We start from the raw sequence: 444,401 nt of genomic DNA, 5'->3' as shown, positions 1-444,401 counted from the left end.
AAATTTACCGATTCTGTAAAAAAGTGCCCCTACATACCGAAAACCCATTTACCGGTCGGTAACGGCAGAAATCGGCCGTTACCGGTCGGTAAATGGCTCCTACATCTGGCCCATAGTCGTCTTTAGCCCAAGTTGGACCGAACATCTTAAACATTTGGCTGCTGTGTTTTCAGCCATTCAAGATGCTGGTCTCAAAATAAACCCCAAAAAATCCCTACTGGTCACTGACTCCATACAATACCTCGGATACACGATCCAGAGGGGTCTTATTAAACCCCAAATGAGCAAGGTTGAGGCCATCAAAACACTCCCTACCCCCAAAACAAAACGTGACATACGCTCCTTCCTGGGGTTTATTGGCTACTATAGGCGATTTATCCCCAATTTTTCTTCTTTGGCCGGTCCCCTAACCAATCTTCTGACCAAAACCTACTCATCCCGAATAATCACTTGGAATGCCACACACGAAAAAAGTTTTCAGGACCTAAAAGACGACATTTGCACCGCACCAGTACTACATTGCCCTGATTTCCACAAACCATTCATTCTGCAAACTGATGCCTCGGGCCTAGGTCTAGGGGCCGTGTTATGCCAGACTGACTCACATGGTGATCTCAAACCTCTTTTATACATTAGCAGGAAACTCTTTCCCCGGAAGATGTCGTACTCGACAAACAAGAAAGGGTGCTTAGCCATTAAATGGGCGATTGAAGCTCTTCAATATTACTTGTTGGGACAACCATTTACAGTGCTCACTGACCATGCACCACTTACCTGGCTTGTAGGAAACAAAGACTCAAACCCGCGCATACTAAGGTGGTTTCTGGCATTACAACCCTTCTCCTTTCAGGCCCTGCATGTTCCGGGCCCCCGACAAATCTGTGCTGACTATTTGTCCAGGAATCCCTCCACTGAATGGCCCCACCGTCCATTCCTAAGGGGGGAGATGGGTGAGGAGGACCTACAATGGGTGGACCGAAAGTGGGAGAAGAGCGAGCGAACACCGTTCCCAATGGAAGGAGGCAGCGGTCTAGCAGCCGAGCGAGCCAAGAAGGAGGGGCCAGTGATGTATGCGGAAGGAGAAGATCCAAAAAGGAGGACAGGAGAGGAACCAGGGTGCGACAGCATCGGAGGAGGCGTGCGGGAGACGAGCGAGGAGCAGAGCAAGGAGAAGAACAGCATCGGAGGAGGCATGCAGGAGACGAGCGAGGAGACGAGCGAGGAGGAGAAGGACAGCATCGAGGATGCGTGTGGGAGATGAGGGGGCAGCGGAGCGAGGAGAAGAAGAACAGCATCGGAGGAGGCTTGCGGGAGACGAGTGAGGAGCGGCGTAAGGCGGAGACCGGAGGAGGAGGCGGCACTAAGGGATCAGCACAGCGGGACGCCAAAGAAGCACTGTACAACGCGAGCATACCCGGCAGTCTAGAGAAGGGAGAAGACGCCCCGGTCCTGAACACGGGTCGTGGCCTGAGGCAAGTACCTCTTGGAGGATCGTTCTGGTGGGGGTGGTGGGGAGGTCTGGGGAGATAGGGCACTCGGATGTGTCAATAAAGAAGAATCCCCACACCAACCACCCTTATTACACTTTGGTCTTTGGTGAAGGTAGCACAAGCCCTGACGACTGAAAAAGAAGACGTTGACACAACTATTTCTTTTTCTTTTTTTCTTTCTCCCTTCTTTATCCGACGGCCACAAGAGAAAAGACAAGAGTGAGAGAGACCCAGAAGACCCTGACAGTCTCGGCCCAGACCTCAAGGAGAGGACCTATTGTTTTATATATTCTTTTTGTTTTTGTTTGTATTCAGCCAACCTGGTTCACATCACAAAATTTTGTGAAATAAAAAAGTCAAATCAAATACACCACTTTTCCCATTTTTGTGTTCCCTCATACCCACACGACCGCCCACGCGGCCACAACATGATAATCACTGCAGTTATTTTAATTATTAAAAATGCATAACAATTAAAATACCATCCTTAAAATCAGTCTAAAACAACACTAAGAGGAAATTCAAGATTAATTCTAGATAATGTGAATCAATTACAGGTATCAATATTGTTTTCTAATAGCAATTACCACCTTAATAAAAATGGAAACCCCAATACATATGTCTGATGTGGCCAAAGAATACAGGAGATTAAAACCATCAATATAAGAGCTCGGCCTAGAGCTTTTTAAAATCGGGACAAAAAAGTCTAGTCCTAGGCTCCTTATGTAGGGTGGAAAAAACCATAAGGTGCAATGTGCTTTGAACTGCCAAATTGTCGCAGGGGCAGGGCACTAAGGGCCAGATGTAGGTAAATGCATGTTTGCGATTCCTTAATAGTGATTTTTAGGGAATCGCTATTAAGGAATCGCAAAATGCCATGTACGTAGGAATCGCAATATTTTTTGCGATTCCTTAATTCCTTAATGGTGAATCGCAAATTGTGATACGCAATTAAGGAATACCTTCCCATTCATTCCTATGGGCCAAGAGGCCCATAGGAATAAATAGGAATTGCTCCCGCAATTTGCGAGTCACCAAGAGGCACCCGCAAATTCCGGGAGCAATTTCAAGGGTGCCAGGGTTCCAAAAGGACACCTTTTTGCACCCCTGAAATGTGCATGTGTGCACATGTGGCGCACATACATGCCCTATGGGCATGAATGTGTGCCACATGCAAAAAAGCAAAAAAGTGCTTTTTTAAAGGAAATCGCTAATTACCACCAACTTGAAATTGGTGGTAATTAGCGATTTCTTAAGGCTAAAGTGCACTTTCTTTTGTGCTACTTACATTGCATTTAAGGAATCGTAATTTGCGATTTCTTAAATGCAAGAGCAAAATAAGGAATCGCAATTTTGGGATTCCTTATTTTGCTAGTAGGCTTCAACTTACCTACATTGCTCGCTGCCAAATAGCGAGTGCTAATGCTGAAATCCTGCCAATTTCAGCTTTGGCGCTCGCTATTTGGCCACCTACATCTGGCCCAAAGTTGTCTGTCCAACCAGCTTGTGTCAGAAAGCCACTAAAAAATGCAGGGTCAATAAACTTAATCTTGCTAGGTAAAAGCGAGTCTGGATAATTGAGGTAAACGTTAGGTAAAATTGCTGTTGGGCCGGAAATAAACAAAGAGGACCTGCTACCTCTGGTTGGAAACGACGGGTGTTTGCCCTGCCATAACGTGCCTCTTTAATAATTATTATTCGCATTCTCATGAATACTTGCAGGGCAATCAAAATAATGTCCCAGACCCAACTTATAAAAGTTATCCCTGACAAAAGATAGCCAGGGAATAGCTAATACACCAAATATCTCTAGTAAGTGTTAGCTCCTCCGATAGCCATATTTTGGCCCATAAAAGTAGGGTTGGCAATGTTTATAGAATCTTCAACAATGTCAAGCCCCAGCTCATAATGACATAAGCTAGTAGGGGCACCTTTTGGAGCCATCAGCAGCCTTTTAATACATTTATTCTCCATAGTTTGCAGCTGGCTGCTGTTATGGTGCCCCCAGACACCTGCACCGTATGTTACCACCGAGACACATTTTTCCTTGAAAATTGTAACAAGCTCAGTCACAGGTTTTTGTCCTAGTTTAGATACAAAACTAAAAAGTCCCTCAACCACCCTACTAGCATTATGCATTCTTCATGTCACAAGCGAATCCCATTTCAGCTTTTTGTTAAAAATATTCCCTAGGTAATTAACACTTTTCATTTTATCAATTCTCATTGAGCCAACTGCATGATTTCCGGTTTTGGTCGTTTTAGGTCCAAAGACCATCACGTAAGATTTCACAAAATTGATCTTTAAGCCCAGCGATAAATCGGAGAATGCATCAAGAGATTTTTGAAGGCCATTTGCAGTTAGGGCCATGAGGACAGTATCATCTGCATAAGAGAGGAGCAGAACTTGGACGCTCCCAATGCGTGGGCAGTCAAGATCTTTCTCTACCAGGAACGCTTCTAGTCCATTAGTATAAATCATAAAAAGAAAAGGTGCTAGTATGCATCCCTGACGGACACCCTCTGTTGATGCAATAGGCCTAGTTTTTTCGCCATTGGCGCCATATCTAAAGCTTACAGATGTAGAGGTGTGGAGCCTATGGAGAAGAGAGACCAGGGGTTCCTCGACTCCCATTTTCCCCATCAGTGCCCACAACTTGTCCCGATTTACCCTATCAAAGGCACTGGACAAGTCCATGAAGGCCAGATGGATAGAAACCTTCCTGGCCCACATGTACTTGCCCATAATCAGTAACAAGTTGAGGCACTGTTCAGTGGTATCCAAGCCCCTCCTGAAGCCATACTGTGATCTTCTAATAATCCCTGAATCTCTGTCCCAAATTTCTAATCTCGCAAGGACGACCCTACCCAATACTTTTGCAGGGAATAAAATTAAGGAAATAGGCCTGTAGCAAGAGGGATCGCACTTATTACCTTTTTTAAACACAGGAATCACTATAGCCACCTTGCAGAATGCCGGGATTGGGCTAATCACAACTGCCTTAAAAACATTAGACAGTAATGAGGCCCACAGTTCAGGGTTATTTTTAAAAAGATCCAGTGGGACACCATCCGGGCCAGGGTCTGTCATGCTGATACCTTTAGCTATGGCTTCCTCAATCTCAGCTACAGAGATTGATGCACTTAGATGGCATGCTGAGATAATATCTAAAGGCAGATCCTCGCTGGGAATCTTATATGTGCGGCCTTTAGGATTGAATATGGCCGCATAATGGGATACCCAGACATCTGCCACAATCACGGAATAAATCCTGCCTGTCTCCTCGCTGATTAGAGGGCGGTTTATGACTTCCCAGAAGTTTTTGGAATCCTTGAGGGTGCTCGCTCTATCCAGGTCATCCCAGGCTAAGTGCCTTAGTACTTCTTTCCTCTGTTTCACTGAATCTTTGTAAACCTTCATGGCAATTTTAATCTGGACCCTATCTCGAGGGTGTGCATGTAATGCCAGTTTTAGAATTTTGTGTGCTCCAGTGCATTCCACATTAAACCATCTTTTCCCTGGGTGGTCCACCGCCTTAATTGTTCTAGTCAAATTTTTGGCTACATTCGTGCAGATCGATTTAAACTTCTGGATAATTTCAGTAGGGGAGAGGTCATTTGCTAAACACTTCAGAATAGAGTCATAATTTGATACAACAGTTTTAATTTCAAACTTAATGGGATTTACTTTATTCCATCTAAGTGTTACCTCCTTATTAGGGTTAAAAGAGACTTTATGGCCCAGAGCAGCATATTATATTAATTGCAATTATAAGTGGGTTTGAACACTTGCACTATGTGGGACCACCTCAAAATCATCAATAAGTTGCAGAAACCTTTGTGATATAAACATAAATTCAATAGTGCTCTCCCTACCTGCACCCGTGTAAGTAGGGCATTGTATTACAAGGTTGCTAACTAAGTCACTAATAAGGGCTAAATCTTTCGCCAAAATGATAGAATTAAGAGCCTCACCCTGGATAGTGTGATTAAAATGTGCCAAAGGCTGCCCCCCCATACTTGACATCCCACATGCATAGCCAGAGCTATATGGACAGATTGAATAATTTAAGTCTCCCACCCAGAGGACACACAAGGGTTGCCACTTCTCTGAGAGTATATTAATTTCTACCTGTAGTGCCTCAATGACTTGAGAAGTGTTATGATTAAAAATATTATAGTACCAATTAATCACTAATAACTTAGATTGTACCAGATTAGAGATCATGACTAATTGATACCAGGGGGAGGTGCCGACAACTGTAACTTTTATGGTTTCACACTTTACTGAGATCAACATTGCCAGTCCTCCTTTAGCCCTTCCTGATGGTGAGGGGATAGCATTAACTATGTAGGAGCTATATCCATTCAATACAATATCCTTTGTGTACCATGTCTCTTGGACAAAACCTGTAATAAACGTTATCCAGGACTCGTCTGACAATTAAAACCAATTCCTACAATATTCCAGGAGATGAATTTGAGAAGAAACTTTTGCTTGCCACATTTATCCAATCGAGTGGCTTCATTATTCATATCTTGTGTATCAGTGTTAAGGGACCCAGAAATCTCCCTAGACAGGGTCTCACTTAAGGATAAGCTTTGGTAGAGGGGTGAGTTCTCACAGTTGTCCCATTTATTCGTATTAAGGATTGCTTTGTTAGAGAGGGTTTCCGGTGGAGCACCAAAAGCCTTATCAAGAGTAAAATCTAGTTGATCTCCAGCCCCCTGGTCTCTATGAGGAAACCCTACTGTCACTCAAGCTACAAGAGTGTTTTTGAACACCCAATTAGTCAATCAATTTCTAACATCCCTGAGAGGACATCGAAATGATTTTGATGTGGAAAGGAGGCTAGATGCATGGGAATGTTCTCCCTAGACCCCATCCTATGTGTGAGTTCCCTTGTCCGGCGTTTGTATTGCGGTGGATAGAAAAAGCCCAACGGATTAGCCTCTATAGAGTCAGCATGTGGGCTTTGGAAATGTGTCATTGCAAAATGTGCACACCAAACATTATTGAAGTTAAGTACAACACATTCCCGGCCCCGCTCTTGGTCGTATGGCCCAACCAGATCACTCGTCTGGCCCTGATTATGTTTTTGAGCCAGTTTATCTTTGATGAAATGTTATTGGAGCACCAATAGGCTGATTTGTATATTAGACTTTCGCAAGTTTCTTCCTGACCTACTTCCAAGCAGGAGACCCCCTTCAAGACCAGGATGTGTGGTTTAGATTGTGGAGGCAAATTCAACACATCTTTAGCACCCCCTCCTGACCCTATGTTCTCGACCAGTCTCATTACTAACTATGTTAACTTGAGGCAGACCGACCCTTGCTGTAATAGGTGTCATAGAGTGATTTATATTCCCTTGCCCCAGTGTGATGTTATTCCCTGTAGTGTTCCTAGACAGGACTGGGTCAGGATTTTCCCAGGTTGCTCTACCATTACCCTGATTGTTAGGTTGTGTGTCAATGAGAGGGCCTTGTACATTTATAGTAGGTATTGTACTTATTAAATTCAATCTGCTTGACGGGATACTGGGAGTAATAGTATTGACATTAGAACCTCTCAGATAATTAAAGTTTTCAGATTGGTTGGTATCCGGTCTATCAACCAGACCTCTTAAAATACCAGCTAACTGTTTTTCAAGACTGGCTAGTCTAGCCAGAATGGGATTCAAGCCTCTCATAATTATACCCATTTTTTTTTACCATTATCATCAATATCATTGTCATTAGTAACTGGGACTTTTAATACTTTTGCCCTTCCTCCTCCCAGCTGAGTTATTGAGTTGTTACCAATTGAGGTAGTTTTCTTAGTTCTCTTCCCCCTTGGCAAAAGACCCCTCAATTTATTATCGGGTCCTGCCACATCCGCTTGTTTTCTCGTCCCACCTTTTTCTGCACAAGTCTCAGAAAATCTCTCTGCGGAACCAGTAAGCAAGTCAGTTCCTTGAGTGAGGGCAGGTAAAACACTCCGTCTTGAGACGTTAATAACATGACATAGTGGTGGTGTAATCTCAGAGTCAAAATGGTCGGAAGGAACCACACAGGGAGAAGAAGAAAGTCTACGTTCAACTATTTTGATCTCCTTCGTTAGAGCCCCTACCGCTTTTGTAAAAAACCATCCAATGTTGTATCTTTTGTTTTAGATGTTATCGTGGGCTTCCGTTTCCACATTGTTCAAGAAAACAAACAAACAGTCAATGGGTTACCTTCACTTCACTTCATTTCGCGACTCCAGTCCACAAATATGTCTTGGTTGAATAAGCCCCTGGAGTAGATATCAAAGCCAAAAAGAAGGGCTCAGGTGGGGTGGCCCAGTCCAGTCTCAATCAGGCCTGGAGGGGCGCGTCCCGTGCTGCGGGAGTCCCTGTTGTTTTTAAGCGCCTTCAGGCGCTGCTGTTTGCGTTGGCGGCCCTTCCCGCCGCAAGTGATGCTGGGCAATGAAGTCGTTCCTATATTCCCAATAGGCTCTGAGCATTGGAATTATATATCCTATAGATTTGATATAGGACTTAGGTCAACTAGGTCTCTATCGAATATACTAAACATAATTGTGTGTATGCCAGCTAACTCAGAGGTCACTAGAAACTTTCTCGAATACAAGAAGGAATTAGTTTCTGACAACCGCATAAACATGACAAATTTGTTTCCCAAGAATAAAAATATATCTTTAAGAGTCGTGGAAACAATAGATAACTAGTTCACTTAGTCAATCGTGCATGCTTCGTTTCTACAGAGTTGCAGAGAAATAGTGAAACGGGCGTTTTCAATAAAAAGGGTTTATGGAACAGTTTTCTTTCTCATGCAAGAGAAGTGAACTACTACAATCATTATGCAGACTGCAAAGTATAATGCATACAGCGTAAACAGTAATATGAAATAATACTGTAAGAGCATTGTATGGTTTCTAAGCCATATAAAAATACATACATAAATAACATTGACTAAAATACTCAACTGGTGCTTCTAAAATACGCTTACCCCAATGTACCTAACCTAAGTCTAGTATGCGGGAAGAAGTAAGTATTGTGTAGCATAGGTTTAGCTTTTGCCAAGAATCTACCAAAGGTTTCTCTATGTTCTAATCAGCTCCATACCTTGGTTAGAATGAAGGAGGTCTGGTATCTCTGTCTCAGGACTCGATTTCCCAACACCCCGCAAGTGGAGCCGGAAACACTGGAGCTGGATTCTCGGCAGGAGAAAGAGAGCTTCCTGATCAGTGCGTCAGCAGGAGAGTCGGCTTCCTTCTGCACCTGCTGTAGCAAGCTTCGTCGTGCAAGTAGGTGTTCGATCTGCTCCGAATCACCATATCTTGCTAGAGCAAGTGTAGGTATATTTATACCTTGAAGGTGTTTAGGAATGCCATAGTTTGACGTAAAGTCGGGCATATGAACGTCAGGAAAGAACCTCTAAGGGAATAGTTGTTCTTTGTAAAGTAACTGAGTTCTTGGTCAAATCAATATTCAAGCAAGGGGAAGTTCCCTAACTGCTTAAGCTGTTTTTCCAAGACATCGTCGTGAAGTTTGGTACGGTTGGAAGTAGCCATGCCTGTATTTGGGTAGCATGGGCTATGCCTAAATAAGGGCTTGATTTCTATGCCTATATATCGGTGCAGGGTGAAGGCGTCCCATGCTGTGGGAGTCCCCTGTTTTTAAGTGCCTCTGGGCTCTGCTGTTTGCATTGGCGGCCCTTCCCACTGCAAGTGGTGCAGGGGAATGCAGTCTTTGTGACTCCGGTGTTGGTCCCGGTGGAGGGTGGAGGCGTCCCCCGCTGCGGTAGTCCCCTGTTGTCTTTAAGTGCATCCAGGCGCTGCGGTTTGCGTTGGCGGCCCTTCCCGCCGCAAGTGGTGCTGGGCAATGGAGTCTTTGTGACTCCGGTGCTGGTCCCGGTGCAAGGTGTAGCCGTCCCGTGCTGCCGGAGTCCCCTGCTGTTTTTAAGCTCCTCCAGGTGCTGCGGTTCACGTTGGCAGCCCTTCCCGCCACAGGTGGTGCTGGGCAATGAAGTCTTTATGACTCCAGTGCTGGTCCCGGTGCAGTGTGTAGGCGTCACCTGTTGTTTTTAAGCGCCTCCAGGTGCTGCGGTTTGTGTTGATGGCCCTTCCCGCTGCAAGTGGTACTAGACAATGGAGTCTTTGTGACTCTGGTGCTGGTCCCGGTGCAAGGTGTAGGCGTCCCACGCTGCGAGAGTCCCCTGTTGTTTTTAAGTGCCTCCTGGCGCTGCGGTTTGTGTTAGAGAAAACAAGGACCTATAGGGTGTACAATGGCAGGTAGCAATTGCAAAGGCGGCAATCACTAATATATTTACTGATAAAGCCGTGGGTAAAGCTGTAGCCCAGAAAGAAGTGGTTTATGAGCTAAATGAACACATTGGTCACCAGCTGACGGTTCGTACTTGGCAGCAAACATCATTAAATCTAATCCTAGAGATTATTGGCCCAGTGATTGGTCAGACCTCGAACCCAGAACATATAAGGGAGGCCTTTGGGCAGTTCTACCACAATCTATACACAGCAAATGAGGTGAGTGGGCAGAGCGACATTGAAGGGTATGTAGATCTCAATCCACAAAACAAATTTGAGCAAGAGGATCAGGAAGTGTTAGACTGTCCACCTGACCCTGAGGAAATCTTATTGACCATTAAGGGTCTGGCAAGGGGGAAAGCAACAGACTGTATTCCAACCAAATTATATGTTGTTTTTGCAGGTCAGTTGAAAAACATCCTCACTGACTTAATGGTGCATATATTCAATGGTGGGCTACCCCCGGGATCATGGTCACATGCAAAAATTGTATTAAAAAAAATAAAAAAAATAAACCATCAGTACAATTGGGTACATACCGCCCTATCACATTCATCAATGGCGACTCAAAAATATATTCGAAATTGCTAGCTAACAGACTAGCACCTATTATGCATAAAGTCATTTCTGAACGTCAGCATATATTTGTTCCCGGAAGAGCCACTATAGACCATATTCAGAGAGTCATCACACTGTTTGACATCACCAATGGCATTATCTATGGGTTACCATGTCTAGGATTGGAATAGGGGATGGCTTTATTCAAGTAGTGAAAAGATTATATGTCGATCCAACAGCGGCCGTGATGGTAAATGGCATATTGTCCAAGGAATTTTCAATCTTCTGAGGTACGAGGCAGTCATTTGCTTAGGCCAAGGTCTTAGTGGCTCAATTCTGAGACCATATTGCGGGTATTTGAGCATTGTCTTCTAATCTACGAATAAATGGATCAATGTAGATCGCAAATAATAGCAGGGACAGAAGATGCAGGACGTTTTCGTAAAATCTCCGGTTATGAACTTAACCAGGATAAAACTCAGTTTGTCCTGAACAACTAGGCTAAGATGACCAACATACAGGTAGTAGAAAAGGCCACATATTTAGGTATTTGTATATCGTCCCGGCTAGATAGTGTGGTTAAGGCTAATATGGAACCCCTTATGGATACTATCCAAAAAGATCTCCAACGCCGTAATAATTTACACCTATCTATTGTAGCAAGGTGCAACGTTATTAAATGCTTTTTTCCCCGAAGATTTTATATCTTTTTTGGGCAATTTGCCTGGAATTTACTCCACAGTGGTTTAAGGCAATATAGCAGATATTCTCTAGATTTAATTGGGCTTACGACAACACTATACATTTCTTACCTTACCGAGGGACAGGGGAGGGTTGGCACTCCCGAACCTAAAATTATACTATTGGGCATCCATATTAATGTATAACCAAGAGTTATTGCATATCAACCAGGATGACAAATCGACAGATAAAGTACCATCTATTTTTGAACTCATGTTGGCGAAAGAGACTGTGGCTGTCCGTGGCGTCAACTACACGACAGCTACTACAAAAAAGTCTGGTTTAAAACCCATTTTAGTGTTTTAAAGCATGGAGTACCATAAGGAGAGTTTTCGGTATTGGTAGACTATCTTTTTATACGCCATTAGATAACCATCATAAGCTCCCAGAGATCTTTAGCGAATCATGTATGATGAAATGCAAAAGTGCCGGAATTGATCGGATTGGTTGCTTCTTTCCCCCCACGTGGTTCCGATCTTTTGAAGAACTGAAAAAAGATTTTACTCTAGACTGGTGGTTACTGAAGGGTGGGGGACGTGTCAAATTCGAGAAAGTCCGATTATTGAAAGAGTATTTCAGGATAAAGTAAGCTCTATTAATGAGGTATACACTCTTATAAATGCAGCGTTGCCAGATAACCTGAATAAGTACTCACAGAATTGGCGGGTGAAAGTAGGGATATCTAATGAGACCTTTATGTATGCATATGAGATGTCACAGTCTATTTTAATGTTTACCAGATTACAGGCACAATTTTTTAAAACCTGTTTTTTTGTATTACACTCTGGATAAAATTGCCTAGTGGCGGAGTGGAAAGGGAAAATGTTGCCCTCAATGCACACTGTTTCGCATCATGTAATGGGTTAAAAAAGTTGAAGAAAACATTTTTAAGCGAAGTGTTAAAAACTGAAATAATATTAATTGATTACGTAATCTTTTTAGGGGCTTCCTAAACTCATCTCGTAAGAATGGGACATGAATTGATTTTATTTGCTATGGCAGTTTTAAGAATGTGTATTACATCAGCCTGGTTGAACCCCAATGCACCAGTGTTCCACCAATGGCTTGCGATGTTGTTAGCAAAATTTTGTTTAGAAATGGGCAGTTATAAACAAAAAGGAAGAAAGTTGCGGAGAAGAGGTTTGAAAATTTGGACCCACCTACTTATCTGGATTCAAACCCAAAGAGGGGAATAATGTAAGAAGAACACCTAACCCACTTTGTGTGTAAAGGTGTGGGCGGTAATGAACGTTAGTAAGAACATACACCATGGGTGTCAAAGAAAGTGAGTAAGAACCTATATTATCTGGTTTTTTTTATAAGGGAAAGGTACTCCGCATGTCCCTTTATTAGTAGGTGATAGGGTAAACCTATTGTAATTTATGTAAGTATGTAATGAACTTGATTAATTTGTTTTTCTTGTGTGTGATAAAGACTATGTATAGGCTGTCCGGAATTCGGTTAAAACCGACTCTACCCGATAGTAATCTACCAGAAGAAAATCAGCTGACCCGAGTGTCACGGATTTTCTTCGTTGTTGCAGCACTTGGCCACTTGATGGAGCCAAACCATTATAAACTGTGGCTCGGAGGTGTCAGGGGAAAACAGTATTCCTGGGTTCTGGCACATGGGGAGCCGTGGTGTGAATGGCCCCCTGGGGGACTTGTCACGGAGATGGAATGGGTTAAGGAGCGGCTTTGGCTTGGGCTGAAGGGGTTTAGAACCATAAACAGCAGAAGGGAGGCGAGTGCTGAGTGGGGAAGGGGCCTGATCTGAACAGTGCGGAGGGATGGGCTTAGGACAGGAGAGGCACAGGAGCGCCCTATTAAGGTGGAAGGAGGGCACTCTTATGGCTGTGGTGGAGATGTCCCACAGACATGGAACAGGCCCAGGACGAGGTACAGGCGGGGCAGCGAGGGCTTCCACATGGTTAGGGCGGCACAGGAGGCTCCTCTACAGCTCGTCAGGGATCTGCTCGAGGACCCTATATAACGTGGCAGGTGTCCACCACCCACGCAGGTAAGACAAATTCCGTTGTGGGGGATTACAGGGGTCGAGACTCAAGGCCTCACTTCAAATCAATAATCTGTCCAAGGCAAACAATGAGTTAATAAACTGGCAACTAAAGTTTAAACAGAGCCGCTGTAAATAGCCCCCGCCGCCAAATCTGTGCGAGTTTGACACAAAGCGTGGACACACATTTACACTTAGATGTATTCTATACACTCCTTCCATTTTTTTTTTTTTTTTGTGAAAAAGACCTTTATTGTTGGTAATATACAGTACACAGCGTTCTGCTGACAACCCATCCGGGCCAGCCGCACAACCTTAAATTCGCAGCACTTGCATGGAAAGAAAAGAAATGACACAGCCACATGACCGACAACCCGGAGGCCCGGCGGCGTTGAAGTTATTAATTCTGTAATTCGTGATCATGCGTGCATTCAGCAATGAAAGGATACAACGTGAGAAATAACGACTGTAAGTCTGCAGGTCTTCATTTTCTCTTTTATGCTCATAATCAAACTTGAAGAAGAACTCAGTGCTTTGGGAGTACTCATCAGTGACCGTTTGCTTGTCATGGCTCGCCAGAACACTTGTGAGGCACATAAAGGATAGTAAGATATCTCGCTCCCTAGAAGGGCGCGGGATTACATGAAGGAGAGATGTAGTTGCACAGTGCCACAAGCGTGGCAGTCATTGGGGAGTAGATACCACGGTCAGCTCGTCGGTGATGCCAGGCATCCATTGTCTAAGCTAGGTAGCCGAGCTTCAGCTCTGACAGGTGACCTCTGAGGCCCCAAGGCGCAGTGCGTATGATAAGCAGCAAGGAAGAGTGTGGTCTAGGGGTTTGGGGGACCAAAAGTTCGAAAAACAGTTGTAACAGCAACTAGGGAAGCATGTATGGAAGGAGGAGGGGGGTGAGATAGAGGTAGCCATGTGGTGGGGGGGAGGTATCATCTATATGCAAATAGCAATTCTGCGGGGTGAGCGGGAGGGGGGGTTCGCTTGCGCATCAGATCCGTGGGGGCAGGTATATTCGGATAGTGTTATTCCACCCGTGGGCAGCAGGAAGACCCCTATCTGTGGTAGTGTGTGTGGGGGCACTGGTGTGGGAAAGACTGCATAACCGTCAATGCTAGACAGCCTTGTGCGTGGCGCGCAGTGACTGTGACCCAGGGTCCCTAGGGGAGTTGTAAGTAGTGTAGCAGCAGTCATGTCTCAGTATCACAGCAGGGCCTGGGAGGGGGGGAAAGATATACGGAAGAGGCTCACTAGAAGTGAGCACAGCGCGTGTTGTTCATCGCTGCGTGGGGATATAGGGAAGGTCCATATTCCGTCATGTGATCCCTTGCTCTATGCATTTCTGTTGAAAGGACTGGAGGATAGTGTCCCAGTGTTGTGCAATTGGGAATTTTCTTAGGCCAGCTGTTTCCTCACGCCGCAAAGCTGCGCTCTCCGCCCGGGCCCAGTTTGCCAATGAAAGGCTCCAGTGCCGGATGTGTGGAGGCGCATCAGCTTTCCACCGCTTGGTGAGTAGTCGTTTCGCCGTGATGAGTCCAAGATCCCAGTACCGGGCCTGAACTTTATTAAGGCGCGTACGTTTGTACAACCCCAGCAAGCAGGCCTCCCACGTTTTAGGTACTCGTTCGTCTGTACAATGCGTCAGTATCACGGTCACCCCATCCCAATACTGTTGAAGGGTGGGACAGTTCCAGAGCATGTGTAAAAGGTCCGCTCCGGTCTGGGAACAGCGATTGCAGGCCGTATCCCCGACTGAGAAGTACCTGTTAATCTTGTCCGGAGTGAGGTAGGCGCGGTGTAGTATGTATAGTTGTATAATTTTAAAGCGGGGGTTACGGGGGACATTAACTGGACCAGCCAAAATCATTGCCCATTCCTTATCTGTCCAGTCTCGTCCTCTGTCAGCTGCCCATTTCTCCCTCAATTGCGCTGTGGCGGGATGTGTATGGAGAAGGAGAGCCTGCGCTAGCCAGTGAATTATGTGTGTGCCATTACTCATGACGTGGAGGTATTGTAGGAAGTTGTGGGTGGGTAATTCATCAGTGATGTCTCCCCAGGCCGTGGTCAGTGTGTGTGTGAGGGTCGCGTGTAATAGCAATTGCCCAGTCGGTAAAGATGTGTCGTCGGCGAGGGTGGCGAAGGGGAGGAGAGCGCCGTCGGAGTAAAGGTCCCCCAACGTTTCCACTCCTGCCGTGGTCCAGCTATCAAGCTGGGCGGCTGTGAGTGTCCCTGTCGCAGTCGGGGTGCCCAGTAAGGGGAGCACTGGGGCATATGGCGTTGTCGCCCGCGTTAGGCGCAGACAGCGAAGGAAGCATCTGCGCGCTACCGCGAGATGTAGCTGCGACGGACGCGGGGTCTTGGTTAGTGGGTGGAATAGTACCTGGACCTGTAACTGAGTCCAGACCGCAATATCCGTGGCCGTGTCTCCCAAGTCTCTCCCGCCCAGCCATCCCAACACCCACTGCATTTGCGCTGCCAGATAGTACAGCTCCAGATGGGGGACAGCTAGGCCTCCCGCTTCGGTTGGCATGTATAGTTTCGCCAGTGCGATGCGTGGGCGGCCCTTGTTCCAGAGGAGGTCCCGTAATAATGCCTCAAGGTCCCGAAATACCCGGTTAGGGACGTACGTAGGAATATTGGCAAAGTAGTATAGGAGGCGCGGCAATACGATCATTTTCGTCAGGGCTACACGACTGGGAACGTTCAGCGGCAGTGTTTTCCAGAATCCAATCTGCGAGCGGATGGAAGCAATCGCCCGCAGCAGATTCCCGTCTAGGATATCCGCAGGTTCCCGGTAGATATGTATCCCCAGATACCGGAACGTCGTGGGGTACCACTGCAGGGGCACACCGCTGATGGTTATCTCACTTTCTGGTGTATTTGGATCAAAGGAGTAGGCTCCTGATTTAGCCCAGTTGACTCTCAAGCCCGACATCGCCTCAAAAGCGCCAAAGATGGCAGTGAGGGACTCCGGAACATAACTAAGGTCTTTCACATAAAGGAGAAGATCGTCGGCATATAGCGATACCACATGTAGGCCATCTGCCATCGGTATACCCCATCCCTCCCCATGGGATCTAAGAATAGCGGCCAGGGGTTCCACAGCTAATGAGAACAGCAGGGGCGACAGGGGGCAGCCCTGCCTGGTGCCTCTCCGCACAGGGATTGGGTCAGAAAGGAGAGCACCAGTGCGGACTCTAACAGTGGGTCTGCGGTACAAGAGGCCTACCATGGTCAGGAAGTCGTCGCCTAGTCCGAATTTATCCATGACCGCTCGGAGGTAGGGCCATTCCACGGAATCTAACGCCTTTTCCAGGTCTACCACCAGACACCCAGCGCGCGGCCATTGTCGTGGAGCATATTCCTGAAGTCGGAAAAGTCGGCGGATATTGTGGGAGGTGTGGCGTGTCGGTACAAACCCGTTCTGGTCCCGATGTACCAGCGTGGGCACGAAAGGGGCCAGTCTACAAGCGAGCGAGGAGGCGAGTATTTTATAGTCCGTGTTTAGGAGAGCGAGAGGGCGGTAGGATCCCAACAGCTCACCATCCTTGCCGGGTTTGAGCAGTGACACCAGGGTGGCCTCATTAAGTGTCGGGGCAGGTGAAAATCGTCCGTCGCCGCCGCGTACATCTTCACCAGCTGGGGAATAAGGATGTCCGAAGCAGCCTTGTAAAATTCGGCCGGCAAGCCATCTGGCCCCGGAGACTTGCCATTCGAAAGGTTGAATATGGCGTCACGGAGCTCCTCGGGGTCTAAGGACGCCCCTAGGTCTTCCTGCTGCGCAGCTGTTAACACGGGCAGAGGTATCGGTAGGAGATATTCAGTTATGTCAGACAACGAGGCGCGCAGACGGGAACGATATAGTCCCGAGTAATGACTGGTGAACGCCTCATGTATGTGACGTTGGGTGTAGAGTAAGCCACCTCCTTCTGCCCGTATTGTCGAGATGGGAGACGAGCGGGTCTCCTGCGCGATCAGCCAGGTTAACAGTTTACCAGGCCTGTCACCCTGACGATGCATGCGGGCAGAATGTGCCGCAAAGTTAATGGTGCGCAAACGTTCTAGGAGGCGATCATGGTCCGTCCTGGCCTCTGTAAGTCTGGCGTCTGCGTCCCCCCCCCCGCTGCACTCTCAAGGGCCAGCAACTCCGTCTCAATGCGAGTCAGTTCGGTTTCCAGTTGTCTCTTGATGTGTCCCTGTGTACCCAAACAGATTCCCCGGGTCACTACCTTGAAGGCGTCCCACTCGATCTGGGGGGAGGACGCTGTGTTAGCATTAAGTTCAAAGTACTGGGCTGTTTGTGTGAGTAGGGATTCACAAAAGGTCGAATCTAGCAAGAGGTCTGGTTGTAGGCGCCATGTGGGGACAGGCGGGTGCGGGTTCTCCCAAGCTATCGCTAGCGTATGTGGGTTATGGTCCGAGTGCGTTCGGCCCATATATTGAGTATCCGTGACTAGTGGGAGAAGTTCAGTAGAGATCATGTACCTGTCTAACCGGACATGTAGCGCGTGGGCCCCAGACCAGTAGGAGTACGTCCGTGTAGTGGGGTTGCGAGCCCTCCAAGCGTCACGGAGGTCCCATTGCATGGCCCATGTTCGGAATGCTTTCGTGGTGGTGTGTGTCAGAGCTGTGGCCGTGGGTGCGGTGGATCTGTCCAGGTCAACATCCAGGACGCTGTTGTAGTCACCCCCAAGTATCCACGGGATCCCATGCCAAGGCGCCAGTTTCAAGGAGATGCTGTCAAAGAATTTACCCTGGTCAATGTTGGGGGAGTATATAGATGCGATTACGATTGGGCGTCCGTCTAGTCTGCCCCTGGCAATCACATATCTGCCCTCCGTGTCAACCTGCGTGTCCATAACCGCCCATGGGGTACCTGGCCGAACCCATATGAGTGTCCCTCTAGCAAAGGAGGAATACCCAGTAGCGTAAAGCTGCCCACGCCATCTGTGGCGCAGCGCAAGTATTTCTGGTGCGTTTAAATGTGTTTCCTGCAATAACGCTACGTGAAACTTGTGACGTCTCAAGTAGGAATAGATTTGGTAGCGCCTTGATGGTGTGTGCATACCCCTAACGTTCCAGGTGCAAATCTTGATTTCAGCCATAATCACAGTGTAGACATGGAGCGTCCGCCCCATCCGCCCTCCAACCCTCTGGTGCACAATTCCCTAGACCCCCCAGTCCACCCCCTTCACTCATTCCAAACGTAGGCACCCGTTCATAAAGGAATAGGGTGGGTAAGCTTCCAAGGGCAGGGGTAGGGGAAAATACAGAATGTTCAAACAATGTAAAACCATTACAAATACCATAAGGTCGGCTACGGAACATGTCGCCATCCAAACACACCAAAAGGGGAAAAGGTCAATAATCAAGTCTAGGGGGTGTCATGCGCTAATCACAGTATCTGCGGTGTAAATAGATAAATGTAGAGAATAAGGGTCAGTGGCCCTTCCCTGGGCCCTATGTCAAGTGTGCCGTGTGTGCAGAGTCTGTATCCGGGGAACCATTGCTGACGCCGCAGCGCTCGGACCTCCACTGGGCCAACAATGTAGGGGGAGTGCAAGCAGTCCTTAGCCCCCATTTGACCGGCAGGGACCAGCCTCAAGACGGGAGGGGCTGTAATCACTGAAGAGAGGCGGGGAGGGAAAGTGTAGTATAACACATCCTCACCACCTCCTTACCTGCTCAGTGTCCATTAGTCCAGGAGCACACCCATTGTAGGAAGGTCTCTCCATCTAGCACCAGAGCAGGGTGGATCGTCCAGTGTGTCAGCCAGTAGTCAAAGTGTCCAGCAGCCGTCACATCCTTTGTTCCATCCCCTGCAGCTCGGCAGGGTCCGGTCTCGATGAGGAAATGTCTTTAATGAAGCATGTCCGCCGTTTGTGGCGTGACCTCCGGCAGTTCCACAGATACCTGGGAGTCCGGCAGGCCATAGATGGCGTCATCATCGCTGGGGATTGTCTGTGGGCCGTCCTCTAGCATAACTTCTGACGAGGGCGAATTGCTCAGTTGAGTGACTCTCCGGAGCGCATCTCGCTGTTCTTGGAGCATTTGATCCGCTGGTGGGGAGTGCCTTGACACGTCCTCCGGGCGGCGGGTCTGCTGGCCTCTGTTTCACCGGCGGCGGCGAGGCCCTCGTGTGCGTGGCCGCGTCTCGTTCCCTTGTGCCTGCCTGGGCGTCGTGTCCGTGCCGCCGTCCAGCCACTCGCCGACTTCCTCGGGGGTGTCAAAGAAATAGGTTTTGTCCCGTGCCACCACTCTCAGTTTCGCAGGAAAGAGAAGAGAATATTTCAGGCCAGCGGTGCGGAGACGTCGTTTTACCTCCAAGAAATCGTGCCGTTGACGTTGCACCTGAATGGTGTAATCCGGAAAGAACATTATGGTAGCATTGTCTATGCGGATTTCTCCAAGTCGTCTAGTTTCCCGCAACACCGTGTCCCTGTCTCTGTAGTTCAATATCCGGAAAAGGAGTGGCCGTGGGTTAGCGCCCGTGGCTCGGGGTCTTGTAGGAACTCGGTGTGCCCTCTCCACCACAAAGTATGGCGAAAGCGTGCCTTCAGGTAGCAAGTTTCTGAGCCATTCCTCCACATGTTGGGCGGGATGATTCCCTTCCCAATTTTCCGGGACCCCCACGAGTCTGATGTTGTTGCGTCTCGCCCTCCCTTCCGCGTCCTCAGCTCGGTCCTCCAGAAATTCAACTCTGTTCAGGAGGTCTTGTACCTGCTTATCTGTCTGGGTGGCTGTGGGTTCAAGGTCCCTGACTGTCCCCTCCAATGTCTTAGTTCGATCAGCCAGCTTCCTGTGGTCGTCTCGTAGGTGGGTGAGATCGATGGCGACGCTGTCTATTTTGGACTCCAGCGAAGCTCTGGTCAGCTGGAGGGACTGCTCCATGCGTTCCATGGCTGCTAGTACGCTGTCCAATCTCGCAGCCACTTGATCGGCAGCCATCTTGCCCTTTGATTTTTCTGATTTACCCTTTGGCGGGGCACCTCCAGTCCCAGTGCGGGTTCGTACCCCTCCGGACATGTGCGGGATCGCCTGATGGACAGTACAATCTGCGCAGCTGTTTAGGAACACTACGACCAACTGGCGATGTAGACAATGGCCGCAATCGATAGGTCTTTCCACGTTATCTCCACGCCAACTGCCAATTCGCGCCGCCTGCGCTGCGCGTTCCCGGTCTGTAGGTAGGACGGAGCCGTAGTGCCCGCCGTCGACGCGGCTAGTGAGGGCTGTCAAGTAGGACCTCGTCTCTCTTCAGCGCAGGGCCTCCGCGCGGCGCAGGCTGTAGCAAGGAGCTAGGGCCAAGACAGTATGCAGTCTCTCCGGGCCCGCGTTCGAAAAGGTATGGAGGTAAGGAGGCAGGGCAACGTCGTCTGTAGGCCGCAGCTGAGGGCCCAGGCGGCAGGCCCGACCCGCGGCTTTGCTCGCCGTGTGTCGTTGGGCGGGTGGCAGCCGGCTCTGTGGGTGGCGCATGAAAGAGTCTGGTGCAGAGTGGGTTGTCGCAGGTCTTCGGCACAAGGAGCGGCCAATCTGCCATGTGCGCCTGTGGGCCAGTCAGCACTGCCGTCCGGGCAGCATCGCCGCAGGCCGGGTGGGAGGCATGAGATGTGCCAACAGCACCAGCGGGCAGCTAGCGGGCTCCTCGCACATGGTGTCCATGCTATCCGTGCGCCCCTGGGAGCACCCGCCGCAGCAGCGCGGACTATCAAGGAGGTGTCTTACCAGGCAGGCCCGGTCTCCCGGCAAAGTTCAGGGGGGGGGGCGGTCCGCCATCCGGCCCCACCGCTCCGCCGGTGTGTCGTCGGCCCAGGAGCTGCTTCTTCCTCAGGCGCTGCGTCAGAGGGCCAGGTAGTCGTGTCCCCCACTCGGGCAACAGCAGCGCGCCTTCCACGTCAGGCCCCTCACCGACGGTCAGTATCGTGGAGGAGAGGGGTGCAGGATTGCTAGAGGTCTCCCGTAGGTTGGCACCGGCTGGCCAGCTGGCCGCGTCCGTCAGGGCGTGCGATCAGGATGTGGCCTGGGCGCCGGGCCCGATCCGCGGCCTCGCGTGAATTCGCCCGCCGCGCAGGAAGCGCCAGGGCCCGCAGGAAGGCCGTAGGACAGGCCGGTGCTTGCCGCTCCGGGCCTCCGGAGACAAAGTCGGTGAGAATGCCGAATACGGTGCCTGGAAGGTCCGCCTGCAATTTCGGCCGGCAGCAGTTAATTATGGCGGAGAATCGGCCCAGGGAAGGGGAGCTCAGCACGAAGCTCTACCCTATTGCGGCCTCCGCCATTGCGTGCTTAGCCACGCCCCTCTATACACTCCTTCAATTACTCTTGCCTCCCCTTTTGTACTCCCTTTCGTTTTCTTTTAGCCGGATGTTCACATTTCCCTATTTCCTCAGTTTTTCTAACTTTTCGGTTTCTTTTTTCTTGTCAACTCTCTGAACACATTTTACCCGTTCCGCTTTGGCACAATTCTTTTTCTTTCCGTTTCTCTTCACGTCTAAAATCCTTTATTGAGTTTTTCCTACCTAAGCATGCCAACATGCTTTGCTTCCATTAAGCACACCATGCACACTTTCATTTTCAAGCAGCAGGGATGCATGATCCCGGCTACTTGAAAATGAAACACCAGAGTTCCTGCTCACACAATTGTAGAGCGAGGTTGATGTGGATCTGGTTCCACCATACAAGGAGCATACTGTCAGAGCCTGTCGGAGCGCCTGCATGACTGCGCTGTTTGGCAGGAACGATCGTTTTCACCTTTAGGTTGCAAAGACTACAATTCCCAGAAGCCTCGGCTGAGGCTACATCTGTCTGTGAGACACGCTTCCTGTTGCGTGTTATCCTGTTTCCTGCTTGTGTCTCAGAGAAGGAAGGTCGCGTCTTGCCGCCTTGCTGGGGGCTCGTCCTGGACGGTTGCAGCGGTTGCTCTGCGGTTCAGGTAGGAGCGGCCCCTCACGCATCTTCTTTGCCCGTCATTGAGCGGAGCGCTGTGGGTGGCCACGCGTTGCCGTTTCCTGGTGCGTGCAGTGCAAGAACTGCCGCGCCTTGTTCCTTGTTGTTTGGATATTTGTGGAAGAGCGGAGCGGAGTGGTAGGACGCCACACGCTGCCGTGTCTTCTTCCTTTTGTGTACTTTGTGGCCATACTCGTTTGCCATTTTTACGGACAGTTGGTGGTGCGCGGTGGCGGTCGCAGCTCCGCGTAGCCAGAGCAAGCGCTTGTGTTATTCTTTTGGACCTTTTGTTCCTTTCTCAGACGGAGCGCTGTGGCGGTCGCAGCTACGCGTTTCCGTGGGTTACATAGGCAAGCATAATGGGTGTTGTGTTCTAGCGGAACCTATGTGTTTGTGACTTCAACAAACCTCATGTATCATTTACTTTGGACTCACCTATTTGTCTGATATCAAAGGACTGCCTTGTGTTTGGAGTGTACTGTTCCAACGGAGCGGAATGCTGTGGTTCTTGCTCCCCACGCATTACCGTGTCCAGTAGGTTGGCATTATCACTACTACAGGGTTTCTTTTCAGTTCTGTTTTTTCTTCATGGTGGTGACTTATACCCAGAATCCTTTTTCCTGTGTTCTTAGAATATGAATCAGGTATGAAAGGAAGAGTTCTGTTTGGGTCATGTGTGTATCAGTATTCGCTATCAGATTGAAGTTAACCTGTACATGTTCCCTATAGGTTTCAAGCCTGTCTCTCAAAAAAGGGGAATAGAGAAAACCCATATAAAAGACCTGCCTTTTAACCCACAGGTATATATCTTACATAGTAGTACATTAGCTTTTGCGGTGTTGTACGATTGGTGGTCTTACCCCTGTGTGTTCTGTCGTTTCAGGTACATCCCTTTCCCAGCTGCTCCCTTCCTTCCCTTCCCTGTTTATTATTTTACTTTTCCCCTCACCTAATGGCTCAAATCCTCTGTTGACAATATATCAGAGTGTTTGTGACGTTTGGAGGTGGGCTTTATACTCGACACCCGGATCCTGTGGAGCGTACCTGACACATACCCCCCTCGTGTGTGGCAGCCCGGGATGAGACAGCCCCAGGCACACACACAGCTGCCGCACCCGAGCACTTCACAGGTCTTTAAAACACCGTTTGCATATTAATGAGACGTTGTTGTTTCACCCCTTCTCAGAGCCCCTGCAGCTCCACTCTGACTATTGCTTATCGATTCAGACCACCCCCCCCGAATTTTTTTCTTAGCTCCCCTGAAATGTGGGTGGCTCTAGTTGCACCTCTGCTCTGTGCCCTGGATTCCATGGTGCATGTGCACAACCTGACCTGTTGGCTTCGCCCTTGTCTTGTTAGGGTCACTTGATGACCCCATGACATCAGAGCACCCTTTTCAGACCCCTAGGCTTTCTTAAACAAATCTGTGTATTCCATAAATTGTAGTGCTACTTCCGTTTAATTGACATGCAGAGGTTGACATGCACAAAACTATGATTTGTTAAGATAAGTCGCAGGACTACAGATCACTTGGCCTGATGGGATGGCTTCATCTGGTAACCTATTCAACCACTGCACAACAGCCAGCCTTCCCTTTGGTCCTGTGCCCTGGCTGCCAAGTGTGTCTTTTTCTTGGTTGGTGCTAGTGCCGTGCACTGTTTGCCAGGTGTATCTGTATCCTCCCTTCCCCGTTTGCTACACCGCTGGTGTTTCAGTCCTGTATATTGCCTGCCTTCTGTTTCTGTTCCTTGTCTGCCTCCTCTTTCTGTTCGTTGTCTGCCTCCTCTTTCTGTTCCGTGTCTGCCTCCTCTTTCTGTTCCATGTATGCCTCCTCTTTCTGTTCCATGTGTTCCGTGTCTGCCTCCTCTTTCTGTTCCGTGTCTGCCTCCTTTATCTGTTCCGTGTATGCCTCCTCTTTCTGTTCCATGTGTTCCGTGTCTGCCTCCTCTTTCTGTTCCGTGTCTGCTTCCTCTTTCTGTTCCATGTATGCCTCCTCCGTCTGTTCCTTGTGCTCGGTGTCTGCCTTCTCTTTCTGTTCCATGCCTGCCTCCTCTTTCTGTTCCGTGTCTGCCTCCTCTTTCTGTTCCGTGTATGCCTCCTCTTTCAGTTCCGTGTCTGCCTCCTCTTTCTGTTCCATGTGTTCCGTGTCTGCCTCCTCTTTTATTTCCGTGTATGCCTCCTCTTTCTGTTCCGTGTCTGCCTCCTCTTTCTGTTCCGTGTATACCTCCTCTTTCTGTTCCGTGGCTGCCTCCTCTTTCTGCTCCACGTCTGCCTCCTTTTTCTGTTCCGTATCTGCCTCCTCTTTCTGTTCCATGTCTGCCTCCTCTTTCTGTTCCATGTCTGCCTCCTCTTTCTGTTCTGTGTCTGCCTCCTCTTTCTCTTCCGTGCCTGCCTCCTCTTTCTGTTCCATGCCTGCCCCCTCTTTCTGTTCCATGCCTGCCCCCTCTTTCTGTTCCATGCCTGCCCCCTCTTTCTGTGCTTTGTCTGCCCCCTCTTTCTGTGCCCTGCCTGCCTCCTGTAGTCCTGCACATTGCCTGCCTTGTGTCCTTGCCTGCTCTGTATTCCTGTGTCCTGCCTAGTGTTTAATACAAACTCAGTTCATTTAGTTTCTTTTTCTGCTGCATGCAGCCTTCTGTGTGCAGATTGCAGCTTCAAATCTTAGTAGGCCGGAGAAAGGTCTGGAGAAAGGTCTAACAGTGAGAGCTGGAGCCATAATCTTTGGCCTGGGACGAGGTCAAATGGTTAATTACACAAACAAGCACCACGTAAATTGCAATGTGTTGTTGTTTTTTTAACATTCAAGTAGTTTTATTTGTGCACAGTTATAAATTGTTTTCTTTTTTCTTTCTGAGAATCACAAATTAATGTGTTACTGATAGATTAGTGTCTGGAGCAAATCAGGCAGGCAGCGAGATTTTATACGTATGTTGTGTTATCTCACATTTGACTTTGGCTCAAAAGTAACATCTCCATGTATAACGCTCAGCGTATATCGGCAGCCAGAAAATGACTGGGCAAGCAACAAGAACATGGGTTTAAAAACCAGCATTGGCATAGCCAATAGGTCTAGCCTTTGGGACCTTACAAGTGTTTAGCCATCCAACAGTTAATGTTGTTGCACCAAGGATATTGTGCTGCATAACTAAATAATAATAAGGTCCCAAAGGTGAGACCTATTGGCATGGTGCACCTAACAGTACCTTATTGCATTACAGCACTTGCTACACAATCCTGTCAGAGAGCAGTCAAAAGAGCAAAAGCTACCATCACCGTCGGACCAAAAAAATCAAGTGCAATAACAAAGACCCAAATACTTCTTTTTTTTTTGCTAGAGGAAGTCTTTTTCTTAACCCCATTTTTTTGACTTGCATATGCATGCCCCTTCGCCCACACTGCAATTTTATCATAGCATTTAAAAAAATGATCTACGTATATTTATTGACAAACACTGAGTGACCAATTCACGCTTTCATTTAAAACAAACATTTGCAATGCAATAGGTCTCGCATTTACGCGAGTTTGAGCTGGTGACATTGTAAATAATAATTCCTTTTATTTTTGTTTTTGTTTTTAAAACATCAATAAAAGGATTTGTCATTTACAATGCCAATAGCTTAAACTCGCATAAATGCGAGACCTATTGCATTGCAAATGCTTGTTAAATCTGAGCTGCAGAATCAAAGGACAATGGAAAGTATTTCATGACTGTATTAACTTCTGAAATGTAGAGCAGAATACAATTTCTGAAGAAAATGGAAAAAACAATAATAAAAGCGAAGCGTTCCATAAATACCGATAAAACACTGTTTCAGTTGTTTTTTATGATGCAAAAATGAGTTACCACTGAAAAACACTGTTTTTTTAAGGTATGGAAATCACTGGAAACCCCTGAAAAAACACCACCAGAAGTTACCAAGAATAGAAACTGAAAACATGAAAGCCTAACTATGTATTATTTTTATACTTGTCTGAAGTGGGGAGAGAAGTGGGTGGGGGTTGTGGGGATTATAATTGAAAAATTAATAAAGATTGTTTAAAAAAAAAAGGAAACTTTGGGATACTCCTCAGGTGTGTCTGATACCTTAATCGTAAAGTACAATGCTCTGGTTTCTGCAGTTTGTCCCATCACTCTCTTTGGGTCATCCTATGATAATCCATGTTGCTCCTGGAAAGAATTCCTCAGGGAGTGCTCGGTCTGCTTAATGTCTCTTGGCATGGGTGGTGCTGATGGATGGACCTCATTTCAAATCTGTCATTTATGTTGTTTTTATCAGTTCTGTTAAACCAGTCACTTCTCTCATTCCAGTCCCTTCTGCCTCTATTACTTTTATAATTGCGTCCCTAGTGCCCATACCTCCCGCAAATATAACACTGATCCCTACTGTTGTCTCTTCTCTGGTATCCTTGTCTATTATCCTGTCTATGCTGTGTCCTCTGATAGTACATTCCCTCTAGCTCCTCTTCTCTTTGTACTTTTACAGTGTCCTTCCTTACCCTAAAAATACTATCTCTTTTCATGGTTATGAGAAGCATGCACAACTCTTGATATCCTTTAGTGGACCAATCATGGTGGCGCAGTTTGCAACTATGGGCCACAGAAGCTAACAATCCATTCATCATTGTCTGAGTAGCTAATATTCTGTTGAGCGCGGTACACCTGCACTGTTATCCCATGCTTCATTGTACCTTAAGATGTAATCATCCACTGACTCACCAGGCTTCTGCAACATGGCCGTGACTTGAGAAAAATCACTATGTTTAACTGCTAGGCCATTAATTGTGTCCCTGATAGACTCTATCCAATTTATCAATCTATTTTCCGTGACATCCATATTATTAGTCAGTATTGTCCAATCTCTTTCCTGTGGAATTTGGAACGCACTTTTTACAAAAGACCATCTGCTACCATATGCTATTATTAATAAACTTTCGACATCTCGAGGGAAGGGGGTATAGGTAATGCATATTTTATGAAGCCATTTATAATATCTCACACTGGCAGTGAGCGGGTCAGGCGCATTCTTAGTCATTTGAGTCGCCTCCAAGGGGGTCCATGGCTTTAGCATGGCTGTCCCCCCATGACTATTTTAGTGCAGTTATTTTAGTGTTCAATAGTATATCATCTGTATATGAGTGCTCACCCTTTCCCTTTAGTGCCCGTGTGCGTGACTGTGTATGTATCAGCCGTTCTCTCTTATCTATCTTATCCTGGAGATTATTAATGGAACAATGTATTTCCTCCCTATCAGTGTTCACTTCTTGGAACTTATCTGCTTCCTTCCTCAGGTGTGTCAACTACTCGTGTTTCTCCTCGTTGTTTCTCTCTTCTGCACTCAGCCCGAAATCCTCCCTCAGGCAAAAAGGGGAGGGAAGTTTGGTCTGGTGATTCCAACGCATGCGGCATTTCCTCTCCAACTGATAGGTTCCCATTCAGGACTGGTGTTCTAAAACTGCCTTCTCTGGGGCTAGTTGGTATGTAGAATACCCTAGTTAAATCACCTTCCAGGGATATATGGAAATAAGAGACACATGATGGGCATGGTTTTGGAGCCAGTGCCTGATTGTGTGTGCTATTTCTTACACAGTGTATGTAAGGGACAGAAAGTGATGTGTAAATTGAAGTTGCTGGAGCAGGGGCTGAGAAATGAGGTGCAGGTAGAACAGGCCCTGCAGAATGGATGCTTTGTCCCATTGTTGGGTGGGTGTTCTCATTGTTGTCTCTATCTGAGATCCAGGAATTAAATTGACTATTTACATCCACTCTCTGTCTGTTCCTTTATTCCTCAGTAAACAACAAAATCTCCTTGTTAGCAATGCTCTACTAGTTATTTGCTCACTGTCTGCTCCTTCCCCCAGTTTGACATAAAGGCCTTGAAGCTTGGAGGCGATAAACAGTTTCTTTATCTTATTTATGTCAATATTTACTTGGCGGTGCGTCCAAATACACAGCAGAGCAGCCCTTCTAGAAGTAGTGGCGTTTGGTAGTGCTTTAACCTGGTCTGCTTTAACTGTTGAAAACCCACACTGTTGCCATAGTGACAAGAAATGCTATTCTGTTTGCACCTAGTTACTTAATTCTAATAAACATTGGCTATACGTTGTGGGGCAATCCTTTGCTAGTTCTATCCCCTCTTTATTAGGCCTTTTGCACTCACTGTTCATCACTGGTATTACAGACCAGTATTTATACCCAGTGGAGGCATTCACCTGGTCTTTCTTTTTTGAAAGGGAAGTTTTATTTTTAGCAATTGAAAGCCACTGCTGTAAGTACTCTTTTATATACTGTGAATCCCATGATGGCTCACCCTGTAATTCTATAGTTGCTGTCAAGTATTCAATATCATCTATCTCAAGAGAACCAAATCTAGGCCACCGCCCTTCATTCCCTTTCCAAGTCCAGACTAGCACGCAAAAAGGTGTTACTTATTCTAAACAATTTGTATCTTTTACACCCTGAGCTGCAGGGCTATCTGGTGGTAATTTAAAATCCTTCTCTAGTGACAGTTGTTTCATCAATTTTTTTGTCTTTTTCATCATGCAACACCTTACCACCTCCAAGGTTCCTTGAGACTTGTCGATGCCCGTTTTGCCCTTCACTCACAACACTGAAATATAAACAGATTTGTCTCCTAGAAGGAAAAAGTTGTTAAGTAGTGGATAGAGAGAGTGAAAAAGAGAAAAATCAACAGCAGTGGACCACTCAGAGGCACCACATAAAACAATTTGTCATCTTTAATGCAGTAATGCATTATTTCTCATATAATTCAAAGAAAGATTTTAAGAAACCATAGTGGGACTTACTCTTAAAGATTAACACATAAACATAATTTAAATACAGTCATTGATCAATGACAGAACAGTGCACGGTTGAAAATTATTTCCTTGTGTTTTGCACCAGCTGATAGTCAATGCTTCTCACGTTACACTCTGGGAGAGTTTTTCTTTCTCCGTTCCCCCTACCTTTGGGGTCATAAATTATTCTCTGGCCAAGGGTCTCCTGCAGTGGATGTTACGAGGTCCTGAAAACCTCAGCCACTTATCAATCAATGTATTGATACAGAGAACACTCACAATTTTCTCTACAGTCTGTTGTTTAGTTTAAATGGCAGTTAATTCCCAGTTTTATTAATACTCTGTTCTAAGCTTTGAAAGATTGAAAGACCACTTCGGCAAGGTATTCAGCTTACAGCCCATGTACGGGCTGGTGACATGACATTCATCCAATGCGTCCCACTTTTTGACACCATTTGTTAGCAATAAATCTTCTAACCCTCCTCAGAGCGATGCAAAGAAAAAACACAAACACCAGGCAGGCTCTGAAACAGATGAAATGTATTTGCAGCTACCAATGTTTATGGACATGCCAAAGCCCAGTGTTATGTCTTGGAACAAGCTTCTACTTCCATGAGTGTGACTTTGTGCGGTGCTTATATATGTAAGAAAGTGCTGTCACCAGTAAAGGGGACGAAGTACATATACAGATATATAGAAAATAGAGTTGTCATGCAAGCACAAGACATAGAGCAAAATATACTTATTGCTGTACAAGCAAACAAGGGTAATAGAAAATAGGTTGAGCTAAACTCGTAAGAAACTGGAGGCCTGAGAGTGTGTATGTTGACAGCTGTTAACCAAGGAGGTGTCAGAGAGGGCAGTAAAGGGTGGAATAGATTTGTAAAGGAGGGGGAGACTGTGGAGGACAAAGTACACGGTTTGGTCAGAGACAGACATAGCTAGCTCAAAGGGTCTGAGAAAGTGCGGGCAGAATTGGAATTGATTCCCCTATCTGGGTGATGCATACATATGGATATATATTTTACCCCACAGGGCCTTCCTAAAGCAGATTGGGAGAGAGGAACTGACAGTTGCACCTTAATAGGCATGGACCTTCTGATCTTCAAATGCTTCTTTGAAGTCTCCCCCACTTCAAAGGCACAACTGGGTATAAGTACTTGACCCCAACAGCCACCAAATCAGAACTTTGCAGGAACCAAGGACATTCTGCATCTGTTTTGCTCCAAAATCAATGCGTCTTTCCCTCTGTGCTAATCGGAACGGACACAGTGCCCACCGAGGACATCCCTGCGCTGCTCAACAATGATGCAGGACCTAACTGTGAGGTTCAACGATGATGCAGCACCGATCCGAAGGCACTGCTGCGAGACTCGACTTCTACTCATTGACCCAACTGCGTGGATCAGAACTGGTGCAACAAGTCTTTGATGCCAACGCTTGCCCCATTCAAGGTACTTTTTCATCAGGCACGGCATGGTCCTTTAGCAGCCTACCCTCCATCACGTTCGGCCTGAACTTTGGATTTACCCCTTCTAGCATGATATCAAGTAACCTTTTAATACTAATGACTTCTAAGCACTATTTTTTTTATTTATTCTTCATAAATTCATATCTCAAGTTCTACTTTTTGGAATTTTGTTGTTTCGGTCTTGTTTTACTCAGATAAATATTTACTATTGTTCTAAAATGGTGTGAAGTATTTTTTGTGGTGTTTTCACTATGTTACTGTAATTAAACTGTTGCACAAAATACCTTATACAGCCCTCTTAGGTTAAGCCTTCCTCCTCTGTGCCAAGCTACTAGAGGGTGAGCACAGGTTAATTTTGGTTGTGCATCTGGCTTACCCTGTCTAGGATTGTGGTCCCTACTCGGACAGGGTGCAAACCTCTGCCAACTAGAGACCCAATTTCAAACTCGCACATTCACTCCATCCTAAGTCTTCTACTGTCTCAATTCCCTCTTGTCTGTGCACTAGGTACAATGTCACTCTCTGTTCCATGTCTAGAATCAATTTTGGATATGAATATTTATTTTCCCCTTTCTCTCTTTCTCCACTTTTCCTTACCTTGCTTTCCCTACTTACCTTTTCATCGTCTTTCCATATCCTTTCATTCAACTCATCCACAAAGGTTCTCTTATCTTGACAAAAATGTGGAGGTTAATTCATACTGAGTGGTATTAGGGAGGTTTGCATCAGTTAGTGCAGTGGTCTTTAAACTTTTTAACGCCGCGCGCCCCCAGTGAAAAAAATCTAGTTAATCGGGCCCCCCTGCCTCAGAACTTTTTACAATAATTCCATTAAATTGGCAATGTTTAAATATGTCAATTTATTTATACAGGAGACATTTTTAAACATTCCAGTTAAATCCTCTTAGTGTTTTAAAAATGCACACAAATACATGCTTGCCAAACATACTATTGTGGTCAGGCAGGCCTTTCTAACGGTTACAAATACCCACAGTGTGATTAATAGAAATGGGGAGTGGGGGTGTAGAAGACTATTTGGAGTCCCTTCCCTTCTGACACCTTTTCCCAGCCTGATATAAATGACAAAAGCTGTTAGTGATGGCACATGACAGAGAAGCTACAGCTGCTCGTTTTTTTCCATGCTTAAAACAAAGTACTGCTGTGAGCATAATGCTTCTTTTGGGCACAGCCTGGGGCCCCCCTGGGGTCACTCGAGGCCCCCCTAGGGGGGCCCGCCCCCAGTTTGAAGACCTCTGAGTTAGTGGGATAATGGATTTCATCATATACTCACACTTGTCCATTCGTTTGAAGGCTTTAGAATATTTTAAGCATGCTTAATTGCTCAGAGAAACAGATTAGAATCTCTAATAAAAGTTACATTCTTAAAGGACAGTCATAGTGTGAATAAAACAACTTTATTGAACTCTGGTTGTAGAATAAATTCATGAATATGCTGCAAGAAAAGTCATAAGAAAGCTGTAGGTTAAAATATGCCGATCCTTCTGCTTTGGAAGTTGAAAAATATGAAGCAGACAAAACAATCTTGAACATTCATAATCTTACTGTTCGGTCAACATCTGGAAATAAACATTATAACTAAAAACTCTGTACGACAGAAGGAGCGCGTCATTCCTACTTGGCCCAACAGCACACACAGTAGGTATTTGGTACGCTGCGCAGACCCGTCTCAAGTGCCGGGACACTATTACTCAGATGACTCCCCTGTGGACCTCACGCAAGCTGGGCAAGTTGTGCAACAGCAAAGGGGTTCGGGAATGGGACCTGATAGGCATCACTACAGTAGGCGACCTGTGGAGGAGGGGTAAAATCATACCATTTGAACAGCTTCAAGCTAAATGCGAATTGGCACCCACCGAAAAATGTAGATATTTACAGATCAGCCATGCCCTACTGTCAGTTCTCCCGCCGAACACAGACTTTCCTGAATTGACCCTGTTAGAAGACAGGCTGCTCAATGAACATATGCATAAAAAAGCGACATCTGAATAACTAAAAACTCTGGGAATGGGTAACATGAGACAATCTACACACATGTGGTTCGTTACTAGAGACAATAATACTAGTACTGTTAGCTTGCTTTGGTAAGGTGTCTCCCTCAAAAAGGTAGACCTCCACACAGCTACGGAAACAGGTATGGCAACTACCAAAACTACCTGGACAATTTTGCAGGATTCTTGCACGATTTCCTTCTCTTATCATATCAAGCAAGGATTAGTACTTGTTCCATGGATTATTATTCCTCCTATTCCTATTCTAAAGTCTCTACCCTATCTCGGAAGCTACATTAATAGTCGCTATTTCAACTGGATGCCTCAGTGCCTATAATCCTATGACTGTTGCCCTGACTTACACATTTGTTCTTCAGCTTGTCAAAATACTTCTGGATCATATCTCCCAAGTCACGGAGTTTCATCAAGATCAGTCTAGCAGTCTTCTGTGTCAGGTTGCAGGAAGTAAGTCCAATCAGGTCCGGAATGTTTCCAATTGATTTTCCTTTCTCTCTTAGGTCTCTTGAGTTCTGTCAGTTCCAAGTTGTTGTCACTGAATTCTGACTGCGCCTGAATTTCTTGTTTTTCTGATTCACTAACTTTTCTAATAGTGTCTGGTCTCGGAGTCCTAGATATCAGTCTCTTCTGTCCAAGTCTTGTATTTGGCCAGCTTTCTTCAAGATGCATCTTTTTTCAGAAGTACTGGTTATTTCTGACTCATGAGGGACAGGTTCACTCTCGGAAGTAGAGTTGTCGGAGGAATGGGTGGAAATAGAAACCAGGAGGCTTTATGTGTTACGCAATTTTGTCTTTTATTCACTGATCAGAGGCAATAAAGGTTCTGTATACAATTCTTTCTCTCTCTCTTTCTCTGGGTTCTAGAATTATTCAGTTTGTTTACTCTTTCTTCATTTGTCTCGTTCACAGGTTCTTTTTTATCAGGAAAGGAACCCAGGAGAAGAGGACAGAGGGACAGTGAGTACCATAGCTGATTTATGTAGATCTATGATAGCGCACTTCACCACACCCAAGAAGGTGTCTTTAGTGAGTTTCACACACTCTGTAAGGAGGAGTGATTGGTGGGTAGCGTTAAAGGGGGTGGTTTGGTCTTGTCAGGGAGTGGTTTTCTCCCTTTCACTTGCACAGTAAAAATAGTAGGCAGCTCAAGTGAAAATAGTAGGTAACTCTCCCACACGATGCCAGATAAGGTCATATAACATCAAATATGGGAGAACAAGTGCCAGAGAAAAAAGACAATTCTTGCTTAAGTAAACCTGCCAGGCACCCTAGGACCCTGCTCTCTGCCTCTGGGTTCTGACCGAGCCCAACAGGAGAGACACCCTATGTCCAGTATTAGTTTACTGTTCCCTGATGTGCTCTTGGTTCAATAATGTGCCAGTTTGTGCTCACGTTTCAATAATATGCCCGTTTATACTCAGGTGGGTACTTCAGCCTGTTTGTGCTCATACGTGTACAGCTGTGCTCAGCGGGTAAGTCTGCCCAACTTCCTTTCCCCCATAAACTGTGTTTCCCCGGGTCCTGCAGGTGTATTCACCACCCCGCTCCCTTCCTTCCCGGTTTTTAGGTCTCGCCTGAGCCAGCGCATGCCCTGCTCTGCAAGACATTTAGTAGTAGGCTTTAAAACCACTTGCGTCCCCTTTTTTTTCTTTTACCGTGCGCGTACACACATCTCCCGCTTCTCCTCCTCCCCCACCACATATCGCGGCAGCTCGCGTGCACCCGTCCAATGCTTGTTTCTATTGTTCCCCAAGTGAATGCACGGACTTGCCTCCCCCCTCCACCCCTCTACTACAGCCACACAATTTTATATCGTCAAAATCTCTCCTCTAGCCCTTGTCTGAGCTTAGATAATCAATGTTTTGTCTTACTGCTGCTCCACCGACGCGAGAAGCTTTTCAGTAAAGTTTAATCTTAAAGTGCGGGGGTGCCCATAGGCAAACATGCCATCGTGTTACTTTGACGGCCCATGTGAGATGGCAGAACCGAGGTCTTTTTTTTGTTGTGTCATGGTACTTGTAGTTTTGCCTTTACCTATTAGAATTCAGGATTACAAATAACAATGTAAATAAGCCACTATTATTTCCTGCTTCAGGCAGCACGCCGCCTGACTAAACTCGGGTGCTTCTCTGTGAGAGAAGTTACATCTGGACACACTACATAGTTACAGATATACGACTGAAACAAGCCAGTGCTATTGACTTTGCCAATGATATTGTTAGGAAAATTAGAATTGAAAATATTTACATTCTGAAAATGTGAAAACATTATTGAGACCTGTGGAAGGAGTAGTGATCTGCATACAGTGTGTCACAATCACTCATTTTCACCACTTAGCACAACTTTACTTTACTCTGCAGCCTCTATAACAAACATTTCCTTATTCTCCCCACCTTCTTCTGAATTCCTCCATATGCATATTTCACACTTCATCTCTTTGCTGTTCGACACCCTCTTTGACGCTTTTTTCCTACTGCACTTAACTTGCATCTCTTTCACTTCAGCCTTCCCCAAACACATTCACCTGTAAGTACCTCATTGTTTTTATTTTCACATTCTCAATACTTTGACAGCTTGTACACACTGCCTTCAGCCTCTACTCCAGAGCCCTCAACACCCACTCACAACCTGAGTCCTCACAGAACTCTATAGATGACCCAGTTCACAGAACGCACAACAAAAGATTGACATGCTGCACGAAAAACTGAAAACTGTATCCTAGAAGCCCCAACACTTAGGAAAGTAAATTAAGTAAAACATGGGAAATGTAAACAGGTGCCACCTCACTAACATGGATTACCTTAATGGTAATTACTGTTGAGATATCGACCAGCGTTTTTTCTGTGAAGAACAGCAATTTAGGCCCGATACTGACCTATTTCAAAGTCAGTTTTTCCAGGTGTGAGACTCGGAGGGCCCTGGCCCACTTCAAACCATAACATAATAGATAGTAACATGCTGATGGGAGCAATGTGGCTTATGCAATACAGGAGTTTCGTCAGTCTTATAGCAAAACCGCTGCACCATATCACCCAGCCTCAGACTCTAAAGCTACACCTTACCATGTGTTGTGCGGCTGACAACAGCTGGATCACATGCATTGGCCAAGCCACAGTACAAAGCAGTTTACTTACTAAAGTCCAGAAAGACCTTGGAAGAGGTGAGCTGATGTCCTGCATATGCTCATTGTGAAGCTCTTGGATATAAAGTTAACTGGTAATGCAATAAGTGATAATGTACTGTTTATGTAATTGCCCTTTGTCCTTGGACCATCTGATCGCACAATTGTAACTACACCCACTGACTTTATTGAAAAACAATAAATAAAGGTTCTGAAACAAAAATCTAGAAAGACCTTACTTAATAATGCAGAGTCACATTGCAGCCAACTACAGCTTTCCCAATACTTTGGAAGTTGCATAATTCTCAATACAGAATTACACATCACTCGAAGTGCAAGCACCGGTGGCTGTTGTTTGTGTACCGCCTGAGCCAGAATCTGTATAACCATGGATTCTGAGCGAGTAGCTTTTATTCTGGACTTACCTAAATTGCCTAAATCATTGAAATCAGCCATGAGCCAAGGCTGTAAAAGCTAAAATCAAAAGGTCAGCCTTGAATGTGTTAGGATGCTAAAAAAGAGACCAGAAATTCTGAATAGTCACTTGGGCGGGATGGTACCTCCAGGAACTACAGGGTGCCATTAATTAGCACGAGAAAGGCTGTTTTAATGAAACAGGTCAGTGGCCTAGCAAGGGGGGGGCGGTCTGCCCAAGTCAGCAAGAGTTTTGGGGGTGTTGGCCTACACCCGCTCTTACCCTCCGCAGACTCAAGGACCACTACGGGAGGCCAATGGTCTAGCAACCCCACTGAAACAGGTGCCAAAAACTCCAAGCCACTCATCCTTGGCATAAGCCATACAGACTAACATTAAACCCAGCATCACTATACATATTACCAACTATCCACTTCCCTAAACATATCCAGAACCCAATCACAAACTCTCCTCATTTCTTTTTTGTGTTTCAATTTTTTATTGAAATGTATAAGAAAACATACATATATTATAATAACTGTATGCATTTTCATACAATAAATACATAAGAAATGTGTTAGGCATAAGCATATTGTAAACTTTTCTGAACAATTAATCATATTATACAATTTAATAAAAACATAAATATATAAATGTAAAGACAAATATTAGCTTTATATTGAGACCATAAAAGATGGAATCAAGGGAAGGGGGGAAGAGAAAGGGAAGAAAAGGAAGGCTCACAAAAGAAAGCGAGAAGTGAAAATGTACAAATATGAAGCATAATGCAATATAAATATGTTCCAAGGAAAAGAAGATACTCTAGAAAACAATGCAAATAGATAAAAGATGAATGTAAGGATCAAGTAAGTTTATTGGATGTATACAAATATAAATGTAAGAGAGGACATTTTAAGTGATAGATAAAGTAAGGTAAGATAAGATGCGATACAGACTTACCATAACATAAAGTATTATGCTGATTCAAAGAAAGAGAAAAAGTAATATCTGTGATATAGACAAAAATAAATAAATTACATTATACTACAGTGTGAGGAGGAGGTTGTGAGGGCTGGTGTAAGGAGCAAGAATTGGTCACTTTGGTTGGGATCGGTATTTATTGAAAGAAAAACACGGTAAAGGTACTACAGTCAGATTTGCTGTTTGTTGGGCGAAAAATATGCAAAGAAAGGAAAGTAATGGAGTCTTCAAGTTTCTCTTGACTTGAACGGTTGCAGATTATTATTTTTTTTTAAAACTCTTTATTCATGACTGTCACAAGGTGTTATACATTACTGTACATTACCATATGCGTTTACATACATCAGTCTTTTCCGTTTTCATCATCGGGTACTGTATCTAGCATATCTGTGCCAGGATGAGCTATTTTCTGTCTTCAAGATCGGATTTATCTCATTTGTGATCTTTAAACATCAGTATCTTGACTTACAAAACCACTAAACCCCAACTACCCTTTTCTCCCCCCCTCCCACCTCCCGTCTCCTGGTCGTCTTCTCTAGTACATTCTACATTTCAGTCCAATGTATCTCAAGCTATCCGGAAATAGGTAGGTGTGCTAGGCCCGGGCTGACCCTTGTGGATGGTGCCGACGTTCGTGAGTCCCAGCCGCCCTCCACTATATGTAAATGTTCACCCCACCTGGTCTTCCGGAATATCTAGGTCCACCTCTTCCAGCTCAATCATCATTGTGTCCCAGTCCTGCGCGATAGGGTATTTGCGAAGGCCCTTGTTCTCCTCCTCCCGCAGCGCCGCCGATTCGGCTTTTCCCCATTTCAACAAGTCAGTCCGCCACATGTCTACTTTTGGGGCCCTGGGCGACTTCCATCGCATAGTGAGCACCCTGATTGCCAGTACGAGTGCCAGATCCGTGAATTTCAGTTGTGCTTTGCGTGTCTTGGGTCTTTTTCTATTCCCTATCAAGCAGGGTAATGCTCCCTCAGGGATCCGAAGTGTAGTTATGGAGTGTATCGTGTGTTTAACCGTCCCCCAGTAAGTATGTAGTTTCGGGCATGTCCAGAGCATGTGAAGGATATGTGCCTCTTCTTGTTGACATCTCGGGCAACAATGTGCGGTGGTAGGGAACATCCTATGAAGCCTCTGGGGTGTAAGATATGCTCTATGAAGAATCATGGCCTGTATGAACTGAAACTTAACATTCCTAGACACTCTTCTATGATGCCCCAAAATTATTTTCCACTCCCCATCTGTTATGTTTTCCCCGGTGTCCCCAGTCCATATCTCTCTAAGTGTGGTGATCGGTGACGTCACATGTTCTCTGATTCCGACATACAGCCATTTCACCAGGTGTCCTCCCCTGCCCATGTAATGTAGGAGGTGCACTAATTCGTGTTGTTCTGGTTTCGTGCGTTGTGGGGCCCAAACTCGTCGCACGAAGTGGGTCACTGAGGCGTGTACCATGTATAATCGCGGAGTCGCCCCCGTGGTCTGCACAAATGAAGCGTGATCCAGCATGGTTTCATCTCCAAACAGGTCTCCCACTCGGTCCACCCCGGCCTCCGCCCAGGGACGTAGTCTGCGTGATGTCAGGGTCCCCTGTGGTGTCGGGAGTCCCAGTAGGGGTATGTTGTTCGCATATGGAGAGGTCCCAGCCGTGTATGACAATGCTTTCCTCCAGCAGGTCAGGGCTACATGCAGGAGAGGGTGGCAGTCTCTGGGGATCTTAGCAGTGGGCAGTAGGAGGGAGTGTAATTCTCCACGTGCTAGCCTATCCGCCGTGTAAGCGATCTCATGGAGATCTCTGCCCGCCACCCAACGGGTCAACCATTGGAGCTGGCTGGCATAGTAATAACTCCGCAGGTCTGGTACGCCTAGGCCTCCCTGTCTGGTGTGTAGTTGCAGTTTTTTAAGGCTGATTCGTCTTCTCCCCGAGCCCCATATAAGGGTGATCAGTAATGTATTAAGCGCGGTGAAAATTTGTCGCGGGAGCAAGACCGGCAGGTTTACAAAGAAATACAATATGCGGGGGAGCAGGACCATCCTTGAGATCGCCACGCGTCCCATTACCGATAGGGGCAGGGACGTCCAGAAGCCTATACTGCTTCGTAGGCCAGTAATGGCCTTCCGGATATTACCATCTATTTGGGCCGCCGGGTCCCTGTATACATTAATTCCGAGATATTTAAACGTGGTCGGTGCCACTTGGATTTCATGGGCGCCGAACTGTATGTGGGGGGGTTGTTGACCATCCCGAAAAAAGAACCCCAGAGACTTTCCCGGATTTATAGCCAAGCCAGATATGGACTCAAATCGTCTGAAGATAGACGCCAGGTGGGAATGGTCCCCTCGTAGGTTCCGGAGGAATACTAAGATTTCGTCTGCATATATAGAGACCATGTGGTCCGTACCCTCCACTGGTATGCCTTCCTCACTGGCTCTATTACGGAGTGCAATAGCCAGGGGTTCCAGTGTCAGGACAAACAACAGTGGCGACAGTGGGCAGCCCTGTCGGGTGCCCCGGTGGACCGCGTAGCTGTCAGATGTGTGCCTGCCCGTACGCGTCCTGGCGGTCGGGCCCGTGGACAATAGGCGGATCCATTTTATGAGGGACTCCGGGAATCCAAATCGATGCAGGACTTCGAACATGAAGTTCCACGTCAGGGAATCAAACGCCTGGCGGAGGTCCAGGGCTATACAGCCAGCGTTTGGTAAGGTATTAGGGGTAGTTGTCATAAGGGCATGGAGGCGTCTCGAATTTTGGGAGGTACTTCTCTCTGGGAGAAAGCCACATTGATCAGTATGTATCAGGCCAGGGAGGTGATGCTGGATCCGCATGGCGATAGCCTTACTAAGGATCTTATATTCCGTGGAGAGCATGGAGAGGGGCCTGTAGTTCCCCACCTCTAGGGCGTCCCTACCGGGTTTCGGGATAGAAATCACCAAGGCCTGCATGGTGGTAGCCGGGAGATGGCCGGTCTCGTAAGCAGTGTTGTATATTTTCTCCAGTACGGGGGTCAGCACATCAGCATATGTTTGGTAGAACTCCCCTGGCAGGCCATCCATGCCCGGGGTCTTTCCTCGGTTAAGTGCGTGAATTGCTATCTTTATTTCTTGTTGCGTAATAGGCCCTGCTAGGGCCGCTTGGATTCCCGGGGCCAGCCTTGGGAGCAGAAGCTCTCCCAGGAAGTCCGCCATGTCGTCTCCAGCCTCTACAGGAGGAGGAGCATAGAGGTTCTCCAGGTGAATCTTAAATGTTTGGTTAATTTCTAGTTGTGTATGTACTTGTTCGCCTGCTGTGTTTCGAATAGCCGCTATTGTAGGGCTCTCTGGGGCATCCCTGACCAGCCGGGCAAGCAGAGCACCAGATCTGTCTGCCTCCGCCTGCTGGCGTTTCAGGTATGTCCCATGATCTATCACCCTCAAGGTTTCCAGTAATTCTGCATGCTCAATGTTACACAGCTGCAGATCAGCTTTCCTGTCGGGGTCCTGCCCTGCTGCATTTTCAAGGTCTCGCAAGCGCCCTTCCACGTCGCATAATTTACCATGGATTTCCTGTCTGGCTCCCACTAGCCGGCCTATAGCAGCTCCCCGGATCACAGCCTTCACTGCATCCCATACGATTAGGTTCGAGGACGCCGAGTCCCAGTTTGTGGCAAAATAGTCAGTCAAGGTGTCAGCTAAGTGTGTCCTAAATGGGCCATCCTCGAGCAGCGTGGGATTAAGTCTCCATGTAGGGACTGGCGAGGGTACCTTTCCCCATTGTAGGTCAAGTGTTAGTGGTCGGTGGTCTGAAAATGTTTTAGCTAGGTAATCTGATGTGACGCACCTAGCCGTGATGGAGTTGGAGCACACAAATCTATCCAGTCGGGTATGTAGGTCATGGACGGGGGAGTAGCATGAGTATTCTCTGTGTGTTGGGTGCAATGCGCGCCAGGTGTCAGCCAATCGCCATCCTTGGAGCCAAGTCCCGAAAGAGTCTGATAGTTTATGTATTCCCGCTGCCTGAAGTGGGGGGTGTGACCTGTCGAGGGTCACATCTAAGATCATGTTCCAGTCGCCCCCTAATATCCAGGGGACATCCACCCAGTCCGTCAATGCCCGGGCCCACTGCAGCAAGGAATCTATCTTGGTCAAAGTTCGGGGCATAGATGCTGCCCAGGACCACCACCTCCCCGTCCAGAGTACCTCTCACCAGTACATAGCGCCCTTGGTCGTCCGTGCGTCTTTCTAGTTCTACAAACGGAGTGCCGTGACGTACCCATATTGTGGCTCCCCTGGAAAAGGCAGAGTATGTCGTGGAAAATACAGTACCCCTCCACTTTTTCCGTAGTAGGAGGGACTCGGAGTGTGTCATGTGTGATTCCTGGAGGAACGCTATATGTGCCTGTTGTCTGAGCAGGAAAGCATGTATCCTGTGTCTCTTCTGCACAGCCCCCAGTCCCCTCACATTCCAGGTGACCAACCTATACTTTCCCTTAGTGTCAGCCATAATCATCTGTAGGTGTCGCAAAGAGTGTTCCCATATGTTCAAGCAGGTGATTCTTCATCGTCAACCAGGAGACAGTTCCCTCCCTATCCCAAACCCCAACTGTGGAGGCGCAGCCTCTAAACTCTGCTGTGCCAAACCATAAACTTTCAAACAGATGTAAACAGGTAACGTTGCATACGCTAGTGGGGGGTCGACCAAGCAGGTGCCGTGTCCATCGAGCCATACTCAGTCAAGCCGTCGGCTCAACGGCGCCGCCGGGAGAGTACTGTCATATTTGCGCAGTATAAGCAGCCACGTCTCGTGGAGGGGGGGGGAAGGCAGAGGAATAGGGAAGGGGAAGGGATGGGGGGGGAAGAACCCCGGCCACCGTCGAATGTTGTCGGTAGGATTCCATCAGGTGTCCCAGGGGCACAGGAGGTGTACGAACCTCACCCCACTAGTCTCGAACAGATGCCACTTCCCTCCCCCCCCAGGTCCAGGCCATTTTAGTGTTATCCAGCAAGGGAGAGGTCCCAAATATATCCAGGACAAACCTAATGTCCCTTCTCCCCACCTCCGCCACCCCCCAGTCTATACAAAAAGGATATCATGATGTGTTCCGGCCACAGGGCAGAGCCGCAGGAAGTGTCATTCTTGTGCATTGTCCATAATTTCGTCCGCAGCTCTGGGTGTCACTGTCGGGAATAGGACCATACTGTTGTCCGAGTCCGAGTGGACTGTGCTATCCTTAGTGTCCGAGGGGATCTTCTCTTGGTCCTCTCTGAAGGAGCCCACCGCCGCCACTGCATCATTTTGTCCCTGCTTCTGTTGGTGGACAGTAGGTTTGCGTTGTTTCGGGTGGTTGCGTCGGGCGTTCTTCCCGGTCCCTCCCGAGTCGAGCTTTCGCTGGATCCAATATCCGTAGAGTTTTGTGTCTGGTCCAGATGGTCCTCGATCTCCATCGTTTCCATCCATTCCTCCACATCAGTAGGGCTTTCAAAAAAATGAGATTTTTGGTCATGGATCACTTTCAGACGCGCCGGGAATAACAAGGCGTAGCGTAGTTTTGCCCGTTGGAGTCTTTGTTTTACTTCATAGTAGGAGGACCGCTGTTTCTGCACATGAGTGGTGTAGTCCGGGTACAGTGATATGCGTTTGTTCTCCCACTGTATGACCGATTTTATTCTGGCCTGGCTTAGCAGCATGTCTCTATCCCTATAATTTAGGATCTTGACAATAAGCGGCCGTGGTGTTTGTCCCGGTTTCGGTTGGCCAGTTGGGATCCTGTGAGCCCTCTCTACACAGAAGAACTATGACAAACCTTCAGAGGCGACATTATCCCGGAACCATTGTTCCATGAACTCCGTTGCACGGGATCCCTCGCTTCTCTCCGGCAGGCCAATAACGCGGATGTTGTTGCGTCTATTACGCCCTTCTGCATCCTCCACCCGGTCCATCAGGGTCTGTACTTGACGTTGAATCAGGTGTATGGAGGCCGTATGTTCCGCCAGCGTCGGTGTAATTTCAGCCATCGTCAGGCCCTGATCCTTGACTCTATCCGCCAATTTCTCATGATCTGCTTTAAGCAAGGAGAGATTGGTGATGAGGGTGCCCATCTGCGTCTCCATCATCGTCCTGGAGTCTCTGATCTCTTTAAGTATGAGGTCTAACTTGTCTCCCTGCTGGTTCTCCGGGGCGGTGGAAGTCGATGGCAGCAGTGCAGGGCCCTCCGGGTCCGTGTCCAAAGTGGGTCCTGAGCCCGCTCCCTCCTTGTCCTCCACAGTCCTCACGCCTTTACGCCCCATGGTAATCTGCGGGTGTCCGGGTGGCAGAAGGGGTACGGATCAGGCCAGGTGGCGGCCAGGTGGCGTGTGTTGTACCTTCTGGAAGTGTCCCCTTCGGCCTCTCTTGTCTCTCCCTCCCAGGGCCAGTTTCCAGTGGGGTCTCAGTGTATCCTCAGAGGGGGGGGCGCCGTATCCCACCCGGTCCAGGTTAGGTGGGCACTCAGTCTGTCTCTATAATCAGCTTTTGTTAAATGGAAGGTGTCTCTCTCCGACAAGCGGGGTCCAGCAGTCCAGGGTCAACAGCAGGATCAAGTGGCCGCCGTCCCGCACCGGCTCCCAGTCATGAAGAGGCAGGGGCCGACCCAGGAGGGCCCGTCAGTGGCGTATGGTTGGCGGCACCCCGGGGATTCCACTCCAGGTCCCGTTGACGCCCCAGTCTCCGACCCACTCCGTGGAGGTAGGGTCTGTGCCACTTCGGGTCCGCCGTTTTCCAGTCTATCCCTCGGGGCACCACGGCAGGGTCTGGTCACGGGCTCCTGGGTCCCCACCCGTCACAGCCCGTCTCCGCTCCCGATCAGGGCCGCATTCGCACCCGAGGCCCCGGTGCTGCGCACAGCGTCAGGCCCCAGGGGCTCCCTCCTCTCGCCCTCAGGCTCCTCACCTCAATTCACTGCAGGGTGTCGATGGGCCAGGCGGGGGGAGCCCCGATCAGCAGGCACCACCGCCGGCGCGGGCAGTCGATCTCCAGCGCCCGCGCCCCGGAGCCCTCAGCCACGGTGCAGGGCCGGTCGCAGCCTCCTCCTCTCCCGTCGGCGCCCGGGGTCGCAGGGCACCAGTCCGCACTCTCAGGATAAGCAGGGACAGGGTCTCTGTCGCGGGGGTCCGCTCCTGGTGCGCAGATGCTCTGCCGCACCGTCGCCCTCCCGACTCCGTTCTTCGGGCACCTCCGCCACTCGAGTCCCCGGTCAGCAGCGTGAGACCAGGCCTCAGACTCGGCCACGGCAGAACTCCTACCCTCCAGCCGTCAGCTCTCCAGGATTTTCGGCGGAGTAGGCGGGAGGTCCGTACTGCAGGATTCGGCCGTTTTTAGGCAAATTCAGCCCCTCGGCGCGGTCACAGGATGTTTAACTCCCCCGGCGGGTCCGGAGCTCTAACAAACTCCGTCCGCCATGCTGGCCTGCTAGCCACGCCCCCCCTGAACGGTTGCAGATCCGGGTAGTCTTGTGACTTGGTTCCATATATTGGCGTCATGAAAAAGAAAGGAGAAAACAATCCGAGGATTAATGACACATCCCTGCGTTACTCTAGAGAAGGAGGGGGAAAAGGGGGAGTGAGGAGTCACCGGGGCCCTACACCAATGACAAGCGGTGCTTCGACTGCGCGTTCTCCTGACGGTGCTAGTGTGATCAGGGGTGAGACACACAATCTAGCGAGTGCAGTGATGGGACCTACCTCAGACCTCCCTTATCTTTTCCCGCCCTGTGAGGTAAACAGTCCCTTTAAATGGCCCGTACCTTGTGGACTTCTCCAGAAGTGCGGCAGGGCGGCTCGCGGTGACGGTGGCCTCCGGGCGTACTCCTGGTTCCCTTGTCTGCTTCTCTTCCGGGGTTGTCGTCTGCTTCTTTTCCTAGTATCTCATCTGCTTCTCGTCCTGGTATCTCGTCTGCTTCTCGTCCTGGCTTCTCGTCCCGTACGTTGCTCCACTCCCGTCTTCGTTCTCCGGCTTTCGCTCTCTGCGGTACCGGCCGAGCTTCCTTATCCGCCCATTCCGCCACTGGTTGTTCGGAGTCGCATGACGTCAGAGGAGTGGCCTCCTCCTCCACTCGAGACATCCAGGCCGCATTAAATGGGCCTTAGGGATCCTGAGGACGGGGCGCAAAGGAACAATAGTTAAGTTCCCCGCCTCGTTCACCGATGTCACCTGAGGCCCCGTGACATACAGATATATGAATATATTGTTATGGAGCCAAGAGAGAAGAAGTAGGAAAAGGAATTAAGAGATAAGAATAGAAAAAGATAATGAAATGGATAATATAGAGAAATGTGCAAACAATAAATGAAAACAATAGGTATATTGTGCAGGATGAAAGTGTAAGCAGAGAAACACACATGTATAAATATATATATTAAAATATATAAAATTACATGTAAATGCTCTGGTGAGTAGCTATTAAATCAACAAAAAGTAGTAGATACATACAATATGTATTACGATATATTAACCACCAATAATGAGTAAGAATAACAGGAGATAGAAATGTAATTTCTGCGTAGATGGATCATTAATGTTCATATCGGTATTTGAAGCCAGAAACGGTGACCATACTCGAAGAAAGAGATCAGATTGATCCTGTGTTGTATATAATATGTTCGTAGGAAGCTGTTCGGATCATGGCCACCATCCATATTTCTTGTGATGGTGGTTGAGGCGATTTCCATTGTCGTAGTATATACATTTTGGCTGTAGCTAAGGCTGTGTGTAAGAGTCGTGCTTCTAGTTTAGAAAGTGATTATGATTGACGTGTATCATGCAGAAGAATGGTAGCATTGGAAAGTGGGATTTGTAGAGGCATTGTGGAATATAAGGTTTTACCTATATAATTCCAAAAGGGTTGAATCACTGGACATCCACGGATGATATGAGAAATGTTACAAGACGTACTATCACATCTCCAGCAGTTAGAATGGGGAAGCAAGCCAGCTTTATGCAGTTTTGTTGGTGACCAGTGCCAATCATGTAAAATCTTGAATAAGCAAAATTTCAATTGTGCTTTACGTGCACCCTTATTGAGATTGCTAAGAATGTCAGACCATTCATCATCGGTATAAGAGACCGATAATAAGGTTTGCAATTTAGTACGTAAAACTTGCGATAAGGGTTGAGAAAAAAGATGCGAAGTGAGAATTTGGTAGACGCCAGGTGTAACTCCTTTCATCTTACCCCAAGTGTGGAAATATGTTACAATTTGTGAGTCGGGCAAGAGCCATGGTGGAGGTCCTAGGCTTCTCCGTAAGGATTGTCATAACTGGTTGTATTTTGAAAGTTGTGTATCAGGCAAATGAAATTCTTCCTGCAGTTGGACAAATGATTTAATATCACTGTTTGAGAAAAGTCGATCTAGGGTAGAAACACCTTCTGTTTCCCAGATAGGCCAAAATATAGATTGTCTATTAATACGAATTGCAGAATTATTCCATAGTGGTGCTTTTCTATGGAGACGAGGATGTGAGCCCATTAAGCAGTGTGCCCTTTGCCAAGCAGCGCGCATAGCCGACAAAATAGGGTTAATGGAGTCTCGGGGACAAAATTCAGAGCCGTATAAAAAAGAAAGGCTTGCTTTTGTCAATGAAAGGTAGAGTTCAAGATGTACCCACTGTGGTGCATCCGATGAATGTGAAAGCATATAAGACTTTTGAGAAAGCTGTAAGGCCAAAGCATAATGTTCGAACTCAGGGCAGACCTATTCCTCCATAGGAGCAATAAGCCTTTAGTTTTGAAGCTGAGAGACGGGGTTTGGAAGAGTTCCATATAAAACGTTTTATTTTAGAATCAATTGAACGTAACGTGGATAAAGGGACTTGAATAGGGAGCATGCTGAGGATATAAAGAAAACAAGAGAGAGTAACCATTTTATGGCTTGAACCCTGCCCCACATTGAGAGACCCAATGCCTTCCATTTTTCAAAATCACGTTGCATTTGAGCAATGAGGGGATTGAGATTATCCGTAACCATACCCTCTAGACCTTTGTTCACTAGTATACCCAAATATTTGAGATGAGAAGATTTACATTAAAAGGGAAAACCTTGAATGGCCGCTATTGTGGTCCCATTCGAAATGGGCAGTGCTTCGCTTTTGTTCCAATTAATTGTGTAACCAGAAAGGGAGGAGACGTCATCTATTATTTTAAACACAGATGGTAAAGAGGTGGAGAGATCTGTGAGTGTAAGAAGAATATCATCTGCATAGAGATACATTTTGGATTCACCTGTCGGAAGAGAAATGCCCTTAATATAAGAAGATTGTCTTAAAGAGGCAGCTAATGTTTCCATGGCTAGAAGAAAGAGTAATAGGGAGAGGGGGCAACCCTGACGAGTACCACAATTGATAAGGAATGGATCTGAGGTAAAGCCCCCATAGTTTACCTGCGCCAAAGGATTTTTGTACAAGAGTATTTTGTTTATGAATTGATCTCCTAGGCCAAATTTTTGTAACACTCTAAAAAGATAATACCATTCAATCCAATCAAACACCTTTTTCGCTTCAAGCGACAAGGCCAAAGCATCATCAGGAACATTCTTGGCATACCATAATGTGTGGGCAAGAGTGCGAAGATGGTTCCTAGAGGAACGCCCCGGGACAAATCCTACTTGGGTACAGTGTATGAGAGATGAGATAACCTTATGCAAGCGAGAGGCCAGATTGCTAGCTCGGATTTTGATGTCGCAATTCAATAAAGATATGGGACGATAGCTGCTACATACTAAAGGGACTTAAGCAGGTTTAGGTAACACAGCAATAATAGCTTTATTAGATATAAGGTCCAAGGAGGCCTCACGCTCTGCCTCTTGGAATGGGAGTAAAAGAGAGTCAAGCACATCTGCTCCAGCCCAACGATAAAACTCTGCAGGAAAGCCATCTTCTCCTGGGGCCTTATGACATGGCAAGCCAACAACTGCACGCGATATTTCTTCCCTGGTAATTTCACCTTCCAATAAGATTCTACCTTCGTCTGACAAACAGGGTAAGTTTACATTTGTAAGGAAAGAATCCAATTTGTCAGTATAATTTGAGTTTCCGCAGTGTAAAGAGATTGATAATGCTGGGCAAATTCATTAACAATATCTTTGGGTTTAGTTAGAGTAACACCTTTCAATGACTTAATGGCCGGTTTAGCCATAGCTGTTTGCTGCTGACGTAGCTGGGCTGCTAATAATCTTTCAGCTTTTTCCCCCTGCTCATAATGTCTCCCCTTCATTGTATGTAGGGCATATTCTGGCTTAGAAGTAAAAAGGTTATTTAAAGCCATACAAGCTTTTTCCAATAACTTACGATGTGGTATCGTTGTATTAAGTGTATATAATGGCGTGTAAGACACAATATACTGTTCCAAATCTTTTTGCCTCTTAGCATTTTGTCTATTAAACTGCGCTGCATCTCTCATAAGCTGCCCGCGGATAGTGGCTTTTGCCGCTGCCCAAAGAGTTCTGTTAGAGTCAACGGACCCTTGATTGACTGACATGAAGTCTTGAAAATGGGATTGTAATAAAATTTTGTTTTTGGGTGTCCTATAACGTTGACTGTTTAGACGCCAGGGTTTGCAACCTGGTTTAGATAAAGCAGTTTGTAAGGAAAGTAGAACTGGAGAATGGTCCGAGATCATTGCCTCCAGTATCTGAGGGTCTTGTGTTATTTGAACTACATTCTGTGAGATAAGAAGTAGTCCAAACGAGAAAGTGTGCCATGCGTAGGGGAAATAAAGGTGTATTCCTTATCCATCGGGTGAGAAAGTCTCCAATGGTCTACAATACCATTATCTGCCACCACATCGTCCATTAGAGCTCTATCTGCAGCATTTGCCTTATCTAGAGAGTCTGTCTTGCCTAGGACTGGATCACGCACTAGGTTCCAATCTCCCCCAATAAGAAACTGGGAAGCACCTATTTCAGTTAAAAGGCGATTTAGTTGAAGGAGAAATTATTGTTTTGCTACCGTGGGAACATAAATTGGGCCAACGCATATGTGTGTTTCACCGATGCGAAGTTTGGCAAAGACATATCGTCTATCTGGATCTATCTAGGATTTCAAGACTGTCACTGGTAAGGATTTACGTATAAGAATCGCAACTTCACTTTTGCGGATAGGTGGTGCATCTGGATCTGTTCTCTTCTGTATGCTTCTGTGTATAACCCGTCCCACCCGATCTCTACGTAATTTTTCAGACTCTTTGGCGTCAAGGTGAGTTTCTTGAAGGAGAGCTATGTCCACATGCTTGGACTGTAAATAAGAGAGTGCCTTTTTTATTTTAATATAATGTGTCAATCCATGAACATTCCCTGTTATTACTCGAAGATCATGTGAAGTGGCCATGTCAAATAAGAAAAGGGAGGAAAAGGAAAGAAGAAAGGAAAAAGGAAAAGAAAAAGTAAGAGGATAAAAAAGGGCATTGGGCCGTAACAAAGATCAGGTAAATAATAAATGAACCAAATGAGTAATGCTATTTGATGATGGAAGAATATATGTGTAGAGATAGCTAGAGGTGTGTTCAAGAGAAGGAATAGTATGTGGCGTAAATGACAAAGGGAGAGGTGGGGAGGAAAGAGTGCCAAATATAAAATGGCACAAGGGAAATAGTATTCTAATGAAAACAAACAAAGAAAGAAGTTACCGCGTACAATATAGCAGTAAACAGGGTTCTAAACAAACAAAAAAAAGGTAAGAAGAAAAAATAAAGGAAAATGAACATGAATAGAAGAAAAGGAAATTAATGTGTTGTGCAAAAACAACAGTGTCAACAAAGTGGATCTTTTAACGGCGAGTACAAACTTGTGGGCTACTCGCGCCGAGGGATCCCCGTCCGATGGGACCAACAATGGTAAGGGGGACATTTATGAAATAATACAAAGCACATTCAAGCATCTGGAATTTAGAGGTCGAAATGAAGGAAGAAAAGGAAAACTAGCATCATGGGAGTACAGTGTAGGAGATAAGAAGAGATAAGAGATATCAATAACAGAAGAAGGTAATTCAGACATAATATAATCAGTAATATAGAATAGTCAATGTGAAATGAAATTTCTAAAAGAAGTACTATTCTAAAACAACATGCACACAATGGCAGACACTCAACATGTTTTGCCCTGACCAATGTCCTCCCTGTCCTGCACTAAGGAATGAGTGGCAATCAGTCTTAATTAGTATAACCTCACAATAGCAAAGTTACATCCCTATCTTGGTGTGACTGATAGCACTTCACAATAGACCTCACCTCAGCAGATAGTACAAAAACCTGTTAAATCTCCATGTTACACCTAAGGTACCTTTTTCTGACTTGAACCATATCAGAGCAGTTTATGTAGCACTGTCGGGCTTTGGTGCTTCCTGCTGGACCTGTCTCTCATTAAGTTAAAATGTGAAGGTATAGAAAGGTGAGACTAAAGCATTTCTGTTCAAGAACGACAGACAAGAATCTCAGTGTAGAGGTGTACGCAATTAAAGTACAGAAATGCATAAGTTGGGCAACAAATGATATAGTTAATACACATACAAACCAATAAAGAATACAGCAAAGACCTCAGTAAAGTTCTAATATCAATCCAGCATAGATTCACGTTCATAGGGTCTCCTCCTAGCATGGAGAAATGACACTCTTATGGATTCTTTATTATGACAAAGAATAAGCAGCAGCTCAAATCACATGTTAGAATGCAACGTCACCCTAAAGATGGACGAAAAGGCCTAAATTATCCTAAGCGTAGCAAAATCCTGAATTCTTATGCTCTAAGCATGGAATTTTAAGCAATCCATGTTCACAACAGTGATGAGGGTTCTTGATGCAGAGACTGATAAACATGGCGTGATATAGATGACTAATTATGATATTGTATGCAGCATTAGTGCAAGATAGAGGGGAGACCAGAGCTAGTGTGCTTTAGATGGGAAGCAAATTCTCCGGGGGAGCTGATACGGGCATGGCAAAAAGCTTGTGAACAAGTTATAAAGATTTTGGGGGTGTAGCCAACGAGCTGAAGATGGCGGTCATGTACTTCTGGGGCTCCGTACCGGCCCATCTGAAATCCTGCAACGGCCTGCGTCCTTGGCCCCTGGCGCTCCCCCCCCCGCCCCCATTGCTAAGGGGATGAAGCATTATAGTTAGTAGAACAGATGGTTGCCAATAGATGGGGCCGGGGCAACAGCTGGCACTTATAATATATTGCAGAGTATTTCTAGCCTGGAGTCAAAATGGCGGCCCCATCATTTGTGGCCTGAAATGACCCTAGCAAACTGGCTGTGGCCCGGGATATGACTCCGCTAACCTTAATGATCCTGGGGTCTTTTTTAGTGTTGCTTCATTTATTTTAAAAGCTATAAATGTAAGAAAATGCATTGTTTGCTGATAAATCAGTATGTACTCGATAAGGATTTGTTTTATGTAATTTGCTGCTAAAACATTTTAAACAATAGTTTTTATCATTGTATTTTAATCTTGATACTGCTTTTATGGTTGTTTGTACATACTGAATAAAGCTTATATTGAATTGAATTGACTGTGGTGCAGATGCCTCTCAGCAAAAGGAACTCCAGTTCTGCAGCTGGCAGCAATTGCGACAAACGAGGACCTGCCTTAGGAGATGCCACAATTCAGAGCGCAGACTGGAGCGGTGGAGCTCTGGGAGTGGCCGTGGGGAAGCGGAAATGCAGGCCGCTCTGCAGTGGGGTCAGAGTCCAGTGAGGAATGGCCAGCCGCAGGGAAAGATCCAGGACCCGTACTGGGGCCTGGAAGACAGTCCGAGGCAGAACAGGCTCAGGAATGGAAATGAGGCCACCCGACGGCACATGAAAACCCAGGTTCGCCTGCACACCCCTTCTGCTGCCTAATGAGAGAGAGGGTGATACGGCCTGGAGCAGGAAGACAGAGCAGTGAGTCCGACCCACTCGGGGTATGAATGACAGAGTGTTGCGGTCTGGCAAGGAGGTTCCTCCTGGAATATTTGGCACCATACGTGCATGATTGGGCAAGGCTGACTGGCCTAGACTCGTCTGTGATCACCTCAGGGCAGCCAACCTTGGCAGTAAACGGAGTGCGGGAGAAGAGGAGAGTGTCCCCATACTCTGCTCAGGGACAGGCAGAGGCAGTATGAGACCCTCCCTACAAATGAAGAGGAGTACATGGAGTGCCTCCCTGGACTGGGTACTAACCCATGTGTGTGAAAAAACAAGGACCCCCTGGGTAGTGATAGCTAGAGACTCCTAGGGCAGGGTAAACAAGTTATGTGTACAAAAACTTCCTAGGCAATCTGAGTGGCAGACCACAGATAATTGGACCAAGTAAGACTAGGAGTAGGCAAACAGTCAAAAGAGAACATTAATAAAAATTGATCATGATTTTAATTAACATATTAAAAATCATATAAAGAACAAGGTGTTCAAGTTATATGACAAACAATTACATAAAATGACACAATATACACTCTTTATAAGATAAAAAGACACCAACGTAACTAAACAGTGTCTACAATAAAAAATGCAGCAAAATTACTCGACGCGCGTTTCGGCGCAAACGCCTTCTTCAGGAGCCACAAGTTACAATTAGACAAAAAGCAACCGAAGGATGTTATCTTCAGATAGATGACACAGTAACAATGTACCTGTGTAATTAGGAAATGATTCCTGTGCTCGAAGTGGCATGAACAATTGGGGCGTATGGACAAATTGGATTTCTTTAATATATCAGCAAAGTATCTTTTGAAATGTGTTCAGGTGCCGGTACTCAATTAAGAGGGCATGAAGATAAACGGTTGTTCAACGATATTTATAGATACATTAGTAGTCGGTAGTTCTGCATAGACAGAAAAATATCTGGAATGATTGCTGGATAGACGCTGCATGAACCGGCTGATAATTAGTCTGGGTATGATGGTCCCAGAAGTACAAAAGGACGACTGATAAAGAAAGCTGCCCCGAGGTGGAGATGGTTTCTGCGGCGGTGCCGGGATATGGCGTGCCGTCGATCGAGTAAAGGGATCCCTTTACTCGATCGACGGCACGCCATATCCCGGTACCGCCGCAGAAACCATCTCCACCTCGGGGCAGCTTTCTTTATCAGTCGTCCTTTTGTACTTCTGGGACCATCATACCCAGACTAATCACACAGGTATCATTTCCTAATTACACAGGTACATTGTTACTGTGTCATCTATCTGAAGATAACATCCTTCGGTTGCTTTTTGTCTAATTGTAACTTGTGGCTCCTGAAGAAGGCGTTTGCGCCGAAACGCGCGTCGAGTAATTTTGCTGCATTTTTTATTGTAGACACTGTTTAGTTACGTTGGTGTCTTTTTATCTTATAAAGAGTGTATATTGTGTCATTTTATGTAATTGTTTGTCATATAACTTGAACACCTTGTTCTTTATATGATTTTTAATATGTTAATTAAAATCATGATCAATTTTTATTAATGTTCTCTTTTGACTGTTTGCCTACTCCTAGTCTTACTTGGTCCAATTATCTGTGGTCTGCCACTCAGATTGCCTAGGAAGTTTTTGTACACATAACTGGGTACTAACCCACACATATCAAACAGGGATGGACCCAGTGGTATGGACTAGGAGGCACTCCCCTGGGCAGAAGCAAGGCAATATTTGGACATTGTGCAGTGGCCACTAAAGGTCTAGGCGAGTGTTCTCAGTCCCCAGCTGGTGAAGAGATGGGGAAAACCAGACCGAGTGCCTTGCAGCTAAGGGATGCTCCCCAACCTCCACAGGAAATGGAAAGAATGGAGAAGAAGAGGAGTCATCAATATGGACCCACCTTGACAGGGTATTGGCTGCTTTCGTGGACACGAAATCAATGCTCCAGCAAGACATTGGTGCAGTGTCAGTGGGCCTGGGCCTGCTGAGAGCAGAACATCATAAGCTATCAGAAAGGGTCAAAGAAACAGAGCAAACACTAAAACACCTCCCAGACCAGAAGGCAACTACTCATAAAGTTGAGGATCTCGAAGCAAGAGTACTCACCTTAGAAAGGACGGCAGAAGATGCAGAAGGACGGAATCACCACAATTAGATTCGCCTGGTAGACCTGGCATAGGGAATCGAGAGGTCAGATATGGTGACCTTCCCAGAACATTGGCTCTTCACAGAGGTGGCGGCTGACCACCTCACTAAATACTTCGCTCTGGAGAGAGCACATCGAGTGCCAGCAAGACCTCTGCCACCGGGGAGGCCTCCCATACTGGTAATTGCTAAACTACTCCATTATAGGGATTGAGACATTATTTTACAGATGGTACACACACATAGCATATAAGCCTGAAGACGGCAATGTCTTAATTTTGCTGAAACTTTACGGAAAAAGTACAGCAGCATCGAGCTTCCTTTTGAGAAGTCATGAAGGCACTCAGAGCGGAGGGCATTCAGTACTCTCTGATGTTCCTTGCCCGACTCCGCATAATGCTTGAGGGCAAAACCTCCTTTTGCGACACCCCAGATGCAGTATGGGCTTGGTTGGAAAAGTACAAAACAGGAGTGCCCCCAACAGGACGCCGGGTGAAGCCCCGGACTATCAGACTTAAGTCCAAGAGACGCACCAAATGACCCCTGGGGCCCAGCACCACGGCCCCTCTACATCTCAGATGGAAGACAAAAAGAGGGCGGCGCTGCACGCCATTGCAGAATTAGTGTCCTCGCAGAGAACAATGGATATTGGGAGGTGTCCTTGGGATGCCTTTCTATGAGTTCTGATTCGGCGGCTCAGTCTGGGGAGGGAAGAAACTACTGATAATCACTCCGCAACCAGTCGATTACATTATCTAACAGAAAGCTCCTCTTGGCTGGGTCTTGGCTACTGGGACTTATACAGTTTCCTGCTGCAGATGGGCTTCCTGGCACATCTTTGAGTCCCATACTCGAACTGATTGCCCCCCCCCCCCCCCCCCCCCCCACCGCTTGCTGGATTGCTCCCATTGTGAATCAGTAGAGGTCTTTCCTTCACTAATGTTCTTTTTTTTTATATACAGGTTTGGACAGCCAGCCGTTGCTGGACTGCCCTGGGATGTGGGAGTTTATGGTTGGGGAGTTTGTTCCTTTGATAAGTCGCTCGGGGAGGATTGGCCAGCATTAAGAAAACCGTGGCAACAGAGTGAGGGGGTTGGGGCAGGGACAAAGGGGTGGGGCCATGTTCAGACACCATGGCGGATACACATCCCATGACAAAAATGTTATCGTGGAATGTCCGGGAATGGGTCAGCTTCTAAGCGACATAGTGTTCACTGTTATCTGTGCCGCCGGGGTGCACAAGTGGTCATGCTCCAGGAAACCCACCTCACTAAGGAGGAACTCTTCCGACTATGCCGTAAATAGCGGGCCATATTTTCGCTACTTCCTATGCAGCATACTCCCATGGCACACTGCTGTGGATTAGGGCAGGGACCTCTTTTGAGGTTATACACTCCATCATTGATCCGGAGGGGCGTTATGTAATGGTCAAGGGCAGGCTGCTGCTTAGGGAGGTCACTTTGGGCAGTGTATATGCTCCCAACCAAGATCAATTAGCATTTCTGATGGCCCGACGGTGTCTATGTCCTCCCTGGTGGCAGACGATCTGCTTGTAGGAGGGGATTTTAACTGTGTAGCTGATATCAATATGATGGACAGATCCCCCACTACGTTATTGAAAGGGTATCTAAAGGTTTCTGTGAATGGGCTGCACACTGGGACATTGTCGCCATTTGGAGGCTACAAACCCTGGTGATCATGAATACTCTTACTATTCACAACTCCATGACTTACACTCTTGCCTCAACATCTTTATGTGCTCTCCCAGACTTTGCCCTGATGTCAGACACACTGAATATCTGGGGGCGTACACTGCCCGACGATAGTCCGCTATTGCTTAGCTTATATATGACCCCCTTCCACTATTAGAAGATGCTTGTTTTAGAAATGCACTCCATACAGTCTCAGATTATTTTCGGATAAATCAGTGTGCGGACAGGGACTCCCTCATTGAGTGGGATGCTTTTAAAGTGGTGATACGAGGCCAATGCATGGGCCAGACGGTGGGAGTAAAAAGAGAACTGAACAGAGAACTGACATCTCTGGAGCAGCATCTACATGATCTAGGCAACAGGATGGACACGGACGAGGCTATAGGAATAAAATACATTGAGGTGAGAGTCAAATATAATGACGCCTTGGAACAGCTTTGCCGAATTGAAATGCAAGAATACCAAGAAAAGACGCATGAGGAGGTGGGCAGGTCAGGTAGGCTCCTGGTATGGGTGGTACACCCGGAATCTTGGGACTCACCTATTACCTATTGCAGATACTCAACAAGGAAGGAGTACCTCTATATACACTGAAGGCATAAATATAGCTTTTCATAGCTCTTCTACTGGTGATGGTGGAAGACTTCCTTATGCCTCTACTGATGTGTAGCCTAGATCCAGAGATTCAGAGAGTCCTAGGAGGGAAAGTGACAGCATTAGAGATCTGTCATGTTTCAGCGCATATAGCGAGGGAGACACACTGACTACACTCTCTAGCCATGGAACGGGGTGAATGGAGTGTGCATGCCTAGGGACTACAACTCCCATAATGCCGCAGAAGAGGAGTAGTCCTATCTCTCTCATGCTATTTAAGCGCCTCTCTCAGACAGATGGGTGCTTGTCAATCAAGCTCAGTTCTAACTTGACGAGTTAACATCCCGTAATCTTCGTTTCCGCTGTGTTCAGTTCCCAACCGTTCTGAGGACTCTGAACAGTATTTTGTCAGTAGTGCTGGAGCACGAGAATAGTAAACCAGTCGCTGGAGTTTGCCTCGGAACGCACTGCTGCTGCATTGGTGAGCGACCACTTCCTGGTCCACTGTGCTGAAGCGCTGATTATAGCAGCAACACGCTCTGGGCGTTCTCCTCTGGTGTTAGTGCCGGAACACTTCGTCAGCTGCGTAGGTGCATAACTTCTTCCTGGCGCACCATAGCTGTGCCGTGTATCCCGCGCTGGAGAGCCTGGGTAACAAGTGACTACTGCGAGTAGAAGCTCGCGTTAGTCACTTGTGCGGCCAGTAGGTCGGAAGTCCCGAATCACAGAGCAGGTGAGAGGCTAAAGGAACACTTACTCGTTGTGCAGCCAGAAGGTCGTATTTCCATGCTTCGCAATGCCGGTGAGAGGCTCAAGGAGTCAGCTAGATTTCAAAGACCCTCGTTCATCCCTACAAGCAGAAGGGGATTATTCGCAGTGGCTTGGGACATACTACACCAAGCAGTGTACTGCTACGCTCACGAATATTATTTTTGGCTTTGCCTTTATTAATTTTAGGATAAATGCGGCATGGTCAGCTGTAAGTACCTTCACATAACGTTACAATTCTTGGTGGTGTCTGCGTATGGTGTTCTTATATGCATGCTGTGCTTGTGTCTCATTCAGGTAACACGGGGCTAGTCAGCAGGAGTGACGTCTACAACTCCGGGGCCAGGTTCCATTGAGGGTTCAGCAGCAGCATCTTTTTGGTTTCCTTTGACCCTTTTTAGGTTTCGCCGGGGGACGGAGCTTTAGCTCCGCCCCCAGGAGAAATCTTTAGTTATCAGTATGGGGGGACTTGAATCCGCCCTCTGTTCCATTGGCTAGCTCCATAAATGGAGGCTAGCCATTGGAACAGAGATCTGTCCGTCATGGCCGGACCAGATTCGTGGGCGATCCTGCATTTTTTTCGCTCTCCACCCTTTTTGCATCGTCATTGGGCGGTGGGCGGAGTTTCGTTTTTTTTTTTAGGTGTTTGTTTTCCTCATTTCATGCCGACCACGGCCGCCGGAAGAAGTCCAGGTGAGTGCGTTCCTTCCCCCCCCTCCCGCTGTCCGTTCCTTTCCCACCCCCCCCCGCTCTCCGTGTGTCCGTTACCGCCCCCTCCCACTGTCCGTCCGTAAATGCTTGTTTGTTGTTGTTGGTCACATTCATGAGAACACGTACTGAAAACTGCGTGCCTGGCCCGCTTCTCAAGAACCCGCCATGAAGGTCTTTACTGCAGTTCTGTGCTTAAGTGATTTGCCCAGATTCCCAAGATATTGAGAAACGCAGAGGCTCGAACACTGATCCACAGGTCTGGAGTCGGCAGGAGTTGGGGTCGGGGTAGAGCCGGTCCGCTTCAGCGCTTGTTTTTTGTCCTCCCTGATAAAGATGAAACTGACAGTGTATTCATAGTAGTCAAATGCAGACACTTTCCTCTACACATTTTTAAATGTATGTGTCAATGTGGCTGTAAATTATAAAGCTCAGAGCACAACAAAGCTGCCAGCCGGCTTTAAAATAGAACACTTCGAGCGGTGTTTATTCAGCATGTGTTTTTGATTGCCTTAATTTTCTTTTCCGAATTTGTATCCAAGCTGCGCCCGTCACCTTCGTAAGATGTGTTTTTTTAGTCAGTTTGTCTTGTTGCAGCTCCTGAGCCCGGTTGGCGCTGGTACATTTTCACTTGACGTGATGTTTTGTTAACAGAAGCATGGTGAATATCTGGATAAGAAATCATGGATGAGCGATGAAAAATGCTTTCATTCATGTTCCTAGTCATGCAAATGTGGGCTCAATAGGGAGCCCGTGTTAAAGAAACGAAGTCTTCAATGCCAAAGAATTACATTTTTGTAACATGCTAATGAAATTCTAAATATGAGCTCATCTGAGAAATTTGTACCCAAAATCACTCAATCATGATAACCACACTGCAAATGCATTGTACACCTAACCTCTCTTTTTCTTTCTTGTGAATAATGTTTATTTAAGTGCACTTTGAACATATTGTTTATTGTTCAAAAATACGTCATTCTGAATGTAATTCTTATACCTTTCATTGGCAGACTCGTTTAAGGTGCGTGAAAATATGTTCTAGTGATTACTCTACAAAAATGATCTGTTATTATCATTAATAAACAATGACTTTTGAATCTAGTTGAATATAATTCCAAGTCGAAATTACATTTGTTTCCCCGAGGCTTTATGTGGGTGGCCTTAAAGTCAGTACAGCCGACTTTGTGGCCTACTCCTAGTTCCTGTACCTACAGGACCAGTTATTCAGAGCCTTTACCATATACAGCATGCTTTGGGCACAGCGGGTAGCTTCTTACATTTGTCCGAGCATAGTGACTTCTCGATTTGGAAAGAGGAGAAATACCAATCACAAAGGAAGCAATACAACATTAAGAAAGTTCAAAAATCACAGATAAAAAGGCAAAATCTATAGTTTATTAGACAAAATCATCTCTTATGGGACACTATGGTTAAAAATCAAAACGAAAACCCACTGAATTTCTCCAGTTACAGAAAACCACACACAAAAACGTTTCAAAATACACTTGTAACCTCATTGATCATGTCACAGATAGTATCAAAATTCACATCTTTATTAATGACATCACTGAGAGCATGTAAAATGGGCTATTTTGCCGTATGGAGTGGCCACAGGGCACATCAGCAAGACTTGTCGTATGGCAAGAACCTCCTGTGCATTCCAAAACATCATGATGGGGTCTGGAAAGAGGCGGACTGGGCATGTCTAACAGCCTTATCTTGCATTTAGTACAGATTGAAAGGCATGCACCGTGAGCCCTGGGTTATAGGGAAGGGTGTTGGGTATATCCAAAGACCATGCCTTGAGCCTAGAGCCTGCTACACAAGGCTACATTTATAGCACAGTGGACATTGAGGTGACAGGATATGGTCACAACAGGCCAGTCCCTGTATGTAGACACTTCTGTGCATGGCCGAAAACTGCGTGAAGTCAGTTCTTGCGCTCCGTGGACATTGGTGCAGGATTTTGCCCATGGCGGCACCGGCATCCATACCCTGCTGTGCACAACTGAAGGACATGTGGTGTGGACTTGGTTCTCGTTTGAATTAGGAGTAGGGTGTGATCACAAACAATGATCGCTCATTGGAGCCTAGGCCGTACAGCTAAAGGCCTTGGGATGCAGCCTCTGGACTTTCAGACACAGTGCAATTATCCATAATGAAAATGCCTTCTTTATGCCTACTGGACATTTACTGAAAGAATCCTGGCAGGTGGAAATAAGTTAACCTAGTGCAGAGATATGTGCAACTTCCAGGAAAGGTGAGGGAAGTAGGTGGAAACATGAATGGCTATCTTTTAACGTTTTTGATGGCTGACACATTCATATGGTTGTGGGGCTTTACAAACTGAAATTGAACCCTTTTCAACCATGGCCAGCAATTTTTGCAAGGACTGGAAAATCATTACTTCAGTATGGGAAAGGAAATGGACCTCGTGCAAGGGCTTGCAGCACAGGAAAACGGCTTTCCCTGTGGAAAAAAACGAAAAATGTTTTCTCCTTTCCCCTTTGCATATTTGTATGTGATGTACAATTGTGCACTGTTGAAATGAGAGCCCCAGAAGTATGTCACATGACACTCCCACAGGCTTGTCTGAACTTCTGCACCTGGTGCAGTTTTCCTGGTGTACTACCTGTTTTTTCCCTGGAGTTTTATATAGGGCGAACTTGACTAAAAGGTTTCAGAGGCTTTACATGAGCACCAGTTTTGTTACAGATGAACACGTACGTTTTTGGTTCGAGCCTGGGCAGCTCATGCGCTGCTCTGCGAAGCATGCTGTATTGAGGTAGGGACTTAAAGCTCTGTCCACTCTCCGCCCACATTTATAATTGTCTTTCGTCATTGTCAACTGTAAACTGTGGCTGTTCATTGGTCAATAGGCTTAGTAGTCCCTCCTTAGTACTGATTTGTCATCTCACATGGGGACACCCCCTGTTACGTCTATTCTTACTTGGTAGGCTTTAATTACAGCCTCTTTCATTAGTATTTGCCAGGGAAAGGCAGCTGTCAACCATGTGTTGGTCCTACCAGGGCTTTTAGTGTTTTTTTTAAAGTACTTATTTCTTAGTTTTTTTTCTCACATCACCACAATATTTAAGTACACTTTATCCTATGGTATTCCCCTATTCTCATTCCAGAGCTGTTTGGGCATAAACTACAATACCCCTACCAGGATAAAAATCTGGTGCTGGCCATGCCCGGCTGTGCTCTCTCTCCGCTTCATATGTTACGCGCTGGCTTTGCTCGCTTATTCGCTGAGACTCCGACTCATGTGTTTGCTTCTTCCTCTGCTCTCACAGTTGTACCGTTAATGCATGGCCCCTCTCTTGTCTCCCTTCCGCCGTCTTGAACCAGCGGATGTGGCCGCTCCGGGATGCCGGTTTGAAACTTTCGAGTTCGTATATTCCTCCTGTAAGGTACCTTTTGCTACCTCATGTTTTGTTTGCTCACAATTGTCACTTTTGCCTCATGTAACGGAACGTCTGCTTTTGTAATTTGTTCACTCGTAATCTTCTCATGTATCATTTCTGTTTCTATTGTGAAGCGCTGGATGTAGCAGTGTCACTGTTGTGTTATAGAACTCGTCTGCAAGTAATTGCTGTCTGCTGAGCTCGTCCAGTAGGGTACAATAGGTCGCACCTTTGCGAGAGATTAAGCTATTGCCAATGTAAAGGACAATGCCATTTATTTATCTGTATTCAAAACCAACACATAAATAAAAATGTTGCCATTTACAATGCCAATAGCTTTGTCAAAAGCAATACCAAAGGCTCAAACTTTAACAAAGGCAAAACCATTGCATTGTAAATGCTTGTTTCCCTTTGCCCTAACGTGGTGTTTCCTGTTGGAGTGGTTGCTACATCCCCACAGGTGATACCATAAGGGGAGTGGGTTACTTGGCATCTTCCATCGCTCCCGCTGTATTCGGCTTTTAAGGTCAGTGGTTATCTAACCCGATCATGACAAAATCCGACAAGCCATCAAAGAAATGGCTAAAGGAAAGACCCTTGGCCCAGACGGCCTACCTACAGAAGTTTACTCAGAGTTCGTACCAACACTGATCGCTAAACTTGAAACAGTATTTGCTGAGCCCCTATGACTAGGATACTTGCCAGTGTCGTCTACGGAGTCACTGGTGATCCCCTTACCTGAGCCTAAATCCACCTCATTTGGACCAGAAGGCTATCGCCCCTTATCAATGTTGAATGCGGACTTTAAAATGTTAAGGAAAGTACTAGCAACGAGACTACCACATATGCAGCAAATTATACTTGAAGATCAGAAAGGCTTTATACCTATTAGATGCACATCGAGGAACTTGTGCAGACTGTTCCATGTTCTCTATCATTCAGACTCCCTCCAACATCCAAATGCCATGATCATGTCCATTGACCTGGAAAAAGCATTTGATTGCTTGAAATGGGATTTTTTTTAGATTTGGTCATGAGACGTATGGGACTGGTTGAGGGGTGGGCTAGCTGGGTACACCTGTTGTATATGAACCATGCTAACTAGTTACGCGACCCCCAGCGACATTTCCCATAATTCAACACCAGACAAAAGTGGAATTGACTGTGAAAAATCTTTTGAGAGCTTTTCATAAAATAGAAGCATAAAGTCATTCGAGCTTCCAAAGCTCTATGAATATATGGTGATTGAGAAAAGGAATCAAGGTCAAAGAATAATATGCCAAGTTTTCCTTTGTGTGTAAAAATGTGGGCTTCATTTCAACCCAGGAGAATAAGGGTATAAATGTGTGGCTTTTTGTATGTTTTATTTATGTTGTATTGTACAGTGTATATAATGTGAATATTTATGTATATAAAAGGAAACAAACTAAAGAAATTTTGTATATAAAAAAACTTCTTTTGACTAAAACAAATAGTTGCAACCGATATTTGGTGTTTGTACTTTTTTGTTAGTGTAATGTTTTCTGATGGTAAGCAGATGAACGAAAATTCTTTGCTAGTAAATTAATTCTGTATGCAATTTAATACGCATGGATAGACAATTTATAGTATCTGTTCACTGACTATAAGGTTCCTTAAAAGAAATACCAGAGGCATCATTATATGTATTTTGCTGTAAACTTCCCAGATGCCTTGTTGGTTTATTGGGTTTCCCCTGAGATATATATATATGTATATGAACCCGACAGCAAGGGTCAAAACTAGTAGAGTGGTCTCTGCGGCATATGAGGTCCACCTCGGCATTAGGCAGGGCTGCCCACTGTCACCCTTGCTATTTGTACTTGCTATCAAACCCCTGGCGGTATATGTCTGGCAGAGAGGAACAGGTTGCGGGCTGACTGTGGGTGGGAAAGAACATGTCATATCACTGTATGCCGACAACTTGTTGCTCTATGTGAGAAATGGAAACGAGAGCATGGCAAATGCTCTTGCGATGCTGTAAAAGTTCTCCATGCTTTCTGGATTGAGAGTCAACAGGTCCAAGACACACCTGTTCCCTATTAGAGCGGACAAGTCGCCCACTGAATGTACTAATGGATATGGAGTGGTCACCTAGGTCGTTTAGATACTTAGGCATACAGGTATTCCATGCTTTTGGCGATCTTAGAGATGGCAATCTGGGCCCAGTAATTAGATCTCTTAAAACCAACATACACATCTGGCTGTCCTTAAAACTGCCAGTGATGCTGCGTATCTCACTCTCCAAGATGATTATGCTCCTGAGACTTTTATATTACTTTTTAAACTTCCAGATCTTTCTACATCGCTCTTGGTTTAAAGACCTGGACTCGTTGCTCTGGGAGCTGATTTGGGATGGGGGTAGGCACAGGGTCTACCTGGCGGTTCTGCAGAGAGCACCAGAGAAGGGAGGGTTGGGGGTACCAGATTTTGAATCATATTACCTAGCGGCTCAGCTTCTGTGACTGGCCTATTGGCTTGACAGGACCTTGAATTGGTGGGCCCTATTGGAAGGTCTGCAAACCGGGGATTACTGCTGGCGATGCTAATCAATCCAAAAGTAAAGCCCCCCACCCGGGGTATTGCTACTAATAGCCCTACAGTGTTGATGGGAATGTGTGAGGCAAGTTCGTGGAGTGCATCTTTATGCCCCAGACTTGCCGCTAGTGGGCATGTCACATGGAGATCCTCCCTCTCCTTTCACAAGTGCCCAGATAGCTGACTGGACAGCCACTGGGCTGTTGACGGTTGGAGACTGCTTCTAACTAGGTGAGCTTTCGCCGTTTAAGGATCTCGTGGAACAGTGTGGACTCCACCCTGGCCAGTTCCTAGTGTACCACTCGATAGTCAGAACTTATAAACAACTATGGCCTGGAAAACAGGGAGATCCGGATACTCACGCAGTTTTACCGGCATTAGTGATGCTGCGTTCACCACATCTGGTATATTGTCTCTAGAGGGGCGCAATTAGGGATGGTTATGGATCATTGACTGGGTTGAGAGACAAATGGACATATCATTGATGAGCAGAGACCTGACGGAGGTGGAATGGAATAGATTTGTTGAAAGCCCTAAGCGTATTTCTAGGAACACCAATTTCAAATATATGCAACTCAATTACCTGACCCCACATCGCCTCAGGAATATGTATGGAAGGGAACTCAGGACCTGCAATAAATGTGGGACACCAGACGCTGGATGTGCGCATATGGCATGGGATTGCCAGAGTTTGAGGGAATACTGGGAGGCGGTCATCAACACAATTAATGGGGCCCTGGAACGCTCCCTCACATGTACAATAGAGATCTGTCTCCTTGGACTCTTCCCTAGACTCAAAGCACACGAAGTTGGTACCAGATTCAAAGATTTAGCCCTGATAGTAGCAAAACGCTGCATAGCTTTAAACTGGATGGCTAAAATGAGCCTCACAACCGTAACCTGGGAGAAAGATGTAGAAACATGGGCTAGGGCAGAAGAGAGGGCATTAAAAAGAAAGGACGTCCGAGGACACAGGCAACGCCCAATAGCTGAACAGTGGACAGAGGTACTCAGGGCATGAAATACATACCTCACCGCCAGGACAGAAGACACTCAGACGACTATGAGATTAGCAGGGATTCTAGAGGAATCCACTCCTTGATTAACTGCTGAGAAACTAGGTAATCTACCTACCACTGGGCAATTATCCTATAAGACACTCTCCTGAAAGCTGACCTATACATACTCACCGAACGTCACTGTGGTTTCCTTAATGTTTATTTGTTTTTATGTAATCATATTCAATGGAAAGTGAATAAGATGTGCCCTCTTTTATGGTATACAATGTTGGCAGTATTAATAGGGCTGTATGCACGACCATGACTCCCAGAACATCAAGCAATATTGATTGGTTAATTATATAGATATGCGAGGATGTAAATGCAGGGAATAAACTAGACAACAACTGGACACCTCCTAAACTATGCACACCGATATAGATTATAATGTAACCAAGTGGGGCTAATATTTACAAGGGATAACACCTAATAATTTATAGCACTGACTAGATAATTATTGACAATATGTATAGATACTGTAGTATTGCAACAATGTCCGTTGGCCAGATGTTAAAAGATAGAGTGCAAAACAAATGTCCGCTGAAATAATGAGAATATCATGCTGATCTCTTTCTTAATATGCCAATAAACATATTTTGTGTAAAAAAACAAGTTATATAAAAATTTCCCCTAACACCCGGTTTAAATTGATACAATTTAACTGCCTCCTTGAAACACACCTTGGGCCTCATTTATGAAAAGTGACGCATCGCTGCATGAAAATAGCGATGCGTCACTTTTCATTGCGCCCTCCTTACGACACCAATGATGCGTCATATTTACAGTATGACGCATCATGTCGCAAGGAGTTACAGATATGTCAGTATTTCTGAATTATCTGTAGGCGCAAAAGTGACGCATTGCTGCAGTGTGTCACAAAAGTGACGCAACTCCAGCAATGTGTCCTATCACATGGGTGAAAGGGCTTGCGTCAGTCTTACGCCTGCTGTGAGGCAGGCGTAAGATTTTGACACATTTGAGTCCTAGAAGTGGCGCAGTGATATCTCATAGATTTCACTGCGTCACTTCCATGACCCTTTCTTGCATCAATACGCCCCCCTTGCATACATTATACCTGGCGCAGGTATAATGTGGCGCAGTGGTTTACAAAGTGACGCATCTACCTAGATGCGTCACTTTGTAAATATGGCACAACAAGGCCCATTTTGTACACCACTGGTGCGTCACAAAAAGTGACGCACCGGCAGCGTAAAAGTGACGCACAGTCTCATAAATGAGGCCCCTAATGCCTACCAAATTGGCCCTGATCTATCCGGGCAGAGCGCCTGCGTGTGGCAGATGCGAGACACCTGGGGCCAATTTTTTTTACATATGACATGGGAATATCCAAAGGTAGCAGATATCTGAGAGGAAGTAGTAATGGTCATGTTCAGCATAACTGGGGTGAACATGGATATATATTGTTTAAGAGTTGCATGCTGGGTATATGGTCGAAGCGTAAAAGCTGTAAAATGAAGCTGAGATTGTGGGTTTTGGATTCTGTTCTTGTAAAAGGGTGGATTGCTATTAACTGTTTACCTTGGAGTGAACCTTTTTGAGGTATCGTGGAAGAAGGATTTGCTGAAGTGGGCGGTGGCGGATTAACAGCATATGAAAAAACACTCAGAGATTAAAAGTTAACAGAGTACTTAGTGTTATGAGCAGAATGTTGATGCGGATAACTGACCTTCGGAATAACATATCACCCTGAACCGAGTAAAAGTAGGGATAGAATTCCGACTCTCTGCTTTAGGTAATGGGCTATTTACATGATTGTAACGGTGTTTAGAAATACGCATGGAATATATAACTGTATAATTATATACTCTGCCAGATTGCTGTGCGTTGTGATAATGTTTATGATCTGTAACTTAAAATTATTATTTTTTTAAGTAACACATGCACATGCCTAATTGCAGCACCTTTTATGTTTTACATAGGTAGGTGTACACAGGCATACTTTGTTTTTAACGCGCGTCGTGTTCCTGCAGTATTACTGTTTAGTACACAACTGGGTGGTACTTATTTTATTTACTCCAGAAGAATGAAAGGTAAAATGACTTGTGTCATTTGTGTGGCGGCCCTGAGGAAAACATCACTGTAGTAAAGACAGGAGCCATGCACTTGAAGAGAACAGCCAGATTTAGTCAGTGCAGTAAGTCGTCTCGCATAAGCATGCCCCAATTGTCACCCGACAACAACCACCCACCCGCAATGCTTTACTGACAAACCCTGCACGTGAGGATGCAAACACAGGCACACAGGAAAGTGAGGATCAGGGACGACAACAGGTAAGAGGAACAGAACACCATCAGGCACATTAATGTGACAGAATATTACCTCTTATCCTCCATTCAATAAGTCACTGGTGCGTGAATTTGGTAGGCAAAACTAGATTGCTGGAGGTACGACCTCCCAAACTACCTTGGTTGAATCCAAGGGTAACTTCGCCTGGCATGCCAGTGGCACATTCTGCGTTACATCATGTAAAGTGGACACATCTGCCGTCAGTGACCAGAATGTCAGCCATTACATCACCAGGTGACACATTTGCTTGCTAATTTGTTTCTGGCAATAACGTTTGATTGTGAGGCTTCACTCACACGTCATGCAAGACATTCCTCCACTGTCCATTCTCGAGCATTACTGCAGAACCTGTTGTTCTAAACACAAAGGATCTATAAACGTGTTATTGTTGTAGTTGGGAGGTTTGATCCTGACAGTGTTGCCTGCTGACTCCATGCTCTTAATCACAGCTCTTCTCCTGTCATAATATGTTTAATTTTACTTTGTTTAACTCCATCATTTCTACGTCTTTCTCTCTCTCTCTCTCTCTCTCTCTCTCTCTCTCTCTCTCTCTCTCTCTCGCTCTCTCTCTATCTCTCTCTCTTCTCTCTCTTCTCTCTCTCTCTCTCTCTCTCTATCTCTCTCTCTTCTCTCTCTTCTCTCTCTCTCTCTCTCTCTCCCCTCTCTCTCTCTCTCTCTCTCACTCATTCACTCACTCACTCTCTCTCTCTTTCTCACTCTCTCTCCCTTGAACCAATGAGGGTATTATGTTGTCATGGAAGTCCTACCCGGCAAACTGAAATTGGGTCTTACCAGTCACAATATGGAATGCTGTGTGATAAGCCTACACTGTGTTCTCAAGGCATTTCTAACAGGCAAGGTTCCCTTAAGGGCAAATTTTATAATTTGTTTTATCAAAAGGTTGGCATGTTCTAATTGCACGTTACTTTAGGGGTTGTAATGTGATTCCTTCCAGGGAATGATTAAAATCACGAAAGGATCAGAAACGTAGTAATTTAGAGGCCACTGTGTACGACTCCGACTCATACATATGTAGGAGCTTTTGTGCGTTTAAACTAAAACGTGCCTTAATATCAGTTGCTCAGCATTTGCTTCACATGTGCATACTGCCATAGAGGTATTACAGTTGAACCAAACCCACTACGAAGTGTTAAAATGGTGTTTTTGTGGCTTAGGCTAACTAGGCCTCAGTTAGGCCTCTAAGCCATCTTGTTAAAAATAGATGCAGTATCATGATGTTCATTCTGTGTTTATATGTCTGCCTGACACTACGTGCAGCAACATGTGGAGTGTTGGCACTGCTGCCAAAGGGCTCGCTTGTGGAAGCCTTTTTATACAATATTCGAGGGGTTTCCTCTCGCTCACTGCATTGCATTCATTCACAATGATATTAGGTCAGAAGGACCACATTAATGATCATATAGAGGGTTAGTGCTAAGGTGATAGGGTTATGTCACATTTTAAAATATGAAAATGTGACTTGGAGCAATGAACACAACATGCTGACTTTGCAGTTTTTATAATTTCTATGCATATAAGCTGTGTATAAACCTTAGGGGGTGACCCAGAAGACCTTTCATGAGCCTAGGTATGCTACTCAATTTCTTACTCATTTTGCTGCACAATTGAGGCTTAGCATTTCTCAGATCGTTGTTAATTATTATATTGTTATGTATATAATAGCCTTCATGTCAAATTACTTCTATGTAATTCAATTAGACCACTGCTGCGTCTGCATTGTACTATTTCTGTATTGTACTTTGAATTTTTGTAATAAATGGTTTTCCTTAATTTAATCTCAGTCAACCATTTTGAGTCAGTCTTTTCTTATTGATTCCATATTTGAAATGCTGTTCTGAATTTTCTGTCTAGTGACACATTGCCTTATAGACTGTGAGGTAAACACTGTCCCCAATTCACCCAGTGACTGGGTGCGCCACTGTAATGTAGATTCCCTAGGGACCTCGCAGCTGCAGTTTTTGCCTGGAGAAGATGCTCCACGGACATAAGATAAACAATTTATGTTGATAGATTATTGTACCTGATCTGGGCTTATTTTTTCTTTATTCCCAAGAGTCCATAGTTGGATTATTTGCTGAGTTCCAGTGCTGTTCCTAACTAATGTATTGTGAGTATCAATAGGATGAATGATTATGGAGATTGATAGTGTTATGATGTGTTAATGATGGATTGTGGGATTTGTAGTTGAGAGTGCAGGTTTACCTTGAGTCATGAATTACTTTTGCGTTGCTGATCCTTGGTTGAGTTGGTGGTTTAACTACTGTTGTTTTGATGTATTTGTCATATTTGTCAAGTGTGTTGAAGTTTTTGTTTGTCATTTTGTTGGTTAAGGCAATCGGATTTGTCATAATCTATGATCTCAAGATATTGTTGAAGTTGTCTGCTAAAAGTAGTACATTTTGCAAGTCGACGCATTCACTCTGCATAGAAATGTTTCTCAATTAATAAAAGTTTTCTTTCAGGGTTCATGTGTCTAATCTAGATGGGTGTCATTTGCTATTTACTGCACTAGAGTAAATGTGCTAATCAGGGGTGGACTACTGCTGGACAGAAATCTGTCCTAATGTGATTTGGGAACCAGTACCTCCATACTGTTAGTTCTGTTCCCTATTTTATCGATTGTGTGAATCTTTAATTTACCTTTGGAAAAATCACACTTCAGTTTGATTACCTGATTCTAGGAGCTGCTATTGATCTATTAAGACGTCATCAAGAGTCATGCTGTCATTGATTGGTTGTTGCTGTAGCTGTGGTTTGACATTTGGTTGACATTTGCCGTTGCTGCACTGGGATTGGTTGAATCCTTGTTTGTTTATTTTGTGAGTTTGTGGGTGTCATCAATTCAGCTTTATTCGATTTAAATTTCAAATCATAAAAGCATAAGTCATAAAAACATACATTACAGTAACACAAAATATCTACAAGTTAAAATATGAGCCCAACCTTTGGATGCGATTTCCTTTCTGATTACGTTCATTTTACAAGATTAGCATTAGAGACAATACCATTACAACTACAAAAAACAATGACCTGATGCACACCAATAGTTGACAGTATAGTTAAGATGTCACAATGGACATTAATATGTACAAGTATCAACAATTGCAGAAAAGGGAAATGATGGTGACAGTGTTCCTCTTTTATTGAAAGGATGGCCAGCCGACACGTGTTTCGTCGTCAAGCGGTAACAGTGCTTGCACGACTCATCAGGGCTGGGGAGGATACAAAATACATAATGTAATGTAATGTCCACACGATATTATAAGCATAATCATTAAGTGCTTATTCGTGTGTCTAAATTACTAGTGCACGTGCAAGTGCAGGTGGAGATCAAAAACGTGATGGTGGACTTATTAGTGGAAGCACACTGAGCCAAAAAGTGAGAAAAAAAATATATATATCTATATATATACACGGAATGCCGGCCACAGGGATTGACCATATGGTACTACGCGGAGGAGAGTGGATCTTGTTGGTCCCGTCTGTGATGTGGTCTATATGGCTGGGGAACGGAAGTGAGAGTGAAAGACCAGTGACTGTGTAGTGAGAGGTGACTATATTGTGAGCGGTGGATGATGCGGAGGTGCATGAACGCAAGATTAATGTGACAGGAGAATATGTAAGGTGGGTTTGTGCCTAAAGAAAAGGTTATGACGATTACAATAAAGAGTTGAATAGGAAGGTAAAGGAAAAGGCGTGCTTCCTACCTATAGCGCAAAGGTATAAAACCACAGGTCTGTAGCAGAACCCAGGAGAAAGAGAGAAAGGGGCAGGGAAACGTATCATGGCAAAGGTAAACATATTAAGGCGATATAAAGCACTAAGTACAAATAATGAAAGGGTTCGGGGATAATAACATTGGCAAAAAGGAGGAGTTGAAAACCTCAAGGAACTCACCGCTTAGCCGGTGATAATTCCGACCCGGCCTCTGCTCGAGACCAGGTAAAATCGAATCTTGAAGCTAGGTGTGGCTCCGAATTCATAAAAGGTTCGTGCGACAATAGTGCTATATAAAAGCAAAAAATAAAGAAACGTATATGAAAGGCACCAGAAGTTTATGGGATCTGTTTTGACACATGTAAGAGGGGAGCGGTAGGGAGGCAAATGAGGTATACAGATTCAATAACACAGTTAATGGTGTCTCACCTCAATGTTATGTAAACAGTGCTCAAGACGCCTGTGGTTCGTCGGAGTCACCAATGGTGACAAGCATCCACTGTAGGGTAATTGTTGGTGAGGAAAAATGGGCTCCGTGTATATGACGGAAGAACCAATTGTCACTATTCGGAGTGTGCTCTACGGAAGACAAAAAGTGAAGCAAGAGCGTCAATATGCTCATTCCTGGAGCCCCACGTAGTTGCTGTATTGACGAACTACAATGGGGGGATGGAATCAAGGGTGGTGCAGATCGGGTACAAGGAAAAGTAAAAAAGGCTTACCCGTTTCTTTAGTGAGAGGACGGCAGGACGTGTAATCCTACATGCAGGTTCCGGGTACGGACACGTGGTGCCGACCCGGAAATGGTTATGTACTGAAATACGGGAGAGCCCGTATGTGAAGCACTAGAACGTAGTGTGCCCCGCAGGCTAAAGCGGGAATGTAAACACACTTAGGACGCTTATTGAGAAGGATGTATAGCGTCACGGTATTCTCATGGAAAGCGGGTTCGAAAAGTAAGATGAACAAAAGGGGAGGTAAAAAAAATAAAGAAATGAAAAGGATAAGAAAAAGGAAAAGAAATGCTACATAGGAAAAACACCCCCGCAGGTGGGTGCGCCTATGGGGATTTTATGTAAAGACGTATACGACGATCCTGTGAAAGGACGTCTTTTGAAGAAGATATGTAGCGTCACGATTTTTTTATAAAAAACGGGTTTAAAAATTGTAAATAAACAGATTCAAGGCATGCAAGAATGTGTGGTCATGCATCCGTTCCACACCATGCAGTGGTATAGGTGGTGCGTGCTAGATAGGATTATAACATTTTTTTTTTTTGGGGTACATTTCTACACTTAATTGAATAAAACAATCTCAAATTACGAAAAGAGTCATAGGTACAACAGTTGCATAACTTGCTGTGAGGAACCACCAATCATATCGAAATCATTGTGTATCATGAAAAAATTCGAAAACATGTCAGTAGTGCAACGGTTACACAACTTGCTGTAAAGAATCAGAAATCACATTCAAGTACTGGTATAATGTGAAAAAAGGGGTGATACAGTGAATGCAGTACCATTGTGACAAGATTACATGGCTCATATGTGGTCATAATGCATTGAGTGATAGTCCTGTAAGTATCAATTGATACCCCATGTGAAACTCAATGGGGGTAGCTGAACGCAAGAATGGTATTGAAGAACATGATAATAGGATATGAAAAAATATATAAAGAAATATATATATACACATCCACTGCAGATAAAGACAGGATTAATGTGTGTATCATGGCTCTAGAATGGTACATGTGTATGCAGGAAATATAAGTACAATGGTTTAGTCTCCTAGAAAGAATTGCATCTCTTGGTCAAAGTTTAACCCCTGTGACACGGTACGAAGGCGGAGGATCCACATTGCCTCCAAGCGTCTCAATTTCAATTCTCTGTTTCCGCCTCGTACTCCGATTGGGACAGTGTCAATCCCATAGAATGAGACTTGTTTGTCCAGAGATTGTTCCCCGCACGCAGCAGCGTGTAAGGCAACCGGGTATCTAGGATCCTGTTTGTGTATGGCTCTTATGTGTTCTGTTATCCTCTCTTTCAGGGGACGGATAGTGCTCCCCACGTAGATTTTGCTGCATTTGCATTCGATGATGTATACTACATAGCGTGTAGTGCAGTTGATGTTGGTCCTTATGGTATAGGTCTCTCCATTAGTGTCGTGAAATTCAGTGGTTTTGTGTTTCGCCCACCGGCACATGGAGCAGAACCCGCACTTGTAAAAGCCTGTGTTTCGTTTGGTTAGCCAGTTGTCCCCTGTGGCGTTCCGAGGGATAGTTGGGCTCAGTCTATTTCTTAGAGTTCTACCTCTCCTGTAGGTGATCTGCGGGTATTTTCCTACAAAATCCGAGATATTCTTATCTTTCTTGAGGATGTTCCAATGTTTACTGAAGGTTCTGCGTAGTGCTTGGTGGTGGTTGCTGAAATCCGTGATCATGCGGATAGTCCCAAGATCGTTTGTCTTGTTGGCGGGCTTGTCTTTCAGTATGTCTGTTCTTTTTACTTTCATGACCCTGGAGGTTGCTGTTTTGAGTAGGTTATCTGAGTAACCTCTTTTTTTGAAACGTTCCTGCATCTCTCTCAATGTCTTTTTGAAATCCTGGTCGTTACTGCAGTTTCTGCGTGCTCTTAGGAATTCACCAAATGGGATAGTGCTGATCTGGTGAGATGGATGGGCGCTGCTAGCGTGCAAAATTGCATTGCAGGCGGTATTTTTCCTGTAAAGTTTACTGTTCAGTTTGTTGTCTGAGATGTATATTTCCAGGTCAAGGAACTCAATCTTGTCAAGACTCGCCACCATGGTGAAGTTCATGTCCCACGTGTTGTGGTTGAGATACCTGAAGAATTCCATCAGGTGGTCATGTGTACCAGACCAGATCAGAAAACAGTCATCTATGTATCTTCCCCAAAAAACTATTGAGTCAATAAATTCCGCTCCTTTGGTGCCCCAGATTAGGTCGTTTTCAAGTGCTCCCATGAATAGATTAGCAAAAGAGGGCAATTTCCTAGTCACTATGGATGTGGTAGCTCTATACACCAGCATCAAACCAGAACTTGGACTGGAAGTCATAACCAAAATTCTACAGAAACGACCAGCCACCATGTGGCAACACACTAACATGCACATCGCCATGATGGAAATCATCCTTAACAACAACACTTTCATGTTTAACAACTCATGGTACAGACAAACAAAAGGAGTCGCCATGGGCTCGAAATTTTCCCCCTCTTTTGCTAATCTATTCATGGGAGCACTTGAAAACGACCTAATCTGGGGCACCAAAGGAGCGGAATTTATTGACTCAATAGTTTTTTGGGTATATAAGAATATCTCGGATTTTAAAGGAAAATACCCGCAGATCACCTACAGGAGAGGTAGAACTCTAAGAAATAGACTGAGCCCAACTATCCCTCGGAACGCCACAGGGGACAACTGGCTAACCAAACGAAACACAGGCTTTTACAAGTGCGGGTTCTGCTCCATGTGCCGGTGGGCGAAACACAAAACCACTGAATTTCACGACACTAATGGAGAGACCTATACCATAAGGACCAACATCAACTGCACTACACGCTATGTAGTATACATCATCGAATGCAAATGCAGCAAAATCTACGTGGGGAGCACTATCCGTCCCCTGAAAGAGAGGATAGCAGAACACATAAGAGCCATACACAAACAGGATCCTAGATACCCGGTTGCCTTACACGCGGCTGCGTGCGGGGAACAATCTCTGGACAAACAAGTCTCATTCTATGGGATTGACACTGTCCCAATCGGAGTACGAGGCGGAAACAGAGAATTGAAATTGAGACGCTTGGAGGCAATGTGGATCCTCCGCCTTCGTACCGTGTCACAGGGGTTAAACTTTGACCAAGAGATGCAATTCTTTCTAGGAGACTAAACCATTGTACTTATATTTCCTGCATACACATGTACCATTCTAGAGCCATGATACACACATTAATCCTGTCTTTATCTGCAGTGGATGTGTATATATATATATTTCTTTATATATTTTTTCATATCCTATTATCATGTTCTTCAATACCATTCTTGCGTTCAGCTACCCCCATTGAGTTTCACATGGGGTATCAATTGATACTTACAGGACTATCACTCAATGCATTATGACCACATATGAGCCATGTAATCTTGTCACAATGGTACTGCATTCACTGTATCACCCCTTTTTTCACATCATACCAGTACTTGAATGTGATTTCTGATTCTTTACAGCAAGTTGTGTAACCGTTGCACTACTGACATGTTTTCGAATTTTTTCATGATACACAATGATTTCGATATGATTGGTGGTTCCTCACAGCAAGTTATGCAACTGTTATACCTATGACTCTTTTCGTAATTTGAGATTGTTTTATTCAATTAAGTGTAGAAATGTACCCCAAAAAAAATAATGTTATAATCCTATCTAGCACGCACCACCTATACCACTGCATGGTGTGGAACGGATGCATGACCACACATTCTTGCATGCCTTGAATCTGTTTATTTACAATTTTTAAACCCGTTTTTTATAAAAAAATCGTGACGCTACATATCTTCTTCAAAAGACGTCCTTTCACAGGATCGTCGTATACGTCTTTACATAAAATCCCCATAGGCGCACCCACCTGCGGGGGTGTTTTTCCTATGTAGCATTTCTTTTCCTTTTTCTTATCCTTTTCATTTCTTTATTTTTTTTACCTCCCCTTTTGTTCATCTTACTTTTCGAACCCGCTTTCCATGAGAATACCGTGACGCTATACATCCTTCTCAATAAGCGTCCTAAGTGTGTTTACATTCCCGCTTTAGCCTGCGGGGCACACTACGTTCTAGTGCTTCACATACGGGCTCTCCCGTATTTCAGTACATAACCATTTCCGGGTCGGCACCACGTGTCCGTACCCGGAACCTGCATGTAGGATTACACGTCCTGCCGTCCTCTCACTAAAGAAACGGGTAAGCCTTTTTTACTTTTCCTTGTACCCGATCTGCACCACCCTTGATTCCATCCCCCCATTGTAGTTCGTCAATACAGCAACTACGTGGGGCTCCAGGAATGAGCATATTGACGCTCTTGCTTCACTTTTTGTCTTCCGTAGAGCACACTCCGAATAGTGACAATTGGTTCTTCCGTCATATACACGGAGCCCATTTTTCCTCACCAACAATTACCCTACAGTGGATGCTTGTCACCATTGGTGACTCCGACGAACCACAGGCGTCTTGAGCACTGTTTACATAACATTGAGGTGAGACACCATTAACTGTGTTATTGAATCTGTATACCTCATTTGCCTCCCTACCGCTCCCCTCTTACATGTGTCAAAACAGATCCCATAAACTTCTGGTGCCTTTCATATACGTTTCTTTATTTTTTGCTTTTATATAGCACTATTGTCGCACGAACCTTTTATGAATTCGGAGCCACACCTAGCTTCAAGATTCGATTTTACCTGGTCTCGAGCAGAGGCCGGGTCGGAATTATCACCGGCTAAGCGGTGAGTTCCTTGAGGTTTTCAACTCCTCCTTTTTGCCAATGTTATTATCCCCGAACCCTTTCATTATTTGTACTTAGTGCTTTATGTCGCCTTAATATGTTTACCTTTGCCATGATACGTTTCCCTGCCCCTTTCTCTCTTTCTCCTGGGTTCTGCTACAGACCTGTGGTTTTATACCTTCGCGCTACAGGTAGGAAGCACGCCTTTTCCTTTACCTTCCTATTCAACTCTTTATTGTAATCGTCATAACCTTTTCTTTAGGCACAAACCCACCTTACATATTCTCCTGTCACATTAATCTTGCGTTCATGCACCTCCGCATCATCCACCGCTCACAATATAGTCACCTCTCACTACACAGTCACTGGTCTTTCACTCTCACTTCCGTTCCCCAGCCATATAGACCACATCACAGACGGGACCAACAAGATCCACTCTCCTCCGCGTAGTACCATATGGTCAATCCCTGGGGCCGGCATTCCGTGTATATATATAGATATATATATATTTTTTCTCACTTTTTGGCTCAGTGTGCTTCCACTAATAAGTCCACCATCACGTTTTTGATCTCCACCTGCACTTGCACGTGCACTAGTAATTTAGACACACAAATAAGCACTTAATGATTATGCTTATAATATCGTGTGGACATTACATTACATTATGTATTTTGTATCCTCCCCAGCCCTGATGAGTCGTGCAAGCACTGTTACCGCTTGACGACGAAACACGTGTCGGCTGGCCATCCTTTCAATAAAAGAGGAACACTGTCACCATCGTTTCCCTTTTCTGCAATTGTTGATACTTGTACATATTAATGTCCATTGTGACATCTTAACTATACTGTCAACTATTGGTGTGCATCAGGTCATTGTTTTTTGTCCTTGTATTGGTGTGCTTTGCACACAATTGGAGGGGTTTAGGGCATTTATCCCCTCACCTTCTTGCACCCTGACCTATCAGTATCTCACACTACCGTGTGCTGTGCGCCTAGTATTTCCCTACCTCCAAAAAAACCCCAGTTCTCTTTAGGCTTTAATACCATTACAACTAATTGTCCCTTAATTAGGGCAATTAATAACAAGCAGAGTGAATCTATTGAAAAACTTTCCATATGTAAGTCAAAGATAGCTATTATACAATGTTTCAAATCGGTTGGAAGTGGAGATATTGCAGCCACTCAATGCGCAGACACTTCTGCCCATCGGGTGGTTACACTTTGCGTTTGGTCTTGATAGGCAAAGGTATGACGTACTGGGGTAAAAGTCATGTACATCCCAGGTGGATATAGGGCCATCTCCTTTTTGGGGCTGCCAAGTTTGAAGATATGGGACAACGTGTTTGTTCCTGAATTTTACTAGTACCAGGCCGCCGACAATATCTTTTGGAAGGGATCCTAGCCAGCCCACCCTTCTGACACTCATAATTCTTCCGCCCAAATTAGGGGGCAGGGGTCTATTTTTTGTTAGCCAAAATGTAACCTTGTTTTTTAGGTCCTGATGTCTTTTAACTTTTCCGCTTGTGAGTGCTGACACTCCCGACAGAACGCACACAAACGGAGCAGCCTCCGGTGGTAAGTGTATGTGATTAAAGGTTCTTTGTTCAACCCTACTCTGGCGGCAGTGCACTGTGCTAATGTAGAGTTAGTGGATACTCTAGGAATGTTTAGAGCTGACGTAGGTGAGGCTACTGGTTGGATTTGGACATTATTACTTAGTGCAGATGATTTAAGCACTTCTATGGCAGCAAGAGACTGAGGTTGGTTAGATATTGGAACGTTTTTTATGAGTATCAAGTTGGCCTTGATCGTTTCCTCTATTCCCGTAAGCCTATCCCCTAGATTGTTCATTCTTTCTATCACCGGTGATATTATAGATTTGACCAGGTGTTCGATCTGTACCAATAGGGTTGCCTGGGTAGAAGGTGCAGAAGAGTTTAATTTCCCGGCAACCTCTGGGGCTGGGGGGGAGGTGATGACGGCCAATGGGGGACTTGAGCACAATTACAGTTGTTTTGCCTGACTTCCCTGGTGTTTAACCCCATGTCGCTTTCTTTTAACGGGGGGAACCTGAAGGAGCACTATGTATCATTTAGGTGGAATGGTGTACTAGTCTGGGGACTTGTGCTTGCTGTAGAACATTTAAGGGCACTAGTTTGCTTAGTTCTCGGTTCCAGTGGAGCATACTTTGTTTTACATAAACTGTTTAATTCCTCCAGCAAAGATAGGTTTTGTACTATGTCGGCTGTCTGTGAGGGAGATCGCTTGTTGGGTGTACTATCTGTGGACGGGGATCGTTCTGGTCTCTCTGTTTCACGGGAAATGGGCAATGTTGTCCTATTTAGGTAGTGGTCAAGTGTCCCGTTGAATGTACCCCTCTGGGGGGTGGCATTTTTGGTAACCCCCTTACGAATCGTAGTGTGACGTGTTTAAAAGTAGTGAACGCCAAAACAGCAGCAAGATCTAGTAATTTCGAAATTCACAGAATAATATCCATTGGGGAGGTCCGTGAATGAGCATAAATATATTCTCCAGGTCTCTTTACCTCCTCTTGTTGAGATGCCAAGGGGGGTGGCCCGTCCCGTCCTCCTCGGGCCACAGAGGGCCCGCCCTTTGCCCGGGCTTAGCCCGCGCGCGTCCCGCGATGCGGGAAATGGTTTTGAGCTTTAAACGCCACCGGGCGCAAAGGGGGCATGTTCCAGGAAGTAGATGCAGGGGCTGCTGGGTGATGTGGTCTCCCCGCACAGCGGCCGCGCCTGTGGTGGCTGTAGGCAGCGACGGTGGGGGAGACAGCTGACAAGGAGCACCCAGCCCCAGCAGAGAGACAAGCAGCGGCAGTTGGTCCCACGAAGCGGTGAGTGTTTCCCCTCATTATCCGCAAAGCAGGGCTCCCGCTCAGCCGAAGGTGGGTCTGAGCTTTAAGCGCCACCGGGCGCAAAGGGGGCGTGTTCCAGGAAGTAGATGCAGGGGCTGCTGGGTGATGTGGTCTCCCCGCACAGCGGCCGCGCCTGTGGTGGCTGTAGGCAGCGACGGCGGGGGAGACAGCTGACAAGGAGCACCCAGCCCCAGCAGAGAGACAAGCAGCGGCAGTTGGTCCCATGAAGCGGTGAGTGTTTCCCCCTCGTTATCCGCAAAGCAGGGCTCCTGTGGGTGTATTTTGAGTGAGAATAATGTGTGGTGTACTGAAAAACTTAAAATTCCTTGTGTATCTGTTATGGAGTGTGAGAAGATTCTTTCTGAGGGTTCTCCTTCATTAGAAATGATGACAGAAGTAGGGTATGACACTCGTGTGGTTAAAAGACTGGCATGAGTATACTTCTGGTGACAAGGAAAGCTTCTTTTACTAAGACATGCAATGTGCCAGAGATAGCCACAACTTAGACCTACACAATTTGAGGTACTCGATGAATGGGATTAGGTGGCCAAAGCAAAAGAGAGGATGATGATGAAGGGGCAGTTTAAAAATTCAGTGAGCCATTGGTTAGAATCCAGTGGGACATTCAGAAGAAGGCATGGAGGGAGGATATAATGCAGGGTGTGTGGGAGTTTCCTGTATTAGTTGACAAACCAGATTAAAAAAAAAGATGAATCTAAAGCTGAAAATCAAAAAGGAAATGAGGATTTTATTCAGATGAGGAAGATAGTTTGTTAGATGATTTATTGAATTCTAGAACTCCTTCTTAGACAGAAGGTGCCCAGTCACAGACACTGCCGGTGACTGATATGCAGGTGAACCAGGCATGGTTACAGAAGACATAATGATACTTAGTAGTGCAACTACTACAACTGGAGTTCACCAACAGCTTCAAATGGTCCCAGTGGGTTTGAAGCTGCTGCCGATGCAGTGATTGAAGCAGTGGTCACTACACCTTATGAAAAGAGAGAAATAAATATTGTTAACTCCAAAATATAATTTGGAGATATTTTGCAGGGGACAATTGATATGAATAGGATATCGATATCTAATTCGGATGAATTGAAATATTTGATCAGAAAAGCAGTGAGGTGTGCAAATGAGGCTTATAATAATCTCAAAGATTTGACTGAGGAATTTGGTATTGATTTACACAAAAATAGTAGTTTGCAAAAAAAATTACAAAATGAAATTGAGTGAAGCAGAAATATCGAACATTGGTCTAGTGACTCTGCGAGCTCATATCAAAGACTTAGTTGAGAATATAAAAGAATAGGGAGACTTAAGAAAACACAGATACAAGTAGAAGAATAAAACTAATTCTAAACAGAAGGATATATATACAGGAAAGAAAGTGAATGAGGTCATGAGTGAATCTGAAGCAGAATCTGTGACAGTGTTTCCTTTGCGGGAATTACATGGAGGGAATTATGTGCATGTTCCTTGGACATGGGGTGATCACTTTACCTTTATGATAAATCTCCCGAAGTTAAGATAATAATTGGTACAATTAGGTTCACTGATTAGTGACAATTGTGATGGTATTTTGTATTGATTTGCATAGGTTGTTTGAAGTTGTTACCAAGATTTGTGGGCAGAATGTAAGGATGCTATCACTTGGCCGATGCCAAAACCAGATAGAGTTCCACCTAATAATGCACCAGCTGATTTAGTGATGGAGAAATATAGAGCAGTGATGGAGCATTCAAACAAGAAGGTGCCGGAGAAGGAGGTAAATTGAGCGAAGAAAATGTCAAAATACTCAAGTATGCCAAGTACCGTAGCAACTTGTTTGATGCGAAGCAGAAAAAGGTCAAGGAGAAGCTGATGATTACACAGCCGAAGCAAATTCAGAGAAGCAATAAGAATGAGATGATGAATTTGTATTCCTATTTCATGACACCTGTGGGTTCTGGCGTGAATGGGATCCAAGGAGTTGGAATAGGGAGTGATACGGTGGAGGTGAAAGCCCACAGTAGGGTTGTTCTAAGACTTGTGTGGCATTTAAAAGATCTAGGGGCAACATTAGCCCTGCTTCTGAAGTCCCACCTTTATGTTCTCTCTGTCCAACATGCAGGAGCAATTATTGTTACAGCCGGTAAGGAGCGGCCAGGTGATGCCTTGCTGGTTTGATAGTAACTGCCTCTTAGCCAAGCGTAGGTTAAAGAGGCCCTCTCTGCTAAACCTAAAGATCCCAGCCCAGTGCGCAAGGCCTACGAAGCGTATAAATACGCCCGGAGAGCAAGGAAGAAGGACTTGAACAGCATGGATTGGTACATATTGGAAAGTACATCACCTTCTAAGAATAGTAAGAGATTCTGGGAACTGCTAAATAGGATCAAACAAAGGGAATCACCACCAAACCCCCTTTAAGGTGAAACGTCCCTGGCTCCGAAAGTGTCTCACATTTTAAAAGTATTTATTACCTGGTGGAAGATGAGAGCGTAAAGGAGCAGGTGATGGCCAAACTTTTTGACACGCTATTCATGACAATTACTTTACAAAAAGTTACCCTTGCTTTTAGACACAGCCACAATGGCATAGCCCCGGAACCGGATAGGGTCCCTATGGATTTATTCAAGTTTAACACTGATTTATGTAGGCCCTTGATAACTAATATTTTCAACAACTCATTATGAAGTAAGAACCCTGAGGGGATTGAGACTCACCTAAATGCTATTGCCCTATCTGTCTTATAGACAGCTTGGTTAAGATCATCGTGCAGGTGATATTTAAGTATCTCAAATTATGGGCGACCTCTAACATCTTACGTCCCTATCAGTGGCGGCCAGCATGACTCGCAGGTGGCGGGGTGGCACTAGGTAGTTTACTGAAAAAAAATATCGCAACACTTACCTTGCCGCCAGTGCTACTGCTGCACCTCTGCTCCTTGTTCCTGCTCTCTTCGAGGGACAGGAAGCCTAAGTGCACATGACTGGTTTGGGTGGCCAGAGAGGGCCTACCAAACAGTCATTGCACACGTGGGAGTGGGCAAACCACTCCTCTCCTGCCCTGCTACGCGTGAGCAGAGCAGTCCTGCTCGTCTGAATAGGAAGGAAACCTAAAATGATAATAACTAAAAGTTATTATTATTTTATATTTAATTTACTTTACACTGCCAAAACAGTGGGGTGAGACTCCTCCACCTTACACAACCCTGACTAAAGTTACTATAGATATTACCACGAATTTGCAAGCTTCTCTGCTGGCGCTGCTTTACGCAGATCATGCCGTACTTATGGCATAGACCCCAGGGGCCCTGCGACTGTTGGGGGAATTTTCCATATTATTCATGAGTGAAGTGAACCTGGTCACAAATTATGGAAAATCACATATTATGGCATGTGGTCCAGGTAAGAAACCTATGACCAGATTAATGGCTAGGGAGAACCCACTTGGAAGCGTGAATGATTTTAATTACTTGGGGGTCACTTTTTTTTGTTTAAACTGCTATTTATTTTGCAGTTGATTTATGGCACATATCAATTATATTGGATCACAGTCCATGAGCAGGCCACTCGCAGGAGGCAAGATCTCTTTTACAGTATCGATTCTTACCCGTGTTAAACCTCTTCGAAATACACAGAGTTGCTTAGCTAATCCCATGGTACCCTCCTCCCTCACCGGGCACCAATACAATTCCCTCCCCCACCCAAATCTAGTTGAGCATCCCCTATATTTCAACCATTGACCCCTTGGGGTCACTTTTAGCAGTGCAGGCAGGGTCTTGGCACTCACAGATCAGAAATTCTTGCTTAAAGCTTGGTAGAGCGGCCAGTGCTTTATTGAATTTGCCTCAGGCTGCTGGAAGGGGCACATCATCTCCCATTCTGAATATCTACAATGTTCAGTGTGCCTCTGTGTCTCTCTACCGTGCAGGGTTTGGGATATTGTGATACTAAGACCCAGCAGATTGAAGAGAAATGTATTTGCAATCCCACTCCCCCCTCCTCCCCCCCCCCCACGAGCTCCCATTTCATTTTACATTCCGGCTTAGTCTCAGGTATATTACAGACATGGCCAAACTTGCACCCCCTCTATTATGTGGGCCAATAACGAGGCTAATGTGAAATTATATTGGGTTGTATGAATTTAGAAAAGGGATTTTCAATCCCCTGATTGGCTTATGTACGTAAAACTTGTGAAGCATTGAATTTGCCAAATATGTTTGACTCTGCTTACAATAAGGAAATCCAATAAGAATATGATAAAGGTATGGTTTTAGAATGATGCCATTCCCAGAACCTAGAAAAATAAATAAGCAAGAGCACTGTGAAAGAGTATCTCATGTTACTCTTACTGGTGCAGAATCATGAAGAGCTCCCAGTAAACCGGCATCATACCCGAATGCCTTAAAGTTGGCCAAGTCACACCACTACTAAAAACACCAGGCCTCGAATCCTTGAAAAATGCGTCCTCTTGCAACTGTCTCAGCACGTGGACAACATCAACCTTCTGGACTCCCACCAATCGGGGTTCAGAACAGGCTATAGCACTGAGACCGCGATCCTCAACATCACAGACGATATCCACAAATCCCTCTATTCCAATTAATCCTGCTTACTCATTCTCCTGGACCTCGGCAGACGTTGACACGGTCGATCACCAACTACTCATCAAGGCTCTATAAGAAAGGGTAGGTGCTGATGAGGTGGTCTTGCGCTGGTTCTCCTCCTTCTTACACAGCCGCTCGCAAAGGATAAAAATCAAAAACTTTACTTCCAACCTACACCGCATCAGTAGAGGTGTCCCCCAAGGCTCAGTGCTCTCACCGGGAAACGTCGTTTACAACGCGGTGTTTACACCGCACGACCTTTTCCCCGCAGCTATTACAACGCAAGTCGTTACTGCGACTTGCGCTGGATGGCGCTGTGGGATAAGGAATGTTTTCATTTTATAGTCCAACACCTTCCCTACTGTTACGGGGACTGGTGTTGGAATATACAATTAAAAAATTCCTAAATCCGCGCCCTCGAACGCAAGTCGTTGTAACGACTTGCGTTATAAAACCTGCGATGTCAAGTACCGCGATCTAAAAGATCGCGTTGTACTGACATACATCCCTCTCACCACAACTGTTTAACATATACATGGAACCCCTCACCACCATTCTTAAAAATGCCAACATCCCTTTCCACCAATATGCGGATGACACCCAGATCTATCTAGAAACCTCCTCCTTAGATGACATCCACAGACTAAATGACACTGCAAAAGAAATCCAACATTGGCTGTCATTAAATCACTGAAACTCAATCAAGACAAGACCGAGATCAGCCTCATCTCCAACAAAGAAGAGAACCCTTAAATTGCAGAATGGATAAAAGTGATGGATGCTCTCAACGGGAATCTCACTCTGGCAAACTCCATAAAATCACTAAGAATCACCCTAGACCCAAAACTCGACATGGCCAAACACATCAAAAACTCCGCCAAGAGTGCCTTCCTCAATCTGAAGCTACTCAACAAAATTAAACCATTCATCCCAACCAAAGATCTCAAACAAGCCACCCAATCACTGGTACTTTCCAGACTTGACTATGGGAATGCAATCCTCACTGGTACTACAAAATCCCACCTAGATCCCCTCAAAATAACACTCAACGCAGCAGCCAGAATGGTCACTGGAATTAAGAAATAAGAGCACATCTCTCCAGCACTCAGAGAACTAAAATGGTTCCCAGTCGAACTGCGTGCCAGCTTCAGAACTGCCTGCCTCACACACAAATCCCTACACACAGGAAATCCCGACTGCCTGGCCACCAAACTCAAGCGGGCTGATCAGAATAGAAACCTCAGGAGCTCAAATACCTTACTTCTCATCCCTATGAAAACACGCAAACGAAAAACCGCTGCATGATCCTTTGCTGGAAACGCGCCCAAAATCTGGAACTCAATCCCAGCAGATATCAGAACTATCTCGTCCTTCACAAAATTCAATAAAACATCTTAAAGTCCTTTTCCTCAACCGCTCCCTCCCGAAGGGATAGCCTCCACCTCAGCGCTAATCCCTACTCGCCGTTGCTCCCTGACATTGTATCATTAAGACCTACCTCCTACCTGCTCTCTGACCACCCACCTCCTATTCCTCCCCACCCCATATGGTTCATTCCAAGACTAAGTGCACTAATTGAGGTTATCTCAGGCCTCACGTACTACCTCAATACTGCACAGCACACTTGGACTTCCCTATCTTATTATGTATATCACTGCTTTATAACCTCCTCCTGTTCCCCCCCCTTAAAGGTCCATCCCAAGACAAAGTGCACCAATCGCGGTTATCTCAGGACTCAAGTACTACCTCAATACTGTACAGCACACTTGGACCTCCGAACCTATATGTATATCACTGCTCTACTATTTGGCTCTTGCCAGAAACTGCTGTGGTTCAACCCAAGACAACGTGCACTAATCAAGGCTATCTCAGGACTCACGTACTACCTCAATACTGCACAGCGCACTTGGACTTCCGAACCAATATGTATAACAAGATAACAGGCTCTATTATATGACTCTTGCTATTAAAACTGCTGTAAATCGCTTCAATACCCCCTGGGTCCGGCCAGCACTATATAAAACTCCTTCAATAAATAAAATAAATAAATCTTATACTTGAGGGTTCTATGCTGGATCTTGTAATTTCCTCTCATGCGAAGACCAATCTTTACTCTTTTGCTTCAGGGCTGGCACTGTGGTTTGGCGGTGACTCCAGAGGTGGCATGTCCCTGTGATGGTTATTCAGAGCAGTCAGTGATGCACCTATGTTTTTCTGCACTTTATTCACATTCTATTTTAATTCATTTATTAAATCGATTTAAAAACCTCTGGGGTTCAGGAAATGTAGGGATGCATTGTTTTATCTTCAACTCTTAAGTACTCAGGGTGTTTGCTATGGTGTCTGTGCGATCCTAAATGCAGTTGTGAGATCCAGGCGAATGATAGAGGGCTGAGCAGAGAACCAGATGTTATCTTTGGGGGTATAGATAAATGGACTAATGCTATTGACTATGTAAGGTGCCATGACTGGGCGGTGCCCCGGGATAAGTGTTGGGGTCGTTGCATTTTGAATTAGCTTTTTTTATTTTTATGTACCAGACATTTTATTGATACATGTATCTTTATGGCTATTTATGTGCTGAATAAAGCAAAGTATTGATATATTACCTACTGGCGGTCGCCAGTAGGTATGTATAGTTAGGACCTAGTTTCCATAGGAAATCCGCAACATTCTATTGGGAATAACTTTGGCACCGGTGGACGAATCTTGGCGAATTTCTCAAAGACGACGGCCCGCTCCTCTCCGCTCCTTCCCTGAAAGTTTTGGGGGAATTCGTGAAGAGGGGGCTGAGAAAAAAGGGGGGTCCCAAAACGTGTTTTCTCCATGCAATTTTCCATAGGACGATTAGACACGGCTACAGCCCGAACGGCTGAACGGAATTACAAGAAATTTGGCAAAATGGTAGAGCCTGATTCGCAGATCGCCCTTTTGTTTAAATGGTGTAAATCCGTCCAGTAGTTGTGGAGAAAATCAAGTTTTACAAAATGTATATATCTAGAGCCACGCACCGTACGTGCACGGTCCTCGCACCGTACGCGGACCCTGGCGTGCACAAGTGAAATTGTGATTGGCTGTCAGTCGTCGGTCAACATTCCAAACTGTGTAAACCAGGAAGTGTTGGCCGCCATCTTGTCTCTCGGGAGAACTGAGGCACAAGAGAGCCCAAAACAAAAGTGGAAAACACGAAAAGGGGGCATGGTAGAGACCCCCTGACCCCCTAGGCCTTCTCAGGGGGTCCCTGAAGGACCCCAAAGCCCCCCCCCAAAAAAAATTCTTTTTTTTTTTTAAATTGCGAGGTGCGCGCACAGTGCACGCACCCGTACCAGGACGATGCGTGCACGTTGGCAAAAAAAAGTGACACAAGGGGATTTTAAAACTGCCCTTAATACATATAAATTCATCCACGCACTTTCATTAATAGTGCAAATTGAAGCATAGAGTTGTAACATATTTATATACATATGTTACATTTAAGTGTTCTGGAAGTACTACAGTATGCTATAGGTAAACACCCTATAGATTTATGCTGTACCACATCCTTATAGTTTTGCACTTTCATATTCATTCATTCAATTATGAACTAGACATTCACTATGACAAACTAAAACATACAAACATACAAATATAGTTTCTTTTTTTTGACCGGTAGAGGTAGTTCTGAAAATAACTTTTTTTTTTTGCTTCAAAAAAGGAGAAAAAACGAACTTTGTAAACGAAACAAGTGTTCAACAGGAACAAAGAACTTTAAAAAAAATTATTGTGGGCATTTGTGGTTCCTCTTCTTTTGAAGAATTGTTTCTATGTTCTGTTGTCCATATGAAATTAATTGGTTGCAATGTATGCAGCGAACTATTAAGTTTCTGAATTCTGGCTGCACAGAAGGGATCATATTTGATGGTGTTGGTGGTGGTGGTGGTGGTCCCCTTGAAGTGCTTGGAGCAGACCCCTGCTCCTCCTTGGATTTTCTGACAACTGCTCTTGCCCAATTGTTTGGATGGAGGTTTTTAACATGGCGTTCCATGCTTGCTGTGCCAAATGAATATTTTTTGTTGGCATTACCCCTGGATAAAACAGTGTCACATATTTTGCATGTGACTAGTGGAGCGGTAACTTTTTTTGACCTTCAGGGAAGGTAACAAATTTCCAAACAATTGCTTCATTCTTTTTTTTTGGGCTGTGGGTTTTCTTCCACAAATTCTTCAGATGAAGAATGATCTGAAGGTTCTTCTGGATGTCCAGCCATTTTAATGTCTTTATCTAAAGCACGGGAGCTGTAGAAAAAAAGATGGTTCTTCTGTGAAAGTCAAAGAAGAATGATTAAAATGGGAGGGGTCTTTCAACAATTGGAGTAGAAAGTATTATAAACCAATAGAATTTCTTGTTTTAAAGTCACATGGTTGGACGTAATCTTACGGAGCGCTTACGGAGCGCTTACGTATTCTTACGATGCGCTTACGCTGCATTTACGTGCGACGTACCCTCGCGAGATTCGTAATTACCTAAAAAAGTAATATACGGTTCTTAAAAGTTTAAAAAAAACAATTTCTTCATTATCCCAGATAATGTCTACCTTTAAAATGTATAATAAATCCGTAGATATAACATATTTAAGATTATAAAATTTACGGGGGTAAGCGCACAAAGGTTTTACGGTGTGCTTACGGTGCTCTCACGGTGCGTTTACGTGCGACGTACCCTTGCGAGATTTGTAATTACTTTAAAAGGTAATATACGGTTCATAAAAGTTTAAAAAAACCTTTTCTTCATTATCCAAGATAATGTCTACCTTTAAAATTTAGAATAAATACGTAGATATTAAGTTTGTAAGATTATAAAACTTTCGGAGGTAAGCGCACAAAGGTCTTACCGTGTGCTTACGGTGTTCTCACGGTACGTTTACGTGCGACGTACCCTCGCGAGATTTGTAATTATTTTAAAAGGTAATATACGGTTTATAAAAGTTTTAAAAAAACAATTTCTTCCTTATCCAAGATAATGTCTATCTTTAAAATCTATAATAAATCCGTAGATATAACGTATTTAAGATTATAAAACTTACGGGGGTAAGTGCACAAAGGTTTTACGGTGTGCTTACGGTGCTCTCACGGTGCTCTCACGGTGCGTTTACGTGCGACGTACCCCCGTGAGATTTGTAATTACTTTAAAAAGTAATATACGGTTCTTTTAAAAGGAGGCAGGGTAGAGTCTCCCTGACTCCCTAGGCCTTCTCAGGCCCCAAAAATCTTTTTTTTTACAAAAAAATCACGAGGTGCGCGCACGTCAGAATAAAAAACAAAAAAAAGTAGATTTAAATAACAAGTTTTTGTGTTTAGATGTTGGGTGGCTCTAAAAAGAGCCGTTGTGTTCATTGAGTGTTTTTTGTACCTACAAGTAAGTACCGATGCAGAGTCTAAAGTTTAAAAGGAAGACTCTGTTCCCCTCATCTGTAAAATGTACATCATCTCTCATATATATGCCTTGCATGTTGTAACGCAAGTTGTTGTGGTATATAGAACCCATGCCATAGTCTCTGAGGAAAGCAGAAACAGACGTATTCACATGTTTCCTTGCTTTCTCAATCTGTGGACAATATTGGTTGGACCAGTTCCATTTTTGCCTTTGGCATATATTAGAATATACAAAGGCAGTTTGTGGAAAAAGTTACATCAATTGCCCAAAGGTGTCCTTTAAAAGCATTTCCAGACCTACCCCAGTCAAAGTGCCCAGGTCATTGCCACCACAGTGCACAATTATGAGGTCAGGGTGTGGGAGATGCATAAAGGATTTTACCAATGGCATCAATTGGTGACATCTCAGTCCTCTCTGGCCAATCCACATAATATCCACATTTGGTAAATCAAGGCTGAGAAAGCATCTATTTGTTGCATGCCTTTCACTCCAGAAAATATAGCTATGTCCTACAATCCAGACTTTTAGCATTTTTAAGGCAGATCCGGTAGTACTCAGATGGGCTCTGGAAGTCAAATGGCAGTTTGAAGCTGAGAGTTTAGAAAAAAATGTGGATGAGATTCAAAGCAATTGAAAAACTAGAAATGACTGGTTGTTTCTTAAAATTTAACATTGAAAACTAGGGTGCATGCTAATGTTTTTTAAGAAGGAAAAGTGCTATTGGTTTGGAAAAAGTCATCAAAAGTAACATAGCACTGGATAAGCAGGTGTATTGCAAGGTCAATCAGCCTTGCTTGATTTATTTGCAACATTGAGATATGAACTTCTGACCTGTGTGTCCACCCAGGTGCTGTATGGAGTGTTACCATGGTAACAGGGAGAGAGGGCAGAGGGGGAAGGTTGAACTGTATGAGACTTTTCAAATGTTGAAAGGTAGAACCAATTGAAATGTTAGTTTGGTTTTGAAATTGTGTGGGAAGAAATTTGATTGGTTATGTACAAGAATATGGGTCTGAAATGAGAGGGAATCAGTGCCATTTACTGGTTGCAGTGTCTGAGGTACATTTCAGAGATTCTGCTCAAGAAAATCTGGTGTGTGATTGACACTGTTATAAATCTTCAAAAGCATTTTTAAAGGTGAGTTGTTAATTTGTAAGGGGATCTATGTTTGTGCAGTTTAAGTTAATAAGATAAATGTGTTCTAATGTGGAAGTCCCTCACTGTCCCTGCGTTTGTCTCTCTCACTGTTTGTCTTTCTTTGCACCACTGTTCTTTTTCTTTCCTCCCCTTTTCCATAAATCTTTCTGTTTCACTTATTCCCTTTTCCTTTCTCTTAATATAGTTCTTTTTCCCTCCTTTCTCTTTTCTCACCTTCATATATCTTCCCTTACTGACACTGTCTTTCATTGAATTTCTCCCCTCTTTCCCCACTTTATGTTCTCTTCTTTGTACATCACTCTAATTCTTTTTCTCCTGGTCCCATTCCCTTACTGCCTCTCACTTTGTTTTGTTCCCTGCATCTGTCAATCCACTTCTTTTATTTTCCTTATCTCATTCCCTTTTGCTAACTCCCATTCTTTTTGTCCCTCATTTGCTTTCACTGCATTTGTCATTTTTCTCTGTGTTAGTCACTATAACTGCCTCACTCTCTTACAGTTCCTCACTGTCCCTCTCTTTCTCTCTCTCTGACTGACTTCCTCTCTTTCCACAACTCTTTCTTAAATTTATTTTTTCTTTCCATAAATTCTATTCTCTCACTTACTCCATTTTACTGTGTGTGTGTGTGTGTGTACCATTTTTGTGTTTACTTGCACCATTTGTGTTTCTCCTTGAACCATGTCACCCGCTCTGTGCACCATTTTTACTTTCTGTGTGTGCACTATAGCTCTCTCTCTGTCGTGCATATTGTCATGTGTCTAAGACCACACTGTGCGTCAAGATTCATTTTAGATGAATCTGGTAAAATAATTTGCTTAGTTGATGTGTTTAAAAATATGATAATGATATATTCTTGAAGTGAGTAAGGCTATAGGACATATAGAGCTAGACAGATCTATGCAGAATGTGTGTCAGGCCTCTTAATTTCCAAATTAGTCTCTATGCTGGTCAGTAAAGATTCAGGGTGTGCTGTTGAAATGAGGAATGAATGTAATGTCTTGCTTATATATATGGTCTCTGTTCAGCCTCAAATATAGTTTTTGCTTGCATCATGTTCTTTTCTGTGTGCACTATAGCTCTCCCTATGTCTGGCATATTGTTATGTGTCTAAGATCACACTGTGCGTCATGATTCATTTAAGTTGAATCTGGCTGAATAATTTGCTTTGTTCATGTGTTTAAAAATATGGTAATGATGTATTCTTGAAGTGAGTAAGGCTATAGGTTATGCAGAGCTTGACAGACCTATGCAGAATGTGTGTCAGGCTTCTTAATTTCCCAATTAGTCTCTATGCTGTGCAATAAAGATACAGGGTGTGCTGTTGAAAAGAGAAATGAATGTAATGTATTGCTTATATATATGGTCTCTGTTCTGCCTCTAAAGTATAGTTTTGGCTTGCATCACGTTCTTTTCTGTGTGCACTACAGCTCTCCCTCTGTCTGGCATATTCTCATGTGGCTAAGATCACACTGTGCGTCAAGATTCATTTAAGATGAATCTGGCTGAATGGCATCGATTGGTGGCATCTTAATCTTCTTAATTCTCCTCAGGGGTCTCACTGATACTTAGTCCTTTTGATCCCAGAATAATAAGAAGTTGGCACAGAGCTGAAATGTAAAAGATCATTTTTATTAAAGTCAAATGAGTTGAGACTACGTCTCATAGAGGCCTTAACAACAGAATGAGGCAGTTTAAACAGTACAGAACACTGGGGCCTTATATATGTGAGGGTTACAGACTCAGCATAAAAGCGAGGGGTAGTCTTGGCTGATGTATGCAAGCAAAATGACTAATTTGCGTATGCAAAAGCTGCTGGCTTAGCAAAGTGTGAGGCGATTTACTTCTTCATACAGCTGCAAAAATAGTCTGGCAGTTATATTAGTGTAGTAGGCATGTGCATAGTGGAGCATGCCAAACATAGTTTGTGTCTAGGCAGGCTAGAAGAACAGTTAACAGAAAGGTAGGGCAGAGCACATGGCAAACAAAATGGCAGCTACAAATACAAAATGGGTGCCATGTTAAATCTTTTTCTTCTGTGCGTGTACTCTCACACCCTCTGATTGTAGCATTTTCACTCTGATTTCACTATCTTCCCCTCTGTGTGCTTTATTTAGCCTCTGTATGTCAGTTTTCTTTAAATGTTTTCTGCATTTGATCTGTGGTGTATGATTTTGTTGTCTGTGTGTACCTTGTCTGTGTTTGCTTGCACCATCCGTGTCTCTCCTTGAAGTATGTCACCCTCTCTGTGCACCATCTTTACTTTCTGTGTGTGCACTATAGCTCTCCCTCTGTCTGGCACATTCTCATGTGGCTAAGATCACACTGTGCGTCAAGATTCATTTAAGATAAATCTGGCTGAATGTCATCGATTGGTGATATATTAATCCTCTTAATTCTCCTCAGGGGTCTCACTGATACTTAGTCCTTTTAATACAAGAATAATAAGAAGTTGGTACAGAAGCTGAAATTTAAAAGATCATTTTTATTAAAGTCAAATGAGTTGAGACTACGTTCTCATAGAGGCCTTAGCAACTGAATGAGGCAGTTTAAGCAGTACAGAACACTGGGGCCTTATATATGTGAGGGTTACATACTCAGCATAAAAGCGAGGGGTAGTCTTGGCTGATGTATGCAAGCAAAATGACTAATTTGCGTATGCAAAAGCTGCTGTCTGTGTAAATTAAAGGATTATATTTGCACCTTTTTCTATAATCTACCCTGTTTCTCCTCACAGTCTACCTCTCTCTGCTTATCTCATATTTTGTCTGCACCAACCCTCTCCCACTGCCTGCATCCTCTGATGAGCTTCTGTAGAGGCCTATTATGATATGGCTGCTGGTGTGTGTTAGACAGCGCTTACATGTTAAATATTTTCCTTCTCTGCCTGTAGTCTCGCACTCTCTGTGTGTTTCGTTTTATCTCTGTCTTCACTATCTCTCCCTCTCTGTGCTCCAATTAGTCTCTGCATGTTACATTTCTTTTATTGTTTTCTGTATTTCTTCTCTGTTGTACCATTGTATCCTCTGTGTGTACCATGTCTGTGTCTGCTTGCACTGTCTGTGTCTCTGCTTGAACCATGTCACCCTTTCTCTGCGCCACCTTTTGTGTGACTGCACCATCTCTTCCTCTGCCTGTAGCCCTGCATCATCTATCCTTTGAATGTATCAGTTTACTCTCTACCTGCAGTATCGCATTTTCTGTCTGCACCAACCCTCTCCCACTGCCTGCACCCTTTCATGTGCATCTGCAGAAGCCTATTATGATATGGTTGCTGGTGTGTGTTAGACAGCGCTTATATGTTAAATCTTTACCTTCTCTGCCTGTAGTCTCGCACCCTCTGTGTGTACCATTTTGTCTCTGTTTGTACTTTGTCTCCCTCTGTGTGCTAAATCACCTAAATCATGAACTGAGTCATGGTTTAGGTGATGTAGTTGTAGAAAGTACTATGCAGTATGTGTTTCAGGCCTCTTAATTTTCCAATTGTGTGTAAACTGTGCAATTTAGATGCTGGGTGTGCTGTTGAGATGCTAAAGCAACTGTGTCTGTAGCATGTAGTAATTATTTAATTGAATTTGATTTGTACATTCTCAGTCTCACCTTAAGTCACTACACTGGTTTAAGTTCACTTCATTGTCCTAAACTCTGAAACTACATTCCTAGAAAAATATTCAAACCTCTTGCAACACAACTGCAGTGTTTTGATTAAATGGTGGAAAAGATGGTGCAGAGAGAGGGTGAGATGGTTTAAGCACAGACACAGATAGTGGAAGCAGAGACAGACATGGTACACAGAGAGGATAGAAGGTGTAGGGCTGCAGGCAGAGGGATAGATGGTGTAGTCACAAAAAAGATAATGCAGAGAGAGGGTGAGATGGTTCAAGCAGAGACACAAACAGTGCAAGCAGACACAGATATGGTACACACAGAGGATAGTTGGTGGAGGGCTGTAGGCAGAGGGACAGATAGTGCAAGCAGACACAGACATGGTACATACAGAGGATGGATGGTGTAGAGCTGTAGGCAGTGGCACAGATGGTGCAGACAGAGGATAATGGTTCAAGCAAAGATATACATAGTGGAAGCAGACACAGACATGATACACACAGAGGATAGATGGTGTGGGGCTGCAGGCAGAGGGAGAGATAGTGCAAACAGATACATACATGGTACACACAGAGGGTAGATGGTGTAGGACTGCATGCAGAGGGAGAGATGGTGCAGTCATAGAAAAGATGGTGCAGAGGGAAGGTGAGATGGTTCAAGCAGAGACCCAGATAGTGCAAGCAGAGACAGACATGGTACACACAGAGGATAGATGGTGTAGGGCTGCAGGCAGAGGGACAGATAGTGCAAGCAGACACAGACATGGTACATACAGAGGGTAGATGGTGTAGGACTGCAGGCAGAGAGAGAGATTGTGCAGTCATAGAAAAGATGGTGCAGCGAGAGGGTGAAATGGTTCAAGCAGAGACACAGATAGTGCAAGCAGACACAGCCATGGTACACACAGAGGATAGAATGGTCCAACAGAGAAGAAATGCTGGAAACAGTTTGAGAAATGTTACATGCAGAGTCTAATTGAGCACACAGGGGGGGGGAATAGTGAAGACAGTGATGAAATGGTACATGCAGGGGGTAGGAGACTACAGGCAGTGAAGGAAAGGATTTAACATGGTAGTGCTGTGTAATACACACCAGCAGCCATATCTTAATAGGAATAGGCCTGTGCAGATGTAGATGAGAGGGTGCAGGCAGTGGGAGAGGGTTGGTGCAGACAAAAAATAAGATAATGCAGGCAGAGATTAAACTGGTACAATCAGAGGATAGATGGTGTAGGGCTGCAGGCAGAGGGACAGATGGTGCGGTCAGAGAAACGATGGTGCAGAGAGAGGGTGAAATAGTTTAGTAGAGACACATAGGTGATGTAGTTGTAGAAAGTCCTATGCAGTATGTGTTTCAGGCCTCTTAATTTTCAAATTGTGTTTATGCTGTGCAATTTAGATGCTTGGTGTGCTGTTGAAATGCAAAAGCAACTGTGTCTGTAGCATATAGTAATCATTTCAGTGAATTTCATTTATACATTCTCAGTCACACCTTGACTCACTACACTGCTTTAAATTCTCTTCATTGTCCTAAATCCTGAAACTCCATTCCTAGAAAAATATTGTAAACTCTTGCAACACAACTGCAGTGTTGTAAACTCTGAAAGAATATTTCCAGGAAGATTCCCTTTCATTGTAGTAATCATTTTACAGTGTGAGTCTATTTTTATTTAAGAGGAATGTGGCAGAATAATTTGTGTAGTTAGTGTGTTTAAAAATATGGGAATATATGTACTTATAAAATTGATAAAGGTAGATTTTTATTATCTATTAGTGAAAATGATATAATTAAATGTTTATATTTTTTTGCAAGGTGCAACAAAATTATCATATTGGTGCAATGCAACAGCATCAGGAGAACTTTGCTTTACATTTTAACATCTCAAATGAACTAATAGAGGAGTTAAATGGACCTTTTGCCAAGGAAATTAATAAAGAAAATACAGATTTCTTTGATGAGACTTTGGACAGTGAATTTCTGGAAGCAGTGGAAGATATTGTATTTGAAGATCAAAATTTTGAATTTGAGGAAAATCAAAATGAAATACCGGATGAAGTGATGTTGGAGGTTTTATTGGAATACGAAGTTTGATGAATAAATGTATGATTTTTAATTAAAAATTATTCGAGTAAGTCTTTTTGTACTAATGTAATAATTTGGATCGTTGATGTGTTTAAAAAATATGGGAATACATATTCTGATGAAGTGTGTTAGGGTTTACGGTATGTAGTAGTAGAAACTGCTATGCAGTATGTCTGTTAGGGCTCTTAATTTGCAAATAGTCTCCATGCTGTGTACTGAAGATCCTGGCTGTGTTGTAGAAATGCCATAGCAACTCTCTCCGTAGCATGTAGTAATCATTTCACTTCCTCGGTGTATGTGTTTTAAGACATGTGAATACATGTACTCATGGAGTGAGTTAGACTTTAGGACATGAAGTGCTTTATAATCCTAGCCCTTGCATGATACCATACACTGCCGAAGCACAACTGTATTGCTCTAAAGTCAGAAATATCTATCCCACCATGACTCTCTAAACTGTCTAAACACTACTGCACTGTTCTGAATCCTGAAACACCATTCTTATCAAATTACCCTACAATTTTAAAACAGCACTGCACTGCTATAAACTCAAAACAGCACTCACTACATGATTTCCTACTCTGCTCAGACACTGTTGCTGTACCTTCAACTTACTTATGAAGTGAATCAGTGTTTACATCATATAGTTGTAATTGCTATGTAGTATGTTAGTAGTGGTCTATAACATGTTTTTTTTCTTCATAATAGATTGTTATTATCTACAGAAAGAAAACCCAAGATGCCTACCAAGGATGTGAAAAGAAGAAAATATAAACAGGCTTACTTTTCCAAGACAACACAATTGCCAGATGTACCTAAACAACATTGTACAGAGAAAAAGAAGAATGCTTCTGGTAAGACAACAAAGGATTTTATTAGGAAATTAACTGCAAGAAAAGGAAATGTGGATAATGTGGAAAAGATTAACAAAACATCTGTAAGCGGAAAGAAGACAGACGTAAAAAATAAAATTGTTGAAAAAGTGACTGGCGATGAAAATGGCTTTAGTAATTCGTAAGAGAATGTTTTATAACAGAGTAGTATTACATTTATTGAAAAGTGGAAAGACTTCTAAAAGGAAAATAGCTTTTTATAAGCAAAAAAAAAAATAGAAAATTTTGTTGATCAGGTCTTTGAAATAAAAAAAAAATATTTTAGTAATCAATAGACTTTGTACACTAGACAAGGCAATTAATCTTTTGAAAGCGAAAAGTAAGTGGAAAAGAGTAATTAATAGAACTAATTTTTGTAATGTTTTTTCTGGAGAATGGAAGCATAGTTCAAGTTCTGAGCCATTTTTTAATGAAGAGGCTTACTGTCAAGACTCGCACTGGTATCGTGCGTTGATCCGGCCAGCGCGCACTCGATAGCATTGGAATGGCAAAGGAACTACAACATCCGTCATGCCTTGCGGCGCGTCACGTAGGTGACGCGCGTTGCGCACCCATTCCCAGAAATAAAGAACCCTTCACAGAATCGGCAGTGCCGATTATTTGTTCCAGTACTTGTGCTGTCGGTTTGTATTGCTGAAGATGCGTTAAGAGTAAGGGTCTTACCTCTACGGAACCTCGATATCCGTTTGGTATCGTTTTGGTCACTTTCTTGTTGTCGGAACTGCAGGCCACGTTTCCTGTGTGGCACTCTGATTTGTTTCTTTCCCTCTCGGCTGAGAGTGAACTCGAGTCCTTGCAATAACAGTGGATTTGGTGATTTCTTATTGCTAAACATTTACCCCGATTTCCAAAGTGTCTTCAACTTTGGTATTACCGAGGATTTGCCCCATTTGCATTTATTTGGATTTAAACACTGGGGCATTGCTTGGGCAGTGGTTAACAGTGCTAAAGGTTATGTGTGTGTTCAGAACATTCATATATTAACGCACAGCAGCACAAGCCAACAGTGATGAAACTACTGTTACCCAGCCTGCTGGTTTATTCTTAGGATTACAGTACACAACGTTGTTTATCTTTTATATCCTAAATAGGAGACACTTGAGGGGTACCCATTCAGAAGGATTGAAACTAACCCATTGAAGTGCATTCATTTATAGCTTTGGTATGTGTGGGAGACCTCAGTGATTATAACACGGCTTCCGTTAGTTTGTATTATTTCAATATTTGCCTTTCTGTTCCTTCCCTGCAGCTGGGTAGAATCTCTGGTGCCTCCTCACTCCTTGTCTCCTATGAAGTGGTTACATGTATTTTCCTTTTCAGGTACGAAGGGGGCTCTTTTGCAGTCTAGCTTTTAGGGGCACAAACGGGTGGGTTAGTATTGAATGTTAAAGGGGGGGTGTTTCTAAACACCTGTTATTTGTCATTGCAGATCTCCCTCCCCGCTGTCCCCTTCCTTTCCCTCCCCGGTTGGACTCACTTGGTATTCTGTGCTTCTATTTCAGACTCTGAGGCAGTTCATAGGGGAGGTTATAGGTATATCAGCACAGCCCCGAAGAGGCCAGAAAGCAGAGCTTGACACTTACTTTCACACTAATGATTTGTTACATGCAGTTGACACCAGTGGTCGAGCATATGAGGTGAAGGATGGTTGTCCGATTGAAAAAGAGAAAATTGCCCCAAGGAATTCAGAAGAGGTGTTAGCTGATGAAGTTTTAGGGAGACGTCCTAAGGGTCCAGTGTACACTTGGAATTATGGTAGTATTTGTAGTGTATGACAGGATTCAATTGATTTTTTCCGCAATTTCTTACGTAAGTATACTAAGAAAAGTATTAAGCAGAAGATTAAGATGTTACAAGAATTAGACCCCTGCCAAGTGAGAGAAAAAACAGGTTTGCAAGGTCATTCTCTGGCTTGTCTTTCTAAAAAAGTATGCCAGAGTGTTTTTCACCATTTTAAAATGTTAGCAGTGCATCATACTGAAGTGAGGAAATTAGCGAGAAGGATGTATTATGCAAAAAGTCCAGCACTTTTGCTAAAACAGTTAAACAGTGCTCTTTTACATGGATCTGTATTAGATGTAGAGAACATTTGTGAAGAAATTGAGGTTAGTTACTGTGAAAAAGAGGGCAGTGCAGAAACTGATACAGTAAAAGAAGGAAACGTGGAAGAAAATGTACAATGTTTTAGTACAGAAAATTATGACCAAGAAATTACAAGGTTTAAGGTCATTTCAGGAGAAAGGTCCAATGTGTCTTGTATTTGTTGTAGAAGAATTCATTATAAAAATCAGACCAGGTTAGTTGATCTATATTTAAAAAGTGAAAAGGAGAATAATAATGAGTGGAAGGAATTTGCAACTTATTTGTTGGTAGAGAATTGTTTTGATTTGGGTTCTGATCAACGTATTTGTAAATATTGTTATAATAAATTAAATGAAAACAAAATGCCAGCTAGAGCTGTACATAATAATTTTGAGTTGGTAAATATTCCTTCTGAACTGATGGATTTAAATATTTATGAGTCTATTCTGAGTCAATGTGTGCATCCATTTCAGGCTATTATTCGTATGGAGCCTAAGACAGGGAAATTGCCTCCTTCAGATTTACAGAGAGGATTAAAGGGAAGAGTTGTATATTTGCCTCTAAATTTAAAGAAAAATATTGAAACAATTGGTGTTGAAAATGTGGAAGAGGAACCTCTAGTTATTCTAGTTAATGGCGTACCTACAAAGAGTAAGAAAATCTGGCAAGAGTTAGTGGATGTTAGGAACGTCAAAAAGGCAACGTTGTATTTGGTAAAAAATCAATACTACAAAAATGTATATGTAGGAGAAGAGGAAACAACTATAGAAGAAGACAGTGATTTGACAGCTGGACAAATTGAAAAAGTGGATGTGTCCAGAAGTGAACAAATTTAGGAACATTATCGTGTTCATCCACTGCATTCCAAAGAAGTAATGGGGAATGCTATTGAGTTATTTCAAATGAAGAAGCAAAAGGAAGTCCTATTAGTGTATGGGAAGAAAGCTTGGAAGCTTATTGTTTTCCTCAGTTATTTTCAACAGGTCGAGGTGGACGATATGATGACCGACCTGTGCAGACACCAGCATCTGAATACCAGACATCAAGATTGTATGCAGAAGATCCAAGATTTCGACAATGTATTCCATATTTGTTTCACCTTCTGTTTGAGAGTGATTTGTCTGGACTTTCTTATGCAGTGAACCACATACTAAAACGTGGAGTACATCTGCAGAATATTTCGGCAAGGGACTTTATAAATAAAGTCCAAGAGAAAGACACTGTTTTGGAATCTCAGCTAATTAATCTCATGGCATGTCAGTGTGGTACTAACAAGTATTGGTACCATCGTCATGGGGAATTGAAATGTATGCTAAGAAACTTAGGAACTCCTACATGGTTCCTTACTCTAAGCTTTGCTGAGTATGCTTGGGAAGATTTACTTCAATTTCTTCGAGAGGCAAATGCAAACATAGAAAATATAGAATACAAGACACCTGGAGAATTGTGCTCTTTGGATACAGTTAATGTATGCAGGTATTTCAATCATAGATTTGAAGCTATGATGTCTTTTATAACAAACAAAAAAATCCTCCTCTTGGAGAGGTTCTGGATTTCTTTTGGAGAAAGAAGTATCAAGCAAGAGGTGCTCCTCACATACATATGCTGCTATGGATCAAAGATGCCCCCAAATTTGGAACAGATTCGTATGACACAGTGATGAGTTTTATTGAACAGTATTCTACATGTGCTGTTCCAAAAAACACAGGACAAAAGAATTTAAAACATCAAATCTTGCGGTTTCAAACCCATCGTTGTGGAAAATACTGTCGTCGAAAGTACAAATCAAAGGACAAGTTCTACACAAAATGTCGTTTTGGATTTCCACGACCAGTAACATCAAAAGGAAGAGTGAACAATTTTATGTCATCTTTGCGACATACTGTGACACGAAAATCACTGAAAAATACCTATAACTTAAGAAGAAATGAAGAGTCAAAGTACATAAATAACTATAACCCAGTCATTTTGTCCATGTGGAATGCTAACATGGATATTCAATATGTTGGAGACAACTCGATTGCTGTGGCTCGATATGTAACGTCTTACATTACTAAATCTGAAAAGACGGAACTAAAGAAAATGTGGGAAGAAATTTCTCATGAAAAGAGCCTAAGCAAGAAATTGTACAGCTACAGTTTGAAGATGTTGTCTCATCGAGAAATCGGAGCATATGAATGTTCAGATCGCTTATCATCTGCAAGTCTATACTCCAAATCTAGAACAATTATTTGGGTGAGTTTAGGTCTTGCAAGAACACGAAACTGAGTTTTGAAATCTGTACAAGAAATTTAGTATTTAGCAGAGAGAGAACCAAACAGTACAGATATTTTGAAGACCAATATGTTGGATACATACTATCCAAATAGAAGTAATTATCTTGAGAATGTTTGTCTCTATGAAGTACTGCAAAGCTATACTTTTAAGAAGAACATTACAGAAGATATCAATAAAGGAGTATATGCTGTGATTGGATCTGAAGGTTGTCTGGTGAAACAAAGAAAAGGACATTTGATTAATCATCGAAAACTGAGTTGCGAAACTTCTGACAAAAGGGAATTTTACTATTTAGCTCTTTTGCAACTGTTTAAACCATGGCGTACAGAAGAGGAACTACTTGGAGATTTTCTCAGTTATGAAGATTCATTCAACGCAACCAAAAATACTATAGAATGTCCTGTTTTCACCAGTTATCTAGAAATGTTGAACGAGGAAATACAGCAAGAAGCTACAATTGCAGCAGAGATTGCTAGAGACAGTTCTCAAGACAGTCAGAGCTCTGCTTCGCTGAGTCAGGATCCATTAGGAGGACCAATTATCCAAAATGAAGCAGCCACTGCCATGGATGAGGTGGAAAGAGCAATGGAACAAGCTCAGGAAGATGTAATAAACTTAGAAGAATTGGAAAAACAACTAAATGTTCAGCAAAAACAAATATATGATGAAGTTACAGAGCAGATTGAGCATAGTTTATTTCATGAGAAAAAAGAGTGCTCATGTACGTCATTTCAACCTGTTCGACTGTACGTGAGTGGAGAAGCAGGAATTGGAAAAAGATTTCTAATTAAAGGAATTGCAACTTATCTACAGAAAAGAACAGAGTCGTCACTCTCTTGTGTTGTTACCGCTCCAACTGGGTTGGCAGCACATAACATTAAAGGGATTACTTTACATCGTTTTGTTGATGCTGCCAGTAGAGCACGAAAATAAATTAGAATACCACAAGCTATCTGGAGAAGCTTGTTGTGAAGTTTCCAGAGTCCTGAAAAAAATGAAACTTCTTATTATTGATGAGGTAAGCATGGTATCAAATTTAAGAATGCAACAAATTCTCAAAACAGTGTATGATGTGTTGTTTGGAGGAAAACACATCATCGTTTTTGGAGATCTACTACAGCTAACACCTGTGAAAGGACAACCAATGTTTAAAAGTGTTACACATGAATATACCAGAAAGGGACTGGGAATCATTTGGAAATGTAAATATATGGTTATATTTTAAATATACAGAAATCACTCAAAATATGCGACAGGCAAAGGATGCTGATTATAAAAGTATGCTTCAAGATATAAGAATTGGAAAACTAAGTGAACATGGCAAAGAAGCTCTACAGGCACGATTACTTTCCAGTTTGTTTCCAAAGGAAAATGATGGTGCAGAGAATATATATCGAAAAATTGCTGAAAATAAATCAGTGGTATGCTTATTGCCAACTCTGCAAGAATGTGCAATCTTCAATGAAAAAATTTTGAAGTTAGAAAATCAAGAAATTATAAAATTGGAAGCTATTGATAGAATAGAGCTTGAAGGAGCTACTATTATTTTGTCAGAAAAGTTAAAGTCAAAATTGAATTCTTTAGAGAAATCAATATCTAAAACGGCTGGTTTAGAAAAGAATCTATATGTATGTTTACATTGTCGGATAATTTTACAACGTAATTTACATGTGGAAAGAGGTTTAGTAAATGGAGCAATGGGAAATGTTGTTGGTTTTGTGAATTACCCAAATAGAGATGAGATTGAAATTATGAAAATCAAATTTGATGATACTGAAGAAGTACAACAATTGAGTAGTTGTTCGACTCAATTTTTGCTAGTAAAAGATTTATATGTCCGCCAAAAACAGTTTCCTGTTTGTTTGGCATATGCGGTGACTATTCATACATCACAAGGTTTGAGTGTAGATAGTGCTTTGGTGAATATTGGAAGCACTGTGTTCAAAGAGGGTATGGCATATGTTGCTTTATCTCGAGTCAGAACTTTATCTGGATTATACTTGATTGATTTTGATTAGACAAAGATTAGTGCAGATCTGAATTGTGTGAAAGAGTATAATAGGTTAAGAAGAGAATATGCTCCAAATTTACCTCAGTATCCTTTATTTGAAAAGGTTGTGGTACATCGGAAAAGAAGATTGGAGAAAAATTGTATTGAGGTTGTAGAAAAAAGAAAAAAACTAGATGAACCAGTAATTGCAAGGAAAAAGAAAAAGGATAGTATTGAAGAGGTTGTTGGATTTCAGTTTGAAAACAGTACTGGTGTCAACTGATATGCTAATGTAGTGGTTAATGTTGTTTATTTTCTTCAAACTTTACAGCAACAGATTGTTGATAATCGGGGCTAAGATTTTGTTGTATGTTGAATTCTGTCTTTGAGAAATGTAGCAGAGATAAAACAAAAATAGAAAGTGTTTCTGATATTCGAAATGTTTTAGACATATGTTTTGGAGTAAATCAATTTTCACAGAATATTCAGCAAGATTGTCAGGAATTTCTTATGTATATGCTTGTTGTATTGGAAGATGAAGCTATAGATATTGAAAATATATTCGGTGTTTCTTATAAATGGCAACATGACTGTGATAATTGTTTGTTTTCAAGTAGACAGAAAGATTTATATATTTGACATTACCAGACTGCAAATCAGTGACTTTTAATAATTTAGTTAGAGAAACAAATCAAAACATGGTTTGTACCCAATGTAACTCAGAAATGTTATCAACATTATTTATACAAAGATATGGACAGTATGTAATTTTAATGCTCCAACGATGCAGACCTGATGGAACAAAATTGACAACTTTAATTAAAAAGTTTGTGGCTTCTCAAATATCAATTTCAGGAAGAACTTTTGTAACTGTAGCAATTATTTTCCATGATGGTTCTTCTACAACATCAGGACATTATACAGCTTACTTAAAATGTGCAAAAGGCTGGACTCATTGTAATGACACTCAATTAACTTTTAAACAACGTTTGCCTTTTGACTTGCCAAATTCTTACCTAGTGTTTTTAGAACCCAAATTTTAGGGAAAACAATTGGCCTAGGAAGATTAGTGCTGTAAAAAAAGGTTAATCTGCTGCTGAGAATTACTTTGTTAGTCAGGGTGATCAAGATAAAAAAAACTTAAACTTGTCATGGAGGTAGTGTAAGTGTATTATATAGTGAGTGATATGAGTATTACAGGAAATGTTGATCATGAGTGAGGCAGTGGTGTTTTAGATTTGTTGTAGTTGTTGGAGATGTTGGTGACATTTTGTATTCCCTTGTAGAGGTTTCTTTTAATGGTATACAGCTCCTTGGTGAGATAAAGGATGAGCAGAGTGTGATCAGCATACCAGATGATGTTGAGGTTCTGATAGCATGCTATTTGTTTAAGGTTCTATGTGCATGATAAATACTATCGGGTGGAGGTATAACAATTGTTAGATGGTCCAAAAGATGTGGGTGCTTTTGTTTCAGAAGGTCGGGAGACGGATGCTTAAGAGTACTATTAAGTAACTTCCAAACTAAGGATTTCGCAGATACTATTTGGCCATGAGGAATAGTATCACAACCAAATGACTATTTCGGGTTAATGTTATTAGCATATGTTTGGACATTACTTTATTTAGAGTGTATAAGAAAGAAGTAGTATTGTTCTTTTACTTTTTAATGTTTTTCACATTCTTTACTTACATCAGAAATTGCTGTTTGAAAAAGACATTTAAGATATGTTTTTTCTAATTGTTACATTGTCAATGAAAATGTTGAATGGGTTTTTTAAACACAATCTTTTTGATGAGTTGTATTGAAGTCACTGTTTTAAGTGAAATTCAATATATTCTGAGAACAGCAAAATAAAATATATAATATATTGTACAAATTATTTTGTATTTTGTATTGTGAAAAATACCTTATAACTCAATTGTTTCTTCTCTTCCACAGATATTATATTTAGGTAAGTACAACAAACAAAAAAATACTTTTTCATTACTTTCTTACTTCTATTTCTCGCTATCCTTTCTTCACTGTCTCTCTTACTTTTTTACTTTTCCTCATCTTACTCCTCTTCCCTCATTCTACTTACTCCCCTTCATTCACCTTTACTCTGCTTCTCGTACCATTAGTACTCTTCCTTCACCCTCTCTCATCTTGTTCAACTCCCTCTTTCCTCTGTCTGTTCCTTACTTCTCTTTCCTATCTTCCTCCATCACTACTCTTGTCTTGCTGTATCTCTTGTCACTGCCCCCTTTCCTTCATATGATCACCGAGTGACCCTCACTCACTCCACTTCTTTCACTTCCTCACTCCCTTTCGCTCACTGCCCTTTTCTCTATTCGTGTTTAAGTCTGTTCTTCAGTATCAGTCAGTATAACTGATTTACTACTTCAAAGTCTGTCACTCTCCCTCTGTTTCTCTCTTTTACTGTCTCCCTTTCTCTCCACCAGTCTTCCTTTTGTTTTCTGTCTCTTTACATAAATCCTTATCTCTCAATTACTTCTTTTTCCTTTCTTTTAATATGCTTCTTTTTCCATCACTCCCCTTCCCACAGTCTTATATCCCTTCCCTCACTATCCCTGCCCTTCACTCAATCTGAGTCTTCTTCCTCCACTTCATGTTCTCTTCTCTCTGCATTACTCTCATTCCATTTCTCTTGCACCTATTCTGTCAATTCCCTTCCATTAATCTTGTTTCCTCAATCCGTTTTAGTATCTCTCATTCCTTTAGTCTTTTACTCCTTTCAGTCCATTACTCAGTTCCTCTCTTCCTCTGTGTTTCTCCCTCACCCTTCCTTTCTTTTTTTTTCACTTCAACTTTCTTATGTATTATGAAAAATATATTGTTACTCATTTTTTTCTTGTCTTCCACAGATACTATATTTATAACAAAAGAATTCTATTAAGTTGTCATTATTTATAAGGAAAGCATGACAAACAGAAAATACTTTTTCTTCACTCTCTTACTTGTGTTTCTTTCTTTCCTATTCTTTAATCTCTCCTTACTCTTCTTCCTCTACTCATTTTACTCTCCTTTTCTCATTCTCATTATTGCCCTTCATTCACTTTTATTGTCTTTCTGTGACTATCAGTACTCTCTCTTTTCCGTCACTCACCTTGTCCAACTCCCTCTTTCCCATGTCTGTCTCACTTCTCTTTCCTATGTTCCTACATCACTACATTTGTGTTACTGTATCATTTAGTCTCTTCTCACTCCCTCTTTACTCTCTTTCCATAACATTAACCCTCACTGATCTTCACTCACTCCATTTTTTTCACTCTCTCACTCCCTTTTGCTCAATTCCCTTCCTTAATTCGTTCCCTCTCCTTACTGATTTTTCTTCATATCATCTCTCAGTCTCTTTCATTCACTCCACTTTTCACACTCCCCTCACTTTCTTTAGCTCACTCTGTCTGTCAGTCCCTTTCCCTTACTCCTCTTTCCTCATTCACTTTTGCTTACTCCTATTCCTTTAGTCCCACTTTTCCTTTCACTCCTTTTCTCTCTCCCTCTCTCCCTGTATCTCACTCAGTCTAACTGCCTAACTCCCACTCATTTACTTGCTGTCCCTCTCTTTCTCTCTTACTCTCTCTCTCTCTTTCTCTCTCTCATCCTTCCTGTCTTTCTGTTTCTGTTTCCTTCACTCCTACTTTATCCCCCAGTCCTCTTTCCTCTCTCTTAATCTTGTTCCTTCTTTCATCACCCTCAGTGTTACTGCCTTTCACTCACCCTCAGTACTTCTCCCTCAGTCACCTTGTCTCACTCCCCTTTCCTCACCCCCTCACTCCATCTTACTTACTTCCCTTCACTTATTCCTTCCCTTACTTTTTTCATCCATTTTTCTCTCCCTGTTTGTCTCTGAGTCATTCAGTCTCACTGGCTCATTCCTTCTCAGTTCTTTGCTCTCCCTTTCCCTGTCTCTCACTCTCTCCTTCTCTCTTATTTACCCTTAAACTCTTATCCTCTCTCTTTCTATCACTGTTCTTCAATTCTTCACTCACTTTCCCTTTCTTTTAATTTTGTTCCTTCTCCCTCACTCATCTTTTCTCTTCCTAATACTACTTCCCTATCTATCACTGTTGTTCACTCACTATCATTCAGTTTCTCTCTCTGCACTTTATCCTATCTGTATTTTTCACCACTTTACTTCCCCGCTTCTTTTTTGTAACTTCCCCTCACTCTACTTCTCTCACTCTTTCTTCCTTTACTCCTCTTTCATTACACCCTCACTCTATCTCACTAACTCACCTTCATTTACTCCCTCACTCCCTTTTTTTTTCTCTCTGTCTACCTCTGTCTTACTTACTGTAACTGCTTTACTGCTTCTTAGTTGATAGATAACGAAGAATATCATCGCAGAAGTTGCATTGGAGGTGGACATTGGTGAAAAGTGGCTTGATATTTAGAGCAGTCGATGAAGGAGATGCTCCTGCAGATGAAGTGCTGGGAACAGCAACTGGAGGGTTCACTGCAAGGGTTTGGGTAGATGCCCTTCATTAACATTTTTAAAAAGTGTAATCAATGTGTCTATACTAAAAGACTAGTGTGTCTTTTGATGTGCTCTAGATAGCACACTATCACAGATTTTGCAGGTGAACTTTGTTGCATATACTTTCTTGTGTCCCTCTGGAAAGGAAAAATACTTCCAGATAAAGGACAATTGGTCTTCTTTCTACGTGTCTGCTCTTCAACAAACTCCACATCTGAGTCAGATGATGATGTTTCTTTATTCCCCCACTCTCCTTCAGTCCATTTCTCTCTCCGTCTCTTTTTCTGTCTCACTGAGTGTAACCACTTTACTCCATCTCACTCACTTACTCTCCCTCTCGTTTCTTTTTCTCTCACTCTATCTCTCTCTCTCCCTCACTCTTTCTGTTTCCTTGACGTCTACTTTATCCCTCAATCCTCTTTCCTCTCTCTTAATCTCCTTTGTTCTTTCTCATTCCCTTTCGTATTCCTAATACCACTTTTCTCATTCTTAATGCTTTTCACTCACCCTTAGTACTTTTCTCTCAGTCACTTTCCCTCCCTCCCCTTTCCTCACTCCCTCTCTCCATCTTATTTACTCCCCTTCACTTATTCCTTCTCTTTCTTTTTTTTAAATCCATTTTTCTCTTCCTGTTTCCGTTTGTGTCACTCAGTCTCAATGGTTCATTGTGTCTCGGTTCTTTGTTCTCCCTCTCCCTGTTTCTCACTCTATCCTTCTCTTTCCTTTACCATTAAACTCCTATTCTCTCTCTTTCTGTCACTCCTCTTCTATTCCTCACTCACTTTCCCTGTGTCTGAATTTTGTTCCTTCTCTCACCATCACTCCATTTCAAATACCTTTACTCCCTTTACCCTGATCTACTTCTCCCTGTCCATCTCTTACTCCCCTTCCCTGTGTATGTACCATGCTCCCCTTTTCTCACTCCCCCTACCTCACTTGCCTTTGCTTACTGCCATTCCCTTACTCTTTCACTCACCTTACTTCACTCCCCTACCCTTAGTCCCTTTGTTTCAGTCACTCTTTGGCTGCACAATTTTAATTTCAATTAAGTTGAGGCTCTGCTACCCGTAGCAGAGTGTCTCATTGCACATATTGCACCTCATGTTCACTCTGCTCAGGAACGGGCGTATTTCCAATGCTGATGTAGATGGTAAGGCATAAGGTGCTCCTGTTGATGTGCTGGGCACAGCAGATGGTAGTTGAGACGCGAGGGCTCTGGTTGAAGCCTGTGCGTACTGTGCAGATTGCACATTCCTCACGTGCCTTATCATAGTATAAAATGCGAAGGAATACTTCTTTTCAGGGTTTCCCCTTGAGAGGACAGATCCACAAATGGTGCATATCACCTTTGGGGCATTTACTTTTTTTTGCCTCTGTGGATATATAAAAAATTGCCAAATGAATGATTGTTTAGTCTTGTTCGCAGATGTCTGATGTTCCTGGACATCTGATTCAGAAGAGGAATCCATTCTTTCTGCCATCTTTTGAAATCTCTGGAACAATCCTTGAAGAAAGCTGGAAAGGTCCTTCCCCCAAGAGAGTGAAACAGATAGTGAGGGAAGTGGGTGGGGTTTTTGAAGATTCTGGAACAGTAACTACTATAAACCAATCGAAAGTGTTGTTTTCGAGTCTCATGACTTGACGTGCGCCTGGTGCGCGAACGTCGCTTCAAAATGGTGTTTTGCCCGATTTCCGAAAAAGTTTCAAAACGTAAAAAGAAGGCAGGGAAGACACACCCTGACCCCCTAGGCTTTCTCTGGGGATCCCTGAAGGACCCCAAAGAGCAAAAGAAAACATTTTTAAAAAAATAAACAAATTGCAGGTGCGCGCACGGTGCGCACACGGTGGAAAACATCACAAAAAAAAAGGAAATCCAAATTTGAGTGGTTATTGTTGATTGAAGATGTAGACTATACTGTTCAACTTTAACCAAAACATAAAAATTTGCTCTATCATTGCATATTACTGGATACAGTCAATCCATTATAATATACAAAGGCAGTTTGTGAAAAATAAATATTGAAAAAATATAAAAATGTATACAATAATGAGCATATTAAAAACTTTTGAAATTCATTGAAAAGCCATATGTTTCAGACCAGATATAGTTAGAAATTAGCATTTAAAAAACCTTGCAAATTCACTGAAAAAAACCATAGGTTTCACACACGTAATAGTTAGGAATTAGCATTTAAAAAACCTTGCAAATTCACTGAAAAAAACCATAGGTTTCACACATGTTATAGTTAGGAATTAGCATTTAAAAAACCTTAGAAATTCACTGAAAAAACCATAGGTTTTACACACGTTATAGTTAGCTGGACATTTCACTCATACAAAACCTTTGATATTCCACAGTTATAGCTAGTTCAGCTAACTATAACTCGCGCGACCGCAATGCACTGCTGATGACGTCACATATTACATCACTCATGACATGGTCAGTGACATCACTCATGACATCACTGATGACATCTCAAATGACATCACTGATAACACCATCTTTGTGAAAGAGTGGCAGACCTCCTCTCACCCTAATATAATCTTAGATACACACATTCAAAAATGGAAACTACAATTTTCAAAAAAATAGAGATACCAATATCAGTTACAACAACCTATTAGGTAATTCTAACATCTACACAAAGATCCACTCATTTACCAACAGTTCTATATAGTCACTCATACATGCACTCACTGATTATATGTACTCATACACCTATACATCCTGTTACACACTAATACTCATCCATATAGTTACTCACATACATATTCACACATGCAAATAAACTATGAAACATCCATTTGTTTGCATATATAGCTATACACACACCACTACACTTACTTCTACAGAAACGTACACATACTCTCTTAAACAATCAATTATAAAAACACATACTAATTTATACAGGTACTCTTCCAATCTCTTAGTCTCATATATACATCAATACTCACATATACTAGTTTAAAACAAACTTACTCATAAAGACACTATTGAGACAGTCATTCACTCACAAACACACCCATAAACACACTCATTCACTCATACAGTCCTGCACATATGCAGTGTTCAAAACACATACAAACAGTGACTCACTCATTCATGCATCTATGCGCTAAGTAATATCCCCCACCGAACCATACAGACACTCATACTGATACTCAAAAAAACAACTAATAACCCATAAACAAACTCATGTAGCTACTCACCAACCCATGCAGCCACTTATACATAACATGAGACACTGATACAGATATTTAAATATTTACAGATTACTCGCTAATACATCTATTCACTAAGATACACTTAATAAGTCAGTTATACAATCAATTTTACCAAAAGAACATCCATTTAGATACTTATTTACCCATTCATTCTTCGATTGACCTTTAGATATACATATAAAAATATATTTAATTTTCAGAAAGACACACATATTTTTTTGCCTTGGGGGTCCCTATGTACCTGAGCAGGCCTAGGGGGGTCAGGGTGCTTCTACCATGCCCCCTTTTTGAGTTCTAAAACTTTCCGAGCAGGAGCTGCATGCTCATTGGCTTTCAACACTTCAAACCAGGAAGTGTTGGCAGCCATCTTGTGCTCGGTAGACCGAGGCACAAGAAAGCAGAAAAACAAACGTGTAGAACACAAAAAGGGGGCAGGGTAGAAACACCCTGACCCCCTAGGCCTGCCAAGGTGGTCCCACAAGGACCCCAAAGGCCAACATTTTTTTTAAAAAACCCGTTTGTTTTTAAAATTACCCCCCGGGGGGACAAAATCGTGTGGCATAGTGATGAAGAAGTGGGGGGGCCACAATTCCCCCTACACTGCTCCGGGGACCGCCGCCCCCCAGGGAAAAGCAACGCAGCTACCTGGCACATAATGGAGGCTCATAGTGGGCTAGTTGGCCTCCAGGGACTCCCAGTATGCAAGGGAACTTAATCCCCCAATTTAGAACACTCTACAGGGCGCGTTTGCACTGTTTAAGTTGGGGAATTAATTCCTGTTCAATCCAGAGGTCCCCTAGAGGGAACTAGTCCAACAGGTATCTCCAGTAAGTGCCATGGAGCTGCGCTGCAGAGTGTTGTAAAAAGGGGGCGTGCCCTCTGAACACCTGCCTGCAAAAATGTAGTAAATCAGTATAAAAAAAATTACAATTAATAAATTTAAAAATTGTCATTTAAAAAACCTTCGAAATTCAATGACAAAACCATAGGTTTCAGGCCGGATATAGTTAGGAATTAGCATTTAAAAAACCATTGAAATTCACTTAAAACACCATAAGTTTCAGGCCTTATATAGTTAGGAATTAGCATTTAAAAAAACCTTTGAAATTCACTTAAAAAACCATAGGTTTCAGGCCTTATATAGTTAGGAGTTAGCATTTAAAAAACCTTGCAAATTCACTGAAAAAACCATAGGTTTTAGGCCTTATATAGTTAGGAATTAGCATTTAAAAAACCTTTGAAATTCACTGAAAAAACCATAGGTTTCAGGCCTTATATTGTTAGGAATTAGCATTTAAAAATCCTTTGAAATTCATTAAAAAAACTATAAGTTTAGGGGTGTTATAGTTAGCTGGACATTTCACTCATACAAAACCATTGAAATTGCGCCTATATAGTAAGTTGTACTAACTATATTTTGCGCACCCGCAATCCACTGCTGATGATGTCACATATTACATCATTCATGACATGGTCAGTGACATCACTGATGACATCTCAAATGACATCACTGTGTAGTGTAGTTCCTATATTCCCAATAGGCTCTGCGCATTGGAATAATATATTCAGCAGTGTAGACGTAGGACTGGGGTTATCTAGGTCTCTACTGACTATATTAGACTTAAGTTTTTGCCAGCTAGCTCAGAGGTCACTAGAAACTTTCTCGAATAAACTAGGAGGAGTTTAACCTCCCTGGATAGACAAGAAGGGATTAGCTTCTGACAACCATATAACATGACAACTTTGCTCCCTCAGAATAAGAGTGTATCTCTAGAGTCGTGTGAAAACAATAGACAGCTATTTCACTCAGTCAAGTGTGCATACTTAGTTTCACCAGAGTGCAGAGAAAAGAGAGACGGGTGTTTTCAATAAAAGGTGTAATTTATTGAGCAGTCTTCTTCCTCATACAAGAGAAATGAATTGCCACAATTGCAATACTCATAGTAAAGTAAAGTGCGTACAGTAAAATGAGGATTATAAAATACTGTAAAAGCATTGATATGGTTTCTTAGCCATAAGATACTTTAAAATAGATAAAATATATACATACTTATATACATTGACTAACGTACTCAACTGGTGCTTCTAAATACGCCTACCCCGGTGTACCTGACCTAAGCCTAATACGTGGGAAGGAGTAAGTAAGTAGCAGTTTAAGTTAAGTTTGTTTTTGCCAAGAATCTGACTCAAGAATTCTCTTTAAGGGTTTAGTCTGCTCCGTACCTGGGTATTAGAAAGCAGGAGGTCTGGTATCTCTCTCTCAGGACTCGATATCCCAGTAACCTGCGAAGGTATCTGGAAACACCAGAGCTGGATTTCTCGGCAGGAGAAAAGACAGCGTCTCTCTCAGTGCGTCAAAAGGGAGGGGCAGCGTCCGTGGGCTCTCGCATCAGCTGGGCTCTCGGGCAAGTAGATAGCTGCTCTTCTCCAAAACCACCATCGTGTTTGCTTAAGGCAACGTTGGTATATTTATACCTGAAAGGTGCCGGGTTTGACGTAAGGTTGGACATAAGACGTCAATAAAGATGTCACTAGGAACTGGCCATTCTTACAGTGCTTTACAGGAGTTCTAGGATGAAATCAAAACAAAGCAAGGGGGATTTCCCAGGTTGCTGTAGGTTTGGATTTGTTTAGAGAACTCGTTGTGCTTTCTAGGGGGCCGGGGAAGTAGCCTTGCTTAATGTGACAGCATGTGCTACGACTGAATATGGATATGATTATTATGCCGTTGTATGGATAGTATTGATTATAACCGGACAAGGGCATAAAATAGGAATATCGATTTAGGCTCCTAGATAAAAACACAATACCCACTCCACGATCTAATGTCCATCATTACTAAAACTAAGCAATAGTAAACATTTAAAGGTGCATGTGTATTCCAACCCACCCCAAAATAAATTTTTGCATTTGAAATGGTGTATGCGAAATACATGAAAATGATATTGGTACTGTACGCTATTCAAGCAGTGTAATCATTCATTAAAAAGGATGCATATATATATATCGGCATGAATGATTTGCGAAATTTACACATGAAATAGCTCTTAATACAGAAAAAAGGTCGAGACCATTCCATCACATATAAATACAGTTGCTGTAAATGTGCTAGAGGCTGACGTGATATATTCTCTTTAGAGTTCCTAAAATAGAAGCTCTGTTCTCTAAGAATAGTTCTACTTCAAGCAGAGTACATGTGCCCAAAAAAGTAAATATTTTGGAATCGGGAAAAAAAAAAATCGCTTTCAGGGGAGAGAGAAAAAAATATAGTTCCAAATATGTTCAGTAGCTTTTGTTTATCAAAGCCGAAGGCGGAATTCAGAGTTCAGGGAACGCTGTGTACTAGTTTGCTTTAAAAGTTATTCTTTTTGTTCAGGGGAAAACATCATTTCAGACAGACTCGCAAAAAAGTTGTCTACGGCTTCAGGTGAAAGTTCGATTAAGTTCGAAAATGCCGCAACTGTACAGTCGTGAAAATGATTGCTATCATCGATGTCAGGATCAGCAATGCTCACAGAAGGTCATACCTGGGTGATGTTGCTCTCATCTTGTACTTCACTACCCTTTAATCGCAGTGGTGAAGTCTCAACGAATGCCGTCATCAGAATGGGTAGCCGCTGGGGACAACACGATGCATGAGCCGTTACAGGACTTAGCAAAGTGTCTGTATCCAATGGTACTGCTGATGGTAGTGTAAGACAGATGTCCAACACGCATTCTTCTCCGCATAGCATACATCGAAGCACAGGTAAGATGCAATTCTGCCAGATGGGTCTGAATGAAAGAAACCAGGTCATATTCAGATCTCTTAGCCGGGCTAATCCAAGGACTTTAGTTATGCGGTCCCGATAGCGTATAGCTAGGATCGTTTCTTCCATTGTTGCTGGAGTTTTGTCTGTGACTTGGCTTGCCATATCGAAGCAGAAGTATCAAAAATAAAATGCCTGCTACGAGTTCCAACAGAAGTGGTAGGCCGCCAAAGACAGTATGGACAAAATTAGGAAAAATGCCCAGAACTGTTTGGAAGGGTGTTAACAGTCCCGAAAAAATTGTCTTAAATATATGTGGGATACCGCTGGTATCAGACATATTTAGGATTTGGCTTAGCATTTCTGCGAAATGCAGGGGGCAATTTGTTGATAAAAGTGTATGTATCTCTGCCGCTGTCCTTGCAACTTGAAGATCATACGTTTCTTTTGATGACGTCAAGGGCACAGTTGTCTGTAAAAGAACAGACTTAATTCTACTTAAAGTATCAATTCGAATAGAAGAGATATTCAAAAAAGGCCAAATCTTCGCCTCCGTGTCTGGAGTGCTGTTTGGATACAATACTTGCATACAGCAAGTGACCATGGAACTAACGCTCACGAGATAAACTTTTCCTGGCACCATGCCACAACATCTGTGGTCCACTATTAGAATATAGCTCCCGTTAGAAAGCCGTCTAAGGAATGGCTCTATTCGAGTTGCAGGTGTGCCATGCTGGTGACATTAAAGGTTATTTGAAGTCCCCTCACAGGCCCCATGCAAGTTAATACCTTGACAAAGAAGTATACCACTTAGTGATCATTTACAATTGTTACCACTAAGAAATACATTCTGTTCCTTTGCACTATAACATGTGTGTGTGTAAGGTAATTTCCATGATGACTTAATGTACCCTTTACCCAACCTTTCATACTGGCCTGCTGGTATATACTTTTGACAGAATTTAAATTGGAAAGTTGTTATCGGAATTGTTATTATTCCATGTATTATCCATTCAATGACAGGTCTTTCTGACATTGTCAATGGTAATCTCTCAAGTTTTTCAATGCTCAGAATTGTATACTCTGCTCCTTTTTGTGCCAAGCTGATTTGTGGATCAGTAAGGTTAAAGATAGAGAATAATGACGTTGTGTTCATTTAACGCAAGGGACGTAGCCTGAACGCAGATTTTGCAACGTCCAGCCAAGTTGTACAATAGAACGCAATTGGGACTGACCGTGTTGTAACATTAGTAAGTCCTGCTCTATTATGTCAATAGCAGATGATACAATACTGTCCAGTGAATATATTCTGGAAGACAGAGTCATTAACCCATTGTCCACAACAGAAAGTGATTTTTCCAAATTGATACGATCAATTTCTCGTATTTTTTCTGCTGTTTCAATTTGCATTATTTTCCAAGCTTCGTTGTATGCTGCGTATACACCGGCCGCTATGAAACGTTTTTGACGCTGTTTGCGTGGTCCCATTATGAAATCACGCAAGTCAACACCGTATTTAAGTAAAGTCAAGTGTTGCTTAATTTCTGCCAGTGTGGATGTGTGTAGCCATTCGAGGCAGAGTTTTCCTACACTGTATGTTGTAACTATCCCTGGATGTTGTCTCTGGGAGTATCTAGGGTCTGGCCTGGTCAATTTGAACCCCTGTATTTTGTTCAGGAATCTATCTTGACAGCTACTTGTGTCTGTGGGCCAGATCAACCATTTTTTCCAATCAGGATGTGTTCTGTTTTGGTTAAAAATATGGGATACGTCTATCTCAACATCTGTAGTGCTATTACTGTCAGATGTTGGCTTTGAAATAGACGGTTTGTTTAAGTCTTTAATTTTGGCTAGGCCAAGACAGGTTGTCTGTTGAATGGTGTCATTCAAGAATATAATTTGTTCTGGGATCATGCAGGCTCTAAATATTGATTCTAAACCATGGACCTGCCAATCTTTGGTACCCCAGATGGTTTTAGTTTCAACGTTGTTTTTCCAGAAATCAAAACCAAATTTTTTCATAAAATGCTTCTGAATAGATTAATTTAGTGTTTGTCAGTATTGTTTTCATTCCTGTCTTATTTAACATTTTAAATAAAACGTTTCTGCATCACTTGTGTTAAACCCTGAGAAGTATGGGAATTTCTCGTAAAATGTTTTCGAACTGCCTTTTGGTGGAGGTGCACAATGTTCCCATTGATTATAATTAAAATTATAATTAAAAACATTTCTAGGTTGAGCAGATTTATGCAAATAATGATGTGCAAAGTGGTTGTAGCAGTACCTTTCTTCATAATTTGATGAACCCTGTAAATAATCATGTTCTTTAAATTTTGCTGACATTACTAAATCTGACATCATATCATTAATACTTTCAAAGTCCCAATCATCAGAGAATGTGCTTGGTTTTACAAAGTCACTTAATGAAACCTTAAACTGGTGTGGATACTTCAAGAGCTCGACCGGGCCATAGATTTCGTAATCTGTTTTGTCCCAAGCTACCCCCACCGGGTATTGGATTGGCTGTGACATTCACGGATGATAGTTCTCTTTTCTCGATGTGAGATGACTTGTGTGGCTTTAGGACCAAGTTGATGTTCTGACTTGCTGTGTCCATTGTACTATATTTTCCCTCAATGAATTTTCCCAAACAAAGAACCATGATGAGCCAAAGCAGGAGGAAAAGTACACCTAACACAATCCAAAATTCAATCCATGGAGAAATCAGATAGGTTTCTTTGAGTTGATGAAAGAGTTCTGTTACTTTGTCCTTAAACGTTTTTGTTGTTGGCTGTTCTTCAGGCTCGCTTGGATCCTCAGAGAAGTCATCGAAATTGATGAAGTAGCCAGATGCAGTTCTGTCAATTGTTGGAATTGCTTCCGGATTTTTATTTGCTTTTGCATCTTTTATTTCATTAGCATAGTCCGAGGCTACATCGTTGTAGACAGGTGTTTCTTGACGAACTGTTGCAATTTGGGTTTCAAGAGGCACAAGTTCCATGGCATTGTTGCATAGTCCTTTTTTATTCACTGCAGGTTTATCAAATGTGATTAGTCTCTCAGTTTGAACCTCTTGTATTGTAGCAAGTTTTGGTGTTCTGCTACATCTCGGGAGTCCACTGGGCCTACTACTTATTATTTGCCACATGATTGTGGTTTTACCAGGTCGATGGATACAACTCGGTTCTCATTTTTACCAGCAAGGGGCGGTAGTACTACTGATCTTGTTCCGCTGACAGCTAAGACAGGTACTGCTTTTCTGTAAGCAGGCCCAAATTCCTTCTTCACCGCTATTTTCTCTCTGACTAGATCCCCAATCTTTGGAATCCAGACAGGCCTTGCTGGGACAGGTGGTTTCTCTTCACTGGTTGTTGGCTGCTGTTTTAGCTTTATGTTGCTCGGGTCTTTTCTTGTTTCATTTAAGTCCTGTAAAATAGCCAAACGATCTTTGATATCAAAGCATTTTTCTTCTACCACTGAAGTCTGACTATCTAAGTCCTGAATATGCATTCTAGTTCCGAACAATAGTTCGTACGGGCTGAAACCTTTCAGAGAATTTCTTGGCAGATTATTAAGACTACGTTGGACACTTGTTAAATGTTGTACCCACCCATCACCCGAACCTAATACCCTCGCCGTTATAGATTGCTTTATGTCTCGGTTTTTTCTTTCCACAATCCCATTTCCCTCAGGATGGAAGGGACAAGAGTACCGCAATGCAATGCCCATGCTGGTCATGGCCTGCTTATAAGCTCAAGAGCTAAAAGCCAATTGCGTATGTGCCGATATAGACTCGCAAATCTTTTATAACAGTTCTGGCGTCAGCCGAGCGCTGGTGTCTACATTTTAAGTGAATCTAGTCTTAAATATTATACATTGGGACGCATTTTTCCTGTTTGATTTTGCGTTTAGATCGCCTTATGCTGTCTATTAGGTGTTCTGGCACTACCTCGGCCGGTTCGCCACTGCGATCTCTGTTGCAGTTTTGACAGTTTATTGCAAAATTGTGATTATGCAAGCTCATTCCCGGCCACCAGTATTCTGATTGTAATTCTGTCAGAGATTCTTTGATCATCTGATGCCTTAGACCTAATCCCATATGTGCTTCTTGTATTAAGAAGATTCTCCTGTTCGTGTTTGGAATTACTCTATCCCCCACTCCAGGGATTCGAGCAAAAGGAACGGAGTTTGCATCGATTATGAATGTATAATTGAGTGGATAGTTCACGGGTAGTGCTGCGCAGTCGCCTTTTGACGACGTTTTTACCGCCAGCATGGTTTCCCCGTCTATGTATTTTTCTGAACGTTTTTTTGTGTCTACGGAAGCCGGTTTAGTTGCTTCCGCTGTGGCTGTGTCAGCCAATGAATTCCCTGCAGCGTGAACGCTGATGACTCAGTGTATGTATCACGTGAGTCTTTTGTAGTTTTTTCTGCAAAAGAACTATCTGTTCCCAAAGCTTTTTATGCTTTATTGTGGCACCTGTGTCATCTTTGTAACCGTTTTGAACCCAGTTTTGCAAATCATTATTGTAAGATTTGACGCAGTAATGCGAATCGCACACTATTAGTGTGGGGAATTCGCGATCGGCAATACCGAGCGCCATTTTTAAAGCTAATAAATCAGTTTGTTGACCTGAATTGTCTTTTACGGATTGAGACATAGTTACCAGTGGTCTCAATTTACCTCCGTGCCACCGGTTTTTAACAACCGAGCACGTAGCATTGTAAGCTTGCTTTCCCCAAACTGAGGGTTGAGCAGATCCGTCTGTATATATTACGCAGGCGTAAAGTCGTAGAGGCAGGATTTTGGTCGGCAGAGGACATTCTTTTTCATATGTTAGATCTTTCAGTTTTTTCATTTCCGGGTCAAAATAGTAGCCATGTAGTGTAGTTCCTATATTCCCAATAGGCTCTGCGCATTGGAATAATATATTCAGTAGTGTAGACATAGGACTGGGGTTATCTAGGTCTCTACTGACTATATTAGACTTAAGTTTTTGCCAGCTAGCTCAGAGGTCACTAGAAACTTTCTCGAATAAACGAGGAGGAGTTTAACCTCCCTGGATAGACAAGAAGGGATTAGCTTCTGACAACCATATAGCATGACAACTTTGTTCCCTCAGAATAAGAGTGTATCTCTAGAGTCGTGTGAAAACAATAGACAGCTATTTCACTTTTTCTGTAGCAAGAGAATTTTCCCATTCTATCCATTTTGGATCTAATGCCACGGTAGTTAAATTACGTGGGCTTGTTAATGACTCAAAGGCTGATTCTGCTATTAAAACAGTTATTCTTTTGCCTTGTGCTTGGGCTCTTTCTTTTGCTACAGCAGTTTGAACCGTATTTACAATATTTTACGCAAGATTGAATGATTTTTCAGCTTGTGTGTACAAATGTGATTTGTAAGCTATTGGTACCTTTTCTCCCTCATTAGAGGTCAGGTACGTGAATCCGCATCTTCCTGGGATGACTCGGATTACAAGGTTGCGTGTGTTATCGCGAGTTTGCAATTTTGTTTTAGCTAACATGTCTGTTTGCAATGATCTCAAATTTCTGTGTGTTTTTGAGTCCAATTGATTGGTTTAAAATCAGGTTTTATTAACTCATAGAGAGGTTTAACCCTCTCTGCATAATTTAGAATGTAAGTTCTTCCAAAATTCAGGAAACCTAGTATTGATTGTAAGTTCTTCAGCGTTTTAGGTGCTTGGAGTACAGCACACTTCTCTAAGAAATTGTCTGCTAGGCTTTTGCCTTCACTTGATAATTCATATCCTAAAAACAGGACTGTTAGATGGGCAATTCGTGACTTTTTAAAGTTGAATTTGTAACCCTCTGCTGCGAACCCAAGTATTATGGTGTTCACTCTTTTCAAGTGAGTATCCAAGTCATCATCTGTGAGATAGATGTCATCGACGTAAGATAATGCCTCATCGTCATATATCTGTAGTAACTCTGTTACTCTTGCTGAGAATAATCCTGGGCTATTCTTGAATCCCTGTGGGAGTCGACAGAAATTTTATGTGACCCCATTATTGAGAAAGCGGTCAAGTACCTGCTTTCAGGTGCAATGTTTTGACAAAAGAATCCATTAGAGATGTCTAATGTTGTTTTGTATTTTTTGCGCACGATATTATTCATTAGTGCTGCACTGTGTGAGTTTTGTACTGCAAATGTTTTGCAACACGAGTTATGGTGTCTGTAGTCCAAAACTAGACGATATGAATCGTCTGGCTTGGAGACAGGAAACAAAGGATTGTTCATTTGTGAGGTGCATGTTTCAATCACCCCTTGGTATTCAAGTTGATATAAGATCTCCCTGACTTGTTTTTTAGCTTCTTGCTTAATTGGGTACTGCCTTTGTGCAGTGGGTTGACATTTTAACTGGATTTTGTGAGGAGGAGAGTCCACATCCCATCCAACATGATTTTTATATAATGCAGGAGCTTTGGCTACTGCCCATTTTCTTGCATATGTATATTTTTTATGAATCGGAATATGATTTGAGAAGGCAGGCATAATCATTTCTTCACCATGAGGGCACTCCCTGACAAACTCTGGTGGCCAGTCTTTCTCACCTAAAAGGATGTCATAGCCTTTGGAAAGGTTATCCCAAAATAGACCCCTTACTTTCCTAGTCTTATCTCCCTCTATACGTAATGTTATCTCGTATATTTTATGAGGTTTGCTAACTCTGGTATCTGCAGTTTCCACCTGAATGTATTCATTCGTGTCCACTGTCTCCAGAAGATTCATCAGGATCCTGCGAGCTATGGTCACTTCTGCTGCGCTGTCTAGCATTGTCTGGGCCCACTCTCTGTTTTTCAGTTGTGTCCTCAGTATCCTCGGCATGTTTAACTATTTTAATGCTGGCTACCTTCTTTCTTGGAAATTGTAACTTTTTAATTTGATGAGCAGGTTCCTTGTCTTTGGACTTGACGTGCTCTTCCCTGTGTTCTGACCGTCCTCTTCTTTCCAATTTCTGCGAGGAAGTCTGAAAAGATCGAGAGGGACGTGTATCAATGTCTTGATATCTATCAGGTTTCTTCAGATTATCCCTATTTCCAAGGTTGTATCTTTTCTCAGAGGCCTCCCTCTGGGGAAACTTGTGTCCTTGGTCCGGAGATCTTTCTCTCCGCCGAGGAGACCTTCCTCTGGACTGGAATCTTTTAATTTGGGAGTGGATTGTTTATTTCCATCCCAGCTCTTTTTTGGATTGTTTAGATTATTTTTAATAAATATTTTTTCAGGATTTTCAGTTAGTTGGGGTTTTACTGGTTTCCCACCCAAACTATCTCTACTATCCCTAGTTCTTCATAGGATTTTTCTATGATTCTGGCAAGTTCAATTGGTTGGTCTGCTATATCTGTTTCTTTCAATTTCTGGTGGATCGCCACAGATGCTGCTTCTCCTTTTATGTTGGCTAATAATATAGCCGAGACCTGCCTGAAGTCTTTCAGTAATTTCATACCCAGAGTTAAAGCAGGTTCTGCACCGTATTCATTTTGAATCTGTCTTAGCACGTCTGGTATTATCGCCATGGACGGAACACCATGTGTTTTTGTGTAAATGGAAGCAAAGACTGTGCCCCAAGTGTCACAGTCTTCCACATGTGGTGCGATTCCCATTGGAAGGCAGATAGTCAGAATTCTGTGTTTCTCAGTAGGGGTAGTATCTGGAAATACTGCCTCAATAGAGTGATTTTTTGTGCTAACCAGAATGGAATTTGTTCCCGTTTTGCGGGTACTTTACCCAGACATGATTGTATGTTCTGTGGTGTAATTTTGTTTGTGTTCCCCTGATGAGGGGTCAGCTGTGGAATGTTAATAGCTGGTTGGACTGTTGAAGTCCGCATTACATATTGGACTATTTGTCTATGTATTTTAATCAGTTGTTTTAGCTGTGCTAAAAGTTCTGGTACTGACATTTTTTCGATGTCGGGATGTGGTGTGTAGCTGGCTAGAACCGGCCACGTTGCTCCTGGTCTACCTAGTGGACCGAGCCTGGTGATGTGATTATTATGTTTTAGGGCGCCTTTAAACCAGAGCAGGTGCTCTTGGTATTTTAATGGGATTTCCACCTCTTCAAAAGGGGTGTACTCATCCGGAGGTTCCTCTATTTTGTAATAGTGGAATTCGTGTGTTACAGCGTTTGCTGCTGGAAAGTTTATCCATGTGTAGAATACCTCTGTCTGCCGATATGCATGGGCCTCAATTACGAATACGACTATTCCACCTCTTGGTGTTAGTCCATTTTCTATAAGTTTAAGAGTTATAGTTTTTCTTATGTTGACCGGAATGAGTATAGCATTTGGGTCATTCTGTAGGAGACTTGTGTCATCCTCTAGGAGTCGAGCTGCTATTCTAGCTGCCTCCCTTTCGTCTTCATTTTCTGACATTTTTACTGACAGAAAGGTTTTTGTTGTAGATCAAGTTTCAAGGAAACAAAGATTAGGTGCACAATATTTTGGAACACTGTATCCTTCAACGTTGACTATACCAAAAACTATACATAGGAATCTCTTCCTACTAAGATCCGGCGGATATTAACCTTTTACCCACTCCAGACGTCTTTTGGAGTATTTACGGGAAAAGGGGTCTGTGTGAAAAAGCACGACTGAGTTACTCTAACGTCTTGCGTTAGATTTATCGCCTTACCAAACGTTGGGCGCCATGTAGTGTAGTTCCTATATTCCCAATAGGCTCTGCGCATTGGAATAATATATTCAGCAGTGTAGACGTAGGACTGGGGTTATCTAGGTCTCTTCTGACTATATTAGACTTAAGTTTTTGCCAGCTAGCTCAGAGGTCATTAGAAACTTTCTCGAATAAACTAGGAGGAGTTTAACCTCCCTGGATAGACAGGAAGGGATTAGCTTCTGACAACCATATAACATGACAACTTTGCTCCCTCAGAATAAGAGTGTATCTCTAGAGTCGTGTGAAAACAATAGACAGCTATTTTACTCAGTCAAGTGTGCATACTTAGTTTCACCAGAGTGCAGAGAAAAGAGAGACGGGCGTTTTCAATAAAAGGTGTAATTTATTGAGCAGTCTTCTTCCTCATACAAGAGAAATGAATTGCCACAATTGCAATACTCATAGTAAAGTAAAGTGCGTACAGTAAAAGGAGGATTATAAAATAATACTGTAAAAGCATTGATATGGTTTCTTAGCCATAAGATACTTTAAAATAGATAAAATATATACATACTTATATACATTGACTAACGTACTCCACTGGTGCTTCTAAATACGCCTACCCCGGTGTACCTGACCTAAGCCTAATACGTGGGAAGGAGTAAGTAAGTAGCTGTTTAAGTTAAGTTTGTTTTTGCCAAGAATCTGACTCAAGAATTCTCTTTAAGGGTTTAGTCAGCTCCGTACCTGGGTATTAGAAAGCAGGAGGTCTGGTATCTCTCTCTCAGGACTCGATATCCCAGTAACCCGCGAAGGTATCTGGAAACACCGGAGCTGGATTTCTCGGCAGGAGAAAAGACAGCGTCTCTCTCAGTGCGTCAAAAGGGAGGGGCAGCGTCCGTGGGCTCTCGCATCAGCTGGGCTCTCGGGCAAGTAGATAGCTGCTCTGCTCCAAAACCACCACCGTGTTTGCTTAAGGCAACGTTGGTATATTTATACCTGAAAGGTGCCGGGTTTGACGTACGGTTGGACATAAGACGTCAATAAAGATGTCACTAGGAACTGGCCGTTCTTACAGTGCTTTACAGGAGTTCTAGGATGAAATCAAAACAAAGCAAGGGGGATTTCCCAGGTTGCTGGAGGTTTGGATTTGTTTAGAAAACTCGTTGTGCTTTCTAGGGGGCCGGGGAAGTAGCCTTGCTTAATGTGACAGCATGTGCTACGACTGAATATGGATATGATTATTATGCCGTTGTATGGATAGTATTGATTATAACCGGACAAGGGCATAAAATAGGAATATCGATTTAGGCTCCTAGATAAAAACACAATAACTGATGACCATGGGGAAAACCCAGTGAAACAGTAAAATAATAATTTAAAGTGATTAGAGGTAGGGTAGCTCTGAATAGAGTTGTTGTGTTGTGTGGGTGATTTAAGTACCAACATGTAGGTACCAATGCATAGTCTTAAATTCAATGTACACCTTCTTCTCTGTAGATATCTTGCATGTTGTTACAGAAGTTATTGTGGTATATGGAATCCATACCATAGTCTGTCAGGAAAGCAGAAACAGATCCTTTAAGCACTCCCTGAGAAGGCCTAGGGGATCATGGGTAGTCTACCCTGCTCCCTTATGATGTTTTAAAATTGCACAGTATACTGTAAGTCTCACTTTATATTATAATCATTTTGGTACTACTTCATGAATTACATATAAAAATGAATAATGTCTCAAACAATTTTTAATTATTAAATAAAAATTTATTGTTTAGAATTTTCATAGTTTAATAAAACTTCCAGCATCAGATGATCTGGAATCTCCTCAAAATTGCATGATTCAATATTTTGTAAACAGTCAATAAATTGTTGGTCCAGAGACTCATCCATAAAATCCTTGTCAACAAAATCTTGTTGAAGAATCTCCTCATCGGTAATTTCAAAAGAAATATTGATGTTTTCTTGTTCTCCTTCCATTTTCTTGCTGCAAATTGCATAAAAAATAACTATATCAGTAGAGTTAGGGCACTGTTGGGTTTAAGTTCAGACAGGTACTTCTGAGTTTTTAACAGTGAAGTTATCTTTGGGCAGTGTATGGTATCAGGCAGGAAGTAGAAATATAAAAAAGTGTATGTGAAGAAGCCTAAGTAAATTCATAATTATACCAGAGAAGCCTAACTCAATCTATAACTATAACAGAGAAGCCTATCTTAATCTATAACTATAACAGAGGGACAATAAATAACTATCAGAAAACGTTTTTACAAATTAACTTAAAGTGCCCCTTACAAATTAACAACTTACCTTATAGAAAGGTTATGAAGATAAATGAGAAAATCCTTTAAAGATGTACCTCAGGTAGTTGTAGTCAAAATGGCCGTGTTTCCCTCTCATTTTTCATTTATATTCATGTACATAACCAATCAAATGTCAGGAAATAAAAGTAGAAAATGAAAGTAACATTTTAATTGGTTGTAAATTCTAACACTTCATATGTGTTTTTGTCATGTAATTTACCTCAGGATATTTAGACAGGGCTACAGCCGAAATGGCTCAATGGTATTCCACCAAATTTGGGAAAATGGTAGGGACTGGTATGTAGTAGGGCCTATTCTATATTTGGTGAAAGTCTCTCCAGTGGTTTTTATATAAATTAACTTTTAACATTTTTTGGGAGCGCTTACCGGTTCGCGCCCCGGTACGCGTACCGGCAGCGCTACGGGAGTCCTCCATCTTGTGTTTCGGTAGATTTGAGTCACAAGATAGAGGACAAACAACGTTGGGAATGGGTAAAAGGGGGCACGGTAGACACCCCCTGACCCCCTAGGTTTTCTGAGGGGGGCTTAGGAGGCCCATATAGGCCAAGAAATAAAAAAATAAAATTAATTTTTCGCGGGGGGAGCGCCCGGTACGCGGACTGGGGAGCATACCGGGGAGCGTACTTTGGTGAAAAACAGTGAAAAAAGTTAGAGTAAAGAGAGATAGGGTAGCCCTGAAAAGAGCTTTTGGGTTCTGTGGCTGATTTAGGTACCTACAAGTAGGTTCCAATGCACAGTCTTAAATTCAGGAGGAATATTCTATTCCCCTCATCTGAGAAGTGCACACCATCTCCTGTAGATATCTTGCATGTTATAACGCAAGTTATTGTTGTATATTGAACCCATTCCGTAGTCTCTCATGTAAGCAGAAACAGATTTATTCACATGTTTCCGTGCTTTCTCAAAATGTGGACAAAATTGGTTGGACCACTTCCATTTCTGTCTTTGGCATATATTGGAATATACCAAGGCAGTTTGTGGAAAAAGTGTCATCAATTGCCCAAAGGTGTCCTTTAAAACCATTTCCAGACCTACCCCAGTCAAAGTGCCTAGGTCATTTCCACCACAGTGCATAATTATGAGGTCAGGGTGTGGCAGATGGTAAAAGGTTTTCACCAATGGTATCAATTGATGACATCTCAATCCTCTTTGGCCAATCCACTTGATGTCTACATTTGGTAAATCAAGGTTGTGAAATTTTCTGATAGCTGCATACCTTTCAGCCCAGTGGATGTAGCTATGTCCAATAATCCAGACAGAATACATGGTGAGAGGAGGTTCTGGTGCAGTCAGATGAAGTGTGGGAATGAAATGGCAGTTGGAACAGTAGGAGTTTGCAAAAAAAAAAATGTGGAGTTTCAGTGCTCTTGAATCACAAGCAATGATTGGTGGATTCACATAGTTGAAAACTGAAAGTTAGGGTGCATGGTTCTGTTCTGTGAAAAAAGTAATTAGAATGGTTAAGAAAAAGTCATTTAAAGAAACATTGCACCGGATAAGCTGGTGTATTGAGAGGTCAAACATCCTTGCTGAGTTCATTTGCAACATTGTAGAATAAACTTTTAAACCTGAGAGGTCAGTGAGGAGGGAGTTGCTATGGTAACAGGTAGAAAGGGCTGAGGGGGGGAGGGTGTTGGTTTGAAAATAGAGAGGGAAGAGTTTTAATTGGTTAACATGAGGGATATGTGTGTAGTATTAGAGGTTTTCTGTGCCATTCATGGTTGCAGTGCCTGGAGTACATACCTTTTGCTCTACTAAAGAAATATTGGTGTGTGTGTGTCTGACACTGTTCTCAATCTCCCAAAGCATTTGTAAAGGTGAGTAATGATTCATTTAATATAGATAGAGATTTGCATACTCTATGGAGAAGATTTGGAAGCAAATTGTGGTTTTTAAATGTTGCTTTGTGTCATGTTTTTTTATAATGCTTGGTAAAACGTTTTTGCTGCATAGAGGAATTGTATTTTGTAAAATTGTGAAGTTTCAGTAGTGACATGGAATGCTTGTACATAGGACCTGTGCTGTGTTTCTTAAATGTGATGTGAAAAAAGATTTTGGGGAAAATGAATGGCGTTTACATTTTTGAGAAAGAATAAATAGTGTCTACATGATTAAAGAAATATATTTGAACCTTTCACAATGATGTCACCTGTGTTATCTCAGATTAGGAAGCACATTGAGCTTCTTTCTTGTTGGTTTGTGTCATGTTTTTTGATAATGCTTGGTATGAACATTTGCAAGATCGAGGATTTGTATTTTGTGAAATAGTGAGGTTTCAGTAGTGAAATTGAATGCTTGTACATAGGACCTGCGCTCTGTTTCTAAAATGTTATTTAAAAAACGATTTTGGGGCAAATGAATGGCTTTTACATTTTCGAGGAGGAATAAATAGTGTCTGCATGATGGAATGAATATTTTTGAACCTTTCACAATGATGTCACCTGTGTTACCTCAGATTAGGAAGCAGATTGAGCTTTTTTCTTGTTGGTTTGTGTCATGTTTTTTGATAATGCTTGGTCTCAACATTTGCAAGATAGAGGAATTGTATTTTGTGAAATAGTGAGGTTTCAGTAGTGAAATTGAATGCTTGTACATAGGACCTGCGCTCTGTTTCTAAAATGTTATTTAAAAAACGATTTTGGGGCAAATGAATGGCTTTTACATTTTTTGAGAAGGAATGAATAGTGACTGCATGATTAAATAAATATATTTGAACCTTTCACAATCATGTCAACTGTGTTACCTCAGATTAGGAAGCAGATTGAGCTTCTTTCTTGTTGGTTTGTGTCATGTTTTTTGATAAGATAAAAAGATAGAGGATTTGTATTTTGTGAAATAGTGAGGTTTCAGTAGTGAAATTGAACGCTTGTACATAGGACATGCGCTCTGTTTCTAAAATGTTATTTAAAAAACGATTTTGGGGCAAATGAATGTCTTTTACATTTTTGAGAAGGAATAAATAGTGTCTGCATGATTAAATAAATATATTTGAACCTTTCACAACCATGTCACCTGTGTTACCTCAGATTAGGAAGCAGATTGAGCTTCTTTCTTGTTGGTCTGTGTCATGTTTTTTGATAAAGCTTGGTATCAACATTTGCAAGATAGAGGAATTGTATTTTGTAAAATAGTAATGTTTCACTAGTGAAATTGAATGCTTGTACATAGGATCTGCGCACTGTTTATTAAATGTTATTTAAAAAACGATTTTGGGGCAAATGAATGGAATTTACATTTTTGAGAAGGAATAAATAGTGTCTGCATGATTAAATAAATATATTTGAAGCTTTCACAATGATGTCACCTGTGTTACTTCAGATTAGGAAGCAACTTGAGCTTTTTTCTTGTTGAATTGTGTCATGGTTTTTCGATAATGCTTGGTATCAATGTTTGCAAGAGAGAGGAAATGTATTTTGTAAAATAGTGAGGTTTTAGTAGTAAAATGGAATGCTTGTACATAGGACCTGCGCTCTGTTTCTTAAATCTTATTTGAAAAACGATTTTTGGGCAAATTAATAGCTTTTACATTTTTGACTAGGAATAAATAGTGTGTGCATGATTAAATAAATATATTTGCAGTTTTCACAATCATGTCACTTGTGTTACTCTAGATTAGGGAGCAGATTCAGCTTTTTTCTTCTTGCTTTTTGTTAAGTTTAATGATAATGTTTGGTATCAACATTTCCTAGATAGAAGAATTGTATTTTGAAAAATAGTGAGGTTTCAGTAGTGAAACGGAATGCTTGTACATATGACCTGCGCTCTGTTTCGTAAATGTTATTGGAAACACAATTTTTGAGCAAATGAATGGCTTTTACATTTTTTAGAAGGAATAAATAGTGTCTGCAAGAGTAAATAAATATATTTGAACCTTTTACAATCATGTCACCTGTGTTTCCTCAGATTAGGAAGTAGATTGTGCAGATGAGGTGAGGCATGTTCAGGGGTACAAAGGAGGTGAGGCCTGTCTCCATGAGTGCAGTGGAGAGGACTCACCTCCTCTGACCCTTGGACAAGACTCACCTCCTCTGTGCCCCCTGGACAGGCCTCAATGTATTGGGTATAATGGATGGTAACAGGGTGATTTGAGGTGAGGCGTGTCCAGGGGTGTAGATGAGCTGAGGCCTGTCTAGGGGTGCAGATGAGGTGAGGTCTGTTCAGTGTTGCAGATGAGGTGAGGATTGTCCAGGCGTGCAGAGGAGGTAAGGCCTGTGTTCAAGAGTGTAGTGGGAGAGAGGCCTGTCCAGGGGTGCAGAGGAGGTGAGGCCTGTGTCTAAGAGTGCAGTGGGGGAGAGGCTTCATGAAGTCCAGCCCACTGCACTCTTAGACACAAGATTCACCACCTCTGCTCCCCAGGACACTCATCTCTCCCAGTACACTCTTGAACAAAGGTCTCACCTCCTATGTACCCTGGACAATCCTTACCTCATCTGCAACCCTAAATGGTTTTTTAAACAGGCCTAAATGTATTGGGTATAATTGATGGTAACAGGGTGCAGATGAGGTGAGGCCTGTCCAGGGGTGTACATGAGGTGAGGTCTTTCAGGGGACCAATTCATGTGCCCTAAATCAATTTTTAATTAATATTTAAAAAACAGAGCACAGGTCATATATAGAAGCATTTCATTGCACTACTGAAACCTCATTTTTTTACAAAATACAATTCCTCTATGTAGTAACATTTCTTTACCAAGTATTATCAAGAAATATGACACAAAGAAAGAATAAAAAAGTTTAATCTGTTTCTTAATCTTAGAAAACACAGCTGACATGTTTGTGAAAAGTGCAGGTATATTTATGTAATCATGCAGACACTGTCTAATCCTTCTGAAAAATGCTAAAGCCATTCATTTGCCCTTTAATCGTTTTTATATTAACATTAAAAAAAACTGAGCACAGGTCATATGTACAAGCATTCTATTTCACTACTGAAACCTCATTTTTTTACTAAATACAATTCCTCTATGCAGCAGAAAATCTTTACCAAGCATTAACAAAAAAATAACAGAAAGCAACAATAAAAAAACACAATCTGATTCATAATATGAGGAAACACACCTGACATGATTGTGAAAGGTGCAGAGGAGATGAGGAAAGTCGAAATGGCTTTCATGATTGTGAAAGTTGATGAGGAGGTGAGGCCTGTGTCTAAGAGTGCAGTGGGGGAGAGGCTTTATAAAGTCCAGTCCACTGCCCTCTTGGACACAGGCCTCAACACCTCTGCTCCCCAGGACAGGCCTCACCTCATCTGCACTCCTGGTTAGGCCTCACCTTATCTGCATCCTGTTACCATTAATTATACCCAATACATTGAGGCCTGTCCAGGGTGCACGGAGGAGGTGAGGCTTGTTCAAGGGTCAGAGGAGGTGAGCCCTGTCCAATGCACTCTTCGACACAGGCCTTACCTCCTCTGCACCCCTGGACAGGCCTCACCTCATGTGCACAATGTACTTACTAATCTGAGAAAACACAGGTGACATGATTGTGAAATGTGCTAATACATTTTTTAAATCATGTAGATACTATCTAATCCTTGTCAATAATGTAAAACTATTTCATGTGCCCGAAATCTTTTTTAGAATAACATTTAAAAAACAGAGAAAAGGTCATATGTATAAGCATTACATTACACTACTGAAACGTCGCTCATTTATAAAATACAATTCCTTTATGCACCAAGGTTTCTTTACCAAGTATTGTCAAGAATGTATAAGTCTCTCTTATATTCTCTTCCTGACTTACTCTATTTTTCCATCAGTCCCCTTCTAACACCCTCTCTCTGACTCATTCCTTTTTACATCCTGACTCTGTGTTACACTCTCTTACACTTTCTCTTTGACTTACTTTCCCTTACACCCTGTCTCTGATTTATTCCCTCTCTCTCATTACTCCTGGTTACATCCTCTCTCTGATTTACTTCCTCTTACACCCTCTCTCAAACTTACTCGCTCTCTCTACCTTTTACAGCCTCTCTCTGTTTTAGTCTCTTTTACATTCTCTCATCTTCTAACACCCTCTCTCTGTCTTACATCGTTTTACACCCTCTCTCTGTCTTACACCCTGTTACATCCTTTTTCTGACTTACTCCCTTTGTCCCTTTCTTTGACTGACTCCCTCTCCCTATTACATCCTTGTTCTGTCTTACAACATATTATACACTCTTTCTGTCTTACTCCTTCTCTATGTTTTACTCCCTCTACCTGTTTCTTTGTCTAACTCTCTCTGTCTTTTTGTGTTAGGTCCTCTAGCTCTTTTTCTCTGTCTTACTCCTAGTTACATAGTTGCTGTGATATAAACTTAGATATGTTGTAAACTAGTGTTTATATCATTTGCTTATTGTCATTGCTTTGTTGTTTGGTAATAGTGGTCTAAAATGTGTTATTTTTTTCTTTAACACAGATTGAAATCAAGATTTCAATAGTAAGGAAATATGCCCTCAAGGCAGAGGAGAAGAAAAGATGCCAAGGGGAAAAATTTAAAAACAGCAACGGAATTAAAGCACTCGTCTACAACAAATACTTCAAAAAACAGGAAAAAAGCTCCTGGTAAGACAACTAATTCTTTCTTTCGGAACATATGTAGATCAACAAAAAATGTTGATGAGAATGTGAATATACAGAAGGAGAGAGCAAATTTGAAAAGGAAGGAGAGGCCCCCCAAAAATGTTACTACTGGAGCAGGAGAGAATAATATGTATAGGAATAGAAGGCAAAACCAATTTAGGGACATTCGTAAACGAATGTTTCGCAATAGGGTGGTTTTAAATTTGTTAAAAAATATTAAAAAAGGTAAACAGAGAGCTGCTTTTTATAAGAAAAAGAAAACTGTAGAGAAGATTGTTGATCAGGCTTTTGAACTTAAGAAAAAATTATTTATTTTAGTAATCAATAGAATTAGGACACTTAACAAGACAATTGATGTTTTCAAATCAAACAGTAGATGCAAAAGAGTAATTAATCGGACTAATTTTTGTAAAGTTTTTTCTGGAGAATGGATGCATAGTTCAAGTTGTGAGCCATTTTTTAATGAGGAGAGTTACTTCCAGGAGAATGATTTGGTGCATGCAGTTGACACCAGTGGTCGAGCATATGAGGTGAAAGACGGTTGTCCGATTGAAAAAGAGAAACTTGTATCTAGAGATGCAGAAGAGGTGTTAACTGATGAAGTTTTAGGGAGACGTACTAAGGGTCCAGTGTACACTTGGAAGTGTAGTAGTATTTGTAGTGTGCGACAGGATTCAATCGATTTGCTTCGTAATTTCTTACGTACATATAGTAAGGAAAGTCTAAAACAGAAAATGAAGATGTTGCAAGACTTAGATCCTTGCAGAGTGAGAGAAAACACAGATTTGCAAGGGCATTCACTGGCTTGTCTTTCTAGAAAAGTATGTCAGAGTGTTTTTCATCATTTTAGGGTGTTAGCAGTGCATCATAACAAAATGAGGAAATTAGTGAGAAGGTTGTATTATGCAAAAAGTCCAGCACTTAAGCTTAAACAATTAAACAGTGCTCTTTTGCATGGAACTGAATTAGATGTGAAGAAGATTTGTGAAGAAATTGAGATTTGTTATTTTGGTGAAAAAGAGGACAGTGTAGAAATTGACACAGTAATAGAAGGTAATGTGGAAGACAATGTACAGATTTCAAGTACAGAAAAGTTTCACCAGGAAATTACCAAGTTTAAGATGAAATCAAGTGAAAGGCCTAATTTTACTTGTGTGTGTTGTCGACGGACTCATTATAAGATTCAGACTAGGTTAGTTGATTTATATGCAGAAAGTGAAATGGAAAATAATAGTGAATGGAAGAATTTTGCAACTTTTTTGTTGGTGGAGAATTCTTTTGATTTGAGTTCTGATCAGCGTATTTGTAAATATTATTAAAATAAATTAAATTAAAACAGAATGCCTGCTAGAGCTGTTCATAATAATCTTGAGTTGGTAGACATTCCTCCTGAATTGATGGATTTAAATACATATGAATCTATTTTGATTCAATGTGTCCATCCTTTTCAGGCTATTGTTCGCATGGAGCCTAAGATAGGGAAATTGCCTCCTTCAGATTTACAGAGAGGATTAAAGGGAAGAGTTGTTTATTTGCCTCTAGATTTCAAGAAAAATATTGATACAATTGGTGTAGAGAAAGTGGAAGAGGAACCTCTGGTTATTCTAGTTAATGGGGTTCCGACAAAGAGTAAGAAAATCTGGCAAGATTTAGTGGATGTTAGGAAAGTCAAAAAGGCAACGTTGTATTTGGTCAAAAACAATGAGTACTACAAAGATGTATGTGTTGGAGCAGAGGAAACAGCTGCAGAAGAAGACAGTGATTGTTCAGCCGGCCAAATTGAAAAAGTTGATGTGTCTAGAAGTGAAGAAATATATGAACATTATACTGTTCATCCTTTGCATTCCAAAGAAGTAATGGGGAATGCAATTGACTTGTTTCAAATGAAGCAGCAAAAGGAAGTCCCATTAGTGTATGGGAAGAAAGTTTGGAAGCTCGTTGTTTTCCACAGCTATTTCCAACAGGTCGAGGTGGACGATATGACGATCGACTACTTCAAATTCCAGCATCTGAATACCGGACTTTAAGATTATATGCTGAAGATCCAAGGTTTCGTCAATGCATCCCATATTTGTTTCATCTACTGTATGAAAGGGGCTTGTCTGGGCTTTCTTATGCAGTAAACCATATACTGAAAAGTGGAGCACATCTGCAAAATGTTTCGGCGAGGGACTTTATGGAGAAAGTCAATCTGCAAGACACTTTTTTGGAATCTAATCTAATCAATCTCATGGCATGTCAGCGTGGTACAAACGAGTATTGGTACCGTCGTCATGGGGAATTGAAATGTATACTTAGGAACTCCTACATGGTTCCTCACTCTTAGCTGTGCTGAGTATGCATGGGACGACTTACTTCAATTTCTACGAGAGGCAAATGCAAACATACAAAATATAGAATTCAAAACACCTGGAGAACTGTGTTCTTTGGATCCAGTGAATGTATGCAGATATTTCAATCATAGATTTGAAGCTATGATGTCTTTTATTACCAACAAAAAAAATCCTCCCCTTGGAGAGGTTTTGGATTTCTTTTGGAGAAAGGAGTATCAAGCGAGAGGTGCTCCTCACATACATATGTTGTTATGGATTAAAGATGCACCCAAATTTGGAACAGATTCAGATGACACAGTGATGAGTTTCATTGAAGAGTATTCAACATGTGCTGTTCCGAAAACTACAGAAGAAAACAGTTTAAGGCAACAAGTTTTACGCTTTCAATCCCATCGTTGTGGAAAGTACTGTCGTCGAAAATTCAGAAACAAGGACAAGTTCTATACAAAATGTCGTTTCGGGTTTCCACGACCAGTGATTTCTAAAGGAAGAGTAAATAATTTGATGTCTTCTCTGCGACATACTGTGACGAGGAAATCACCAAAAAATACATACAATTTAAAAAGAAATTAAGAGTCCAATTACATCAACGACTACAACCCAGTGATTTTGTCCATGTGGAATGCTAACATGGATATTCAGTTCGTTGCTGACAACTCTATTGCTGTGGCTCGATATGTGACGTCTTACATCACAAAAAAAGAAAAGACAGAACTGAAGGAAATGTGGGAGGACATTTCACATGAAAAGAGTATAAGTAAAAAAATATACAGTTTCAGTCTGAAGATGTTGTCGCATCGAGAAATTGGAGCATATGAATGTTCTGATCGGTTATCATCAGCAAGTCTCTACGCCAAATCTAGAACAATTATTTGGGCGAGTCTAGGTCTTGCTGCAACACGAAACCGAGTTTTGAAATCTGTACAAGAAATTGAGTATTTGGCGGAGAAAGAACCAAACAGTACAGATATTTTGAAGACAAACATGTTGGATACATACTATCCAAATAGAAGTAGTCATCTTGAGAACAGTTGTTTGTATGAAGTTCTGCAAAACTATATTTATAAGAGGAACATCAGAGAAGATATAAATAATGGAATATATGCTGTCATTGGGTGTGAAGGATGTCTAGTGAAGCAGAGAAAAGGCCATTTGATTAATCATAGAAAATTGAGTTGCGAAAATCCAGAGAAAAGGGAATTTTACTATTTAGCTCTTTTACAACTCTTTAAGCCATGGCGTACAGAAGAGGAACTACTTGGAGATTTTCTCTGTTACGAAGATTCTTTTAATGCAACCAAGGATACCATAGAATGTCCTGATTTTCCAAATTATCTGCAAATGTTGAACGAAGAAATAGAGCAAGAAGCCACAATTGCTGTAGAGATTGCTAGAGACAGTTCTCAAGACAGTCAGAGTTCTGCTGCATTGAGTCAGGATCCACTAGGAGGACCAATTATCCAAAATGAAGCTGCCACTGCCATGGATGAGGTGGAAAGAGCTATGGAACAAGCTCAAGATGATGTAGTTAACTTAGAAGATTTGGTGAAACAACTAAACCTTGAGCAGAAATAGATATATGACTAAGTCACAGAACAGGTTGAACATGGATTCAGTCATGAGAAAAAAAGAGTGCTCATGTACATCATTTAAGCCTGTCCGACTGTACGTGAGTGGAGAAGCGGGAACTGGAAAAAGTTTTCTGATTAAAGCAATTGCAACTTATCTGCAGAAAAGGACTGACTCACCGCTGTCTTGTGTTGTTACCGCTCCAACTGGGCTGGCAGCACATAACATTAAAGGGATTACTTTACATCGTTTACTGATGCTACCAGTTGAGCATGATAACAAATTACAATACCACAAGCTATCTGGAGATGCTTGTTCTGAAGTTTCCAGAGTCCTGAAGAAAATGAAACTTCTTATCATTGATGAAGTAAGCATGGTCTCAAATCTAATGCTTGCTTTTGTGCATTTGAGAATGCAAGAAATTCTTAGAACAGACTATGATGTCTTATTCGGAGGAAAACACATTATTGTTTTTGGAGATCTACTGCAGTTGACTCCAGTGAAAGGACAACCAGTGTTTAAAATGCTCACGCATGAAGATACCAGGAAGTGCCTAGGAAGCATTGGAAACGTTAATATATGGTTTCATTTCAAATATGCAGAACTGCTTCAAAATATGCGACCGGCAAAGGATGAAGATTATAAAAATATTCTACAAGATGTAAGAATCGGAAAAGTAAGTCAGCATGGGAAAGAAGCATTACATGCACGATTAATTTCAAATTTGTATCCAAATGAAAACATTCTTCCAGAGAATATTTTTAAGAAAATTACTGAGAACATATCTGGGATATGTTTGATGCCAACTCTGCAAGAATGTTCCATCTTCAACAACAAAATGTTAAAGTTAGAAAATGAAGAGATTGTGAAACTGGAAGCTATAGATAAAATAGAGCATATGGGAGCAACAATTATTTTGTCAGAAAATTTGAAATCAAAATTGGATTCATTGAGAAGAGTATATCTAAAACTGCTGGTTTTGAAAAGACTCTGAATGTGTGCTTAAATTGTCGTATCTTTTTGAGAAGGAATTTAAATGTTGAAAGAGGTCTGGTAAATGGAGCAATGGGTCATGTTGTTGATTTTGTGAATTACAAAAATAGAGATGGAATTGAAATTTTAAAAATTAAATTTGATGGCATTGACGAAATAGAACAAATTTGTCGTTGTTCAGCTAGATATTTGCTTGTGAAAGTCTTATATGTTCGCCGAAAACAGTTTCCTGTTTCTTTGGCATATGCGGTGACAATTCATAAATCTCAAGGTTTAAGTGTAGATAGTGCTTTGGTGAACATTGGAAGTTCTGTGTTTAAAGAGGGTATGGCATATGTGGCATTATCACGAGTCAGAACTTTATCAGGATTGTACTTGATTGAGTGTGATGAAACAAAGATTTGTGCAGATCTAGATTGTGTTAAAGAATACAATAGGTTAAGAAGAGAGTATGCTCCACATTTGCCTCAATATCCTCTGTTTGAAAAACGTGTGGTAGGCCGAAAGAAGAAATGAGAATAATTGCAGTGAGGTAGTAGCAAAAAGACAAAAAGTAGATGAAACTGTAATTGTAAGCAGAAACAAAAAGGATTCTGTTGAAGATGTTGTTGGATTTCAGTTTGAAAACAGTTCTGGTGTCAACTGCTATGCTAATGTAGTGGTTAATGTTGTTTTTTTTCTTCAAAATTTACAAGAACAGATTGTTGAAAATCGGGATCAAACATTCTGCTGTTTATTGAATTCTGTGTTTGAGAAATGTAGCAGTGATAGAGCAAAAATAGAAAGTGCTTCAGAAATTAGAAATCTTTTAGACATATGTTCTGGTCAAAATCAATTTTCACAGAATATTCAGCAGGATTGTCAGGAATTTTTAATGTATATGTTTGATGTATTGGAAGATGAAGGTGTAGATATAAAAAATCTTGTTAGCCTTTCTTATCAATGGCAGCATGACTGCGACAACTGTAGTTTATCAAGTAGTACTACAATAGACACCGAAAGATTTATATATTTGACTTTACCAGACTGCAAATCAGTGCCTTTTAATAATCTAGTTAAAGCAGCTGATCACAATATGGTGTGTACCCAATGTAAGTCTGCAATGCTGTCCACATTATTCATACAAAATGATGGTCAGTATGTCATTTTAATGTTCCAACGATGTAGACCTGATGGAACTAAATTGACAACTTCTATTAAAAATTTCGCAGCTTCTCAGTTATCAATTTCAGGAAGAACTTTTGCAACTGTAGCTATTATTTATCATGATGGTCCTTCAACAACATCAGGGCATTATACAATTTATTTAAAATGTCGAAAAGGTTGTACTAACTGTAATGATACTCATTTGACTTTCAAACAACGTTTGCCTTTTGACATAAAAAATTCATACCTAGTGTTTTTACAACCAAAATTTAAGTAAAGTTAATTGGTCTATGAAGACGGGAGCAGTTATTAAAAGTTAGTCTGCTGTTTAAAATTATATTGTGAGTAAAAGTGATGAAGATAATATAAAAATTATAGTTCTCATATAGGTACGGTAAGTGGATTGCATAGTAAGTGATATCAGTATTATAGGAAATGTTCAACATGAGAGAGCCAGAGATGGAATTATGAATATTTAAATATTGGGAAAATGTTGTTTAAGACTTTCTTTCAGAACGTCGGGAAAACGGTAATTTTAGAGTTTGTTTTAAGTAATTTGAAAATATACTGATACATCTGACACTATTTGGCCTTAAGGAAAGGTGAAGGAATGAGCAAAGAGTCATGACTGAACACAAGGAGTATATGAACACATTGAAACATATTTCAGATGTTCTTGGAGCTTTTCTTCTAGAAAGTCGATGAAATGGAATTTTTAGAGAACAGCAGAGTACCTTCCAACGAAAAGGACCTTCATGATGTACTATTTGGCCTAAAGGAAAAGAAAAGCAAAAATAAACTATCTAACATGTTGTACAAATTATTCTATAGTTTGTATTGTGTAATTTATATTGTATTCCCATTGTCTCACACTCACTTTCCTTTTTCCTCTCTCTTTCAGCTCTCTTTACTCACTCACACTGCCTTTCTCTCACTCTGTTTCACACCCATTCGTTTACTCCACTTCTTTCACAACCCCTCATTTCCATTTCAACTGTCTGCATCCCCTCTTTCCCTTGCACCACTTTTCAGCTTTCAGTCTCTTTGCTTTACTTCCCTTTTCCGTCTTTTCCTCCTTTGCTCTTTTAGTAATTCCTCTTTACTCACTCACCAGTATTGTCGCACTCTGTCACTATAACTCACCCACTCTCCCTCGCTTATCTGTGTTTGCTCCTTTCTTTTGACCTCTTCTCTCTATTTTCCGTTCACTACCTCTATGTCCTCAATTCCTCACTCTCCTTGTGTTATGTTCAATTGTGTTTATCTACCTTCTATCATTTCTCTTACAACAACTTCACTGCTCCTCTCTCATCGTTCTTCACCCCATTTCTTTTACTCCGGTTCCATTACTACCCCTCATTTCCTATCTTCCAGTGTCCTTCTCTTTACTTTCATCACTGAATCACTTTCTCTCAGTACCACTGCTTTAGTCCTCTTCTCCTCTCTTTCCTTCTTTTGCTCCCTTACTCATTTTCCTTTCCTCACTCATTGTACTCCACTTCACTCAGTCCATCCCTTAGTCTATCTGTCTACTAACTTCCTCACTCCTTTTCCCTCAATCCTTCTATATTATCCTCTCTCCCTTCATCCCTTCACCCTATGACTCTCCTTCACTTACTCTCAGTTATCTTCCATTCCTCATTCTTCTAAATGCATCCTCAATCAGACTCCTTTCCCTCTCAGTAAATCTCTTTTTACTTACTCCTGTTTCCTGATTTAGTTTTGCCAAATCACATTCTTTTAGTATCTTTCTTACCTTTAGTTCATTTCTCTCTCTTCCTCTCTGTCAGTGAATCTATATGCCTTACTCTTAGTAATTTGCTCTCCTTCTATTTCTTTTACCCTCTTTTTGTCCTTCTACATTACTTTATTTCCCTTTCTGTGTCTTTCACTCATACTTTATTTCTTAATACACTGTTATGATTTTTAACCTCTTCACTTGTATCTTTTATTTTAAAATATATATTTTACTAATTATAACTTATTTTTTCTTCTCTCTTTCACAGATACAAAGTGTAGTAAAAAATGCAATTAAAGTTACATTAATTATATGGTAAGTGTGACTAAAAAAATGTAGTTTGTCATCACCCTTTGCTTTAACCTCACTATTATTTTCTCACCCTACCTCACTCCTGTTTCCTTACTCTGCTTCCCTCACTTATTCTTATCCTCCATGTTTACTCCTCTTTCCCTTACTCTCCTACCACATTCAACTTCTTTTAGTCCCCATTGCTTTACTTCCCTTATGTTCTGTTCCCTTCCTTCGCTCCCTCACTCATTCCCTTACTCATTTACTTCCCTCCTCTCACTCCTTCTCTCAGTCCGTCTGTCCTCACAGTTCCTCACTTCCGTTCCCTCACTCTGTCTCTCTTACCGTAGCTGTCTCTGTCCCCTCACTCTGTCACTACTCTTTCGTCATGCTCACTCCCTACAACTCACCCACACTCCCTCACTTACCTTTCTTTGCTGCTTCACTCAGACCCTTTCAGTCACTCCTTCCTTTACTCTCTGTGTCCTTTCTCTCTGTCACTCCCTATGTCTTAGCCTTATTCAATTTTATCCACCCTCTTTCACCCCTCTTTATTTACACTCACTGTTCTTTTCTCACCCTCCCTCACCGTTGTTCCTTTACTCCGGTTCCGTCACTACCCCTCATTCCCCATCCTTTACTGTCCTTCCTTTTACTTTCAACACCCACTCACATTCTCCCAGTACCTCTGCTTTAGTCTTCTTCCTCTCTCTTCCCTTCTTTCTCTCCTTTATTCATTTTCCTTTTCTTAGTTACACCCTATTACACCTTCTCTCTGTTTTACTATGTAATAAACAGTCCCTCTGTGTTGCTCCCTCTACCTCTCTTTCTCTTAACATCACTCTCTCTGTGTCCTTCCCTCATGCTTACTCCTTTATTTATTTATTTATTTTTTGGTACGTGCCCCGGTACGCGTACCGGTGCGTGTACCCGTACGCGTACCCTGGAGAAAAAAGAATGACAGAGTTTTTTTTAAAATGTAGTATTTTTTTTATAAATTATTGGTAGTTCTAAAAAGAACTGTTTTTTTATTCTTTTGTTGTTTTATATTTTTTTGAATTTTTTTTACTTTTTTGGGCTTTTATGAAGAATTTTATATTTTTTTTGTATTTTTTATGGGGACAAACAAAAAACAGGGAATTGTAAACGGCTCAACTGGAGCAAAAAAACACAGGAAAAAATTAAGGCTTCTTTGGGCACTTGTGGTTGTCACCAGCAAGGTTGATGAGATTAATACTTTGCTCACCATAAGTTATTGTTTTTCCACAATATATACAAACGATTTTGTATGCACCAAACTTGGTTTGTATGTTTGGGACCATCTCCCTTGCCTCTGGACCCGATGGAGTGGGTTCTTGGCTTGTTGAGGGTCTGGAAGACGATTGTGGAAGGTTTCTGCACAGTTATCTCACCTCTGGTGCAGAATAGTTATTGGGGTGCAATCGTTGCATGTGCCGAATCATTGTGTGATTCCCAAATGAATATTTTTTGGCAGGGTTCCCCCTGGATAGTACAGCGCCACAGATGAGACAGGTCACCTTTGCAGCGTTTACCTTCTTTGCACCCCTTGGGAATTTAAAAAACTCCCATATAAAGTGCTCCTTTGGTTTATATGGGGGATTGTCTTCAGGCAGGAACTGCCTTCTCTCATCCTGTTCCTCCTCCTCCTCCTCCTCTTCTTGTTCACCACCAATGTGATGTTGTGGTGGTCCTTGTGCTGGTGGTGGTGGTGGTGCCGATGCTCCAGCTGCTGCTGCTACTGTAGCCATTCTCTATCAATAGAAGCAGGTCTTCCTCACTCAAAGAACAAAGTGAGAATGAGGAAAAAAGGTGGGGGGTTTCATCATTTGGAAAACAAAACTGTTCTGAACCAATGAAAAGTGTTATTTTCAGGTCACATGACCCGGGCTTTCATCATTTGGAAACCAAAACTGTTCTGAACCAATGAAAAGTGTTATTTTCAGGTGACATGACCCGACGCGCTTACGCTACGCGCCCCGGGGCACGCCCGGCGGCGCTTACGTTGCGCGATCGTATGCGCTCGGGCGCTTCCGGGTGGGCTTACGCCGTGCGTCATAAGACGCATCACGCGACTACGCGATACGTCACGATGATGTTTTCGTTCGCGGCAATGGCGCTAACGGGACGCTCACCGGTACGCGCACCGGGGCGCACCATAACACTGCGCTTACCGGTGCATTCACCGGTACGCGCACCAGGAGCGCACCAAGGCAAAAAAAAAAAAAAAAAAAGGGAAAAATATACATAAAAAATAGTATTACATAAATATACAATATATGGTTTATTATAAAAAATATTATATTTCATAGCTATAGAAATTAGCTATTAAAAAACCTATGAAATTCACTGAAAAAACATAGGTTTGAGGCCCTATATATAGTTAGGAATTAGCATTTACAAAACCTATGAAATTCACTGAAAAAAAACATAGGTTTCACACCAGTTATAGTTAGGAATTAGCATTTAAAAAACCTATGAAATTCACTGAAAAAACCATAGGTTTCACACCAGTTATAGTTCGGAATTAGCATTTAAAAAACCTATTAAATTCACTGAAAAAAACATAGGTTTCACACCAGTTATAGTTAGCTGGAAGTTTTACTCGCATAAAGCCATTGAAATTCCCACGTTATAGTTAGTTGGACTCACTATAACTTGCGCGTGCAATGCACTGCTGATGACGTCACATATTACATCACTCATGACATGGTCAGTGACATCACTCATGACATCACTGATGACACCATCCTTGTGACAGAGTGACAGACCTCCTTTCACTGTAATGTAACCCTTGAAACACATATTCAATAATAGAAAGTAAAATTTTCAAAAAAATGGAGATACCCATACCAGTTCCAACAACCAATTCAATAATTCAACCATCTATATACACATCCACTCATTCACCAACAGTTCTATATAGTCACTCATACATATACTCACTCATCATATGTAGTGATACACCTATACATCCTGTTACACACCGACAGTCATCCAAAAGATACTCTCACATGCAAATAAACTATTGAACATCCATTTATTTGCATATACAGCTATACACACACTACCACCTTACTTCTAAGGAAACTTACACATACTTACTCTCTTAAACAATCACTTATAGAAACACATACTTATTTAAGCAGGAACTCTTACAATCCCTCACTCTCACATATACTCACTTATATAATTCAATATTCACACATACTACATTAAAACATATGTAGTTACTGATAAAGACACTAGTGAGACAGTCATTCACTCACTAACACGCACATATACACACTCATCCACACATACAGTCCTGCACATATGCTGTCTTCAAAACACATACAAAGAGAGAGTCAGTCATTTATGCATCTATGTGCTAAGTAATACCCCCACCAAACCATACAAACACTCATACTGATACTAAGAAAAACATCTAATAACCCATATACATACACATGTAGCTACTCACCAACCCATGCAGCCACTTATACACAAAGTGAAACACTAATACATATATTTAAATATTTAAACATTACTCTCTAATATATGTATTCACTAAGATACACTTAATAAACCAGTTAACCAATCAATTAAAAAAAAAAACATCCATGTAAACACTTATTTAAACATTTATTCTTCCATCAACTTTTACATATACATATATAACACTTTTATTTTTTTAAAAGACACACATTCACTGGATGGTGTCATCAGTGATGTCATGAGGGATGTCACTGACCATGTCATGAGTGATGTAATATGTGACGTCATCAGCAGTGCATTGCACGCGCAAGTTATAGTGAGTCCAACTAACTATAACGTGGGAATTTCAATGGTTTTATGCAAGTAAAACTTCCAGCTAACTATAACTGGTGTGAAACCTATGGTTTTTTCAGTGAATTTAATAGGTTTTTTAAATGCTAATTCCTAACTATAACTGGTGTGAAACCTATGGTTTTTTCAGTGAATATTATATATATATATATTTTTTTTTTTTCAAGTGCCATTGACATGGGAATAATTGCTGACACTGCAGTGCCAACATTTAGTTCTATTTCTATGTTACTGGCTGTCCCGTTTCTTTGTCCTGAAAATCTAGTCACTTTAATTATCATATGGATGGAACGCAGATGCTCATGGCCTGTAAAAAAGCAAGAATGTTACCCCTACCTCAAAGTGCCCCTTTTATTGTAAAAAATGATTTCCTAACTTTGCAGAGCCAGGGACAATTTTTTTAATTACACACAATTCTTTGCAAATTGTTACACTCATATAACATAACTGTCCAGTATTTATTTGATCTTTTTCCCTCTAAGTTTTAAAATTTCTTTAAGTTTGGTTACCATCCTTACAGTAAGTAATGGACATTAGTTATAGAAGCTGATACAAAGTCCACTGAATTATCTGGATTATATGTATACCTGTATCAAATTGAATGTTCAATCCCTTTAATGAATGTACATTTAGTTAAACAAGTGTAGATTTATTGGAACGAAAATAAATTTGAAATAATAAACATTTGAACATACGAATGTACAATGGCACCAAAGAATGCATATTTAGACCAATGAATGTAAACTCACAAACACAAATGTGCATTCGTAGGGTAACCGCACATCACACTTACAGTATTCAATTTTTCATGTTCCATATGAACTGACTATAAAATGTACATTACTTAAGTTACATTAGTTAAGTTGTTTTGGAAAACAACTAATAGTGCTATACAAAATCCTTAACTAAATCATAATTATCACTCGTATTTCCCAGCATGAGAACCTGCATTACTCTGGAAAAGTTAAGACGTTTGAATAGCACTAAAATGTGTTTTTATTTTCAAAAAAGAACCTTGACAGGTGTTACAGTACTTTTAACATCTGTTATTTTTCTGTTCTATTCTATTGTAACTTAACCCCTAAGCATGACTATTGACACATACATTAACCAAAAACGCACAGTACTTCCTACTGGCATGCTCACTGACGAGGTCCTTCATGCGGTCAGTGAAGGCATAACTTCCATTGAAATGTTTGTTTTTCCATTAAATACACATATTACAGCTTATATATGTAGCAATTTCTACAGCACATATTCCAATTTTTAGTACATTTTATTACAAGCATTTTAGTTAATGAACTCAGTGATACCTATTTTATCTGTCTCAGAAGTATGAAATGCCCATGCTGGGATTCAAACTACTCTTATGCCATTTGCATAAACCTTGCACACATTCCCACCTGTGTGCGTCCATATCAAGTACATTCAGTATTCTAATTGTACATTTCTGTTCTGTTCTGGTTGTTGCTGTCATTTTACTGTGGTTAGCTCAATTGCCTTCAGATACGACCTTACATTTTGTGTTTTCTTGTTGCTGTATATAGCAGAACTCCATGATGTTTATTTGTGGTTGGGAAAGGATGACCTTCCCTCCTTGGTGACTTCACAACTATCCAATTTATCTAGGCCAGGTCATTGTGTTCTCCTATGCAAATAAGACAATTAGAAAAGCGTGGGCCTCATAAGTATTCTTGAACATGTTTAAAAAAAGAAACTGATTCTCTTCGTTTGTGAACGGGCCTTAGGTGGTCAGGGGGGTTTCTCGGGAGGGCCTGACCCAGTGCTTAAATTGAGCCGGTGATTCCAGTGTTCGGCATCACCACTTACTATATTGTCAGCACCGGCATTTAATTGTCGCCACTGGCACTTATCGCAGCTGCCACATGGTGGTGCTGTTTGTATACATTATAGAGGAGCAGAACAGAAATTTATTAATAACAGAACAGTAGCATAAGCGTCTAATACTCAGAATTAAATCGGTGAGATTTTTCTCGATACATTAACACCTATATAGTCCAATTACAATTTAGGCAAAAGTCCATTTGGATTCTGAAGTAGCAAATATACACAAAACAATAGGAATAAGGCATAAAATTACAAGTAATACTCACAGAAGCATTTTAGAAGCTAGGTCAGCAGTCTTAAATTCCCAAATTGCTTATCAAATCACAGAGCTTATCAGGGGAAAAGGGAATCAGGAACTACGCATGCACTACTTCCCTGGTGTGGGGAACTACCAGTGACCGACACCAGGGAGAGCTGCCTAAAATCCTACGGTGCAAAGCACCAGAGTATGCTTTTTTTTTTTTTTTAACCCCCACGGGATATGTGGAATGCCAATTATATCGGCTCGCAATAACCTATTGGAAAACACCTTACGCTATGTGGATTATTTCCTCCTGGAGGATATAAAAAAACTACCATCCTTCATTCAGGATACGAGTGACTTTTTAAGGAAAATCAGTGATGCCATATGGGACTTAGAGTGTGTTTTGATCACCTTAGACGTCAAATAGCCCTATACTAGCATCCAACACCAGGATGGAATTAAGGCAGTGGACTATTATTTGAGTACCAAGCCCATATATTTGTATTGTCACAACAAAATGTTATTGACCATGATTATGACATGCTTGGATAATAATTCCTTTCTTTTTCAGAACCAAATATTCCACCTCGTTAGAGTGGTAACAATGGGGGCCTGTTTCCCCCCAGTTATGCCTATCTTCATATGGGAATGTGGGAGGAACAGGTCCTCAAAGTGGAGTTTGGTGACATTTTGACTAATCGTGTGTTACATTGGGATAGATATATTGATGATCTGTTTTTAATCTGGAGAGGCACGGAGGAGCGGGCACTCCATTTCATTGATCAGATCAATAAGAATAGTTTCGACTTACAATTCGCAGCCCATATGAGCAAGGATGCTGTGTGCTTCCTAGATGTAGAGGTGTTTGTAAACAACGGTAGACTGGAGACTAGGTTACACAGAAAACCCACAGCAGGTAACTCAGTGCTCCATACGACAAGTCACCATCCAGGCCACCTTATTCGCAGCATTCCTTTTGGGGAACTGCTGCAAATTAGGCGAATCTGCAGCATGAATGACAAATGTAAAAGGGCTCAGAAAGATAGTAGAGATAGATTCCTGGCTAGGGGCTACTCTACAACCACAATCGACAATGCAATCAAGAAGACTTGCCTGATCCTGAGATCCGATGCACTGGTTAGTAAAGCTAGGTCTGTGAACATAACCCCTGCTCAGTCCGATCAACCTACCAGATTGATTTTGACCTACAATTGACAGCATCAGTCGTTATGTAGGATATTCAATAAAAATGGGGTACTGGATTGCAACGATCCAGTACTCTGGGATCTACTTTCCAAAACTCCTAGCATAATCTTCAGGAAAGCATGCTCTATGTGCGATACCTTGGTAAAGAGTAGTCCAGAAATAACAACAACCAAAACCTGGTTAAATCCCATAAAGGGGTTTGTCAAGTGTACATCTTGCAAAGCATGCAAGTATGGTACTAGTAAACCAACTTATAAAACCCCTTTCAAGTTGGATCCAGTGCCCATCACCAAGATGTGCACGTGTAAAACTGAGTACACAGTGTATGTGCTGGAGTGTTCGTGTGGCCTGCAGTATGTAAGAAGTACCAAACTGCAGGTCCACAAGAGGATACTCCAGCACATCAGGACGATTACCAACTATGATGCATCCTACCCGGTTGCCAGGCAATTCAAGGACTCCCACTGCAATAGTCTGGAATGTGATCAAGGCCTCCTATAGGCCGAAACGCATCGTGGCGGTGGTGCAGGGCGTTCAATAAAAACCATGCACTAACATTTGGGTCCGCATTCGTCTGTTAAGTGTGCTGTGCATATATATATATATATATATATATAGACGCTTCATCATTTGGCATTTTGGGAGTTGTAGTTCGCGGAACTACAGGCGAGCTATAACAGGTGATCGGCATTTCAAGGGGGAGGAGCGGACTCGTGTCATCTATTAAACAGGCAGAAGGGAAGAACGAACTTTGATCCACCTACCTGGCGATTGGGCGCTGATGAAGGCATTAGCCGAAATGCATTCGCCACCGCTGGTTCTGTAACCTGAGAAATAAAGTCTTTTCCTACCTGTCCCCTTGGGTTCCTGCTTCTTCATTCGTGAGGGAGGTTTGTTTTGGACATAGCTCCAAATTGCCCACACTTGAGCAGCACTCGAACACAGGCATAAGGTGGCAGGCCTTTATTGATCGGTATGAGCAGACTCCTGTCTGCCGTTATCTTCAGACAGCCATCTCCGCGTATCTTTGCCTAACGCGTTTGGAAAGTTGATTCTTTCTTCTTCAGAGGCTTTCGCTGGAAATGAATACGTGCCTCCGGCCTCGATGTCTCATATATATTGCTCATATCACTCCCCCAGATGGGCTGGTCCATAACCATTCTCAGCATTATGGATGGTGTACGGCAAAGTGTGCTGCATATATGTATATATACACACAAGTATATATATATATATATATATATATATATATATATATATTCACTGAAAAAAACATAGGTTATAGACCATATATAGTTAGGAATTAGCATTTACAAAACCTTATTTTACTCACACAAAACCATTGAAATTCCATATATAGTTAGTTGCACTAACTATATATCGCGCACCCGCAATCCACTGCTGATGATGTCACATATTACATCATTCATGACATGGTCAGTGACATCACTGATGACATCACTGATGACATCTCAAATGACATCACTGATGACATATCACTTGACATCAATGATCACATCACTGATGATATCATTCATGTGATAATACAATGCATCTCCTCACACTCTAATATAACCTCTATTACACCCAGTGTTAAATAGAGAGTATAATTTTTGAAACCATTGACACACCAATACTAGTTACTACATACGCACTCACTGATTCCTATGTCTACACACACATTCACTCATACAATCATTCATATATACAATCACTCATCTTTACAACACTATCATATGCACTCATACACCTATACAGACACTCACACTCTGCCACTCATCCATGGAGTTACTCACACACCTAGTCAGTCCTGAAAAGAATCAATCACACTTCCATTTTCTCATCTATACAGTTAAACACAGAACACCTTACATTTTTGAAACATATACTAACACATACTTACTCTCTTATAGAATCACTGATACAAGTACACATTGATCTGCACAGAGTCACACACCTCCCAGCCAGCCATACACACACTCAGTCTCCCATACAAATACTTGTGCAACCAATCAATAACCCATATAGCTACTTATATAGCTACTGATCAACACATGCAGCAGCCTGCACAACAACAGACATACTGATGCACACTTTCAGACAGTTTAGTAACTAACCCGTGCATTCAGTAAGACGCATTTAATCACTCACTCATACAGTCAATCACGCACCTACTAAAACCTTCATTCAGACACTTATACATCCACTCATTCTTCAATATGTAAAACATATTTAAACTTTACAGAAACACATAATCACTGGATGTTGTCATCAGTGATGTCATCAGTGATGTCACTGACCATGTCATGAATGATGTAATATGTGACATCATCAGCAGTGGATTGCGGGTGCGCGATATATAGTTAGTGCAACTAACTATATATGGAATTTCAATGGTTTTGTGTGAGTAAAATAAGGTTTTGTAAATGCTAATTCCTAACTATATATGGTCTATAACCTATGGTTTTTTCAGTGAATTTTCAAGGTTTTGTAAATGCTAATTCCTAACTATATATGGTCTATAACCTATGGTTTTTTCAGTGAATTTCATTGGTTTTTTAACAGCTAATATCTGTAGCTGTAAAATGTATTCTTCTTTAAATCCAAAAATATATTTTATATGTTTATGAATAATTTTTTTTTAAATATTTTTTTTTCTTCGTTCCCGCTTCGCGAATCGGGAAGCTTCCCGTTAGCTGACCTTGATGCCGCGAAATAGACCGCGAGCCGGTAAACGTTTCTTTACCGCAACTGCCGCGTTACAAAACAACATCGTGACGCCTCCCGTCCGCATGACGTTTCACGTTGTCGCGTGATACGTCATATGACGTGCTACGTTAGCGAACTGGTACGCGAACCGAGTCGCAAAGCGCAGGTTTCTGGAAGCAAACCGGGAGGCCCTGCAAAGCGCTTAACGTAAACACAGCAGGTAATGTGACTTGGTAATAACACTTTTCATTGCTTCATTTCACTTTTGGTTTCCTAATGATGTAAGACTAGGTCATATAATCTAAAATGAACACTTTTCATTGGTTGAGAACTCTTGTTTTTCCCAAATGATGAAAATCCCTCCTTCTTTCCTCACTCTGACTTTCATCATTGTGAGAGAAAGACCCTTTGTGATCACTGAGCAATGGCTTCTTTAGTAGCTTCAGCTGGTGCTTCCCCACCACCTCCACCACATCCAAGGAAGAGTGGACCACCTGCTCAAGTTATAATTCAACAAGAAGAGGAAGAAGAGGAACAGGACGACGAGCACGAAGAGAGGCAGTTTTTGCCTGAGGAGCCCAGGACGTCTCACCGGAAAGAAAACTTCATTTGGCAATTTTTTAAAATTCCCAAAGGTGAGAAAAAAGTAAATGCAAGATACGTAACTTGCCTTATATGTCAAGATAGACTGTCCAGAGGAACCGAGAAAAAATACAGTTTCGGAAACTACACAATGCATCGCCATATGACTAGGTGGCATCCTAACAACTACAGTGCTGCACAGTTTCGGAACGACCTAGATAATCTCCCTATTATGGCCAGAAGATCTGTTGTACCGGAAGTAACGGGACCAGAGGGCAGGGAGATGGTGCCAAATATACAAATGAGATTTGGTGAAGTAAAACACACCTGCGTATTTTGCGATGGATTCATTTGCTACGGAGAAAGAAGCATCACTCTGATCAACAGAGCTATTGACTATCATATGCAAGTTTGTACGAAACGCCCAAAATAATAAATACTTTTTTTTTGTTTTGTTGCTCCTGTTGAGCCCTTTACAATGAATCGTTTTCATTGCCCCCTCCAAGAAAAACCCCCAAAAATATAAAACTGTTCAGAAAAATTCAAAAAAAGTAAAAAAATGTTCCGAAAAATAATAAAAAAAATATAAAACAACAAAAACAATAAAAAAAAAAGTTCTTTTCAGAACTACCTCCCCGTTATTAAAAAATTGGTACAATATTTGGAACTGTGCCAACCTCTATTTCTCTTAGTTCGCTTCCCAGTTCGCTCGCCGGTACGCGAACCGGAAGCGAACCAAAAACAGTAAGTATAAGGGAAGGAAACAGACACTTATGTTAAAAGAAAGACAGCTATAGGGGAGTAAACTAGAGATACTATTACCCGTAATCCACTGCTGATGATGTCACATATTACATTATTCATGACATGCTCAGTGACATCATCAGCAGAGGATTGCGGGTTTTTTGGCAACGTGCCTTATCCACGGTTTAATAACGCTGCCTTTTGCTTTATATAAGTTTTCAAATTGTATGAAATATATACCAATAGGTCGTTATGAACCTTTAGGTAGTGCTTTTCTTCATGAGGTCTGGTCGCTTCCATACACATACAGATGTTTCAAAGATGATCAAGAAGTTTATCTGAATGGAGAGGAATGCACTGAGACGCCAGATCATTCACTAATGTGTAGGCACATACAGTTACACGGTTCATGCAACAAACACCGACCAAATATGGCTTGCGTGTTGCAAGGCACGCCAGTTCCTGCTATCATCCCCACGTTCAAGTTGTTGGAAAATGGTAGTTATTTGATGCTCAATAATGAAGATTGATCTGGGTTAATTAAAAGTATTCCTTTTATCGTAACAGTAAGTGAACGGGTTATTTGCTGCAGAAATGTTCTATTTCCTCCCACACATGAACATAGGGAGTTTTCAATCTCGCCACAAATACCAACCTTGGGAGCAGATTTCAACGGCATGGCAAGAATAAGAGCTCTTTTGTCTCAGAGAGAGGTGGCCTTGAGTTCGGCCCGTGAAACTTTCGTGCTTCACATAGCGAACACCCGTACAGAGGTGCAGACCCTTTTCAATTCAGATTTGCCTTTCCATTTCAGCAAGATGGTTCGGACTATCTCTAACGCATCCTCCACAAAGGCCCTGGCGCACTTTTTTAAAGTTGTTACCAGTGGTCTCGTGACTTCATTTGAGAAAATCTTTCGAGTCATCCCTACTTTCTTTCATTGTATTTTTTCCACTCTGCTTCGTGGATTGCCATTTTTACTTGCATTACCAGCGGACGCTCTTGTGCTTTTCTACATTTTTAAATATGGATGTCCCTCCTATGCAACCTCCCGCCCTGCAGCTGCTGACACTGTTCCGCAATCGCATGCTAGAATATTATGGCACAATGCCGTTGGCGATATTAAGCACGGCATATGGATTATCTTTTCGATTCTCCTACTTCACCTGTGTCCAGCCTGTATTTCACTGCCTGACCTGTGATTTCGATTGGGCCATTGATTTGTGTCTCTGCGGACCGGTTTCTCCTGACGTCGACTTTAATCAGCTGATGACTCCTATCATTACTCACGAGTTGGTTTGTCCTGGCGAAAGGATTATGGCTGTGGCATTGATGCATGGACTAATTGGTCCCTGGAATTTACTGGCGGCAACACAGTCTTTCTTGGAACAGAGCTTTCTTGAAAACCCACCGAGCTGTCCTCTGATGGTGATAGAGGATCCGGTGCTGGGAGAGCACGTATGTTCTTTTCCGCTTTTAAATTGGATGGCTGAACTGTTTTCGGATGAAGACGGTGACTTCCTATTGGAGGCTGTTGCAGCTTATTTTGCATACACAGTTATGTCATAGACCTTTTTCATGTTTGATATGCTGAGTACTAGCATTTCATTGACAATTCATTGACTTATTTGTCAAGTTTTTATTATTTACCTTGCCTATTGGCTTAAGACTCGATAAAGTACTTGGCTGTTTTATTTTTCTTTAGCATTAAATTTTCCTAGTTTTTAATGCTTTACCCTGCAGACCGTCCACATATAAACTTGCAATCTGCTCTCATGAGATGGCACTTCTATTATCTTATTCAGTTCGTTTCCGGATCATGGGGAGGTGTCATCTACGTCCTGGATATCTTTACACCGTGTTAAGTTAGCATGGGCTCATTACCGGTTTAAACGCCATTTTTCCTTTTTTGCAACTTCTGCACACGACACTTAGTTGTTGCTTTAGCTTTCAACCTAGTAGTTCATCGTGGTTTACATGAGAATAATATGTTATTGCTCTACTATCTGCTTTGCTTGTTAAACTATATCTGTACAGCGAGTGCTAAAGTTTCAAGAACAACACGATACAGAATTGTTATGAGGTCTGATCTCCACGACTTCATACTCATAACATAAGTGCAACTTCTGCCAATTCTGGGCATGAGGCGGGTTTTATATTGCTTTGCCGAACACACATACACAACACTTGATGCGGCTCACATGAAGAGAGAGCTGGTGTATGCTGATGTGATTCCTTCAAATCTAAGACACTAAAGTATGGGCACGCCCTAAACCAACACAAAGAGACCTTCTTAGCAAATAATATAATATGTGTATTAGGGAGGGTGAGATATAAGCAGCCGCGGGCCGTGGAGGGAGTTACGGTGAGGCAGGGAGGCGGGGAGGGGGAGAAGCAGGGTGGAGCCCTCTCCACCCTGCCCCTCCCCCTCCCCGCCTCCCTGCCCCACCGTAACTCCCTCCACGGCCCGCGGCTGCTTATAAGTGTTGCTAACTCTTATTCATTTACAGCATGTTAACATACTGTCACCATTCGCTTTTTATGTACTAGTAACTATGCTGGTAATTTTGCTACTGATAATATGTGTACTTGTATTATCTAAGATACTACGCCTGAGAAGACGGCATTAGTAAATAAACATTTCAAATACACATGTGTTCTTCTTAACTCCATGTTCTGGTTTCTAAGAAATATATAACGACCGACTGTTCATGAGTTCCACGTATCCTGAGGTACTATAAGTTCATATTCTGGATTGTCTAAACATTGAGAGTTTGTTATATCCAATGTGACACTGTACCTAGCTTGCTAAGGGGTTTTTGATTACTAAGGTGAGTTTTGGGACACCCTAATTCGCCGAGGTTCCAATCCTCTGTCCACAGTTCTGTGTGAGAACAGAAACCCTGCGACAGGGGCACCCCCGACCCTTGCTGGAGCTTCATCACACTTGCGATACAACTCCAGCAATGCGCCACCTTTACGGCACAGATACATCACGCATCTGTGCTGTTTTTGCCCCATGATGCGCCGCATTGTAAATGCAGCACACCATAGGTGACGGAACAGCGGCACAGAATGACTAACACATCCCTGGTGATGCGCCAGTCATCATAAATCTATCCCTATGCTTCTTATCTTGTTAGAGATGAACCGCCATATGTATCATCAAAGTTTTTTGCATTTCCTAAATAGCGAACTTTAAGGAATAAATAGCGATTCTTTACCATTCCTAGTTTGCGATGAGCTATTTGCTAATTACAAATTACCCATTCATTTCCTTCATTTCCATAGGACGGTTGGACTCACTTTTAGCTCGAACGGCTGAATGGATTTGCACGAAACTTGGCAAAATTGTAGGGACTGGTAGCCCGATGTGCCTTTGCTATGTCTTAAGATATATGCTCCAGTGGTTTTTACGAAAATTAACTTTGAAAAATATATATTGGGCTACATTGGCCTATATATATGTTGGAACCCAAATGTAGCCCAATGTAGCCCAATGAAGCCCAATGAAGCCCAATGTAGCCCAATGTAGCCCAAAGATGGCCGCCAGAGACGAAAAAAAACAAATGTAGCCCAAATATCAGCCAGATGTAGCCCAACTATAGCCCAGTGACAGAATGACCAATCAGCGTCGCAAACCTCCGTTACGCGAAGCGGAGCGCTGTTACAGATATATATCTTTTTTTGAACGTTAATTTCTCAAAATCCACTGGAGCACATATATTGAGACCTAGCAAAGGCACATCGGGCTACCAGTCCCTAATATTTTACCAAGTTTCGTGCAAATCCATTCAGCCGTTCGATTATTATTTATTTATTTTTTTTGCCCCGCGGGGCCCTTTTAAAACCTCCACATCAAACCTAGGGGGTCAGCGAGGATCTACTATTCCCCCTTATGGTCATTTGCCCCTTCGCTTTCGCCTCCTCTTGTCTCTCGATCCTACCGAGAGACAAGATGGCGGCCGCTACGGACTGTTTGGAATGTTGACAGACGCCGGAGAACCAATCAGCTTCGCTTCACAAAGCTCCGTTGCGCGAAAAGTACGCGTCCTGGAGCGCTGCCCGGTCCGCTGTTACAGATATATATCTTTTTTTAAACGTTAATTTCTCAAAATCCACTGTAGCACATATATTGAGACCTACAAAAGGCACATCGGGCTACCAGTCCCTACAATTTTGCCAAGTTTCATGCAAATCCATTCAGCCGTTCGGGCTAAAAGTGAGGCCAACCGCCCTATGGAAAACTCAATGTTAAAAACACGTTTTGGGACCCCCCTTTTTTCTCGGCCCCCCCTTGACGAACCCCCCCCCAAATTTTCAAGGGCTGCTCAGAAACAAAATGTGCCATTTTCCTGAAAATTTCAGCCAATTCCGTCCACAAACGCCAAAGTTATTAGACATAGAATTTTCAAAAATCCCATAGAGAAAAAATCCTAACTATATATACCTACTGGCGACCGCCAGTAGGTAATATATATATATATATATATATATAAAGTGTATATATATATATATATATATATATATATATGTGTGTGGAATGTATGATGTTACTTAGCCTGCCATTACTTAGCATGCTTTTTTACGAAGTTTTTACTTCGCGAGTGCCTTTATTTAGCAGCATTTTATAACGCATGCCATTACTTTGCAAAATCATAGAAAAACGAAGAAAGTGGCAGTACATTACTTCGCAGGTTATTACTACGCATAGAGATTCTTTTTTTCCCTACACGCCAACACTACCCTCCACGCCCCCTACACTTCCCTAAACACTTCCCCCTACACTACACATATACTGCAACACTAACCTAAACCCTAAAACACTACCCCCTACAGTACACAAACACTACAACACTACCCTAAACCCTAAACACTACCCTACACTACACACACTGCAACACTTCCCTAAACCCTAAAACATTACCCCCTAAACTACAACACTACCCTAAACCCTAAAACACTACCCCCACACTACACATACACTACAACACTACGCTAAACCCTAAAACACTACCCCTACACTATACATACACTACAACACTACCCTAAACCCTAAAACACTACCCCTACACTACACGTACACTACAACATTATCCTAAACCCTAATACACTTCCCTCTACACTACACATACACTACAACACTACCCTAAACCTTAAAACACTACCCCCTACACTACACATACACTACAACACTACACTAAACCCTACAAACACTACCCTACACTACACGTACACTACAACACTACCCTAAATCCTAATACACTACCCCCTACACTACACATACACAACACTACCCTAAACCCTAAAATACTACCCCCTACACTACACATACACTACAACACTACCCTAAACCCTAAACCACTACCCCTACACTACACATACACTGCAACACTACCCTAAACCCTAAAACACTTCCCCCTACACTCCACATACACTACAACACTACCCTAAACCCTAAAACACTACCCCCTGCACTACACATACACTACAACACTACCCTAAACCCTAAAACACTATCCTTCACTACACATACACTACACTACCCTAAACCCTAAAACACTATCCTTCACTACACATACACTACACTACCCTAAACCATAAAACACTTCCCCCTACACTACACATACACTACAATACTATCCTAAAGCCAAATACACTACTCTACACTATACATACAAAATCCTTAAACCTTAAAGATAACACCCTGCTTGACCCTAAAACCTACACTGCCCCACTTACCTCTCTCTCCTCGTGGTCCCTCTCTTCACCTTCAACCATGGATCCACTCTTCTCCTGCTTCATGGTGCACGTCGTGGATAGTCTGCAAATAATTTAATTTAATTTAATTTGCGAAGTAACGGCATATGCGAAGTAACGGCATATGCGAAGTAAAAGCATGCTAAGAAAAAACATGCGTAGTAAAAGCACCTGCTAAGTAAAAAATGCACACTAATGGTAAGTCGAAGTAATGGCTGCTAAGTAATGGTAGATTACCATATGTGTGTGTGTGTGAAGAGACAGATATCTATCTCTCTCATTTTCCTGCTAGAGAGAGAGATTAGACTTTTGACTAGTGGCAGTTTTGACGTCATAAAGTAGCGCAGAGGGCCGGCTGTAAAGAACAGGTCTGTATTTTATGTGGATAGCAAAGTGGATTAGTAAATCGATGCATTAAAAATGCTTTAAAACAAATGAAATGTATCTGAGAGAAAGGCTATGGAGAGATGAGGGGCACATTTGCTTGGCGGTAGTGAGGGAATACAAGGACATCATAACATAACGTGTATTTGTAAAGTGCACGTTCACCCATGTGAATTTTGGCGCTGAATAACAGATGTTTATTGGAGGTCATGGGAGGGGGGTGCCAAAATGATTGTCATACTGGGTGCCACCAGAGCTAAAGGCTGTGATGATGGGTATGTGGCAAGGTGAAGTAATACTGTCTTTTTTAGTCGTTTTTAGTGTTTTTGGAGAGCCTGCTGATTTTGGAAAGTCAAGGGAAGGTGACTTTGTCATTGACTGCTGCACACATCACTCACGCACACATCCACCTACAACTTCAAATCATCAACCTATCTGCCTTTTATTTAGGATAGTGTTATAAAGGAAGGTTGTAGGCACTAGCAGAGATGGCGTATCGTTGAATGAATGCTGTCCAGGCCCTAAATCTGGTTCTTGCCAGCTCTTACGGAGGACTGAGACTGCAAATACTGAGACAGCATCTGAGGGAGAGTACAACGTAGCAGAATCTGGGAGTGATTTTTTAGTTGGCGAAGTTCCATCCGATGAGTCACCTTCCAGCGACTGTGAGGGAGAAGATGACAGTCGTGCTTTCCCTTCACAAGCACAGTCTGTTCAGCGGGAAAACAGTAGCAGGTTAGACAAACCCAGAGAGCAGGCATGTGCGGTAGCAAGCATAGACGGAGTGCTCTCCTGGCAACAACCCAATTTAGTTCTGCCCAAAATTCCACCTTTCCCTGGTGTCGCTGGACGTAAAATCAATATGGCACATTTTTTGCCACTTGACTACTCCGATCTCTTTTTGGATGTTGACTTCCTTGATAAAATAGCGCAGCAAACAAATTTGCGTGCCAAACAATTTCTGAGGGAGCATGGAGGCCCTCTCGGGTCTTATTCTAGGGCACACAAGGGGACTCCCACTTCATTAGGGGAGTTGAAGATATTTTTGGGCCTTACGCTCAAAATGGGGGTAGTGCATAAACAAACCTTGCTGTCCTACTCGTCTACTTGCACGGTTTGGGTAACCCGCATCTTCGCACCATACATGAGCATATACCGTTTTGTGCTATTGCAGTGCATTCTGCATTTCAACTATCCAGACCATGACAGGTTGTTCAAAATTTGGAATATAGCCATCAATCAGTCCTTGATTATGGAAAAATAGCAGCTGTTGTTTAGGTAGTACATTGCAGGCAAAAGAGCTCACTGTGGCATCAAGCTGTACATGCTGTGTGAGAGCCCAACTGGCTATGTGTACAGCTTGAGAGTGTACAAGGGAAATGGAAGGTGCACTCTAATGAAGTCGATAGCACAGAACAATATTTTGGAAATGTCTTCTCTTTATTTATATTCTTTCATTTTCTTAAAACAAGGGCACAGCCAAAGCGTTTCGTTCCCCTAGTGCCACGCGGAACGTCTTCAGGGCTGCAAAAATTATGACATATACAAACATAAATATAAAACATAAATATACAATACAAAACATTTTTTTATATTTTCTCACATTAGAACTTAACACAACATATCAATAGACCCAAAACAAGTGTTTGTACACAAATACATAAGACATTCATAAAAATAATAACATTTAGAATTATTAAAAAAACACAGAAAAAGGAAGAAAAATGTGGTTAAGAATGATATCAGAAAAGGCATAATAGCTCTTCAAGATTGCACATTACAGAAACGTATTAGCTTAAAAACATGTTGATAATACAATGGTACAGTTGCTATTCCCAAACAGATGGATCTAGTTGAGATTATAGCAGGAGAAGAAAGGGGAAAAAGGAGAGAACGAGCAATGAGTTATGATGTATAAATATTTGTATTCTCTAAAGAAAGAAAGAAAATTAAAATATCATTCAATGTCAGCTCACCATATGTAGAGAACACATAAATATAGTGATCTGTGTCAGGTGAGCAAAATTCCTCAATAAACGGACATCAAGGGTGTATCGTCCCGGGTATTCAGGTTCTAATGTTAAGACAGAAAGATTCTTTATCCAAAGATAATAACACCAAAGTTCATATACCCGCAAAAATAGAGAAATTAGTCCACACTAATATTCACAACCAAGAATGAGAGATCGAATTCTTGTTGGTGTGAAAAAGCCATAGGGTAGCTATAAAAGAAACACTTGGTGGGTACGAATCAAAATGAAAACCAAAAAAATATATATATATATCTCAAATTAGTCCTAAGGTGCTAACACCAATAGCGTTTCCAGAAGGAATGATCCTATATATAAAATGATGACTACTATCTTCCTGTATAAGGGGTCCTCCTAAAATTTCAGAAAAGGCAATTACACAATAGATTTCAAGATATTTGCCAGTTCCAATAATTCACAGATTCTGCCCTCATTAACATAGATGGTAAAACACAACTGTAGTTCAGAAAAAAGAGAAAAGAAGAGAGAAATTCGCAAGTACTGTGTCATCATGTAAGACAACAGTAAGGGCTGTTTATGTGGAATACTAGTAAGATGAGAAGTGTCCAAAAAATACAGTCACTTCTGATATCAGTAGAGTCCCACATAATTTCTAATCAAATTGTAAGACCCAAATTTTACAACAATCGTACCTGGCAATAACCACCATTTTTTCAAGCCCCCAAGTAATGATCCAAGTACGTGTTCAAGCTGTAAAAGATCATTTTTATTGGAAAATAAGAATGGCTCAATCCTGTGCCATGCCTTAAAAATCGAAGTTGAACAATAGGTGGACAAAATAATCGAACAATAGACACCCAAATAAAGTCCCTTCTCACCTTTATATCTATTCCATATTGAATTCTGGACAGTTGAATTATTGGATAGTTTGCCTCAATATAAATTGTATCTACAACATAGAGGATAGATGTATTAATGAATTGCACCACAATACTGCCTGGGGCTAAAAAGCAAAACTGCCTATAATGTCAAAAGCAACTCTTTGAGGAAAAAAGATCATTGCTTCCCCCTCACACATAAGAAATGCGAGTCACAGGTATTGGGCATAGCGTAGTGTTCCACCCACCGTCTAACATCATCTGAAATTTCGGAACACATTTAGTTGCAAGTACAATAAAGAAGGGAACAAAACACATCCCCTGCATTTGGTATGGTCCAAATACCTAAAGCTATTGGGCCAGTGCATTTAGTGATAATCAAAGGACAACCCTCACAATCCCCTAGATCATGGGGATATTACATCATCATATCCTGGAATTAGGATTGAACAATAAAATAGCCAAATTTAAACAAACCACAACATATAATAAGAAACTATCAAGAGGCATACCTAAATTTAAGTTGCAATCCCAGAGAGAATATATGGGGACCGAAAATGTACTTCCCCACAATATAATTTGGCGTTTCTCCCATTGGGATTTTACCTGTAATGAGGGTGAAACAAGTTCCCAGCACCTATAGTGATAAACGAACAAGAAGAAAAAAGGTCCATACGAAAGTGCCACGTGGAACAAATGATGCCCCTCACGATTTTTCCCATGTCCCCCCTCGTACCTGTGATATGGCGCAATATTCCCGTACATCCTCCGCAAGCCGGCACAAACGGCGCCTAGCGTTGGGCGCCATTTTTAAAAGGCAAACAATTACCTACGTTGTCGGCAGAAACGTCACACGTAATCGGAAGACGTCACGCCTTTCCCGATGTGTGTACATTTAAGGAAATGTGGCGGCCATCTTAATACGGAGTCAATGACTCATAAGTTGAAAGCAGAAAGTACCGTAAGGGCCATGGATCATGAACAGCATACAGTTATTACAAAAGTATATAGTATCACCACATTATCCTTGCCTAATTTTATCTTAATAGGAGGCAACCTAAAATAGACAAGTTGTAAATTTGTAAATCCTAAGGTGGTATTGACAAATTGATACTCGACGGAATTTTGCCAAAATAAGAAAACTGACCAATATCCGTAGAGTTATAAAATATATGAAACTCAGGTGAAGTGCTACAGATGAAATCTTACAAAAGATCAGATCAAAGTATGTGGTGAATGATATCATAGTGGTACATTGAAGGAAATGTGGTGGACATTTTGGAACGGTATCAAAGGCTCATGAGTTGTTAACAGAGAGCTACTGTTTGTACCACGGACCACAGGCAGGATATAGTCAATACATAAGGTGTATAATATCACCATGTTATATATGTCTGCAATTTGTCTCGATAGAAAGCCACCTGAAATAGGCATATTATAAGATTGTTAATCCTATATTAATGAAGACAAGTGGATACCCAATGAAACATTGCAATCTTATAGGTAAAAAAAAATAACCAATATCTGTCTAGTTATAAACGTTTAAAACCTCCGGTAGAGTGCCACGGACGAGGTCTCACGAGAAATAAGATCAATGTATGTGGTGAATGATATCCTCATAAGCTCATCACCTCATATAAGTAAGTAATGTCATGACGTAACCATATTGTTTGAATTCCCACCAAATAATAGGAATACAATTATATACAATAGGCACATATATGGCCATAAATTGTCAAAAAGTTGACGTTTACACGTCCTTCTAAATAGTATAAGGGCTGCAATTAAATAACAATGGTACATCCATCATTTCCATTTCTACTACTGCATCTTTCTCTTTGATAGGATATAATTTCTATAAAGGGGACAGAGTGAAAGAAAGTGAAGTGAAGAAAAGCAAAATAAATGAAGAAAAGGGGGATAGAGATGTGAGCCAGTTTCAACAGTAAAGCATCATAGTATCAAAAAACATAATAGAAATTTCTTTGTATTTACAAGAAACAGTTTGTAGCAAAATTGCCAAACAGGGGACAACAGGACATACAGAGATGCACAGATGTGTATTAAAGTTTAGTCCAACATGCAGGTATATGCACTATCAGATTTACACATGATTTCTTTTAACTGACAAGAGCAAAAATATAACAGTTTAGCCATCTAGCCCAGAAAGTAATGAAGTTCCTAATCAGTATTGTGGCTCATCTGGGTTGCTTTCAGACTACATATCCATTTCGCTTCCCTCTGTCTGACTGCTAACTCACGGTCACCGCCCCAAATATCTTGTGGTACATGGTCGATTCCGTGAAACCAGAAGGACAAGTCATCTGGGTGTGTATTGTTGTAATGCACACTAACTGGATACCGGCTGTCCCTGTTGAGTATAGCTCTACGGTGTTCCTGAATACGGGCTTTTAAAGGACGCACTGTACTGCCCACATAGATGATATTGCATTTGCAGCCCAACACATAAACTACATGTGAAGTGTTGCAATTGATGTAGTTGTTAATCCTATATTTTTGGAGGCATTGTACAGAAAGTCCGTGGCTTATTCAGACCAAAAGGACAAATATTACAGGACCCACAGGTAAAGAAGCCCTGTGGTGTGGATGGTATCCATGTACCACGGGGAGTAGTAACATGGCTGGAACATAGAGTATCTCGTAATGACCTCCCTTTACGATAGGTGACCAAAGGCCTATCTGACAATACATTTGATAGTCCCGGAATGTCCCTAAAAGTGATCCAATTCTTTTTAAGGATCTTATAGACCCTACTACTGTTGGAGTTATACTGTGTCACAAAGCTGACAGTGTGTTCCTTGTTGTTCCTGGTCATTGTGTCCCTGATTTTAGTGCACAATGTATCATCTCTTTTTAATTTGTTTGCCCTCTGGATTGCTGTGTCAATGATACTCCTATTGTAACCCCTTTTAAGGAATCTGTTTCTCGCTATATTCAAGTTCTTAACATATGTATCGTCCTTGCTGCAGTTTCTTCTTAGCCTGGTCATCTCTCCATAGGGGATATTGTTAATTACTGTGTGTGGATGCGCACTTTTTGCGTGCAACATTGCGTTGCAGGCTGTCTCTTTTCTTTAGAGAGTGCTCTGTACCACACCATCTTTAACAAAGAAATTGATATCCAAAAAGTTGATGCTATCTCTGCCCTGTGTCATTGTGAGCTTTACATTACAATCATTATCGTTAAGGTACGAGTGAAACTGACACAGTTGTTTAGTAGATCTTGACCACAAGAAGATAATATCATCGATGTACCTCCCCCAGAACACAATATGCTTGGTTCAGGGGGAGGCACGTCCATGCCATGCATGCTCCCTCTCGAACCACCCTATAAAGAGGCAGGAGTACGAGGGAGCAAATTTTGAAACCATGGCAGTTCCAAGGGTTTGATGGAACCAAGTAGTGTCATGTAGGAAATAGTTGTTGCCCAAAATGATGTCTATCATTTCTAACAACATTCCATTAAAGTCATGTTGTTCAGCTTGTTCCCTATCCAAGAAGGATGGAACCACCGGTATACCAAAGTCTTTATGTATACAGGTATAAAGGCTTTCAACATCAAAAGTTACGAATGAAAGCACTTCGGACCACTGAAAATCTTTGAACTTGACCAGAATATCTTTACTATCCCTGATGTATGAGGGAAGATCGGTGACGTATTTCTGAAGATAAAGATCGACAAATTCAGATAATTTCTCAGTTGGTGAACCAATCCCAGATATTATGGGACGTCCTGGTGGAAAGGTACCCCCCTTGTGAATCTTTGGTAAGATATGTATACAAGGGTATTTGGGTTTTTCCACCTTCAAATATCTGAATTCGTCCTCAGTTAGGAGGCCAATTTCCCTCCACTCGGTCAATTTGGCAGTTATCATGCATGTGACATTTTTGATAGGATTAGCTGCAATTTGTTGGTAACGTGGTGTCATTGAGTTGTCGTTCAATCTCAGTCATATAGTCACAATGATTCATAACCACAACATTACCGCCATTATCAGCTTCCTTAATTACAATGTTTTTTTCTGATTTGAGTCTTTCCAAAGCTTGTCGTTGTTTGGCGGTAATGTTGTGGTTAGTAGGTAGAGAGGAACCATCATTAGCTTCTAATCTGTATAAGTCACTAGTCACCTGATCATAAAACATGTCAATACTCGGATGATAATTGAATGTCGGGAGAAATTTAGACCTAGGTTTTAAATGGCTTTCCATACTATAGTCCTGTTTGATACCAAGCTCATCTAGTAGAGTGGTCATATCATAATCTTCATCAAGATTGAGTAGTAGCTGTACATTTCGGATATCAGTCACTGTATGTGTTTTTATTACCCTGTGTAATAGTTTGTTCAGCTGTTTTTGGGATTTGGCGTGAGAAAAAGTCCTTCAGTTTTAGTAACCGTACAAATTTATAAAGATTGATGTGAACTTCCGTCATGTCCCCACCCTGAGTTGGACAGAAATTCAGACCCTTACTCAACACCGCTAATTTCTCTTTATCAAGAGTTTCATTTGAAAGGTTTACAATTTTCAAATCAGAATTACAATCAGAGTCATCAAGTTCAATATCAAGGTTTATTGTTTCGGTTTTGTCCCTGTATTCGGTTTGTTCACTGTACCTTTTCCTATACCTGCCCTTTGACCTCCTTAAGCCCATCCTTGTTTTGATTGTTCTTTTTGGGGTTTGGGTTATTCCCATTTTTGCTGTAGTCTACAGTACGGTACGGTAAACCTTTCAAATAAAACTCTTGATAAAGAGGAATTGGCGGTGTTGAGTAAGGGTCTGAATTTCCCCTGGACTGAGCATATCGCGTCCTGGGGGAGGTACAACAACGATATTATTATAGTCTTGTGGTCAGGATCTACTGAACAACTGTGTCAGTTTCACTCGTACCTTAACGATAATGATTGTAATGTAAAGCTCTCAATGACACAGGGCAGAGATAGCATCAACTTTTTAGATATCAATTTCTTTGTTAAAGATGGCGTGGTACAGAGCACTCTCTACAGAAAAGAGACAGCCTGCAACGCAGTGTTGCACGCAGAAAGTGCGCATCCACACACAGTAATTAACAATATCCCTTACAGAGAGATGACCAGGCTAAGAAGAAACTGCAGCGAGGACGATACATATGTTAAGAACTTGAACATAGCGAGAAACAGATTCCTTAAACGGGGTTATAATAGGAATCTCATTGACACGGAAATCCAGAGGGCAAACAAATTAAAAAGAGATGATACATTGTGCACTAAAATCAGGGACACAACGACCAGGAACAACAAGGAACGCACTGTCAGCTTTGTCACACAGTATAACTCCAACAGTAGTAGGGTCTATAAGATCCTGAAAAAGAATTGGAACACTTTGAGGGACATTCCGGTACTATTAAATGTGTTGTCAGATAGGCCTTTGGTCACGTACCGTAAAGGGAGGTCATTACGAGATACTCTATGTTCCAGCCATCTTACTACTCCCCATGGTACATGGCTACCATCCAAACCACAGGGCTTCTTTACCTGCGGGTCCTGTAACATTTGTCCTTTTGGTCTGAATAAGACCACGGACTTTCTGTACAATGCCTCCAAAAAATATAAGATTAACAACTACATCAATTGCAACACTTCACATGTAGTTTATGTGTTGGGCTGCAAATGTAATATCATCTATGTGGGCAGTACAGTGCGTCCTTTAAAGGCCCGCATTCAGGAACACCGTAGAGCTATACTCAACAGGGACTGCCGGTATCCAGTTAGTGTGGATTACAACAATACACACCCAGATGAATTGTCCTTCTGGTTTCACGAAATCGACCACGTACCACAAGATATTAGGGGCGGTGACCGCGAGTTAGCAGTTAGACAGAGGGAAGCAAAATGGATATGTCATCTGAAAGCAACCCAGATGGGCCACAATACTGATAGTGAACTTCATTACTTTCTGGGCTAGATGGCTAAACGGTTATATTTTTGCTCTTGTGAGTTAAAAGAAATCGTGTGTAAATCTGATAGTGCATATACCCTGCATGTTGGACTAAACTTTAATACACATCTGTGTATCTCTGCATGTCCTGTTGTCCCCTGTTTGGCAGTTTGGCAATTTTGCTACAAACTGTTTCTTGTAAATACAAAGAAATTTCTATTATGTTTTTTGATACTATGATGTTTTACTGTTGAAACTGGCTCGCATCTCTATCCCCCTTTTCTTCATTTATTTGGCTTTTCTTCACTTTGTATACTTTTCCCTGTGTCCCCTTTATAGAAATTATCTCCTATCAAAGAGAAAGATGCGGTAGTAGGAATGGAAATGAAGGATGTACCATTGTTATTTAATTGCAGCCCTTATACTAATTAGAAGGACGTGTAAACGTCAACTTTTTGACAATTTATGGCCATATATGAGCCTATTGTATATAATTTCATTCCTATTATTTGGTGGGGATTCAAACAATATGGTTACTTCATGACATTATTTACTTATATGAGGTGATGAGCTTATGAGCATATCATTCACCACATACATTGATCTTATTTCTCGTGAGACCTCGTCCGTGGCACGCTACCGGAGGTTTTAAACATTTATAACTAGACAGATATCGGTTATTTTTTTACCTATAAGATTGCAATGTTTCATTGAGTATCCACTTGTCTTCATTAATATAGGATTAACAATCTTACAATATGCCTATTTCAGGTGGCTTTCTATCGAGACAAATTGCAGGCATATATAACATGGTGATATTATACACCTTATGCATTGACTCTATCCTGCCTGTGGTCCGTGGTACAATGAAGCTCTCTGTTAACAACTCATGAGCCTTTGATACCGTTCCAAAATGTCCACCACATTTCCTTCAATGTACCACTATGATATCATTCACCGCATACTTTGATCAGACTTTTCGTAAGATTTCATCTGTAGCACTTCACCTGAGTTTCATATATTTTATAACTAGGCGGATATTGGTCAGTTTTCTTATTTTGGCAATGTTCTGTCGGGTATCGATTTGTCATTACCACCTTAGGGTTTACAAATGTACAACTCGTCTATTTTAGGTTGCCTCCTATTAAGATAAAATTAGGCAGGGATCATATGGTGATACTATACACTTTTGTAATACCTGTATGCTGTTCATGAGCCGTGGCCCTTACGGTACTTTCTGCTATCAACTTATGAGTCATTGACTTCGTTTTAAGATGGCCGCCACATTTCCTTAGATGTACACACATCGGGAAAGGCGTGACACCTTCCGATTACGTGTGACGTTTCTGCCGACAACGTAGGTAATTGTTTGCCTTTTAAAAATGGCGCCCAACGCTAGGCGCCATTTGTGCCGGCTTGCGGAGGTACGGGAATCTTGCGTCATATCACAGGTACGAGGGGGGACATGGGCAAAATCGTGAGGGGCATCATTGGTTCCTCGCGGTACTTTCTTATGGACCTTTTTTCTTCTTGTTCGTTTATCACTATAGGTGCTGGGAACATGTTTCACCCTCATTACTGGTAAAATCCCAACGGGAGAAACGCCAAATTATATTGTGGGGAAGTACATTTTCGGTCCCCATATATTCTCTCCGGGATTGCAACTCTACGTTAGCTATTTTATTGTTCAATCCTAATTCCAGGATATGATGATGTAATATCCCCATGATCTAGGGGATTGTGAGGGTTGTCCTTTGATTGTCACTAAATGCACTGGCCCAATAGCTTTAGGTATTTGGACCATACCAAATGTAGGGGATGTGTTTTGTTCCCTTCTTTATTGTTCTTGCAACTAAATGTGTTCCGAAATTTCAGATGATGTTAGAAGGTGGGTGGAACACTACGCTACGCCCAATGCCTGTGACTCGCATTGCTTATGTGTGAGGGGGAAGCAATTATCTTTTTTCCTCAAAAAGTTGCTTTTGACAGTATAGGCGGTTGTGCTTTTTAGCCACAGGCAGTATCGCGGTGCAATTAATTAATACATCTATCCTCTATGTTGTAGATACAATTTATATTGAGGCAAATTATCCAATAATTCAACTGTCCAGAATTCAATATGGAACCGGATTAAAGGTGAGAAGGGACTTTATTTGGGTGTCTATTGTTCGATTATTTTGTCCACCTATTGTTCAAATTCGATTTTTAAGGCATGGCTCAGGATTGAGCCATTCCTATTTTAAAAAAATTATCTTTTACAGCTTGAATACGTACTTGGATCATTACTTGGGGGCTTGAAAACGGGTAGTTATTGCCAGGTACGATTGTTGTAAAATTTGGGTCTTACAATTTGATTAGAAATTATGTGGGACTCTACTGATTTCAGAAGGGACTGCCATTTGTGGACATTTCTCATCTTTCTAGTATTCCACATAAACAGCCCTTACTGTTGTCTTACATGATGACACAGTACTTGTGAATTTCTCTCTTCTTTTCTCTTTTTTCTGACCTACAATTGTGTTTTACCATCTATGTTAAGGAGGGCAGAATCTGTGAATTAATGGAACTTGCAAATATCTTGAAATCTATTGTGTAATTGTCTTTTCTGAAATTTTAGGAGGACCCCTTATACAGGAAGATAGTAGTAATCGTTCTATATATAGGATCATTCCTTCTGGAAACGCTATTGGTGCTAACCTTAGGACTAATTTGAGATATATATATATATATATATATAAAAAAATATATATTGGTTTTCATTTTGATTCGTACCCACCAAGTGTTTCCTTTATAGCTACTGTATGGCTTTTTCACACCAATAAGAATTCGCTCTCTCCTTCTTGGTTGTGAATATTAGTGTGGACTACTTTCTCTATTTTTGTGGGTATTTGAACTTTGGTGTTATTATCTTTGGATAAAGAATCTTACTGTCTTAATATTAGAACCTGAATACCCGGGTCGATACACCCTTGATGTCCGTTGATTGAGGAATTTTGCTCACCTGACACAGATCACTATATTTATGTGTTCTCTACATATGGTGAGCTGACATTGAATGATATTCTTTCTTTCTTTAGAGAATACAAATATTTATACATCATAATTCGGTTCTTTTCTTTTGAATTGCTCGTTCTCTCCTTTTTTTCCCCTTTCTTCTGTTGCTATAATCTCAACTAGATCCATTTGTTTGGGAATAGCAACTGTACCATTGTATTATCAACATGTTTTTAAGCTAATATGTTTCTGTAATGTGCAATTTTAAAGAGCTATTATGCCTTTTCTGATATTCTTAACCACATTGTTCTTCCTTTTTCTGTGTTTTTTTAATAATTCTAAATGCTATTATTTTTATGTATGTCTTATGTATTTGTGTTAAGTTCTAATGGGAGAAAATATAAAAACATATTTTGTATTGTATATTTATGTTTTATATATGTATATTTATGTTTGTATATGCTATAATTTTTGCAGCCCTGACGAATTTCCCGTGGCACTAGGGGAACAAAACGTGTTGGCTGTGCCCTTGTTTTAAGAAAATGAAAGAATATAAATAAAGAGAAGACATTTCCAAAATATTGTTGTGTGCTATCGACTTCATTGGAGTGCACCTACCATTTTCCTTGTACATTTTGTAGTTGATACATCCCCGGGCAGCAGATGTCAGAAGAGGTTGCACCAACTGATATTTGAAACAGACTGAACTAATGCACTTGATCTTGGTCTGCTGCTGTGTGTTTTTGGTACACAGCTTGAAAGTGTATACAAGACTTAACACTAAACCCTGTAGGTTTCCCTCCCACGCTAGAGGTCACAGGAAAGATTGTATGGGAGCTTGGCCAGCCACTCCTTCACAAAGGATATAACCTTCATGTGGATAATTTCTATAGGGATGTAGTGCTGTTCAGTGAGCCCTACAAAGCTGGCACTGTGGCCTGCAATACAATTTGGTGTCGCCGAAAAGGATTCCCACAGGAGCTTGTTTGCAAGAAGCTTCAGAAATCTCAGAGCACTGTGTTGTGTTTTAACGAATTGCTCGCAGTCAAGTTCTCAGATAGGCGTGAAGTGTACATGCTCACTACAATTCATGATGAGAGCACGTACCCCGCGACGGTTTGGGGTCAGGTGGCTGAAGTCCAAAAGCCCACTTGTTTACTTGATTACAACAAGTTCATGGGAGGAGTGGACAAGAATGACCAGGTTCTTCAGCCATACAATGGGAGTTGTAAAACTCACACTTGTTATAAGAAACTGTTTACCTACTTGATCCAGATAGCAACATATGTTGTTTATCGTCAGACAAACACAGGAAGACTCCTGTCTTTCCTTGACTTTGAGTTGTCTGTGATTGAAAGTCTCACTGCTAGAAAAACAGCAGCATCCACTTCATGTGTTCTGGAGGATGTGGCAAGGCTACAGAAGCAACACTTTGCTGGAAAAATTCCTGCAGCACCAAAAAAGGAGCGATCACATTATCTTTGCAAAATGTGCTTGAAGCAGGGAAAGAGGAGCAGAGTCATGTTTACTGTCCCCAGTGCCCATCTCAGCCAGCCTTGTGTTTCCCTACTTGCTTTATGTTGTATCATACTGAAGCAAAGTACTGGGAAATTGACTGAGGTGGAGCTGGCATTAGGTAAACCTTTCAATTGCTGTGAATGGATACCTACTGTCTGTCAGACACTACTTCGTTAGGCAAGGAGATGTAGAATATTAGTTCCTCTACTTTAAGAAATCATGGACTTCTCGACACCTTTATCTGTAGTAGGTGTTCTTTCCGCCGATTGACAAGTGCAATATAGCCCCCACACTGCACATACTGATGGACAAAACTTGTGCCACTTTGTCATGGAGTACCCTGTTTGCAAAATGTTAAAGGATTGACTGGATTTTGAAGTGCCTGTTAGGAAAACTTATGTATACATCACAAAGACCTTGATTGCCAACGAGAACAGGAGTAAGCGTATTAAGTCAAACAAAATATCCAATATACTTGCTTTGAAAGTCTGCAAACGTAATAAGTAACTTGTATCATAACCATGTTATTGAAAAGGGGTGCAGGACATAATATCTGGTTTGATGATTGTTTTCACATCTTTAGTATAAGATGTGATAACAATCATCATACCAGATATTGTGTCCTGTAAGTTTTTTCAATAACATGGTTATGATGCAAGTTAGTGATTGAGTTTTAACGCTGTCAAAGTAAAAGTGTTGGTGAATGAATCGCACAGGACATTTTTTTGGCTCATTACTTTAGGGAACCTAGGCAATATTCCCCAGCATGTTTGCCTTATTTTCAAAGGTAGATAAGCTCGTTCAGTTTGAGGAATGGCTTTGTGGCAAACTCGGACACCAGACAAATTATATACAGGAGACTGAGGGGAAGAGTGGGTGGTAGAAAATGTGTGCCGGTGTGCGGTGATCCCACACAGAAATGTCAGGAAAATGTGGTTTTGTTTAGCTAAATTTGAGGTTTGCAGGGAATTCTGGATAGGAAAACTCTGGAGGATCCACTGAAGCCACACCTCCCTGGACTTCCCCCGCTATCTAGTTTTCAGAAATGTCTGGGTATGGTAGCTTTCCCTAGATGCCCGCAAGCCCTGGATCAAAACTGCAGAAGTGAGGTACTATTTTTACCAGGAGACTTGGAGAAATTCAGAATAGTAGAACAAGTGTTATTGCAAGTGTTATTGCCAATTGACTTTCTATGCATTTCTGCCTTCCAATGTAAAACTGTGTGCAGAAAAGAAGTCATTTTGAAATTTCACATGATAGTATCGGCACCCACAAATTCGGAGATGAGCAAATAACCACTGCTTCTATACTCTATATGTGGTTCCCATTTAGGTGCTACATAGTTTTTCTTGATACTTATTTTTCACTCTTTATATTTAACCAAATGAATTGCTGTATACCCCGTACACAATGAAAAACCATTGCAAGGCGCAGCTCAGTTATTGGCTCAGGACACCTCTGATTCTTGCTGAACCTACAAGTCCTATATATCGCCATAACCAGAAGGGTCCAGCAATGTAGTTATATTGCTTTTAAAAATCTGCCATACTAAGAAGAAGTTATAGGTGAAAGTGCAGGTACAAATAGCTGTTTTTTATTTCAACTGTTACTTTCTATGTGAAAACCTTGAAAGATCTACACATATGACCTGTTGCTGAATTCTGAATTTTGTCTACTTTTCAGAAATGTATAGTTTTTTCAGGATCCAATATTGGTTTCACACCCATTTCTACCACTAACTGGAAGGAGGTTGAAAGCATAAAAAATAGGCTATGTCCCACTAAAATGGCAAAACTGTGTACAACATTTTGGTTTTCTGACAAAATCTGACTGTTGCTGAATGCTGGGAAGATGGTGATTTTAGCACTGCAAACCCTTCGTTGATACCATTTTCTGTGGAAAAAAACGGTTGCTTTCTTCTTCAGGACTGTATTCCCATTTTCCCCCCAAAACTAAATGTAACTGGCTAATTTCTCGGTCTCCTACAGTGGAATTCATGAACCATGGGTACCTTTAGAACTACCAGGATTTTGGGAAAAAAATGGAAACACGATTGGCGTGGAAAAAAAATTCTGAAGCCCTAAGCAGAGACTACCACAAATAGCCAAATAAGGGGGAGGTTCAGCAGTTAAGGAGTTAAGAGTCCATACTAGGGACAAGTGAGTTTGGGAAATGGTTCAGGTCGGAGTCCAAGGAAGGCTCTGCTTAGGCAGCAGAACAGAAATTAAGCAAAGAAATTCAACAAAGAAGTCCAAGATCGTCTGCTCTCAGCGGTCTGAGAGATCTGTCCTCAGCAGTCTGAGAGATCTGCCCCACATCCATGGCAAATGGTGTATTTTATTCCATAAAGTCCATAGGTAACTACCATTTGCCTCTGTCATCAATAGAAGTTCATTGTATGTGTTGCAACATGAGGAAAAGTTCCCATAATGTCCATACTCATAACACAGAACAACAGTCCTTTGTTCGACCAAGGGTTGCTGTCTATTTGTAGTCTAGTTCCAGGCAATGTAACTAACACTGTTACATGAAAGTATCAGGTCTAATAGTAGCAAGTGTGCGAACAACCTGCAAAGAAAGCATGTCAGCAGAAAATACTAAGTACAGTTGTTTCCCACAAGATAAAGAGTAAGGGCCCTTAAGTGAAACCCAGCTAACTTTACATTTATAATGTGCAATTTATATGTAGCTGCACATTAAACATGTGTATATAATATAGCTTTAGAACTATTTTTTCGAACTAATATTTTTTTATTCAGTTTTCTGTCAAAGGAAATACAAAAAACAGTACAGCTCCAGACAGGTAAATACAAACATTCTTATTTAGCAAAGCTTTCTAGGTGGCAAGGGTGGGCAAGGGTTTCTCAGGATACAGCATGAATGGGAGCAGGGGATAGATCTCTCAGTCATGCATGTTACCTATATTCAAACGTGGGCCCGACCCAAATTGCTACTCAGAGGTTAAATCATGACACCAGATCCGGGACAGTGATCGTTCAATGTTTGGTGATATATGTGCATCTACTGTAGCCCCCAGCTTGTGTTCCCCATCTGAAGCAGTGTCTCCCTCCCCTCACTGCCCTTTTGGTTTTCTCCATCTCCCCGCTCCCTTCTACGTTCCCCTCTACGTTCCCAGGGTGTATCTAGCATACTGGAGTGTACTTCAAGATCCCTTTCGGCAAGCTCATCTAAATGCACTCTCCGAAGCCTACACCCATTTCAACAAATCTGTCCTCCACTTAGCAAGGGCTGGGGGGGACGGGGCTGAACCAGTGCACAGCTATGCGGCGTCGTGCCAGTAAGCCTAGTTGGGCACACTTAGATCGCATTTTTCTACCCCTCTTGGGGAGGTGCAGCAAACATTGATGTATTGAAACCTCCATGGCTACCCTCGCCACCCTATGTATTTCCCCACGCACTTCGTGTCAGTATGCAGTAATCGGACTACAATTCCACACTACGTGGCAAAAATCTGCAGGCATTGTCCCGCATCTGGTACACTCAGCTGACCTCAACGGGTATACCCTGTGAAGAGGAGATGGACAGGATATGCTTGATAAAGGAAATGCACCACTTTGAAGCGGGAATTGCTAGCCACTTCACGTACTTGTGCTCGAGCTCTGCGCCATTCGTTATCTGATAATGGCGCTTCTAGTTCTCTGTCCCAGGCTACCCATTTTGGGACAATGTTCATCTTTATATCAGATTTCAAGGCGATTTTTTGTGTGGAGAGAATTCCCCTAAAGGAACCGGGATCCAGAATTACGAGGAGTACCTGGGACTTCTCAAGCTCCTCTGGGAATGTGGGCCAAATTTCACAGAGAGTATGCAAAATAATCGCATATTGCAGAAACTATCGATTATCAACTCCATGGTACACTTCCACTTCCTTTTTGGTCATAAAGTTAGCATTCAAATACAAGTCCCTGCTTTCTGACAACCTCAGAAGAAAACTTACGATAGAGCTTTCCCAGGAGCAGCCCTAAGAATCTGGAATTCACTTCCCCCAAACATTAGAAAGATTCCAGACACAGCATCCTTTAAGAGGGAAACTAAGATCTTCCTAATGAGTAAGTTCCTTCCATAGACAAGGCTCGGGATGACAGAATACATGATCAAGGACTGGAACTGAAATATACACAGGAAATAGACACTTAGGATCGATCGATTCTGTTACACATTATATTTAGCTATATACTAAACCTATGTCAAACTCTATATATATATTCTTTGTAGAAATTTAATTGATATTATCATTCCATTGCTGTATATGTACCTACCTCATAATACTTTGAAAGTTTACTATAACAATGCTAGACTATAACTACCTCATGTAATGTGAAGCGCTCTGATACCCAAGGGTCATGTTCGCGCTATAGAAAACTCTTACAAATAAAAAAATAAAAATTAAAAAAACCTCCATCTATCCAGCCCTCGATATTCAAAGATTCAGGAACATGCAGGAAGGGGTGCAGCACCAGAGCGTGAGGAAAGGGGCCTATGTTGCCTTCTTGAGAACGTTCCTATCAGTCGAATTCCATGGCTAATCCAATGTATCAACACAAAAAGGGGTCTCCTGTGGCAGTCCCCGGCCACACATCAGCAATTAGGGGAGCTTAACAGTGCCAGTGGACCCCAACATTAAACTCTTTTCCCAGTTGCGATCAGCCTCACACCACATTGCCACAAGAGCCCTGCCAGGTAGAACAGTTGTATAACAGGGAGTACCAACTCACCTTCATCAAGATCCAGCTTCAGTATCTCCAGCCAAACCCTGCACCTTTTGCCTGCCTATATCTGATCTGTTAATAATTTATTTATCTGATGAAACATTGCCAGTGGTAAGGCACAGAAAGAGTTCTGCATCGTATATAAACAACAGAGCAGGAGGACCATTTTGCTCAGAGCCTCTCTACCCATCATTGACAGGGTAGTGTGGTCCAGAAATGAACTGAGCCTGTGAGACCGTCCGGAATCCGTCCCATATTTAGTTCATACTGTAGGCGAGGGTCATGAGTAATCTGGAGGCCAAGATACCAGAAGCTACACATTTCCCATGGCATTCCCACTGCTGGGAGATCTGCCTCACCACTATCCAGCAGAGTGGCTAGGGGGTAGAGACCCTTCTTGTATTGATTTATGCTGACCCTCGACACATCACCAAAGTGCTACAGGGCCAGACAGGACAGTCCAGAGTCAGTCTTTCCCCTTAGCAGGGGCAACCGCAAGGTCTCATGCTACAGTTGGGAGATCAATCAGTAAAGGAGGCTTTTTATTGTCCTGTGGTTCCTGACTTTTATTTATCGGACATCTCAATCATGTGGGGGAGGCCAGGGAAGTGGGCATGGGAGTGCAAGATTTCCAGGTCTGTATTTATGGCCACTCCATACTGCAGCCGCCCGGTCAGCTGCTCGGCGTTAGCTGTCTAATTGCAAATCCAGAGCACAACAGGGCGATATACTGTTATGCTGTACAGACAAAGCAGAACTCATTGGACTCTGGCAGTGGTCCGCAGTAGTTTCCTTGCCTTCAAACTGGTGCAGGAAGTAGAATCCTGTATTTGTCCGGGCACCCAATGTCATTGTCTCTGGTAGACACTCATACCACTCTCTATAAATTCTTATGGCTCCAAAGGCGACAAATACGTTCGTTTTTCATTACTCTTAGTACATGTTTTTCAACTTTGTCTGAATAATCTTCTCTTCAGCACATCTGTAAAATCTTTCTTTCACAAAATGACTCTTACTCAAACTTCCATGAAAAAACAGGAAGTGACACATTAGGTACCTCCATCATCATGGCCATACCCAGTCTGTAATATTGTTACATACTTACCTACTATGGTGACACTACTTCATGCTTTCTGTTTCACCTAATTCATGTTTCTGTTCTGTTTCACCTATTTTATGTTTCACCCTAAATAAGAAGTTGGAACTATATGCACCATGTTTCGCAAACGGTTCTGTAACTTTTTGTTGACGGGTTCTCCAGCTCTAGTTGTGGATTTTTGTCCCCTATGTTATCACAAATGTATCTCTTTTTTCGCTCCTTCTGAATTCCTGATTCTGTTAGATTCAGTCCTCATCTAAAAGGTTTGCCAATGAAGGCTCCACTACAGTTCTCACCCTTGGATATTATCTGCCCCCTAGACGGCTTTAATGCTGCTTAGCCTTTTCCTTCAATTATTGACCCTTCCTACATCCTTGTTATACTCAGTAGTGTTTAGCCCCACTGTGGAAACAGAAACCAGTCATCCTACTTCAACAAGGATAAGAAGGTGCCACTTTTGTGTCCAGCAATTAACTTTTATAAAGAAAAGTAAGGTTTAAGTTATATTTTAACTTTAGATGTTATAAATAATTTAACTCACATTTTGTTTCATAATCTAGTAAGCCAGTAAACCTGTAGGTCAGAATCCCAGTGATACTCAATAACTGATTTATAACATTCAAACCAACATTCAATCAGTGCAACTCTAGAAAACCACATCATATTCAAAATATTTAATGACAAATTACTGCTGGAATCTTTGTCATATGAAATAATAATCGATTGAAATATGGCTTTCAAATGAGTATAATTATAATGAAAAGTATCTAGTAAATCAAAAGATAATCAACAATGTTAAAAGGAATTATGCCATTTACTTTAAAATGTTCTGAAATGCAGGAGGTATCCCTGTCATACTACTCTTTCTTACACATCATTTTCTCTTATCTTTTGTCTATTATCCGAAATAAGAGATGAATGTAAAAGGTATTTCATTAAATATTCTGAGATAAAAATGAATGGAACAAAATTATATATATTGTTTAGAATGGGGATTCATTTCACATGCCAATTAGACACATATAGTATTTTTTAAACGCAAAGCGGAAAGAAAGATCTTCTCAACATTTACCCAGCAAGAACACATCTTTATATCAGATGTGTGTAATAAGGTACAGTCCTATCTAAAAAAAAAAGAAACTCATAAAGTTAAAAATCTTGGAATGCAATTCCACTTTCTATCTTTGCTTTTGTTTTGTTTAAAAAAATTGATAAGCTGATCTAGAGCCATTTTTCGCGGGGAGCTGGATATATATATATATATGGTCAATACTAATAAACAAATTTAGGAATTCCAAGGGCTAAAATGAATAGGATGATACGTTTGGGACTAGAATCTTTTTAAGGTTAAGTATAAAGGAAAACAATCTTCCGTTAACTCTTTCAATGCGAGGGTGTTTGCACACCTCAGTGCTAGAGCTTTAAAAAAAAAATCCCCCAAAAAAAAATCGCACATGTACCACTTTGTACACCTATACAATCTATATGTTTGTTTAGCACATTTAGAAGTGTGTATTGGTTCAACTCCATATCAATGTCTTATGAAATATTTTGTTGCATCTCTCAAATGGAGAACCCTGAAACACTAATCAACGAAATGTTCCCCTGAATGCCTGGAGTGCAACAATACCAAATATGTGTGCGTTTTCCTTGGGAATGCATTCTGCACAGTCATTATTTAATAGTATCACAAACGTTTGTCACAAAACTGTGGCAAAATCACTGTTTATGGTGCAGTGTTCATTTGATGCCAGCCTCAGAACCGTTTTGAGTAACTATACTATTTTTGCCTATTCACCATTTACAAGTGTGAAGTTTTACTAAACTGTAGAACTACATGGCCACACCACTAAATTTAGGATGTGCAGCACAATTTGTGAGTTTAAAATTACTATACAAAATCCTCTTGCATGGTTCCTTGGTGGTACCTATTGGCAGTGGGAGACCTTGTCATCAAAAGGAGTTTGTGTTAAGGGAGGAAGCTGTACTTAAAGATGCCTATTTGAAGGTGCCCATTTCAACATCTGAACATGAAATGCATTCCAGTCGCTATATCAGACAACTCTACTGATGAGAGAGGTGAAATCGAGACCAAAACAGCATTAGTAAAATAAAAATTGATAACTTAAGTAACTGATGCTTACACCAGGTGTCTACATGCTTCATTGTATCTATTTTCAGAGAGCATTTAGAGGTTTGGCATGACCTCTCACAAAATGAAAATAAATACATTTATTTTCTTCACTCCCAGTCATCAATGTTTCTAAAGGGTGTATTCTTCAGAACCAATTTAGTTGGTTCTCCTTTCAGATTACCTTGCCAAGCTGCTCTCCAGACACAGGTTTTGTGTAATGATGCTCATCACAGCAGGGTACTTTCCAGTCTGGAGAATGTGCAACTTCAACAAAGAGGTGTGAAGTTTCAGCACGTCCCTGTCATCAGTCAAACTGAAAGTATGACCAAGAAAGATAATAGGCTGGGCCACACCTAAGCAGAATCCGCAATTCCACCCCTCAGCTCTACCACCTATCAAAGGACAATGCTACAGGAAATCTAACCAGCACCCTCTTGCAAATAAAGTCTTCATTGAAGTTTAAAAGGGCACCACCTTACCTCAGTCTCTGAATCTCCACCCACATGAATGGAGACAATACACATCCACTGTCTCGGGAGCTGACCTGACTATTTTATCTTGTGCCATGTCAAAACAGAAGCATCCTAAATGGATCCCACTGTGCGTTATAATTGATACTGTGAGCCAAATGTGAGGGCGAACATCAGTAAATTCACTCCAGTATTTGGAAAATTGTCTTTCACGGTTCGTGCCCAGCCGTTACTTTACACTTCCATCCCATGAGCTGATCAGCTCTTCTTGCTGAAGTGATGGTCTAATGGTAACCTAACAGTGTACAGACTGTTTGACTTGTACTAACACCTTTCAAAATACCTAATACAACACTATCTTCATATGCAAATAACGCTGTTCTTTCTGCATTCTTGCATCCCAAAGGGTATTCTACCTCAAAAAAAATTCCTCTATATTCCTAAAATCTGGCATGAAAGTAAAAACTGACTTTTATTTAAAACTTCTGTTGGTCACCTCTCCTTTTTCTTTTAAATGGCTTGCTGCTTCCTTTCTATTGTATGCATTATTTCAGAGAACAGCCTTCTCTTCTCTAGGTCACATGAACGTTTGCCTTAATCTCTAATAATGTATTCTGAAAATTGCCCAAAACTCATTTCAAAGATCACAACCTCTCCTTTTTGGAAAAGAGATACCCCTGCATCCTAGCAATGCCTAAACTCCTCTAACTCATCTATTAGCCTCGCCAAACAACGTTGTGTCCTCATGTAATACAACTGGTGCTCGTGTAAAGCGCTCTAATACCGGATACCTTCAGGGCAAGTTATATAAAACTCTGTAAAATAAATGAATCCACATGTCTCCCCTTTCCTCCTAATAATCACTCTTAACGCCTATTAATGTTTAATCTACCACCAAGAAACTGAAGTGAATGCATGGAATGCTTTGCTTGAGGGCACAAGACTAATCCCAATAACACTTACCTCACCACCAAACTTGGGTTTCTAGAACAGCGAGCTACATGACGTGAAGCACTTCAATCCTTTGTCATGGATACTAAGTGCTGTATAAATGTAATTACTTGTAACTTTTTAAATGTAGGGGGAGGTCTCCACCACAGGGCAAAGATCTTCCTATGGTAAAATAAAGGGAGAAGTTTAAAAGTTTTTCAAACCTAAAAATAAATAACTACAAATATTTTAATGTTTAATACTAATGTAGATTAATTTAAAATATTGTAAATGTAGAACAACTTTTTTTTTAAATGCTACAGAATTAGCTTCCTTTCTAATGTAATATTTATTTTTAATATATTAATTTTACAATATTTAAGATTTTAAATAAACAATTGACGAAATTCCACCTAAAGTATAACATTTATTATGTAGCAAATAATAAAATTATGTATAGAATTAATTTAAATGTAATCAAAAAATAAAATAAACTTAATGTTTAAACTTAAAAAGGTTATTTGCATATTTTATAATAACCTAATGGTTCAATTTTATTTAATTTTTTAAAAACATTAAATTAAGTTATATTTTAAAAATGTTTTAAATATATTAATTTAATATCAGTTACTATTGGCATTTACTTTAATTTTCTGCCTCCTCTATTTTCTAACAGAGGGTTTTACATTGCCAGTGGTTGACCATGTGTGGTGCTGGACTTACTCCAGATCTGAGCTGGAGTACATTTACAACCGTTTTGGGGCTGTTAGATTGTATATACAATAGAAGTGCAGTTTTTGAATGAGAATGTGCAGGCTTTTAAAGTTGGGTGTATGTCCTGCCTAAACTCCTCCCATTTATTCATACATATTGCCTACTTTCTAACCACCTCCCCACCCTCCCACATTTACTACTAAAATGTATATGTGAGCGGGGACCTCTGTGTATAAAAGAATGGAGAGTTTAAAATTGCAGATCTCCACATGTAGGTTAGTGGATAGAATTTTGTAGTATGTTAGAAGTTCTATTGTAGCACTATTAAACAAACAACAAAATGCAGTGTGTGAAAGGGCCTCTATATATTCTCTAATTCTGTATGAATAAACATCTGTTGCTGTAAGTCAGACCTCCCTTACAGTGATCAACTGTCCATTGGAGTACACCGAAAACAATGTTCGTCAGATTTTTAGCATGAGTGTGTGGATTTTCTGTAGGTTCAGTACGTGCCCAGGCAAACTGTCTAGGACATTTTGGAATTTGGAATGCAGCTTCAAGTAAAACTCCTGTTTTGGGTATTTGTCTCTTAGCCACATATATCACCCCTGGCGTGTCTGGAAACATACCACAACCAAATATTTGTAAAATGTATACATCCTATGGTTCCTATTGCTATGTGTCGGATCTCTAAAGATTGGCTGCATATAACATTAGTCTGTCCTTTTTAGCATTTTTCCCAATACATAGTCATTCCTTCCAGTCTCCTTTGCACAGAAACATATCCCTCCCATGACTTGACTCAAGTCTGTGTTTCCTAGATCTTTCGAATGTGGGGTTGTACGCCATGGGTGGGTGGTCAAGTGAGTGTGTGTAGTGTGTGTGTGTGTGTCTGTCTCCATTCCAGACACGAGATGGGTGCTGTTTGGATTTTTTTCCTGAGAATAAGAAAAAATCGAAACAGCATGCAGGCTCCTCATTGAGGGAAGGAAATGTGCCTCTGATAGAGACTTCTAACCGCAGATTCCTTTTTTTAGACTTAGAATATACCCCAGGCATCAGACTGGATTCTGAAATTGTTCTGAGCAGGTTCTGTGCAAGCCGGTAGGTGACATGAATCGGCTCCGAGTGGGTGTCATCTGAGGCAGAAGTGAAGAGCAAAAGAAGGCATCACCCTAGTATGCAACCCCAGTTCCTTCTTTTCGGATATGGAATAAAATTGCTCACTCTGGCTCAGGTCCTGTCTGCCATGGATTCTGGAGACTGAATGGTAGCACTGGACTTACAGGACACATACTTCCATATTCCCGTCCTGCCAGCCCACAGGTGATACTTGCAGTTTATGGTGGGTCACAAGCATTTCCAATTCACTGTGCTTCTTTTCAGCCTTACCAGTGCCCCTCGGGTAGTCACAAACGTGATGGTGGTGGTCGAAGCCCACCTGTGGAGGTTAGAGGTTCCAGTCATCCCATACCTTGATGACTGGCTGTTGAAAGCAAGCTCGCCATAGGTATTTGCCACCCACCTCCAGACTATTGCATAACTACTGCATTTGCTCGGGTTCTCTATCAATGTGCCGAAGTCACACCTGACACTCTCACAGGCACTCCCTTTCATAGGAGTCAGTCTGGACACAGTGCAGTTCCACACCTTTCCTCTGGAGGGAGTCCAGGATATTTAGTCTGTGATACAGATGTTTCTGCCTCTAACCTGCTTTATGGTCAGACTGATTCTGAGGCTGCTGGGCATCATGGCCCCCCTACATCCTGCATGGCTATTGGCATATGTGGGTTCTGCAGTGGGTCTGAAGTGCCAATGTATTCAGCATCAGTGGAATTTCTCCAACCTGGTTCCGATATCAGAGGGAACTGCAAATGACCGGCAAGGCAGGCTGACAAACTGCATTTTGGCCAGCAGCATATCCTTCTTCTATACCCGTCCAGAACTCACAGTGGTCACAGACGTGTCACTCATAGGTTAGAACCGCCATCTGGGAGAGGAGGAGATTAAAGGACTCTGGTCTCCGGTTGAGTCTCAGCTCTCCATAAACCTGTTGGACTTGAGAGCGATACGCTGGGCATTGAAAGCGTTCCTTCCATCCATCATGAGGAGGCTGTTTCAGTTGTTCACAGACAACACCACCGCTATGTGGTACAACAAGGTAGAGTTGTGGACAATTGTGCCAGGAGGCTCTGGACATCGCTGGAATTTCAGGACATGTCCCTGGTAAACACAACACTTGGTGGGATCTCTGAATTTAAGAGTGGACAAACTCGGTCATCTATGCCTTGCAGATCATGAGTGGCATTTCACTTGGAGATGGTGAAATGTCTTTTCCGTGACTGGGAAGAAGTTTGGTTAATCTGTTCGCCACCACCGAGAGCACGCAATGTCTGAACTTCTGCGCATTAGAGTTTCCCAGGTGACTCTTGTTAGATGCATTTGACCTCAAGTGGGGCTCATGACTCTGCTATGCCTTCCTGCCGATACCAATCCTTCCCGGTATACTCATGAAGATCAGAATTGACCGGCTCAAGTCATCTTAGTGGGGCCCAGGACTGGACACAGAGAATACGGTATCCTGAACTTATAAGCATGTGTCTCAGTTCTCCGATCAGGCTGCCTCTTCGGGAGGATCTCCTAACAGAGCATCAGGGCTGGGCAGAGTTCTACACCTGCACATTCTCCACCTGCATGCGTGGAGATTGAGTAGTGACAGCTGAGAGTTTTTGATCTGCCTCCCGAAGTATGCCATCTTAGCAGACAAACATCCTTTGATGAAGACTGTATATGCTGATCGGACAAATTTCTGAACTGACATGCTGCTAAATTGATTCTTTTGTTTGCATTGTCCCTTGCCCAGCAATGCTTTGCTTTGTGCACAGTTAAAGGGTACCTTTCCGCCATCTCTGCTTTCTTGTGGTTGCGGATCAACCCTCCCAGTTCAAGTCACCCATTGTGACACGCTTCCTGAAAGGTTTACAACACATGTTCCCCCCTGCATCTTTCATTATACCCCAAAGGGACCTTAATTGAGTCATAACCGTTTTGTAGTGTTCACCTTTTGAGCCCATGCACAGCTGTACTCTCAGACTGCTCACTATCAAGACACTTTTTCTAGTGACTGTTTCATCCTTCAAAAAGTCAATGCTCTGTAAACCATTTTCCTTCTGGACAAACTGGTCCTTTGGACCCAAGCTTCATTCCTCCCCAAGTTTATGACACCCTTTCACATCGACCAAAATAGCACCCTGCTGACCTTCTTTGCTCCACCTCAACTCATAAGATGATAGGAGAGACGCCGCAGCCTATATCCAAAAAAAGAGAGTTGTCATTCTATATTGATCGTACCACAGACATCCAGAATGATATTCACGTTTTGTGGGGTTTCCTGGAGCAAAGCAAGCAGGAAAGCAGTGCAAAGCAGAATCACCTCCAGATGGATTGTACTCTGCATCAAAATCTGCTACGAACTGGCAAAGAAGCAACCTCTTGAGGACTTGTGGGCTCACTCCATCAGAGCCAAAGATGCAACCACTCCCCAAGCTTGCAGAGTCCCAGTCCTGATCATCTATTAGGATGCCACATGGCCATCACTGCAAATGTTTTCCAAACACTACTGTCTCAACAGTCAGGTCCGGCATAATGGGCATTTCACCAATTTGGTCCTCCAGGACTTTCTAGACTAACCAGTTCCCAAACCATCCTACGGGGATGTAATGCTTGGGAATCTATTCTAAGGTTAGGATCCTGCAACTAGAATTCTCTGTCAGATAAACAAAATACTTACCTTTGATTACACCTTATCTGGTAGGTTCTCTAGCTAGCTGCAGATTCCTTAATGCCCCTCCCCATTCTGCTAACTGTGATTCCCATTTCAAGAGGTACCTGAAGACCTCACATTGGCACACTGGTCATGATACCTCAGTATGGCTGTGTGCTTTTGAAGTGGAAAGTATTCACGAAACAGAGACCAGTGTGCTAAGGTGGCACCTATTTAGGCACTGCACACATCAGTTTGAGCGGAGACAATGCATATGATGGCAACGCAGAGCCGATAGACGCTACATACGAGCATTCAAGGAGACTGCTCAGAAAAAGTTCAGATCCAGTCTGATGCTGGGGAATATTCTAAGGTATGCAATATGTGGCTAGATAAGAGTCTCTACCAAATAAGACATTGCTGAAGGTAAGAAACTTGTTGGTCAGCACCTCAGAAAGAAGCCAAACAAGGTTTGATTTTTTTCCTAAAATAAGAAGAAAAAAAAATCATCTGGCTTCTTGCTGGTGCACAGACACTCAACTTCTTCCATTTCCAATGCTTCTCTTGGATAGAGAAGCGCTGGGAGGTGAAAGAACGGTCTAAACTTGAATCAAGGAGTGGAGATTAGAACTGGAGGGACTAAGAACAAACCTAGTCATTCTTTCCAATTCCTATTTCCTGGTTTATGTTTTGTAGGCAGGGAGCTGAGCTAAAAAGCTCAATTATTGGATGGACCTGATAGGGGATAGGGAATCCATACCAGGTCCATCCCATTGATATGTGACATCACAAGTGACTCCCATGCATAATAATGCGGCTGCCCGAAAGTAAACACTTTACCAACTGCTGACGCCCACGCTACCTCCACAGTGTGGCTGCCAGCAAACGCTGGGGAGGATTTAAATGGACCCTCCAATGGTGAAGCTGAATTTCTTCCAATTCAGCCCGAACCCCCTCTCACTCATCACTGACGTCAGTGCGCAACCATAGATCCTCACCAGAGCGAAGGAGAGAAGTGGTGAGTGCTTCTCCCACATCTGGTGGGGTTTCCTAACCTCACCAGAGGATTCCTCTGTCTAACAGTTTCCTGCTTGTGACTCACCAACGGACCGCAACCCATGAGCAGGAAGCCACTAGACACTAGGGTTTCTCTGTTTTTGGGGGCTAGCCCTTCGTGTATATAGGCTGACCCCATGAGGGGTATTTTTTTAATGAATTATACATGATGCTGGTTTTCCCTGGGGGGTGCAACAGTGCTCCCAAAGGGGGGCGGGATCAAGGCCCAAGAGGAAAACAAAAATTGCAATCATTCTGGGGTCAGCCCTCAGAAGAAATTAAGTTCCCCCACACACCCACCCACCCCCCTCCTCGATTGTGCACCCTAGGGCAAAACATGTTGCAAACTAGTTCTGTGGGTTGGCCCTCCTACCACAAGGGTTGACATCCATGGGGGAATCATTTGTTTAAGAATATTTGTTTTCCTCTGGGGACCATAAGGGCCCCACCCACACATTCTTATTGGGAGATATGGGGAATGTTGGGTGGTAGGAAATGTGTGGCTCCTCGTAGATTTCCATAATTTTCCATCACAAAAATAAGATGAAAATATGGGTTGTTTAGCCTGTGTCTGAAGTTTGCAGGGCATTGTGGCTCTGAGTATCATGAGTTCTTAGAAAATCTACAACCCTATATACCCCCCCCACCCACCAGAAGGGTCTATGGACTAGCTGAGGTAACCGTATATTGCTTTTGTAAATCAGCCATGATTTGTGTTTAAAAATAATAATATTTTATTGTTTTTCCCATTTGTAACAACAGCAATTGGCACATTTTACATTCGTGTTCAGTAGCATCAACCTTCTTACATCATATGCACATGTTAGTAATTACAGCGTCACTGTTACTTATACAGTGTGGGTTACTGAGCGGTTGCAACCAGGAGTTGAGCATGGTATGACTCATAGCATACATCAGAAACCACAGGACTACCCTGTTTTGTTGCTGTGACGAGTAACATGTAGCAGCTGGTACAGTTTAAGTGACAATGAGGAGTAGTGCAGCTGATAACTGGGGGAAGAGAACATAAAACTAGGAGAAGTTAGAGAATCCCATCCACCTTTCTGTGTGTATCTTGCCTGTTTTACCCGTGCCTGTTGCCCTGCCCTGTGGCCTTTGGTGAGATCGCATGTAGGAACATGGCTGTGTATTATTTGGTCACAGGCTGAGTGCCTTGAGTTAGTATGAAAGTACGGGTCGGGCACACGTCGTCACGTCGGGTTTGGCGTGTCTGCGCCCTGCTGCGAGGCCATCAGAAATGCATCCCAATTTGCGGATATTGGAACGTTTCTTAGGCCCATGGTTTGGTTGCGGCGGATCGCTATGCTTTCTGCTCTGGTCCATGCAAGTGTGGAGTGCCCCCATGATTTTTTTTTTTTGTCCTCATACGCCAAAAGATATTCACAGAGTACCAAATCCATACCATCCACTGTGCAGCAGATGGGCTCCACATTACTTGGTTATAAACTCTGAAGATCTTAATAGATACACTTTCTGCAGATACCCTCGAGGTAAAAAGAACAGGTAGTCAATTCAGTTCATCTATCTTCCCCACCACGGAACTGATCCTGGGGTAGTTTATTCTGCAAAAAGGCATAATCATAGGACAAAAGTTACAACTTGTCCAACCGATTAATGCAGGGAATCCAAAAGTGTTTCCTCTTCTTCCAATCTACCCTATCTAGATTCAGTGTATATTTAATTGTGTTTATCCAATCTAAATAAGAAGGTGCGGTGTCTTTTAACCAGAGTTTGAAGATTTATCTGCGTGCAAGAATAATCAAATATAGTGACAACTTATTAATATCTCAAGGAAGTGATTCATAATTATTGAAAATACCCCAAAATATAAGTGTTACACACACCTGTATATCAAAGTTAAACAGGTTTTTCATACCTTCCGATACTGTGGACCAAAAATTATGCAAAACAGGGCAGGTTAAAAACATGTGAAGATCGTCAGCTTTTTCCTGCTTACACTTTGGACAGCAGGGGATCGTATCTTTAGAAAATTTGGCAAGCTTAGCAGGAGACCAGTATACTCTGTGAAGAGATAACAGATGGTTGCGTTTTAAATTGGCGGGAGAGACTGTGGTGTGTAATAAGTCAAAGGATACTTGCCATAACTCCTCCAGCTCTGCAACTGGAACGTGCTCTCCCCATACGTGAACTGGCAAGGTGAAATCGCCGTCATCTGCTTCCTGGATAGTCCAATAGAAAATTGCTGTCTTAATCTTCCTGCTCTTCCCCTGAAGTAGTTTCTCCAAAACAGTCTTTACTCCAATTTCCGATCCAACCGCCTGGCTCCAACTCTTAATTTGCAAATATTTAAACTTAGATAGTTTGCTCTCAGTCAGGATACAAATCTCGCCCCAGCTTAGCAGCGACCCATCAGTCATCAACTGACCCCAGTATTTTATATCAGCGTCCAGCAGGGGTTTAACAAGAGAATCTTTAGTCCACTCCGGAGAGACCGGAGACTCCCAGATAGGAGCCATAGCCGAGTAATATGGAATGTTTAAAGATTTCCTTACTCTAGCCCAAGTAAAAGCCATATCCCTCAACATCTTCAGTCGGACCTTCTTGAAGAAGCACGATCTCCAAACTTCAGCAGGAAGCCATGAGAGGCCCCTTGAATTTCTGACAACATTATATCAAACATTATGCCTGTTTCTGTTCTGTCTGGTTTATCGAATAGCGTTATCCCTGCCTTGAATAACAGAGTCCAGGCATAGAGTTTCAGGTCTGGGGTACACAGGCCCCTTTACTTTTTTTCCTCCGCAATTTTTTCCAAGGGATCCTTATACCCTTCGAAGCCCATACAAAAGAATTCCATTTGGCTTGTATTTTCATCAGCTTATCTTCCTTGAAGGCTAACGGAATATTCTGGAATAAAAATATTAGTTTGGGCAGCAACATCATCTTCACAATATTTACTCTCCCTATTAAAGTAAGGGGAAGAAGCGACCAACTCTTTAAAGATTCCGCGATTTCTCTATCGATTTTAGCGAGGTTTCTATCCGTTAGTTGTTCTATATCCTGCGTAATTTGAATCCCCAGGTATCTTATCTCATGTTTCAAAATTGGAATCGTGGTTACTAAATTCCAGGCCATGCATTCAGACTTAGACTGATTAATCTGATAGCCCGATATTTGGCCAAACTGAGCAACTGCGCTATAAATTAGGGGAATTGCTTGTGATGGGTCCGAAGTGTATATCATCATGTCGTCAGCATAAAGAGACACATTTTTTTCCCAGTTCTTATATTTGAAAGGTGCAATATTATGATCCTGTCTGATTTTCTCTGCCAACGGCTCGATATATACATTAAAAAGCAAAGGCGAGAGGGGGCACCCCTGTCTTGTCCCTCTTTGAATATTTATAGGTGCTGAGAGGCCACCATTGATCAAAACTTTGGCTATGGGATGTTGATAAAAAGAGGAAACAGCACTACAAAAATTCCTACCCAAGTTACATCTCTAAAACTCTAGCCAAATATACCCAATTAACGCGATCAAACGCCTTAGTGGCGTCAAGTGTAATAATCGCCATTGGTAGTTTATACAGAGATGCGACGTCAATTGCCCCCACTAATGCTTGAGTCAGATCTTGTATGGTGCGTCCCTTCACAAATCCCTTTTGATCAAAGTGTAATAGTCTACCAGCTACCCCATTTAATCTCTCTGCTAAGATCTTAGCGAGAAACTTATAATCAAGGTTCAGCTGAGAGATTGGCCTATAAGAATCACACTGCGAAGCTGGTTTAAGGGGCTTAAGAATAAGAACTACCGTAGCCTCTTCCACGAGGAGGGAATTTTTCCTCCTTCCTCAAAGATAGACGAAAAAAGCATCTGGAGGATGGGGGAAATGACTGAAACTAAAATCTTATATAGTTCAGCCGGTAGCCCGTCCGGGCCTGGGGCTTTACCAGTCTTGGCTGACTCAATTACATCAACCACTTCCTTCAAACTAATACCTCTATTTAGGTTATTAGATGCCTCATCCTCAATTTTCAATACTGCATATTGTTCGAGCCATGATTGAATTAGGTTGTCCAGCGGAGATAAGTCTTCTTCATATACCTGATCGAAATGTTTAAAAAAAGCTTCCTCAATGTCAGAAACATTTTCTGAGATTCCACCCGTAGTACCGATCAAAACTCCTTTGATCATGTTCCTGCTTTGTTCTCTTTTTGTTTTCCAAACTAAAAGCTTCCCACTGGCTTCCCCATATTCAAAGTGAGCAAGAGAACTGGCCTGCCAGCGCTTCCTAAGTCTAGTATCGAGAATCTCTTCTAATTGTAATTTACAAGCTAGAAGTTCTCTCCGGAAATTTACTTCCGAAGATAGATTCGGGGCTAAAAGATCACATTATAGCTTGACAATTTTTGTCTCGATCTCAGATATCATTGCCCTGAACTTTTTATGCCTTGTAGATTGAATGGCAAAGATCACCCCCCTCAGATAAGCTTTATAGGAGTCACATACAATTTCAAGTGGGGCAGTTCCTAGATTTAGCTCAAAAAACCTTTCCGAATCATCTATCAGTTTTTTTACTACCTCCTCCTCAAACAAAATACTTCAATCCATGGTCCATCTTTTATTACTTTGCAGTCCTGAGAGTTTCAAAACTAAAGAAACTGCTGAGTGGTCAGAAAGATGCCCTCCTAAATGATTAACTTCCTTGACAACACCGCATAGCTCTTTTGCAATCAGAAAAAAGTCTAGTCTAGATTTATGTCCCAGTTTTTTTTATTGTGGAAAGTGAATTCCTTTTTTGTCCCCCATTTTTTCCTCCACATATCCTTCAAACCCAACTGATGCATAGCATTCATTAGGAGAGATCTTGTTTTAGGGTTATATATGGACTTATTGTTATATGTTTTATCCATTTGAGGATCTAAAACTAGGTTAAAATCTCCCGCTAGAATTAAGGGATCGTTAAAGTCAGGAAGTTCTTCCAGCAATTCTCTAAGCGGGAGAGGATCATCTAAATTCGGACCATAATATCCAACAACTGTAAATTTATATGAATGATACTTTATTCTTGCTATGGCCCATCTCCCCTTTTTATCAACTCTTGACTCTTCCAATATAATAGCTGGGTTTGTTTTTATCAAGATTGCGACCCCTTTTATAGTTACTTGCTGGGAGGTGCATATAACATGCTGAATCCATTTTTTACTTTTGCAGACCTCTCTTAGCTCTTGTTCTGTGGAATGCGTCTCTTGGAGAATAAAAATGTGTTCGGGTGCATCTTTCAAGTACTGAAATATTCTCTCTCTTCTATGCTTTACCCTCAAGTCGTTCAAGTTCCATGTTAGGACCTTCATATATAGATCCTGGGCTACCCTAGCCTGTGACATATCTTCCTTGATAGATGGTGTATATTATTAATAACCTAATTTGGCTAATCAGACATTTTTTTCCCCACATGCTCCCCACCCAGTGCCCATCTCCCACCCTACTCTATACCTCCCCTTCGTCAACCCACCCTAGTGCTCCCCTGGAGAACCCCCTTCTTCTTCTTGGCCCTACTCAGGCCTTGAGGCTCCCTCCCCTAATATCCGGATGACATATTATACAAAAAAAATCATGAAGCAAAAAAAGCTGGTGTAGTAAAAAAAAAAAAAAGAAAAAGAAAAATACGACTATTTACAAGGGACTTAGCTTATTATCAAGAAAGACAAGAGAAAAATTACCTCACCTCTCGCTCCTGAACATCTTCTGTTATTAATTGAAGAAAAGCTTCTGCTTCGTCTACCCTTTTAAAGACTCTCATTTTGTTCTTATACATAACTTTTAAGGATGTGGGGAATTTCAGTTGTGCCGTTGCACCCAATTGCCTAAAAGGGTCTAATAGTTTGCCTAGCTCCCACTGTCTAGATGCCGTGATTGAAGAGACATCTGACCTGATCTGAAAGGTAATCCCTTCTGCTGATAGAGAGCTGCTTTTTTCAGAGCCTTGTTAAGGATTTCGTCCTTTAAAGTGTAAGTCAAAAAATGGACTAGAATCTTCCTGGGTCTGGTTTTGTTCGGGTTTAACCTAAACGGGTCTCTATGGACTCTTTGGATGTCTCTGATAAGTTCTTGTTCTGAGGCTTCCACTGCAGTAGCTTGCTTAATAAGCCTGACTACGAATTCAGTAATGTTGCTGCCCTCCGCCCCTTCCGGAACTTTAAAAAAACTGAGGTTATTCCTCCTTTGTGCATTTTCTATGGATTCCAATTTTTCCTGGTATCCCTGTTCACGCTGTCTTAAGTCATCTATTTTCTTTGTATGTTGAAGGGCAAGGTTTTTAAGTCAGTGACTGTAGATTCTAATGCAGTAGTTCGAACAGCTAACAAATCAAATTTTTCTTCTAACTTTTCAAAGAACGATTTTATTTCTTGTTGGTTCTTCTGTGAAACCTCAAACCCATTTTTCCTCTCGTGACTTAATGACTGCAAAATTGACAGGACAGATCGATCACTAGGAAGTGCTTCCGCATCCTTGTCCTCCCCCTCAGGAGACATACTGCTCCTTGAGGTTTTAGCCTGCTCTTCAGTAACTGCGAGAACCTTTACTCCTCTAGATTCTAAGTCATCATTGTCAAGTAATGCACTTTGTGAGCTAGGTACATTTTCGCAGATCTCTGGGCTTTGCATCATTGCGATATCAGCTTGTTCTTGATCTTGAACCACCAATAGCTGAAATCTATTGGGGCTAAGAAGGCCCTCCGGAAACTCTGGAAAAGTAGAAACCGTGGAAGTAGAAACCCCAACCGAAGGTTTTAATTCCAAAACAGAGGGAATTACCTTAAAATAGTTTTTAAGTGAAGGTGGAGGCTTAGCCCTATATACAACTTCATGAGCTATCAAATTGCTTTTTGGGCCGCTCTTCTTCTTTTTCTTTGATTTAGGCTTATGTTTAGATACTGCAGGGATTTTTACTACTGATTCTTTATTTTGGCCACAGACGCCCGTAACATTTTTTATATTTGTCGGAGATGGAATATCTGCCCGTGCAGTCCCTTGTTTCCTTGCTTCGCTTCTAAGCGTATATCTGGAGACTGGATCTCTCCGTAGATCGCTCGCAAAGATAGGTGAAGAATCACCCCCTACCGCACTTAATCCACTAAATGGAGAGTATTCAACACTGTTTTGGGCAGCTTCCCTGATGCATTCTGGGGGAGATAGTCCATGCTGATTCGCTTGGCCACAGCTTCTGCCCGTATACGATATTCTTGTTACTGCCTTGCGCCCCCTTCTCACCTCACATGCTGCTCTAGCCCACTGTGCTATCCCCCCTTCAGCCCTGTTGACTTTCTGCCTTCTCACCTCCTCCTTCGTGCAATTAGTGAGCTGGTCATTTCTTATGGCGGCTTCGGCCGCACCTTCGCTGAAAGCTCCCTCCAGGTCCTCGATGCTTGAGCCCAAACACACACCGGAGCCGTTGAGAACACCTCCGGCCGCAACCCCGCACCACCACTTAGATCTGCCCTCGGAAAGCACCGTCCGTCAGCTAAGGAAGCCGCTCATGCATTCCACCATGAACATCGCTGCCGGGCACCGCGGTAAATAAGAAAATTAAAATTATTTTCTTGCTTCTACCATGTACGCGCCCTCCGCGTAAGAACAGCTTTCACCAGCAATTAGCCGTTAGCAAGTCATCCGGATATGTCTGAGCCTCCCGGAGTCTCCAGACTAGCTACTGCTGCTAGCCGCCATGTTCTCCGAGTGAATGGATGTCTCCCTGCTTGTATTCGCGGGGGTTGGGCGCCTTCCATTTTCTAGTGATTCATCTGTAGGCTGCCACTATGCCTAGGTCTAAGAATCTGGAGGTTACCTCGGTATTACGTGTTCTACGGAATTTGTGTAACAGATATGTCAGCCAGTCGAAGGGTATATCACGCTCGGTGCAGGTATGGAGTATGTCAGTTACTTCCCTCCAATATGTGCTGAGTCTGGTGCAGCTTCAGAGCATATGTATGAGATCGGCATCAAGGGTGGTGTATCTGGGACAGGCAATGTCGGCGCAGTTGAGATATCTGTTGATTTTGGTGGGCGTGAAATACGCCCTCTGAGTGATGTAGTAATGTATTTGCCTGAATCTCATATTTCTTGGAATGTTCACTGGACTGGCCAGCACCTGCACCCATTCCGTGTCTGTGAGTTGACAGCCCAGATCGTGTTCATACTTGTGTCAGAGGGGTTCTAGGTTGATCGCCGCATGTTATCTCAGTGAGGCTGTGAACCACCGCGTAAGGTGTCTGCCCTGTCCCATGACATGTAGATATTGTACAGTGAGATGTGTTTGAGGTTGGGTAGTAAGATCGCCCCATTTCACGAGTGTGGCCACTAGTGAACGATGCAGAAGAAATTGACCTGGCGGGAGCCCCTCATTTTCTATCAGTGTCACATAGGGGACAAGTGAACTGTCACAACATAGGTCTCCAAGGGACAGCATGCCTGCTTCGTGCCAGCGCAGGGGCGTAGGGTGTTATGCATCGGGTTATGTAGAGTCTCCTGCGGTAGAATCTGTATGCCACATTTAGCATCAGGGATTCTGGGGGTCATGTCTTTGCGCCGGGATGTAAAAGCCCGAGGAGCTGGGGTAGTGTGTATGGTGGGCACGTAGTCGCCGTGTTCGCCGTGTCGTCACGTTGGCGGTCTGCCATCCATCTGGCTATCCACTGAAGTTGGGCTGCCAGGTAGTAGTGTTCAAAGAACGGGGCTGCTAGGCCTCCTGGTCCATAGGCAATTATAACTTCTTCGCCGCCACTCTATGTCGACCAGAACCCCATATGAAGTCTCTGGCCATCCTCTCTAGAGTGGCAAAGAAGGGGGGGGGCACATATAGGTTAGCAAAGTAATAAAGGAATCTCGGCAGGGCCACCATTTCTACGAGTGCTACTCCGCCTTGTTACGGCAAGTGGGAGTGTGCTGCACAATTGCATCTGGGACCTGGTGGCAGTCAGCGCCCTGCCTAGGTTGCCATCAAATAGGTCCGGCAGTTGGTGATATATTCGTATGCCTAGGTATCGGAATGTGTCTGCACTCCACTGCACCCTTTTCCCATTAATTACACGGCCCAGGCGCGGTTTCCTTTGCGAAGGCGTATAGTTTAGATTTGCCTACGTTCACCTACAGCCCTGATATGGCCGCAAAGTCTCATAGGATCTGGGCCAGTTGTCATGGCACGTCATTTATGTCCCTTAGATAGACCAGAAGGTCATATACGTATATGACACCTTGTGTGTGCCATCGCCTAACAGTATGCCATCATTCAATTGCGTCCTTATTGACTCCACAAGGGCTCTATCGTCAGCCAAAGAGGAGGGGTGGGATAGTGGGCAGTCCTGCCGTGTCCCTCATCGCACTGGGATTATATCCGATACGTAGGGACCCATCTTTACTCTTACAACCGGTTTCGTGTAGAGCAGGTGGGTCAGCTTTAGGGAAGTGGGTCCTAGTTTGTAATTTCTAAGGGTTGCAAACATGTAGTTCCACCCTAGGGAGTCGGAGGCCTTCTCAAGTTCGAGTATGAGGCAACCCGTCCTTGTCCATGTGCATATGGAATAGGCTGCAACCCGAAAGAAGCGGTGCAGGTTGAGTATGGTGTTACAGGACGGCACGAAGCGGTTTTGGTCTGCGTGGACTACCCTACAATACACATACACTACAACACTACCCTAAACCCTAAAACACTACCCCCTACACTACACATACAACACTACCCTAAACCCTAAAACACTACCCCCTACACTACACATACACTACAACACTACCCTAAACACTATACCGTACACTACACATACACTACTACACTACCCTAACTACACTGCCCCACTTACCTCTCTCTGCCCGTGGTCCCTCTCTTCACCTTCAACCATGGATCCACTCTTCTCCTACGAAGTAACAGCATATGCTAAGTAAAGGCATATGCGAAGTAAAGACATACTAAGTAAAAGCATGCGAAGTAAAAGGCAATGCTAAGTAAAAGATGCTAAGTAAAAGAAGTACGAAGTAAAAGATGCGAGTAATAAGAGTAGACCCAGGTGTCAGGGTTGAGGGAGCACCATATATCTATTAGTGCCCAGTGAGTGAGCCAGTCTGCGAGGGCCTGAGCAATGGATGCTACTGTGGTTTTGGTCAAGACCGGGAAAGCCCTGTCTATTTCCATGCTAAGCACAGCATTGAAGCCACTCCAAGGAACCATGGAGTTCCATGTACCTAACACCCCAGTTAGGCTATCTAAAAAGGAGGGCTGATTTATGTTCGAGGCATAGATAGAGCCGATCAGGTGGCGATTGAGTCACCCACTAACTAATGCATATCTGCTATCAGGATCAATCAATACCTCTTCACTTATGAATGGGATACCAGTTCTCACTCAGATGAGGACTCCTTGTGCATGGGCGATAGCATGCCAGTGGGTAGTAGTTCTCTGATCCAGCACTCAGTGTGCTCCTCCGGGTTACGTCCTTCTCTCTCCAGGAGGCGCACTACATAGATGTTATTTTGGCACGAGCACCCTTCTGCATCCTCCACTCTGTCTTCCAATGCGTGTACGCGCTCTATTAGGTCTTGTAGGGCCGTGGTGTGACTTTGCATGATGGGGTTCAGCTCCGCAAGTGATTGCTCTTGGAGGCACACTTTTTCCCCTAATATGTGATGATCGGTGCGTAACAGGGTGAGATCCGAGGTGACTTTGTTGATCTTGTACTACAGCGAGGAGCAAGTTTGATCCAGAGCGGATCAGATCTTCACCACCGCCACCAGCACTGAGTCTAGCTTGGTGGCGAGCGCAGTGTGTGGCGCATTTGCTGTGTTCCCGCCTTCAGCGATTACCTGCTCTAAGTTGCCATTTCGTGTGTTGGGCTGCTGCGTGTTTGTGCGTAGGCAGCTCATTGCTAGTTCTTGTGATGTCAGCATTCGTTGGTAAAACATGGCAGCCACACAGGTTACTTAGGGTATGGTGACTTGAATGCAGTCGCACCAAACTGCAGGATTGCTGTGTATCCGCAGCAGTGGATGATTAACAGCTTGGGTGGGCACGGGCACCACTTACTTTTCATCAGCTGCAGGTTCCTTGCCGCAGGACGTTTAGTTCTGTTGGGAGATGCGTTGATATTATGTTTGTTGCAGTCACACCGCACTCTACAGTGGGTTTGCAGTCTTTGGTGTTCCTCACTGTGTGCTTTTGGTATGAATGTGCCCACCTGTGGGGATGTGGGGTTGATGAAGCTTTGTGGGGTGCCTGCATTTTCCCCCTTCTAGAGGTCGAGTAGTTTGGGCGCCATGTGGAGGAGGGGCGCACTGTGTCCAGGCCCGTCCTGGGGTAGCTGCCCCCGCTGTGACTCGCTGTAGCATGTCAAGATTCTGTCCACTGCACCTCGCTGTCTTAGCCTAGGTCCAACTGAGATCTCAGGCTTGATGGCTTCTAGGGCACTGTCGCCTAGGCGAGTAGGTGCGTCGTGTTTGAGTCGGCAGGGGGGCTACTGCGTTGCCTGCGCGCTCCTGTGGTGACTGCGGCCTCGTCCCCTACTTCTCACAGTCATAGTACTGGTTTGTCCTTGCACTGTGGAATTCTTGCCACCCGTACGTGATGAGGGGGGAAGAAAAGGGATTTTAGCATAGCAAACCTTTTTTTCAGTAGCACTTTTTCCCAAAACCTCAAACATTAGCTATATTTTGGATATATTCGCTGTCCCCTCCAGGGGAGTCCACAAACCCTGCAGCCCTGTAGGATAGATATGAAGCTGGGGAAAAAGGATGCAAATTTGGCATAGATACTTTATGTGGAAAAGAGTAATAGAGACATAAGCCCCAAGTACCTAAAATAGCAAAAAAAAAGGGCTAGCACTGGGGTGAAAAAACCTCAGCAGTTAAGAGGTTATGGGGGTTGGTGGCATCCAGAAAGTATTATGCACTAGCAAAGTCCGTCCCCCTACCCTCACACAGTGAAGAATGTTCTCTCTCATCATAGGGACTGAAAAATGGAGAAAAAACACGCTACGGCAGGGGAGATTAACTCCATTTACACATAGTTCAGTGGCCTGTGGACATCCGTTCATCACGTAAGTATATGTCAATAGTGCAAGGATTAAATAATTTATGGTATCTTGGAAAAATGCAAATTCAATACCTACAGAATACATTTTCGTTGTACTACAATTAAATACGGTACCATAAAACATGTTTCATACAAAGAGAAAGAACTTCAGTTTTAATTGACTTTGAATTCAGGGTTCACAATATAAAGTAACATTTCTTCATTAGCAAATTGAATACTTCAAGTAATTGGTTACATCTGCTAAAGGACACTAGAGACGCAAGATATAAAGTAGAAGAATTAAAGATATCCCTTTCTTGTACCATGCTCTATTGTTAAGTATGGTGGTAAAGATACTGGCTTTACGTTTAGAATGTAAAATCAAGCTAATATATTTTAAACCTAAACCAAGATAAAGTTTTAAATAAAATTTACCACCTACATTCATCAAATGCCTTTTAAGCTTTTAATCACATAGCAGAAGGAAGAATATTTTATGAATACCATTAAGAATAACATTTTGAAAACATTCTAGCATTATTTGATGCTAATCTTTGCTTAACTAAACTACACTGGTCGGGTTTAATTGTAGCCAATTAACCAAAACCGTAGCAACAATTTTGTAATTTTAAGTTAACTAACAAAATTAATAATGTTTGCAAAGTTGATGGCCTTAATAGGGTTAATTAAAAACAAGAGTTATACCACATGAAAATCTCCTAAGCATCCGAATTAGACACGGAATAACTAAAAAGCTGTAATGATTTCGGAGACACAAGATTAAAAAGTATATAGAGAAAATTAAATGAACAGACCATTGAGGCCTGCAGCTTTGAAACCTTTTTAACATAACATCTCTTTCTCAACTTCTTCCAGATGCAGATCTTCTTCCAAATTTATCAAAATTCAAGTCACCATTAACACATCTAGGTAAATTCTTTAAAAAATTGTGACATGCTGAGATGGTTAAGTGTCGACAGAATATAAAATGTATTATTGTTTAAATATACTTTTATCAGGAACAACCACAGATACTTGAACAAACTGAACAAAGTTTATCCCCAAACCAAAGCCTTATGCTGCAGGGAATGTGGCTGGTAGTGGACTTTAGGCACATATGGTGCAACTGCCCACAGAGCAAGCCATTTTGGTTAGACTTCCCAGCTGCTATGAAGATCATACTGGACTACACCATTCCCTCAGATTCCGTTAGCATCAGATGTACTGAAGGTAAGGTATACTCCAGTACTGTCTTCATAGCAGTTTACAAAAACATATGTACATCTTTCAAGTTTTTTCATATGCATGTATAACAATGAAACAGTTCACATTTATATAATTTACAAAATTATCAATTAAAAGATTCAATGAATATTTTGTGATCTTTTAGCCAGATTGATGTATGGCAGTATTCGGTTACATCATCAGTCATACATCAGAAGTGGGGTCATTTTTGCAGGTGATACCATTACCAGGCTGCATTTTTTGAGCAATCCCAGTTGTATTGATTGACAGATTAAGATATTTTCATTCGTCACAGCAAAAGAAAATGAGTAATAGCAATGCCTTGATGGATCACCCCCAGGCACCCACAGACAGCTTCAGTGGTGCCAAATCTAAACAACTAAAAAAACTATCCTCCTTCACCAACTGAAGCATCACACTTATTAGATCCAGAGGTTGTGCATGTATGGAGAGTAGTTTTAAATATTCTGGCACAAAGAACTGTCATATTAGGGATGAAGGAGATAGGGAAGTTTAGGTCACTTCAAGCAAAACCCCTAGTAAGGCCCTATAAACACGCAAAGGGACCAGTCTTGGGCCAGATAGGCACCTCATAAAGGAGCACAAGTCAGGCTAAAAGTCTGTCTCTTTATGCACCATTAACAAACTACAGGGGCTGTCCAACAACCCTGAACCAGGGACACAAGATTCTAACACCTAACAAAGGTTCAGGTGAAAAACATTTTTTTTGGTAAACAGTCAAACTTCAAACATAATCAGTCTTTTCCTTTGAAGAAGTCTACCCCCCTTTTTTATATGTATTCTAATTTTAAAATCTTTATTGTACAGAAATCTAACGCTCAAATCTCCTGTCCTGATGATGACCGCACAGCAACCTAGCGGTTGAAACGCCGTTGACGCTTTTTGGGGCCGTAATTTGTAAAGGACACATCATTTTGTGTTTGTTGTTCCTTCTTTATATACAATGTCTGTTTGTTAGCCACTTGTTTGGCCTGTGAATTGTTTGTCTTTGTCATGCCAACATTTTTCATGAGCGTTTTTGTTCTTTTGTGTAACTTTAAAAAAAATTATGTATAATAAATTATAATTGTCTTTACAAATTTGTCTAAGTAACTATATAGGCTTCTTCGCAATTCTTCCCTTGCCCATCCCCCTCTTTTATGTTTGAAGTTTGAGTGTTTACCCTAAAAACAATTTTCACCTGAACCTTAGTTAGGTATTAGAATCTTTATGCACCATGGCAATAGGCCAGGCACCTGGAAGATAGCAGGTGATTTGTTGAGCAGCTAAATGGGTATCCTGCTCTTTGGTTTACGGATGCATTCCAAAGTCTAATCATTGATCTGTGCATGAAAAGAAGATAAACAAATCCATCGGCCTGTGAAAGAAGGTACCTACTCAGTGTTCGATCTACAGAGTTTCAAAAACTCAACAGGGAGCAAATTTTTAAAAGATCCTGGCATCAGTGCATTTAATTGAATGATTGTATGAATTGCAGTACTTCTGTAGTGGACCCTCCAAGAAACTGCTTTTATTTGTTGTGTTGCCTATTGTTTGAAAAACTTTGACATAAAAACTATTCCTCCTAATCAACAGAAGATGGAAAAAAAATTAGGTTTTCATTTAATGCATGAATTTCAAGTGGGTCTGAAGACTGTTTCTAAGTTGTGACCCACAGGTGACAATTTTCAGTTTTGGAGTGATCTTAATTTTTAGAAGATATAGCAAAAAAAAATTCCAGACATGTGATGCATGGGCCTTCGCTAACAAATGAGCATCTATATAGACCACCAAGTTTTTTTACTTTGTGTGTGACTTTTATGTATTGAAAAAACAGACTGGGGAAGACTAACCTGGCATTGGTACACAACATTATGAGCTCTATTTCTCCCTACTAAATTTATGCAGCAGTTTTGCAACCTCTGTTCATTATCAGGGAGACATTATTTCAGCTTAAGAAAAAGCTGTTTACTATCAGAGTAATCCTCAGAGCATAGAGGGTAAGCGTATCCTTTTAACTTCACATGGAGTCTTCAGGCATATAGAAAAATAAACGTCAAGTGTGTTGAACCCTGATGCACCCCTAGCGACCAGCAACTTGGCAGGTGAAAGAAAGGAACCCTAATGAGCTCTATTTTTCTTCCCCCCAAAAAATGGTATGAACCAGACTATTGTTTGAGGGTCAAGATTTGTTTTCAGAGGGAGATGTCAAAGAAAAATGATATAATGCACTTTTGAACACAGAGGTGTCAAACAACTCAGCATCCCTAAATGCAACTAAACTTCTGTCCATTCTAATCACCAGAGGTGTCTCCACCTGTGCTGCAAGCAGACACCTGACTAGTGGTGATCAAGAATGGCTTGTCAGACAAAGTGCTAGTTTGTTTCCCCGCTACCTTATCGGTGAGTCTGGCAGAATGACAAAAACTGTTTCCCCTTGTGGTATCAAGTCTGGGTTTCTTCGGCAGGAAGGTTTGGACTGCTGTTGGCAGAGGTTTTGGGCAGTGTTGTTTCTATTCAAGGTGTAAATTGTATTTTATGTGCGCACAGAAATTAGGCAGGAAAAGCACTGGAGCTGTGTCTTTCATCAGAAAATAGCTTTTTAAGGATTCTGAAGGAACTTGGCTAGTGTATCAGGAGATACGTGAAATGTGGGTGTTTTAGGGGTGTGCCCTAGTAAAATTATGGGTAGCATTCCTTGATACAAGGAATGATGGATGCAGACCAGCACCAGGTTAAGCATTCTCCTTAATGTGGTTACTTACATTTCAAACTGCTGGTAAAATGTCTGCATTTTCTTCACAGGATTCCTGTGAGGATAGTTACATCATGTGTGAAATCATTAGCAGTGCACTGGACAGGAGGAGATATAACGTTGCATTGCTCACCACAACTAGTGAATTTCAGTGTTTGTAGGTTTTGGATTGCAACCATGATGTCCCGCGAGCTGTAGTTTATTAGGGTATTTTCAAGTCTTTTTATGACCAATAATATTTTGTCATTTGAGTGAAGAACCACAACTTTACATTGAAACTGATTTTATAGTGCTTTCTATGTGATAGCCTCTCAGATTATTTCCACGACAAAATCAATTAGATCATACCTGAGATACAAAACAAAAATAAACTTAACCAAAACAAAAAACCTGATATAACGTTCAGAAAGCCAGATTTAAACCACAACTGGTCCAATATAAAAGAAAGGCTACAAACAGTTGCCCTGTGAGTCGAAATAAAATTCTGAGACTTGGCCTTCTCAATCTCCAGAAGATCCCTCTAACCCCATTCCAGTAGGGATATGGAAAAATAGAGGGAACAAACTTTTTCCCACTCAGCGACTAATCTGCAGTCAATTACTCAGTACCAGGGTGATGCCAGCAGCCTGGAAGGAGTTACTGGTAACTCTGCTCCTGAAGAAGCCCCTGGCAGATAGTCTAGAGCCAGGCTACTATCGCCACATCACAAGGTTCCCCATCCCAATCACAATATTAGAAAAATACCTTAAAGACCTTAGCTAACCTCCTTGAAGAAAACAATCTATTAGAACCAGAACAAATGGGCTTGGACCTGGCCATGGAACAGAGTCTGCACTGCTCATGGCCACGAACGAAATAAGAAATAGAGTTGACAGCGGTCAAACTACAGTACTGATCCTGCTAGGTCTATCTGCATCGCTCGACACTGTCAACCACCAAACCCTGATCACACGCCTGAAAGAGACAGGTGTGAGAGGTACTGTGCTTAACTGGCTGAAATCCCATCTAGACAATATACATCTGCATAGTTCACCACTTTTATTCTAAATTATACTCTTGGGCCCCTAGCCAATCTCACAACCCACTGAACCATAACATTAATGAGCATCTGGTCAATGGCAATACCATTCACCTGTGCCAAACCCAGTCCCAATTTTCCAAGAACTAGCTGACCAAAGCATTCTGTCGTGCAAACGATCCTCTGTGTGCAGGGTGTGCTTACTAGTCAGACCCTTTTCCAAGCCACTAAGCACCCAAACCCAGTGGGTGGTGAGTGTGGCTTCCAGACTCACCCTTTACTTAGCCCCCAGGACTTACTGTGTATAGGCTTCAGCTGTCCGTAGCGGATCGTCCTTTGAGGAACACCCTACCTTCATGCAGCCGCTGCTGCCCATTTGTGCATTTAAGACTTTTTGTTTTTTTTCAAATCGATGTAGCTCAAATAACCTCTGTGGATTCAAGAATACAACTACAATGCTTTCTGGGATCTGTGGATCCTGCAACGTAAAATATATATTTTTTTAAACTTTTGAAGTCAGCCTCTCAACTTTTGTGATGCTACTCTCCTTCCCCCTAGGCTCAGGAGAATCGACTTCCAGTCTCTTTCTAGTTCCTCATTTCAATTTATATCTGTGATGCATGCGCTAAAAATATTTACTGATCCCTTGCAATATGGAAAGGGGACCGCATTAAACTTTTCTTGTTGCAAACATCCGATCAGATCGCAGAGACTCATGGACACCAAAACAGCAGATGGCGGAAAATGCTGCTTCAGACAATTGGAGCTAAAACTTTTTGGAGGATTCTCAGTGGATGCAGATTCGTGAAACAACAGTTCAAACATGCAACATAATAATCCGCCAAAGCCTGTCCAGTAATTTTCATAATGCAAATTTTGCAAACCTCTGATTTACAGTAAGTATTGGAAACTGCGTATTTTTTTGTAAATATCCGTTTTCCAGGTCAGTTTAGTGTAATTATCTTAACAAATTTGTTGTGGTCGTGAGCAAAATGTCATATTGGATTTAAAATGGGAAATGCTGATTTAGATTAATCCAAATAACTTTGTTTCATGTTGACTGGAAAACCTAAGCTGGATGGGTCCACTTACTTCCAAAAAAGATATGTCAAACAGCAACCAAGTTATTAGAAAACCAAAAAATAATTTTCAAGTTTCAACTATAACCTGAGAGCAAATATCACTTATTCTGCAAAAATGTTATTTTTGTATACACAAGATAATTCAAATTTCGAATCACAGATCACTTCAGTCAACTGTAAAGCCGCTCTCTTCTTGAACAATTATTATGTCAACATTACAATTGATCCTTGCCTTGCTTTTGTGTCTCAAAACTGGAAATTACCTATAAGCACTGATAACATTCTTAGTTCAATTCAGCTGAATGCTATTTAATTACTTTGGGCCAAATATATCCATATTAGTAATTGCGATTTCAAAATTGTGATTATTACAAAATCACAATTTAGAAATTGCAATTACTAATGTTTGAAACATTATTTTTAAAATATCAATTCCTAGTGGGTCGCAAATTGACCTACCTCATGAATATTAATGAGGTAGGTTGCAATTTGCGACCCACTAGGAATTGACACCATCACAGGGATGGTGTCCTGCTGACGTCAGCAGCCCACCATGTCTGTGATTGTTTTTATTTAAAGGGAAAATATATTTTTTTCTTGTGGGCCAATGCGTTCTCTTAAACTTTAGTTTTACATTTACAAAGGCAAATGCCTTATCACTACACTTCTATAGTCAGTAAATTATAAATGTTTTGGTAGTGGAATTTGGTTGCAAAAAATTAATACATACTATTCCAATTCCATATTTGGAAGGCACACCCCTTCGAAATACTAAACCGGTATTTGGTTGCAAACCACAATTACGATTCAGTAACGTACTACTAAATCACAGTTTGGGTTTGATACATACTAAAATGCTTTTTGTCGTCATAAATGTGGCAATTCTGCGAATTGGCCCATCTGCAACTGCAAAATAGCATGATACATCAGTTGTATGACGGAACAACACAGGGAAATACTTTGCATGCCTTTACAATGTATTTTTCACCTCGCATTTATTTAGAACGCATATGCTTTTACAATGCATGTCATTACCGTGCACTATTTATACATATAAATCTATTTGTGGGGCCTCCCCCCAACTTACCTTAAATGCATGCTAAAGCATGCGTTGTAAAGGCATATACATGCTAAAAATATGCTTGGTGAAGGCACAACATGGTAAAAACCTCATTGTAAAGGCTGTTATCAATACATCTGGCCCTTGGTTATTCAAAATACGAACAGGGGGTCTGAATTCCATGCTTGGCCATGTCTCCTTTTTTTTCCTATTGCTGTCCCATACAGTTCCATGGAAACTCACTCGTACCTCACTAATACCCAATACATTCTCACTCATTCTCAATCACTGGTCCCAAAAAGTTCAATAGAGTTTCACTAATTTTCTACCAAGTCGCTGCCCCGTTGCAATTCAGTCTTCAATACTCATTCCACACTGTCTCAGTGTGCGTAAGTGGAACATCAGATTCCTCAGTGGCCATACAGAGTTGAATGGCAGTTCACCCATTGCCTTCCGCAATCAATAAAAAAGCATCTATGCACTTCAGCTTAAGCTCATCCTTTCACCTTATCCATATACACCTATGTGAAATCCTGCTATAGGCTCCATACACTTCATTTAAACCCCCATTTCCTTTCTGGTTCTATGCACTTTATTAGATACTCCTTCATTCCTCACTCGGCCTATAAAGCTTCACTCACTTACTTCAAACACTTTAAAACAGGGTAATCAGTTCCTCCATTACTGACCCCAAATAATTATGTGGAGTCTCACTCATTCCAAACTCTCCATGTAAGTTTTTATATACATTATTTTAAAATAATCAGTAAGCAGCCTGTAGAAAATAACGTTTTTAATGAAAGCAAAATAACATATCAATTTACATAGTACTGAAATAATTATCAAATGACCAACTCCTTTTCTGAGGCCAGGAGAGTTTGAGGCAAAACTTTTCAGAAAGAGGACTTGTAATGGGATAGCTAAGAGGCATAAACCCCCATTGGCAGGGGTTTCAACAGAAGCACTGTTTAGGAAGAGCTGAGATTTGTTGCCTTTTATTAGATTGCACCTGTGGAAGGGGAGCTGTAGATGGCTATCTTCCATGGAAAGAAAGCTGTGTAGTGAGACCTATGCAATGGGGCCTCCAATGGAATGGAAACAGTGTAAGGTGAGCTGTCAGATATTACTTATAGGATAGAGCGGTGGTAGTGATTACTGAGGTGATGCCTGGCCGAATGAAGTCAAGGAAGCTTTGGATTGTTACATTCGACAGCACAGAATCTGTGCCTGCACAGAGAGAAATTTGTATCTTCTGCCTTTGAAGGGGTGGTTAATGTGTGCTTGGAGAGGTGCGGAGGTAGTCTTCTTTGGCAAGAGGTCACATAAATAGATGTACAGTGTTGTTTCTCACAGATATCTTTTGTTGCCTACCACACTGTGGACTGTGCATGGGGAATTGAGTGGCCTTAGTTGGAGTTGAAGCTTTAGAGGCATACCTCTGGAATATTGTGTTCTAAGACGTCAGAGCAGAAGCAGTGAGAGATGTGCGTTATTGCCTCTGAGCGAGGGTGCGCCTAACAGTTAAAGATACAGGCTGCTCCCTCACTTGTAGAAGTTTGGAATATTGCCCCCTATGTAATAGGAGCTAGGCAGGGAAAACAAAAGGGGGATTTTACCTATTAAGAGAAATAGTAGGCATAGCTGTGAGTTGTGATTTCCATGGGAAGAGTAGAGACATGGATGGGGTATTACTTCGAAGGGGGAGATGACTGAAGAGATAGATGTGAGGTGTTTCCTGTAATGGAGGGTAAAGATAGCAGCCTGGTGTTACTTGGTGAGTGGGGGTGAATGACTAGCTGTAGGATACTACCTAATATTGAACTAGAGCTGTGCATACGAAGAGAGCACTACTGGTAGTTACCTCAAATGAAGTGATGTAAAATGAGTTCATAGTAAGCTATGAAGTGCTGCCTTAATGTGGATGTAGAAGTAGATGTAGGGTGTTATCTTGGGTGACAAGTATGTAGAGGTAGCTTTGGAGTCATGCCTTCCCATGAAGTGGGAAGTAGGAGTGCAGGGACACCTGTGAGGCGTTTGCCTCACAAGAAGTAGAAGCAGTATAGGAAGAGCTGAAGCACTGTGCTTCTCATGGAATACATATACTGAATGTTTAGTGCATTCTTCAGGGATATGACAGTGTGCAGCACCCAGGAGCCTCATTGGATGGGTTAAGAGGGGTGCACTTGTAGCACAACAATGACAGTAACAGGCTCCCAGAGCCAGTAGTGCTGTAGACAGTTTTTGCAGTGACTTATGTGGAGCATAGACTCCCAGTCGTAGGAGTAGGAAGCCCTGTATAAAGGAGAGACAAAAGGAGGATTATAGGAACAAAGTGGATGGGAAAAGAGACTCAAGAAGCTATAACAGACTGGTATGTTTTAGTATGTTCTGGGTAAGGCTGGAAGAAGAGGCGTTCAAAAGCATTGCCATCAACAGAAAACGTGGTATGGAGGATCCCATATGGGTTCTAAGGGCTGGAGTTAGGATTTATTGGATTATTGGTAACAAAGCAGAGGGGCCTCATTAGAAACCAAGAAAGTACTCAACAGGCATTTCTCAGCTAATACTTGCTTTTGCTGCCTGTGTCAAAAAGTGGAGGGGGGGGAGAGCCACATATTAGACAAGCGGAGGCTCAAGCAAAACCTAGAAGTGGGAAATGGTCAAGAAAATCCTGGTGAAGAGGTTAAGAAAAGGTTAAGAAAGGCCAAAGGAAGGGTACCAGAGGCAACATAGTTCCTGGACACTTAGGCTGCACCAAGTTTGGGGGTGAAGTGAAAGGGGAGGTATTGCAGCACGATGCGTTCGGTGGTAAGTCATGAGAGGTCACAGTATGAAAGGAGGGGGAGGCTGATTACTGAGCACTGGCCACTTCAGTTACAGTGCATGGAAAAAAGAGATGAATGGGTCCAGACTTGAACGAGAATGTCCTGAGTGAAGAGGAAAGTTGCGAAGCGGTACATGAAAGGAGCACTATGGAGGAGCACATCCTTGCGTGAAAAGGATCGGCATTAAGGAATGGAAGTGGCAGAACGGAGGTGCACTTGCCATCAAGGAGCAGCGAAAAGCAGAGGGTGGATGAACTTGGAACTGTTCCAACAGCAGATATATAGGAGAAGTGGCTGAATTGGTCATGGCTTCCCATGTGGAGGCAGAAAGAAAAGCGGAAAACCTCAACGGTGATTAGCAGATGAAAGCTGGGTATGGGTACAAAAGGCATGAAGAGGCAAAACAGACCATGACAAACAACAGAGACAGACAAGAGATGGAAAGCCAAGTGACATCAGGCAGCAAGATGGCTGCATTGCAGATACCTAGCCTCACAGAGTACTGTGACAGCGAAATGTTAGAATTATTGTAGAAGAGGGTCCTTGGGACCCATCAGGCAGGAGAGTTTTACGATGATTGTGATAGCATGCTGTATGTCGGTTCAACCCACCCTGAGGAAAGGAAAAAGAAGAATTAGCAATGAAAGTGAAGAATGATGGTTTAAGGATATCAGGATGTTGAGGAAAGAGTGCTTGGGGGTTGCATGGGAAAGAGATGGGGGTAGAAAACCATGAAGAGCCAGCAATAATTATACTGATAAAGAAGGACTAATGGAAGAAAAAACAGGAAGAAGTGATGAGCTATGGTTATAGTGGACACCAAAGTTTGGTGCGCGGGTTGTTGTGTGACAAAAGTGACGAAAGTCCCATCTACCTAAAAAAAGTGCATTATATCCTATGGCACTTGTAATACACTGGACAGAACAATCTTCCAGTCTGCAATGGAGTAACCCTCTGCCAAACTCTAAATCAGGCCCTAAGGGAGAGCGTAGAGAAAACACACATAAGTAGTTAGACCTTTTCTAGAAGAGAACATGGGGAATAGAAAATGTAGTGTGATTAGGTAGTAGAAGCAGTCCTCCTTCAATTCTTGTGTGGCAAGTCCTGAAACTGGACAATGATAAGGGCTTCCACTTACTCGCCCTTTGAAATATAAATTATATACTAAGTCTCCAATTGCAGCTGGCAACAACAGGGCTAAGAGAGAGCACTTCTCACAGTGGTGCAAGAGCTTCACTAGATGTTTATAAAACAGCAGATAAACTCTAGCTCCAAGAACCAGAACTGATAAAATGGGTTCAGGGGTAGGGAGAGACCTGAAAGCTGGAGGTTTCAGTTTGGAAGATGGATGGAGGGACCTGATCCAACGAGGAGGTGGGAAAATAAGCCCTTAAAGATTGAGGTCCGGAACCCCCAGTCCTTGATGACAGGGAAGGGCTCCCCATGGAGCAGGGACGGAGGGAGGCTTGGAGGCTGAAGGATAGAATACATAGGGTGATAGAGAAAGGGAAACACTGGAAGGGTAACTCAGAAAATGCTGGGAAACCCTAAAAAGGAGACGTTGGCCAGGGAGGCGAGGAAGGAGTATTTCAAGTTGTCAAAGGATACATTCTGGAAGCAGGAGAAAATTGGTTAGAAATACAGAGTAAGAGCCCAAAAAGGTGGAGGTAAAGGATGGAAAGCCTCAGACGTTCACCGCTTTTTTGCTCCTATCATCCGAGAGTGAGTCAGTGCTTCTTTTGAAAAACCAACGCAGTGACACTACTTCCAGTCTGGCCGCCAAAGCTGAATTTTGGTGTAGGAAGTTCCTCCAGGAATGTAAACCCTGTCAAACAGGAAGACAAAGAGAGACAAATGAGGCAGCAAACAACAATACAGCGGGTATCAAATATTCAGATAGTAGAGATGGCACACACCCAGAGACTACAGAATGCAGACTCCAGAGACTACAAAATGTACACACCATTGAAGCAAAGGCTGCATACACTCAGGCAGCAGACAACATGCACCCAAGGGAGCACATTAGTCCTTATCCAAAATGCAGGAGTACAACACTAGAAAAAAGACACACATGCCTTGTTAACAGACCACAGGGACATATAGCGGGACATCAGAAGCAGGTAGAAGACACCCAGGAAACAGGCAGACACATATATCTATCTAGGTAGTAGGCATCACAGACTCTGAGAAAAGAGGTTTTTTTATGGCTACGAAGTAGGCATGTCTGACCCTGGATCAGGAAATTTGCATCTCTATGCAGAGTCGAAGCCTTCACTTGAAGTAGGGTTTGGGCATGAGCTTACACAATGCTGTTCCACTACCATTGTATTGGAAAACCACAGGGATGCCACCTTCAAATAAATATTTATGATACCTTTTTGCAAGATCCCAGCTTAGCTATACTGATATTTCAAAATACAATTCTGTATAGTTATTTTCCCTAGGTATAGTGTGGAACTTGAGTGGGAGCGGGCAGAATGCTCTTCCTCTGTCCTATATAAGATAGTTGTGGATACAAGAGAGGCACAGCAGATGTTTTCCACAATGCATCACCCATAAATCTCTCGGACACTTGAGAAACGAGACCGTTTGGTTAAAAGAAATATAACGCAGCTTAACCCTTGCCTTTGTAATACTAAAGATGTTCAATCTTGGATGGAGGAAGATCCTTCATGATATCAGAGCCTCTTTTTGATTTGGGACCAAACTATCTCCCACAAGATTTTCTTTCAAACAGTGCTTCTTTAAATGGTTTGGGAAATGTGCATATTTTTAATGACACTTTTAAGGAATTCTAATTAGGGGACACCCACTACATTCTATCAACCCCAGCTACCATCTGTCCTGGCACATACAAACTCAGAATTTACATACTTTCTCACCTTCTGCAAACAGGCGGATCAGCTCCTCACGGGTCCAGTTACAGGATGTGATTATAAAATGTCCATTGTCTTTTAGGACACGGCGGAGAGAGGCCAGGTACTCCCGTCGCTTCTCAGCTGCACAGTCAGGATCCAGGCTAATGGCGTCAAGCGTCCCCTTGTCCACACAAAGATCAAAGCCCAGAAGCTCTTCAGGGACCCTGAGAAAGTCCACAACCTAACAAATATTGTGTAGACACAATAAGAGCACAACATTGGAACCCAGCATTAGACTATAGCCAAAGAAGAAACACAAACAGATGACATTGAATATCTCAATCCAGAATGGACAAAATATCCGCACAAGAGTGAGCGATAGAGTGATGACGTTTAATGAATGCTTCTAAATGTTGGTATTAATCTGAAGGAATGATGGCTACCATTCACTTTTGGTAGAGACACGTTCACTCTCGTTCTAAAGAGTGAGGTTGAGGTTATTTCATTCAAATTCCTCCTTCTCATTTGAAAAACACCCCGACTCCTAGCACAATGCAACAAAACTTTGGGATGGTAGTGTCTACCACAACTAAACAATACAACCCTACCTATTGCATAAAAGGGGCTTCTAGAAATTGATATTTCGGGTCTTAACCCCAAATGCATCAATTAACCATGCTTTTTGATTAGGTGAATCTGGTAACTTTTGAAGAGGACCACTGGCTTGACATGTCATTTTCTGCCTAACCCAGTAACCAATTATACTGCAGCTAAATATGTTTATGGTAATCTCTGCTTATACAGAACTGCAGTAGACGACATGGAAATTGATAAAACCCTGCTGTCCTCTCACCACTGTAAAGGAATGTTTTCCCTGTGGAAAGAAAGACAAATTCTCCTTAGCGTTCCCATTTAACAATGAAAGGATTCAACACTGGGTTAATTTATGACGTCACTGGTACATTTATACCCAAAAAAGTATTATATAATTAATTTTTACGACAGTGACATTTTTTGGGGGGGAATTATGATTTTCCTAATTATTTGTGTCCTGGATATCGAAATCTCACTACGACATCTTAATACTGTGGGTTAATACAATTTATCTCTAATTGCAAGTGGTTTTGACCTATGTGACCTGATCTTAAAGGTGATCACCTCTGCCTTGCTTCATTAAATTATAATGAGCTCGGCACATCCAAGGATGAACATAAAGACTCAATTTCTGGCCTTGGTTCTGTATATTATGCATATGCCGGTGAACCCGAGCACAGGGAACACAGTAGGGAACCTCAAGGTACCACACACTCCGAGCATCCAGTTGGCCCTCCATAATAACACATTGTAGAATACATACTAAAAAGCAGCAGACTTTCTAAAGCTTTTGTCGTTACACTCCCAAGTGAGTGCTGTCAGAAATGGAAATTCTCATGGTCATCTGTGTCAATCACTGCAAACAGTTCGGCAACATCACCATAGTTGGGTTCCCCCCTTCTGTGTGTCAAATATTTTATTGCACGTTTTAAGCAGGCTGTCTCTCTACCATGATTGGGTGTAATGGGTTTCGGACTTAGAGCCGGAGGTGCTCCAGCAAAAAAAGCCACTGACCCATTTCTCCAAGATATACGAGACCACTCCGAGTCCCACTGTAGTCTTAAAATTCTTAGTGTGTCAACTCTGGTATTATCATGGTGATAAAGCTCCCTATGCCTGTGATGGTGTTGAAAAATCCTGACGTTGCCTATAAAAATTTGATAAGCACCCAACCAGGGACAGTCTCCTCTCTGGATTATGAAAGCATCCATTGACAAATCAGGTGTAACACTCACTCTCTTTAGACAGCTTCCAATGTTAATAATGTTGCTTTTAACCATCTACTTCTCTCTCCTCTAGTGTATAACTTTCTAAACAAACAATACTTTGCTTTCTACATCTAGTATTTTCTATTAAGCAGGATAAGGTGGAATAGATGGATGACACACTTATGGGTAGAGCCCTGGAAGCTTTGGACGGTGTGTTAACTCAGAACAGAAGGTACATCTGCACTGTCTCCTCTCTGAGTGGAACCATAGCCTGTGGCAACTATATGAAACCACTCATACGGAGAAAAAGGAGCTGGGAGAGAGAGGGAGAGGGAGAGGGAGAGGGAGAGAGGGAGAGAGGGAGAGAGGGAGGGAGAGGGAGAGAGAGAGAGAGAGAGAGAGAGAGAGAGAAACACAGGCATTGGGTCGAAAGAAAGACAACCCTCCAATTTCTCGCTCTTGATAGCACTGGAAGTTTCTGAGAAACCCCAGTTTATAAAGGGAGCATCATAACCTCAAATTAGATTATATATGAATGTACAGAATGTCAAAGAACAGGCATTTATACAGTTAACATCTTAGCTTAGCACTAGTATGTGCTGTAACAATCTCTCAGTCTCCAGGATACAACTACATAATATTGCCATTCAGCACAAAACCAGTAAACCAGGGATGCAGCCTCCACTGAACTGGACTACAAGGAGCTGAAAGCAAAAAGGTGAAGGAGAACCTCCCACCTAGCAGCCAAAGATAAACAAGCAGTGGCAACGCCACTAAGTCTCGTCGCAGCAGGAGCTATTGGCTTTGCCAATTTCTTTAGCTGTGTAACTTTGTTTTTAAACAAAGACAACATTCGTCTTTTAGAATCATTTCGTGTGAACGAGCAGTGCAGTGTTTTGGATTATTATCCGTGATCCTGAAATTATTCTAAATTGTGTTTGTGCTCGCAGCATGACTGAAATAAAAAGCAGTTCAATAACTTAACCAGGTATTTATTTTGGCTTCAAAGGTGACATAAAACACCATATGTTGCTAGCAGTAAAACTGGCCCAAGGGTTTAGGCTGAGAGGATGAAGCAGGGAGATGTGATTACGGGCAGAGCTGCGGACCTTGGAACTGGGGAAGTAGGTTTGAATGTTGGCATCGACTGAGCATCCTGTGATTCTGGTCACAACACCTAATCTCCCCGTGCATAAAATGTGAATGTGATTTTGTTATAAAAACAAACTGGCCAGCTCTTAAAATGATTTAAATCCTCCCCAACAGTATGCACGAAAGAGCAGGAAAAACCTCATGGTATGGAACGGTCAGATGTTTAATGCTTGCTAAAGGCTTCTGGTGCCAAGTCAAAGGTGGCATGGAATGTGTGCCCACCAATGTGGTGGTTTGATGCTGTATTAAGGGTTGGGTGAAGCAAGCACAATATGGAAAGGGCAGGCATATTAAAGGGCGGGCATATTTCATGTATATACTTTTGCAGTGTGGTGTTTTCCTTTTCCCACATTGTGCCCGCACTCGAAGCGTATATACATTTCAATGTAAATGGTGTTGCACCGCGAGTTAAACATGGTCACAACAGGAGAGAGAGAGGCCATGTTAAATCGATACACACAAGCGATGTCACACAAAAACTAACCATTGGCAATGAAAATGTAATCCGATGAGAGAAGCACTCCCCAAGTTCTGCTAGAACAACATGTCATGGCAAATGAACATTCCCTAGATACAGCAATCAATCGACAATGTAATAGCACCATCAAGATCTGAACAAGTATAATAAACACTCACAACAGTTCGCTGTCTGATCATTAACAATGGTAAACCTCCCAATACACTACTTATCGGGTAAGGTAAGTTTCGTGATTGTATTGCAGATTGATGGTATTTATTAAACATTTAAATCAGGTATTAGTGGTTTAATCATGCAAATGGCAAATAAAGAAAGGTTGTTTCGTTGCATTCACTCCACTCCCTATTTTTGGTAATCACTCGTCAGTTGAGGCACCGGAAGCGCCCTCAGCCTTAAATTGCTTCGACGAGGGGCAATGTGGTGGCAGCAATGTTAATTTCAGTGCTGCGTGCCATAATTATGCTTTTCTTTAATCATTGTTGCTCCATGTAAATATACCTAAATCTATAAATACGCTGCATGCATTAGAACACTTCTGTGGATGGGGATAAACTACCCGAGACCCTCTTTGCGCATTTCCATGTGAGCCTGTATTAGAAGTGAAAATTGGTACACAATGAATATTAGTGCCCAATTTCTTCAGTTAATTTCCAAACATACAGAATAACTAGACACAATTATTGTGCTTTTGTTTGTTGTACACACAGTGGCTTCCCCTGAACTCTGCCTGGCATGTGTAGCATTTAGGGCTTTCAAGGTGCGAGATATGCACTGACCTCTTCTGCACAAGGTTGTTCACATTAATTGCAAACCTGACCAGAAGTAGTGTTTTACCTGAGCACTAGTTACATTAAACAGGTTTTTATTTTAAGCACGGGATATGAAGTGATTTGCCCAGAATCCCAGGATGGTGAGCAAACGCGGAGACTCGAACCTGGTTCACCAGTTCTATAGTAGGTAGCTCTGGCAGTAATGCCACATTTTCTCCCCTGTGACTTTTGTGCCAATGTTTCATGCCGATAAGCAAATAGATAAGTTCACTGGGATCCATTGGTAGCGAGGATTGTTGCGCTATTAAATCATTTTTTTAGTTCAACTCAATACTGTAACTAGAGCAAGGTCCAAAATAACTTTGTAGCTTTAAGAATTTACAATAACAGGATTGTTCTAATTCAATCCACAGACAGAAACCTGGAACTACTCGACAACCTGTTCCCCACTTTCAAAGAGCACCTCCCCAATGGTTGCCCCTCCACACATACACCAATCCAACTGAACCAGAACTCCTCACCTCCAACTAACGTCGCAGAACGACCCACCGCCTCTGACCCTCACAACCCGACTCTATGCCATCCCAAATCCCCCCTCTATATCTCCACCCCCGCCACTCCCTACACTCCCGCCGCACCTAGCTTCCCCTCCAACGGTGCCCTCTCTCCCAGCACTCCCTGCTCCCCCCCCCGGACCCCCACTCCTCCCTCAACATCTCCCCCCCTACTCTCTGCACTCAAATAACTCCTGACATACACCCCTCCCTCAACCTCTCCCCCCCACTCCCTGCACTCCCGCCACTCCTAGCCTTCACTCCTCCCCCAACAGCGCCCCCCCATTCTCGGCATTCAACGCATTCCAGACCAACACCCAACACTCAACACCTCCCCCCCACCCCATGCACCCCCGTCACTCCTAGCCTCCACTCGTCCCTCAACAGTTCACTCCCCACCCTTAGCTCCCCCTCCACTCCTGGTCCCCACTCCCCGCTCAACATCTCCCCCCCCACTCTCACTCCCCAATACTACACTTGCCCCCCCGCTTCGACCAGTCTCCACACGTCTCGCATCTGCCTCACCCCTCCTGTTACGGATTACCCTTCCAATAACTCTAACCCCATACCCAACGGCATGCTGGACGCAGTTATGACCACCCTCATCCAAGTGAAAGAAGATCTCCACACGCTCAAAGAGTCACTCCTCACGCACACCGAGCATCCCCCCTCTCCACCATGTCTCAACGAATTATCAACTCCCCCCCACATCCTAGGCACCCCATACTTGGGACCTCTATTCCCTCTCGCAATACCTCCAACAGGCCTAAGCGCACCATCAAGTCACATCCTAATCGCTCCTTACATTGGACCTCCATCCCCTCTCGCAATACCGCCAACCGCCCCCAGCGCGCAATCAAGACTCTCTCGGACCGCGATATACACACCCTACTCAGCACATATGCCCCGGCAACCCAAAACAGCTTAGCCACCACGCACATGTCCATCCCTACGATTCTCTCCAACCCTATTAGGCACCCCACGCATAGCAACAGGGGCTCTGTTCCCGACAACCTCACTAAAGTCCCTCTCACTATGGACCCCTCCACCTCCCCTTGCACCCCCAGACTCAAATGCACACTTCTCAACTGTAGATCGGCCCAAAAACACTCGACGGAGGTCGCTGACCTCATCCTGTCTAGGAACCTTGACGTGGCCATACTAACTGAAACATGGTTAACTGAATCCTCCAATCCTATCATGGATATCCTAGTCCCCCCCAACTACTGCATCACTAGGCTTGACAGGCCCAACAAGACTGGCGGCGGAATCGCCTGCATTTACAAGAGCAACCTTTCTATTAATAAAGTCACCGCCCCTTCTCGTACCTCCTGTGAATACTTCTGCCTTGATGTCATCAGTGAGAACAAACCTGTATGTTCACTACACATCATGTACCACCCCCCGGGGGACAACCTCCTCTTCTCCCAACAACTCATGGACACAATGTCTATCAACGCTGGACGGCCAAACACACAAATTTACCTTGGTGACTTCAATCTCCACTGGAATGATAGCAGTGACGCAGTAGTTAATAGCCTCAAAAATTTCCTTATCGCTTCTGACCTCACGCAAATTTGCAACACTCCAACACATGACAAAGGCTCTAGCCTTGACCTGGTCATCTCCAAAGAAGGCACCACTCAACTTGACCCAATCCAACCTTGTGACTGGTCAGACCACCATATCACATTCCTCATCAAGGAAAAAGTAAAACTCATCCCGGTGCAATACGCCATGCCCAAAGTTTGGAAAACAGACATGAAGAAACTCAACCCAAACTCTCTACCCCCTAACAGCTGCAATCTCCTACTCCCCCCTACCGACGCTACTGACGTCCAGGACCTAACTGACCACTATCTCAACTCCATGGCCTCAATAATCAATGAGGCAGCTCCAATGCAACTGAAAAGAGTATCCACTAAGATATCCAACCCCTGGTACAACGGGAGTCTCAATGAAGAGAGACGGGCTATGCGAATGGCAGAGTGCACCTGGAGATCAGTTCCCTCGGCACTGTATCTTAAAACTCTGAGGAAAAAGAGAAATGCATATTTCAGGAAAATAAAACGCTCAAAATCAGAGTTCTTCAGACTCCAGCTAGACCAAGCAAAAAAACGTCCAAGTAAACTATTCGAGCTAATCCGATCTCAATCTAAGGAACAACCCCCAGCTGTCGACAGTATGAGCACTACTCCTTCCTGTGAAGATTTCTCAGCTTTCTTTAGCAAAAAAACTGACAATATAAGGAGAGACCTCCTCAATGACGCAAGCCTTTACTCAATACCCAACTGCATAACTCCCAATGAACTAAAAAACAATGCGACTTGGTCATCCTTTGACACCTACTCTGAAGAATAAATTGACAGAATACTCAGCACCCTAAAACCATCCAATCACCTCACTGACCCTCTTCCTGCTAACGCCGTAAAAGACTTCATCCCTTTGCTACTCCCACTCTGGACTAAAATTATCAATAGCTCACTACAACAAGGAACCATCCCGGACTCCCTCAAAGTTGGACAAGTTACACCTTTACTGAAGAAACCAACAGCCGACCCCACTGATCTAAACAACTACCGTCCGATTACCAACATTCCCACTCTCGCCAAACTCCTAGAAAAATGCGTCCAACTACAAATGACACAGCACATAGAACAGTTTGATCTCCTCAACCCACACCAATCAGGCTTCCGAGCTGGGCACAGCACTGAAACCGCTATGACTCACATAATTGACGACGCCATCCAAATCTTAGATCAAAATAATACCTGCCTCCTCATCCTTCTTGATCTCTCTTCAGCATTCGACACAGTGAAACATGAGAACTTACTCTATCTCCTAAAGACAAGAATGGGCTTCTCTGGGACTGTGCTTCGTTGGTTCACTTCCTTCCTACTCAACAGGACTCAAAAATTCAAGAGCAAAAACCTGATGTCTTCCCCAGTACCGGTATCGTTAGGTGTCCCTCAAGGATCCTGCCTATCCCCTACTTTGTTCAACCTAGTTATGGAGCCTCTCACCACCCTGCTACAAGCATCCAATGTACACTTTCACATGTACGCCGATGACACTCAAATATATCTCAAGTTACACTCCCCCAAAGACATCCTGAGTCTGAACTCAACGATCAGAAGCACCCAATCCTGGCTGGCCGATAACCACCTCAAACTCAATGCTATGAAGACTGAGTTCCTCCTAATCACACCTCCCTCGAAAATATCCTCCGCACAAACATGGCTTAAGCACCTAACAGCACTCAATGTCCAACCGACCATCGTGGACTCAGCAAAATCCTTAGGCATAACACTTGACACCAACCTCAACATGCAGCAGCATATCAGCAAGGCTACTAAGGGGGCGAACTTCCAAATAAATACCTTGAGGAAACTGAAACCCTTCCTTCCAGCAAAAGACTTCCAAACAGCAGTACAAGCTCTAGTCATCCCTCGCATAGACTACGGCATCATGGCCCTCTGCGGCCTCCCCCTAACGACAACTGCACCCCTCAGAGCGTCACTAAATGCGGCAGCGAGACTCATCACTGGATCAAAAAACACTTGCATATCTCCCCTGACTTCAAATCCTTGAACTGGCTGCCCCTTGAAGCCAGAATACAGCTGAAAATTGCCTGCATGACGCACAAGGCTATTCACCTGAAATCACCCAGCTACCTCACTCATAAGTTGACAATTTCCGGCGGGTCCAGAACTACCAGGAGCACAAACAATCTTCTGCTGAAACCGCGAAGATTCCGGAAGGAAAAAACTTACAAACGCTCCTTCTCTGGAATGGCGCCCAGGATCTGGAACGCACTTCCTCCCGAAACAAGGCTCATCTCTTCCTCCCTTCTTTTTAAGAAAGAAGTCAAAAGTATCCTTATGGCTAAATATACTTGACCAAATCCGCTAGACCTACATTGCGAACAGTATTCCAGTATTTTATTATGATATAGCCTATATATTCCTCTGCACGTGTGTAGTGACTTATAGTAGTCTAAAGTGCTTAGATCCTTTGCTCCCTCATTACATTCTTTTTCTTTTTTTTTTGTTCTCTTTCTCTCTATCTTTGTATATTTACAGCGTTTTTGTTGTCATACGCTCCGACTATGCCCTGCTACCTCATACCTGTACTATACGTAATTTTTTTTGCTATGTACATGAACTTGATGATCTTCCACCTGCCTGTGTAAAGCGCTCTGTTATCTGCAAAGATCTTGTTCGCACTATATAAAACTTTCAAAATAAATAAATAAAAAAAGAAAGACAGGCACATAGGATGCTTATGGATGTAATCTGCAATTCCATATAGCGTGCACTCTGTATGGGGCATATCAGTGCTTCGCAATAAAACTACACTGTTATCACAAGAGCGCTAAACATTACATTTTAAACATTTGCTCAACTGTTTACCATACCTCGCATTAAAAAATATTGAGTTACGGCCGAGATTCCCACCTGGTACCTTAATTATGATGGTGGCAGCTCTCTTGAACATCTCGGAGATGTAAAGTTGTTTGCTGCGACTTCCTGCCTTTTCAGGCACTACCATCCAAATTTACAAAGCCAAACGACCTGGAAGCTGGGAGCAAAAGTATGAATATAGCTCATGGAACAGGAGCGGGATTAGAACCCATGCCCAGCTCGGTCAGATGTATCAAAATGGTAGTAGCGGTTAGGCCTAAATCAAAGCAATACTTACAATTGAACTACCCTAAACCACATGAACTCTGCTCAGGTGATAAGCGCTGAAGAGAGGTTAAAATACCAATAAAATACAGCAGGCTGGCGGAACGTGCAGTCACAAGGATGGTGCAAAGATAAAGAAACAAGTGAAAACATGAGCGCTCGTGAAAAGCGCTGTTAATCAAAGGAAAAAAGTAGTCCCAAAAACAGTTCATAAATGAGACAAGCGTAAGTCTACAAGTATTCAAGCAGCATGCCGTGGGAGGGACCAACCCACGAAAGGAGGGACAAATAGGAAAGATTAGCCACTTGGAAGCAAGGCTGTTTAAAGTACACTCAAAGAAACAAATGAAAAGCAATAGGCAGGCTGTAGGCCCACAAAGCATATAAACATGTCTCGAAGACAAAACGTAAGCACTGCCCAGGCTTGCCCTAAAAGCTGTAAAGGTGAATGGACACAATTTGGTTGTGAACTGAGACAAAGCGATAAAGTAACCATGGTTGTCAAGCATTGTTCTCACATCTCCAGGGCTTTATTCCCTACTCTGCCACTCTTACCATGAAAGACATGATTCAAGAATCTGTTTTACTCAGTGCTTGAGTTGAGCCGGTGGATGATGGTGGGCCATCTGAACTTATTTTTCCACATCAGATGATCCCCGAGAGCAAAAGATGGAAAAACCGACACATACAAAAGACCGAGGAAGACAAAGACAGAAAAAAGTCAAAAAGGGAGAAAAGTAGGAACGTGCAAGAGTGAGATAAAGACCCAGTGTCTGGTATTGAATCAAAGAGGCCGGCATGTAATCGCACCACCTGCGGACTTCTGAGTAATAGCTTGTAGCATCTGCACTCTTTGATTTAGAAACAAAGCACTGCTTTTACTTCTTATTCTGGATACACATTTATGAGGATAGCTGGAGGAGGAACTCAGGCTGGAGTGGAAGCCCCCTTGCCTATGAGACACATATCAGAAAATCAATGTGCTAATGAGATATAAGTATCAATTATACTGCTCTTGACCTTATCAATTGCACATTCTTGAATAGTATTACAATACGAGGGGCAACCTTAGGGCATGAGCCTGAAATGGAAAGGTATTTGGAGGATAACCACACTAAATCATACTGGGGATGAGACGGTCTGTGAGGGTCTGCAAACTTCAGTTAAGCTTCCTTAGTTTGCCTAAGGGTTGAAAAGCAGACAGGTACAAGGTGTGCCTTTTTAAGGGTCTATAAGAGGGAATTGGCTGCAGGAATAGTGGAATGAACAATAGTTAGGATCAGATGCACAAATGCTTTTAAATGAAATCTGTTTTCCTTCCTCCCCACCCAGTTATATGTAAGGGTCTGCATGACTTTGGGGAGCCTGCAGAACCTGGATATGACAGGGTAGTTGTTTTGGTCTGAGGTGGTCACCGGCTGCCCAGTGAACTACATTTCTTATCGGCCATGCGTATGCGGGTCTGATGCCCATCGAGTCAATAACGTTCGATGCCATTCTTTCAATTTAAAGATACCGACTCTCCATTTGGGTATCGAGTGGCTAAGTGACCGGGATGATTTAGGTCCTTTGCTAGTATACCTCTTGTAGAAGTAAGTCCTTTACTAATTTTATACCGGGGACATATCACATTTTCTCTGATGTGTAAAAGGAGTGAAAGCCCCCCACAGCCACCAGTGTATGGGGGGCCTTGGAGGGATATGAGAGAGAGAGAGTCCCCACTGCCACCAATGAGAGTGGGTTTGCTCATAAAAAAGAATCCCCTGGGTAATAATAGTTGACTTCTGTTGAGCTTCCATATATGTGTTTTAAGTAGCTGTTCAGTAGTATGTATTTTTTCACACCTTCTTTTCGTTTAAATGTTAATTTTTTTATTTTTCATCCTCATTCTAATTTTAAATTCATACGCACTACTTTGTGTATGATGAAATGCCTGCTAAATGTTACAAATTCAATCAAGAAAAGACACCCCATTGAAATCAGCATATCAAGACTATAGATTGACACTTTTCTATGATTTATCACCAGGAGGTAAAATGAAAACCTTGTGGGCAGTCCCTTCTTTTCACTATTTCACATAAAAATAGCGTCTGACTACAGAGGATATCACCTCCTCCAAGACCATGAAGCTCTAGTTTCCTAGAGTCAGGGTAAACAGTTTTAATAAGATGATCAAGCATGTGTCCACCCAACACAAGCGTGTTTTACCTTGATTGCAGTGCCATACAGTATACTGCACCATTGTATATTATCACTTTGCATGCCAACTATCACTTGAGTGTTATACATGTACCATTTCATCAATCATAATGGAATGTTGCTAACATGTATATATAACTTCTGTTTTAGGAACCCTTGTTTTGCAGCGTGAATCCTTTTCTAGATTCACATGCTGTGCATTATTCCGCCATCTAGTGGTTGGGTCCGGGATAGTCTTTTTTCCCCCCTCTCTTTGGGGCCTCGTCAACCATCATTTGCTGCTAGGTCCATCCCTTGTGTGACATCAGACAGCGCTCAGGAAGTTCCTGTGCGTGGTAACCATTTTCAGATTCTTTTTTCCGCCAATGGCTCTGAAAGCAAAGGAAGATTCTCCTAAGATTTGGCCGAAATCCCCAAAAGAATCAAAGAATTGGACTACAAATACCACTGATCATTGACTACGAAGACACCGGAGAATAGAAGGGACCTCCGGATATCACTTTTCGTCGAGTAACTCCGACGAAACAGCAATGCACATGGATCAACAGAGGGGAGGGTAGGGTCCATGGAAAAGACCCCTTTCAAATTCTGCCCTAAGTGCCACCACAAGTATACCCAGGGTGATCCACACGACGTCTGTAACCTCTGCCTGCCAGAGGATCACAAGGATAAGGACTGTGAAGCCTGCGCGGTGTTCATGTTGAAGACACTCAAAGTACGCTGAAAGCAGAGGGGGCGCCACTACGCAGCCATGCAACAGAGCCAGAAACAACCTTTGTTGAGGGACTTAGGCCTCTCGAGCGATGAAGATGACCAGAGTGTGCTTTCAGAATCGATACACGGAGTCTTGGACGTCGAAATACTCGAAGGGGATGCCGAGAAGAAGCACATCCACGAAGAAGGTGACGAAGGACGCAGAGAAAAAGACGGACAAGGTAAGAAACCCTGAACCGTCAGAACCCAAGATCCACAAAAAGAAGGCAGCCCAGGAGTAAAGAAAACAACAATTGAGGATCAGCCGCGATCAAAAGAACCCTGCAGATCCCATCCCAGGGATACCAACAAGGGAAGATTGTGGAAAGTGCCTAAGACAAATTCTGAACGAGAGGCCACATAGGGAAAGGCCAACTTTGAAGTCATAAACCACCACGTCTAAGAAGAGAATCTCCCTGGACTCAGATGACTAAAGGGCCCTCAAGGTGGAGAAAAAGAAGAGACGCCTCGAACCGGAAATGTATATATTATTATGCTTTGGGATATTTAACAAGGTCCGGGCTGCGATGTTCTACAAAGATTGCAGTTTGGATAATTGCCGCTTGTCAACCCCTAGGTAAAGGGCGTTGCAATAGTCTATGCAATATTCTATGCGAGAGAGAATAAATGCTACCACAACCGTTTTCCTCAACTCCAGAAGGAAAAAAGGTGAAATCTTCCGCAGTATCATTAAAAGCCCTTCCAGTTCCCTGTATATTGTTTGAACTTTTGATTGAAAGAAAGAGGCCTTTTTGTCACAAGGTCTGATCCGGGGTAAACAAATTCCCCTGTTGAAGCTTAGATAGGGCAGTGACAGTCTTAAAGAAGTCTCTGGTAGAGTTCTTTGCCACCTCTATTTTGCTGGTATATAATTACTTTTTGGCCCTAATGATAGCAGCTTTATATTCAGTTCGCATCAGGTTGTAGTTGTTTTTTCCCTCTGCGCTATAGTCCACCCTCCAGTTACGTTCTGAGCATCTGCATTAAGATTTTAAAGTTTTCAGCTCAGCGTTGTACCAAGGTGCAGTAGGTTTGTGCCTTTGTTGGTTAACCGACTTACAGGGGCCAGTTGGTCCATGGCTGATTTAATCCAATTGTCAAAGCTATCCGCATCTGTGTTGGAGTCGGAAGCTAGGGTTGGCATGTTGTTAACCAGCAGCTTGGTTAGGGCATGGGGACTGGTTTTCCACCAGTGCTTTGTGTAGGTTGGAGTTTGGTGTACTGCTAGTGAGGTTAGGGTGTACCCGTCAGGTAGATTAAAGATTATCGCCCTATGGTCAGTCCATGTTAGTGGTAGTATTCTATTAATTCCCATTTCGGTGTGATTAGTATGAATTCCATCCAACGTGTGAAGCGCCTTATGTGTAGGTCCTACTACTGTCTGCCACAGGCCGAAACCCTCCAGGCTATCTAATAGTGTAGAGGTCGAAGAGTCAGTGAGGAGTTCTAAATGAAAATTAAAATCACCTAGAATTGTAAACAAGAGGGTGTCCAGACAAGACCCCATTAAGGATTGTAGGCCTTGTATAACTTACATGCGGGCACCGCAGGTCAGGTGAGTGGCCGATCAGACAGCACAAGCTAACCCCAATATGGTGACCTGATCTGGAAGCAGAGTGGAGAGTGCAGCAAAATCACTTAACAGGTAAAACTGGATAATCAAGATTTTAAGAACAACGCTACAACAGCCTCATCATGAGAGCAGCTGACACTGTTGGGGTCCCCTTAGAGGAAGAAAAAGGAGACTCCTGCTTCCTCCTAGAGACTTTGACCCCTAGGGAACACAATATCTCCCAATGCTACCAAGCATCCTGGACCATGGAAAAGAGGCCTTTAAAGAGCCAGCCTCAGCTTAAGGGATAACACCAAGAGTGGAAAAGAAATATAAAACCCTCAATTAAGGGCCCTAAATACATTCAGGGAAACACAGTGCCAGACTCCATCATTATCACCACAGCAAGAAAGAAGGGCGACACCGACTCTTCCACTGGGTGGGGGGGGGGGGCGGAGAGAAGAGAGAGAGAGAGCGAGCGAGAGAGAGAGAGAGAGCGAGCGAGAGAGAGAGAGAGAGAGAGCGAGAGCGAGAGAGAGAGAGAGAGAGAGCGAGAGCGAGAGCGAGAGAGAGAGAGAGCGAGAAAAAGAAAAAGATTGGACATAGTGGCGAGGAAAACGGAGAAAGAAGCAGCAACACATTGGCGCATTGCAAACTCCAATGTTCTTCTAACAGGTATGGGCAACAACAATGGGATATTAACAAGTGTAAGAACATAGCTAATACCTGCATAAAATCACGCCTAGATGCTGCCAATATAGCCAGCAGGCAAGTGTTCACAGGTACAACGTTACGAAGGCACGCCTGGCTACGAATATCGGGCTTCAACCAAGAGGTTCAAACCTCAATTATTACCAGACCTTTCATAGGAGACGCCCTCTTTGGAAAAGAAGTAGATAAGTTACTACAACAAATAAAAAAAGAAAATGAAACTGCTAGGGCCATAGGAGCCCTACAACAGAAAGGCACCTTCAAAAGGGGAGGTTTTAACACAAGAAGACCCACAGGAAGAGGAGTCTTCATAACAGGCCAGCAACAACAACAATAAGAGAATCAAGACTGCAGTCAAACCAGCAGTCGGGATACCAAGCCTGGCAACAACAGCCAAAGCAGCCCTTTCAAGGCAGAGGAAGAGGCAGAAGGCAGTCCATGAGTGGTGGAGGAGAAAATTCAAAGTGACTTGCCCACAACAAAAGACCCACACACAACCCCAGTGGGAGGCAGGATAGCACACCACCTGCAACAATGAGAGTACATCACCACTGACAGTTGGATTTAACATTTTGTACAACACGGCTATTGTATAGAATTAATAAACAAACCCCCAGCAAACCCTCCAAAGAAGAAAAAACGTTCCTAAAATCAGAACTCTTACCGTTAACAATAGAAATATAGGAACTACTGGAGAAACACGCAATAGAAAAGGTACTACAAAGGGAACACAACAAAGGAAACTATTCACCATACTTCTTAGTTCCGAAGCAAGATCCCACACTAAGACCAATCTTAGACCTCAGATTCATAACAGTTCATTTGCATGCAACATTTCAAAATGACGACATTACAAGAGGTAATCCCACAGCTGCAAAAAGGAGACTTCATGGCAACAATAGATCTAAAAGACGCCTACTTAAACATCCCTATGAACCAAGTTTACAAGAAATACCTCAGGTTCTTCCACAAGAACACTCACTACCAATTCAAAGTACTCCCTTTCAGGATAACATCGACACCAAGAGTCTTCACAAAATGCCTAGCAGCAGTTGCAGTATCCCTAATAAGGGCAAGGATCCACGTCTACCCCTACTTAGATGACTGGCTAATAAAGGCAACATCAAAGCAAACATGTTACGCACATGTACATCAGGTAATCAACACACTCCAAAGGTTGGGTTTTTCAATAAACCACAAAAAATCATCCACAATGCCAGAACAAGAATAAAATTTCTTGGGAGCAAGATTAAACTCCAAGCTTGAATGAGCATACCCAACACAGAAACAAGCTATCAAACAATAAACTCGCCTGTACCAGAGGGGTCAGTTTATGACAGCGAAGACTGTCATTAAACTCATGGGCATTATAGCATCATGGCATCCCCCTCAACACTCATGCATGTCTTCACATGCACCATCTTCAGGGGTGGCTTTGCAGCAGTTGGTCACAGGCCTCAGGGAGTTGGGAAGATCTAGTGGTTGTAACACAAAACGTTCAGCCGGAGATACAATGTTGGACATTCAAAAACATAATACTAGGCAGACCTTTCAAGATGCCAACTACCTCAGTGACCATCACAACAGACATGTCTCACAAGGGATGGGGTGCACATTCAGGACACCCGAGTGTATGGGGACAATGGAATGATCAAGACTCCATAAAACACACCAACTTCCTAGAGATAAAGTTGGAGTTCCTGGCACTGAAGGCTTTCCAATCCCACATACTGAAGAAAACCGTATAAATTCAAACAGAGAACACCACGTTTATGCTCTACCTCAAAAACCAGGGAGGTACGAAGTCATTCACCCTAAGCAAAGTAGCACAGGAGATTTCGAAATGGTCCAATTCAAAGAAAAGCAGCCCACAGTCAATTCACCTGCCAGGAAAAGAGAACACAGAAGCAGATCAACTCAGCAGACATAACAGCAGCTCGCAGGAGTGGGAAATGAAAAAGCTCACCCTACAACAAATCTTCAACCTCTGGAGGACCCCAGAGATAGACCTATTCGCAACAATAGAGAACAAGAAATGCCAATTCTTCGCCTCCAGGTTTCATCATCTCCTATCAAAAGGGAATGCTCTGTCACCAAACTGGTCAGGGACATTTGCATACACTTTTCCTCCGATTTCTCTAATACAAAGAGTCCTAGAGAAAGTCAGACAGCCAGGAACAAATCTAATACTCATAGCCCCTCAATGGGCAAAACAAGCTTGGCACTCAAGTCTGCTTCAACTGCCCAAGGGACAAATGATCAAGCTCAAAGCAGACAAGGACCTCCTCACAGTGCAAGGGGACCAAATATTTCACCCAGAACCAGCAATGCTCAGCCTAGTAGCTTAGCGCCTGAGTACATAGAGTTCGGACATCTGAAGTTACCACAAAGAAAAATGGAAATACTAAAAGAGGCAAGAAAGCAAACCACAAGACAATGCTATGATGCAAAGTAGAAACGGTATACCATATGGTGCACGAAAAACAATACCCTAAGCTCAATTTCCACGCAGGAAACAGTGCTCATATATCGGACACACCTGCTCGACGGTAACATCAACTATTCAAGCTTCAAGGTGCACCTGCCAGCAATTGTAGCCTGTACCAGGGTGAAATCATGTAACAGTTTCTTCACAGTACCAGTCATCAAAAGATTCCTTGAAGGATTAAAAAGAATTGCACCCCCAAGAAAGTCTCCAGCACCAATGTGAGGCTTAAACACAGTCCTAATGCAACTAAAAACTGAGCCATTCGAGCCCATGCACAAAGCAAAACTTAAATACATCACCATCAAAACTGCCTTTTTAGTAGCCATAATATCCTTACGAAGAGTAAGTGAACTTCAAGCATTGACTTTAATGACCATACATGCAAATCCACAAAGACAAAGTTATCTTAAGGACAAATCTTCAATTCTAACCTAAGGTAGTAAGCAACTTCCATTTAAACCAAAGCATACAGCTAGTAGTCTTATTCAAAGATCCACAAACATGACTAGAAAGGAGCATTCATACCTTAGACGTAAGGAGGGCTTTATTGTACTATCTACAACAGACAAGACAAATTCGGAAAAACAATTAATTGCTCGTTTCTTACTCAAACTCCAAAAAAGGAGCACTTGTGACAAAGGGGACTATTGCTCGTTGGATTGTAGAAGCAATACAGATATGCTATGCCCCAGCAGGTAAAAACCTGAACACATGGCCAAAGGCACGTTCAACAAGGAAAAAAGAGCAACCCTAGTGTTCATGGCCAGTGTGCCGATAGACACCATATGTGCCGCTGCAACATGGGCATCTCCACTTACATTCACCAAACATTACTGTGTGGATTTACAGATGACTAACAGATGACTAAGGAAGCTCAAGGAGGACAAAAGGTACTTCAACACTTGTTCGCAATGTCTTCCTCATCTTACCACAGCCACCTCAAAAGGGGGAAACCGCTACCTAATCTAAGGCACAGCATGTGAATCCAAAAAAGGATTCACACTGCAAAACTAACTGGTTACTAACCAGAAATAAGGATCCACTTTGGCCCTGAAGAATGCCCCTGACCAGTGCTGGCATCTCTAGGGGAGGAAATACATTGGCTAAGGACAGATGGTTTGGTCACTGTACCTACATACCATCCCAATTTTCGATTTGAGTTGTGCCTAAGGTACCCAATATTAAAGGTATTACCCTGACTTTACCTTAAAGTATTTATAGTGTATCTAGATCCAGACTTGTCCAGTTAGCTTTTATTAAGAACTTCATCTTATTGAGGTTGAGTACACCCGTGTAGCACCTACCATCTTACCAGGATGGGAAGAGGTCAACCAATGATGAAGCATGCCACAACTAATAGATGAGGCTTCCTAATCCAATCTAATTGGCACTCTAAGATCAGTATATATATTTCCTTGGGATACCAAAAAGGGCTTCTTTTTAATGTCCTTTTCTCAAATAACTTGGTAGGGGCCAAAATTTGCTTTTTACCGTTGGCCATCGCACTTTCATGTGATTATTTTGAGGACTGCGGAGGGTGTGGGTTCGCGTACCTCCACCTCTCGCTTTGTGTTACAAGGCTTTTGAACAGCACCTTACCTGTGAGAGTGAGCGGAGGTTAGTTGGCCCTTAATATTGGCTTATAGTAGGATTGGGAGCCAGTGGAACCACAATGGAAGGATTATCATTTGATGATAATGAGGTATTGTCTATTTTGTCCGCACCTCCTATGCTTGGTGATACTACCCTAACACAAACTATGTCCCCACTGGGGACTGGGACACACATTGAAATCAAAAGGACACAGGTTAAAATGTTGCTCCATGGAGCTGTTATGACAGAATACTTGACAGGAAATGCTGCACTACGTGGTTTAGTGGTTACCAATGAACCAAGGATCTTTTTAGAGGACAAATAATTTAGAAAGGACTGGGCTTAAAAGGCAGAAAGTGTACCAAAGATTGATTGGTTCTAATGATAAAAACTGCTAACAGACTATCCGGAAAAAAAAGGAAATTCCAAAAGGATTTAAAAAAATGAGAGGGTTTATTCATACTCAACTGTTGACTATACCATCAAATCCACTACTCCCATTGATAGTTCTTCTAGGAGTAGTTTCTCTTTAGATTCTGAGAATGAGAACACAATGCTAAGGCAACCGAGCAGAAAGAGATGGAGAAGGAGAAGCTTCCCTCCCCAGCCATTCTATGGACCATTACCGGCCTACTGACAGTATAAGAATGTGGCCACCTCACTATGGTCCTCCTATGTATCGCCCCCCCCCCCAACATACCTTTGGGTGGTTTCATTTTGTGTGTGGTTTTTGGTGCTTTGCTGACTTATCAGCCATGTTCAGAGCCAGTTTGTTCAGCACTCTAGCCGATACGCCCAGTACCTCTATTTAATGGGTGCCAGAAAGCAGACACGCTGCTGGCACACTGAAAGCACACCTAAGACAAGCCCGTCTGCACCTGTCCGTGGTCGGCAGGAGCCAGGGGCCAGGACCCCTACCTCTAATGCCAAGGTGGGATTAGTTATTCCTCTGAGGCATTGAAAGGCCTTAATAGGGGGGGGTCGAACAAACTGCCGTCATTCACTGGCTCTCACTTGCTCCAATAATGAGTGTACAACATGCCATTACATTCTGCGGCAAGTGATGCTCCGCTGAAACTGCTTTTAATAAATTGTAGATCACTCCCTAAACATAAACTAGATCTTTTTGTCCTTTCATTGGAAAAACTGCTGGAAGCCATTTTCCTGAAGGAAACCTGGCTGAAGGAGCACTAAAACTCTGATTAGAGTGTGGATGTAGCTGCTCTTATGACCAAGTTCCAGGATGTGAAAGCCAGGTCTTTTCAATCACATCTTCATCTACTTATACTTTTTCAGGCATGCTTGTCTATCGCCCTCCTAGACCAGCCTCAGAATTTGTCTCTGCTGCACCGGCTATCATAGCTTCCCATAGACTTCAAACCGCAAATTTCACGCTGTTAGGCGATTTAAATTTACATTTTGAAGGCAAGCGCTGTACATCGGCCATGAATCTACTTCTGGACTTATCAGAACTCTAGTTTCCCCAACTAATTGAGTCCATTACGCACAATAAAGGCCATATATTGCATCCTATTTTTTTAAAATATTCCCAATATAAGAACGGAAGCTCCTTTGCCAGTCAGTTGGTCTGATCACTTTTTAATCCTGTTTGCCATCCCAAAATTAAGGAACACATTTTCTGAATAAATCAGATAAGAGGCTGACCAGTCAATGCTACAGATTAGACCCACAGGACTGGAAATTGTCATTATGGAATTCTGCCCCTGAACTTGATGGAGACGTCACAACTTCATATCTAGGATTGACTAATTGGATTAACTCTACCCTAAATAGGTTGGTTCCTTTAAGAGTAAGCAAGAAACCAAAATCTTGTGTTAAAGCCCACTGGTTCTCTACAGAGCTGATTGAGTTAAAGAAAGAATGTAAGAAATCTGAAAGGAAGTGGACAGTCCACTATAGCGATATTGATAAGCAGACGACCTATAGATAGGCACTGAAAACTTATCAATATGCTATACGGAAAGCGATCGTCTGAATAATTTCCTAGCAGGATCAGTAAGTCTGAGAACTCCTCAAAGGAACTCTATACGATTGTGAATTTGTTTTTAAAATCTGCAATCTCAGCGACAGGCCCAACCCCATCAAGGTTTAGTTGTGAGCCATTGGCCAATCATTTTTTAGGTAAAGTTATTAAAAATGCTTTGTTTGATGTAGCGGAGTCTGACAATATGAATTCTGCTAGCGCCAGTGTCAGTCAAGCAAATTCTAAGCTTAAAATGTTTCCCCCAATGGGGAAAAAAGATATCTTTGTAATTGCTGGGCTGATCAAAGCAGGCTCGCCGCTGGACCATGCCCCATTAGACATCCTCCTGAAAGGAGGTGATGCCATTGTTACAGCTATGGCAGCTATCTACAACGCATCCCTGGACAGTGGGATGGTCCCGGATGCATGGAAGCATGCTACTATACACCCATTGCTAAAAATAAATTACAAAAATATAATTCCTTGTTAGAACTGGAACATATAGATAATTATAGAGCTATCTTACTACTTCCAGGGATTAGTAAAATTCTGAAGAAAGCGATTAAGAGATATCTTGCAGATTTTCTGGAAGTGAACAACATTTTGCACCCCATGCAAATAGGTTTCTGTCAGAGTCATAGTACGGGAACTGCATTGCTTAAGGCAACAGAAGATCTAAAGCAATCCTTAGATCAGGGTGGGTTGGACTTAAGTGCAGGCTTTGACACTCTGTCACAAGCATTGCTTTAAAATGGCTAGCATCCTTCTTAACCAACAGAAGATTTCAAGTTAGTGAAGGACCATTTTGCTCCAGCATTCTTCAGTTAAAGTGTGGTGTGCCACAGGGGACCTCCCTCAGCCCCACACTTTTTAAAGTATATGTCCATCCACTATCGGACATTATATGTTCTTTTGGGTTCACTATACTATCTTACGCTGATGACAACCAGATAATTGTCTCTCTCTCTCTCCTAATGGTAAGCCCATTTGCCACAAACTTAACGGTTGCTTAGAGCGAGTCACCAAGTCGATGGTAGAGAGTTGCCTCAAGTTAAATGGTGAGAAAACGGAGATCATGGTGGTTGGAAATAACTCTTCTTTATGGGACGAGCCTATATCGCCTCCATACTTAGGCGATCGTCCTTCCCCTAAATCAGAGGGGAAAAGTCTGGGTGTTATTTTGGACAGCCGACTCTCCATGGCTTTGCAAGCAAAAAAAATACCAGCCACCTGCTTTGGTCTCCTTAGAGCTTTGAGGAAAACCATCAAATGGCTCCCTATGGAGCTACGAAGAGTTGTGGTACAGGGACTTATATTATCGTGCCTTTATTATGGTGACTCTGTTTTTAGGCAGCCCTATTTCAGTGTCCACCAGGCTGCAAATCATGCAGGACTCGGCAGCCCAACTGTTATTGGGCATACCTAGATTCCAGTCACCTCTCCCAGCACTAGCCACACTACACTGGCTGCTGATAAGCAGAAGAGTACAATTCAAGGCACTATGTATGGCCATAAATGTGAAATATGGATCTGGTCTACAGATTCTTCATCATCTTTTCAAACCCTACAAGGCAAATAGAGATCTTAGGTCTGCCAAGCTAGGTCTCGCCGTTCCAAGACTTAAAAAGACCAGATGTGGCTGCCCGGCCGTTTGCCTACCTGGCCCCAAGTTGTGGAACTCTGCCTGTCAATCTAAAACTGGATGACAACCCGTCAAGCTTTAGAAAGCAACTGAAAACTCACTTGTTTATGTAAGGGGGATTGTTCCAGCAAGGATGGGTAGCGATGGGACACTCGTCACGGGGTAGCCATGCGCTTAATAAATGCTGCTAATAATAAGAATAGTATCAAAATAAGCCTTTTTTGGAAAAAAGGGGAGAGGACGTGCAAAAAGGAGAGATCAAAAAGTAACTTGGCAAAACACAGAGACATCACAAAGGGCCCTTATAATGAGGATACAACACTGGGGATAAGCAAGTCTTTGTATCCATGCCCAATATTACAATTAAGTACAGTGGAAAACCCCTCACCAGGGCCCTGAACAGTGTACTTAATATCTGGGTCTGGGTTTTGTACCCACACTAAAGGAAAACCCTCTTTCAACTTAAACTGTAATTAGCCAAACTTTTATGAAAGATTAGATTGAAGGTTTTCTTTGGTAACAAGCCCATGAGCGAACCTACTGACATGATCACGGGGCTTACACTGAAGTCAACTTTTAATCGCCCCTCCATTGAAATGCCACCAGAAGTTCTTGACTTTGAAAAGGCAGTGAATCGAGAAATAGAATCTTTAAGCACAGAGCAATGCAAACCCTTAAAAACATCACTGAGGAAGAAAGAATTGACTTAAGCCAATTAGCCACAGGTGATACAATAGCAAGAAAAAACCTGCTGATAAGGGTAGTGCAATTTTAATTTTTTTCAAAAATGTTGTATAACAATGAATGCTTACAACTTCTGAATGATGCACCAAACTACAAACGTCTTTCAAAGGATCCCACATCAGAAGCACATGATGAAATTGCATTTATGGTAGGTACAGCCATTGATAGCAGGTATATGACTACACACAAGTTTGATTTTCTTATTTAAAAAGAACCTCTTATCCCATACTTTTAAATACTGCCCAAAGTTCACAGTTTGGACGAGGAGTCCTTGTATACTAGCATCCCATAGGAAGCGACATTGCACGTAGTAAGGTAAGCTTAAAATTTAGTTGCACTGCCCTTTGTGTTGCAGACCTAATCCGCAGGGTACTTATAAATCGCTGTCATTATATGTTCAGTTTGACATGCATTGATATCCGGCAGGACTGCTCTTGCGCCACTAGCCATGAGTGGGCTCAGCTATTCTCAGGAAACTTTATGTATTGAAGTACTGCAAGCTTATTACTCAAACGTGTAACTCCCTACCCAGGGATTTCTTGTGCACTGCTGTATTCATGTTTATTGCTAAACGCCAATAAACAGATTTACTAAAAAAACAAACAAAGAAGTGAGTTGCGCTAACACGCTAACACCAAAGGACTTTGTGTTGGGCTGTGCACACACATGCCTTGACACGAAATTATTTTTAATTTGAAGGAGATTTCTTTCTTCAGGTACATGGAACGTCTATGGGCAGTACCTTTGCCCCAAGTTTAGCAAGTTTATATGTACATGCATTGTAGACCGCGTACATTAATCATACTTCTAATCCCTTCAAGAAACATATAATATTTATATATAGACGATATCCTTATGATATGGCAAGGCAACGTACAAGAGGCAATGACATTTTTGAATTGGCTGGATACTTTAAAAAAAATTCCATTACGTTGGATAAAGAGAAGTTATCACAGGACATGCTCTATTGGTGTTGAGAAGTCAAATTCATAAAACAACCAGATGCCCCACAATCTAATCATGCCAAAATCTTGGCAAATATTTCAGCTTCTACATAGAAATGTTTGTTTCGAGAGACAAACTGCTTTTCTACCGTAATGCAACCTAATTTTTCCCTTTCAGATCTAGCACTGGAGTTTCCCAGTGTCGTGTTCAAGACAGGCTGGTTAGAAACAGCACCATTTTATATGCTCCCGCTTATTATGTTGCCTTTTTTTACAAACGCATTGACTTTCGACACACATTTGCATGCAGGTCTATGTAGGATAACATTCTCTGAAACTGCATTGCTTACATTTCAATGTCATAGGCACCGAATCATGACTCCTTAAACGTTCAGTATAAGGAATAAGGGTCACTGCACGAATGTCATCATTGTTACTGTCCGATGGGCGATGGAGCTATCGAACTAGAATAAACAGGTTGCAGCCTGACTGGGGCTTCGACACAACAACATGGGTACGGTTTATTATATAGACAGAGTCACTTCCTTGTTTAGATCAGAGGAGCACTCAGCTGACACTGCGAGGTCTCTACATGACGGAATTCCAGCCCAGCTGATTCCGTTTACCTCTGCAAGGAGGGATGCCCGCCTCTACTCCAAGACAAGCACCCTGATCACACTTTCCCACAGTAACAGAGCGAACGAGCACAGGAGAAATCGGAGAAAGGTTGTAGAAGCGTATGCAAGACAGTTAAAACAGCTGTGCACTTCCTCAGCATGATATTAATGTCAGTGTCTTTTGCTATGGGACGAGACACTTGAGGCAGTCTGCATGTGCCCCTCTACCTCGGCCTCATACTGCTTCCAATGGCAGAACCCAAAGCACTTTGAGCGGGGCCCAATGTGTGCGCACTTTTCTTGACAGAAGGAGCAGGTATGTGCTTCAGTCTCTGATCATGTATAAACTCCCCTAGTTATTTCTTAATTACTGCTAAGAAAAGGGGTTCGTTCTTCAGAGTCAACGAGAAAAAGGGAAATGCTGTGTGTGGAGAGGGAGAGATAGGGAGACATTCCTTGGGGGGTAGGTGTAGTAGGCCGATTAGGAGCGTAGACTGTTGTTGGAAACATATTGGGTTGAAATACAGTTTCCTTTATTTTTTAAGAGGACCCTTTCTCTTCTCTAGTCTTTAAATGTGTACCTCATTCTAAAACAAACTGGAAAACTCATGGCATCTTGGTTTACTTCACCAGCATGCAGGACTGTCGAAAGCAACAGTAGATAAGAAGCAGTTTCTTTAGTTTGGGAAGGGCAGGCTTTAGACGAGAAATGCTCTGCTTGTGTTCCTGTCTAATGTCACACACTTGCTTATGGCACACTGCTAAAAAAAAAATGCGTTTGTCCATTTGCTATTTAAGCCTCGAGAAGGGATCTCAATTACGCAAGGATGTTTTTAGCGTCAGAAATAAATACTATAGTTTCAGTCGACATACTCATGTTGGCTATGTTTGCAACATGTCTCACAAATCTTGAAGTCGTTTTTGCTGCCTGTCCTTTCAGGTGTTTATATGCCTTGTTCTTCTGAGTAAATTCATCAGCTCGACTGAAGGCAGGTTTGGGCCTCGAGATTTTTTTAATTGGCAATTGACCTTTTTGTGAGGACCCCATAAAAGAGGTGCAGCGCTTGATGCGTGCCGATATCACCCACGCATGCACCTTGTATTGACTTCAATAATAACCTTAAAGAATGAAAAAAAGTATTGTAAAATAAATCATTCCTCCCATCTTCTCCCCCGCTGGTTTAAGGGTTAAGCCCTGTCTTATTTTTTTGTGTTTTCTGTTAATATACTCTCTGGTCAATCTTTCTTTTTGGTATTCTCTGTAAGAATGTCTATGGCTATGACTGGGTAGCCAGGTGCACTGTAAAGGTCATCATTTACTATGCTTTAAAAGTTAATACTTTTAAATATGTAATGAAGTATGTGTTGTAAAATCCACTATGTTTGCATTTTTTCCCAAAATTTTCTTGGAGGGAGACTTCCCCCATCCCCTCTTGCAGGTGTTATGCTCGCCAGCTGTACTCGCTCTCTATGCACAGTATGGGGAATGGCCTGATCAAATTTGGAAGTGCTGCTTTAGGGTTCCCAGCCCGGCCCTGTCTGAACACAACCGAAGCCTGTTTAAATCAGGTTATAAGAATACACTCATAATGTCCAAAAGGGGAAGGTAGATAGAAAGAAAAACCCTGGCATTGTGTCAAAAGCAACAATGTACTCCTTACTGTTCAGGTCTGACAGCATAGGACTTTTGGTGGGAACCCCAGCCAATAATGGGATCATATTAACACTAAATTACATCATACAAGATTGTGAAGCACTTCAAAGATCAGGTATGTAGACATCTGGAGTAAGGCTTTTGAAAGCAGTGTACAACTACTAGCCCCTAGTTCAGGGTAACAACTAGGGAGTGGTGCCGTGAAGCAGAAAATCAGTATACTGGAGGATGTAGGGTTGAATAAACTTGAAGCAGAAGGCAGAAAGCAAAAAGATTACGGAGAACTTTCTATGGACAGACATTCCAGAACAAACCAAGGGGAAAACTAAAAAGGTGTAAGGACACAATTCAGGTTCTGGCTGAAATGAAGCAGGAAAGCAGCCACTGTTACCAAGCATTATTATCACATTGCCTAGGCTTTATTCCTCAATATACCACTGTTACCCTGAAAGCACTATTTCCCCATCTATCTCCTGATATTCTTGACTTAAAAGTGTATGGACGTAGCTAAGAGTCAGCCACAAAGTGTCTTTCTACCCTCCATGTGCTTATACCTCAGAGTTTCCATAAAATTGTCATTGTTTTTCAAAATCTCTCTTTACATATCTAAAGCAGCAGCATATTGGAAAGTGGCTACCTTGCTTACACCAAATTCTGTGCTGACGTCTGGCGAAATCTACTTAAGTACTTTCTATACATACATTTCCCTACATTTTCCACTTCGGTAACTCAATTAGCAGAGAGTTTTATTACAACACTCTGTGGAGGGAGTTGGGCTATGATCAGGAGATATTCAGAACTTTGAACGATTCCTTTGATGAGTTAGATGATTTCACTGTCCTTTTGCTTCAGTGTGTGGTTCAACTTACAAAATATCCTTGTGATACACTGAAGCAGATTTCTGATTATCTTCCACGTTTCCTCTCTGTAGGTAATCTGTTATTTCTGTGTGTTCACCCAATATTTTTCGCCCTTTGCTGGACTCTATATTTTTGCATTAGAACTCTGTGTACTTTAACCCTGCTAGCCAGTGGTAACGTGCTTTTGCTAACCCTTTAAACATGGTCAAATTAGCATACTCGTAATTGGTATATTTAATTTACCTATGAGTCCCCAGTATATATTACCAAATGTTACTAGTGGTCAGCAGCACCTATTATGCCATACACTACAGTGACAGTGTAAAACATGGCTTCAGGCATATAATTTTAGCTACAATTTGACCTGTCAAAATAAATCCTTTTGACAGGTCATAACCCCTCTTTTAAATATTAAGAAGTCACACTGGTGTAGGCCATGTGGCCCACAACTCAGTTTGAATGCCATTTAAAAGTAATACATGGAAAAAATTAATGATAGCATGCACTTAGTGAGACTGGAACTCAAAGGCTTTTTTTCACTGTGGCAGGGTACAGATTAAAAACCCCAATACTATATCTCGGTATGGGACTAATAAGAAAAAATAATTACACAACTATTTTTAATATTTATTAAAAACCTAATTTAATGGTGAAGTAAATTTGTAATGAATGTTAAGGAAAAATACCTTTTAGAAAGCTACATTTTCCCTGCTTCAAGTTCCTGGAGACTAATTTGCATTTGCTTTCCAACTTCTCCCAGCCAGTAATTTGACTTTGAATAGGTGTGAAAAAGGTGTAAATTGCCTCTCAGAAGCAACCATTAGGCAGTCTTGAATGGGCAGGGATTTCCTTCTCTGAACCTCACAGAATATGCAGGGTGGGGGGCTGGAGGCATCCTTTTTGACAATGGTGTCAAATCCTGCTGGAGTGTCAAATGCTGGTTTACAGGTCTGTTGGATTTACAAATAACACTGGAGGCACACGTGAAAGGTAGCAAACAGGATGCCAGTGCTATTCTTTGGTATCCACAGCTTTTGTTTTACCAGACCTCTGTCTCTGGGCTTACTGAGGGGGGTACAGAAGCTACTTCAAACTGGAGCTTGGTGTTGGATATGGGAGGCAAAGCTTTCACCAATTGGGTAATGTTGACCCTGGAAACTTTTACCCCTGGGAATGTGTGCCCAGGAGTTATTCCACCCACTAGGTAGTGCCAGGCATAAATCTGGCACCTCCAGGCACCCACCTCAGAACACTGATGGACCTGAGGAAGAACAGAAGAGGGCTGGCCCTGCTATCTGTGTCGTTAGAGGAGCCCTGAACGACCTGCTACCCAGGACAAAGTGAACTCCAAGGCTCATAAGGCTGACCTCATGTTTAACCTACAGGAATACAAGCTACAAGAGTCCTTTTCTGAAACTGCCTTTCTGGCAAGTGGCAATTGGATTGGATCCTGCTGTTTACCTCTGCCTGACATCCTGTGAGTTCCTAAGTGACTACCCTGCCTGAGGTCCTGGGGGGCTTTAGAAATATACTCCTGTGGTGGATTGGAATTTAAAGGACTAAAGTAAGAAGGTAAAACCTTTGACCAGGACGAACCTGTTTGTTGTGTATGGCCCCGTTACATCTCGGCCTGTCGAAAACTGTGCATAGGTCCCAATCTACTGTGACCGTTGACTTTCATTGGCATGCTTCTTGGCGCTTCTCCAACTTAAAAAACTTAAAAAGAATACTCTTAATGGATTTGTGTAATTTTGTTTATTTAATTTTACTTTATTTTTGTAATTTGGTTTCGGATTTTTAGGTTTGTGTATTTTGACTTTATTACTGTTTTGGTACTGTATAAATACTTTACACAGTGCCTTAAGTTAAGCTTGTCTGCTTTGTGCTGTAGCTACCAGAGGGCTGCACTCAGGGTAATTTAGTGACTGACAAGGTTGTGAATGTTCCTTGAGGTGGTCACTCCCACCAAAAAATAACTAACTTTTTTTATATTCTACATTTCTCCCTTTATTTGGCCTTGAATCTTTCTTTAGGTACAATAACTGGAGGTTAGCCCGTACATTAAAAGTATAGTTTATTGCCAGCCCCAATGAAATGTGGTTCTTGGTAAGGCAGTTCTTAGTTAGTACTTGCTTCCTTTGATTCAGATGTGAGCCATTTGGGGAATCATTCAGTACTGATATCACTTGCTATTTACACCCCTGAGAAATTACAAAACTTCAGTTTGATGTGCTAGGTCAGTAGTTCTTAACATGTGGTCACAGGACTGGGTCTCCGGCTTCAAGTATCAAGTAATGATTCAGTGGAGATTCCTGGATTTCAGTAATGATTCAGCGTATGTAAATACAAAGAAGGGTCCCATTTTAATTAGTAATATTTAGAATGTCACTCTATTCTCAATAGTCTCTGCCCACACATTTACGCAATAATAAGCAATCATTTGAATGAGTCACTTTTTTAAGCCGAACACTATCCCAGAGGGTGAAACTTTAGGATAAATCTGCTTACGCAGCAAATTCTCCCAATCCGTTATTGTGGCAAAGCCTGAAAGAATAGAAGTACTTGTGAGCACTAAAATCAGCGCACCTCTTACATTTCCAGTTGAATAGATGAATTTTGAAATGTTCAAGCATCGATTAACAAATGGCTGATTAATGTTCTTCATTTAGTCATGCCTTTCTGAAAAACAACAGGCCTAAGTGATGTGCAATTCTTGTAGTGGTGCATTCTTGCACTAAATCTAGCATTTACCAGTTTGCACTGAATTTGTGTGTCAGAAAACTGTAATGTGAAGTTTTTATAATAACCCAGCATATCGAGTATATTTCACAGTAGTCTTCCCTTCGCAGTCTTTTTCTAAAAAAAACTAATTCCTAATACATTGCAGAACTGTGGACCTAGGTCGATATATTTCTAGGGCACCTGAAGCCAAAATGTTTGCAATTAAATTCTCAAGGTACAGTCTAAGGTCCAACCAAGGTAATATTCCTACCTTTGGGTATTACTGATTAAATCAGTGAGGAGCTGATAATACTCAAACAGTAACTCTTGTCAAATAACCCTTCTGGATAGGGTGCTGGCATCACTGCTTGTGTGCAATGTGCTATACAAAAGAAACTCAGAAGTCATCTACGTATGGCCTGCACAGTGAGACTTAGTTGGACTAAGCCTTACTGTGCTTCATCTCCAGTAACAGATATGGGGAACAACTTTACCCAGTAAGGGACACCCCATCAGACAGCGTGGCTGGCATCAACACTGAAGAAGGGACATAATCTAAAAATAAATGGGGGAGGAGGGGCCATCAATATAAATCACAAAAGTGCCAGGTAATTGTACCATGTATCTGTAAATTCTGAAGAGTCTGCATGTTTGCCATACTGACTGTGTCTATTGGAATCACGGAGCAAGTCACTTGTTTGGACTGGACTTGTCTGTTGCTTTTACTGAGCATATCTGTTGACCAAAAGAGCATGTTGGTTGGTTCATAAATGTTTATCTTGCTGATCAAGGTCCAACAGCATTCAAGCAAGCTCCCTAATAAACAGTCTTTAGGAAAGCTCTTAAACAACTCTATGCAAAAACAGCCCTGCTAGTTTTACTTCTGCCTCCTTTGGACTCTGGGTTTAGAGAAGGCTCATTTCAGGGTGAATAATATATTGTTCACATACACTCATCTCTATGAACTGTCTGGGCATCTGCCCTTAACGTACTATGTAATCCGTACCCAATAGTAGAAATTGCACATATCCATTGCACCCATCTCTTTGCCTTTACCAACAGCATACAGAGGCCTTTCCATTCTCTATCAGTACCTTCAGTTTGATACGTCTGCAGCTATCTTCTTTCTCCAAGATACTCTGGGAGAGCTCGATTGCAGCTTCAGAGTAGTCAATTCCTGTGAGGTTTGTGTAACCAGACTTTGCCTTGAAAAAAGAGACACCCCAGAGTTTGAGAACCTGAGTACCAATAATAGTGCACAACTCAATAATAATAACTAGAACAGTACAATGTATATCAAACACATCACAGAATGGATTGCCATTAGGAGGCTCTCAGAGCAAGATGGTATTTACCAATTTAATTACACGTATTGTAATGATCCCCTAAAAGAAGAAAGGCTGAGGAGGCATTCTTGGAAATTCAGTCCTGCCAAGTACCAGTGAGGAGTGGAGTGCCAGCAACCCATTAAGCCATCTACCAAGAAAACAGGATTATAACTGAAGGGGCGCCTTCAAGATTCCCAAATTCAAAGTGCAAAAGTCTGTGTTGAGACTAGGAACTGACGGAGGTCATTAAGCTAGCAGCTGGAGTGGATTCATCCTAAATCCTAAACTACTGCAATCATGTTTCAATACAATCTTTACAGTGCTGCCTATATTTTTTATTTTGCATTAATAAGGATAACCAGCACAAGCCATTGGTTAATGACTAGAAAGGTACTCTACAACTGTGCTAAGAGTGGTTGTCCAGTCTGGTCCTCGATGTTCATTTCTACAACAGTCAGTTATCACAATCTAATTCAGGAAGACTTTGTAAATATGTCAAAAAGAATAAGCAAGGGGATTAGATTTGTATGGGTTCACTAATAGCAGGACAAATGATATGTGATGTGATGCATACAATTATAGACGTGTTCCCCTTTATTTGACGAGTACACTTAAACCCGTTGAGAGGATATCTTTTATGCATTTTAGATCAGGCACATTAACTTATGGGCATCTTGTTAATTACCACTATATCATCATAATGTATACATAGGTCAATGGGTTTGTACACTAACAAAAATAATAAAATAATAAAAGAACGTGCATATCCTATTCCACCAAATCTTTAAACTTTTCCTTACCATAAGTTATACAGTCTCTTTTTTAGGTAAAGAAAAGTGTAAGTCCAAATTGTAAACAACATGGGCTGACCGGACCTAAAATGCAATCAGGCCATGTCTGAAACACATGTCTACTACAGAATTGAAAGGGAATGTGTAGGTACAATGAGGTTGTAATGTGGACCCTGGAGCCAGAGCAATTCTCACTGAGAGGGTAGACTGCCCTTCAAGGTAGGCACCCAGAGGATGTTGTTGGCATAAACATCCTCGGTGGAAAACTCACTTTAATCCTACAGCCGGATGACTCCCTTAAGATGGTTAAGTGCCCCAGTGTCTTTCTCATACAAACTGCTACCGACGTGTGTGTCTTTAATGGGATTTCAGCGTGTGTCTGGAATGATAACTCCACACAGCGTCAACAACAAATTGTGAATGGTCTCAGATTTAGACTGATTTAGCATGATTTATCCCTCACCACACCTGCTCATCTCAACACTGAATGATTTCCCTGAGGGCCTGTGCCGTTAACACAGAATCGGCTCCCCTGCGCTTGACTGCCAGCACTACCTTACCCGCCAGAAGTACTTTCTCTCTTGCCAGCAGGCCCAGTGGGGTGGTTCCTGAGGTTTCCATTCACCGGCTGCCCTCCCCCCCGCCGCCGCCGAGGAACATCAGGTAGCCGCTGTGCGGAGGGAGGAGAACTACCACTCCCGGCATCCCCTGCGGGCGCTGACGCCCGAGACGCGCCTGGAGGTGTTTAAAAACACACGGGAGGTCCGGCAGAGCGGGCTCCCCTGCGCTTGACTGCCAGCACTACCTTACCCGCCAGAAGCACTTTCTCTCTTGCCAGCAGGCCCAGTGGGGTGGTTCCTGAGGTTTCCATTCACCGGCTGCCCTCCCCCCTGCCGCCGCCGAGGAACATCAGGTGGCCGCTGTGCGGAGGGAGGAGAACTACCACTCCCGGCATCCCCTGCGGGCGCTGACGCCCGAGACGCGCCTGGAGGCGTTTAAAAACACACGGGAGGCCCCGCGACGCGGGACGCGCGCGGGACTGAGCTCGGGGCTAAGCCCGGGCAAAGGGCGGGCCCTCTGAGGCCCTCAGAGACCGCAGGAGGCCGGGCCGGGCTACCTCCCTTGGCTTCGCCACCTTTTGCACAACTAAGGTACTCCCATACTGTGCTTGACTATAAAAGATTAACGGCCTGTTACATTCCTGATGGAGGGTAAAAGTAAAAGCAGAGCGGCGGTAAGAAAAACACCTATGCACACACGTTCCACTACTAGAAAACAAACATTGGTGCCAACTCCTTTACCTACCCTAACTGCAATTGACAGAATGTTGCAACAAACAATTGGGGTTGTTGTTAACGCTATTGAAAACACAGAAAGGAGACTTTCCTTACCAGCCAGTATGTGTTTAATAAGTCAATCCCCAAAAGTTACCAATACACATGTTAGCGTTACAAATGAAACAACGATATCACATGACTCTCTTTTGTTGCAATCTTTTGCAGGTTTGCCAAGTTATGACCAAATTCAACCTGATGTACTACAACCTTTAGAACCCACTGTGTTTTGTACTAGGGAGAGCAGACTGTCAATAACACCTGACTTGTCAGCTAGTGTAACACCGCAGCCCATAACGCAGACTGATGTGCCTATTGACAAAGGGGAACTGGATGGTTGTGACACTAATGCCATTATCCCAATTGTACAATCTAGCGACATCAGTCTGTTAAGTAGTGAAATCGATTGTGATTCTGCCCCACCTAAAAGGAAATCTAACCAAAGTAGAAAAAGGTTGATAATCAATAAGCAGGGTAAAACATATAGAAGGAAAAAGAAGAGAGCAGTACAAACCTCAGTAACCTATGAAAGAGAGGGTGAGATACACCAGTGTAGCGGAGGTACACACCTAAAGGATACACACTCAAAGGAAATACTAATTCCAACTAATGTCGAGGTACTTGTAGCATATCTGGACAAAATGGTAAAATCCTATATTGCACCAGTGATGGAATCTCTAGAAATCTTAAGTAAAAAAGTAGAGAACCTAGAAAAACTGGGTATAGCCAATTTGGATGTCCTAGAACATCTGGGCACGCAAGCCAGATCCCATATAACTAATGTACATTCTGGGAGTCTGAGCAAAAACACATCAAGTACAGCAACCCGAATCCCAAGTGTGTCCACTACGGTGGCGAATTCGGTAACATCTGTAAGTGGAATGCATAGGCCAGCAATCACCGCCCCCAACATAATAGATGGGCAGAAAGTAACTGGGGGTCTGAGGAACATCAGCGACCTCGTCCTTAACAATAAGAACTTGCCAGTACCAAGGCGCCACACTAATAACACCATCCCAGCCACAATTAATTTGCCACCAGAATGTAGACCATATGTAGCGATTCTCGCTAATGTTCCCAAATTGCTGCCCACCCAATTTGAAAATCAGGAAACCTTAAAAAATAAAACCCTGCATTGGCTGGTGAAAAACTGTGGCTTCCCAATACGAGGGGCAGGTGAGATTATAACTACACAGAGGGTAGGTTGGGTGGGACCAAATAAAAAGGAGATAAATGGGGACTGTATAGTTATAAATTTTAGGACTACTGAATGGGCGAGAGATTCGATTTTACATGCACCCATGCCATCGAATCATGAATATAACACCACGCTGTTCCCACTCGATTATTTTTATAGGAATCAGTCAGGAAGACAACCTACTACACATACCTTCCAGCATCCAAGAGTTGCCTTTATCAATTGTCCTAATGCTGCCCCCGTTCTCCCCCCTTTACTGCCTAATATATATGACAACTTTTTGGTTCCAACTTCCAACAGATTTCAGTTGTTCAACTCACTAGAGGAGAATGATTGACTGAATGTTTCATCTATGGCCCCGCACCCCGAAAGTGCCGTAGTGGGTGATACAGTAATTATGGAAAAAGAGTCGGGGGACCAAAGCCGTGTAAAAGCTGTAACTGAGCCAACGTTAATTTTGTTTAACAATGTGTCATGCATAGATAATGATGTAACTGTGACAAATGTTAATGTTAATATGACAGTAAGTCTAGAAACATCATCCTTGTCTAACCACCCTGAAGGTACAGGAGGCAGTCATGCTGACTCCCTTATAATTACTACCTGGTATGTAGCGGGAATTGCTGCAAAACTATGTACCCCGTTCTGGGACAACTTTATTACATGTGGTTATGATATAATATGCTTACAAGAGACGTGGCATAGAGAACAAATACAAGTTGAAGGTTATACCTCCTATAGCGTGGCAGCAGTAGCATCTAAGGCTGGTAGAGCAAAGGGCGGCCTACTGACTCTGGTTTCGACAAAATTAACGGAATTTAATGTTGGGGGACATACAGTAGTGTGCCAGCATGCGTCAGTCTTGCGTCTAACATACAGTCATGGCAGGGATTTAATTATTGTGAACTTTTATAATAATAATATTGTGGGTCCCAATCGGGATAAGATTGTCCCAGATGTCGAATGTGCAATTGAAGCGGCAATTGCTCTTTCAAAGAATAATTTTGCAATACTCTGGACAGGTGATTTTAACATCCAAGCTTGTAGTCACGCTCGGAAGGGGATTTGTGGTCATCATGAAGAGCGTGCGGGGGGTGACAGTGCCTTCGTTAATCATTTCCCACGCAGTAATTATGGTAGCGTACTGAATAACTTGATAGCCAAATTAAATTTGGAGCTGCTTGAATGCACAAAGAATAAAAACAATGAAAAGTGCCCGACATTTAGGGGGAGAGATGCCCAATCGAATATTGACCATATTTTGGTGTCTAATGGCTCCGTTTACTCCAATGTTTGGGTAATAGAGCAGCCTGTGAGTGATCACAATAGCATTTCAGTGGAGTTAATGGGTTGGGGCCCAAAAACTATCGTGCATGGCAGGCCTGTCCAAGGGATCACTGCTGTGAGACCAAATGGCATGAGAATTAAATGGATTAAAATTGACCCTAACAAATTAACGAAGGATGTTATTTGTAAATGTACCAGAGAGGTTGATTACTGCCTTGCACCAAATGTGACAGCGCCCGCCGTACTCTCTAATTTTTTTAAAATTATATGCACAGTCGAGAATTCTTTGGTAATAAGAAACAGAAAGCCTAAAAGAAATAAAACTGTGTGGTTTGACAAACATTGTGCTCAGACCCTAAAAAAACTAAAAAGAGTGCTTGATGATAAACCAAGAGATAAAGAAAGAGTTCGAGAAGTACGAACTAATTATAAGTTGGCCCTAGCAACCAGGAAAAAGGAGTTGCAAAACGATGCCTGGAACAAACTTGATATGGCCGCTGTAACTAAAAATCATAAACTTTTCTGGGAAACTATTAATGGCCCCTTCCTAAAGAATGATAATACTCCTGAAGTCAGTTCCCATGTCAGCTGCCTCGCATGGATTGCACATTTTTCAGAGATTTTTAACTCTGATTTTAATTCAGATGGGTCTACTTTTAATATAGACACAGTATCATGTTTTAAATGGCAGAAAATGCAGCTGTTTTTAACTCTGAACGAAGTCACAGAGGCAATTAAAAACAGTAAGGGGGGTAAAGCACCTGGGCCTGATGGGGTACCCATGGATTTCTACAAACATGAAACGTCCCTATGGGCCCCAATTTTAACTCGTTATTTCAATGCTGCGGTGGAAGATAGCTTACCACTGACATGGGGACAGTCAATCATTATACCCCTTTACAAAAAAGGATCTAGGTCGGAGGCCCGAAATTATCGTCCAATCTCACTTTTGGACTCAACAGTTAAAATCCTTAGTCGAGCCCTAATAGTGAGATTGGAAGCCTGGGCTGAGGAGAAAAACATCTTGTCCCCAGTCCAGTACGGGTTCCGTAGGGGAATGGGTACAATGGAGCAGTGCGTGAACCTTGAACTCATAGTCGGCAAGTATACCAAAGCCAAAACCGGTAATCTCTACCTGTGCTTTGCCGACTTGAGTTCTGCATTCGATCTGGTGGAACACGCACTGCTCTGGCCCACTCTATTGGCACTGGGTGCCCCTATTGAAATTATCCATCTGCTTGCCCGTCTGTATAATAATTTATCCAGTAAAGTTAGGTTTGGAACAGATGGTGAGTGCACCCCTTTTTTTAAAGTCAGGAGAGGTATCCGACAAGGATGCGTACTCGCCCCCCTACTGTTTTCTCTTTTTATAAATCAGGTTGATATAACTTTAAGACAGACTAATGCAGATGCTCCCATCATTAATGGTAACCCGATCCCAGTCCTCTTATACACGGACGACGCGGTTCTCCTTTCTAGGACCCATAATGGACTGCAATATTTAATTAACCAATTCCACGTATTTATTGAAAGTAGGAAATTGAAAATTAATAAAGGGAAGACGGTTACAATGGTGTGCGGTAAGAGACCAAGAAAATGCAAGCCTTTTTTTTAGAAGGGGAGAGACTAGAATCTGTTAGTAGTTTTTGTTATTTAGGCATCACCTTCTCAGGAGATGGGAGATGGGTAAATGAACAAAAAAGTGTTCTTTTTAAAATGGTCAGGAACACAAGCTGTATCTTTAGATTTGCTGCTAAATTAGGGGATCGCAGAATTTACGAAATGCTAACCATATTTAATGCAAGATGTATTTCTTCAGCCATATATGGGGCCGGGGTTTGGGGGTAAGATGCACAGAGTGCCAAATTGGTTCAGGGCAAGGAGAATGTGTTTTTAAAACGATTAATCAGTGCCCCGGCTACGGCTTCAACTGAGTTAATACATAGGGAACTAGATATGAACCATGTTAATGATTTAATCGCTCTCCGCCCTCTGTCCTTATGGCGCTCAATTTGGGCAAAGGAGGAGACAAAGTTTACGCAGGACGTAATAACCGATTGTATTAAACTTGACCGCCGATCGAATATCCCTTGGCTGAGTCATATACAACACTGGTACAAAACATTGTATGGTTTGGACATTTTTAATAACTTAACAATAGGTTCCACACTATCGAAGCGGGAGTTGAAAGTCTCATTTCTGAAGTATACAGCTGGGATTAGAATGGAAAAATATGCAAAACAAAGTACATTCAATCTCTACCAGCAATACAACATCAACGAAGGCTTTCAATCTTACCTTGCAACAGTTAGTATTATTTCCCATCGATTTGTATTAACCCGTCTCCGCCTAGGAATTGTGCATCACCTTGTGGCTTTTCCTGTGGCCAAAAAACCCGGCACTTGTTTGTGCCCTTGTGACGGTAAATCTAAACAGAGCACGTGTCATTTTATGTTATTTTGTAACTTTTATACCTCTTTTAGAAAATTTTATCTGAAACCCATCTTTTTAAAATACAATATGCGTGGTACACAAACAGCGATGCAATTATTGTTTAATCTAGAGACCCCAGACGTATGTTTTCATGTGGCCACCTATATTTTAAAATGTATCTCTTTAAGAAAATCAATTATTGTATGAATTTCTTTAGCTGCTAAATGTACTGTGCACTTTAAGGAAGATGTTGTTGACACTTCGCACTTTATCATGCTAATTTGCACATACATGAATGCTGTATAATTTGCTGCTACTGTATAATATGCACTGTTAGAATGGTATAGCACTTGCACTTTGCTTTATTTTAATTGTATATAGTTAGACTAAGTGCTGCTAATTGCATATTGCACTTTAGGAAGTGTAGTGTAGTTCCTATCTTCCCAATAGGCTCTGCGCATTGGAATAATACCTACAGCAGTAAAGGCCTAGGCCAGACGTTAACTAGGTCTACTACTGTCGATACTAGACTTAAAGTTTTGGGTTTGCCAGCGTAGCTCAGAGTTCACTAGAAACTTTCTCGAATGTTCAAGGAGGAATTAACTTCCCTGATTAGACAAGAAGGGATTTAGTTTCTGACAACCATAGAACATGACAACTTTGCTCTCCCCTAATCAAGAGTCAATCTCGAGAGTCGTGTGAACAAAAGGCAAATTATTTTACTCAGTCAGTACGTGCATTCTTAGTCTCATCAGAATGTAGAGAAAAGGAAGAGACGGGCGTGTTCAATAAAAAGGTGTTATTTATTGATCAGTCTCTTTTCTCATACAAGAGAAATGGATCGATATTATTGCAATACTTATAGCTAAGTAAAGTGCATACATTAAAAGCAATAGTATAAAATAATACTGTAAAAACATTGATATGGTTTCTAAGCCATAAGATGTTTTAAAATGAATAAAATATATTATATACACATATACATTTGACTAAACGTACTCAACTGGTGTTTCTAGATACGCCTACCCCGTGTACCTGACCTAAGCCTAATACGTGGGCGGGAATAGATAGTTACAGTTTAAGTTAAGTTTGTTTTTGCCAAGTGAATAACTAAAGAATTCTCTGTGAGGGGTTATTCAGTTCTGTACCTGGAATTTAGGATGAATGAGGAATGGTATCTCTCTCTCTGGTCTCGATATTCCAGGCTGCCTGCGAGGGCTACCCGGAAACGCCGGTGCTGGATTCTCGGCAGGAGAAAGCAGCGCGTCTCTCAGCGCGTCAGAAAGGCGGGGCTGCGCCAGCGGGGTCTGCTCTGCTCTTCGCTTCGGCAAGTATGGCTGCTCCGTCTCGTCACCACGCGTGTGTTTGCATATGGCAAGATCGGTAATATTTATACCTTTAAGGTGCCGAGATTGACGTAAGGATGGACATAGATACCTCAATAAAGATGTCATACGACTTGCTCGTTAGCACATTCTTTTACTAAAGTTCTCGGTGAAATCAAAACAATGGCCGCAGGGTTTTGCCCAGGTTGTCATAGGTTTGATTTGTTATGAGAACTCCGTATGCCTTATCAGGGGCTGGAGGAATATCGCTTGTCTAATTAGATCGCAAGTGTTATGACCTAATCAGATAACACGTTCCTGTGCCGTAGTGTGACTGCGTCAGATAACGGTATCTGCATCATGGGGGTTTTCTGCCTCATGGGCTGACTGCTAGTTAACTTGTTGGTTTGTTTAACTAGAATAGGGTCAGGAATAGGGGGATCGATTCAGGACCTATAGGAATACATGACACCCACTCCACGCTAACTATGGACATATTTACTAATCTAGGCACAGTATAACATAGTACAACATACTATAGAGTAGTGTGTATACCTTACCACCCCAAAATACATAAATGCATTTTGAAATTTTCAAATATACTGAAAAAAATTGCAGACATATATATATGGTATGCACTCAAGCTGTAGAAAAATGCCAAAGTAATCGCATTTGTATACATTATTGCTTATTTGGTATATGAGAATTACTCATGAAATGGTTTCTTACAGAAAAAAGTTTCGAGACCATTCCATCACAGAATAAAATATCTTTATGAACATGCCAGCGGGCAGCTAATGTCTATAAGCTATCTAAAATTTAGAAACCTTAGTTCTCTAAGAATAGTTCTTACTTTAAGCAGAAGATAGTGTCCCGAAAAATATGCAAAAATATTTGGGGCTGCTGGAAAAACTGCTGTCCGTGAACTGGAGCGAAAATGTTCATGTGACTTTATTTTTAAAGTTGAAGGCCGAATTCAGGGAACGCCGTGTGCGAGCTTGCTCAAAAGTCTCTATTTCTGTTCGGGTGAGAACATCATATCATTTAGGCTTTCGAAGAAACTGTCAACAGCTTCCTGGGAAAGTTCCACTAACTCGGAAATAGGTGTAATCATGCATTCTTGCGCATGATTGTCTCCATTGACATTCTGATTCGCATTACTGACAGAAGGTCGTACCTGTTCGATGCTGCTTTCATCTTGAACTTCACTACCCATCAATCGTAGTGGTGAAGCTTCCACGAATGCCGTCATCAGGATTGGTAGCCTTTGAGGGCAGCACAAAGCATGAACCTTGATCGGGCTCAACAATGTTTCTGCATCCATCGGCGCATCCGATTGTAGCGTCAGACAGGTGTCTAACACGCATTCTTCTCCGCATAGCAGACACCTCAATACAGGTAAAACACATCTTTGCCACATTGGTCGAAATGATAGAAACCAAGTCATGTTCAGGTCTCTAAGCCGGGAGAGTCCCAGGATTTTTGATATCCGGTCCCGGTATCCAATGGCTAGGATTGTTTCTTCCCTTGTCGCAAGAGTTTTGTCTGTGACATGGGTTGCCATAACGAAAAATAAGGACTAAGAATAGGATTCCTGCAATTAGTCCCAGGATCAGGGGAAGTCCGCCAAAAATCGAATGGACGTAATCTGGAAAAATACCCAGTATGGCTTTGAATGGTGTTAATGCCATCGAAAATACTGTCTTAAATACCTTTGAGACCCCATTGGTATCAGAAATATTTAAGATTTCATTCAGGATTTCCGCGAAATGTACGGGGGAATTAGTTGATAATAATGTATGTATCTCTGCAGTCGTCCTTGCGACTTGTAGATCATACGTTTCTTTTGATGACGAGAGCCTGGTAGGCGTCTGAAGAAGGACTGTTTTCATTCTGCTTAAAGTATCTATTCGAATAGAAGTAATTTTCAAATCGGGCCATGCCCTTGCCTCCCTGTCTGGGAAGGAGCTGGGGAACAATGTGCGTCCACAGCACTTGACCTTCGCAGTAGTAGTTACTAGATAAGGAGTCCCGGGCATAAGACTACAACATCTGCGGTCTACAATAAGAATGTAACTCCCATTATAGAGTCTTTGAAAGAATGGTTCTATTTCTGTTGCAGGTGCGCCTTGCTGGTGACATGAAAGGTTGTATGAATTCCCTTCACAGGCTCCATGCAAACTAATTCCGTTACACAGAAGTGTGCCACTTAGTGACATCGCACAATTATTGCCACTAAGAAACACTTTCTGTCCTTTATTACTGACACATGCATGTGAATAGGGCAGGTTCCATGTTGTTTTAAGGTACCCCTTTCCCAATTTCTCGTACATGCCAGCCTGTATATATTTTTGGCAGTATTGAAACCTGAAGGTTGAGATTGGAATATTTATTATCCCATGTATTATACATTCATTGACAGGTCGTTCTGACATTGTCATTGGTAATCTTTCTAGTTTTTCAATGCTCAAGATTGTATAATCAGCACCCTTTTGCGCCATACTGATTTGTCTATCAGTAAGGTTAAAGATTTGGAATAGTGACGTTGTGTTGATTAAACGCCAAGGCACATAGCCTGAACGCAGATTTTGTAACGTCCAGCCAAGCTGTACAATAGAACGCAATTGTGACTGACCGTGTTGTAATAGCAGTAAGTCTTGCGATAATATATCGATTGCTGACGACACAATGCTGTCCAAAGAAAAAATTCTGGAGGACAGAGTCATTAACCCATTGTCCACTACAGAAAGTGATTTTTCCAAATTAATACGGTCAATTTCCCGTATTCTCTCTGCTGTTTCAATTTGAGTAACCTTCCAGGCCTCATTGTATGCTGCATATACAGAGGCTGCTATGAAACGCTTTTGACGCTGTTTGCGTGGTCCCAAAGTGAAATCACGCAAGTCAGCACCATCAGTAAGTAAAGTTAGGTGTTGCTTAATTTCTGCCAGTGTGGAAGTTTGTAGCCATTGAAGGCATAATGTGCCCACACTGTAGGTGGTTATTATCCCTGGGTGATGTCTTTGAGGATATCTAGGGTCTGGCCTGGTCATTTTGAACCCCTGTGTTTTGTTCAGGAATCTGTCTTGACAGTTATTAGTATCTGTGGGCCAGATCAACCACTGTTTCCAATCAGGATGTGTTCTGTTTTGGTTTAATATATGGTTTACGTCTATCTCTTCATCTGTATCAGAGTTATTGCTAAACATTATTGGCTTTGGAATAGACGGTTTATTTAAATCTTTGATTTTGGCTAAGCCAAGACAGGTGGTCTGTTGAACAGTGTCATTTAAAAATATAATTTGTTCTGGGATCATGCAGGCTCTAAACAAAGCTTCTATACCCTGTACTTGCCATTCTTTTGTACCCCAAACACTTTTCAATTCAACATTTTTGTCCCAATAATCAAATCCAAAAGTATTCATTTGTTCAAAAAATGAGTCTGAATATAACAATTTTGTGTTGGTTATCATGGTTTTGGTTCCTGTCTTGTTCGACAATTTAAAATAAAATGTTTCAGCATTACTTGTGTTAAAACCTGAAAAATATGAATATTTGTCGTAAACGGTTCTTGAGCTCCCTTTTGGAGGTGTTGCACAATGTTCCCATTGATTATAATTTAAAACGTTTCTAGGTTGTGCAGATCTATGTAAAAAGTGGTTACCATAGTGGTTATAGCAATACATACTGTCATAATTTGTAGAACCCTGCAAATAATCATGTTTGGTAAATTTAGCAGACATTACTAAGTCAGACATCATATTATTAATGCTTTCGAAGTCCCAATCATCAGCAAATGAGTTTGGCTTTGCAAAGTCACTCAATGAGATCTTAATTTGGTGTGGATATTTCAGGATCTCGACCGGACCATAAATTTCATAGTCAGTGTTGTCCCAGGCTACCCCACCAGGTATCGGATTGGCTGTGAAGTTGGCTGAAGAAAGTTCTCTTTTCTCGACGTGTGAAGATGTGTGTGGTTTGAGGATCAAGTTGATTTTCTGACTTGCTGTGTCCATTTTTGCATATTTTCCCTCAATAAAGCGTCCCAATGTTAGTATCATGATGAGCCAAAGTGTGAGGATAAATGCACCAAAACCCACCCAAAATTCAATCCATGGAGAAATCAGATATGTTTCTTTCAGTTGTCTCAAAAGTTCCTTAGCTTTGTCTTTAAAGGTTTTTGATGATGGCTGTGTCTTTGATTCGCTGAAGCCCTCAGAGGAATCATCGAAGTTAATGAAGTAGCCGGATGCAGTTCTGTCAATTGTTCCAATTGGTTCAGGATTTCTGTTTCTTGCATTTTCACTTGGTACTTCATTATAGATTGGTGTGTCTCTGCTAAATGTTTTTATTTGGGTATTCAGAGGTCTTAGTTCTATTGCATTGTTGCATAGTCCTTGTTGTTCTTCTGTAGGCGTTTCGAATTTGATGAGCCTCTTCGTTAGAACCTCTGTACTGGTAGCAAACCTTGGTGTTCTGCTACTTATTGGGAGTCCACTTGGCCTACTGTTTGTTATCGGCCACATGTTGTGGTTTTACCAGGTCGATGGATACAACTCGGTTCTCCTTTTTACCAGCAAGTGGCGGTAGTACAACTGATCTTGTCCCGTTGACAGACAAGACAGGAACTGCTTTTCTGTAAGAAGGCCCAAATTCCTTCTTTACCGCGATCTTTTCCCTGACTAGATCCCCAACTTTTGGAATCCAGACAGGTCTTGCTGGGACAGGTGGTGGTTCTTCAGTGGTTGTTGGCTGTTGTTTCAACTTTATGTTGCTCAGGTCTTTTCTTGTTTTGTTTAAGTCCTGCAAAATAGCCAAACGGTCTTTGATATCAAAGGTTTTTTCTTTCACCACTGAAGTCTGACTATCAATGTCAGAGATCATCATCCTAGTTCCAAATAATAATTCGTACGCACTGAATCCCTTCAGAGAATTCCTTGGCAAGTTATTGAGACTACGTTGGACACTTATTAGATGTTTGACCCACCCAGCTCCCGAACCTAATATCCTTTCCGCTATAGATTGCTTTATGCCTTGGTTTTTTCTTTACACCATCCCGTACCCTCAGGAAGGAAGTGAGAAGATTCCCGCTGGGCTATGCTCATTTGGTCATGTTTCCCCTCAGGCTTGAGGGCTAGAGTGGAGACAATGGTCAAACGTAGCATGCTCTTAGCGTATATGCCATTTAGACTCGCAAATCTTAGTATAACAGTCCGGACGTCAGCCGAGTGCTGGTGATCTACATTATAAGTGGAACTAGCCTGTATATGTTAATCGCAACCCTTCCTTTTTACTCCTGATTTTTTCTGGAGTAGAACGACGAGGTATTAAACTGTTTCTTTCCCCACTGCGATCTCTGTTGCAGTTTGGGCAGTTTTTTACAAACATGGTATGACGCAGGCTCATGCCTGGCCACCAGTACCTTGATTGTAATTCTTCCAGAGAATCTTTTAGTTTAAGGTGTCTGAGACCCTCGCCCATATGTGCGTCTGCGATTAACAAGTTTCTCCTGTCCATGTTTGGAATCACCCTATCCCCCACTCCAGGGATTCGAGCAAAAGGGACGGAGTTTGCATCGATTATGTATGTATAATTGAGTGGATAGTTGATCGGTAACGCTGAGCAGTCGCCTTTTGATGACGTTTTCACCGCCAGCACTGTTTCACCGTCAATGTATTTTAATGTACGCTTATTTCGAACTACGGGAGCCGATTTAGTGGCTGCCGCTGCGGCTGTTTCAGCCAATGAATTCCCTACAACGTGAACGCCATCACGCTGATGACTCAGTGAGTGAGTCACGTGAGTCTTTGGTAGTTCTTTTTGTAAAAGAGCTATTTGTTCCCAGAGCAGTTTCTGCTTTATTGGTGCATCTGTGTCATCTTTGTAACCTTTTTGAATCCATGTCTGCAAATCGCTGTTATATGATTTGACGCAGTAATATGAATCTGACACTATAAGTGTCGGGAATTCGCGATCCGCATTATCTAGCGCCATTTTCAAAGCTAATATTTCAGTTTGTTGTTCTGAATTACTTTCTACTGAGTGTGTCTTTGTTAATAGAGGTTTTAGTTTACCTCCGCGCCACACTTCTTTTGTAATCCCACATGTGGGGTTGTATGCTTGTTCTCCCCAAACGGAGGGTTGAGCATGTCCGTCTGTATAGATTACACAGGCGTAATGTCGTAAAGGCAGAATGTCGATTGGCAGAGGATATGTTTCTTCATATACTAGATTTTTTAATTCTTCTAGTTCTGGATCAAAGTAGTAGTATACTTTGTCCGTTGTGATAGAATTCACCCATTGTATCCATTCCGGATTCAATGCTGTTGTTGGTAAATTCCACGGTGTTGTTAGTGCCTCAAAGGCTGATTTTGCTGTTCTGACTGTGATATGTCTACCGTCCGCTTGATCTTTCTCTCTAGCTATTGCGGTTTGAACTGCATGAACAATTTTTTCTTTGTTGCTGAATTTCTGTTCAGCTTCTGTGTACAAGTGTGATTTGAATGCAATTGGTACCTTTTCCCCCTCATTAGAGGTCAGGTATGTGAATCCGCATCTCCCTGGGATGACTCGAATCACAAGATTGCGTGTGTTATCACGTGTTTCTAATTTTGTTTTAATTAGCATGTCTGTTTGTAAGGATCTCAGAATTTCTGTGTGTATTTGAGTCCAATTGGATTTTTTAAAGTCTGGTTTAATTAGATCATAAAGGGGTTTGACCCTTTCTGCGTAATTTGCAATGTATGTTCTTCCGAAATTTAGGAAGCCTAGAATCGACTGTAGGTTTTTTAGTGTTCTAGGTGCTTGGAGTACGGCACATTTCTCTAGGAAATTGTCAGCCAGGCTTTTGCCTTCGCTTGATAATTCATATCCTAAGAACAGGACTGTCAGATGGGCAATTCTGGATTTTTTAAAGTTGAATTTGTAACCCTCTGCAGCGAACCCAAGTATTATGGTGTTCACTCTTTTCAAGTGAGTCTCCAAGTCATCATCTGTTAAGTAAATGTCATCGACATAAGATAATGCTTCATCATCATATAGTTGTAGTAATTCTGTTACTCTCGCTGAGAATACCCCCGGACTGTTCTTGTACCCCTGGGCTAACCGACAGAATTGTTTTTGAGTGCCATTTACTGAGAATGCAGTTAAATATCTGCTCTCTGGTGCTATGTTTTGACAAAAGAATCCATTAGAGATGTCTAAGGTTGTTTTGTATTTTTTGCGCACTATGTTATTCATTAGTGCAGCACTGTGTGAGTTTTGCACTGCAAAAGTTTTGCAACATGTGTTAAGGTGTCGGTAATCCAAAACTAGACGATATGAATTGTCTGGTTTGGAGACCGGAAACAAAGGATTGTTCATTTGTGAGGTGCAAGTTTCAATCACCCCCTGGTATTCTAGCTGATCTAGTATTTCATTTACCTGTTTTTTAGCTTCTTGCTTAATTGGGTACTGCCTTTGTGCAGTAGGTTGTGATTTTAACTGGATTTTGTGAGGAGGAGAATCCTCATCCCATCCTACATGATTTTTATATAAAGCAGGTGCTAGAGCCACTGCCCACTTTCTAGCAAGTGTGTATTTTTTATGAATTGGAATTTGATTTGAGAAGGCAGGCATAATTACTTCTTCGCCATGAGGGCACTCCCTGACAAACTCTGGTGGCCAGTCTTTTTCAGCTAGAAGGATGTCATAACCCTTGGAGAGGTTATCCCAAAATAGTCCCCTTATTTTCCTAGTCTTATCTCCCTCTATACGTAATGTTATCTCGTATATCTTGTGAGGTTTGCTAACCCTGGTGTCTGCAGTTTCCACTTGAAGATATTCATTCGTGTCCACTGTCTCCAGATGATTCATAAGGACTTTGCGAGCTATGCTCACTTCTGCTGCGCTGTCTAGCATTGTCTGAGCCCACTCTCCGTTTTTCAGTTGTGTCCTCAGTATTCTCGGCATTGTTAACTACCTTGATACTGGCTACCTTCTTTTTTTGAAATTGTAATTTCTTTTTTAGTTGAGCAGGTTCCTTGTCTTTGGACTTGGCGTGCTCTTCTCTTTGTTCTGATCGTCCTCTTCTTTCCGATTTCTGCGAGGAAGTCTGAAAAGATTGAGAGGGACGCGTATCAATGTCTTGATATCTATCAGGTTTTTTTATATTATCCCTATTTCTAAGGTTATATCTTTTCCCAGAGGGGTCACTCTGGGGTGACCTGTGTCTTTGGTTCGGAGATTTCTCTCTTCGCCTAGGAGACCTTCCTCTGGACTGGAATTTCTTTTCTTTAGGATTGGATTGTTTGTTTCCATCCCAGTTCTTTTTTGGTGAATTATTATTAAAAAATATTTTTTCTGGACTTTCAGTCAGTTGTGGTTTTACTGGTATTCCACCTAAACTGTCTCTACCTAGTTCCTCATAGGATTTTTCTATGATTCTGGCAATTTCAGCTGGTTGGTCTGCTATATCTGTCTCTTTTAACCTCTGGCGGATCGCCACGTTGGCTGCTTCACCTTTTATGTTGGCTAATAATATAGCCGAGACCTGCTTGAAGTCTTTCAGTAATTTCATACCAAGAGTTAAAGCGGGTTCTGGACCGTATTCGTCTTGAATTTGTTTTAGCACATCTGGTATCACCGAAATGGATGGAACACCGTGCGTTTTTGTGTAGATGGAAGCAAAGACTGTACCCCAAGTGTCACAGTCCTCTATGTGTGGTGCGATTCCCATTGGGAGACAGATAGTCAGAATCCTGTGTTTTTCTAGCGGGGTGGTGTCAGGAAACACCGCCTCTATTTGGGTAATTTTCTGTGCCAACCAGAATGGTATTTGTTCCCGTTTAGCCGGTACTTTACCTAGGCAGGATTGGATGTTCTGTGGTGTAATTTTATTTGTGTTCCCCTGGTGAGGGGTCAGCTGTGGAAGTTTAATCGCTGGCTGAATTGTTGAAGTCCGCATCACATACTGAACTAATTGTCTATGAATTTTTATTAATTGTTTTAGCTGTGTTAACAGCTCTGCTGCAGACATCCCATTGATGTCTGGATGTGGTGTGTATCCGGCTAGGACCGGCCACGTTGCTCCTGGTCTACCTAAAGGACCGAGCCTGGTGATGTGATTATTATGTTTTAGGGCGCCATCAAATAAGAGCAAATGCTCTTGGAATTTGAGTGGTACTTCCACCTCCTCGAAAGGAGTGTACTCATTAGGAGGTTCCTCTATTTTGTAATAGTGGAAGTACTTTGTTACAGCATTTGCTGCTGGAAAATGTATCCATGAATAATATACCTCTGTCTGCCGATATTCGTGTGCCTCCATTACGAATATGACTGTGCCACCTCTAGGTGTCAGTCCATTTTCTATAAGTTTCAAGGTTATAGATTTTCTTTTAATGACCGGGATGAGTATTATATCCGGGTCTGCATTTTGTAGTGCAGTATCAGCTTCTGCTATGTCAGCTGCTAATCTAACTGCCTCTCTTTCTTCATCACTGTCTGTCATTTTACTGACCGGATGGTTATTTTGTTTGTTTGCAGATCAGGTTTCTTATGGAAACAAAGATTAGATGCACAATATTTTGGAACTGTTTATCCTTCAACGTTGACTTATACCAAGAACCATACATAGGAGTTCCCTCCTGCGAGGTCTGGCGGATATAACCTTTCACCCACTCCAGACGTCTTTGGAATATTTGGGAAAAGGGGTCTGAGTGAGAAAGCACGACTGAGTTACTCTAAATGTCTTACGTTAGTTTTATCGCCCTTTCTAAACGCGTTGGGCGCCATGTAGTGTAGTTCCTATCTTCCCAATAGGCTCTGCGCATTGGAATAATACCTACAGCAGTAAAGGCCTAGGCCAGACGTTAACTAGGTCTACTACTGTCGATACTAGACTTAAAGTTTTGGGTTTGCCAGCGTAGCTCAGAGTTCACTAGAAACTTTCTCGAATGTTCAAGGAGAAATTAACTTCCCTGATTAGACAAGAAGGGATTTAGTTTCTGACAACCATAGAACATGACAACTTTGCTCTCCCCTAATCAAGAGTCAATCTCGAGAGTCGTGTGAACAAAAGGCAAATTATTTTACTCAGTCAGTACGTGCATTCTTAGTCTCATCAGAATGTAGAGAAAAGGAAGAGACGGGCGTGTTCAATAAAAAGGTGTTATTTATTGATCAGTCTCTTTTCTCATACAAGAGAAATGGATCGATATTATTGCAATACTTATAGCTAAGGAAAGTGCATACATTAAAAGCAATAGTATAAAATAATACTGTAAAAACATTGATATGGTTTCTAAGCCATAAGATGTTTTAAAATGAATAAAATATATTATATACACATATACATTTGACTAAACGTACTCAACTGGTGTTTCTAGATACGCCTACCCCGTGTACCTGACCTAAGCCTAATACGTGGGCGGGAATAGATAGTTACAGTTTAAGTTAAGTTTGTTTTTGCCAAGTGAATAACTAAAGAATTCTCTGTGAGGGGTTATTCAGTTCTGTACCTGGAATTTAGGATGAATGAGGAATGGTATCTCTCTCTCTGGTCTCGATATTCCAGGCTGCCTGCGAGGGCTACCCGGAAACGCCGGTGCTGGATTCTCGGCAGGAGAAAGCAGCGCGTCTCTCAGCGCGTCAGAAAGGCGGGGCTGCGCCAGCGGGGGTCTGCTCTGCTCTTCGCTTCGGCAAGTATGGCTGCTCCGTCTCGTCACCACGCGTGTGTTTGCATATGGCAAGATCGGTAATATTTATACCTTTAAGGTGCCGAGATTGACGTAAGGATGGACATAGATACGTCAATAAAGATGTCATACGACTTGCTCGTTAGCACATTCTTTTACTAAAGTTCTCGGTGAAATCAAAACAATGGCCGCAGGGTTTTGCCCAGGTTGTCATAGGTTTGATTTGTTATGAGAACTCCGTATGCCTTATCAGGGGCTGGAGGAATATCGCTTGTCTAATTAGATCGCAAGTGTTATGACCTAATCAGATAACACGTTCCTGTGCCGTAGTGTGACTGCGTCAGATAACGGTATCTGCATCATGGGGGTTTTCTGCCTCATGGGCTGACTGCTAGTTAACTTGTTGGTTTGTTTAACTAGAATAGGGTCAGGAATAGGGGGATCGATTCAGGACCTATAGGAATACATGACAGAAGGTTGCTATTGAACCTTGCTTTTGATCAGGCCAATTTGCACATACATCGATACGGTATTGACACTTAGCACTTTATCAGCATATTTGCACATAATTGAAGGCCGTATAATTGCTGCTATTATAATCTATGCATTCTTAGAATGCCATAGTGCTTATGTTTTACAAATGCTGCTATCGTATATTACATACAGAAATAATTGTACAGGGTTTTCGCGTTTTATCCTGATACATTGTGATTACATTTTAGCGGAAGCATGTTCCAGAATAGTGTAATTTTTATTGATGTTTATTATGTCTGTTGCTATATGGTTGTACTTTTTACATACCGAATAAAGCATCTTTGACTTTGACTTTGAAAAAGAACGTGCATATCCTATTCCACCAAATCTTTAAACTTTTCCTTACCATAAGTTAAACAGTCCCTTGTTTATGTAAAGAAAAGTGTAAGTCCAAATTGTAAACAACATGGGCTGACAGGACCTAAAATGCAATCAGGCCATGTCTGAAACACATGTCCACTACAGAATTGAAAGGGAATGTGTAGGTACAATGAGGTTTTAATGTGGACCCTGGGGCCAGAGCAATTCTCACTGAAAGGGTAGACTGCCCTTCAAGGTAGGCACCCAGAGGATGTTGTTGGCATAAACATCCCCGGTGGAAAACTCACTTTAATCCTACAGCCGGAGGACTCACTTAAGATGGTTAAGTGCCCCAGTGTCTTTCTCATACAAACTGCTACCGACATGTGTGTCTTTAATGGGATTTCAGCGTGTGTCTGGAATGATAACTCCACACAGCATCAACAACAAATTGTGAATGGTCTAGGGATCCTCGACAACCTGGCTGATTTAGCATGATTTATCCCTCACCACACCTGCTCATCTCAACATTCAATGATTTCCCGGAGGGCCTGTGCCGTTAACACAGAATCGGTTATCTGCAGCAAGTGATGACTGACATCCATTAAGGTAAACACAAAACAACTCTGGCCAAATTCAATCCTAGGGCTATGCATTGAGTGCCATCATGAGAGTTGTCAAGGATAACAGTGACTAAACCTTAATCGTTCGGATCCCATAGGTGGCAAGAACTTTACTAGCCCGCACCTGATGAATGGGAAGTGTGACCTCCTCGGAACAATTGTGCAAGTCAATGAACTTGATGATAAACATTGAAAATACATTCATATTGGGAGTTGTCATATTAATCATGGACTGCCTCACTGATCAATATCATATAATTGTTTGTGTAAAAGACATCTACAAAACCTGGTATTAATTGATTTTATATGTTGGATGACCTACTGGGAGGTGTTTAAGACTTTGCGTTATCACACACTGTGCTTCATTTCAACATGTGTTTTATTCATTAAGAAAACAATAGTGATAATTAGACCAGAAATGGTCTACGAGCAAAGGACAGCACATACGAGGTTAGGGTACTTAACTTTAGGCCAAGGTAAGTATTTGTGATATGGCTTAGATGTGTCATTTAAATTAAAATAATTTGATGTCGAAGATGGACATGTATTTACATTTGTGCACGACTGTAACTAGTGAGAAATACAGGCATATAAATATACATATTTAAAACGGAGTGGGGTGAGCATGGAAGTGATCATTCTTGTCTTTCTAGTTGAATTATTCCTGGAAAGATGGCAGCACAAACGTGGTAAATAGTTCCAGTGAAGTTGGTAGATAATAGGACTGGAACGTGGCAGCGACAGAGGACAGTTTGGATGTAACTAGGCGATTCCTGTTTGCAGGTCTTGGTTTTCAGGTTGGAGCCAGAGAAGTAACCCGGACCACTGCAGCCTCTGGGGCCCCCATCCAGCCATATGTTTGAGAGATAGGGGTTTTGAGAGGGCCCTTGCCACATTCTGTCAGGAGCCCCATTATTCTGCGTAACACCACTGGTTGGAGCATAGGACACATGATGCAAGTGAAGTATTTAGGGGCGCTGCCTTTCACTAGTTTCAAATCGATCTTCAACAACTTGAGTATGGCTTTATTTATGGCTGGGAGACAGCCAGTTTGGTGATATGAGGAAACAAGAGTATGTCTCAGAAGATTGTAAAGAGCTCTAGAGGCAAAGTTCAAAACTTGGTGAAATGGTGCTAAGGGATATTGGGGGTAACCTACTAGTAGCCCCGTACATTTAGTAGTATAAGTGAGAGAATATTTTGGCAGTATTGTGAGCAATTTCTGTCTGCATGTAACAAAATATATATGTTATCTTGCTGCAGTGGCTGGATGGACTATAGAGAACTCCATTTTCCTTTGAGGACTGAAGAGAAGCGCAAGGTTTCTGGCAGAAGAAGTACACTTCCGGTTGTTGAGGGGATGTGAATAGAGTCAGTTAAAGTGACAGGTGATGCTGAGGCAGGAAAGTACAAGACCTCAGATTTAGAAGTGTTTAGGATGAAGGAGCAGAAGGCCATACAATGGATGACGGCGCTGAGAAAGTAAGATACACGACTGAAAGAGGAGTAAGGAAAAAAACAAGCATTTTCAATGCAATAAGTCTCTTTTGCAAGCGTATAAGCGATTGGCAGTGTAAATGACAATTCCTTTTATTTATGTGTTTTATACCAAACACATATATAAAAGGCATGGTTATTTTTAATGCCAATAGCTCAAACTCACGCAAATGCGAGAGCACTTTAATGTTAGCCACGCCCATTTATTTAGACGCTCACTGTATTCAGGTTACTGTGAGCAGCATCTAAACAAAGGGGCACGGACAATATTAAAGTGAAAGCGCATATGGTGCGCTTTCACACAAAGTAAAAATAAATGAATTAAGAAACGTTGTGTGCGGCTACTGATGTGAAAGCAGGCCCGGACTGGCCGTTGTGGGCACCGGGCAATTCCCCGGTCGGCCGCAAGGGTGGGGGCCGGTTTTGGGCCTTGGGGGCCGTTTTTGTTGCAGAGCCGTTTTTGCAGCATAGCTGCAAAATCGGCTCTTTAACAAAATCGGCTGAAAAACGGCCCTGGCAAAGCGCTCGCCCCCCCTCCCGCCCGGGGGGCGGGGGGGCCGGCCGAGCACTTTGCCAGGGCCGGTTTTGGTTCCCAGTCCGGCCCTGTGTGAAAGTGGCCCGCGCTATAGAATTAAACAAATAAATAAGCGCGACCGCTAACTGAAAGCGGACTGAGCCATAAGTGAATAAGTGCGGCCGCTATAGTTAAAGCAGACCACGTAGTAATTTAAATAAATACAGTCGTAGGCGGGCTGCGATGTCATGTGTGGAATAGGGGAAGAGCATTAAGGAAAATAGTGCTCACCAACTTATAAAGAAGAGCATGTCACAACACCAGTAAAAGGTCCAGTCCTTATGGGTGGTAACTAAAGGAGACAAGGCAGTACCAAGGAGGGACTTACAAGCCTCAAGCCGAGTTCAAGGACAATGGCACACGCCAACTAAAAATATGGGCGGAGAGTGAGCAGGGCTTATAGTGCATACCCTAATACAGCATGCCTCGCAGAGCGAGGTGCACATGCGCGCTGCCGCTAGTCTCGACCTAAAAATGGGGAGTTTAATCACTGTTTTATGATCTACTTTGGTTCAGCTTTCCTAACCACTGAGTATCGTGGTAACATTTGAATCTTTATGCTCCTTCCCCGAACACGACAAAAATTGTTTGTTTCCAGTGTAGGATGCGAAGCCGATCACAGAAACCAGAAATGGCATTCAACACACAGCAGGTGAGCGCAAAAACATGGGCTAAGCTGCAAAGTGAAATATTCACGATGCGGTGCAGACATTTCTGTAGGGCAGGCAAGAACACCCACAAATTATGGCTCAGTAATGTGTTGCTAGCTGTATTTAGGCGATAAACAGATAGTAATGAGACTAAACCTTTGACAATTCAGTGTTTACATGTGTAAACATGGCAAGACAGGGATGTATTCTTGATTCAAAATGTGCTGCATTAGACTGTATAATTAGCTTTTTCTTGCTGCACAATTTAGTGAATCCTGCCACCTAATTTCAGTGGCGGCTCCTCCGCTAAGGCGGAGGAGCACCGCCTACTGATTTAAAGCAGTGTAACTAAAGGAAAAATAAAATGATGACTCAATGTTATTCTCATTTTATTTGTTCCTGCTGCTTTGCGCCAGGGTGGGTGGAGCTGCTCTGCTCTCAGAGCAGGGGAGGAGTGGTTTCAATTGCCCACTCCAAGTGCACGTGGCGCTTTGGGTGGCCCTCATGGTCAGCCAACAGCCCGCAGCACTCAGACCAATCACAATTCTGCATTGTAGCGCTGGGATTAGTCAGGGGAGCCTGGGTGCTTCCTGCTTCCTGCTCCATCTCAAGGAGGAGAGACACGGTGATAAGGTAAGCTTTTTTTCACATCCCCCCCCCCATCCCTAACACCCCCGGTTCGTGCCTGCTGCCACTGCATATTTTAGTCTTCACCTGAGGTATAATTCCAGTGAACCAGAGGATAGATAGGCGGCGACAGGCCATGTAAAAAATAGAACACTTTCTTCATGTCCCCTAACCCTCTTGGTCGTTGATTACTAACCATTTCAACCAGTAACAGGCCATTACCAGTTCCAATATCCAGTATTGAGGCATCCAATGGCACCTTCTGCTTTTGTAGCCACCTCAGCAATCGAGCAGCACTTTCTTCTCCAAACCTGTGAAAGTCAAATCTACATGAAGCAGAAATACAAAAATCGAGGGCACCAAAACTGAAATACACAAAGTAAAAATTTTGCAACCAGACAAACAGACTTTGACACAGCACACAGTCATTTACCAGAACCCAACCCCGAGGATCGCTGGAGCTTAAAAGAGATAATATGCAGCCAAAAGCACCCGGAGAACTAATGATTAAGTGCGTGGGCTGGGCTTTCACCAAGGAATTCAGTACGTCTGGTTTAAGGGGAAAGCACTAGCAGAAATTTGCTTTTGGGGGTTACCAACATCTGGTTTTAAGTCATGCTAAATGTTTTTTTAACCATTTAATCAAGAACCTTCCTTACACTGGTGCTCAGTGAATGCTGTAATATTAAAGACCCTTTTTTTATTCATATCACAACCACTAAACATCCTACCTAACGTTCTGTAAATACTATTAGGATTCCCAAATATATATATATATATTTTTAAGCACCCTTTTTGGAAGATAGGGAGTCAAATATATGTGACTTTATTTATGACAATGTTGATGACATCTCAAATTACATCATTGATGGCATTACTGATGACATCATCCAAAGCTTCTTTTGTACACATTGGACTATAAACAGGCATGGCATTAGAGCTATGAAAGTAAGTGCAAAATAGCTCATAAATAATATGAAGTGGCATTACTGCTATCCTACATACAACCACCCCCCTCCCCTCCCCGGGTGAAGCAGGCTTGTGTTACGTGTAGCATTGACCCTATACCATGCACATTATCTGTAGCGGAGTTCATGTTGACTACGAACCACAGGTAAAAGAATAACCGGTACTGCACACGGTGTTCAATTTGTATAGAACTGGTCACGGAAAAAGAAGTGCCTCCAGATACTCAAGCCCTGTTACAGAACTAATGCCCTACAATGGACAGTCTTTCCCTGTATCAAACCCCTGACAGTCACTGAACCAACATTGAGAATAATAATGAGTAGACAAGTGTGCACTGTTAACACTGTTTACCTTACGGAGAGAGTTTACTTTGATTTTAATTATGTTAGCTATTTTGGTTCTTTAGGACATTTGTTAAAAATTTGAAATGGTTTATCTCATCTTGATTTGGAGTATGTAATTTATAACCACTAGATTGGTATACATTTTGTATCAAATCTGTTATTTATCATATGCTTGTCTGTAGTTCTGTATGCACTTTATTGTCTTTCTATTTATGAGCAACAATATTATAAAATATGAATAAATATAATATATATATATCAGATCATTTTCAATAAAAGAATATATTTTGGAATAATAATAACTTTTCTGGTCACATATTGTTATTGTATAGTATAGGTACACCTTTTTATTCGTTTCCTAAATGTCTATTTACAAACATTGTTTTTTCGCCCTGATTTAGGAAACTCATTCAGGTGTACCCCTTCTTTCTACACATATGAGAGCTTACTTTGTACCATACGGTTTGGAGACAGTGAAACTCTCATGAGAAATAATGCAGAACACCGAAAACAATTTAGTACGAATAGTGTACACTCTATGCAACACTTGTCTAAAGAGCGTCTATTCATCATACTACCAGCCACCTTCATAATGTGATAAACATTTTACAGATAACCCATATTCTGAAGCAAAACAAGCACATGTACATAGGTTTGTACCTGGCACACACAGTCTTCTAAGTCCTCTACCGGTTTCCTGTGACAAGGCCCTGTAGCAACACCTGCCCAACAAGCAGCCAACCCCACACTGCATACTTTGGCTGTGCACAGCACGGGGTTAGCAACAGGCTAAGGCCTGTGGCCATACCCTTTGGCTAACCTACCCAGAGACAGACACCCTCTGCAGGCAGCTAACCCCATGCCGTGCACAGCCTTTGTTTGTGCATGGCATGGGGTTAGTCACAGGGCCTATGTTGCAGCTAGGCCCTGCTTGCAGCTCCCTTCAGGCACTCAAAAACCCTAGCAGGCTGCCAACCCCATACCGTGCTCAGCCTTTGGCGTGCGCAGCGTAGGGTTGACTTTCGGTCCATGGGGACCCCATCCCCTGGGATCAAAACATATATATCATGTGGAGGTAGACGTGCAGCCCCCTCCTCTACCCTTAATTAGTCCCAGGGACCAATGGCATGGGGTTAGTCAAAAGGCCTATGTTGCAGCCAGGACCTGCTTCCAGCTCCCCTCAGGCACTCAAACTCCCCAGCAGGATGCCAACCCCATACTGCCCACAGCCTTTGGCATGTGCAGCGTAGGGTTGAACTTCGGGCCACGGAGACCCAATCCCTTGGGATCAAAACATATATATCAAGGGGAGGGGGACTTGCAGCCTCCTCCCCTACCCTTAATTGGTCCCAGGGACTGAATCCCCCGGGCCCAAATACAATAAAATAAAAATAGGAGTGGGGCCACACAGCCCCACTTGCCCAAGCCTTTTTGGGTTCCCATCCCATAGGGCAAAATATAATAACAAGCATTTACAATGCAATGGTTTCGCGTTTGGAAAAGTTAGAGCTATTGGCATTGTAAATGACAAATTTTGTATTTATGTGTTGGTTTTGAAAACAGATAAATAAATGGCATTGTCATTTACATTGCCATTAGCTTAATCTCTTGCAAATGTGAGACCTATTGTACCCTACGGACGAGCTCCGCAGACAGCAATTACTACCACACACACACACCGAGAGCCACACACACACACACACACCCAGAGCCACACACACACCAACACACCCAGAGCCACACACACACCCAGAGCGCCACACACACCCACACACCCACAGCCACACACACACCCACAGCCACACACACACTAAGAGCCACACACACCCACACCCAGAGCCACACACACACCCACACACCCAGAGCTACATACACACCCAGAGCCACACACACACCCACACACCCAGAGCCACACACACACTCAGAGCCACACACCCACACACCCAGAGCCACACACACACCCACACACCCAAAGCCACACACACACCCACACACCCAGAGCCACACACACACCCCACACACCCAGAGCCACACACACCCCCTCCCCCCACCTCAGCTACCGATCCCGAAATTAGAGGAACCGTTTGGAACCACGTGTCCTGGAGGCGACAGGAAAAGTGGTGTTTATCTGATATTCCAGTATTGATTGAAATAGGTTTCCAGATTTCATCCCTATCTCGCCATACCAGTGTAATCTCACCGGTGACTAACTGCGCCTCAAGAAAGCCTACTGCCACCCAAGGCCGTCACTCCCGGCAAGCCTCATCCCAGTATATCCTCCTCTCCTGCCAAGGGAATAGTGAAAAACATCTTCTGTGTATCGTGCAGCGGTACATCTGGTACAATAACGAAGCTTTTGTAGTGATTGGCAAGTTCTTGAGAGTACGCCAGTAACTAAGTGAGCAAATGCATTCGCTGAAGATGTCTGTGTACAGTCAACCCCAAAACATTTAAAATACGGAGGGGTTGACTCCGTATTTAATCTTTGTGAGGATGATGCAAGGAAGAACAGGTCGCGTTGGAAGCCAGAGTACCTGTCCTCTATGAGTCGGTCTTACATTTAGAAATCAAGAACGCAATTTGAAGGGTAATGCTGACATTCGTTGTGTGGAAAGAGTAACTCGTTAAAGAGCTGGTCGCCGCGTACGGAGGTCAGAGCCGTCCGTGGCAGGATGCGACCGAGTGCCCTCCGCCGAGATCTAGGTTTCCAGGGACCAACCTCCTCCATGGCGTGAACGCCGGCGGTCTGTGGGTGCTGCAAGAACACGTCAGAGGCAGGGACAGACACAAAATGGAGCGCGAGGTGGGCATTCCTTCTCGTGGATTCCGCCACAGGCCCAGCTGTCCCTCCCCTCCCGCCGGCACTCGGCCTCAGCGCGGTGCTTGGCTGGACAGTTGCCAGGTCAGTAACCCACAGCCACCGCTAGAGTCCTGGGCGTAGTGACGCGCCCCTCGGCAGCGCCACGCATCGCTCTATACTACAGGGTCTTCTACGAATGTTTGTTGTTGTGGTGAGTTGAGTCAAGGCAAGCAAGTATTTCAAGTTTGACAGCGGGGGAGGGGTACTCGTGTCAGCTTTTCATGATGGGAAGAGTCCCGGGTGGAACCGTTTCGTTGGGGGCGGCACAGAGCATTCCATACGCAAGGGCGGAGGTTTATTACAACTAGCCCGCACTTCACAGTCGGGGGCTGTTACATTTGCACTCCAGGCCTCGGCGTAGTTGTGATTGTTACAGTCCTGCGCTTTAGGGTTGCACCATCGAAGCACTGGGAGTCGAAGGGGTGGGATGACACGAGGCATCGCTGGGAATGCAGGATCGTTACTCCCAGTATTAGAGCAGGCGGGGTAGTGGGTTGTCAGCCCAGAACTCAAGCATGGGGTGGAGGGTTCATTGCTGAACTTGCTGTCGATCACTACAGATCTGGTCTTTGGCACTGGCGGGACCCGCCTAGAGCTGCCAATGCACCGGTACTATGACATCGCACTTGTTACCACAGTACGAGAGCAGTTACTACAGCCCCGCATAGGATGACCGCTGCCTACCACAGCCGTCTGCTTCTTGCTGGCGAATGACCCTACAATCAGCACCCTACAATTATTTATTTATGTATGCGTTTTTTTTTATAGCGCGGCGGACTTTACCCGAAGGTGTCAGAGCGCTCAATGATTTCAACATTCTATGCTGCCTCCTTAAACAGATGCCTCTTCACCCCTGAAACACTCTCTCAACACCCCGCCCCCGCTATTAGTACCCCACATCTAACTTTTAACCCACCCTTCTAAGATTCACCAATCACACAAAGAACCAGAAAATCTCACGGGAATCTACAATAAACAAGAAAACGGTCTCAGACTGATGAGATGGACCCTGGGATGGGTGCACTCAGACGGGCACACGGACAGCGGGAGGGGGGACGGGCACACGGACAGCGGGAGGGGGGACGGGCACACGGACAGCAGGAGGGGGGACGGGCACACGGACAGCGGGAGGGGGCGGGAACGGGCTCACGGACAGCGGGAGGGGGGCGGGAACGGACAGCGGAACATCGCGCAACCCACCCCAGCAAAGGGCACTTTCGAAATGGCGAAAACAAAGCTTTAAAAAAAAAAAAAACACGCCCACAGCCGCATGACGTGGGCAAAAGCCTAAAATTCTCGGGAACGCCCACGAATCTGCTCCGGCTATGACGGACAGATCTCTGTTCCAATGGCTAGCCTCCATTTATGGAGCTAGCCAATGGAACAGAGAGGCGGTGACCAAGCCACATACTGTTCTCATTAGATTTCGCCTGCGCGAAACGCTGCTTGCGCAGCTTTCGACAGGCGAAACCTAAAAAAGAGGGGAGGTAAGCCGTTTCCCCACGCCCTGGGATTCCACCCCCTCGCACCAAACCAATAAAAAAGGGGAAGTGGGCCATGTGGCTTGCCCTCCCGATTCTTCAGAGGCCCTGGGGACCTCTTACCCTAGGGCCATTGTTTTGTTTAAAAGGGGGTGGGAGGGCTGCATGGCGCCCTCCCAGAGGCTAATCATGCCACGGGGATCCCGTCCCCCTGGGCTAAAGCCAATTTTAAAAGGGAGGAGGCATGTGGCCACCCTCCCAGAGCCTTTTTTTGGCCCTGGTTACCCTATCTCCTGGGGCCAAGTTTTAAAAACAAAAGAGGAGGGATGTACCGCCCCTTCTCCTAGCCTTATTAGGCCCTTGGGACCCCATCCCCGGGACTGAGTGAATAATACAGGGAGGGGGTGTGTGGCCCCCTTCCTGAGCCTAATTAGATCCCAGGGGCCCCATCCCCTGGGCCGAAATGTAAAAGTCAAGTGGGATCGCAGCAAATATTGCCAATTCTTTTTTTTATTTTGACCTCTGGACCCCCCTTCTCCATAGGGCCTGGTGGTAGGGTACCTGTACCCTGCCCCATTTTATATATTTTTTTTTATTTACTTCAAGACAGGTACTAAATCCCGGGGTCTGGGAAGGGCTGCCAGCAACATTTTTTCATGTTGCTGCTAGCCAATCAAAGCACTCGCTCCCGTGTGAGTCTGGCTGCAGACCCGGTTCTAGCTTCCTGCCACATTTGGTGTAATTTCGTTCACCAGTTTTTGCTGTAGTTCTGCCTAAAGAAGTCTATGGAAAATTCATGGGCATTTTGTGTTTTGGGCCCCCTCCCTTTTTTTTCTTCACCTTGACTGATCACCCGGCAACTTTCCATGCACAAACTAGTCAAAACGTAGCACCCTTTTTGGAAAGTTTCGAGGAGATTCGTCAAACAGGACCACGTTATTAGCAACACAAAAAACGCTTTTCCAATGGAACAGTAGACCTAACCATAACTTCCCAGTGGCGACCTCCATGTATATGTTTTCAATTATTACATTTAAGTTTTAAATCTTTTTGGGGGCAAACCCTTATCGTCTCATTAATTATATGGATGTATTCAAATGCATCCCAAAAAAACAGGCGCACCATAAACTCATACAGTTAGAAGTGTATTCAATATAGACACTTCACATTTGGTGTCACGGTTTTAAAGTGATAGTGAAGAAATACCTCAGTACAGTATTTTTCAGTATTTCTTCAATGGTAACTAGGGCTGTATTAATATTAATAATTTAAGAAATCATGATGAAATATACGTTTCTGTAAAATTACAGTCAGCACAAGAATCTTAACAATTTTTTTTTTAAATAGCCTTAAAAACAACTTGCAACTTAATGCCCCAATGGGCCGATGCACAACTCAACACCCTGTTCTATTTCGTTCACCGTGAGGAAATTAGTCAATATCTGAAAGGACAAACGTTAAATTCATGAAAAGAAAAACTGTGAATTCAAATCAGAAATCATACAGAAAGTTCATTATAGGTGTACTTTTACTACAAGGGCAAAAATGTAACATGACTATAATTGTCTGAGATCTGGTCACTCACAAGGATATTTCGGTATTCTCTCCGTCTCAAACAATTTTTACATCCTTGTTATAAACGGGCTCTACTATTCACTTTTATTGGGAAGAAACTGCTACTAACATATCAAGATGCATGTACATATACAGTCCAGCCTGACCAACCTGTTATATGCTTAGTTATACGGAGTGTAAAATGACTGTGGGGAATTGTGTGCTCCCTAACATCAGCATTATACCAGTGTGCCCTACATTTACAGCATCTGAAGAACCCTGATATTACATGTCCTCCGTCACATCCATGGGCACATCGCTTCCTAAAATCATATCCCATGGGGAAGGCCAAGTGGATCATCTCTGTTCCAGTAGGGAAGATCAAGTGGATCCCCTATGCCAGAACAAACGGAGACTCATGCCCAAGTGGACTGCTGATAGTAGTCATCATCCATCCAGATCTTGCATTTCTCATTGAGGACATCAACTTATATAAATATATTCTTGTCTGTTTTTTGGAGCGGGCAGGTTAAAGACCCCAACTTCCCCCTCCTTTTTTTGATATCAAAGCCTATCTGACAGCGCAGCTCTCTGGTGTACAACAGACATCTTGGGGACATTCAGAAAGCTAACCTAGGAGTGCCTTCCACCCATTGCCTACCATTGGCTTAGTGGTTTGTAACTCACATTAGCTTGCTTTCTATTTTGTTGGCTTTATTTCATTTAGACTGTTCAGTCTGAGTTAGTCCATTCATGGATCATAGTCTGTTTACTGTATTCTTCCGTAGTGCTCCCTTTCTGTAAATAGGCCTTTTAAGTTTGTTCTTATCATGCCACATTTGTGATGCGTTCAAAGACAGAGGTCGAATAGCAGGCTGTGTCCTGTAGGGAGCTTGGTATTTATGTTTCTTTCTCTGACTTCAAAGTGAGAGGCTTTATCTAACAATCTGGGGTTGGGAAAGGAGGTGCCTTTCTCTCCCCTTTGATTCTCTGTAATGGTTTTTCCTCTTTTTCATTAGCTTTCCCTGCCTCTGTCGCAGCTTCTGGGTTTTGCTAGCACCATGACACCTTTGGGTACTGTGTGCTCTACAAATCTATTTTACTTATTAAAGGCTTTTTTACTAACATACGACAAAATGTAAATGTCTGTAAATGACCTGTGCAATATCAGGAAAGCACAAATTAAGTACTTTTTTGTAATTGTGAAGTGTGCTGTAAACAAATATTTGATCAACAACAAAAAAACAAACCACAAGGTGATGCCATTTCCACACATTATTGTTTGTGCACTGTATAATTCTATCAGTAAAATTGTATGTCAGTGCAAATGTAATGGTCATTTCAATTGAAAATGTGTTTTCTGAAATGGCAGTACACTTCCTCACCGTGTGTGGTAGTGGTAGATACCTCTAACAACTACACTCTACGTAACTAGACTTCTACACCACACTACTCTACTCCACTGCCCTCATTCCTCTCTATGACACTCTACTTCATGCCACTGTACTTTACTTATTTATTTTATTTAAGCAACTTGTAAAGCGGGAAATATCCATGGGTGTCTCGGCGCTACAGACTGGAAGGAAAGGATAGGCCATGGAGCGGGTGACTTATTGGTTGAAGAGCCAGGTTTTTCACTTGTTTCCTGAAGGTTAGCAGGGTAGGACTAGTCTTAATGTGAAGGGGGAGCGTGTTCCATAATCTGGCAGTGGAGACTGTGAATCTTCTATCTCCCCATGAAGCTTTCTTGGTACGAGGGACGGTCAGCAGGTTGGCTGCCGTTGAGTGCAAGGGTCTGTTGCGCGTATATGAGCTGAGACCTTTCTTCAGAAACTCAGGTCCTGTGTTGTGGGTTACCTTGTATGCGATGCATAAAGCCATAAATTTAGTTCTGCTTCTTATGGGCAGCCAGTGGAGCTGTCGCACCGCCTTAGATATTGGCTTAAACTTGGGGGTACCGGACAGAATCCTGGTGGCTGGGTTCTGCACCAGTTGAAGTTTACTCCGGACGTTTTCCTGGGCGTTGACTAAGAGACCGTTACAATAGTCAACTTTAGACATTACCAGTGTACTGATAAGAGTTCTACCAGCGCTGATTGGAAGAAACTGTAAGAGTTTTTTTTCTCATCCTGAGGACGTAGAAGTATGAGGAGATAACTGCATTGGTGTGGTGTATGAAAGACAGCTCGCCGTCAAACATAACACCCAGGTTTCTGACCTTTGTGACGGAGGTGAACCCAGCTTGGCTGGCCACCAAGTGGGGGACCAGACAGGGGAGAGGTTACCGAAGATCCTCACCTCCGTCTTGTCTGAATTAAATTTGAGGCAATTGTTAGACATTCATGCACTGATGGCTAACATTCCTTCTTGGAAGCTTGCCGCAACTGTCCCTCCATCATTGTGTAGCACCAAGTGCGTATCATCGGCGTATGATGTTAGACCCATCCCGTAGGATTTGATAACCCTCGCCAGGTCCAACACATATATGCTAAATAAGGTCGGACTCCGTTATGAATCTTGTGGCACGCCACAAGGGAGCACAAATGGTGGAGAGTTGAAACCACCGAAACTTACTAGCTGAGTTCGATTGGATAGGAAGGAGGACAAGAGGGCGTTGGCCTTGTGTCTGATGTCAATGGCTGAGACACGGTCGATCAGGGTGGCATGATCGACCGTGTCAAAGGCAGCAGATAAATCCAACAGCACAAGGACCGCGGCACCACCGTGTTTTAGTACCATCCTGATTTCATCAGAAGCTTTGATGAGGGCTGTCTCCATGCCATAGCCCTTTCTGAAGCCAAATTGTGTGTCATCCAGTAGATTGTTATCATCAATGAACTGGGCCAGCTGTGTGTTCATGATTTTCTAGAAACTTTTTGCTGGAAAAGGGAGACAAGCAATGGGCCTATATTGTTTGGTTTCTGAACGGGTCTATGCCACTTCTCTCTAGGCCACTCTACTCCACTCTATGCCACTCCACACTATGACATTCTACTCCACTCTACACCACTTAACTGTAGGCCACTCTACTCCACTGTTCAACACTCCATTCTTTGATACTCCACTCGACGACACTCCGTCCGACTCTACGACACTCCACTCTGACAATTTACTCCACACGATGCCACTCTGCAACAGTTTACTCCATAATAGGCCCCTCCACAACAATCTATGCCACTCTGCTCTATTCCACCCCATGACAATCCACTCAACGACAGTCCAATCTACTCTACAATACTCTGCTCTACAGCATTTTACTATACTCCACTCTATGACACACTATGGAACTCTACTCCACGCCACTCCACAACATTCCACTCTACTCTATTCTACTCCACCCTACTCCTCTCTATGACCCTCCACTCTTTTTTGTCACACTCCACGCCCCTCCCTTCTACGACACTGTATGCCACTCCACTCTACAACGTTCTACTCCACTCTACTTAACTCTCTCTATGTGATTCCACTTTACATTACTATACACCACTCAATTCTAGGACACCACTCCACTTCTTTCTGTGCCACCTCATTCTACAACACTCTATGCCACTCCACTCAATGCTCTTCCACTCTACGCCGCTCCACACCACTGCGCTTTACACAAAGACAATCCACACTACTTCACAACACTCCCCCATACTCCATGACAATCCCCTCTATGCTTCTCCATTCTACTCTATGCCACTCCACAACAGTCTACTACAAGCAACTCCTCTATGCCACTCCACGCCACTCCACTCCACTCCACTCCACTCCACTCCACTCCATTCCATTCTACTCTATGACATACTATTCCATCCTATACCACCACAGTCCATGGAACTCCATGCCACTCCACTCCACTCCACTCCACTCCACTCCACTCCACTCCACTCCACTCTATGCCACAGGACTCTACGCCACACCACTCTATACCATTGCACGTCACTCCACACCACTCTATAACACTCCACTCTATGATACTACTTGATACTCTTCTCCATTCTGTGCCACTCCACTCTATGAATCTACTCCCGTCTCGTCTAGGCCACTAACCTTTAGCCAAGCTGAACAGCAGCCACGCTGGTGTTCAACATAGCTAAAACACATTGCTTTTGCCAATAACTTTTGTATAGGCAAGACCTATTTGCTTTGACAATGCTGGTTACTTTTACCTTTTGGAGTTCTATACGTTAACGTACTGTTGATTTGAATACAACAAGATCAGGCAGAAATATAAGGGAAATCTTTCTCTTAATGTCGGATTTAACAAATTATACGGCCTGTTCTTGAAAATCTTAAGAGTAAACCAAGCCTAAACATGGTAACCAGTGCTCCTTGGCAGCTGCATTTTGAAGAGACAAGGTGTTTCAAGCTAAATACCCAGAATAATGCATGTAATATAAAACATAAACAGCAGTTAACAGTAACGCAAATTCCGATGTTTCAGGGCAAGATGGCCGCTGAAGGGTTGTGCTGAGAAGTCGCACTTCTCCCCCTCTCCTGCATAGGCTGATCTATGTGGATTGTATGCTGTGAGCTATGAGCTTTGATGGCTAGATGGCCGGTGATTGCTGGTGGAAGGAAAGCCTGAAGGAATATAAACATTTGACAAAGTGGCTAACTGGAGACGGTCCGATCTGGACCTGGCACTGGCTGAGAGCGAAGTGGTCGCGTTGGGCTAGCTGTGCGGGTAAATAGAGTTCTAAGATGCCCCTGCGGAGCGCCAAATAAGATAAGAAGAAGGGAACCCCGGATGCTACAGCAATGAAGAAACCGGCTGTCGTGTGCACACCAAGCTTGGATTCAGGCATGGGCAAGCCCGGGAAATCCACAGGTGCGGTAAGGAAGAACCCGGCAGTCTTAGCTCCCGCTGTCAGAAGGAAGACGGAGTTTCGGGATAAGCCGGGAGCGGCAACAGGGAGCGCGGCTGGAAGCGCGGCTGCAAACACTGCGGAAGCACGAGCACAGAAAGGGGGCAGAGCGGACAAAACTAATAGCGGAGCAGACCCCCAGAAGGGGAAAGATTCTCCAATGCGGCAACCCACCTTAAATGAGGTTTTTTCCGCGAAGGTCCCTGGGCGAACCGAAGCCACACAGGAACAGCAGGTGCGCCAGGAGAGCAACGCAATTGTCCTTGAGGACGCCACACCGAACGCCGATGAACAGGTTGCTAAGCAACGCTCGAGACCTGAGCAGGGCAAGCAGACTGAGCAAGGCACTGAGAACAACCAGACGCCCAGTCAGCCTCTCAACGAAGGAGATGCATTTCAGAAGGATTTAGTATCAGTGGAGCCGCCTGAAGTGCTACCAGTAGTGCCAGCAGTGTCAGAGGGGTACACAAACGAGCCAATAATTAAAGTAAGTGAAACGAGTGAAGACGGTAGCAACAAGTCGCCAGGCTGCAAGGACCAAGGTAACTCAGACATGCTAGAGGCTCTATTATCTATGGAAGCAGAAATGAATTCTGATAAATATAAACAAGGTACTCAACAGCTGAATAATGCACGGCAGAGTAGAGACAGAGACTGCCTCATTGGTAAAGACGATGTGGAAAAGGCCCAAGATAAAAATGTTAAAGAATGGGGTAAAGGTCCTTCTCTGGAGGGAGAGTGCTTCTTCTCTGTAAATGAAGGAACAGAGTCGGAGTCGATAGTTTCAGAGAGGAGGAGGAGGAGGAGGAGGAGGAGGAGGGCTCAAACTCTGGTTCAGATACTTCGGGAAAAGACTCTACTCAAAGGAAGAAAGTCCCTAGATCAAGAAGACGAGGCACAGGGCCCCCTTATCAGACTGAAAGACGCTTAGAGTGGGACTATTCAGCTACATCGCAGGAATACCAGGATATTGGTGGAGCTGGAGCAGCGGGGGAGTCTGCCCACAGTGATTCTTTTGAGATCCTATTCACCACTTTAAAACAAATGCAAGCCGAGGCAAGGGCTGATAGTCGTAGAGCAAGACAGGACACAAAGAAAATTCAAGGGTCCCTTAGGAAAATCAATAAACAATATAAGGAAGTAGTGGACAGAGTAACTGAGGTGGAAGAACGCACTGGGAAGTTGGAGGACGATGTTCGGAGATGGCAATCTTTTAAAACTGAACATGAGAAAATGGCAGAAGACTTACGCTGGAAGATGGAAGGCTTTGAGAATAGACAGAGACGGAATAACGTCAGAATTTTGGGTGTGGCAGAAGGGTCAGAAGGGCAGGATATAAGACAATTTGTTGTAGATTTACTAAAAGGGGCCTTTCCAGAATCCCAGTGGCAGTGGGAAAGGGAGGTCCAGAGGGTGCATCGGTTCCCTTTTGTCTTAAAGAAAGAGCAGGCTAAAGAAGGAAGAGGGGTGCTACCCAGGGCAATTCTAGTCAATATGGGGAACTACTTGCTAAGACAGGAACTCATAGATAAAGCAAGGCCCGACAGAAGACGCACATTCAAAGATGTTATATTTTTCACGAGACCCGATTTCTGCCACATGACGGTAGAGCGTAGATGGAAAATGAGGCAGATGATAGCTCCCTTTCAGGCTTTAGGGGCGGAAGCATACCTTCTCTATCCCTCTAGACTTAAGGTGGTGGTGAAAGGGAAAACCTGGATGTTTGCTTCAGAGATTAAAGCCCAACATTTCCTAGAACAACTGAAGGACTAGAAAGCGGATTAGGGAAAGGGATGAAGAAACCCACATATTAATTGGCTATTAACTGTATGAAATAGGGGTTCGTGGCACCCACCTATGAATTTAGGTTTCTGGGTAGCAGGGGCTAAATTCTGTAAAATAAAGCAACACAGCAAGAGGACAGTAGGATTAAGCAGGAGGGGGAGGCGACAAGCAGAACTCGATGCAGTCACATATAGGTCGGACGACCTATTTGCCTGTAAAGGGGTGGGAGGGAGGAAGGGGGGGGAGATAAAGAGGGGGGTGGATTGGGGTGGGTAAAGGAGAGGGAAGAAAAGAGTCACGAAGTTCGGTTGTTTTAAAATTGGCACAGCACACTGGGACAGGAGGAGAAATGGTGAAATACATGCAAGATGCACAAGATGTACAAAACACACAGGTATATGCAACTTCTACAACATATTTACGTTCAAACAAAGCAGTAGGGGTACTTATTGGCAACGGGACTAACTCCAATGTCATGTAGGATAGTCTCGATAAATGTCTGTGGACTGAATGACATAAATAAAAGACAGAGTTGCTGCATTATTAAATACTTTGAAATTAGATCTGGTCTGTCTGCAAGAGACACATATAGAAGGCAGTAATGCATCGCTCATGGAGCAGATGGGATTTGCGGTTTTGGCAAAAACTAATCAAGGGACAAAAACTAGAGGGGTGGTAGTGTTGGGTAGAAAGAAAGATACGGAGGTAAAGAGGAAAAAAGAAGATCAATGGGAAGATAGGTAATGTTGGAGCTAGTATTCAAAGGGGAGACAATTACGCTGGTTTCAGTCTATGGGTCCACTGATGATGACCCGGATATTTTTCAATACTTGGATGTAGAACTGGCACAATGGAAGGAACCAATTATATGTTGTGGCGACTTTAACCTACATGATCCAGGTAGTTCATTTATACAACCTGGCTTTCAATACCAAGGTAGAAAGAAAACAACATACAAAGCTTTGTCAGAAATGGTGATAAATAATGCTTTGAAAGACCCATGGATAAAATGGCATCCGAACCTGGATGGAAGCACCTTTTATTCAGCCCCACATCAGGTTTTAGTTAGGTTAGACTACTTCCTAATTTCAAATAGTTTGTTAACGGGTTCAGAAATAGAAAAACACCCACGTATTATATCAGATCACAGCCCGCTAGTATGGACAGTTAGACTAGGGCAATCCCAAAGAAAAGAGACACAGTGGACTTTCGAAAGGGCTTTGCTGCAGGATCACGAATATAGAATAACCATGACAAACTGGATGACGAGTTTCTGGGATATAAATAGAAACACGGCACCCCCAGGCGTAGTTTGGGATACATTTAAGGCTGGAGTTAGGGGGGAGACAATGAGCTATGTTTTTTTGAGACAAAAAAGGGAAAAGTTAAAATTGGAAGAAATGAATAGAAGCATCTTGAGAATGGAGGATGAACTAGAATTGGCTATTAGACAACAATCCCCGTTAGATCAGATATTACTAAAAGGTATAGCACTTAGGGCAGAGGCAGCAGAAGGGATCGCTAAGAGAACAGTGGAAAAATATCTGGCAAGAAAGGAGAGTGTCTACGAGCTTAGCGAGCGGGTGGGACATATTTTAGCTGTTCGGACTAGGCAGAAAGGAGCAGTATTAGACATTAGGGAGATTAAAGACGCACAAGGGAATATGGTAGATGAACCAGACCAGATAAGGGAGGTATTTAGGCAATATTATTTAGGCCTTTATGATGCAGATGATGTGGCAGGGGTAGAAGATGCAGAAAGCTACTTGAGCGATATACCCCCTTCAAAGTTATCAATAGAGGATAAGGCCTACCTTGAAGCAGTATTTCAGCTAGGGGAGTTTGGAGCAGCAGTAGGAGACTTACCGGCAGGGAAAGCCGCAGGCCCAGACCAGATTCCCTTGGAATTTTACAAAACATTTCAAAAAACTATACTGGGGGATATGTTTAGTATAATGTTGCTGGCGCAGAAGGGAGAGTCAATACCGGAATCATGGGGAGGGGCAGACATTATTGTAATAGCAAAGAAAGGGAAACCTACGATAAACACAGGTTCATACCGGCCAATTACACTGATGAATTCAGACGTTAAGATTTACTCAAAAATGCTGGCCAAAAGGTTATCAAGGGTAATAGAAAGTATGGTCTGTCCCTCCCAACATGGTTTTATCCCGGGGAAAGGATCAACACAGCACATAAGACAAGTAATAACAATGTTTGATGCAGCAAATACCCTAGGAGACCCTATGGCAGCATTATTTCTAGATGCTGAAAAGGCATTCGATAGGGTCTCCAGGGGATTTTTATGGTCAGTTATGAGGTGGAGCGGAATAGGAGAAAGCTTTATAAAAGCCACACAAACTTTATACAGAAACCCATCAGCCACGATAAAAGTAAACAGAGGATACTCGGAAGAGGTTATAATAAAGAGAGGAACAAGACAGGGCTGCCCCTCATCTCCCCTGCTATTTGCGCTTTATCTTGATCCCTATTTGCATAGATTAGAGCGAAATCTAGATATACCGGCAATGAACATAAATGGATGTAGAGTCAAAACACTGGCATATGCGGACGACGTAGCCATATTAACACCTGACCCCGGAGTTGCCATTAGGGAGGTGGAGGAGGAGGCCCAGCATTTTGGTCAGGTTACCGGATATAGTCTGAATAGAAGTAAAACTCAGATAGTCGAGAATAGTTGCGTCACTTGTAACGATAGTAGAGTAGTTAACTCAGCAATTTACCTGGGGGTTGCAAAAGTGGCAAATCTAGACCTGGTGGTGGGTAATAATAGGACTCCATTAATGACACAAGTAAAAGGGGATTTGGAAAGAATGAATAATCTGCACTTGTCACTGGTGGGGTGCACTAATGTTATAAAGATGTTAATTTTACCTAAGTTTCTTTACCTTTTTAGATCAATCCCTTTATTTTTTGAGGTCAGTTGGTTTAACACACTGGAGGCAATTTGTAATAGGTTTATTTGGGCACATGGCAAAACACGCAGAGCTTACAGATTTATGACCCTACCCAGAGAGAGGGGAGGATGGGGCGCTCCGGAATTCAGATTGTACTACATGGCTGCGGCATTGCAATATATGCAAGGATTAATAGGTGGTAATGATGGTGATCCGAGGGTTGATTGTTTTTCTACAAAAATATATACAGCGGTAGCAGGGGTGGAAGCGGGAGATTGTTTAATAAATGGTATAAATCATGGATATTTTAAAAGAACGAGATTTAAGACGCTACTGGCAGCTGTTAAAACATGGAATGCATTTTTGAAAAAATGTAAATTGGGAAGATATAATCAATATGTAAGACTGTATAAAAATAAGTCATTTCCCTTGGAAATATTTGGAGATCAAACTATGTCGAACTGGGCGGAAAGAGGGATTGTACAAATTGGCGATATACTGAAACCGGAGGGAGTGGTACAGTTTGTGGATCTAAGAAAGAAGTTTGATTTGAGTAACAGAGACTTCTTTAAGTATCTCCAGATTAGGAGCTACTTAGGTAGCAAACAAGGAGGACCAGGAGGATTTAATAAGAACGAAATACTGGAAAAAATAAGAGTAGCAGGAGATTGCTCGATTCGTTCAATATATGCGAGCTTGGCAAAAGAGAAAATTTATGATTTAGAGAAATACAGCAATAAATGGGAGGTGAAAGTACAGGGAGAAACAGGGTGGTTTCAGGAGTCATTAGATCTAGGCCGATCGATATTGTGTGCATCCTCTCTTCAATCCCAACATTATAAAACCATATACTCGTTATATATTACTCCCGCTAGGATAGCACAATGGGGAGGCACTGAGGGAACTTCCTGCTTGAGATGTAATGCCGCCGAGGCAGACAATATACACATGTTTGCCACATGCCCGCAACTCCATACACTCCTTAGAGATATCGAAAGCTTTATGGATAGTGCATTAGGGATTCGAATAAAACTCACCCCGTCTTGAATTCTATTAGGGGTAGGTAGGGCTAATATTGAGATACAGCAGGAATTTATATTCGTTGCGATGGCGGTATACAGATTAGTAATAGCTAGGGCCTGGCTGGACAAGAATCCACCGACAGTACAGTGTTGGTTGGATAACCTATTAGCATCCTATAATATAGAGAAAAATATTTATGCCCGTAAAGGGAAGAGAGGGAGATTGATGGGGCTGAGGATATGGGATCCTATCATAAGATGGAAGGAGGGAATAGGATGATTGAATATCTTGCTTTGTTTTGTTTTTGAATAACTTTGTGTTCAAATGACGAAATGTAATGAAAGGAATTGTATATCTGTGTATCTTGGTATATCTTTGGTTTATATTTAATAATAGAAATTCATTAAATAACGAACAATGTATAATGTACAAAGTGTGACTAACTTTTGAAAATAAAAAATATATTTTAAAAAAACCCAAAAAAACCAGCAGTTAACATCTTTAATATGGTCATATATTGCCATCTTTCGATTCTGGTGCCATTTTGCTTTATGATGTCACCAGAAGCCCTAGATGCAATATTGGACGATATTACACAGTTACCTGTTATGTGCCCCTCAACAATATACTGAATAACAATATTTAGATATACATACCTGCAATGTGATGCTTCCTGTGATATAGTGACTGCCGAAGTTGTGCTCTTGATGCAGTGGGGTACACCAAATGGAGTAGTGAGAAGGGCTCGGCCTTTAAGAATGCGGGCACTAATTACGGTTTGCTTGCGTTCTTGGATAACGGTAGAGACTGGACGCCCACTGAAGCACTGGACACACAGATTTGACAATGTCAGTTGAGTTTAAGGGGTTGAGGGCGTTATTACCCACATGCTGTTAGTAGGCATCACAGTTAATTGCCCTTTCCTTCACGCACCCTCACCTTTGGCTAAGGCCAGTAACTTGTTTGGGGAACACACTCGGCAGAGGTGATTAACATTTATTAATACCCTCAGCAGAATCCAATAACACTTACATAATATTATGCAGCACTTGCAACCTATGTTTTTGCTGTCTTGTAGTGGGATAACTAACGGATGTCACTATTATACGACGTGATGCTACTCGATCAACATCAGAAGGATGACCAGCTGAGTGATTACATGCAGGTAGGACTTGTTGCTAGCAGTGAGTGACACGTTCAATCAGCCATCTTGTCAGCTAAGGTAAAAATATGATGTTGATCAATATATTCAGAGCCTGGTATACAAGGGAGGATATCTCACTAAAACATAAAAGACTAGGTAGGCTCTTTGTCAAGGGATGCTGTCTTAGAGCACCCAGCATCACCATATTCTCAAGAACCTCATCCGACAGAACCGCATCCTTGCCTCACTCCTTCGACGTCACCAAATAAGTATTCCTTTCCGGCAAAATCACCTGTAAGAGCAGATGGAAAGGTCAGGGCAAATTCATAACTGTGTGTAGTTACTTGGATTTCATGTTGCTTTCCAAGAACCCAATTCTGCTTCTTCCACGTGCACCTATCCGAACCCAGAATCTCAGTCGCTTGCAAAATTCCCCCTATTCGTTTTTCCTCCCAAAGACAATGGTGGTTGGTCATGCAAACATGAAGGCACGGCACATGGATAAACATCTCCTGGCTTCAGGGAGCCAATGCAGGAAGGCTAGTGACACGGTTATTCCCAGAGAGCATCAAAACAATTCTTGTAGTTGTAGAATTCGTTGTCTACTGTTGAATGTGAATGAGTTTAGCTGGGGCCTAAAAACAGATACCGATTCCACGGTCTATAAGAGCTGAACAGAAGTGTTACTGTGTAGTTGAGCAGGGAAACATAAGCCTTGGTAGCCGCAGGTGGTGCAATCAGTTGTTTGAGGCTTAGTTGCATTCGTTGCTGTAGCACGAGCTTTGCCTCGCTTTATAAGTGGATGTCAGCAGCTTGGCTGGTTTGCAACACCAAGGCCACACATGACAATTCATTGGGCAAAGTGCTCACTCGGAAGGTGGAGGAGCCACAGTTTGTAATCACACTAGCTAGATCCTGGTAGTGACAGCCACTAACATCATAATCAGACAGTCTGGAGGTGGACAAAGGCAGGAGAGAGATGCCATGGGATCAGAGCTCCAACGCCGACACCTCTGCCAATCCAGAGCAGAGAGAAGGACCAGTTCTATTCTCAGTCAAGGGCTGGAGCAGGATCGAGACGGACACAAGATATTATGCTTTTCTACAGAGGTCTGCGGTTTTAAGGCGACTGTGCTCTCCAGCGGTTTAGCCAGAGTACTGACTGAGAATTGCGACACAATTTATCGCGATCAGCCGGGCACAGTACATTCTTCTACAAAGCGTTTTTTTAAGACAAACTGCCGTTGAATGCAGTACTAAGCAAATTCATTAGCTCATGGTGGAACTTGTTTGAATGGCATGAAGGTAGGGGTCAAAAACACACAACGGTGTCACAACGTGCACAGCTCTCAATTATATCACAAACACAAGCATGCTTGTGGTCTGGGGATCCGACTGCGGACCACAATGAATGGCTCGTTCAAGCATATCTCTAACTAGTTAATTTACTAGCCGATTCCACTGTCAAGGTGGATTCATCACAGGGTTCCTGCTCAACCGATTTGTGAATGCTAGGGGTGTAGGTTACAACTTCTCGCATAGGGGAAGGAGCAATTTACAGGATGGTATAGACGGAGGTTCCCTGTATTGACTGGAGGTGAGGGTGGGTGATGCAGGTTGCAAATATACAAGTTGAAATTAAAGCTACTGCTAGATCAACTGACAAGGTGTTCTGTCTTCCCAAGAGATTGGGTTGGAGGTATTTTAACCCTATCGTAATGCAGGGGTCAACATGTTTGTGCCTCATTCAAACCCTATGTAGAAGGTGTAAGGCATTCCTCAGCAGGCATTCCTCTGCAGGCAACTTGACATACATCGGACTGTGAAGAGTTATAGCCCTGTATGTTCCAGCCAGAGAAGCTTGAGTTGAGGCAATGGGCCCAACTAGTGAAGCTGGTAACAAATGTGAATAATGTTACAGAACTACAGTTCACTGGTTGTTCTCTTTAAATCAAATACTAGATGTTGTTACATTTCAAGTCAATAGCAGAGTGACAACAATTTATGGTCCAGAAGAATGCTTTACACCTTCTTGGCGTGATGAGGGTAATATAAGTAAGTAGTCAACGTCAGTTGAGTGGCGCGTCCACCATAAGTCCTTAAGCCCAGCGAGGCAAACCACTCCCATAAGTGGGTTCACTGGGTTAAAACTATGCCCAAGCGCCCGTATCTTTGCATGCTGAAGTCTCTTGTACCACCCATCACTTCGGGGGTAGATCACTGATACAGGGTGCGTGCTTGCAAAGATAGTCCGTTATCTGTCGGACGTCTTACAGCCTTTTCAAGGTGATGCTGCTATGACGTGGAAGTTGGAACAACTGTAAGGTTCTCAAACGTTTGGAGCATGTCAGAGCTGTGGTTTCCATATTCTCTAAAAAGAGAGAGTTTTCCCAAATCAACTCAGAAAGGACCGGGAAATACCACAAACAAACAAAGAAATTCCTTTCTGTGTATTCCAATTTATGTGTTAACATGAGCTTTTAAAGACAACATTTGTTTAGACCAAATTCATCCCTCTCATATAACCCCAAATAGAGTATAACAATCACAACATAAGATTGTATGTATCTAAGTACTTTTATTTAAAAAGCTATTTTCGTAGTAAATGCATTCACAATTCATTAAAAACACATTCAAACATATGCCTTCCTAATCACTTTCTAATCAAAATTTCACAATAAATCAATACATTATTTACAATACATCATTTTAATAAAACCATAATTATACATATATAAAAAATCCGTGTGTCGACGTGTTTCCCGATCATGAAGGCGGCAGTCCGTTATCTATTTTTGTTTTAAAACTATATTCAAAAACTACAAGTTGAAACTACTAAAATGGCGAGACATGGTAATAATGATCTTTTAAGGAGTCCCAGCTGTTTCTTGTTTAACTTGATTACGCCGACCATGTCGAGTATGCGTAATTGCCACCTGGCTGTGGTCAAGAATTAAAATGAGGCCCAAAGGATACATAGCATACACTGATGCAATAACCACATCTGGGCAACCACCTCCTCGCATCTGTTACCACATTAGTCACTTTGTTCTCAGAACCTTTTAAGTATGAGTAATGCGTGCACTTGCTTTATGTTGTTTTTTTTTTTATATGAAAGCCCTGCATGGAAGGTGCATATGATAGATAACGTACTCCTATCCTGCCAGATTTTACGTCATGTACATTTCCCGGGTGTTATAAAACTGGCACAAATAAAGCACAACATCCAAATGCTACACCTAAAACCATTTCCTACTGGTCAAAATAAACTTTACGTATTAACTCGGATTTTGGCAAGAGGTTAGTTGGCTATTATTCCCAGGAAAGACAGGATAATAGGACTCATCTGTGCGCGAGGCCTCTACAAACAAACGGTTGGAAAACTTAAACGAAGGAAGCGCGTGACCAAGTCTCTGTGTGAGGTGCACGAGAGACCCCTGTACCCGCGCGGTCTGTGAGTCACACGTTTGGCGTGGGTGTTACGCCAGCAGTTGGTGAAGAGAACGCTCTGGTTTATGAGCCATCAGGAGAGATTTCTTACTGCCCCTGTAGGTCCCAGTTTAATAGGGCTCCCTGGGTTGCGAGGCGAAAGCTGTTGGTCACGCATAACTGAGAAAAGACGGGTTTCCCTTGGGACTGCTATAACCCTTGTCCTTTTGGTTTTCCTCTTGTGTTCAGAAGCTTGTGGGGAATGCTGTGTTTGTTTGTTTTACAGCTTGTTTCCATTCGTTGAAACCAGAACGTGTTAGGAAGTAGCTACCACACTCAGCCTTTCCACTTGAGCTTACAAAGCCACCAAAAAAAGAACGAAGGGGAAAAAGTTTCTTCTATGAGTAAGCTCATATCTCCCGCCGCTATCCACGTAAAGAAGAAGCAAAGAGTGGTCCTTGAACCAAGAACTACATCATGTTTAATTCCCTTTATTTAAATTCTTAAACCGATAAAATCACTTGCCAATTATCCAGATAACAAAAGAGTGTTCATTTAAGCGCTTTGCAGTTGTAATTGGCGGTACCTATGCAATATAATTAATATATCTAATGTATATTCTTTAACTTTGTATTACGTATTTATTGTCCGCCATTCTCATTACAAGCATTCTTGCATGTCTCTCCAGCCTCCTCACATGTTGACTACAAATCCTGTTACTATGTACAACGCCCCCTGCTCTCTGGAGCCAGGCTCGCAATTAAAAAATACTACAAGAAAATAAATTAAATGCACATATTAATAATATTACTATTATTAAAAGTCGATATTTTGGTCATGAAAAATTACCATTGAAGAATTTACAAAGTTGTGCATGAAATCTCCAAGCTATGTTTGTGAGTAGTAAAGTGCTACTGGAAGCAGAAGTTCACTATTACTTTACTTTTTTGTATACTATTGTTACGTAGTACTCGGGTGTTGACAGATATGCAGGCCATATTTAAAATGCCTTCTCTGTGAGGTAGTAAAAATAGGGGGACCTTCCAAGTGAGAGCATTGTCTCCTCAAAGTGGGGCTTCAGTGAGATATGGATTGCATTTTGGTGGGTAGTATCCCTGGTGACCCCAATTCAATACTGTCTTACCTTAAGAAGAGGCACAATGCTTCTCAGCATCTATCATAACCTGGCAATAGGTACATTTTACAACTGCTGACATTTCTGACAAAAGGTCTGTGTTGGACCACACAGCAAGAATTTTTACTGATTTGACTGAAGTTGGAGTACTGCCTTGTTACTGTGGCCACTTGAATGGCGAGGGTCTCCTGTAATCAGCATTGTAGGCTTGAAGCCTTCATCCAAAAGTATACCTCTTTCGAGTATATCTGTTTCAAGCAACTTGCGTTATCTTGCTATTCTGTTAGTAACTTACACGGCTGTCGTTAGGACAGAAATGCCCCTGAAGAGTACGCTTTGTTCAGCTCCCAGTAAAGTCTCAGCATAGTGTTTCATTTTGATCTCAGTAACAAAAACAAGACAAGCAATCGCAAAAGCAACAAAAAAACGAGCGAGTCCATTCCTCGCGGCATATTTAAATTAAGGAGGGAGCCCACCCCTCGTGTGCATTTAATTCACCACCGCAGCCCAGGAGTTTGTTCAAGTCCCCGCCGGGCCGCCGCGCTGCCTGCGACGACCCGGAAGCGGTTGGGCAGCCGGCCAATCCCATCGCGGCCCCAACCGGAAGTCCCGCCCCATCGCGGCGAGAGAGAGAGAGCTGCCCGAGGAGCCACGAAGGCTCCTGATTGAGTCCCGGTCCCGAGATGGGGGACCGGGTGAAGAGCGGCCGGGCGCATGGGGAAGGCGGGGCTCTCATGTGGTGAGAGAGCCCCGCAAAGCGCTACCGCCGCCCGAGAGGCAGAACCGCCGCCGAGCACCGCCAGAACCGGTGAGTGTGTTGAGGGAGAGGAGGGGTGAGTGGGGGTGGGGTGTACGCGCGTGTGTCTGTTTGAGTGTGTCTGTGCGTGCGTCTGTCTGTCTGTGTGCGCGTGTGTCTGATTAAGGGGGGTGCGTGTGTGTGTATGCAGTGTGTGTATGGCTGTGTATGTGCGCATGCGTGAGTGAGGCTTTCTTTGTGCATGGGAATATGAGGCACGGCGACGTGCGCGCTCACGAGGTACAATCTCGGCAAGAAAAAGCGCGTGGTACTTTGCTGTCCACATTCCCCTAGAAGTAACAACATAAGTTGTCTCGCCCTAGACAGCAAAGCTTCGCTTTGCTTTCGTCTAGGCGAGACCTAAAAAACTGATCAAACTCAAAAGACAGGAGAATGCCAGGACACACGGAAGAACAGTAACTGAAAGAACAGGTAAAATGTTATTAGCTTGGGTAGAACAGACGGGTTGTACTCACAAGTCGCCTCAGCCACAGCTGTAGAGTTAGGCAATGACCCCACATTCCATCATGACATTCCACAGACATAACTCCAGACGTAAGACACCTTAATGTCCGTACGACTATGCACAGAACAGGAAAGGAAACCCGCATCCGCTATGTACACACGGTCCTCGGCACGACTTCACCTGGAAGGCGCATAACACACTAAATACACGTTCCTTTTTACTTTATTTTCACTAGTTGTGGTTAAAATGTTACAAATGAAGAGGTCTTGCAATCAGTTTTGATATTCACTTCTTATCGCCCATGCATCATTGTCTATTGTCATCCTAAAGTTGAACTACGTATGGGCCATGCACCTCTGGTTAATCACTGTTGTGAGGAGACACATATGATAAATGAGTCCTGCTCCTCGCTTAGAGGAGACGGTATGCGTGGGTTGCAGACACCCATGCTAATTTGCAAATCAACTCCTGCGACACAGATGCTAATTGTGCTATGGTTATCAGATGGAAACACCTAGAATTGTGCACATAACAACATAGCAACAATGATTTTGTAAAAAGTGCAATATGTGCCAATGCTTAGTTTGTTTGTATCGGGAAAATGATAAAAAATGCAATAAAGATATTTTTTTTAAAAACAGGTAAAAAGTTATTGTTTTATATTGTGGGTTTGAAGCCAGATGGTTATTACTTTGAGTCTGAAAACTATCTACCTTCTAATAGACCGCTATAAAAATGAGTACTTGTTTCTAGGATCCTGCTATTTTGAGAAAGCAAAGTAAGATAAATATGTCCAAGACCACAAACGTAATCCTGGTCTGAAGCCGAGATTAAAAGAGGTCTGCTGACTCTGTAAAGGCCAACTCTGCCAAATACACCATATCTCCAGCTCCTGGGAAAATAAAGGTATAGAAAACTCTACATTGCACATATCAGTTTTAGTCACTGGACCGAACAGAAGCTCAAGGCCGCTTCAGAGCATCATGGATAGAACGAGCACTCCATCATGGTTATCATTCATAGACAGGATGAGAAAGCTCTACCTATCTAACGCAATAACTTCAAAACAAAGTACAATTTACACATGAGAGCAGTTCCACATGTCATATTGTATATACTTCGATGGACCCGAGACCAGCAAACGGGCACATACAGGAGAGATGCAGTGGAGCCAAAGCAACACTCCCCATTATCTATTGCCCAGGTCTCTAGGCATGGTTGCACAAGAATTCCGAATGTCGTCGACGTGCATTGGTCATCACCTCATGCTTATGCTGGCATCACAGCACCTAGCTTGCCCAAACATTTACTCACAATAGAGCAAAAAGGCAGTGCTGGATGGCATTTGCAAATAGGAAGTTTGGTTCCTCGCCAAGGGTGCCTAATACCTCAAAACGGCCCGGAAGTTTTAATACCAAGCAGCACAGATGCAACAGTCTCACAGGAGACCACCGCTTTCCTCGTACAACCCTAATTATTCCTTCCAAAAGTGGCACTCTGGTGAAGATCCGTAATCCTGTGAAAGCAAAACACAGCACTGTCCGCCCTGCAACATGGGTTCAACCTGTGGTTTATTTCTATCTATCACCATCCACACTGCCAACAGATAGCTCTGTGCGTCTCCGCAAAATATAATGAAGAAAAGTGCTGGTACTGTCCCATTAAAAGCACTACTGGCCGCCATAAACAAACAGTGGCATGATAAATCGCCTCCTCCTGCCTCCCATACACAGCACATTTCTGGGACATCGCCTGATGTTCCCGGCTGACTAAAGGGTCTGCACTGCAGTCCGGCCACGTGGTGACCCACCAGGAGGCGGCGGAAAACATGCAACACTCCCTTGGCAACCTGGGCAATCAAGTGTGTGTGTGGGGGGGAAGGGGGGAGGGGAGGGGTCACAGTGGCTGGAAGCCGAGCAGTTCTTCATAACTCCCTGCAAAGAGAATGCTATTTGTAGTGTCCTGCTAATACACAGTCTAGTTGTTTGGTATTGCCCTACACTGTACACCCACCCACCAGAGATGTCACCGGTCAGGTGATGCTGCCTCAATAAAAGTGGCGGAGCGCACATGCTCGTGGCCAGAATCACGATCCCCTAACTTGTGTCTGTGTCCCTCATTTATCATAGCATGTGGGCCTAGGGCCCCGACACCACATTGGCGACGAGGGCGGACGCTAGCCACGCGTGCCGCAGCTAAAAAAAAACAGAAAAGAAGGAGGGAACTGCCCATGCGAAGGGCACCCCCCGGGGAGGTGGCGCCGGCCGCCGAGAGGCCTGCGGGGCGTGTGCCGTGCCCCGGGCCTAGACATCCATGAGGAGGTGACTGGGAACCTACCCTGCACCTCGCGTGCCAGCGGCGAACTGCCTGGTGTGAAGAGGACCTACACCGTGAAAGCGGACCGACCGGAGCCCACCCGCGTCGGCCGCGACTGTGCCCCACAGTGAAGAGCCAACGCGGAGCCCACCCGCCTGGCAGAAGAGGCCCGTAGGGTGGAGGTGAGCCTGGGCACTGAAGAATGCCTGGGGGGCCGCGCAAGCCAGAAGCGACCCCCCGTCTAACTGTATAGCAAGCGGAGCCCACCCGCATTTTCAGGCGCCCCGCCGGGCGCGATGCAGCCGAAAAAAACTATATGGAAGCAAGGCCAGCGGAGCCCACCCGCGGCCTGCTAGTAGCAACTCCTGCCCCGCCGCGCAGCGTGTGACCGTGGCTGCTGCGGCGGCGGGGTAAATGAACCCGCAGCGTGGGGGTACCATGAAGTAAAGCGGAGCCCACCCAGGGAGCGGGAAAAGAAAGAAGAAATGCGGCGGAATTATTAAGGAGCCAGCGGGTGCCTACCCCGCATGAGTAAATATGGCCCATAGCCCCCCCCCTGCCCGGGCGAGGACTATGTGAGGTTGGGGGCAGAGGGCGAAGTAAGTGCAGAAAATCGCCGCCGCCGGCGAAAAGCAAAATGCCCTCACCTCAGGGTCCCCAGCAGAAGTACGAAATGCCTGCCAGCAGCCAGCGCCTGAGAAAAGAAACTGAGGGAAAATTGACAATGCAGCAATGCAAGCTGCCTCAATGCGCCCAGCAGGAACCCTGAAGTGTCCCGGACACGCTGCAAGAGACCGAGTTTTTTTTTTCCCCCTTTGCGCCATGGACACTGAAAAGCTCCACCCTCCATCGGCCAGCTCTCAATTTGTCTGTGCCCTACTGCCCCAAGTTTCAAAAGAAAAAAAAAAGATGACTTACCTGAAGGCGACGTCCTGCTCTGATGTCTGGGGTCAGCAGTGGCTCCAGCCCCCCTCCTGCACACTCCATGGAAAGCTGGTCCTACAAGCTGCAACAGCAAGAGAAACAACACGAAAGAAAGTCAAGCTGAAAAGGAGGCTGCTGCTGAAAGAAGACCCAATCCGACACTAACATCTAGTGGACACTGGGTGGTACTGCACCAAAAGAACAAAACAAGCCCAAGACAAGCCAAGGCGAGGATTAATAGAGGAAAGCAAGCCTGCAGCGACACGGACGGAGACTGCGACACACACTCACTGCTGAGGAGAAGTGGGGTGACACCTGGTGGCCACAGGTGCTCACCGCAACCACCGTGAAGAGAACAGCATCACGAGGCACAGCAGTGGGGATTCACGACCGTCCACCGCAAACAGCAAGGTTCAAGGACAACCGATGTAAGCACGCAGGAGTACCGCGGATGGTACACAACAGCGCCCGAGAGCGAAGAAGCCGCACCCAAACGGGACTCGAGGGAGTGCGCAGCAAGTACCCAAGTACTCGGAGAAGCATAAGTGCGCAGAGTTGCACGCCACGTGGCGCCAAGGCACCACTGCAACAGGACAGCGCAGCACTGCGCTGGAACGTGCCAAAAATCCACGTACACGGACAGTCAGTGAGAGAGGGACGCGAGATCACTAAACAGCCAGCGTGACGCTGCACAGCGCCACGCCAGCGCCACAGAACAGCGCACAAAGGTCCCAGAGTGAGGCAGCGACGTCTCACAGCAACCAGAGCGCCATCATCAGCAAGCCTGAGAGCATGCCCAGGCGAAGGTACAAGGAGTGGTGACGCAACCCTCCCCAGCGCAGACGAAGCGCGCCAACGCTAAAAACACCGCAACGGTGAATAGCGATCACACAGAAGCCGACCCGCCAGATGGTCGCCCAAGCAAAGAAGCCGACACGCCAAATGGTCGCACTCAAGCAAAGAAGCCGACCTGCCAAATGGTCGCACCCAAGCAAAGAAGCCGACCCGCCAAATGGTCGCACCCAAGCAACGAAACCGACCTGCCAAATGGTCGCACCCAAGCAAAGAGCCGACCACCCAGTCTGGTCGCCAAGAAAAGAAAGAAGAAGCAACAGAGAAGATCGCGACGACCGGTCCAGTCACAGAAGAGAAGATCACAGTGTCGGAGAGCCATGACCAGACCAGAGAGTAACAGGTGGAGTGCACGCTGCCAGGAGAAGACTGGTCGAGAGAGCAAGATGACCAGACCGAGTCGCGAGACGGAACATGGAGAAGAAGGGCGCGACGCCACAAAGAAAGGGAAGAAGACAAGAAGCCAATTCGCCAGAGAATTGCAGAAGTGCAACTGAAGAAGGAACCGTAGAGCCAAAGAAACCCGACAAGGAAGGAGAGTCATGATGGGAATGACCAAGGAAGGGTTTCCTGTTTAAAAGCAAAAGAAGTGTTCAAGTAAAAGGAAGATACGACGACAGGTCTAGTCACCAAGCCAAGTGAAGACAGTGTCCCACTGCATGGACAAGACCAGGAGGAAAACATGTAGAGGGCCCGCTACATGGAGAAGCCTAGTTAGAATGAGCAAGTAAGAGAGAAGACTGGACCGCGTCGAGAAAGAGCATGAAGAGGAAGAACGGAGTAACAACATCACTCCACAAAGGAAGCCAAAGAACCACATTCAGTACACAAGAACATCGATGATGTCAAAGGAGCATCGCACCATCCATGTGGATCCCAGCAATCCAGACAACCTGCATTTGATGAGGCTGACCACCGAAGAACCGTATGTGTGCCCCGTGAACCTGGAGCCTGCTGAAGCAGAGCATACCCGAGCACTAGACAATCCACCCTTGGGGACTACACAAGACTCGTTTGTGGCCCTGTCCGAAGTTCCACAACGACCCACACAGCCCACACGGTCACGTGGCAGTCCAGGGGACAAGTGCCTCGGCGGAATTCCTGTGCTAGAGGAGTTCGTATGGGAGTGGTGCAGCAGTGGCAGCTCCACGACAGGCAACAGGAAGCACGAAGGCCCCAGGTGAACACCTGGCACCGAGAAACGGTCTGAAGAAGGCACTGAACCCATGTCCTAACGGCAAGGCCATCCTGGCGGATGACATCAACACCCCCGGGACAACATGAGCGACTTGGCGGTGAGTCCGTTGGCAGTTTCTCAGCGACGCCTTTGCGCGGCTCATGCGAAACCCCGCACGGTCCACCCGGTCCCATCGTGTCCAGCAAGAGGGTCCTCCCAGGGACTCTAGTGAAAGAAGAGTCCAAGCAGGAGAGGCCAGTCTTCGAGGCTTCAGTGAGAGAGGAGTCAGGCAAGAAAGGCAAGTCAGAAGGTACTCGGACGGCAGGAGGTGTGAAAGCATCAAGATCAGCGAATTCAAAGAAAGACCTCTCGTGCCGCAGTCGTCTCTAACAACCAACAAGAGTTGTCGTCCACCGGACTCTGAACACCTGCGAGACCCTTCAAGGGTCACACCTATTCTGCTCCAGATACCCCAAGTGTTGAACATTGTACATTAACGCCAACGCAGCAAGACCAGGACGATCTGTGATACACCGCTGAGGTGAAGCTCATCTGACTGACTTTGTGGTCCAGAACTTTTAACATCTCCCAGCTAGTCGCCTAAAGAGAATCCGTTGGAGCTGCAAATTTTTGTTGTTTTGTTTTCTTGCAGGTTGGACATTCGTTTTTCTTTTCACTAAACTTTGGGAGGAATGTAGTGTCCTGCTAAGACACAGTCTAATTGTTTGGTATTGCCCTACACTGTACACCCACCCACCAGAGACGTCACCGGTCAGGTGACGCTGCCTCAATAAAAGTGGCCGAGCGCACGTGCTCGTGGCCAGAATCACGATCCCCTAACTGGTGTCTGTGTCCATCATTTATCATAGCATGTAGGCCTAGGGCCCCGACACCATACTATTCAGGAGCCTCCACCCCTCCTGTGAACTTTATACTAGGCCTCTCACACACATAAACAATAAACAGGGGCATGCTGTGAGAGATGATGCCATGGGAAGGGCAGCACACGGCCCGCCATAGTTAAATATAAACAGTGGCGTGGAGAGGTGGGGGTGGGGGGGGGGGGAGGTGGCTCACAGGCTGCTGCAAGCGAAAGGGTGAGAGCAGCAGATTCGGCCGGTGCCGTTACCTGCTCCTCTGAGCCGGTTGCGGCACCTGTGGACCACTCGCTTGCGACCAGCTATGATCGTCAATGCAGAAAATTGCAACCAAATGTACAACGGGAGGGGGAAGGAGCAAAGGAAATGCAGACAACGGGAGGGGGGCGGGAGCATGGTGAACACGGCGGGAAGGGGGGTGGGAGCATAGTGAATACGGCAGGAAGATGGGCAGGAGCAAAGTAAAACAACAGGAAATAAGGAAACAAGCCTACTTAAAACAAAAAGTAGTGTGTTTACAACACATGGGCAATTTCTAAAGGATCCATGGTGCAGGGGCGGTCGCTAGGGAGGGAACAGAACAACCACAAGGCGGGGCAACAATACTGTATCCCTCAACAAAAGTATGGCATTAACAAAGGCATACCAAGGAGCCAATTAAAAGCAGTGGGCGTCTTCAAACTGCCCAGAAGGATTACAAAGTGCCTCGCAGAGCAGCACATGCGCGCTGCCTCTAGGCTTAACCTGAAAAAGATGTAAAGAGGCGTAAGGTTTTTTTACTAGGGTTATGGGGAGGTTTGTGCTATGAGGAGATACGGGGTTTTTAGGTTTCAGGGGTGGGTAGAGGTAAAGGGAGGTAGTAGGATTTCAGGCGACCGTAGAGGTAGAGGAAGGGTAGGGTTAGAAAGAAGAAAAAAAAGGAAGGATGTCCTGGGAGACTACCCCCATACACAAAATATATGTAAAAAAAATACAACTGCATTGTGGTAGAAAACCATAAATTGTAAAGCCCTGTATGGTATCACAAGGGTCAATGCGTTGTAATACCCACAGGGTATGGGCATGCATGGTAAAGCCCTTTGGTATAAAGTGTTTATGCGGCCAATGCTGGCTGATGTGGTGTCCCTACACAGACTAGTTCTCAGCGCAGTCCATGTGGGATTGCACCCCACTCCTGCAAAAAGGACAGGGCCTAGATTTAGTTTTCCTGTTCGATCATCACTGATCATGGATGTGAGTGCCCCTCAGCTGTGGCCAGTGGGTTGTGTGGCAGTGTAACAGACCGGTGTACTTATGGGGGAGAGGGTGCAAATTGGTACTCAATCACTATTGTTTGTTTACATTGTTTACACTTTTTTAGCTTGTTGTACCTTCCCCCTCCTGAGGCGATAAGCCGGGAGGTTCTCTACGCACTCTTGCCTGTTTTTAACACTGTTTTATTCTTTGCTCAGCTTGATTCAAAAAGCTTCTTACTCGGCTTGATTTGAAAAGCATTTTTTAATTGTGCATTGTGTGTGGAGCATTACTACGAGATCGTAACTATTATTCTTACCTGCCTAAGGACCTTCCCCTATCAGTCGCTGCCCGGGCCGCTCTCAGCTGAGCATTGACGCTGAGAGCTCGGCCCCGGGGAGGCGAACTTGGTTTTGGCGGCCATATTAGGGGTATTCCAGCGCTCAGACGCGCTCTAGTCGGACATAAAAGGGGACGACTGTCTTCTCCGCGCAGCAGACACGCATTGCGGACGGGCCGGACTCACGCCGGAGTCATGCCAGAGTCCTGCCCGTCTGCGCCCGTCAGCGCTAAGGAGGCATCAGGGGTCAGGGGCGCTGCTCAGACTCTTATCCCTCCTCCTGAAAACCTTAGGCACTCACTTAGCACCCTCAAATCACTCAGACCTTCCCGGCAAGTGTGCCACCACAAACTATTTCCCGAGCAACTGCGCCATGGCGTAAATTGCAGCTGTCCGAACGAACCTAGTCCGCTAAACCCTGGTTATGCTGCAAATCCATCCAGGATATCTGGGGCAAAGGACCTCCCCCTTCCCCTGAAAGAAGTAGGCTTTCTCATTAATGGCGTCTTTTCCTGACGCCATTACCGGCGACCCGCGAAGCCACGCCCCCTCTGAGGCCACGCCCCCCGCTCGCGCCATAAATAAACGCTGACTGCTAGCGCCTACCAGAATCACTCACACTCCTGAGGCGGAAGCCGGGAGGGTTTTTAAAAAATTGAAAGTCACTAATATTTCTGTATTTTAACTTCACCTCACTCTCTTCGCTGCTGAATCAGGACACAGCTTGGTCAGAATTTACCCGCGCAGCTGACTGAACGCTGCCGCGGACTTGAGGGAAACAAAATCTTTTCCTGATGCCATTACCGGCGACCCGCGAAGCCACGCCCCCTCTGAGGCCACGCCCCCCGCTCGCGCCATAAATAAACGCTGACTGCTAGTGCCTACCAGAATCACTCACACTCCTGAGGCGGAAGCCGGGAGGGTTTTTAAAAAATTGAAAGTCACTAATATTTCTGTATTTTAACTTCACCTCACTCTCTTCGCTGCTGAATCAGGACACAGCTTGGTCAGAATTTACCCGCGCAGCTGACTGAACGCTGCCGCGGACTTGAGGGAAACAAAATCTTTTCCTGACGCCATTACCGGCGACCCGCGAAGCCACGCCCCCTCTGAGGCCACGCCCATCCCTACTTCCCTCCTCTATTAAAACATGTGTATATTTCGGACGCGCAGCGGACGGGCGCAGCGGGCGCGCCTAAGGCAAGCCCGTCTGCGCCCGTCCGCGACCGACCGGGACTAGGGGCTACACCCCCTATCGGTCCTACCCCAACTCCGCCCATACCTATCCGTTACTCGCGCAGTGAGCTGCTAGCCATTAACAAAGTCAATACGAATACAAAAACTCATCTGTGCACCCAAACCGGCCCTGGCTCATCCTATGGACCCATTTCCTGCCTCGCCTGCCGTTGGTCTAGCATGGGTCAAACCCCAACAGACCACCTCACAATCAGCGGGAAAAACCAAAACCATCTGGCACTGAAATGTCTATATTTTAACGCTAGATCCCTACCTAAACACGCCCTGGACATCTGGGATCTACTAATATCAAAGGCCCCAGACCTGGTTTTTATCACCGAAACCTGGCAATTTGAAACCAGTGCTCCAGACCTAGCAAATGCCCTTCCTCCCAATTACAAAATTATTACACAAGACAGACCAGGCAAAAAAAAAGGTTGTGGAGTCGCTGTGATCTTTAGGGATCACCTAACGTGCCTCGCCGAACCTACAACTGTCTACACCGAACATCAGACCCTACCTTTCAAAGTACTTTTTGAAGGTCTTACCATTATAGCCGTAGCGGTCATATATAACCCCCCAGGGCAACAAGCTAGCTTAAGCGCCAAACTATTGAACCAACTGCTACCACTTTGCCTGAAAAACAAAAACTATATGGTAGTCGGCGATTTCAACATCCATTATGAAAAAGCGGATGCCCCTGGATCTTCCCAACTGGAATACGACATGGGAATTTTACAACTGAAGCAGTGGATAGTGGGCCCCACACATTCAGCTGGCCATACCTTAGACCTATTATTCACCAACATTGAGTCAACCAATATTAAAGAAATCCTACCCATTTCCTGGTCCGACCACTCCATGGTATCCTTCTCATTTAAACTTCCCGGCAAACCTCTGAAGTCTAGAACTACCCCGCCCATGGCCAGCAGAGCCTGGAGGCTAATTAATGAATCAAACTTTCAAAACTATTTTCTTGAGACAGCCACCACACCTGCGGATGATTCTCCCGTCTGCAAAGACGCCGCTCTATTAGATGCCAGAATCCGGCAAACGCTAGACAAACTAGCCCCTATGCGGGAATCGAGGAAAAAAACCACAAACGAGAAATGGTACACCCCTCACCTTAAGAAATTGAAAAAGGAATGCCAAAAAAATGAACATCTATGGAGACAGATGAAAGATAGTGAAGCGAGAGCAAACTATATTACCAAACGGAAACAATACATCTTGGCCATTAAAGACGCAAAAAAGGCGTATTTTACTCAACGCATTCATGAGAACAGCAACTCAGCAAAAGAACTGTTCAGAATAGTGAAGGAGCTTAGCAAACCATCCAGCACCTCACAAACCCTCACCCCCTCAACCGAGGCTTGCGAGCGCATCAGCACTTTCTTTACCGATAAAATCAATAGAATATACTCCACCTTCACTCCCGTAAATACCCCTAGCAAGCCGGACAACCCTGGCGAGCACATAATGACATCAGAAAGACGCAACGACCAATTAGACTCAGAAAATACACCTCGTCTAACCGGTTTTCAACTACTCTCTGAAGAGGAGGTATTAGCGCTACTGAGCACAATCAAATCCGGAGCCCCCTCGGACCCCTGCCCCCACTTCGTGTTTTCCAAAATCGCTCCCACGCTCTGCCCCCTTGTCACCCAACTCTTCAACAAGTCGCTAACCACCGCTACCTTCCCTGAGGCCTGGAAACACGCCTCCGTGACCCCCCTCTTGAAGAAAGCAGGATCCGACATTTCTAATCCAGAGAACTACAGACCTATCTCCGAGCTTCCCTATCTCTCCAAAGCCTTGGAGAAGTCGGTCAATATACAACTGACCCAGTATCTGGAAGATAACTCTCTCCTGGATCCATCTCAAACCGGCTTTAGAGCTAACAATAGCACCGAGGCAACGTTGCTGGCAGTGTCGGACAGTATTAGATGCTCCACTGATCAAGGGGGATCGGTGGCACTGATACTGCTTGACCTGTCAGCGGCGTTTGATACGGTTTCCCACGACTGCCTGCTAAACACACTCCTGAGTAAAGGAGTGCAATCAACAGCACTGAACTGAATTCGATCCTTCCTGAGCAATCGTACCCAGGCAGTGCATATGGGTCAGTTCCACTCAAAACCCAACACCATCGGCTGTGGGGTCCCCCAGGGGGCCTCATTGAGCCCCACTCTTTTCAATGTCTATATTTCATCACTGGCCGACATTGGAAGGAAGTGGGGCATTGGCATATGCTCTTATGCTGATGATACACAGCTGATGATTGGCAATGGATGAAGGGCCTGAGACAACAAAGAAAAAGCTTCACGACTGTCTCTCCGAGATGGCCCATTGGATGCACAACCACTGCCTAAAATTAAACGCCGGCAAAACACCTAAGGCAAGCCCGTCTGCGCCCGTCCGCGACCGACCGGGACTAGGGGCTACACCCCCTATCGGTCCTACCCCAACTCCGCCCATACCTATCCGTTACTCGCGCAGTGAGCTGCTAGCCATTAACAAAGTCAATACGAATACAAAAACTCATCTGTGCACCCAAACCGGCCCTGGCTCATCCTATGGACCCATTTCCTGCCTCGCCTGCCGTTGGTCTAGCATGGGTCAAACCCCAACAGACCACCTCACAATCAGCGGGAAAAACCAAAACCATCTGGCACTGAAATGTCTATATTTTAACGCTAGATCCCTACCTAAACACGCCCTGGACATCTGGGATCTACTAATATCAAAGGCCCCAGACCTGGTTTTTATCACCGAAACCTGGCAATTTGAAACCAGTGCTCCAGACCTAGCAAATGCCCTTCCTCCCAATTACAAAATTATTACACAAGACAGACCAGGCAAAAAAAAAGGTTGTGGAGTCGCTGTGATCTTTAGGGATCACCTAACGTGCCTCGCCGAACCTACAACTGTCTACACCGAACATCAGACCCTACCTTTCAAAGTACTTTTTGAAGGTCTTACCATTATAGCCGTAGCGGTCATATATAACCCCCCAGGGTAACAAGCTAGCTTAAGCGCCAAACTATTGAACCAACTGCTACCACTTTGCCTGAAAAACAAAAACTATATGGTAGTCGGCGATTTCAACATCCATTATGAAAAAGCGGATGCCCCTGGATCTTCCCAACTGGAATACGACATGGGAATTTTACAACTGAAGCAGTGGATAGTGGGCCCCACACATTCAGCTGGCCATACCTTAGACCTATTATTCACCAACATTGAGTCAACCAATATTAAAGAAATCCTACCCATTTCCTGGTCCGACCACTCCATGGTATCCTTCTCATTTAAACTTCCCGGCAAACCTCTGAAGTCTAGAACTACCCCGCCCATGGCCAGCAGAGCCTGGAGGCTAATTAATGAATCAAACTTTCAAAACTATTTTCTTGAGACAGCCACCACACCTGCGGATGATTCTCCCGTCTGCAAAGACGCCGCTCTATTAGATGCCAGAATCCGGCAAACGCTAGACAAACTAGCCCCTATGCGGGAATCGAGGAAAAAAACAACAAACGAGAAATGGTACACCCCTCACCTTAAGAAATTGAAAAAGGAATGCCAAAAAAATGAACATCTATGGAGACAGATGAAAGATAGTGAAGCGAGAGCAAACTATATTACCAAACGGAAACAATACATCTTGGCCATTAAAGACGCAAAAAAGGCGTATTTTACTCAACGCATTCATGAGAACAGCAACTCAGCAAAAGAACTGTTCAGAATAGTGAAGGAGCTTAGCAAACCATCCAGCACCTCACAAACCCTCACCCCCTCAACCGAGGCTTGCGAGCGCATCAGCACTTTCTTTTCCGATAAAATCAATAGAATATACTCCACCTTCACTCCCGTAAATACCCCTAGCAAGCCGGACAACCCTGGCGAGCACATAATGACATCAGAAAGACGCAACGACCAATTAGACTCAGACAATACACCTCGTCTAACCGGTTTTCAACTACTCTCTGAAGAGGAGGTATTAGCGCTACTGAGCACAATCAAATCCGGAGCCCCCTCGGACCCCTGCCCCCACTTCGTGTTTTCCAAAATCGCTCCCACGCTCTGCCCCCTTGTCACCCAACTCTTCAACAAGTCGCTAACCACCGCTACCTTCCCTGAGGCCTGGAAACACGCCTCCGTGACCCCCCTCTTGAAGAAAGCAGGATCCGACATTTCTAATCCAGAGAACTACAGACCTATCTCCGAGCTTCCCTATCTCTCCAAAGCCTTGGAGAAGTCGGTCAATATACAACTGACCCAGTATCTGGAAGATAACTCTCTCCTGGATCCATCTCAAACCGGCTTTAGAGCTAACAATAGCACCGAGGCAACGTTGCTGGCAGTGTCGGACAGTATTAGATGCTCCACTGATCAAGGGGGATCGGTGGCACTGATACTGCTTGACCTGTCAGCGGCGTTTGATACGGTTTCCCACGACTGCCTGCTAAACACACTCCTGAGTAAAGGAGTGCAATCAACAGCATTGAACTGAATTCGATCCTTCCTGAGCAATCGTACCCAGGCAGTGCATATGGGTCAGATCCACTCAAAACCCAACACTATCGGCTGTGGGGTCCCCCAGGGGGCCTCATTGAGCCCCACTCTTTTCAATGTCTATATTTCATCACTGGCCGACATTGGAAGGAAGTGGGGCATTGGCATATGCTCTTATGCTGATGATACACAGCTGATGGTGGCAATGGATGAAGGGCCTGAGACAACAAAGAAAAAGCTTCACGACTGTCTCTCCGAGATGGCCCATTGGATGCACAACCACTGCCTAAAATTAAACGCCGGCAAATCGGAGATTCTCTTGTTCGGGGGAGCCAAACTCATATGGGACGCCACATGGTGGCCACCCACACTAGGACCGGACCCCACTCCAAAACAACACGCGAGAAACTTAGGGATCATCATGGACGACGCCCTGTCCATGAAGGACCACGTCCGATCACTCTGGGGCAAAGGTTTTGCCATACTCAAACTTCTCTCAAAGATATTCCCTTGGATACCCCTGGATTGCAGACGCTCAGTCACCCAAGCCCTACTGGTTAGCCGCCTGGACTATGGCAACGCATTATTCGAGGGGATGAACGAACAACTCTTCTCCCGCCTTCAGGTCTTGCAAAACCAGGAGGCCAAACTGGTCTGCAATGCATCCGCTATGTACACACGGTCCTCGGCACGACTTCACCTGGAAGGCGCATAACACACTAAATACACGTTCCTTTTTACTTTATTTTCACTAGTTGTGGTTAAAATGTTACAAATGAAGAGGTCTTGCAATCAGTTTTGATATTCACTTCTTATCGCCCATGCATCATTGTCTATTGTCATCCTAAAGTTGAACTACGTATGGGCCATGCACCTCTGGTTAATCACTGTTGTGAGGAGACACATATGATAAATGAGTCCTGCTCCTCGCTTAGAGGAGACGGTATGCGTGGGTTGCAGACACCCATGCTAATTTGCAAATCAACTCCTGCGACACAGATGCTAATTGTGCTATGGTTATCAGATGGAAACACCTAGAATTGTGCACATAACAACATAGCAACAATGATTTTGTAAAAAGTGCAATATGTGCCAATGCTTAGTTTGTTTGTATCGGGAAAATGATAAAAAATGCAATAAAGATATTTTTTTTTAAAACAGGTAAAAAGTTATTGTTTTATATTGTGGGTTTGAAGCCAGATGGTTATTACTTTGAGTCTGAAAACTATCTACCTTCTAATAGACCGCTATAAAAATGAGTACTTGTTTCTAGGATCCTGCTATTTTGAGAAAGCAAAGTAAGATAAATATGTCCAAGACCACAAACCTAATCCTGGTCTGAAGCCGAGATTAAAAGAGGTCTGCTGACTCTGTAAAGGCCAACTCTGCCAAATACACCATATCTCCAGCTCCTGGGAAAATAAAGGTATAGAAAACTCTACATTGCCCATATCAGTTTTAGTCACTGGACCGAACAGAAGCTCAAGGCCGCTTCAGAGCATCATGGATAGAACGAGCACTCCATCATGGTTATCATTCATAGACAGGATGAGAAAGCTCTACCTATCTAACGCAATAACTTCAAAACAAAGTACAATTTACACATGAGAGCAGTTCCACATGTCATATTGTATATACTTCGATGGACCCGAGACCAGCAAACGGGCACATACAGGAGAGATGCAGTGGAGCCAAAGCAACACTCCCCATTATCTATTGCCCAGGTCTCTAGGCATGGTTGCACAAGAATTCCGAATGTCGTCGACGTGCATTGGTCATCACCTCATGCTTATGCTGGCATCACAGCACCTAGCTTGCCCAAACATTTACTCACAATAGAGCAAAAAGGCAGTGCTGGATGGCATTTGCAAATAGGAAGTTTGGTTCCTCGCCAAGGGTGCCTAATACCTCAAAACGGCCCGGAAGTTTTAATACCAAGCAGCACAGATGCAGCAGTCTCACAGGAGACCACCGCTTTCCTCGTACAACCCTAATTATTCCTTCCAAAAGTGGCACTCTGGTGAAGATCCGTAATCCTGTGAAAGCAAAACACAGCACTGTCCGCCCTGCAACATGGGTTCAACCTGTGGTTTATTTCTATCTATCACCATCCACACTGCCAACAGATAGCTCTGTGCGTCTCCGCAAAATATAATGAAGAAAAGTGCTGGTACTGTCCCATTAAAAGCACTACTGGCCGCCATAAACAAACAGTGGCATGATAAATCGCCTCCTCCTGCCTCCCATACACAGCACATTTCTGGGACATCGCCTGATGTTCCCGGCTGACTAAAGGGTCTGCACTGCAGTCCGGCCACGCGGTGACCCACCAGGAGGCGGCGGAAAACATGCAACACTCCCTTGGCAACCTGGGCAATCAAGTGTGTGTGTGGGGGGGAAGGGGGGAGGGGAGGGGTCACAGTGGCTGGAAGCCGAGCAGTTCTTCATAACTCCCTGCAAAGAGAATGCTATTTGTAGTGTCCTGCTAATACACAGTCTAGTTGTTTGGTATTGCCCTACACTGTACACCCACCCACCAGAGATGTCACCGGTCAGGTGATGCTGCCTCAATAAAAGTGGCGGAGCGCACATGCTCGTGGCCAGAATCACGATCCCCTAACTTGTGTCTGTGTCCCTCATTTATCATAGCATGTGGGCCTAGGGCCCCGACACCACATTGGCGACGAGGGCGGACGCTAGCCACGCGTGCCGCAGCTAAAAAAAACAGAAAAGAAGGAGGGAACTGCCCATGCGAAGGGCACCCCCCGGGGAGGTGGCGCCGCCGCCGAGAGGCCTGCGGGGCGTGTGCCGTGCCCCGGGCCTAGACATCCATGAGGAGGTGACTGGGAACCTACCCTGCACCTCGCGTGCCAGCGGCGAACTGCCTGGTGTGAAGAGGACCTACACCGTGAAAGCGGACCGACCGGAGCCCACCCGCGTCGGCCGCGACTGTGCCCCACAGTGAAGAGCCAACGCGGAGCCCACCCGCCTGGCAGAAGAGGCCTGTAGGGTGGAGGTGAGCCTGGGCACTGAAGAATGCCTGGGGGGCCGCGCAAGCCAGAAGCGACCCCCCCGTCTAACTGTATAGCAAGCGGAGCCCACCCGCATTTTCAGGCGCCCCGCCGGGCGCGATGCAGCCGAAAAAAACTATATGGAAGCAAGGCCAGCGGAGCCCACCCGCGGCCTGCTAGTAGCAACTCCTGCCCCGCCGCGCAGCGTGTGACCGTGGCTGCTGCGGCGGCGGGGTAAATGAACCCGCAGCGTGGGGGTACCATGAAGTAAAGCGGAGCCCACCCAGGGAGCGGGAAAAGAAAGAAGAAATGCGGCGGAATTATTAAGGAGCCAGCGGGTGCCTACCCCGCATGAGTAAATATGGCCCATAGCCCCCCCCCTGCCCGGGCGAGGACTATGTGAGGTTGGGGGCAGAGGGCGAAGTAAGTGCAGAAAATCGCCGCCGCCGGCGAAAAGCAAAATGCCCTCACCTCAGGGTCCCCAGCAGAAGTACGAAATGCCTGCCAGCAGCCAGCGCCTGAGAAAAGAAACTGAGGGAAAATTGACAATGCAGCAATGCAAGCTGCCTCAATGCGCCCAGCAGGAACCCTGAAGTGTCCCGGACACGCTGCAAGAGACCGAGTTTTTTTTTTCCCCCTTTGCGCCATGGACACTGAAAAGCTCCACCCTCCATCGGCCAGCTCTCAATTTGTCTGTGCCCTACTGCCCCCAGTTTCAAAAGAAAAAAAAAGATGACTTACCTGAAGGCGACGTCCTGCTCTGATGTCTGGGGTCAGCAGTGGCTCCAGCCCCCCTCCTGCACACTCCATGGAAAGCTGGTCCTACAAGCTGCAACAGCAAGAGAAACAACACGAAAGAAAGTCAAGCTGAAAAGGAGGCTGCTGCTGAAAGAAGACCCAATCCGACACTAACATCTAGTGGACACTGGGTGGTACTGCACCAAAAGAACAAAACAAGCCCAAGACAAGCCAAGGCGAGGATTAATAGAGGAAAGCAAGCCTGCAGCGACACGGACGGAGACTGCGACACACACTCACTGCTGAGGAGAAGTGGGGTGACACCTGGTCGCCACAGGTGCTCACCGCAACCACCGGGAAGAGAACAGCATCACGAGGCACAGCAGTGGGGATTCACGACCGTCCACCGCAAACAGCAAGGTTCAAGGACAACCGATGTAAGCACGCAGGAGTACCGCGGATGGTACACAACAGCGCCCGAGAGCGAAGAAGCCGCACCCAAACGGGACTCGAGGGAGTGCGCAGCAAGTACCCAAGTACTCGGAGAAGCATAAGTGCGCAGAGTTGCACGCCACGTGGCGCCAAGGCACCACTGCAACAGGACAGCGCAGCACTGCGCTGGAACGTGCCAAAAATCCACGTACACGGACAGTCAGTGAGAGAGGGACGCGAGATCACTAAACAGCCAGCGTGACGCTGCACAGCGCCACGCCAGCGCCACAGAACAGCGCACAAAGGTCCCAGAGTGAGGCAGCGACGTCTCACAGCAACCAGAGCGCCATCATCAGCAAGCCTGAGAGCATGCCCAGGCGAAGGTACAAGGAGTGGTGACGCAACCCTCCCCAGCGCAGACGAAGCGCGCCAACGCTAAAAACACCGCAACGGTGAATAGCGATCACACAGAAGCCGACCCGCCAGATGGTCGCCCAAGCAAAGAAGCCGACACGCCAAATGGTCGCACTCAAGCAAAGAAGCCGACCTGCCAAATGGTCGCACCCAAGCAAAGAAGCCGACCCGCCAAATGGTCGCACCCAAGCAACGAAACCGACCTGCCAAATGGTCGCACCCAAGCAAAGAGCCGACCACCCAGTCTGGTCGCCAAGAAAAGAAAGAAGAAGCAACAGAGAAGATCGCGACGACCGGTCCAGTCACAGAAGAGAAGATCACAGTGTCGGAGAGCCATGACCAGACCAGAGAGTAACAGGTGGAGTGCACGCTGCCAGGAGAAGACTGGTCGAGAGAGCAAGATGACCAGACCGAGTCGCGAGACGGAACATGGAGAAGAAGGGCGCGACGCCACAAAGAAAGGGAAGAAGACAAGAAGCCAATTCGCCAGAGAATTGCAGAAGTGCAACTGAAGAAGGAACCGTAGAGCCAAAGAAACCCGACACGGAAGGAGAGTCATGATGGGAATGACCAAGGAAGGGTTTCCTGTTTAAAAGCAAAAGAAGTGTTCAAGTAAAAGGAAGATACGACGACAGGTCTAGTCACCAAGCCAAGTGAAGACAGTGTCCCACTGCATGGACAAGACCAGGAGGAAAACATGTAGAGGGCCCGCTACATGGAGAAGCCTAGTTAGAATGAGCAAGTAAGAGAGAAGACTGGACCGCGTCGAGAAAGAGCATGAAGAGGAAGAACGGAGTAACAACATCACTCCACAAAGGAAGCCAAAGAACCACATTCAGTACACAAGAACATCGATGATGTCAAAGGAGCATCGCACCATCCATGTGGATCCCAGCGATCCAGACAACCTGCATTTGATGAGGCTGACCACCGAAGAACCGTATGTGTGCCCCGTGAACCTGGAGCCTGCTGAAGCAGAGCATACCCGAGCACTAGACAATCCACCCTTGGGGACTACACAAGACTCGTTTGTGGCCCTGTCCGAAGTTCCACAACGACCCACACAGCCCACACGGTCACGTGGCAGTCCAGGGGACAAGGGCCTCGGCGGAATTCCTGTGCTAGAGGAGTTCGTATGGGAGTGGTGCAGCAGTGGCAGCTCCACGACAGGCAACAGGAAGCACGAAGGCACCAGGTGAACACCTGGCACCGAGAAACGGTCTGAAGAAGGCACTGAACCCATGTCCTAACGGCAAGGCCATCCTGGCGGATGACATCAACACCCCCGGGACAACATGAGCGACTTGGCGGTGAGTCCGTTGGCAGTTTCTCAGCGACGCCTTTGCGCGGCTCATCCGAAACCCCGCACGGTCCACCCGGTCCCATCGTGTCCAGCAAGAGGGTCCTCCCAGGGACTCTAGTGAGAGAAGAGTCCAAGCAGGAGAGGCCAGTCTTCGAGGCTTCAGTGAGAGAGGAGTCAGGCAAGAAAGGCAAGTCAGAAGGTACTCGGACGGCAGGAGGTGTGAAAGCATCAAGATCAGCGAATTCAAAGAAAGACCTCTCGTGCCGCAGTCGTCTCTAACAACCAACAAGCGTTGTCGTCCACCGGACTCTGAACACCTGCGAGACCCTTCAAGGGTCACACCTATTGTGCTCCAGATACCCCAAGTGTTGAACATTGTACATTAACGCCAACACAGCAAGACCAGGACGATCTGTGATACACCGCTGAGGTGAAGCTCATCTGACTGACTTTGTGGTCCAGAACTTTTAACATCTCCCAGCTGGTCGCCTAAAGAGAATCCGTTGGAGCTGCAAATTTTTGTTGTTTTGTTTTCTTGCAGGTTGGACATTCGTTTTTCTTTTCACTAAACTTTGGGAGGAATGTAGTGTCCTGCTAAGACACAGTCTAATTGTTTGGTATTGCCCTACACTGTACACCCACCCACCAGAGACGTCACCGGTCAGGTGACGCTGCCTCAATAAAAGTGGCCGAGCGCACGTGCTCGTGGCCAGAATCACGATCCCCTAACTGGTGTCTGTGTCCATCATTTATCATAGCATGTAGGCCTAGGGCCCCGACACCATACTATTCAGGAGCCTCCACCCCTCCTGTGAACTTTATACTAGGCCTCTCACACACAATCAAAGCTCCGTGCAAGCCTTTCACGCCAGTGCCATAAACTGCTGGGACTGTCGCATTAAAAGCACTACTGGCCACCGTAAACAATAAACAGGGGCATGCTGTGAGAGATAATGCCATGGGAAGGGCAGCACACGGCCCGCCATAGTTAAATATAAACAGTGGCGTGGAGAGGTGGGGGTGGGGGGGGCGAGGTGGCTCACAGGCTGCTGCAAGCGAAAGGGTGAGAGCAGCAGATTCGGCCGGTGCCGTTACCTGCTCCTCTGAGCCGGTTGCGGCACCTGTGGACCACTCGCTTGCGACCAGCTATGATCGTCAATGCAGAAAATTGCAATCAAATGTACAACGGGAGGGGGAAGGAGCAAAGGAAATGCAGACAACGGGAGGGGGGCGGGAGCATGGTGAACACGGCGGGAAGGGGGGTGGGAGCATAGTGAATACGGCAGGAAGATGGGCAGGAGCAAAGTAAAACAACAGGAAATAAGGAAACAAGCCTACTTAAAACAAAAAGTAGTGTGTTTACAACACATGGGCAATTTCTAAAGGATCCATGGTGCAGGGGCGGTCGCTAGGGAGGGAACAGAACAACCACAAGGCGGGGCAACAATACTGTATCCCTCAACAAAAGTATGGCATTAACAAAGGCATACCAAGGAGCCAATTAAAAGCAGTGGGCGTCTTCAAACTGCCCAGAAGGATTACAAAGTGCCTCGCAGAGCAGCACATGCGCGCTGCCTCTAGGCTTAACCTGAAAAAGATGTAAAGAGGCGTAAGGTTTTTTTACTAGGGTTATGGGGAGGTTTGTGCTATGAGGAGATACGGGGTTTTTAGGTTTCAGGGGTGGGTAGAGGTAAAGGGAGGTAGTAGGATTTCAGGCGACCGTAGAGGTAGAGGAAGGGTAGGGTTAGAAAGAAGAAAAAAAAGGAAGGATGTCCTGGGAGACTACCCCCATACACAAAATATATGTAAAAAAAATACAACTGCATTGTGGTAGAAAACCATAAATTGTAAAGCCCTGTATGGTATCACAAGGGTCAATGCGTTGTAATACCCACAGGGTATGGGCATGCATGGTAAAGCCCTTTGGTATAAAGTGTTTATGCGGCCAATGCTGGCTGATGTGGTGTCCCTACACAGACTAGTTCTCATTGCAGTCCATGTGGGATTGCACCCCACTCCTGCAAAAAGGACAGGGCCTAGATTTAGTTTTCCTGTTCGATCATCACTGATCATGGATGTGAGTGCCCCTCAGCTGTGGCCAGTGGGTTGTGTGGCAGTGTAACAGACCGGTGTACTTATGGGGGAGAGGGTGCAAATTGGTACTCAATCACTATTGTTTGTTTACATTGTTTACACTTTTTTAGCTTGTTGTACCTTCCCCCTCCTGAGGCGATAAGCCGGGAGGTTCTCTACGCACTCTTGCCTGTTTTTAACACTGTTTTATTCTTTGCTCAGCTTGATTCAAAAAGCTTCTTACTCGGCTTGATTTGAAAAGCATTTTTTAATTGTGCATTGTGTGTGGAGCATTACTACGAGATCGTAACTATTATTCTTACCTGCCTAAGGACCTTCCCCTATCAGTCGCTGCCCGGGCCGCTCTCAGCTGAGCATTGACGCTGAGAGCTCGGCCCCGGGGAGGCGAACTTGGTTTTGGCGGCCATATTAGGGGTATTCCAGCGCTCAGACGCGCTCTAGTCGGACATAAAAGGGGACGACTGTCTTCTCCGCGCAGCAGACACGCATTGCGGACGGGCCGGACTCACGCCGGAGTCATGCCAGAGTCCTGCCCGTCTGCGCCCGTCAGCGCTAAGGAGGCATCAGGGGTCAGGGGCGCTGCTCAGACTCTTATCCCTCCTCCTGAAAACCTTAGGCACTCACTTAGCACCCTCAAATCACTCAGACCTTCCCGGCAAGTGTGCCACCACAAACTATTTCCCGAGCAACTGCGCCATGGCGTAAATTGCAGCTGTCCGAACGAACCTAGTCCGCTAAACCCTGGTTATGCTGCAAATCCATCCAGGATATCTGGGGCAAAGGACCTCCCCCTTCCCCTGAAAGAAGTAGGCTTTCTCATTAATGGCGTCTTTTCCTGACGCCATTACCGGCGACCCGTGAAGCCACGCCCCCTCTGAGGCCACGCCCCCCGCTCGCGCCATAAATAAACGCTGACTGCTAGCGCCTACCAGAATCACTCACACTCCTGAGGCGGAAGCCGGGAGGGTTTTTAAAAAATTGAAAGTCACTAATATTTCTGTATTTTAACTTCACCTCACTCTCTTCGCTGCTGAATCAGGACACAGCTTGGTCAGAATTTACCCGCGCAGCTGACTGAACGCTGCCGCGGACTTGAGGGAAACAAAATCTTTTCCTGATGCCATTACCGGCGACCCGTGAAGCCACGCCCCCTCTGAGGCCACGCCCCCCGCTCGCGCCATAAATAAACGCTGACTGCTAGTGCCTACCAGAATCACTCACACTCCTGAGGCGGAAGCCGGGAGGGTTTTTAAAAAATTGAAAGTCACTAATATTTCTGTATTTTAACTTCACCTCACTCTCTTCGCTGCTGAATCAGGACACAGCTTGGTCAGAATTTACCCGCGCAGCTGACTGAACGCTGCCGCGGACTTGAGGGAAACAAAATCTTTTCCTGACGCCATTACCGGCGACCCGCGAAGCCGTGCCCCCTCTGAGGCCACGCCCATCCCTACTTCCCTCCTCTATTAAAACATGTGTATATTTCGGACGCGCAGCGGACGGGCGCAGCGGGCGCGCCTAAGGCAAGCCCGTCTGCGCCCGTCCGCGACCGACCGGGACTAGGGGCTACACCCCCTATCGGTCCTACCCCAACTCCGCCCATACCTATCCGTTACTCGCGCAGTGAGCTGCTAGCCATTAACAAAGTCAATACGAATACAAAAACTCATCTGTGCACCCAAACCGGCCCTGGCTCATCCTATGGACCCATTTCCTGCCTCGCCTGCCGTTGGTCTAGCATGGGTCAAACCCCAACAGACCACCTCACAATCAGCGGGAAAAACCAAAACCATCTGGCACTGAAATGTCTATATTTTAACGCTAGATCCCTACCTAAACACGCCCTGGACATCTGGGATCTACTAATATCAAAGGCCCCAGACCTGGTTTTTATCACCGAAACCTGGCAATTTGAAACCAGTGCTCCAGACCTAGCAAATGCCCTTCCTCCCAATTACAAAATTATTACACAAGACAGACCAGGCAAAAAAAAAGGTTGTGGAGTCGCTGTGATCTTTAGGGATCACCTAACGTGCCTCGCCGAACCTACAACTGTCTACACCGAACATCAGACCCTACCTTTCAAAGTACTTTTTGAAGGTCTTACCATTATAGCCGTAGCGGTCATATATAACCCCCCAGGGCAACAAGCTAGCTTAAGCGCCAAACTATTGAACCAACTGCTACCACTTTGCCTGAAAAACAAAAACTATATGGTAGTCGGCGATTTCAACATCCATTATGAAAAAGCGGATGCCCCTGGATCTTCCCAACTGGAATACGACATGGGAATTTTACAACTGAAGCAGTGGATAGTGGGCCCCACACATTCAGCTGGCCATACCTTAGACCTATTATTCACCAACATTGAGTCAACCAATATTAAAGAAATCCTACCCATTTCCTGGTCCGACCACACCATGGTATCCTTCTCATTTAAACTTCCCGGCAAACCTCTGAAGTCTAGAACTACCCCGCCCATGGCCAGCAGAGCCTGGAGGCTAATTAATGAATCAAACTTTCAAAACTATTTTCTTGAGACAGCCACCACACCTGCGGATGATTCTCCCGTCTGCAAAGACGCCGCTCTATTAGATGCCAGAATCCGGCAAACGCTAGACAAACTAGCCCCTATGCGGGAATCGAGGAAAAAAACCACAAACGAGAAATGGTACACCCCTCACCTTAAGAAATTGAAAAAGGAATGCCAAAAAAATGAACATCTATGGAGACAGATGAAAGATAGTGAAGCGAGAGCAAACTATATTACCAAACGGAAACAATACATCTTGGCCATTAAAGACGCAAAAAAGGCGTATTTTACTCAACGCATTCATGAGAACAGCAACTCAGCAAAAGAACTGTTCAGAATAGTGAAGGAGCTTAGCAAACCATCCAGCACCTCACAAACCCTCACCCCCTCAACCGAGGCTTGCGAGCACATCAGCACTTTCTTTTCCGATAAAATCAATAGAATATACTCCACCTTCACTCCCGTAAATACCCCTAGCAAGCCGGACAACCCTGGCGAGCACATAATGACATCAGAAAGACGCAACGACCAATTAGACTCAGAAAATACACCTCGTCTAACCGGTTTTCAACTACTCTCTGAAGAGGAGGTATTAGCGCTACTGAGCACAATCAAATCCGGAGCCCCCTCGGACCCCTGCCCCCACTTCGTGTTTTCCAAAATCGCTCCCACGCTCTGCCCCCTTGTCACCCAACTCTTCAACAAGTCGCTAACCACCGCTACCTTCCCTGAGGCCTGGAAACACGCCTCCGTGACCCCCCTCTTGAAGAAAGCAGGATCCGACATTTCTAATCCAGAGAACTACAGACCTATCTCCGAGCTTCCCTATCTCTCCAAAGCCTTGGAGAAGTCGGTCAATATACAACTGACCCAGTATCTGGAAGATAACTCTCTCCTGGATCCATCTCAAACCGGCTTTAGAGCTAACAATAGCACCGAGGCAACGTTGCTGGCAGTGTCGGACAGTATTAGATGCTCGACTGATCAAGGGGGATCGGTGGCACTGATACTGCTTGACCTGTCAGCGGCGTTTGATACGGTTTCCCACGACTGCCTGCTAAACACACTCCTGAGTAAAGGAGTGCAATCAACAGCACTGAACTGAATTCGATCCTTCCTGAGCAATCGTACCCAGGCAGTGCATATGGGTCAGTTCCACTCAAAACCCAACACCATCGGCTGTGGGGTCCCCCAGGGGGCCTCATTGAGCCCCACTCTTTTCAATGTCTATATTTCATCACTGGCCGACATTGGAAGGAAGTGGGGCATTGGCATATGCTCTTATGCTGATGATACACAGCTGATGGTGGCAATGGATGAAGGGCCTGAGACAACAAAGAAAAAGCTTCACGACTGTCTCTCCGAGATGGCCCATTGGATGCACAACCACTGCCTAAAATTAAACGCCGGCAAATCGGAGATTCTCTTGTTCGGGGGAGCCAAACTCATATGGGACGCCACATGGTGGCCACCCACACTAGGACCGGACCCCACTCCAAAACAACACGCGAGAAACTTAGGGATCATCATGGACGACGCCCTGTCCATGAAGGACCACGTCCGATCACTCTGGGGCAAAGGTTTTGCCATACTCAAACTTCTCTCAAAGATATTCCCTTGGATACCCCTGGATTGCAGACGCTCAGTCACCCAAGCCCTACTGGTTAGCCGCCTGGACTATGGCAACGCATTATTCGAGGGGATGAACGAACAACTCTTCTCCCGCCTTCAGGTCTTGCAAAACCAGAAGGCCAAACTGGTCTGCAATAAAGGCAAGCGAGACTCGGCATCGGAATGCCTAAAGAAACTTCATTGGCTACCGATGCGCCAGAGAGCTGCCTTTAAACTACTAAGTCACACGCACAGAGGTCTTCACAAAACTGGCCCCACAATTCTCCAAGGGAGGATCGACTTCTACGTTCCCAACAGGAATCTACGATCAAGCCAATCAGCTCTGGCCAAACCTAAGCGTATTTACAAAGTCAGAACAGATGGCCGCGCCTTTTCCTACCTGGCAGCCAGAAGATGGAATGACCTACCTTCTGACCTTAGACACACCACAAACTATATTCAGTTTCGACAAAAACTGAAAACCCACCTTTTTCCTAAAACATAACCCTTCCCTAAAACATAACCCCCCAGCAATACCTCAGTAGTCTCTCTTGGTTCACAGCGCCGTGCTATCCCTTGGGATGAGCGTCGCGCTTTATAAATACCGAAAATAAATAAATAAATAAATAATGCCCGTTCCCTGGCCAAAAACAACTTTGCTTTCAGAGACTTTGTATCTGAAAGAAAACCTTCCTGGGTCTTTGTCACCGAAACGTGGGGCTCAGACTCAGCAGGCCCGACCTGATTAACGCCCTCCCTGATGGCTATTCCATGGTGAGACAGGACAGAGAGGGTCGTAGAGGGGGTGGAATAGGCATTATATATAAAAATTCCTAACCTGTCGCATGGAGTCCCTTCCTTCTCCCCAGAAATCTTTTCAGGCCCTTTTCTTCTGCCTCAGCACCTCCCCTAAGGAAAACTTTGCAGGTATCCTTATCTACAGACCTCCGGGCTCTAGGTCTTCGTTCGATCTACTTGAAGTAATCAAACCGTTTATTAATAGGCCCTCCCTGACTATTCTTGGAGACTTCAATTTTCACTTAGAAAATTTCAACTCGGCTGATACGCTGTCCCTTGTGGACTTATTGTCCTCTCCCAGCCTTTCCCAAAAAGTGCTATTTCCTACCCATTCCGCCGGCCACATCACAGATGGGGTGTTTACGAACGACCCCAGGCTAGAGATTGGCTCCCCTTTGCCCCTCTCCTGGTCGGATCATAAAGCAGTCCCCCTGGAATTCGCGTCAGGCTTTCTTTCCGCCCCTCCCACGGCTTTGAACTGTTGGGTCCTGAAGAGGAGCTACAGGGGCCTGTCTAACGAATCCCTTGGCCCTTTCATCGCCAACTTCAAGTCCCCCCTTCTCAGGACATTGATACCACTGCCCGCGAGCTCGCAAGCACTATCTCTAGGGCTGTGGACACTCTCGCCCCGCTTAAGTCCCACTACTGTGCCAGGAAACGCTCGTCAGTGCCCTGGTACTCAGATTCCCTTAGATTGCAGAGACAGGAGTGTAGGAGGCAAGAAAGGCTCTGGAGAGCCCAGCCTGACGCTGACGGACGGACCAAGCATAAAAATCTCCTTAAGAGTTATAAAGCGGCGGTGTTAGCAGAAAAGCAAACTTACTTTTCCCATCTAACCTCCTCCTTCACTTCCCCTGGAGACCTTTTCAAAGTTGTAGATACCTTATCTCTCGTCCAACATCCTGAACCCATAGTTCCCTCGCAAGAACTCTGTGATCAGATTTCCACCTTTTTCCACACTAAAATATTGGACATTTACACAGCACTCCAGACTCATAATCTCACCCAAGTTCCTCTTCCCAGTCTAGAGAATATCCCAGTCCCCAATGAAACCTACCCTAGTTTTCCTCTTCTTACGGCTGAGGTCCTCGACAAGCTCCTGGACTCGATCAATTCAGGATCTCCCCTCGACCCCTGCCCGCTCAAAATCCTAAAAAACTGCAGGGATAACTTACTTCCCCCCTTGCTGGAAGTTATGAATAGGGCTATCTCCAGCTGATTATTTCCCGCATCCTGGAAGACTGCCATCGTTAAGCACCTCCTGAAAAAGGCCTCCCTGGATCCTGGGACCCTGAAGAACTTTCGTCCCATTTCCCTTCTTCCTGCTCCAGCCAAGATGCTGGAGGCTCATCTGAATTTCCAGCTTAGCGCCTTTCTTGATAAGACCTGCCTGCTTGACCCCTCTCAGCATGGCTTTCAAAAGGCGCACAGCACTGAGTCAGCCCTCACAGTGGTGGTCAATAACATCCGCGCTAAGGTCGACAGAGGTCAGACTACTCTTCTGATCCTGCTCGACCTTACAGCCGCATTTGACACCCTGTCCCCTACCATCTTGGCCTCCCGTTTCAGGGAGACGGGGGTGGAGGGTCTGGCTCTGAGCCTCCTCACTTCTTTCCTTAACCATCAGGAGCAAAGGGTCAAATTGGGTGACTTCCTTTCCACCGCCAAGCCTCTGCAGTGTGGTGTCCTGCAGGGCTCTTCTTTGAGCCCTACGCTCTTCAACGTTTATGTGGCCCCACTTGCTAGGCTTGTCAGGACTTTTGGACTGGAAGTGCTCTTGTACGCCGATGACACCCAGATCATGGTCTCTCTGTCACAATCCATCGAGACCACGGCCCTAAATTTTAGAAACTGCATGGAAGCTGTGGCAGGTTGGATGGCCTCGAACTTCCTCAAGTTAAACGGGGAAAAGACTGAGATCCTTGTCTTTGGTGGAAACAAGGAGGTTTGGTCAGCCGACTGGTGGCCACAGACACTGGGAACATGCCCCCAGCCTTCTCCCGTCGCCCGTAATCTGGGAGTCATATTTGACACCTCACTTGCCTTTGACAAGCAAGTTAACAGAACGGTCTCAACCTGCTGCGGGGTCCTAAGGGTGTTAAGGAAGCTTACCCACTACCTCTCCCCTGACGCCCGGAAACTTGTTTCTGTTGCCCTCCTATCCTCGCGCCTGGACTACTGCAATGCCTTATATCTTGGCATGAGCAACAAACTAATCCATCGCCTGCAAGTCGTCCAGAATGCTGTAGCGAAGTTCGTCGTCAATGCCCCCAGACGTTCTTCAGGAACCCTGATCAGGAAAAATCTTCACTGGCTCCCTGTGTATGCCAGGATAACATTTAAAATCCTGACCATTACCTACCGGGCTCTTCATGGTGCTGGTGCTGAGGGCATCAGGTCCCTAATGTCAACCTACGCCCCTGGTAGGGCCTTGCGCTCTGCCAGCCAGAATTTGCTAACCGTCCCTCGAGTTGCTAAAGCGAGATGGGGAGGCAAGGCGTTTTCCTCCCTCGCTCCTAGACTTTGGAACGAGCTCCCCTTGGAACTCAGGAACCAAGAATCTCTTGTCCTCTTCCGAAAGGCCCTTAAAACTTTGCTCTTCACTGAAGCCTACTCTTAGGCTTCTATACTCCCTATATATGTACCTGGCTATTTTCCATCATCTGCGCCTTGATGCCTTCGGGCAAAGTTGCGCACTACAAATCTCCTTTCAAATCAAATCAATCAAATCAAATCATATATAGCAGGCCCTCGTAATGTGTAGTAGTGTTCAGTTTTTGACGCAGTGCTGAAGTGTGGGCCTTTTAATGGAAACATTAGCCATCCCGGACTGCTTTCGTTCTAATTGGGCCTCATCAGTGAGGCACTGATTTCCAAATAAATTAAATCCTCACTAGACTCAAACATCACTAGCTATTCACCACCAGAATCACAAACCCTACTACACACCACTTTAGCATTGACATGTCTCATTACACAACCAAATCACCACATCCCCAGCACACACTTTGAGCATAATCATATTGTTACTATGGCCAGCCTCGCATCATTTGCAGCACATCACCAGATCCTCTGCAAGCACAAGTAGCCTTAGTATTACCACCGCCTTCATTGTGTATGCTCATGTTGTTACTCATCATCCTTCACCAGCATTAGTTACTGCATACTAAGCTTTTTCAGAATCGCCACATACTCTGCACACATTCCTAACATCAGCACATCCTATGAACTGGCAGCATCACAGAATCCTCAGCACGCACCAAGTATCCCCAGATGATCCAAAGCAACAGAATCCTCAGCATCAAAAAAATTGCTACATATATTTTTCCCAGAGCTCACCACACTTCTCCAGGGTCACCAAATTCTAGGAACGTCTGTAGCTCTCGTCTGTACTCCGTGTCCCAACTGCAATGAGAGAAAAATGAGACACTGTTACACTATAATGCCTTACACTCACAGAGCACTACAAAAACAAGCATGCCTGACAGTTATCACAGAGTTCTTCCATTGACAGGAGGTTTGTACTTCTGAAGATGGAACAGTGAATTCAGACAAAATTCAGGTTGTTGTACAATTATTCAATCATGTATGATGAATTTTTCCTTTGTGCTAATCCTCAAGAGGTAAAACATGCTTTACAAGTCCTGAAAGTCAGTATATCAAGATCAAAAAGGGGGCGCTTTAACCCTTTGGATGCGTCGGACAGCCCCCTGCCGTCCGACGTCATGGGTGGCGTGTGCGTCGGATGGCCGGGAGCTGTCCGATTTGCGCATGCGTGAAATTTTCCCGCACTGCGGGAAATTGCGGCCTCATTTAAAGGGTTAAACAACAGTGAGCATTTTGTTATGATCTCATATGTATTTATTTATGTAATCTTGTATCGATTGTTCTCCTTTAAGTGCACCCGCACAGCAGGACTCTAGAACCCTGTCTCCAGGGAAGAAGATTCCATGAAGTCAGTTGGAGATTGTGGCTTCCTAGCTGGCTGTGGTGTTGGTGGTGTTGGTAAACCAATAAACAAAGAAAAGCAGCAATATGCTTCCAGGCTCATCTTTTAACACTGGTGACAAGCTGAAGCTGGATTGGGGACCAGCTGGCTGCACCACCAATTCCCCTGGAGACATTTATGAACCATTATATTTCCAGCTTTGTGGACTTCACACAAATATTCGGCCATTCAAGCATTCTAAGGTAATGTTACCTTTTACTTCTGCCTGCCTTTCGTTTTGCACTTGGAGTGGCGGTGAAGTGGGAACTTTTACGGCCCATTCGAAGAATTTCTGTTGATGCTCCCAGCTTGTGCATATTTATGCCATTGTGGTTCTACTTGTGGTTCACTGGTCCCTACCTGCAGTTCATGGAGAACCACGCAGCACCATCTACGTGCGAGCCCGATGAGTTCCAGCGCGAGGGATGTCCTGCTTGGATTGCTCGGTACGTCAACGTGCACGACGTGCGTCACTACGTCATAAGTATGGGAGCCATTTTGTTTTCTTCCTATCATCGGTAGCTTAGCAACCAGTGTAGCAGCAGCTGCACCCTTTATTCCACTGATATCACATCGGCAATGACATAGACAACCTAATACGAGTGAATTCTATGTCAGGACGGAGGCGAGGATTATGCAGTCCTTTCTTCTCTTTATTATAATAGCAATTTAAAGAAAAACGAGTCATCACATAACAACTGAACTACAACTCCCATGAGCACATGGGGCACAGTGTCCATAGTAACCACCAGCCAATCCTGCTGTCAACTGTAGTATAATCAACCGTGACGTCCCTTCCTCTTCCTCTTTCTTCTCTGCTCGTCAGATAAGTCACACTTTCTTACCTTTTCTGACGTGACTGTTATTGTAATAGCGTTTTGAATTGATAACTGCCTGTGCAATAGCGCTCGCTTCGAGAGTGTTTGTTCTTTGATTTAGGCTTCGGCAGCCCGACGTGCGACAGGCGCTGCTTGCGCCGTCTCTGCCGCTCATACGCGGACTGTGAGGATCGCGCCTTCGCGCGCCCGCGGCTCTGTGGGGCGCCACTGTCCAGCATAAGGCTGCGCTCGCGGTCCTTGTTCTTTTTGGTGGCGCACTGAGGCAGGGAGATCACGGCCTCACCAACCCTCGCCTGAACACCGGTCTGGTGTGATTACTCGCGCATTGTGCGCAGCGCCACCTAGCGGCGAAGGGCAGTTACCGCACTCATTCTTGCCGGCGGAGCACCGGCGAGGGGGCTACCTTTGTGTATATCGTGATAAGGTGTATTGTGCTCTCACCCTCGATAAATGCAGTCTGCTCGGCAGTCAAATACGCCCATTCAGGAGGCAGAAGAGATATGCTGCTCCCAACCCCTGCCACCGGCGGTTGGTTGCGCGCTCTCGCAGGCATTGGACACGGTGCTGGCACCTCTGCGGGAGAGGGTGGATGCCCTTACCCAGAGTATCCCCGGGGTGTTTGGTAACGCAATGCCTGTGGTCCGCGAAGCCAAGGGTGGGCAGGGCGGAGGGAAAAAGTCAGCGAAGCGTCCCGCGGGGCACCTGGAGGAGTTCGATCGCCTGACGGACTCCTTCCGCAAGAGTGCGCGAACGCTTAAGTTTGTACCCTACCGGGAAGGGGCTTTCCCTGGCGGCGATGGCGACGAGGTCGCCCCAAATTCTGACCAAGAGGATGGTTTCCCCGTGGAGGGAGAGGGTGTTACAGAGGATGACCTCTCCTCGGATGATGAAGAGGAATACTCAGGGCGTCCCTGGCACCCGGAGTCCCATTCTTCGGGATCCTTAGAAGGGGATGACAAAACCCCCGACATGTTCGATCCCACGAAGATTTACCACCCGAGATCTTCGGAATGGATTCCCGATCCCAAAGTGGCAGCTTACGTGGCGGGCAAGGTACGACAACCCCTGGACAAAGAGGTTAGAACCCGTATGCGGGGTGAGTGCCCTCGGCCGAAGCTCGAGGGCAGGGTGGCGGCCACTCCAGATATCGATGAGAAGCTCTACGCGTTCTTCGCGAAGTTTATGAAGGACCCTAGGAGGGGCATAGATCGTTCCTGGCGCAACTGCCATGATAAGCTCCTGGACGTGGTGGGCCCCGTGACCCAGATTATCCAGTTGGCCAAGACGGCCAAGGAATCGGGGTCACCGATGTCCACGGAGGTCGTGGCAGGTTGGGCACAGCGAGCCCTATGCTTCCTGGTTAACGCAAACTGCGCGTTAGCGGCTGAGCGTAGGAGGTCCCTTTTGATTAAAATTGACCCTAAACTCGGAGATTTGGCCACCTCGGAGGCGGGGCCTATTGCACAAGGCAAGCTATTTGGTGAACCCTTTATAAAAGAACTGAACAAGTTCGTCACTACTTTCTCGGCTTTGGACAGAGCACAGTCGTCCATCAAGAAGATCTTTCCCGGATGGGTTTTCGCTGGGGCCGGAAGAGGACGGGTCGCTCCTCCGGCCGCCAGTTCCAACAAGGCCCTAACAATAAGAACCAGCAGCGCCGCAACAACGGCTGGAACGACGGCCGCCAGGGAAACTTCTACCCTAGTCGAGGCGCCGGCAAAGGGCGCGGCAGAGGCTATCATGGCGGGGCCAATGCACCGGGAGGTCCATCCGGTGAGCGTTACCCTTTTTTCCCCATCCGTTCTGGGGGGAGGTTACGGGACCACCTTCACAATTGGTGCAGGATCTCCTCGGACCCCTGGATGCTCCAAACGGTCAGGGGCTTCAGGATAGAGTTTTACGGCACTCCCCATCAGAGAGTTCGCCCTCGTCCCTTGGTTTTTTCCACAGAAGACAGGGTACTGATCGACACCGAGGTTTCGGAACTCCTCAAGAAAGGGGCAATACGCAGAACAATTCTACACCCTGCAGGGTTTCTGAGCAATATCTTCCTGGTCCAGAAAAAGGACAAGGGATTTCGCCCGGTTATCAACTTAAGGGAGTTCAACGAATGGCTGGTTTACCGCCATTTCAAAATGGAGGGGATCCACCTGCTACACGACATTCTCCTCCAAGGGGACTGGATGGTTCGCCTGGACTTGAAGGACGCGTACCTCACGGTGCCTATCTTTCCCCCTCACAGATGTTTTCTACAGTTCCTATGGGGAGGGGGGGGAGGTCTTCGAGTTTCAAGCCCTCCCCTTTGGTCTCTCTTCGGCCCCATGGTGCTTTACGAAGCTCCTGCGACCGGTGGTCGAGACTCTGCGCGAGAGAGGTGTTCGGATGATCATTTACCTCGACGACATATTGATCATGGATCAGTCGCCGGATCGAATTTGCTCCAATTTGAACATGACTATTGCGCTACTCCAGGAACTGGGGTTTGTGGTGAATGCCCAGAAGTCCGACCTTACTCCGAGGAGACAGATTACCTTTTTGGGATTCCTCATAGACTCGGAGCTGGCTTGCCTCAGCCTGCCGCAGCAGAAGGTGACAAAGATTCGGAAAGAACTCTCGCAAACGCTGCGGAAAGACAGGATTTCACTTCGTCTTCTGGCTCGAATTGTGGGTCTCCTTTCATCCTCAATTCAAGCGATCTTTCCGGGCCCACTGCATTACAGGGCCCTTCAGCGTCTGAAGGCGCAGCACCTTCGGAAGGGTCTCACCTACTCCGAACTCATTTCGCTCACAGAGGAAACGAGGACGGAGTTGCGTTGGTGGATAGAACACATGAATGCATGGAACGGGAGAGCGATCTTTGGCTCCAGCCCGGATCTGATCATCGAGTCAGATGCCAGCAGAGCAGGCTGGGGGGCACGTTGCGGCGACATCAAGGATGGGAGGTCGCTGGTCGGAGGACAAGCTTCGGCTCCATATCAACTGCCTGGAACTCCTCGCGGGCTCCTTCGCGGTGAAATCGCTGACACAGAGCAAGGTCTCATGTTGCATTCTTCTGCGCATGGACAATGTGTCGGCGGTGCAGTATATCAATCGCCTGGGGGGGGCTCGGTCCCGGGCCCTAGCGGATCTAGCGAAGGACTTCTGGCACTATTGCCTAGAGAGACGGATCTCAGTGTCGGCGGAATACCTCCCGGGCAACCAAAACTCGATTGCGGATTGGCATTCCAGGAACTTCCAGGATTTCAGCGACTGGCGACTGCATCCTGCGGTCTTCCAGGCCTTGATGTCCAGGTGGGGTCCGTTTTCAGTGGACCTATTCGCATCCAGACTCAACCGTCAACTCCCGAGGTTTGTGAGCTGGAGGCTGGACCCGGAAGCGACGGCGGTCGACGCTTTCCTGCAGGACTGGTCATCGGAACAGGCTTACGCCTTTCCCCCCTTTCTGATGATTCCTCGAGTGGCGGCCCAGGTTCGCTGACAGCGAGCTTCGCTGGTCCTGGTGACTCCGTTTTGGCGGGCTCAGGCCTGGTTTCCACCTCTGCTGGAGTTGTCATGGGATCGCCCGATCCGACTGCCCTTGTTCCCTTCAGTGCTTTCGGGACCCCTGGGAGAGGAACACCCGTTAGTACTGCTGGGGACCTTGCACCTCATGGCGTGGAGGATTTCAGGGGACGTTGGCAGGACGGTCGCCTTTCGGCGGACGCTGAAGAACTCATCAGCAGGGCTTGGACCCCTAGTACGGTCAAGAGGTACCGTTCGGCTTGGCAGCGATGGCGTCGGTGTCTGGGAAGACACGCCGATCCCGTGGGGGCAGACGTTACCCACATTCTAAATTTTCTGGCTGATTTGGCCACATCGGGTCTGGCTTATCGGTTGATCAATTCCTTCAGATCCGCCATTTCAACGGGTCATGCCCACATTGAGGGTAGGCCGGCGGGGGAACACCCTTGGGTTTGCAAGCTAATGAAGGGGGTTAGACTTTCTAAACCCCCGGAACCCAGATATCAGAACCTCTGGGATGTCAACATCATTTTGCGTTTCCTCTGCACCTGGCGGGATAATCAGTACCTCACCAGGAAAGAATTGTCGGCAAAACTGGCAATTTTGCTGTGTCTAGTCTCGTGCAAACGCGTTTCCGACGTGAGGGCGTTGGATATCACGGCACGTATGTTTGCTCCGGAGGGAGTGACTTTCACGGTTGCTAGGCGGACCAAGACTGGTATCAGATCGGTATCATACCCGACGTTTCCAGATCAACCTAAACTATGTGTGGTGCGTTGCCTCAAGGCATACGAGGATATGACGACGGAGTACCGCCCTCCTGGGGAGCGGCAGCTTCTCATTGCTCTTCAGAAGCCGTTTAAGGCGGTTTCAGCTCCATCCATCGCTCGGTGGGTCCGTTGGATTATGACCGAAGCGGGGTGGATGTAACCAAATTTGGAGCGCACTCCACTAGAGGAGCGATGGCCTCTAAGGCCATTCAGGTGGGTGGTAGGCTGGAGGACATCATGGCAGCAGCGGACTGGTCCTCGGAGTCTACGTTCAAAAAGTTTTACTTCAAACCCATCTATGGAGCAGCAGAACTCGTGGTGAACAGGCTTTGAAACTGCATAATCCTCGCCTCCGTCCTGACATAGAATGAAAAATTTCCTAGCTAACGTAACGGAAAGTTTCAATTCTATTAAGGACAAGGAGGCGAGGATTATCCCTCCCGAGACTTGTGAGTCTCGCCCCGCCCGTATATCTTCGTATGTCAGTAAGTAACGTTTTACGAGTTCTGTCACTGTTGTATTGATGCAATGAACTGAAATGCCTAAGATTTCTATAATGTATGCATGGTCCATGGCTATGAATTGTTCATTTTGCCAAATGTTCCTTTTTCTGGTATGTACTGTATACTGCCTCTGGCTTTATGTTGGATTGAAGAATGGGATAACGGTTATCTTGTTTGATTTAGGACAAGACCAGAAGGAGTGAAAGGCTGTGCTGGGGCTCTTTCCTCACAGAGAAGAAGAGGAAGAGGAAGGGACGTCACTTTTGATTATACTACAGTTGACAGCAGGATTGGCTGGTGGTTACTATGGATACTGTGCCCCATGTGCTCATGGGAGTTGTAGTTCAGTTGTTATGCGATGACTCGTTTTTCTTTAAATTGCTATTATAATAAAGAGAAGAAAGGACTGCATAATCCTCGCCTCCTTGTCCTTAATAGAATTGAAACTTTCCGTTACGTTAGCTAGGAAATTTTTCAATGCTTATCTACATTTAAACGCATCTATGGTGAGACTTTAAGTACATAATCATTTTTTTGGCTAGTTTTTTTCACACTATACTTTGTTGCGTACCTTGTAATCCTTATACTAGTGAACCACTGCAAAGTCACCATTTATATTTTACATTGTGAACTGTGCTTGAGATATATATATATATTTTTTTCTTCACTGTGTCTGCCTCTAACATGTCAGAGCCACCAGCCTTTCTCTCTGAAAAAGGAGAACCAACACTGCCTTGTAAACAATGGATAAAAATCTTTGACTCCTACATTGTGGCTATTGGTGGGTAGAAATGTTCAGCACACAGGAAGCAAGCCATCCTTTTGCACAACTTGGGTGTTGAAGGGCGCAACATATATGAAAGTCTAGATGAATTACCTACTGGTGAGGGTGCTGGTGAACCAGCTGATGCATTCCAGATGTTTCTCATAATGCTTGAGCTTCACTTTCGTCCTCGCATCAATTTAGTTTTAGAGCGACATAAGTTCTTCAAACGAGCGCAAGAACCTAATGAGAGAGTAGGTAGTTATATTGCCTCTTTAAAAGTACTGGCACACACTTGTGAATTTGGTGAGCTCACGGACTCCTTGATACGCAACTAATTGGTAAGATGCACCAATAGTAATAGAGTGCAAGAAAAACTGCTAGCCAAGAACCCGTCGCTCAAAGAAGCTATTGCCATTGTAGATGGAGTTGAGAATGTATCAGGATGGGTGAAGGAGATGACAAATCACGTTCTCATACCTAATGCAGAGACAAAGGCTGAGACGAAACACGCACAAGGCAGCAAACATTAACTAGTGGACAAAGAGAAACAAATGGAACTGGACAATGTCTACAAGGTTGTGGCGAGACCCAAAAACAAAATCCTTTCGGACAACGCTAAGCCTAAATGTTACAAATGTAGAAGTTTCACAGTCCTAGTTGTAATGCAAGACATTTAACATGTCGTAAGTGTGGTGTCAAAGGACAATATGCCAAAGTATGCAGGTCTTCAAAGGAAGTATGTGTGGTTGAGAATGTTGATGTGATTACTGAAGGGTCACGCACCATGTTACTTAACGTAAAAGATGGAGATGAGAGTGTGGATGCGGATGTGGTAACCATGCCCAAGTGTACTGTTGAAAATGATGGCCAACAATTTTCTAGGCTGAAGGCACCAGAAGATATGGGAATCATACTGAATCCCAATGTCAAAGATCAAGTAATGTTGCTTGAGTGTGGGAATGGACAAACATTTTTTAAAGAATTTCCTGGATTTTTCAAAGATAAATTAGGTCTACTTAAGGGATTTGAACATCGTATTATTCTGAAGGACAATGCCAAACAAAGTGTGCATAAGGTACGTGAGGTTCCTCACTTAATGCTCAAACCACTCAAGGAGGAGTTAGACAAGTTACTTAAAGCACAGGTGATTAAAGAGATTGTAGATTCAGAGTGGTTGGCGCCAGTGGTTTTAGCACCAAAAGATGGGGGTAAGTCCATTAGGATGTGTGTGGACTTGAGAAACCTTAACAAATGCATCTGGGTGGATCGTCAACCACTTCCCAACATCTCAGAATCCCTCACCATGCTGAAGGGAGTGGAATATGTTTCCGCTCTTGATCTCTCTTCAGCATATCACTAATTTTTACTCCATTGTGATTCCAAACATTTGACCTCCTTTGTGACACCTTTGGGGGCTTATCGATTTGTTAGAATGCTATTTGGGTTAGCTTCTGCAGCTGCCTGTTTTCAAAGAATCATTAAACTGGTGCTGGGGCGATACCTAACATTTTGTTATTTCAGGTTGATATTCTTGTATATGGGAAAAATAGAAGTGAACATGATACGACATTGAGGAAGGTGTTGGGGAGACTAAATGAGAAAGGTGTGACTGTTAAAAAACAGAAGTGCAAATTTGGAGTAACTTCTGTTTCCTATTTAGGTCATGTCATATCTGGTGAAGTGATTCAACCCAAATTGGAATTGGCGGAAAGTATTGTAGCCGTCCCTGTTTGAGTTGACAAAGAACAAGGGAGATCCTTTTTAGGACTTGCTGAATTCCATTCAAAATTTACCAAATGATTTGCTGGCGTTGTGGAACCTATTAAAGCATTGCTTTAAAAAGGTGTTCATTTTGCATGGACGGAGGAATGTCAATCAGTCTTCTACACCATTAAAATGGCTATCAGTAAAATGCCTACACTAGGTAATTTTGACACCCTGAGAAAAACCATCCTCACTATGTACGCCAGTTTGACAGGGTAAGGAGCGGCCCTCGCTCAGGCAGAAGAGGGAAAGGTGGGGTTTGCATGTCGAGCTCTCAAAAAAAGCTTAAAGCTTTACTCATGTATTTAAAGAGAAGCTCTAGCCATAACATGGGCTGTTAAACACTTCAAGTTTTACTTATGGGGAATTCCCTTTCTTGTGAGAACGGACCACAAACCACAGGTCCAAGTATTTTCTTGTGGTCAAAGTGAAAGGGCAACTTCGAGGCTTAAGAGGTGGAGTGAGGGGTTAGAATAATTCAATTTTTAGGTTCAATATCTACTGGGTACAGTAAATAAGGCTGCTGACTGTCACGTCTACCATTGAGAAATGTGGGGGAGGAACTTGTGGATGGAAGTGTATCTGAGTGTGTGAGTTGGGTGATGGAATCCTCTATTTCTAAGGAAGAGTGGGAGAAACGTACGATGGAAGACGTATGGTTTTCCCATCATAAAGGATTATGTGGTGGGTTGGCCGGTTCACAGTGAACTTGAGCCAGAACTCAAACCTTTCTGGTCTGTAAAGGATAACCTCACTATTTGCCAAGGCACCCTTTTGCGGGGAAGGATGATTCCTCCGACAAACATGAGACAGGTGGTGATTACTCTTGGTCATGAGGGACACCTGGGCAGGAGTTTAATTAAGTCCTGTGTCAGGGAAAGATACTGGTGTCCGGCCATGGATTGTCAAGTGGAGCAAGCAGTGAAGGAGTGTCATTTGCGTGCTTCCAATGATAAGTCACATAGTGCAAGCAAGGCTCTTTTGTCTCCAGTGTCAGTACCAGACAAAGTGTGGACGAAGTTGGGCTAGACATTATGGGTCCTTTTAAGTTACTGCCTGCAGCCAAACGGTATGTGCTGTTCTTGGTGGACTACACATCCAAGTGGGTGGCTACGAGATGTGTGAGTCCGGTTTCTACCAGGATAGCGATTGAGTTTTTGAAAGATGAATTTGCAAGCGAAGGTGTGCCTGAATATCTTGTCACTGACAATGGGGTGCAGTTTGTCTCACATGAAATAGGCGACTTTCTTAAGCACTTTGGCATAATACACCAGAGAACGGCCTTATATTCACTGCAAGCGAATGGCCTTGCTGAACGCATGAATAGAGTAGTAAAGGTTTGTGTGCAGACCGCAGTAGAATCCAGGATGCCTCTCAAAGGGATGTTAAGAGACATGTGGTGGGCGCATCATAACACACCCAATTGTGTATCAAAAGTCACCCTTTGAGTTTTTTAGGTGTAGAACTGCTACCTCCAAATTGAATCCTGTGTGGTTGCCTGCTATTGAGTTGCCCAAGCTAAATGATGGAGAGGTTCATGAGAAGGTAGGAGACTATCAAAGAAAATAGAAACTAAGATATGATGTGAAGAATTCTGTGAGGGAGAAAAAATGGTGTGTAGGTGATGTTGTGTTGGTTAGGAAACCGAGATGGGAAAAGACGGGCGTGACTGAAATCATGGGTCCCTTTACCAGTACACACATTAGGAAAAACGTACTGACGGTTCACACTGGATGCAAGTGGAGCATGTCCAGGCTGGTGAGATATGTTGGTGGGGTCCCCTGTGAGTCCAGTGATTCCAGTGGAGGTACTGGGGAGAAAGTGGTTGATGAAGGAAGATCCAGGAGCCTTCCAAAAAGGCATAGTGGTGTCCCAGTTCTCTTTAAGGATTTTGTGTTAAAAGTGAGAGGCATGTTATGCTGTATTGTTCCATTGTTCCTTATGACAATGTTGATGCATTATTCTTTTCTTCTCTCTTTCTTTCATTCCTTCATTCTTTCTTTCCTTTGTAAGGGGGATGTGTTATGATCTCATATGTATTTATTTATGTAATCTTGTGTGGATTGTTCTCTTTTAAGTGCACCCCCACAGCCGGACTCTAGAAACCTGTCTCCAGGGAAGAAGGTTCCATGAAGTCAGTTGGAGATTGTGGCTTTCTAGCTTGCTGTGCGTTGGTAGTGTTGGTAAACCAATAAAAGAAGAAAAGCAGCATATGCTTCAAGGTTCATCTTTTAACACATTTCCAACACTACAGGCTCCAAACAGGAAGCTATATAATACTGATAACCCTTAATTATCTTTAGAAATTCTTCACCAAAAAAAACCCAATAATCAGTCGATATACATAAAAATTAATTTGTAATTATTGCTATCAGTATTCAGGTGCATTTTAGGTAGGATACATTATAAATTTAAGGATGAATATAGAAATTGCATGCCCATAGAAAGCACAATCCAGGCCAATGATCTTTGACAGTGGGATTAAACGCAAGACAATTTGAAAAAGAGCTTTGATTATCTTCTCAAATAACACAACAGTCTATTCAGCAATGCAGAAATGAACTCTTGTGAAAAAGAACAAAGCCCTCGACTTTAAAAATGTGTAATATTCAGTGACTGTTACCATATGCCAAACATAACTTTCAGTTAAAGCCAGTTATAAATTAAGAAGTCAGATCTAGATTCCCTTCAACAACAAATGATCTCTCTCTGACATTACTTCAGATAAACCAAGAAATTCTTGCTGTGCATGTACATAAATCATGCTTCAAATTACCTTGGCTAATTTACAACCACTAATTCCAAAAGGCCCAAAAATATTAGGCATGATCAAGTTACACCATATCTATTTACAAAACCGCAATTGTAGTGGACTAGTCAGACCCAAATCTTCCTGTAAAGTCTGCAGGCCACCCATTCTTTAGTCTTTGCCACACAAACTTCTCATTTGATGGCAACATGTTAGTAGATTATTATAACAAAACAAAAAAAATCATCAAAACTGTAAGAACGATTAAAATGCTGAAATTTAACAAAGAAAAAACACCCATAGCTGAAGCATTGGAAAGTAACCACAGGGAAACAAAACACCAGACCAATTCACCTGTCTAAATCGAGTCATTCCAAAACCAAATGAAAATTCATCTAACAATGCTGTAGTCTTATTGAAAATATTAAAAGAAGACTCAAATCTAATAACAAATGTAGTACTTCATTAGTGATCTTCCCTCTCCCAAGGTGAAACCGTTCAACATTCTAGTCCATATCTGGTAAAAAAAAATTAAAAAACTCATTGCTACTCTCAGTTGCTTTCAAAGATGTTTTCAAAGTTGAGAGAGATGAGCGATTTCACACAAACTACTTTGGACCATGGAATTTCTGAAGCACAAACAGGCTATTGCCAAATTCACTTTCTAAGTTATTAAGTTATAGTCACATTAAAAACACATGACTCTTCAACTCTCCTAACCCATTTCTGAATACAATAGTCTAATTCCTCACTAGTTCGGTTTCTGACATGGCAGGCGCATCAAAACCACCACGCTAAACAATACAGTTGGTAAACTCTGCATTGAGGTGATGGGAAACAGTCTGACTGTCTTGTCCTTCTGGATCGCTCAATAGTTCTACAGTTGGATGATCAGCAGGTCCAATTCATACCCTGAAAGTATCCATGTGGGTTAGGGTGTATGATGGAACCATGCATTCCATTTCCACACATGCCTTTACAACGCAACATTTTGCAATGCATATGCCTTTACCATGCATGCTTTTACAACAAAAATGTAAGCATTTTTGCAGAGATTACCTGCTGTCAGTCGCCAGTTGGTAGTTATAGTTAGAACCATGTTTCCATAGGAAATTAGTTTTTGACTTGCCTATATCTTTGGCGCCGTTTGACAAATCTTCACTAACTTTTCCCCCAAAAAGTGTGCAGGTGATTCTCATTGCGCATGGAAAGTTACGGGGTGATCCATCAAGTGGGGACCGAGAAAAAGGGTGGAGGCAAAAAAAGGCTTTTTCCAATGTTAATTTCCATAGGGAATGTTGAATACGACTACAGCTTGAACTGCTAGACAGATTTACACCAAAGTTGGCAGAAAGTTGGCTTTTGGTCCAGAAAGAGTGCTTTTTAGGTTGAGCATTCAAGACCTCTTGTATATACACTATATATATATATATATATATATATACATATACACACACATATATATATATATATATATATATATATATATATATACATACATATATATACGCTGGGCTGTTACGTCCTTTAATAAACGGAATAAGAAAACCTTCCTTTGTGTGTGCTTCTCCTAGGGGGCAACTCTTTCGTGTGTGTGATAATAGTACGGCTGGTCCGGCCGTGGAGAAGACCCGCTGCAGCCAAGCAGTCCAGTGGTGTCATCACATGAAGACACTGCGTTTGGAAAGGAAGGCGTTTTGGAAGGTTTAAAACAACAGCGCAATGGGAGTAGAACAGTTTGCACACCCACTGGGGTCCTAACTTTGTCTTCACTTGCAACGCGACAAGCAAACTCACAAGAGTAATACTTGGTGCACTACTGAGACCACAAGGCTCTGCGAGGAGCCAACGCCCACTGGGGCGGGAGTCAGATTGAAATAAAAGTGCACAACGCTGCCTCGCGTTGTTTTGACATTTCCATGCCTATGAAGAAGTGCTAGCAAGCACGAAACGCGTCGGCGATTTGGGAAACAATCTTTGGTGCAAGGTGTCACGCTACGCTGGGCTGTTACTTCCTTGAATAAACGGAATAAGAAAACCTTCCTTTGTGTGTGCTTCTCCTAGGGGGCAACTCTTTCGTGTGTGTGATAATAGTACGGCTGGTCCGGCCGTGGAGAAGACCCGCTGCAGCCAAGCAGTCCAGTGGTGTCATCACATGAAGACACTGCGTTTGGAAAGGAAGGCGTTTTGGAAGGTTTAAAACAACAGCGCAATGGGAGTAGAACAGTTTGCACACCCACTGGGGTCCTAACTTTGTCTTCACTTGCAACGCGACAAGCAAACTCACAAGAGTAATACTTGGTGCACTACTGAGACCACAAGGCTCTGCGAGGAGCCAACGCCCACTGGGGCGGGAGTCAGATTGGAATAAAAGTGCACAACGCTGCCTCGCGTTGTTTTGACATTTCCATGCCTATGAAGAAGTGCTAGCAAGCACGAAACGCGTCGGCGATTTGGGAAACAATCTTTGGTGCAAGGTGTCACGCTACGCTGGGCTGTTACTTCCTTGAATAAACGGAATAAGAAAACCTTCCTTTGTGTGTGCTTCTCCTAGGGGGCAACTCTTTCGTGTGTGTGATATATATATATATATATATATATATATACACATACACACTTAAATGTGTATGTACTTTGTGGGCTCTGGAGATCAGCCCTAGGACTTGTCTGCTTCCGCTTAGGGACTTTTTTTCTGTTCAACTGCCTCTATTTAACTGTCTTGATAGAAAACGACCAGCAGAGGTCAGTAAAATACCAGAATCATTTTAGCATTCTCTAGATTCCAGTCCATAGAAATGGTCTTCCTCAAGCACCCATAGACAATATTTTTTCAAATCCTGTATTTTCAGATATACAACCACAGAAGGCCCTGCTTTTATATTAAAAACAGAGCTTTGGACTATTTCCCGCTGAAAGGCAATAGTTCTCTCAATGTTTTTCATACCTGGCCTGTCACGCAGTTTGGTGCTTACTTTCCCTCCATGTTAAAAAACAGTAGATGTTTCAGCACCCAGGCTAACGTGCTGCATAGCTAAATACATATAAGGTCCTAAAGGCGACACCGATTGTATTGCAAATGCTTGTTATTATTTGGTGTAAATCCATTCAGTAGTTTTGGAACTATTAAGGGAAATCCAAATTTGTAGATCTTGAGGCGCGAGGGCTCCACGAACCCTCTCTATCTCGTGCTGAGATCCGATTGGCTGCCAACAGTTCAACCTGGAAGTGCTGGCAGCTATCTTGGGACTCAGCTTCAGCAGAGTCCCACAAAAAAAATTGTTTAAAAAAAAGAGAAGGGGGCAGGGTAGGAATTCCCTGAACCCCGACGCCTCTTGGGAGGGGGTCCCACATGAGAAAAAGCATTGGCAATGCCAATCGGTCTCGCTGTATAGTGGAATTTTACATGGATATTATTGAAGACTAATCTTAGGAAGTAGGTTAAAGTGTAAATTGTTTTTGAGGGAGTGTAGTGTTATAGAGTGGATTATAGTATTAGAATGTAGGAGGAAGGATAGTGGTTAGAGGCTGAAATATAGCATTAATTATTTAGGGATTGGGAGGGCTGGGGAGAGCGATAGGGGGAAAAAAAGGGCAAAGAATGCACAGTAATTTCTATGTGTACTAGGTGTGAATCACCATCCCTGAAGATTCTCATTTTATGCCAATATGAGATGTTTTCCCACCAACTCTTAAGCCATATAAAAGAGTAACACAAGCTCTTGTGAATCGACCTGGTAGTGTTGTGTGTGTTGGTAGGGGGAGGGGGCGGGGCAAGATGGTCTTAAGTCACCAGTGCACTTGAATACCTTACAATTACAGAAATAATGTTCATATTGTGTGGACAGGATTAGTTGAGCATACATATGAATCTACAAAAAAACCAATTGCATACAAAATATAACAGACGTGTAATATAAAACAAACCAATTGTTTTAGGGACTAGACTCCGTTCTTAAGATCACACTATTGTAGTTACATATATACAATATACGTTGCCTTTAGCAATATGAATATTTTGGAGGCTGCTTTTTACTGTAAGGAGTTGGTTTTGTAAAAGGGCTTTATTCTTAAAACATCTGCAAAGTGCCTCATCTTTTTATTAGTTTTAAGTGAACTCTAAAATTGCCAAGGTGCTTTTAGAACTGGCAACTGGGTGGGGGTGGAGAACAAGAGGGTGGGTGGGGAAGGTGAACAGGAGGCACTTACTGTCTGCAGACTTTTTACTACCTGTTGCAAGATTCATTCTTGCACTAGTGCATGCAATGCTCCAGGTCAGGCACTTCCCATCTGCAGGCTCTACATTCGTCAGGCTCTTTGCTACCCGTTGTGGGCTGCGTAAAGCCCCTAAGCTTTAGAGGGTAAGCAGAAAGGGGAGGCGGCAGTATATACACCATTAGCAGGACACTGGTGGGAGCCCCCCCTGTTCTAATTCACCCTTTCTAATAGTGACTGAAGGATGCTATTAATTGGTTTGTATAGTCAAGCACTAAATACGCCCTTAAATATATAAACAAATTATTGTATGTGGCAATATGATGTTTGTACTTAATACACAATAATGTACAATAACCACATTATGGGGCTCATTAGGATGGCGGACGGACTTGCGTCCGTCCGCCACCCTAGAGGAGGAGGGACCGTCCGCAGGGGCAGCGGCGGTCCCTCCGTGCTAATTAGGATGTGACCGCCACTCTGGCGGTCACATCCTGTATTTTTATCATTGCGACGGGTGCTGCTTGAAGCAGCACCCGCCGCAATGTTAAAAAAGTAAGTTGTGCATTTGCATGCACAAAGCGGCAGGCACCTCGCGGTGCCTGCCGCTTTGTGCAGGCAAATGCAGGGGGGTACCATAGGTATCCCCCATGTGCACCCCCCACCCCCCTTCACCCCTGGGGGCCCGCAACGGGCCCCCAAACACAAATCCGTATGCCTTTACACGGCGGAAATGCCGCCGTGTAAAGGCATCTTTCCGCTGTCATCCTAATATGGCTGGCGGTGTCTGATAGACACCGCCAGCCATGTTAATGCTTTTCCGCCGTGGGCGCAATCCGCCCGCGGCGGAAAGGCGGCGGACAGATAGGAAGACCCACCAGCCATCCTAATATGGCGGTGGGTCTTGCAGGGCTCCCCGGCGGATTTCCCGCATCCTCCGGGCCGGCGGTGGCTTCCGCCGGCCCGGTGGATGCGGGAAATCCGCCATCATAATCGGCCCCTGAGTGTCTCCAATAAATACAGCATGTGGTATTTATATTGCACAAACCTAGCTAAAAGGCCTAGGAGCACAGGACAAGGTAGACGGCAGTGGCCAACAGTGAGTGAAAGGTGCAGAGAAGAAGCACCTGCGCTATTTACGGCTTCACCTTGTATCTTTTAAAAGGACATACTGCTCATTTGCCATTTTGTAGTAAATAACAGGGGACTGTCCTTTAACGTAACAGTGCATCATTCAAAGTTAATGGACTTTTGTCAGCCCAGCTTGGATTCTAATTTATGTGATGCAGATCACACTATGCGATACTGAGCGATTAACTCGATCTCATGCCAGCAGGAAGAGGAACTGACAAATTCCAAAGCATCAGAGAATCTTAAACGGGATACAATTACATTTTAAACAAATAATGAACAATGAAAATCGGCAGCAGAGGTTTTGACACTAGTCTAAGTAGGCTCATTAAGTGCAGGAGTACTCAGAACATCCTCAAGCAGGCTGCGAGGAATGGACCTGAACACAAACTAATGTGTGTGAAAACAGCACTGCTCACTGAGAGAAGCAGCATGAACAGCAAACTGCGGTGAGCTGATGCCACACGGATGTAAGGGTCACGTGACCGTGAGGAGCAGCAGATGCTAGCTAGAAGAGGAGACATGCAAACAGTCTAACCACTAACACCAGGTTACTATGTGATGCCGTGTCACCATTGTGAAGCCTTATGTCAGCCTTAGGACTAAAGAACCTTTTTCGAGTTTCAGCAATAGACTCACCACAACGTGACTCTGGGCAAATCTGTTAATTTTAACATTCCTGTGCCAGGACAAATTGATGTGTCCTTGCGTAATGTAATGTAATGGTGCTTGTGTAAAGCGCTCTAAATACCTTTATGTCCAGTACTTGCTATGTTTACATAGCAACCACTAGAGAAAAGGAGCGAGGGAGAGTTGGCCCTAGAAACGCTCCCTGCTGTTTTTAGGTCTCGCCTAGTGCAGCGCACATGCGCTGCCCTGGGAGAGGGCCTCTTGCAATCACTCCAGACCTTCACTCGTGCATGTGGCGGCCTGCAGCTTGCGGGAGCGAGATGGGCGCGCAGGGTGACATATGTTCTGCATCACTTTCGCGTCCACGTGGGCGCTCTTATTTCATTTCTTTCTAGGCCTCTGTTATCAAACCTCAGCCGTAGTCCTCTCAACTCCATCCACATCCTTTATGGTTTCACTGCCCTTCTTCTGAATAACATGTTTTTCTATTCTGGGGAAGAACACCAAATCATTTTTAAGATCTCTTGAAACACACTCTTTAAGCTCGAAATAATCCAAATATGTCCACAGGAGACACCAGTAACAACTCATTTGAATATAGCATTTTTGGATTCGATTTGCCCTTCATTTATAATCATTCATTTGAATGTAGCATTTGTGGATTTGACTTGCCCTCCATTTATAATCACTCATTTGTGTATAGCATTTTTGTATTTCATTTGCCCTTCATTTATAATCACGTAATTTGCATACAGCATGTTTGCATTTAATTTGTCCTTTATTAAATTTGCAATACACAATAAAATGAGTGATTCTATACATCAATTGGTAACACAACTGGTGTGCTGCATGAACAGAACGCGCTCATTTACAGGTATTTTTTTGTATGTGAATGTTCACTAGAGGGGCCGGGCACACCATTCTCCAGGGGTAGAAATGTTCTTCTGTGCCATGACGACCAGTTTTCAAATAGCCACGACTGTACAGCTGGCCCAGTGATAGATATTCAGAATATACCTTATCATTTTTTTGACTCATACAATGTCGCCCATGGTGCTATTTGTAGCACTAGGTTTATTTTCCTCTGCGCACCACCTGTACCTACTTTGATAGTCTCTGTTATACAATGCCAGGTTTTATAGCTCTATTTTACCCTGAAGTATCTTTACACATTTATCATTTTTTGCCTTTGCTCCATTTTGGGTATTTCAACGGGAAATAGTATATCTTACAGTAAATTCTTTATAGTGGCTCGTTTTGGAGGAGTTTGAACACCATAACCAATCAATATTTTTCACTCAATTATTGAAAAATAATGAGAACAGCTCATAAAAAATATTGACAGAACGAAGTTAATAATAAAACATGCACAATGCCAATTAGTTAAATATTAGACGACCATATAGCAGCTAAAATAGATAGACAAATTTTACATGATAAAATATTTCATACATTAATACAATTAAAAAAGCAGAGGATTACAGGGTCGAATGGTAGATTTTAAAAAGAGAGCTACTGAGGGCCACACTTCAGTTGTGGAAAGCATTTGTAAAAAGCATAAAGCCGGTCTACATCTAATAAAGCAACATTTCTTCAATAAAGGCAATAAAAAGGCCTGGTAAAAGTCATGACATTTGCAAAACAAGCATTGGCATAGCCAATAGGTCTCGCGCCTTTGGGACCTTATAAGTGTTTAGCCATGCAACAGTTGATGTTGTTGCGCCAAGGATATTGTGCTGCATCACTAAATACTTATAAGGACCCAAAAGCGAGACCTTTTGGCTATGCCAATGCTTGTTCTTTGTTTGCAGAGGGAGCGGTGGGGGAAGGTAGACCTAGAAGCATACATCAGAGCCATTCACAAGCTTGAGAAATGGAAGGTTATATGCACGAACCGTGAAATGGGAGATAAGATTAAAACGCCTCAGTTCATGAAGCCAACAGTATAGACATCTATACTTATTTTTTAATCTTCACAAATTCTACTTACTGCATTTCCACAAAACGAAATAATGGGTCAAGTCTAGTAAAACAACTTGCTTTGTGATAGATAGGTTTAGTGTAATTCTGTGAGAAACCATTTCCTGTAGTAAAGACCAATGGCTGGCGAAAGTTTTCAATTAAAAGCAAAAATAGCAAAATCCACCTACGTAGACATTTCACTCTAGGAATTATTTCTCAGTTTGTTCATTAATCTGTTCTGCTGGACGAATGTCATGCTTTTCACGCAATGCCATCCACATATGAACTAACGAAAAAGCACAAACCTATGTAAACTGGCAAAAACTGGTGCGAACTGCCAACATTTCATGGAGAGGAAACAATGCTAAAGGTGGATCTTTGCAATATTTTCACTTCTCTGTTGTGCAAAAGAAAATGCCCAGGTCTAGTAAAGAGCATTCGTTTCCAAGTGTATCTGATAATATGCATTTCTAAAACTGCCCCAACTAACCAGCACCTTGTTAGCTTATATATACCGAAATTCATTATTACCTACAAGCATATAAACATGTGCCAGCAAAGAGGAAATTTTGGGTGACGTTTCAATAAATAAAACACAGCATTACAAAGGTGCAGAGCCCGTGGATGTCGAGCTTCTCCGGAGGTTTGCTGGCTGAAACGGCCAAATTGAAGCACACATCAGAGCCATTCACAAACACGCTCAAAAGCAATAGTGAAAAAAGAAATGAGGGCATCACCAAAATTAGCAGAGAAAAATTATTGGGAAAGGACCCTGGAGACTGGCGAGTGCTGACACTGCTTCGTAACCTCCACGGAAATTCAGAGACCCATTTCAGCTGAAATCAGTAAAAGATGTAACAAAACAAAAACAAACATTTGCAATGCAATAGGTCTCGCATTAGGAAATTTTGAGCTATTGGTATTGTAAATTACAAATATTTTATTTGTGTTGGTTTTGAAAATAGCGAAATTAATAGCTTTGTCATTTACAATGCCAATAGTTTTAAGTTTTGAAAACGTGACACCTACAGCATTTGTAATGCAATATGTGTTGTATTTACATGACTTAAATGTATTAATATTACAAATAACAATGGATTTTATTTTTTTTGATAATTAATACTTAAATAAAAGTTATTGTAATTTATAATGGCAATAGCTTAAACTTTTGTAAATAACTTTTGGGAAGATTATGTTCAGTGTATTTTATTGTGATGAAAAGCCAAGAACAGCAGTGAAATATTAACATCTTTTTGTGACATTTGTAATAAAGCTTGAAACATGGAGAGAACATATTAGAACCAGTTGTTGTTGCATGGTTGCACAGAGTGATGCTGTGGCGTTCAGTGGTGCTGAGTGTTGCTGTGGCCTTCAGTGGTGCTGAGTGATGCTGTGGCCTTCAGTGGTGCTGAGTGATGCTGTGGCCTTCAGTGGTGCTGAGTGATGCTGTGGCCTTCAGTGGTGCTGAGTGATGCTGTGGCGTGGAGGGATGCTGTGGCGTGGAGGGATGCTGTGGCGTGGAGGGATGCTGTGGCGTGGAGGGATGCTGTGGCGTGGAGGGATGCTGTGGCGTTGAGTGGTGTTGTGGCGTTGAGTGGTGTTGTGGCGTTGAGTGGTGTTGTGGCGTTGAGTGGTGTTGTGGCGTTGAGTGGTGTTGTGGCGTTGAGTGGCGCTGTGGCGTTGAGTGGCGCTGTGGCGTTGAGTGGCGCTGTGGCGTTGAGTGGCGCTGTGGCGTTGAGTGGCGCTGTGGCGTTGAGTGGCGCTGTGGCGTTGAGGGGTGCTGTGGCATTCAGTGGTGCCGAGTGATGCTGTGGTGCTGAGTGATGCTGTTGCGTTGAGTGGTGCTGTGGCATTCAGTGGTGCTGTGGCGTTGAGTGGTTCTGTGGCGTTGAGTGGTTCTGTGGCGTTGAGTGGTTCTGTGGCGTTGAGTGGTTCTGTGGCGTTGAGTGGTGCTGAGTGATGCTGTGGTGTTGAGTGATGCTGTGGGAAGGTAATATGGAGGATAGATAGAGTGTAGGAAAGAGAAAGGAGAGAAGAATGATGAAAGAAGGGTTGGCGTGGAGATGCAGAATGACGAGGTGAAAGATCACTAAAGTGGTGTTGGACAGCACACATACCATCTAAAACGTTGTGCCGATTACTTTACTAGGATGGCTTAGCATATGGGCACTTGACCCAAGAGAGGGGCGCTCATTAAAATCACCTATTATAAGTTATTGGGTAGACCAGCATGCCATTCACTATACATAAGTTCTTTTGAATATTTGGGTGCTACGACACTGCCAAGGTCACAGGTTAACGTAGCCAAAAATATGTGTGTTCAGACAGCACGACTTTGCCATGCACTGTTAAGCATGGTTTAGCACTGGGCAGCTGCCCATGAAGAACGTGAAATTACATCAAGTCAAGGTAAACTATAGTGCGTGCTCAGAGTGATTAAAAAAGTGTTGCCAAATCTCATATTCATGCCATGAGTGAGATCAAGCGTGACTCTGTGAGCAAACAAGCACTTTGAAGCATAACTCAATGTGTGTCTAAGTCTGCAGCTCCCAATTATTACGAGCTACATTAACTGTCCAAATGTTGTGCGCAACCATGTTAATAATAAGCAGAATTCCCAACACAATTGCATTGTCTGCTTACTGATTTATGTGACCCATCTGAAGCAACCCTCAAGGATTTGCTACGCCTTGTGCTGGCAACCGTCTGTAAACAAGCAAGGGGATTAATTCGATCTAATCACTACAACATGTTATTAATGCTAGAGGGACCCGTGAGAGACAGGGCTTACCTAGCAAATAGTGGGGGGGTGCTCCTCCAACATGCCGCTGTCCCTGCAGTCGGTGTCCATAGGAGTGTGTTTGAGCGGCCGATAACAAAACAAGCAATGGTGGAAAGCCCCACAGGGTATTTGACATACAGTCAAGCAGTCTGAAAGATAGTGTCTTTCTGTATTAATCCAAGTTGGAAAGATATCTTGCACACAATGGACACTGGGTGGCTCAAGCATCTGGCAGATAAAGCAAGTCGCGGTATCCATTATCTAGCATAATTAATAAACTGACCAAAAAAGAAGGTTCGTAGCATTGAAAGGCGAGGTTGAGTGTCGGTGGAAAGAGCGGCACAGCGATGAGAGACTGCCTCTGTCTTAACTGTGTGATTACAGTGGGCTGAGAGTCCCCACCTACCCACCCATAGCCGCGAGCTGAAATTGTCTAACAGGTGAAAAGCATCCGCGGTTGAGGGTTGCTTGGAGCAACACGCACGTGGGCTACACCCAGTGTCTCACACCCTATTGTTGTGGAATCGGCATGGAGGGGGTTTTGAGGCAGCGTTGGCTGCCCTGAAAAGACCGGGATCGTAGTGTGTGCACAGAGTAAAAGCCTAACAAAAGCAAGACGCGGGACCCTATGCTCAAGGCGTCCCGCATTGCAAACATAAATATATATATACAGCTATGTGTGAACCTAGGAGTTAGGAACTATATAGAGTTTTTTAGAATTTTAAAATCTGACACTAATGCATTAATAGTTACAGCTATTGCTAAATTTTTGTTTTCCATGTGGTTAATTAGATGGAGAATGATCCGGTAGTAACTAGGTATTCCGATTGTAGTTAGACAACTCGTCTCAGGAAAACCAGGGCTTCTACCGTGTTCTAATTTTTTAATCTGTGCATATATAATTTATTGTCTTAGTATTTTAATTGTCACTCCATAAACCATATGCTAACCTATTGACTGTATATATAAAATGAGATGTAACTTGTGTATTAGTTTATTGTTCCAAATGTATTTTTCTTCTTGCTGTACTTTTATGGTTCATAAACAAACCGAAATAAAGCTAAATGAGAATGAGAAATATATATATATATTTGTTAAATTAACCCGCATTTTAAAAAGAAGATGCGCTGGCGCTATTACGGATGTGCCGCGCTATAAGATAATAAAAACATACAATGTTAAAAGAAACAGCACGTTGTGCGATCTAAACACATATATATTTTTTGCTAAATTAACCCGCATTTAAAGCACATCGTGCATGCTTCTGGAGCTTAACAAACAAGAAACCTAGTAGGAAAGAAGGAGTGAGGAAGAAGGCAAAGATTGGCGGTGAAAGTACGGAGGGAAAGAAGTAGAGAGAAACAAAAGTAACAGGGTTAATCTTATAAAACACGCTCTCGGCATTGCAGTGGGGGGGGAGGGGGTGGGGGGAGCAGCAGCCTTTGATGTCTGGTGGTGTGAGAGACAAATGTTGGTGTGTGAGGCTTCCTTTCAAGTCGGGTGGGGGGGCGGGGGAGCAGGGGAGCAAGCGAGTGGGAGGGAAAGAGCATATGGGGTGTGAGTGAGGCCAAGCGTGTGCCTGGCGAAGCGTCACGCTTCAGTAGACAACATGCATTGGGAGGAATCCGCTTGTTCAAGAGTGTTGTTTCCCCTACATTAGTTCAGAGCTATAAATAGCTCGACCTAAAAAGCATTTGCAAGCAATAGGTCTCGCATTTACGGGAGTTTAAGCTATTGGCATTGTGAATGAAAATGTGTTTTATTTATGTATTAAAAAACAAAACATAAAGAAAAGGTATTGTCATTTACAATGCCAATAGCCGAAACTGGTGTAAATGCGAGACCTGTTGCATTGCAAATGCTGGTTGTTACTCTTTGTCCTGGCACATTACAAAGAATGTTTCTTTTTGTTTAGGACTTCCCTGAAAGTGCTTTGTGGATGACTGATGCTTCCTGCACTAGGCAGATAATTACTGTGCAAGTTCCGGGCTCTGCAGGAGGCACAGTGATTAGAGCTGCCTTAAAGGTTTCCAGAGGCGTCAGAAAAAGACCTGTTGGCTGAGACACTCTTGGTTACTCAGCGAGTCTGTTTCATTTTTGCAACATTTTGTCTGACAGCCTGTTAATTAGTAAATGCATGAAGACAATGGGGAAGGTAAAATTCTTCTTGTTTCTAATATTATGCCAGCGAAAAACAAGCCTGCAGAGCGCCTGGCTCTATCCCTCCCCTCTCCTCCAATATTTAGCCCATGGCTTAGAAAGGGAAACATGAAGAATCTTACCATCCCCCTGTCTTCATGCATTTACGAATTAACAGGCTGGCGCAAGAAATGTTGCAAAACTAAAACAGATTCCTTGAGCAACCATGAGGGTCTCAGTCAGCCGGTCTGCTTCAGACGCCTCTGTAAAGGATTAACAGGCGGGTCTGCTTTCAGCTACTTGCTATCTCCGAGAATAAAGGAGAGCCAGCGTCCCTGGTTCCACACCGCCGCCTCCTCCAATGGCCCCGCCGGCAGAGCCCAAGAGGCAACAGAGGAACAGAACGACAAAGCGCTCAGTGAGGCTTATGTTTTTAATATATATATTACCTACTGGCGGTCGCCAGTAGGTAGTTATAGTTAGGACCTATTTTCCATAGGCAATCCGCAACATTCTATTTGGAATAACTTTGGCGCCGGTTGACGAATCTTCGCAAAATTTTCAAAACTGGTGGGGCACTCCGGTCCGCTCCTATACTGAAAGTTACGAGGTGATTCGTGAAGCGGGGAGTGAGAAAAAAGGGGGGTCCCAAAATGTGTTTTCCCCATGCAATTTTCCATAGGGACCCTTAGCCGCAGCTACAGCCCGAACTGCTGAACGGAATTACACCAAATTTGGCAAAGAGGTATTCCTTAGTTCAGACTATTGCCTTTTGCTTAAATGGTGTAAATCTGTTCAGTAGTTCCTGAGAAAATAACATTTAAAAGTATATATATATCTATGGCCGCGCAGGATCCGCGCACCCTAAACGCACCCTGCCGTGCACGAGCTGTATTCTAATTGGCTGTCAACACTCCAAATCAGGAAGTGTTGGCAGCCATACCGAGGCATAAGGAACCTAAGAAACAAACGTGAAACACGCAAAAAGGGAGCAGGGTAGAAACACCCTGACCCCCTAGGCCTGCTCAAGGGGGCCCACAAGGACCCCCAGGGCGGATCTTGCAGATGAAAAGAAAAAAACAAAGCGCGGGCTACCGCGCTACATTACTTATTAGCCCCCAGGGGGGCCAAATCTCGGGGGCAATTAAACAGTTAAGATGGGGGGCCCCCCTTCCCCGGGGACCGCCACCCCCGGGGCTTTCATCATAAGTGGGTGGGGGGGCTCACGGCCCCCCTGCAGCCCTGTGGACCACCACCCCCCGGGGCTTTTCAAATGGTGAGAGGGGAGCAGCGCGGCCCCCTCCTGGAGCCTTTGATGGCCCTGGGGACCACCACCCCCAGGGCAGGCTCCTGCAGTGTCCCGGGGTGCCCACCCCCGGGACACTGCTGTTTGCAATGACAGGGCGGGATCCTCTGGGCTCCCACCCTGTCATTGCAAACTGCTTTGCTATTTGGAAGAGAGAGCATGAAACCTGCTCTCTCTTCCAAATAGCAAAGCAGATTGCTTTTCCACATGGGGAGCAGCATGTTAGCTGCTCCCCATGTGGAAAAGCAATGCCGGATGCGGGGAGCCAGCCGGGACTGTGGGGGGATTGGGGACCCCCCCACGGTTCCCAACGGAGTGGGCCAGCCCCGGGGGATGGGGTCCCTGGGGCTATTAGTGGCCCGGGAGGGGGGCCAAGCAGCCCCCCTCCCCAAAATAAACATTTGTTTTTTTTTTTTAAAATAGTAAAAAAGGGCCGGCCCCGGGGGATGGGGCCCCCGGGGCCATAAGTGGCCACAGGAGGGGGGCAAGGCAACCCCCCTCCAAATAAAAAATCTTTTAAAAAAAGGCCCATGCCCCAGGGGATGGGGTTCTCAGGGCAGATTATGGCCTCAGGAGGAGGGCCACATGGCCCCCTTCCCAATGTTTTCATTTTTTTTTTAAAATGGGGTCAGGCCCAGGGCGAAAAAAAATTGAAAAAGAAGGGGGGCTACACAGCCCCCCTTCTTAAAATGTCTTTTTTTTTTAAACGGGATCGCGGCCGGAGGCCAGGCCCCCTCACTGCACCACTCTGCAAACGTGCCCCCTGGCACGTTTGCAGCAGGGGAACAAACTCCCCTTGAATACTGGGAGTCCCTGGGGGCCAACTAGCCCACCAGAAACCTCCAGTATGCGCCAGGGGGCTGCGTTGCAGAGAGGTGTTCTGAGGCCACACCCCGTGTTACATGGTGCTTACTGGGGGTACCTAGTGGGCTAGTTGGCCCCCAGGGGACCTCAGGATTCGAGGGGACTTAATCCCCCAACTTAAAACCCACCACGGGGCGCATTTTGCAGATTGGTGAAGGTAGGGGGCGGGGCCTGCCCCCTCCCTTCACCACTGTGCAAACACGCCCCTTGGCGCGTTTTAAGTTGGGGGGATTAACTCCCCTTGAATACTGAGGGTCCCTGGGGTGCAACTAGCCCACCAGTTACCTCCAGTAAGCGCCACAGAGCTACGTTGCAGAGAGGTGTAAAAAGGGGCGTGGCCTCAGAACACCTCTCTGCAACGCAGCGCCCTAGCGCATACTGGAGGTACCTGGTGGGCTAGTTGGCCCCCAGGGACCCTCAAGATTGAAGAGGAATTAATTCCTCAACTTAAAAAGCACCACATGGCACGTTTGCACAATGGTAAAGGAAGGGGGCGGGGCCTGAGGTGATATGTGTGCAAATACGCCCTGTTTCGCGTTTTAAGTTGGGGAATTAATTCATCTTCAATCCTGAGGTGCCCTGGGGGCCAATTAGCCCACCAGGTACCTCCAGTAAGCGCCACGGAGCTGTGTTGCAGAGAGGTGTAAAAATGGGCGCGGCCTCTGAACACCTCTCTGCAGCGCAGCTCCCTGGCGCATATTGGAGGTACCTGCTGGGCTAGTTGGCCCCCAGGGGTCCTAAGGAATGAAGAGGAATGAATTCCCTATTTTAAAACGTGCCACAGGGCGTGTTTGCACACGTCACCTCAGGCCCCACTCCCTTCCTTTACCATTGTGCAAACGTGCCATGTGGTGCTTTTTAAGTTGAGGAATTAATTCCTCTTCAATCTTGAGGGTCCCTGGGGGCCAACTAGCCCACCAGGTACCTCCAGTATGCGCTAGGGCGCTGCGTTGCAGAGAGGTGTTCTGAGGCCACGCCCCTTTTTACACCTCTCTGCAACGTAGCTCTGTGGCGCTTACTGGAGGTAACTGGTGGGCTAGTTGCACCCCAGGGACCCTCAGTATTCAAGGGGAGTTAATCCCCCCAACTTAAAACGCGCCAAGGGGCGTGTTTGCACAGTGGTGGAGGGAGGGGGCAGGGCCTGAGTTTACATGTGTGCAAACACACCCTGTGGCGCGGTTTAAGTTGGAGAATTAATTCCTTGTCAATCCTGAGGGTCCCTGGAGGCCAACTAGCCCACCAGGTACGTCCAGTAAGCACCACGGAGCTGCGTTGCAGAGTGTTGTAAAAAGGGGCGTGGCCTCAGAACACCTCTCTGCAACGCAGCCTCCAGGCGCATACTGGAGGTACCTGCTGGGCTAGGATTGAGGAGGAATTAATTCTCTAACTTAAAATGCGCCACAGGGCGTGTTTGCAGACATATCACCTGAGGCCACGCCCCCTTCCTTCACCACTGTGCAAACTTGACCCGTGGCGCATTTTAAGTTGGGGAATTAATTATCTTTCAATACTGAGGGTCCCTGAGGGCCAAATAGCGCAACAGGTATCTCTAATATGCGCCTGGGATCTGCGTTGGTTACTGGAGTTACCTAATGGGCTAGTTTGACCCTGGGGACCCTTAGGATTGAAGGGGACTTAATCTCCCAACTTAAAACGGTGACAGGGCGTGTTTACACAGTGATGAAGGGAGGGGACGGGGCCTGACGTGATGTGTGCAAACACAGCCTGTGGCGCGTTTTAAGTTGGGGGAAAAATTCCACTTCAAACCTGAGGGACCATAGGGGCCGAGTAGCCCACCAGGTACTTCCAAGAAGCGCCAGAGCGCTGCGTTGCAGCGAGGTGGTGCAGGCCGTGCCCCTTTTTACATCTCTCTGCTACGCAGCTCTGTGGCGCTTACTGGATGTACTACGAATTCGGATTTACTCACCTGTTATCAGGAGAGACCTCAGTGCTACATCTTTGAGCCCAGTATTGATCCTGAAAAGTAATTCTAACCATACTTGCCAGTAACTTGAATTTCCTTCTATAGCCTAACATTGACTGGTTTCACTTGGAAATTCTTCTAAGTGTGGAGTTTTTTAACTTTAAAATATTCACCTAAAATCATCCGAACAGCGAATTCCGATTTACTCGCCTGTCATCAGAAGAGAACTCAGTGCTGCATCTTTTAGCCCAGCACTGACCCTGAAAAGTAATTCTAACCATTTCCTTTCATAGGAATCCATTGTCTGTTTTTCACCAGAAAAGTTTGTGTCTATTTTCACAAGCTAAAAATATTCCTTAAAAATCGCCTGTATGACTTAAACGCCTTCTTTCAATTGTTTACAGGAGATGCACCAGTGCTGGATCCAGGATCCACCACTGAGTAAGAAAAAGTAACGATAACACTACTTAACTGCTAAGTGAATATCCTCCCATAGGATTCCATTGGTGATTCTATGTGAAAAAATTTCTAAGTGTCAACTTTTAAAATATAATAATATTCTTTAAAAATCACTACTGTAACCAAAACGCTTTTACTCAACTGTTTATAGGAGATCTCCAAGGACTGAATCTAGGATCCAGTCCTGTGGTTAGAAAAGGAATCCATAAAGTAACTAATTGCATTTAACTAGAAATTCCCATTGAGCTCAATGTTGCATTGTGTTTGAAATTGTGTTGCCCATTGCAACAACTGTAACTACTGTACTTAAAAGTCTATTGCCTATTTGAAAAGTATTTAAACTAAAGTAATTCATTCTGAGAAAGTATATTTTGTAATGTAATGTATAATGTAATTATAATGTAATTTATAAAATTAAATATCTAAAAATAAATAGTAAATCAGTATAAAAAAATAAATTCAACAATTAATACATTTAAAAATGGTCATTGAAATAACCTTTGAAATTCACTGAAAAACCATAGGTTTCAGACATGTTATAGTTAGGATTTAGCATTTAAAAAACCTTAGAAATTCACTAAAAAAAACATAGGTTTGAGGGGTGTTATAGTTAGCTGGACATTTCACTTGTACAAAACCATTGAAATTCCGCCGTTGTAGTTAGTTGTACGAAGTATAACTCGCGCGCCCACAATCCACTGCTGATGATGTCACATATTACATCATTCATGACATGGTCAGTGACATCACTGATGACATAACTGAAGATATCACTGATGACATCATCCACGTGACAATCTGATACATCTTATCATACACTAGTATAACCTTTCAACACTCATTATAAAATATGGAGTACCATATTTGCAACCATTGTGTCAGGTTTCAAATCGGGCGCAACTATAATGGGAAAATGCAAGTATAGACAAAGACTACATCTCCCATAAGTCTCGGCGCTCCTGGTGTATCATGTGATTCTATTTAAACAAATGACCGACCCGGAAGAGTGTCGAATATTTTGCCGGCTGAATGAAGGTTTCTAGCAGTGGCTCTTTGTGACTGAAACCTTGACTTGGAAATATACCTTGTTTGTTCTGGAATTATAGCCTGATTCACTGCTGTGCGGCTGCACGCAGAAAAAATGATCGGCTATCCTCTACATTTGCCCTCCATTGGTGAGCCGTTCTGAGCTCTTGCGGAGGACGAATTCTTCAGCAGCCTTTGGAGTAATTTCCTGTTCCTCCCTTTTTGTTCCCCCGTTGGCGAGCACTGTTTCTCTGCTCTTGCAGGGGACGTTTTGTTTTCTTTATTCAACATTCGGACGGCATTGTCGGCCGCCAGGAAGGGAGAGAACAGGTACTGAAGTTTGAATTAATTATCGGACGGCATTTTCGGCCGCCTCACTAGCAAAGTCCTCCGTTGGCAATCTCGTTGTTTTAGGAGTACATGCGGGGAACGATACTTTTCAGATTATTGTGACTAACGTTGTTACTAGTAATTCAGAAGCTGGAACTCCTTATTTTCCGGTGAAACTGGCAAGTAAGGTATTATTATTATTGGAGTGCTTACAACTCTTATCGAGGTCACCTGCATATGGATTGTAGGATTATTATTTTCCACGTCTTTATTATTTCATGGAGGGGATTGCCTGATTATATCATTCATAAGAACAAGAGGGAAGGCAGGTAAGAAAGTGCCTAGCATCTTATCATTGTTATATGGTTGTGGGTATGATGAGTAGATCAGAATATTGTGCTTTACCATACAGGGCTAACATATCCTGTCCTATCTAGAAAGGTGATGACAACCTTCTTTTTTTCCTAAATTGCCATACAGAAAGACATACTTGCCAACTCAGGTATTAGAGGTTATCAATATTGTGTTATTGGCTGGTTTTAGTGTGATACATGGAGAAGTGATAATTGTTGATTGTGTCGTTTCAGGTCTCCTTCCACGCAGTTCCCTTCCCTTCCTTCCCTCACTTGATCCTTCTATCGTCCTGTGCCATTATGGTATTCAGGCGTGGTTAGGTCAAGAGGTGGACCCCATTAAGCAAGAAACGATCCTGAGGACTGGAGTCTGACACATTGACACACAAATACCAGTTTCTAAAAACCCACTCAGTGATTCCTACATCTACACACACACATATAAACACTTACCTATAGATTCACTCATACATGCTAACAAAGATCAATAGAACACTATTAAATATAGTTATACACCTACATTGACATTACACACCAGCACACATCATATTCACTTATGCAGTCATCCTACTCACTTATGCAAACAATTGATCATACTTACATTTAGTAAGCTACACACTTATACAAAAACCACTTTATTTATTCGTATAGATAGTAACTCATACTTACTGTGTTATAAAATCACTATTACAAGTATACAGTTTTTGATACAGTCACTCATACAATCACTGATTCTTATGTATACTTATTTATATACAACAACTGTCACATACACTGCCTTTTATATTTCTAGTTTGTTGGACATGTATCATTGAGAAATATATTTACTCATCACCACACCCATAAAAAGATTCACTCGCCCAAACAACTGTTTCCGCATACAGTTTTAACCTCATATACCTAGTAAATCAACTATTTACACATCTTTGGACAGTCACACACCTCCCACCCAACCACACACACATTCACTATCCCATACAAATACTCACTTAACTAGTTAATACTAATATAGACTTTCACATAGCTAGGAACCAACTTATGTAGTAGATTACACAACAAGAGATAGAGTGATATAGATATTCACACAGTTTAATCACTATCCCCTATATTTAGTGAGACACTTTAAATTAGTCACTTAAACAGTCAATCACATTGCTACTAAATCCTCCATTCAGACAATAATACATCCACTCAGTCTTCATTGCAGATTGCTATATATATATATATAATACTTATTTAAATATCAAACCAAACCACATCAGTGATGTCATTTGGGATGTCATCAGTGATATCACTGACCATGTCATGTATGATGTAATATGTGACATCATCAGCAGTGGATTGCGGGCACGCAAGTTATACTGAAGAATTTCAATGGTTTTGTACGAGTGAAATGTCCAGCTAACTATAACACCCCTCAAACCTATGAACATATGTTTTCTTCAGTGATCATATATATATACATACATATATATATTTCACAGGAGCAGTGCCTGCCATGACGCGTTTCGCTCCTCACTGGGAGCTTGATCACAATATCCATATATATCCAACCAATGAAGTCGCGGGTCTCTCTGCCACTTTGCGGCGGCGGACTCGAGTGAGGTCGCGAACCTCTAATACCAATCCGAATACTTTTGTCAATCCACAAAAAGCCAGCTCGAGCCCAAATCCATAAGGCGTGAAATTATTTATTAGACATGCGGCAAGTAAACGCCTGACTCGTTTCAGCGCAACCGCACCTTGGTCATGGGTCAAAGGACCGTTTGTAAAATCAAAATACATATAGTGCACATTCAACAAAATAAATGTAGGACTACTTATCGCAATGTCACATTACTCATGGAAAAATGGGATCCATTTCTGAAATGGTCGTTTTCAATGTAAAATTAACCAAATCAACCGCATATCATCATATGACTGAAAGTTGTTACATCAGATATTCAAGTGCTTGAACAATAAATGTGTTTGAATACACGGCGAACATAATGAATATATCAAATGATTTCTAAATTTTGCCCCAGTGGGCCAATAACTGGGAAAAAACTCTTCATTGTATTAGACAGAAAATTCACCCGACTTTGCTCATATAATACTGCCCCAGTGGGCCTTATCCAAAAACGTTCATCTATTCAATTCTAATCACGACTTTGGCCAAATCCTGCCCAGTTAAGCAGTGTGACATATCTTGCACTGTCCAACAAAAATCAATTCAGTCAACATGTATACTTTAATGCGGTATCAAAAAGCTCTGTTGCATTTCTTCAACCTGACAAGCTGATAATTCCGTCTTCTACAAAAGATTTAAAAATGGTGCAATCAATGGCTGAAAATGGGAGTTAAAAATACGAACATGGCTTACAATATACTGGTCACTTTCTATAAACAACGGAACAGACCTGGTTCATTAGACATTTTGATAAAACATATTAACCCAAATGGACCCACATCTCCTCATCCTTGTTCAATCCCCTAGGGTGTACTGTACCATATTTTATAATCATTTTGCATTCCAGACGTCTTAGTTTCCTCACTCTGTTCCCTCCTCTCTCAGATTTAAGAATTCTGTCTAGGGCGCAGAAACGTAAGAGACTTGTGTTCTTGTTATGGAACTCTTTAAAATGCCTGACAACAGGATATGGTCTATCCTCATTGGCAATCGCCCTGACATGCTCCAAAATGCGCTTCTTCACTTGATGGATAGTACCTCCTATGTATATTAGTGAATAGGGACAGCTTAGTGCATACACACAATGATCAGATTTGCAAGTGAGATGTTTAGTTATAACAAAGGGTTTATAACAAAGTGAGATGTTTAGTTATAACAAAGGGACAATTTGATATCCTTACGCTTGATACTGTTTCTGCAGGCTTTGCATGAATTAGAAGGAAATAAGCCTTGTGTGGGACTGAGGTCCTTATCATCTTGTAATATGTTGCTGCAAAGTATATCCTTCAATGCAGTACATTTTCTGTACGTTATTTTAGGTTGCCCACCTCAATATTTTCTTAGTGTTACATCAGTGTTTAGAATGTGCCAGTATTTCCTCCCATAATTGATTATTGTACGAGGTTATGAATCTTAAGGTTCTTCCACACTCACATCTGCAGTCTTTGATTTTAGGGCGTCTGCTCTATTGATGGTCATTATTTTATTACATGCTTGATTAGCAATTTTCATTGAGTAACCTCTTTCCAAAAATCTACTTTTCATGTTTAGCAGCGCAAGTTGGAAGGTCTGTTCATAGCTACAATTTCTTTTAGCTCTTAAGAGCTCATCATAAGGTAGATTGTTGATGAAGTTCTTTGGATGACAGCAGTCGCTTGTCTAAACAATCTGCTTGTCAATATATATATATATATATATATATATATATATATTCACTGAAAAAACCATAGGTTTCACACCAGTTATAGTTAGGAATTAGCATTAAAAAAAACTATTAAATTCACTGGAAAAAACAGGTTTTACACCAGTTATAGTTAGCTGGAAGTTTTACTCGCATAAAACCATTGAAATTCCCACGTTATAGTTAGTTGGACTCACTATAACCTGCGCGTGCAATGCACTGCTGATGACGTCACATATTACATCACTCATGACATGGTCAGTGACATCACTCATGACATCACTGATGACACCATCCAGTGAATGTGTGTCTTTCTGAAAAATAAATATTAGTGAGTAATGTTTAAATATTTAAATATATGTATTAATGTTTCACTTTGTGTATAAGTGGCTGCATGGGTTGGTGAGTAGCTACATGTGTATGTATATGGGTTATTAGATGTTTTTCTTAGTATCAGTATGAGTGTTTGTATGGTTTGGTGGGGGTATTACTTAGCACATAGATGCATGAATGACTGACTCTCTCTTTGTATGTGTTTTGAAGACAGCATATGTGCAGGACTGTATGGGTGGATGAGCGTGTATATGTGTGTGTTAGTGAGTGAATGACTGTCTCACTAGTGTCTTTATCAGTAACTACATACGTTTTAATCTAGTATATGTGAATATTGATGTATATAAGTGAGTATATGTGAGACTGAGGGATTGTAAGAGTTCCTGTTTAAATAAGTATGTGTTTCTATAAGTGATTGTTTAAGAGAGTAAGTATGTGTAAGTTTCCCTAGAAGTAAAGTGGTAGTGTGTATAGCTGTATATGCAAATAAATGGATGTTCAATAGTTTATTTGCATGTGTAACAGGATGTATAGGTGTATCATATGATGAGTGAGTATATGTATGAGTGACTATATAGAACGGTTGGTGAATGAGTGGATGTGTATATAGATGGTGGAATTATTGAATTGGTTGTTGTAAGTGCTATGGGTATCTCGATTTTTTGGAAAATTTTAGTTTCTATTTTTGAATATGTGTTTCAAGGGTTACATTACAGTGAAAGGAGGTCTGTCACTCTGTCACAAGGATGGTGTCATCAGTGATGTCATGAGTGATGTCACTGACCATGTCATGAGTGATGTAATATGTGATGTCATCAGCAGTGCATTGCACGCGCAAGTTATAGTGAGTCCAACTAACTATAACGTGGGAATTTCAATGGTTTTATGTGAGTAAAACTTCCAGCTAACTATAACAGGTGTGAAACCTATGGTTTTTTCAGTGAATTTAATAGGTTTTTTAAATGCTAATTCCTAACTATAACTGGTGTGAAACCTATGGTTTTTTCAGTGAATTTCATAGGTTTTTTAAATGCTAATTCCTAACTATAACTGGTGTGAAACCTATGGTTTTTTCAGTGAATTTCATAGGTTTTGTAAATGCTAATTCCTAACTATATATAGTGTGTGGGTGTGGGTGTGGATATGTAAGGTGTTGGTGTGGGCGTGTGGGGTGTTTGGGTGTGGGTGGAGGTTTGGGTGTGTGAGGTGTGTGTGGGGAGTGTGTGGGTGTGGGGGTGTAGGGTTATGTGTGTGGGGTGTGTGTGTGTGTGAGATGTGTGGGTGTGTGCGTGTGTGAGGAGTGTGTGTGTGGGTGTGTGTGTGGTGTGTGCGTGTGATGTACTTGTAGGTACCTAAATCAGCCACAGAACCCAAAAGCTCTTTTCAGAGCTACCCTACCTCTGATCACTCAAAATGATTATTTTACACTAATTTTTATCACTATTGTTCCCCATGGTACGCTCCCCGGTACGCGTACCGGGCGCTCCCCCCGCGAAAATCGAAAAAAAAATGTAAAAAAAATTTGTCCCGCGGGACCCTTTTATGGCCCCCACATCAAACCTAGAGGGTCAGGGGGGTCTACCCTGCCCCCTTTTGGTTATTTCCCACTTTGTTTTTGCCACCTCTTGTGTCTCGATCCTACCGAGACACAAGATGGCGGCCGCTCCGGACTGTTTCGAATGTTGACAGACACCCGAGAGCCAATCAGCTTTCCGCACGCGAACTCGCGTGCGCGCCGGGAGCGCTCCCGGTGCGCATACCGGGGCGCGCCTATAGATATATATATTTTTTTGAACCTAAATTACTCAAAATCCACTGGATCACATATCTTGAGACATAGCAAAGGCACATCGGGCTACCAGTCCCTACAATTTTGCCAAGTTTCGTGGGAATCCATTCAGCCGTTCGGGCTAAAAGTGAGTCCAACCGCCCTATGGAAATTAACATGGGGAAAACACGTTTTGGGACCCCCTTTTATCTCGGCCCCCGCTTGATGAATCCCCCAAAACTTTCAGGGAAGGAGCGGACCACCGCGAGGCAAATTTGAGGAAAATTACAGGCAGATCCCTCAATCTGCGCCAAAGTTATTCCCAATAGAATGTTGCGGATTCCCTATGGAAAACAATCCTAACTATAACTACCTACTGGCGACCGCCAGTAGGTAATATATATATATATATATATATATATATATATATATATTACTTGGAAAAGTACCAAGAGGCAGGAAGGGTGCCTAGAGGATTGCGTGTTCTTATTGCACCTTCGTTTGAAAAACCTAATCCTTTGATGTTAAAAGAGTGGGCTACGAACAATCTAGAATGTTCCATGAATATGGTTATAATGCTTGTTAAATACGCTGAGATAGACAGAGTGGAAATAGCGGCAGAAATTGAGTTGTTAATTGCAGAACTTGATGCACTAGATCAAAAAGATGCGGTAAAGAAAGGAAGAGAAGAGATACAAAGACGCCTTGATAAACATGAGAGTACTATAATGAATCGTAAAATAACTAAATTTGCGCGTGACAAACGCGATTACGAAACTGGACGTATTTTTACCTTTGCCAAGCGTTTCGATAATGTAAAAAAACTGGCAATCAACAGGGTCCAACCACCGTTAATCTCTGTAAACCAAGGAACTATCTCTGATATCGCATCAAGTTCAGGATCTAGTATAATATCTAGCAATGCCGAATTAATCTCAGGAGAAAATGAGCATCATTTAAACCTGTCGGAACCTCAAAGCTTCACTCCCTCGGAAGAATTGGGGTTTATGATAGAGGATCGACGCCAAACACTCAGATCATGGGCACCCCAAACGCAGTCACAAAATGCTGCAGACGGAACAAGCAACGCAAAGAGAGGAGGAAGGCGCGGAGGCTTCATGAAAAGAAATTGAACACGCATGTGAGCCAGTCAAAGGATGTGGACTTATCGTCTGTCAACACTGTTATAAACATGACTGAGCTTGAATTAAATACTGCAGAATTACAGCTGTTGTCTCTGGGACTTTCTTTCTGTCCAAAAAATAATTTTAAATATGTACAATCTCGTATTGACATTTTCAAATTTATCAGAAAGTTAAAACTTGTAAAGTTCCATAAACTAAAGAAAGCAAATGTTAAGGCAACAGTGATTAATGCTAATAATCAGCCCAGTACTCGTTTTCAAGTAGCTGATGTACCTGCTCTTCGTACAGTGAGTGGATTAGCAGATGATAATGATGAGAGTGATTTAAACACACAGGAAGATCTTTTAGGCATGGGTATTCCGACATCAAATGCTGCCCTTACTCCTTTTCGCCCACCATCGACATTCATGCCGGTCATGGCAAGAGATGCCTTAGATATTTTTGGTGACTGCGTGATTAATGATCTCAAGACTCTTCATATAAAATGCATTTCTATGAATAAAAAGATTCAATATAGAGAACAACAATATTTCCGCCTTATGGATAAGCTTACTAAAGAAAAGAATATCATAATTAATAAAGCGGACAAAGGCGGAAATATTGTTCTCTGGCCTAGAGATGCCTATTTGGAAGAGGCTAAAAAGCAATTGAGTGATGTTCAATGTTACAAGCAGGTAGCTTTTCCAATTCTTTTGAAAGTAAAGGATCAGGCTTTTAAAGAACTATCTAAGTGGAAGAGAGAGAGAGTTTAATTGATATGGATGAGTACAACTTTTTAAGAACAGAGCATCCTATTACCCCAACCCTGTACCTACTCCCTAAAATTCATAAACAGATAACCCCAGTGCCAGGGCGTCCCATTATTTCGGCTCAAGGTAGTTTACTTGAATCAATGTCTAAGTACGTGGATTTTTTTCTTCACGACTATGTAGCTGATTTGCCTTCTTTTATTCGAGATACAGGACATTTTTTGGATAAACTTAAAGATGTTACTTGGGAGGATGGTTATCACTTGGTAGTGATGGACATCTGTTCCTTATATAAGAGTATTAATCATCAAGATGGCTTGAATGCTATTAAATTCTTCCTGTCTAACAGAAATATCTGTTATAATGAGCACAACAAAATGTTACTCCAGATGACGGAAATGTGTCTAACTAACAATTTCTTTATTTTCAATAAGGAATTGTTTCATCAGCTTAGGGGTGTTGCTATGGGGGCGTGCTTCTCTCCAAGCTATGCGTGCTTGCACGTTGGGTGGTGGGAGAAGCACGTCCTCATGCAGACCCATAGTGAAGATTATTCAGAACACGTCATCAGATGGTGGCGTTTTATTGATGACGTGTCTGTCATATGGAAAGGTACAAACGACTCAGCCTTGGAATTTGTCAGGAACATCAATAGCAATTCTCTTAATTTGGAATTTACGGCACAGGTTAGTGATTCTAGGGTAGAATTTTTAGATGTAGAGGTATTTATTGATCAAATGAATATTTGCACAAAATTACACCGCAAAGTAACAGCTGGAAATTCCATTCTTCATGCCAGCAGCGCTCACCCTAGGCACCTCATAAAAAGCATTCCTTATGGTGAGTTTTTACGTATAAAAAGGATCTGTAATAGAAAGGAGGATTTAGACATTTGTCTACATGAAGCCAAGGAAAGATTTTTGAACAGAGGATATAGTGCCAAAGATCTACAGCAGGCACTTGACAAATTGAACATAATTGCTGCAGCAGAGGTCAGTGAGGTAACTGATGAGACTCAGGTTGAAGAAACCACTTTACCACCAGTGAGGTTAATTACTACTTATAGTAGTCAAGAACATGATATCAGGAAAATTATGAGTAGGCATTGGCCTATCCTTCACACTGACATTATTTTGTCACCAGAACTTCTTAATAAGCCTACTGTCACTTTCAGAAGAGCACCGTCAATGCGTGATGCTCTAGTTAGAACCAGTCCTGAAGTGATAGATAAAAAGAATTGGCTAACTGACAAGAGAGGTTTTGTAAAATGCTTCTCTTGTCGTGCATGTAAGTTTGGTATTAACAAACAATCTTTTGTAGACCCTTTTTCAGGTATACCTAGTAAGATCAATGGTTACTTCACTTGTAAAACCGATTGTGCGGTATATGTTTTAGAATGCACATGTCATCTATCCTACATCGGTAGTACTAAACTTCCAGTTTTCAATAGGATTCTCCAAAACCTGCGGGCAATCATGAATTCTGATCCATCTTATCCGGTTGCCCGCCATTTTAAACTTGTACATCAAAACAAATTAGATGACCTCAAATACTATGTAATTGACTCTGTTCCAAAATCAATACGTGGTGGAGATAGGGAGAAGAAACTCCGCCAATTAGAAAGTCAATACATAGTTAGATTGAATACCAAGATACCTAACGGTTTGAACACAGGGGAAGATATGGTCAATTTTCTATGAATGTACAAGTTTATGTTGGTTTTGTATCAAGAAGGTTTTAGATGTCTATGTGATATTGGGCTCAATATTAGGCTATTCCTCTTGTACTATATCTATACCTAAGTTATGTTCACTTCGTGATGAACTAAGCTCCTCGTATACAGATGTTATTAATTTGTGTATATATATGAATTTAGATTTTATAATTATGGGTTAATTTATTATTCTGAGAATAGAATGGATTTTTAACGTAACCTTTTATTGTATATTACCTTATTGGTCTTCTAGTTTGTTCTAGTGTGACTATGGGGTTTTCTGGGAGAGGGTTATCAATCTATTGTTAATATTTGAGATATATATATTCATTTCAGTATGATTCCACTTATTAGCCTAGTAATATCTATTTAATTTATATTTATACACATTTGTATTTATCTGTTGAGAACTGATCCTTTTTAAAGACTTTCGAATTTGAAGACAGAACTATAGAAGATTGTCGAACAATGTATTCATCTCTTTGGTTTTCTGCTAGACTGCTTGATAATTGCATCCGCACATTCATTTATTTTAATTTAGCATTCATGTAGGGTTGTAACCAACTACATTTTACTATTTGCACATATGGGTTTTACTATGATCAATGGTTGTCAAAATCGTGTTACACAAGTAGTCCTGTTTATGGATTAAGACTTGGGCACTGGCACCGGATTTCTTTAAAATCTTTAAAATATTTTGCATTTAATCAAGTGTAAGTAATATTTTAGTCATGTTGAACAATGTACAAAATTAATTGTTGAACTCTTGTCACAGGATTTGTGTTTATTCGATTGCACTATGCACTTTAAAATTGACTACTAGTCTTTTTACCATTTTCATGTGAAAATGGGAGGGTTTTACATTGTTTCATAGTATTTAAAGGGTGGTTTTTTCCTGACACGTCATGTGATCAAGGCCGGGGTGACCCGGCTGAAACGCGTCATGTTGTGTGAGAAGGCTGAATAAATTGCACTGAACTTTGTGGTGGTCCGTTCCTGGTGGAGTAGTTCGCTTTTTCAATTTCAGGATTTGGTTTATATATATATATATATATATATATATACATACACATATATATATATATACACATACATATATATATACACATACACATATATATATATATACACATACATATATATATATTATATATATATATATATATATACATACACACAGTTAGTGCTCCGATCCCTACAAGGCGAGCATCTTGCCTTCTGCAGTGTGTGAGCTTCTAGAAGGGAAGCCAATAGAACAAGAAGCCGAGTGCCAGCCAGCGGAGAGGGGAAAAGTAGTACAGGTCAAGAAAACATATGGGCCATATCGTAAGGATCGGTGTAGCTGGGGCAGATGCCAGGACAGGAATGGAATACCCACAAGGTGGGACAAATGTGTAATAGACCCCAACCAACAATGTGAAATTAGTGAAGGCAGATGAAGCAGCCTATTAAAGGCGGCGGGCTGTCGTGGGTGTGTTTCATCTCAACATACCCATTACAAAATGCCTCACAGAGCAGCGCATGCGTGCTGCCTCTAGGCTCAACCTAAAAAGCATTTATTTTCGGCATGAGTCGTGCTGGACGCCTAGCTCCCGCCGATAAATTATTTTTTAAGGCACAGGCTCCCCTGGTGGGCCAGGTCCCGAGGGCAGGAGTACCAACACAAAATTGATGGACCGGGGTGCACTGGCCCCCTCCTTGTGTATTTTTATGCCCCGGGGATACACCACCACCACCTGGGCTTATTTTGTTTAATGGGGGCTGAGCGGACCCCCTCCCCAATGGTCCCCAGAGCTAATACTAAATAAATCAGGGGTGCCTCGCCAGGGCTAATTTCTTTGTAACAGGGGGCCTCACAGACCCCAACCCCCACCCACCTCACGAGCCCTTCTCGGGCCGCTGTGTAGAGCCGCTCGCTTAGGGACCGGAGTGTGGACAAAGGAGGCCGCCTCCATCGTCCTTGGTGCACCACATGTTAGTGGGGCACCCGGTGCTAAATCTTTCATAGACAACCGGATTCTGGGTCAGGGTTTCGTAAGTAGCAGAGCAGCTACCTCACTGCGATCTATTGAAAGTCATCCTCTGAGCTAAGCAGGGAATGTGAGCTGGGATTAAACCGTTGTGAGACAGGTTGGTTTACCCAACTGATGATCTGTTTTTGCAATAGTAATCCTGCTCAGTACAATAGGAACCGCAGGTTCAGACATTTGGTGTATGTGCTTGGCTGAGGAGCCAATAGGGCAAAGCTACCACCTGTGGGATTATGACTGAACACATCTAAATCAAAATCCCCCCTAAACCGTAATGATACCGCAGTGCCATGGAGCCTCGGTTGGCCTGGGATAGCCGGCCTCTTGGGCCGGTGCGTAAAGCTGCTCGCTAGGGAACATTCAATACAGAGATCATGGGAAACCTGATTAACAACATAGATATATGTTTTAATATGCTAGTCAATAAAATAATCTTTATTCAGCTGATTTGCCATAAAAGATCAAAAAAAATATGGATAAAGCTAACAATTATTTAGTAATATAATAAAATTGCCCACATAATTTAAATGAGACAATTTAAAAATATAACTATAGATTAACATTTTATAATGTAATTCATTACAGTCAAATCAGTAAACTTCTAAGTTTCAGTGCTGAATGAAAAAATGGCTTTGTTAGAAAGTTGTAAAAATACAAAGAAACGTTTGTCATATCTAAAATTGCACTTGCGTAACATGGGTAATACACACATATTCTTTTGTGCTTTGTGAAAACGACAAAGTAATATGAATGGTTGATTGAAGTGACTAGTTATTAAAGGGACAACAGGACAAGCCCCTCCACTGGCCCTTCACAGGAAGAGTCACTAGAAAATGCACAAGATGAAACCCAAATCGGGTTAAAAGAAATATGTGATAAGAATTAGTTATAAACACAAGATACAGTTCGATATCCACAGACATAGAAATTGCAAGATAGGAACTGACAATAGGTTTGGACAACTCCGACAAAAATGGTGGCCTCCTTCGATTTAGATTCAAATAGAAATTCCAACTCAGTTTTTGTAGGTGAGCAACCAGCGGCAGAAGCAGTAAAACTCAAATTTCCAAATCCAATCTAACCCTTCTTTCATAAGTGTCAACCATGGAATTTGGAGCCCATATTCAAGATAAATAGTCAGTAATAATCAAACTTTTGAGAAAGGTCTCTTGTTTTTCCCCCATAGAAGGCTAGAATGCCATTGGGCAGAACTTAAAGTCTGTCAACCTGCTAATTCCGAAAGATGATGTACTGACTGGTAGTGATAGTAACCTACGGAAGAAGGCATGTTCTTCATGTTGAAACCCCCTCAGGTCAGTACAAGCCCAATGTTCCCCCCATATGGAAAGCAGTGATACACTTACTAGTGTAAATGGACAACATCTCTCCAATGGGTATTAAACCCAATTTACTAGAGAAGCAAAAACGTGCTTCCGTATTGCTTTCAAACTGCCGTAACCTGTACAACCTTAAATAACCCCAATTAAAAACAGTCAAAGAGGGCCAACCCCCTCCTCCCCCAAGTATTGAAAAGTACCACCTTGTTGGACTGGGGTGCCCTCTACAGAACGGGTTTTGATTTTTGTACATTGTTCATTTCAGCTGCAGACCATGCCAAAGGATGTCCTCCGATTTATTTCTAAATCCACGTTCTTCATTTAAAATGTGAATGAATTTAAATGTTTTTGCAATCCGTTTGCAGTACGAGTCCACATAAAAAAAAGCACTGCAGCTGAATGAAAGCCTATATGGGCATGCTGCAGCCCAAAGACCTGAGATGAACTTTAAGCACATTAATGTAAAGTGTGAAAAGAAAAGGGGCCAGTACACCCTCCTGAAAAACTCTCCTGCTAATTCCAAATGAATTTGTGTATTCATCTGATGAACCGAAGCGAACGCAGGCTCCATTATTGGTATAAAGCGTTGGCAAAAAGTAAACAATTACCTGATCCACTCCCAAAGTTAATACTTTGTGTCACGATTTGGAGCGATTCAGTCGACCAAAAGCTCAGGACAAATCCATAAAGGCTAAATGCACCTCCAAGGCCTTTACCTTTACCGACAGCGTATAAGAACAGAATTGTCATGTGCCCAATTTTCCAATGGGTAAGTACTTTAACTATTGTGTATAAGAAGAAAATTGACTTGTAACGTGCAGAATCCGATTTGTCCTCTTCTAAAAACAATATTGGGACATAATCAAACATATCCAAGAAGAAGGAGGGCTTGTGCCTGAGCATCCATAAGGGCATTTTTGACTAATGGGGCCAAAAGATCAATATTATCTTTAATATCTTTAAAAACATCCACCGGAACCCCATCTGGCACAAGCATCTTCCCTTTCAGACTTTTATTAATTGCTCCCCTCACGTCCAGAACATCAAAGTAACATAAGCAAGGGGGCTCGTACCAAGTTCTTCCAGTACATTGCTTCCTGTGTTCTTACAAACATAAGTATTCCAAAAGTGTTCTACTCACTTAGAAGCAGGTACGACATTTGCAAGACAAGATGTGGAAATGCACCTTTTTAGGGGTACACTGGTGCAGGGTCACCCTTTTGTCCATGGGTTCAAAGACCAACAAAAAAAGAGATTGGCACTGGAGTTGGAATAAATAACAAGTTTATTAATCACTCATGAGACATCCACACAGCACTCTCAAGTCCTGCAGGAAGGAGTACACTGAATTCACAAACCGTTGTCCCTTTTATACTAGATTTCTGCACTGTAAGCATGTGAACAGAAATAGGAAGAACAAGTTTTAGAAATAGTTATTAGCAAACAAGGAGAGAAGAATAACTACATGGTCAGCAGAGGGGGAGCAGAAAGGCTATGGCAGCAGTAAATGATTGACAGTTAACAGGTGCACTGGCAGCTACAAACCCTCAGCACGTACATTGCTTTTAGCTGAGTCATGAAGTTAACTAAAATAGACAACACAAGTACAGTAAAAAGACGAGCAGCAGATGACGGGAGGATTACGAAGGAAACGAGATGGACACCATAGCCAAAATTGCTGCAGCTTATGCAAAGTAAATTATTAGACATTTCCACAAAGATGTGATAGCATCTCTGAAATACTGCTGCTTTCAAGCTCTTCACTAGCTCTCTGAAGAGTGGCCCATGCCTCATACACAATGGTAGTATTCTGAGCTTCGAGCACCCTTCTAAAATCATGTCTGCAGGCCTGTATGACAGGTGGAGTGTGCAGTCTTTCTTTTAGAGCTGACTTTAGTTTCTTGTGGGAGGTGGGAGATGCATTATCGAACCACCTGTAGGGTTTCTCTAAAGTGTGATAGACGCAAACAGTCATCAACGTATTGAGATATGAGCATATAAGATCAAATGGATCTAAAATGTTTGACTGATTGCTAGAATCATTACATGTAAAATCCTCACCCCCAGTATCTAAATTAGGTCACTGATGAGGGATTGATTTTAGTCCATTTTAACAAGACTACTCTATTCTTAACCGGGGTAAGCCTGCATGGGCCAAGCAACTGGTTTTGACAGATACTTGTGTACCTAAGCGACAAAACTAAGCGGAAGAGCACCTAAAAATCTAAAATATAAGGGTGCAGATCCTCTTTTGCTGGAAATTTCGTCTTTTTCAGACATTTTTCTATTCCAAATTGCAGCCTCAGGACAGAGAGAAATAAAACGTTCAAAATGTGAAAAATAACTAAATAAAGCAAGATACAGTGGTCGCAAAGTGGCCTGATTGATTTTATTCACACCCAAACACTTAAGTGCCACTTTACAGAGTTTGCCAATGAACAGCTACTTTAGTTTTCTTGTCTTTGCACAACATTGTTTTCCCTGATTGGGGAAGTGCACCAATCCTGGAAGTACTGTTCAATACATGCTTGATGGGTGGATTGGGAAAAAACAGGTGTACTGCGGCTCCATGTTCAGGGATGTGGTCTTTTTAGATCTTGACTACGCAGCGCGCAAGTGCTGCTCAGGAGGGACCTCTTGCCATAGCACTGTACTTTTTGGAAACTTGTGCATGTGAAGAGCGTTTGCCTTGCGGGAGCGAGCAGCGGTGCCATTTGTTTGTATTTATCGTGCCTGCAGCTGCTCGCTCCAGCAAGGCAAACGCTCTGCATGCACGAGTACTGTTTCACTTTCGCGGCCGCTGGGCTTGTCATTACCTGATGAGTGTGACAGTGATAGGCAGTGCACACAGGTGTGCCACAGTTTAATGAGGTGGCGCGTGTTGTCAGTCTGTAGAGCCTCGTGCACACATTACTTTGCCATGCATCACTTCACTACGTTTGTGTTCTGAGGCGCGGCCAGGCATTCAACCTACACTGGGCCAGCTGAGCCTGCAGGGAGAGAAGGAACCACATAAATACAAGTCAATTGCACAGCTGATGCCTCGGGGTTCCTTGTCATGTGCGACGCAGTCGCCGTCAGTTAGTTTTAAGAAGGTGTTACACAATGTGCCCTCAAGTCAACCAAGGCACCCCGGTGCATTGCTCGACCAGAGGAGGTGACGTTGTTTTAGTTGTGTATAATAACATTTCATTACTTTTTGTGTGTGGAATTTTTTATTTACCCATTCTCTCCTTTGTTCTTCCGGAGTTGTGATGCAGTGGCATCTGGGGGCCGTGTGCTGCTCAGCTACAGTTCCTTGTCCTGCCACTAGCTGCCTTGTCATTGCAGGAAGTGAAAGCCACATTGAAGTATGACTAAAATCAGAGTCTCAATCAAGGGCGAAACTGTGGCCCAGATCCCCATTCGGCTGAAGAGAAAATTACCTATTGTGGACGAGAACCAGTATTGTGTGGTAAATTGAGCAGAACAGCATCTTGAACCAGGAAGTATAAAATCGGCAGGTCTAGATTTGAATCAGGAGTTGGCTGGCTTGGCAGATTAGAGCATGAAACTGAGAGCTAGTCACTTTCATTTTATAAATCTGCCCTTTACAGTGTAAACTGCTTCACAGCCCGTGTAGCTGACGTCGGCATTGCTTTAGTGTTATTGAACTTCATAAATTATACATTTAAATTAAATGGGTGGGTTAGATGAACCTTCCCCTCAGTGTATCGATTTTAGGTCTTGGCTGTGTGAATCTCCATTGCCTGTTCTTACATAAAGATGTTTCGTAGATGCCAATCAAAACATTCTACACCGATTCAAATGCGCTTTGTTAACCCATGTACTGTTTAACAGCGTATTCCAGGGCTGCAAACCTTAAGCAATGTTGTGATGACTACAGACCTTTCCACACCCAAGAAGCTCTCTATGTCGTTCATGTTCTGTCTACGAAGTTGATCAGATTCCTTTAAAACACACATTTGTGTGTTTAGGACCCAAGTAAATAATTCACTAGGACAGTAAAATGCTCCATATCTAGATTTCTAGTCTAAGCTGTTACCAGCCAAGAACATGATCCACCTTGGCAATTTTTAAAGCATGACATGCTCTACAATAAGTACATACACATTTCCGTGCCATTTTCAACAAAAAATGTGACCATGATAAATTGTGTCTGTGTGAAATTAAAAGCTTTAAAAGGTTCCAGAAAAAGTAGCAAGCATCTCAATACAGCTGGGCCTGTTCTTGATAGAGGTTCTCCAGAAACCCTTCTCATCTTATCTAGGTGACATCTATCACGTTTGTCCTTTTTTATTATTGCCCAGTTGCCCATTGTGAGCTTGTTCACTGGTAGAAACCCCAATTTCTTTTAGATCTGTCTAACTTTAGCTCATCCTGGTTTCCGTGCTGCTGCAAGTCGTACAGACGTAATATGGAAAGAGAGCCACCAGAGGCAATCATGGAAAGGAATACTAAGCATTTAAAGCTCTTGAGCCTGTTCTGAGGAAAGTATTTTTATTTTATTTTTTGCAGTGGTTCGGCTAAGTCGGTAGTCATTAATTCCTTGTGTTTCTTTGCCCAGGAGTGTTTCTTCCATTGGTGCAGCAGGTGCATTGGCACCGGGGCCCACAGAACTCTGATAATTAGTGTATTTGATATATAACTGTAGCCATATTAGTGGGGGGGGGGGTGCATTTACTTACTTGCCCTTGGGTCCATGCCACTGAATGGGCAGCTGTTTTCCCACATTATTTCATTGGTCAGTGTTTAGCATTAGAGGTTGCACTCCTGAGTGACGTGAGCAAGAATTTAACATTGATTGTGCAGGGACATGAAAAGGAAATGCTGAGCAAGGCGCAAATTGTGCAAGACGTCTAGACTAAAAATATTGCGAATGCTAAGTGCACGCTGAATCTGGGATGTGTGCCCGACAGTAGCTCTGTCCGTTGCTAGTGTGTAACAGGGTGATATGTTAAGGGATTGAATGCACCAAACCAATACGACTAATTCACTTTTTACTTGGTTACTGTTGTATGAGGCGACCCTAAGAGAAGGTTTGACTTGATTTAAAAACAACTTTACTTTTCGTTCGGCTAGCATAGTATTTTCACTGCTAAATGAAACAAGCACTGGCATAGCCAATAGGTCTCGCCTTTGGGACCTTATAAGTATTTAATTATGCAGCACAATATCCTTGGTGCAACATCAACTGTTGCATGGCTAAAACACTTATAATGTCCCAAAGGCAAGACCTATTGGCTATGCCAATGCTTGTTAAACTATGCTGCTTACGTTTTGTAAGGCTATAAGCAATGGACATTGGAACGGGTCTCTTCCGGCCCCTGTAGTCAGGTCCTTTACTTTTTCAGGCAAAAACACTCATTGATTTCCGAATAGTGAGTGTGAAAGCGTTAAGTTAACCATGGTGTTCCTTCTAACATTTCATATGCTTTACTTAATCTTGCATTCCATATGAGTGTTTGCTTTTTCCAGGATGTTGTTACTTTTATTTTTGTTAGGCAGCTTATTACTCTTGTCTAGTGCACAATTTAAATAAAGTCGTATCCAGGAGTTAACAGCGCTGCAAAATTGGGTTTTAGTTGAAGGCAGTGCGGGTCTCTCTCAGTGGGGCAGTATGGCGTTCAGTGGGGTAGAGGATGTGGAACCATGCTCAGAGCTAACAAATTTGTAACTGGGAAACCAGGTTCAGCCTTCATAATCAGTCTACCAGACCACTCTCCTGAGGGAGCACATTCCCGTGCTAGACCACAGAAGGCGCTTCAATACTTTAGATGCTCTGGTGTCTTAACACCAGCAGGTGGACCCTAGCGGTGGCAAGTGTGGGTTAACCTTGAAGGCCTGTCCACCACAATGCACGCTTAATTTCACATCCAGTCTTGCAGGCAGGCCTATGAAGCAGCACACCCTAGAAAGAAAGTGACTGTCACTGAGGTCACAGAACCCTTGAGAAGGGTCGCCTCTAGGGCGGTGCAAACGGTGTGACCGCACGGAGCGCTGACTTCGTGTGGGGAGCGTTGTTTGAAAGTATATTATGGTTTTAAAAGCACTTGCTGCCTCCTTCCTGGACTTCAGCAATTTTCAGCAACAATAAAAATGTCATGATAACTTCAGTGATTAATGTTCTTCCTAAAAAGAGATGGAGTTTTGTCAAGGGGAAGTATTGACTCATGGAAAGGTAGCGCAGAGAGTTAATGTGTCTGCTGCAAAGAACAGGTACCATGCAGATCACAAAGTGTACCTAATGTAAACAGGTCTGTGGGTTGCTGCTTTTGCAAGTGAGATCCTTTTGTTACTTGCAGTTTATAAGTCAAAATCCTAACATAGAGCAGTGAGCTATTAGCTGTCATCTAAGAGTTTCATGTAAACGGCAAGGTATAAATTAGAGTGTTATGGTTTTTTCCCCCAGTCTTTGATTATCCTAATGTTGCAAAAAGGGTTCATTTGGACAGAAATAGATTCTGGTTATTGAAGAGTATCCCGACCATGGTATTACGTTCTAAATTCAAAGTCTTTTTTTTTCAGACCAATCACTATTAAAATATTCTGCCTGCTAGTATGGTTGTCATGTGACTCCTACACCTTGTAGTCCTTTGTCTTAAGTAACATTTCCTACACATACGATTGTCTCTGTGTAATGTGTGTGATGTAAAGTGCTTACACCCTACACTGGTTTCAGTGGCGCTGCAAATCCAATTAAATGCATCTGAGCGAGAGCGTGGTTATGGAGGCATGAGGGACACTGTTAAAGGGTGGTAGTGAGGGAATCTGTAACAGAGGGAGTCACCGGAGGCACCAACAAACATTGTCGCACAGGGCTCCACCAACGCTAAAAAGGCTGCCCTTGAGGCCAGCCTGCCTCACACATTACTCCATTGGCCTTGTTTCACCAGTAGTAGCTGCAACTCACCGGTGGTCGGCAATACAGGATTGGCACGCACACCAACTTCACAGTCTCTCTGCTGCAAGCATAAGCACTTTTAACATTTGCTGCCTGCTTTGGGGCCCCTGGAATTATGCAGGAATTGGGGACAAAATTATGCCATAGTGTTGACTAAGTTATCCAGCAAAACAAAAAAAAAAGGTTGCAGCGTAATGCGGTACATTGTCTGATACTTTATTATTTTTACACATACTAACAGTCTGTGCAAAGATTTTGCGTTATTAGTTTCAATGTAACATAAAAATGCAGCAGTGTGAAAGGTGACCAGTCAACCTTTGCAAAGGACTGTCCACTTTGCAGAAACACAATTCACATTTTTTTGTAACTTTTAATCGCTTTGAGCTATTAACAATTTATAAGTAAAAATCATCAAATTATGCAGCAGATGATGTATTATGTGCCAATATTGCAGATCCAAAATTATATAGAAAGCATTTGCAAACTAGGATATTTTGCCATTCATGTTTTATCCGATGACTACACAAGGTGTGACTGTTCCTGATGATTTGAGGATGACTTGAAACTGAGTACCCGATTACTTCACAAGATGCATTGCTGCTGGTGGTTTTAGGATTGTTTGAAAATGACTGTCCGATTTCTTGACTAGCACCAAAGACTTCTAATTAACAAGCATTTACAATGCAACGGTCTCGCCTTTGCAAAAGTTTGAGCTATTGGCATTGTAAATGACAAAAAATAAATGTTATGTGTTCGTTTTGAAAACAGATAAATAAATGGCATTGTCATTTACAATGCCAATAGCTTAATCTCTCGCAAATGCGAAACCTATTGCATTTGCAATGCAATAGGTCGCCTATTTACGCGAGTTTGAGCTATTGACATTGCAAATAACAATGTGTTTTATTTATGTTTCAAAAACCAAAACATAATTAAAATGTCTCTCACACTGCAGCCTCTCACACTGCTGTCTCTCCCTAGAACACACATATGCTGTCTCTCACACTGCTGTCTCTGTCACACACCACTGTTTCTCACACTGCTGTCTTTCTTGCACACCATGCTGTCTCTCACACTGCTGTCTCATACACAAGGCTGTCTCTCACACTGCAGGTGTGGGTTGTGGGATGTGGATTTCCAGCTGTTTAACTGCAATTCCAAAGAGTCTTTATTCCGCACGCTCTTTCTGTCGACCCAAACGCGAACAGATGTTATATTTTCCAACATCTATAAAGATTGTGTGCAGTTTGGTCCATTAAAAGGTATGGCCAGCTTAACAGATACAGCGATAACCGCAAAAGACCGCACTTAACTAACACAACCATCACCCCAGTTCGACTCTTAAGGGCTTAACTGAAGCTCAGAATGACCAAGTTTAACTTCCGCTTCTGGTATACCTCTTGCCACACCGATGTGGTGATGAGCACTTCTCATCTCGGTCCTTCTGTTTTTGGACAGGAAATAAGTGGCTGTGTGTTTCACAGAGAGCGTGCAATGCTCGCTCAGACCCACTATCGGATGCAAGTTTAATTTTAATGTCAAAGTTCCCAGTGTGCCAGCAGCCCACGCCCTCCGCCTCCCAAGACCCCACATCTCTCTAAAAGCAGCCCCCACAGAAGGGCCTGAGGGTTGCGTCTTTCTGGAACACAACAGACTAACTCACAGTACCGCTCTCGTCTCAAGGGTCACGTCTGGAAACACTCTGTCCCACTCCCCCCACCTGTGGGTCACGCTTGATATAACAGTGAGAAACCATAGAGGGGGTTCGGGTTAGAAGGACACACAGGCAGGGCCCGTGTGCCAAAGTAACACCATGTACGTAGCGGCGGGATCACCCAGTTCACGGGGCAAGGGATGTGCGCCGGCAGTGCCAAAATCTCGGTCTCCAGCTGAGTCCACTCCTGGCCCTCCTTTACAACTGCAGCGTCAATGGTACCGCATGCAGCCAGTCTCAGCACTGCAACAACTGAACCAAAGCCTACGCTTATTGCCTTTAAGAATATCTTCATGTGAATCATATCCCTTAAAACTCTGGTAAAAGTCTAGCAGAGTAAACATGATGTAAATACTGGGGGAGGGGCATGGACAATTTGAAAGCATAAAGCAGTTATATAAAAATAACGGCAGATACTCACTTCCTACCTGCTGGCGTCTCTTCCCCTCCAGCGCCCGCAGTGAAGGCTGCCTTGGTGCCCTTATAAATACTTGGCCAACTGAAAACCCATCGAGGAATCGGTCCCGGGGGCTGCCGCTCTCTTCTCCTTGTCTCTGTCCCCTGCTTTCAGAGATGGCTACCCAGTTTCCTTCCCCTCACTCTCTCATTTCCTCATCATTTCCTGCATGTCACTGAAATGAGAAAAATTTTCCTACCTACGCAGAAGAAGCAGGCTGCTTACTTCACCACAGGCGGAACCATTCTTCATTTAAGGGGGAGCGGCGGCGTTAGCAGCGCCGGTGCCCTCCGTTCTCGCTCTGGGCGTTGTAGGAGGTGGCATTAGGCACCAAATGACAGCCCAGAGCTCCAGACAGCAGCCCCACTGTGTTCAAACAAAGGCCGGGTGTAGAATGACCGTCAGCGCACAGAGCACCCGGCGCAGCAAAAGGACGGCCTTAACTGCGGACCCATAAATATTCAGCAGCACGGGCTCAGCAGTGCGCGTGCCAAATGTAGATTACGAGCGGGGTATAGCAAAACAAGCGGTCGCCATGACACAGCCCCGTCCCTTTCAGACTGACTTCCTTGACTTACTGGTGACGTAAAAGGTTTCTCATCTTCTTTATGGGGCCATCTGTTTCGCCCCATAAAGAAGATAAGAAACCTTTTACGCCACCAATAAGTCAAGGAACCCAGTCTGAAAAGGACGGGGCTTGTCAGACTCCTTACAATTGTGTCTAATGACGATATATATTTTCTTACCATGAACTTGCACAGGAACAGTGATGTTAGTTCCCAAATCCCTCATGAAGATACTCCAGATGTCGGAATTATACCTAACCTCCAAACTACCTCCAAGGGGAAGAGGGAGTGGATAAAATAATAAACAAAGAAGAGACTGGTCCTGGAATTCATTCGCTCTGTTCTTCTTCTAATTATTTTAATCTGACCTGCAGACTTGCTCTTCTCAGAGAAACTAAAAAGTAAACACAATAATTATTTTCTAACTATTCTATCTAGTCCTATACTATTTTTACACTATCTTCACCTACTCTTGTTTCCAAGATCTGTGCTTCTCTTCTTTTACGTCTATTTGCACAGTATTCTGCTGAACCTATAATACAAATTGCCTATTTACTCTTAACCTTTTAATCTTATTTCTCTATTCCTACGCCTAGTATTATACTCTACTTACTTCTTCTACTGTGCCTTTCTATCCTTATAGTTTCTCCTTTGTATCTGTTTGTTCCTCTTGTGAGTCCTGGTCTTATCTTGTATTCTTTTTCCTATAAAACAAATATCTATTAAACTACTCTTATCTTTCCTTAAAAATATATGTCTATTATCTACTCTAATCCTTCTCCACTTCTTATTTCCTTTTTTGCAGTTGCCTTTAGTTTAGTAACCTTCCTTTATATGTGGTTTTATCTTTAATAACACCTTATGTACATATTCTAATTATTTAACAGTCTTTAAACATTTCTTAGAATGGTCGTCTTTTCTCTTCAAATTATCTTCAGGTAATATTTACAATCACTTTTATCTCCTTCAAAACATTTACATTAATCGATTCATGAAAACATGTGATGCATTGACACTTAGCTCTGTATCTCTCTTCTGTACTCTTCACGTGAAACGACGAGTGGACTTTGGAATCGCCGTTTCCTGTCACGACGTGTGGAGAGATGAAGCGTATACTTGTTTGGCTGGAAAACGCTTCTTTCAGTGACCCGCGATTCTCGGAGCTGAAATGGGACCTTCGTCTCTATTCCCATCGTAACTATGGCTAAATACTGGATGTACAAACTCAGGCAGAAAATCTTCTCCTTCCCCGAAATATGCTGAGGCGCTTCGGAAAAGGTGCTTACTCCCTCAAATCTTTAGTGAAGTGCGCATTACTTCCAACGCTCGTGCACCACCTAAACTCCCGCACCTGTGGACAAATAAACTAGACTGCCAACCTGCTTCTTAGAAATCGGTAGCCATCTTGGAATTCCGATTCTTGACAAACGCAGTCCAACCATTGGTTCTTGGCGTTTTTGGCTTGTTAATCCCAAACCAGTGCTAATTACAGCCAAAACTCGATCTGGGGGTCTGTCAGGGCTTAAAGAGAAAGAAGAACGTCACTAGGACATCTTCTCCAATGGCTGGCCATCGTTTAGCATGAATGGTGATGCCAGCCAATGGAAAAGAGGGGCGGGGCTTAACCTCGCTAGTGAAACTCACTCTATGTCATTAAGTCTCGCCAGTGAGACTGAGCATGTGCGCAGTCTTACGCTAGTCGAGACCTAAAAAGACTGGTTCATGATAATTTTAGGATGATTTGATTGCTTCAGGTACATGTCCAACATTTTTGTTTATTTATTTATTTTTAGAGACATTCAACCCTTTGGAATATTTCAGAATCTCCTTTTTACTGCATAATGATCTCCATTTACACATTACTGCATTTTCAATTCTGCAATTAAACCTACGGTGCAGGCATTAGCGGAGACCTCAATGCTAGAAGGCCTGGGTGTTCTGCAGATAACAAAATTTTAAAATCAGTTTATTTTCAAACAGTTGCTTTTTATATGTGCTAGCTCAAATAGTATAGCCACGCCACTCAACACCACTTCGATTTACTCCACACCACTCTGCTTTACTCTACTCCACACCACTCTGCTTTACTACACTCAACGCCACTCCGCTTTACTCCACTTTCCTCAATGCTACTCTGCTTTACTCCACTCAATGCCAATCGGCTTTACTCCACTCCAAGCCACTTTGTTTTACTCCACGTCACTCTGCTCTACTCCGCTCCACTCCACACCACTCTATTTGAATCCACTCTGCTTTACTCCACTCAACGCCACTCTAATTACTCTACCCCATTCAACGCCACTCTGCTTTACTCCACTCTGCTTGAGTCCATGCCACTCTGCTTTAATCCACTCAACGCAACTCTGATTTACTCTACTCAATGCAAATCCGCTTTACTCCACTCCAGATAATGCATTATGTGGCAAATATTGTAGAGCCAAAATTATATAGAAAGCATTTGCAAACTAGGATATTTTGCCATTCATGTTGGAACTGCTCTTGTGGAAAAAGGGAGGAGAAGTTCTAATGACAGATAGTGGCTCCTATATTCATTATTTTCATATTGGTGACACAGGGTTTCTACTGTGAGTGTGGATTTCTGTATGTATGTTCAGCAGAGGTTTTTAGGTCTCGCGACCTATCGATGCGCGCAAGCGCATCGAGCGGAGCGAGAATTCAAGTGGCCAAAATCCTCGTGAAACCACCAGCTTTTTGCTGGCGGTTTTTATGAAGTTCACGTGAACCACGTGATCAAACACGAACGCGCATCAGTCTCCCTCCCTCCTAATTGCATTTGCCGCACAGCACATCAAAGGGCTTCGCCCAGCGTGCGCTCTGCGGCTTCTTGGCTTCTCCTCCCCTAATTAGTTATTTTCGCCGCTCTCCCCACTCGGGCCCCCTCCCCTGCCCGCCGTGTTGCATTTCTCCTCCCCCCTCCCCTTCTCTGCCTTCCTTTCCCGGCGCACGTTCCATGTGTTTTCATTCATGAACCAAGACTGCACTGTAGAATTATTGAAGCTTCACTAAGTTTAAACAACACGTTCCATGTGTTTTCATTCATGAACCAAGACTGCACTGTAGAATTATTGAAGCTTCACTAAGTTTAAACAAGACATATGGAACCCCGACGTACTGCTATTCAAAGGTTATAATCATAATTCCTGCTTAGAAAAGGCTCGTTTTTCATTTGAAGCAAACCCAACTAGCCACAATAAATGTCAAAAACCTTTCGTTAGTTAAATGCTTTCAAATTAACAGCGCTTTATTGCACCTTGGGTAAAGCGTTGGAATGTAATGCATTTAACGTTAGAATTGGGGAAAAAAACGAATTCTAACAAGAACACTTAACATAGCAAACATGGTATGGATTTTAAGATTCAATAAGGATTTATCCTTGGTCTTTCGTTGGTCAGCCTTGGCAGCTGTTTTTAAACGAGCAAAGTGTAAATAAATGTTCGTTGGTAAGCAAAGTAGCATTCCCTGTGAGTTGTGAATCAAGCAGCGAAATGCAATAATTTGTATTAACAAAAACTACATAAAACTTGATATTAAACAATAGTTCTGGTAGGTCGTTGCTAGCCGTAGTTCTACGAAACGTCAAAATTCGACAGAATGTGCGTGTCTAGATGTAGTACACACTCTCACACAAGTAAAGGAAATGCTATTTTGGTGCGTAAACAACCTCGCAACATGGCGCCCACTGGAACCACGACAGCCTTTACACTAATGAGACAGAGCAAGGGAACAGAGAACATCGAACCACTGCGCATTAATATACTCACACCATTCTGGTGCAGATAGTCAGTGAATATTACAAAGGGTCTGAAAATCGCAGATTATTTCCCCCTTCCTCCATAGTTAAGCGCACGTTAGACATGACAAAACATACATTCAGACTCAGAAATAAATATAAACAAAATTCTCTCAATCAACGGTAGATTCACCGTCATAATCTCATCAAAACAAGTGCTTTTTACTGTAGTCTAACTGCCGGTTCGCAAGTTCCCCTACCCCTCAGTCTTGTTTTTCACTTTCGCGGCTCCGCCCTCAATTGGAATCGGACGTTCCTTCGAGGACGCGCGCCGTGTCTATGAGCGTTCCCTAAAAAAGAAAACAAGCATTGGCATTGCCAATAGGTCTCGCTTGTGTGACCTTATAAGTATTTAGTTTTGCAGCACAATATCCTTGTTGCACCAAGGATATTGTGCTGCAAAACTAAATACTTATAAGGTCCCACAAGCGAGACCTATTGGCTATGCCAATGCTTGTTTTTATGACTATGGTCTAATGACAGATACTCCATGGCTTGGAGACAAATGGCTTGTGATTCCACTTTTAAACTTACTTGGGACATTCGGTGATTGGAAACGAATCCGACTTTATGAATGTATTTTAATGTCAATAGTTCATATTAAACCTTAAATAAACGTGTAACCATTGGTTGAATTAAATAAAGTAATTAGCTGTAACTGGGTAGTGAAATGCCAATAAATACTAAAAATTAGAATAACTTATTCTTTATCGCCAGGCCTCTGACTTCGCCCATTGACAATTTTCGGGTTATTCTCGCCCTCTGATTCTCCGCCTACAGTCATGGCGCTGCTGAGAGTGCAGCCATCGTACTGTTACTCTTGGAATTTGCCTGTATGTACACTTCATGGTCCAGAGGCCTCGATTCTATGTGATGCGAAGCTTTTCATTAACCGCACAAGTCTTATTGTCAGCAACTAAGCACAAGCGGTAGCTGTGCTATATTTTCTCATGTAGTGCAGCATTGACCTTTGTCTTGTCAACAACGCCTTGCAACCGGAGTGCCACAGTCTGACATTACGTTACCTATTCCACATTATGGAAGTCCCAAACTGTGCCACACAAATTACCGCTAGACCTAGGTATAGTACCTTCATAATTTAAGCAGTTGGACCTACTCCAAATCCACCGTTTTCTATTTCAAAATTAGTTTTTTCATCTTGCTGTCTCATTTGGAGCTGCAATTGAAGCAAGGATTGTTAAAGCCAACAGGCTTGGCACGAGCAAGCATGCTGTTTTTTTTAATGTATTCATTTTTTGCAGACATATGCAATCTGCAAGAAAAATTATGTTTCAGAACGGTTTGCACGAGTTAGTCTAAAAGTAAAACAGATGGTATAATTGGTACACTTTGAAAGGATGGTACCATACTGGCACCTGAACGGCACATCTGTAAGGGATCAAAGGATTCTGTGTTGTCTCTCCTCAGCATGCTATATTGGTTAGTCCCACAAAAAACATGAGGTTTTGTGTGTTTGAACTGCAACTGCTAAGATGCATCCTCTGTCACTTGTTACATTTTTTGCCTTCCATGCTGTGCAGAACGGTTACATCACTTGTTGGTCAAAGTGCTAATGAAATCAATTAATACAAATTAAACGTGTACACCCAGATAGTTGTCATGACATGAAATACGGAAGTGTTGCAGACATTCCACACTCAAGGACTGCTCGGTAAGAGAAAAGGCGTCATGTTAGTTTTGAGCCATTTCTTTCCAGACACTTGAATGTTGTCAGAAGCGCCTTTTCCTTCCCATACACTGCAAGTGATTAACAAAGTCCTGTGTCATCTTAGATACAGTCAGTCAGTCAGTCAAAAGTACTTTATTCGGTTTGTGTTAAAACCATAAAAGTATACTAAACATTTTATATCAGAGAGTTATAAAACCATAAATTAAATTAAATAACTATACAGAAAATGTAAATACATTCAATACATGTAGTTAATTCATTTGGGTTGATTACCGAAAATCCACGTTTCAAGATTGAGGCATCCATACATTCAAATAGTTCAGATTGGTGCATTGGGACAGGTTATACATAGCTTATTTTTCCTCTTTATCCTAACGGCCGCGGTAAGGAAACTAGCTACATTAAAAAATTTCCCACACATGTGATAATAACTGTAGATAGAGAAGAGCTGGCTTGACTTGCAAGAAGCCTTTGTTCACTAGAATTGGGAGGATAAAACGCTTCCGAATTTGAAGAAGGTGCTCACAGAAAAAAATAAAATGTGTTGTGTCCTGTACAGAGAAATCATCACATGAACATACCCCCCAGATCTTCCACCCTTTTCCAACCAGGAGATTCCACAAGGAGGAAATTAAATTGATTCAGCCTGAATCTAACCAGGAGGAATCGATGATTTGGGTTTGTGACGATGTTCAAATATGGTTCAATAGTCAGGGTAGTCTTTCGCAATTGGTGAGCTCTTACCGTCGGCTTTGCCAACTCCCTTTCTTCTCTGGCCATGGTAGTCTTTAATAAATATGAATCTGTAACGGGGTGTACCGGAGGACTCAGGTATATGACTCGTCCCCGCCGCCTACCCGTACCAGAATCCCTCGGGACGATCTGAAATCCGTGGTGGAGAAAGACAATGTACTTTTACCACCCCCCCCTCTTTCTCTTCCCTCAACACAGGACCTTGAATCGAGTGTTGCTGATCCGGCGGAAGAGGACTGGCCCTTTAATTCGTGGAAAGAGGCGAGTGGGAGGAGCCGGCCAACTACGCATTCCCGTCAAAAGGAGAAACCACGGAGACACAGGTGTGCTTGTTCACCCGGAGGTCAGAGGAGAGGAGTGTTTGGCGTGCGGAGTTACAGGAGGCGAAGACGGAGTCCGGAGGAGAGGAGATCGGGAGAAGAGGAACATCGGAGGGAGGATCGAGTAATACAGAGGGAGACGGAGAGCGGCGAGGACCATCAGAGGCCGGGGGAGACGAGGAGAAGAGTCACCTGAAAGAAGCAGAGTCGGCATCTGCTAAGGACGGAGGAACGCCAGGAGGCCACCGTTCCCACGAGCCGCCCAGCCACTCACCCAGGGGAGGTGCGTGGCTCACACAGGTGCGTGACCGGTTGCGGGGCTGGGTAGGCGGTAGAGGTACTCTAGGTACAAAATCACGGGAAGCCTGATACCCGGTACCCTTTCCCTGTGCACTTTCCCCTTCTCTCACATTAGTGCAATGTGGTAGAGTCGAGCACCGGTGAAACCCCCTCACTCCCTTCCCCTGTAAATACTTGATTGAACAGAAGTCTCACGAAGCCCTTGTTTTCTGTTTCCCTTCTTGGGGAGCCCCGAGCCCAGCCGCGACGGACTCCGAAGAGGAAGAACCATCCCAAAGAAGTCCGGAAGTGTTCCGCAAGAAGGAGAAGGCCCGCCATCGGGGACGAAGTCGTAGCAGATCACAACGGAGGCCCCCACCAGTCAGAAAGAGTTGTACTGACCATTTATTAGCTTCAATAAAGCCACAATTAACCCGAGCCCGGTTGTTGCCCTTAACTGCTGCGTCACTACCCGCTCCAAGCGTAACAGAATCCTTTACCCATTTAACGTCCCCCTTCAACAGCTTTTAAGGCGAGTTATATATCTCCGGTCGGACCAATTTCACTGTCATGTTATAAACATAACTGAGCCAGGGGATACGATTCCCATGATCAAGAGCTAAACAGTCTTTTAGAATTTCCTGATTTAGCTCCAGTTCCGGGTTCAACCAAGTCAAGATCCATTTTAAAAGAGGTGCAATGGCTATTAAATCCTCCACAAACCAGCTCCACACTCCTGATGGACAATGTAACCAGCTATAGATTGTGGGACAGATAAAATATTTCTAAAAAACTTGTTTTCAACAACCTGAATTGCCTTCACATCTCTAATTCCCCAATTGTCCGCACCATACATTGCGAGGGAGACGCATTTCGCTCCGTATATTTTCAAAAGGGCTTGCTTTGGTCTAGCCCCCAATTTACGTGCGAAGCCCATAACAGCCGACGTCGATCTGGCCAGGACATTTCTTTTCGCTAGAATTTGTGTTGTCCATGAGCCTTAGTCGTCGAATATAATACCTAAGTACGGAAAGGTAGAAACCCTGGACAACACATTCCCCTCGCAATGGAAGGTTTTGGCCCTTTTGGTTTTACAGCCAATTATCATTATGTGGGACTTGGATAAGTTGACACTTGGGTCTAAGGATTTCATGAAGGCTGCAAAAGAATTTAAAAGAAGTTGTAACCCCACCACAGTTTGTGCTAAAAGAGCGGCATCATCCGCGTAAAGGAGTGCCGGGATCAAGCGTTTCCCAACACACGGAATATCTTTACACGCTTTGCATAAAACGGAGTCCAAATTATTAATATAAAGGGTAAAAAGTAAGGGGGCCAAGATGCACCCCTGCCTAACACCATTGGCAATAGGTATTCCTCCAGTACAATTGCCCATCTGGTCATATCTGACGGCGGCAGATAAATCCCTGTGCAGGTCTGCAAGGAAATAAACAATATTTTTATCAACTCCTAATTTCTGAAGCATGACCCATAGTTTGGACCTATTCACTCGGTCAAAAGCCGTGGAAAGGTCCATAAATGCCAGAAAGAGTGCACACTTCTTGGCAACTGTATACTTCCCAATCAGGAGCTGTAGATTGAGGTACTGATCTGTCGTGCCCCTACCTTTCCTAAATCAATATTGCAGATCTGAAAGGGTTTTTGTTTCCGCTAGCCATCCCGTGAGTTGACTAAGCACCACCCTTCCAAGCACCTTAACTGCGGAGTCAATGAGGGAGATCAGTCGATAACAACTTGGATCCCCTCGGTTTCCTTTTTTAAAGATAGGTACTATTACAGACTCAGACCACGTGTTGGGTAGACCGGATTGACAGGCATTATTAAAAACATTATACAGTATTTTAGACAATGTCTTAACTTCAGATTTAAAGAGATCAGCCTACACGCCGTCCGGTCCCGGTGCCTTATTACTTATGGCCTCTGACACTTCTAACTCTGAGAAAGATAAAGTATATGCCTCTATCTTGAAACCGGAATTGACACAGATATCTCCACCTTCATATACTAGTTTAAAATGATTATGCCAAGCCTGCTCCTGGATGCCACAGTCAAGCTGACTATTTAGAGTCTTGAAAGAAGGGCTTGTTTACCACTTCCCAAAATGTAGCGCTATTTTTGATGACATCAGTGGATAATAGCTCATTCCAAGCCTCATTTCTAATCTCCTTTTTCCGAGTAGTTAAAGCCAATTTGTAAGTTTTCCTTAATGCTGCTATGGTGGGTTTATCCAATGGATTAGATTTTAAAGCAGCCAACAGCAATTGTGGTCAAACCATCTCTCCCCTACTATATCCTGACCTTTACATGGCCGTTTGAGAACCGAGGCGATCTGGGCACAGATTTTAGTGTAAGCCACAAGAACATCCTCCTCCCTGGCACTTTCATTCATGCAAATAGACATCTCATAGCCTGCCGTAACCAATATATTAGCATGGAAGTCATGAGGTACCACCCGACACCATTTGATTCTACGGGCTTGGTCTGTGGGCCGTATGTCTAATTTACCCACCGTTCTATTGGTTTTTCCGAGTTTCTTAAAGTCATCCGCCAAGGTCAGGGAAACAGGATTATGGTCACTAAACGTGGACCAGATTACAGTGTAGCCACTGACCCTAGTGGTCAACGCTGCGCTAATAAAAATGTAATCAATGGTTGACCCAATTCCCTTGCCCTTAAAGGTTGGAACTGTCGAGCCCTCAGTTGACTTTGGATAAATCAGGCCATTGTCAGCCACCAATTCCTCCAGGTAAACTCCCTGTGAAGAATGTTCAAAGTGGATATCTTCTTGGTCTACCGGGCCTAGACTATCCCAGACAAGGCAATTTTCATTACAACAATGTACATTAAAATCACCCAAGACAATAACCGAATAAGATTTAGTGTTTTCCTCACTATATAGTTTGAGAAAACATTGTAGACTGGCCAAATGTTCATTTATAAAAACTCTATCAAAAGAATTATAAAAATTTACAATAAGAAAAGTGTGAGCATCAGTGGACACAATTTGTACTGCCAAACAATAAGGTGAGCCTGTCTCCAATTTAGTGTGAGTGCCAGCAATTTTCAAGGAAATCAGGGTCAATAACCCACCCTTCGCCCTCCCCATGGAAGAGGCTGTTCATGGTAACGAAAAAGTTGTGTAGCCGTCCAGACAGAACAGGCTATTGGTATCCCAAGTTTCCTGTAACCCAATTATGTCTGACTCAGTTAGACAAGCCCTCCACCTAGCATCGTCTGACTTATTCTTTAGCCCCACAATATTCCAGCTGAGCATCTTCGTGCCTGCCTGGATTTTCCTAGTAGGGGTGCCTGACACTAAAGTTTCGTTGTTAGAGGCCAACCTACTATATATAGTAGTTTTTGTTGGTGCTGAAGGGCCCCGTCAATCTATCTCCTCTAAACTTGTAAGTGTCTCAAATCTGTTATGGGTTGGTACAGTAAACTCATAGGTACCCTGGGTTTGTGTTCTGTCTGTTGACTCGACCCTTACTCTTTCCGTTAGTGAGATGTTTCGGTAAAAGAACCCTATGGGTAAAATACGGATACCAACCCCACTTAGGTTCCTAGTTCCAACCCTCTCTAGAATCAATTTGACAATTTGCGGAGATCCAAAATTTAATATCACGCAATCGCCTCTACTAGTTTTAACAGAATTCCCTATCCAGGTATTCCTGCGTGTCATTTTAAATTCTCTAAATAGACAACTGCCAAACCCTGTTAAGTTATTCAGATGATGGAGGGCCTTATTCCTAAGGGAAGACCAATGTTCCTCCACTCCAGATTGCAGTGGGGGTATATTTGACAAAATGACAGTGTATGGAGTGGCCTCAGGAGGTAATTAAACTGATTAGCTCTATTTTGTCGATGCTGGGCTCCCTGGTCTGCATCGATATGTGGATCCTCACTTAAATCAGGCCTTCGCATCTTATTTGCTTGTGGGACACGCTTACTACCTCTCACTACTGGAGAAACTTGAATACCAGTATTGCAGCCTATACCAGTCACTACGAGAGGCTGGTTTGGTGCGATCACTAGTTCCCCGGTCCGATTAGTGGGCCCATTAAGCCCTCCACTAGGTGAAATAGATTGAGGTGAAAGAAGCGGATTCTCTATTTTGCTCAGTCTGGAATCTATTTCCGACAGTTTAGTGGAAATTGGTTTAAGCATTAACATTAATTTTTCTTCAAATTTTGTTACTATTCGATCTTCCATGTCGCATGGCACCTGCCCAAGATAAACATGTGAGTTAGCGCTTGTTGGACTAAGTGTGCTTGGGGGTGACAACCTCTTGCACACAGCCTTTCCGCCCATGGGTACCTCTAGTTTTTGGCACCTTGTTGGCCTCGTGTGAGGTGGCTGGAATTCCACCTACTTTCCTTTTTTCGCTATAGCAGTAACAATGACAGCATCCTTCCCTTTTTTTTCATGGACTAATCATTGCTGGCGGGTTAAAATTTTAGAGGGAGAAGGATGGATATGGGCAGAGGACCCAACGACAAAGGATGAGTCATCTAACGCTACAACCGGTAAGACAATTGCCGGTTGATGCGGTTGGTGAACCACATCAACATCTAGTATTTCTCTTGTTTCTGCTGTGTCTGGTATCAACAAGGGGCCAATTAGGGGGGCTCCAGCAGAAACCCGGTTAAGGTCTAACGACAATCTCTTTTGGGTCAGCTCCATTTCATGCATTAGTACCGATTCGGCCCTTATAAGAAAGGAGTCAAGAGTGCCCACCACCCCATATCCCCCTGCCCCCTTAGAAAAGCCCTTATTCATTACTGACAATTATTCTGATCAAAGAGGTCCCCAAAAAGTACAACACTACTTAAAGTTCAAGTTCAAAACTACTAACCCAAGTCCTTTGGAAACACGGTTATCTTGATGAAAGGGGGATGGCCCAGCCCAGCCTCTTCCAGCCGCGGACGGGCCCGGGCTTGGCGCGCGTCTCGCGCTGCGGGAGGGCTCAGCTGGATTTAAGCACCTCCTGACGCTGTGTACTGATGCGGCAGACCACGACACTAGTGTGGTTCTGAAGATTCTGGATTCCATGAATCGTTCTCGACTCGAGAATTAAAACTTCGTCGAAACATGACGAATTTGGTATCAAAAGACCGAGAATGACGAACACACCATGTACATATATTTCCAGCGCATTCGAGTAACGATTTCTCCTCGAAATCGTCATTATCATTCAGAACCCTTGGCTTCCATTTTATATACTGCAGCCATCTTGTATGTTGCCCTTTACATAGGCCTTAATCCAGCCAAATTCATCTCAGCAAGGACACGTACTCCTTAATCGACTTTCCTATGACCTGTGCAAGTTGGAACCATTGCCCCAGGCCAAACTCGTTAGGTCAGTTCCCCTTTCCAGTGGCCGAACAAGATAGCATCAAGGCTCAACAAGCCATAAAACCATTTTCAGCGCACACACCTGCCGTATCTTGCTCACATCTACCTCTGCTCCTTTGCTTCACTTGCTTTATGGTGGGGAGGTGCCCGATTTTATTGGGGGTCCACCGATATCTGATGAAATGTTGGGCCTTGCCGGATGATTTGTTGTAAGCAGCACGAAGTGAAATATGGACATGTCATCATGACTCTGCCTTTTCTTTGTATTGGAAATATGTTAACGATTTACTTTACAACCAAGAATGTTTTGCCTGAAGCTTAAAATTGTGTATAAGAAGAGAAGCCTGACTTTGTAAATGCGAGCAGTCTCCTGAGAATATACTTCCCCGTGTGTTGTACTTCTAGGACACTTGTTACCTTGGTTGCAGCCAATAAATCGATCTTTGACTTCACCTAGAAGACTCTGAGTTTCTGTGGTCTGGATCAGGAAGAACCCGAGGTCTCTGGGGGTACCCTGACACCGCTGGGTTACCGGTGTCTGTGCCGGTTCTGAAAAACCCAGTACCTCAGCTGGCGCCCAACGTTTGGGGCGGTTCCAGTGATACCAGTCAGCCAGAGGTTCGTGAGGAGCTTCGTGTGAAAATTCCAGAGGACGGCCAACCACCTCATCGACCCCTGCATGTCGACGTGGTCCGAAGGTCTTTGCTGCGAGGTTCCCCGCTTCCCGACGGCTACAAGGACTGCTGCCCTGGCTATCGCCCTGATTTGGACCCTTGAAGTTTGGTAGAGCGAAACACTGAGACGAGTCTTCTGGTGACGTCATCGATATTTCAGTTAAGTATAAGTGGAGCGTCTCCCAGTCCTTAGTTGGTCTTAGTCTTGGGTATCCTTTGGGATAACTATTGGTACTTGCAAGCGCCAAAACCGAAGGACGCGTGTATTCACGAGAAAAATCGTAATCGATAATCCTTTGAAGTTTGGAACTAGACTAGAGAGCGAAGATGCCTAGTCTTAGACTTGGAAATTTGTTTTCTCTTGGTGGTAATAATAGGGACTCCCGATTGGAGGACTCATGTCCGGTTCCTCCGGTTGGAACTCCAACTTACGAGTTATATGTGAAACATGGGGTAGGCCCCATCACATACAACGAAGTGTGGATCAAATACACAAGAAAAGATGGTGTTTTAAAATGGCCCCAATATGGTAGCTTTGATACCGAAATCCTAGATAACCTTGAAGTTAAACTGTTCAAAAAGAAAGCCCGGCCGGCAATGTTCGACTCTTTTCGCCTATGGCGTAAGGAGGCCAAACAGAAGGAAATCAAATTAGCTAAGAGAAATAAGAGAGAAGGAGGAATTTCAGTGATGCAAGCTGCTATGCAGTTTAAAGACAATGAAGAAGAACAGATGAGTGAGCAGTTGCACAGGCAACGTAAAATGGCGATAGATAAATGCTATCCAGTTTTGCCGTCTCTTCAGCAAGAGGCGGCAAAAGAGCATGAAAAAGATCCATTAATGTCACATTTATTAAGTTCACCACCCCCCTATGCACAAAATGCCACGGCACCTCCACAACCCACAGTTGCACAACCTATGGTTGTTATGCCTCCTATTCATCTGCAGCAACCACCAGCTACTCTTCAGCTGGTTCCTACTCCTTTGGTGCAGCCTCCTCAAGGCCCACCGATCACACCTGTTTCTACGATTTTGCCCACTGTACTGTCTACTTCTCCTAATGCTCCCCCTACGATTGTGCCTAGTGCTCCTTCTATTTCTCCAGATGCCTCCTCTGCTGGTATCTCTGCTCCTGCCTTATCTTGCCCCGTTCTTCCTTCAGTTTCACCTTCAATTCGGCAGAAAATGGCCAGCACTGTCACTAACCTTCTTTCACCTCTTTTTGGGTCGCCTACTACGACCCCTAAAATGGAACGAAGACAGTTGCGAAGTCGATTGCCTGACTATCAAGAGAGAGACTCATTGAATCGTTTAGCACTAAAATGGGTTATGGACACCGTAAAATATGATGTAGAGTCGGTCATGGAAGTCTTCCATCAATGGGAAGCACCGACACAGAGATATGTTTTCGAACAGATGTGTGTTTTCCTTTGCGAGGATTTGGAAGACAATGGTCTGGAATGCATCCCGCAAGAGATGTGTCGTGTACGGTTTAAGTTTGGAGAGGGCATGATTGTTGGTCCAGACGTGGAGAAAGCAGTTGAAATGTTGTTATCATATCGGAGTAAGGGAAGCAGTTCTGGGTCATAATCTGAGCCTAGTGCGTCTAGTAGGAAAAAGGCGCGACAATACCCTATGAGAGAAGTTCCCCCACAATGGAGAGAGGGCGACACAACTGCTAACCCACCTATTTTACCACACTTTCAGCGTGTATGGGTACATGTCCCATGGAAGCGAGCTGAAGTTTTAGCCCTTAAACAGACATTGCCTGATCCACGTAAAAATCCTGCAGGGTATTATAAAGAGTTGTCACAAACCGCTGGATCATGTATAATGAATTTAGCCGATATCGATATGCTATTTGGGAATGTTGTTCCACAGCCTTTATGGGGTAAAATTCGTCATACAGATCATGATCAAGAGTTAGGTGACTCATGGGCTAATATTGCCGCTGCAGATGCCCGACAAGTTGGTGGTGCTAAGCCTGAGCCTTTGATAGCAGAACTTCCTGGTAGAATAGTTGATTACATGAGAACGATAATGCCTGCGATACGTGTAAATTGGGATAAGTTATCTGCATGCAAGCATAAGAAAGAAGAAACAGTCTCAGATTTCTTCACCAGATTTGAAGAAACATTTGTTGACCACAGCGGTCAAGATATGACCACAGAAGGTGGTCAGAGGTTGTTCGTCGATAAATTCGTGCACAATCTACTTCCAGAATTGTGTAAAAAGTTAAAGGATTCAGAAAGTTCTTGGGCAGTCTCATCTTCAGCGCAGATATTAGCTACTGCACAATACTACGAAAATAGAGACAAAGACGAGAAAGATAGAGTAGAAAAGAAAACTAAAGAATTGAAAATGAAGGTTTTGCTACAGCAAGCCTATCCGCCACGTGGTGGTGGTAATCAAAATAATCATGGTCAGAATAACTACCAGAGTAATTTTCAGCAGCCTCAACAGTATCAGAGGAACTCGCAAAGAGTCGAGTATACTCAACCCCGTGTATCTGTAGGCCCAACCAGTGTTCATACTGCAGAGAAGAGGGTCATTTCAAGTATAATTGTCCTATTCTATTACAACGTGCAAATGGAGTTTCTGGTGTAAGAGGCCGTGGTAGTCAGAAAGCACCTAGAGGTAGAGGACGTGGAAACGTCCCTCAGAACGCACGTCCCCTTCCACCACAAAATTCTATGAATAGGTTTGATCAGCAGAATAACGCATCTGACAGGACAGCTCAATACTACGTTGATGATTACTATACAGAAGATGAGTATTTGGAGAATAATGATTGCTAGGACAGCCATAGACAAAGAGAGGGAGTTGTTTCAGTTCCAGTAGATCAGAGTGGGCCTTACGTCGAGGTGATTACATCAGGTGTGTCAGAGCCTTTTCTGTTGGATACTGGTGCTACAAAGAGTTCTATTATGCACTCCAAACTCCCTGGCGCACCTTTGTCTGGCGAAATGAACGTTTCTGTAGGTTTTTCTGGCGCCCCAGTGAGAAATCCGATCTCTGACCCTTTGTCTCTTTCTGTTGGTCCTTGTGAATTCGAAGCACCCCTCATTCTGACAACAGGTTGTGGTGAAAACTTGCAAGGATTGGATTTGTTAAAAAGGTTGCATGCGACTTTGTACTGTTCTCCTTCGGGAGTACACCTTACTTTAGGTAAGAAAGTAGTTTCTCCCATGTATTTGTCGAGGGACAAACTTCCAGCAGAATTGTCAATTCTTCCAGATATTCTTTGGGCCACTGGTCCTAATGATGTAGGTCTTTTAGAAATTCCACCATATGTTGTAACATTGAAAGCCAACGTTAAAATGCCACGAATTCCCCAATACAAAATCTCGAGTGAAGGTGAAAAAGCTTTGCTAGCGATCGTTTACGAATTGATTGAAAAGGATGTGATTGAAGAAACACGAGGCAATGTTTGCAATAGTCCTGTTCTGCCTGTCTTCAAACGAACTGACCCTTCTCAGCCACCTGTGTACAGATTCGGGATTGATCTGAGAGAGGTGAATAAGATAGTTGTGCAACAATTCCCAGTTGGCCCCGACATTACCACATTATTAACTATGATCCCAGCATCTGCATCTTGGTTTTCGGTGATTGACCTGAAGAATGCCTTCTTCAGCATCCCGATTGCTGAGGAAAGCAGGGATATTTTTTCCTTCAGTTTAGGAGGTCGCAGCTTCCGCTTTAAACGCGCTCCTCAGGGCTATTGTGAAAGTCCATCAATATACAGTCAAGCTCTGAAAGCACAGCTCGATACTATTGTTTTACCTGAGGGTGCTACTCTTGTACAGTATGTAGATGATCTGCTCATTGCTGCAGACACTGAGGAAATTTGTAAAAAGGCAACGCTGTCATTATTACGTCATCTGTGTGAACTACATCACAAGGTGTCACTTTCCAAACTGCAATATTGCTGACAAGAAGTGACCTACTTAGGTCACCTCTTATCGAAGGAGGGAAGGAAACTGACCCCAGAACGAATTCAGGCAATAGCGAAATTGAATGTGCCACGAACACAGAGAGAAGTGCGTGCTTTCTTGGGCATTATATCGTACTGTAGACAGTGGATTCCAAATTTTTCATTATTAGCCAAACCCTTGGTGGCATTAACGTGCAAAAATACACCCAATCCCATTCCTTGGTCTGAAGAGTGTCAGGAAAGTTTTCTCGAATTGCGCACAGCATTGTGTTCGGCCCCTGTGTTAGGTACCCCCGACTACAGTAAGCCTTTCACATTATATGTCCACGAGAAGGAGGGCTGTGCATTGTCTGTGTTGACTCAGTTGTTTGGAGGTAGGCAGCGTCCATGCGCCTATTTCTCGTCGACCTTGGATCTGGTAGCACAAGCATTACCGAGTTGTTTAAGAGCCACAGCAGCAGCAGCTGTCTCTATTCGACAGTCTGCTGGTCTAGTAATGAATAATACACTAATCGTGATGGTCCCGCATGCAGTAGACACATTGTTAAATAGAACCAAGACACAGCACTTAACTAGTGCTCGACTGTCCAGTTACGAATTGACACTGCTAGCGAGCCATGTGCACATAAAAAGATGCAGTCCCTTAAATCTAGCTACGTTGTTGCCAATTACAGAGGAATCAGATGTTTCAGAACAGCACGATTGTTTTCTCAGAACGGAGGAAGAGACGAAAGGGAGAATAGATTTATTCGACACTCCTCTTGCTGAGTGTGATGGTACATTATGGGTGGATGGTTCATGCTTTAAGCTCCCGAGTGGTGACACGACTGCAGCATATGCCGTCACGACGTTGCACACAGTTGTCGAAGCTGCACGTGTCCCACATAATTCAGCTCAGGCAGCAGAATTAATTGCACTAACGAGAGCATGTGTGTTGTCTAAGGGGATGAAAGTGACTATCTACACTGATAGTCAGTATGCATTTGGAGTGGCTCACAGTTTTGGGCGATTGTGGAGAGAGCGTGGATTCCTGACTTCGCATGGAGCTAAGATTCAGCATGGTCAGTTGGTGAATGAGCTTCTTGAATCACTGACCCTGCCGCTGCAAATGGCGATTGTGAAATGTAGTGCTCACAAGAAGGTGACTGTTGATGTTGGTCGTGGAAATGCATTTGCTGATGAAATTGCGAAAGAAACGGCAAAGAATGTAATGAGCCGAATGTACGTTACAGGCCCTGCAAGATGGACTGGTGATGTTGGAATGTGTGAAGACACAGTAGAGAGCATGAAGTCCATTCAAGCTGAGGCCACAGAGAAAGAGTTGAGTACGTGGAGAGAAAGTACGGGTAGAATGGATGCAAATGGTTGCTGGATTGAATCATCAGAGCATCAGAGATGGTTGTTACCCGATGCATATGTGCTTGCGGTGGTTACAATGGCTCATGGAATGGAATTAGCGTTAAAGGGATTTGCAAGTTGTTGGCCCCAGTATGGAAGAATTCAGGGATTCCCAAGTGTGCAGAGAATGTTGTCAAGAATTGCATGGTATGTCCCCAGGTTCGGAATGCCTAGAATGGTCTGGTCTGACAATGAGTGTGAATTTGTGGGTCGTGTGATGAAGAGAGTGTGTAAAGGGCTAGGTATCCGGCAGAAGTTCCACGCTGCAAATCACCCCAATCAGCTGGATTAGTAGAATGTTACAATGGCACTTTAAAACTTAAACTGGCCAAAATTCAAGCGAGCACTGGTCTTAAATGGCCTGACGCTCTACCCTTAGCACTCCTGTCCACTAGGATGACTGTACATTCACGAGTAAAACTTAGTCCATATGAAATAGTTTTTGGCCGGCCAGCCAACATATGGGGAGTGCCTAGACCCACCAAGTTCAGCGAGCTTGAGCACCCTATTTTGCTTAACTATCTGTATGAATTGACGGCTAAATTGCGTGTTTTGCATCAACAGGTCCACAACACCCTGCCTCCGGTCTCTGAGACTCCGGGTCACGCCATTGACCCTGGTTCCTGGGTCCTCGTGAGGAATTTCCAAAGAACGAAGAACGACCAGCCTAGGTGGACCGGGCCTCATCTCGTCCTTCTTTCTACAAGATCAGCCGTTCGGGTGGAGGGGAAGGCCAACTGGGTCCACGGGATCCATTGTAAGAAACTCCCTTTCCCTCTACCCTATGACCAGTGGGTCCAGAAGGGTGTCGCTGACCCAGAATCTGATACCGTGTCACATACCGTCCCTTTTCATGACTTTCATGACTTGCACGCTAAGAGAGAACTGACTCTGAACAAGAAAATGAGAACATTTTGCACAAGGCTGTGACACCATCTGAGCGATTGAACATTACAGAGCCTGACCTTCTGTTCCAGGACCAGACAGTACCCGGGAAACAACGATACAATTTGAGACCGAGAAAAACGAACTAGCAAAACACTTTCTTTTTGCAATTTGAGACTAAGATCCATGGACTAATAAAAACCGATATTTTTCTTGTCCCCCAAGTACTATTTTTGAAAGTGCAGCTCTCCCATCTAAGAAACTTGCTTATTTTAGTTTTTTCGAACCTCCATCCGGGTTCCGCTGCTAGGGCCGCGGTTGATTAAAGTCTTTGGGGTGCAGCTGACGACGTTAGGTCGGTAGTTCTGGTTGGTCCAAGGGAGTTGCCCTAGACTGACAGAAGCATCCCTTAGCAGAGGCAACCTCCCACCGCGGGCAGCACTTTAGAGAGGATGGAGTTTCCCGATGTGGAGAGACCTGCCAAACGGATGAATTTTAAGCATGACTTGTGCAACGTGATGACAAGGAAAAGTTTTATAATATTGTGTATTCTTATGCTATTCAGTGTAATGATATATTTTTTTTTTTGGAAAACTTTTTATTGATTTTATAACACAAACACAAACAACTTGCAAGGAAGAAGAAAAAGAGACATCAATATACATAACGTTGCATTACATGGTGGTGGGGCGGGAAGGACAATCCAACGAGCGTTCGTTCTATCGAGAAGAGTTACACAGTGGGGGGGGGGCCAGAAGAAACAAATTGCAATCAGTATACAATAGTGTGTGGAGCAACCCTCGGGTTACGGGGACATAGGTGCAACATCAGGGTCAGGGAGAGGAGAGCCACATATATCACCATGATAAGTGTTCCACTGAGTCCATATCTTTCCCCATTTCCGGGGGGGTACCACGAGAAATATACACAGTTTTTTCTCTGAACATGCACCAGTCCATGTTTTGTTTCCATTTCTGAAGTCTGGGCGGGCCCTGAGTGCCCCACAATTGCGCAATGTCTCTTTTGGCAATCATGTTGCCCAAGGTCACCCACCGAAGCTGCGACACGGAGTAATCATTCGGTTCCCATACGTTCAGCAGGCATCTCCTAGCTTCCGGCATCGATCGCACCCCGGTAACCTCAATCATCACCTCGTGCACACGGGTCCAGAATCGCACTATCTCAGGGCACTCCCAGATGATATGTAAAAAGGTGCCCAGGAGACCACAGCCACGCCGACACAAACCATCCACAGAGAAGCCCATATGCACCAAACGGGGACCAGTGACATACACTCTATGTAGGATTTTAAGTTGCACAAATCTAAGGCGCACCTGGATGGCCACCTCTTTAGGGGAGGAGATCGCCGCCTGCCAGTCCTCGTCGTCCAGCTCCAGCCCATCACCAGTCCAGACCTCTCAAAGTCGAGACAGGAGGTCAGACCTGGAGTTGATTAACTTTTTATAAATAAGCGAAATCGTACTATCAGGAACATGTCCGTCCAGTACCCTGTCCTCGAGCGGGGACGACTCCGGAATCTCCACACCCGAGGGGAAGACCGAGAGCACCGCGTGGCGGATCTGTGCATAGCGAAAGAATTCGCGATCGCTCAAAGCGTACTCGGTTTTCAATTCCTCAAACGTCTTCATTCTCCCCTTAGTCCAAACATCATCAATCCTGCTGATACCAATCAAGTCCCACCTATCAAACCCCCGGGACTGCCAAAGGGAGCCAAGTCTATCAGAGGCGTACAGGGGGGTGGCACGAGTCAGTTTATCAGTCCACCCAAGCGCCATGGAAGCATGTCGCCATACCTGGACGGCCGTCCTAGTGGGGCCCGTCACGTTGCGAGGGGTGAGTTTCGAGTAGAGGGCTCTATTGTAGTCGCCCCCCGGTAGCAACCATTTATCCATCGCGAAGGCCGGATTCGGCAAAGGGCTATACATGCAATGATTTATTGCCCCCAGTTGAGACGCCCAATAATAGCGACGAATATCAGGCAAAGCAATTCCACCGTCGTACCACGGGAGCGACAATTTAGCAATGGCAATCCGGGGCCTACCCCCCCACACCAGTCGTCTCTGTAAACTCTCGACCTCACGGAAATATGTAGCCGGGACAACGTCAAGCGTGTTTTGCAATGCGTAGAGGAATCGGGGCAGTGACATCATCTTAAACAATGACGCTCTACCCAGGGGAGAGAGAGGAAGTTTCCCCCAGGCGACCACATCCGCCCGAAGGCGCTGAAGAGGGGGCAGTAAATTACGGTCGAACCGCAGTGCAGGGCTCAGCGAGATAAAAATGCCCAGATATTTAAATCCATCTTCCACAATCGCGATAGGACAGCCGCTTGGCAGAAGGGGGGCGGTACCCGACAGGACGTATACACAGGACTTCGACCAGTTGATGACAAGACCTGAGTTTTTGCGGAAGGACGTCAAGACATCAAACAGCACAATGAGGGATTTACGGGGTGATGTAAGATAAAGCAGAATATCATCAGCGTAGAGAGATACACGGTCCTCAAACTCCGAATTCCATCCAATGCCCTTCAGGGACGGTTCCCACCGCAACCAGGCCGCCAGCGGTTCCAAGGCAAGAGCAAACAACAAGGGGGACAGGGGACAGCCCTGTCACGTCCCTCTGCTCAGCGCAAAGGGCGCAGAGACCCGACCATTGACCACCACCTGGGCCATGGGACCGGCGTAGAGCAATTTGACCCATCGAACGAAGTCCGAACCGAAACCAAACTTAGCAAGAACCGCCCACAAATACGGCCATTCTATTGTATCAAACGCCATCGTAGCGTCCAAGGACGCCAAGATGGCGGGCTCACGCAGCGTCTCAGCCCGTGCCAGAACTCCATGCAACCTCCGGAGGTTAAGCGCCGTGTTACGATGCGGTATAAAGCCGGATTGATCAGGGTGAACCAGGTCCCCAATAACGGACGCCAAACGTGTCACCAGCAGCTTGGCCAGGATTTTAGGTTCCGCATTAATCAACGAAATGGGTCGAAAAGAGGCGCAGCGATCCCGAGGTTTACCATCCTTGTGGATGACAACAATAGTGGCCAGCCTCTGGTCTGGCGGGAGAAACCCCACCTCCAAAGACTCAAGAAACAGAGCGCAAATGAGGAGCTAGCGAATCCGGGCGCAATTTATATAGCTCAATGGGAAGCCCATTAGGGCCCGAGGCCTTGCCGGATCGGACCGAACGGAATGCGGCGGCAATCTCGTCCACAGCAGGCGGAGCATCCAGAGCATCCCTATCAATATCAGACAATCGGGGAAGTGCAATATCACGCAATAACAGGTGGGAGTCCTGCTCCGATCGATCAGACACCTGGGAGTGCACCTCGCGGAAATAATCAGCAAAACATGCGACAATATCAACAGGGTCCGTACAACACTCTCCATTCTCCGCAACAATCACAGGGACGACACGACTCGCACTCTCCCTCTTATCCAACCAAGCAAGCAGTTTCCCAGCCTTATCACCCACATCATACAGGCGTCCCTGCTGTTCCTGCCCCATTTCCTTAGCAGCTTCAGTGACCAGAGCTCTGTATTCATGTTGTTTCAACTCCAGTAGATGTAACCCCTCAGCGGTAACCCCAGATTCCAAGCCCTCCTCCAGGGCCGTGACCTCCCCCTCAAGTCGAACCGTCTCAGCACGGTTGGCCAACTTCACGCTACCAATCAATGAGAGGGCCTGGCCACGAATGACAGTCTTGTAAGCTTCCCAAAGTACACCAGGGGAGGAAACAGAGCCCACATTTTCCTCAAAATAACAATTGTGTGCCTTAACCAGCTCATCCCTGACCCTGGGGTCCTTCAAATACCAGGGGTTGATCGGGGCCACTCGGCCCGCCGAACCCTGCCGTGCATCAACCACCAGCCAAAGCGGAGAATGGTCCGAGATACCCCGTGCCAGATGTTTAACTTCCCGTATGAGGGATGCATGGGCCGAGGGCAGTAAAACGTGATCTAGCCTCGAGAGACTACCATGAGCACCAGAATGATAGGTATATTGCAACTGTCCCGGGTGAAGCAACCGCCAGCAATCAGTGAGCCCCAACGTCTCCAGGAAGTCGCTCAACCAAGTCTGGGCCCTCGGCAGTTCCCTGGGAGGGTGACGATCAAGCATTCCCGAGACCACCGCATTAAAGTCACCCCCAACCAAAAGCAAACCCTCGGGGAGGCCCAGGATAAGTCCACTCAGATCAGCAAAGGTGGTGGCCTGGAGGCCCGGGGGCACGTAGACAGAAATCAGAATAAGAACCTTCCCCTCCCAGCGCCCCACAATGGCGGCATATCGTCCCTTATCATCCAATATGACATCATCAATGGCCAAGGGGAGGGAGGCCCGAACCAGAATGCCCGCCCCCCTAGAGCCCGAAGTGAAACCCGAGTGCGCCACAAGGCGATAACCACGCCTATTCAAAGCGTAGCACTTGTTGCCGAGCAAATGAGTCTCCTGCAGTAAGACAACATCTGGAGTCAAACGTTTCAGAAATTGTAACACCACCCTCCTCTTAATCCCATCCCCCAACCCGTTCACGTTCCAACACAATAACCGAAGTCCCCTACCCCCCATCCCCGTGCCCAGCCCCTCCCCGGCCCCACACCCAGAGCAACTGCAAAAAACAGGAGAGCGCCTTTCCTTCGCCTTGCAAGTAACAAGAAAATTCAAACAAACAACCCAGCCCCCCCAACAATGTCAAAACAACTATACCCCCCACCCCGCACCCCTGCTGAAGACCAAAGAGCCCCATAAACTCGCAGTGTGCCTGTCGCCCAACCACCCAACTAATCTACGAAAAGAAAACCCAGGAGGAGAAAGGACCCGTCCACCCCCCACCCACCCCCAAAAAGAGACTATTACTTGCAAACATTAAGAACACAGCATAGCACAGTTCAAAGCCAACGGGAAGGGTACGGGGTCAAAGTCAACAGTTACTCTTGCTCCGTCGGGCCACCTTCCGCCCGATCCGACTTGCCAGAGTCCTCAAAAGGTTCATGATCCATAGGCAGCGTGTCAAGCCAGTCACTCACAACCCCAGGATGGTCGAAGAAAAAAGTATGATCCTTATGTACCACCCGCAGACGGGCCGGAAAGAGCATGGCATACTTCATTGACCTTTCCCGGAGTCTCTTCTTGACCCCCTGAAACCCCAGCCTCTGTTTCTGGACCTGTTGTGTAAAGTCCGGATAGAAGCTGACAGTAGAGTTCTCAAAGGCAATGGGACCTGACTGCCGCGAAGCCTGCAGGATAGCGTCTCTGTCCCGGAAATGAAAAATCCTCGCAATGATAGGTCGAGGGTTAGCACCCGATTTAGGTGTGCCGCCGGGGATCCTATGTGCACGTTCGACAGCGAAAAACTTGCTGAGACCCTTGGGCGCCAGGTGGTTCAGCACCAGGTCTTCCACCAATAGGTCCGTCGAGGCAGCAGTCGATGATTCCGGGACCCCAATCAGGCGAATGTTATTGCGCCTGGCACGGCTTTCATAGTCCTCTAGGCGCCCAGAGTAATAATCATTGGCTTTCCTCAGATTCCCAACTTCAGCCTGCAAATCAGAGACGTCGGTGACCAGGCTAGAGGTCATAAGATCCAAGGATTTGACCTTTTCGTTTGTCTTCGCCAAGTCCGCCCTGATCAGATTGACGTCAATCGCCACCGTATCCAGTTTGAGAGTCAATGCCTCATATTGTTGCCCCAATGAGGCCTTCATACCAGTGATGGCGCCCATGAGATCTCGCAACGAGGGCTCGTCCTCAATCAATGAGTCCTCCGGCAGTGTCGTCGAGGTTTTAGCTGCTGCTCCCGGCGAGCCCTTAGCTTGGGTGTACCGGTCCATAATGTTTGTTTGCAGAGCACTCCCTCGAACGCCTGGTTTAGGCCCGCGCTTCCCACCCTCAGGCTTGGTGGCCATCTTGGATCCTGGACCCGCACGGGTCGCCCGTTGACGGGTAAAAATGGTGACTGCGGTGGCAAATGTAGGACCAAAAGGGCGAAGGTGGTGCCAGTCTCAGATCTGGAAACCGCTACAGATCGGCAGTAGGAACGGAGAGACCAAGGGTGCAGGAGTGTCCGGCCGCCCACGGAGCCGACAAAGTCAGGTTAAGCTCCGGACAGAAATCGAAACCGAAAGCAATCGCCAGCCCACGCAAATCTGGCAGTCCGTTGTTGTTCACTTACTGAACGGCAAGCGAGACAAGAGAGCGCGGGGCGTCGCCATGGAGCAGGCCTGAAAACTGCGACAGTCTGTAGCTCTGGACCCCGAAGTCCAAAAAAATTCGTTGAAACAAATAAATGAGCAGTAGAACTGTGCCAATAAACACCCGTCGTCTGAACCAGGATAAAGGACAGGATAGTCGATGGAGGTGGCGAGGGTCCGGGAGCCCTGTGCTCACGCGACCATCTTGGGTGCGCGCTAAGCTCCTCCTCTCTGTAATGATATTTTTGATCAGCTATGTTTTACTTTCTTTTCGTGTAACATTTGCACCCACTGCATCACCCATACCTCCTCCTACTGTTTCCTCTCATTCTTTCCACCCTCTGCCTGACCACGAATCAAATAGGAGATTGGAGTTCATCAATAACTCCTTTGTTCAGTTGTTACACCAACACCAACTTGTAATGAACAAAACTAACTGTTGGGTATGTGGCCTTATGCCTCACACAACGGATAAAGGTATCCCTTATTTGGTCCTGCCATTTAGTCACAATGGTTCTGTATGGGCGTATAGGACAACGTTCATATATGCACACGAAATCTACCCCCTACGTTCTGTAACAGACAATCCTAGAAAGAGTGCTCTAGTCAAGGGTATAGTAGACATGATTAAGGAAGGTATTTCTTATGAGTCTATCCCTAGAGATGAGACACTATTATATATAGGTTGGAACATGACTGGATATGGAACTACTCTGAGTGAGAAACAGCAAGCTAAGAGATCGTCCCCGATTTGGATTGTACCCCATCAGGGTCATCTGTGTCTGCAAGGTAATGGTACGAATCCCAGGGCTCAGTTAGGGAAGAGTGTCTGTACTAAAACGTATGTTTTTGGATCTCAGACTTCCCCTGCGTTTTTAGCAGCTAAGGGTACTTATTTCATCTGCCACGATAGAGCCTATACATGGTTGCCCCCTGACTTTTCGGGCTCATGTTTTGTTTCCTTCCTGTTGCCTCCCTCCTACACAGCAGCGGCAGACTACCACAGGACAAGGATAGTTAGAGGTGTTTTGAGTGAAGAAGACACTGCAGGTCAAGAATTTGGAGACTTTGCAAAGGGTTTTCTGCCGTTCTGGGGATCCATGGCTAACAGCAGGAACATTAGGCAATTGACAAGGGTAGTTGAGTCCACCGTGATTGAAACTACTGGTGCCCTTAGTAACTTGACTGCTGAGCTCCAGTCGGATCGACTTATGACCCTTCAGAACAGGGTCGCTTTAGATGTCATACTTGCAGACCGAGGTGGGGTATGCAGATTGATCCAATCTAGTTGCTGCATCTTCATCCCTGATAACGCTCCAACAGTATACCAGGCCATCTCCAAACTACATAAGATTTCCGAATCTATTCATGTGGATAAAGGAGATTGGTCGTTAATGGGATGGTTCTGGGAACTGATATCTGCCTGGGGATGGAAAATCCTGATGGTCATTGGGATGGTCTTAGCCATTCTTTTCCTGTTCTGTCTGTGCATACAGTGTGCTCCTGCAATATGTGGCCTCTGTGTTACATCATGTGTAAGGAAGCCTGTATCAAGAGATGAACGGAGTACTAGAATGATGTTACAGCAACATCTCAATGACTTTAGGAATATAGATCTGGACTCAGATTAACATGAGGATAGATTAATTGCCTATGTAAGGGCAAAAGGAGGGTTTGTGGTTCTGAAGATTCTCGATTCCATGAATCGTTCTTGACTCGAGAATTAAAACTTCGTCGAAACATGACGAATTTGGTATCAAAAGACCGAGAATGACGAACACACCATGTACATATATTTCCAGCGCATTCGAGTAACGATTTCTCCTCGAAATCGTCATTATCGTTCAGAACCCTTGGCTTCCATTTTATATATTGCAGCCATCTTGTATGTTACCCTTTACATAGGCCTTAATCCAGCCAAATTCATCTCAGCAAGGACACGTACTCCTTAATCGACTTTCCTATGACCTGTGCAAGTTGGAACCATTGCCCCAGGCCAAACTCGTTAGGTCAGTTCCCCTCCCAGTGGCCGAACAAGATAGCATCAAGGCTCAACAAGCCATAAAACCATTTTCAGCGCACACACCTGCCGTATCTTGCTCACATCTACCTCTGCTCCTTTGCTTCACTTGCTTTATGGTGGGGAGGTGCCAGTTTTTATTGGGGGTCCACCGATATCTGATGAAATGTTGGGCCTTGCCGGGTGATTTGTTGTAAGCAGCACAAAGTGAAATATGGACATGTCATCATGACTCTGCCTTTTCTTTGTATTGGAAATATGTTAACGATTTACTTTACAACCAAGAATGTTTTGCCTGAAGATTAAAATTGTGTATAAGAAGAGAAGCCTGACTTTGTAAATGCGAGCAGTCTCCTGAGAATATACTTCCCCGTGTGTTGTACTTCTAGGACACTTGTTACCTTGGTTGCAGCCAATAAATCGATCTTTGACTTCACCTAGAAGACTCTGAGTTTCTGTGGTCTGGATCAGGAAGAACCCGAGGTCTCTGGGTGTACCCTGACACCGCTGGGTTACCGGTGTCAGTGCCGGTTCTGAAAAACCCAGTACCTCACTAGAGGGTTCTGGGGGTTTTAGTCCCCTTCCGAATCCCGGCACGGTAATGGCAGTCACGGTCAGGGAGCCCAAACAACAGTTCCTCCCGGGCTCAGCACTCCATCCGGCATCGCAGCAAGGCAGCAACGGAAGTCCCCAAAAGAAGCAGCGAGGTGAGAGAACGATCCCGCGCAGCGGGAGGGCTCAGCTGGATTTAAGCACCTCCTGGTGCTGTGTACTAACGCGGCAGACCGCGACACTGGAGGGTTCTGTGGGTTGTAGTCCCCTTCCGAATCCTGGCGCGGTGATGGCAGTGGCGGTCAGGGAGCCCAAACAACAGTTTCTCCCGGGCTCAGCACTCCATCCGGCAGGGCAGCAAGGCAGCAGCGGAAGTCCCCAAAAGAAGCAGCGAGGTGAGAGAACGATCTTAGATACGATTTTTTACAAGCCTACAGTACAAGGTTGAAGGTTGCCACACATAACCTTGCTCTGTCGAAGAGTGCCTCCATTCGTGAGCAGGCAGAGTGCAGTGCGCACCAGGTTTAGCACAGAATGATGCTTCCTAAGGCTTGAGTCCTAGTAGCAGAGCTGCGAAGAGTCCACAGAGGACAGCGTAACCAGCAGAGCTTCATTGCAAACATCCATGCTGTAATGGAAGATATAGCCGACCTCGGATGCCGTCTTTCATACTCTGCACCACTATCAGAGCTTTGTTCCCAAGATCCCTGCACAGATGGAGGGCAGTGCTCAACTTAGCTGTGCTGCCGCTGACACCATGCATTATTGTTAGAGCTATATCCCCCAGAACCCTGCTATAAAGACCAAATATTTACAACGCCAATAACTCTAAATCTCACAAATGCAACACCATTTTTTAAATTTCTTCCAAATTCTACCCCTTAATTTGAACGCAACGCTTGCACATTAAAAATATAGATAAGTATGGAAATACATGCTACCTTTCACATGCACCCAGTGCAAAAGGAACTGTCCACTGTCTGAACAAGGATCCACCATACTATTGCCTGGCAAAGAACAGGAGATGGAGATTCTTCTGTGAGTCTGCAGAATGCACTTGCACTTTATCGGGTATTAGCTCATGGGAACATCAAGCAGCAAGCTCTGCATCCCATGCCATGGACTGCTCGCTTCCGAGGAGTACCATAAAGTACGAAACATATGTAATTTACATATATAAATAGATGTTCAGGATTGCTCTTGGAGCAATAAAACAAGTGTGAAAAAACATGGAGCATTGGCCTATATTGCCGTTACTCTGGGGGAGCCTGACGTGAGTATGCAAAAGGAACTTCATGCTCCACACCATTATAGATCAAGTGAGTGACAATTTTCCTGACAGACCAACTTTGATTTTAGTGTACAAAATATAGGTTAATAATTGATTAATGTGGGTACTAAAGATATAATCCTTGAAATAGAAGTATATTTTTGACTATTATAGTTAGGCTACACTACACGCACGTTCATGGAGTGGCAACATTGGGCTATTTTGGTCTACTTTCCATTGCTTTTGAGCTTGAAAGTTGTGCAAAATCTGGCAACACTGCACACTGGTTTTCCAGTGATATTTTGCTTGGTCATGAAGGCCAGCTTTTGTGTGGTGATGGAGCGAGATAGAGAATAACTTTTTATTCCAACTCGTGAAGTCAATACTTCCATAAAATAAATAATCCTATTAATGATTTGTGATGTATTTGTACTAAATCAACTTAGATTAAACTTTTACACGCGGGAACACTAACACATGTGCTCATAAATGTGCATTACTGTTGCATCTTTTTGTTCGTGAAAAATAATAAATAAATGTTGTCGTTCTGTCATGTCATAACTAACTGCAGCTGAATTTAAAAAGTGGCATGTGCTTATTTTGCTTTCCTTGTCTATGTGATGTCATTCTACTCTCTATAGGTGCATAAAGAATTTCGTGGATTTTGAAGACTGGTAGATATAAAATGCTGCTTTATTTGTTTGCTTTGTGCTAGGTAACATTAGACTAATGGGTGGGTTAAATGATTAGCAAACAAAAGGGTGGAAACAGAATGAATAATATTTCTTTCATTAATTATTTTCTTGTGTTTGTTTATACATTAGAGAAATTAAGTTGACTGCTTTTGGCCTAGTTCACTCGAGTTTAATAAAAAGATTAATTTAATTTCTGCACGAAGCCTGAGATGTCCTTTCTAAAGTTTTCCATCGAAGTAACATTTGTTGAACTGCGATGAGGCTCTGTCATTATTCTGGTCGGACGTGGCCAAGGTCAGGAACCGGCAGAGGGAACATTTGATAACTTGGCATCCGAGGAAGTGAAATGAAACCAGTAAAAAACCATGGCAAAATTGTTGCAAGCAAAGGAAGCCTCGGAGCACGTACAGTAGAGACAATGGAGTCTAAGAAAGTGACGGAACTGATGTTTTGAAATTATGGGGTGACATGTCACTTGTCACTCACGAGCCAATGGGACATCGACTTTTGCAGAAAAATTTACTTTTACTTAGATTAGCATAGTGCAGAAAGGTATAAAGACTCAAGCCCCGTGGATGGGTTACGCTGCTGCTTTCTAACCTTTGGATGAGGGTGTCGTGCTGTCGGACTTTACTTGGAGCACGTAAGAAACCCAAAAGACTTTACTTTATTTCCATTTATTTCGCTTATTTAGGGACTTAGGTTTTGGAAAATGCTAAACTTATAATTCTTTGCAAATAATCTGAATTCTATATGATGCTTACAACGATTCTAATAAATTGCTTAAATAAAACTATATTCTTATAAATCGAATAAATAGCTAATAAAATCTTACTTTTGAAAACAAGCTGGTCTTGTCATTTCGGGAGTGCAGGTTATCATTAGCTAGATGCCATCGCCAATGGTGGCCAATTAAATAGTTAGGATTTGTTTAAATAATGTCATTTATTTACCGCGGATGTATATAAGTTGTATATAAGTTTAATTAGGCCACATGATTCAGTTGGTCAAAATATGTCAGGTTTTGTTAATGGGTCCATGTTTTTAAGTGATGAATTTTTGAGTGTGTGGTGAAGTTAGCTAGCGTAGTTTATGACATATTTTCTATAGGCCGCTGGATCAGTGGTTACGCCTCAAAAGTAATGACTGGGTCGAGAACGTGGGACATAAGGATAGTGACTGTGACGAGGACATTAGAGACTAAGATTAACCGGTCAATGACTGTTATGGTTGCCACTTAACCAATATTTCACAGGCTTGGTAAATATATTTCTCCAGGAAAGACGGTAACCCTATACTGACGGTCATATTTCATGACATTTTATCAGAAAGTGTTTGGCTGAAAATAATGCACTCGGATACTTAAATATCACTGATCCTGCAACATACTATATAATGGCTCGTGGTTCTGTGTGCCCGGACACGCACGCTGTGTGTAAGGTAGTATAATGCGATCAAGATAGAAACGCTGCTTATTTTCTATAGCTTTATTAGCCTGCTCCATCATGGCAGTGCGCAGTAAGTCTTGCGCATGCGCAAATACTCACTGTTCTTTGGTGCCAAGCTTTGAAGGTAAGAACGTGCCATCTGGGTCGAGCTCCGGCTCTTCGCTCGCACTCATATCGGATGGAAGCGTGGATATGGTAAACTCGGAAACCACGGGGCAAATCACGGACTGATCTATACAGAAGCGCAGGGGAAGCGAAGCGCCTACCTTAAAATACCGGAAATACATATTCGTAGTGCTGTAGTCCCTCTTCTGTGTTAATGCAGCAGATCGGGCCATTCTCCCGCTAGCTGTATACTCTGTGTTGCGCCGTAATGTTTTGAGCTGAGAATAGATATTTTTTGAAGTATTCTCATTTTTTTTGCACGTTTGCTTATGGTGCTGCACGTGATTTTTTTGTGTATTCACGGTGCGCGGTATTTCGTTAACCTCTCTAGAGTTCTACTAGTGAACTACCGTGCTGTATTCTTTGTATTTATGCGAATGCGTAGGACGGCATCCATAACTGTCTTTATCCTTGTTTAGTAAATGTAATTCTTAACAGTTTGGTTCTATCATAGAACCCTCTCTAATAGCCATGCAGTCCCTCCTCTGTGTTTGTTATGAGACTGATGAAGTCCTCCTTCTATGTCTCAGACATTGACGCTGCCCGCGGCGGGATGCGGAAAAGGAAGCGGCCATAGAGAGAGAACGAGCCAGGGGCTGGTGAGTGTGTTAGTTGTTGGTCTATGACCTTAGTATCTCAGGTCCACTGAGAAGCCCAACCCCATAGGCCGCTGGGGGAGTTGTATGTCCATTAAGTTGGCTTAAATGCAAAGGTCACCTCATTAACCCTTAGAGTATTGGAAAGAGCCATAGAACCGCTCTTGGATCCCATGGCAACTTCATGCCCTACACCAGCGCAATAGATCCTAGAGTGGTTTCGTGACACCCCGGCAATCCCCTTGGCTCCCGGCGAGATCACTTATCCCCTGACTAGCGGTGTGCTCCCAGTGCGACTCTAGGACGACGTGGCAGCTCTGTGAACCACGGAAGCCTTGGAGATAGTTCTTTAGCATCAAAAGAAAACACCTCCACTTTCAAAAACCTTATGACCCCATGCCTATTCTTTGGCTCCAGAGCCAGCTCTATGGATTTCCAGTTAGCTACGTGGATCACAGAGTTATCCATCATGGCAGCCGGAGAATCACCTCCCACCTTCCCCCAACCAGCTGTGTTGTACCAGAAATTATATGAACCTCGACATTTTAAAAACCAAGACACATCTCAAAAGGGCACAAAAGTTGCTGTCATATCCGTGTATCTCACAATAGCGCTGTGACTAATAAAGAATAGTCTCTCCTGACCCACCCAACGCTAACCTGGGACAGCTCTTTGAAAACAGCCCAGATAAAACAGGATTACTTTAGAAGCCATCCCAGAGTCATTGGATGATCATCCAACTACTCTAGAAGTCATTTTCTTGTTATCAGACTCATCAAGCTCTTAAAGTCATCAGCAGAGTTTAGAAAATTGAGCCCAATGATTTGAAGGTGACATGAAAATGAGTATCTGATAATTTCACGAAGATGTGATTCACCCTGATGATTCAACAAAAGGGGGGATGAAGAGGGACAGTGTTTAGAGGGGTCCAGTGTACCTGTCCGGAGAACATGTAACACAAGGGATTGTACAAAGTTCCCCTGATAAAAAGTCTATAAAGGAGTCTCGCTCTCAGTGAAGGTAGTGGAGGAAAGGGAAGTATGGGACGCCACAGGGTCCCTTTTCGGAACTAAGAAACCTCTGTCGGAGTTCTTTTGTTCCTTGCCGTAATATTCTGGTGTGTACACCAGAATATTACGGCAAGGAACAAAAGAACTCCGACAGAGAGTAACACACGGTGTTACCCGTCAAGCATTGCAGCGCCGGCTTGACGCAGGAGCAGGAAGCCGATGATGCAAACAACATCACAAAGGGCTGAATGAGACATGTCATCCAGCCCTATAGTTGTATGAGGTTTCTTAGTTCCGAAAAGGGACCCTGTGGCGTCCCATACTTCCCTTTCCTCCACTACCTTCACTGAGAGCGAGACTCCTTTATAGACTTTTTATCAGGGGAACTTTGTACAATCCCTTGTGTTACATGTTCTCCGGACAGGTACACTGGACCCCTCTAAACACTGTCCCTCTTCATCCCCCCTTTTGTTGAAACATTAAGCGTGGGCAGCCCCCACGGGATTCTTAGGTTACCAAGAGTGACACTTTTTCACTCCTTTGGCCCCACACACTTGGGATTTCTTTCCCACCCCAAAACAAATACTCCGCAGACTGCGGTTTGAATTAAAGTTAACATTGAACTAAGCCACCCTCCGGCCACAATGGAAGATGTTCCTGGTCTTAGTTTTGACGATGATGCCATCGAGGAGGCCCTCAGGGAAGCACCCACCCTACTCACCTTCTCGGCGGCTGCTGCCTCTGGCGCTACTAACGATGACTGGGCCATACTTACAGAGATGAAGAAGGAACTAATAAGGATCACGATACATGGCATAATGATGACCGAATACCTGAGGAGTAAAATCGCCCCACAGGGCCTCATTGTTAACATCATACCTAGACTCTTTTTGGAAGACAAACAGTTTAAGGTCGACTGGGTACAGGTATCCTGGAAATGCACCAAAGATCTCCTCTTCCTTATCGTACAAACATCCAAACGGCTGTCAGAGGCACTATTAGAGAAAATCACAGCTATAGAAGCTACGATGAGGAGCACAGTTAACAAAAATACCAAGGCTAACTTTACCACTAAACTGGCTGAGATCAACCAAGAAATGGCAGATCACCATGAGTACCTCCTGAAGCAGAAGACAGCGAAACTGCAGAAAGACATTACTAAATTTGAGAAAGAGAAAGTCTATCCTTACTTAAAGGAGGGCTTCAAGAATAAAAAGACGAGCTACTCCTCAGATGAGCATACAGACAACAATAGCCGACGTGGCTCGTCCAGCAGTGATTCCAGTGGAGGATATAACCCTAGGAACAACAGGGCCCCACAGAATCCCAATTGGCAACCTGGATACCAACAAGGACCAGTTTTTCATGGACCCCCACATATGGCACCCCCGTGGCAATACCCCTTCTACCAACAGGGTCCACCTCAGTTTTTCCCCTCAAACCCGCCACCTTTTCAAGGCAGAGGTTGGGGCAGAGGAAGAGGGCGAAAGCGAGGCGGACAGAAAGGAGTCCAGTGGCAGGATCAACCAACACCACAGACGACGGTAGAAACCAGGAGCACGACCAGGGGAAGAAGAGTCTGACAGTAAACCTCTCGAACAGGGAACTGACTCCAGTAGAAAATAAAGTTCTAGAAAAAGGACTTGGATTTGTCCCTACTCCCACCCCGGACAGCTTTCAAGAAATGATTGAAATCAAACAACTCTTCAGGAAGATACGGCTGAGAGCCTTCTTTGATGGTCAACCAGCACAAGACACTACAGATACAGGACTACGGAAACCCTCTACATTTACACCCACCGATGGGATGGTCCCCCCTGAGATCCTGACTTTTGAGCGGGCGGTCTTGAACAGCCTTAGCAACAAACCACAATGTCATCAATTCAACAACCTAACCAAGGCGGAAAGACAAGCCTCACAGGCCCTAGGAAATGACAACACCATTGTGATAAAACAAGCAGACAAAGGGGGCGCCACAGTCATCCAGGACTATGTGGAATATGATCTGGAATGTAGAAGACAGCTTTCCAACAGCACCCACTACAGACCTCTTAACGAAGACCCAACTAAACGCCTGTCAACTACCATCATGAGTCTTGTTCTAGAGGGAGAAACCAATGAGTGGCTATCCAAAAAGGAGGCAGAATTCCTAATTACCAATGATCCAGTCACACCGTACTTCTACACTCTGCCAAAGATTCACAAGGGGGTCACCCCGGTACCGGGTAGGCCCATTGTGTCTGGTATAGGGTCCCTCCTGGAACCCCTATCCCAATTCTGTGACGCTTTTTTGCAACCCATAGTCAAGAAAATTCCTTCTTTTCTTCAGGATACAAGAGACGTCCTACGCCTCATTGATGACATGGATGGGAGGGAAAATGTCGATTTCATAATGACATTGGATGTAGAAGCCCTCTACACTAATATCCCTCAGCAGGCTACTCTTGAGGCAGTGGAATCGGCCCTGAGGGCGGAGGAATGGACATCACCCACTCCAATTTCCTTTATCATGGCTTTGGCAAGTATAGCCTTAACTGAGAACTTCTTCAGATACGAGTCGCAACTGTTCCACCAGATCCGTGGTACTTCCATGGGCTCGACCTTCGCGCCGAGCCTGGCCTGTATTTATATGGCCACCTTCGAGGAGCACCACATCTACCAAGCCACCACGAATCCGTTCCTTGAACACTTGTCCCTCTGGCGTCGCTACATCGACGACATCCTGATCCTTTGGAAAGGGGACCGGATGAGTTGTGAGGCCTTCTGCACATGGATTAACCTCCAAAATCCATACCTGAAATTCACAGGAACCATCTCTGAGGTATCACTACCCTTCCTGGACTTAACCATCAGGCTAGACCCAACGGAGATCACCACCACTCTCTACAGGAAAGAGACCGACAGGAACAGTCTCCTTCCATACCAGAGTCACCATACCAGGGCCCTGAGGGATAACCTGCCCTTTGGGCAATTCTTGCGGATCCGCAGAAACTGTACTTCAGTCACAGATTACAAACGCGAGGCCTCTACCTTACAGCACAAACTCCAAGAGAGGGGGTATCCGACCAGACTTTTAAAACAGTCAGCCAAACGAGCACTTAATAACAACAGAGAAGCCCTGTTGGAGACACATCCAAAGCCAGCAGTTGATGCCATCACATGTGTAACCACTTACACGAAGAACTCCAGCTTCATCAAGAAGACCATCAATTCCCATTGGGGCACCCTGAATTCCGCTGGCTTGGACATCCCACGTCCACGCTTTGCTTTCAAAAGAACTGCAAATCTTAAGGATACTCTAACCCACACTCGACCTAAGAAGTCTAGTACCCACCACCTGAACACACTCTGGGGCCTTCCACCAGTGGTGGGCCACTTTAGATGTGGTAACTGTATTGTCTGCCCACAGTCCGTACAGAGCAAAGAGTTGACTTTATCACAATCCTTCACGTGGCATATGACCAAACATACCAATTGTAACAGCAGTAGATGTATATACATGCTCTCTTGCCCCTGCGGCCTCCAATATATTGGCATGACGATGCGCCCTGTGAAAACACGGATAATTGAACATAACAGCAACATTCGCTGTGCCAAGACTCACACAAGGCTGTATGAACACTGTAAGGAAGCCGGACACTCAGCAGACAACATGCAATGGGTGGTTCTTGAATGCCACCCATCCATCAGTCAACAATCACTGTATAGACTGGAACAGAGGTGGGTGCACCGTTTGCAATTAGACACATGCGGATTGAATGACTCCGTCCCTTGGAATCAACTAGCCAACTAACCTTCTGGCCTGCCCTTTATCGCCTCTATCAAGATTGATGTCACTGCCGGACATCGAATGCAGACATACTGTACCATTCCATACTAGCATTTCTGGTGCACCCCTGCGCCCCTATTGGACTGGATTTTCTTTGTCCACTCAACCCTCGATGGCATCACCGGCAACCACTACTCTTCTAACCAACTACAACCACTACACCAGGGTCCCCCTAGCCTGGCAACCATGGCATCTGCTCCGTGGACTGACTTGCCTGGCCACTTGCCGGCATCCTATGTTCCATTACTCCCCCCCTCATCACCCCTTCACCTCCACTGGGGCCAAGCTACTCGCGGGACACCACTCGCCCTGCGTCATTGTTGGTTCCATCAACGAGGGACTGCTCACTATTGCCGCCCCCGTTATCCCCGAGGGCCCCCAGGGCCGCCTGCAAACTCCAATACCGGGCTGTCCTGCCGTGTGACTGTGGCTTTCCATTGACGAGACGTGTGCCTTTCCTTAAACCCTGTAAATTTCGCACACGATCCCTTACATCTAGCCAAACCTCTGTCTCTTCCTTGAGATGCCCCTGATTGGCTACCTTGCTCACGCGTCATGGGACACACCCCGCCGCCCGCCCCCTCTACGCTTAGCAACCGGACATTTAACCGGCGTGTGGATGCCAGCGCATTACCGGCTGGTTCGCGTTCTACCACACGCCGATGCGAGTGGGGGGAGGTTCTTAACGGCACCGTTCCGCCGTGGCTAAGGTAAGCTTGCAGGGCCTCCGCCCATGTTTCACCTCTGTGCCCCGCTGACGGCCCCCTAGGAGACCGCTCGAGGCAGGTTTCTCCGCCCGGCTGCGGTCAATGGTGACTGCCCCCGTCGGGCCCAGCGGCTCTGCTTGTCCCGCGAACCGGGCCCGCCACCTGGTTGTTGTTGTCCGTTAAACACACAGCCCTGCCTGACAGCCGGCCGCCCTCTCGCTAAGAGGCACCCTTGGGTGGCGCGGACGGGCTCCGGCGAGCGGAGCCGCGGACTGGGACTGGGACCCAGCCATACCGATCGGCTCAGCCTGACGGGACGTTGCCCCTAGCGATCCTCTGGTGACCCCGTCGTCCCCATTATCTCCCCATCTATGAGTTGGGTCATATTGGTTGATCCCACTTTTACCTTGCTGATTGTCTCCCCAGGTCAATTCCTCTAGCGCACGCCCCACCTGAATCAGCCGCGCAGATCGAGACAGCCTTGACATTGGTAAGCCCCGAGCACCAGTGCTGCTAGACCATCTGTTAAGCACACATTTATAATTATATTTACATAATATTTGGTCCCCCCCTGGCGGACAGTGGCCCTTCAATGTTTAATGTTAACGACTTATTATTATTTTTGTTTGATACACGAGGCGCTATTACCATCATGTAATGTTCCTCTTGCAAATATCAACATATTTTGAGTTTCATAACGGGTTATCTTTGCTCACACACCCCAAAGACTTCTTGTTCCCAAATAACTTTTGCTTGGGACCACTTGGTTATAAAGAGTCTCTCTCTCTCGCTCTCTCTCACACGCCCTGCACATACCCAACGGTACTGTGACCGAGTGAATCACTGATGCTTGGGTGTTGCATTTTTACGAATTTCTGGGATACTCAAAAGGCTTAGTTTCTGAGCAACTAATGACATACGATACTGATGTTTCCTGTTTGTATCCCCAGGTCTGACGGTGTGACAGTACTTTTTGGCTAAACTCCGGGCATTGACCAACAAGGTTGTATAAACCACACTCTTGAGGTTCCCTCAAGAGCACTTATTAAGTATATGAGCACTGTTTTGGTCCTGAAGAATTGCCCCTTGTGGGCATGAAACATGTTGACCATGTTGGAGGGTTGAAATGAGGCCATACTAATGGTTACCTTGGGCCTCTATACCCCTCTTTTCACTTTTTAACAAAGTGGTTAGCCACACCAATAAAGTTTTCTTAGTGGACTACCCAACTTTTTTTAACTCACATTCCGCTCACTACTTCACCTGTTTTTTGTACCTCACACACCAGAATATTACGGCAAGGAACAAAAGAACTCCGACAGAGAGTAACACACGGTGTTACCCGTCAAGCATTGCAGCGCCGGCTTGACGCAGGAGCAGGAAGCCGATGATGCAAACAACATCACAAAGGGCTGAATGAGACATGTCATCCAGCCCTATAGTTGTATGAGGTTTCTTAGTTCCGAAAAGGGACCCTGTGGCGTCCCATACTTCCCTTTCCTCCACTACCTTCACTGAGAGCGAGACTCCTTTATAGACTTTTTATCAGGGGAACTTTATTCACCCTGATGATTTCAGGATGACTTGAAAATAATTATCCGACGACTACACAAGGTGTGACTGTTCCTGATGATTTGAGGATGACTTGAAACTGAGTCGATGATTACTTCACAAGATACATTGATAATGGTGGTTTTAGGATTTTTTGAAAATGACTGTCGGATTACTTGATTAGCACCACAGTCTTCTAATTAAAAAGACTGATTCATGATCATTTTAGGATGATTTGATTGCTTCAGGTACACGTCCAACATTTTAGCTTATTTATTTATTTTTTAGAGACATTCAACCCTTTGGAATATTTCAGAATCTCCTTTTTACTGCATAATGAACACCATTTACACATTACTGCATTTTCAACTCTGCAATTATACCTACAGTGTATGTATTAGCGGAGACCTCAATGCTAGAAGGCCTGGGTGCTATGCCGATTAAAATTAAATTAAAAAAACAGTTTATTTTCAAAAAGTTGCTTTTTATATGTGCTAGCTCAAATAGTATAGCCACTCCACTCAACACCACTCCTCTTCTCTCAACTCTGCTTTACTCCACGCCACTTTGCTTTACTCCACTTAACACCACTTCGCTTTACTCCACACCACTCTGCTGTACTCCACTCAATGACACTCTGCTTTACTCCACTCAATGCCACTCTGCTTTACTCCACTTTCCTCAATGCTACTCTGCATTACTCCACTCCAAGCCACTTTGTTTTACTCCACTCTGCTTTACTCTTCTCCACTGTTTGAATCCACTCTGATTTACTCCACTCAGCACCACTCTACTGTACTCTACTCTGCTTTACTCCACACGAATTACTTCACTCCATTTAACACCACTCTGATTTAGTCCATGCCACTCTGCTTTACTCAACTCACTCTGCTCAGCTTCCTTTTTTTGTTTTACACCACTCCATTCTGCTCAACGCCACTCTACTTTACTCAACGCCACTCTACTTTACTCAACGCCACTCTACTTTACTCAACGCCACTCTACTTTACTCAACGCCACTCTACTTTACTCAACGCCACTCTACTTTACTCAACGCCACTCTACTTTACTCAACGCCACACTACTTTACTCAACGCCACTCTACTTTACTCAGCGCCACTCTACTTTACTCAGCGCAAATCTGCTTTACTTCACTCCGCTTTTCTCCACTCTAAGCCACTCTGCTTGACTCTACTCCACTGAACGCCACTCAGCTTTAATCCTCATTCCATAACACATAGGTAAAAGACATTACCAATTAAAATGTCATTAGCGCCAAAACAAACAAATGCGAAACCGATTGCATTTTCAGTGCTTATTGGAAGGTGCATTATAGACAGTATCAAACTTCTTGCTTTTTGTGCTGTTTGGTCCTGATATTTACAGCACCCAGGTTTGTTTTAACACTGTTTGTATTATAGATACCTGTTTTTCATGACATAATACTTGATTGACATTTTAGGGAGAGTCTTCGCAATTTACTGATAAATAAGCTGAAAATATAGGACTGATTGAATAAAGAATTTTTGACATTTTAACATAATTTGCCCCTCTGCACACTGATTCTGATGTGGACGTAGGCTGTTTAATTTGGGAGGTCAGGCGGGAGTTCCTGGCTGCATCAATTTCCCCAGCCCCTCCTGCCACAGAGTAGCACTACAGGCTACCTTTGGGCCAATTTTGGTAGTATCCAGGCTACCATGCCGCGGACGCCCCTGGCTGGCACGTAAGAGGAAGCAGAGTTGTACTGAGGCTGAGTGAGGAGACTAACGTGCTGCTGCATCGGAGTGTGTTCAGCTGGAACGGGCTGAGAGTGATAGAAGAAAAATGCTCCGTTTTGTTGGTATTTTTTTGTGTAGGGGTGCGGGTGGGACGTGGAAGTGAGGTGGGCGTGATTTTCCACCTTCTGTTGATCCTCCTTTACTTTCTGTTACTCTCCGAGTGTCAATGGAGTTGTGAATGTGCATAGATTCTGTTCATACTCTATTTACCTTTTATTTACGCCTGTGTGGTTAAGAACATTCTCTGATAATGTTTTTCTTTTCTCTGTAGGGGAGATCCGTATTCCAGACAACTCTCTGTGCAGATCCTACTGCAGTATTTTCTGTACTTTGAAATGCTGGGCGAGCAGTATCACACTAGACTCACCCTCATGACTTTTGGCTGCCCTGTGCTCAGTCCCAAGAAATGAGGATCACAATGACTCCTATTGTGCTTCAGAATTTGCCACAGAAGCAGACTGTCTCCCCGGCCAAGGCTGTAAGCCTGAACCGCAGGTAGGATTCTACAAAAGTAGTACTCTGAGGGGGTGCTGCTGCTCAGGAACTACGTGAACTAGAAGAGTATATTGTAGATTCAGTTGCATAGAATTGCAGATGGTGAGATGTATGGTGACTGTGTGTGTGTGGACTTTTTGGGGGAATGCCAGGAAAAGCACTAAGCCATTTTTGGGAAGCTTTGTTATAGCCGAATTTCTGGTACAGATGACGCTGCAAGATGGGATTGGGACTTGTCATCAGAACTGCAAGGGGTGGGCTCATTGAGTATTCATGGATGGTGTCCTGGATCCTGTAACAGATGTGTTTAGGCAATGCTGTGCTTGTGCCCAAGGAGCAATAATTGGGTGCTGCAGGTCAGGACTGAGATTCATTGACAGACCAGGTTGTATGGCGCTACCAATCTAATAGTATGGTATGCCTTCGGTCATGATCAAAAATCCTCGACAAAGGGTGGTTGTGTGTGTTTTCTGGAATAGCTCACAGTCACCATTGTGGATCCTTCACGTAGTTGTGTATTTGTTGTTAGTAGTGTAATAGCAGATTGATGCAGGTTTGGATTAAGATGCAAAAGGTAGAGCTTTGTGTTGAGTTAGTACTGTAACCACATTATGTGCTTAAGTCAGTATTTCAAAGTTTGCAGAACTGGAGTATAGTGCCTGAAATGCTGCAGTACAGGATTGCTATAAAGTCTCTATGAGTTGCACATAGCTTGACGTTTGTATATTTTCCCTTAGGAAATAACTTAACCATAATCACATCTCATGGGGTATTACACTCACTTACTGTACATACATGAAAAGGTGCCACATCAAGTTTTATTCTTAGTTCTTTTCACACCTAAATACTGTCCTTGCTTGCTCCACAAAAGCTGACCACTCTAAATATTTTAGTCTGCCATGTGAGTGATGGCACAACAATTCATTAGCGCATAAGTAGCAATCTATACTCACAAGAATTTTGAAATAAATTTATCAGCCTTTTAATATGTTATAAATTAGTACTAACAATGATGCATTGAATTTGTGGTCTTGGCATTTGTAAGGTTCATTGTTATCTAAATTAGGTTGTTGAATGATTTGAACATCAATTAAATTAGACTGTTGGTTCTGCAAACTATTGCCCCTAAAAACCCCAGACCCCATCCTTCAAAACATGTAGCAGTGTGTGGAAAACCCTCCAACATGAAAACAAAATTGTTGTACTGAATTGCTTTCATGGTGTATATTTGTGTACACACATTTATACATTTACTGCTACTATTACTGTTATGACAACACTAGAACCTCTTCCCTATTGTAGTGTAGTTCCTATATTCCCAATAGGCTCTGCACATTGGCATAATATATCCTATAGATTTGACGTAGGACTTAGGTCAGTAGATCTCTATCAAATATACTAAACTTAATTGTGAGTGCCAGCTAGCTCAGAGGTCACTAGAAATTTTCTCAAATACTCAAGAAGGGATTCTGACAACCGCATAAACATGACAACTTTGTTTCCTGGGACTGGAAAATATCTTCAGAGTCGTAGAAACAAAAGATAACTGTTTTACTCAGTCAATCGTGCATGCTTCGTTTCTACAGAGTTGCAGAGAAATAGTGAGATGGGTGTTTTCAATAAAAGGTTTATTGAACAGTCTTTCTCATGCAAGAGAGGTGAACTGCTACAATCGTTAGACAGAATGCAAAGTATAACGCGTACAGCGAGAATAGTATTCTAAAATAATACTGTAATAGCATTGTATGAAATGAAATGAAAAGACCATTTATATAGCGCGGTAGCTACCCTCAGGCGTCCTAGCGCTGCAGACAATCACGCTTGATCCGCGGCAGTCATGAGCTAATCTGGTTTGTTAAAAAGCCAAGTTTTTAAAAGTTTGCGAAAAGCAAGCAGTTTAGATTCTGATCTGAGTTGGAGGGGGAGGGAGTTCCAAAGCCCGGCCGCGTTGTGGGAGAAGGAGCGGCCTCCACACCTGGCTCTCTTTACCCTAGGTATTACGGCCAGGAAGGAAGACCCCGATCTAAGCTGTCTAGTTGGGTGGTAGGCGGTCATCAGAGGTTGGTTGATGATGGCACGTGTCCCCCAGAAGGATCGGTGTGCAATGCACATTGCTTTGAACTGAATCCTTTCCCTGATTGGGAGCCAGTGAAGATCCTTGAGTCTGGTTTTGACGGGAAGACGGCGGAGAATTTGGAGGAGGGTTCTGGCTGCACAGTTTTGAATGATATGCAGTTTGTTTAGAGTGGTCTGGGGTGCACCTAGATAAAGGGCGTTTCCGAAGTCCAGACGAGACAGGATTAGGCCCTGGACCATAGTCTGTCTTGCGTGGAAGGGTAGAAGGGGGAGGATTTTGCGCAAGAGCCTTAACAGGCCGAAACAGGTAGCGGAGAGCTTGGCCACCTGACAGTTGAAATTGAGGGACTTGTCAAGCCAGATTCCTAGGCTTTTGATTTTGTCCTTAGGTGCGGGGGTAGCTCCTAGGCATGGGGGCCAGAGTGTATCGATGGTGTTATTCATGGGACTGACCAGGAGCATCAGCTCTGTTTTGTCCCCGTTCAGCTTGAGGCAGAAGGATGTCATCCACATGTGGACTGCTTCCAGGCAATTCTTAAGGTCAATGGGCGCGTTTTGTGAGGGGTTGAGAGCCACCACTAGCTTAGTATCGTCTGCGTACGTGATGATTTTTACGCCGAAAGGGCGGACGATCTCAGCTAGGGGGCTCATGTATATATTAAATAATGTAGGGCTCAGGGAAGAGCCCTGCGGTACGCCGCAGCCAAGGAGCTTACTGGGAGACGTGTTGTTACCCTCAAATACAAGAAAGAGCGATTGGATAGGAAGGATTTGTGCCAGGTGAATGCCAGGCCCGAGATTCCCTTCCTGCTGAGTCTGTACAGTAGGATGTGGTGTTTCACTGTGTCGAAGGCGGCACTTAGGTCAAGGAGGATGATGGCAGCGGAACCTCCATTGTCCAGGATCCTCCTGGCCTCCTCCGTCACGGCAACCAGAGCGGTCTCGGTCCCATGAAGGGGGCGGAAGCCGGTCTGGGTGGGGTCTAAGATGTTATTAGACTCTAAATAGTCTGTTATCGCAGTGTTGACGTGTTTTTCAAGAATTTTGCTCAGCCAAGGCAGCAGGGAAATTGGTCGGTAGTTGGCCGGGTTATTTTGATCCAGATTTGTTTTTTTTAGAAGGGCTTTGACCATGGCTCGCTTCCATGGGGGAGGGACGATGCCAGTGGAGAGGGAATTATTTAGTAATTCCAAGATGGTGGGTATAATGTGGGTGGCGACTGAAAGTAGGATGCGAGGAGGTGCCGGTTAGTTAGGGGAGCCAGATTTTACCTGGTGCATGATGAGTTCTAAGGTGCTCGCGTCTAAAGGGGGTAGGTGATCGAGTCTGGTGTGGGATTGGGACTCCAGTTGTAGGGGGGTTTTTGTATCAATCGGGGGTTGGTGGAAGGAGGTGTAGATGTTTTAAATTTTTTGGTTAAAAAGTCAGCCGGGTTGTCACAGTGGGTTTGACTGTCTGAAACATCCTGCTGTTTTTCTGGTAGTCGGAGTAACGGTTTTGCGATACGGTATATTTCTTTAGGTTTGCACGCGGCTTCGGTGATTTTATCCTCGAAGAAAGTTGCCTGCATGCGTTTAATACTAGCTTTATAGGCTTTAATTGCTGCTCTGTAGTCAGTTTTTCTGGAAGGAGAGTAGTCGAGGCGCCATTTCTTTTCTAGTTTTTTGCAGGTGCGCTTCAGGTCTCTAAGTTCAAGGGAGTACCAAGGGGCAGTCTTGTTGCTACATTTGAGTGGGGTAGGTTTGATGGGGAGCACGGAGTCAAGTGACTCGGAGATCCTGTTGTTGAATTTCTCATTGGCCAGAAGGGGGTCGGAGGAGCTGGTAGGTCTGGTTGTTTCAAGACCTGCCCTCCACTCGGCTAGGGGAAGTTTCGACCATTATGGCCTCTGCAAGCTCCCGGAGGTATAGGGAGGTGCGGTTCGGAGGTACGCCAGGATAACGGGATGAGGAAGTGGTCTGTCCAGGGTAGTGGGGAGGGTGCTCCTACCTGCAGATCTGAGCAATTAGAGAATATGGGGGTCAAGGAGATGGCCCTTGTTGTGGGTCGGGTCGAGCACTCGCTGTTATAGCTGCAGAGCCAAGAGGCTGCTGATCATTTCTCGGGCAATGGGGTCTGTGGGGTCATCAAAATGGATATTGGGGGTCCCCTAGGAGGGTGAAGTTAGATGGGCAGAAGGCCAGATTCGCAATGATTGATGGGAGGGTGCTGGGAAACTGCCCCGGTGGACCCGGCGGGCGGTATATGAGAATCCCCGAAAAGGTGCTGGTGGGGGAAAACTCTATGGTGAAGGAGAGACTTTCGCAGTCTGGGATTGAAACGGAGGAGCACCGGCATCCACAACCATTTTTGTAAATGACTGCTAGTCCCCCTCCTCTTCCCCCTTTGCGATCGCCGCAGAGTATTTGGAAGCCTTGGGGAAGGGTTTGAACGAGGTCAGGTTCCGACTGATCAAGCTGCCATGTCTCTGTTAGAAACAGGATGTCGGGCTTGAGCTCTTTTAGCAGCATTGACATTTCTAGAGAGTGTTTGGGGAGGGACCTACAGTTCAACAAGTACATGCTATGCTGTGCCACCTTGGGTGGGGAGGTGGGGTGGAACCGAAAGCTACACTGAGGAGAGATGGTGTGTTGGGCTGCTGGGTCCCAGGAAGGGAGGCAAGGGACAGGGGTACCTCTTCTTAGTTGATGTAAAAACGTTGGGCTGTATCTCCTGATAATGGAGGGTGGACGTGCAGGGGTTGTGGGCCCTGGCCCCGCCCGGTCGCGGACAGGCGCAGACGGACTTGCCTTTGGCGCGCCGCCGGCGCGTCCGCTACGCGCGGAGAAAGGCATCTGGTTTTTGAGGACGGTGCATGGGGCGGTGCGAGTGGAGTCAGCCAATAGCGCTGCGCCCTCCTCCCCTCTAACCCGGAGATGTTTTTACTATTCCGCGCCTCCCTCCACAACAATCGGGAAGAATCCCGTGGTGGACCGGGGAGGTGCGGGTAGCCGAGCGTCCAAGGGTGCTGGAGTGCGGATAGGTGCTATCAGGCGTTGTGAATTCCTATATCTTAAAATACAACGACAAATTATACAGTTTTTAAACACACAAACTTTTTAAAAAGCTTCAGGAGGAGCGGAGACTGCTGTGCTCTGGCGCGCGTCAGCTGCGCGAATGATGAGCCTCTAGTTTTAAGGGCGGTGCGAGTGAAGTCAGCCAATATCGTATGGTTTCTAAGCCATATAAAAATACATACATAATTAACACAGGCTAAAATACTCAACTGGTGCTTCTAAAATACGCCTACCCCAATGTACCTAACCCAGGTCTAGTACGAGGGAAGAAGTAAGTATGGTCTTTAGCATAGGTTTAGTTTTTGCCAAGAACTGCCAAAGGTTTCTCTAGGTTCCAATCCGCTCCATACCTTGGAATGAAGGAGGTTGATCTCTGTCTCGGACTCGATTTCCCAACACCCGCAAGGGGAGTCAGAAACACTGGAGCTGGATTCTCAGCAGAGGAGGACAGCTTCTTGTCAGTGCGTCATTTGGCGAGTCAGCTTCCTTCAGCACTTGTTGTAGCGAGCTGCGTCAAGCAAGTAGGCCATCGAACTGCACCGAACCACACCGTGGTTAGCTATAGCAAGTGAAGGTATATTTATACCTTGAAGGTGTTTAGAAATGCCAGCTTTGACGTAAAGTCGAGCATATGAACGTCATGGATGAACCCCTAAGGAACAGTTGTTCATGCATAAAATGAGTTTCTTAGAGAAATCAATATCCAGGCTAGGGGAAGTCCCTTCTGCTTAAGAGTCTGGTTTTCCAAGAAATCGTTATGACGTTTGATGAACGGAAGGAAGTAACCATTCCTGTATTTGGGCAGCATGGGCTATGTCTAAATAAGGGCTTGATTTCTATGCCTATATAAGGGCAACGTGGATTGTTCCTATATAAGGGCATGAATCGGAAAAATTCATTCGGAATCTAAAACGCCATACAACACTATGTCCCTTGAAAACTTGTTAAACCCATAAGAGTACAAATTCAGTTCCTTTGGTATAAAACTGGTATTAGTTCTGTATTTAGTTTTGCAGATTGCTAAAAATATTACATAATAGCTCATAGGGCAGTTGGAAGTTAGCAACACTGACTTAGCGCATGGAAGGGTTATCATCCGCTTAATACTTTTTTTTGTGTGGAAAGTACTGTGCATGTTGTGTAATTTCAGACTGAGTACTTCCAATTAGGAAAGGCTTGCTTAAAACCCTTATCAAAACCTGTAAAAGTCAATCGCCTTGCATCTCCCCTCATTTAAGCTGAACACCCTCAGATTGTTATGCCAGAGGTGATTCTTTAAGATCCTCTGTACGCCACATCTATTATTTTAGTGTGGCACCACTGTATGCTATGGACTTTACTGCTTTCTCAGTTCATGCCTCAGCCACAGTTGGTTTGTTTTCAAATTTAAACATTCAGCTTAAGCCCAGCGTTGAACTTCTGGATAATAGGTGTCTATAAACCTTTATAATTCTTGGCACATTGTTCTAATTATCTAAATATGGACGTTATTGCAAATTCTTCCTTCAGGAGTTAAACAGCTCCAAAGTAATAAGCACACTTTTATCAGGCATTCATAGCTGCACACTAATTCAGAATATCAAAATTATGCATGACTGGAAGTAAAGTTGTTCATGTATGCCACAATATGATTATAATGTTATCACAGGCACAAGTGTTTAGTAATCCGGTTTTGGGAAATACTAGACAAATCAGATTGTCTCACTGCGATTAGAATATAGACTGTAACATTTCCACCCAATTCTCGTCTGTGTTCAATGGAGTCCACACCTTCATGAACTTCCATTCTATAATGGATGATAGATTGAGGTTCTCCATGGCATATGTTGTTCATATTTTGGTTCACCAAAGATATATTGTGGCGTGCACCCATTTTCTAGAAATGGTATGTAGATTTGCATGACTGCTAACAGAAAATGTGTAATGGCTTTGCACATAATTGACTGCAGTAGGTAAGCGCTGTCATCCCCAGTGTAAAAAAACATTAACACCAACGATGCAAGGCTGATTGAAATTCTTGTTTTAATCGTTATTCTCTGTAGCATTATTGCCCTGTTCCATTAGATTTTTTAACATGTCCACCACATATGTGTGATGGTCCCTTTGACAACACAGTCCCTCCAATATCAGTCTGAAGACCCAAACATAGCTTTCAATCTTGTCAGTGTGAAACATCATCTCACTAGTGTTCTATGAGTTTTCTTTGTACTGTGAGCAAATTGAGGACTTTGCAGCACTAATCTAGATTATATCCCATATACTTTCTGGGATTTCTAAATTGGGTTCTGTATCCCACTATTTAAAATATAACAAATGTATCTTGTCAGTTTCAATCACCAGTCCCAGCATTGATTTGGTATAGCATCTCTTCAGTAAATTTGGAACATTTTAGCGCTCCATTGCTTCCTGGATAGGTTCACGCCATACAAATACCCATATAGTTAAACATACACAACATTCTGTATTGGTTCTCTGTTGCATTTATTTCTCTGTGCTGCCATGTGTAATGGTGCTTTATGCCATGCAACATCTTACAGTATTTCATATGTAGAAATAACCCCCCCTTATTCTTATTCCCCTCTAGGAGAAGGACCCTTGTGATGGGGAAAGTCTGACCATGAAGTGCCCTCTGCAGATGGACGAGTCAAGCCCCCCTCTCTGGGACTGCCCTCCAAAACATGACAAAGATGACCTTTCCCAGGTCTCGGAGTCCTTTGGTGCAGGTGGGGTGACTAGCTTGATCCAGGGCCTCAGCATCAGTGACTCATGTACCACCCCATCTGTACCTCCTAGCAAGCGCCAGTGTCGGTCTCTTTCCTTCTCAGATGAGAGATCTTCAGGCCGCACTTCCTGGAGACCCCATGGCTCCAGAGTGTGGACACCTGTAGAAAAGAGGCGATGTTACAGTGGGGGCAGCGTCCAGCACTATTCCTGTGATTCCAATCACATGCAGCGCAGCTCAAGCTTCAGCCTCCCGTCCAGCTCTGCTGCCACTTCCCCATCATACGAGCCATCTGGATTTGGGCACCATTCCCTCAGGATGTCTGGCAACTATGGGCAAGCAGGCGAGATCTGGTGCCATGACCCAATGGTGGGTGATATGCAAAGGTCGTTTTCCTGCTCCAGGGAGCTGGTCTCCTCAGAGTATGGCCCACCCTCCATGAGCAGTACACCTGCCTCCACTCCTGAGCTGCTGAGACGGACAGGGGGAGGGCTGGCTAGGAGCCGTTCCCAACCCTGTGTCCTTCATGAGAAAAAGGGAGCAATGAAGCGACGGCACCCAGAAAAAACACAAGCACAAGAGCCAAGACCTTCCTTGGACCTTGCCAAGATGACTCAGGTGAGACCCCAGCCTAGGGGAGCAAATACTAATGGCCATATTTCCTTTCCTGTGATTGCACCATAAGTCTTCAGCTTCTTACAAATTCTACACCCAGAGCATAAGTATCTTCTTAACTATTGGAGCATCACATAGCTCACGAACACTCACTTTCTCCCAGCAGCTGGAGTCTCAAACTACCCCCAAATCGCTATTCTAAATCTTAGCACAATACACCCATTATATCAATGGGTATATCAGACAAATTACTGGCCCCTTGCCTAATTAAAAATACAGATGAGCTTCATAATTCAAATTCCAAAGTAAAGCATCCAAATATGACCAATTATGTATTTAAAATGTCAAACAGTTGCATGAACAATTTGTTTAAGAAATTCTTTTTTTATTAACTTTATTTATTCATTTTGAATAACAATTAACACAGGTGTACATTCCATAGTGAGCCTTCATGAATAGCTTGGAATTAGCCACATTAGTTACATTCCCGGTTATTGGACATACATAAACAATCCCATGTGGGTCCCTCCCAATCACACCAGCCAGCTAATCCCCTTCCTCTTCAGAGCTCGGGCAACTGCTACCCCCAAATGTACTATGAGTGGTGGCCTGTGTCTCCCCAACCAGAAGCCACTGTCTGAGTTCCCTCCATGCTCCTAAAGTCCTCTTCTAGTATCTCTTTTCTACAACACCTTTTCATGTGCACCTCCTCCTCTAATGTCCATTCACGCTCATCCCTCAGCCACGCCGTGACCTCAGGCACCCCCACTGTCATCTAGAAAATCGCAATTCTAGTAGTTGCTGAAGATTATAGGCCATCTGGGTTTGTTTTTTATGTTTGCGTATTAACCCTAGCAAGAAGTTGGTTGGTGTCAATTGACCACGGCGGCTAACACTGCTTCTGACCCTCTCCACTATCTCTGTCCCAAAGCGTGGTACCAGTGGCACTCCCAGGCCAGATGCATGAAATTAACCCCCTCCTCATGACACCTGGGACATGAGTTGGGTTTATCTGGAGCCATGCGATTTATTCTCTCCGGTGCCATGTATCTACAATGTGCATAATTATAGTGAATAAGCCAGATGCGGGCATTACTTGAGATTGTGTGTGTGAGTGCCCACCATCTTCCAGTCCCGGTCTCTCAGAGGTGCCAGTGTTCCGTGCTGCAAATGCCCCTGGGAGAGGGCCGGTCGCATCAGCCCTCATGGCCTTATACAACCTGCGATATGAGGCGCCTGCTGTGTAAGAAATTCTTAATTTTATTCTTGTTACATCTGATATGAAACACAGCCAACATGTTTCGTCCCATAGACTAAGGGACTTCTTCAGGGCATTGAGTTGTAAACAAAATCTAGTCTTGTTCCTTATACCAACAGCTCATTCCGCTGTATAAAGCACGTAACCCAGTATGTGTGGTATGATGTAATGCTCCTTCGATTCATTTAGTGGATTGAGTTCAGCATTACATAAAGGTCTGTTCTCCTCACAGTAACCCAGTACGACATTATGGTGTTCTGTTGGCTTGCAAATAAGACTTATTTGACCTGATACAGGGAATGATCAGACGGAATAAATAAAATAAATCTTCCTTCCACAAATTGTTGCTGTGACTTTTGCGCTTTTTAAAATAGATTATTGGATATATTTGGACATTTTGAATCGAAATATGAATTATGAAGCCTATCTGTATTTTTAATTTATCAGATGACTAGTTATTCTTGTGGTGCTACTTCTCACAGTGTTTGGAGATTATCTACAAAGGGGTTGGAACAGGTAACCCAAAGAGGAGGATGGTACCTTGATCTTTGACCGACTTTGAGTGCAGCTGTGCATATCACAACCATTCCATTGTGTATATTGAGATTGTACCCATTATATTAGCCCTCTTTTGAAAAGTCTAACTTCATTCACTACAAGAATAGCCACACTCTTTCAGTGTCTGTAATTGGCACACTGCACCTAGAATATGTACTCTTGCTAAAACCCTTTCACAGGGCACCTAGAACATTCATTCTTTTATACACATCAAGTTTCACAACTGCTCTTAGAATAGTCATCTTCTCCCAGCTATTGGCATCACCATTGTACTATACCCAGTGCATCCACCTTTTCCTGCCTATAATGTATCGCACAGTACCCAGAACATGGACATTGCTCGTGAAACCCCAGAGGCCTCAAACAATTCGCACAGAGGTTGTGTTCCTCTCAACCCCTGGGGACTGCAACACAACACACAGCCATATGCATTTTCCTCCCGTTGCACATAGTATTGCATCAAGGAGATAATACTTATTCCACCGCATGCCCATACTCAAAGTAATTGTAATTGGCCTGTAAACTCCAGATCCTAACTCTTGTTTTGTAAATGAAAGTCTGTGGTTACGGTAAGAAATATTCAAATATCGTTCATCCTACGGACATTTGATAAAACAATCCTTACTCCCAACACACAGAAGCCTGCCTTTCGGGATATTTATCTGACCGCTACCATTTATCCTGAAATGAAACAACTGCTTTTAACAGCTCTAATCCTTTCAATAAATATATTTTCCCTCATTTGTCTCAAGGTCTTTGAGGAGATTGTCTTCAGTCAGCTCCCCCGCTACCTAACTGCCAAGAGCCTATATGGTCACGTGCAATCTTGCTATAGCAGAATGCCCTTTACGAAAGCTGTGTTTGCCTACATATTTAATTGTATCAAATCACCATCCTACTTATTGTTGATTTCCTGGCATCTGTGCATTAGCCAGCGCACTCTTGTCATTCTCAATACCTGGTATATTGGTACCATATGATGACTTCCATCACCCAAAACTCAGTCTTTCCCCCTCAGTATGCACCTCTTCCCTTTGGACATCATGTCATCATTCGGTTTTCTATGCTTTCTCTTTTTCTGGTGACACATTCTATCATTCCTTCCCTTACCTCTGGGCTCACGTCACCACTTTCCTTTTGCCTAGGTCTCAGTCTGAGGTGCTACATAACTTAATGCTCAAATCAGTCAAAACCAAGGTTACTTCTTTGCTGTATCACTGTACTCCAAAAACTCCTATTCCCCCAAAGGTTTTCCCTACCCACTCCCAAAAGCCTGGATTTGACAAGTAAAGGATCCTCCCCAGGTGCATAATGTTCGATTATTTTTAGCTGCAAAGCTGCTCCTCCGAGAAAAACAAGTTTTTTTTATATTTACCATGATTTTCAACTGTTTCCTTTTACCAAATAACATATAAATACACGAAATTACAAAAAAAATGCATCAGAACTGCAATGAGTTTTTTACATTGACCACAACTGATGTTGGGGTTGAGGGTCCATATGCACATCCATTGTACCTTAGTTCCTTTCTAACATGCAATAGAGCAAGTCCAAAGAGCACCTTGTGTGTTTTACCCAAGCTTTTTTATCTTCTAGAGGCACACTTTCTCCTCAAAATAATTTTTTGTCTGACATATCTCATATATGCTCATATGTACTAACGTTTTTGTGAGTCAAAATTAGGCTTTCTCGGTCTTCCTTGATAGCACCCCCAAAAGGAGTTGGCAGCCTTTCTGTCAAAGATTGTAGTGGAGAAGCGCTCTACCATTAACAATTGTGTGAGAGGTGTACCTAAAGAATATTGTGGTAGACAAAAAGGAAAGAAAAAAAAATCTAGATCCCAGCAACTTTCTAAAATAAAAGTTAAACATGGTAATCTGCAGCCTCAATCTCTGGCAATTTTGGCCAGCTGTGTCCGGCAGCATGCTTGCACTTCCTGGTCCAGAGGAGTGATCTCAAATATTGGTTAGTGTGCATCTCATTGGTTGTATTGCAGACTGTGGGTCCAATGTGCCAATATCTGTTTGAAAACTAGCATGTGCAAATTGGTTTACGAACAGGTTTGCAATTTGCAATGAGATCTGTGTACAAGGTGTCGGAACTGCAAACTGCCCAGGCACAGGATGCCGCAAAGCCACCTGCCTAATGAATGTTGATTAGGTAGGTTGTTGTTTGTGACCCCTACAAATGGCTATGAATTAGTGTGGCGGTCTGCTTTTAGCCCAAACCCGGTCCCAGGATGCTTGTTTCTGGTTCAGGAAGACATGGCTTGGCAGTTCTGGCTGGACTGTTCCCATGAGGCACAGGACCAAGACTGATTTGCATATAGCTGTGTCTGAATTGGGGTGGCGAAGTGAGCTAAAGAATGATGATGGATTCAAGCCAGATCTGTGACTAGGGGGAGTGTCTGAAAAGTTTCAGCGCTCCGTCCATCATCTCCTTGTGTTTGGGCTGCAAAAAGACGACAGACCCCCATTCCTTCATTTTCATTCCCATATGGGGAAAGCCCTTGTCCATTAAATGGACATGCTGCTTTTTTCATTTTTTTTTTAAAAGAAAATATTTTTACCTAGAGTTTGGCAGAGTTGAGTTTCAGACCTCTTGCCTGCCTGACTGTATTTTTCCAGCGAGGTTTAAATCATTGCTTTAAAAATTCTTCTTGTGTAAGCCAATTTTAATTTCCTTGTATGCCACTGGGCTGTTAGGAGCCTGCACTTCCAGGATGCCTTATCTTTATTTTATTTTTTTAGTGCTCTCTGACGTTATTTCTTTTTTTTATTGTAATCCGTAGGGTGCTTGGCCTCGTATTTTACACTGTGTTGTTAACCCTAATAGCAGGCGATCTGTCTTGCTTTTTGTTCAGAACACCTGAGCAAGACTTAAAAATACCAGGACACAACGTGAACACTTTTCACAATACGACTCTACACACTTTAGAGTGCCAAAATGCAACCTAAACAAAGCACTACCATCCATTGCCAAATTAAGGAGAATATTTATTGCAGCCAGTTCCCATATATCAAATGAGAGGAGAGTTCCTGTTAAAGCGCCAAGAGGTCTCTGTCTTTTACTAACAAGGAGATTGAGTTCTAGAGGCTCCCTTCATCTGCACTGTAGGTGCTGTCTACACTCTATGCGTCAAGGTCACTCAACAGAGCTGTCCATGCTCCAATGAGATCTGAGGCAGAATTCTTCACTTTCTCATCTTTGGACAATGTACGCATCCAACACTGTCCATTATAACATTTGTATCCCTCTCGGTGAAGTGAAAAACAAAAACAATTCTGTAACCTGGGCCTGCCTGTGTTCGCAGCTTAAAGAGAGGGTCAAACAGACATAAGGAGAAAGTGTGCTCACAAAATGTAGCATAAAATTAAGTTAATGGTCAATACACAATCTCACATTGTATCAGTGCAGTAGCATTACACACCACCGCTTGACCCTTGACAAATAATTAGCATAACTCATAGGTGTGAAAGTTATAGCTCTAGGATGAAACTAGGATATAAAGTTAGGCACACATTGCATGCAGCAACAAATAGTTATCAAAATTATAATAAAAATGACACTCAAAATATAGCGAAGTTGCCCAACATCAGGCAATGATCCAAATAACCAGTCCCGTTATCCCTTGTCTACATCTTTTTTCACTCCCTTGACTAATTCATGCAATGCATTAAGATGCGAATGGATGGGCGTGGAATGGTCGGGTGTGGAATGGTCAGATAAATTGAAAAAACTCAATCCTTCAAAATCTGTACATCAATCTTTATGTTTTAAAAGTAAACAGTCAATAGCAGCCCTTCTTTGGAAAGCTGCTTTTCTTATTCACTGAACATCCAGTAGCAAATCGGCTAAAGCAGGAGAAGTTTCATTTATATTATTCACGATTAAGCATGCAAGCTTGTTTATTATCCTGGTACTATACAGAGTTAACCCAGGAACGCCTACTATGGATGTAGCTAGACTAATATATTCAGTTGTGAATAACAAAATAATTTCAGAATCCGTTTTTAGACAGTTGAAATGTGTCTCTAGCATAGCGGGAACATAAAGCTGGATGCAAAGTAAACATCATTAAGTCCTAATCGTGTTAAGGCATGTGGTCCACCAGTCAGGTTTGCTGGAATGTTGGTGTATGATGTATTGCCACATGAAAAAAGAGATCCCTTGGGTCATTTAACACGCCTAACGTGACTAGCAACATGCACTATATGCTTGCAAGACATTTTGTTATACAGTAGTACACAAACTATCACTCCGTAACTGACGCAATGTACGTTGTGATCTGGAAATGTTACTCAAAGAACAGTCAAGCCTTAGCTGCTGACACTTGCCTAATTTTGGCAGGATCACATGTAAGGCTATAACAAATGTCTGCAACAGAGATATTGTATGTTATAACATGAAAAGAGCCCACCTTTTCTGTTTTGATTATCTTTCCACTCTATTTAAGGAAAACAAAAAGTTTTCTTAAAATAACCCTCACCCACCAAGAATCCCTTTGGTGCCATGCTTCATCATCGGGTTCTGCCCGTTCTGCTGCGGAAGCACTTTTAGTCCAATACCATGAAGAGTTTGATGGTATAAGAGTGGGGAGGTATTTTCTGGAATGTAAAATACCTCGCTAAGTAGGAGCAAAAATGTTTTTATTCAGACCTCTTGCTGGTATGGTTAAAAAGGGGGACATTTGAGACACCTACATTAATGTGTGTGTCTCTCTCTCAAGGTCTTCATGTTTCAAGCCTATATCCCTAGGCTTTTCATCAGGACTACAAAGCTGATCCCTGTAGCCCCTCTTAGTTCTGAGCGACTCCAAAACCTGGTCTTTTTGATAAATATAGAGACAAAATGAATAATGTAATATGATACCCAATTGGTAATGATATATCCTTTAGAGATGTTATAGCTAAAATGCTGGCCTCCGCTCCGACTGGCAGGTCATTAGCAATTTGCAAGGGAATAGCTCTGACAGAGGTCTGACTTCAAGCATCCCTTTCCCTGTTGAGCTCATGAGGCCAGAATTTTGGCTGTAACGTATCTAAAGGATATATCATTACTAATTGGGTATTGTATTACATATTCATATTCAGGAATTATCTTAGTAGCTTTACCCACCTTCACTGGAGGAATCTTAAAATGGCCTACTCTCCTGGTGATTACTGAGATGTACCTTTTTGATGCAAACTGATAACAGCCATCCTCTAAATACAAAACAGCGTTTTCTCTCTTTGGGAGACTCCCAATTCTCAAAAAGACCGTAGTTTATATTGCTCGTGTTTCCTTTTCACCCAAACCTGTAATTGTGAAATACTTTCCTTTAAACTTTTTTGGGTTTCCATGTATGAAATAGGCCTCCGCTGTGGTATCCACTAGGGCTTGCACATTTTGGATGTTCCCATTCATCATATAAATCGCAACCGTAACATGGGCTCTGTTATCATTGCGAGCCCTCCCCTGCATCGGAGTCTGGCGACTTCCATAATCATAACTCATACGCCCCACTACCCCCCACACATCAGACAGGGTTCTCTCTCTTTTTCCCTGCGGGCTCTTTCTCTTTGTCATTCTCTTTTTTTTCCTCCTTCACCTCTGAATCCACCTGTTTCTGATTCACCTGTTTATCATTCTGATTCATCTTTCTACTTTCCTTTTTATCCAACCCTCACCTCCGTTACATCTCTCACATGCTCTTGGTACCAATTCCATCAATTTATTGTCTTTCAACAATACCATAAACATGTCTCTCCTGGAGACACTATTAACAGTACGAGTTTCAGACCAGGAGGACTCCCCAGTCTTGTTCCTTTCCCCTCAACTCACCCAATTCATCTACTCCCTCGAGCACCTGAGACACGGGTTTGCCTGTTTGATTAATCAACAGCGTCATTATAACATGTTTGTAGGCCGAGGGAGCTAAACAAATTATCTTATTTCATACTGATGTATTTAGCAATCCTTTCATCAAATCATGAGGAGCACCCATGAGAATTGCAATCTTCATTACATCCTCTTTCATTCACTGCTGTTCATTCTTTAGTGTAAACCAGGGCTTATCAGTTGGCGGCCAATCTGACTCAGTTGAGTATTTGCGTGAACATCCTGCTGCCAACCGCAATAAAGTGGTCTGCGCATTTCCCTGAAATTCTTAAACTTATCTTGCACAACAGGGTCACTGCTTAGTAAACAAAACTTCATGATCTAAAATGCACTCGCTGTGCAACTAAATTAAGCAAGCGCACCATCCGTGCAATTAATGTTTCACCCAACCTATGCCGAATTCTGTCTACATCACATCCCTAATCTGCTGTGTGATATCCTCCAAGGATATTGGCACAACCCCCTGTGGATTTTGTGGATGTGTTGCTGTAACTTTAGCCGGTGTATTGGCTATACTTGTATGGTTTTTCGATCCTCATTCTGACTAATATCCTGAAAACACTCTCCTCCAGAATCTGACAATCTGATGAATCCATATGTTACAATCCCACTGCTCTGGATTCCACTTGAAAGTAGTCTTGGCAATAGCCAAAAGCACTTTTCTCTTGTTAACCCGTCCTCTACACTTTTTCATTTATATTGTGCCATACGAATCGCCGTTTTTTCGATCACAGGCTGATAAGTTTCCAACTTAGCTTGCAGCATCTATTCTGAAATGACTGCATTACAGAAGTATTCTTGGCTCCCACTACTCTTTTTACATTGCTTCACTCTCCTTTTCTAACTGAATACATTTTTTATGCATCCTGTTAGCATTTAAGAGGGTTCATCATCTTTGACCCAGTGTACAAAATTATTTTCCTTTTTCAATTGACACCTTTTGCAGGCAAATTAATACATCTTCTGGCTGCGCATCAGACTTACAGGCACTCCAATTCTCCCTCAACCCAGTAATGTGCGACCACTCATGAGCAAGCTGACTATATGAAATGAATTCCCATCCTGGTATTTAATTTGGTATCTGGGAACCTATTTTAACCGTTTTTGTTTTTCTGCCAAACGTTCTGCCCCTTTCACTTTGAATCCTGCAAGTGACGCCAACATGTCTTGCTGTTTCTTCAGAACACCTGAGCAAGACTTCAAAATACCGGGACACAACGTGACACTCTTCAGAATAGGACTCTAGAGTGCCGAAATACAGCCTAAACAAAGTTCAACACTCATTTGGCAAATAAAGGGGACTTTTTATTGCAGCAAGTTCCCATACATCAAATGGCAATAATGCAGAGTAAAATAAATGCATATAGTGAATGCATATACAAGATTAAATGCCAGAAAGATAACTATGTGCACAAGACTAAATAATTACAACTTGAAATACTTAACTGGCTGTCCGTTTAGCATCATCCTTTCCAGCATGCCTGGGGAACCCGTTGATAGTCTCAGGTCGGAGTTCTCAACCTGGCACAAAAGCCCTGGGCAACGCGTCCACTCCCAGCAGAGTTCCTGTCAAAGTGCCAAGAGGGCTTCGTCTTTATACTCTTAACTAACGTGGAGAGAGATTTCTAGAAGGCCCACCTCCTCCTTTCATCTGCGCTGTAGGTGCGGGCTACACTTGCTGTGGCTAGGTCACTAAACTGAGCTGGTCTGGCTCCGGTGAGAGCTGAGGCAGAAATCTTCACTTACTCATTCTAGGATACTGTACACGTCCTACACTGTCTGTTTTAGCAGCTTATCTCTCACGCTAGGTGAAGTGAGAAACAAAAACAATTATGTGTGTGCATGTAACCTTTGGCTGTCTGCGTTCGCAGCTGAAAGGCAGGGTCAGACAGACGCAAGAATAAACTGTGCTCACAAAATGCAGTAAAATTCAGGGAATGGTCAATACACGATTTTACAATGTATAATTACCTTTAACATTACACTATCATAGTAATCAGTTTGAGTTGGACCCACTGCCTGAATTGCACTATTAAAGCGTCTTAATTGTGGCTGCAGCATAAATGCCGACAAATAGTGTCAGAAAGCTTTTGCTAGATGAGACACACTTGGCATGATATGTATTTAGTCATTTGTAACACTTGCTACATTTCCTCGAATAGAGCGTATAACAGCAATTAGATGCACATAAATGCTGCTCCTGCTAATATACGAACTGGTAATAGCAAATTGAATTGCAGTAATTCTGACTTGTCAACCTACACCCTACGGGTAGATTTCCCTCACTGCTCAAACCCATGTGCTGTATGTAGCCTAGTGATGTGCAAATCAGGGGAACAAACGGGAGTCTCACCAGACTTTTCTTGGCCATAGTTCACAAGGAAAGATTAGTATACAGATTACCTCAGAACATGCCAGAATAGGTGTAACCACCAATCACAGAGACATTCTGAACTATCATAATACATCTGTTCATACATTTTTGTTGAAAGCGAACTGTGCCCCTAGGGAACGTATAGCGTTAATAGTAAATCCTTATACATCAACAAAAGCGTTATTAGTAATATGAACATTAAGAAAGTACCTAACATCTATTAAATTTACTGAAAGTCTGTACTATATTCTCTGTATGATGGTTAGAAATGTATTCCAAGAAGCCCCTCCACAAATCTCCCTATGGCAGCCAGAATAAACTCACCCTTGGTTTTTAGATGAGCATAAGTAAAGCAAGATTTCACTCTGGTGCAGATGATATAACATGCCATCATACAACAATTGTTCGGTGGGACTCATTGGATAGGGAACCTCTTTTCTGCTTCAGACATATCCAATTGTACATTTCAATCCTTATTAAATATTGAAAATAATTTGTAATACGTACTGTACACTCTTTTTTATTGACACAATTTCTTACGCAAGGTACGAAATACACAATATGATCATAGTGCAGACTACACAGTGCTCAAATAGTAAGCATATATACTAAACACAAATAACAAGACAAGAGACAGTACAAGCCCCAATGGTTGAACAATGACTATTTCATGAGGAACTGGGTACTTCCTGAAGGCATTGCTTGAAAGTCGAGGCAGTTTAACAATATAATTGTTCAAATCCTGCTCACAGTTTGCCTAAAAAGGTCAGCGGGGTGTAACACTTTTGGCAGGCTAAATCATCTGGGTGTTTACAAAGTGTATACTTTCTTCATCGCTATCGGTGCCCAGTGGTCATACAAATGACGCAAATAACATTTCCTTATCTTAACAAAGGAACACCAAAAGAACTTCGGGCAACCCCCCCAATATTTTATAAATGTAATTGTTAATGTTACCTCTCCACTTAATGCAAAAACAAATGATTATGTTGCCCTATCTATTGAAAGTGGTTTAAAATTGTAAAAGAACTTCAAGAACCAGTTATTTGCAATCTGGACATTCATCCCAATTCTATTTTGTAAACAGCCCTTAGTTTTTAGGTCTCGCGTGGCATCCTGCGCACGTGCGCAGTCGAGCTCGGGAGATTTTATGTTTCAGGGTGAGTTACACTAGCGAGGGTTAAGCCCCGCCCCTCTTCTCCATTGGCTGGCCTCCTAAACGGTGGCTAGCCATTAGAGAAGAGGTCGCCATGACGTATTTCTTTCTCTTTAAGCTCCGTCCTTTTCAGATTGGGTTCCTTGACGTACTGCTGAAGTAAAAGGTTTCTTATCTTCTTTATGGGTCCAGATGGCCCCTTAAAGAAGATAAGGAACCTTTAAGTGAGCAGGTAGCCCGGGAGCCCAGTCTGAAAGGGAGGGAGCTTAGAGAGAAAGAAGAACGAGCGCTTGTTTTTCTCCTCATCACTGCTGTAATCAGGACGAGGGCTCCCTCGGTGATGTTAGACTTGCAATGCTGCTGCAGCAGTTTGCCTTGATGGATTTCACTTTGTATTAGGGCTCGTGTCTTACACAGTCTGTTAGTAGAGTGCACGAGGCAAGCGGCGCGGTCCACGGAGACGGAAATCGCACTTTCCTTAAATGGGAAACACACTTGCAGCATTTCAAGGTAAAAACACCTAATCCTTAAAAAAAAATGTTCTCAACTGTAAACAAGAGCTGGATTTATTCGGCACCTTCCGTGTGAATGAACGCGCCTCGAGCCTCGCTGACCTGCCCGTTTTAGAGACGGTTCGGCAGGATGTGTCCGCTGTAGCGGTTGCCTGCTTGTACCTTCGAATCAGCAGAGATTCCACTCCAGAATGTTGTTTCATTTTAGGGAGAATGTTTTTTATGCTCCCATTGTTTGTCTTGACAAAGCAAGCCAGGGTTGTAATTTACTGCTGCCATTTCCCTGGTAACAGATCACGACACTGCCTGACTGCATGAAAAAAGTGCTGAATTAATTGTCCCAGCTGCTGAAATAGGCCATGCGAAACTCTCCGCTACCGGGGTCACCCAAGGCAAGGTCGAGCCATCGAAGGATGTCTAATTCTGGATTCATTCACTCGTCGAAATAAGATTTTATATATAAAACGCTATCTAAATTTTACAAACTCTGCGAGTCTGCGCGTTTTAGGCAGTTTAGCAGGAAAAAATACTTAGTATTCTTTGTGAACAGTTTTAAAAAGTGACACGTTTCTGCTTAAAGTGAAGGGTTCCGTTTATTTGGAGACGGTTCGGCAGGATGTGTCAGCTGCAGCGGTTGCCTGCTTGTACCTTCGAATAAGCAGAGATTCCACTCCAGAATCTTGTTTCATTTTAGGGAGAATGTTTTTTATGCTCCCATTGTTTGTCTTGACAAAGCAAGCCAGGGTTGTAATTTACTGCTGCCATTTCCCTGGTAACAGATCACGACACTGCCTGACTGCATGAAAAAAGTGCTGAATTAATTGTCCCAGCTGCTGAAATAGGCCATGCGAAACTCTCCGCTACCCGGGTCACCCAAGGCAAGGTCGAGCCATCGAAGGATGTTTAATTCTGGATTCATGCACTCGTCGAAATAAGATTTTATATATAAAACGCTATCCAAATTTTACAAACTCTGCGAGTCTGCAAATACTTAGTATTCTTTGTGAACAGTTTTAAAAAGTGACACGTTTCTGCTTAAAGTGAAGGGTTACGTTTATTTGGTAAAATCAGAATAGGGCATTGTTTGTATCGTAAGCTAACTGGTTAGAATAGTGGTGCGCATGCCCAGAGGGTTGCATTGTCTGTATTTTTCAAGACGTTGCATCGACATGCAATGCCTCCACTGAAGCTCTGTGGACAGTAGGTGACGAGTGCTGCTGTTGGAAAACCTGGGAGGACTCTGCAGTAGGATGGAATGGGTGAAGAGATGGGAGCCACTGGGAATTATGAGAATTGTAGGCAGATTGGAATTAATATTGCTCTGGTATTAGAAATGTCTTTTATTGAATTCATGCCAGCCACTGGTGTATTTGGGGACTGCATTCCATTCCATATTTTTCCTCCGCATGCCACTCCAGGCAGAAACAATCCATATGCAACCCGGGCCTGTCTCTCATCCAGTAGGAACACTCCAGCCTCATATGTCAGACCAGGTTTGCTTCAGATGGGAACACAAGCAACACAGTCTGGATTCGGTATATCTGGGTTGCATTAATGAAATGTTTAGGGTCATCCCATGGTACTACGTGAGTGAGGCCACCATCCAATCATACCCTTATATTGAGCCTAGAGCAAACAGGATTCTGGTAAATCAACAGAGATACAAATATCATTCAGAAGCCAGTGCCATGTAACAAAAGTCCAGACGAGATTCAAGGAGAAAATCAAAATAGCATAAACCATAGAGTCACAGCAAGCAGAGTAATCTGTTGCAAACTCGTTGAATTGCAGAAATAAGTGTTTTGTAGGTTCTTTCATGACTGCATCACTAAACTGGTCTTAGTCCATTTAATGCATCTGCCATGTTGCATTGGCGTAACATCTATTTTGTCCTGTGGCAGGTCAGCCATCGTATTATTATTTTGGTCTGAGAGTTCTTGAACCACACTGGAGTGGGTATAGTACTGGTCTATGATTTCCCAAGAACTATCAGAAATAATTTCTCAGTATTGCACTTGGAGTATTGGTTAATGGAACAGAGGCACATATGCAGCGTTTATTGTCCTTTTTGGCTTTCGGGGCAAATAAGTTCATTCCACCAATCTAACTCGTGCTTTGATTGAGGCTATCATTAATTTTCTAGTTGTTGGGAAATACAAGGTTATTCACTCAAAATGCAGAATCGGTGTTAGGCCTACAACACATTTATTTGAAAGTACTTGGGAGTCAGTTTTCATATAACAGTACTTTTAGTTTGTTATACTTACTATTGTCTCGCAAGAACTCCAAGCGCCAGGACCCTTTGTTAACGTTTAATTTATGTGTTCAGGCACAAGTGCAGAAAGAACATGTAAAATTGTTGAGCAAAGTTTGTATACATCTTTTAATCTGATGAGCATTTGCTCCTCTTAGAAAACAGTGGCACATGACACCCTTAAGTGTTTGCTTGGCTGTCTTGTTGGTTATCTCTTTCCCCTGTAGTTGACTTATGCAAATATTTGAGGATTGTGTTCTGCCATGTTATGTGACGTGGAGTAGACTTGCGATGCACTTCATTAGCCAACTTACAAACACACTGACTGGATCATTTAGTTTGCCCATGTGGAGAGAAAATGCTACAGTCAAGTAAATAATTGACCTGAGAAAACTGAAGGGAAATGAGCCACTTCAGCTTCATCATGACTGCTTTTTAGCTCTCATCGTCATTGCACCCCATCACATTGGCATTGGTTTGATAGTTAACATGATTGGGCAGTGTAGTGGTTATAATAATAATTATGGGTATCTCAAAATAAAGGCTTTGCCAATGTGAAGGGCATGTCTTTGAAATTGGATGGCCTGTTCTCCCCATTTCATTTTCTTCCAAATACTTAAGGTTTCTCATTAACCAATCTGTGTCCTTCAAAGGGCATGTCCAGAAAAGAGGACAAACATCAAGAGTCAGCTTACATCAAAGCACATAATCAAGCTTGCCCTTCATCCTACACATTTCTGGTTCACGTTCCAGGTCCTTGTCTTATCATTTGCCTAATGAGGCCCCACACTACTCTCCCAGAGTTCTTATTAACACCAGTCAAAGTCTCTCTTACGTGGTAGCTTTTCTAATCGCCAACAACAGACAATGTGAGCGTGTTTGCCCTACTTTGAAAGAACTACATTAGTTCCCTCTCCGTTTCAGAATCCACTTCGAAGTTTGTTGTGTTATCTACAAGGCATTTCTCTTAAGTAAACCTGAATACATTGCCTCTAAATATGGCTGGTGGAGCAAACGCTGCTGGGAGTTCATCTCCGGCAAGGTTGAGATCTAAAAGACTTGCAAAGAATGGATACGCCCACCAACTTAAAAACATATGCCTCTAGAAATACCTCCCTTAGCATCTCAGACTTTCTCCTTTGCTAATGCAAATCAGGAAAGGTTTTTAAGCCTAGTATCCTAGACAGCATTTTTTTGTGTGTGTGTGTGTATGCAATAGGTCTCACATTTGCGACAGATTAAGCTATTGGCATTGTAAATGACAAGGCCATTTATTTATTTGTTTTCAAAACCAACACATAAATAAAAATGTTGTCATTTACAATGCCAATGGCTCTAACTTTTGCAAAGGCGAGACCGTTGCATTGTAAATGCTTGTTTATAGATATATTTACACAAATCAGAGCTGTTATTGAGGAATAAATTGTTGCTTTACTGCACCAGATAGATGTTCTCCTGAAGGCAAACTTACATGTCTCCTGGTTTTTTAAGACCCCATACCTAGTTTAGAAATAGTTGCACCTATTGCATAATCAAAACTAAATTTAATGATTCAGCATAGCCACCCCTCAGGCTCTCCTTTGGACATTTGTCCTGATAAATATTTTAAGCAATTGGTGCCTTTCTTCAGCACCGCAATTGGGACTATCCTGTCCGTCACATAAAACGAGCCAGGTTCCTTCTTGTTGGAAGGATGCAGTGTTCTATCCTTTGTTTACAAAAACAAATTCCCTCTTGGAAACTGCTGACCCACGAAACTTCTTTCCTATTTCTCTCCTATCATTATTGTCGAAGATTTTAGAAAGACTATTTTTTTTCTCAGTTGCAGGACCCTCTTTTCTGGGTTGCTAACAGACTGGATTTTGTCCTTGTTGTAGTAGCGAATGGGTTATTCCGGCGCTGGGCGACCTTAGGAGGGTGAATAATGCCAGAGGTCCTGGAGCACTAATGCATCTGGAACACTCCGCAGCTTTCAACTCTACAGATCGTACCATTCTGTTGACAAGTTCGTTGGTGATGGGTATAAGGGGCCAGCTTTATCTTGGTTAAAATCTTTTTAACTGACAGGAAACTCTTAGTTCAACCTCCTCCTTTTCTCTTTAGCCCTAAGGAGCTCCGGTTTAGAGTCCCACAGGGCTCAGTCCTGTCCCCACTTCTGTTTAACATAAATATGTTGAATATTACTGCATTTATTTCATCAAGCAGGATAAAAATTATTTATGTACATTAATGACACACAATTTATATTTGGGATGTTTCTGAATTAGAACATCTGGCAGGTAAAAGAAAATAGCAGAACTGATCTACGGTCCAGGAATTTTGCTCTACAAAGACTTTATGAATCCTCCTTTTCTAGCAGAGGGGATCCCCCAGGAAATCTCTGGGATTTGTGTCAGAAGAGTATTTTACGAGGTTGTCCTGCAGGAGTAGCCTAAACTGTCATCCTCGGTAACCTCTGAAGAGTATTATTAATGCCTAACTTAATTTTCTGCTTCGCACACATTATGTGCAGTATTGTGTTGTTACGTTTAAGTTTGATCTCAGTAAAGTACTCCTTTTTTCTCTCTCAAGGATTAAGAACTGGCTGGACTTCCTAACTTATATACATTATTTCATAGAGCTCTGAGTCTCCAACCCCATTCAGTCTCCATGAGTAAGCTTTATATTGCTCGATTTTGCTACACTGAAAGACAAATCCTGAAGGGGTGTCTTGGGGGCTCAGTTTTGAGCTTCATGGTAAGTTTAGCCTCAGGACTCCAATAGTAATACGTTCTGATAGACACAGTTTGACCCCAGTAATCACCACCTTCCTGGGACTCCTGAAAAGGTTCTCACAGTGCCCTGAATCTAGACAGTTGCTCACAGGAAGTTAATCAAGCTTTTAGTTAATAATATTCGTTAATTAGCAAGTTACCACTTATTTTTCTATGCAGCCAAAGTCAGCAAAATAAATATAACAATTCTTTGAAAAACCCTCAACTTGTGTTAACTGTAACGCATTTAATTTCCCCTCCCTTCAAGCACACTGGAGATTGCAAGGATCACAGGTCATAACGTTGTAAATGGTAACAAGCACACCTTTAGTGTGCTCTCTTGTTTTCTGAGGAAGAGTGGAAGTCACGCAGTCATGCAGTGTGTAATGTACTTGCTTATGCAGTTATACTGATCAATGTTTTTCCATCGACAGGATCTTCTGACGTTCCACAGCCTAAGCTGCCTTCACAGCACTACGGATGAATGTAGCCTGCAGAGTCCGTTCCCACGTAGTACCACCAGCACCACTTCTTGGCGAACACGTTCCTGGGACATGTATGTCATGCCAGGCGCCACTCCAGCTTCCAGTCCAGTTCCAGAGACTTTCACCAGCACTGCAGAGCGTCATGCACTATTGCCTCGCACCAACCCTGAAGCAACCTCTACTCCTGCACCAGCGCTTAAGCACAGCCTTAGAAGAACTCAAGCTCCAGAAAACCCCAGAAACAACAGAGATAGCCTTGCCCAAATGCCACATCCAAGCCTGGGACAGAGCCTAAGCACCACTGACTGGAGAGTGAGCTGGGAAGACCAAGAACTTCTCAGGGCAGGTGCTGATCAGGGAAGTGGCAGAGCTCTACGTGGGGCTGAATCCTGGGTTGAGGGGGGCACTAGCAGCTGTATCTTTCACATAGATGGAGAATTAGACATTGAACAGATAGAAAATAATTAATATAGATGGAGGATTAGACATGGTAGAAAACAATTAAAGGAAAACTTGAAATGTGCCGCGTTTATGCAATGTCCTCGAAGGAGAAATTAAGCAAATGACATTCAGTGGTGGGACACTTTTAGAAGGCCTTGTTTGAGGAGATTCCACACCTAGTGTCAGAATACTGCTTTTGCCCTGCTTTCTTGGTAAATAGATTATAGAGATGGGAATTTAACCATCCACCCACCTGATATGGCAAGAAAAGACCACTTTCTTTGTAGGTTAAAATGCACAATGTATGCAGAGAGTATGTTCTTAGTCGAACTTCTAGGGAACGTTGGTGTTTGGGCTAGCTCTTCACTCACCCCAAACTAAAAGGTTCTAAGAAACATTTAACATTCTGTTCTAGAAAATAATCTCTTCTCTGTTGTAAACAATTTATATTGTTCCAAAAAATCCTTGTAGTCGCAGACTGTGCGACCTTTCTTCAACATATGGCCAGTCTCCATCCTCTGTAGCAGACTGATGTCCGCCTTCCCTTGACCCCCCCTCTCTTAAATTCTGCCCCACCATACTCTCCCAAAGCATTACCATCTTATTTATTTCCAAACCTGCCATCACTTAAGGAGGGGGGCATGTATATGTATTATGGAAGAAGGCAAGAAAGTACATGCAAGGGCCAGACAGTTCGAAGAAATAACTTTCTGTATACAACAGCCATTTGGCGTGTTCTCAATCTCAGGTAGAGACTTTAATTGCATGTGCTTGGAACTTGGAAAGTAACTGTGTACACCACTATCACTCCTAATGTTCCCTGTGTTTCCGAGGCTAGCTTCTTGACTTAACATGTTTCCCTCCAATTCGAATTAGCACAAGTCCCGAGACCTGGTGGTCACAGGTTTGAGTTCTGGCAGTGTCAACTCAGCTTTTCTTCAGATAACTGTCATTCAGGTGGATAATAATTTAAATTATTTAAGTGCCTACAGACAAATCAAATTAGTATGTGAGTATATGAATATTCGTTATAATGTGGTTTACATTTGTGAAAGCACCCCCCCCCCCCCCCCAATTCACCCACCCAACAGTCTGACCTCATCGCTGGTAAATTCCACAAGTACACCATTTGATTTAGGCTCCATACTTAAGTAAAAACCCATTCCATTGTTACACAGACCTATGGGAATTCAAACATCCATGGTTGCTCCCATGCTCCTGCCAAGAAGTTCCAGGGGCTGGCATTTAAAATGTAAAAAGTACCCTCCCCTTACGCAGGACCTCCACTCTTATAAAATACATCCCACTTCACTGGACTCTATACTTGTAAAGCTGTCCCTGCCCTGAAGTTTGCAAGTCTGAGTTAAATACTTTAAAAACCGCACACACCATTCACCATATTGGTCTTTGGCCTAAGGGCACCATTTCTAACCCCCCCCATCTTCCCTCCACATTTGAGAGAAAAAAAGGTTCTCCCCTTCATTTTGAAGCACTTAATGCAGGGTTGTTGGTAGCCTAACGCCTAAGGATCGAAGAGTGTGTTAGCCTAGTGGAAAAGTAACTAAGACTAGCTAAGCAAGTCTCTTATTTATTAACCAGTAGGACCACTTCATCTGGGATTCTTATCTTCGCATAAAGTGAATGCAGACCACTGTGATGGGCACAGAGTATTTGATTTGCCTCAATTTGTATAATTGTGTTCACCAGCTACCGCCTGAGAGTGTTTTAATACTGTAGCCCATTCGATAACAAAGACCTTTCCTGATAACTGAAATTATTCGATATGAGGTTGTTGAGATCATAACTTCCTATTTTTTACTTATGTGGGCATGTTGATAATACAGACAAGCTGCGTCTTTAGATAATGTACCTTTTGTCCTGGACAAGAGCTTAGTCCTCCAGAAATGGATCGTACCTCTTGGACTCTTCTAGATTTTCATTTCATGTCAACTGCCTGATTCCTTCTCTGCAAATCACTCTGTCCCTCCTTGTTCCAGAAAATACATCTAAATGATAAACAATGTCACCCCTTGAGGTAACTACCTCAAACCACCCTCTGTGCTGTATGACATTTGCATTCTTCTGTTAGTTTAAGGCCCTTAATTGCTGTCTCCTTTCATCATTGCCACCACATTTATCAGCACGTTTTAGTGCTATTTCAATATTTTCCTGGGTCTCTAGTCTGTCGTTCCTATTTAAGGATTACTTTTAAGTCTGTTGTCTCTGCATACCGAGCAGTTAACTTGTTGCAGAAAGACATATTTTGTGAAGGTGGAATGGTCTAGAGTATTAAATATGTCTATTCCATAATCTAACCTCTTGCGCAAAGCATGTATGGTAGTTTTCTGTGCGTCTGCCTAAGGTACCTTCCGGTAATTCATACCAACATCGTGAACTGTACTTTATTTTAAAGAGTCGTTATTCTAGAAGATGAGAAGCAAACTAGGTTTTGCTTTCTTTAGCACATATTCTGCAGTCTATTTAGCCTCAGAAAATCTGTATGCGGGTGTCTTCCCAAATGCTCCAGGGGAAACCATTCAAGGCAGCAGTCTCATTCAGTATTGTTAATTTACCTTCAAGGTTAGAATGGTAATCTCAATGTGTGAATCTGAGATAGGAAAAAGAGGAAGCTCAGCTTGTTAATAAGACATGATTTTACATTAGCTTAGATGAAAGGAGAGAGAGTGAGGATCAACAAAAAGCACAAAAAAGGGATCTTTAATACTCAGTGTGCACATTGGATCATATAGGAGAACAGTAATTTTCCTATTTGCCCTTTGAATCACATGATTGCAGGAATCTCACTTTTGTGTTTCTATATCCAACCAGTAGTGTGAATTCTTCCTGGAAATGTTTGGAGCCCATTCTATTCCTCAAGAGCAGCACCCATTCAGCAGCGGAGTGTGAAAATGCTGCACAGGAAGGAAACAGTGGGCTTGGGCCACATAAGGCCTACAGTAGAATGACTCAGACAAAGCACTTTCCTAAGGATCCTCTCTTTTTTTTTAACTTGGATTCCTCTCTAATTAGTCTCCTGACATGATAATGGATTTGGATAATGACACCCAAAAACCAAGCTGTTGAGTTTCACTTTTGCCCTTTATTTAATTAGTATGGAATTCATGAAAGGTAAACAAAACCTGAACATTGTGAATGCACTTATGGGCGATTTGTAGCAGTAACTTGCAGCAGAGCGCTTCAAAAACCTCTCACTATAGACAGCACAGCAAATGCTACATCCACTAAAACCCCACCTTCTAAACAACATAATTAAACTTGTTTTTAATTTACTTCATAAAACCAAATGGTATAATCTAGTATTTAACTAATTGTTTAAAAAACCTTTTTCTTATGCAGTTTCCATAAGTAAAAGTAGACAAGGATATGAAAAAATGGCTGAAAAGAATTCAAACAAATGTGGAGGAAAACTAGATCTTTACTCAGCATGCATTTTGTGATTAGGCGTAATTCTGTCCAGCCATTTTATAGAGATTAAAGTTCGTCATTATAGATATCTGGTGCTACTGGACTCACTCAACAAAAAAAACCAAAAATAAATTCGGGTTGGTTGGAACTGATCAATGTGATTGGACGGCTGAAACATAAAGAAAATTTTTATGGCTGCCATAATAGAGAAGCCACCCAGCCCCCGTGTCCTGAAAACATTGTTTAAAGCATACAGAAGGCAGCAGGATAAGGGATACCCGAACCCTAAAGACTGTGTGGGGTTGCAAGAAGGACCCCCAAAGGGGACAAATTTGAGTTCAGCGTGGGCCCCGTGTGGTTCTGAGGGACTAGAGAAAATGAGGGTTGGGGCCAAAGGTGCACAC

The 444,401-nt window shown here is 43.5% G+C and overlaps 2 protein-coding genes across 4 annotated transcripts; one reads left to right on the top strand and one right to left on the bottom strand.

Annotated features, from left to right (window-relative positions):
* Window positions 1-205,765: 205,765 nt before the first annotated feature.
* Window positions 205,766-404,528, bottom strand: EEF1AKMT2 (EEF1A lysine methyltransferase 2). The gene is made up of 6 exons (XM_078644028.1): window positions 404,397-404,528; window positions 320,252-320,317; window positions 265,947-266,061; window positions 241,671-241,781; window positions 210,695-210,911; window positions 205,766-209,637 (listed from the first exon to the last, which is right to left on the bottom strand). The coding sequence occupies exons 1-6, from the start codon at window positions 404,468-404,470 to the stop codon at window positions 209,540-209,542; spliced, it is 681 nt and encodes a 226-aa protein (XP_078500154.1). The 5' UTR covers window positions 404,471-404,528; the 3' UTR covers window positions 205,766-209,539.
* On the top strand, window positions 404,398-442,883 carry FAM53B (family with sequence similarity 53 member B). 3 transcript variants are annotated; one of them, XM_078644025.1, is made up of 4 exons: window positions 404,398-404,421; window positions 414,208-414,431; window positions 422,148-422,903; window positions 440,080-442,883. In XM_078644025.1, exons 3-4 carry the CDS (start codon window positions 422,181-422,183, stop codon window positions 440,596-440,598), a joined length of 1,242 nt encoding a protein of 413 aa, XP_078500151.1. In that variant the 5' UTR covers window positions 404,398-404,421; window positions 414,208-414,431; window positions 422,148-422,180; the 3' UTR covers window positions 440,599-442,883. The 3 variants fall into 3 exon arrangements, with proteins under 3 accessions (XP_078500151.1, XP_078500153.1, XP_078500150.1); XM_078644027.1 differs by lacking the exon at window positions 404,398-404,421 and adding an exon at window positions 404,426-404,492; XM_078644024.1 differs by lacking the exon at window positions 404,398-404,421 and adding an exon at window positions 404,931-405,061.
* The last annotated feature ends 1,518 nt before the right edge of the window (window positions 442,884-444,401 follow it).

The sequence above is a fragment of the Lissotriton helveticus genome, chromosome 5_1 (genome assembly GCF_964261635.1).
Source record: "Lissotriton helveticus chromosome 5_1, aLisHel1.1, whole genome shotgun sequence".
In the NCBI taxonomy this organism is placed as follows: Eukaryota; Metazoa; Chordata; class Amphibia; order Caudata; family Salamandridae; genus Lissotriton; species Lissotriton helveticus.
The sequence above is the reverse complement of the archived record's forward strand: the minus strand, read 5'-3'. Positions and strand labels throughout refer to the sequence as shown.

Excerpts from the sequence above, each read along its gene's own strand:
- EEF1AKMT2 (XM_078644028.1), bottom strand. The coding sequence starts at position 404,470 with ATGAGTGCGAGCGAAGAGCCGGAGCTCGACCCAGATGGCACGTTCTTA. Across the intron at positions 266,062-320,251 it reads GGTGACCCTGGAGAAGTGTG|GTTTGGAGAAGAAAGTGCTG; the intron begins GTGAGCTCTGGG and ends TGACTTTCACAG. Across the intron at positions 241,782-265,946 it reads GCCTGTTACTGGTTGAAATG|GCAAAGTCTGGTTACACAAA; the intron begins GTTAGTAATCAA and ends TCTTTTTTCAAG.
- FAM53B (XM_078644025.1), top strand. The coding sequence starts at position 422,181 with ATGAAGTGCCCTCTGCAGATGGACGAGTCAAGCCCCCCTCTCTGGGAC. Across the intron at positions 422,904-440,079 it reads ACCTTGCCAAGATGACTCAG|GATCTTCTGACGTTCCACAG; the intron begins GTGAGACCCCAG and ends TTCCATCGACAG.